Below are 576,716 nucleotides of genomic sequence, written 5' to 3'. Positions count from 1 at the left end.
CAAAACCGACCTTTCTATGAGCCTCAATCCCAATCCTAATCAGAGTACATTTCTATCAAATCAGCGAGTAGCTTATGCTGGCAACTAGAAATACTACGACGCTCCCTGCATCCCATACAGGTATCAAATTCTTTGCCGATCTATCTAAAGAAACCCTCACTATTAGAAAATAGTTGATCTCTATCACCAAAACCTTGAGAAACCATAATATTCCCTACTAATGGGGATTCCCAACCAAACTCATCATTAAACATCAAAGTAGATCCTTCATCATCAGAGGCCTAGTTGAAGGTATACACCTACTGAAGGAATGGAACATACTCCCAGTGGAAGACCGCAGACAAAACATCAACCAGCACCATCTGAACCAAATGGAAGGGGACTGGACCTGATCATGCCTTTCTTAATAAGCTTCACTTTAATATATCCCTCACAAATCAACGATGCAGAGACTTAGATGCATTTTCTCACTATTTGCAATCTGTGTACGACACAGCTTCCTATTTGCCTGACAACCAGGGCTTCTCCCTGATCTAAGTTTGTCCTATAATGCCCCAAGTTGGAAGTAGTTTTTCTAACTACACTGGTTTCTTGCATTTTCTGTTGTTTTTATACCCTTGTTCTTATGTTTTGTTCTACTATGACATCCAGTCAGATTTAATTCATGACAAGCCTACATACCCTAGTCAAAAAACATCTAACCTTCAACTTACAAGTGCATTTCTTGAACATTATACGCTGCATAAGCAACGAAAGAGTTCCAACACTGAGCCCAGGCTCTCTACGACACCAAATACAAGACACTTCATAGACTCACCTAAATACCCACGCAACCAAAGGCGATCCCAGGCCTATACCAGCACACCCCACCACATCAATGATTAGTGTCAGGAATCAGGGTATGACCAGAGGTGTGTGGACTGACACAGGGAAACGCAGGCTTCAGATATGGTATAAACAATATAATTTATTAAGACTAACAATACAAAACGCAGTGCAAAACTAAACATAAACACAGTGCAAACAAACCAAACCACCCACAGATAACAATACATACAATGCAAGAGTCGTCAAGCAGGCCGGGTCAGTAGCAAACGGGCAAACGGAGTACCAGGAACAGGCGGGAGAGTGGTCGGGGTCACAAGCAGGGTTCAGTAACTCACGGGCAGCGCGGTACAGAGGGTCAGGCAGAGAATGGTCAGGGTCACAAGCCAGGGATCAAGCAGGAGAAGTCCGCAGAGGTCAAGATCAGGCAGGGTCGGCAACAAGTCAGACAGGAACAGGAACAGGAATACAGGATATAAGATACAGGGGCCCATGGAAAACACACACCACGGCCTTGACTGTGAGTCTGGCCATTCCTTAAATACAACCCCTGCAATCAGCTTCAGGTGTTTGGCTGATTGCAGGGGTGAGTCTCTGATTGCTGAGAGCACCCACTTGCCAGCCCTGGTATGGCAGCCCACAAGACAGGTGAGTCCCACCATTATTGGCAAGTCCATTCCTGACAATTAGTATCCTATCGCTGAATACCAGAGGACTCAACTCTCCTTTCAAACGATCACTCCTAAATAAAGAAATCACATCACACCAAACTGACATTATCTTCGTCCAGGAAACCCAATTTGCGCTAACCAAAACACCAACCTGCAATCTCAAGAATTTCTCAACCAAGTTCCTAGCCTCCCATCACAAAAAGACCAATTAAGTTATGACAGTCATCAGGGACCCACTCAACTTTACGCTTTCTAAAGAATATGCTGACCTGACCGGACGTTTCCATATCATTGTAGGCAAGATTGAAGATATGCCCATCGCCCTGGTCAATGTATACGGTCCAAACTCAGACCAACTTCAATTCTTCAAACTACTTATGGCCAAAGTCACTTCAATGAAGCAAGGACATATGATCATAGGTGGAGACTTCAACATCATTGGAAACGTACAATTGGACTCCAGCTCCACCAAAAGATCCCCGAAACTCAGTCTCAACCAACTCCTACACGAAAACGACCTATATGACATGGCGATGTCAACATGGCGCCGACCGGGATTACTCCTACTACTCTCCATCTCAAGTATCATACTCTAGAATAGACTTTTTCCTCATTGACAAGTGGACCCTACAATATATTTCATCATCCTCATTACACTCCATAACTTGGACGGACCATGCACCAATCAGCATCGACTTAAAGATCCAAAATAGATCAACCCTTCCCAAACCATGGAAGCTCAACTCTATGCTTCTTTCATACCCCACTCATAAGCAAACCATTCTGGATGCTCATACTCTTTTCTTCGAGACAAATTCCACCCCTGATGTTTCTATTGGCACCCTATGGGCTACCTGCAAAGCCTATATGCAAAGTGTCTTCATCAAAATATCATCTCAAGTCTCTAGCAGAAGACGTTGTCAAATTGAAGAACTCTTAAAATCGACTAAAAAAAAGAAGATATAAACAAACGATCTTCATCACAACAAAACTCAGAGGACCTCCTTAAAGAATGAGAAAAACTTTGATCTCTTTTCTTATATAAATATAACCTGAACCTCAAAAAGGTAAGAGCCATATACTACTCTCTAAACAACAAAGCGACATCACTTATAGCTAGATCAGTCAAACACCAGCACCTTAAATCAAAATTAGAACAATCCACCACCCAAACACTAATAAACCTCTAACAAACCCATTAGACATAGCTAACACCTTTGCCGATTTCTACAATAACCTTCTATAATCTCCATGACAACCATAATAGCCCCCAACCCTCCCACGAAGGAATACAAAACTTCCTCAAATCCATCAATCTCCCGACCTTATCCTCAGACCACCTGAGAGCGATGTATTTTTTTCTTTTTTAATTTAAATATTTATTGATTTTCCAGATAAACAAGTTGTACAAACATACTCTTTAAAACTTTAACACATTATCAAAGCATTTATCATTTCATCTCCTCCCTCCCCCCGCCTATGTACCACCCATCTTCCCCCCTCCATCCAACCCCTCACCCCCTCTGCTCTACATTTTCCTATTCATTTCTGGAGATCCTAATCCCTATAAAAGAAGAAAAAAAAAAGTATAACCATGTTATTCTATATTAGTCCCCCATAAACTCTGTAATTAATTTTGACTTTTTAAATTCCTCCCATTTGTTCCATCTTATATGGTGACTGACCATCTTATCTTCATTCATATGGTAAAGTTCCTTCAATTTACATATTTGATCCACCCTGTCAACCCATTCTCTTATTTTCGGCACCCCCTGTCTCCTTCAGAACTTGGGTATCAATCCCTTTGCTGCATTCAAATAATACAGTAAAGCAGTTTTTTTTATATTTTTTTACTGAAAGCTTGGTGCTATGAAAAAGACTCTGGGTCTATTAGAATATCAACCTCTGTAATTTTCTGAATCAAGCTTACCATTTTCCCCCAATACTCTTGTATTTTAGGACACTCCCATCATATGTGATACATTGTGCCTCTGCCTCCACATCCACGCCAACATAAAGGTGAATTATCTCCACTCAAGCTACGTGCCACACTCGGTGTAATATACCATCTTGCCAAGTATTTATAATTAATTTCTACCTCCTGGATATTTATATTTCCATGAATTAATCTATACATTTTGCTCCGTTTTTCCGCATCTATTATTACTCCTATATCCCTTTCCCAGTTTTCTATATATGGAAGCCTTATATCTGTGTTTATTTCAGTGAGAATCTTATATATTTTGGAAGTTCCATGTTTCCCATCTCCCCGTGTATCTAATAAATGCTCAAAAGGGTTCCAATCCTCTCTTGTTCTTAAAGGCTTTGGAAGCTTCCCTATAACAGGTTTCATTTGAAAATAACACCACTCATCCATTCTCGTGAAAACTTCTCCCATCTGTTTGTGTAAAACATCCCAAAACATTTAATGTGAACAAACTTGTGCTATCTGCTAATCTTCGGTATTGTGGAGGTAACCATACAATTCTTCTTAAATTGGTATTACTTGTATATTTTCTATTTTAACCCAGATTTTACCCTTTACATTATATGTCCAGTCAAAAATTCTCGCCATTATTACCGAGTTATAATATCTTTTTAAATCTGGTACCCCCAGTCTGCCTTTCTCTTTATTTCTACATAAAATTTCATTGCTTATTCTTGGCTTTTTATTCCTCCAGATAAATCGTGTTAGCATTTTTTAAATTGTCTTAAAATATACTTCTGGTAGTTTAATTGGTATCATTTGAAACTTATATAAAATTTTTGGAACGATCACCATTTTTATCAAATTTATACTACCTATCCATGACGGGGTCCCCCCTCCTAATTTCCTTAGTTCATCCTTGATCTCATTTAACAATGGATATAATTTAATTTATATAAGTTCCTGGAGGATACAGTTAATTTTATTCCTAGATATTTTAAATCTTTTTCTCTCCAAACAAAAGGAAATTCCTCCTGTAACCTATTTTTCTCTCTATTTGGAAGGTTTATATTTAAAAATTCTGTTTTTGTTGGATTAATTTTTAAATTTGATATCTCCCCATACTCTTTCAGTGATCTCACTAAGTTTGGCAATGTTATCCTTGGGTTTCCCACATAAAACAGCATATCATCTGCATAAGCTGCCACCTTATGCTCTGAATCTCCTATCCATATTCCCTTTATATCTATATTATTCCTTATTGTTGCCAATAGAGATTCTAGTGACAAAACAAATAGAAGTGGAGACAGAGGGCATCCCTGTCTTGTTCCATTTAGCATCCCGAGATACTCAGATAAATCCCTGTTAACCATGATTGCTGCAGAGGGTTGACTATATAATTTCCTTATTCATTCTCTCATTCTATCTCCTATCCCCAATACTTCCAATGTATCCATCCTATATCCCCAATCTACTCTATCAAATGCCTTTTCAGCGTCAATCGAGAGTACCAGTGCATGGGTTTTCTCTTTTTTACTTTTTTGTATGAGAAACAGAGATCTCAGTCCATTGTCTCTACCCTCTCTCCTTGGGACAAAGCCTACTTGATCTATGTGTATCCATTCTGGCATTAGGTCTGTTTGCCAGAACTTTTGCATATAATTTAGTATTTGTGTTCAATAAGGAAATCGGTCTATAACTTGAGCAGTGAGTAATATCTTTACCTTCTTTATGTATGAGAACTACATGTGCTTGTAGAGATTCCCTCCTCATTTCCATCTCTCCCCCCAATAAATTCATATATATCCTCAATTTAGGTACTAATAGTTCTTTATATTTTTTATAATACCTCACCGTATATCCATCTGGACCTGGACTTTTCCCAGCTGTAGTACTTTTTAGAGCTAGATGTATTTCTTCCTGCGTAATTGCTAATTCGAGGGATTTTAATTGTTCCTCGCTTATTTTCAGTAATTTTTTAAGTATGTCTGTCTTTTTTCTATTTATGCTTCTCCATCTTTATTTATAGAGCTATGGGGAGTAATATTATATAAATTGTTATAGTATTCTTTAAACACTTTAGCGATATCTTTAGTTAAATACACTAATTCTCCTTTGGGATCTCCTTTTTTCCCCATGTAATTCCTGAATTTTTTTTTTTTCTCTGAGCCCTCATTAAATACTTTCCTGGCCTGTCTCCCCATCTATATCTCTCACTTATCATTTTATTAAATACTCTTATCTTCTTCCAGAAAATGATTGAATTCTTCTCTTTTATTTATTACCCTCTGCATGATCTCCTTTGTTACTCTATATCTATGTGCCTGCTCTAGCTCACAGAGTTCCCTGAGAAGCACATTAATTTTTTCTCTTGTTTCCCTCTTCTCTTTGCTCCAATTGCTAGCAGGATTCCTCTAATATAGGCTTTTTGAGCCTCCCACACCGTTGCTACAGACACTTCCCCTGAATCATTTTCTTAAAAAAAGTGCTCTATTTCTTTTTTAATTTTTTGATCTGTCTCTTGATCCTGGAGAAGTGTCTCATTTAACCTCCATACTTTTCCCCCTTTCAGCTCCTTTCCCCATAATAATTGCATTGTGACAAGAGCATGATCCGATATTGACATCACTTCTATTTTTACTTTGACCAAAGCATCAAGAAGTCGATGTTCCAGCAATATATAGTCCAATCTTGAATACATCTCATGTGCATGGGAGTAAAACGTATAGTCTCTGTCCTTCATGTGCTTAATTCTCCATATATCTACAAGTTGGCATTGGAATATCATTTTTTCAAGGATCTCAAAGACCTACTTTCCTCTCTCTGCATAGGAGACGTCATATCTATCTGAGGGTCTATTCATAGATTGAAATCTCCTGCCACAATTAGACTACCTTTTTTGAAATCCATTGATTTTTTCAGAGTATTTTTTAGGAATATCTCCAGTTTCTTATTCGGGCCATAAATATTTGCTAATGTACATTCCATTTCTTGTAGTTTTCCCTTCAGAAACAGAAATCTCCCTTCAGGATTTACCAATCTGTCTTCCATCTTAAACCTTATATTTTTCGCAAAACCTATTGCCACTCCCTTAGCTCTTCTAATTGGGGAATCGGCATAGAACCACAATGGGTAATATCTAGAATTTAATTTCACATTTGTTTCAGCTGAGAGCGATGTCTGAACCGATCACTAAAGACTAAGTGAATCAGTAATCCGATCCCTCCCACTACACAAATCACCAATCCCCTTACCTAACTAACCTCTTCCATGACGCAGCCTCCAAAGGCTCCATACCCAAAGAGATGCTACAATCTACAATAACAACTATTGTAGATTGTAGCAATCTACAATAGTTGTAGATGCAATGTCACTCGGAGAAAGCCGGATTGTTTGACAGACGGCGGGTGCATGACTCAACGGCTGGCGGATTACTCGTGCTGCGCAATTTATCTTATACCTTATACAATATATGTGAGTGTACCTGTTGGAAGCAATAAAGCAGAAATTTTTTTATAAGGATAAAACACTATGTTTGGCAATTTGTCCCCACATATGGAGAAACGCATGGAGAGGAAAGCATAAGGGAATTTGAGTATCGCAAAGAGTGATTAATTCCATATGGGCTAATTAAGGATAACGGATATCCACATTTCACAATCTGTAAAGGAGGAATTCCATCTAAGCAGGTTCCATAGGAGGTGAACCACAAGTGTGTATAGCCTAATTGCAGGCTAATAAGGAGGTGAGCATACATCTTCACTAATTAAGGATTCAAAGAGAGTCACGGATTCACAATAAGTCACCAAATCAAGATTTAATCAAGCACAAAGTCACCGAATTTAAAGGACATTATTATCACAAATTAATTATTTATTTATTTGCAGTATATATATATATTTCATTTTTATTTTTAAGTATATATAATTCACATTTTTTGATTATTCACCAATCATGATGTTATATTGATTTATTTATATTTATTTTCAAGTACACATCATCATATCACGTATTTCTTTGGGGATATTATTATCACATTTATATAATTTTTATATTAGTGGATAATATATTTTGTATCACCATATATATTTTTATTTTTATATATTTTTTGTACATCACCTGAATATATATATGTTTACCATGGGTAAATATAATTATCAACACAATAGAGATTCTCACCGGGAGCGCAACACAATTTGAATTATACAATAACAACTATACCTAAACCGGGAAAAGATCCCCAAAAAGTTCAAAATTACAGACCTATATCTTTCATGAACACTGATGTTAAACTGTTTGCCAAAATGTTAGCTAGCAGACTATTCCCAATCCTACCTTCTTTAATCCACCCCAACCAAGTAGGTTTTATACCTGGCCGGCAAGCTCCAGATGCCACCAGGCACCTAATATAGCTCCTTCACAACCTCCAACACCACCAAGTACCCTCTCTGCTCTTTTCTCTAGACGCAGAGAAAGCATTTGATCGCATCTATTGGGGCTTCATGAAATCAGTTTTACAAAAATTTGGTATCACTGGTTGGCTACAAACAGCAATAATGTCACTATATTCCTCCCCATCTGCCAGGGTCTTGATAGATGGCATATTATCACGCCCATTCAACATCTCAAACGGGACTAGACAGGGATGGCCATTATCCCCTCTAATATTTGCTCTTCTAATAGAACCATTAGCTGCAAAAATAAGACAAGATCCCCTCATTACGGGTATAAAACTCAAAGATTCTGAACACAAGATGAGTCTATTTGCAGATGATATATTTCATACTACAAACTTAATGAATCCGAATCCACAATTCTCAACTTATATACACCCAAACAGTTCACACTTAGCTTATCTGAAGACCTTCCTTATATCTGGTCCAAAAATTCAATCCCATACCTCAGGATCAATTTAGCTCCATCTCCATCAAAAATGATTATCCTCCCCAAACTTCTCTACATTTTCAGAACTCTCCCCATACCTATGCAGTTCTTTCATACGGCACAAAGACACTTCTCCCAGTTCCAATGGGAATCCAAATGATCCAGATGCTCCAACAATCTACTGATTCATCCTTACTTTAAAGGGGGAACAAATCTTCCCCATCTACACACATATTACCTAGCCTCCCTATTAGATCAGACCTATTTCTGGTGGCATCCATCTGAACAAAAAAACAGGTCCATCTTAGAATCCCATAATTTTCATCCTAGCACACCCCAATCATACATCCATCTTTACTCCACCAATAGCAAACCTCCCACAATTACACACCCCTGCATCAAAGCTTCAATGGATGCCTGGTCCAATCTGCTATCTTATTCCCTTTCTAAAGCCAACAAAATCCACATTCCACTCAATGCTCTTGCCTTTCTAATCACAGACATCAATCTCTCACACTGGGAACAAGCAGGCTTATCTCTCATCTCTGACTTCTTTCACCACCTAACCGCAATAACATTCCATCAACTACAGCACAAATATTCACTAACCCCTAATGACAACTTTACATACCTTCGTATTTCTCAATGCATTAAAAATGAGAACGTCCCATGCAGCACTACTCTCCCTGCACAAGCACACCTTTTTCTGAGTAAGCCCAAATACCGTGGCAAAGATATATCAACTTTTTACTCACCTATACTACAAGCAAAACACAGCTTCAAAACGACATCTCTAACTAACTGGGAAACCCACTTCTCTTGCAAACACACACTGGGAATCCTACGTCAAACTATTACATCAATAGTATCTATCCCCAAGCAGACTAGCCAGAATGTACCTAACCACTTCCCCGCAATGCTGGAGACAATGTGGAGAATCAGGAACCCTATATCCCATTATGTGGTTTTGTAAATCAATTAGATCCTACTGGAATAATATATTGAAGTTAATCTCAGAGATTTCTAAAATGGCAGTAGTCCCTAGTCCAGACCTAGCTCTCCTCCATCTTGGCATAGAAACGTTCTCCCCAGAGCTTCGTACTATTATCATACACCTCTTACATGCAGCCAAAAACAATATAACTAGCCTGTGGAAAACCACAAAGTCCCCTTCCTTAACAAAAGTGGTCTCTAATATTAATTTTCAATGTGATATGGAAAGAAGATTCTCTATCTTGCACTTATCCTACAATAAATTTTTTAAAGTCTGGCATCTTTGGGCACGACAACCCAAATGCACAGTTGAAGTTTGATGGCTCCTACCTTTTTGCAAAACAATGATATATATATCAATATGACTATCCTAACTTGACTAGTATCTTTAAAATCTTGAATTCATAAGATCTTTCAATATATCCTCTCCTTACCCCCCCCCCCTCCCCCCTTCTTCCCTTCACTCCATTCTATTCCCTCCCCTCCTTTCCCTTTTCCTTTACCTTCCCCCTTCCTATGGTTCATATAAACAATATCTGGATGTACAGCTATGCAATACTAACATTCATATACGTATCTCTGTACATGTATGAAACCATAGAGGACCTGGTTCCTCTTTCCCTTGTTAATCTATGTTCAAAAAACCTAATAAAAACAAGTTGCATATAAAAATAAGCTCTAGCTAGCTCTCGTAAAGTTGACACCTTATTTTACTACTAGGGAGTACTAGTAGATCCTCCAGCAGCATTAATACTATTATTATATATATATTATCACCATTTATTTTGTTTTTAATTGCAATATACAGTTGCAAGAAAAAGTATGTGAACCCCTTGGGATTACGTGGAGTTTTGCATGAATTGTGCATAAAATGTGCTCTGAACATCATCTAAGTCACAACAATAGAAGAACACAGTCTGCTGAACATAATACTACACAAACATTAGATGTTGCCATGGTTTAATTGCACATAACATATAAACATTTACAGTGCACGGCGGAAAAAGTATGTGAACCTTTGGACTTAATAACTGGTTGACCCTCCTTTGGCAGCAATAACCTCAACCAAATGTTTCCTGTAGTTGCAGATCAGACCTGCACAACGATCTGGAGTCATTTTGGACCACTCCTCTTCACATAACTGTTTCAGTGTAGCAATATTCTTGGGATGTCTGGTGTGAATCGCTCTCTTAAGGTCATGCCACAGCATTTCAATCGGGTTTAGGTCAGGACTCTGACTGGGCCACTCCAGAAGGCGTATTCTGTGCTGTTGCAGCCATTGTTTTGTTGAATTACTTGTATGCTTTGGGTCATTGTCCTGTTGCATCACCCATCCTCTGTGGAGCTTCAGTTGGCGGACAGATGGTTGTACGTTTTCCTGCAAAATCTTTTGATAAACTCTGGAATTCATTTTCCCATCAATGACAACAATCTGTCCAGGCCCTGAGGCAGCAAAACAGCCCCAAACCATGATGCTCCCTCCGCCATGTTTTACAGTGGAGATGAGGTTTTGATGTTGGTGTGCTGTGCCTTTTTTTCTCCACACATAGTGTTGTGTGTTCTTCCCAAACAACTCAATCTTGGTTTCATCTGTCCACAGCAGATGTTGCCAGTAGTGCTGTGGAACATCCAGGTGCTCTTTTGCAAATTTCAAACGAGCTGCAAAATTCTTTTTGGACAGCAATGGCTTCCTCCGTGGTGTCCTCCCATGTACTCCATTCTTGTTTAATGTTTTCCTTATTGTAGATGTGTCAACAAAAATGTTAGCATGTGCCAGAGATTTCTGTAGGTCTTTAGCTGACACTCTGGGATTCTTCTTTACCTCATGGAGCATTCTGCGCTGTGCTCTTGCAGTCATTTTTACAGGACGACCACGCCTAGGGAGAGTAGCAACAGTGCTAAACTTTCTCCATTTGTAGACAGTCTGTCTTACCGTGGACACATGAACATCAAGGCTTTTGGAGATTCTTTTGTAACCCTTTCCAGCTTCATGCAAGTCAACAATTCTTGATCGTAGGTCTTCTGAGAGCTCTTTTCTGCGAGGCATGGTTCACATCAGACAGTGCTTCTTGAAACCAGTAAACCCAAAACAGGTGTGTGTTTGTTTTTTAAGGGCAGGACAGCTGTCAGCAACACATCCAATATCATCACACTGATTGGAGTCAAGGTTGGCTCACTCCTGGCTCCAATTAGCTCTGGGAGAAGTCATTAAGCTGGGGCCTCACATACTTTTTTCTCCTTGCACTGTGAATGTTTACATGTTATGTGCAATTAAACCATGGCAACATCTAATGTTTGTGTAGTATTATGTTCAGCAGACTGTGTTCTTCTATTGTTGTGACTTAGATGATGTTCAGAGCACATTTTATGCCCAATTCATGCAAAACTCCACGTAATCCCAAGGGGTTCACATACTTTTTCTTGCAACTGTATACCAAAGCAATACTTTTTATTGAATCGTATTATATAACTACTTAGATAAGATTATGTATTTATTCGTGTTATTATTCATACATCATGAGAGCTATGGACTCCCCTCCCCAGCTGAATAGAAAACAATAGGGATACTACCTTTTTCTTTAATTGGCAGATTTAAGTATCTATAGGCTAACATCTGTATATAGTATTTAATACCTAATACCCCTTCTCCATTGTTTCCTTTTGTATGTTTACAACTAAATACTTATGTGTTATTTCTCCCTTTGCATGTTTGCAAAGGAATACCCATTTGCTATTGTGTCCAAATTTACCCCCATGTATATGGGTACATTGATCCCTTTGCACGCTTGCAATCTAATACCAATTTGCTATTGTTTCCTAAAAATGTGTATTGATACATTGCACTGATAAACATTGATCCCTTGGTTTCCTTATAAAAGCTCTGCTTACAAGCAGTAGCTGCTCCTTTCCATAATCGTTTATTACATGGAACACTGGTCAGGCTTGGGCCTCTAGAAGTGTACTCCAACAAAATGGTGATGAGCCACAGACTGGAAGTATTATTATTATTATACAGTATTTATATAGCGCCAAAAGGTTTGCCCAGCGCTGTACATTATAGTTGGGGAAGGTACATGAGACAATACAGTAACAATACAATACACGAGGGGTTTGAGGGACCTGCTCTTTTGAGCTTACAATCTAGGAGGGAAGGGATAGTGGCACAGGAGGAAGTGGCTGTGGGGGATGGAGTGGTAGGAGGAGTGGAGGAGATCGGCAGATAGGTAAGGGTGGGGTAGGCTTCCCTGAAGAGATGGGTTTTCAGGGTGCGCCTAAAGGTTTGGAGGGTAGGTGACAGTCTGATGGATTGGGGTAGTGAGTTCCAGAGGATGGGGGAAGTCCTGGAGAAGTCCTGCAGTCGGGCGTGGGAGGTGGAGACCAGGGAGCTAGAAAGTAGGAGGTCCTGCGAGGAGCGAAGATTACGGGTTGGGTGGTAGTTGGGTAAGTAACGTCACGACAGACCGGACGTGCTATTTGGAATGCATTTTTGACCGACATTTCTGCTGCCAGGATACTGCTCTGTGTTCCAGCACACCAGGAGCTACCAGATGGGAGTAATAGAAGATCTGGGATGAACTTTTTTCAGTCCCTATTAATGGCGGTATCTTCTAGCAGTTATTCTAGCAGTTAATCTTTGATGATGCCTGTATCTTCTAGCCAGCGTGCTCACGCATCCACACTGGGGTAATGTACATTACCTATCTCTATTCATTATCCATACTGTTTGCCACATCTATAGATGGGGATAATATTGCATATATACACATATGTACATATATTTATTTAATTTATTTTCCCATACTGTCATCTATCTTTTGCATACTATATGTATACATATATATTTTTCGTTACTGGTTTGTTTTTACTGATAGTAGACCCCTCCCACAATAGGAGGCGCAAGGGGTGGTCTCCAGATTCTCATGATGTGATGCAAGCTATAAAGCTGGTCATGTGATCATTTTAGAGTTAGGCTCTGAGGAAGAAAGACTTACCTTCAAAATGCGTTAGCCTTTAGGGACCCTGGCATGGCTCCTGCTTGTCTAAGCTATGGTTCCATTTGGCAACAGATGAGTTGCATGATGATCGTGTAATCTTTTATGCTCGTGAGTAGTTTTCATTTGGATTTTTCTTAAAAATATTATCTGGATAATGCTGTAGACTAGTACACCCTCTCTCTTTGTTGTTTCTTTCTAGTTGCTCAATTTTGTACACTCTATTATACGTGTATACCTTTAGAAAACACAGGGGTTAATTTACTAAAACTGGAGTGCTAAATCTGGTGCAGCTGTGAATGGTAGCCAATCAGCGTCTAAAGTAAAATATTTAAAGTTACTTGTGAGCCACTGCCTAAATTAGACAAGGTTCGTCAGCACCAAAACACATACTCAAACAATGCGTATAAAATATAAACCAATAGTGCCGCGCTCCTAATTAATAATAAAACATTTTGTGAAAAATTATTTCATAACTCACAGGAAAAATAACTAACGGTATAAATAATCTTGATATAAAATTAGTAGTGATAAATGTCCATTGTGATATTGTGATATAAACCAAAAAAATCCTCTATTGATGAAAGTGACAAATCCAAAAGTAAAAAATCGCAATTCCCAGTACTTCTTATTGTGTTCTCAATATGCACTCACCTCGTTTAATGCCTACTGAAAGGCTTAACCAGCTTTTGTTCACCAAATGGAACTTTAGATCATATATTGCATCATGGCAGTAGTGGTGAGTATCTCCCAATTGCTGCTGGAACGTGGCTCTCCTCTCCTGTCACTATCACTGCAGGGATCTCTCGCTTAATCTCCTCCTTAGAATATTCCTCAGTGCAAAAAAGACATAGACATAGTGCCTTATCCTTAAGTATAACAAGCCTTTAATTTGTGCCCATATGCACTCACATGTAATATAAAATAACAAGCGTTTTGAATATAACATCCATGATATCTCACAACCAGCGTGTCTGCCGTTCAGTGTGTGTACTTGCCGTCCTCGGGTGCCGGGTGACATCATAGCCCCCCCCTACGCGTTTCGGTGCAGGTCACGCAGCTTCATCAGGGGGATTTGATTGGCCAATCAGCATCTAATGCAGGCCATAGACGGGTCGTTTATCAGCCGAATTTTCGTCCGCATGAAAAATCGGCCGATATTCACGCCGTTATTGGGGCCAGCCCATCGGCCGTTTTTCGCTGATCTTCCGGTTTATTGTTATCGTTCATGCTGGAAAATCCACAAAAAACGGCCGTTTTTTCGTGGACATTGATGGCAGCATCGGCAACGGCAACGACCGATTTTGCGTTTATCGGCCGAATGGCCAGCATAACTTCAGCTTGTTCAATTGGGCTTTGGCAAAAAACCTGGAAGCTGATTGGTGTCTATGCAGAGCTGCACCAGATTTGGCTCGCCCAAGTTTTAGTAAATCAACTCCATGGCATTATATCCCATTTAGTGAACAGGCACATTTTAGCTAGTTAAATGTTTAGCTAAGAACAGCAATAGACTTTTAAACAGGATTTTAGATTTTAGGTATATTGACCTTTAAAAAATACCCAATAACATCCTCTAACTTTTGGTTCAGCAAGTCAAAGAACTGTTAAATAAAATATATGTCTATGTACATTTTTATATGGTTTTCAATGTGATTGAGGCACTGCAATATGGAAACATTAATCACCCTTGATTTTGCTTTGTTTTGCCAAAAATGATTTTCAGGCTGCTGAGCCCATAAATATGAAGAAGCCTTGGGGGGTTAAAGGAGATCATTTACTACTTGTTTCTAGAGTTATGCCATAATACAAAGAGTAGGTGGAAGATGAAGATCTAGCAGCCTAAAGGCAAACAGTGAGTGGTATGAGTGCTATTGTTTATAATTGATGGGCACCAGTTTCACCAGTCAAGCTGAAATATATTGAGTTCATCAAAATCTATCTGCATTGCAAAGCAAAATGCCTATGTCTAAATAGATTAAAATATGCAGCCTTGTGGATTAAAGATACACATATCACTGTGTTTTAGTTGTAAAGTCTTGCTCCTTTACCAACCATGTGACTGTGTTCTATAGAACTTTTAACAATTTATCAATGTTTTTCAAGAAAACTGTCAAAAGGAGATCAAAACTGTGTTTTACAAAAAAGACAATTGACACTGTTTAAATAAATATAAATGTTTACATATGGTTTTAATAAAAGCAAAAAAAAAAGAATACCAATGTGATGTAAATCTGCCTTTCTATACTCAAAAATAAATCATATATATAATCACTTGAGTAGCAGCCTGTATATAAGTACTAATGTGCAAAGTGTACTTCAGCACAGTTACTGTATCTCAACCTTTTATATCATCAAATGGTATACTGCTGTTGACACCATATACGTTCCCACATACAATAAAATACAATCTAAATAAAGTGCTGCACAAAAAAAAAGGTTTTGCAATATACAAAAGTGTAAAAAACAATATTACGATATACCATACACAGTGTATACAATAGCGTTGTGCAATTAATAAGTGAAACCCAGAAATAAATCCTTAACCACATGCCGCCCAACCACTGTAGAAATATGGTGGCAGGGCGGCACGGCTGGGCAAAACCACGTTTTAAAACGTGTGTTTTTAAAACAGGTAGGGGGAGAGCGCGAGGCGCGCCGCCGCCCTACCTGTCCCGCCGATCACGGCTGCGGATGTCAGTCGCCGGGTCACAGCTGGTCGTTATCGGCTATGTCCAGGCGATTAGCGGCAATCAGTGACAGAGAGTACAGCTGCAGTAGCTGTGCTTTCTGTCAGTTCTCTGACAGCTCCTGACAAGCTGATTGGGACAGAAGAGTTTATCTGTCCCGATCGGCGGTGTTCCCTGCAGTACACCCCCCCGCCCCCTAGTAAAACACTCCCCTTCACACAGTTAACCCTTTCCCTGAATAATAAAGTTAACCCCTTCCTCCCCAGTGCCATTAGTACAGTATCAGTGTTTTTTTTTTTGCACTGATCACTGTATTGGTGTCACTGGGGATGTCAGTGACCCCAAGTCAGTTCCTCCCCAGTGTCAGAATGTCCGCCACAGTCCCTCCATAAGTCACTGATCGCCGCCATAAGTCACTGATCGCCGCCATTATTAGTATAAAAAAAATTTTTAATTCCCAGTATCTTTCCCGCCATTTGTAAACGCTATAACTTTCACGTAAACCAATTCATTTACACGTATTGGAGTTTTTTTGTAGCAAAGACATGTCGCAGAATGCATTTTGGCAGAAATTTATGACTAAATTTGATTTTTAAATTTTTTTTACTGGACATGTTTTATAGCAAAAAGTCCAAAATATAGTTTTTTTTCCTCAAAATTGTCAGCCTCTTTTTTTATAGCGCAAAAAATATAAAAAAAAAGAGGCAATCAAATACCACCAAAAGAAAGCTCAATTTGTGGGAAAAAAAGGATGTAAATTTCATTTATGTACCATATTGCATGACCGCGCAATTGTCCGTTAAACTAGCGCAGCAAAGCAAAAAAATGGCGTAAATTGCAGTATCTATACCATAGTTTGTAGACGCTATAACTTTCACACAAAGCAATCAATATACACTTATTGGGATTTTTTTTACCAAAAACATGGAGCAAAATACATTTTGGCCTAAATTTAAAACTAACTTTGAGTTTACTATATATTTTTATAGGCTTATTATTATTATTGGAGACCCCCTTACACCTACATTTATTATAATATTTATATAATATTTTATACCTTCTCTGATGTGTGATATTTTAGAAACTCCCTTACTACCACATTTATATATTATTTCTCTGTCAATCTTATGCTGACTCTGATTTTGACATGTGACATATTAGGAACTTCCTGACTGCTATATTTTATTATTTGCACACCTCTCCTTCACATTTTTGTTTTCTTTTTATATGGTTACATTTTTTTTACACTGTGGTTTTGAGTTATGTAAAATACCTATTGTGCTCTATGACAACTTTTTACCAATTTTATCACCTTTACCAAACAGTCACCAATTTTATCACCTTGAACTGAGGAAGCGCGCTGCAAGCACACAATGTTTACAATGTAAAAAGGCAGTGGAGGTGTATTTTATGAAACAATTCAAACCCACAAAATGCATTTTATTCAGTGAAACAAAGGAATTGGATGTTTTACTAAAGCAGACAACTTGTGCCCATCCTTTGAACAACCACATTGGGTGTCTCTGCCACTCGAACTACCTAAGGGCCACTGTCAGGGATCTTGTCGCTGTGCAGCGGTGCGACAGTGATGGATCCCCGCGAGTAGCGGCGGAGCGAGTGCACAGGTGTGGGAGCATGCGGCCGCGCATGTGCGGGAGTGCGGGAAGCTCATGCATGCGCAGTAAGCGCCCACGTCACGGCCGGCAGGCTATTTAAACCTGCTGCAAGGAAGAATCATTGCCTTCTGGTCTAAATACGTTCCTGTGCTGAAATTCCTGATTCTGATCCTGATACCTGCTTTCCTGTACTATCGCCTAAGAAAGAACTCCGCCTGCATCGACCCCAGCTATTCCTGACCATTCTCCTGCCTGCTCCTCTTGTACTTTCTGCCCGCTAGTTACAGACCCGGCCTGCCTGAATCTGCTGTATGACCCTGTCTGCAACCGCACCTGACCTGCGTCTTGCATACCTACCGCTGCACTCACGGTTCTGCATCCAGACTACCGCCACACCTGCCTGGTGCTGCACCTATGTTCCTGCACCCACACCTGGCTTGTGTCCGGATCACCTGAGTTCCCAGCTACCTACTGACAGCTGCAAGATCCGCACGGCACTTCTGTCACTCCTGGCTCTGCACCCTTGCTCCCACCTTCAGGGACTCCGAGCGGGAGTCGCAAGAGGACGCCTTCTCTCCATTTCAGGCTCCCCAATCCGGTACGTAATAGTCTCCCTGTATCTTGTTTCCGCTAACGGTCTCCTCCACCTCAGCTGGGTGTACCGGGTGCCGCGATCTGGTCCCAGCCTGCTCCAAGTCCATCCCCACCATCAGGGGCTCTGGCGAACAAGCAGACTGGGGCTTAGACCCCGTGCCCTGGGAAACCCTAGCTGTGGGTCTAGAGAGCTACCCGCCAAAGTTGTGACAGCCACTGACTCTTTCAACCATAAAATATTCCCTTGCTTTCTTTTATAAATCACATATAATTAAATTGCTAGGACAGTACAAATACCCCCAAATGGCCCTTTTTGGAAATTAGACACCCCAAGGTGATATTATTTATGCCACATTTTTTCCAGCAGAAGCAGAGGAGCTTGTACCGGCATCAGCATGTAAAAAACCATAGGATCAAAAAAACCCCACTTCCATAGTGAAGTATGTAGTAAAAAAAAGCATAAACCGTTTAATATTAAAAAGGAGGCAACACCGCCTTGCAGAGATAAAACTTTTTCCAGCAATCGTTGAAAGAGTTAGCAGTTTGATCACTCAAGACAGAAATGCAGACAACAACAGGCATTGAATGCATGATGATGTCACATACAAGCCACGTCTGACATGTTTCATCAGGGTGGATTTGATTTAAATCAAACTGATTTAAATCTCGATTTAAATCACTAGTCAGTAAGGCTTGATGTAAATCCTAGTTTTCTACATAAAGACTAATTCTTGCTGGTATAACTTTAATATGCAAGTAGATGAAGATTTTTAGAATAACAACTTTTCATATTAGTTTTTTTATCCCCAGTTTAATAGGTTAATCATTCATATTTGGACAACTTTTCTGTTGTACTTAGGAAGGAGAAAAATAATCATTACCTTAATAATAACAATTTAAATAGATTTATTCAACTGAAACAATAACATTCCAGCATATGTGATTTGCTTAAACATCCATGTTTGGTAACTAATTTGGCTAAACAAAATATATATATTTTAAGAAACTTAGACTGTCAGCCCCTTCCTCCTCACACTTAGTTTCACTTTCTTCTTGTGCAGATCTATTCCACTCCAAACAATCAGAAAAATATTGTTTCTATTCACTGAACTTCTTGAAACTTAGCACTGAAGGGGTTGATTCTGTATTCATAGGTTTGTAGAAGTTAGGATGAAGGTCTTTTTCTTAACTCTGTTCATATTATAACATTTTTGCTGTGAAGAAGAGGCATGTGATCTCCGCTGAGTCAAATTCAGTTTTGAGAACTGCAAAAGTAAACCAATCATCTGTGATAATATCTTGTAGGCAGAGAAACTGCCCAATAATCTTACAGAAACCTCTGGAAGAGCATGACATTGTGAATGGATTCATGGAATTTGTTTACCAAAAAAATTAAACATATACAGCCTTATTCTACATAAATAAAAAACTAATATTTATTTCATGATGGAATAACCTTTGGATGGTAATATATTTTCCTCAAAAAGCATTTTATTTAAAAAATCTGATTTAAATAAAAAAAATCTGATTTAAATAAAACAAAATCTGATTTTTTTGATTTTTTAAAAAAAATCATTGATTTTTATCCACCCTGTGTTTCGTATAACGTCTTCAGGGTACCGGCTGCACGGCAATACGGTGGTTAAAGTAAACTTGTAACTTGTTAAAGTAAACTCACTACCATAATGGTCATGTACAAGCTACAGCACCACAATACAAGCATCAAGCTATGCAGGCACACAATGTTACATTTCACCGCCAGATGCCATAACTTGCACATCTTGATATTTACTGTTAGTAGATTGTCTCCTCCTGCCTACTCTGTCATCTTGGTTGCAATTAAGTCTGTCCTTAGTGATAGGCTGAAAGGAACGTCTTAGAAATTGTAAAAGGTGGTTGAGCACTTAACATTATCAATAAATATCAATGTTTGCATGCTACAGGATGTAAGGAACCGAGGACCGGAGAGAGCATCTAAAGTGAAAGACACAAGATCGATAAAATCAATACAATATTGTGGTTACTTACTCTTACAACAAAACAATAAGAATTTCGGGTAGAAATTCCAGACTTACCATTTCCACATGTGGAGTTAAGTTGAAAGCCTTGGTTCTGAACACAGACATTAATACAAGTTAGTCATGTTATATTATTTATTATTTTATTTATTACAGGTATTTATTTAACACTATCAATTTAAATATATATTGTACATTCACATCAGTCCCTAACCCTCAAGGGGTGTACAAGCTAAGGTCCCTAACTTACATTCATACATACACACAGGGGCGGACTGACAACTCATGGGGCCCCCGGGCAATAGGGGACCATGGGGCCCCTGTGTCCTTGCCCAAACTTAAAAAAGCCTATGAAAAAGGTACCAGGGGCATCTCATGGGGCCCCCTACTGACCCCGGGCCCTCGGGCAGTGCCAGAGTTTCCAAATGGTCAGTCCGCCCCTGCATACACATACTAGGGCCAATTTAGACAGAAGAAAATTCATCTTCCAGCATGTCTTTGGAGTGTGGGAGGAAACCAGAGTACCTAGAGAAAACCTATGCAGGCACAGGGAGAACATGCAAACTCCAGGCACGTGGTGCCGTGGTTGGGATTCAAACCAACGACCCTAGTACTGCCAGGCAGAAGTGCTAACCATTTATCCTCCCTTGTCTTTTAATGCCCATAGGGTCTTACTTAACAAGCCCAGTGTAAGCAAACTCAGAATTAGTCACACAGTTTAATATCTTGCAAGTCTTATTTAGAAGATTTTTATATCTACAGTAAAATAAATGTGCCACATAATTGAAGCTATGTCCCTCCTCAGTACTTATTTTTCTAAAAAGAAGGTATTATTAAATAAGCAAACCTGTCACAACATGCATTGCATGTAGATGTGGCAGATGTGGGTGTTGTAAAGTTAGTTAATAGAATAAAATCCTGAATCAGCACAAGCTGACAAAAGGTATTTTTTTCAAGAGTTATCTCGTAGCACAACAATATTTCATACATTAGTTTCACTAACTTAAATGCACACTAAATCTAAAATACAAGCTATCACTATGGGGTTTTAATATTACTCACAGATAAGCATGTAAAATGCACAATGGTATAGCATCCGATTTCTGGGCTCCATACCATTACCATTTAGGTTTCTTTGATTTTCCACACTCATGTTAAAAATTCAGATTTATTTTCATCCTGATGAAATAGTTCAGTGCAATGTAGGAAACTTCCAATTAAGTAGCAGTTCTTGGCAACAAGTAAAATCAATAAATGAGCTACTAAAGCCATCTAGCAAATGATGCAGCTATGCTTTGCTCAGGGTACTTACTTAATTTACAGGGTACTCTGTTATACACTGCAAGCTCCCAATTTTCATAAAGGGTATGTAAAACAGCAGTGGAGGTATATTTTGTAAAGACCATGTGGTGTATATGTTTTTTTTTTTCTCTACTGAACTCATCAGTCACATTTGAAATCAGGCATTCTGTATGTGAAAGGCAGTAAGTAGACTGCAGCTCTATTGCCACAAGCAGGTACGTTCCAAGGTCTCAAGATGAGTGATGAGCTCCAGGCTTGGTTTGAACCCAGGTTTGAGTTTGTCACTGATGTTGATGTTGTAGCAAATTGATTTTGTGTTTGTGGGGATAGGGAAAGTGAACTGTAAGTCCACCTCCATTCATTGTCTATTATTTTAATAGACCCAACAGTTCTTTTTTGTACTATTTTTTTTCTTGTTTTGTGTGTTTCAGTGACAACTACTGTTCCTGTGTTGCTTCTGTTTTCCCTTTTTTTTTCTTTTTGTTTAAGGAGGTTAATTTTATTGTGTATTCAAATCCTTTTTTTAGGTTCATAAGAGAGTTTTATTTTGCTTTTAGTGTTTTAGGTTTGGTACTTGGATTTTTTTTTTTTGGTCTTGATTTAAGTTTAATTTTTATGGTCTGCAGCAGCAGTGTAAAGTTCACCAAAGCACCACAAGCTAATTAATGGGAGGGGTTAATTAGTCACAGGTGCTACAAGTACTATATAGCTTTCTGTAGAGCTCACTATGAGCTTGCCTGTATTTTGCTTGCTGTACCTTTGATAAAGTGGACATTTGATTAAGTTGAGTTAAAAAAACTGGAGTGGGAAACACAGGAGTCTACAAACCTGTAAGTGACAACTGATATTTCCTATTAGTAATATTAATATTGTAACTGGGAAAATGAGTGCTTTCAGGGTTGAAGGATTTTGCAGTACACAGTGTGCAGCATGTATGCAACAATGGAGTAACAGTTCCAGGATGGATAACACTGCGACATACAGTATGTGAGCGGGTTGCCCTTCTGGAAGCTCATGTTAGAGATCTGGAGGAGCAAACTGCAACACTGGGCAGAACCATCAACCTTGAAAGGGGTTTTCTTTCTGAGCAGGTAGCTAATGGGATTGATGTGGAGGGTGGAGGAGCTAGTCAGGATTATCAGGTAGAAAGATGGGTTACTGTAGCAAGAGGGAGTGATAGGGACTCACAGAAAAGGAAGGCCAACCCTGGGTTTTAGCACCCAGATTTGCCAAGTTGGGTGAAGATGTGGGGGTAGCAAGCTCAGGGGTGGCAGCCCTGGATGTTACTGCTATCCCTAACAGCTGGGAGAGCAGACCATCTGGGAGGGGTGGTGAGGGTAGCGCAGGAAGGCCTAGACAGTGGGTGGTAATAGGGGATTCTATAATCAGAAGGACTGATAGAATAATTTATCACAAGGATCGCCTCATACAAAAGGTTTGCTGTCTCCCTGGTGCCAGGGTTCAGCATGTGGTGAACCAGGTTGATAACTTACTGGGAGGGGCTGGGCATGACCCAGCTGTCTTGGTCCATGTTGGAACCAATGACAGAATATACCGAAGATGGAGGCTCCTTAAGAATCAATTTAAAGAACTAGGCTGCAAGTTGAAGGGAAGGACCTCCAAGGTGATATTCTCTGAAATATTACCTGCGCCATTCGCAACTTGGGAAAGATGGGAGTAGATTATAGAACTAAATGCATGGCTAAAGACCTGGTGTAAGGATTGGGTTTCTAGAGCACTCGGCTGACTTTTCATTGGGGTGCAACCTATATGCTAGAGATGGGTTGCACCTACATAGAAGGGGGTCTGCTGTGCTGGGGATAGAGGTTTATGGGAAGGCTGGAGGAGTATTTAAACTAGGATCAAGGGGGGAAGGAGAGTTAGATTACAATGGGGAAGACAGATCAGACAAGGGTCAGTCCTTATTGCTGGGTAGAATAGGGAAAGATGGGGGGGAGGGCTATGGCAGATGATAAGAAGGTTCCCATGTTACAAACAACCATTGGAATTGGTACCAGTTGTGCAAAAGGTATTAATTAATTAAAGTGTTTGTTCACCAATGCCAGACTTCTGCCAAGCAAAATAGATGAGTTGGACGCTTTGGTGCATGAAGAGAACTAAGATTATTGGTATTGCTTATTCTTGGCATAATTCTTCATATGACTTTGCCATTAATATTCCTGGCTATGAGACAAGGTGAAAAGGAAACGTGGTGGTGTCTGTCTCTATGTGAGAAGTGATCTCAGAGTGTGAAAGAGGACCTAGTTGATGGAGAGTATGATGAGGCTGAAGCATGGGTGGAAATGCGCATGGGGGTGCGTACTACAAAGGTAATTGTTGGAGTTTTAATAAATAAATTCGGTATCCAAAAATTACAATAAATCAAAATACCCTGTGCAGCACTCCAAAAAAAGTCACACTTTCACCCCTGAAAGTTAAATTATATAAAAAAACCTTTTTTTGTGCCAGTCAATGTGCAAAGTCCAAAAATACAGTCCAAATAAATTATTCCTCCGTGTTCAACTTCAACATCCCCATAAATCCAGATAAGTTGTGTTCCTCAAAAAATAGAGAACTAAATAGTGTATTACCTTCAATATAAACAGGTATATACTTCACCAAACAATAAGTATAAAATATGTGCAAAACAAAAAGATTCAAATCGTAAGCAACACGTGAATCGTGAAATCACTCCGTGTACAATATATATATATATATATATATATATATATATATATGAACATTCTGTGTACACTCATAAAAATTAAATAAAATTGTGAACACTCTGCGAACACTTCTAAATAGCTGAAATGTATACAATTACCCTCAATAGAGAAACAGCAAGCCTTTAAAGAGTACACCCTGGACTGTCACTCCACTGTTGCTGTCACTCCCTGGACTCTCACTCCAGTATGTCACAGATAGGGTTCCAATCCTTAGGCAAACATCTCACATTTCCATCATCCTCATGAATAGAGAGAAAGAAGCCCATATAGTGTGGTATTACAAGTATTAAAACATTTATTGTAGTGCTTACATTTTAGGACTTATCAATCAGCAGCAAATTCTCATGACACAGCCTAGAGCAGCTTCCTGGAACGCTGCACTGCCAATTCCAATAGCAAAGATGGCCGTTCCTCCACTTCCAGTTTGCGTATTACGTCAGACGTCACATTCCCCTAACGCGTTTCGTCACTTCCGAACTTCTTCTGAAGGGATACAGACGTCTGTTCCTCTTATCTCCACCTGCCTAATTGGCATGGAGTCCAAATCCTCCATTTTAATTCTAGGCAGAGTGTAATGTTATCAGGGCAAAGCGCGATCATAATACAAAATCCTACTATTAACTAAAATACTAGACTTATTCGTTTTAACACAATCATGGACCACATTATTTATAAGACAATGGTATATAATCTAGAAAAAGAGTACTGTAAAGGAGTACTACATGTATATACATTATTACTCTGGGACATATAGATGTAAGATAAATGAGTACATAATACACATATTAAATTTATGGGGAGCAACGATTATAAATGTCAATAAATATGTGATTATTACTCTATGACCCTCTATTATGTATTATCATAATACTAACTTTATTCTAATTAATAAACACTTCATTCCCTATGTCACTAATTGCACAATCTAATGGTGAACTCTGTATTGCACTATATTACTATTCAACATAAAACTATAATAGTTATTTAAATAATTTAAAAACAACACCATCATAATAGACACTATATATTAATAACTAAATCCTTTCCTATGAAGAGTTACATATATCTTTTTAAATTGCTTTTATATATATAAAACTATTATATTATATTCTAAAACAAACCTCATAAGATCAAGCTTCCAATATAATTCTAATAAATAATAATTAATAAATATGTTCATTAAAAATAAATCCATCTACAATATTAAACCATATAAAACTTGTTTTAAAACTTGTTTTAAAATCATATAAAATTATCCCTTACACTTATTTATTTATCTTTCCCCTATTTTTATTCCTTCTGTGAACACACTGTAATAACAAATTAAAAATGAGAAATAAAACAATTAAGGTCTAGTTCTATATTTAAGCCTTTGGGTTTTAAAGTACCCGACTGGAATATTCCAAAAAGTTTTATTTTGTGATATACTTTGGATCCTATTACCGCCTTTCCAATGTGCTTCCACAGTATCTATCCCACAAAATTTCAATAGGCTAGGATCACACTTATGAAATTCTTTAAAATGTCTCGATACACTGTGATCCTTTTTACCTTTTTTAATGTTGGCTACATGTTCCCTCAGCCTTTCATGGAGGGGTCTTTTAGTTCTTTCCACGTGTTGGAGCTGGCAAGGGCATTCCAACAAATATGTGACATATTTTGTAGAACATGTAATGAATTTCTTAATTTTAAATTCATCTCCTGTGGTACAGGAGATAAATTTAGGCATTAATCTTCTATCTATACCAGTAGTTCTGCAGATTTTACATTTATTACATGGATAGAATCCTTTTAAATCAAACATTTGTATTTTATTGTTTCTGGGAGGAGAGATGACACCTTTAACTAACGTGTTCTGTAAGTTATTTGTTTTTCTGTAGATAAATGTTGGTTTAATTGGTAAAACTGGCCCTTTATCCTTCTTAATGATTGGCCAAAATCTTTTAAAAATTGCCTCCATGTCTTTATATTGACAATTAAAACAAGAAATAAAAGCAAATTCCACTTTATCTTTTTCTTGTATTTTTAAGGCATGATTTACCTTAATCTTACAATCCCCCAGATAATTCTGGCTAATTTTAAATCTGATTATTTTCTAGTGTATCAGGGTCATATCCTTTTTGTATAAATCTTTCCTTAATGGTATTTGACTGTTCAATATAGTCTACCAGTCTAGAACAGTTCCTCATAGTCCTAATGAACTGTCCTTTGGGTAAGCCTTGAATCCATTGCGGATGGTGACAGCTGCTAGTTGGAATGTACTAGCAAAAATGGGAGCACACAGAGATTTTTGGGAGGAAATGGATGGGTTTAAAATTATGGAAAAGATTTATAGATGATGTCATGATGATCTGGGAAGGCCCTTTAGAAACCCTAGAGATATTTTTACAGCATGTTAACGATAATAAACATGATTTAGGGTTAACTCACACTATAAGTAAAGAATCGGTCAATTTTTTAGATTTAAATATTTTTAACCATTAGCCACCCGGCCAATAGCCGTTTGGCGGCCGGAAAAATGCATTAAATTTCCGGGTGGACGCCACATGGCGTACTCCTGGGCATGCAGAGTTTGCGCGCTTGCAGAGCCACGCAGCGCACGATCTGTCACCGGCCGTGTACCTTGGACACGGCCGATGACAGATCTGAGTACCGGCCCCCGTTGCCGGTACCATGTGACCTGCTGTGACCAATCACAGCAGGTCACATGACAGTTGTATACAATGGATGGCTTCATTCATGCCATCCATTGTATACTAGTGTCTAGCTGTGAATGGTCACAGTGATCACATGCACATGTCATGTGATTAGCTGTGGCCAAATCACAGCTAAGCACAAAAAAAAAAAGAAACAAAACCCTGAATGAATCGATGTCATTCAGGTAAATGCTTGCTTATAGTAAAGTAATTCTTTGCTATAAGCAAATTGTGTAAAAAAAAAAAAAAATACTGATCACTTCCCCAAATTAGTACAATGTTACTATGGTAACATTGTACTACTTTGGTCATAGTGAAATATGAAAAAAAAAATCTTAAAAAAAGAAATAAAATGTAATAAAAAATTAAAAATAATAATAATAAAAAAAATATATACTGTGTGTATATATATATATATATATATATATATATATATATATATATATATATATATATATATACACACCTGTGCACCAATATAATATTATCCTAAAGGTGTCCACTACTTACTCTCTAAATACTCTTACCCTCTAGGGTGCAACATTTGCATTTCACTCCTTTACTGTGAATAGCATCCAAAAATACATGTGACCATGCTCTATTCACCACTTGTGTATGAAACAAATCTAATGTGCTCAATCCCTTCCCCTTCAGGCATGCACCTTACCCTGCATGTCTTGTAAATAGCCTTTCCAAAATATGATCAGCATGCTCAGTTTCCTCCCCGGTTCTTCATATGTCCTCAGTGATCATAAAAGATAAACATACACTCCCATAGTGCAGTAGTATTGAAAGATCAAATTTTAATTATTAAAATTGCGCTTACATAAAGCAGAAGTATAAACAGCCTATTACGACCGAATATGCCCACCGCGGTATTTCCGATTGTGTATGACGTCACATCCTCTGATGCGTTTTGTCATTGAATCGACTTCCTCATGGGCAATGCACGACAGACGCCACTAGACTCTATTTATACAACATTCCGCCCTCTTTCTGCAACCATATTCTCCATCATGCTTACTGGATTGACAATTCAAATACAATACTAACATCCGTTGCTAAAACCCCATGATAATTACCTTTGCACCTCAAAACAGCACTTTATAGAGTCAAACATAAAACGGAGTTGATATATGCTAAGAATTAATCTATATACTAAAATTACCACCGCCATAGACATGTGGAAAAAAGAACGTTTGCTCCCTAGTGATATAAATACTAATAGCTATGCTAAACCAAGTTTTATCTAAAATTACAAACCCGCAATACTATATACTGTATATAGGTGAATGAGTAAAGTTGTATATCAAGGTCTGTGTCCTCTCTGCATGTTATTACACAACAATGATTTAAATTTATACAAAATTACAATAATAAAATAAAATGAAATAAAATATATTATATTATATTTAATAACAATAAATATATAAATAATTATATATATGAAATATGAATTCCATATATATAACTCATATATGAATATGAAAGGGGGTAGATCTGTCTGGTGAATACCATGCTAAGTCTACCATCACTATCTCAATACCTAATCAAAGCTTCAAAATGGTGCCCTAAAAATTAGAAATGAAGCAATTTAGATCCAATTCTATGTTCAATCCCTTAGGGTACATACTGTTCAACTCATAGATCCAGAAAGTTTCATTCTTAGAAATCTCTCTAACCCGATTATTACCTCTCCAGTATGCCCCAACTTTATCAATAGCACAAAACGTCAACAATGTGGGATCACAACCATGTACATTTCTAAAGTGTTTTGATAGGCTATACTCCTTCTTCCTCTTCTTAATGTTGGTGACATGTTCCCTTAACCTCCCTAGCGGTATGATTATTTCAGATTTTTGGTGCTGAAAGCGGTACCATTATTTTGCATGGAAATATGTAGTTTTTTTTTGTAGGCTGTAATATTTAGGAATAACTCACTGAAATCTGTCCGAACAAAAGTCTATTAAACATCCCGGGTATGATAAAATTTGAAACACAAAATCATAAATTATAATTTAATAAATAATCATAAAAAATAATATAATAACATTACATTTAATTCAATAATATAATCAAACCAAAAACACTGAAATGTGAAATATAGCGCCAAGTTCGCACATCGCTGAGCAAAGTCGCAAAATTGTTTTCAGTGTCTGATGACGAATTTCTCCACGAATCATTATCACTCAATTCTGCAAGTGGTTCTGATTTACTATCGCTGTTCTCTAGCTGAACATTCAAAATGCAGAGAGGGGACAGGACAGAGCAATAGGGACAAAATGTATGTGAAATGGGTTGAAACAGCAATGTTTTACTATGTAAAATCGTTTTGAAAAAAATGTCATTTTTTTTAAATTTTCAAATTTCCCGCCGCCGCCCGTACGTCCCGACGTCACAGGGACTGGAACACAGGAGCCGGATGCCGGCATCAGCCGGAGGAGATGGCCGGGGACGCTGCAGGGGACACATCGCGGGAGCGAAGGACAAGGTAAGCTCTGCAGGGACTCCCTATACAGCGCTGCATGGTAAGCCCGAGTGTAGCTCGGGGTTACCGCTTTTGGTACTGACATTTTACCCCGAGCTACACTCGGGAATACCGTTAGGGAGATTAATCTTACGTGTAACTTCCTTGTAGTGCGTCCCACATATTGAAAACTGCATGGACATTCGAGAAGAAAGGTTACATAATTGGAGTGCCATGAGATACATTTCTTAATAGTATACATTTTATGTGTCACATTCGACCTGAAGGTTTCAATTTTTCTGCTTCTAGCATTGGTGGTCTCACACATAGTACATTTCCCACAGGAAAAGAAACCTATCAAACATGGTGCTCTTAATCAATCTAGAAGGGGAAACAACATTTCTAACCAACTTCCACTATAAATTGGAAGATTTCCTATATACAAATCTGGGTTTAGTGGGGACGAGGGTACCCAAAATCTTATCATTCCTAATGATGGGCCAATATTTGCCAATAATTCGTTCGACCTCTTTATATTGACAATAAAAGTCCTAAATAAATGCATACTTGAACCCCTTGTCTTGCCTTTTATTCAATCATTTTCTTTGCTTCATCTCCCCTACATAATTTTGACTTACTTCATACTTATTTTTTTCTAATTTATTGGGATCATAACCCTTATCTATAAATCTCTTCTTGACGATTTTGATTGTGCAATGTACTCCTCTAACTTGGAGCTATTCCTCATGATTCTACTAACTGCCCTCTCAGAATTCCCTCTAGCCATATAGGATGATGACAGCTAAACTTAAGAATATATCCATTGCGGTCTGTGGTCTTAAAATGGGTTTTGGTGTATAAAACTCCCTCATAGTGAAAAATGTGTAAATCAAAAAAATCGATTGAGACAGTATCAATTTTTCTAGAAAACTCCAACCCATATTTATTGCTATCTATGCTATGAGGGTAAAGAATTCCAAGAGTGACTCCATGCTCCCCTCCCATATAACTAGGATATTGTCAATGAACCTCCTCCATAACTTCAATCCTTGCCATTTATGACTAAAAATAACTTCTTGCTCCCACTTTGACATGAAGATATTTGCCAAACTGGGAGCGAAGTTCGCTCCCATTGCAACTCCCTTCTTCTAAATAAAAAATTCCCCTCCATACCAAAAGTAATTTCTTTGCATGCCGAACTCCAGTATTAGCAAAATAAATTTCCTCTGTTTCCTATGTAGATCTGTAAATGTTCTCAAAGCCCATTTAACCGCATTCATACAATCTATGTGCCTAATGCGCATATAAAGATAACTTGCATCAATGGTGGCCAGAATTAAATCATCACTCACTTTCAAATTCTCCACTAAGTCAATGACATGTTGACTATACTTCAGGTAGGCTGGCATTTGAGCAACAATAGGCTGGAGGAAATGATCAACATATTCCCCTACTCTAGCATGGATAGAATCAACTCCATCAACAACTGGCCTACCCGGAGGATTTGGCAGACTTTTGTGGATCTTGGGTAAATAGTAAAACTCTACAACTTGATGGTATTAGATATTTGGCTTCTTTATTGTCAACAATACCACTTTGTTCAGCTTCTGTCACTAAGATATTCAATTCCCTAAACTCTTTAGTTGGATTCCTATTTAATTTCTCATATGTGGTTGTGTCTCCCAAAATTCTAATCATTTATTTTTCATAGTCCTTCCTGTCCAAAACAACTACTCCCCCCCCCCCCCTTTATCCGCTGGGCATATAACTATGTGTTTCTTCTTCCCTAAACTTTCCAATCCTGTAGTGATAATGTTGGAATCCTTGAACCTTTTAATCTTTAATTCTCTCAAATCCATATCTACCATTTGTTTAAATTCTTCTACATTATGACTAGTTGTAGCTGCAGGATTAAAGATCGCATTATTTTTTCAAACCACTGTGTGCGAAATTACTGAAGGACACCATACTGTTGGCTTTAGTGTTAGGTCCCAGTAGGGAGGCAAAATATTTTTTAATGTTCAATTTCCTAGTGTATTTATGGAGATCTATGTAGGTATTGAATTTATTCAAGCTGGCTTTGGGGGCAAACTTTAAACCCAAGTCTAAAACTTTGGTTTCCTCCCTAGATAGAGGGATCAAACTCAGGTTATAAATCCCCTCACCTATCACTCTCCTTCTTTTCTTGTTGTTTCCTGCCCCCCCCCCTACATCCTCTGTGTGTCCTTGTCTGGGAACTCCCCTGAACTCTCCTCCTCCCTCCCTGTAATAGTAGGGGTCCCTTTGAGATTTCTCTGGCCAATTGGTATAATTCCTCGGGGTCCCCGACTGATGGCCATAATTGTACGTCGTCGGGGTCCTTTGTGGATAACCTTGATTGTGGGTGGAAGTCCTGACTTGATACCCCTGATTGTACATCGGGGTCCTTGATGGATAACCTGGGGGCCTTCCCTGCCAATTTCTTTGAAAAAAATTGTTATTATTAGTTCCACTTTGTCTGGAACTGGGGTTAGGTCCGTATCCTTCCTCTCTCAGATGGATTAGAGGATGGAATCTGTTCTGAACTGGGACATTGTATCCATAGTTTCCTCCATGTCTATGTGGGGAGGGGGCATCCCTATAGGATATCCTACCTTGTTGTCAAAACACCAACTAATGGAGTCCAATAAAAATGGTGAATCAGACTTCCGTGCTTGTGACTTCTTGTGGTATAAAATGAGGTGTGCTTGCACTCACCAGAAGCGCAAATTAAATGCACATGTATTAATATCTGGGGAGAATACTGGAGGTCATCGGGGATCTGGTCAGGGGCAGGGGGCTCCACTGGTACACACACATAGGAAAGGCACTCCAAACCTCACAAACGGACCAGCATACAGGGACAGCTCCTTCCATGCGTCTCCACCAAAGAAAACCGATTGCCAAACTGGTACTACTCCACCTTAAATTGCTCAGATACAAGCCACCAGAAAAAGGTTTTTGATAGTGTAGTATTTTTTAATTAACATTGGCACAGTTTTTGGGTATGGTAATGAAAAAATAGTAAGCTTACAGAGCAATGGTAAATCGGCATCAAAGATGGCCGCCGGACCAACATGCGGCCTCAGCAGCGTGGCAAGGCTCCACCCTGATGCGTTTCGTGCGAAAGCACGTTGTCAAAGGGATGGCCTTGCTGCAGACGTCGTCTGCTATTTATAGCACCCGCGCGCATGCGCGAAGCAGGTGCCATTTTCTACAAGACTGGCAAGTCAGCCGAATCAATACATGGACTACAGGCCATTAGCCTAAACATAATTACAAGCGAAAAAAGCCCCAAAAGCACAAATTGAGTCCGGATCAAAGAACCCAATATTATAAAAAGAAAATTGTATAACATTACGTTATGCCCGGGGAAAAAAAAAATCATAAGGTGTAGCGGCAACCATTTTGTTGTGGGTCTGGGCCAAATGCATATAGATACCAAAGATATCAGTTTAGACATAATTATGGTAATAAAGGTACAAAAAATGTGTTAATTATAAAAATTAAAAGGAATACAAATTTTGCGCTGTTACTAAATTTGATGTGTGTTGGTTATATGTATCCCAATACAAAGGATCATAATAGTATTCCAAAACATGCGATGTGTCCCAACATTATAAATACACATAAAATGAAAAAGAAATCAGGAGGGTGACACCACTGTTCCACAGTGACACACCAATAATGAAAAATATAATTTCATAAATCAATACACATAGAAAATAAAATAAGTAGTTATATGTAGGAGGGTTCCACCATCATTGCACATCTTGCCATATGTCTTCGCACATGAATGACAATAAGCAGCCTTGTGAATTCTGCTTATTCAGCGCCACATTTGTATTTCCATTTCATTTGAAATATATTGTTAGTTACACTGAGCATGCCCAAGGAGATAGGACTGATCACACCACAAAGTTGCAGGCCTGTGACAGCACAGTGGCTTAGTAGTTAGTACTGCTGCCTAGCAGCATTAGGGTTGCTGGTTCAAATCCCGACCATGACACTACCTGCATGGAGTTTGCATGGTCTGCCTGTGTGGGTTTCCTGCCATGCTTCAAAGACATGCTAGCTTTTAAAAACATAAATGTTGCAGTCAGGGGCGTATCTTCCGCAAGGCATTTGCCTAGGGTGGCATCTTTCAGGGGGGCGGCACCACCCCCTCCCTGAAGAAGGGACACACAGGTGTGAACGGTTTTCAGAGCAGGGTAGCTCAGTGGCTCCTGAGTTGTTTTTCCTGCAGCTCCACTGGCTCCCCTGGGCTGGACAACTGTCACAGCCAAACTCCATCTCCCCTGAGGATGGCCGGATCCTCTGCAGTCCTGGCACAGTGATCTGCTTGATGTGGCAGCTCCAATTCCCATGGCACCCCCCCCCCCCATGGCAAGTAAGGGAATGAATGGGAGTGTGAGAAGTGGGGGGATGTACAAGGTGTATGTGAGTTTCGACACTGAGGGGCTTTACAAGTTATATGTGAGTATGAGCAGTGGGGGGTGTACAAAGTGTATGTGACCGTCCACACTGGGGGGCTTTACAAGTTACACCCCAAACTTGACTGTGAAATCGTGCAACTTGCCAATTTCAGGTGTGATTTGCAAGACATCTGACACAGTTGTCTATGCAAATCGCTCCAAAAGTAGTGCATGTACTATTTTAGAAATTGGTGCGACTCCGATCAAGTAGGGAACGCGCCGATATGACCGCTGTAATTGCGGACAATAGGGTGCAACTTGAAATGCGATATGCATATTGCATGCCAATTCACATCCAGTGTGACCGGGGTCTTATATGTGAGCATGAGCAGTAGGGGGGTGTACAAGGTGCATGGGACTGCAGGCAGTGAAGGGGGCTTAACAAGAAGTATGTAAGTATAGGCAATGAGAAGTGGGGATGTACAAGGTGTATGCGAGTGGGCATTCTGGAGGGGGTAGCAGAGATGTACAAGGTATATGAAAGTGTAAGCAGTGGGGGGTGCATGATGTCTGTGAATGGGCACTGGGGGATTTACAAAGTGATTATAGGCACTGGCAGGGGAGGGGGGCGCAGCCATCCAGAGCAGTGTGATTACAGTGAAGCACATTGACACCGCCCCCTAATAAAACACTCCCAGCACACAGTTTGCCCTTTGATCGCTCCTCATGATAACCCCTTCCTCCCCAGTGCCATTAGTACAGTGTCAGTGCTTTTTCTTAGCACTGATCACTGTATTGGTGTCACTGGGGATGTCAGTGACACCAAGTCAGTTCTCCCCAGTGTCTGCCACAGTCCCACTATAAGTCACTGATCGCCGCCATTACTAGTAAAAAATAAAGAAGAAAATCCCAGTATATATACCGCCATTTGTAAACGCTATAACTTTCACGTAAACCAATTAATTTACACATATTGGGATTTTTTTTAGCAAAGACATGTAACAGATACATTTAGGTGTAAATTTATGACGAAATATTGTTTTTTTTCCTCAAAATTGTCTTTTTTTTTTATAGCGCAAAAAATAAAAACCGCACAGGTGATCAAATACCACTGAAAGAAAGCTCAATTAATGGGGAAAATAGGACATACAGTAATACCTCGGTTTAAGAATTTAATTCGTTCTGCAGGACTTTTCTTATAGCAAAAAATTCTTAAACTGAAACGCCGTTTCCCATAGGAATGCACTGAAAACCAATTCATCTTTTCCGGATATCAGACAAAAGTAAACACTAATAAATACCACATGAGTTATTTTATCAAGTCATGCGGCATTTTAGTAGTGACAACCATGTGTTAATATTTCACTGTCAGCGGGCTTCCCCACTGACAGCTGAATGTAAAAGAATTGCCGGCAATTAAAAAAATAATTTTAAAAACTGCGTGGAGTCCCCCTTCCCATCCATACTAAGCCCTCCGTGTCTGGTATGGATTTTGAGGGGAACTCCCACGCCAAAATTTAAAACAAAATGGCGTGGGGTCCTCCCCAAAATCCATACCAGACCCTTTTCAGAGCAGGTCAGGAATGGGGGGGAAAACAATGTTTCTTTTTAGTTTCTTAAAAGAAACATTTCCGTTAACTTTGGGAAAGTGACAGCTAATTCTGTGAGATATAGTGAAGAAAAAAAAAGAGCCAGCAATTACATTTAAAAATCAGTACTAACATGCACTTCGTATTGCGAAAAAAATTCATACAAAATTTGTAAACTGAGGCATTATTTTCAGTGGATTTTCATTTGTAAACCTAAAATTACTTTAACCGAAGTGTTCTTAAATCGAGGTATTACTGTATTTCATTTGGGTGCAGCATTACATGACCTCGTAATTGTCAGTTAAAGTAACGCAACTCCGTAACGCACAAAATGGCCTTGTCAGGAAGGGGGGTAAATCCTCAGGAGGGCAAGTGGTTAATACCCTCTTTTGTTTTTGAGAATTTTGCACCTAAAAACAAATTGATGGGATGGTTGGGTAGGGTGGTGAGATTTGTTGTATCTTGTAAAATGTGTTGCCTGGATAATATTAGACTTATTTTACACTGTGAAAGTTAAGTTGTGATGTATTTTAGACTGTAAGCTCTTGTGAGCTCCTCTAACCCTTTTGTAAAGTGATGTGCAAAATGTAGCACCATAAATACTTTCTTTTTACACAAGTAATTGAATGTACCAAATTGTGTTACTAAGTCAAAATAAATGTAGAATATGAACTATTTAAGTATTTGTTGAATTAATAAACTTTTATTCCCCTCAAGTGGAATGTATTGACATCCATACAAATCTACAAAATAAACAATTTCTTATGCACACATGCAAGGCATTAAATAAATATACCCCCGTCCGCAAAAAAAATACTTTAACTGTTCCAAAGCTGAATTTCACGGAAAATTGAATTCAGCTGGGAGGGTAGGTGGAGCATTTAACATGTCAACCTGGGCCTTTGTTTTTCGTTAATTCACTAGTTGCAATCTGAGGAACTGAAGTTAAATAGTTTTCATAATAAATATATTCCACACAAAAAAAAATATATTTGCAAATGTGGGAGCCATTATTGTGTATAAAAATGAGTTATCACACACAAGTGGTCTCAGGACCAGCTTCCAGACCAGAATTGTGTCATCACATTTGTGGAAGGACATTCACCTTCACCAGAGACATAAGAACAAAAGTTCAGTTCCTTGGCCAGAAGTGAACACAGCAGCTGGAGACAGGTAACACTTACCAAACTCAAAAAATGTTTGTGTATTTATTCACGCCACCGACCACTTCTGCCTCACGATTGAGGAGGAGGAGGCACCACTGTTGGCTATGGTTGCCAAAGCCTTCTGCAAAGCAGAGAGGAGGGATGCACATGGCATGGCTTTTTTGGGCCACGTACATACTTGGAGGATGTCCATTGCAGGTTTCACTTAGGGAAAGAAGCAATTCTACATCTCTATGAGCTTACATTCATACTAGTGCCAAATAACCTATCACAATGTCTTTGGAGTGTGGGAGGAAACCAACACAGGAACAGAGAACATGCAAACTCTTGGCACATGGTGCCATGGGTGGGATTTGAACCAATGACCCTAGTTTTGCTAGGTAGAAGTGCCTAGCATGAAGCATAAACTGCATGAAGGTAAAAACCTAAAACCTTTACAACTACTTTAAATTCTTCCTGCCTGAAGTAGATAAACATACCCATGTATGATGCTCTGTAATTCCCTATGACAGTTATCAGCCAACAAAATGCATGCTCTGCTTAATACTCTAATTGCAAAGAATTACAGTATTAAAAAATAATACATTCGGTAATTAGGTAAACATACACTGTCAACTGGAAATGCATTAAACAGTGTAATAAAAAAGGATGTATATCTCCTTAAAAAGAAAATCAAAATTGATCTTAGTAGGCTAATTAGTCATTAAAGTTCATTGACTGACTTAGTAATAAGAATGAGTAAAATAGTGTCACTTTAGACTGCTGAATTTGGCCTCCACATCTAGGCTTCAATAGGTATCTAGGCCATGAAAGGCTTAACAGCTTTTCATTCAAAATGTGCTTATTAAATGCTAAGAAAATTTTGTGACATCATGTGATTTATCTACTTTTGACCCTGTTTATTTTTGAATATACAGTGTCTTATTAACCACTTCCAGTTGGGACACTTTTACTCCTTCCTGACCAGGCCAATTTTCAGCTTTCAGTGCTATCACACTTTGAATGACAATTGCGCGGTCATGCAACACTGTACCCATATTAATTTTTTGCATTTTTTTGACAGATAAAGTTTACTTTGGTGGTATTTATTCACCACTGGGATTTTTTTTTTTGCTATGTAAATGAAAAAGTCCCAAAATTATTAAAAGTATTTTTCTTATACAATTTCGCAAATAAACAGTATTTCATCATACATCTTGGCAAAAATTTATTCCGTTATCTTTTTAGTAAAAAAAAAAATAACCCAAATTAGTTTATAACCAAAAATTATAATTTTTAAACTTTTTTTTATATTATTTGTTTTTTTTTTATTACATACTGTCACCCTAGCAATACAGTGTCACCATGGTAACACTGTACTACTTGTGGGGGGTGATGAAGATTTTTTTTTTGCACTGATTGCTTTTACAGCCATAAAGGCTGGAAAAGTAATAATTTCTCCTTCTCTAGCTTCATTCTTGCAGCCATTGAGAACTACTGAGTGAGCTGTGATTGGTCACAGCTTGTCACATGGTACAAGGCTGGTGTGAATAGCCTTGTACCATGTGACCTCTGAGATCATTCACAGATTTCACATAGCAAGCAATGATGTCACAAGTGACATCTTGCTTACTACTCTGCATGTGATCACTGATTGGCCAATCAAATGTCAAATTTTACATTGTAGGATGCGGCTAAGTCTTTAATTTGAGCTTCATCCCCAGGTTCCTGCTTTCCTAACTGATTGCAGGGAAATCCGAGGATACGTAAACCTTTCTCAGCATAATTGGCGTGAGTTTCTGCAAGCTGAGTGTAGTTTACAGGTGTTTTTCCTCATTTAGATGCTACATTGACAATGATACAGACATAGCCCCTGATTGGCCAATCAGTGATCACATGATCGGGACCTCGCACAGAGTCCCATCCGACGATCAGTGTTCCACTGTGTCCAGAGGACACAGCGGGCACCGGATCGCGGAGCTGCGCGCTCCCAAGGAGGGTGCGGGGAGGCCATTTATAAATGGCCACCCAACTCTGCACTGCCACTGTCTGGCCGTTTATATACATGGGCCGGACGGGAGGTGGTTAATAAACTTTAGGTCCTGGTCTGATACAAATAGAAGGACAGCATTCCCAGGTTTCAGTTTTTCCTATATTGCTTAACAAAAAATATACAGTAAAATATAAGGAATAGTAAAAGCCCTGGCAGTGCAAATTGTATTTCAGTACTTTTTAGTGCTCTATTCCTCTTATTATGGAATGCAGTGACACTCACAACATATACAGTATATTTAGATCCTCCTGGGTGTCTAGTTCTTTTAAGGCCCTAGTTCTCTCTTTTATCTACCATTATCCCCACTGTTTTCTGGGAAAAAAAATCAGTTCCTCCCTTTTTATAGAATACACCAGTGCAGTATCTTCGCAAGGGTTTTGTATTTTGTAATGTGTCTAAACCAGGGGCGGACTGACAACTCATGGGGCCCCCGGGCAATAGGGCATCATGGGGCCCATGTGTCCTTGCCCAAACTCAAAAAAGCCTATGAAAAAGGTACCAGGAGCATCTCATGGGGCCCCCTACTGACCCCGGGCCCTCGGGCAGTGCCCGAGTTTTCAAATGGTCAGTCCGCCCCTGGTCTAAACTTCCTTTGTTAAATACTGTATCTTCAGGGTCATTTTTCTGCTCTTATCATTGGAGGTAAATGTCCATTGAGGTCAGGGGCGGACTGACAACTCATGGGGCCCCCGGGCAATAGGGGATCATGGGGCCCCTGTGTCCTTGCCCATACTGAAGAAAGCCTATGAAAAAGGTACCAGGGGCATCTCATGGGGCTCCCTACTGACCCCGGGCCCTCAGGCAGTGCCCCAGTTTCCAAATGGTCAGTCCGCCCCAGGTTGAGGTGCATCCATAGTTTGAAATTTCTGCACTTACAAGGGAGAACTATTACATTCACATCTGTTGTGTAGTAAAGGAGCAGATGCTACAATTCATAGTACATTAAAGCAATCACCTTTGCATGAGCTCATGTGCATCTTTTTTCAGTTCAGCGCAAAACTTTGCCTCTTGGATTCGCACGCACTTGGAATCAGCAGGTGTTAACGAGGTGTGCAGCTTGCAGCAATCTGACACCTGTATAAAATGGGCCTCTAACAGAATTGATGACGGCTTCTCTGCTGGTCTTCAAGCAATGCACATCTCTTACGAATAAGTATAATAATGATAGCAATTGTCAAAGTGTATTGGTAAATGGGTTTGCCTCATGAAACTTCTTTATTCTATTCTTCCAACTTGAAGGTGGCAGAACTGTCAAAAAATATGCACAATAACTATAGGCACTGAAAACTGTGAACATTTATTTTAGAGGGGTGTATTTATAAAGCAATGGATGTGAAATTCACTAAACATTTTCTTTAGGTAAAAGTATATGTAAACCCTCACTTTGTAAAACAACCAATTCAGTTTAAAATAGAAATGAAAGGTAAATCATTTGTGTATACATATAAAAATATTATAAATACCCTTTTCCCTTTTTTATAAATGATCACATACCCTTTGTTCTCAGCTGCATAAGGAGCTGGGGGAGGAGAAACAGCAGAACACTGATCTTCCAAGTAAGTGGCGGTGTGTGTGTGTGTGGGGCTTGTCAGCACAAGCCTGATCATTGGATAAGCTCCAAGCACAGCCAGAAAACTGACCATGCTGTGCTCTGTGTAATTTAAAACACACACATCATATACTAATTTAGGGCATACCAAATCCTATTATGTGTATGTGAAGTTGTACCTATGTTTTTGTTTTTTTTGTTTTTCCCGAGCTCTTCTTCTCTCTTTTGTGTTTTTTTTTTCTTTTCCTCCTTACCTTCTCCTTTTGTCCACTGGTGATGTAATTAGATCATTAAGATGTAGATCTGATATAAGCTATGTGGGGAGGAATTGGCATAGGAGTGTCTTGGGTGGGGGAAAGTGGAAATATTTTATATGTGTTTTGTATTTTATACTATTGATATGTTTATACTATTGATATATTTGTATTGGAAAGCATGCTCGTTATACTCACTGTGGAACTCAAGGGGTTAATCCTCTGCATTGTGTAAAAAAGCTGTTTGATCCTTTTTTTCTCTACCCCTCCTCTTGTTAAAATGGCTGCCTGATACAGGCTGAACCCGTAGTCACATGTTCAGTTTAGTATTGCTAGAGAGGTTTTTTTTTTCTTGGGAATGTGCATGTGATCAGCACAGGGCCAATCAGCACTGTTCAGATAGAGGGTCAGAGGTTTCACATCCTCCTAGAGCAGAAAGAAAACTCCTCCTACAAGCTTTAACCAGTGCTCTGCTGAAGTCACACGACTGTTCTAACTGCTGATGCGAAAAGGTATTTAGCAGTTTATATTTACTAAAATAAATTGCATTTCCATGTTGTGTGTACTGTGGGAGACCAGGTATAGTGAGTGCACGGTCCTGGGTTTAGTAACACTTTAAATCTTTAAATACATTCAACTTTATTTAAAATGTGAACGTACTATTTCTGAAAAATGGAAATCCGGCTCAGAAGTTGCTGCTTTATAAATCTGACACTAATTTAGAGAGAACAGTACACCTTTCTTTCATGATACAAGATTAGGGTGACATGATATGAGTGCTTAGATTACAACTTTTTCTTTTGAAATGCATGGCTGCTTTCTGTATTTTTCAGATGCAATTTTATTTATGGGGATTAAATGAAATTCAGCTGCTTGAAGAGTATGACCACTGACTTTTGTCATTTCGTTTTTCATCTTTTGTAGAAGAAAGTGTGATTGCTTTAGCTGTAATAGGAAAATGATAGACCAGAAGAAATGTGATTCTTTACAGGATCTCTTGGGTCAAAATAGATAACTCCAGATTGCTTAACCTTTGTAAGATTTAACACCTACTAAAAATAGATCTCTTTTACAGTGTATTCTGAGCATGAGCATTTGTATTCGCCGAAATCCACTAAAAGATGTTTTTATGCTGGTCTAATCAAACCAAATGGCGGATAAAAGTGTGCAAATGTCTGCTTAGGCACTTACGTATTTGTCAAAATGACAGATCCCTCAGATACTCATGAATGTGATTTATTAAAATATATTTTTACTGTGTGCTAGCAAACCTGTGTTTGCTTCAAGCAACAAGTCGGCTTAACCCTTTGAGGACCAAGGGACGTATTTGTCCCATGTTTGTAATTGCATGTATCATCTGATTAAGAACTTAAAACTCTTTTTTTTTTGGTTTGAGTCAAAATATTAGTTCTTATCAACAAACAACAAATGGATCTAGCTTTTTGCCAATTATTTCATGAAATGGCTTAGTTACAGCAACTGAAGTGTACGAACTTTAAAAACAAAAAAATTGATTCTTTTGGCGTTACAAAATCTTACGTTCCCCAAAGGGTTAACAGAAACCTAAAGCATCCATTAAGTTCCTTATTTGAAGATGGGAGTTCATTTTTTTTTTACAATAAACCTCATCAAGCGGTGACCTTTAAGTATCCATCTTCCATAACATTGTGCCGCACAAGCTGTCATATTATTTGACATTGTGATTAATCAATCTGGTAGACTGGGCCAATAGCATTGTAGCATGATATGAAAGCCTATATGACATGACATTACATAGGAGGTCTAATGCACATATGGCAGCTCTGTGATTGTCTATGAATCATTTAGGACACAAGTACCAGACACAAACAGATGAAAAAGTTAATAGAGGCCTACCACTTCACTGTTGTTGTTCCCTGCAGGCAACATAAACAACATCATTACATAAACTACACTATACAAGAGTACATTGTCCATTCTTTTCTTTTTCCAAGCTATTGAAGTATACAAGCATACTGTATGTTAGTCTTCTAATAAATCTTCTGAACTTACCAATCATTAGTATGAAAATTGTTTATGTTGTGTGCAGGGGCGGACTGACCATTTGGAAACTCTGGCACTGCCCGAGGGCCCGGGGTCAGTAGGGGGCCCCATGAGATGCCCCTGGTACCTTTTTCATAGGCTTTTTTGAGTTTGGGCAAGGACACAGGGTCCCCATGATCCCCTATTGCCCGGGGGCCCCATGATTTGTCAGTCTACCCCTGGTTGTGTGGATTTTAAGAGGGACCATACATCAAAAGACAAGGTAACATGGGGTACCTTTTTAAAATCCACACCGAAAGAAAAAAAAACTGCTGAGACATCTGATCCTGATGTTCACTTGCAGCAAATAACAGCTCCTGGACCCTGCCACTAAAAGTAAACAGAGGGACAGGGTATCTCCGGTAAACCATTGACCAAATATGGACATGCCCATATTTTTGCACATTTGTTTACATTTGGCTGTGGGGACCAGGAGCTGTTATTCATAGTCTATCAACAACATTCTAATGTGCCCAATTTCCCTCACACCATTAGAAGTTCTTAGTAAAAAGCCTCTTGTCAGGATAAGTTGCAGTTAATGCAAGCAACTTGCCAAAAGATATTCAATATACCAGTAATGGATTGATGCATCCCAGATCCCCCCTCATATACAGGATCCACAGTGAACAGCAGATGCTATGCTGAGCAAATCTGAATATTACAATACCTGGATTCTTTGGGGTTTAACATATATATATATATATATATATATATATGACAGCTTCCTGCTATCACTGGTAAAGGAACCATACAGGTGAAACTCAAAAAATTAGAATATCGTGCAAAAGTTAATTTATTTCAGTAATGCAACTTAAAAGGTGAAACTAATATATGAGATAGACTCATTCCATGCAAAGCAAGATAGTTCAAGCCGTGATTTGTCATAATTGTGATGATTATGGCTTACAGCTCATGAAAACCCCAAATCCACAATCTCAGAAAATTAGAATATTGTGAAAAGGTGCAATATTCTCGGCTCAAAGTGTCCCACTCTAATCAGCTAATTAAGCCATAACACCTGCAAAGGGTTCCTGAGCCTTTAAATGGTCTCTCAGCCTGGTTCAGTAGGAATCACAATCATGGGAAAGACTGCTGACCTGACAGTTGTGCAGAAAACCATCATTGACACCCTCCATAAGGAGGGAAAGCCTCAAAAGGTAATTGCAAAAGAAGTTGAATGTTCCCAAAGTGCACAAGCAGCAGGGATGACCACAGCCTGGAGAGGATTGTCAGAAAAAGGCCATTCAAAAGTGTTGGGGACTTTCACAAGGAGTGGACTGAGGCTGGAGTCAGTGCATCAAGAGCCACCACACACAGACGGATCCTGGACATGGGATTCAAATATCGTATTCCTCTTGTCAAGCCACTCCTGAACAATGAACAATGTCAGAAGTGTCTTACCTGGGCTAAAGAAACACAGATCTGGTCTGTTGCTCAGTGGTCCAAAGTCCTCTTTTCTGATGAGAGCAACTTTTGCATCTCATTTGGAAACCAGGGACCCCGAGTATGGAGGAAGAATGGAGAGGCACACACTGCAAGATGCTTGAAGTCCAGTGTGACGTTTCCACAGTCTGTGTTGATTTGGGGAGCCATGTCAGTGTTGGTCCACTGTACTTCATAAAGTCCAGGGTCAACGCAGCCGTTTACCAGGAGATGTTGGAGCACTTCATGCTTCCTTCCGCAGACGAGCTTTATGGGGATGCTGACTTCATTTTCCAGCAGGACTTGGCACCTGCCCACACTGCCAAAAGCACCAAAACCTGGTTCAATGATCGTGGGATTACTGTGCTTGATTGGCCAGCAAACTCTCCTGACCTGAACCCCATAGAGAATCTATGGGGCATTGCCAAGAGAAAGATGAGAGACATGAGACCGAACAATGCAGAAGAGCTGAAGGCCGCTATTGAAGCATCCTGGTCTTCCATAATACCTCAGCAGTGCCACAGGCTGATATCTTCCATGCCACGCCGCATTGAGGCAGTAATTGCTGCAAAAGGCGCCCAAACCAAGTACTGATTACATATGCATGCTTATACTTTTCAGAGGTTCGATATTGTTCTATGTACAATCCTTGTTTTATTGATTGCATGGAATATTCTAATTTTCTGAGATTGTGGATTTGGGGTTTTCATGAGCTGTAAGCCATAATCATCACAATTATGACAAATCACGGCTTGAACTCTCTTGCTTTGCATGTAATGAGTCTATCTCATATATTAGTTTTACCTTTTAAGTTGCATTACTTAAATAAATTAACTTTTGCACGATATTCTAATTTTTCGAGTTTCACCTGTATGTATAGTATGCTGGTATAATGAACCATTGTCATCCAGAGGAATCCCTTAACTAGTTGCCGACCGCAGATAGCCGAATGACGGCTTCACTGCGGCCGGCCAGTTCTGGGTGGACGTCATATGACGTCCCCCCAGAACGCTCTCTCCTGCGTGCCCCAGGGGGCGCGCACCCGGCGAATGTGGTAAAAGGCCAATCATACCGGCCTTTTACCACGTGATCAGCGGTGTCCAATGACACGCTGATCACAGGGAAATGCAAGTGCCGGTTCTCGGCTGCACTTTCCTCACGCTGTCAGATCGTGAGGAAATTACTGCCGAGAACCGGCAGTTGTCAGAGCGAGGATCGGCACTGATCATCAGGGCACTGATGATCAGTGCCCTGATGATCGGTGCCCAGCAGTGCCACCCACAAGTTCCGCCCACCTGTGCCCAGCAGTGCGCCCACTAGCTCCGCCCACCTGTGCCCAGCATTGCACCCACCTGTGCCACTCTGCAGTGTCTCACACCTGTGCCCACCAGTGCCACCCACCTGTGCCCACCCACCAGTGCTGCCCACCAGTGCCACCCACCAGTGCAGCCCAGCAGTGCTGCCAGTCAGTGCCACCAGTCAGTGCCCAGCGGTTGTGCCAGTCAGTGCCCAGCAGTGATGCCAGTCAGTGCCATCTATCAGTACCCATCATCAGTGTCACCTATCAGTGCCGCCTATCAGTGCTGCATATTAGTGCCGCCTATCTGTGACACCTCATTAGTGCTGCCTATAGGTGCCGCCTATCCGTGCCACCTCATTAGTACTGCCTATCAGTGCCCTTTAGTGCTGCCCATCAGTGCCGCCTATCAGTGCCCATCAGTGCTGCCTCATCAACGCACATCAGTGAAGGAGAAAAATTACCTGTTTGAAAAATTTTATAATAGAAACAAAGAAACTTTTTTTTTTTTTTCAAATTTTTTGCACTTTTTTAATTTATAGCACAAAAAGTAAAGCGCCCAGTGGCGATTAAATACCACCAAAAGAAAGCTCTATTTGTGAGAAAAAAATGATCAAAATTTCATATGGGTACAATGTTGCATGACCGCGCAATTGTCAATCAAAGTGCGGCAGCGCTGAAAGCTGAAAATTGGCCTGGTAAGGAAGGGGGTATAAGTGCCTGGTAGGCAAGTGGTTAAACAAAGATGTTGGCATAGTAATGACATCACTGCAGATCTGGTCAATGATGTCACCACTATCCCACCCCCCTCCATTATATAACTGATGACAGCTATCATCTGGCTAGTGTTACCGCTTACTGCTTACAGTCTTGTGTGAGACATTTTTGGGGATTTTTATTTTTTTTTAATTAATAGACTTGTCAAATGTATCTTCATTTTGAGGTTACAACTTTTTTTTTGTGAATGAGTAGGGGTACTATTTACCCCTTACTTATTCACATGGGGGCTTCTAGATTCTGATAAATACCATGCCCACTGACACCCACAACCACCAGGCAGGAGTTGTAGGGAAGAGGCCATTGTCCTCATCAATATGGGGACAAGGTGCTTTTCCAGGCACCTCCCCATGTTGAGGGCATGTGGCTTGATAAGATTCAGGAAGGCTGTGTGCTCATCCCCCTTTTCCTGCCCAGCCAGACTGCATGCTATAATTAAGGGTATGGCATGTATTTTTAGGGGGGCCTCACACTTTGTTTTTTTTACAACCCATACCAGATCCCAAGGGTCTGACATAAATTTTCTGGAGGGCCTCATGCATTTTTTTTGTATGAGGTGCTGCCTTAAAAATTATGCCAGATTCAAAGGGTTTGGTATGTATTAAAGTCCCAAATTAAAGTTCAATGTCCCAAAAAATTTGAAAAAAATATTTACTCAAACTTTATAAATTTTCCAGCTTGCTCATATCTTCTGTGCAAAGCATTATACAGATCCACACTCACCAAATGCTGTGAATTCCCAAACTGGTATGGCTTTAAGATGCAAAAAAGGCAAGCCTGCAGGTGGGGTGTGGTGTCCTCAGAGATGATATAACTCTTTATGCGATCTCACACTGACTCTCCTTCCCAGATATTTCCTCATATAGTGAAAAACATGAAAGAAAAAGATGCCAATGATATATTGCTATATACCGATAAAAAATATGTTATTTAACAAAACACCTTCCTTACACTCACATAAAGTAATTAAGCCCCAATTTCCATAGGGTAGTTTGATCTCCCACATCAAAGATGGTGATCCACCCTTATCTTCCTCCAAGCTCTCACTCCTGGATGGACGGATGGATGGATAGCGGTACTTTATGACCAGCTTGTTACTCTCAAGCATTCGCTCATGATTCCTCCTTAATTTACCCCGAATGCATTCTCACGGATGGATGGATGAGAAAAAAAATGTAAAAGAAAAAATACCAAAATAGCGTGATACTGTTAAAAACTATTTAATACTCAAGTGATGCTCCAAATGCACTCACATTTTCAAACTGAATAAAAAGCCTTTTTGTATATAAATCAGGACTCCTCAAACATGTTCCAATAGCTCCTCTGACAATTCCAGCTATGCAGACACAATTGCTCAGCTTTGACAATGAAGAACTGGCAAAATTGTAAAATTAGACCTCTTTGCCCACACTAAAGATGGCCGTGGAATGCCACACCGGAAGTGATGTCACACATACAGGGTCGGAACCGGACGTTGCACCAATGCATTTCACCCTCCCACATAGCGTCATCACGGACCTCAGTACTCAATTGCCCCCAGGGCTAATACACAATGCTATAGTGCCTGACCTCCATGCTGAAGGTAGCAGACAGGCAGAGTAGTTCAATGACAGTTCAGGTCAAAAGGCAAGCAGAGTTCAGAGAATAGTCGATATCTGATCGAAGGTCATCATCGAGGGAATCCAGACAGCGGAGTAGGACAGACAAACAGGGAGCTTGGACACATGTAACCAGCGCTATTACAAGCATGAGACTGCAGGCTTGGCTGGCTTAAATCAGGTTTGGTCTCCACCCAGAGACTGGCCATACCAATCACCTTGTAGGTGGACAGACATACAAGGATCCATCATAGCTAAAACCAGGAAGCTGGTATAGGACCAGCAACTATGATGAATCAGGAGTGCTAGATGATCCTGACATTAGCCCCCCCCTCTGAGGAGGGGCCTCCGGACCCTTAAAGGCATGCTGGACATCAGGCACCAGACGATCAGACTGGGAAATGGTCAGGGGATCAGCAATTTCAGGTTAAATAACAGGCAGGAAGTCTATGGCGCCAAACTGGACAGTAGACAGAGAGCCAGTAACATCAGGCTGGATAGCAGGTGGAATGTCACTGGAGTCAAGCTGGATAGCTGGAACACAGGCTGGATGCAAGGTAGCTTGAATAAAAGGTCAAGAGCCCCACCTGGCCAAATGGGGCAGTGTATCCAAATAATGAATGGAACTTCTTAGACAGGTTTGAGCAGATGTAGTTTCAGTAGGGTGAGGCCAGGTCACTGAAAGTCCCAAATATGAAAAAGCAGTAGGCTCAATTGCCATGGGCTGGACAGAAATAACTGGTGCAGAAGCAGACTGAACCGCATCGGCAGATGTAGAGGCAGCAGAACTTGAGGATAGGTTAGCCTGGTTATGTTTTCAACGGCATTTAGGAGCAGGCAAAGGTAGGGGTAATCCAGAGTGCTTAACTTTAGAGGAAGTCTCAAAACAGGTTTCAAAGCTGTGAGAAGGTGGGTAAATTCAGCCTCTAGGAGGAAAAGATTCAGACTGTGGCAATTGGCTGGAGAGGTTGCCTGTACAGGATTCAATAAACTTGTCCATGTTTTCTGCTACAGCAGAGTCATATAAAGGGAAACGGTTAAAGTAAAGACACACTTAGAAAAGTCGTCACGATCAGGATACGACTAGGACTGTAATAAAGACAAATGACTCATATTCTGTACTGCGCCATGTGTATAAAAAAATCATCAATGGACATCAAGTGAAAGTAAAAACAAATATATGAAATATCCAACAGCTGCACTCACTATGTATTCCCACCACAACACAAACCAAATATAAATCTCCTAAATGTGTTGCTCTGTTCAAAAATCATATATGATATTCTAATAAAGTGCCTATATAAATAATTCATACCAATATTAAAAAAAAATCATATTTCAAAAGAGACAGGAACAATCCAATAAAGTGCCAAAACAAACATAAATCATAACAATAATAATAAATAAATTACAACAAATAAAAAAACTATATATGGAGAATACAAATACATACATATATATATTTTGCAGTCCAATCACCAAAAAGTGTGCAGTATGCACAGTAAATTTATCAATAAAACCAAAGAAGTATACTCAGAAACATTTAAAATCAGGAAGCATGTAAAATGCAAAACAGTATACACCCTGGCGGGCGTAATAACGTCACCGCTAAGTCTGCATTTGACGCATTTCATTCTAAAGGATGTCGTCACTGGGGCAATAGTTTTGTTAGTAAATTTACTGTGCATACTGTACCATGAGCAATTCCCTTCCTTGTTGTATGTGAATTTGGTGACTGTTTTATACCAACTTGGCTGATGTCTGACGGCGAGGTTATGAGCGGGGCCCAGAGCACCTGCAGTAGAGGTTGATGCCTTCTGAAATTACAGGTGCTGATCCATCCATCCTGAATTGTTTTTTTCACTAAGCGCAATCCGACCTTGGTTGTAAGGTCTTTGCTTCTGGTAAGAGGCCTATATTTCTGCTGGTGGCATGCATGGCGATGAAGATTTGAAGCACAATATAAAGACTATATACACTATATTGCCAGAGATATTGGGGCACCTGCCTTTATACGCACATGAACTTTAATAACATCTCAGTCTATAGGGATCAATATTGAGTAGGCCCACCCTTTGCAGCTTCAGTTCTTCTGGGAAGGCTGTCCACAAGGTTTAGGAGTGTGTCAAAGGGAATGTTTGACCATTCTTCCAAGAGCACATTTGTGAGGTCAGGCACTGATGTTGGAGAAGGTCTGGCTCACAGTCTCCACTCTAATTCATCTATCAGGTTGAGGTCAGGACACTGTGCAGCCCAGTCAAGTTCCTCCACCTCAAACTCACTCATCTATGTCTTTATGGACCTTGCTTTGTGAACTAGTGTGCAGTCATGTTGGAACAGGAAGGAGCCATACCCAAACTGTCCCCACAATGTTGGGAGCATGAAATTGTCCAAAATGTCTTGGTATGCTGACGCCTTAAGAATTCCCTTCACTGGAACTAAGGGGCCAAGGCCATCCCCAAAAAAACAACCCCACACCATACTCCTCCCTCCACCAAACTTTACACTTGGCACAATGCAGCCAGGCATTAATGTTCTCCTGGCAACCTCCAAACCCAGACACATCCACCAGATTGCCAGACAGAGAAGTGTGATTTGTCACTCCAGAGAACTTGTCTCCACTGCTCTATAGTCCACTAGAGTTGCACCACTGCATCCGACGCTTTGTATTGCACTTGGTGATGTAAGGCTTGGATGCAGCTACTTGGCCATGGAAACTCATTCCATCAATCTCTCTATACACTGTTATTGTGCTAATCTGGAGGCTAAATGACGTTTGGAGGTCTTTAGCTATTGACTCTGCAGACAGTTGGTGATGTCTGTGCACTGTGAACTTCAGCATGTGCTGACCCATATAACTATCATTTTACGTAGCCTACAACTTGGTGGCTGAGTTGCTGTTGTTCCCAGTTCCTTCCATATTGTTATAATACCACTAACAGTTGAATGCGGAGTATTTAGTAACAAGGAAATTTCACAGATGGATTTATTGCACAGGTGGCAACCTATCACGGTACCACTCTTGATATCACTGAGCTCCTGAGAGCGACCCATTCTTTCACAAATGTTTGTAGAAGTAGTCTGCATGCCTAGGTGCTTGATTTTATACACCTGTGTCCATGGAGGTGATTGGAACACCTGACTCCAATGATTTGGAGGAGTGTCCCAATACTTTTTGGCAATATAGTGTACATATGTATTTGTATTCTCCATGCATAAATTTGTATTTGTTGTAATTAATTATTGTTACGATTTATGTTTGTTTTGGCACTTTATTGGATTGTCCCTGTCATTTCCGAAATTATATGAATTTATTTTTTATTATTATTGGTATGAATTATTTATATAGGAACTTTATTTGAAGATAGGTGTGTTAAATATATTTAGGAGATTTATAAGTGGCTGGTATTGGCTACAAAAGAGTCACAAAGAGGCAACTGGTCAGCGGTTTTAAAGCAGTTGTGCAAGCAGGTCAGGAACCAGGATCTAATCTTAGATCTTAGACCAATCTACATGTGGGTTATGAACAGGGGCGGACTGACCATTTGAAAACTCGGGCATTGCCCGAGGGTCCGGGGTCAGTAGGGGGCCCCATGAGATGCCCCTGGTACCTTTTTTATAGGCTTTTTGGGTTTGGGCAAGGACACAGGGGTCCCATGATCTCCTATTGCCCAGGGGGTCAGTGGGGGCCCCATGAGATGCCCCTGGTACCTTTTTCATAGGCTTTTTTGAGTTTGGGCAAGGACACAGGGGCCCCATGATCCCCAATTGCCCGGGGGCCCCATGAGTTGTCAGTCTGCCCCTGGTTATGAAACTGATTATCTCCCTATGAAATTCCTCAATAGTCAGAGTAATAGGTACAGTGCACAAGGTGACCAGACCCATGGACAAGGGAGAGTTATCAACAGCTAAGACTGAAAAGGGTTTGTGCACCGTAGTCAAGGGAATCTGTAGATGGGGTGCTAAGTCATTATCAATTAAATGCTAGCAGCACCAGAATCTATGAAAGCTGAGAGGTGATGAGAGAACGTGGCAGTGCAGGAACAAATGTTTTATCTCCAGGGAAACCTGGCACATTATAGTCTAAAGAAACAGACCCCCACCCACACTAGACTCTAGGCATTTCCTGGCTGATTGGAGCAGCTGGGGACAAAGTGGCCTTGGTTGCTACAGTATAAGCAGCGTCGCTGGTATCGTATTCTAGCCTTTTTTCCCAGAGGATAAATGAGTAGTGCTAATTTGCATGGGCTCCTCCTACTGGGGAGGTTGAGGAGGATCATAAAGGCCTGATGAAGAAGTGGGAAGCATACTAGGGGGCAAAGAAACAACCCTCTCAGTATGTTTTTTTTCTCTGTAAATGCCTATCTATACGAATGGTGACTTGCATGGCTTCATTCATCAACTTTGGTTCAAGGTAGTTTACTAAGGAGTCCCTGATGGAGTTTGATAGAGCTGGGCCATTCCCCCCTGAGTCAGGTGTTCAATGGTGGAAATTAGAACAGAATTGTTTAGCAGGTACTTTACCCTGACGTAGTGACTTAAGGTTAGTTTCACCCTGTGTAACAAAACGGTTTGAGGACAAACAAAAGCAGAAACAGTTGAAGCAAAAATCTGGGTAGTAGAAGCATGCAGAAGGTATATAATTACCCATTTTGCCACAACAAACCAAAGTGACCCAATAGTTGTAAACTTTGAAAGTTATTTATTTACCTGAATAAAGCTTCCAGACAGGGCTGAATTTACATCTCAGGAGCCTATAGGAAGAGAATTCTGAAGCGCCCCCCTCCCCCCCAAAATAGACAGCAAGGCCAACTCTTTTTCTTGCTAAAATTTTTTTATGTAAATATTTTTATATGTGTAACGGGGAATGCTGCGGGCTGTGATGTAAAGGGGAACACTGATGTAAGGGGGTCTCTGGTCACCAGAGCCCCCCCCCCCCCCACACACACACACACACACACACACACACACACACACGAGTCCCCAGAGTTACCCTTTACATCAGAAACTGCAGGATTCCCCCCTATAGCTCAAGGAGGAAGGTAGATCACACTTAACAGGTCACTATGTACACAATGCAACGATACCACCTTCCACAGAGATGTGAGGGGGGGTGGCTGTGGTTACCAGAGCCCCCCCCCTCATAGTGCAAGAGGACCTCTCTAGACCCTGATGTAAAAGACAACTCTGATGTAAGGGGGACACTGTGGACCATGTTGTAAAGGGGGACTCAGATGTAAGGTGGTCTCTGGTCACCAAAGCCCCCCCCCCTTACATCACAGCCAGCAGCGTTCCCCTTAACATAAGGGTCCCTGGTGATCCCTCTCATGTCAGCGGTCCCCTTGCACTGTGAGGGGGTGCTCTGGTGACCAACCCCCCCCTCACATCTCTATGGAAGGGGCTCTGGTGACCAACCCCCCCTCACATCTCTATGGAAGGGGTGATGTTGCATTGTGTACACAGTGACCTGTTAAGTATGATCCACCTTCCCTCCTTCCTCTTCTGTGTGTAGGACAGTTGTGCAGAGACTCCTCCACTCTGATCACTGACAGGGACTCACTGCCTGTACCCTCTAGAGAGATCCTGACTGTCCCTGGCCCAGATTCCTCTGGTCACTTCCCTCCCCCAGTACCTACTGGAGAGGGGATGACTCCATGTACAGTGTCTTCAGTCTGACTGAGCCTGTCACACCTGCACCAAACGACAGGCTAGCGCGATCACCTTCAAGGTGACCACACCCCCTCCCGAGTCCCACCCAATCACTGCAAGCATTGATTCACAAATAGAGCCGCTTGATCAGCTGCTGTGGACAAGCTAGTTGGAGGGATCTGTATGCCGCAAGAAACTAAGCAGGCAGAAGAAAACATTTTTATTGTTATGAATTAGTTTAGGAGTTAGGTTAGCGTAAGGGTCAGTTATAAGAACACATTTTTCATTTTGGCTAGAATGTGAAAAGTTTCGAACCTTTGCTAGGTTTTTACTGAGGCGTGTAGCTATGTTGGGAATATTCTCCTCCACTTCCTGTCCCAGTGACTACACTCGGACTGAGACAGACGCAGCAAGTTGGAATGCATTAGTAGTTCGTTTGTTTCACTTTGTGCCTGGAATTACCATTAGAAAGAATTAAAAATGTTCATTTTGGGGAATTCCTTGTTCACTCTGGAAACTATTCTGACATGTATTGTCGAAAAAAATCAAATCAAATTAAATTGTATATTCTGCCTGACACAAGCCCTTTTGTAGGTGTCAGCTTCGAACATAGAGCTCAGAGAGAGGTATTCTGGATGCCAAATGCATTTAAGTGCATTCCTGCCCATGTTTAGTGGTCACTGTTGCATCAAACACAAAGCAAAAGAGTTTTCCTCACAAGGTGGTCTGTGTCAGGACTTTATAATACACAACGAAACTTTCAGCCTCCTGGCTAGCTATGAGACACTTTCAGTCATCTTAGACCCCCCAGCTAGTTTCAGTACAGCCTACATGAGATCTCCATTTCTAACACATTGGCCAGTGTTCATCCCACTGTGGGAATTTCAGCTGGTTCCTGATTAACTGGGAGGAATTTGCTATGTGGATGGCTCTTTCAGCTCCCACCTGCCCCATATCCTTTGAAAAATCAAATCAGCTGAGTGATAAATTGTTGGGAGAATAGCGATTGCATACAATCAGATGCAGTCACTGTTCCAGTATTCTAACAGATGTTGGCAGAGGCTGTCAGAATCAGGGGCGGACTGACAACTCATGGGGCCCCCGGGCAATAGGGGATCATGGGGCCACTGTGTCCTTGCCCAAACTCAAATAAGCCTATGAGTCCCCAGAGTTCCCCTTTACATCAGAATCTGCAGGATTCCCCCATATAGCTCAAGGAGGAAGGGAGATCACACTTAACAGGTCACTATGTACACAATGCAACATCACCACCTTCCACCGAGATGTGAGGGGGGGGGGCTGTGGTTACCAGAGCCCCCCCCCATAGTGCAAGGGGACCTCTCCAGACCCTGATGTAACGGAGAACTCTGATGTAAGGGGGACACTGTGGACCATGATGTAAATGGGAACTCAGATGTAACGTGATCTCTGGTCACCAAAGCGCCCCCCCTTACATCACAGCCAGCAGCGTTCCCCTTAACATAAGGGTCCCCGGTGATCCCTCTCATGTCAGCGGTCCCCTTGCACTGTGAGGGGGGGCTCTGGTGACCAACCCCCCCTCACATCTCTATGGAAGGGGTGATGTTGCATTGTGTACACAGTGACCTGTTAAGTATGATCCACCTTCCCTCCTTCCTCTTCTGTGTGTAGGACAGTTGTGCAGAGACTCCTCCACTCTGATCACTGACAGGGACTCACTGCCTGTGCCCTCTAGAGAGATCCTGACTGTCCCTGGCCCAGATTCCTCTGGTCACTTCCCTCCCCCAGTACCTACTGGAGAGGGGATGACTCCGTGTACAGTGTCTTCAGTCTGACTGAGCCTGTCACACCTGCACCAAACGACAGGCTAGCGCGATCACCTTCAAGGTGACCACACCCCCTTCCGAGTCCCGACCAATCACTGCAAGCATTGATTCACAAATAGAGCCGCTTGATCAGCTGCTGTGGACAAGCTAGTTGGAGGGATCTGTATGCCGCAAGAAACTAAGCAGGCAGAAGAAAACATTTTTTATTGTTATGAATTAGTTTAGGAGTTAGGTTAGCGTAAGGGTCAGTTATAAGAACACATTTTTCATTTTGGCTAGAATGTGAAAAGTTTTGAACCTTTGCTAGGTTTTTACTGATGCGTGTAGCTATGTTGGGAATATTCTCCTCCACTTCCTGTCCCAGTGACTACACTCGGACTGAGACAGACGCAGCAAGTTGGAATGCATTAGTAGTTCGTTTGTTTCACTTTGTGCCTGGAATTACCATTAGAAAGAATTAAAAATGTTCATTTTGGGGAATTCCTTGTTCACTCTGGAAACTATTCTGACACGTATTGTCGAAAAAATCAAATCAAATTAAATTGTATATTCTGCCTGACACAAGCCCTTTTGTAGGTGTCAGCTTCGAACATAGAGCTCAGAGAGAGGTATTCTGGATGCCAAATGCATTTAAGTGCATCCTGCCCATGTTTAGTGGTCACTGTTGCATCAAACACAAAGCAAAAGAGTTTTCCTCACAAGGTGGTCTGTGTCAGGACTTTATAATACACAACAAAACTTTCAGCCTCCTGGCTAGCCATGAGACACTTTCAGTCATCTTAGACCCCCCCAGCTAGTTTCAGTACAGCCTACATGAGATCTCCATTTCTAACACATTGGCCAGTGTTCATCCCACTGTGGGAATTTCAGCTGGTTCCTGATTAACTGGGAGGAATTTGCTATCTGGGTGGCTCTTTCGGCTCCCACCTGCCCCATATCCTTTGAAAAATCAAATCAGCTGAGCGATAAATTGTTGGGAGAATAGCGATTGCATACAATCAGATGCAGTCACTGTTCCAGTATTCTAACAGATGTTGGCAGAGGCTGTCAGAATCAGGGGCAGACTGACAACTCATGGGGCCCCCGGGCAATAGAGGATCATGGGGCCCCTGTGTCCTTGCCCAAACTCAAAAAAGCCTATGAAAAAGGTACCAGGGGCATCTCATGGGGCCCCCTACTGACCCCGGGCCCTCGGGCAGTGCCCAAGTTTCCAAATGGTCAGTCCGCCCCTGGTCAGAATACAATAGCCACAGGAGGGATTTGTCTATCTGTGCTGTAAGCCCTGGTTCACATATGTGCGTTCCTGCGGTCCGCGTTTTGCTTGGGCACGGGAGCTCATTCATTTGAATGTCCCATGCCCCGGGACATGCAGGGAAGGAGTCCCTGCATTTCTGAAAACGCAGCGCGCACAGGAACCTCGGTTCCCAGTACAGTTGCGGTTTCCAGTGTGGGCGGCGTGCCATTAGAGTTAATGGCACCCGCCCGCGGGTCCACATTCTTCTGTGTGGGTGGTGCAGCTGCACGGATTATTGTGTGGATCTGCAGCGGCACCACCCGCACATACGTGAACCTATCCTTAGTGCTGATGGAGTAATCTTTAGATATTGCATGCTGATTGAAACATATCTAGCAATGTATATCCAACTTTAGGGCCGGTTCACACTATAGAAACTATGCATTCAGTCCAGATGCGTCCCGGTGTGTTTTTGATGCATTCCAGTGCATTTTTTTTATGCATTCCAGCTCATTACTTCCCCTCTCTTTTTATTCAATTTAAATAGGGACATTTACCACGTTCCAGTACAGTTCTGTGCAGAAAAAATGCAGCATATTCTACTTTTTTTTTCTGCAACTGGAACACACTGGAACCTCAAGCACTGATATAAACTATGACATTGACAGCCATATAACCTACTTTCTGTACGTCTTGGATGCAGAAAAAAAGCAACTGAAACACATGTAGTGTGAACTGGCCCTTTAAACTATGCCCCAGGTGAGGAAAAAGTTGTGACCAGTGTTTAAATCCCAACAGCCTGCTAGATATATCCACCATACCGCCAGCTTATCTACTAAAATTCCAGCGTCTAATAACATTTTTGAAGAATATAGTTCCCGTACCAGAAATGTTCATGATATATTTAATGGGGTATTAAAGTTTGTTTGAACAGCAGCTCATATTATATTCCTACAAAACATGCGCTTGATAAAATAGAAAATCATTTTCAACATAAGCTTACATTTGCAAAAAGTAGCAATATGGCAAAACAAACAGAAAAAGAAAACTGTGTTTATATTACAAAATGTTCATTGTAACAAACTAGTGAAGAGAGACAACAAACGGAAAATAAAAAGGAAAATACATTTCTGCTACAGACAGTGTGAGTTCTTTTTTTAATGTAGTTGTTGATCTTGATAATAGGAGACCAGCTGTTACTTTCTTATCTGCTTACGCTAGGTTCACATATGTGCGGGTGGTGCCTCTGCGGATCCACATGAAAATCCGTGCAGCCGCACCACCCGCACCAGCCGCACCACCCGCACATGGAGGAATGCAGACCCGCGGGCGGGTGCCATTAGTTCTAATGGCACGACGCCCGCATTGGAAAATGAAACCACACTGGGAACCTCGGGTTCCCATGTGGGCTTTGTTTTCAGAAGTGCAGGGACTTCCCTGCGTGTCATGGGGCATGGGAGTCCATTCAAATGAATGGGCTCTCGTGCCTGCGCAAAACGCGGCCCGCATATATGTGAACCAGGGGTTACTCAGTCCAACAGCAAGAAAAGGAGCAAAGATTCTTCAATAAGTAATAAGTCTAAGGTTCACACCTATGCATTTTCCATTGCGTTTTTCAGAAACACACTACAGTCCATTAACATGATTTCCTATGGGACAGGTTCACATCTCCTCGTTTTCAACCGGGGGAATTTTTTGGAAAGGGTCAGGGACTTTTTTAAAAGCTAAAAGTTGCATTTTTGGTTCTATAGACTTCAATGGAGACACTGCAGAAAAAGCATGTAGTGCATTTTTATGTGTTTTGCGTTTTAATCTGCCTAGCAACAAGAAAAAAGCAAAAACACATCAAAAACATGGCTAAAATACATGTGCAAAAAACGCAAAACGCACTGAAGAAATGGATCAAATGCAAACTGCATAGGTGTGAACCTAGCCTAAGTAAAATTTAATTTTAAAAAAGGGAATGTTTAGTTGGGTTTTTGGAGGAGAGAGACTCCTCGGGACAGCTGCAGATGGGCACCCCTCAAGGAATAGCACCTAGAGGCACAGCCTGCTTCCACACTCATTTAAGTCTCAGGGTAGGACTCTTGGCTTGTAGATGTTGCACTCAGGGACGTGGATAAGGGGGTAACACCAGTCCTCCTTATGGGGCCCAGGTCAGCGTGGGGGCCCAGGCAGCCAGGTGAATCAGATTTGTGGGCAGGGAGGGTGATTGGCGATTACTGGAACCTATACACTGTATGGCTCTCTGCAGCAGCTGAAAGCTTTCTTCTTCTCCTCTCTCTCCCGCTGGCTTTCATCTGTTGCAGAGAGAGCCATACATGGGATTGATTCCAGTAATTCACCCCCCCCCCTGTCGCACCCATCACCCTCTCTGTGCACCATATGTTTCCCTTTGCTGCCCAGGGCCCCTGGGTGCCCCCACCCCTGTAGTGCTGCCAGCTTCCCTCCTCTCCTTTCTACAGGCATCAGGTTCCTTCAGGATGGAGACTGAAGGAAGGGTCCAGGAAATATGTCACATTTACCAGCCTCTTACTTTCCTGAATGAACACAATGAGGGATTGGTACTGATCATTGTGTTAATTTATAACTGAAGCATAGTAAACTGTGTGCTTTTTTTTTTTTTGCCCTGTCAGGTTGGCTGTATGGGGCCCTGTGGTTTCTAACAGCAGCCCTAGTTGCACTGCTTGTTTAGCCAGATACAGACATGTCTGCTATTATTATCGTTATCAATTTTATGTATCTATGAATGTATTTATTTATTTATAAGTGTACATTTTGCTAACATGTCATAGTGTTGAGTGGCTAACAGATCAGCAATAGCAAAACATGAGAAATGTTCCCACAACTTGGAAATTATCTCAGATTGTGGACTTCAAGACTTTTCAGTAATCACTGCAAAGTACCAGCTGGCCCATTACCATTAGCCTCTATTGTCCATGTGAGCAGTTCGGCAGGAATACCTTGGCTGTATAAAATTATATTCCTCCTATTAAGTGTGTTACGCTATTGCATACTCATTACAAAAGTCCCATATAACAATACATTTTAAGTCCACTAATAACAAATAATAATGGCACATCTATCCACTATATACAGTATACACTAATTATATATGTCACCTGTTATATATTTAAAAGTATTTTTATAATTTAGGTTTTATGAGTTATAATTACTTGTGAGTTGTCCATATATATATATATATATATATATATATATATATATATATATATATATATATACACACATATATATATATATATATATACACATACATATATATATATATACAGTCATGGCCGAAATTGTTGGCACCCTTGATATTTTTCCTGAAATCAAGTATTTCACACAAAAAAGGTATTGCATTAACACATGTTTTGCTATACACATGTTTATTCCCTTTGTATGTATTGGAACAAATATAAAACAGAGGCAGAAAAGCAAATATGACATAATGTCACACAAAACCCCAAAAATGGGCTGGACAAAAGTATTGGCACCCTTAACTTAATATTTGGTTGCACACCCTTTGGAAAACATAACTGAAATCAGTCGCTTCCTATAACCATCAATAAGCTTCTGACACCTCTCACCGGAATTTTGGACCACTCTTCCTTTGCAAACAGCTCCAGGTCTCTCTTATTGGAAGGACACCTTTTCCCAACAGCAATTTTAAGATCTCTCCACAGGTGTTCAATGGGATTTAGATCTGGGCTCATTGCTGGCCACTTCAGAACTCTCCAGCGCTTCTTTGCCATCCATTTCTGAGTGCTTTTTGACGTATGTTTGGGGTCATTGTCCTGCTGGAAGACCCAGGATCTTGGACGCAAACCCAGCTTTCTGACACTGGGCCCTACAGTGCGACCCAAAATCCTTTGGTAATCCTCAGATTTCATGATGCCTTGCACACAGTCAAGGCACCCAGTGCCAGAGGCAGCAAAACAACCCCAAAACATCATTGAACCTCCACCATATTTTACCGTAGGTACTGTGTTTTGTTCTTTGTAGGCCTCATTCCGTTTTCGGTAAACAGTAGAATGATGTGCTTTACCGAAAAGCTCTATCTTGGTCTCATCTGTCCACAAGACGTTTTCCCAGAAGGCTTTTGGCTTACTCAAGTACATTTTGGCAAACTGTAGTCTTGCTTTTTTATGTCTCTGTTGTCAGCAGTGGGGTCCTCCTGGGTCTCCTGCCATAGCGTTTCATTTCATTTAAATGTCGACGGATAGTTCGCGCTGACACTGATGCTCCCTGAGCCTGCAGGACAGCTTGAATGTCTTTGGAACATGTTTGGGGCTGCTTATCCACCATCCGGACTATTCTGCGTTGCAATCTTTCATCAATTTTCCTCATCCGTCCACGACCAGGGAGATTAGCTACAGTGCCATGGGTTGCAAACTTCTTGATAATGTTGCGCACTGTGGACAAAGGCAAATCTAGTTCTCTGGAGATGGACTTGTAACCTTGAGATTGTTGATATTTTGCCACAATTTTGGTTCTCAGGTCCTCAGACAGTTCTCGTCTCCTCTTTCTGTTGTCCATGCTTAGTGTGGCACAGACAGACACACAATGCAAAGGTTAAGTGAACGTCTCTCCTTTTTATCTGCTTTCAGGTGTGATTTCTATATTGCCCACACCTGTTACTTGCCCCAGGTGAGTTTACAGGAGCATCACATGCTTGTAACATTCTTATTTATCCGCAGTTGTGAAAGGGTGCCAATACTTTTGTCCAGCCCATTTTTGGAGGTTTGTGTGACATTATGTCGAATTTGCTTTCTTTCCTCCCTTTTTTTGTTTTGTCCCAATACACACAAAGGGAATAAACATGTGTATAGCAAAACATGTGTTAATGCAATACGTTTCGTGAGAAATACATGATTTCCTGGAGAAATATCAAGGGTGCCAACAATTTCGGCCATGACTGTACACATATATTACACACACACATGATAGAAGGCAAAAAAAACAAATGGTAAAAAATAATTACAAAAATAACAAAAACAAACACACCAATGGCAGAACTAGTGGCAACCATTGGGGGGAAGAGGGGGGGGGAGTAGGGCCCGGTCAGCAGGAGGGGGGTTGCTGCAGAACTTGTGAAAGAGCCCCGCCTGTAGACCATAATAAAGGGCCCCACGGCGGGATAAAGGGGCCCTGGATCAGTGGGAAGGCTAGTTTGAAAGGAGGAGTCAGGGGGGCCTTCATGGTTTCTTGCACAGGGGCCCTGGTTACGTCTCTGTACACTGTTATGTAATTTCTGTCACCAGACTACTGACTACCAACCTCTCTTTCTTATGTAATGTGTTGTAGCTTTAAAACATTTTACAAAAAAAGAAAACAGACACAAAAAGATTCTGGCTTACACCAAAGTAGATATTATTTGCACAGATCAGTGCTTTTACATAGGAAGCATTAACTTGAAAGTGCCCTTCAGAAAGTCATTGACATCATTTAACCTGAATTTGAAAGCAGATTATAGATTATCAAGGTTTTTTAAACTGTTCCCGATCGTGCAATAGCCAAAAGATGGCTACAGCATGGTCAGCTAGTTCTGGGAGAGTGTCCATGGACGTCCTCCCAGAACCCCATCTCCCCCGCACTGCACCATCTATGATCGCTGTGACACAGCTGATCACACAACTAAAGAATGGGCCAATCACAGCCGCTTTTACCATGTGACCAGCTGTGTCCAATCACGGCTGATCACTGGGTAAATAGGAAATTCCAGTTATCGGCAGTCCTCTTCTCACGCTGACAGCACTTGAGGAGAGCCAGTAAGTGGCACTTCATAGGGGGACATCTACGCTGATCATCAGGGCACAGTGTCCTGATGATCAGTGTAGCCCCATCAGTGCGGCCAGTAGTGCCCATCTGTGCTGACCATCAGTGCCAACTATCAGTGACCATCAGTTGAATCAGTGCTGCCTATCAGTGCCACCTATCAATGCCCACCAGTGACGCCTAACAGTGCCCATCAGCGCCACCTATCATTGCCCATCAGTTGAATCAGTGCTGCCTATCAATGCCCACCAGTGCCGCCTAACAGTGCCACCTATCAATGCCCACCAGTGCCGCCTAACAGTGCCACCTATTAAAGCCCACCAGTGCCGCCTAACAGTGCCACCTATCAGTGCAGCCTCATCAGTGCCCATCAGTGAAGGAGAAAAATTATTTATTTACAAAACTTTATAACAGAAACTAAAAAAAAACATTTTTTTTCAAGATTTTTGGTCTCTTTTAGTTTGTTTAGCTAAAAAATAAAAACCCCAGTGGTGATTAAATACCACCAAAAGAAAGCTCTATTTGTCTCAAAAAAATTATACAAATTTAGCCACTTGCCCTCCAGAGGATTTACCCCCCTTAATGACCAGGCCTCTTTTTGCTACTCGGCGCTGCACTAATTCAACTGATAACTGCGCGGTCATGCAATGCTGCACCCAAACAAAATTTATGTCCTTTTTTTCACACAAATAGAGTTTTTTCTTTTGGTGGTATTTGATCACCTGTGCGCTTTTTATTTTGCACGCAATAAACAAAAAAAGACCAAAAATTTTGAAGAAAAACAATATTTTTTACTTTCAGCTATAAAAAATATATAGTAAACTCAAAGTTGGTTATAAATTTAGGCCAAAATGTATTCTGCTACATGTTTTTGGTAAAAAAAATCCCAATAAGTGTATATTAATTGCTTTTTGTGAACGTTATAGCGTCTACAAACTATGGTATAGATACTGCAATTTACGCCATTTTTTTCCTATACAGCGCTGCGCTAGTTTAACGGACAATTGCGCGGTCATGCAATACGGTGCATAAATGAAATTTACATCCTTTTTTTCCCACAAATTGAGCTTTCTTTCGGTGGTATTTGATCACCTGTGCGTTTTTTATTTTCTGCGCTATAAAAAAAAAGGCTGACAATTTTGAGAAAAAAAACAATACTTTGTACTTTTTGCTATAAAACATGTCCAGTAAAAAAAAATTAAAAATCAAATTTCGTCATAAATTTTGGCCAAAATGCATTCTGCGACATGTCTTTGCTAAAAAAAAACAAATACGTGTAAATTAATTGGTTTACGTGAAAGTTATAGCGTTTACAAATGGCGGGAAAGATACTGGGATTTTTAATTTTTTTTATACTAATAATGGCGGCGATCTGCGACTTATAGCGGCAATCAGCGACTTATGGCAGGACTGCGGCGGACATTCTGACACTGGGGGGGAACTGACTTAGGGTCACTGACATCCCAGTGACACCAATACAGTGATCAGTGCAAGGGATTAACTTTTTTTTGCACTGAAAGGGTTAACTGTGTGAGGGGAGTGTTTTACTAGGGGGCGGGGGTGTGTACTGCACAGGACACACTGATCAGGAGAGAGAAACTCTTTTCTCCTGGTCATGTTGCCAGGAACTGTCAGGGAACTGACAGAGAGCAGAGCTACTGCAGCCCTGCTCTCTGTCACTGATTGCCGCTAATCGCCGGGACACAGCTGATAATAACTGGCTGTGACCAGACGACTGACACCCGCGGCTGAGATCGGCGGTGAAGGTAGGGCGGCGGTGTGCCTCGTGCGCGCCCCCTACCTGTTTTGAAACAGCACGTTTTAAAATGTGCTTTTGCCCAGCCGTGCCGCCCTGCCACCGTTTTTATACAGTGGCTGGGCGGCTAGTGGTTAGTTTGGGTATAGTGTAGCATGCAATTGTCATTCAAAGTATGACCGCGCTGAAAACTGAAAATTGGTTTGGGCAGGAAGGTAAAAGTTCCCAGTAGGCAAGTTGTTAAGCACACTAAAATCTAAAATGAAAAAAATAATTTGATGTAAAGAATAGTGTAGATCTAAAAAGTACATGACCCTGATACACAGCACATTGTTTAATTGTCTGAAAACATGCTTTGACTTACTTTCTGAATTAGGTAGAGCTTCAGTTAATGCAAAGAATGATGCAAGACAGTCTAATATAGCTAGTCAAGGATCAACCTACTCAACCTAGAGTCAAAATCGGTACATTAGCTAATTAATTGGTTCATCAAACATTCTATCTGATTATGACAAATCAGGGACTGATTTATCAAAGGAGTGATTTCCATCTTAGCCTGTGTTCATTTCACATACCCAGTCAGGCACAGGGGGTTTGGTTTAATATATTCCTTTAATATGTAAGGTATTTGAAAACAGGCAGGATGAAAAATGTAAGAAAGTGAATGACTTAGCACTGCTGGACTCCCAATACAAATACTGTATATAATCTTTCAGCGATTTCAATCCACCCATGGATCATCTTGAGGAAACTGGTTGGTGGTTTGCTTGTGCATCTGGCAAACACACACACTGTTTGTTTTTGACTGTAAGTGGGCAGCACAGTAGTTAGATGGTTAGCACTTCTGCCTAAAAACACTCGGGTCGTGGGTTCAAATCCCAACCATGACACTACCTGCAGGGAGTTTGCATGTTCTTCCCGTGGCTGTGTGGGTTTCCACCCACACACCAGACATGCTGGTAAGTAGATTGCCTTAGTATGTGTATGTATGAATGTGAGTTAGGGACACTAAACTGGAAACCTGTAAAGTCACAGGGGCTAAGTGGTTAGCCCTTTCCCCCTTGCAGCAATTTGTGTCTTCGACTTGAATCCTAACCATGGCACTACCTGCTTGAAATCTGCATGTTCTCCCTGTGCCTGTGTGGGTTTCCTCTGGGTACTCCAGTTTCCTCCCACCCTCCAAAGGCATGCTGGTAGGTTAATTGGCTCCTGTCTAAATTGGCACTAGTATATGAATGTGAGTTAAGAACCTTAGATTGTAAGCTCATTGAGGGCAGGGACTGATGTACAATATATATGTAAAGTGCTGTGTAAATTTTCGCTATACACTATACAAGTAATCTGTAATAAGCAGGGGCAGACTGACCATTTGGAAACTCAGGCACTGCCTGAGGGCCCGGGGTCAGTAGGGGGCCCCATGAGATGCCCCTGGTACCTTTTTCATAGGCTTTTTTGAGTTTGGGCAAGGACACAGGGGCCCCATGATCCCCTATTGCCCGGGGGCCCCATGAGTTGTCAGTCCGCCACTGGTAATAAGTACTAAATTGTCTGAAAGGTTATATACTTGAAGAGTAGTGACTGTTTACACTGACTCTTGCATTCCTTGGAAAGCATGTCCCTTTACTGGGGATGGTCCCGTGGATAGGAAATAATAAACTCCGGGGATAATCTGCACTAACAATAAGGCTCCATCCACACTGAGCATTTTAACCGACGGTAACGTTAGCTGTGTAAAGTCATGTTAAAAACCTGAGTTTTTCAGCATTTTTTTGTGTTTTTGCATTCGTGTTTAGTGGCGTTTTGCTGTGTTTTTTTAGCATTTTCTTTTTTACTAAAAAAAAAATCCAAAAATTCCGGTTTGCCGCAATTTACTGTGTTTTTCAACATTAGAGCATTTTTACAGCTAAAAAACTTCTCTAGAAACCCACTAGTTCTGGGGGGGTTTTCCTGCCAAAAAACTCCCCTGCCAAAAAACATTGATTACAGTCTATGTGTGCATGGACACATAGGATAACATGCTGGGGAGTTTACTGGCTGTAGAAAAAAATGTCAAAAGCCAAAAACGGCAGCTGTAAAAATGTCCAGTGTGCATGAGGACTAAAGCTGGTCATACATTACTTTCTTTTTGTTCAGCCAGCCAGGTGGATTTGAGGTGGATGGGGAGATCCTCCCCATTGTGTCATTGTTATCTAATAGCGGGACTCCCTCGCAAGCAGAATACCATTATTATTATTATTATACAGTATTTATAAAGTGCCAATAGTTCACTCAGCGCTGTACATTACAAAGGGGGACAGAACATGTGACAGAACAATAACAATACAATGCAAAACATGAGGGGATCGAGGGACCTGCTCTTTCGAGCTTACAATCTAGGAGGGAGGGGATGGTGGCACAGGAGGAGATAGCTGTGGGGGATGGGGTGGTAGGAAGAGTGGAGGAGCTGGGCAAGTTAGCAGGGGGTGGGGTAGGCTTCCCTGAGGAGGTGGGTTTTCAGGGTGTGCCTAAAGGAGAGGAGAGTAGGTGATAATCTGATGGGTTGGGGCAGGGAGTTCCAGAGGATGGGTGACACCCTGGAGAAGTCCTGGAGGCGGGCATGGGAGGAGGAGACCAGGGAACTAGAGAGAAGGAGGTTTTGTGAGGAGCGGAGTGTGCGTGTTGGGCGGTACTTGGATATTAGGTCGGTGATGTAGTTCGGGGCAGTATGGTGGACGGCTTTGTACGTCAGTGTTAGGATTTTGAATTTGATCCGTTGCGCAATTGGAAGCCAGTGGAGAGATTGGCAGAGGGGGGTGGCAGAAACTGAGCGGTTGGAAAGGTGAATGAGTGGCAGCCGTATTCAGGATCGACTGAAGCGGGGATAGCCAGCGGCGAGGCAGGCCAGTGAGGAGGGAGTTGCAGTAATCGAGTTGTGATATGATGAGGGAGTGGATGAGCTGTTTAGTGGTTTCTGGGGTTAGGAACGTGCGGATTTTGGCGATGTTCATGATCAGCTCTCCAGCCTATTGGCTGTATGTGATGTTCGAGTGAAAATTTTCCAGCAAGCCTATTGACGGGCTCATGAGTGGGAATGACCATACATGGATCAAAATTCAGCTGGCACCTTCCTTCAGCAGGAACTGGCCAAATTTTGATCCATGTATGGCCAGCTTTAATCCATTAATACAGATATTGTGACTGTGATACTGCCAGAAATCCAGTGGCTGGACAACAAGTGCTTAGAAATTCAAAGATAGGTTATATACATACTGGATGGTGCACACATTTAGCAGCCAGTTATTATGTTACTGTCATGCCACTACTGATTTAACTTTCAATTTGAAATTATACAAACTGTGCAAACTGCAGTATCTGGTATGGTGATGGCATTCACCACTGAGACTTCCTAACAGAGCTCCAGTATATTAACCTCTTTACAACTTACAAATGCAGCATCCAGGTGGTTGGTTTTAAACCTGGGCACCACGTATATACTGTATGTGTTCCTGTGTGGCCCTAGAACTATTGCACTTTCTCTGATGTTCGTGGTGATATCTACATGTGTGATGCAAAGGGGGAGCATTATCTGCCCCTTGTCCTCATCAACATGGGGACAAGGTAGTTTGCCATGGGCATCACCCCTGGCAAGGTACCCTCCCCATTTTAAGGTCGAGCAAATCAAAAAACTTACAGAATTTTAGGCATACTCTCCCTGTGTGACAGCATTCTGGTCCGACTTTTCAGGTACAAAGCTCTACTTTTTGGCAGGAGGAAATGCATTTACCAATCCAAGCTAATGCCACAGGTACCAAATGTTTCTCAGGCTGCTTGATGTTATATTGATGGAACCTAAGGGAGAAACTGTAAGTGCTGGCTGCTTAAAGTCCCTCCTATAAAGTGAACCTATTACTTTCCCCAGGATAGACATGGAAATGACTAATTTATTTATTACAGGTACTTATATAGCACCATCAATTTATGCAGCGCTTTACATATATATTACACATTCACATCAGTCCCTTACCCTCAAGGGGTGTACAATCTAAGGTCCCTAACTTATATTCATACATACACATACTAGGGACAATTTATACAGGATCCAATTTAGCTACCAGCATGTCTTTGGAGTGTCGGAGGAAACCAGAGTACCCGGAGGAAACCCATGCAGGCACAGGGAGAACATGCAAACTCCAGGCAGGTGGTGCCATGGTTGGGATTCAAACCAATGACCCTTGTACTTCCAGGTGGAAGTGCTAACCATTTAGCCACTGTGCCGCCACATTAATGTGATAACTCAAGCCAAGGGAATAGTTAAATAGTAGATGTCCACTAGCCTTGTAAAGATATTAAATGTATGCTTCTGTTAAAGTGCTATCAAAGAACATTTCTAAACAAATATTTTCATGCTGGTTAGTTTGTGTGAATACTGAAGAGAAGTAAAGTTTTTTTTTTTTTTTTTTTTTTTTTTATACTAACTGGCTATGCAATGAACATTGTAGCTTTCTAACTGTCTGACATTTATTTTGGCCACGGCTTTACTAGCCGATATTACCAGTGTTCTTACATCCATTACAGTTGGCAACTGTGTTTTTGATCATTTTTTAAATTACATTTGTAAAGCTCTTTCCTATTCCCTTGGTAACCACAAAATAACTAAAACCTTTAAATAGCAAAATATCAATGTCGTATTTATATTAGAAAGTAAAATAGAATGCACATTCTTCTTTCTGAAGTCCTTCCCATGACCTTTGTGGACAATACACTATTAACCCCAAGTCACATTCTAGAAATTCCTAATTTGATAGCCAAAGTTTGTTTAGTAGGAGTCCTGTAGATATACAAGAATAGGCTTCATAAAGCAATATAACAATAGAAACATGCGATAGGTTTTGATTTCTGAAACTGCCACTCGTTGCTTGCATCTATCACAACCAGGGGTGGACTGACAACTCATGGGGCCCCCGGGCAATAGGGGATCATGGGGCCCCTGTGTCCTTGCCCAAACTCAAAAAAGCCTATGAAAAAGGTACCAGGTGCATTTCATGGGGCCCCCTACTGACCCCGGGCCCTCGGGCAGTGCCGAGTTTCCAAATGGTCAGTCCGCCCCTGATCACAACAACTTTAAATACTGTACACCTAATAATAGACTGCCTGGGGATACAATGCAATAAATGGACACCTTTTTGTTTACTGCTTACTGAAGGTCTACTTCCTTGAGGATGGGGGGATTCAGTAAAGCTGAACTTATCAGTGAATGCTATTCAATTATATGGGAGTTGAATCATGTAATTAAATTCTAGCCATTTTTAGGGCTAATGGGTCAAGTAATATAAATGCAGGGAAAGCTTGGTATTGCCATGGTAGACTTGTACCAAAGCAAAAACATTTATGAAAAAATTACCGTACAGTTGAGAGAGGACATTTTCATGTGGCTTCAGGGGCAACATTGAAAATACACACATCCTTTCCTTTAACTGTTTTCCCGCCACCCTATAGCAGATACACTGCCACAGGGCGGCAGGGGTACGCAAAATCATGTATACAATATATATGTGATTTTACATTTCCGAGCTGGGGGGAACGCATGCGCGAACCCTACTCGCACCGCCATTAGCGGCGGCGGCTATCAGTCTCCGGGTTCCGACTGGGGATTACCAACTGGCACCCGGTGATTACTGAGCATCTCCAACGGGGAGGAGGACTGTTTTGTTTACTAACAGTCCTCCTCTGTGTCAGTTCAGGCGCACTGCTCTGGATGGCTGTGTAAAGCACACAGTCGCTGTCCCCCAGTAAAACACTCCCAGCACACAGTTAACCTTTTGATCGCCCCTCATGTTAACCCCTTCCTGCCCAGTGACATTAGTACAGTTTCGGTGCTTTTTTTTAGCACTGATCACTGTATTGGTGTCACTGAGGATGTCAGTGACACCAAGTCAGTTCCTCCCAGTGTCAGAATGTCCGTCGCAGTCCCGCTAAGTTGCTGATAATTGCCATTACTAGTATAAAAAAAAAATTCCAGTATCTATACCGCCAAATGCTATAACTTTCACGTAAGCCAATTAATTTACATGTAGTGGGATTTTTTTTTAACAAACACATGTAACAGAATACGTTTTGGCCAAAATTTATGACGGAATCTGATTTCTTAAATTTTTTTACTGGACATGTTTAATAGCAAAAAGTCAAAAATATTGTTTTTCTCTCCAAATTGTCAGCCTTTTTTTTTATAGCTCAAAAAATAAAAAATTAACAGGTGATCAAATACCACCAAAATAAATCTCAATTTGTGGGAAAAAAAGGACATAAATTTCATTTGGGTGCAGTGTTGCATGACCGCCCAATTGTCAGTAACGCAGCGCTGTAATGTAAAAAATGGCCTGGTCAGGAAGCGGCACGACTGCCTGCCTAGCTGCATCGTTCAGTCACAGAAATCTGTAAAAGTGTCCAATGAAAAAAAAAGGCATCCAAGAGGCACTGGGTCTTTGATATAAGTTTATACAAAAGTAGTGAGATGTCAAAAACAGTTGAAGAATTAGGCTGTTCACGACAGACAAGGCTACCTTCCAGTGGGTAACCCAGCAGGTTACCAGAAAAAACGTGCACACATGGAATGGTCACCAGACCAATCGTTAAGAGTGCTTGCATATGTTACTGTCTCTTTAGATTTTTCAAGCTGCTCTTTGCCTGCTGCAATGTGGAATCGGGTAAGTAACCCCTTCTGCAACGCCTTGGACGTAACAAGAATTGAACCCTAGCAGTATGGGGTGAGAGCATTGCAAGGGGTTTTTTTTTGTTGTGCCCAGAGTTGAGCTTTAAAATATTTTTTTCCATAAATCTGTTTAATAAGGTCACAGCAAGAAAAGTACAGTAATAAACATGGCACAATAAAGTGACCAAATCGACACTTCAAAGGTTACATACAGTACATATATTAAACTTGTGCAAGAAAAATATGGTGAGACCTCCCAAAGTCCCTACATTGTTCCATATCCTGAAGAGCAAACCACTATCAGCATGCTACCAGCACTCAGGTGGTAGATCAGTATAATAAAGTAACCTAGGTAGGCAGGGGCGGACTGACAACTCATTGGGCCCCCGGGCAATAGGGGATCATGGGGCCCCTGTGTCCTTGCCCAAACTCAAAAAAGCCTATGAAAAGGTACCAGGGGCATCTCATGGGGGCCCCCTACTGACCCCCTGGGCAATAGGGGATCATGGGGCCCCTGTGTCCTTGCCCAAGCTCAAAAAAGCCTATGAAAAAGGTACCAGGGGCATCTCATGGAGCCCCCTACTGACCCCGGGCCCTCGGGCAGTGCCCGAGTTTTCAAATGGTCAGTCCGCCCCTGTAGGTAGGACTGAATGGAGGGGGGAGGTTACTTAACGTATGGTGTATGAAAAAGAAGCAGGAACTAAGGGAGAACAAGCAGGTTGCAGGTACAGATGGAAATGGGAGGGAAGAAACAAGGAGAAAAGAAAAAAAAGAAAAACCCTGGGGAAAAATGCAAACATAGCAAGTAGGGAGGAAAGGGCAGGGACCAACTCCAGTCTCCCCACCGAGTGCAGGAAAAGGGTGATAAGTCTGATCATTCCAGTCTGTCCGCAGGAAGAAGAGCCATGAGGCATGCCAAAACACTTTGACACTGAAATGTCTGTTACATGTACCAAATTAAAGGTAGGCTTTGTATTGCTCATATAGCACCCTCCTAGGAAAGATAGGGGGGGCTAGTTAATTGTTTTTATAGACAGGGGGCTAAATAGCAGCTGGGAGAAATAGCCAGATGGGTCACATTTGGGTCAGGGTTCAGAGGCTCTGCAGATAAGTTCCTTGATACCTCCACATGATCTAGAGACATGGAGAAGTCTCTAAAACTACGTGGGTGGGAGTGAGTAGGAGCTGGTCTGCACTCCTAGGGAATTATTATTATTATTATTATTATTATTATACAGGATTTATATAGCGCCAACAGTTTGCTGAGTGCTTTACCAATCCCCATGCAGGAAGCTTCGCATGGGGTCAGAATAGCCCTCAAAAATGATTGAGCCTGCCCAGTGAGGGAAAGTTCAGGTGGAAGGTGGAGTACGTAGGATGGTGTGTGGAGCCTGGGAGGGGGTCCAGGAGAGGGGCCTACCTACAGGCAAAGGAGTTGGAAGGGATAATCTCTCAGCCTCATTGTCCCCTGAGAGAGGATAGCCTGTGAAGCAGGGAATAAGTCAGCCCAGCATAATGCCTGAATGCAGCCACCAATCCATATGCTTGCAAGAGAGCACTAAGTAAGACCATACCCCCTGGGCCAGATAAGGGTAGAGGGCATTCAGGTTTGAAAACTGACTAGCCCCCATCTGGGACTACCTATTATAAAGTGGCAAATTCTGCATCCCTTTGCCCAGGGATTCCCTCAGGCAGCTGGCTAAAGAGGAGATTTCATCTTGGGTATGAGGTGGTAAGTCAGGGGAGGCTGGATAGCTCTCCAAGGAAGAGAAACCCTTCTGAGCATTTGTACATAGTTCCAGGAAGTTGTCCTCAGTTTTGCAGTTCCTTGGGCATCCCATGTATCTCTCATCCCCATTTAAGTAATCATCCTGTAGTAAAATCCCCCCCAAAAAAACAAATTTAAGGACTGTTTACTGTCTCTGAAGTGCAAGGTTGGAAGGAAATGCGTGTTGCCTGGCTGTGTAGGAGTATAGGGGACTCAGATCTTCAGCAATTCCTAGGGGGGTAGTGCTATACTCAGTGAGTCCAACATACCCATGTGTTAACAAATTTTGTAAGATGGTCTTGTGAGATATACTGTAAATAAGTTATTCCACCTCTTCAATATTAGTCAGTCTTTTAAACCATTGCGTGATCACTGCAGTGCATGTGGAGTTCCATTTAAATATATTTTTATGGTCAGGTGCGCACTGAATTAATCGATGTTTATACTCAGGATCTTGTTGACAGATCCTGAGTAAAGTGTTCCGTAAGGACCTTGCGTAAACAAAGGCATATACTGTACATATACACATGTAAATTCTTCTTTATTGCCAGTGTTGCAATATTTGCATGTATACATGTGTATAGTTCTGTAAACACATGCATGTGTGTAAATTACTGCACTCAAACATGACATTTTCTATTTTTGTTTTACGACTTTGTACTCACATTCAGGGGCGGACTGACAACTCTTGGGGCCCCCGGGCAATAGGGGATCATGGGGCCCCTGTGTCCTTGCCCAAACTCAAAAAAGCCTATGAAAAAGGTACCAGGGACATCTCATGGGGGCCCCCTACTGACCCCGGGCCCTCGGGCAGTGCCCGTTTCCAAATGGTCAGTCCGCCCCTGCTCACATTACTGATCTTCAGTCCTCACTTGACATTTTTACAGCGGCTGTTTTTGGCTTTTGACATTTTTTTCTCCAGCTAGTAAACTCCCCAGCATGTTATCCTATGTGTCCATGCACACACAGACTGTAATCAGCGTTTTTTGGCTGGAAAAAACCCCCCAGGACTAGTGGGTTTCTAGAGGAGTTTTGTAGCTGTAAGAACACTAACGCTGAAAAATGCTGAAAAACGCAGCAAAATGCTGTAAAAAAATGCTAAAACCGCAAATGTGGAAAAACATGGGAAAATGCCGCTAAACACTAAAGCAAAAATGCTAAAAAAAGCTGAAAAACTCACGTTTTTAACATGACTACACAGCTAATGTTATCAGCAGGGGCGGAATGACAACTCATGGGGCCCCCGGGCAATAGGGGATCATGGGGCCCCTGTGTCCTTGCCCAAACTCAAAAAAGCCTATGAAAAAGGTACCAGGGGCATCTCATGGGGCCCCCTACTGACCCCGGGCCCTTGGGCAGTGCCCGAGTTTTCAAATGGTCAGTCCGCCCCTGGTTAACAGCCTTATCAAAATGCCCAGTGTGCATGAGGACTGCTGTGTGCATTGTTCCATAGACAACAATGCATCCATATTCAGATCAGTGAAAAAGTGACTTTTTTACTCCTGTGTGCAAGAGGCCTAAAAAGGCAGATATAAAAGTTATACACAGATTTTAAAATTAAATTTTTCTCCATTTAAATACTGTAAATGAGTCCATACTCAGAACTACTCAGAACTCCAGAAGGCTCCATGCAGACGGGGCGTAACGTTAGCTGTGTAAAGTCATGTTAAAAACGTGAGTTTTTTAGTGTGTTTTATCATTTTTGCAGCATTTAGTGGCGTTTTGCTGCGTTTTTTTTACCCCCCGAAAAAATATTTTTTTTGCTCACAAAAAGTCCAAAAACTGAGGCTTGTTGCGTTTTACCGCCTTTTGCAGCTTTAGCGTTGTGTGCAGGCGGCAGAGAGGCGTTTGGGAAGCGTTTTTATCGCTTCCCAAACGCCTCTGGCAGTTCTGCACATTGCAGCACATGGTGCTGTTCTAACGGGAGCGGTAGCGTCCGCGCCGCAGCAAAACAGACGCCTCTGGACGAGTCAGGAGGCGTTGAAGCCTCCTATTCATGTCTATGGTGCCGGGCGTTTGCGGGGCGTTTGCAGGGCGTTAACACCATTAAAACTTCATTCTAGGTGTTTGTGGGGCATTTTTAACGCTCGGCAAGCGCCTAACAACTGGCGCTAAACCACGTATGCGGCGTTTGTGGAGCGTTTGCCGAGCATTAAAAAATGCTCTGCAAACGCCGGACCAACGTTGGTAAAACAGTCAAGTGTGAACGAGCCCTTACAGCATTTTTACCGCTTCCCAAACGCCTCTGGCAATTCTGCACATTGCAGCACATGGTGCTGTTCTAACGGGAGCGGTAGCGTCCGCGCTGCGGCAAAACAGATGCCTCTGGACGAGTCAGGAGGCGTTGAAGCCTCCTATTCTTGTCTATGGTGCCGCTCCACAAATGCCCGGCCGGCGTTTGCGGCGCGGTTGCGACGCAGTTGCGGGGCGTTTGTGGAGCGGTAAGACCATTAAAACTTAATTCTAGGTGTTTGTGGGGTGTTTTTAACACTCGGCAAGCGCCTAGCAACCGCCGCTAAACCGCTCATGCGGCGTTTGCCGAGCGTTAAAAAAGGCTCTGCAAACGCCGGACCAACGCTTGCCAAGCGCTATAGGGGCATTTGGCAAGCGTTGGTAAAACAGTCAAGTGTGAACGAGCCCTTACAGCATTTTTACAGCTAACAAACTTCTCTAGAAACACTAGTTCTGGGATTTTTTTCCTGCCAAAAAAAACGCTGACTACAGTCTATGTGTGAATGGACACATAGGATAACATGCTGGAGAGTTTATTGGCTGTAGAAAAAACTGCCAAAAGCCAAAACCAGCAGCTGTAAAAACGTCCCGTGTATATGAGGATAAATGACTAGTGATTGTAGAGTAAATAAGGAGAGAATGCATTTGCAGCTGTTGGGAATGAGGCTAATTATGCACTGAAGGCTTGTTTTTAACCAGCAGATCATTTCTGAACAAATAGGACTTGACACAGTTGGCAACAGCAGCAGGAAAATGAAACCTTTAAAGAATCAGGATACTGGCAGGAAATACTTAGAATGGATTCACAATCCAAAGATAGAATCATACCGATAGACAAGACAAGTTGCAAGAAAACCAAAACAAATATCACCAACATCGTGAGACAGTTTCCAGGTCCTTTCTAGGACTCACAGTCCTCTTTATCTTGGTTAAAAGTAGATTTGCTTCTGTGTCCCCATCACCTCTACTGCCAAATACAAATGCTTTAGGCTAGGTTCACATATGGACAGGTGGTGCCGCTGCGGATCCGCACAAAAATCCGTGCAGCCGCACCACCTGCACAGAAGAATGCGGACCCAGAGGGGTACCATTAATTCTAATGGCACACCGCCTGCACTAGAAATTGCAACTGCACTGGGAACCGAGGTTCCTGTGCAGGCTGCGTTTTCCAAAGAAGTGCAGGGACTTCATCCCCGCGTGTCCCAGGGCACAGGAGTCCATTGAAATGGGCTCTCATGCCTGCGCAAATCGCGGCCCACAGGGACGCGAATATGTGAACCAGGGGTAACTGTGAATTTGCTATTCCCTCCTCTTTACAGACTCTTTTTTTTTTTTTTCTCACTGTTAATAATTTGTTAATATTTGATGGTTTCATACTTTTTTTTCGCTTGGCTAATAACGTGCATCCAAAAAATGTAAAAGCATTCACAAACTATAACTTTACCATAACATGAAAGATAGGATAAATAATGCTCAGGCATGGTATAGATACAAAGGGTTAACTAGAGAGGGGAAAAATCTAGCAACATGACCAGGGTAAAAAAGATGGGTGAGTATGGATGTATAGGGGATGGGGTTGCCACTTCATCCCTTTAAAACCGAACACAGGTTTTGTGGCTGATTTAGCCCCCGGTCACATCAGGTGCGATTTGCATGCCAGGCAACTTGCAAATTGTATGCAAATCGCACCTTATTGTCCGCTATTAAAGCGGTCGTATCGGTGCGGTTCCGAGCCGCACCGATTTCTAAAATAGCACATGCACTACTTTTGTTGCGATTTGCATTGACATCTGTGTCAGATGTCTTGCAAATCGCAAGGAAATCAGCAGGTCACCCGATTTTGAAATCATGCGACTTCACTGTAAGGGCTCGTTCACACTTGGCTGTTTTACCAACGCTTGCCAAGCGCTCCGCAAACGCCGCATGTGCGGTTTAGCGGAAGTCGCTGGGTGTTTGCCGAGCTTTAATAACGCCCCACAAATGCCTATAATGCAGTTTGAGTGGTGTTACTGCTCCGCAAACGCCCCGCAACCGCATCGCAACTGCACCGCACCAATAGACGAGAATAGGAGGCTTCAACGCCCCCTGACTCGACCAAAGGTGTCCGTTTTTCCGTGATGCAACGTGACATGACGCAAACGCTCCCGCTAGAACAGCACCATGTGCTGTAATGTGCAGAATTGGCAGAGGCGTTTGGGAAGCGGTAAAAACGCTTCCCAAATGCCTCTCTGCTGCCTGAACACAACGCTAGTGTGAACATAGCCTAAGTTGCACAATTTCAAAATCATCTTTGATGTGACCGGGCTGTAAGGTGGTAATTAAACTCGCTGAGTACCTTATCTGCATTAAGTTAGCCTCAGAACCTGTGTAATTAATACGTGTTTGGGTTTAAAGGGATGAGGCGGCAACCCTAATTAGAGACTAAAGGGAAATAAAGAGCTATTGATCTACCAATACAGTACGATACATCCTTGGGTTCCTGGATGACCAATCTGCATCAAGTTGATCATAATAAACATCTATTAGCTGCTTATTTTTCAATGTCCAGGACTTTCCCAAAAGCACTTTGTTGGAAATTTAAATAAGTAGAATAGGAGTATTAGTTTATAATATAATATAATTGTTGCCTCGTTCATTAAAAACACTTTAAAGGATAAATTCACCTTTTAGGAAAAAAGTCATAAATGCACATTTTTTGCAGGTAAAAAAATGTGCATTTATTATTTTTGTATGCAGGAGCCTGGAAAGGATTGCACCAGCAATCAGTAGATCGCTGATGCCATGCAGGTCTCCTGCAGACCTGTCAGAATATCTGCTTGCTGTATGGGATGTACGAGCAAGCATGTATTCTGACTGGAAGAATGAATTAGGTACAACGGCACTTCACAGCTCAGTGGCAGTTCATTGAGGACTACAAGCTGACAGCCGCTAAGGCTGTTGGGACTTGTAGTCTCTCATTCACAGATGACCATGAATGAGTGACGCTGCCGTGTGGGTGGAGCCCTGCACGGCCACGTTTTTTAGAAACTTGATAGCTAGCGAGGGGGGAGAAGATCCCCTGCTAGCTGTCAAAGCAGGGATGGGGGGGGGGGGGGGGTGGAGGCCCATCCGAACGTGACATGTTACATGTTACATTTTGAATATGGCTGTAACATGTTAAAAAAGGTGAACTTATCCTTTAAGGAAAACTGGTTTTGAGATATATACCTTGCTTTGCTAGTTCCTTAGCTGCTATGCTGCCCCCTTTGCTTCAGTAGTCTTGACCTAACTTACTCTGTGCTTAGTCCATGTTTGTGGCTTAACCCCTTGACGCCGACCTCACACAACTATGCAGCCTCACAGGACTGGCCTTTTTTCCATGGGGCCGCACACTTGCATACCTGCCTTTGTGCTGGGAGCGTGCCACACAGCTTGCTCCCAGCACAAAGTCTGGGGTGTCCCTGAGAGCACCGTGTCCCGTTCTAGTGATCAGGACCCGGGTCTCCTGATTCCGGGTCACATGGTTGCTGTGATAGCCTCTGATTGGCTATCACAGTGACCAGTCACTGTGAAGCATGCTCCCCCTCCCCTTGTTTTTTTTTCTCTCTGAATGGAGGAGAGAGATACATTGTATCTTTCTCTCCTTGCAGAGAGTAAAAAAAAAACTGTTCAGATAAAAAAAAAAGATAAATAAATAAGTATTATAAAGTAAAGGAAAACATAAAGAAAAAATACCAAGATCAAGGTTTGATCCAATTCAGTGCCAGGGTTCATGTTTGGGTCAAGGTCAGGGTAACAGGTCAAGGTCAAAGGTCAGGTTTTTTTTTTTTTTTTAAATTGGTATCCATGTCAGTGTGTGTTAGGTAAAAAAAAACAAAATGCGCACTATTGTTTTTGGGCTGTAGTTTAGATACAAACAATAAATAACATACACATACAGTATATGCAGGGGCGGACTGACAACTCATGGGGCCCTCGGGCAATAGGGGATCATGGGGCCCTTGTGTCCTTGCCCACAATCAAAAAGCCTATAAAAAAGGTACCAGGGGCATTTCATGTGGCCCCTGCTGACCCTGGGCCCTCGGGCAGTGCCCGAGTGCTCAAATGGTCAGTCCGCCCCTACATATATGGTATCGCTGCAATCATCAAGAGCTGGAAAATTTATTTTGGGTTGTTCTTTGGTGGTAGGTTATAGTAATAACAAGAAACACACAGCAAAATTTAAAAAAAAATTTTTTTTTTTACTATTATCGGGCAGTTTTCTTTTGATAATAAAAATGAAAGCCCAATTTGTCCTGAAAAAAAAAACACAGTATAATTCACCTGGATGTACAAAGTAGTTGTGATGATATGTACGGTTTTCCTAACATGTCAGAGTCAGGGGCGGACTGACAGCTCATGGGGCTCCCGGGCAATAGGGGATCATGGGGCCCCTGTGTCCTTGCCCAAACTCAAAAAAGCCTATGAAAAAGGTACCAGGGGCATCTCATGGGGCCCCCTACTGACCCCGGGCCCTCGGGCAGCGCCCGAGTTTCTAAATGGTCAGTCCGCCCCTGGTCAGAGTTGTAAAATTTTACTATGGCTTTAAGATTTGTTTTACCCTTAGGCGTGAAGGGGTTAAAGCCAGAGACAGCCAAGTGACTACACTACATTGTGTGTGTGTGAGTGCGCAGAGGTGCACCTTTAGTATATTATTATTATTATACAGTATTTGTATAGCGCCAAAAAGTTTGCTCAACGCTGTACATTATAGTGGGGGACAGTACATGAGACAATACAGTAACAATACAATACACGACATGTGGGGCTCCCCCTTCCTCTAAATGAAATTATGTTCATGAAATAAACAAAGTAATTACAATAGCCAGAAAAACAATCCAGACAGTGAAGATTGTATTGGCCCCGTAGGGCCCTGTCAGACGGGGTCATTTTGCATTGACCTCAATAAGGACATCATAGCTAAATAGTTTGTTCAGTGTTTCAAGTCAGTGTCAAGCTTGCCAGCAACAATCACTCTGTATTCTATGGCTTAGCTACAAATCGCTAAGATAGAGTAATATCTAGCGATGAACCTAATCATAATGATGTAACATGAGTTTGACCTGTTGTGTGAAAAATAGCTTCTCAGCAACAAATTGCCATTGAGTATGTGAATGTCAGTCACCATTCTCTCAAATGATCATTCATTTCTTAATCTTTGAGCCAGCAGGGGACAGCAGCAGCATTAGGGTGATTGAAAAGTAACTCCTTATTTTAAAAATCTTATAATTTATTTTTTAATCATTATTTTTACAAAAAATGAATATGAGAAGAACACGCATAACATGGAGTTTTAGTTAAAATTCAATCTGTGCACCAGCATTCGCCTGCAGCTTCTGAAGCCGCTCGGGAATCGCATCAACTGATCTTCGCAGGAACTTTTGCGGGATGGCAGAAATAACTTCTCGTAGTCGCCCTTCAAGTTCTTCTACAGTCTTTGGTTTCGTACAGTAAACTTGTTCCTTCAACCAACCCCAAAGAAAAAAGCCCATTGATGACGTCGTGGTGACGAAACGCGTTGGGCGTGGCCTACTCGATGCTAACGTCAGGATGTTCTGTTCCCAATGTGTGTTGGAGGTGATCTGCGGTGAGCGGGGATCTTCGTTTGTTCAGTTGCTGTGTATCGCTGATTAAGCTGGTGTCTGTCTGGACACCTTTTTTGTGAGTTCCTTGGAAAATTTATTAAATATATAATTTTAAAAAAACGTATTGCACCATTGGATTTGAATGGAGAGATATAATATGAGATCTCTAGCTGCAGAGTATTGCTTCTGGTAGTGATATGCTGTTCTCTATGCCGACTGCCATTATTGATCATCAGGATTTGATTATTTATTACATCTAATGCCTGGATATCGTTTCACCCATCGCTCCCAGAGCACAAGTGCTATTGCTGGTAATCTGATCAGCATTTAGCTCTGGTGAGTTTATTTAATTCATTTGGTGGTGGATTATTCACAAGTTCACAAAGGATTTTTGATTGATTTTTTTGGACTTGCACAGATTTAATATGGACACTTATTTATTTATTTGGTGATATATATATTTTAGCGCATGCCTATTTGATATATTAAAGAAAAAAGTTGCAGGGTGTTAAATCGGGGCTTCTGTCCGGCCACTCATGCGGACCATGTCGACCCAACCAGGGGCGGACTGACCATTTGGAAACTCGGGCACTGCTCGAGGGCCCAGGGTTAGTAGGGGGCCCTATGAGATGCCCCTGGTACCTTTTTCATAGGTTTTTTTGAGTTTGGGCCAGGACACGGGCCCCATGATCCCCTATTGCCCGGGGGCCCCATGAGTTGTCAGTCCGCCCCTGGACCCAACCATCTCCCAGGAAAATATTCATTCAGCCATTCACGATCAATAATAGCAAAATGTGGAGGAGCACCATCTTGCATAAAAATCAAGTCTTCAATATTCTCCCAGGTATTGACAACTGGCCAGATTTCATCTTGCAGCAGAGTGAGATACCTTTCGGCATTCATGGTATCGCAGATTTAATTGTCATAGAATAAGGAACATACATTAAAGAATTGAGAAAAAGGTAACTTCATATAAAAAATTTATAAATAGTTTAAAATAGGGAGTTACTTTTCAATCACCCCGTAGATGTGTACAGTACGCATGTTTTTTTTACAACCCCATACATCTCCTTTAACCACTTGCCCTCCAGAGGATTTACTCCCCTTCCTGACCAGGCCATTTTTTGCGGTACCGCACTGCATTACTTTATCTGACAATTGCACAGTCATGCAACACTGAACCCAAATGAAATTATGTCTTTTTTTCCCCACAAATAGAGCTTTCTTTATTTCATCACCTTTTGATCACACGTTTTTGATTTTTTTGGGCTATAAACAAAAAAGATCATCAATTTTGGAAAAAAAACTGTATTTTTGACTTTTTGCTATTAAACATGTGCAGTAAAAAAAAATTGAAAAAAATCAAATTTTGTCATAAATTTAGGCCAAAATGTATTCTGCTCCATGTCTTTGCTAAAAAATAAAATCCCAGTACGTGTAAATTAATTGGTTTACATGAAAGCTATAGTGTTTACAAAAGGTGGTATATACTGGAATTTTTTTTTACTAGTAATGGCGGCGATCAGTGACTTATAGTGCTACTGCGGCAGGCATTCTGACACTGGGGGGAACTGACTTGGTGTCGCTGACATCCCCAGTGACTCCAATACAGTGATCAGTGCTAATAAAAAGAACTGACACTGTACTAATGGCACTGGGCAGGAAGGTGTTAAGATCAGGGGCAATCAAAGGGTTAACTATGTGCTTTGTGCTATTTCACTGTGTGCTGTGTGTGTGCTTTACACTGCAAACACACTGCTATGCAGAGCCATACAAAGCAGTGTGCAGGAGCTGACAGGGGAGAGATCTGTGTTTATACACAGGTCTCTCTCCCGTTGGTAATACTCGGCGATCGCCAGGTGCCGACGGGGAATCACCGGCCAGGACCCAGTGATTGACAGCCGAGGCCCTGAATAACTGGCGCAGGTATGTGCATGTGTCCTCATACCTTAAACTACAAAATCACGTATATATACAAGATTTTGCACAGCCGTGCCATCCTGTAGCAGTTTCTGCTATAGGGTGGTGCGGAAGCGGTTAAGCACTACTGTCAGGAAGGGGTTCTCCTGCTGGTGGCACTGTGGCTCCCAGACCTATATGCTGCAATTCCAGTGTCTCTCAGCGGGTTTCTCTCAGAAGTCAGAAGCTCATGGTAACTAGGCATCACCTAAAGCTTGTTGCAGGAAGTGTATTTAAACTTTATGCTTCTCTTTGCCTTGGTACTTGTCCATGTGCCCCTGGCCTGTGATCCTGATCCTGACCCGGTGGCCCGTTTCCTTACCTGCCTGTTTGTTCCTTCTCCCATTTACCATCTCCCTGTTCTGCCTTGCTCCCTGCTCCTTCTGCTTGATCTCCCATATATGACCCTGGCTCTGACACTGTCTACACTTCTCATATCCTGCTATTTGTTTATATTTGGTTTTGGGAAGTGGTTTATTGTTTGTGTAACCCATTGAAATTGTATTACTTGCAATACTTTAAAATGGACATTAGAAGATTAGACGGTGGTGTGCCATTCAGAGTCATTTACATGGACAGAACAGCCCTCTGGAACTTGTATACTGTACAGCAGTACTCAGCTGGAGAGCAGTGCAGTCAATGACTACAGTTCCCAAGAGAGTTAGCGTGTGAGTGAGGGCATATAAATATCAAAGTCCAGGATATTGGTCAGGAGAGTGTTGGAAGGAAGTGTGCTGATGGCTGTAGTGCTGAAATAGGCCATGGAGCCAGGGTTGGAGAGAGGAATACCAGAAAGAGACTACTGACCACCTGGTCTGCCACTTTGCTCAGAAGGACAATCTGACAGTAGGGGGTTTATTTACTAAAGCTGGAGAGTCCAAAATCAGACTCCCTTCTGCATAGAAACCAATCAGCTTCTAACCTCAGCTTGTTCAATGAAGCTTTGGCAATGAAACCTGGAAGCTGATTGGTTTCTATGCAGAAGGGAGTCTGATTTTGGACTCTCCAGCTTTAGTAAATAAACCCCTAGGAGTCTAGGCAGGATACCGAGTCTGAGCTGGAAAGTCCATGGACTGACCCTGATTGCAGAGAAAGGCAGACCACTATGATCTGCTGGACTACTTAATTAGGTGAGTGAGACCCATGCACCCACTAACCAAGTGCACACTGATAGTTTACCACCTCAGCTATCTACCTAAACATAGTATTGCACATATCTATGCTGGGCGAGGGTGCATGGCACCATATGGCCAAATGATGAATCTAAAATATAACCTTTATTCAGATATATAAAAAATGTATGTATAATATATATATATATATATATATATAAAATGGCACCTATCGTTTGTTTCAGCTCTATATAGAGAGGTGTTGGACATCAAACTGGCCCCCGCACTTGCTCAGTTACTCAACAGATGCCTTCTTGTGGACCAAAAACAACACCACAGCAGTGGTGGCCAATGGGGTAACTTTATCTCCTTAATAGACCTTTTATGGGTTACCTGCTTGGCCTGAGATTCTTTTTATGGTTGCCTCGGTTGAGTCCCTCTGGCAGTGTGTTGCTCCTAGGCCATCAAAGCCTGGTGGTCCAGATATACCCTTGGTAACTGGTAGCTGCATTTGCCTTCATGGCCCAGGTAGTGTTGAGCTTGCGTGGAATAGCAGAGTACCATTTGTGCCTTGTCATGATTTGGTTGTGATTGCCATGACTCTGGGGGCACTAGGGGACCAGTGCCTTGGAGAGACCTAGGTGGCTGTTGATATGTGGAGCAAGTCCTGGACACCAGGCAAGCTACAGTACATGGTTATGATAAGACACTTCAGTGTCAGAGTTTCGTTATTGTCACATGACCCCAGGACAAAGTTTGTGGATAACCCATGGGACCCCAGTATTGAGGTACCTGCTGTTTTGAGGGACTCAGAGTACTGAAAGTTGTATCTCTTTGAGAATCTGGCTAATAGGACACCCAGCTGGTTGCTTGACCCCAGCGGTGGGGTACAGAGTCAGTCACCTGACCCGGGCGGTGGGACACTTTGCCTATTAATTGATCTTGGCAGCAGGGCATCTCACTTGGAACCCAGCATTTCTTCAGCCTACAAGGAACTTTTTCTCTGGACTTGTTCAACAGATGGTTATTTCTTATGGACTTGCTAAGCTATGGCAGGTTGGAGCATCTGAAGGCTGCTCCATAGAGGGGGGGAACTGTCAGGAAGGGGTTCACCTGCTGGTGGCACTATGGCTCCCAGATCTATATGCTGCAGTTCCGGTGTCCACTAGCGGGTGTCTCTCAGCAGCCAGAAGTTCTTGATAATTGGGCATCACCTGATGCTTATTGCAGGAAGTGTATTTAAACCTTGCCTGTGCTTTTCCTCTTTGCCTTCGTGTTTGTCCATGTGACCCTGACCTGTGTTCCAGCATCCTGACCCTGCAGCCTGATCCCTTACCTGCCTGCCTGTTTGTTCCTTCTCCATTTTACCCTCTCCCTGTCCTGGCTTGTTCCCTACTCCTTGTGCTTGATCTACCGTGAATGACCCTGGCTCTGATGCAGACTACACTTCTCATATCCTGTCATTTGTTTTGGGAAGTTGTTCACTCACTTATTATTGATTTACTGATTTGTTTTATGCAGTTCTGATATATTGGAGGTGACTTTTATTTTTATAAGTCACTTATTTTTAATAAATTACATTATTTTACATTACAATTGTGCCTGGTGTTCTCTGAGTCCACACATTTCTGGCCACACTTGTTTCACAGGATACCAACACTGACAGCTAGCATATGTAGCAGCAAAGAGTAACTGCTAAAAAATCTCCTGTCTAACATGATGGTCATTGTAGACCCCCCTATTACATTGGTATTCAGTGTAGCGTCCCCCTTTACTATGGAAAACATTTCCTCTTCCAGCTATGATCAGTATAGTGCTTAGTAAAGGTGGTTAGTGTAGTTCACTCCTTTACAAGTGTGGTCATTGATTATGTGCCCCCTGACATTTCTGTGAGTAGTGAGCTGCTTGGTGCTGGTCTGAGGACTCAAAATATATGTTCTTATGTTGCAGAGTTGCATTTGTTTTGGTAATGGTGATTGCAAGAGAGGATCTAAAAGGAGAGTATTCCTTTCACCAAAAGTTCAGTAAAAATGTGGGTAGTTTTGGTGAAAATGCTTTATTGATGTGTTTATCACCTGGGAAGGGGACGAGGCAATCTATATTACTGAAAGGGTAGTTAATGCTTGGAATAAACTTCCAGCAGAGGTAGTGAGACAATCAACAGTAAATGGCTTCAAACATGCTTAGGACAAACATAGATCTATATTCAGACAAAAAAAATTATTTAAAAAAAATAACAAATAAAAAACAAAGAAACAAAAAAACAGGCAGACTTGAGGGCATGCAAAACATCCAGGTTAATGCTAGGAGGAGGAAGAAATTCATGCTGTCTGACACTAATATAATACATGACTTCATTTCCTGCATCACTATGAGGGTTCTTTACATGAAGGAGTGCCCTTGCAGTCTCCATTAAGTGGGCTGCACATCCAGAACATTGTATAAAAACTAGAAAATGAAAGGGCGCAAATGCCTAGTGCATTATCCCCAACACTTTATTAAAGGATGACAGACTGCCAGTGCTACTGCTCTGAGGAAGGGGGCCAGTTCTCTGACACATGTAAGCTGGTGCTGTCATCCGTACATTCACTGTAATCGGAAAGTGGATGTTTATTGAATTCAAAAACTTTATAGAATTCAAAAAGTGTTGGGGATAATGCACTAGGCGTTTGCACCCACTCTGTTTCTTGTTTTTATGCAATACTGGATTCTCTTATCTGAAGAGGACTGCATGCTTGTGCCTTCCAGCCTAGGTTGAACAGAGCTGTTTACACATGTGGTTTATATTGGCAAGCGTTCCCAGGATTTCTGAGCACTTAAAGTGGAGCTCCACCCAAAAGTAGGAATTGGCACCTTTGGGGAGCAAGTACCCGAATTTGACAGGTACCCACTCTCACTTCCTCTGCGATTGCCCAGGCGATCGGAAGTGGAAGTTGTCCTACCCCTCCCTCCCTGTAGTCTTCTGGGGCACGTGACAGGTCCCAGAAGACTACGGGGCCATTCACAAAGCGCAGCACTTCTTGCGCATGTGCAGTGGGCACCCGGCTGTGAAGCCAGAAGCTGTCACAGCTGGGTGCCCATATTAAAGATGCCAGTGCCAGGGAGAGAAGACGGCCGGCGCAACCAGCTGTAATGAGGACACCGCTGTACCGAGGCACAAGTCAGTGGTTGTATTTTAAAAGTCAGCAGCTACAATTTATGCAGCTGCTGACTTTTATTTTTTTTTCAGCTGTTACTCCAGTGTCAAGTTGTTTATCCAGAGCATTGTGTTTACTTTTAAAAGAGCATATTTATAATATAAAAGGAGAGAGAAAAACAATGTATCCCAACATTTTAAACGTCACCATAATAAAAACCCTATTGGATTAACATTTTGGGAGGTGGAGAAGGTGAAAAAACACTGGAGAGGAGGGAAAGCTTTATTAGGCAGTTGAGCCAAAGAGAGTCTTATTGGATTTTTGAAACCAAGTTATTATCTCAGTCTGGGCTCAACATTGATTTGATTTGAATTGTTTTATCAGTAATGTTTGTTTTTTTATTTCCCCCTTTTGAACAGATTTTGTTTTTTTCTCCACCTCTCCTTCCTCTTAGTCTTTTGACTAGTTGTATTTGTACTTATTTTTTATCCCCCCATAGAAAATGTTTCTCTTCTCTAATAAATATATACAGTCAGGTCCATAAATATTGGGACATCGACACAATTCTAACATTTTTGGCTCTATACACCACCACAATGGATTTGAAATGAAACAAACAAGATGTGCTTTAACTGCAGACTGTCAGCTTTAATTTGAGGGTATTTACATCCGAATCAGGTGAACGGTGTAGGAATTACAACAGTTTGCATATGTGCCTCCCACTTGTTAAGGGGCCAAAAGTAATGGGACAATTGGCTTCTCAGCTGTTCCATGGCCAGGTGTGTGTTGTTCTCTCATTATCCCAATTACAATGAGCAGATAAAAGGTCCAGAGTTCATTTCAAGTGTGATATTTGCATTTGGAATCTGTTGCCGTCAACTCTCAAGATGAGATCCAAAGAGCTGTCACTATCAGTGAAGCAAGCCATCATTAGGCTGAAAAAACAAAAAAACCCATAAGAGAGATAGCCAAAACAACGGTTTGGAACATTCTTAAAAAGAAGGAACGCATCGGTGAGCTCAGCAACACCAAGAGACCCGGAAGACCACGGAAAACAACTGTGGTGGATGACCGAAGAATTCTTTCCCTGGTGAAGAAAACACCCTTCACAACAGTTGGCCAGATCAAGAACACTCTCCAGGAGGTAGGTGTATGTGTGTCAAAGTCAACAATCAAGAGAAGACTTCACCAGAGTGAACACAGAGGGTTCACCACAAGATGGAAATCATTGGTGAGCCTCAAAAACAGGAAGGTGAGATTAGAGTTTGCCAAACGACATGTAAAAAAGCCTTCACAGTTCTGGAACAACATCCTATGGACAGATGAGACCAAGATCAACTTGTACCAGAGTGATGGGAAGAGAAGAGTATGGAGAAGGAAAGGAACTGCTCATGATCCTAAGCATACCACCTCATCAGTGAAGCATGGTGGTGGTAGTGTCATGGGGTGGGCATGTATGGCTGCCAATGGAACTGGTTCTCTTGTATTTATTGATGATGTGACTACTGACAAAAGCAGCAGGATGAATTCTGAAGTGTTTAGGGCAATATTGTCTGCTCATATTCAGCCAAATGCTTCAGAACTCATTGGATGCCGCTTCACGGTGCAGATGGACAATGACCCAAAGCATACTGCAAAAGCAACCAAAGAGTTTTTTAAGGGAAAGAAGTGGAATGTTCTGCAATGGCCAAGTCAATCACCTGACCTGAATCCGATTGAGCATGCATTTCACTTGCTGAAGACAAAACTGAAGGGAAAATGCCCCAAGAACAAGCAGGAACTGAAGACAGTTGCAGTAGAGGCCTGGCAGAGCATCACCAGGGATGAAACCCAGCGTCTGGTGATGTCTATGCGTTCCAGACTTCAGGCTGTAATTGACTGCAAAGGATTTTCAACCAAGTATTAAAAAGTGAAAGTTTGATTTATGATTATTATTCTGTCCCATTACTTTTGGTCCCTTAAGAAGTGGGAGGCACATATGCAAACTGTTGTAATTCCTACACCGTTCACCTGATTTGGATGTAAATACCCTCAAATTAAAGCTGACAGTCTGCAGTTAAAGCACATCTTGTTCATTTCATTTCAAATCCATTGTGGTGGTGTATAGAGCCAAAAATGTTAGAATTGTGTCGATGTCCCAATATTTATGGACCTGACTGTATATATTTTTTTTTATTTCGATGTTTTTGCATTTTTACTGTTTCTCTTATCCTTATATCTTATATTTGTGATTCTTATTCCAAATTTGTAAAGTGCATTGTATTTATTATAACTTTAGATTGTAAGCTCCATGAGCCGGGCCCTCCTATTCCTTCTGTACTGAAATGTATTGTAATTGTACTGTCTCCCTTATATTGTAAAGTGCTGCACAGACTGTTGGCGCTCTATAAATCCTGTATAATAATAATAACTTATGAGTTGTCATTATCTCACTATTCTGGAGATTTACCCAATAAATATTACCTAATATTTATTGATATGTTCTCTTTTATTGCGATGTGCACCCATTTTGTCAATGCTCACTTCGAAGGTTTTTCTTTCTATGGTCACGGAGCCAGCTGTGCCAGTTTGAGTCCAGGTTTTGTGTACAATGCTTCCATGGTGACAGCAGGTTGTCTTTATAAGTATTCTGATGGGGTCAGCCCTGTACCTATTGAGGAAGTCCTGATTGGCTTTACAGTATAGGGGTCAGAGTTACATGCTAATGACTTCATCACACTTGTAGTTCAGGAGCTGGGATCAGTGAGCAATCTTCTATGACAGCGGTTTGTCAACAGTGGAGAATGCTTTATGATAAGCGGTATTGATTTATTTATCTCTGAGTGTTTTTATTCTATTATTTTTTTTTTTAAATAAAATAAACAGTGAGTGCTATAAGTTCCTTTCTTTTTATATGCTATAGTTTGTGGCATGAGCTGGAGAATATGGAGGTGGAGTAAGAAAAACCGGCTTCTATCATCATAATCAGCTCAGTTGACTGACCTCCCTTTATTACTGGGGTAAAAATGTTGTGGTGAGCAGATTTGGTTTGTCACTGGGTGGAGTGCTCTTTTCTTTGTACAATTGGAATTGAAAGATTTTCATGCACGACTGTTTACAATTTGTCCCGTCTGCAAAGTGGAAACATGTCATGTCTATGTTTTGACTGTGATCTATGGCTGTACATGCTCTAAATGCTTTTGTCTTCTCTTAAAACAACAAAGTATTTTTGGAAAAAAAAAGAGAGAAGATTTTCAAATATTCATATTAACAACATGAAAAGCAAACGCCCAAAGGTATTTTCTAAAGGAATAGTGAGTCTTTTAAAAATGTCATTTTTGTCACAAGCTTTTGGAAAATTCAGGAAAGAAAATGAAAATGTATTTTTTTTACACAAAGTTGTCAATTAATAAGATAATAATAACACATAGCATGGGCATACTTAGAATTACACCCCAAACAACATCCTGCTACTTCTCTCAAGCCTGATGATATCACGTGTGTGAGCCTTTTTCACAGCCTAACCACGGGATTTCTAGGGGCATACATTTCTTAACTACCTTTTATATTTTTGGAGGCCCTAAAGTACCAAGACCATAGAAAACCCCAGAAAATGACCACATTTTTGGAGAATAGGCACCCAAATACTTTTCCGAGGTATGGCGAGTGTTTTTGGAAAAATGCAGAAAGAAAAGGAAATAAATTAAATTCTAAATTCAATAATATATTTTTTCACACACAGAATTTCACCGCAAAACACATTCTCTTACTGCTCCCACATATGGTATTACCACAAATGAGACTTTTTCAATGTTTTGACTGACTATTTACCAGAGATTGTATCTTGTGTATCACATAAAGCATCCCATCGTTCAGAAACAGTGTACTATTATGGTCACCTCTGTGCGAGTGATCAGGGAACATAGTTTAGTGTTGCACAATCTATAGCAGTCCCTGTTCCTGTAAGCCAAGCAAGCCTAGCCTACTGGCACATGGGTGCCCCAAGGAATGCCCATGTTCACTGCCCCGGAAGTACAAGAGGCTGATGGGGATGGTTGGGACTGGTGTCTCACAGAAAAGTCAGAGGAAGAGGAACTTGGGGGAGGAAATATTCTGAGGTCGGTTTTGGATAGAGTGAGTTTGAGGAAGTGGTGTGACATTGATGCTGATATGTCCTTTAGTGATGCATGTGGAGACTGATGGAGTGAGCTTTGGGGTAGAGAGAGAGATTTGGGTGTTGTCAGCGTATAAATGCAATTGGAAGCCATGGGAGGAGGTGTAAATGGGAAAATAGGACAGGTCTAAGAAAAGAAACTTCGGGGACTCCAACGAATGAAAGAAGAGGAGCAGAGGAAGTGAGATGGTAATCGACCTTGAAGGTGCAGTAAGATAGGTAGATTGAGAACCAGCAAAGAGTACAGTCACGGAGACCAATGGAGTAGAATTTCTTGAGGAGGAGGTGCTGGTACAATGTACTCCTACATTCTGTACGAGTACAGAATAGTGTTCATTGGTTTTAACCATTAGTAGATAGTTTGTGAGTTTTAGGTGAGCAGTTTCTGTGGAGTGTTGAGAGTGAAATGCAGACAAACTTGCAGTTTGGAGCAAAAGGAGAGCAAGGAGATGGAGCCTAGGTTGTAAAGATTGGTGGGGTCCAATGAGGGCTTTTTAAGTGTGGGGATGACTTTATTAATTAAACACTAATCTTAACAGGACCACTAATAGCCATGTTATATCTAGAAATCATCATTAAATGATAATTTATTCCCAGAAAAAATACACCCCCAATGTTGTACTGAGTACATGCCCAGATTTAATTTATTTGCAATCAAGCACCAACTTGAATAAGACCTTAACATTCATCGTTAGATACAAGAATCAACATTACAGTATCATTTATTCCCAGGAACCCCTGGAACCCTAAATATTGTTCTGAGCATGTTTCCAGATTTATTTTATTTGTGCCCAAGCCCTAGTTTGAACAGGAACCCAAACAGTCATTTGTGACTGTGGAAATCAAGATAGCAGTAACACATTCCCAGAAAGAACACCCCAAATATCGTAGTGAATAAGTTCACGTTTGTTTCCTCTGATCTTGCAGGGACTCCCCACTATTTCTTTATCTTCTGATCCCCACAGGATCACAGCACTGTTTCTATGTCCTATAACTGACTACCAAAGATGCTATGGCCTGATTGCTTCAGTTCAGGGTTGAACTTTGGGATTTTTATATCTTTGCATAAAACTTTTGCAACTTTTTTTTTTTAACAATTTTACAACTACAAAATGCTCTTACTTAGCTCTGGTAGCGGTTGAGTTACCTGTCCCCATTACCCTTGCCTCCAATCTTTGCTTCCTGGGACACAGTTGTGACATAGCAGTGGTGAGTGGAACCAAAGCAGGCAACTGGTATGTAGAGTTCTGACTGCTGTTTTGGGTTAATTTTATCTTTAATCAAAATATATCCTTTGTTTTGTGTGTTTTCAAACTTAGAGAGTAAAAATTAGAATTTCCTATTATTGTCTGTCCCAGTGACAATGGCCAGCAGGACAAATTGACTGACTGACGCTACTCCTCTCAAACGCAGACAGCAAAACTAACCTGATAGTGTTTTCTACCATTTCACACATTATAGAAAAGTAAAGAAAGGTGTTGGCTCCAGAAGTATTTTAAAAAGTGGTATTGCCTAAAAATACTGTTTTATTGGCACCGCTGTGCACTTGGAATACAAATATCAACTTCAGAACTGCCACTATCTGCAACATGCAAATATAGGTGCATATACATCGACTTTATTCCTTCAAGTATATTTAATGGGAATTTTAATCAATAAATAATAGATTAGAATTGATTTTCAAAATCAGTACAGGCTGTTCCCTAAACAAAAAGTAGATTTTTCAGGTAAAAAAGTAAACTTGTGTTCACTTTGAACATCGTATCATATGCAAGGGAAATTTAAAAAGGCAGGGTTTTTGTTTGCTAATGACTTGCTAGTTGAAATGAACACAGCTTTAGCCACTTGCCGCCCTGCCACTGTAGAAATACGGCAGCAGGGCGGCACGGGCAGGCAAAACCACGTTTTAAAACGTGTGTTTTGTAAACAGGGGGCGTGCGCGAGGCGCGCCGCCGCCCTATCTGTCCCGCCGATCACCGCCGCGGATGTCAGTCGCCAGGTCACAGCTGGTCCTTACCGGCTGTTTCCTGGCGATCGGCGGCAAACAGTGACAGACAGCTCAGCACAGTAGCTGTGCTGTCTGTCACTTCCCTGACAGCTTGAGGACGAGCTGATAGAAGAGTTTCTCTCTCTCGATCAGCGGTGTCCCGTGCAGCACACACCCCCGCCCCCTAGTTAAACACTCCCCCTCACACAGACAGCCCTTCCCTGCAAAATAAAGTTAACCCCTTCCTCCCCAGTGCCATTAGTACAGTGTCAGTGTTTTTTTTTTGCACTGATCACTGTATTAGTGTTTTTGGGGATGTCAGTGACCCCAAGTCAGTACCCCCCAATGTCAGAATGTCCGCCGCAGTTCCGCAGTTCCACCATAAGTCTCTGGTCGCTGCCATAAGTCACTGATCGCCGCCATAATTCGCTGATCACCGCCATTATTAGTATAAAAAAAACTCTAAAAATCCCAGTATCTTTCCTGCCATTTGTAAACGCTATAACTTTCACGTAAACCAATTAATTTACACGTATTGGGTTTTTTTGTTGCAAAGACATGTCGCAGAATGCATTTTGGCAGAAATTTATGACTAAATTTGATTTTTGCATTTTTTTTTTTACTGGACATGTTTTATAGCAAAAAGTCCAAAATATTTTTTTTTTCCTCAAAATTGTCAGCTTTTTTTTTTATAGCACAAAAAATAAAAACTGCACAGGCAATCAAATACCACCAAAAGAAAGCTCAATTTGTGGGGAAAAAAAGGATGTAAATTTAATTTATGTACCGTATTGCATGACCACGCAATTGTCCGTTAAACTAGCGCAGTGCTGTATAGCAGAAAAATGGTGTAAATTGCAGTATCTATACCATAGTTTGTAGACACTATAACTTCCACACAAAGCAATCAATATACACTTATTGGGATTTTTTTTACCAAAAACATGTAGCAGAATACATTTTGGCCTAAATTTATAACCAACTTTGAGTTTACTATATATTTTTTATAGCTGAAAGTAAAAAATATTGTTTTTCTTCAAAATTTTTGGCATTTTTGTTTATAGCGTGAAAAATAAAAAGCGCACAGGTGATCAAATACCACCGAAAGAAAGCTCTATTTGTGTGAAAAAAAGGACATAAATTTCGTTTGGGTGCAGCATTGCATGACCGTGCAATTGTCAGTTGAATTAGTGCAGCGACGAGTAGCAAAAAGAGGCGTGGTCATTAAGGGGGGTAAATCCTCTGGAGCTCAAGTGGTTAATATATTTCCTAAGCTTAGTGGAACTGCAGTGTTTTATAGGACAATTTCCCAAAGGAAACGTTTAGCTATATACTAATATTTAATGATACATTGTGTGTGTGTATATACTGTATTTATAAACTCAAATCAAAACTCAATTTTCACAGCATATTTTTTGCCTATGCAATGTATTTGATGACTTTGAATATTTACTATAAGCCTGCTTTATTTTTAAGTCCCTGTAAGTACAAATTAAACAAGACACTATTACTGGAATTGGAGCAGCTCGGTTTTTTCTTTGTAAATGAGTGCATATAGAAGGAAGTTATGCTTGAGCAGTCTTATCAATTATTGCTGTTGGTTATATCGCTATGCTAAATTAATGCAAAGTACAGTATCAGAAAACACAGGGACAACCTTTTACTATTCACTTGTCAATGTGCTTGTTTTTTATGTTTTTATATATTTATTTTCATATACTATTTTTTAGGGGGTTTTGACATATTTGAGATTGATTTACTTAAGGGAAATGAACAAGAGCAGGGAAAACATCTCTATGGTATGTCTGGATGAATGTGCAGATATACGTGTGCATTGCAAATGCAATTCTTGAACCTATCTAGCAGATCATACACTGATGTTCAATGCACAAATTGAAGCCCTAGTTTGCAGTCCATAGAATGCTGATTTATTCTGCTAAAGTATGCTAATAAATGCTAAATAAATTCATAAAAAGAAGAAATGTGCACGTAGGAGCTGGATCACGTGAAAAAAGCATGTGTTGTTATTATCATTATTATCGGAAGCCAAATTGCATAGAATCATGTATGCATGCTTGCAGTGGCTGTATAAAGTCTATCCATGCTGTGACTCCCCCACATACTTTCTAAAGCCAGTGCACGCTAGTCATTTTTTCTTTATGAAATGTGCATAAAAATAGCTAAAAGAAAAAACAACTACGGTATTTAGTAAAAAAACAAAAAAAAATGTCTTTAGAAATACTACCACTCGCTAGCAAATATTTGAACACTGGAGTGTACACTTCATGGCCAACCACATTTCACCATATAAATGTATTCACACATGATATATGCATTTGATTTGATTTACTAAAGGAATGGAAAATCTTTACTTACTGTAGTAAAATGTTGCTGTGTTCACTTTACATTCCCAATCGTGCAAATAAAATAAATATAAAAGAATTTGCCTTTCACATAGTTAGGTTGAAGGGAATCTCAGTTTGAGTGAAGTTTCACTACTTCTTTAGTGAATTGGCCTCATTGTACTTTTTTGTGGTTCACAAACAATCAATAAAGTATATGTATAAACATTACCCCTCATCCCAGACACCACCAAACAACTCGTACACTCCCTCATCATCTCACGCCTGGACTATTGCAATTCCCTTCTCACTGGCCTACCCAAACAAATGCTATCCCCACTCCAGTCGATCCTAAACTCAGCAGCTAGACTCATCCACCTCACCAAGCGCTCCACATCTGCCTCCCCCCTCTGCCAATCCCTTCAATGGCTTCCTATTGCCCAACGCATCAAATTCAAACTGCTAACCCTGACCTACAAAGCCATTCACAATGCCGCCCCAAACTACCTCACCCACCTGATACCCAATTACCACCCTACCCGTGCCCTCCGCTCCTCACAGGATCTCCTACTCTCTAGCTCCCTGGTCTCCTCCTCCCACGGCCGATTGCAGGACTTTTCCAGGACTTCCCCCATCCTCTGGAACTCCCTACCCCAATTCATCAGACTGTCACCTACCCTCCTCACCTTCAGGCGCACCCTGAAAACCCTCCTCTTCAGGGAAGCCTACCCCAACCTCACCTAACACCGGACCTCACCTAACAACTAACCTCCTCCACTCCTCCCACCACTCCATCCCCCACAGCCATCTCCTCCTGTACCACCTTCCCCTCCCTCCTAGATTGTAAGCTCAAAAGAGCAGGGCCCTCGAACCCCTCGTGTAGTGTATTGTTACTGTCTTGTCTCATGTTATGTCCCCCTTGCTACTGTACAGTGCTGAGCATACCTTTTGGCGCTATATAAATACTGTAGTATAATAATAATAATAGTAAATCTGATCCATTGCAGTTGCTTATTTCCTTGAGGAATGATTTTTATTGACTATGTTGCTGTCTCCACAACCTTGAGGGCCCATTGCACTTATACAGAATAAATGTACTGTGGTGCACTGTGATGCCATTCATTTATAAAGGCACGTAAGCACACTCATACAATGCACCTTTACTGCAGTGCACCACAACACACGTGCCATTCATTGTGGTTCGTTGCCATTCATTGTAGACGTTGCCATTACACAACACATCATACCAGGTGTGCAGTAACACATTGCAATGCAGCACAAATGTCTAAATGGTCCTGATACGTTTGTTTCATGAACTCTGTTCTTCCTTTTTAGAGGTACTGGAATATCAGTTGGATGGAAGCATGATTAAAGAGCTCTTTTTGGACCCTGGGGGCTGGGGCACACTACAGCTAGAGTTTTGAAGGTTCCAGGCCATCCTATCACAAGAGGGTCAAATAACGGCTTGATGTCTAGGTATCCTAGGGGAATTCCATTGCCCCAATGCCTCGATTCTCTAATTATTAGAGCTCTTGCAGACACTTGTCATTGAAGTCTTAGTACAGCACCGTTGCTTGGGCACCTGGTTGGTGTGCATCCCTTTTCCAAATGGCAACGTCATGCCAAGGGAGCTGTTTTTTACTGTCTCTTTAGGGTAACAAGGAGGCTCTATTTAAAGGCTCAGGCTTTCCCTTCTCCATCTCCAGGTGCTAAATTGGCTCCCGATGCTGTATTTCTTTTACTGTATCAAAGATTAGTTTCTCTTTGGGGGATTGTGCCTTGAAATGTCCAGTCTCCACAACCAGAGCATCTTTTTTTCTGGTAAATTTCCAGGTGCCTTTTGATATAGCTCTTTCTGAAACATTCTAATCTGAGGCCACGGCAGTCACAGCCTTCTGAATATCATTTAGAGATTGTAACATCTTCACTTGCGCATGAACCACATGAGCCTCCAACTTTTGCATCTCAAGCTACTCCTACACTACTTGGGCCATTATGTTTTGTGTATCACTTTGTTTCTTCTGGCTTCCCTAAATTGGGCAGTGCGAAACATATGGAGACAAACTTGTGGTGCTGCCAAGATCATGTGTGCATTTTCTGAGTTTTGTCAGCTAACAACAGGGGCGGACTGACAACTCATGGGGCCCCCGGGCAATTGGGGATCATGGGGCCCCTGTGTCCTTGCCCAAACTCAAAAAAGCCTATGAAAAAAGGTACCAAGGGCATCTAATGGGGCCCCCTACTGACCCCGGGCCCTCGGGCAGTGCCCGAGTTTCCAAATGGTCAGTCCGCCCCTGGCTAACAAGTATCTTCCTCTTCTTTATAGATTTTTTACTAGATCAATGAATCGCTCTGATCTCTCTTTATAATTTCTTTATCAAAAAGTAAATTTTCATAAATTACAAAACAACCACAACAAGAAAAAAAACAGACATACCAAGAAATTGTCTGTTCTTGTAGTTTAAAGTTTCATCCATTCAAAGTTCACCCAACCTCACTTGGTTTCCAAAAGTGTTTGGTACTCAGAGGTATGTAAAAACTCGAGCCAATGGAGCCACTTCAAAAAAATGTTATCATGAGTACGCTTCTCAGTAGCTATCAGGTCCTCCATCCGGTATATTTAATTAATTTTTACCAACTGTTGTGCCATGGGAGGGGCTTGTCATTATTTCCAACAGGCCAGAATACAGCTACAAACTGCATTGATTAACAAAGGAAGTATATAGTAGATCATTTATATGATACAGTTAAGTCGTTTTTTTTGGTGTAACATTAAGAGGGATGGGTCCAACTGGAGCAGCAGGTCTGTGAATTTCTGTGTAATATGGAGAACTTCTGTCCAGAAAACGCATACCAAAAAACATGTAACAGATCCCCTATGGCCTTCCCACACGGGTCCTTTCACACGGGAGTTCCGTTTTTTTTCATTAGTTTTTATCATCAGTTCAGTCATGTTTTTTCCAAGAAAAAATGGATCAGTTCACATAAGTTTTTTTATCAGTTTACATCCTTTTTTTCACCATTTACATGCGTTTTTCATCAGTTTATATCCATTTTTTACTTCCTTTACCAATGCAAAAATGGGCTGTATGTCTATTTATATCCATTTTTCATAGGTTTACATCTGTTTTTTTCTGTTCCCTTTTTTCTTTTTAACGGAAGAAAAATAGGGTTTTCTTCCATTGAAAAACATCTGCTAGTTGTCAAGGTCCTACCTTTTCCCAGAGGTTATGTTACTCCATGTGCTGGCATCCATCTTGGATTTCTGCTGAGCATGGTGGGAATCCTTTATGCCTTCAGGTCTCTGAGGTCCATCCCCCAGAGGGGTGTGGCTGATGACATATAAGCCTGTGGTCCGCACATGCTCTTTGCACTTGTGTCTTGTGTCTGTGTGTTGCTATTACTCTGTTCTGACTCTTGTGACTCTCCTGGAATCTGACTCGGCTTGTGACTCGACTATTCTTTGCGATCTCCTTTGATCTGACCCTCTGTTGCTGAACCCGGCTCATGACCTGTGATTCTCGTCTGCTGTCCTGTACCGTTTTGTCCCGTTGTTGTTGACCCGGCCTGCCTGACTACTCTATTGTCTTTTCCACCAGCTACACGCCATTGGCGGCGGCCATTACCGCAACTGAGGTGTCTCGGGGGCCGCGACCTGGTTCCTGGCTGCGTCAAGTCCATCCCCACCATCAGGAACCCTGGTGAAGGGCAGCCTGGGACTTAGACTCCGCGCCCTGAGGGACTTCGGTCTGTAAATGGTGGTTGTCGTCAGCCAGTGCGTTACATTGTTTAGGCCTGCCTGTCCGTTCCTCAGCTCCTGCCCTGACACTAATCCATAGAAATACATGGGTGTTGGTTTACGGACAGATGAAAAATGGACATACGGAATGCCGCTGTGAAAGGGGCCTTAATATTTTCTCCCCCATGTGCCTCTTCCCCTGATTTCTCTGTCAAGATTGATGGCACGACTGTCACTCCATCCCTGTAGTCCAGGCTGCTAGGGGTAACCCTGAACTCTGAACTGTCCTTTCTGGCCCACATCCAATCCCTTTTCAAATCATGCCGCCTCAACCTCCGCAACATCTCCAGAATACGCCCCTTTTAAACCATCAACATTGCAAAGATTCTAGTTCACTCCCTGGTTATTTCTTACCTTGACTACTGCAACTCCCTCATTGATTTACATTTACATAGGCTATCCCCCTTCCAGTCCACTATGAATGCTGCTGCCAGACTCATCCACCTTACCAACCATTCAGTGTCTGCTATCCCTTTCTGCCGTTATCCCTTTGGCTTCAGCTCACCCAACAAATTCAAAATGCTAACAACAATTTAAAAAGCCATCCAAAACTCTGCCCCCAGCTACATCAGTAACCTGGTCTCAATATAGCAACCAAACTGCTCTCTTTGGTACTCCCAAGACCTCTTGTGCTCTAGCTCCTTTGTCACCTCCTCCCATGCTCACCTCCAGGACTTCTCCCAAGCCTCTCCCATCCTTTGGAACTCCTTGCCCCAATCTGTCTATCTCCTAATCTATCTTTTTTAAAATGATCCCTGAAAACCATTCTCTTCAAAGAAGCCTATCCTGCTTCTAACAAATACACTGAATTTTTACTTTATCCATCAACTCATCCCCCACAGTTCTTACCTTTTGTATCACTTGACCCTCCCTCTTAGATTGTAAACTCTAACAAGCAGGGCCCTCTGTTTCTTCTTGTACTGCATTGTATTGTAACCAGGGGCGGACTGACCACTCATGGGGCCCTCGGGAATAGGGGATCATGGGGCCCCTGTGTCCTTGCCCAAACTCAAAAAAGCCTATTAAAAAGGTACCAGGGGCATCTCATGGGGCCCCCTACTGACCCCGGGCCCTCGGGCAGTGCCCATATTTCCAAATGGTCAGTCCGCCCCTGATTGTAACTGTAATGTCTGCCTTCATTTTGTAAAGCGCTGCGCAACTGTTTGCACTATATAAATCCTGTATAATAATAATATTAATAAAATACAATAATTTAGACAATGTTTAAACTATACATTACATAAAAAAGAGATCTATGGATATCTGATCAAGGAGGTTAGATTGTTGAGGTGGATCAGGTAGAAGATCTTAAATGAGACACTAATCTTTGTCATTTGTTTTAAAAGACTATGAGTAGTGTGTGACTTTTAAACTTTCTAACTACTTATTTTTAGATTTGCTGACTACAATAAACTGGTTATTGAACTTTAAGGTTAATGCTTCATCAAGCATTGAGGCTAATAATTGTCAAAGGGCAGCCAGCAAGTTCACTGCCAGAACAGTTTGATCCACTGGGTATCCACTAGCTAAGTATGCTCGTGTAGCTCACATCTGCAAAATGTTAACCGAGTTAAATCGTGCTTAAGAAGATGATCTGACCGCATACTTATGCCTTCAGCTGCCTCCTGCTTATGTTAGTTTTGCTTTTGCATTACTGCAGCTTCACTTTAAGCTTGATTTAAATTTACTTCCATTCTATACAAAATTAAAAAGTGCTTTAAGTGTTATTAACCACTTGAGCTCCAGAGGATTTACCCCCCTTAATGACCACGCCTCTTTTTGCTACTCGGCGCTACACTAATTCAACTGATAATTGCGCGGTCATGCAATGCTGCACCCAAACAAAATTTACGTCCTTTTTTTCAAACAAATAGAACTTTCTTTCGGTGGTATTTGATCATCTCTGCGCTTTTTATTTTTCACGCTATAAACAAAAAAAGGCCAAAAATTTTGAAGAAAATCAATATTTTTTACTTTCAGCTATAAAAAATATATAGTAAACTCAAAGTTGGTTATAAATTTAAGCCAAAATGTATTCTGTTACATGTTTTTGGAAAAAAAATCCCAATAAGTGTATATTGATTGCTTTGTGTGGAAGTTATAGTGTCTACAAATTATGGTATAAATACTGCAACGTACGCCATTTTTCTGCTATACAGCGCTGCACTAGTTTAACGGACAATTGCGCGGTCATGCAATACGGTACATAGATGAAATTTACATCCTTTCTTTTGGTGGTATTTGATCGCCTGTGCGGTTTTTATTTTTTGCGCTATAAAAAAAAGGCTGACAATTTTGAGGGAAAAAAACAATATTTTGGACTTTTTGCTATAAAACATGTCCAGTAAAAAAAAAATGCAAAAATCAAATTTAGTCATAAATTTCTGCCAAAATGCATTCTGCGACATGTCTTTGCTAAAAAAAAAAACAATACGTGTAAATTAATTTTTTTGCGTGAAAGTTATAGCGTTTACAAATGGCGGGAAAGATACTGGGATTTTTAGAGTTTTTTTTATACTAATAATGGCGGCGATCAGTGACTTATGGCAGCGACTTATGGCGGGACTGCAGCGGACATTCTGACATTGGGGGGTACTGACTTGGGGTCACTGACATCCACAAAAACACTAATACAGTGATCAGTGCAAAAAGAAAAAAACTGACATTGTACTAATGGCACTGGGGAGGAAGGGGTTAACTTTATTTTGCAGGGAAAGGGTTATCTGTGTGAGGGGAGTGTTTTACTAGGGGGCGGGGGTGTGTACTGCACGGGACACTGCTGATCAATAGAGAGAAACTCTTCTGTCTCGATCAGCTCGTCCTCGAGCTGACAAGGAAGTGACAGACAGCACAGCTACTGCAGCTGTGCTCTCTGTCACTGTTTACTGCCGATCGCCGGGAAACAGCTGCTAAGGACCGGCTGTGACCCGGCGACTGACATCCACGGCGGTGATCGGCGGGACAGATAGGGCGCCTCGTGCGCGCCCCCTATTTGTTTACAAAACACATGGTGACACTGTACTACTTGTGGGGGGTGATGAAGATTTTTTGTTTTTTTTTACACTGATTGCTTTTACACCCATATACACCAATCATTTCTCTTTCTCTCTGTCTGCATTCTTGCACTCATTGAGAAGTACTGAGTGAGCTGTGATTGGTCACAGCTTGTCACATGGTACAATGCTGTTGTGAATAGCCTTGTACCATGTGACCTCTGTGATCATTCACAGATTTCACACGTAGTAAGCAATGATGTCACAAGTGACATCTTGCTTACTACTTTGCATGTGATCACTGATTGGCCAATCAGTGATCACATGATCGGGACCTCGTACAGAGGTCCCGTCCGACGATTGGTGTTTCACACTGTCCGGAGGACACAGCGGGCACCGGATCGCGGTGCTGCACGCTCCCAGGGAGCGCGCACAAGCAGGGTGCGGGGAGGCCGTTTATAAACGGCCACCCGACCCTGCACTGCCACCGTTTATATGCAACGGCCGGTCGGGAAGTGGTTAAGTTGTGGTCTCTGTTGTCATTCTGTTTCTGATCTAAGAACATATCTACCTAGCATCTGCACTGACCTTGTTGCCATCTGCCCAGACCTTTGCCTGTGTTACAATTCTACTAGAAGTTATCATGGTTTGCACAATGATCGTTAATGAACTGTGCTTTTGTGTGCTAACTTTGCAACTTTAGATATCCTTCTGTCTGAATGTTACATAGTTACATAGTTAGTCTGGATGAAAAAAGACAAAAGTCCATCCAGTTCAACCATTAAAAAAAAAAGTAATCCTTCACTAGTTGACCCAGAGGAAGGCAAAAAAACCCAGCAAAGCATGCTCCAATTTGCTCCTGCAGGTGAGAAAATTCCTTCCTGATCCCCCAAGTGGCAATAGGATATTCCATGGATCAACTTTACATGTTAGTATCCAATTATATTCTGTGTATCCAAGAAAGAATCCAGGCCTTTTTTTAAAGCAATCCACTGAGCTGGCCACTATTTCACAGCTCTTACTGTGAAGAAACCTTTCCATGTTTGGAGATTAAATTTATTTTCCTCCAGATGTAAAGAGTGCCCCCTTGTCCTCTGCGATGATCTCAGCTCTACACCGAGTTCACTATATGAACCACTGATGTATTTATATATGTTGATCCTATACCCCCTAATCTCCTCTTCTCAAGAGAGAATAAATTCAGTTCCTCTAATCTTTCCTCATAGCTGATCTCCTCCATGCCTCGTATCAGTTTGGTTGCCCTTCTCTGTACTTTCTCCAGTTCTCCAATGTTCTTTTTGTGAATTGGTGCCCAAAACTGAACTGCATATTCCAGATGAGGTGTTACTAATGATTTGTACCGGGTAATATGATATCTCTCTCTCTGGAGTCTATACCTCTTTTAATACAAGAGAGGATTTTGCTCACTTTAGAAACCGCAGCTTGGCATTGCATGCCATTATTAAGCTTGTGATCTACCAGAACCCCCAGATCCTTCTCCACCATTTATTCCTCCAGTTGTACTCCCTGCGAGGTCTGTTAGGCCTGCATACAGTAAAAGCCTCTTTGTGAAAAGTTCTGCCTGAAAAATGGATGCATTTTTTAGTTTACTTTCAAGGGAGCCAATGTTTACCATAGAGCCTATGCTCAAACATACCTAGTTTTTACATTGTAGCCACAAAAGTGAAAAATATTGCACTCAAGCAATAGGACAGTCAGAATGTGTTTAGAATAAAGCTGAACTCCAACCATAGCTCCACTCTTGCACAGTTGTATAGCCTCCTCTCTTGTACTGCAATTGTTTAGTCTGATTACACATTGGAGGAGATTTATTAATACTGGAGCACACAGAATCTGGTGCAGTTCTGCATAGTAACCAATCAGCTTCCATGATTTATTGTCAAAGCATCATTGGACAAGCTGAAGTTAGAAGCTGATTGGGTATTATACAGAGCTGCACCAGATCCTATGTTTTCCAGTTTTGAGAACAGTGTATTTTATAAGTTGTAGCAAGTCAGATAGAGCCCACCTTATTTCTTGGCTGGGTATCACATACCTGGTGATGGTGGCCAATGGAGAGAGGGCTTCTGTCACGAACCGCCTGGTGGCGTCTCTAGCGGCCCACAGCACGGGGTTCCTCAGGGCGTGGGGTCTAAGTCCCAATCTGCTTATTCACCAGGGCCCCTGATGGTGGGGATGGACTTGGAGCAGACTGAGACCAGGTCACAACCCCTGAGTACATCCAACAATGGTAGAGAGCACCGTCAGAGGTGTGCGGGGAAAGGAGTCTGACCTGAAGAGGCTGGCAGACCTAGTAACAGGGAACGATCCGTGTGGGATGGATGAATCGTCTGGGTCACGTAAGGCGTAGTCAGGCAAGCCAGGTCAGCAACATGCGGGCAGCGAAGTACCGGAGGAGCAGGCAGAGAATGGTCAGGGTCACAAGCCGGGTTCAGTAACTAGTGGGCAGCGCGGTACAGAGGATCAGGCAGAAGGATGGTAAGGCAAGCCAGGGATTAAGCAGGAGACAATCAGCAGGGTCAGGTACAATGCAGAGGTCGGCAACAGTAGATTCACAGGATCAGATATCAGGAACAGAGCAATAGGACCAAACGGCAATTTGACATACCTGTCCTGTTTAAATAGCCCGCCCTGCGCTGTCATTGGTGCCAGGCACGTGTCCGCAATAGCGAGTGCGCATGCGCGGCCGTCGAGATCGCCCAGGTCCCGCTGCTTGCTGGCTAGGGTGCATCGGTGTTCTGCGCATGCGCCGCCTGGCGTAATGCGGCAGAAACACCGATTACTGACAGCTTCCCTTGCAGCTAAGTTCCGGACTCCCCTGAGAGTGGGACAGCGGGAGTCAGGCCCAAAGTTGCACAGGTCACCTGTAGGAGTGCTGGTTGGTGGTCCACTCAGAAGCACAGCTGGTGTACGGAGATAGGTCTGCAGACAGGAGGTGCCTGTGTGTGGTATGCAAGCCCTTCCGGGATTTAGGTGTTTACTGGGTAGTCTGTTCAAGTCAAGGTCAGGTACCAGGTGGGAATCGGAGCAGATGTAGTCAGATGGATCATACACAGAGAAGCTTGAGAGAGAGTATCCATAAGCCCAGCTGAGGTCAGATTGGGTAAGGCAGAATAGACAGCTCCAGGAGCAAGCCGAGTCGGTAACAGGAGATCACGGGTCAAGTCACAGGAAACAGGAACAGGGCACGGGGAGCTAGAGATCATCCAGCAACTAGAGGAAGTGATGAGCCTCCTTATAAAGGCCGTCTGGCACCAGACTGAGGCTGATGTGTACATCTGCGGCCATGTAGAGTATTGGCAGAAATGCCAGATCTTCCAAAACTCCTGCCGTGGACAGGACCCTGAAACTGGGGAAAGTCTAGCATCATCTAGTTCTATCCTCCAGGCCTACTGCCCTGGTCCAACCCTTTTATTAATTTCATATCAGTTCTTTCAGTCATGCTGCCTCAGCATTACATTGTTACCCAGGGTGGTCCACACACAAATGCATCCTGCCTACTTCCTCAAACTGATATTCATCCATCAAGGCATTCTAATATTTACATAGGTTGCATCCTTGGATGTGGAGGTTTTACTTACATAGCAGGGCTGCTTGTCAGGCAACCTTTATCACAAACTTACAGCGGTGGGCAAAACCATCCTTAGAACTGATAACTTTCATCCAACTCCACTTATAATATATATTGCCAATATTTGCATCTTAAACGCAATTGTCAGGATGAGACAAAATTTCAAGAGATAGTTTGTGACCTCAAACTCTGCCTTTTTTATAGAGGCTATTCAAAATCATTTTTGAAAAAAGCCTACCATCGAGCCCTTGAGCAGTCGAGCAGTCTAGATTGCATCTCCTGTATAGGTCAAGGGAAAGAAAAGATGACCCATTCACACATATAATTATGATATAGAAGCCACCATCTCTTCATAAGGCACTTGATCAATAAGTATTGTTATCTTTTAACCACAGATCCCAACCCTGAAATTACATTTAGCAGGGCTCCATTCCTAAGGGACAAATTAGTAAATCGTTTTTTTTCAGATCTGAGGACCTCTGTTGGTATTTTTGTACATTTAATGGTGGTAATTGGGGTTACTGTAAATATATACCGTATTTTTCGCTCCATAAGACGCACCTGACCATAAGACGCCCCTAGGTTTTAGAGGAGGAAAACAAGAAAAAAAATATTCTGAACCAAATGGAGTACTAAAATATTTAATGAAACATACAGAATAATGTTTCAACCATGTAACGTGAACAGCAGTCAACAATGACATTTAGAACCATCATCACTGTTATTAACAAATGAGGACAGGTTTGAAGGAATTGCTAGTAATGTGTCCTTCATTGTTATGAGAGCACTGTAGCTGAGAACATTACCACCCATGTACACAGCACAGCAGCGCGACCACCAGCACTCGCTCCTCCCACGGTATAACATTCTCATTCACTGAAAGGTTGGCCTGGCACCAGGGCTGTCTTTAATATTGATTGGGCCCTGGGCAAACATTTTCTTGGGACCCTCCCAGGAGATGACCAGAGACTGCGGACATACTATAGGAGATGACCAGAGACTGTGGGCGTAGTACAGGAGATGACCAGAGACTGCGGACATACTATAGGAGATGACCAGAGACTGTGGGCGTAGTACAGGAGATGACCAGAGACTGCGGGCACAGTACAGGAGATGACCAGAGACTGCGGGCGTAGTACAGGAGAAGACCAGAGACTGCGGGCGTAGTACAGGAGATGACCAGAGACTGCGGACACAGTACAGGAGATGACCAGAGACTGCGGGCACAGTACAGGAGATGACCAGAGACTGCGGGCGTAGTACAGGAGATGACCAGACTGCGGACATAGTACAGGAGAAGACCAGAGACTGCGGGCGTAGTACAGGAGATGACCAGAGACTGCGGACATAGTACAGGAGGTGACCAGAGACTGCGAGCGTAGTACAGGAGATGACCAGAGACTGCGAGCGTAGTACAGGAGATGGCCAGAGACTGCGAGCATAGTACAGGAGATGACCAGAGACTGCGAGCGTAGTACAGGAGATGACCAGAGACTGCGGGCGTAGTACAGGAGATGACCAGAGACTGCGAGCGTAGTACAGGAGATGACCAGAGACTGCGGGCGTAGTACAGGAGGTGACCAGAGACTGCGGGCGTAGTACAGGAGATGACCAGAGACTGCGGCCGTAGTACAGGAGATGACCAGAGACTGCAGACACAGTACAGGGGATGACCAGAGACTGCGGACAGAGTACAAGGGATGACCAGAGACTGCGGACACAGTCCAGGGGATGACCAGAGGCTGCGGACATGCTACATCATATAAAGTCCCAACAGGGCCCCTCCACCCAGAATATCAAATGATCTGACACCATACATCAAGGGAAAGGACTACAACTCCCAGCATGTCATTTTTAACTTACAGAAGGCAGGGGGCGCACTGAGCTCCGAGGACAGGCCACACCAGCAGAAAGGACCGGACTGCAGAGCAGGGAGCGCACTATGGACACATGCCAGGAAAGGGGAGGAGCTGTAAGGACAGGCCACACCTGTGGACCGGACTGCAGAGCACAGAGAGCAGTACAGACATGCCAGGAGCAGGGAGGAGCTCCGAGGACAGGCCACACCTGCAGGGCGGACCGGCAGAGCTGGGTTTGGCGGGGGACTGCCTGTTATGAAGAGCTGCGGGGACAGCCCGCTGAGACGGGATAAGGTAGGGAGAACATCAGTGACAGGCTGCAGTGGGAGGGGACAGCCGCTGGCCCTAACACGGCGGCGGTGACAGGTGGAGGACTGTCAGTATCAGGAGAGAGAAGGGATAAGGCAGGGAGAGCCTTGGTGACAGGCTGCAGTGGGAGGGGACAGGCTGCAATGGGACGGGACAGTCGCTGGTCCTAACACGGCAGCGGTGACAGGTGGAGGACTGTCAGTATTCGCTCCATAAGACGCACAGACATTTCCCCCCATATTTTCTGGGGAAAAGAGTGCGTCTTATGGAGCGAAAAATACGGTACTTACTGAGAAATGTCCAGTTTTACCAAACGGGAGAAAATATTCACCGAAACATTTGGTCAATTGCAGTACTACAGGTGAGATCTATATTATATTTTACCCATGCAGTGCTTACTACATGGGCAAAATGAAAGGTGAATCCTGGAAACACATCTATGATCACACTCATGCCACTCGAATCAGAAACATATACTCACCTTAGGGCAAACATGTGGCTGAAACATTAATTCTCCCTGATATATGGGGGTGACTGGAATAAAATCATTATGTAAAAAGAAATTAGATGGATTTTTAATTTGAAAGCCATTACTTCCACTGGTCTAAATGAGAGTGTAAGTTATAAACCCTCTTTGGAGAATTTTACTTCTGGGAAACCTGAGATTTTGTGGCTATTATATAATGTGTTATCTTGGGCTGTCAACATAGATTTTATCTTCTATAACTGGAGATATATCCCTTTCTTATTGGTTATTTTTATTATTGGTTATATAGTCATTTGTTATATTTTGAGTTTAAATGCCCTGATTTGCTGTAATTATAGGTTGTATGCTGCTATTTCGTTATCAGGATCAGATTGACACCCAGCACATGTGGGCCCAATAGTTAAGTTGTTTTTGCCCTCAAAAGATCTTCTTTTGTTCCATCTGGGTGTATTTAAAATTGCGAATTTATCTCTTTATTCCCTATTGTTAGTGCTTTCTGGCGTTTGCCCCTTTTGTTTAATGGCGTATGAGGCCTTGAGCATAATGGAGCCCCTTCCTGGTTCCTCTCATGTCATCTCCCAGTGCACTCAATAATGTGATTTCTGTCATCACAACGGAAGTGACAGTGAAACCCAGAAGTGGTGAGAGTCCAAGTTGGCTCCTGGCATCTCTAATTTGAATAATGTTAACTATGTTGAGCACCGGAGATATTATAATCACTGTGTTGCATTGCTTATCTGGTTGAAGTGATTATGTGAAGCCAGTTTTTATTATTTGAACTATATACCAGTATATATATACCCCTCTGTTTGCTCAATTCTCCATACACTTTGACTAGATGAGGCGATTGGTGTGATCTGTGGGCCAATAGACTGGCAATTAAATTGAGGGCTATTGACATGTATGATGGCTTGTACTATGTTTAGATTTTTAGCCCTGGTTCACATATATGCCAATTGGATGCGTTTTGAATCACATCCGTTTTCCATGACATGTGAACCAAACGGGCTTTCTACGGAGCAAGTACACATATGTGCAGGCCAGCCACGGTACATTTTTAAAAAGAGTCCAGTACGATTTTCAGTCCAGTTCAGGTGCGATTTCAAGCGTCATACACTTTTACAAATGTACACCTAAATCGCACCTGAACCCCTGTATGAAACCGCACCAGACTCCTTTGAAAAATCACACTGAAAGCGACCCCCGCACATTTGTGAACCCAGTCTTATATCAGTCTTATATCTTATATATTTTGTCGCATACTTGTTTCACTTTAAAACTTTTTGATCACATGTATCATTAGCATCTATATTTGCTGTAGGGATTTACTCCATTTTATGTCATTATATATATATATTGCCAAAAGTATTGGGACACCTGCCTTTACACGCACATGAACTTTAATGGCATCCGTCTTAGTCCGTAGGGTTCAATACTTACAGTTGTGGCCAAAATTATTCAACCCCCACTGAAATTGAGTGTTTTGGCCAGTTTGACATTGCTTTTGATCATTCAGTCATCTTGCTTACATTTACATTAAAGAGGCACTTGTAGGTCAGACAAATATAACATAACAGTTATAATGAAATAACCACAAATGTCTTTTCTGTGCTCACAGCATTATCAGTTTTATTCAACCCCCAAGTGACATTCAATCTTAGTACTTAGTACAGCATCCTTTTACAGTTATAACAGCTTTTAAACGTGAAGCATAGCTTGACACAAGTGTCTTGCAGCGATCTACGGGTATCTTCGCCCATTCTTCATGGGCAAAGGCCTCCAGTTCAGTCACATTCTTAGGCTTGCGCACTGCAACTGCTTTCTTTAAGTCCCACCAGAGGTTCTCAATCGGATTTAAGTCTGGTGACTGCGATGGCCACTCCAAAATGTTCCAGCCTTTCCTCTGCAACCATGCTCTAGTGGACTTGGAGGTATGCTTGGGATCATTGTCCTGTTGAAAGGTCCAACGTCTCCCAAGCCTCAGGTGTGTGACGGACTGCATCACGTTTCCATCCAATATCTCCTGGTACTGAAGAGAATTCATGGTACCTTGCACACGCTGAAGCTTCCCTGTACCTGCAGAAGCAAAACAGCCCCAAAGCATGATTGACCCTCCACCATGCTTCACAGTAGGCAAGGTGTTCTTTTCATCATAGGCCTTGTTCTTCCTCCTCCAAACATAGCGTTGATCCATGGGCCCAAACAGTTCTAATTTTGTTTCATCAGTCCACAGAACACTATCCCACAACTTTTGTGGTTTGTCCACATGGCTTTTGGCATACTGCAGTCGACTCTTCTTATTCTTTGGAGACAGCAAGGGGGTACGCCTGGGAGTTCTGGCACGGAGGCCTTCATTACGCAGTGTGCGTCTTATTGTCTGGGCTGAAACTTCTGTACCCACATCTGACAAATCTTTTCTCAGTTCCTCAGCAGTCACACGGGGACTTCTCTCCACTCTACGCTTCAGGTAGCGCACAGCAGTCGAAGTCAGCATCTTCTTTCTGCCACGACCAGGTAGCGTTTCAACAGTGCCCTTTGCCTTGAATTTGCGAATGATGCTTCCTAAGGTGTCTCTTGGTATGTTTAACATCTTTGCAATCTTCTTATAGCCATTGCCCTTCCTGTGAAGAGAAATCACCTCTTCTCTTGTCTTCCTGGACCATTCTCTTGCCTTCACCATGTTTGTAACCACACCAGTAAATGTCTAGAAGGAGCTGAGTATCACAGTCATTTTAAAGCTGCCTAATTGGTGCTTATTATGCTTGATTGCTGCTCGGTGACATCCACAGGTGTTTTCAATACCTGATGGAAAGCACCTGTATGAACCTCTGTTCTTCAGAGTGGTAGTCTTTAAGGGGTTGAATAATTGTGGCAATGAAGAAACCACATAAGAACCATTTACTACTGTATTACATAAACAATTGATGTCATTTTAGTTGCATTTGGGTAGTTACAACGTCCTTGTAGGATTTGATTCTGAATACAATTCCAAATGTACACTATAGTCCCTAAACCCCTTTACAGCATTGGGGGTTGAATAATTTTGGCCACAACTGTAGTTGGTCCACCCTTTGCAGCTATAACAGCTTCAACTCTTATGGGAAGGCTGTCCACAAGGTTTAGGAATGTGTCAAAGGGAATGTTTGACCATTCTTCCAGAAGCACATTTGTGAGGTGAGGCACTGATGTCGGACGAGAAGGCCTGGCTCACAGTCTCTGCTATATATATAGTTGGAATACCCTTAGTTCTGTGCATCCTATGACTGATTTTACATACTATGATAGTGCTGACATGATTTCCTAGGAAGTTCTAAACCAGGTGAGAGAGGTATGAATTTAGGATTGGCTTGTATTGTCTTCAAAGGACACAATGATCACAGAGCTCACCAGATGCGGGCCGCAGCAGGCAAGCGGAGGGGCGTAGTTGTGGGAGGATCTCAAAGGACGCCCTCCCAGAACTGGACAACCATGCTGTGGCTGTCTTTTGGCTATAGCAAGGTCAAGAACTAATTAAATAATTAGTTTGACATGTTTTTATACAGTTGTGTTCAAAATAATAGCAGTGTGTTGAAAAAAGTGAATAAATCTCAAAATCCTTCTAATAGCTTTTATTTCCATCCACACAAATGCATTGGGAACACGACACATTCTATTCCAAATCAAAACATGAAGAAAAATATATCACATTTGTGTTGTTCCTCTAAAAAAATTGACGAAAAGTGAATATTAGACTGTTCAAAAAAATTGCAGTGTTTGTATTCTTCTTTACAAACTCAAACATTCACTATATAAACTGAGAAATGTTTGAAGATTTTGCTTTCCTTTGAATGACTTCATGAATATTTGGTTGTAGTCGCACTGTTTCTGAGAACTGCTGTACATCTGTGTTGCATGGAGTCACCCAACTTCTGGCACCTGTGAGCAGGTATTCCAGCCCAGGATGATTGGACCACATTCCACAGTTCTTCTCTATTTCTTGGTTTTGCCTCAGAAACTGCATTTTTGATGTCACCCCACAAGTTTTCTATTGGATTAAGATCCGGGGATTGGGCTGGCCACTCCATAATGTCCATCTTGTTGGTCTGGAACCAAGATGTTACACGTTTACTGGTGTGTTTGGGGTCGTTGTCTTGTTGGAACACCCATTTCAAGGGCATTTCCTCTTCAGCATAAGGCAGCATGACCTGTTCAAGTATTCTGATGTATTCAAACTGATCCATGATCCCTGGTATGCGATAAATAGGCCCAACACCATAGTATGAGAAACATCCCCATATCATGATGCTTGCACCACCATGCTTCACTGTCTTCACAGTGTACTGTGGCTTGAATTCAGTGTTTGGGGGTCGTCTGACAAACTGTCTCCAGCCACAAGACCCAAAAAGAACAATCTTACTTTCATCAGTCCACAAAATGTTGTACCATTTCTCTTTAGGTTAGTCAATGTGCTCTTTGGCAAATTGTCTTTTTTCCAACAGTGGGACTTTGCGGGGGCTTCTTGCAGATAGCTTGGCTTTACATAGGCGTCTTCTAATTGTAACAGTCCTCACAGGGATCTTTACACCTTCTTTCATCTTCCTGGAGCTGATTGTTGGCTGAGTCCGCGCCATTTTGGCTATTCTTCTATCCATTCGAATGGTAGTTTTTCGCTTTCTTCCACGTCTTTCAGGTTTTGGTTGCCATTTTAAAGCATTTATGATCATTTTAGCTGAGCAGCCGATCATTTTCTGCACTTCTTTATATGTTTTCCCCTCTCCAATCAACTATTTAATCAAGGTACGCTGTTCTTCTGAACAATGTCTGGAACAACCCATTTTCCTCAGAATTTCAGAGAGAAATTCACTGTAACCAGCATGTACAACATTTGCTGCCTTCCTTCCTTAAATAAAGGCAATAATTGCCACCTGTTTTTCAAAGAATGAATGACCTCACTAATAGAACTCCACACTGCTATTATTTTGAACACGCCCCTTTCAATTAGTGATTCAATGACACAGAATCAGCAGCATGCATGTCATGACTGTTGGGTCTGTTGGATTTATATTACTCTACTACACCTGCTAGTAAATTATTTGCCATGTAGAAATATAATTTCTACCAAAAACAGTGATTGATCCGGTTAGTGATGTCTGACTGCTATTATTTTGAACACAACTGTATGTGGCATATGGGGTGACACAGGCACTTGGTGAGACTTCAAATGGGTGAATAGGCCCTATCTGCAGACAGTTAAAGCAGTAGTAAACTTGCCTATAACATTTTTTTTAAATTCTCCCTGCAAGTTAATAGCATCACATACTAGCACATTATGAAATATGTGCTATTATGAAATATGTGTAAAAAAAAAAATACTGATCACTTCCCCAAAGTAGTACAATGTTACTATGGTAACATTGTACTACTTTGGTCATAGTGAAATATGAAAAAAAATCTTAAAAAAATTTAATAAAAAATAATAAAAAAATATATATATATATTTTTTCATACTGTCACCAGTCAGTGTCCCTGATCACCGCCATACCAGTTATATGATGACACTGTACTGCACTGGTGACAGTATGTAAAAAACAAATAGTGAAACTAATTTTTTAAATTTTTTCATTTTCCGAAAAATTCTGACAAAAAAAAATACAACTTCAAAAAACTCGCCATTCCTCTTCTGAAGTACGTCGGACTGTCTACTCTGCAAAAAGGGGTAATTTGGGGGATATCTGTACTATTCTGACATTCTTGGACCTCAAGAAATTAGATTGGCTGTCAGTACTTCAGGATTGATCAATATTCAGATCTATACCATAGTTTGTGAACTGTATAACTTTCCTACAAACTAAATAATACATCCTAATTTGGGTTATTTTCACCAAAGACATGTAGCGGAATACATCTCGGCCTAAATTTATGAAGAACAATTATTTATTTGCAAACTTTTATAACAGAAACAAAGAAAAACGTGGGTTTTTTTTCAAAATTTTTGGTCTTTTTTTGTTAATTTAGCAAAAAATAAAACCCCCGGCGGTGATTAAATACCACCAAAAGAAAGCTCTAGTTGTGTGAATAAAATGATAAAATTTTAGCTTGGGTACAATGTTGTATGACCGCGCAATTGTCATTCAAAATGTGAGAGCGCTGAAACCTGAAAACTGGCCTGGGCAGGAAGGTGTAAAATTGCCCGGTATGGAATTGGTTATGCTCTGTGTGCCCACATTGTGAAATGTACAGGGTGAAATCCCTGCATTGAAAGTGTGATATATTCAGAACTGCTTGACAGAACTTTGAGACATTTAAGGAAAGTGTCAACATTTTCTGTAGTCTAAAAAATACTTTTCTTTGACCCCTGGTTATTTTGATGACTGCTATGATACCCGGAGTGAATACTTCCATATGTTCAGATATATGTAAGCAATTTTTCATGACAAGTAGTAAAAACTACTACACCCACCAAGTCAGTTTTTATGAGGAATTGAGGATTTTCTTTTAATTATTTCACTCGACCCTGACAGTGTTTACAATTTCTTATAACCTTCTCATAACCTCTGAAGGGCTCAAAGAAGCTCATGCTCTGTTTTCCTGCTGTGCAATGCAGTCATTGACTAGTTTGTGTTCCTAATAGATGTGGCCAAACAGCTGCAGAGTGGAATGATATCCCAAGGGAACATTGAGGATCAGCCTGTAAAGGGGCAGTTTTCATTTATTTGATCTCTGCTTCATGACATGTTAATAACACCGTGTAATATCTTATTCTTGACATTTTTACCTTGTCAGAAAAGTAGCTGAAAAGCACATTTTATCCACTCATAATTTATTTGTAATTATCCATCTAGCTATCATGTTTTGGTGGTCACTTGGATATCAGCTTTATACAATCATCTGTCAGAGGGCCAGAGCGAAGCTTAGTGTCTAAAGATGGCCATAGCAGCACAGCAGCCAATCGGCTGCAGCACTGATCATTGTATTCTGACAATGGAAGAGACGCGGATGTCAGAATACAATAACACAGCAGGGGAGGATTCCTCCATCCATCTTGCTCTTGTGCATGGAGGAATCCATTCAGTTTTTTCAAGGCATGTATGGTCAGCCTACATTGCAGAGCTGCCTCCACTTATCAGCTGGGTGAATACTTATTTGTGAGGTTTTTTTTAAGTTGGGAGTAATGTTTTCCTTATTTGAAAATATTTGTGTCACTTACTATACAACAGGCATTATCAAAGAGGGACCAAGAGAGCAAGTTTAGTTTCTTCAAAGTGTTGCAGCGACAATATCCTTGTCATTAGAAATAGCTTAAAGTTTTACTAAACCCACAACAGTAAAATCAGTCAGTTTCTGCGATTGCCGGTGCACTGTGTCCCTCGGACACAGCGGATCACGGAAAGACCTGAAGATGTCGGCTCGGTCATGTGATCAGCTGTGTCCAATCACAGCTGATCACATGTAAACACGGAAATGCCGGTTATCTGCATTTCTCTCCTCACGAGCTGTCACGCTGACAGAGGAGAGGAGAGCCCGTAATCGGCTTTCCACAGAGGGGACATGTACACTGATCATTAGGGCACTGATGATCAGTGTGCCCTGATGATCAGTGTGGCCCCAGAAGTGCCACCTGTCAGTGCCCATCAGTGCCAGCAGTCAGTGCTCATCAGTGCCACATCAATGCCACATATCAGTGCATACTAGTGCACATCAATGCCACATATCAGTGCCCATCTGAGCTGCCTTTCAATGTCACCCATCAGTGCCAGTCAGTGCCACCTATCAATGCCAATCAGTGCTGCCAATCAGTGTCGTCTATAAGTGCGCATCAGTGCCAGTCAGTGCTGCCTAACAGTGCCAGTCAGTGCTGCCTCTCAGTGCCGCCTATCAGTGCCATGTATTAGTGCTGCCTTTCAGTGCCCATCAGTGATGCCTGTCAATGCCCATCAGTGCAACCTACCAGTCCCTCCTCATCAGTGCCCATCAGTGCAACCTCATTAGCGCACATCAGTGAAGGAGAAAAATCACTTATTTACAAAATTGTATAACAAAACTAAGAAAAAATGTTTTTTTTTTCAAACTTTTCAGTGGTTTTTGGTTTGTTTAAGAAAAAATAAAAATCCCAGAGGTGATTAAATACCAACAAAAGAAAGCTCTATCTGTCTCAAAAAAATTATAAAAATTTCATATGAGTACAGTGTTGCATGACCGTGCAATTGTCATTCAAAATGTGACAGCGCTGAAAGCTGGAAATTGGCCTGGGCAGGAAGGGGGTATAAGTGCCCTGTAGGCGAGGGGTTAAAAATAAAGGATTGAAAAGCATTAGCATTTTAAAACTACAGAGAATGCAATAGGAAATGCAAGCGTGAATCCAGGGCAGCTAAATAGATCATGAAAAACATATTTCTCAGGAAAGTAAAAAAAAAACCAAAACCTTTCTGTCATATTAATAGTGAAAAGGCAAGGACAGAACATAAATAAAAAGGATGAACAAGGGAAGTTGGTCACAAGTGACAGAGAGAGGGCAGCTGTATTAAATACACAGAAATCAGTGTTCAAAAAAGACTAGAAAAGATTATTGTCAATAAATCACCAGGATCAGATACATTGCACCTGAGAGTCCTCAATTACTTAGCCATGTTATAGCCAGACCATTGTTCCTAGCTAAGGACTCCTTACTGCTTGGAATAGTACCAACAGATTGGCAAATAACAAATGTGCTGCCAATATTCAAAAAAGGAGTTATATAGTAGGATACTTTAGAGCAGTCAGACTAACATCAGTAGTATGCAAAGTATTGGAAGGAATGGTTAGTGACCATATCCAAGAATTTGCCAGTGAAAATTATGAAAAATAATTTTGTGGAGTGGCTCTTAATGAAGCACACTATAATGAAATGGATCGATGTTTAGCACCATACTTGACTTTATGTATACTAGGAGTTTGTGACCATCTCACATATATAAAGTGCAAGATATACTCAACAATATTGTTGTATATTGATGGTGTTAGTCTAATTGCTTTTAAGGTTCTATTTTATATACAATTTATAATAATGTTGTTCTATATATTGAGCCCTTTTAAATGGCTGTGGATTTGTTGTCTCCATGTGGTGCAATAAAAGTCCCATTGTGACCCCTCTCCTTTTTCTAGTTTAGGAGGTGATTACCTTCTTTTTTGTCTGTTGTTAAGAGATGATACCCATGGATACAAATGTGCATGTGGCATACGTCCGCCCTTTCACTTATTTAAAGATGTGGAATTCCCTTCCACAATTAGTGGTGTCAGAGGGAGTAAAGATCAATTAAAAAAAAAAAACAACTTTTAGTTATGTTTGTCAGCTAATACAATTTATAGGGAACTGGAAATTAGTGGCAACACACAACCAAACACACACACTGAAGTGAATGGACCTGTGTCTTTATTTATCCATATGAAGAATGTAACTATGTAATTTACTGGTAAAACAAATGTGGGGGAGGGGGAGGGAAACACCACTGGTAAAGCACCTTATCCCAAGTTGATGAGGACAAGGGCCTATTCTCCACAGCCCTAGCCAGTGGTTGTGGGGGTCTGTGGGCAGAGGGCCTATTGGAATCTGGAAACCCCTTTCAAAATAAGATAAGAAATAAAGACACCCAAACTTTCATAAGACCTTTATTAAAAAAATAAAATCCCAAGAAAGTCCCTTGGAAATTCATTATCAATCACAATACCTGCCCTCCACCTATCTGCTGAGGATAAAAAAAACCTGATGACCCAGCATATACAACTGATCCTGATGGTACCACTGTGTCAGAGCCTGGGATTGAACCTGGGCCTTCAGCCTTGAGAGACAATGTTTCTTCTTGCTGAGCCACCTGGAATGCTGGACAGCTCCCTTGACAATTCTTTGGATGATCCTGCCTTGGCCCTGGTTTCTCTTGAACCTTGAACTCCTTGCTCCTCCCATGAACTTCCTATATAAGCCATGTCCATACACTTCCTCCTTGCCAGATTATTGTGCCTTACCAGCCAATATCCAGTTTATTGTCCCTGCTGCCGTCTATACCTCCGCTACCGACCTTTGGCTTGTTCCCGACCACGATTTTGTCTCATCCACTAACATCTGTGACCAACCCTTGGCTTGTTTGACTCTGCTTCTGCTTATCCCTAATCTGTATCGATTACCGGCTTGCTCATTCCCTGGTGGAGTGATCCTAAGATCTGCAACCTGGTATTGACACGCAGCCAAATCCATCTCCACCATTAGGAGCTCTGGTGAAAACCGGTTAATGCTTAAACCCCGCTCCTCAGGTGAGCCTGCGTGATTTCCCAGGGTGACCTGCCTGTGTACCTATCCTGCTGGTTTAAGGTAAGCCTTACACTGCTATAGCAACTGGTCTCTGAACCTGACCCAGACCGTGACACACTGGCTGCTCCCCCAGCTGTCATATAAGTTAAGGGACAGGGATAGTGGTGACATATGGTCAGTGGCCATATTTGGGCAGCGGTATAACTACTAACACCAATCTCTGGCTTACATGGATGGGATATCCCAGTCATATAAGGCATTGTGCCATCAAATCAGCAGTTCCTGTGGGCTTCTTGCTTGGGAACCAGTGACAGCAGTAAGCTACCATAACTAGAAGCAGCAGATATGCTGCTTCTATACTGTATATGATGCTCGGCTCACACTGAACAAGGGGGCAAAAATTGGGCCCAAACCTAGTGAATTATTGTTTCATTCCTAATCCTGTTAATCCGGTCTAAAGTTGACCTTACCACAATTCTTATACCCTATCCATTTGACAATGGTAATGTCAGCAACTTTTAGTCACTAAGATGTGAATAAAATTGTAAAAACCTATTGACAGTCAGTCTTAATTAGTAGGTTCTTAATGCAAAATTTCCAGCCAAGCTGTCAGAGAATGGGAAGATCGCTGCGGCGATCGAATCTGCACATGCGTAGAATCCTGACAAAGCCTACAGGCAGGCGGGCACTAGGACCCAGGCGCGCCTGTCACCAATGACGGTGCCGGGCAAGCACTAGGACCCAGGAGTGCCTGTCAGGAGTCGGGTGGGCTATTTAAACCCGGCTCTTGCAATGATCAAGTGCCGTATGGTCTTATCTGTGTTCCTGAGTTCCTGTAAGTAGTTTGTTTGTTGCCAACCCTGCCTGACCCTGATTTGCTGTCCGTCTCCTGCTCTGATCCCTGGCTTTGTCTGACCATTCTCCTGCTTAACCCCATACGTTCTGACCTCCTGTTGACGAACCCGGCTTGTGACCTGTTTATCTCTCTGCCTGCTGATTCTGTACTACACCGCCACCACTGTTACCGACCCGGCCTGCCCGACACTGCTCTAGCTACCTCCTCACATCAGACTCTTAACCACTATACACCTTCAACGGTGCCTCTACCACAGCTGGGTGAACCCAGGGGCTGCGGCCGGGTCTTGGCCTGCTCCAAGTCCATCCCAACCATCAGGGGCTCTGGTGAACAAGCAGGTCGGAGCTTAGATTCCGCTCCTTGGGGGATTCCGGTCTGTGGAGTGCTAGAGGCTACCGCGGTTGGATTCCTGACACAAGCACTTATATATGCATTTAAAAATATATTGATTGTTTACCTAATAAAGGTTTTGTAATTTTTTTTTAATTTTGTAAGTCAGTCTTGTAACTTATATTTTCCATACTGCACATTGAGATAGGTGACAAATAAAGTTCTTTATTAGGGAATTTTGATCCTGGTTCAGCAATGTAGTTTCCTTTGTCATCTCTCTGTGTGGACACTAAAATGATACTGATATTGAGGTTGATTTACTAATACTGAGACTCTTCACTCAATAAAATGGATATTAAATTATTCATTCATGTGAAAAGAATGTTCCTGCTTACTGTAAATCCACAGTCGTGTGCAGAAGCTCTTGAATATTGAAGAAAAAATTCACACATTTTATTGAGTGGAAATGATCAACTCCTTTAATAAATCAGCCCCTATATCTCCTTTTGCCAGTAAACAGAAAACTGACATATAGAACAGGAATACTAAACAAGGATGTAGCAGAATTATGTTCTGACTGTGTATATCACAAGAATGGTTGACCAAAATTATTCACACTTTGACAAGTAAAAAAATTCTTAAATGTTTAAACTTAACTACTCAATGATTTATAATTCATTTTTCTGAAGTCAGGTCAGTATAAGACACTTTCTGATTGGTCACTTTAGATTATTGCAATTAATGATTAGTATTTAAGAACAGATATGGCCATGTATTTAGCAAACTGACAGGAAATGATTTAGAGCTGTAATAAATGGTACACTCTTTTTTTGGTACAGAGTAAGAGCAATTGCCACTGTAATGAACAGTGCAATTTATATATGAACTATGACTATGATGTAAGGTTGAAGGCAATTTAGAGCAGACCCATGCACCTTGTGACCATAAAGCATGATGTACAGTAGATAGTTAAAGATCGCTCTGATGCCTGTGACTATAGAAAGGGCAGTACGATGCTGACAATGTTGTAAGGGCCCATCTAATGTCACTAGAACTAAAAATAGCAGAAGTCACCAAAAGTTTGCAGATACCTCATTCAAACTGGTAAAATCCAGGCCAAATACAGATTTTGGGGAATCAGTTTATTCATCTTTAATTATCATTATTTTGATATAAATTTAGTACTCAATTCTAAAATGAGTGTTGGTAAAATATATCTGAAACTAGTAGATAGGGTTGACATTCAGCTGTCGATCTCATATGATTTTTGTAATTTTTCAGTAGACCTCTGTCATCTGTGACAGTAACTGTAGTTGCAGCACATATCTTTCTAGAAAAGATAAGGTTCTTTAAAGTGGTATAATCAGACATACACCAAGCCAGGGGCGGACTGACAACTCATGAGGCCCCCGGGCAATAGGGGATCATGGAGCCCCTGTGTCCTTGACCAAACTCAAAAAAGGTACCAGGGGCATCTTATGGGGCCCCCTACTGACCCTGGGCCCTCGGGCAGTGCCCGAGTTTCCAAATGGTCAGTCCGCCCCTGCACCAAGCTAAAAGATAGGAAAAGTACTAATAAAGATTATCTATACTCTGGAATATCATATTTTTCACAGTTCTTTTAAGACATAAAACACACACATGATGCAAAGCGCTTCTTTTCTCTTTGTTAGTTTTTGCTACGCTAGAACAATGTTTACTATTAATATCTTTAGTTTGGTTGTCTGATTATAACCTTGTATATTCCCTGTTATAAAGACTTTTTTTTTGCTTTACTGCTAAGAGATTTAAAATAATTTACACACCTAACAGTCTCTGGCTGTACATATATAATAGTGGTTTTACAGTATAAAAATAGGGGAATTGTTTTTAAATGGCACAAAAATGAAAAATGGAAACAAAAAACAATAATGCCAAGGTCAAGACACAAAAAAAAAAAGCTGTAAATATTCTACTGCATTTGTAAAAGAATTTTGGCATTATCTCACAATGTCTGTGTAGCTGTTAGGGTAGCAAAGATGCAATTGGTGAGGAATATATGAATGACACTGTACATTTTATTAGTAGTTATTGTTTCAGGATAAGTATTCTTCCATTCCATTCCTGTTTTCCAAGTCCCATGGAAATGTTTTATCCAAAAATATCACCTCTTTTACTGCACCAAACCACTAAGCTGATCATTGCTGCTGTCAAGAAAATTGGAATTAGAATAAGAGTTGTGAGAATTTCATCTGGGGGATCTTCCCATGTGACTGTGTCCAAAGTGCAGTTTGAGAAAAATTGTCTATGTATTCCAGTAATAAATCTCTCCGCCACGGTGTTTGGCCAAAAGCATCCAGCAACCAGCGCAGTTGTTTCTGTACAGTTGGAAAAGCTGCCATAATGCCTGCAAGATAAAAAAAAAAAGAATAATATACAAATACATTTAATGAAAACTGTAGCATATAAACAATGAAAAAATCCCCATTAATATTGTATCAGATATATTTCATTTTCAATTCTATGTGCTACTTTTAAAACCTTATTCTCTGCAAAGAGAATGTTAATAAACAAGGTGAATAAGTGATCACATCAAACTGAAACATCATGCATTGTGGAAATGTAAACAATCAGGAATTATAACATATGGTTATGTAATCAAAGTAAACACAACTTAATTTTATTGGTTAATGACAGGAGCCGACTGACAACTCATGCGGCCCCCGGGCAATAGGGGATCATGGGGCCCCTGTATCCTTGCCCACACTCAAAACAGCCTATGAAAGGTACCAGGAACATCTCATGGGGCCCCCTACTGACCCCAGGCCCTCGGGCAATGCCCGAGTTCCCCAATGGTCAGTCCGCCCCTGGTTAATGATCACTTTGCCAAGTGAACAGTCTCTGCTCCAAAAATGTGCCAAACGTTCATTATAGGTGAAATAATTAATTTCAACTTTCAGATTGAAACTGTTCATTGGAACTTTTTCCTAATGGATTCCCAGCTCTGGCACTATGAATGTGGTTTCCAGTTTGAAGTGTTTTCTAGGCTTTCCCTGTGTTTGCACAGATTTTGTCAGGGTGCCCCAATTTTTTTGATTCTGAATACCAACACTAACAGAAAGTGCTTTTACCCAATATTTATCTTAATGTGTATGATTTTGCCTTTATGACTCTGTGGGGGACATAAGGCTGCCCATAGGCATGAGGTAATGCTCAACAAACATCTAAAACAACTATCCTATGAAACATCTTTTCATTCAGAATGTCGTGAAATTATTTGTTTGCAAAAATATGCATGCAGGCAGAACCTACTGTTATTCACAATTTAAGGTCGATTTCAGAGAACACATCTAGAAATATGCAAAATTATAAACTTTACTGCTAGCCCCCAGTTACCCACTACCCCTATGTGAATTAGTAAAGTGTACATAGTATATATAAAGAAAATGCAGCGCTGTGTGATGTTACTATATTGCGGGCAGATATAAATAATAAATTAAACCAAAGCAAATGAATAAATCAATCAAATAAATAAATCACAGTCCAGTAATGGTGCTCGCTGATTGCCAGTGCAAAAGTTAGAAATGCGCACTAACCAGAAACATATTATTAATACGCATGTGTATATGATATCATGGAGATTCCCCTCTCTTTTCTGGTCTGGTAATGGGCAGGAGCTGAAGATAGTAGAGATGAAGCGCCCTCGTGTGGCGAAATGGAGGTCCAGCAGGTCACAGAAATCCTTACAGAAGTGTGTGAAGTGGAAAATTCCTCCTCTCAAAGGCTGGTGCAGGGATCAATCTGGGTCTGCAGAAGCTGAAAAGGCTCATCGCAGAAGACACAGGAAAGAATCCATAGTGTAGTAGGTTGATGAAAATGATTTTATTCAAGAAAAACAGGAGTGTTCAGGAAAAACTCACAATGGTGCCAGGTTTAATCAAATGACTGACCCTTTAAGATTAAAGATGGCCGCCGGGCCTCCACGTGGCACCGACGGTGTAGTGTCAATGGCATCCTGGGCTCCACCTAGGGCGCTTCATCTCTACTATCTTCAGCTCCTGCCCATTACCAGACCAGAAAAGAGAGGGGAATCTCCATGATATCATATACACATGCGTATTATTAATACGTTTCTGATTAGTGCGCATTTCTAACGTTTGCACTGGGAATCAGCGAGCACCATTACTGGACTGTGATTTATTTATTGATTTATTTATTCGTTTGCTTTGGTTTTATTTATTATTTATATCTGCCCGCAATATAGTAACATCACACAGCGCTGCATTTTCTTTATATATATATATTTTTGGGACTTTTATGTGTTTTCCTTGAATGTTCAGCTGCTGACCATTGGAGCGCTCACTGTATTTTTTATACTCTCATGCAAGTGTACATAGTACCCCTAGTTACTTTCTCCAAAAAATTGCAATGTACAGAAACACACCACACAAGAAAAGTAATCTATAAAATAAAGAATATCTCACAATGTAAATCCATCATCAACTGCAATTAGCAAAACATGCTAATCCAGACAGACTTCTCACCATGAAGGTCAATTTCCTCTATCAGATGAATGTAAACAAAGGGGCAGCGTATCGCAGGTGATATCACTGACCACGGATCTCCAGCCCTGTTTTTACAATCAGCTACAGGATCTAGAAAATGTCATTCACTGCATGTGTGGATATGCATACAACCGTGTGAGGGCTGTGTTTTGTGGGCACGGGATGCACAGGTGTTGCATGCATCCACATGCAGGCAACATGAGTGGCGGCAGCTGCATGGATACAGCTGTTCCTCTTAATTTTCTTAATTTGAAACCCACGTGGGTGATATCAAATTGGGAGCAGTGACTTTGCAGCTTTTGCGCTCCAATTGACATGAATGGGACTGCCTGCATGCAGATGCAGGGGACACCTATGCATCCTGCACAGGCAAAACACACTCCTCACATAGTTGTACACTTAACCACTTGAGCTCCAGAGGATTTACCCCCCTTAATGACCAGGCCTCTTTTTGCTACTCGGCGCTGCACTAATTCAACTGATAATTGCGCGGTCATGCAATGCTGCACCAAAACGAAATTTACGTCCTTTTTTCACACAAATAGAGCTTTCTTTCGGTGGTATTTGATCACCTGTGCGCTTTTTATTTTTCACGCTATAAACAAAAAAAGGCCAAAAATTTTGAAGAAAAACAATATTTTTTACTTTCAGCTATAAAAAATATATAGTAAACTCAAAGTTAATTATAAATTTAGGCCAAAATGTATTGTGCTCCATGTTTTTGGTAAAAAAAATCCAAATAAGTGTATATTGATTGCTTTGTATGAAAGTTATAGCGTCTACAAATACTGCAATTTACGCCATTTTTCTGCTATACAGCGCTGCGCTAGTTTAACGGACAATTGTGCGGTCATGCAATACGGTACATAAATGAAATTTACATCCTTTTTTTCCCACAAATTGAGCTTTCTTTCGGTGGTATTTGATCACCTGTGCGGTTTTTATTTTTTGCGCTATAAAAAAAAAGGCTGACAATTTTGAGGAAAAAAAAACAATATTTTGGACTTTTTGCTATAAAACATGTCCAGTAAAAAAAAAATGCAAAAATCTAATTTAGTCATAAATTTCGGCCAAAATGCATTCTGCGACATGTCTTTGCTAAAAAAAAAACCAATACGTGTAAATTAATTGGTTTACGTGAAAGTTATAGCGTTTACAAATGGCGGGAAAGATACTGGGATTTTTAATTTTTATTTATACTAATAATGGCGCCGATCAGCGACATATAGCGGTAATCAGCGACATATGACGGCGACCAGCAACTTATGCGGGACTGCGGGACTGAGGCGGACATTTTGACACTGGGGGGGGAGCTGACTTGGGGTCACTGACATCCCCAGTGACACCAATACAGTGATCAGTGAAAAAAAACCACTGAAACTGTACTGGGGAGGACGGGGTTAACATTTTTAGTGTTCACTGTGTGAGGGGAGTGTTTTACTAGGGGGCGGGGGGGTGTACTGGACGGGGGGAGGGAGGGGGGAGCTGATTGAGGGAGAGAAACTGTTCTCTCCCTCTGCAGCTTGGCGGCGAACTGTCACAGAGCAGGCTGTGTGTAAACAATGCAGCCCTGCTCTGTTTCAGTGTTCACCGCTCATCGTGGGAAAACGGCCGGTAAAAACCGGCCGTGACCCGGCAGCGGAGACCCGCTGCTGACACCCGTGGGACAGGTAAGGCGGGCGCGTGCCTCGCGCGCCCCCTGCCTGTTTTGTAGGCACACGTTTTAAAACGTGCTTTTGCCTACGAGCGCCGCCCTGCCACCGTTTATATGCGGTGGCTGGGCGGCATGTGGTTAAGTATACCTGTGTGAGGTCTTTAGATCTGGTATAGATTTTGGGGGAACTCCATGCTTTTTTTTTTTTTGTTTGTCACATGGGGTTCCTATTAAAATCCATACCAGACTCCCATCAAGGATAAGGGTCTTGTTTGTATTTTTAGGGGGGACCTCACTCAGTTTTTTTCCTTTAAAGCAGTGGTTCTCAACCTGTGAGTCGCGACCCCTTTGAGGGTCGAACGACCCTTTCACAGGGGTCGCCTAAGACCATCAGAAAACACATATTTCCGATGTGTAAAGAGCAGCTACTGTGTAGAAAGCAACTACTGTGTAGAAAGCAGCTGCTGTGTTGAAAGCAGCTACTGTGTTGAAAGCAGCAGTATTGGAGGTAAAACGACACTCATGAATTATAATTACTGGGTAAATAATTTTATGGTTGGGGGTCACCACAACATGAGGAACTGTATTAAAGGGTCACGGCATTAGGAAGGTTGAGAACCACAGATTTAAAGCATCATTCATTTTTATAACCAATAACTTTGCGGCCATTAGCATCCTTGCAGCCAATGGCTCAGTTGAAGTCACTGGAGTCAATGTGAGTAGTGATTTAGAAAAGCCCCCAAACTTTCCATATCTTATACAAAAAGGTTAAGACAAGTAACTCTGTAAAGAAAATACAACAAATGCTCTTCTAATCTTGCTTTCAGTGTTGATACTGCACATGTTTTGGGGAGTAACATATCTGTCTACGTTCCTCAATTGTTTATTTATGTATTTTTTTGTTATATTTTATTTGCTTATATTGTATTATTTATTAACTAAAGGTTAATAAGGGGTTTAATAGGAATATATTTTATTTCAAAGCATAGTTTCTCTTATATTGTTCCTTTAAGTGATGATATACAGTATGCAGGTCATAGGTCACACCTTTGATCTACATATGAATGAAATAGTAAATACAGAGTAACAAGCATTTAAAGAGACAATACACTTTTTAAAATGTTTTCCTTTATTTCAGTTATTAATTTTATTGTAATATGTTAAGAAAAAAATAAGAATAAAATAAATGTTAAACGTCCTACAGTATACTGTCTCTTTACTTTTTCAAGGTGTTATCTTTTTCACACTATTGTTTGAAATATTTTACACACAAAAACAAACAAAAAAAGTACTGAAAACCTAATATTATCAGACCATTAATGCACAAGAAAATCATACTACCTATCACACAAAATTACAAGTAACAATCCTGCTCAACTCTTCTACATCAGATGGCCCGAAGCCGAGTCTGAACCCCTCACAGGAAAGATGTAAGGAGAATGGTACTGTTTGTACTAACATAAAAAATATGCAAAATGAGTGTGCAAAATGTGACAATGAATTAAAGTGTTCACCAATACCAGAAGTCTGCACAACACAGCCATCCAAAGCAGTGTGCTTACAATGAAGCACACAGACACTGTCGACTTATAAAAAATCTCCCTGCACACAGTTAACCCTTTGATCACCCCTCATGTTAACCCCTTCCTGCCCAGTGTCATTAGTAAAGTGGCATTTTATTAGCACTTATCACTGTATCGGTGTCACTGGGGATGTCAGTGACACCAAGCCAGTTCCCCCCAGTGTCAGAATGTCTGCCGCATGAGTGGTCAGTCCGCCCCTGCCCTGGATCAACTTAAACTATAAAGGTCCATATTCAGTTATATTATGTACATTTTGGAAAGAATCCAGCCCTTTTTAAAAACAATTATTATTATACAGGATTTATATGGCGCCAACAGTTTGCTCAGCGCTTTACAGTATAACGGGAGACAATACAGCAACAATACAGTTCAATACAAGAGGTTTAGGAGGGCCCTGCTCCTTGGAGCTTACAATCTACCAGGAGCGGACTGACCATTTGGAAACTCGGGCACTGCCCGAGGGCCCGGGGTCAGTAGGGGGCCCCATGAGATGCCCCTGGTACCTTTTTTCATTAGCTTTTTTGAGTTTGGGCAAGGACACAGGGGCCCCATGATCCCCTATTGCCCGAGGGCCCCATGAGTTGTCAGTCCGCCCCTGGTATGTCCAGAGGTATGCATCACAATTGCATAAAGCCCAAACTGCTGAGCTTTCCGTCTTTGTGATATCAAACCTGCTTTCTGAGACAATAAGTGCTGTAATCCCAAAACTAATGTCAGTAAATATTGTTTTTTTTTAATGATTGCCTAATGGTATTAACATCAGTACTATCAGCTGTAGTAAATCTAGAGACCAAGATCCAACTCTGTTTACAGACTCATGGTAGAAGTACTTTGTGAGATTATATTAAATTTATACTAATGGAAAAGTTGCTCTGCAAATATGTTTAAGTTACTTTACTTTTCTTACTGTTGTGTCCTGCTTTAGTTTAGCATAGGACTAAATGGGTCTCATTCTTCTCTGTCATATACCGATTGAAGGAAACATGCTGATGCTGATGCTAATGGAGCTCAGAAGTGTGAGAAAAAAAAATCCGAAATGCATATGAAAATAATTTTCACCTTATCTCATACACATGCAACTACATTGACATCAGCAGTGTGGGTGCCTCTTGAAAAATATGCAAAACAGTGGAATGATATAGTAAGTGTCAGATAAAAATTTTATTTCAACTTGTCAATGTCTTGCTCAAAAGCAAAAAGTGCTCACAGGACTCAAACACCAATTGTTTGTGATTTATTGACATAATCAATATACCAAGTAAAGTTAGAACGAAGTTAGCATTCCTGATATTCATATGTGTTCAATATCAACAATCTAGAATGCATTGAATCAACATGGCAGGTTTTCATTGCACAGTTAAAGCTGACCTCAGGGATAGCAAAAAAAAAATCTCTCAAATCGTTTTTTTTCCTATAATACAGTAATAAAAAAAAATAGGATTTGTTTTTTTACATTTTTACAGTTATGGCAAAATTCACCTTTCAGAAATCTATGCCATTATCTCTGCATACTGAATTCATCTGTTTATACTTTATATATACCTGTTTGCGATCATCATTTTGCTTTCAGACCACAGTTCCAGCATGCAAATTAAATGAACCAGCATGCATGTGGGTGGGATTGTAGGCATGGGCTTGCAAGGGCATGACAGACCAAGAGCCTCCTGACCTGTCAGTTAAGTGATGTATTTACAAAGGACAGTTAAGATGGGGAGTCTGAGACTCCTGGGTTCTTTAACTCAACTGTCAGGGATGTGGTGTGACCAGAAATGTGTGGACTGACACAGGGAAACGTAGGCTTCAGATATAGTAAATAATATAATTTATTGAGACTAACAATACAAATATAAACGCAGTGCACCAAACCCCAAGCTAACACAAATACATACAACAAGGTGAAACAAACCCAAACCTAAACTAATATAGATACACAGGTACATACACATATAGAGCACAACGTAGTCAGGCAGGCCAGGTCGATAACTATCGGGCAGGTAGGTACAGGAGGAGCAGGCGGAGAGAATGGTCAGGGTCACAAGCCAGGGATCAAACAGGAGAAGTCAGCAGAGGTCAGGATCAGGCAGGGTCGGCAACCTGTCAGGCAGAAACAGGAACAGGAACGCAGGTTACAAGATACAGGGGCCCATGGAAAAACACACACCAAGGCACAGACTGCAGGTCTGGCCATCCCTTAAATACACCACCTGCAATCAGCCCCAGGTGATGGCCAATTGCAGAAGTGAGCCTCTGGTTGTTGAGAGCACCCGCTGGCCAGCCCTGGTATTGCAGCTCACAAGACAGGTGAGTCCCACCACTATTGGCAAGTCCATTCCTGACATCAACACTCACTGAAAGTGAATTTCAGTGCTGATATTACAAGACTGGTGGCTAGGAGAATAGAGGCCATAACGGTTGCCAATATTACAACACAGAAATTAAGGGAAGAGAGGTCTTTAAATAAATAGGTCAAGTGTTGATTTCTCAGTGCCCGGTTAACTATATACAAAATCAAGAAGCAATATTGTGACCTTTACACAAATGTCACAATATTTCTGCCCAGAGTTTAGGTATAAACTGTAATTTAAACCTAGAAGTAACGAAAAAAAAAACCTGGACAAGTAGGATTTTAAGGAAGAAGAGACCCTATTAGTTTTTTCTATCAGAAGCAGGGGCGGACTGACCATTTAGAAACTCGGGCACTGCCCGAGGGCCTGGGGTCAGTAGGGGGCCCCATGAGATGCCCCTGGTACCTTTTTCATAGGCTTTTTTGAGTTTGGGCAAGAACACAGGGGCCCCATGATCCCCTATTGCCCGGGGGCCCCATCAGTTGTCAGTCCGCCCCTGATCAGAAGTGCTTCTCTGTTATCAGGGACATCTGATCATGTCCCACCACTTTGCAAAGAAGAGACACTTTTGGGGTGCTTCTATACTCAAATGAAAAACAAGTTCTAAATTCTGCAATATGATATACATTTTGTTTTTAGTAGACTGCAAAATAACCAGAATAATATTTTAGACAGAACATGTAGCTGAACAGATACAAAGCCTATTGAAAGTACAAACAGAAAGAAATACACTTCCAGAGAGTTCATATTATGCATTTTTAATATTTATGATGTAGAGAACTTACTGAGAGAATAATGATTAAATTAGCGTTGACAGTGCTGTAAATCATTTTCTAATAAAACTTTTGCCCTACTTTTGGCAAACTTGTAAATTAAATAAACTTTGTCCCCCCTAATAGGGTTGAATATAGATCTACAAAGTGTATGATTTCTTTGTTTACAGACTAGATAAAAGCTGTTGTATTGAATTGCTCCACATATAGTGGACGCAAACAAGAACTGTTCACCTTTACCATTTCCAGCTTTGTCCCACCAATATAAAGGACATTTTCATGTTCCTGCTGCATTCCTTGTAATGCAAAATAAATAGAAATATCAGCAAATCATTCAGCATGACCATTTTGGTGGTGGGTCAGTGATGGTGGCTCATTGCCCGGCACCATAGAGCTTGATTGGCATTTGCCATTGAACACCAAAATTTGTAGGTTCGCCACTGGCACCCTGTGCTTTTCACAAATGAGAGCAGGTTCACCCTGAGCACATGTGACAGACGTGAAAGGGTCTGGAGAAGCCGTGGAGAACATTATGCTGCCTGTAACATCGTTCACCATGACTGTTTGATGGTGGGTCAATGATGGTCTGGGGAGGCATATCCATGGAGGGATGCACAGACCCCTACAGGATAGACAACGGTACCCTGACTGCCATTAGGTACTGCAATGAAATCCTTGGACCCATTGTCAGACCCGGGGGTGGACTGACAACTCATGGGGCCCCCAGGCAATAGGAAATCATGGGGCCCTTGCATTATTACCCACACTCAAACCACACCCAAAAAGCTTATGAAAGGTGCCAAGGGCATCTCATGGGGCCCCCTACTGACCTCGGGCCCTCGGGCAGTGCCCGAGTGCCTAAACGGTCAGTCCGCCCCTGTTCAGACCCTATGCCGGTGCAGTGAGTCCTGGGTTCTTCCTGGTGCACAACAATGACTGGCCTCATGTGACAAGAGTATGCAGGCAGTTCATGGAGAATGAAGGAGTTGATACTATTGAATGGCCCCCACACTCGCCTGACCGAAATCCAATAGAACACCTCTGGGATATCATGTTTCTTTCTATCCGACGCCGCCAGGTTGCACCAAAGACTGTCCAGGAGCCCAGTGAAGCCCTGGTCCAGATCGGGGAGGAAATACCCCAGGACACCATCCATCGTCTCATTAGGAACATTCCGCGATGTTGTTAGGCATGTATAGAAGCACGTGGGAGCCATGCAAACTACTGAGTGCCATTTTGAGTTGCTGCAATGAAATTTCAGCAAAATGGACTCGCCTGCTGCATAATTTTTTCAATTTGATTTTCAGGGTGTCTTTTCAGTATTCAGTCCTTTGTACATTGATAATTTTAATTTCCATCAAACGATGGGGCACCCTTATGTTCCTAACACATTACCCAGTCCATATCAGTATAGATATCCAGCATGAGATTTTCCCCATTGAGATCTGATGTGTTTTCTAAGTGTTCTTTTATTTTTTTGAGCAGTATATATATATATATATTGTGACAGTAGGCAGGTAAAATCACCTGGTTGCATCCAGGATGGCAGATAGGCAGATACATTTGTCCAAGATTCCGGCTCCATGTGGATTTATTCCACTAGAGGGAAGTGCTCAGCCCTTCAGCAGTGTGGTAATGAGCCCAGATGAAGCAAGTGGGCTCATTAGGATCTCTATAAATCTTCCCAGCCTTTATAGGGAGTTGCTCCATCCCGGAACCAGTTCTGTGCCCAATTAGACTGGGGTGCAGCATATCTGTCTGTGCGGTGAGACAAACGCCTGTGTGGTCAGCCTCTAAAGAACAGGGAGATAGGGACTGGGTGTAGCACCAGGCTGCACCTAGCTGATAGCGAGGGAAGCTGTGTGTATAGGAAGTGGCCAAGTTGGCAAGGATTTATTTTCATGTTTCTTTTTTGTGTTGATGTTTTTGTTCTTGTAAATAGTGTAAATAAACCGCACTTTTGTGTTCTCAGGGAAACTGCTGTTTTGCTGTGTCTGTTTTGTGTTGTGAACTCATCCGGGGGGTCACACATACCCACTGCTGAGCTAACCCCATTACACAATATATGTGTGTGTATGTATATATATATATATATATATATATATATATATATATATACATACACCCTTTTTGTGAAATAAAAATAAATTAAAATAAATATAAATAAAATAAGATAATATAAAAATACAAATACGTAATTTGTGTCCAAAAATTCACTTTCAATAGAGTCCCAAAACTCCAAATTAAATAGTGTCCAATGTCCAAGTCCCAAACTTTCACTTTAATCCTCAATCTTCCATGCCAACCTCACAAAGAAAAAGAAAAAAGAAAATCCATAGTGCATTAACTTTTTAATTATATAAACTTCACTCAGTGTAAGACCCAAAAAGGATATGTTGGATTGTGTACTTTCTAGGGAGAAAGTGTGACTTTTTGGTGGGAATTGAAGGAATTTATTGATTGATATATATACATACAGTTGTGTTCAAAATAATAGCAGTCAGACATCACTAACCGGATCAATCACTGTTTTTGGTAGAAATTATATTTCTACATGGCAAATAATTTACTAGCAGGTGTAGTAGAGTAATAGAAATCCAACAGACCTAACAGTCATGACATGCATGCTGCTGATTCTGTGTCATTGAATCACTAATTGAAAGGGGCGTGTTCAAAATAATAGCAGTGTGGAGTTCTATTAGTGAGGTCATTCATTCTTTGAAAAACAGGTGGCAATTATTGCCCTTATTTAAGGAAGGAAGGCAGCAAATGATGTACATGCTGGTTACAGTGCATTTCTCTCTAAAATTCTGAGGAAAATGGGTCGTTCCAGACATTGTTCAGAAGAACAGCGTACCTTGATTAAAAAGTTGATTGGAGAGGGGAAAACATATAAAGAAGTGTAGAAAATGATAGGGTGCTCAGCTAAAATGATTGCAAATGCTTTAAAATGGCAACCAAAACCTGAAAGACGTGGAAGAAAGCGAAAAACTACCATTGGAATGGATAGAAGAATAGCCAAAATGGCAGGGACTCAGCCAACAATCAGCTCCAGGAAGATGAAAGAAGGTGTGACGTTCCCTGTGAGGACTGTTACAATTAGAAGACGCCTATGTGAAGCCAAGCTATCTGCAAGAAGTCCCCGCAAAGTCCCACTGTTGGAAAAAAAGACGTGTGCTGAAGAGGTTACAATCTGCCAAAGAGCACATTGACTGGCCTAAAGAGAAATGGCGCAACATTTTGTGGACTGATGAAAGTAAGATTGTTCTTTTTGGGTGTAGTGGGCGGAGACAGTTTGTCAGACGACCCCCAAACACTGAATTCAAGCCACAGTACACTATGAAGACAGTGAAGCATGGTGGTGCAAGCATCATGATATGGGGATGTTTCTCATACTACGGTGTTGGGCCTATTTATCGCATACCAGGGATCATGGATCAGTTTGAATCCATCAGAATACTTGAAGAGGTCATGCTGCCTTATGCTGAAGAGGAAATGCCCTTGAAATGGATGTTCAAACAAGACAACGACCCCAAACACACCAGTAAACGTACAACATCTTGGTTCCAGACCAACAAGATGGACGTTATGGAGTGGCCAGCCCAATCCCCGGATCTTAATCCAATAGAAAACTTGTGGAGTGACATCAAAAATGCTGTTTCTGAGGCAAAACCAAGAAATAGAGAAGAACTGTGGAATGTCGTCCAATCATCCTGGACTGGAATACCTGATCACAGGGGCCAGAAGTTGGGTGACTCCATGCAACACAGATGTACAGCAGTTCTCAGAAACAGTGCGACTACAACCAAATATTCATGAAGTCATTCAAAGGAAAGCAAAATCTTCAAACATTTCTCAGTTTATATAGTGAATGTTTGAGTTTGTAAAGAAGAATACAAACACTGCGATTTTTTTGAACCGTCTAATATTTACTTTTCTTCCATTTTTTTTAGAGGAACAACACAAGTTTGATATATTTTTCTTCATGTTTTGATTTGGAATAGAATGTGTCGTGTTCCCAATGCATTTGTGTGGATGGAAATAAAAGCTATTAGAAGGATTTTGAGATTTATTCACTTTTTTCAACACACTATTATTTTGAACACAACTGTGTATACATATATATATATATATATATATATATATATATATATATATATATATATATATATATCCTGTATATAGTTTGTGTGTGTGATATTCCTTGTGTAAGGTACAATAAAATAAGCATTTAAAAGTGTAAGGGAAAAGGAATAACATAGAGATGAATGCATGATCCTCTTGAGAAAACCTTCTACAGTGAGCAGCAGTGTTGGGTCATTGTGACCTTGGCCTCCTTATAAACGCAGTTCGTCACCAAGGCAAATTATCGACCTAGGTCTCTGAGAAAGCTGCTCTTGCAATACAGTGCAACAGAGAATTGTGAGTGCTTTATATATTAATAAATATTGCAAAGTTTGTAAGCACAGATGTAAGTACAGTTCATATTAGTACTGAACTGGCACATGAAATTCCGCTCTATTCACCATCACTGTGTTAAGCGCTAAGAACTTACATAAAAATGAAAAAGGCATTTTAACCATCATATATATTTTTCCCAAAATGGGAAAATGACAGATCTAATGGAGTGCTTCTTGATGGAGAGCATAGCAAGCAATTTATTTCAGTTCATGTGTCCGACCATTTGTAGTTTCAATGCTATTTTGTGCTCAGCGCTTTTAGATAAAATTATTTTATTATATGAGGCTATTAGGTTGTTATCTTTCCTTTCTATTATGTCACATCTAAGTCTCCATTTATCAATAACTACAGAATGGTAAAAATGTATCTTCTGTTAAAAAATAACACTAGAAAATAAAAACTTCCATTGCCACATACTATTTATTGCTGATATCCATCCATTTCTGGTACAAATTGCGCTGAATCAGCTCTTAGATGGATTCTGAAATGCATGACTCAATGCTTCAGCTACTTTTCTAAATGAAATATTCAAAATTCCACACAGTAAACATAAACGTTTCTAGCATTATGGAAAGATGGAAGAGATCAGGCATCTATATCCCGTCCTTTTATTTATTTATTTATTTCAGGCACTTATATAGTGCCGCCAATTTACGCAGCGCTTTACATATATATTGAACATTCACATCAGTCCCTAACCCTCAAGGGGCGTACAATCTAAGGTCCCTAACTCACATTCATACATACACATACTAGGGCCAATTTAGACAGGAACCAATTCACCTACCAGCATGTCTTTGCAGTGTGGGAGGAAACCGGAGTACCCAGAGGAAACCCACGCAGGCACAGGGAGAACATGCAAACTCCAGGCAGGTGGTGCTGTGGTTAGGATTCGAACCAACGAACCTATTACTGCCAGGCCGAAGTGCTAACCATTTAGCCACTGTGCTGTCCTTTTTTTTTATATATGTTATTTTTACTTGTTGTGTCCCACATGTGTTGCCATTCTCAAGACATATTTGGTCACTCTCATTTGTGGTCCTTATTTTATGCACTTATGTACTAATATTCCATTGTTTTATTAACCACATGCCACCCAGCCACTGTAGAAATACGGCGGCAGGGCGGCACAGCTGGGCAAAAGCACGTTTTAAAACGTGTGTTTTCAAAACAGGTAGGGGGCGCGCGCAAGGTGCGCTGCCGCCCTACCTGTCCCGCTGATCACAGCCGCGGATATCAGTCGCCGGGTCACAGCCGGTCGTTACCGGCTATGTCCCGGTGATCGGCGGCAATCGCTGACAGAGAGCAGGGCTGCAGTAGCTGTGCTTTCTGTCAGTTCCCTGACAGCTCCTGACACGCTGATCGGGACAGAAGAGTTTCTCTCTCCTGATCAGCGGTGTTCCCTGCAGTAAACCCCCCCGCCCCCTAGTAAAACACTCCCCTCACACAGTTAACCCTTTCCCTGAATAATAAACTTAACCCCTTCCTCCCCAGTGCCATTAGTACAGTGTCAGTGATTTTTTTTTTGCACTGATCACTGCATTGGTGTCACTGGGGATGTCCGTGGCCCCAAGTCAGTACCCCCCAATGTCAGAATGTCCGCCGCAGTCCCGCCATAAGTCGCTGATCGCCGCCATTATTAGTATAAAAAAAACACCTAAAAATCCCAGTATCTTTCCCGCCATTTGTAAACGCTATAACTTTCACGTAAACCAATTAATTTACACATATTGGGTTTTTTTTTTAGCAAAGACATGTCGCAGAATACATTTTGGCAGAAATTTATGACTAAATTTGATTTTTAAATTTTTTTTTACTGGACATGTTTTATAGCAAAAAGTCCAAAATATTGTTTTTTTCCTCAAAATTGTCAGCCTTTTTTTTTTTTATAGCGCAAAAAATAAAAACCGCACAGGTGATCAAATTCCACTGAAAGAAAGCTCAATTTGGGGGAAAAAAAGGGTGTAAATTTCATTTGTGTACCGTATTGCATGACCGCGCAATTGTCCGGTAAACTAGCACAGCGCTGTATAGCAAAAAAATGGCGTTAATTGCAGTATCTATACCATAGTTTGTAGACGCTATAACTTCCACACAAAGCAATCAATATACACTTATTGGGATTTTTTTTTACCAAAAACATGGAGCAGAATACATTTTGGCCCAAATTTATAACCAACTTTGAGTTTACTATATATTTTTTATAGCTGAAAGTAAAAAATATAATTTTTCTTCAAAATGTTTGGCTTTTTTTTGTTTATAGCGTGAAAAATAAAAAGCGCACAAGTGATCAAATACCACCGAAAGAAAGCTCTATTTGTGTGGAAAAAAGGACGTAAATTTCGTTTGCATGACTGCGCAATTGTCGGTTAAATTAACACAGTGCCGTAATGCAAAAAATGGTCTGGTCAGAAAGGGGGGTAAATCCTCTGGGGGGCAAGTGGTTAACCACCTCCCGACCGGCCGTTGTATATAAACGGCTGGACGGTGGCACTGCAGGGTCGGGTGGCTGTTTATAAACGGAATCCTCGCACCCTGCTTGTGCGCACTCCCTGGGAGCGCGTAGCACCGCGATCCGGTGCCCGCTGTGTCCTTCGGACACAGTGGAACACCGATCGTTGGATGGGACCTCTGTACGAGGTCCCGATCATGTGATCACTGATTGGCCAATCAGTGATTACATGCAAAGTAGTAAGCAAGATGTCACTTGTGACATCATTGCTTACTACGTGTGAAATCTGTGAATGATCACAGAAGTCACATGGTACAAGGCTATTCACAACAGCCTTGTACCATGTGACAAGGTGTGACCAATCACAGCTCACTCAGTATTTCTCAATGGCTGCAAGAATGCAGACAGAGACAAAGAGAAATTATTGCTTTTATATCCTATATGGGTGTAAAAGCAATCACTGTAAAAAAAAAAAAAAAAAAAAAAACTTCATCACCCCCCAAAAGTAGTACAGTGTCACCATGGTGACACTGTACTGCTAGGGTGACAGTATGTAAAAAAAAATTAAATAAATAATAATATAAAAAAAAATAAAAATGTAAAACAAATGTTTAAAAATTATAATTTTTGGTTATAAACTAATTTGGCTTATTTTATTTTTTTTACTAAAAAGATAACGGAATACATGTTGGCCAAGATTTATGATTAAATATTATTTATTTGCAAAATTTTATAAGAAAAACACTTTTTTTAAAATTTTTTGGACATTTTCATTTAGATAGCAAAAAAAATAAAAATCCCAATGGTGAATAAATACCACCAAAATAAAATTTTATCTGTCTCAAAAAAATGGTAAAAAATTCATTTGGGTACCGTGTTGCATGACCGCGCAATTGTCATTCAAAGTGTGATAGCGCTGAAAGCTGAAAATTGCCCTGGTCAGGAAGGGGGTAAAAGTGTCCGGTCTGGAAGTGGTTAAGAAGTAGTTGCAGATCCATGTGAGCACAATTAGGCTCCAATGAGTAAATGTAAATAGCCCTGTGAGACTAAAATGATGCATGGCAACAAGTTATTCCACTACATTGCCTGAAAATCAGGGGTAGGTTTTCAGATGCTTTTCTTTCTCCTGTACAATATTATGGTTCTATTAGCTTAAATTTAGTTTTGATGTCCACATTGAGAGATCTCTTATTAATTAGAGAAAATTATTATTATAAAAAAATTACAATTTTGTCATCACGCTAAACATCATTCAGAATATAGTGTATTTTCTACTTTTTGGTTTTGCTCTACATTGCTAAATCAGTTCTGTGCATTGGTCTAGAGAGGACGATTGGCTACAGAGGTTAATCTATAATGTTAGCTGCTATGAAATTGGTTATTAGAAGTTAGAATTGTACATGAACTGTTGGATGTCATATTGTCATCCTTCAAATGAAAAAGAATTAGTCACTGTCAGCTAAAGCAGATTTTCCTTCGCCATAGCTGTTATCTAAGTCATTATATTTCTCTGATACTTTCTCAGTCAGATGCTATATAATGTAAAATGGTGTAGAATTATTTTAATTAAAGTTATATGGTCTCTAAACAGGACTAGAAGCAACAAGACTCTGCTAGGCTCAGCAATTTTACGTATACCATTTTCTTGAATTGCCAATCCTAATTTGCCTTAGAATATTAACAGTGTGTAAATACCTTTCTTTAGAAAACAGTATTCCTACTGATGATGGGAAAAAATGTGTGACTGGTAACCAGGGGCGGACTAACAACTCATGGGGCCACCGGGCAATAGGGGATCATGGGGCCCCTTTGTCCTTGCCCAAACTCAAAAAAGCCTATGAAAAAGGAACCAGGGGCATCTCATAGGGCCCCCTACTGATCCCGGGCCCTCGGGCAGTGCCCGAGTTTCCAAATGGTCAGTCCGCCCCTGCTGGTAACTATACCAAAAACAGCCAGCCCTCTACCATCTGCATGCACAATCTAAGGGCCTGCTTCAATAAACATTTGTTTTCATCAGGTCAAAGGCACCTACAGTGCTTTCTGAATGATCTCAGAAGCACCAAAAACTGGTGTTAAAAGCAAGCTAAATTTGCTCATCAATACAAGCCTGAACCCTTTTGACACAGGGCCTAGTCTTGGCTAACTGTAATTCCTGTATCAGGATGCAGTGATGTGTACTTCATACCTGGCATTGCAGCACTAAAAAGTGTGTGTGTGTGTATATATATATATGTGTATATATATATATATATATATATATTATATATATATATTGCTCCTAGATTGTAAGCTCGTAAGAGTAGGGCCCTCTTACCCCTCGTACATTGTTTGTTGTTGTTGTACTGTGCCATGTATTGTCCCCCCTATTGTACAGCGCTGAGCAAACCCTTTGGCGCTATATAAACTCGTAGTAATAATAATAATAATAATATTATATATATATATATATATATTATATATTGGAATATGAGGCTTTGCAACTATATCAAGTAGATATTGTAAATATAAATTATAAATATTTAGTTCCAAGGTGTTCTTGGTTATATGTTTGAACTTTACTAGTTTGAAACTAGAATGTCTGTTTTAAATGGAAAACCAACATCTTCCATGTCTGATATACTGTATCTCCATATATACTGTATGTTTATAGATGAAATACTAGATATTACTAATTCATTCAGTAGGTATAGCTAGAAATTGCAGTTCCTAATTGTGGTCAAATAGATACATAGGTGAGAGGATCTATGTGGCTACACCAATAAATATTAAGTGGATTTTTATTTATAGCATACGTTACCTTAAACATTTTTTCTATGTGTGTGTTCACATATGTGTATTTTATAAATCATAGTCTCTATCAATTTCATGTACTTCTTCCAAGTACCTGGTCAGGGGCGGACTGACCATTTGGAAACTCGGGCACTGCCCAAGGGCCCGGGGTCAGTAGGGAGCCCCATGAGATGCCCCTGGTACCTTTTTCAAAGGCTTTTTTGAGTTTGGGCAAGGACACAGGGGCCCCATGATCCCCTATTGCCCGGTGGCCCCATGAGTTGTCAGTCCGCCCCTGTACCTGGTTGATCATGCAATTCACTTTCTTCATTGTTCTAAACTGACGACACAAAAGTACAGAAGCCGATCTGTGTTAGTGTGGTCAGTTTTCATCCTTTGACTGGAGATTCCGAAGTACAGCACACTGTGAATACACACAGCATGCCTGTATTGGGTAGTTTGTTCAGCCACCATGCCCCCCAGCTAAGCACAGCTTGCCTATGGCACACTCCTCCCACCCCCCAATCACAACCTGCTATTGGAATCCATCCCCTGCTTAAGCACAACCTTCATCTTTCTTCAGGCTGAACAGATTATGGAATATAGGCACACTGTGTATCCACACAGTGTCCTGAAACTCCACCCTCCACTATCAGAAAGAAGAGATGCAAGGTCACATGACAGTACAGAAAATCTCTATGCGTTTTAGGTGAGACAATAGAGGGGTAGAGAATAGGCAGAATTCTGTTGTCCAGCTAGCAAGACTGACAATGCTGCTTGAAATTGCAGAGCAACAGAGGCACTGGGATTCATTTACTAATAGTGCAGAGTAGCCTTTCCCAACCTTTTTACCACAGAAGAACCCCTACATTAATGTCCTTGGGAAACCCTTACTAAAACCAATGCATTGGGCTGAAAAAGCAAAAATATACCTCTTACATCAGTGGTCAATAGAAAGAATGCAACCCCTGAAGTGCTAGTCAGAATGCCACAGCTTATATCATAATTGGAGTCTTTCTTCTTGCTTTGCCAAGTGATAGTGGTCTTGGAACTATACAGACACCATCAAATGAAAGGTCAATCTTCCAAGGCTTAAGGAACCCCTAGCAACCTCTGGAGGAACCTTAGGGATCCACAGAACCCTGGTTGAGAATGGCTGGGGTAGAGCATTTTTATTCTGCATTCTGAAAATTCAGTTAGTTTAGTGGATGCTAGCCAATAATGTGCAAGCAAAAAAATCTTTTTTTTGTTTTTTATTTTTCTTGCATGTAATTGGGTATTCTTTGCAGAGCAAATTTGCACTATACTGCTTTAAAGGATAAGTTCACCTTTTGTAACATGTTACACGTTACACCCATATAACGTGTTACGAATGGTCCGGGCCCCGCCCCCCTCCTGCTAGCTGTCACAATTTAAAAAAACGCAGGTGAGAGAAAAGGGATGGGGAGAGAGGCACCAAAAAGGTATAAAATACAAATATTTATGCACTCAAAGACATCACTGATAATGAGCATTAAATCAAGGTCCAAATGGAGACAGTCCAGGAAATTCATGTGATGTCTACATATGGAAATCCATAATAGAAATATGAAACATTTTTATATTTATGTGAATAGAAAAAAAAATGTATCACTTACCGTAATTGATAAATTAAGAAAATGCATACATATCATTTAACATTCCCATTAACCCTTATCTATGCTGTCAAAAAAGTTTGTATTGCTATTCAAAGCTCTGTTGGAGAGATTTTCCCCCCATTATGTGTTCCATTGACAGGAGGGCAAGCAATGAGGGAGCAGAAAGAAAATATTCCTGCGCCAATACAAAACTAATAATGATCTAAATTGCTGCTGTGCAATGTGAAAATACAAACAGTGATAAATATAAATAAAACAGCGCAAAAATAGACCTCTAAACAAATATTCAGGCTCACAAATATATGATGCTCATAAGTAAATCACAAATCATAAATGGCCACTCAAAATTAGTGAATATCCCATATAATAATTAATTTATCCTTCTCCAGAACCAAAATAATAAACACCAAAGGACCCGTGTGTGATGAAGACTGAAGATTCCAAACAATCTTTAGATCAAAAAAGCTTCCACCTTTCACCCGTGCACACCAACATCAATTGCACTCACCAGATAATGGTGACTGAGAAGCCTTTGGGGATTTTTAGGGATCCTAAACCCTCTTTTCATCAGTTCTATAGTATCCTTACACCGCCAGGTTATGATCTTCTTTCAGGTCCCCACCACAGCCCTATGAATCCGTTCCACCGTGTCACCAGGGAAAAAATCTTATATAGTGTAATATTGCCAGATCAATAGTATAGATTGAAAAACAAAATCCAGGCCACTCACATTTTACCAACTTGTAAAAGGCACATTTATTGAACCAATACCAGCCAGATGATAACGACCAGCTCACAGCCCCATAATCCAGGATTCTCACATCAAATGCCACAGGATGGAACAGCAAAGAAACCAGCACAGATCCCAAAAAATGGCCGCTGGAACGCACCGCTCGGCGTGCGTTCCACTCAGCAGCAATATAGTTTGAGTGAAGGTATAGTTGTGAATCACTAAATATAATATAAGATCAGATGTCATGAGACGTTTACAAAGGAGATAACAAAAAAACTAATAAGTGAGAATTTGATTATGAATTTTCCCTTAAAGACGAGGTATCACTAGAGGTTTTATGACACCTGAGGATGTCCCTTCCATAAATGAGGACAGAGCTAGGTGCCTATGATGTCACCACACCCACTGGTGCACTGCAGCGTGGTGTTTATGAGCTTTTATTACCCTGATATTTGCATGAAATCATTTTTTAGCAATACTATTCTATTTTCCTTTGTATTTAATCTTACTGAGGCTTTCCAGACAGCCAACAGAGGACCTGGTGGGAGTGAAGGTTGTTACCATACCCTGGTGTGATTCATATTGGGTGTAATATTTGGTGTATTCTGCGCTACTGATCTCTTATAATCCTTTTCTTTTGTGAATGACAGCACTGGAGAGTAACACTGGTCATTCACAAAAGAACAAGCCCACATCAACACACAGCCATCTACTACACTAGAGACTGCTCTAGAGACGATCATTATGTAGGAGAAGATTTATTTAGAAAAAGGAACTAAAAAGTGGAGACTACCAGAGTCAAATAGTGATCTATTGGGAAGGGGGGGGGGCATACGTGTATGGTCAACTAAAAGACTAAAATGTGGCTGTAAAAATATAAAACAGTGATCTATTGGGAAGGGGGGTCATAAGTGTATCGTATGTACTCTCCAGCGCCTCAGGATATGCACAGCCAAAAGGGAAGCCAAGGGTACCAGGACAGCGACAACCAAAGGAAATGTTCCAGGGGTGCAGCCCTCCTCAGACGGGGAAATCAGCCACTGGATAGAGAGAAAACAGGTGGCGCACACACCTAGTGCATTATCCAAGGTTTATTGTAGGAATCAAATAATAAAAACATACTCACAGACGAAGCATGTATCTAAAAAGCATAGAAAAATGACAATGGCCACAACGGCGGGCAAGGTGTTATCACTGTCAGTGCGGTCAAATGGCTGACACGTTTCGGGGACGAATCCCTTTCCTCAGAGCTGATGACCAACCTTTGATGCTGATGTATGATGTATGGAAAGAAAGAGCCTCGCTGTTGATGCCTCATAAGTGTATGGTCAACTAAAAGACTAAAATGTGTCTGTAAAAATATAAAACATATTTTGACAAATACAAGAAGTCTTTAAAAAATACATAGTATAATGACATATTTTAAAAAAAAATTTGTCACCAGTTCAGCAGCATGCAGGACAAGGGCTTCTTTTCTTGTAAGTATGTTCAGAATGCATGATTAAAGATATTTATCAATGGATATATAACCTGTTGTATAGAGTTATGTTTCTGTATGTGACTAATGTAGATTTTGTAAACTATATTCATTTTAATAACTGTGAAACACATTGATGAAATATTTTTCCTTCCAACAACATTGTATGATGAACGAATATAGACTGCCGAGACCCACTTTTGTGATTGTAGTACATTATTATCTCATTCACACTGGTACTGTCAAACCTGCATTTATATGCATTTACAGGACATTTCCAAATGCCTATAATTGCATGTAATGATTTTTAATGGTGGCATTCACACTGAGCTATTACCTGCATTTAAGAGCAGTGAGATTAGCTGCACTTATAGTTCAAAGTAAATAGAATTCTGTGCATCCAGAATCTGATTAGAAACGCTAAACTCAGCTAAATGCATGTAAACATGTGAAAACACATTGAAATGCGACTAAATGCACCCAAACATGGCTAAATGTGCTTTGGAGCAGGAAACCCTAAATACTCCAAAAAGTGATCTAGGAAGCAAGAAGTTAGAAGAAGAACACAAGGGGACGCCTCTAAGTGCAGTATTAAAAACTATTTAATAGAACATAAGTGTTACACTCACATGTATATGGAAGTGAGAAGCATTATAAAATGTATAGATAACTCAAGCATAAGGGACCACAACGGAAAAAGGTATGCAGTGCTAGATAAGGTATTATATTGCATCAATAATCTACAGAACAACAGTATGACCAGAATCATGGAAAATCATCTGTACGAATAGTCCATAATAAGGAGTAAATGGTGATGACGGTTAAAATAACAGTAACACAGCAACTTATGGTGTATTCCAATTCCAGTAAAACGCGTGGGAGAATCCAGTAAAATCCAGTAAAATTGTGTGCTTACCACAGAGACATACAAATTGAGCGTTGTATGTATATTGATGGACATCAAGGTCTGGTCCGCAAGATGGAGCAGCATACGGTAACCATGGCAGACACTCGGGGATGACTGGATCCACAGACAGGGGCCACCTCAGGTTCCACCAGCAGGTCCAGCGAAGTCCACTCCTGGTAATACTCTCCAAAAAGGTCCACCTTAAGGGGGCTCGTAATGACGAGTCAGGGGGCAAATTGGTAGCAATAGTGAAGTATGCCTTTATTATATAAGAGCAATCAGAACATGTGTGCACTCACATTAGAAAGGACCTCTGGGCCTAATAACTAGGCTCACTGTAGGCTAATGAAAAATCCCTGGTGGTATGTTGGCGTCAGTTGGGTGGATCCCCTAACAAGTTTCGAGCACAAGCTTGTTGTCAAAGGGACCACAACCACTCGTTGGATGGTATATATGCAGGGGCATCAGAGACCAGATGGAGCAGAGAGGCAGGCCGGACATCTGCACTTCACAGAAGGCACCAGCTCCTAGGGTTGTGATGGAACACAGAACCGGAAGTGACATAAAAAACCACCAAGGACCGCACAATCAGATGTGGCGTCAGGGGAGGGTGGATGCATAGCCTTCATAGCCTAGGTAATCCGTTTTGGAGCTCAAGAGTGTGGCAAACTTGCTCATCAGAATTGGAGCGGAGTTCCCCCTCAACCCTCGTTTCCGTGTTCTGTCTGTGTATTTGAGGTCTTCCTGGAATCCTCACATCCCCCCTGCATTCCTGTGAGGCAGACTGTGAGGCAAATCTCCGGGCAAATGGTGTGGAACAACCTAAGACATGAGAAGTGGAGCCGGCCAGTCTGCAAAAGGTGTCATTTTTATCACCCAAAACTATGTAAGCCCACTCATTATCAAACCGACCAGAATAAGTGCACAGTCCTGAGGTCAACTGTATGGTTCATATCACGGGATATGAGCTAGTAATTTAGTGTAGAGTTTCCCAATGACCACTCCCAAGTCAGAGCCCCCCTCCCTTCCCTACCTTTAAGAGAGTGAAAAGTTTTTCACACAGAGTCACACACAGGGATCTCCGAGCAACATCGTAACAGAGGAGATCAAAGAACCTTTCTGCTTTGCATCTTGAATTTGCTAAAACCAGGCAAGGCAAGTAACTTACCCTGTAATTTCCTCGCTATTCTATGTTTGCTGTGTCTTTATATACATATATATACAGTTGTGACCAAAATTATTCAACCCCCAATGCTGTAAAGGGGTTTAGGGACTATAGTGTACATTTGGAATTGTATTCAGAATCAAATCCTACAAGGACGTTGTAACTACCCAAATGCAACTAAAATGACATCAATTGTTTATGTAATACAGTAGTAAATGGTTCTTATGTGGTTTCTTCATTGCCACAATTATTCAACCCCTTAAAGACTACCACTCTGAAGAACAGAGGTTCATACAGGTGCTTTCCATCAGGTATTGAAAACACCTGTGGATGTCACCGAGCAGCAATCAAGCATAATAAGCACCAATTAGGCAGCTTTAAAATGACTGTGATACTCAGCTCCTTCTAGACATTTACTGGTGTGGTTACAAACATGGTGAAGGCAAGAGAATGGTCCAGGAAGACAAGAGAAGAGGTGATTTCTCTTCACAGGAAGGGCAATGGCTATAAGAAGATTGCAAAGATGTTAAACATACCAAGAGACACCTTAGGAAGCATCATTCGCAAATTCAAGGCAAAGGGCACTGTTGAAACGCTACCTGGTCGTGGCAGAAAGAAGATGCTGACTTCGACTGCTGTGCGCTACCTGAAGCGTAGAGTGGAGAGAAGTCCCCGTGTGACTGCTGAGGAACTGAGAAAAGATTTGTCAGATGTGGGTACAGAAGTTTCAGCCCAGACAATAAGACGCACACTGCGTAATGAAGGCCTCCGTGCCAGAACTCCCAGGCGTACCCCCTTGCTGTCTCCAAAGAATAAGAAGAGTCGACTGCAGTATGCCAAAAGCCATGTGGACAAACCACAAAAGTTGTGGGATAGTGTTCTGTGGACTGATGAAACAAAATTAGAACTGTTTGGGCCCATGGATCAACGCTATGTTTGGAGGAGGAAGAACAAGGCCTATGATGAAAAGAACACCTTGCCTACTGTGAAGCATGGTGGAGGGTCAATCATGCTTTGGGGCTGTTTTGCTTCTGCAGGTACAGGGAAGCTTCAGCGTGTGCAAGGTACCATGAATTCTCTTCAGTACCAGGAGATATTGGATGGAAACGTGATGCAGTCCGTCACACACCTGAGGCTTGGGAGACGTTGGACCTTTCAACAGGACAATGATCCCAAGCATACCTCCAAGTCCACTAGAGCATGGTTGCAGAGGAAAGGCTGGAACATTTTGGAGTGGCCATCGCAGTCACCAGACTTAAATCCGATTGAGAACCTCTGGTGGGACTTAAAGAAAGCAGTTGCAGTGCGCAAGCCTAAGAATGTGACTGAACTGGAGGCCTTTGCCCATGAAGAATGGGCGAAGATACCCGTAGATCGCTGCAAGACACTTGTGTCAAGCTATGCTTCACGTTTAAAAGCTGTTATAACTGTAAAAGGATGCTGTACTAAGTACTAAGATTGAATGTCACTTGGGGGTTGAATAAAACTGATAATGCTGTGAGCACAGAAAAGACATTTGTGGTTATTTCATTATAACTGTTATGTTATATTTGTCTGACCTACAAGTGCCTCTTTAATGTAAATGTAAGCAAGATGACTGAATGATCAAAAGCAATGTCAAACTGGCCAAAACACTCAATTTCAGTGGGGGTTGAATAATTTTGGTCACAACTGTATATTCTTGTGACATCTGTGTAACTATTTATTTTGCATCTGTTTGACCGTTAGAAATAAATCTTTCTTTCTGAAAGTGTTAAACTGTTTCTAAGCGCTTACTTGCAATTCACGAATCCCTGCCTTTGAAGAGACGCTACTGGTTGGTTATATCTCTGTATGGTAGGTCTGTGGGCCGTGCTATATAGATCAATAGTTCAATCATTATAGTGTATATTTGGTAACAGGAGTTTCCCAGTCTCCGACAAAAGTGGTGGTGGCAGTAGAGGGTTAGTTGCGTAACTAACCCGACCCAGTAACAAGCGCATTCAGGCTGCAGGCACCGATTGTAGTCCATTAGCTGGGCAATCGCTGTGTAGGGTGCAGCTGGGTGGGGCCTTGGTACGCGCGCCACACCGCGGTTTTGGATCGGCCAGCCCTTCGGTCACCAGTTTGGTGAGAAGGTCTGGGGTCTAACGCCGTGGGCGTGACGTATTACTGTTAGTCGCGGCTGTGCGATTGGCGCCTGTTGGTGGCGGCGACCGCGGGTCGTGACATATTGTTGGCAGCGTACGTGGGATAATTGCAGTAAGAGCTTCAGTGCAGTGTTAATAGTTGGCTCTGCACTGAAGGATTGTAACCTTTGTGGAAACAGTTCTTAGAAACAAGTGGTGCATATTTTATTTTATATATATGTGTGTATAGAGAGACACATAGCAACAGCTATTTTCTTTTCCTACTTTCTCTTCTATCTTATCTTTGCTTGCAATTATGCCTGGTGAAGCAGATTACGAGAAAATGAGCAAAGGTGATTTGAAAGTTGAATGTGCCTCACGAGGATTGGACGTCGGTCGCAAAACTCGTGAAGATTTGATTAGTGATCTAGTGGAGTATGATATCCGAGCAAATCAGAACTCGGGGGAACTTGAACATGGAGGGGTTCCCGTTACCCACACTGCCAGTGGTTCAGAGACGGCCTCACAGGATGGGCATACAGAGACTGACACTGGAGGATCACCAAATGTTAACGTCACACCACCGCCTGAGCGTGTTAGCACCGTGGTGCCTGGAACCAGCAGAGACTCCTCTCAGATGCAGGAGGCCTTGAAACGCCTCATGGAGACAGATCTGGAGGCATACCTGCGGTTCATGGAACGCCAAGCAGCGGCTGACAGAGAAACTGTGGAACACCAGGCTGAGAGAGAGGAACGCCAAGCTCAGAGGGAAGCTGATCGTTGGCACGAGATGGAGATGGCAAGGCTCCAGCAGCGATCGGGTCAGAACCTCGGATCCCTAGATCACAGGGACGGCACTCTTTCCGTGGGCACAGCCAAGTTTCCAGTGATGGAAAAGGACAGTGACATTGACACGTACTTACTGTCCTTTGAAAAAATGTGCCGTCAGTACCATGTGCCCCAAGCTCAATGGGTTCGGTACCTGACACCAGGGCTACAAGGCAAGGCCCTGGAAGCGTTTGTTGAATTGCCAGAGGGGCAAGATGATGACTATGAACGTTTAAAAAATGCCATTATCCGGAAGTACCAGATGACCCCGGAAGTGTACCGCAAGCGGTTCAGGTCCATGCAGAAAGGACCTGGGGACTCTTACACGGATGTGGCAAGTCGCTTACGTACCACATTCCGACAGTGGACTAAGGGACTGAAAGTTGATTCTTATGAATCTTTGGAGGATCTCATGATCAGAGATCAACTCCTGCACATTTGTCCAGCAGACGTCAGACAGTTTGTCTTGGAGAGGGAGCCAGCATCTACTACAGCTGCAGCAGACCTGGCAGATACCTTTGTCCACACGCGAGTGCCTGAACCTCGCAAGGCTCCTCCAAACAGCTGGAAAGGGGGGAAATCGTCCCTAGCAACCTTTCCTACTTCGGTGAGTCAAGCTTCACCTCCGCCCAACCCTGCAGCGCTTGGAGCCAAGCCATTCCTGCCTGACACCCGCAGATGTTTCACCTGTGGGAAAGCCGGACATCTCAGGACCCAGTGTCCTGAGCAGAAGCAGACGACATCATCTGGCCAGCCGGCCAGCAACTCTTCTTCTGTGCTGTTCGTTCGCAGGAAGATGCGGGTAACCCCCGACAACTTGCAGCCCGTTACCGTGGGCAACCGGTCTGCAACTGGTTTCCGGGACACCGGGGCAGACGTCACTTTGATCCAACCAGAGCTGATTGAGCCACAGAACCTCATCCCAGGAAAGTTCCTGACCCTCACAGGAGTTGGGGGGACCCGTTCACGCATACCCTGTGCAAAGGTATTCCTAGATTGGGGTGCGGGGAGGGGGATGAGAGAGGTGGGGGTCTCAGATGAACTGCCCACCCCTGTTTTGTTGGGTGCTGACCTAGGCACTCTTGTTTCATATTATGCCCCTGCCGAGAAGACCCGGAAGGGCCCCCTGGAACTCTCTGGACAAGCCAAGGAACTGTGGACAGATATTGGGGTAATGTCTGGGCCACCAGTGGATGGACAGAGGGAGGGGGCTGGGAATGGTGTGGGGCTGCAGGAGTCTCCATTAGCTGGAGAACCAGAAGAAATCCCCTTGCCTGGGGAGGTATTGGACTCATGTGTCCCTGATATTATGAACATGACTGTTGAGGATCGTTGTGGTGACACTGAGGGTGATATTACTAATCTTAGTAACATTGGGAATACAGTCTGGAATGTCAGTAACAATATCAGTAGCATTGATAGGAATGTCATTGATAATGTTTGTATTGTTGACGGCAATGTTGGTAATGCTAACAATGAGATTTGTGATGACACAAAGGATGCGTTTTCAGTGTTGGGGGCTGAGGTACAGTCTCTGGGGGCTGAGCAAAGGGATGGTCTGGATAGGCCTGTCCCTTGCCCAGGCTCAGAAGATTGTGCCTTGATAAGTGCCCAGCCGTTGGCCTTGCATAGGACTAGGCAGCTGGCTGAGACTTGTAGTTCCACGCCTCAGGCAGCACTGAAAAGCGATTCCCAAAGGAGCTTCAGAGGCCCGCTAACTGTGAGTTGCCCTGCTAAGGAAGGCACACCACAGCTGGCTGGGACTTGTAGTTCCCCACTTCAGGCAGCCATGAAAAGTGAGTCTCAAAGGACCTTCAGAGGTAAGCTGGCTGGGACTTGCAGTTTCACACTTCAGGCGGCCCTGAAAAGTGAGTCCCAAAGGACCTTCAGAGGTAAGCTGGCGGGTACTTGTAGTTCCACACTTCAGGCAGCCCTGAAAAGTGAGTCTCAAAGGACCTTCAGAGATAAGCTAACCAAGCTTTGTAGTCCCACAGGGAAGACTGCTCTGGAAAGCCATTCAGATGGAAATTTTAGTCCAGGGCTAGGTGTGAGCCCCCCTGCTGGGAAGAGTAAACAAACTAGCAAGGAGGCTAGAATGACTGGCCTAGTCAGTGGGGGCTGGGAGCCTGAAAGCCTGTCAGTTAATCCCACTTGTCAAGGTGTGTTCACAGGCAGACAGACAGAGGTCAGAGGCAGCAGGCCTGGATTACGAGTGGAAGGAAGGTTGATGCTTGGGTTACAGAGAGAGGGCCTCCGGGCCCAGACCCAATCACCCTTCCCTAGCACTTGGGGTCCGGAGCAGCTGCCCAGGCCTCTGATAGATGGTGTCTGGATTCGGAAGGTGCTGGCTGATTGGGCCACAGAGGCAAAGGGAATGGCACAGTCAGGAATCCAGGGATCAGCTAGAGTCTGGGGAGTCCTAGTGGTCACGGTCCTCCAGCAGGATATGATGACCAGGCTTTCTGAGAGCCTTGGGAAACTGAACACCAGCCCTGGGTTTGTGGCCTACCCCATGCCCAGGAGCCATGAGGCAATGGAGCATCCAGAAGGTGCCTACTGTTTTGCCATCATGGGCCTGAGCAAGGAGCCTGGGCCACCATCTCTAACCCAGCAAGCTCCAGACGAGCCAGCCTTCACTACCCCATGTGGCTTGCCTGAATCCTTGGGAAAGCTAGTTGGGGTTGAGAAGGCACTGACAGCCACTCCGGCGGTCAGGAGTGGCCCGCAATGCACAGTGGACCTGGGTGCAGTTGTCCACTGTAGGGGCCTCGCGGTGCTCAGCCCTGTCTGGGAAGAGCCACTTGCGCCCCTGTCACTAGGCTGGAACAAACCGCCTGTGCCCAGTCCGACAGCCAAGACTGTAACTGTCAGAGGGGCATGTCAGTGGTTCAGTTTAGGAACCCATCAGTAAACAGAGACCCCCAGAGGTCTGGGCGTGGGGAGACTGAGGCAGTTGAGGCCTGGTCTGCTCCCCAGGCCAAAAAGCAGGTTACGTCAGTCGCGGGTACAGCTGGCTACGGTAAGATGCCTGGATGCGATGATCATGGCTCAGCTGGACCTGTGACTGACCTAGCAGACAGGAAACTGGAGGAACTGGTGTCCTGGATGCTAGCAGGTAACGAGGACTGTCCATCTTGGATGAAGGTACCTGTGGACACCACTGGGAGGCGAGGCCCAGAATTCGCCTGTCCGGTTCCGGTGCACACGGACGCTACTACCTTCAGGCCAGATGTAGTCCTAAGCCTGAGGAAGAAGGTAGGAGAGGGAAATCTTCTTCTCTACCTCGACAAGAAGCTACATATTAATATGTTAGTAAAGGACACCCCTGAGCCGAAGTGTTTTGTGAACAGGTGGGCACCCCGGCAGTTGCCACGGGATTTGGATAGGCACAGCCGACTGGTACCCACCCGTGACCACTCACTTGGTCGGCCCAGCAGTGCTGCTGGAGAGCACGGCTTCCTGTTCAGACGGAATTCGGTTCTCCTGCAGTACAGCGGTACCAGGACGTCCCAAGAGGAACCTCTGGACAGAGGTCGGTTGCGTCAGGAGAGAACTTGTAGCTCACTCCTTGGCAACCACTTAAGGGGGAGGTGTGGCAAACTTGCTCATCAGAATTGGAGCGGAGTTCCCCCTCAACCCTCGTTTCCGTGTTCTGTCTGTGTATTTGAGGTCTTCCTGGAATCCTCACATCCCCCCTGCATTCCTGTGAGGCAGACTGTGAGGCAAATCTCCGGGCAAATGGTGTGGAAGCCCACTCAATATCAAACCGACCAGAATAAGTGCACAGTCCTGAGGTCAACTGTATGGTTCATATCACGGGATATGAGCTAGTAATTTAGTGTAGAGTTTCCCAATGACCACTCCCAAGTCAGAGCCCCCCTCCCTTCCCTACCTTTAACAGAGTGAAAAGTTTTTCACACAGAGTCACACACAGGGATCTCCGAGCAACATCGTAACAGAGGAGATCAAAGAACCTTTCTGCTTTGCATCTTGAATTTGCTAAAACCAGGCAAGGCAAGTAACTTACCCTGTAATTTCCTCGCTATTCTATGTTTGCTGTGACTTTATATACATATATATATATTCTTGTGACATCTGTGTAACTATTTATTTTGCATCTGTTTGACCGTTAGAAATAAATCTTTCTTTCTGAAAGTGTTAAACTGTTTCTAAGCGCTTACTTGCAATTCACGAATCCCTGCCTTTGAAGAGACGCTACTGGTTGGTTATATCTCTGTATGGTAGGTCTGCGGGCCGTGCTATATAGATCAATAGTTCAATCATTATAGTGTACATTTGGTAACAGGAGTTTCCCAGTCTCCGACAAAAGTGGTGGTGGCAGTAGAGGGTTAGTTGCGTAACTAACCCGACCCAGTAACAAGCGCATTCAGGCTGCAGGCACCGATTGTAGTCCATTAGCTGGGCAATCGCTGTGTAGGGTGCAGCTGGGTGGGGCCTTGGTACGCGCGTCACACCGCGGTTTTGGATCGGCCGGCCCTTCGGTCACCAGTTTGGTGAGAAGGTCTGGGGTCTGACGCCGTGGGCGTGACGTATTACTGTTAGTCGCGGCTGTGCGATTGTCGCCTGTTGGTGGCGGCGACCGCGGGTCGTGACAAAGAGTTATGTCATCACAGCCAGGATAATCAAGGTGGCTCAACCCTAAGAAGACCAGAAAGGGTAGGCATCGCAGCACTGGAAGAGATCGCTTTGCTAGGCAAGTGTGCCATAAAGTTCAAATACAACATATGCTGTGAATACTTGCACATTATAGCAAAAAGATCCTGGGGGTTACATTTTTTTTTTGGGGGGGGGGTTCCTCCACTTTAAATATCCAGTCGTTTTAATAATTTATTGTACTAATTGATATAGTTGACACCTATTTGACAGAACAACAAACTTTTGTTCTAAATATAATAGTTAGGGAGGTTAAAATTGTATTATTACTAAATAATATTTATTACTAGTAAATATTAATTATTTATCGGTATAATGATGATGAATACTTAAAACGGGTATGGCAAACCCTAGAAGTTACTACATTTATCTAACAATAAAATATCTGCAACTAAAGACCTAACTATCTGCCTTCCTTGGCCCCTCTCATGCTTCACTGTGTGGGTAGTTAATGGAACAAACCAGCATATATAATTACTGTTGCAATGGAAATATTAGATTTGCTGGTTTGTGTGCATTTGTGGGATGACACAGTGCCCTGGAGTTTCTCACTATAAGTTTTGGGAGCATGCACTGACTCCACAAAGCTAAGAGTAGAGAGTGAGGAGCAAGTCAAATAGTTCCTGCGCTGTAAATTTGAGGTTGGTAAGACCATGAACACTTAGGTTGTGGGTGGTATAAACATTGAGTGCAAAAGCATAGCGCTAGGACCTCCAGAAAAAAATAGTGGAAGGTCATTCCTTAAGGTTATGTTGGCCTGAAAACTGGGGAAGTTGGCAATTACTGGACGTTTAGGTGACCCTTTGACAAAACTATTCATATCGCTAACCCTAAGTCTGATTGTGGGGTGGCCTAGGCACAAAGTGTACGCTCAAAATAGATTTATTGTCTTCTATTGTGCCACCAAAATTTGCCAGCTAGTTGAACGACCCTTCCGGAGTAGCAGCAAGCATGATAAGGCATCATACAATTAATGTTCTGTGGAGAAGTTATCTTTGCATGTCACTCAAAAAAAGGTAAAAATGTAATCTCTTTGTGGTGAGGTTAAGGCCTCTTGTGCGTCCTTCCAAATGCCTAATGTGTGCATCCAGATTATCCCATATTTCATAACAAGAGCAACATAACCAGCTTTGCTTTCAAATGCAATTGTAATACTCCATTCATCAAGGAGATAAAAGAGTTAGGCGTTTTTAATGCCTGGACTTTTCTGTGGAAAAAATTTGTATTATTGAGGCATACCATTTCCCCCTTGTAATTTAAACACCTGCTTTTAATTTGCTGCTGTAAGCCATCAAATATCTATCTTGTTGTATAAGAATCTGCTATTTTCACACATATTAGGTCACAATGAAAAATATTCCTGTAGCGTTAGAGTCAAATTCAAACTTAGTTTGAAAAGTCAGACTTTACTACTACTAAAACTGCTGCACTGTAATATTTAGGCCAGAAATTGTTATTGTTTTTTCATCAATATGTTTTTTGTTAGAGCCTCCTTGTTAGCGTTCTGTTTATACAGTTCTTCTAGGTGGTAATATTTAATGCTTTCAATAATGTTCTTCCTAATGGAATTTAATGGATATGATATCATTTCCTGTCTATTTGTTGCTGTTGTTTTCCAATAAAACAAGAACGGCTCAGTCATGGGTCCCACAACATCTTCATTGGAAAGATCCATATCTGCAGTAGCTTTCCAAGAGGTTATGGGTCCAGGTATGTCCGAAGTAAAAAGTTCTGCTGCAAATTCAGCTACAGCCCAGAGTTACAGAAAAATCATCTCTGATAAAGAAAAAGGTCAGAAAGCATATACAGTATGATGGCTATCAAAAGTGTTTATCAAAGAGTTTCTGGTGCTAATCTCACAAACCACAACTACCAGTGCTGGAAATTTAAAACGAAGATGTGGCTAATGGCAGTGAGCACATGGAAGTATATACAAGAGCCCAGCCCAAACCCACCAACAGATGACTGGATGGAGAAAGCACAAAAAGCTGAAATTACTAGATCCCTGAGCATAGAAGATAATTGAATTATTCACCTATGCAATTGTGAAATTGCAAAATAAATCTAGAAGGAGCTACAGAAAGTAAATGAAAGATCAAATCTTAGCAATAAATTGTACTTCAATAGAAAGCTATATTAGAGCAAGCTAATGAAAGGCCAACAAAGGCAGGGCTAAATATGATGTATCTTGGCATTAGTGGAATGCATTAGAGCTATAGGAGACGAAATTGAAAATTTTCATATACCAGCACTGCTACTCAGTGGTCTCCCAGGCAGCTATGAGACATTTGATACAGCACTTGATGTTCATCTAGATCAGGGGTCTCCAAATGTTCTAAAGAAAGGGCCAGCTTACTGTCCTTCAAACTTTAGGGGGGGTGGACTGTGGTCAGTGGGAGTAGAAAATGTCCTGGCTTGGGAGTAAACAGTGCCCCATGATTAGTATTAGTGGGAGGAATAGTGCCCCATCATTGGTGTCAGTAGGAGCAATAGTGCCCATCATTGGTGTCAGTGGGAGGAATAATGCCCCATCATTGGTGTCAGTGAGAGGAATCGTGCCCCATCATTGGTGTCAGTAGGAGGAATAGTGTCCCCTCATTGGTGTCAGTGGGAGGAATAATGCCCCATCATTGGTGTCAGTGGGAGGAATAATGCCCCATCATTGGTGTCAGTGAGAGGAATCGTGCCCCATCATTGGTGTCAGTAGGAGGAATAGTGCCCCATGATTAGTATTAGTGGGAGGAATATTATTATTATTATTATTATACAGTATTTATAAAGTGCCAATGGTTTGCTCAGCACTGTACAGCATCATTGGTGTCAGTAGGAGGAATAGTGCCCATCACTGGTGTCAGTGGGAGGAATAATGCCCCATCATTGGTGTCAGTGAGAGGAATCATGCACCATCATTGGTGTCAGTAGTAGGAATAGTGCCCTATCAGTGGTGTCAGTAGGAGGAATAGTGCCCCATCATTGGTGTCGGTAGGAAGAATAGTGTCCCCTCATTGGTGTCAGTAGGAGGAATAGTGCCCTATCAGTGGTCTCAGTAGGAGGAATAGTGCCCCATCATTGGTGTCAGTAGAAGGAATAGTGCCCCATCATTGATGTCAGTAGGAGAAATAGTTCCCATCATTGGTGTCAGTTGGAGGAATAGTGCCCCATCATTGGTGTCAGTAGGAGGAATAGTGCCCCATCATTGGTGTCAGTAGGAGGAATAGTGCCCCATCATTGGTGTCAGTAGGAGGAATAGTGCCCCATCATTGGTGTCAGTGAGAGGAATCGTGCCCCATCATTGGTGTCAGTAGGAGGAATAGTGCCCCATCATTGGTGTCAGTAGGAGGAATAGTGCCCCATCATTGGTGTCAGTAGGAGGAATAGTGCTCCATTATTATGTTAGTGGCAGGAACTATGGCCCACTGTTGCTGTCAGTGGGGGGGGGGATAATGCCCCAAGGGCCGGATAGAGGCAAACAAAGGGCCACATTTGGCGACCACTGAACTAGATGATGAGCTTACTCTGGGATTCATTAAAGGCGAGCTTGTCAGTGAATATAAGTGAAAATACTCCTACAGCAGAATCTGCATTAAGAACAATAATCACATTTATATTAATTAGGGATGAGCTACCACAGGTGCTGCAAGTTAGTAACGCTCTTAATCCAGTCATTAGCTTCCCTGAATAGACTCACACAGGAAAGCCCAATTTTGAGGAGGACCTCTGAAACACATTGGCGTAGATTTACTAAAATTGGTGCAGTCAGAATCTGGTGCAGCTGTGCATAGTATCCAATCAGCTTCTAACTTAAGCTTGTTCAATTCATTTTGGCAATAAAATCTGAAAGCTGTTTAGTTTCCATGCAGAGTTGCACCAGATTTTGCACTCTCCAGTTTTAGTAAATAACCCCCACTGGCTGTTAGTTGAAACCAATAAATTAATTTGGACTCTTGTATTATTTGGTCTGGGGCTCCTTCCAGTGGTGCAGAATCTGTATGCAATCACTCTGTCAGGGCTGGGCTCCTGCTACTTAACCGCTTAAGGGCCGCCCTATAGCAGATATACTGCTACAGGGCGGCACCTGTGAACAAAATCACGTATATATGCATAACTTTGCATTTCTGGGTAGGGGGCGTGCGGACCCGGCCAGTAATTACCCACCGGCGCCCGGTGATTACTGAGCATCTCTGATGAGGAAGAAGATTGTTTTGTTTACAATCTTCCTGCCTGTCAGCTCGAGCACACTGCTCGGGATGGCTGTGCACAGTATCCTGCACACACTAAGAGCAGCACCTATCCATCCCTTATGGGGAGCTCCGGCTGTTTTTTGGATCTCTATTTAAAGCCCCAGGATCCGTTTGATGCACCATCCCACCCTCAGAGGGAAGTTACTGCAATATCTGGCTTACTCTGATGATACCCGGATGACATCTTGTTCTATATCTATATGTCTATTTACATTGGGCGTCTGGTGAGTGAGCAATTCTTCTACAACTGTTGCACAAGCACAAATCCATCAAGAAAATTGGCACTTTAGGAGCACTGAAAGTCACTTTTGAACTGTCAAAGACTGATGCTTATTGATGTTGTTTTATACTCGTTTATGAACTTTTATTCATATCATTAGAATTTTTAATAGTTTTAGCGCTGCACCTTTTTTTACTGTTCGATTGAGGTTTATCTTGGTTACCTTTGTGCACAGCTGCTGTATCTTCCCCCCTATTATAGTGCGCTCACATATTTTTATTATATCGCAGAATACAATTTGGCCTAAATTTATGCCGAAATTTGATTATTAAAATTTTTTTACTGGACATGTTTAATAGCAAAAAGTCCAAAATATAGTTTTTTTCTCAAACTTGTTGGTCTTTTTTTGCTTATCGCACACAAAATAAAAAACACGCAGGCGATCAAATACCACCAAAAGAAATCTCAATTCGTGGGAAAAAAAGGACGTACATTTCATTTGGGTGCAGCGTTGCATGACTGCACAATTGTCGGTTAAAGTAAAGCAGAGCCGTAACACAAAAAATGGCCTGGGCATGAAGAGGGGTAAATCCTCAGGATGGCAAGTGGTTAAAGAGCAGGCCTTTTCTTTCAGTGCTCAAAAGCTGCTTAGCTGTTGGATAATTACCAACCACTCATATCCACAGTGACCTACCAGAATACCATTAGCTGCTTTATTAATCCAGCCCACAGCCAGCCCGTTTTGCTGTTTTAGCAGCTTAGCTCATTTTCTCCTTGCCTTTGTGTGGTCTGTGATCTCCAGCGTGGTACTGCCTGTGTTCTTGTATACATCTTGGTCTGGCTCACATCCAGGGGCAGACTGACCATTTGGAAACTCGGGCACTGCTGAGGGCCCGGGGTCAGTAGGGGGGCCCCATGAGATGTCCCTGGTACCTTTTTCATAGGCTTTTTTGAGTTTGGGCAAGGACACAGGGACCCCATGATCCCCTATTGCCCGGGGGCCCCATGAGTTATCAGTCCGCCCCTGCTGACATCTGTTCCGATTCCTGTTCCCGTTATTTTATCCTGGCTATGCTGACTTCTGGTTTCGTGACTCCAACTCATTTGATTACCCGCTCTGGCATCCAATCCCTGGCATCTGTTTTTGGCTATGTTCCTGAACTGTGTTATTTTTGCTGTTTCATTAAAGGTGTGATTTTAACTGCACTTTCTGTCTCCGCCTGGTTTATGCTTCCTGACACACTCATACGGAATTGCTATATAATCAGAATTTTTTCCTCATATCAATACATTTTTATTATACTTATACCAGATTTATATAGTGCCAACAGTTTATGCAGCGTTTTACAACATAAGGGCAGACTGTACAATTACAATGCAATTTAATACAATAGGGAATTGGAGGGCCCTGCTCATTACAGCTTATAATCTAGCACCTTTCTTTAACCATTAGCCGCCCGGACTATAGCCGTTTGGCGGCCGCAAAAATGCTTGAGCTTTTCGGTGCTCCCGCACATGCGCAGTTCGCGCGGTTGCAGAGCCGCGCAGCGGCGAGATCTGTCACCGGCCGTGTACCTCGGACACGGCCGATGACAGATCTGAGTACTGGCCCCCGTTGCCGTTACCATGTGACCTGCTGTCACCAATCACAGCAGGTCACATGACAGTTGTATACAATGGATGGCTTCATTCATGCCATCCATTGTATACTAGTGCCTAGCTGTGAATGGTCACAGCAGGTCACATTCACATGTCATGTGATTAGCTGTGGCCAAATCACAGCTAAGCACAAAAAAACAAAAAAAAAAAACCTGAATGAATCGATTTCATTCACGTAAATGCTTGCTTATAGCAAACTAATTCTTTGCTATAAGCAAATTGTGTAAAAAAAAAAAAAATACTGATCACTTCTCCAAAGTAGTACAATGTTACTATGGTAACATTGTACTACTTTGGTCATAGTAAAATATGAAAAAAAAACCTTAAAAATTTTTTTTAAAAAATGTAGTAAAAAATTAAAAATAATAAAAAAATATATATATATATATATATTTTTTTTTCATACTGTCAACAGTCAGTGTCCCTGATCACCGCCATGCCAGTTATATGATGACGCTGTACTGCACTGGTGACAGTATGTAAAAAAAATATAGTGAAAATAATTTTTTTTATTTTTTCATTTTCCGAAAAATTATGACAAAAAAAATACAACTTCAATTAACTCGCCATTCCTCTTATGAAGTACGTCGGACTGTCTACTCTGCAAAAAGGGGTCATTTGGGGGATATCTGTACTATTCTGACATTCTTGGACCTCAAGAAATTAGATTGGCTGTCAGTACTTCAGGATTGATCAATAATCAGATCTATACCATAGTTTGTGAACTCTATAACTTTCCTACAAACTAAATAATACATCCTAATTTGGGTTATTTTCACCAAAGACATGTAGCAGAATACATCTCGGCCTAAATTTATGAAGAACAATTATTTATTTGTAAACTTTTATAACAGAAACAAAGAAAAATGTGTGTTTTTTTCCAAATGTTTGGTCTTTTTTTGTTAATTTAGCAAAAAATAAAATCCTGGCGGTGATTAAATACCATCAAAAGAAAGCTCTAGTTGTGTGAAGAAAATGATAAAATTTTAGTTTGGGTACAATGTTGTATGACCGCGCAATTGTCATTCAAAGTGTGAGAGCGCTGAAACGTGAAAAATGGCCTGGGCAGGAAGGTGTAAAATTGCCCGGTATTGAAATGGTTAAATGCTGACACGGAATTATGAAGTTATGACAACTACCAACGCATTAGTCATTATTATACAACATGAAAACCTCTGTACAGCTGGTAAGAAAATTAACCTTTTGCATAATTAAAGTGTTTGCTTTAACTAATTACATTAAACAAATACATTAATTTAATCTTATTGGTTCAGCAACTACAATGCCTAGAGGGACAATAGTAAAGAGTAGCAAATTGATCTATAAACCTGAGCTCCATAAAACTGCAATCTGATGTTCTCACCGGCCTACCTCGTCGCAGACTATCCCCGCTTCAGTCTATCCTGAACTCAACGGCCAGACTCATCCACCTCACCAACCGCTCTGTATCCACCACCCCCCTCTGTCATTCCCTCCACTGGCTCCCGATCGCCCAACGCATTAAATTCAAACTACTAACACTGACATACAAAGCCATTCATAACGCCGCTCCAAACTACGTCACCGACCTGATACCCAAATACCACCCTACCCGTAATCTTCGCTCTTCACAAGACCCCCTACTTTCTAGCTCCCTGATCTCCACCTCCCACACCCGACTACAGGACTTCTCCAGGACTTCCCCCATCCTCTGGAACTCACTACCCCAATCCATCAGACTGTCACCTACCCTCCTCACCTTTAGGTGCACCTTGAAAACCCATCTCTTCAGGGAAGCCTTCCCCGCCCTCACCTAACAGCCGATCTCCTCCTACCACTCCATCCCCCACAGCCACTTCCTCCTGTACCACTATCCCCTCCCTCCTAGATTGTAAGCTCCAAGGAGCAGGGCCCTCGAACCCCTCGTGTATTGTTTTGTTACTGTATTGTCTCATGTACTGTCCCCCACTATAATGTACAGCGCTGAGCAAACCTTTTAGCGCTATATGAATACTGTATAATAATAATAATAATGTTAATCTGTTATAATCTAGCATGTAAAATTGTTACCAGACACAACTGTAGTTACAAATAAATATCTACATTGTGCTGTCATACCATTCTGTGTGCGTGAGAAAAATATGTTTAAGAAGTTAATTTCATTTGACAGGTCATGTTAGTCAAAGAGAAAGATAAAATTAGTTCTCACTATCAACTACATAATGTGCCATATTATGTCTTATCCATCAATGCTTGTAGATATTTTGCAGTATACTGTTAGTAAGAAATGTTATTTAAAGACAGCGAGGCAGCATGGGTTTGAAGCTTTATATATCACATCACATAGGAGCATTCAAGCATGATTGTCATTTAACATGTTAAGCTGTAAAAATGTCACATGTCATTTTACATGTTAAGCTGTAAAAATGTCATATAAAGCAGTTAAACGTGGATTAGAGAAGCAAATGTCAGGGGACAATGTTTATTCAAAAAAAATAAACATTATTTACAGTATTTATTTGCATTTTTAACAAAATATATATCTTGGTGTTCATTGGTAAGTATGATCAGAATCGTATAAGCAAAGATTAATTGTCTATATGCTCTTGTTCAGGATAAATTAAATTGGATTCTGTAGCAGGAGTGCACTGACAACTCATGGGGCCCCCGGGCAATAGGGGATCATGGGGCCCCTGTATCCTTGCCCAAACTTAAAAAAGCCTTTGAAAAAGGTACCAGGGGCATCTCATGGGGCCCCCTACTGACCCGGGCCCTCGGGCAGTGCCTGAGTTTCCAAATGGTCAGTCCGCCCCTGATCTGTAGTTGCTTTTAGGTTCCCCAAACAATAAATTAAGTCATTCCATTAGGTCACATTGGAAATCACATCTTTCTACAGTCCTATAATAACCGAAAGCTAACAACTGGCTTGTAAACAGGTTTGGGAACCTACATATAAAGGTTGATCCTCTTCTTCTGTTGTAGGAGCTCGATTTTTCATATGCATGCATTTTTCACTATTAACCATATACAAGTTAGTGGAAATTAGAAGATGTGGAAATCATAGACTGGAATAATGTAATCTTGTGGTATAAATAAGGTTGTATTGAGTCCAGTACAAATTTGCCCATTTCCCAAAAATAGTAAAAAAAATGCTTAACTTACTATTCTTCAGAGCATGCTAATGTTTAGATGCTGCACATAGAATGGTATTGCACAGAGCATTCTCTTACTTCCTGTTCTGGAGTTTCTTGCCGGCACTCTCTGCTTCTCTTCTTGTGTGTGTTCCCCCATAGCAAGCTGTGCTGCGGGGGCACATATGCGGGCATGCTCCTGAGCCTGGCTATGTGCTTCCATAGATGCTTTGCCCAGCCCCCTACTCACAGGATTTGACTGACAGCAGCAGTAGCCAATGGGGCTGATTTCCTAAAACTAGACAGTGCTAAATCTGGTACAAATGTGCACGGTAGCCAGTCAGCTTCTAAGTTCAGCTTGTTCAATTAAGCTTTGGCACCTGGAAGCTGATCTGTCTGATTTCTATGCTAATTTCTATGCAAAGCTGCACCAGTTTTGCACTCATGTTTTAGTAAATCAACCCCCATGGCTCCCACCACTATCAGAGCCTTTTGAAAGAGCTGGGAGTAAAGAGAGAACAGATGCAGCAGGATATGCTTTGGACTCAAGCAGGGGCGGACTGACCATTTGGAAACTCGGGCACTGCCCGAGGGCCCAGGGTCAGTAGGGGGCCCTATGAGATGCCCCTGGTTCCTTTTTCATAGGCTTTTTTGAGTTTGGGCAAGGACACAGGGGCCCCATGATCCCCTATTGCCCAGGGGCCCTATGAGTTGTCAGTCCACCCCTGGACTCAAGTAAGTGTTTGATGAGGGGGGTACAAAGCAAATGGCAAGATTTGTTTTTTAATCATAAAGTGCTTGTAAACTTCAGACATGAAATATGAACAAAGCATCTCCCTCTATAGAGCCCTAAGTGTAATATCTGTCTAGTGTTCATTCGTCTACTATGAGCATGAATAAGTTCTGACAGGTTTTACTCACACTAAGAGAAAAAAGGTGGTGGGGAGGGAGCTCTAGCACACAGCCTGTGATTAAAAAAGGGATGACAAGCACATGGAATAAGCAGTCCACATGATCTCTAGGTTGAGTATGGGGTCAGGAGCTGGTGGGGGAACAAACGGTCTGTAGACACCCGGCAAGCTGTGATAGAGTGAAGCAATGACTCTGGAGTGGACAAGAAGAGAAACACAGCGCTTCTGAGTGTAGACTGTAAGATGTATTTAATGGTGAACATGAATAAAACCACTCACATATAGATGGTATTAAGTAGGCTCATAAGGGGTTAACAAAACACAATGCCTCCTGGTTGTAATCTGGAACAGTGAACAGGAATACTGTCTGTACAGTAGGGAGTGCTGGAGAGGTGTTTAACCATTAGCCGCCCGGCCTATAGCCGTTTGGCGGCCGCAAAAATGCTGTAGCTTTCCGGGGTGTACGCCATTTGGCGTCCTCCCGCACATGCGCAGTTTGCGAGGTTGCAGAGCCGCGCAGCGGCGCGATCTTTCACCGGCCGTGTACCTTGGACACGGCCGATGACAGATCTGAGTACAGGCCCCTGTTGCTGGTACCATGTGACCTGCTGTGACCAATCACAGCAGGTCACATGACAGTTGTATACAATGGGTGGCTTCATTCATGCCATCCATTGTATACTAGTGCCTAGCTGTGAATGTTCACAGCAGGTCACATGCACATGTCATGTGATTAGCTGTGGCCAAATCACAGCTAAGCACAAAAAAAAACAAAAACAAAAAAAACCTGAATGAATCGATGTCATTCATGTAAATGCTTGCTTATAGCAAAGTAATTCTTTGCTATAAGCAAATTGTGTAAAAAAAAAAAAAAAAAAATATTGATCACTTCCCCAAAGTAGTACAATGTTACTATGGTAACATTGTACTACTTTGGGCATAGTAAAATATGAAAAAAAAATCTGACAAAAAAAATACAACTTCAAAAAACTCGCCATGCCTCTTATGAAGTACGTCGGACTGTCTACTCTGCAAAAAAGGGGTCATTTGGGGATATCTGTACTGTTCTGACATTCTTGGACCTCAAGAAATTAGATTGGCTGTCAGTACTTCAGGATTGATCAATTTTCAGATCTATACCATAGTTTGTGAACTCTATAACTTTCCTACAAACTAAATAATACATCCTAATTTGGGTTATTTTCACCAAAGACATGTAGCAGAATACATCTCGGCCTAAATTTATGAAGAACAATTATTTATTTGTAAACTTTTATAACAGAAACAAAGAAAAAAGAAAAATGTGTTTTTTTTTCAAACTTTTTGGTGTTTTTTTGTTAATTTAGCAAAAAATAAAAACTCCAGCGGTGATTAAATACCACCAAAAGAAAGCTCTAGTTGTGTGAAGAAAATGATAAAATTTTAGTTTGGGTACAATGTTGTATGACCGCGCAATTGTCATTCAAAGTGTGAGAGCGCTGAAACCTGAAAACTGGCCTGGGCAGGAAAGTGTAAAATTGCCCGGTTTTGAAATGGTTAATCAGAGCCTGTAGTGCAAGCCTGCCTGAACTCCAGATGGACAGCATGGAGCACTGAAGCGATGTAAGATGGAGCATGGAAGTGAAAGCCTGGCAAGTCCCTGTGCACTCCGGAGCAGCAGCGATGACGTGTGACGTCATAAGCATGCGATGTGTTTCTGAGCATGTGCAGGATCCGAAGACCGGCGTGCTCCTTTCTCAAGCATCGCACAGTGACTGAGGTGCAACTGAGAGCCCCAGGTTCCGATCGTTAGAACTCCCAATTCAGGGTAACCTGATTGCTGTGATAGCCTCTAATTGGCTGCCATAGTGATCAGTCACTGTGAAGCCCGCCCCCCACTTCTTTTTTCTCTTTGAATGGAGGAGAGAGATACATTGGATCTCTCTCTGTCCCTTCAGAGAGAGAAAAAAATAAGTGTGTGTAAATAAATAAATACATAATATAAAAAAAATAAACAAAAATACCTAGATCAAGGTTTGATCTAAGTCTGTGCCAGGGTTAGTGTTTTGGCCAGGGTCAGTTTTTTTGGGGGGGTCAGGGTTTTTTTTTTATTTTTAAATTAGTATCAGTGTCAGTTAGTGGCAGAATAAAAGAAAAAAGCAAATTGCACACTATGGTTTCTGGGCTGTACTACGGATACAAACAACAACTAACATACACACATGTGGTATCATTGCGGTCGCCAGGAGCAGGAGAAATTATTTTGGGTTGTTCTTTGGTGATAAGTTATGGTAGTAGCAAGAAATATACATCTAGATTTTTCAAAAAAGGTTTTTTTTTTTACTATTTTGGGCCAGTTTTAGGCATAAAGGGTTAACATCTATATGTGCCTCCCTTCCCAAACTTCTGGCGTTGGCTCCTCCTCTAAGGTTTTCTTTCCTTTTGGATGCATTAAGGTAAATGATTATTCACAATCAGGGGCGGACTGACCATTTGGAAATTCGGGCACTGCCCGAGGGCCCGGGGTCAGTAGGGGGCCCCATGAGATGCCCCTGGTACCTTTTTCATAGGCTTTTTTGAGTTTGGGCAAGGACACAGGGGCCCCATGGTCCCCTATTGCCCGGGGGCCCCATGAGTTGTCAGTCCGCCCCTGTTCACAATACATGGATACAATAAAGCGGAATACATTAATATGTGTTAGTGTGATGTTTATGTCTTTTTAGATTTAGTGCTAAATCATCTCTGGTTCCTGAAAAAGTGGATAAAATCCAAGAAACGTGTTGAGCTTTCAGAGAGCTTGCATTTGCATTTTGCGATTTGTAATGTATCTTGAGTTATTTCCTTCAAGGCAACTGCGATTTTAGATATACAATTTGATGACAAAAATTGGTTTACTGAGTATGTTCCAATGAAATGTATATTTTATGAGAATAGTTGTACTGTGCCTTAAATATCCCACCATGTCAAGTAGTCAGTCGGGATGTGGCACCTTTCAGGCCAAGAAATTTTTGAGTATAAATATATTTGGTCTTGTGAGTGGGTGCACTGAGCAGCTTAGGAGATTGACTTGGATGACTTTAGTTCTTCTGCTGTGAACGTTAATGTACATTGTGACTGTCCATAACATTCCCACAGAATAATTTGAAAGCCTAATTACAGTACTCAGAATGATATCGCTGGTAGGAGTCTAAGTGATGTATTTACTGCTGAAGAAATTTAGACTTCCACCCTCTTCACCTATGCAGCAATAAAAAAAAGTGCAATCTTTGACCTGTATCAGAACCTTTGAAAGAAGCAGATTTGGATTTTTCTTTTCTTATAGTTCTTTATATCTTTCTTAGAATTCATTCCATTTTATTATTTGTGCTTCAATTATTTCAAACTATGTGAAAAGTTTTTGCATACCCTTTTTTATCATGAGGGAAATCACTTAGCTCCTAGAACGTGCCCTAAGTTGAAAAAATTGAATTAAAATTTTCCTAAAATGACCCTGTCAGTACAGTAAATAAAATTCAAACAGCTGTACCCTGTAAAAGAAGAAATTGAATACATACCTGTCTGAGTGAAGACAATACAATTTATTAGTAAACATGCAACATACTTCACATAACACACACATATAGCAAAACAACCAAACAGTGGACATGTGTACAATGGAAATAAATAGCCAACTAAAAGCTACGTGGCAACATATAAACAATAACCTCAGCGGAACAGGTAAGGGAAGTAGGACAAAGAAAGGTCAGACAAGAAAGAAAGATGTCAAAGGAAACAGGAGGTTAGAGCAGGTCAGGACAGGTACATAGCATACAGGTCACAAGTTAACAAGAACTTCCACACAGGCACATTGCTGAGGTACTTGGTAATTCCAGAGGATGGGGCTAAAGAACCTTCCAGTGACCAGCATCAAATGCGTACTGCTGGGAGTCCCCTGGTTGTGGACACTGGAACTACTTCAATTTATTACAGCAGGTGGTCTGACTATTTTATATATAGCCTTGAGAGTCGGATAGAAGAGTTGTCCATAGTTTTTCAAGAGAGTGAAGAATTAACACACTGTCCTTTAGTTAGCTAATTATTCAATTTATTCTTTTATAAGGTGCAGCTGCTTGTAATTGTGTAATGAGGAGACAGATTAAAAACATATAAAAATAGTGCAGCGCTAAAATGTGATACAATAGTGTAAAAGGTTAATAATTCCACAATAAAAGTCCCCGCAATTCCAGATCGGTGAAAGTGCCTTGTGATAAATAGTAGAAATGCGCACTCTCCGGAAGTGCACTGTTAAAGTGCAATGAACAAATTGCTTCCTGGTATGGGCCGAACTACACATCTGGATCAGCAGGCAGGATGACTTCCCTCTCAGAGTGGATCAGGTTCAGGAACACTAGTAAGTTAATACTCCAGACCAGAGTTCCCCTTTAGAGATAAGTAGGTGTAGCTCTAATGGTGACAGGTGCCTCCCTTTCTGGATAAACCCCGAGCAAAAGGTGTCTGAAAAAGATTCTTCCCACACGGGGTCAAAGCAAAAAGGCGCCCATAGTGTAGTAGGGTAAAACAAATGTATTGAGTAGATAAGCAGGGATGCATCCAAAAACATATAAGAAAACGGTAAGATCAGACACTGACCGTCCCAAAAACGTAATAGCCGCCGGAGCTCCACGATGCTCCGACGGCGTGACGTCAGCGGCGCGAGCAGGCTCATCCTTACGTGTTACGTGCCACGCACATCGTCAGAGGGTGAGCCATGGCTTTGCACTATTTTTATGATATTCTTACTAAGGTGTTATGTTGGTTACCTTGAGTGTTATCAGAACCTGTCAGTGCTCGATGATTGACTATGGAAACTACACAGATCTATTATTATTATTACAAGATTATCCAACTTGTCACCCAGTCAGCTTTTGATAGTAGATCAGTATGGAAAAAAAACACATTTCCTAAAAAAAGACTCTGACACTGGGAAAAGGCCTACATCCTCCTTACATGCTAGGATAAATGTGAGGCTCTGCAACAGAGGTGGGGATTTAGTCACAAGGGGTGACCACCCCTCAAATTTTTCTTTTCGACACCCAGGGGTTTATTTACTAAAGCTGGAGAGTCCAAAATCAGACTCCCTTCTGCATAGAAACCAATCAGCTTCTAACCTCAGCTTGTTCAATGAAGCTTTGGCAATGAAACCTGGAAGCTGATTGGTTTCTATGCAGAAGGGAGTCTGATTTTGGACTCTCCAGCTTTAGTAAATAAACCCCCCAGTGTCCAATGTCCTTCTGCAGGTGGTGATATAGAATCATTGGTTTCCTGAAAAAGCTGTGTCCTTCAATGAATGATAGATGATAGAGAAACAATTTATTTCTCCCCCATCTAGATGAAAACTGAAATGCACATTCTCTCTCTATATTTTTCCTTAGTATTTGCAAAAGGATTACTGAACAACACAGTTGCTGTTCACACCACAAAAACACACCCCATGTGAATTCCAGATGTGTTGTTGCTTACAATTCACACAATACTCCATTCTGGTGTGTTTTCTATGTGTTCTAGTGTGTGTTCTAGTAGAGTTCTCTGCAGAAAAAAATGCAACATGTTCTACGTTTTTCTCTGCACCGGAAACTGACTGGAACTGACTGCACTGGTGTGAATCCGGTCCATTGGAATACATGGAAATTCTATCCATGCATTTTTGAAGCACAAAAATACACTGGACTGCATTTGGTGTGAACCAGCCCTTATAATGGTCACAAAGGGTCATCATACAAGTAGCAATAGGATAAATGGTGTTGTTCCTGTACATAAGCCACCTAGTCTATTTATCAATAATTTGGGTGGGTTGTGTCTTGCATAATGTGGAGGATCTTTGCCGTGAGCATTTGGGCATCCAGTCTGTGTAAGACTTGACTGAATGGGAATGAGGGTATTTGTCAGTTGAGAACTATGACTCACTGGACAGCTTTTAGAAAGCTATATATGCAAAAAACTGAAAAAACAGTGAAATATATAATAATGTTTCAAGGGAGAATAAACTCATCAGAAAGCAAAAAAAAATATATATAAGTTGAAATCAAGATTTTTTTTTATGTATTAAGCCCATAATGAGTTTACTCACAGAACCAGCTCCATCACCCAAGAAAATGGCTAATCATATCCAAAAATCTTGGACAATTGTACATTCTCTTAACAATACAAACCATAGCACTCTCCCAAGGCTCTTCTGCAACAATGTAAATTTTAAAAATAAAAAATGTATGAATTCCCACAGTTTTGTTGTGGTAATGCATGAGTCAATGGGCATCCAGAATGGCACCCAATACGCCTTACCCTGCATTGCAGCACACCAAAAAAACTACATTTAGCGCATGCACTATGTTTTCAAAGTGTGGTGCATTAGGCAGACAGTTCAAATGAATTAGCTGCCCAATGCACATTAACGTTTGACAAACCTTACTTTAACATGTTATGTCACAGGAAAATTGATATAAATAAAAAAGAATAAACCAAGTGTTATTTTTCTCCAATATTTCTATGTATCCTATGCAACAAACCATATGTTGCTTTTAAAAATTCAACATAAAGTGGTTATATTGAAAATTCCCTTTCATAGTACAAGAAACAATAGGCGATTGAGAAAAACATTGTTCTGTACTATTAGATGAGTTTAATCAGCTCTTGTAGGCCCTCTAAAAGATCATTTCATTAGACCATTTTACAAGCACTCTTGTTAAAATGATAATTTGTCCCTGAAGTTCTTTATTTGTGCTGGAGATTTTAATTTTGTGCTAAACAATAATTCAGATGGAATATGTGGAACAGCTAATAGCTTAATAGCAGAGCACGGGCGAGACAGTGAGCCTGGTTAACTAAACGGTAATATTCCTTCAACAGGCCATTGATACCTAGAATATAGCAATAATTCATTCATTTACTGTATTTAAGTGAAAACATCTTTGCAAAAAAAAGTTTTTGAAGGTAGATGTGTTAGTAACTGTATTTATGGATATGTTAGATCCACTTTTCATTACAATTATCAGTTAAACCTGTATGTTAATATGCACTGCTTTGCTGTATATTTATATTTTCAGATTGCATTTGCAATTGTCCCCACAAAAAAACTTCAGATTTATGTATTAATTGTTAGCATAATTTTTAAGAATATTTAAGTGCATATTTATAAACATGTGAACGTGACATTCACCAAATATTCACTGCAGATGTGTTGCACCCTCCTATTCAGCTGCTAAGATAGGTAAATTTAGTTTGTGCCCATTGTAGTCAATGAGGTTAATTTGTTCAGTTAGGAAAATTTAGCTTGGCTCACTATACCCAGTGAGGCTGGAATTCTGTTTGGGGGTTTACAGTTAAGTGTTCTTGTAGGTAAATTTAGTTTATCTCACTGTAGCAGTGGAGTGGGGTTTGAATATTTGGTCTGGTCTGTGTTCCAGGAGCAGCCTGATAGTTTGTTTCTCCCTGTTTACCTGGAGGAACTCTGGGTAACAGAGGTGGGAGCATACTAATCAGCAGATTATTATTTATGTAGCCCCAGCCAATCTCTAGGGGGGGTCAGCCCAGTGGAATCTGGGAGAAAGCATAGCTTTGGAGCAGGAAGCGCCAGGGTCTTCTTCTTGCCAAGTGGAGATCATCGCCTGGGGGCTCACCTGCCCTTCCAGGCAATCCTCCCATATGCTTGTCGAGTGGAGGCCCCAGTCGGGCGGCTGAAAAGCCTTGAGCTAAAGTTTGCTGTTGAAGGCTGGCTGAGAGGGCTGTTGTCTGAGGATTTAGTCTGGGACCACTGAGAGAAGCTACTTGCAGAATGCTGGTAGTAGGCAACCATTGATCCAGAGGTGTTCTATGAGTACAGGCTGGGAAAGATCCTAGAAAGTGAGTGTTACCACCCCTCTTATGTGCTATAAAGTCAGCCGTGTGTTTGCTGAGAAGTTTGTTCTGAAGATCATAGCTGATCCATTCCAAAAGAAGGAGGCTGTTGTTTGAACTATTCACCAAGGAAGGTTCAACCTCCTCAATGCTGTTTTGCAGAACCTATCCACTTTTTGCTACACAGGGATAGTGTTCTAAACTCCAAGTGTTCTAACTTTCAAGAAGCAAGTTCAGTGTTATCAAAATTTCATTATAGCAAGTTATTGGAGCATCCTACTTTCCCCAATCCCCATCCAAGTTCAACCTAAAAAAAAAAAATATAGCACCCTAGACTGTTCTTGAGCCAAAAGAGAGAGAACTTGTGTTGCATGTGTGCCTGGCTATGGGGCGATAGTGGGAAAAGACCTTGGGACCTATAAACTGCTGGCCTCTACAAAGGGGCCGCTACAGATGAATCAGTGTAATTTAGCATTTGCACCAGGGAGAAGCAGCTGAATGCTTGTAAATGTCAAATTCTTTATTTAAAAGTCATTATAAATGCACATTATAGTCTTTTTATATTGTTATTGTATATAACAGCATGTTTGCTGTTAGAGAGCTCTATTAATATTAAAAAAGCTTATTTTTAGTTCAACTTCTGGATTCTTAATTGCTCAACAATAGGTACTGAGGGCTCTGCCCGAAATGTACAATATAAAGAGAATCACGTAATCAGGAACAAATGTTGGTTTAAACCTAGAAATTACAATAATAAAATTACAATTTACAACGAGTTCATACAGTAGATACGTATATGTCTCTCCCACCCTAAAACTATGCAAAATAAAATAATTTTCACCAAAACAATCAGTCCCTATGTTGCAGTGCATACAACCATGTACACCTAGTTTAATTTACCTATTTCTATATTCCAGACCATTACTATAGAACAGGCTTTCTCAATCCTTGTAGCCTGGAGGAATTCATGAAATAATTTGGTCTTATATGTGCAACACTGTAGACACTCTACAAATGATAAAGGTATATGTTAATCTAATGTAAGGGGGTGAATAAGATTGAGGAGGGCAGTAATTTCGATAATCAGCTAAGATCAAGAACACAGGGACCACGGGCGGACTGACAACTCATGGGGTCCCCGGGCAATAGGGAATCATGGGGCCCCTGTGTCCTTGCCCAAACTCAAAAAAGCCTATGAAAAAGGTACCAGGGGCATTTCATGGGGGCCCCTACTGACCCCGGGCCCTCGGGCAGTGCCCGAGTTTCCAAATGGTCAGTCCGCCCCTGACAGGGACATAAGCTCAAACTAGCAGTAGGGAAGTTCAAAATTAATCTTACAGAGTATTCAATTGCCGAAAGAGTAGTTGATGCTTGGAATAGACTTTCTGCATAGGTGGTGGGTCTGTCAACAGTGAATTTATACATGCTTGAAAAGAGCATAGGTCTATACTTAGATAAAAATAATAATAAAACAACAACAAAGTCAAAAAAAGGTTGTAGGATGATGGGCTACTTACTCTTTTTCTGCCGTCTCTCTTTTCAATACTGTTTTTTTCCTTCACTATTCTAAACTATTTGTGTTTTTTCCATATACTTTATATGCACAATGTGCCAGTGCTAACATTAAAACGTCCTTTTAAATTGTAAAGACAATTATTACATATTTTGCAGCCATAAATAGAGTAAAATTCTAAAGTGTACATGAAATACAACACTCATTAAGTGTTCTTGCATGGCGACCACTTACTGTTATCTCACATATATATTATTATTATAGCCAAATTTACCACCCTAACTCCTCCCACAGTTTGTACACTACATAGACAGTAATATATCGAAACGTGCGGATTGTTCCCGATTGGCGTGCTATTACTTTGTGGAACGTTTCGCCGAATGTTTCACGAAATATCTGCGTTTTTGTGGTGAAATTGGTCCCATAGGAATGAATGGCGGAATGTTCAAAACTAGAGTGGGAGCTGACAAAAGCTAGAGTGTGAGCTGAAAAATCAGGACATGATTTCTAAACTGCCATCACTCCCTCATTTTCAAGCCACTCCACCCAGTTACTCAGCCCACTCCAGTTGTAGACTACTGGTGGAGGCAAGAACACTTCACACAATTTCCCCAGAAATTGTAGCTTTTCTAGTTAATATTGATGTTGCCACAGTGTCAATACACACAGGTAGCAGAGAAATTAGTTTTTTTGTTTTTGTTTGTTTTTGTTCAGCATGCTCCAGCTTAGCTCTGGATGTGCACTCACTTTTGCTGTGCATGGACAGGACCTGGCTGTGTACAAGATCATTCAAGAGCAACTTGCAAGTTTTGGTAAGGCTTCATTTTCACACTAGGGCATTTCAAATCGCAGGAGGAATCACTGTGGTTCTGCCTGCGATTTGAAAATGAGCTGTGAAAATGTAAAAATGGGCAATCATATGTTCCAGTAGAGGGAGAAAGGACGTTGGTCTGACCACCCCTAAGATCCGATGTGTGGGATGGCCTCAGATGTCATGCCAGCCACGCCCTCTGATGCATTTCACCCCGCCCACCTGGGATTGAGCTCCTCTGTGAACAAGCCTCGGTGGGTGGGGTAAAACCCGTCAAGAGGCGTTTTCGGGGTGATAACTGAGGCCAACCCACACATTGGATCTTACGGGTGGGCACAGCAGTGCCCTTTCTCCCCCTTCCTGATTGCAAGTGATTGAACTTTAGTGTGGACAACGTTCCCCCTATACATTCTGGTGAGGTGACTTTTACATATTATCCAGCTTTGATCCAGCATTTCGCACACGTGTTCAGGTGCTATTTATTTCAGTGGCACCTGAAAACACAGGGCGTTTTTGCTGTGATCACGGCACATTTTTCCACTATCGTGCAAGCAACAGTTCCGGAACCTTTTTTGGGCAACGGGCATCCCGTGTTGCCATCACGACGCTTTTGTCCTGCTGAAAAAATGCCCCATATTTTCAGGTACCATTTAAAATGAATGGCACCTGAACATGCAATCGCGCGTTTTTACGTTTTCACAGCGCGCTTACAAATTTAGGGCAGAATCGTGGCGATTCTGCCCACGATTTGAAACACCCTAGTATGAATGGAGCCTAATAACAGGTTAGTTGTCAAAGAACAAATATGGTTGGAGATTAGGGCAGGAGTGTTCTCAAGTACATACTGTAGAAAGTTTGTGATTTTCACTACATTGAAATACATCTGGGCTCTGAGCTGGTTGTGGTAAAACTTAATAGACGTTGATATCAATCTATTAAAATAAACTTTCACATTCATTTCAGGTTAATTAACATTCATGTTTTGCAAGCATGACTAATTCCCCAATTCATTTCAATTTGTGCACTAGAGGATAAAGAAAACAGTTTAGACTTCCTTGCAAATTTAAATTGTAATAATTTTTTTGCTATTGTTTTCAATGTCCACTTTTAACACTTTATTGTTTGCACAGGGTTTTAATATGTATGTATGTAAAACTAATATTCACTTTATTTTAATATATTTTATTAGCTGCATTGCTACCATTGCTACCCGAGGACCCTTTCCTCGGAGCCCAGTGGCAGAATGCCAGGGCCCGGTCACAAGAGCGACCTTTGCGGCCCTGGTAGTTCCACCACTAGTGTCAGTAGGTTTTTATCTAATTTTTTACAGTTTTATATTTTATTATTTGTTTACATTTTTTTGTAGGAGAGAAGGAAGGAAGGAGGGAAAGAAAGGAAGGAGAAACAGAAAGGAAGGAAAGAAAGGAAGGAGAGAAAGAAAGAGGAAGGAGGGAAAGAAAGGAAGGAAGGAAAGAGAGAAAGAGAGAAATAGAAAGAAGTGAAACAGGAGAGTGAAAGAGAAAGAGAGTTGTATAGAAGGAAAGAAGAAAGGAAGGAGGTAAAGAAAGAGGGAAAGAAGGAAGGGGGGAAACAGGAGACAGAAAGAGAGAGAGATAGAGAGAGAGAGAGAGAGAGAGAGAGAGAGAGAGAAACGTACAGAAGTAGGGAAAGAAAGAAGGAAGGAAAGAAAGAAAGAAGGAAGGAGGGAAACAGGAGACAGGGAAAGAGAGAGAGAGAGAGAGAAAGAAAGAAAGAAAGAAAGAAAGAAAGAAAAGAGAAAGAAAGAAAGCATACAGGAGCCCAGGGTATGCAGCCTGCAGGAGATGGATAGGAGAGATGGCCGGCTGGCACTGCTGTCACAGGGAGTTCGGGGATCCCCGAGCCACTGCAGGAGTGGGAACATGTCACATGTTCCACCCTAAAAACAGGTCGAACATGTAAAATGTTCCAAAAGGTGACTTTATCCTTGAAAGCAGTATTAAACCCACAACCAAAAATGTACAGCAATATATTGCAGCTTACCAATCATTAGATTCTGTGGTTGCATTAGTTTTCTTTTTTAGGTTCCTCCTTCTGTTTTCTCCTAGTGATCTGCCCTGTAACCACATATTAGAGTTCCCCTTCTCTGGGTCAAGGAGTACAAGGGGAACCTTTGGACAGCAGCATTGTCTGAGGATAGGGGAGTGCTAGATGTACTAGCAGATTTAGATACACTTAGACATTTAATATGAACAGCAAATACTTTTTAAGCAGTTACAGCAACAGCTTTTATTTTTGAGATAAAGGTTTTACATAAATAAATAAAAGTTGATCATTGTAAGCACCCTTGTCATTGTTAATTGGTTTGTCCCATACCTGATACATCTACAGGAAAGCTTGCTCTTTTGAAAAACGACAGATTTACTGACCAGATCAGCAGATAAAAATAGAAGAAAGAAAGTCTAAAAAAGAAAATGAATGCAGCCATCACAAATAAGAATTAGTAAGCTGCAATATTGCTTTTGGGTTTAATAGTGGGTTAACTTCAAAATGATTTCAAAGGAATTAAAAAAAAATTCTAAATTAAAAGCAGGAAAAGCACCAGGTTAGGCAGTCTACCAAGATACCCATTAAAAAATAATTGATCTCTGCAAGCTTTAAAGTTATAATATGGCTGGAAAACCATGCCACTAGCAAGAAATGGAACAGCCAAATCAGAGCTCTCAAAAGCAAATAAAGATCTATTATCTGTTAAGAACTACAGAACTAAAGACCTTCATTCACTGTTGAACAATGAAAAATAAAAATGTTGACATCTCTTCAAACCTAGATATATAACATGTACAATATATAATGCTGCTAATGGGAGGCACTTCGAATGCAAAACTCATGAGAAAATAAAAAAGCTTTAATTGGAATCACAGAATAATATGTTTCATGAAACAGTTGGTCATATCCTGAGATCAGACAGCATGCAAACAGTGTCAGTCTCTCTTGGTGTTTCTGGCTATTTCTACTTCTACTTTTTTTCTTCTTCTTCTCTCCTGCTGGGTTTCCTTTCCCCTATTCCCTGCTGACTTTTCATCAATGTCCTTCTCTCTATGTGTTTCTTGCTTCCAGTTTTCTTGTTTCTTCAGCTGTCACCTCACAGAGTTTAGCTGTCTTTGACTACCTCCTCCTTTTAGCCAATAAATCACTGTTTCATTTTTTTTGTTATTATTTATCTGTATTAATTTTATATTATAAATACAACAGTTTTCCACACATTAAAATCATGCAATCTCCATAACAAAGTTTTACATAATCCCATCCCCTTCCTCCCTCCTCTCCCCCCCAACCCCCCCATTTGGTCGCCTCCAACTTTAAACCTCTTTCTTTATGTTCCAGTATTTTATTCCTAATCTCTTGTCATCGCACTCCACTCTCCTTCCCTACCTATCTAAGGTGTCCTTTTATGACACAGAGAATAGCTGTGATTCAGAGGATCGCAGCTATTCTCTGGTCATTCACAGTTTATGACACTCAGCAGAACATGTTCAGCCCTTCACTGGAGATCTGTGTTCTTCCTCCAGATTCTCCAGCCCAGAGCTGGAGAATCAGAGGGACTGCAAACTAAGCAGAGATAATTTACCTCTGCTTAGTAAACTGATCTTTTACTGAAATCTCGTGAGATTATAGTAAAATCAGCCGTTTTCCAGCGTTTGTAGACCGTTCTCCCTTCGTTTGTAGAACTGATATACATATACTTCATAAACAGCATTCACAGGAGAACTGTGTTCTCCGAGAATGCCAGAGAACTGAGCAGCGATCTATTACTGCTGGTTCATAAACGGACACCAAAGACTTTAAAAACCATATCCTTATCCTGTCAGATCAATTATATGAAACAAACAGACCCAGGGATCCTTCAGTAGACTAATCCCCATTATTTCCTGTATTTGTTGTATTATTTCCTTCCAAAATTGCGGAATTTTAGGACAATCCCACCATATATGTGCCTTTGTTTCTTTCTTCCCACACCCTCTCCAACATAAAGGTGAATTCTCTATTCGTTGATTATGTGTCACACTTGGTGTAATATACCACCTTACTAAACATTTATAATTCATTTCTACTGTATTCATATCCATTGCACCATGTATTAAATTAAATATTTTCTTTTTTTCTTGTTCATTTAATTTTGTTCCTAATTCCTTTTCCCACTTTTCTAAAAACGGTGGAGGAACAGTTTCAGATATAGCAGTAAAAATCTTATATATGTGAAAAGTGGCATGTTTTTGCATTGTATCCATATTAAAAAAATGTTCAAATGGATACATGCCCTCCGTCGTCCTTAGTGGCTGCGGGAGTGCTGTAACAAAATGTCTTAATTGATAATAACACCACTCATCTAACATAAGTCCTTCTTATTTTTTAAATCTATAAAAGTGCACAATTCCCCTTTGTCAGTAATGTCAGTAATATCTTTTAAACGTGCATTTCTATCTTTTATCCATTTACCTGTAATATTCTCTTTCCCCGTAGGGAAGAGTTCTGTTCCCCCCAACGGTTTTAGCAGTGAATTATACTCCCACCCTCTTTGTTTATGAATCCTATCTCATATCCTGAAAACATTTCGTGTTAAAGTGCTTGTATTTTGCGAAAATTTTCTAAAGTGTTGTGAAAGCCAAACAAATCTTATCTAACTGTGACTCACTCAATGTACTTTCCATCATTACCCAACTTTTCCCCCGTGAGTTATAAATCCAATCTGCTATTCGTGAAAGCAACACCGCACAATAATGTCTCCTAAACTCCGGAGTGTTCAGGCCCCCATTAGTTTTTGTCTTTACAAAATACCTTATAACTAACTCTTGGTCTTTTATTTGCCCATATATATTTACCGTATTTTTCACTCCATAAGACGCACCTGACCATAAGACGCACCTAGGTTTTAGAGGCAGAAAACAAGATAAAAAATATTCTGAACCAATGGACTGCAGACATTGTACAGGAGATGACCAGAGACTGCGGACATAGTACAGGAGATGACCAGAGACTGCGGACAAAGTACAGGGGATGACCAGAGACTGCGGACACAGTACAGGGGGTGACCAGAGACTGCAGACACAGTACAGGGGGTGACCAGAGACTGCGGACACAGTACAGGAGGTGACCAGAGACTGCGGACACAGTACAGGAGGTGACCAGAGACTGCGGACACAGTACAGGAGGTGACCAGAGACTGCGGACACAGTACAGGAGGTGACCAGAGACTGCGGACACAGTACAGGAGGTGACTGCTGACCTTTGGGGAGGGAGGGGGAGCGGGTACCTTAATTTGACAGGTACCTGCTCCCACTTCCACGGAGTTGTCCTCCCTTTAGTGTGGGCTGTCAGCCGGGTGCCCAGTGCTCATGCACGAGAAGCGCTTTGTGATTGGTCCGTCATCTTCTGGGACCTGTCATGTGTCCCAGAACACACCGTACCATGCTGTTAAGCCGAGAGCCCACACTAAAGAAGCCGGCGTGGGAAGACAGCGCGCCGCTGGATAGAGGAACAGGTAAGGTCCCGCTGCAGAGCTGAGCAGCCCGGTATTCTGACACGGCGGCAGTGGAAATACCGGGCCGGCCACTCCATATTCGCTCCATAAGACGCACTGGCATTTTCCCCCCTTTTTTGGGGGAAAAAAAGTGCATATTATGGAGCGAAAAATACGGTAAGTATCATCTTTTTAATTGTCTCAAAGAATGACCCCGGAAAATATATTGGGAGCATATGAAATTTATACAGGACTAGTATAATTTTTAATAGATTTATACGGCCGAGCCAAGAGACTGATACATGTTCTTTAAAACGAGGTTTAGCTTTGAGCCTAAATAACTCAAATCCTTTTCCCTCCATACAAAGGGAAAAGCTTTCTGTAGTATCTGTTTATCTGTCTTTGGAACATTGATATTTAATATCTCTGACTTCGAGGGGTTAATTTTCAAGTTTGCTAGTTTTCCATAATATTTTAGAATTTTCATTAAGTTGGGTAGAGTTACTTTAGGATTTACTATATAAAATAACACGTCGTCTGCATACACCGCTACCTTATGCTCCACATCCCCTATCAAACTTCCCTTTACATCTATATTTCTTTGTACAGTTGCCAATAACGGTTCCAATGATATGACAAAAATTAAGGGAGAGAATGGACATCCCTCTCTAGTTCTATTATACATTTTAAAGGGCTGTGACAGCGAGCCATTAACTTTGACCGCTGCTGTTGGGAAACTATATAACGTTTTAATCCATTGTATTATTTTAGATCCAATTCCCAAAACGTTCAATGTATTAAACATAAATCCCCAATCTACCCTATCAAAGGCTTTTTTGGCATCAATTGACAGAACCAATGCCGGGTGATTCTCTTTCTTACTTTTTTGCAAAAGCAATAATGATCTCAATCCATTATCCCTTCCCTCTCCCTGGGATAAAATTACCTGATCTAAATGAATCCACTCCGACATCAACTCTTTCATCCTATTTGCTAAAATCTTTGCATATAATTTTGAATCTATATTTAATAGCGATATGGGTTTATAACTAGCACATTTGGACAAATCTTTCCCCTCTTTCGGTATAATTTTAACATATGCCTTCAATGCCTCCACCCTCATTTCCATTCCCTCTCCTATTGCATTCATGTACATACACATCTTAGGCACAAGTTATTCTTTAAATTTCCTATAATATCTCAACGTATATCCATCTGGTCCAGGGCTGTACTCTTAAGTGCTGTGTAAATTTCCTCCTGCGATATAGATTTATCTAATACTGCTAATCTCCCTTATTCTAGTCTAGGTAGTCCAGCCTCTTTTAAGTATGCCTGTCTTTTTTCCTCCTCTCATTCTTTCGGGTTTTTAGATTTTATTTCATATAGTTTACTATAATATTTTTGAAACGTTTTAGCGATATCAGTGGTTGAATATACCATTTCTCCATTCTTATCCTTGATTTTCTTTCACTCAGTCTTCTCAGTATTTTCCTGGTCTATTCCCCCACTGATATCTCTCTTTTGCAACCATATTAAAGACTCTTCTCGTTTCCTGTTCCATTAAATCTTTAAACTCTTCTCTTTTTTGAGAAAAAAGAAAGAAGGAGGGTGAGAAGGGGAGAGAGGAGAAATACAAAATGTGCGTGTGTGTATATATATATATATATATCTCCTCTCTCTCCTCCCTCCCCCACCCTTTCCTCAGCCTCCCTCCGCCTACAACCTGCTGGGTCCTAAAAAAAAAAAAAAAAAAAATTAGGATAGCAGGAGAGACTATTTGAGATTCTTCCTAAGTCTACACTCCTTAATCCCTTCAGACCATCCTGGAATATAAGTTTTCTGTATGTCAAGTTTTTCACATAAAGCATAAGTCCTCTGGGAACCTCAGTCTCGCCGATCTTCCGTCTTTCCACCCGTTCAGGCATGCTGGAAAGCCCCAACTGTATTGGACATTCTTTTTGCTCATTAATTCTAATAATGGTTTCAAAGATCTTCTTCTAGCCAATGTCTCTGGTGCTATATCAGATCAGATCATATATTGCAGACTCACTTCTAAATGTTTTACTGCTAGGATTCCCCGCAACGTCTTCCAGATGTTTGCTTTATCTTCATAATAATGAAATCACACAATCACATCTCTAGAGGCATCTAGTGCCACACCTTGAGGTTGCTTAATCCTGTGTACTCCATCTATTTTCAGATGTTCTGTCAGTGGTCTACTTATTATTGGATTAAATATTTTTCTCATTTCATCCCGTAGATCTTCTCCTGATGTTACTTCTGGCAAACCCCTGATTCTCAAGTTGTTCCTTCTCTCTCTGTTCTCCTAATCTTCTAATTTATATGCTATCTTCCTTTGCTCTCTTTGCATTTTCTCCATCTGTGCTCCTAACTTAATAATTACGTGTTTCTCTAGTTTTCCTTCTGTTTCTTCAACTCGCGACCAGACTTGTCCCAGATCATTGTGTAATATAGCATTTTCCTTTTTTATAGAATACTCAAGTTTCGCCAACATCTCCGTTATATCCATTTTTGTTGGCATTTGCGACCTTCATTGTTTCCGAGATCTATTTTGTCTTCAATATTTATTGATTCTTCAATCTGGTTCAGATTTGATCCTCCTAATGACAGTCTAGTTTGATTTCCGGGGTTATTTCTCATCTCATGACTTCTCCTTGCTCACTGTTGTCTCTCAGAGGTATGTCCCTCAGGGCTTTTCTCCTAGGGGGGCAAATATTTTCTTATCGAGGTTGTTTGATGGGTTTTTATCCCTTCCCCTTTTGTAGATCTACTCTTCATATTATTAGTACTTTCCCCTTCCAACTCCAATTCACGACAATATCTTCCAAATTATCATTAATTAAAACTCCATACAGGTGTTTTCCTCCTCCCTGGGCCTATATATCTCATCATATAATACTTCGATATTCTCTATATTATCTTCTCACTCCTTTCTCTTTTGTTTCCACTGGGTAACCCCACTCCTTTTCCTTTTCATCATTAATGTCCACCCCTTTCAGTAAGTTCAATAGTTCACAATTTAAGGTACAGTCATTATATATTAGTAATAGACACTCAGCCTTCCCTCTCAGAATGCTGGTCATAACCATTTATCTTCTTCCCACAATCAGTGTTCTGCTATATAGGTGATCTCTTGTATTTAGAGGGGGGGGGGGGTCTTTGATGGTATGGAAGGGTCACCCTCTGTGGGAGTCGAGGCTCCAGTATCCTAAATCTTTATGCAGAGCATCTTCCGGGGGAAAGCCTGTGTGAGGATGACAGGGTTCCCAAATGTCACTGACTATCTCCGAAGATCTGGGGGACCCAGGAGGTTACATCCATTCAGAGTGCTCCCATCTCCACTGCAGCAAGCTAGTGGCTGTTCCTGGGATTCCCCACCGCCGTCACATAGACTCTCCCAGCGTTCACCTCTCTGCAATCCGACCGCGGCTCCCACACAGCCAGGGGAGATCAGAGCCTCCACACTCCACACATATGGCCCCAAGAAGAAGGTCAAGCCAGGCAGGGGGTTTTCAAAGAGCCACGGCTCGTATAGTAAGATAGACATCAGGCACATCGGAAGCTCCTAACTTTAGTGTCCTGCCAGCGCCATGTTCCTGCTCCTCCCCATTTTTTAAATGTGACAATGGATGAGGCACTGTTTCATTTTTAGTACCTAATATATGCCAGATTATCACCTAATGGTTTTTTTTCTCCTGCCAATCTTCATTACCTTATTGCCAATCAAGCAGTCTTTCTCCTGAGCTGCCATCTTCAAGTGCTTATTCTTAGGCAGGCCATAGATGATGAGGTTTTCTTTCCTTCAATCCCTCCAGTGGAGCTATTGTGCTATTGTATTGCCTTCTGGGCTGTCATGGATGAGTACAAAATCATTGAGGGAGGGCATAAGTTCACCAATGAACTTCAGGGGGAACTGTGATATATATTTTGGGCCTAAAATAATTTTTAACTTTTTTGTGAACTTCTGATAGGGGTCTAAGTCTCAGTTCCTGCAACTTATTTACCATCTGTTTCATCACCTCAAAACCCCCCCTTGAACGTTTCCTCTAGAGGTTTGTTAGTATGGCCACCTGGCTGATGCAAGGAAGTAGGCCCTGGACTCATCATTTCTAACACCTCCTAGGGAGCATTGTCATAGATCTTCCTGCGGGAACTGAATTCAAAGGAAGTATGTTCAGCTGGACATTGGCCTATCATAAATTCCATCTGATGAGATACAGTTGGCCAATATCTTTCACAAATCACAGAGCCCCCCTTTGAACAGAAATGACAAAATACTGGAATTTATTGAAGGGTGTGACTTTATCTGGAATGGGGGGGAGGGGGTATAAAAGTAAGCCATTGCTCTCGTTCTGCCCTTTTTGGAGCCCAGGCGTCAGGACATCAGGATGTCTGCGTAATGTACCACCAATATTCTATGTTTCTATCCTGTAACTTTCTTTCCTATAGTCATCTCTATGTACTGGTAACATACTATATGTTGTACTGTAACATTAATTTTTTGTGTAGTATCATACCTTTTGTATTTCAGTATATTTGATTCGATTAATAACTACTTTTCTTCTGTGTAAATAAATTTGATTTTTATTTTCTTTTTATTCATTTTATTCTTTTTATTCAGCACAGTGGTTATTGGTTATTAATAATCTTTAAATGAGAGAGAGGCAACAAGGCCTGATTCTGATGTGGACAAAAGGTGTTAATCACTTATTACATTTTGTAATCTTAGATAGAACCAAGGGAATAAGTGAGGTAGCAAAGTTGCCAAAACATAACCGAAGCTTGGTTCGTAGAAAAGATGTTAACTGATTGTATCTGAAAAGCTCAGAAAGGTGCATATGCAGAGTGTTCTAAAAAGTGAGCTAGGGTATATGGTGTATCACCATTTAAAAGATCTCCAATTGGAAGGAAACCTTTATTTTTCCACCAAGAGAATTGAGAGGAATGCATATCTAGTTCAAACTCCAGATTATCAAATGGGGCCCGGGGGTGTAAGGAGAAAAAAGGGGCCACCTAGATATCAACCTATCCCAGAAAGCCAGTGAACAGGACAAGGTAGGTCACAAGATAGGAGGGCGCAATGTGCTAGGAATCCACATGAGGACCTTAATTGGGCAATGGGGACATACCAATGCTTCAATTGAGACCCATTGGGGTATAGGTCCCACCACAGTGGTGTAGGCCAACTGCGCAATTTATGCAGCCTGATAAGAGGCTGAAAGATTTGGAAGGCCCAACCCACCCTAGGATTTGGGCATATACAGTGTTTACCACCCCAAATAAATTGGGAAATCTTGATTTGGGGTCTCACTAAACCTGTTTGGGAATTGCTCTAGGTGAAGTCCTAAAGTAATAGAGTAGTCGAGGCATTATGGCCATCTTCACTGTATTAATACATCCGAACCGAGAGAGGGTAAATGGTCCATCTATCCAGATCCAAACGCACCCTCTGAAAAAAATGGCGGATCCGAAACATACAAAAGGACATCGTCCTCAAACAAGGCTCATTTATGTTCCTGACCGCCACAGGAAATTTTACATACCTTAGGATTAGTCCGTATTGCAGCAGCCAGAGGTTCAATGGCGAATGCAAAAAAGAAACAGAGCCAGTGGGCAACCCTGGTGAGATTTAAAGCCTTTGATTAACGCCTGGACCATTGAAACCTCATAAAGGGCTTGTAAGGTTGTCAGGAAGAAGATTCCAGAACACAGAAAAGATAATCCCATGATAGACTATCAAAGGCTTTGTGCAAGTCTAAAGATAGTATCATACAGTAACCTCCCTCTTAGAAGGGGAATCCCCAATTAGAGAGAACTGCTGAGATTAGGGCTAGGGTCCTGCAAATCTGATCTAAAGTTTGGCGGCCTCTAATAAATCCTGACTGATCATTATGAACATAATGATCTAAAAAAGGAATTAAGTCACAAAGCTAATGTCTTAGTAAGGACTTTCATATCACAATTAATCAGTAATATGGGCTGGTAATTAAGCATGTCTGAGGTATCCTTATTGGGTTTGGGGAGAATGCTAATAAAGGCCCTATTTTCTTCAGGGGCAACAGTCACCCTCCCTTAAATGGATAAAGTACAATACCAAATGAGTGAGTAAGCTGTCCAAAAACCTTTTATAATAGCTTTTAGGAAGCCCATCTGATCCTAGAGATTTACGTAAGGACAAAGTCTTAAGTACTTTACAGAGTTCATCCTGAGTTATAGGATAATCCATTATTTCCTTCTGAACAGTAGTAAGAACTGGTAAGCCTAAGGAAGCAAAAAATTTCTGTACGGCTGAATGGTCATACTCTCCCGGCTTGTGGTATAAATTACCGTAAAAATCATGAAATTCTTTGAGCACACGGGGAGAATTTTGAGTGTGTGTGCCATCTTGCAGTTTAAGCTTGGGCATAGCATAGGCCTGGAAATGAGGGGTCAATTTGTTAGCTAACATAGACCCTGGGCGATCTCTCCAGGTGAAAAACGTATGTGGAGACCAACGCAAGGATTTTTCAGCCCTGGTAGTTAGTCAAACGTTCAGTTCAGTACAGGCGTGTTCCAATTTCGCTAGTAGTTGCGAGTTTGGGGAATGCTTGTGTTGGTGCACCAGGATTTCATAACCCCTAGTTTTAGTAAAAATTAGTTTGTTATGGGCTTTATGAAGCCTGGAAGACAGTTGGATTAGGAACCCGTGTACTGAGGCCTTATGTGCCGCCCAATTGATAGATGGGGAGGCGTCTTCCACCACATTAGTCTCAAAATATGTTTTAAGATGCGCGTCAATATCAAGCCAGTAGAATTCATCACTTAAAATAGATCAAGGAAATGCATAACAGAGATTAAAGAACAATTTCTAAATAGGGTCGTGGTTCAGACCAAGGAATCGACACAATTTTAGCCGATATCAGCCTGTTGAGCAGGGGCGGACTGACCATTAGGAAACTCGGGCGCTGCCCCAGGGCCCGGGGTCAGTAGGGGGCCCCATGAGATGCCCTTTTTCATAGGCTTTTTTGAATTTGGGCAAGGACACAGGGGCCCCATGATCCCCTATTGCCCAGGGGCTCCATGAGTTGTCAGTCCGCCCCTGCTGGGGAGTAATCTTGAGGCCAAAAATATATGGTCAATCCTAGCATAGGGGATATTATCACTGTTAGTTATTTTTAAAGCCCCTTTCATTGATAAAAATATTCCTCCTCCCATCCCACCCTCCCACCTTCTTTAGGTGTCCATATTATTGCCTGCATGACATGGATACTTCTTATTGGATGGCTGGTGGTATGGTCTTCACAATAGAGAAAGGAAGCTGATGTCATCACAAGGGAAGCTGCAGGGGACTGGCCGTCTTGGGTGTGCCTTGTAGCACTGGATTAGTTGTCCGCCAAACCAGAAATGGCGGCAAAGAGGGACCAGGATGGGGTATTTGGGAGACTATAGCTGCCTTCACCAAATAAGGGGGAAAAGTTTGTCAGTTTGGATCAGAGGGGGGTGGAATGGAAGAGTGGAGAAAAAAATATTTTTTTACCTGGAATGGGGCTTTAATTTCACTATAGTTTGTGATGTTCTAACACTAGTGTGTCTGTATAGCATAAATAATGCCATGACATGTACAGCATGGGCAATTCCAAAACATACTATCAAAAGCTTTTTCCATAACACAACTAAATCTTCAAATACTAATTTTGTTTCTTTTGCAAACAAATAAAAAACCCTGTTTTTAAAAAAACAAAATCGTGTTACCAAAATGTATTTGACAGCATAATGTGTCAAAGTCAAAACAAATGTTTGTGGCATTCAAGGCTATTAAATGATTCTATGTGATATATCACTATTTAAGAGAAAATAACACCTACATTTTTTTAGACATAAAACGTAAAAGTTCAATGGAGATTACAGCATGATTCAGTTTAAATGTGTTTCATATAATAATAATAAATACATGTTTACGCAAAAAAAAAAAATCACCCTCACCTCTTTTTGATTGCTTGAGTGCATTCCACACATATGAGTTTTATTAAAAAAAGCTTTTGGGAAAATGCATTACATTTTAATCTCAGATAGAAACAGTATGATGCTGTTTAAATGATAACCAGCTGTAAAAGATTATCTGCATTAATATACATAAAATATTTACTAAAAACAATAAAAATCCTGCTTACTCAAAAAGAGAGATTCTGTGCAATTTATCACTTGCAGCAAATATTTAGACTAATATAGTCCAAAGTGTGTCTTTTGTTGTATTTGTCTGTGCCAATTGGCAATTACAGTCAATTATTTTTGTGAGTGAAGGACAATGTCTTAATGCACAGTGCATATAATTTAAAAATGCGAATTGTTTGCTCACCGGGGTTATCAACACTGCAGGTAAACATAAATAACAAGGATTTTTAAAGAATGGCATGCTTGAGGTGACTGTAGCTGTACAACAAGATCAACTGAGTACTGTCTGGGATACTTTTCTTTTATTTGCACTAACATCCAAATATTCAGGACAAGTTTTCAGGATTGTTTCCCCTTCTTCAAGGTCCAAGCGGTACTGATACACAAAGTTTCAGTAAAATGTTAAGTAAGACAATCTCTGAGGAAACAAATCAAAGCACAAACATACATAGCAATGGTTATTAAACTTAAATAGTTAATGACATAAGGCAGGGAGGAGGCTTTAGACTGGGAGTAACAGTCACAGATGAGATAAGAATATTGGACAAATGATAGTCTATTTTTTTGTTAGTCTCATATAGAAAATGAGTTTTCGTTGAGAGTTCTGAGATATGGAGGAGACATAGTTCTGGATCCAATCCTATATTGATTTTAGTAATTTTCCCTATCAGATCCCCAGGTACTGGAAGAAAAGAGAGGTGCCAACTGAGGAGGATTGGATGGATAGTTAATCAGATATCCGGGACAGAAAGATTATACTATACGTATGAGGACAAGTTGGAGATATATAATAAAAAATGGAAAGGATGGGAAGAATACAAAGCAAAGGTGAAATATATGAAGAGATAACACTCCTGGAAGTGGGTTTAGAATGGGGTTTAGGAACAACAGAAATATATCGAGTTTACGTGACAAGAGAAAAGGTGGAGCGTGGGAGGGTGTAGGGAGGAGGGGAGGGGATAGGGAGATAGAGCTGGGGGGGGTATGGGAGGGGGGATGGAAAAGGAAGTTATGTATATAAATAAATAAATTTCATAAGGAGAAAATACTGTTTAGATAACTATTTTAATAGAAATGTTTTGTATATGACTTGAAAAATAAATAAATATTTATTAAAAAAAAAAAAAGAAGAAGGAAGGAAGGGAGCAATGCAAGGGTCAGAAGGTGCTTTCTGGCTTTGCAAGGCTTTCCATTTTATGTAGAACACAGGCCAGGGAGCTAGCAAGGGAATGCTGGATGGACTGTGACGTGCTGGAAAACTAGGCTCCCTCCCAAAGGTCTGAGCACAGGGGAAGGCTATGCGAGGCACTGGCTGGCAGAACCATGGACAGATTATAGGTTTTCCCTAGGGTGCTCACATATGCATGCTGAGGGCCTCAGGGGGTTGTGGCGGCTGATGTGGAGTAAACTCTCTTTTTGTTATCTGAGAACCTGAAATAGGTATTGTTCTGGATCTTGGAGCCTTGAGGCATTGCAAAGTTTTGGGTGGGATAAAGCTAACAGTCCTAGGTGCACATGTTACCTTGTAGCCAGACTTCAGTATGAATCTTAGCTGTCCGTGGGCTTTTGTATATGCCAGTTGACTGCTGCTCAGGGTTCTCTCTCCTGCTCCCTCTGTGCTTTGGGAGCCTACTGCTGGGTGACACTATTGAGTGCTGACAGTACACGGGCAAGTTTGAAGTTTGTTTTGCCTGTTTGTTTTGGGGAGCCCATTAGGGGACACCCTGTTAGTCAAGGAGTGACCTGAGTTTAGCTAGTGGCTCAGACATAATTAATTTGCGTCATTAGCAAAAGAGTCATTATTGCTGTGTGTTTAATAGGTTGAAGAAAAGCAGGCCAAGCGCCGATGGGCATGGAAAGCCACCGCTGTGGGATGCTATTGAAAGAAATGCACAATGGCCTTTACGGGGATTGAACCCGAGACCTTGGCGTTATTAGCACCACGCTCTAATCAACTGAGCTAACCGGCCCAAGCTTGTTGAGGGAGGGCCTGCTAAATCTGGCACAGGGCTATCTGGCCTGTGAGTAATTGTTTGGGCAGCCACAGAAGCAATGACACAAGAGCAGGCAAAAAATGCCCCCAAGGCATGTCGGGAAAAAAAAAAAATAGAAAATGAAGAGGTTACCAAAGTTACAAAAATTCTCATATGACAGAATACAACTTCGGAAGTATTATTTATTTATGATTTATTTCAGGTACTTATATAGCGTGGTCAATTTACGCAGCACTTTACATATATATTATACATTCACATCAGTCCCTAACCCTCAAGGAGCTTACAATCTAAGGTCCCTAACTTACATTCATACATACACATACTGGGGCCAATGTAGACAGGATCCAATGAACCTACCAGCAGGCCTTTGGAGTGTGGGAGGAAACTGGAGTGCCCGGAGGAAACCCACGCAGGCACAGGGAGAACATGCAAACTCCAGGCAGGTGGAGCCATGGCTGGAATTCAAACCAGCAACCCTAGTACTAACCATTTAGCCACTGTAATGTATTGTATAGTCTTTTGTGTCTGAGCATGCATGGTCTTGGTCACACAATGTTTTTCTGATATTGTATGAGAAAAAGTTCCGTGCTTGTCCCTTCAGATAATTTTGCATGAACTGTCATGAATGGCTCTCAAAAGCTGTGTATTGATGATCAGATTATTGGACAATCGTTCTGAAAGTGGTATTTTTCATCATGTGTACTAGGGTCAAGAGTGGTCATAAGGTGTTCTACAGTGATTTAGAAAACTGAGGTCCACGTGAATTCCATTAATTTTTTTGTGTCAATTAGAATTATCATTTTTAGTGGAAACAAATTCCTTTCCTGAGTAGTTTTGACGTTCCCTTTTAAAAACGAAAACATTCATGTCTTCCATAATGAGGTCTGGTTGTGAGAAGTGATGTCCAACAAGTGTGCAGAAATCATCTTCCATGTGTTCTTTTATAGTCTGTCCTGTTTCATCAAAGTTCCTTTGTTGCTGTTTTTGCATTGGATGAGGTACACAACATTACTGGATGGATAGCTGTATGATCCTGTGATACTGAAGGGAACATTCATCCTGTGCCAACAAACCTCCTATGTATAAACTGAGCAGAGCAGCCCAAATCTTGTGAGAGGACACTTCAGACCTGTTCAAGAATATCTTCTCATTAGATTTGGACTTATCTCACCACCTCACCCCCTCGGTCTCCGCCCGAATCACACACCTACTGAGCGACATATCAGACTGGATGTCGCTCCACTTCCTTAAACTGAACCTCTCCAAAACCGAGTTTCTTGTCTTCCCCCCAGCCCGGACACCACCCCCCATTGACTTCTCCATCACATCCAACAACGCCACCATCAAACCCGCCCCGCAGGCCAGAGTACTTGGTGTCATTCTGGACTCCAACCTATCCTTCCAGCCCCAAGTCCAATCTTTAACAAACTCATGCAGACTCCCCCTCCGCAACATCGCCAAAATACGCGCGTTCCTAACTCCAGAAACCACTAAGCAGCTCATCCACTCCCTCATCATATCACGACTCAACTACTGCAACTCCCTCCTCACTGGCCTGCCTGCCTTGCCACAGGCTATCCCCACTTCAGTTGATCCTGAATACGGCTGCCAGACTCATTCACCTTTCCAACTGCTCAGTTTCCGCCACCCCCCTCTGCCAATCCCTCCACTGGCTTCCAATTGCGCAACGGATCAAATTCAAAATCCTAACACTGACGTACAAAGCCGTCCACCACACTGCCCCGAACTACATCACTGACCTAATATCCAAGTACCACCCAACACGCACACTCCGCTCCTCACAAGACCTCCTTCTCTCTAGTTCCCTGGTCTCCTCCTCCCATGCCCGCCTCCAGGACTTCTCCAGAGTGTCGCCCATCCTCTGGAACTCCCTGCCCTAACCCATCAGATTATCACCTACTCTCCTCTCCTTTAGGCTCTCTTCAGGGAAGCCTACCCCACCCCCTGCTAACTTGCCAACCTCCTCCACTCTTCCTACCACTCCATCCCCCACAGCTATCTCCTCCTGTGCCACCATCCCCTCCCTCCTAGATTGTAAGCTCGAAAGAGCAGGGCCCTCGATCCCCCCATGTTTTGCATTGTATTGGTATTGTTCTGTCACATGTTCTGTCCCCCTTTGTAATGTACAGCGCTGAGTGAACTATTGGTGCTTTATAAATACTGTATAAATAATCTCCATTTCCTAGGGTCTGGACAGAAAAAGCGTGACATAACCCTCGCCTAGGCTCCTCAGTCAGAAGATTAGACTCAGATAGATATTTAATTATATGTTTTTGTTTTAGGGTCTAATTTTTTTTTTTTTGGGGGGGGGGGTTGGTCACCCATAAGCAGACTTTGCATTTTACTGCAAGCTCCATCCAGATTTTGTCACCAAAACCGGTTTTGCTGTGGCCTGGAAATGTCAGCATGCCAAGATAATTAAAAAAAAACCCCATCAGTGAGAAAAGAAAATATGCCTTGTCAATTAATAAGGGATAAATGATAAAACTAATACCTCTCTGTGTTTTTTTTTTTTTTCTGAAATAGCTGCTCAATATTTATTCTGATTTTGGACACAAATATATTTGTAAAGTATTTTGGAAAATATATTTGCTACCAATAGTTAATTTTTCTCTTATCAAAGAAAAAAAAAAACCCCAACAATGAAAGAAACGGTCACTGTGTGGACATGAATACACTGTATTTATTAATTGTTTGAATATATTAAAAGATTATGCCAACATTTTGCAAGTCATTTTCAGAATGGCACGAGCCTTTTTAAGCTAGATACCATTTCACTATTGCCATCCTAACAGGGTTTAAAGCTTCAAAGCTTGTTTTGGGTTTTTTTTAATAGTATGTTTATATTGTTCTATTGCCTGTCGTGCTGATTCTTATGATTTTCTTCCAGGATACAGCACTGCAGACCGAGTGAAAGTTTATCATATTGATTACAAGTAGAGATGAGCGAATCGAACTTGGCGAAGTGGAATTCGTTTCGAATATTAGGAAAAATTTGATTTGCACCGAATCCGAAAATTAGCAAACTTCGGATGCACGAATCGAATTTTTCCCGATCGGCCGATTTTCATCCCTTCTACAGCCGGCAAAAAGTGTCCCTGCAGAGAGCTCCGCTATTTCTGACAGTTCTCTGACAGTTCCTTCACATTTACAGCGGTTGAAACATTGTATCTATTTGTTTCCATTTAGGATACAGATGTTTTTATTCGGAAACAAATAGATACAATGTTTCAACCGCTGTAAATGTGAAGGAACTGTCAGAGAACTGTCAGAAATAGCGGAGCTCTCTGCAGATACACTTTTTGCTGTACTGGAATTCTTCTTCTTTTCATTCTTCTTCTTCTTTTCATTCTTCTTCTTCTTCTTTTCATTCTTCTTCTTCTTCTTCTTCTTTTCATTCTTCTTCTTCTTCTTCTTCTTTTCATTCTTCTTCTTCTTCTTCTTCTTCTTCTTTTCATTCTTCTTCTTCTTCTTTTCATTCTTCTTTTCATTCTTCTCATTCTTCTTTTCATTCTTCTTCTCATTCTTCTTCTTCTTCTTTTCATTCTTCTTCTTCTTCTTTTCATTCTTCTTCTTCTTCTTTTCATTCTTCTTTTCATTCTTCTTCTTCTTCTTTTCATTCTTCCTTTCCTTCTTCTTCTTCTTCTTCTTCTTTTCATTCTTCTTCTTCTTCTTCTTCTTTTCATTCTTCTTCTTCTTTTCATTCTTCTTTTCATTCTTCTCATTCTTCTTTTCATTCTTCTTCTTCTTCTTCTTTTCATTCTTCTTCTTCTTCTTCTTTTCATTCTTCTTTTCATTCTTCTTTTCATTCTTCTTTTCATTCTTCTTCTCCTTCTTCTTCTTCTTCTTTTCATTCTTCTTTTCATTCTTCTTCTTCTTTTCATTCTTCTTTTCATTCTTCTTCTCCTTCTTCTTTTCATTCTTCTTCTTCTTCTTTTCATTCTTCTTCTTCTTCTTCTTTTCATTCTTCTTCTTCTTCTTTTCATTCTTATTCTTCTTTTCATTCTTCTTCTTCTTTTCATTCTTCTTCTTCTTCTTCTTCTTTTCATTCTTCTTCTTTTCATTCTTCTTTTCATTCTTCTTCTTCTTCTTTTCATTCTTCTTCTTCTTTTCATTCTTCTTTTCATTCTTCTCATTCTTCTTTTCATTCTTCTTCTTCTTCTTTTCATTTTTCTTTTCATTCTTTTTTTCATTCTTCTTTTCATTCTTCTTCTTCTTCTTCTTTTCATTCTTCTTCTTCTTCTTCTTCTTTTCATTCTTCTTCTTCTTCTTCTTCATCTTCTTCTTCATCTTCTTCGTCGTGCCCCGTGACTGCCCAAATGAGTGAAGTGTGCGGTGATTCTAAGATCGACGGCACTCATCTGCATGTCATACTGACTGACAGTATTATTTCTCTTCCCCAGCAGACTCCAAGGGCATTTAAATTAAAGATACAGTGTTCTGCACTAATATAAAGGCTCTCTGAAGCCTAGAAACCCTTTTAATAAGTTAAATTCGCAGCGAATAAATTCGCATCGAATCAAATTTATTCAGCAAATTCGGCGAATCAGCCGAATCGAATTTTTGAATAATTCGCTCATCTCTAATTACAAGGAAAGGAAACACATTGTTTGCTTTTTGATTTATATCTAAGGACCTCATTTCGAATGATGACGAATTTCCCCCACGAATCATTATCACTCAATTCTGCAAGTGGTTCTGATTTACTATCGCTGTTCTCTAGCCGGTCTAAAACCGCTTTTGACCTAAAGGAACGCTTTTTGGACGCCATGGACGTTTCTCAGTTTTCAGGCAGAAAGAACAGTAAAAATGCAGGCAGGGCACAGGACAAAGCACTCGGGACAAAATGTATGTGAAATGCTTTGATACAGAAATGTTTTACTATGTGATTTTAGTGAATGTCATTTTAAAATTTCCCGCCGTTCCCTCCCCCGTACGTCCCGACATCGCAGGGGACGGAACCCAGAAGATAGATGCTGGCATCCACTGGATTACATTGCCGGGGACACTGCAGGAGGGACATCGCGGGAGCGCAGGACAAGGTAAGTGATCGAGGGATCGCAGAGCAGCGCCGCATGGTAAGCCCGAGTGTAGCTCAGGGTTACCACTTGTGGTGCTAAAACTTTATTCCGAGCTACACTCGGGAATACCGCCAGGGGGGTTAAAAGTAGTGTAGACTAGCTTAGCCAAACACAGATCACAGCCAAAAGCAAGCTCTTTATAAAAGGGAAACCCATTTGCAGCAGCTAAAGTTATTGCTTATACTGTGATCTTAGCTCTTTAGGCAATAACAATCTGAAAAAAAAAAAATAAATAAATCCTTGCTCACCCCCTAGAGTAGTACAGTGTCACTAAGTGTCACTATGGTGACACTGAACTACTCTGATGAAAGAGTGTAAAAATATAGTATTAAAATAAAAACATGCTTAAAAAATAAACTGTATTTAAAAAAATGAATACAAAATTATTTCAGTCAGCCAGTTTTTCAGTCAGTACACCTGATCATGGCAACACTGGTCATATGATGAATGCTGTACTGCCTTGGTGACAGTATATATAAAAAAAGTGAAAACCAAATGTATTATTAAATTTCTTCATCTTCCCAAAAAAAAATGTGACAAAAAAATCACGACTTCAAAAAACTTACCATGCCTCTTACTAAATACCTCAGACTGTTTACTTTCCATAAAGGTGTCATTTGGGGGGTAATTGTACTGTTCTAGCATTTTAGGGTTTCAAGAAATGAAATGCTGTTAGTTCATCAGGATTGATTGGTTTTCAGATATATTTAACATAGTTTGTAGATGCTATAACTTTCACACAAACCAATTAATATTCACTTATTGCGTTTTTTTTTAACAATTCATGTAGCAGAAGACATTTTGCCTAAATTGATGATGAAATTTAATTTTATGGGATATTTTTAATGACAGAAAGTAGAAAATAATTTTTGGGTCTTTTTTTTTTTTTTTTTAATATATAATAAACTCAGTGGTGATTAAATACCACCAAAAGAAAACTATTTGTGTGAAAAAAATGCTAACATTTTTAGTTGGGTATAGTGTGGCATGACCATGGAATGGCCAGTGAAAGTAGCACAGTGCCAAATAGCAAAAAAATGGACTGGTTGTGAAGGGGGTAGCACAGTGGTTAAATGGTTAGCACTCCCACCTGGCAGCACTAGGGTCATCAGTTCAAATCCCAACCACAGCACCACTTGCCTGGAGTTTGCATGTTCTCCCTGTGCCTGCATGGGTTTCCTCCAGGTGCTCCGGTTTCTTCCCACACTCCAAAGGCATGCTGATAGGTTAATAGGCTCCTGTCTAAATTGGCCCTAGTAGGTGTATGTACTAGGGTCATCAGTTCAAATCCCAACCACAGCACCACCTGCCTGGAGTTTGCATGTTCTCCCTGTACCTGCGTGGGTTTCCTCCAGGTACTCCGGTTTCCTCCCACACTTCAAAGACATGCTGATAGGTTAATTGGCTGCTGTCTAAATTGGCCCTAGTAGGTGTATGTATGAATGTGAGTTAGATTGTACGCCCCTTGAGGGTTAGGGACTGATGTGAATGTACAATTTATATGTAAAGCACTGCTAAAATTGATGGCGCTATATAAGTATCTGAAATAAATATATAAGGGGGTAAAATGTTCCAGAGTGGTAAAATAGAATGAAAGATACAGCTAAGAGATACAAGATGGATGTTTGCACATGCCAGTAGAATCCAGTGTTTGTAACAAATACTATAAAGTCCTGTAGGTGCAAATCCTAACTGAAGAACATTTATTTTTTTTATAGTGCTATGTATCATAAACAACTATTTTTTCCATTTATTCATCTTTTGTTGTATTTAAATGCTGCTGATCTGCCTCTTAGCATCTACTTCCTGCCTACATACACTCACTCCAGCCACGGCTGCATGGCATTTGTCAGGGTGGGCTTTTTGATGGTGACAATCATGATCCATGCTTACATAACGTGTAATGAAACAGTGCCTTGCACTCTCTATCAGAATCCTGTATGAGGGTTGCAATGAAGAAACACAACTAGGAGAGAAAAAGTTCTGTCACCTGACAACAGACAGTGCCTCAACAAGGACATTCCTGGCTGGATAACCAAGTATTATTTTAATAAAAGCTCTAGATTTAAAAATAATCAAAACAATTTTTGATATTATAATAATTTACTGAAATTTAGGGATTGGTTTTACATATACTTTAACACTATTGCACATACAGTGAGGAACAGAAGTATTTGAACACCCTGTGATTTTGCAAGTTCTCCCACTTAGAAATCATGGAGGGGTCTGAAATTCACATTGTAGGTGCATTCCTACTCTGAGAGACAGAATTTAAAAAAAAAATTCAGGAAATCACATTGTATGATTTTTAAAGAATTTATTTGTCTTGCACTGCTGAACAGAAGTATTTGAACACCTAAGAAACAGCAAGAATTCTGGTTCTCAAAGACCTGTTACTTTGCCTTTAAAAAGTCCACCTCTACTCCACTCATTAATGTAACTTAGTAGCACCTGTCTGACCTCTTTAAAGACACCTGTCCACCCCACAGTCAGTCAGACACCAACTACTACTATGGGCAAGACTGAAGAGCTGTCAAAAGACACCAGAGACAAAATTGTGGACCTCCACAAGGCTGGAAAGGGCTACGGGGCAATTGCCAAGCAGCTTGGTGAAAATAGATCAACTGTTGGAGCAATTGTTAGAAAATGGAAGAGACTAAAGACGACTGTCAGTCTCCCTCAGACTGGGATTCCATGCAAGATCTCACCTCGTGGGGTATCACTGATGATAAGAAAGGTGAGGAATCAGCCCAGAACTACAAGGGAGGAGCTGGTCAATGACATGAAGAGAGCTGGGACCACAGTTTCAAAGGTCACTGTCGGCAGAACACTACGCCGTCATGGTTTCAAATCATGCATTGCACGGAAGGTTCCCCTGCTCAAGTCATCACATGACCAGGCCCATCTGAAGTTTGCCAATGACCATCTGGATGATCCAGAGGAGGCATGGGAGAAAGTCATGTGGTCAGATGAAACCAAAGTAGAACTTTTTGGTCTAAACTTCACTCGTCGTGTTTGGAGGAAAAAGAAGGATGAGTTGCATCCCAAGAACACCATCCCTACTGTGAAGCATGGGGGTGGTAACATCATGCTTTGGGGGTGCTTTTCTGCAAAGGGGACAGGACGACTGCACTGTATTAAGGAGAGGATGAATGGGGCCATTTATTGTGAGATTTTGAGCAACAACCTCCTTCCCTCAGTCAGAGCATTGAAGATGGGTTGTGGCTGGGTCTTCCAACATGACAACGACCCGAAGCACACAGCCAGGATAACCAAGGAGTGGCTCCATAAGAAGCATATCAAGGTTCTGGAGTGGCCTAGCCAGTCTCCAGACCTAAATCCAATAGAACATTTTTGGAGGGAGCTGAAACTCTGTGTTGCTCAGCGACAGCCCCGAAACCTGACAGATCTAGAGGAGATTGGTGTGGAGGAGAGGGCCAAAATCCCTGTTGCAGTGCAAACCTGGTCAAGAACTAAAGGAAACATTTGACCTCTGTAATTGCAAACAAAGGCTTCTGTACCAAATATTAACACTGATTTTCTCAGGTGTTCAAATACTTCTGTTCAGCAGTGCAAGACGAATAAATTCTTTACAAATCATACAATGTGATTTCCTGATTTTTTTTTTTTTTTAAATTCTGTCTCTCAGAGTGGGAATGTGAATTTCAGACCCCTCCATGATTTCTAAGTGGGAGAACTTGCAAAATCGCAGGGTGTTAAAATACTTCTGCTCCTCACTGTAGCTAATTCTACAGCGGTTTTTGAAAATATTTTATTATTTTAGAAGGGATGGTTTAACCCCTTCACGCCCAAGGGTAAAACAAATCCTAATGTCTAAGCACAATTTTGCAACTACGGTAATCCATACGTATATCCAGGGGAATTATACCTTGTTTTTTTCAGGACAAATTGGGCTTTCATTTTGGTGGTGAATGGTAATGGATATCTCCTGATTTTTTTTTTTTTATTATTATTATCAAGGGAAACCTGGTCCAAGATTGTTAAAAAAAATTTTTTTTTAAAATCTAGCTGTATATTTCTTGTTACTACCATAACCCACCACCAAGGAACAACCCAAATAATTTCTCCTACTCCTGATGATCACAATGATGCCACGTATGTGTTGTGTTATTTGTTGTTTGTACTCGTAGTACTGCCCAGAAACAACAGTGTGCATTTTGCAATTTTTTTTTTGTCCTAACAAAACACTTACTCTAATTTAAAAAAAAAAGAAATCATGCCCAAAATAAACTGACGCTGATCTTTTACCTTGACCTTTGACACTTACTTGACCCAAACACTAACCCTGGCACTGACCTAGATCAAACCTTGATCTGGGTATTTTTTATTTTATTTTTCTATTTCAATGGGTTTTATTAATTTTTTAACAGTATAAAACAGAGGCAATAAAACACGCCCATGCAGGGGCTATCAATTGCACAGATAAACAAAATGCAAAATAAAAAAAAAAAGGGAAAAACAGTGCTCCAACGCCAATAGGGCAAAAAGTACACCCACGCAGGGGCTATCAATGGCACATAAGTTACAAAACATTAATGTAACTGACTATAACAACTAAATGTAGCTGTCCAGTCACACCAAAAACAGAGTGAGAGAGAAAGAGGAAGAAAGAGGAGAAAAAAAAAAAAAGGGGGGGCAAAGAGCAGGGGTCCAAGAGCGCCAATACCGAACGCCATTACATCCCCAGACTAGCCGGGGGGAGTGAGGGAAAGGCATATTGCAACCACGGCTCCCATATTTTCAAAAATTTACGTTGGGAGTCGTTGTGAATACTTGACATCTGTTCGTTGAGCATCATAGCGGTCATACGATCCCACACCCCCTGAAGAGGGACAAACGGACTCTTCCAGGCCTGAGCAATTGTTCTAGTGGCCAATAAAAACAGATAGGAAGCCAACTTCTGCTGGTGAGCCAAGAGGCCCGGTATGGGGCAATGAAGCAAAGCATACCGAGCATCCCGGCGTATGGAGAGATGGAACAAGGTGAAAAGGAGGCCAAACACACGAGACCAAAAACGAAACAGTCTCGGGCATGACCACCAGATATGCAATACATCGCCACGATGGCCATTTTATTTTATTTTTAATATTTATTTATTTTACACACTGTTGTTTTTTTCTCTCTCTGAAAGGACAGAGAGAGATACAGTGTATCTCTCTCCTCCATTCAGAGAGAGAAAACACAGGGGTGGGATTCACAGTGACTGATCACTGTGATAGCCAATCAGAGGCTATCACAGTGATCAGGTGACCCGGAATTTGGAGTTCCAGGTCATGATCGTTAGTACGGGACCTGGGGCTCATGGTGAGACCCCGGTCTCTGTGCTGGAAGCACACCATGTGGCACAACAAGATGCACAAATATGCACCCTATGGCATAAGGAGCAGTTCAATGAGGCCGAATATTTTTGTGTGATCTTCATCTAGGGGTTAACCAAAAGAGTAGGAAGTCTAGAGAATGTTGAATTTTCACTTCGCTTTAGCAAAAAGGGTAATTAATGTTTTCTTTTGCATCTTTAAAACTAAAAAAAAAATCCTTTTTTTTAATTTCTTTTGCACATGACCAGGTATTCAAAGTGAATACAGATTCACCTTTTTTTACAAACCTAAGTAAACAATTTCTTTATACAGTAAACTGTAAATCTTTACGCCTATAGTAAATCAACCCCATCATTTCTAATTGAGCCTTTGGTTATCTGCTTATATTGTGGGACTGCAAAGTGCCCAATTCAAATCATAATTAAACACAGAGATGGTAAAACACTTTTAATTAAACAGAAGTTATTAATTTAAAGCATTAGCGTATTTAAATTGGGTAGTTAATCAACGGAAGGTCAAGAAAAGCTTTAGAGCCTATTTAGCACTGAAAGAGAATATATTCATCTTTATGTGTTCTGACAATAATTAAGTTTACCAAATGCCCTCAACATCATTTAAAAAACCTGCCCATTTTAGCTAAACATTGTCATGATTTAAACATTATTTTTTTATTAGAGAACTGATGAGCATAAATTCAAGTTCTCTCCTGATTTGCGATTAATTTAATTCTTACAGATAAAATAATCTCCTGTCCAAGATTTACGAATGGAAAGTGAAGTGATCGGCACAAATTCAAATTCAGAAAAATGAGTTTATGTATTTCAGGCTCATACAGCTTACAAAAACAATCCTTTTTTACTATCCAGAAATATATGTGAGCTAGCTATGACAAATAAAATCTAAAGAAATCTAAGAAACATATGCAAAAACATAATGGTAAGGTACACCCATAAAGGATGTTTTGGGTATAGGCAGAGTTCCTGGTTTTTATACACCTCAGATACTCCAACATATACCTCAGATCTCCCTGCCATAGTTCCTGACTCTGTTCCACTCACCTTAGCTTGTTTCAGAACCTCCTGATGCATTCTGTATGATATAAAATAAATACACAGTTTGAAAGAGAGAAAGAGGACATCTTTAATGGATATAGCAGGTGTTCAGATCCAAGAACTGAAGTTCAGAGATCTCACCGATAAAGTGCCAGAAAAATAAAAGAAGAAAGAAACTGTTAGGATGAGATTAAGGAACTGGATAAAGTTTGGTTCACAGGAACTTCTGCAAACCCCATAAAAGGTCTGCAAAACCCAGAAAGAAAGTCTGGAAAACATAGCAATGAACCTTTCTGAAGTCTATGGGAGCCAAATATTGTTTTTTTTTTCTGGCCTTTCTAAGCTTATGTTATAAAAAAAGCAATGTCAAGCAGGACAATTGCCATGGGTGACATGTAACAATGCAAAAAAAAAAGATCAAATACGGTTCATCAGTTTAACCACAAGCTGCCCAGCCACTGTAGAAATACGTTGGCAGGGCGGCATGGCTGGGCAAAACCACGTTTTAAAACGTGTGTTTGCAAAACAGGTAGGGGGCGCCACCGCCCTACCTTTCCCGTGGGTCATGGCCGCTTATGTCAGTCGCCGGGTCACAGCCGGTCGTTACCGGCTGTGTCCCGCCGATTAGCGGCAATCACTGACAGAGAGCAGAACTGCAGTAGCTCTGCTTTCTGTCAGTTCCCTGTCAGCTCCTGACATGCTGATCTGGAGAGAAGAGTTTATCTCTCCGGATCAGCTGTCCCCATGCAGTACACACCCCCGCCCCCTAGTAAAACACTCCCCTCACACAGTTAACCCTTTCAGTAAATAAAGTTAACTCCTTCCTCCCCAGTGCCATTAGTACAGTGTCAGTGTTTTTTTTTTGCACTGATCACTGTATTGGTGTCACTGGGGATGTCAGTGACCCCAAGTCAGTTCCCCCCCAGTGTCAGAATGTCCGCCGCAGTCCCACAGTGCCGCCATAAGTCACTGATCGCCGCCATAAGTCGCTGTTCACCGCCATTATTAGTATAAAAAAAATTTAAATTCCCAGTATCTTTACCGCCATTTGTAAACGCTATAACTTTCACGTAAAGCAATTAATTTACACGTATTGGGTTTTTTTTAGCAAAGACATGTCGCAGAACGCATTTTGGAGGAAATTTATGACAAAATTTTTTTTACTGTACATGTTTTATAGCAAAAAGTCCAAAATATTGTTTTTTTTTTTTCAAAGTTGTCAGCCTTTTTTTTTTTTCATAGGGCAAAAAATAAAAAAACGCACAGGTGATCAAATACCACCGAAAGAAAGCTCTATTTGTTTGAAAAAAAGGACATAAATTTCATTTATGTACCGTATTGCATGACTGCACAATTGTCCGTTAAACTAGCGCAGCGCTGTATAGCAAAAAAATGGCGTAAATTGCAGTATCTATACCATAGTTTGTAGACGCTATAACTTTCACACAAAGCAATCAATATACACTTATTGGGATTTTTTTTTACCAAAAACATGGAGCAGAATACATTTTGGCCTAAATTTCTAACTAACTTTGAGTTTACTATATATTTTTTATAGCTGAAAGTAAAAAATATCATTTTTCTTCAAAATTTTTGGTCTTTTTTTGTTTATAGCGTGAAAAATAAAAAGCGCACAGGTGATCAAATACCATCAAAAGAAAGCTCTATTTGTGTGAAAAAAAGGACGTAAATTTTGTTTGGGTGCAGCATTGCATGACCGCGCAATTATCAGTTGAATTAGTGCAGCGCCGAGTAGCAAAAAGAGGCCTGGACATTAAGGGGGGTAAATCCTCAGGAGGGCAAGTGGTTAAAGGACAACATAAAAAATCTATATAAAAAAAAGCTGTGGCAGCACAGATCCGCAGCTGGCTTCTATTTCTAAACAAACCAGAGGATTTGTTATTTAGCAACGATTATCAATTTCACCCATCATTCCTGGTCCCTTTGGGGACTATACGTTGTGATGGGAGTAGTGTGGGTTGCACATCTTCAGGCACAGCAGATCGTAATGTTGGCTGGTCATTGCCATTGGCATGGATCACTGGCCATAGGGATTGAATATTATCATTGTCATAAATGTATAGTAAATAAGTTGAACTTGGTATTTTATATAAATTCAGATTTCCCCTAGATCATATCTTCAACAAAATGTAGTGCAAAATCATAAATCCACATTTCTGTTGATTGCTAAACTTTTCCCTTCAAAAGCAGCAGCTCCAGCTGCTGAAGATTTAAACACTCATAGCCTACTGTCAGGGATCTTGACTCTAAATGACATGTTCCTGATTGCTTGGTCTAGCTCAGTGGTGGGCAACCTTTTTTTTCAACTGAGCCAAATCTCGCCAAAACCATGATTGAAATTTATTTTGAGAGCCACATTTTTAAAACTGAAAATACATCTCCCATATAGTAATTCATCCCCCATAGTAATTCATCCCCCATATAGTAATTCATCCCCCATAGTGTAATTCATCTCCCATAGTAATTCATCCCCCATATAGTAATTCATCCCCCATCGTAATTCATCCCCCATAGTAATTCATCCCCCATATAGTAATTCATCCTCCATATAGTAATTCATCCCCCATATAGTAATTCATCCTCCATATAGTAATTCATCCCCCATATAGTAATTCATCCCCCATAGTAATTCATCCCCCATATAGTAATTCATCCCCCATAGTAATTCATCCCCCATATAGTAATTCATCCCCCATAGCAATTCATCCCCCGTATAGTATTTCATCCCTCGTATAGTATTTCATCCCCCGTATAGTATTTCATCCCCCGTATAGTATTTCATCCCTCATATAGTATTTCATCCCTCATATAGTATTTCATCCCCCATATAGTAATTCATCCCTCATATAGTATTTCATCCCTCATATAGTATTTCATCCCTCATATAGTATTTCATCCCCCCATATAGTATTTCATCCCCCCATATAGTATTTCATCCCTCATATAGTATTTCATCCCCCCATATAGTATTTCATCCCCCCATATAGTATTTCATCCCCCCATATAGTATTTCATCCCTCATATAGTATTTCATCCCCCCATATAGTATTTCATCCCTCATATAGTATTTCATCCCCCCATATAGTAATTCATCCCTCATATAGTATTTCATCCCCCATATAGTAATTCATCCCTCATATAGTAATTCATCCCTCATATAGTATTTCATCCCCCCATATAGTATTTCATCCCTCATATAGTATTTCATCCCCCCATATAGTATTTCATCCCTCATATAGTATTTCATCCCCCCATATAGTATTTCATCCCTCATATAGTATTTCATCCCCCCATATAGTATTTCATCCCTCATATAGTATTTCATCCCCCCATATAGTATTTCATCCCCCATATAGTAATTCATCCCCCCATATAGTAATTCATCCCTCATATAGTAATTCATCCCTCATATAGTAATTCATCCCTCATATAGTATTTCATCCCTCATATAGTATTTCATCCCAACATATAGTATTTCATCCCTCATATAGTATTTCGTCCCCCCATATAGTATTTCATCCCTCATATAGTATTTCATCCCCTCATATAGTATTTCATCCCTCATATAGTATTTCATCCCTCATATAGTAATTCATCCCCCATATAGTAATTCATCCCCCATATAGTAATTCATCCCCCATATAGTAATTCATCCCTCATATAGTATTTCATCCCTCATATAGTAATTCATCCCCCATATAGTAATTCATCCCCCATATAGTAATTCATCCCTCATATAGTATTTCATCCCCCATATAGTATTTCATCCCCCATATAGTATTTCATCCCTCATATAGTAATTCATCCCTCATATAGTATTTCATCCCTCATATAGTAATTCATCCCCCACAGTACTATTCCCCCCCCCCTTCTAGTAAGCCAAGTCCCCCGTGTCAATTCACTTACCTTTTGCGTTCCTCTCGCTGTCTTCCCGCGCCGTTCGGGTCTTCAGGGCGGACTGTGAGAGGAGCCTAGCTCCCCTCACGTTCGGCACGCTGCCCCGCCTACACACATCCTGACAGCCACATCCGCGGGCCGGATTAAAAGGTCCGCGCGGACTTTTGGGGCTGCCAACCGAGAGGAGGCAGGGGAGCGGCCGACCGAGAGGAGGGAGGGGAGCAGGCGCCCGGCACACAGAAGAGCCGCATTAGAGTGGGTAAAGAGCCGCATGTGGCTCGCGAGCCGCGGCTTGCCGACCACTGGTCTAGCTCAAGATAATACCAACCATGATAGTGTCTATACTGTTTTATTACTTGGTAACAGGGGCGGACTGACCATTTGGAAACTTGGGCACTGCCTGAGGGCCCGGGGTCAGTAGGGGGCCCCATGACATGCCCCTGGTACCTTTTTCATAGGCTTTTTTGAGTTTGGGCAAAGACACAGGGGCCCCATGATCCCCTATTGCCCGGGGGCCCCATGAGTTGTCAGTCCGCCCCTGCTTGGTAATTACTAGTGTTGCAGAACATCTGTTGAAACATTGTAAAAAAATGGAGGGTATGTAGGCTTGATTTTCTAGAACACCATTTATACACAATGCTGTGGAAAGCACAGAATGCCAGAGTTCCCATTGAATGTCTATGATCTATCTGTCATTAGTGCAGATCACAGACAAAATGCACTGAGCCAATCTGATTGGCTCTGTGCCTTGTGATTGATGTAATGGTCAATCACAGTGATTACAAATGTAAACATGTCTTTGTTTACATTTGAGAGCCATTCCCTTCTTCACAAAATAGAGGAAGGGTAGGAAGGAGGAGTGAAGGAAGGAATCATGAGAAAGGGAGTTAAGAAGCTCCTAATTCAAGCTGAACAGTTTTTTTCATATTTGATAAGTGTATTTGATGACTGAGTGTCAGGACAGGCCTGCCCATAGTGCAGGCGAAGATCCGCGGCACACAAATATGCGCACAAATATGTGCATGCGCAGAGTTAGTGACATCTGCGGGTGCTTGGGCATAGGCCTGCACATCCAGGCACTCGCCTGTCACTAATGCTGGCGCCAAAAGGACTATTTAAACTGGCTGCAGTAAACATCTCATTTCCGTTTGGTCTTATCCCTGCTTGTGTTCCCTGATTCCTGTGATTGACTCCTGATAACGAACCAGCTTGTTCCTGGCCTCCGCTTGTCCACTGCCTGCCCTGACCTCTGGCTTGCCTTGGATTACCCTTCTGTCTCCGCTCCTGTCTGATTAATCTTCCGATGCTGACCTGGCCTGTGACCCAACTACTCTTCTTCCTGCCGTTTTTATGCCTGATCTGCCTGACTGATACCAAACCCGGATTGTCTGACCCTGCATCTTCAAAACGCACCCCTCTGAGGAAGTGTTTTTACACAAAACGCGTCAGGGAGGTGCCCCTGACCCGTGTGCGTATACCGCGAGGCCATCCTGATTGGTGGCCATATCAGATCCGGATGTAAGTTTTTATTTATCTGTTTATGCTGGAATTTTGACCATTAAAGACCTACTACACTATTAGAAGCTTTCTTGGGGCTCATTATTTCCATGTGAGCCCGTTTTTGAAGGTTCCTGAGGATTTGGAATGATATCTGACTTCCCCCTCCCCCTGCTGATGATGGCCCTGGTGGAATGCTTAAGAATACACCTAGACTGATGACATCTAGTGGCCGACTTGCTGATGACATCTGCCTGGTATCACCAGAGCACCAGGAGCAGGTCTTCATTGCTCCACGCGCAATTAATGCGCTATCTGGTTAGTGCAATGTTTGTACATTCACAACAACACAAGAGTCATGTTTATCCTTGATCATGGACTTTTGGAACACCTGCACATAATCATTTTGATTTATTACTATAAGGACAGAGTTATTTAACATACGATATTTAACATATGATATTGTGCAATATTTATTTATTTGTTTCTTCACCTGATTTTACTCACATTAGCGCTGCATACTTATTTTATATTTTTCATACTGAGTTTTAGAGGTTGTCTTTATGCTAGCAGCTTAATATTGTTCCCAGCGCTCAATTACTACCTTTCCACTTTCAGCTACTCCTGGACTGATCACAGGCACTCATACACCACCGTGCCCCTGCGGCTGCTGTCCCACCATCAGCGGTCCTTGAGCCGGAGTTGTACGGGAGGCCTGCCTCTTCATGTCAGGCTCACTATCCAGGTACATGACACTGAGAGCTGTATATGTCAACTCCATACACTCTTAGCAGTGACCTGCATAATAATGCCTCCCCCTCCCTAATCCTACACATTAACCCTCTCATCTCTGTCAGCCCACTTGTATGTGAGCTATACAGTACATTAACCCTTCCCCCCCCCCCCCGTCCGTCCGTCCCTCTGTGTTTGACCTGGACCTTAATGATGCATTATATCCACTGCAACAGTACCAACCTCACTATCAGCATGTTTCCTCATTTCCAAGATCACAAAGAGGTGGTAACTAAAAGAAGCAATTTTGGGGGTGTTCGCACTGTCCTGACATTTTTATTTTTGTATTTGATTTGTAGGTTTTATAGGAGAGAGTAAGGGATATTATTCATATGATATTTTTCACATACCATATATATATATATATATATATATATATATATTTATAGTGCTTATTACATACTACTAAAATTTGATATACGCTACTGATACAGATAATTCTACAGTTGATAGTTGATTATTGTAAAAGGAGCCCAGATCTCGGTTTATTCTCCAGCTTTCTGACTCATACTTTCAAAATGGTAATTTACACAAATTGATTATTTTCTCTTTTAGTATATCTTATATCATCAGTAACTGTTAAATAATTGGGAACTGCAGCACATATCATGTTGTTTTCAAACAATACAAAAATATAATAACTATAACATTGTAGTATGTATCCACTCCTCAATGAAAACAGGACAAAATCAGCCACACTCTAATTAGCTCTTCCTGCTGTATTTTTAATAATCAGTGTATTGACTGCATACAGTAATGTTTCCAACCCAATACCAGTCTTCCTTGAGTCGTTTCACCACTCCTGGCTTGCTCACAAGGATAGGAGAAGTCCTATCAAGTGCAATCTGTGTCTCCTACCTTATGGATGGATACTCCTATTGGGTTTCTGCTGCAGCACAGGGTCCACCTAGGGACCAGGGCTGGGTAGTCACTGGAGCAAGGCCTTGCAACTTGTAGAAAGTGGTGGCTTCCTGCAATGTGTGTAAAATGAAATGAGTTCAGTGCACAAGTGTCAATGGTGTTTGTGCATTAATCCATCCATGAGGACTGGAAGGGCATGTGGTGTGCTTTGCATCCTTGTTCTATAATAATTAATCTCCAGAGAAGAGAGAAAGAGGAGATGGCAGTGTTTGTTGGTTCCAGCTAGGAACCAGAGTGTTAGGAGCTAACTAAAATGGCTGTCGGTCTCTAACCTGTCCTCTAAAGGGCAAACTCTCTGGTTCCCTGGGGGCCCACCCACAAGCCATCCCTTAGAATGGAACTAAACTTACGTCCTCTTGCTCCCTCACCGCCACTGACTTCACCTGGATTCAGGATCCTAAGCCTTTTTGACTGGCAAGGCCAGAATCATGTAACGCCTGTGCACATGTATAGAAGTTCATCACAGAGGTACACTGAGCTGCGCATGCATGGAGCAAACAAGTTTACAGGGCACATCTGATGTGCTAAATAGGTCCTGATTCTATGGCCTAAGGGAGTTTTCCCTTTGTTATGGAGAATGAAAGAGTTTTTGAAGAATTGATGCTGTAGACTCCTGTTGAATTGTGTGGTTATCCTATTACTTCTACTCACTATGAAGGTCCTGTGTATATGAATGTAAAGGTTGTAGCTATGTGAAAGAGCTGCCAAGCAGATGCATTCATGTGAGTGAGGAATACCTGAGGGATTCCGCTAACTTAGATAAGGTATCCCATTATGAAAGGAGAAATTTAACCCCACCACCACCACTAGAGGTCCTCAGGTAACAGTTAATTGGAAACAGATCCCCATCTTGACTCCAAGGTACTCCTGAGTAGCTGACAACTGTCCCTGAAGATAGGACCCAGAGTCAAATCCTGGAGTAAACAAACACTTGGCCATCTCTAGGCTTTTCACTTCATGCGAGACATTATGTTAAAAAAAAGTCAACTCAAAGTCAATTGATCTCTACCATTCACTCCCAGCTGCTCTCTGACCAATCCTCCAACAGCTGACCGGCTTGTGCTGCCTGGGAGAAGGACCTCTCCAGTTCCCTCACTCAGAATGACCTGGAACAAATACACTTAAATATACAGTACATAAGGGTTCAGTAAACGTTTCCGCTCAAGAAAATGGATATAAAATCTAATCACGCTGGTATCAAACCCCAGCTCTTCGACACAAGTTTCATCCAGATGTCCCAGATACCTGCTGGAGATGTAGGAAGGACATTGGGACTCTCCTATATATCTGGTGATCATGCCCCCCGACTTCAAACTTACTGGTCTGAGATACACTGTATCATCCAACCAGTGACCACCTACACCCTAGATTTTACGCTGGCCCAGTTCCTATTACACCACTCTTCTTTTCCCACATGGCCTATTTCAAATCCCTGGTCATGCTTATGGTCAATGCAGTGAAACAGTGTATCCCAACTAACTGGCGTTCAACACTTCCTCCGACCATCAAGTAATGGCTCAAATGCATCCATAAACTGGCTGAAATGGAAGAACTAATTTATATAGCCTGCGATTCCCCTATTAAATTCACAGCCAAATGGGCATGCTGGATTCACTTCCAGACAACAGCAGAATTCACCCTTCTGACTAACACCCCTCCCTCCTAACTTCTGAATTACCCTGCATCTTTAGCATTCTCTTCACACCTCCCCAGCTGTACCTCATACCACACTGACAGAACACCCTAAGCGTCAGACAGTAATCTGCTTATGCTCCCTCTCTTCACTTCACGAGCTACTACTTTCCAGAATTGGGAGGACCCATCACCCCCCAGTTCAAGAGGAGGAGTAATACCACCACCTCCTCCCTCCCCCCCTTTTATTTTCTTCTTCTTTTCTTCCCCTTCTCCCACACCTTACTCTGCTGTCCAGCCACTCTCCATAGCCTGCCCTCAACATATCTCCCTATCCATCTGCTCAGGCCGACCTATATGTGGAACTAGCTCTCCCAAGATCACCTGACCCCCAAATCTTTCACAATGTTCCTCATTCCAAAGTCCCCTGTAAGGGATGTAAGCGATCCGCTCCCCTCACATGAGCCACACCTCCCCCCCCTTCCAGGTTCGTATTCTCTCTTTTCCCTCCACCCCCCTCCCATAGGGGCAAAGCCCCACTAATTCACTAGCTTAAACTTTATTAATTTCTCATGTCTGTATGGCTTTTACTCTTTCAATAAAACTTTTTGTGGGAAAAAAAATTCTGAAGTAGAAGGTAACATTTTCCTCAAATTATAGATTATGTTCGAGGTGATAACTTGTACGAGTATCGATTAGCTCTGTCTGATATACCCAAAGGGCATCCACTCTGCTATTCCACCTCACAGGAAGCAAAGGTGAATACATTCTGTCAAGCTTTCCATCCATTGCTGTCATAAACATACAGTATCCTGACCTGCAGTTTGAAGTTTACTTTAATGGCAAATATTAAGACCTAACTCTGAAGAACGTGTCATAGCTATTATTTAACTAGTTAGAGGCTCAAGAGATACAATAATTATATAAAGCTGAAACCCCACTTAAGCTTAAGCTTTATGATAAGCAAATTATGCTAAATTATTCTCATGTTAGGTTATATTTTGTAGACTTAAAGTGTTGCTAAACCCACAACAGTAAAATCAGTCTGTAGATGCAGTAAAGCATGCTAGTTATACTTATTGTAGAACCTAAGGGGTTAATCCTCTGCATTGTTTAAAAAGGCTGTTTGATCCCGACTTCTCTGCCCCTCCTCTTGTTGAAATGATCACCTGATACAGACTGAATCCGTAGTCACATGCACATGCTCAATTTGGTGTGTATTGTAAGAGGTTTTTTTTTTCCTGGGAGAGTGCATGTGATCAGCACAGGGCCAATCAGCACTGTCCTGTCAGGGTCCTACCTTTTCCCAGAGGTTATGCTGCTCCATGTGCTGGCATCCATCTTGGGTTTCTGCAAAGCATGGTGGGAGCCTTTTATGTTTTCAGGCCTCTGCGGTCCATCCCCCAGAGGGGTGTGGCTGAGCACATTTAAGCCTGTTGTCTGCAATTGCTCTTCGCATTCGTGTCCTGTATGATAGTCTTGTTGCAAGCTCTTGTTCTACTCTCGTGGCTCTCCTGGAAACTGACTTGGCTTTGTCTAAGACTTTTCTTAGCCTTATCCCTTTATCTGACCTCCCGTTGCTGACCCGGCTTGTGACCTGTGTATTCTTGTCTACCGTTCTGTACTGTCTGTCCCTCTGTTATCGACCCGGCCTGTCCGACCATGCTATCGTTCTTATCTGGTTCCTACCAGCTATACGCCATTGGCGGCGGCCATTACCGCAGCTGGGGTTTCTCGGAGGCCGCGACCTGGTCCCTGGCTGCGTCAAGTCCATCCCTACCATCAGGGGCCCTGGTGAAGGGCAGCCTGGGGGTTAGACTCCGCGCCCTGAGGGACTCCGGTCTGTGGGTGGTGGTTGTCGTCAGTCGGTGCATGACCCTGCCATTAGGCCTGCCTGTCCATTCCACAGCTCCTGCCCTGACATGTCCAGACAGAGGTCCTATGGTTTCACATTGTCCTAGAGCACAAAGAAAACTCCTCCTACAAACTTTAACCAGTGTTCTGCTAAAGTCACAAGTCTGCTCTAACTGCTGATGAGAAAAGGTATTTACCAGTTTATATCTACTAAAATAATTGCATTTCCATGTTGTATGTACTGTGAGAGACCAGATATAGTGAATTCAGGATCCTGGGTGCTGGCTTTTATCACAGGCTAATGTAATGCATGATCATATACCATTGCTATAATAATACTAATAATAATCAAATAATAATAATACGATTTTGAAACATTCAGCTTACTGTTTTTGTTGCATGTATGCCTTGACTGGTTCTCTATTATAAAAATCTGTTGCACTGAATATGACCTTCCTTTGGGCCTTTAATAACTTTACTGGTAGTGTAAACTTTTTTTTTTTTTTTAGAAGCTGGAACATCAGATTCCTAAAGCAGTAGCCAAATTATATCTGTTTTCCTAATGTTTCCATGATGTGAAAACTATTTCCTACATTCATTCTGGTTTTAGTCTGTAAACTGAAGAACATGAACTGTAGTCCATTACAGTTATAATACATCAGTATATTCAATTTTTAGGAGCAAGAGAGATATGTAGTATTTAATTCCTTTGCATTAAAAGGAAATCTTGTCTTCGAAATACTGTACTAATAAAGCCAGGGAGAGTAAACCACCAACAGAGAAAACAGAGGCTATGCATATGGACCAAAAGCCTGGGAAGGGAAGAATTTAGTTGGCATGACCAGGGGCGGACTGACAACTCATGGGGCCCCCAGCAATAGGGGATCATGGGGCCCCTGTGTCCTTGCCCACACTCAAAAAAGCCTATGAAAAAGTTACCAGGGGCATCTCATGGGGCCCCCTACTGACCCCGGACCCTCAGGCAGTGCCTGAGTTTCCAAATGGTCAGTCCGCCCCTGTTTTACTGCATATATTAGCAGGGGTGGACTGACAACTCATGGGGCCCCCGGGCAATAGGGGATCATGGGCCCCTGTGTCCTTGCCCAAACTCAAAAAAGCCTATGAAAAAGGTACCAGGGGCATCTCATGGGGCCCCCTACTGACCCCGGGACCTCGGGCAGTGCCCGAGTTTCCAAATGGTCAGTCCGCCCCTGGGCATGACTGGTTAGTAGTGAGCAGTGAAAAGCTACCCCCACCCAGATATGAAAGTCACACTTGGTGGGCTTAATCTGCCACAAATGTATGTAAAACATTAAACATATTTTTTAAGCATATGCAGTCTAAATACCAGCACTTGACTTGTTATCATTCTCTTAAAGGCACTGCACAGCAGAGCTCAGACTGGGGGCAGATCAACAACACAAAGAGCTAATCAGTTTTCCTTCAGTGCAACAGAAACAATTGAGTACTGATGTGATACTTCTCACCTTCAGTGCAAGAAACAGCTGGTAATAAAAAAACACAACCGTAGTTATAACTCTCCCTTACTCTATACAAAAAATATTTTGCCTTTTTGTTCTACTTTAAAATCCACTTATCTAATGTGTCTATATTTAGAAATAGCTTGACTCTCAGTCTGCCCATTAAGTTAAAGTAAACCTTGTCAAGCTATTTTTACTATCTAGTTATATTTTGTGGGAAAGCATATTTTGTCATGTCATTTAACTACCAGTATGATTTAGGATCAAACCCTCACAATTGTGGTGAGTGGGAATTAGTGAAGTGATTTCAGCAATTAGCTTGTAAATCTACAATTTAGCAATGAGAAAAATTTAAAGCAAACTCTTTTTGCTTAGACAAAATTGTGTTTTGCATATTTTATTGTTATTTGTGTACAGTCATCTTCAATTTTGTATTATACTTTTCACTGTTTGTACAGTTGCAAGAAAAAGTATGTGAACAGGACGACCACGCCTAGAGAGAGTAGCAACAGTGCTAAACTTTCTCCATTTGTAGACAGTCTGTCTTACCGTGGACACATGAACATCAAGGCTTTTGGAGATACTTTTGTAACCCTTTCCAGCTTCATGCAAGTCAACAATTCTTGATCGTAGGTCTTCTGAGAGCTCTTTTCTGCGAGGCATGGTTCACATCAGACAGTGCTTCTTGAAACCAGTAAACCCAAAACAGGTGTGTGTTTTTTAAGGGCAGGACAGCTGTCAGCAACACATCCAATATCATCACACTGATTGGAGTCAAGGTTGGCTCACTCCTGGCTCCAATTAGCTCTGGGAGAAGTCATTAAGCTAGGGCCTCACATACTTTTTCCTCCCTGCACTGTGAATGTTTACATGTTATGTGCAATTAAACCATGGCAACATCTAATGTTTGTGTAGTATTATGTTCATCAGACTGTGTTCTTCTATTGTTGTGACTTACATGACGTTCAGAGCACATTTTATGCCCAATTCATGCAAAACTCCACGTAATCCTAAGGGGTTCACATACTTTTTCTTGCAACTGTATTTGTTAAAAAATTTTAAATAATTAATCTAACGAGGGGCTTTTTTTTATTGCACAAGAAATGGTCCAGGATAGTTGAAATGAGCTAATGCAACCCTCAGGATCCAGTTAAAGTCCATTGCACACTTTGAAACCCACCCAAAACCATTTTAATTGTACCTTCCCCACTTATTCCAATGCATTTCACCGAGATGGTGACATTCTCCTGATTTTCTCTAAAATTTCAGGAAAATTCAAACTTTCAGTTTCACTCATTCCTAACATGGAAAGCATACAAATTCCAAAAAGTGATCATGTTGGGAAATTAACCCAGGACTTCAAGGCTAAATGTTGCCACTTGGTCCCTAAGCTGGAATAATACTTTTTTAAACTCTATGTTAGACAAAAGATAACATTTTATCTTACATGATGAATTTTGTCAGGTTGCACCACTGGTTTGGATCTACAGTCTTCATCTTGCTTTCAAATACTTCTCCACATAAAGGCAAAAATTCCAACAAAAGTGTTTCATTGCACTTGATCACAGGATGCTGTAAACCACCTATACAATGAAAATAAGAAAATACTGATAAACAGATAGAGAATTGTAATGATTTACCACCAACATGCATGTAGAGACAATGGGGTTGATTTACTAAAACTGGAGAGTGCATAATCTGGTGCAGCTGTGCATGGTAGCCAAACAGCTTCAGCTCGTTCAATTAACCTCCCTAGCGGTCTGATTATGTCCATATTTCTGTGCTCAAAGCGGTACATTTTTTTGCATGGAAATATGTAGGCCTGTAATTTTTAGAAATAACTCAGTGAAATCTGTCCGAACAAGAGTCTAGTAAACATCCCGGGTATGTTACAATTTGAAACACGAAATCATAAATTATAATGTAATAAATAATCATAAAAAATAATAATATAATAATAATAAATTTTATTCAATAATATAATCAAACCAAAAACACTGAAATTTGAAATGTAGCGCCAAGTTCGCACATCGCTGAACAAAGTCAGTGTCTGATGACGAATTTCCCCCACGAATCATTATCACTCAATTCTGCAAGTGGTTCTGATTTACTATCGCTGTTCTCTAGCCGGTCTAAAACCGATTTTGACCTAAAGGGACACTTTTTCGATGCCATGGACGTTTCTTAGTTTCCAGGCAGAAAGAACAGTAAAAATGCAGGCAGGGCGCAGGACAAAGCACTCGGGACAAAATGTATGTGAAATGCTTTGATACAGGAATGTTTTACTATGTGATTTTAGTGAATTTAGTGAATGTCACTTTTTGTCATTTTCAAATTTCCCGCCGTTCCGTCCCCGTACGTCCCGACGTCACAGGGAACGGAACCCTGGAAGACAGATGCTGGCATCCGCCGGAGGACATTACAGGGGACACTGCAGGAGGGACATCACGGGAGCGCAGGACAAGGTAAGAGAAGAACAGATCCCGCAGCAACGCCGCATGGTAAGCCCGAGTGTAGCTCGCGGTTACCGCTTGTGGTACTGAAACTTTACCCCGAGCTACACTCGGGAATACCGCCAGGGGGATTAAGCTTTGATAAAAATAAATAAGTAATTAAAAAAAAAACGGAAGCTGATTGGTTTCTATGCACAGCTGCAACAGATTTTGCACTCTCCAGTTTTAGCAAATCAACCCCAATGTGTAGAAAACAGTACAGTACATTTACACATTTACACCTCCTGTTCCAGTGCCCAATGCAAAGTAATAATTTTGTGTGGGCTCCAGTTCTACAGGATTTTAGATCTCCTTTAACTCTTTCGCTGCCAGGTCCGTACAGCGTGGGGAGGGGGGGGATACACACAATCCGATGTCTGCAGCCACCAGGATTGTGTATAAAACTGACAGGCAGACTCCTGCCTGCCAGGTGGAAGCAGTCAGGTGGCTGCGCTGCCGCCTGACTGCTTCCACACACCCCAGCAATGGTGCTCCCCCCGCCCGTGCCCCAACCATGTATTCGGTGCTCCATCTGTGGGCCCGGGGCAGACATGGTGGTTGCTGGAGAGTGGAGAGGAGAGCAGACAAACATCCACACTCTTCCCCTTCTTGCTATGATCTTTTAGACACTGAATGTCTCATTAAAGATAACATATCACCTAAAAATCATCACATAGGGGACTTTGAAAAAGAAAAAGTTAAGCAAAAAAAAAAAATTAAAAACAAATAAAGTTACACCCAAGCACATAACATCCTCCCCAAAAAAATGTTTGAGGCCTCCCCACCCTCACATATATGCATGTACAAACATAAACAAATGTGTCGGAGGTGCCTACACAAAAAAAAGTCGATTGCGAAACGTTAGATATCACCGTGCATGCCGGAATGAGAGCAATAATTCTAGCACAAGACCTCCCCTGTAACACTAAATGGATGATCTGTAGGGGCTTTTGATACATCGCCAATAAAAAATATAAGATACTGAAGTTTGTTGCCATTTCACAGGCGCACGCAAATTTAAGGTTGGGTATCTATTTACTTAGTGCAACCTCATCTTTTATATTTTACCAAAAATTTGGGTAATGTATTGCGTTTGTTTTTCCTAAAATTCACTTTAGTGTGTTTTTTACTGAACTGTTGTGTTTTTTAGACATTTTCAGTAATATTGTTTGACATAAAATATTGCCTAGGGTGTCTGATTTCAGAAAATATATAATGTTTGAGGGTTTTGTGTAATCTTCAGTCCTAAAATAATTTTTTTAATGTGTGCAAAAAATGCAAAAACAGCTCAGGCAGCAGGCAGCAAAAGGATTAAAGCGTACTAGAGCTCACCACCAAGACAAAAACATGCTAAGACCTTACCCACTAAGGAGCATGCAGAAGTGGATACATTCAAAAAAGTGCATGCATCCTGTCAATCGCCAATTCAAACAAGGCACAAAACAAAATAAGGACCTCATGGCAAATTCTCAGCCTACTTATCCACCAGTCACACCAGAGGACACCTTCTCGGATTAAGAAAATATCTTCTGTCCCATGAATATAGCAACTGCAGTGGCCATGATGCTAAAACCCATAATTTTGGAAGCAGTAGATGTTGCAGTTATCAAAGATATCTAGTCCCTGCGCCATGACTTACTGGTACAGGCCCAGACCATAAACTAATCTAATAGCGTGTCTTTGTTGTAGAATTTGCTAGCAAAGGTTAAGTCTTCCATTCTTGACCCTTAGAAGTGTCTTGACACTTAGAAGCAGAAATTCTACCTCCTGGAATAAGCGTAACAATTTGAAAAATCAATGGAGGACTACAAACCTCTGCAAACTAAGTATGTTGCATTGCGTGTGTTCTGAGAACACACCATCCAAGTTGGGCCTAGAACAAATATGTAAAGTAGAAAGGGCTCACCAAGTCTGACCTCTTAAACCCAATGCTGCATTCCCATTCTCAGTCATCTCATCATAAGATACCACAGGAGACAACCTGGTCTTCAGTACAAGAGTTTTACAGTTCGACTCAATCCTGTGTTGAGCTTTGCATATAATATGCACCATATACACACAGACAGAATTCACCATAGTCTCTTGTGAATTAGATGCTAGTTTAGGATGTTCAGTTATCTGTAAAGTATTGTTGTTTCTGTACACTCCTTTACAGCATTTTAAATATCTCCCAGATTTGGGTACAACACCTTAGATCTAGATTCCAAATGTCACTTGCATCCTGGTTCAGACTATATAAGAATCTTGACCAGGGGCGGACTGACCATTTGGAAACTTGGGCACTGCCCGGGGTCAGGGGGCCCCATGAGATGCCCATGGTACCTTTTTCATAGGCTTTTTTGAGTTTGGGCAAGGACACAGGGGCCCCATGATCCCCTATTGCCCTGGGGCCCCATGAGTTTTCAGTCCGCCCCTGATCTTGACACACCTGTAACTATCATGCATATTGTAAACCTCTGTTGCCATAACTCCCTTAATGGTTTAAAATGTGAACTCCTAGAAAGTCAGAAATCTCCAAATCAGAGTTCAAGAGTTCTTTGCCGTCTAGCTAAATTAAAAGTTGACATTCCCATGCTCAAAAATTCTGGGTTGGTGAGGTTATTTAATCAACCTCGAATGATGGGAGAGCTGAATATCTACACATATTCACAAATCAACCTTCTTATAATCACACTTGCAAGAACACCTCTCAATACATGCCATCTGAAGATTGCAAAACCCAAGATTTTCATCATCCAAACTTCACTCTCACAACTGGATTACAAATTATGCTCACAGTTTCTACTCCCGTTCATGATTAAATCCTAAATCCATTATCTGATTATATCAGATCATGCCCCAATCTGCCTAATTCAAGCATAAAAAAACACCAAAGGGTGATGACATTCTTCAGAGATATCCCAGTCACCTACTAACGGATAAAAACTTTAAAGATACCATCATAATAGGATGGATTGAACATGCTATCTTTATAAAAGAACCCTCCACCCCAGCTTTTGGGAAATCAGCATAGCATATATCAGGGTGAAAATAGTAGCCTACTTACCCTACACTGTTAGAAAAGACTCACTGCAGCATCATATAAATGGGCCAACCAGGAATGAGCCCTTTTACCAAAAATAAAAAAGGTCCTACCCTGTAAACTGATATCTCTTGTATCTACATTAATGAGATGCCAAAAATAGTGGCAGACAGGCTGGCCATGCTACAATATTCCACCCAAATAGGTTTTTATAAAGGAAGAGTAATGATGACCAACATTTGAAAGGTTTCAATAGTGTAGGCCATGAATGGCCCTACGTTAAACTTTGATAACGTCCTCAATGCCATGTATAAATTGTTTAAAGCAGTGTCAAAAGATGAGAATGCATTTGAAACATACAAATTGATTTTCTGATTCTGCCAATAAAGTCTGTTTTCCCTTAAGCTTTTGATCGAGGTTCTATGGACCTTCAGAAGGACTCTCATCCCCACTGAGGTGACAGATTTGCCTGACCTTCTTATCTTTTAGTCAGTTAGCCTACTCTCATATATATAAATATATCCTATTTAAAATAACATTTACAATTCAAGTGTGTCAATAAAAATAGTTGTATTTCATTAAATGTTGTATGTCATTACTTCTCTGGTATATGAATGTTTTAAAAGGACTGTCATTGCGTTTTGCCTGAAGTTCTTCTTCTCTGAGTAAATTCTTTCAGTAACATTGTTAAATTCAGATCTCTATCTCTAAAGCATAATTCTTTCCTTTTTAAATATTTATACAGATACTCCCCGCTTTACGACCGAGTTCCATTCCAACAACCTGGTTGTTAAGTGAATTGGTCATTAAACAAGGAACTGTATACTGCACATACAGTATGTACAGTACATTACAATATCTTGAATACACTGTACTGTAAAGAAAAAGGAAAAAAGAAACTCCAATTTGATGACTTTTTTTTATTTGCATAACTCTAACAAAACTACAGTACTATTTAGTACAATAAGCAAACATTATGGTACAATGTAAACAAAATGTACCAAGAAACAAAAAAAGAGACATTTAGGCTAACATTTTAGTCATCGAAACTTTCAAAGTCATGGTCAGTGTTATCACTGGTGTTATTATCTGGATTTGTAAATCCAGGAGCTGTAGGAGACCCAGGAGCTGCAGGAGACCCAGGAGCTGTAGGAGGCCCTGGAGCTGTAGGAGGCACTGGGGCTGTAGGAGGCACTGGGGCTGTAGGAGGCCCAGGAGCTGTAGGAGGCCCAGGAGCTGTAGGAGGCCCTGGAGCTGTAGGAGGCACTGGGGCTGTAGGAGGCACTGGGGCTGTAGGAGGCCCAGGAGCTGTAGGATGCCCAGGAGCTGTAGGAGGCCCTGGACTGTGGGAGGCACTGGGGCTGTAGGAGGCCCAGGAGCTGTAGGAGGCCCAGGAGCTGTAGGAGGCCTGGAAGCAGTAGGAGGCCCTGGAGCTGTAGAAGGCCCAGGAGCTGTAGGAGGCCTGGGTAAGGGAGATGATGGAGTGAAAATTATAGCACTAGAAGAGGTCCTGGGTGTAGCTTTTGAGAAGAATACTTAGTTAGTAGGGTCTGCTTTCTAATTTTCTTTTTTTCTTCATAAAAGTTCACTCATTTGCTGTTCCACTTGCAGGAATCCATACCCTTTAGTTCTAACATACAGTAGCCGCATTCATTTTTGAGAACACACTAGCTTATCTATTTACAAATGTTTTTGGCTGTACTTCTTCCATACTTTCCTCTTTCTCTTCCAAGTGCTGCTGTGCTTGCAACTCTATTAAATCTTCAGTTGTTAGCTCTTCTTCGATATATTTCACTAAGTCTTCAATATCTTTTAGTTCAGCCTCTAAATTAAGTACATTAGCAAGTTCCACAGTTGTTTTATTTATGACATTGATATGCTCATCTTTGTCAAAATCTTCAAAATGAATAACAAAATGTATTAGCCATTTTTTCCATATGCCTTGCACACACTTTTCTGTCACTCCCTCCCAAACTAATTCAATGTTTACGCAGTCTAAAATGTTGAATGATCTCCAAATATCATGAAAGGCTACTTTACCATTTTCTGTTGCTGCTACAGCTCTGGAAAACATTTTATGCAAATAGTACGCATTGAATGTAGCTATGGCCCCCTGGTCTAATGGCTGAAGGATAGCAGTTGTATTTTTATGTACATATACTAACTTTACATCTGGGTGTAGCTCATCCAGATGCTGGCGGTGGCCTGAGGCATTTTCAAGCAAGAGGATAATTTTAAAGGGAACACTCTTTTCCAGACAATAATGCTTCACTGTGGGTATGAAGCAGTTGATGAACCAGCGGTACTGATAGGAGTCACTGATAGGCGGCAGTGATGAGCTGGGACTGATGATGCTGCACTGATGGGCGGCACTGATGGGTAGCACTGATGGGTAGCACTGATGGGTAGCACTGATGGGCAGCACTGATGGGTGGCACTGACTGACAGCACTGCCGGGCACTGATAGGTGGCACTGCTGGGTACAGGTGGGTGGCACTGCTGGGCACATTTGGGTGGCACTGCTAGGCACAGGTGGGTATCACTGCTAGGCATTACTAGGCACAGGTTTTGGATTGGATATTCACCAAGACCCACAGGCACTAGAAACTGTTCCACAGTAATCTTTGGATCTCTGTCTGTTTCTGGACTATGCTGAAGTGATACAACAATACCACCTCTCTTTTACGGATATAACAAAGAGACTTCAAGATCAAGGCATCAAATACAACTTTATCCATCCCTGCAAGCTTCAAATTCAAAATGGGGTTACCTTCAAAATCTTTTATACAATTGTGGGCATTGCCAAATGGATCACTATGGGTCCTGCTGTCTCTATACCCCTTTTGCTCATACACTGTCTTTTTTCACATACTGTGGGTATGTTAACCACTTCAAGTCCGGACACTTTTACCCCCTTCCTGACCAGGGCAATTTTCAGCTTTCAGCGCTATCACACTTTGAATGACAATTGCGCGGTCATGCAACACTGTACCCAGTTGAATTTTTTACCATTTTTTTTGAGACAGATAAAGCTTTATTTTGGTGGTATTTATTCACCGCTGGGATTTTTATTTTTTTTTTGCTATGTAAATGAAAAAGTCAAAAAATTTTGAAAAAAAGTGTTTTTTTTTTTTAAATTTTGCAAATAAATAATATTTCACCATAAATCTTTGCCAAAATTTATTCTGTTATCTTTTTAGTAAAAAAAAAATCCAAATTAGTTTATAACCAAAAATTATAATTTTTAAACATTTTTTTTTACATTTTTATTTTATTTTTTTATATTATTATTTTTTATTTTTATTTTTTTACATACTGTCACCCTAGCAGTACAGTATCACCATGGTGACACTGTACTACTTGTGGGGGGTGATGAAGATTTTTTTTTTTTTACACTGATTGCTTTTACACCCATATAGAATGTAAAAGCAATCATTTCTCTTTCTCTCTGTGTGCATTCTTGCACTCATTGAGAAGTACTGAGTGAGCTGTGATTGGTCACAGCTTGTCACGTGGTACAAGGCTGTTGTGAATAGCCTTGTACCATGTGACCTCTGTGATCATTCACAGATTTCACACGTAGTAAGCAATGATGTCACAAGTGACATCTTGCTTACTACTTTGCATCTGATCACTGATTGGTCAATCAGTGATCACATGATCGGGACCTCGTACAGAGGTCCCGTCTGACGATTGGTGTTTCACTGTGTCCGGAGGACACAGCGGGCACCGGATCGTGGTGCTGCGCGCTCCCAGAGAGCGCGCACAAGCAGGGTGCGGGGAGGCCGTTTATAAATGGCCACCCGACCCTGCAGTGCCACCGTCCGGCCGTTTATATGCAACGGCCGGTCGGGAAGTGGTTAAAGGATAAGTTAACTTTTTGGACAAAAATAAATGCACATTTTTTTGCAGGTAAAAAAATGTGCATTTATTATTTAGTCCAAAGGATCCTGTAAAGCATTGCACCAGCGATCAGTAGACCTGTCAGAATATCTGCTTGCCATACGGGATGTACGAGCAAGCAGATATACTGACAGGAAGCTTCAATCAACTACTACGACACTCCAAAGTCAACAAAGTCATGACACTGAAGTGCCCATGAGTGAAGAGCGCACTCCTCACCACCTACTTCTATAGGATTTATAATGTTAATCAGCAAGTTGCTACAATGCACTGTTGAACTTACTATCCTAGACCTATGAGATAGCTATATTATAGTAGTCCTTAAATCTGGTCTGTTAAGTATTTGCTTAGTGTACAATCCTCCTCCCTTTCATAAAACGTTATTTAATTTACTCTATGATAGCGTTTCGCCTTACTACCCAGCCAGTTTATTTTTTGGTGGTGATTTTAGTGCCACACTCTCCTCGGACCTGCACAGGCATACAGCCCACAAAAAACTTTTCTGGTGACCTCCTCCTTTCAGCAAAAGCTGACACTAGAACAGTACCTTAGGTGTTATACATCATTCCTGCAGGACAACTGGCTGGCACTTTTACACCTAGTGGAGTTTGCATACAATAATGCTTGCCACTCTGCCACGAAGCAATCCCCGTTCTTCGCCAACTATGGCTTCCATCCCTCTTTCTTACCTGATTTGATCCCGGAAAAACAAGTCCCAGCAGCTCAAGAGACCCATAATTTCTTTACAACCAATAACAAGTTATTACAAGAAACCATGGCAAAAGCCCAGGAGGACAGTAAAAGGATATTTGATAGAAAGAGAAGGGGGGAATTGGTTATACATCCAGGGGCCAGGTGTGGCTGGCCACTACCAATCTGAAACTGGCGTGCCCATCAAGAAAGTTGGCACCCAAATTTGTGGGTCCTTTCCGGGTAGAGCGTAAGGTTAATGAGGTAGCATATAAGCTGGTACTCCCCGAGTCCTTCAAAACCCATCCTGTGTTTCATGTGTCCCTACTGAAACCCGCTGTAGCAGATCATTTTACAGATCGTAGATCTACACCCCCAGAGGCCATAGACCTGCTCCGCTGTTACCGACCCTGCCTGTCTGACCTCGCTTACTCTACCTCCTCACATCAGACTCTCACCTGCTGTGTACCAGTGAAAGGTGCCTCTACCACAGCTGGTTGCACCCAGGGGTTGCGACCTGGTCTTGGCTTGCTCCAAGTCCATCCCCACCATCAGGGGCTCTGGTGAACAAGCAGGTCGGAACTTAGATCCCGCGCCCTGGGGAATTCTGGTCTGTGGAATGCTAGAGGCTACCACCGGCTGGTCCCTAACAGAAACAGCTATCATAACAAGTTGTTCACCTGTTTTTCTCCCTCCCATAAAACAGCATCCAGAATTGACCTTGCCTTTGCTAAACTCTCACTCTTGTCTATTGTTTATCTGATCATGTACCCCTTTTTTTCTTCCCCTATAAAACCTTTTCAGCTATGCACAGGGCACTTTGGTTACTAAATATTTATCTGATAGAACACCCTACTGCCCAGCAGCATATCCCCACCATCAGAGAGAATTACTGGTAGCTTGACACTGCACCTACTGAAATAGTATGGGATGCCTTTGAGTTGAGAGACGTGAGTTGATTGTATATTTTTGGGCAGAGTCATGAGAAAGTCTCAACTAGCTCAAACCCACTTCCTACAGGATGAAGAAAAGCAACTAGAGGCTGCAAATGCTGCTCCACCCTAACACTGCTATTCCCTCTTGGATGTCTGGAATAAACTATATCTTCATCGCACAGACACCATCAGAGCTGACCTCCTTAGGACTTGGCAAATGCATTTTGAACAGGGAGTAAAAATGGTAGACTTTTGGCACTCATGGCACAACATGATAGGCTAGTATACCTAGCTACCCTCACAGGAACCATTGATTTTAACTGGTTCTTCCCCAAACAGTGCAGAGGTCACCAATCATCCAAGCAACAGTCCATTAACTCTGGCTTCAATAAGCAGTCTATGGGTTGTCTTTCTGTAATTAATTGCTTGCAGAACCTGAAACAAGAGAAGGATTAGAGTGGTATGGGATACTCTGGAAATACTGAATGGTAACAGGAAGACACACTCCACTAGGTTAAGCTTCTTTATACAATCTTTATGTCAGGGACAAAGGGAGATGGACAGAATTGAGACCCTATAGGAGCTGCCTCGGTGAGAGCTACCACTGGAACATATCACCCTAAAAGTAAAACAGCATACAATCACCAGGATCTTGAGCTCAGGTCATTACTCATGTCATAGGACAGTTAAGTATTGCCCAGTTTCCACTGCACATCTCTATGTCAAAGGACAACTGCACAGTTCCCAGATTCCACAGGACACTCTTCAGTGAGGGAAAGGTTAATACTCACAATGATACAGGACAACTAAACACTTTCCAGATTCCACCAGGCACTCTTCAGTAAGTTCTCCAGAGCAGATCCTTGGGTGAAGTAACTTAATTAGCTCCAGTGGTTCTTAGGAATAGCCCCTCCCAGCTCTGCTATAGCTGGGACCTTGATGCACATCAACAAACTCCAGCAGAACTGCCTTCAAGATGCAGAAGCCCCAAGGCTGTGGAACATCCCCAGTAGGACGAGAACCCCACTGTTCCAAACTCCAGACTGTTTATGTTCTCCCCAGCCACCTACTGAACACACCTCCCAGGGATTGGCTGAAGCACAATATTCAAGATGACCATTTGACTCTCCCCCCCCCTATGTTCTGGAAGCCTTTAGAAGGCAGGGAGTACAGTCAAAACTGCATCTAGTTAGATCTGGAAGAGCCCAAATAAATCAATAGCTGCTGCAATGATTACAGAGCATCTAAAAAGAACTGCATTTACCTATCTTCCTAGCAACCTATCTAGTAGGGTGCTACACCAGTTACTTCTATACCCAAGATCTCTGCATCTTCTGGTACAAATGTTTATACCCCAGAAGACTTTATGGAGGAGTTTGACACTTATGATTTCCTATCTACAACCCTTCCAACCATTTGCACTCTTGCACTTGGGTTCTTTGTAACCATCAATTAAAGTGGACTTTAGTAAGAAAAGTAAGTCCTGCTAGATCACTTCAGGCTGGCCCCTTTTGCAGGTATAGATATAGATATATTCAGTATGTAAAACATTAAAAATAAGTGCCTATACTGTTTAAGATTCAGTGATACACTGTCTCACCCTGGTCGACACATGCTCAGTTGTGCTATAGCTGGGACCTTGATGCACATCAACAAACTCCAGCAGAACTGCCTTCAAGATGCAGAAGCCCCAAGGCTGTGGAACATCTCCAGTAGGACAAGAACCCCACTGTTCCAAACTCCAGACTGTTTATGTTCTCCCCAGCCACCTACTGAATACACCTTCCAGGGATTGGCACAATATTCAAGATGACCATTTGACTCTCCCCACCCCTATGTTCTCTACCCTGGTTGGCACATGCTCAGTTGCTTTCTATTTTCCAGCACTTTGTGAAGATCTTCTGACAACTCAAAGATTTACTCTTGCTCAGGTGCTCTGGGCTTAAGAAAAATGTCTTCAGAAAGGAACAATGCTGGAGGCAATTTACAGCACGGACTATTTTTGGTAGCATAATTATTAATTTGGAATGTATGTTCCTTGCTACAGAACATTATTATTTTATCCAGTTGTTATGGGTAAAATTCCATTTTGAGATACAAGATACTGTAAGAAATGGAGCCCTGTCACACACAGAAGAACTGACACCTCATTCATGCACTTTTTAAACAGGATTTTGTATTTTCCCTCCAGGCTACATGTTTTCATTCCTCCCCTGAATCAGGTTGTTTTGACAACAGTAAGCTAAACCCATTTACAGCAGAATTGAAGAGCATATCCTGTATCCAGCTGTTTCATATACAGTTTAGGTTCTAAAAAAAACAATGATATAGTCTCCTTCTGGATGCTTAGCACCAAAAATACATAGCATGTAACAATTTATACTTGTCAGGCATGATGAACATTGCTCCTTGGAGAGTGGGAGTGGAGTGAGGAAAGGTCTGGAAAAGTTATTCTTTGTAAAGATGCCTCTATTTACTGTAATATTTACTTAGGATACAAATCTCTACTACAGTTTGCAAGGTATTTTCAGAACAGATTTTGATTAATTTCCCAAACATTAAAGTACTGATAATTAACAAATAGACAGCATAATGCAACATTTTGCTTCAGTGGTGGAAGCTAAATGATTTGGTATTTTGGAAAAATACCACGTGAATTTTAAAACGATTTATAGAATTTGGCAAGAAATAATACCGCAGATGCAAAGAGGGGATCCTGTAAGCACAAAGGACTTGAAGACAATGTTGAGAAAAATATATTTGGCAAGGAAATGTGCAGAATAATAATAAAAAAAAGTTTGCTGACTGGTGTAATGAAAAAAAAACGAAATGGCTGGAGCTCAAAATTTAAGCAGCTTTTATTTTTAATAATGTCACAAGGAGTGCAGCTGTTTGTTCCCAGCTGAAAACATGTTTTTACATTTTCTATGTATGAGTAGGCAGCAATGCCATATTTGCATATTCTATAATCCAGAGGAGTTTATTTGCAATGTGTGGGCATAGATAGCCAGTAATCAGGGCAACATAAATTCACAGTAAGTTGCCATCATAATGACAAAATGTGTACTATGCAGATATTCATTCGCAATAACAGTTTAATATTAAGTAGGAAGGAAAGGGGGGGGGGACTATATATATATATATATATATATATATATATATATATATTTCCTTACAGGCAGGCATTTAAATGCAAAATGTGCATGAAAACACTTTTTTTTCATCCTCAGGCAGCACTTGGAGTCTATTAGTGATGGAGGAGACCTACAGTTAAAATCTCTACAGATTCCTTAAATCCATTTTACACATAATGACATTTACTGTATGTTAGGCCACCCCAAAACTGCTTTCACCAGAAAAACGTATTGCTGTGTTTAACCTCATCGTATATTATACCCTCTAGCATCCCGATACATTCTTCCAATTTCTTACTCAAGGAGGTTACATAGGAATTCCATAACCTTGTTCATAGTGGTGAAAAAATATATAGAGGTTACTTTTGTAAAACACTGGATAATGTTATTTAACCTCCCTGGCGGTATTCTCGAGTGTAGCTCGGGGTAAAGTTTCAGTACCAAAAGCGGTAACCCCGAGCTATACTCGGGCTTACCATGTGGCGTTGCACAGGGAGTCCCTCGATCGCTTACCTTGTTCTGCGCTCCCGCGATGTCCCTCCTTCAATGTAATCTGGCGGATGCCGGCATCTGTCATCTGGGTTCCATCCCCTGCGAGCGTCGGGACGTACAGGGGACGGAACGGCAGGACATTTGAAAATGACAAAAAGTGACATTCACTAAATACACTAAAATCACATAGTATAACATTCCTGTATCAAAGCATTTCAGCTACACTCGGGCTTGCCATGCGGCGTTGCTCAGGGATTCCCTGCAGCGCTTACCTTGTCCTTCGCTCCTGCGATGCGTCCCCTGCAGCGTCCCCGGCCATCTCCTCCGTCCGATGCCGGTATCCGGCTTCCGTGTTCTGGTCCCTGTGACGTTGGGACGTACGGGTGCCGGGACCGGCGGCAAATTAGAAAATTTAAAAAAAACAAAATTTTTTTTAAAACGATTATTTCATAGCAAAACATTCCTGTATCAAACCATTTCACATACATTTTGTCCCTACTGCTTTGTCCGGCGCCCTGCCTGCATTTTGACTGTTCTTTCTGCCTGGAAACTTAGAAAAGTCCATGGCGTCCAAAAAGCGTCCCTTTAGGTCAAAATCGGTTTTAGACCGGCTAGAGAACAGCGATAGTAAATCAGAACCACTTGCAGAATTGAGTGATAATGATTCGTGGGGGAAATTCGTCATCAGACACTGAAAACGATTTTGCGACTTTGCTCAGTGATATGAGAACTTGGCGCTATATTTCAAATTTCAGTGTTTTTGGTTTGATTATATTATTGAATTAAATTTATTATTATATTATTATTTTTTAAGATTATTTATTAAGTAAGTAATTACTAAGAATTACAGCCTACAATACATAACACCAAATTTCCATGCAAAAAAATGGTACCGCTTTTGGTACAAAATTCCTGACATAATCATACCGCCAGGGAGGTTAAGCAAAATTAAAATAGAACTGTAAGCAAAACTTTTTTTCATTTTGGATAGATTAAAGTGTTACTAAACCCACAACAGTAAAATCAGTCTGTATATGCAGTAAAGCATGCTTGTTATACTCACTGTGGAACATAAGGGGATAATCCTCTGCATTGTGTAAAAAAAGGTGTTTAATTCTGTATTCTCTGTTCCTCCCCTTCTTCCACTGTCCCAGACTCATCTCCTGGTAGTACAGAGCCTTGGGAGCAAGCTACACATGCTCAGTGTGGTGTGTATTGCTAGAGAGTTTGTTTTATTTTTCTTTGGAGAGTGCATGTGATCAGCATAGGGTGAATCAGCACTGTCCACACAGAGGGTCAGGGGTCCTGCAGTCCAATAGGACAGTGAGAGGAGAATGAAAGCTCCTGCTACAAGCTTTAACCAGTGCTCTGCTGGACACTGATAGAAGTTACAGGACTGCTCTAACTGCTGATGAGAAAAGGTATTTAGCAGTTTATATTTACTAAAATAATTGCATTTCCATGTTCTGTGTACTGTAGGAGACCAGATATAGTGAATGCAGGGTCCTGGGTTTAGTAACACTTTAAGGGAGGGTTATAACCCTTGTAAGATTTATTTTTGCCATCTGTGTCCCATTGGGGACATTTTCCTTCACTTCCTGTACCATAAGAAAACAGGAAATGAGAGGAAACCCCTGCAAATCAAGGGAAATCTCTTGGGGACCCACAGGTCACCAGAACTAGTGTCCCCATTAAAGGTTTTCCCTTTATTACTTTTCTGGGGACAACACAAAATGTGGGATTTTCTTTTAATTTCACTTTCAATGATACTGGTAAACAAGACAAATAGAGAGGGGAAATCTCCCTAATGGGGACACAGCAGGAGCGGACTGACCATTTGGAAACTCGGGCACTGCCTGAGGGCCCAGGATCAGTAGGGGGCCCCATGAGATGCCCCTGGTACCTTTTTCATAGGCTTTTTTGAGTTTGAGCAAGGACTCAGGGGCCCCATGATCCCCTATTGCCCGGGGGCCCCATGAGTTGTCAGTCCGCCCTTGGGACACAGACAACAATACAAACCTGACAGGTGTTCTAATCCCTCTCCACTCATGAGATTTCAACATGACTGGATGACTGAAGTAAATGTAGCCCCATCATTTTTAGGTGAGTGATCATTCACTTTACAAACTAAAATATTTGTAATCCCACTACATACTGTATGTGCTATTAACCTCTTCCCAACCACCCTATAGCAGAAATACTGCAACAGGGCAGCATGGGTGCACAAAATCACCTATATACACCCTACCCTACCCACGCTGCCATTCATGGCCATGACTGTCAATCACCGGGTCCCGGCCAGTGATTACTCGCCTGCGCCCGGTGATTGCCGAGCATCTCCGATGGGGAGAAGAACTGTTTGTTTCCCTGTCAGGTTGTGCACACTGCTTTGGATGGATGTGCAAAGCACAGCCTTCTGAAGCAGTGTGCTTACAGTGAAACACACAGACACAGCACTTAGTAAAACAGCACACAGTTAACCCTTTGATCACCCCTCATGTTAACCCTTTCCTGCCCAGTGCCATCAGTACAGTGTCAGTGCTTTTTTTTTTTTAGCACTGATCACTGTATTGGTGTCACTGGGGATGTCAGTGACACCAAGTCAGTTCTCCACAGTGTCAGAATGCCCGCTGCAGTCCCATAGTCTCGCTATAAGTCACTGATCACCACCATTACTAGTAAAAATAAAAATCCCAGTATATATACCGCCATTTGTAAACGCTATAACTTTCACGTAAACCAATTAATTTACACGCATTGGGATTTTTTTGTTAGCAAAGACATGTAGCAGAATACATTTTGGCTTAAATTTATGACATTTTATTTTTACATGTTTTACTGGACATGTTTAATAGCAAAAAGTCAAAAATATTGTTTTTTTTTCTCATAATTTACAGTTTTTTTTATAGCACAAAAAATATAAAATGCACAGGTGATCAAATACCACCAAAAGAAAGCTCAATTTGTGGGAAAATGGATGTACATTTCATTTGGGTGCACCGTTGCATGACCGCGCAATTGTCAGTTAAAGTAACGCAGCTCCGTAATGCAAACAATTGCCTGGTCAGGAAGGGGTGTAAATCCTCAGAAGGGCAAGTGGTTGAACAAGATAGGAGGCTTGCCTCAACAAAAGGCAAAAGGATGTAATTTCCTGTTCCTAACTTTTTACCCAGTACCTTACAAGCCATCTGCATCTTTGTTGTGTTTTCTAAATGTACAAAAAAAAAAAGAAACACAATGTAGCCTGTCCTCTCTTTTACAGTCATTACAGAACAAAAAAAAGCACAAAATAGAATTCAGAAGAAAGAAATCACAAACATGTTTTGGTATTCCAAGCACTGTTATGACTAATTCATTAAAGCCTGAAATTTTTCATGGCAGTTGTCTATCTACTATCAGTTCCACTCACAGCATGCAAAGTCTTTGCAGAAATAAACATTCTGCCTGGTCTGTGCTTATGATGGCTCCCAGCCAGGGGTGGACTGACAACTCATGGGGCCCCCGGGCAATAGGGGATCATGGGGCCCCTGTGTCCTTGCTCAAACTCAAAAAAGCCTATGAAAAAGGTACCAGGGACATCTCATGGGGCCCCCTACTGACCCCGGGCCTTCGGGCAGTGGCCGAGTTTCCAAATGGTCAGTCCGCCCCTGCTTCCAGCCATTCAGAAGAGTACAGCTGTAGCTATAGGAATGAAAGTGCCAATTAACCTCCCTGGCGGTATTCCCGAGTGTAGCTTGGGGTAAAGTTTCAGTACCAAAAGCGGTAACCCCGAGCTACACTCGGGCTTACCATGCGGCGTTGCTCAGGGAGTCCCTGCAGCACTTACCTTGTCCTTCGCTCCCGCGATGTGTCCCCTGCAGTGTCCCCGGCCATCTCCTCCGGCCGATGCCGGCATCCGGCTTCCGTGTTCCGGTCTCTGTGACGTCGGGACGTACGGGCGCCGGAACCGGCGGCAAATTTGAAAATTTAAAAAAAGACATTTTTTTTTAAAACGATTATTTCATATCAAAACATTTCACATACATTTGGTCCCTACTGCTTTGTCCGGCGCCCTGCCTGCATTTTGACTGTTCTTTCTGCCTGGAAACTTAGAAAAGTCCATGGCGTCCAAAAAGCGTCCCTTTAGGTCAAAATCGGTTTTAGACCGGCTAGAGAACAGCGATAGTAAATCAGAACTACTTGCAGAATTGAGTGATGATTCATGGGGGAAATTCGTCATCAGACACTGAAAACGATTTTGCGACTTTGCTCAGTGATGTGCGAACTTGGCGCTATATTTCAAATTTCAGTGTTTTTGGTTTGATTATATTATTGAATTAAATGTATTATTATTATATTATTATTTTTAATGAGTATTTATTAAATTATAATTTATGATTTCGTGTTTCAAGTTTTATCCTACCCGGGATGTTTACTAGACTCTTGTTCGGACAGATTTCAGTGAGTTATTCCTAAATTACAGGCCTACAATAAAAAAAATACATATTTCCATGCAAAAAAATGGTACCGCTTTTGGTACAAAATTCCTGACATAATCATACCACCAGGGAAGTTAAGGCACCAGTGAGAGCTAAATGTTGATGGGACATTTTGAATGCAATTATTGTGTGACACCAGTATTTAGGTAAGTAGCCACAAACTGGAGGTAATTGAAATTACTTTTTCATAAGTGAAGTTGTCCTTTAAATACTTTGCTATTATGAAAGAAAACCTTCCTTTTAAAAAGTTTAAAGTCTGAAGACCATTCAGAACATGTTTTCTAATGTGCAAATGACAGACCATGGTAGCTGTGCACCTTCAGTTTGAGGACTTGTTCCTCTAGGGTTTTAGCTGCCTTTCCTGTCTGCCTTTTTCCTACAGTGTTCAAAATTTACAAAATAATTCAGAGGAAGAAAGAGTTAGGAAATAATAAATCACATCTAACACAAATCTGCGTAGCATTTATATTTCATTTGAAGCCTATAGATTTCCTTGGAAAACAGTCTGCTTAGGGAATACACAAGCACACACATCAGTGAGGTATTTGAGAAGAGTTGGCACACATCAGGGATACTTGGTAGCTATTAACAATTACATTTGGTGTATATTTTTATAAAGAAAATATAATTATTAAACAACTGACATTGTACCTTTAAAAAAAAAAAACGATTTAGTTATTCAGTACTAATAATTTATAGCCTGATTTGTTAAAGTCAAGATCATGCTGCTAGCAAAGTCGAGATGTGTTCACTGCAAACTTTTTGTTTCCCTACTCATAAATAAGCAAGCACATCCATGTTCTATGAAATATCACTGAAATATATGCTATTAAGGGTAATACATTTGCAAATAAATAAAGAATATATTTTGTATTATATTTTTAATATTTGCAAAGAGTAGCAAAAATCACTGCATACTCCATCCACCCTGCTCTACAGGTCCGCGTTTGCTAATTCATTTGCTTCTGATTTACCAACTCCTGAAAATCATGAAAATCCTTTTTTGAACTGAAATGAGCTCACCTACACACACTAAACTCGATTCTTCTTCCCTGTGAGGCTCCTCTTGGTGCATTTACTCTTGTGAGTAGCATCTGGAATGTCTCTCTGAAGCCTCCAACAGTAGTCTGCCATCATTGTAATGCTCCATTTTCCCTGGTATCTCCTTTCCATCTCTTTAATGTCTTGGTGGAATCGTTCACCTTGTTCCTCACTCACAGCTCCCAAATTTTCAGGAAAGTAGTCAAGGTGGGACTGGAGGAAATGCACTTTCAAACTCATCAGGCAACCTAAAGCTTGAAATGCTTTCAGCATTCGTCCGACGATCTTTTTGTAGTGAGGATCTTTGTTATTGCCTAAAAATTTCTGTACGACTTCTTTAAATGCAATCCACGCTTCTTCTTGAGGATCTGTCATGGTATTGACAAACACTTGATCAACTATAAGCCTTCTAATGTCTGGTCCGACGAACACACCTTCCTTCAATTTTGCCTCCGACAGGCCTGGAAACTTGGTGACCAAGTATTTGAAGCATTCTCCATCTCTTGGAAGTGATTTTACGAATTGCTTCATCAATCCCAATTTTATGTGGAGAGGTGGTAGAAGAACTTTATGGGAAGGTACCAAAGTTTCTCGGAGGACATTTTTTTCACCGACTGTTAGCACCCTCGGCTGCCAACTCTTCTTGGTCCAGTGATTTTGTTGGTCTTGGCTGTCCCATAGACACAGAAAACAAGGATATTTGGTATCCCACCCACTGGATTCTTCAGGAAAGATTAACCCCTTCTACCATTAGAAGCACAGACTCAGGGCTGAGGCTTACACATACAGCATGCTGCTGAGTATCCCAGTAGTCAGACATGTCACTCAGAGCAGCACTTGTATTCACCCCCTTTGCAGGGGGGGAGGGGCAGAGATTGTTTACCTGCAAATATCAACAAAGGGCCAGAAGAGAACTAGGGAAATGAGGAAATAGAATTTTTTTTCCCTAAAACTTGCTTAGCTTATGTATATATTGCTGACCATCAGATTTACAGTGCTATAATTCTTTTACATAACTCGGACAACCCCTTTAAGGTTTTTTTTGGCATTTTATATCTTAAATGCACTTATGTGAATTAATTAATAGTAATTTTGACTTTAAATTTGGTTAAAAACCCATAATATAAAAGAAATACCAAAAATTAAAAAAAATTGATAAATTTGAAGACAATTTTGCATTTTGTGGCAAATCATGACGTCTAGGAGTTGTTTCAATATTTTATTTGTTTTCAGCACATCAAAATACATGGAAATTAGATGAAAATAATCAAACACCTTTTTAGTTGCAGACCTGTGTTATAGTATTTTTGAAACATATTTTGATAAAAAAAGAGGGATATGAAGACATCAACTAGACCAGGAAACAGGTTTTGGCTTCTTAACTGCTTGTAGACCACCCTTCCTCAATGTACTGCAAATGGTCTGCCTGTACAGGCACAGCGACGTACCTGTACATTGCTGGCCCTGTGTGCAGCTCTGCATAGAAACCAATCAGCTTCCAGGTTTTATTCTCAAAGCTTAATTGAACGAACTGAAGTTAAAAGACAATTGGCTACCATGCACAGCTGCACCAGATTATGGGTGCTCCAGTTTTAGAAAATCTTCCCCTATGTGTTTAAACAGGGAGGATCAACAGGTTGAAACAATAGGACAACATAACAAAACATAACAACATAACAAAAAAAACCACCAAACTTAAACTGCATGTGTGTGCCATCATCAGGAATCCATCTACGATCACCAATATAGTATATAGCAGTAAACAACAAGAGTTTTGCAGCACTTTATTTTCTTTCATTATTCAATAACAATATTAACCCCTTGCCCTCCAGAGGATTTACCCCCCTTGCTGACCAGGCCATTTTTTGCGTTACAGTGCTGCACTACTTACGTAACTGCGTAACTGACAATTTCACAGTCATGCAACGGTGCACCCAAATGAAATGTACGTCCTTTTTTTCCCATGAATTGAGCTTTCTTTCAGTGGTATTTTATCACCTGTACATTTTTTATTTTTTGTGCTATACAAAAAAAAGACCGACAATTTTGAGAAAAAAACAATATCTTTGTCTTTTTGCTACTAAACATTTTTAAAAAATCAAAAATTTAGGCTGAAATGTATTCTGCTACATGTCTTTGGTAAAAAAAAATCCCAATACGTGTAAATGAATTGGTTTACATGAAAGTTATAGCATTTACAAATGGCGGTAAATATACACTGGGATTTTTTTTGTGTGTTTAATTTTACTAGTAATAGCGGTGATCAGCAACTTATAGCGGGACTGTGGTGGGCATTCTGACACTGGGGGGAATTTACTTGGTGTCACTGGCATCCCCAGTGACACCAATACAGTGATCAGTGCTAAAAAAAAAGCACTGACACTGTACTAATGGCACTGGGCAAGAAGGGGTTAATATGAGGGGTGATCAAAGGGTTAACTGTGTGCTGTGTGCTGTTTTACTAAGTGCTGTGTCCATGTGCTTCACTGTAAGCACACTGCTTTGGATGACTGTGCTGTGCAAGCAGTTAAGTAGCCAAAACCTGTTTCCTGGTCTAGTTGATGTCTTCCTATCCCTCTTTTTTTTTAATCAAAATAGGTTTCAAAAATACTATAACACAGGTCTGCAACTAAAAAGCTGTTTGATTATTTTCATCTAATTTCCATGTATTTTGGTGTGCTGAAAACAAATAAAATATTGAAAAAACTCCTAGACGTCATGATTTGCCACAGATGCTCAGCAATCACCGGGCGCTGGTGAGTAATCACTGGCCGGGACCCGGTGATTGACAGCCGTGGCCGTGATTTTGCGCACCTGTAGCAGTATTTCTGTCGGTTGAGAAGCGGTTAATAGAAACAATAACAGCAGTGGCAACAGTGGCAAACACGATCTTTCTGTAGGGTTCTGTAAGTCATTTCCAGTTGTAAGAATACAGAATATGTATCAATGTAGTAGATTGCAATATTGTAATGATTTGTTTGACCTCAGGAAGGATTGGGTGTGATCTGAAACTGTTGCCATTTTTTCTAATAATATTAAATAATAAAATATATATATATACGCAATATAAAGTATATAGTTTAAATAGCTAGGAATAATACAAGTCTAAGCTGCTACACCTTTCAGCTGATAAAATGTATTTAACATTCCTTTGCTACTTAATTTATTTAAATTTCAAGTTTTTTATGTATGCAAAGTAACTTCCTGGGTGAGCTACCATAAAACCCAAGCATTGTTATGCGGAGGAAGTAGCAGTTCCCTTTCTTTACATTTATTTTAAGCATTTATGACTTAACTTTAAATCATTCCTGCATTCTCTGCAACTTTATGTCATGTGAGCTAATAAAGGGCACTGCAGTGAGACAGTGAGACTGACCCAGCTAGAGTTAGAGAGTCTTATGGTAGCTCATATGACGTGAGGTCACAAAAGACGTAGACCTCACTTAAAGTTTAAAAACAGTTGTGCTCAGCATTTGCCTAAGGTTGTGACATTGTGCTTCACTTTAGCTATTAAGCTCATTTATAAAAATGCTTGTTCAGTTTTCATGAACTGTTCTGCTTTTATCTTCAACCTCTTTATCATTCTTTAAAATGGACTTTAGGCAGACATACTGTAGAAAGAACAGCATTTAATCCAGTTATGTATAAGGTAAAAGGTATTTAAAAGCTTTTTTTTTTATATATAAAATAGCGTAAGTGCCTATATTTGTCCTGATAATAACCTCCTCTAATATCTAGTAGCCTCAATGTACAGCAACGTCCAGACTGGGAGAAGAAGCATGAGCAATCTAAGCTACTTAGGACAGTACTTTGAAAAGTGCTGTTAGTCAACACTCTCTACATGCTTATGGGAACAGAGAAAAGCAATTACCCAACTATTGACTGCTTATACAATAAAGGGCTTGGGGGGGTGATTAAGTAATTAGGTTTTATTGTTTAACTGTATCAGAGAAAAGTTAGATCACCATCCGGACTGTGATGTCTGCATTATATGATTAAGTATTATTATATTATTATTATTATACAGTATTTATATAGCGCTAAAAGGTTTGCTCAGCGCTGTACATTATAGTGGGGGTCAGTACATGAGACAATACAGTAACAATACAATACACGAGGGGTTCGAGGGCCCTGCTCTTTCGAGCTTACAATCTAGGAAGGAGGGGATAGTGGTACAGGAGGAAGTGGCTGTGGGGGATGGAGTGGTAGGAAGAGTGGAGGAGATGTTAGGTGAGGGCGGGGTAGGCTTCCCTGAAGAGATGGGTTTCCAGGGTGCGCCTGAAGGTGAGGAGGGTAGGTGACAGTCTGATGGATTGGGGTAGTGAGTTCCAGAGGATGGGGGAAGTCCTGGAGAAGTCCTGCAGTCGGGCCTGGGAGGTGGAGACCAGGGAGCTAGAAAGTAGGAGGTCTTGTGAGGAGCGAAGATTATGGGTTGGGTGATGTTTGGGTATCAGGTCGGTGAGGTAGTTTGGTGCAGCATTATGAATGGCTTTGTATGTCAATGTTAGTAGTTTGAATTTAATGCGTTGGGCAATCAGGAGCCAGTGGAGGGGGGTGGCAGAAGCGGAGCTGTGGCCGCTGAGTCTGGCCGCTGAGTTCAGGATAGACTGAAGCGGGGATAGTCTGCGATGAGGTAGGCCAGTGAGAAGGGAGTTGCAGTAGTCCAGACGTAAGATAATAAGGGAGTGAACGAGTTTTTTAGTATGTTGTTAAGTATTTTACAATTGATAAAAACAGTATTTATGTGATTATTGCCACTGTCTATGTAGCTGTTTTTCCAAAATTCAACTTTAAAGAAGAACTAAAGCCTCCCCTGTTTCTGTCCCATCTACTTCTGTATCTGGTGCTTGGTGAAAAATTATTTTCTTTGTAACATTCTCCTCTTTTCCTCTCTACTGTGTACCTCCAAATTTGCATTGAATGCACATTTTTCGCCTGCAGACGCCCTGTCTACCAAAAGACCCACTGACCTTCTCTGACTTCAGGTGGTGTCAGTCACAGTTGCTGCATCCTGTGTGGTTCACATAACTTACATGGCGCTAATCTCATCTGGACGAGAAAGATTTACTGCAGTCTGCACAGTGCAAGTTATCCTGCTTTCCCTGTATGAATGCAATCTTGTTACTTAATGAGTAGAACTGACTGTGTTCTTTGTATTAGGTGATAATGGTGTGTATTTACTTGGATCAGCATAATATCTTGCAAATGCCATACCTGTGGGATCCCCCTAGAAGCTGGGAATTACAATATATATATATATATATATCGCCTGTGCGGTTTTTATTTTTTGCGCTATAAAAAAAAAGGCTGACAATTTTGAAGAAAAAAAACAATATTTTGGACTTTTTGCTATAAAACATGTCCAGTAAAAAAAAAATGTAAAAATTAAATTTAGACATTGTTTCCAAAATTCATTCCGCGACATGTCTTTGCTAAAAAAAAACCCAATACGTGTAAATTAATTGGTTTACATGAAAGTTATAGCGTTTACAAATGTCAGGAAATATACTGGGATTTTTAGTTTTTTTTTATACCAATAATGGCGGTGATCAGCGACCTATGGCGGCGATCAGTGACTTATGGTGGCGATCAGCGACTTATGGCGGGACTGCGGGACTGCAGCGGACATTCTGACATTGGGGGGTACTGACTTGGGGTCACTGACATCCCCAGTGACACCAATACAGTGATCAGTGCAAAAAAAAAAAACACTGACACTGTACTAATGGCACTGGGGAGGAAGGGGTTAACTTTATTATTTAGGGAAAGGGTTATCTGTGTGAGGGGAGTGTTTTACTAGGGGGTGTGTACTGGATGGGGACAGGCTGATCGGGAGAGAGAAACTCTTCTGTCCCAATCAGCTTGTCCTCAAGCTGTCAGGGAAGTGGCAGAAAGCACAGCTACTGCAGCTGTGCTCTCTGTCACTGATTGCCGCTGATCGCCGGGAGATAGCCGGTAAGGACCGGCTGTGACCCGGCGACTGACATCTGCGGCTGTGATCAGCGGGACAGGTAGGGCGGCGGCGCATCTCGCGCGCGCCCCCTACCTGTTTACAGAAACTTGTTTTTGCCTGCCCGTGCCACCCTGCCGCCGTATTTATACAGTGGCTGGGCGGCATGTGGTTAATCTCATCCTGCTCCGGTCAGGTCACATGATCACCTGTAGCCAGCAATGGCTACAGGGAGAGGAGACAGTGCTTAACCACTTGCCGCCTACCTGCTGTTTTTTAAACGGCAGGACGGTGGCACTGCAGGGGCGGGTTGCCGTTCATAAACGGCACCCGCCATTTCTAGCTGTGAGGGCTCCCTGGCAGCGCGCAGGACCGCGATTCGGTCCGGACACAGCGAAACAACGATCGTTGGATGGGACCTCTGTACGAGGTCCCGATCATGTGATCACTGATTGGCCAATCAGTGATCACATGCAAAGTAGTACGCAAGATGTCACTTGTGACATCATTGCTTACTACGTGTGAAATCTGTGAATGATCGCAGAGGTCACATGGTACAAGGCTATTCACAACAGCCTTGTACCATGTGACAAGCTGTGACCAATCACAGCTCACTCAGTAGTTCTCAATGGCTGCAAAAATACAGACAGTGAGACAGAGAAATTATTGCTTTTATATCCTATATGAGTGTAAAAGCAATCACTGTAAAAAAAAAAAAATCTTCATCACCCCCCACAAGCAGTACAGTGTCACCATGGTGACACTGTACTGCTATGGTGACAGTATGTAAAAAAAAACAAAAAACACATGAATAATAATATAAAAAAATAAAATAAATGTAAAAAAAATGTTTAAAAATTATAATTTTTGGTTATAAACTAATTTGGCTTTTTTTTTTTTTACTAAAAAGATAATAGAATACATTTTGGCCAAGATTTATGATAAAATATTATTTATTTGCAAAACGTTATAAGAAAAACATTTTTTTTCAAAATTTTTGGACATTTTCATTTACATAACAAAAAAAAAACAAAAATCCCAGCAGTGAATAAATACCACCAAAATAAAGCTTTATCTGTCTCAAAAAAATGGTAAAAAATTCATATGGGTACAGTGTTGCATGACCGCGCAATTGTCATTCAAAGTGTGATAGCACTGAAAGCTGAAAATTGCCCTGGACAGGAAGGGGGTAAAAGTGTCCGGACAGGAAGTGGTTAACAACAGCTGGGAATTTCTGATGTCACCCATAGGCTTCCATATCCCAGCCTTGTTAGCGCTCCCTCTTCTTCCTGCAGCTGCCACAGGCTGACACAGAGGAGCTGGATCATATGAATCGACCAGAGCGGGCTGTAAAATAAGTAAATACAGTATATACATCTTTTTTTACACAGATTAGGCAGCATGGGTGTTTAGGGGGTGGAGGGAACATTTTTTAAGACTAGTTAGGTTTAGACTGGAATTTTACTCTAAGACTGGCATAGACTGGCATGTCTGAGTTTGCCAGTTTTGCTTATTATTTGTTAAAATATTTAATAGGTTGACCTGGACATTGCTTGATAGCATTCCCTCACTTGAGCATCTACTGTGCTGGATGTATTGCTAATAGCTAGTGTGCACATTGGAAAGTGTGCCCTCCTTAATTAATGCATATAACTAATGCATACAATATGTTTTTATTGTTATCCATTACAAGCTCAATGTATTAATGCTTTATATGCCAGTAAACAAACCAATGTTCCCACTTCTAAATATAACTGAGTGTTGCATACTGTTATACCATAGGTTTTTAAAAATCAGTAAAAGAAAAATCACTTAAAGGCATACTTCTAAAGCAGTGAATGTGTTATTCACTATGTATTTACTATGGGTGAATCAATCAGTGTAATGTAAAACTGTGAGTAAGGTCTTGTATGAACTATGAGTAAGGTCTTGTATGAACTATGAGTAAGGTCTTGTATGAACTATGAGTAAGGTCTTGTATGAACTATGAGTAAGGTGTTGTATGAACTATCAGTAAGGTGTTGTATGAACTATGAGTAAGGTCTTGTATGAACAATGAGTAAGGTCTTGTATGAACTATGAGTAAGGTCTTGTATGAACTATGAGTAAGGTCTTGTATGAACTATGAGTAATGAACTATGAGTAAGGTCTTGTATGAACTATGAGAAAGGTCTTGTATGAACTGTGAGTAAGGTCTTGTATGAACTATGAGTAAGGTCTTGTATGAACTATGAGTAAGGTTTTGTATGAACTATGAGTAAGGTCTTGTATGAACTATGAGTAAGGTTTTGTATGAACTATGAGTAATGTCTTGTATGAACTATGAGTAAGGTCTTGTATGAACTATGAGTAAGGTCTTGTATGAACTATGAGAAAGGTCTTGTATGAACTATGAGTAAGGTCTTGTATGAACTATGAGTAAGGTCTTGTATGAACTATGAGTAAGGTTTTGTATGAACTATGAGTAAGGTCTTGTATGAACTATGAGTAAGGTTTTGTATGAACTATGAGTAATGTCTTGTATGAACTATGAGTAAGGTCTTGTATGAACTATGAGTAAGGTCTTGTATGAACTATGAGTAAGGTCTTGTATGAACTATGAGTAAGGTCTTGTATGAACTATGAGTAAGGTCTTGTATGAACTATGAGTAATGAACTATGAGTAAGGTCTTGTATGAACTATGAGAAAGGTCTTGTATGAACTGTGAGTAAGGTCTTGTATGAACTATGAGTAAGGTTTTGTATGAACTATGAGTAATGTCTTGTATGAACTATGAGTAAGGTCTTGTATGAACTATGAGTAAGGTCTTGTATGAACTATGAGAAAGGTCTTGTATGAACTATGAGTAAGGTCTTGTATGAACTATGAGTAAGGTCTTGTATGAACTATGAGTAAGGTTTTGTATGAACTATGAGTAAGGTCTTGTATGAACTATGAGTAAGGTTTTGTATGAACTATGAGTAATGTCTTGTATGAACTATGAGTAAGGTCTTGTATGAACTATGAGTAAGGTCTTGTATGAACTATGAGAAAGGTCTTGTATGAACTATGAGTAAGGTCTTGTATGAACTATGAGTAAGGTCTTGTATGAACTATGAGAAAGGTCTTGTATGAACTATGAGTAAGGTCTTGTATGAACTATGAGTAAGGTCTTGTATGAACTATGAGTAAGGTTTTGTATGAACTATGAGTAAGGTCTTGTATGAACTATGAGTAAGGTTTTGTATGAACTATGAGTAATGTCTTGTATGAACTATGAGTAAGGTCTTGTATGAACTATGAGTAAGGTCTTGTATGAACTATGAGTAAGGTCTTGTATGAACTATGAGTAAGGTCTTGTATGAACTATGAGTAAGGTCTTGTATGAACTATGAGTAATGAACTATGAGTAAGGTCTTGTATGAACTATGAGAAAGGTCTTGTATGAACTGTGAGTAAGGTCTTGTATGAACTATGAGTAAGGTTTTGTATGAACTATGAGTAATGTCTTGTATGAACTATGAGTAAGGTCTTGTATGAACTATGAGTAAGGTCTTGTATGAACTATGAGAAAGGTCTTGTATGAACTATGAGTAAGGTCTTGTATGAACTATGAGTAAGGTCTTGTATGAACTATGAGTAAGGTTTTGTATGAACTATGAGTAAGGTCTTGTATGAACTATGAGTAAGGTTTTGTATGAACTATGAGTAATGTCTTGTATGAACTATGAGTAAGGTCTTGTATGAACTATGAGTAAGGTCTTGTATGAACTATGAGAAAGGTCTTGTATGAACTATGAGTAAGGTCTTGTATGAACTATGAGTAAGGTCTTGTATGAACTATGAGTAAGGTTTTGTATGAACTATGAGTAAGGTCTTGTATGAACTATGAGTAAGGTTTTGTATGAACTATGAGTAAGGTCTTGTATGAACTATGAGTAAGGTCTTGTATGAACTATGAGTAAGGTCTTGTATGAACTATGAGTAAGGTCTTGTATGAACTATGAGTAAGGTCTTGTATGAACTATGAGTAAGGTCTTGTATGAACTATGAGTAAGGTCTTGTATGAACTATGAGTAAGGTCTTGTATGAACTATGAGTAAGGTCTTGTATGAACTATGAGTAAGGTTTTGTATGAACTATGAGTAAGGTCTTGTATGAACTATGAGTAAGGTCTTGTATGAACTATGAGTAAGGTCTTGTATGAACTATGAGTAAGGTCTTGTATGAGCTATGAGTAAGGTCTTGTATGAGCTATGAGTAAGGTCTTGTATGAGCTATGAGTAAGGTCTTGTATGAACTATGAGTAAGGTCTTGTATGAGCTATGAGTAAGGTCTTGTATGAACTATGAGTAAGGTCTTGTTTGACTGAAACAAGTTAGTATTGCTTGTCTTCTGTAAAGTTTTTATACTCATCATTCAAATAAAGTCTCTAAAGTTCATCCTCACTTTGTTGCCGATCCTATATGATTGACCTAGTGTAATATAAACCACTTGATCCAGGAAGGTTTACCTGTTGTGAATATTTGGAGAATATCATATTCACTGCTTTAGAAATAAACTTGACTTTCAATGCAAAAAAAATAAAATCTGCAGCATCAGTTCAACACAAAAATGTGGCTTAGATAACAACAGTGCTAAAGACCAGGCATTTTTTGGTCCCTGCAGGTACCTCTTTTAATCACTGTGTCATTGTGGAGTCCATTGAATTTAGGCCCAGATAGTGAACAGGGCATTGATTTATCTCCAAGTTAGGATTAAAGTATAGCAAGGCTAGAGTAGGGGAACGTTAAAACCTACTTTTTTTTACCATCTGTGTCTATGGAAATTTTCACAACTACAGATAGGTTCAGTTAGGAAAATTATTTTGCTATGGAACTGTTGCTCTGAAGTTATTTAAAGGAATGCATAAAAGTAACACATTACACACAACCTTCTACAATTCGAGTCAGTTAAAGCAGATTGGGGTATGAAGTCAGCTCTGCAGGAGTTAACATAGTACAGAGGTAAAGCAAGAAGTTGCTGTGAATAAAAGAAGTCTAGTGACCAGTACAAGCAGCCTGTCGAGAAGTGTGGTACCAGTGATAGGCAGGGTGTCCTGTAGCAGAGAGGGGGTTGTTTCTGGGGCTCTCTACCCAAGCGGTCCATCTCCTATAGCCACAGGAGCAGATCAGCACCACAGAGGTCCTTGGCCTGGCCACTAGGTACAGAAGAGGAAGAGTTAAGTACGTGCATGCATAAGGTCTTCTCTTGGTGCACAGTGGGACCCCATTCTATAGCTGGGAGTGAGGTGATGAAGATGCACAAGATGGGTGGGGAAGGCATAGGCTCTGCAGGTCCCTCCTAATTGCAAGCAGTTACAGTCAAGGTGTGCATTGACACAGGATCAGAAAGTTAAATGTAATCCAGTTTATTTGCTCAGTGCACATGGTGTTGGGCCATTTCTAAGCTGGAAGAACGCCTTAAGATTGAATCTCCCTGAAAGTGGTCCCTGCCTTGTTCTGGGGTATTGATGAGAATGACACAGGAAAAGTACCCCATGTGCACGTTGAGTGACTGTGTTCTCGGTGCCTAGTATAGTCCACAAGAACCTTCAGTGGGCTTGCCATCACTTGGAACACTCAACATCCAACAGTCCACCATTCACACATGCCCCTGCTGCAACTTAGCAAAGTGGATGCTGCCTTTGTGTTAGGGATCCGAGTATGACCAGAAATGTGTGGGAACACAGGTGTAGTCAGGGCTGGGGAGGTGGAATGGTCAGGCAGGCCGTTTGGTACTGTTACGCACCGTCTGGTGGCGTCTCTAGCAGCCCACAGCACGGGGTTCCTCAGGGCATGGGGTCTAAGTCCCAATCTGCTTATTCACCAGGGCCTCTGATGGTGGGGATGGACTTGGAGCAGACTGAGACCAGGTCGCGACCCCTGAGTACATCCGGCAATGGTAAAGAGCGTCGTTAGAGGTGTGCGGGGAAAGGAGCCTGACGTGAAGAGGCTGGCAGACCTGGTAACAGGGACAGATCCGTGCAGGATGGATGGATGGATCGTATGGGTAGCATAAGGCGTAGTCAGGCAGGCCAGGTCAGCAACGTGTGGGCAGCGAGGTACCGGAGGAGCAGGCAGAGAATGGTCAGGCTCACAAACCGGGTTCAGTAACTCACGGGCAGCGCGGTACAGAGGATCAGGCAGAAGGATGATCAGGAAAGCCAGGGGTTAAACAGGAGATGGTCAGCAGGGTCAGGAACAATGCAGAGGTCGGCAACAGAAGATTCACAGGATACCAGGTACAGGGGCTCATGGGAAACAAACACCAAGGCACTGATTGCAGGCCTGGTCCTGCTTAAATAGACCTCCTGCAATCAGCCTCAGGTGATGGCTTGATTGCAGGAGTGAGACCCTGGCTGCTGAAAGCACCCTCTGGTAGGAGCAAGTGAGCCACAGCACCACCATTGGTGAGTCCATTCCTGACACTTTGAAAGATGAATGTTCATTAAACTTAGCAAATAAGCTGTGTTTACTTAACTCAACCAATCATGTGCTAAAAAATCCTGTTTTGTTACAATCTTTAGTTATAAAATGCATAAGGTTAAAACAAAAAGCTAAAGGTCCATCTAGTTCAGTCTATGTGTGTGATTTTTATCTCTAACAATTCCCATAGCCCTGTATATTCTGTTTAATGAGATCTGAAAGTTTTTTGAAGTTGACACTCTCAGCTAATATTTGAGGGAAGTAGTTCCACATTTTACTGCTCTACCAGCAAAAGAGCCCTTTCCGCAATCTAAGGTTAAACCTCCTTTTTTCTAACCCCAAATTGTGGCCATGCATCCTCTTAAGGTACCTGAGAAAAAAGTTTATCACAGTTATTGGAGTTACCTTAGATACAGTATTTGTACATTATAATCATATCCCCTCCTAAACGCCTGTTCTCTAACCTTTATAATTGATTTTCATCTTCATATTCAAGATGAGGTCAAACCAATATTTTTTTAAGGGGTAGAATTATTTTATTTCAAATAATTTTTATTGAAGAGTTTTAACATACAGAAAAAAAAAAGGGGAAAAAGGGTATATAGCATTAATATGAAAAGAAAATTTTGAAGGTTCACATGTGATATACACATTGCATAACATAGGGAGAAACGACAATGAAGGATCCCCACCAACTGGCTAGGGAAACTATAGGGTTTGATTGTATTTACATGAGAGGTATACTCGATGTCTTGTGAACTTTAGTAGGAACTGGATATGTGTAATTGGGGAAGGAGAAGAGATAGGAGAGAACAGGGGGGGGGGTAATGGAAGGAGGGCACCGGTATAGTATGGGGTGGAGTATTTTAATTTTGGCATGTATCTGCAATCAATCTATTATGCAATTTGGGTTTTTTAACCATCGGGACCAATGGATCACAAATTTGTGGTAGGAGGAGTTGTGGCTGGCTATTCTTTTTTCCATCTCACATTGGAGATTAAGATCTGATATGAGGCGGGTAAATGAAGGAGTAGTAGTAGAGCGCCATAATCTAGTGATATTGATTTTGGCAGCTGCTAAAATATGTATAATAATGGTATGTGAGTTTGTGGGGAATTTTTCAATGCCAACGTGTAGAAGGGCGGGATTTGGGGTTACAGGAGTTTCCGTAATTGAGGAGAGTATTTGGAAAACTTTGTTCCAATAGGATTTGAGTGATTTACATGCCCAGATTAAGTGGAGAAGTGAGCCTGTGTCTCCACAGAGTCTCCAGCATTCTCGTGATTGTTGCGGGTAGAATCGGGATAATTTAGCAGGGGTTAAATACCCTTGGTGGAGGATTTTCAGGTATGTTTCCCAATGGGAAGAGCATTTCGAGGCTTTGAAAGTGATGGTAAAGGTCTTTACCCATATATGCGGAGCTAGCGGTTGAAGGAGATTATTTTCCCAGTTGGTTAGAGATGAAGTATGTGTAGCATATTGTTAAGTGTGTAAAAAGTTGAGATTCCCTTCTTAGGGTAGGTGGTCCTGTGAAAAAATTGGTATGCGGTTGCAGGGATTCCCATTTTGAGTGGTATATTCGTTTTATGGAGCAAGTGGGCTATACGCATATAGGAGAATTGTTCCGTATTGGGGAGTTGAAACTTCCTTTGAATGGCATGAAAAGAGTCTAGGTTAGAAGAGGTAAAAATGTCTTGGATGTGGAGTATGCCGAGATTTTCCCACCTTGTCAGGTTTAAATGGGGAATGATAAAATGGAGGGATGAGAGTGGAGTAGGAGCTTGTAAGTTGGCTTTATGTAGTCGGTTATAAGCGGCAAAATCATGCCAGGCTATTAGAGAGGCTTGTATGCAGGGATGCTTATGTAGAGTCTTAGCTTGAGCCAATCGGGGTATAAATAGTAGGTCAGTTATATTATGTGGAAGGTACATGGAGGTTTCCATGACAGTCCAAACTTTTTCAGCGGTGGGGTGCCACCAGTACAAGAGTTGGTCCAGTAGAACCGCTTGGTAGTATGATTTTAGGTGTGGAAGACCGGCTCCACCTCTGGAGAGTGGGCGTATTAGAAGATTTGTGGTATATCTGGGTCTTTTCGAGTTCCATATGAACTTGTTCAACATCGTTTGGAGTTTAGAAAAGAAGGTGTAGGGAACTGGGATTGGAAGTGTACGGAAAATATAGAGTAGTTTAGGAAGTATGCACATTTTAACCGTTGCTATTCTGCCTAGCATCGACAAGTTAGTTGTACGTAAGCTCTTAAGTTCCTGTGGGATGGTTTCTAGTAGTGGTTTGTAATTAGCCGTATATAGTTGGCTAACATTGGCAGATAGTTTAATCCCTAGGTAGGGGATATTTTGCTTTTCCCACGTAAATGGGAAGTGTTGAGAGAGTAGGTTTTGCATTGCTGAGGGGGTGTAAAGGTTTAATATCGATGATTTAGGTTCGTTAAGTTTGTAGTATGAGACCGTTGCATAACAATGGATATGTGCGCGTATAGCTTGGAGTGATTTGTATGGGTTTGTTATCATTAAAATAATATCATCCGCGAAGAGACTAATTTTGTGTTCGTTGTGAAGAAATTTAATACCTGTGAACTGGGGATCATCTCTGAGGTTGGCTGCTAACGGTTCAATAAGTAAAGCAAAGATAATAGGTGACAGGGGGCAGCCCTGTCTGGTTCCATTGGTTATGGAGAAGGGCTGGGAGAGTGTGCCATTAGTTAGTACTCTGGCAGTAGGTTTGAAGTAGAGAGATAGAATCGCTGAAAGCATCCAGTTTGTTATGCCGAATTTTTGGAGTGTGAGTGTCATGAATTGCCAGTGAATGCGATCGAATGCTTTTTCCGCATCTAGTGATAGGAGGAGGGATGGACGGTTATCAGATTCAAGGTGATGCAGCAGCGATATTATTCGTCTAGTAGCATCAGGAGCTTGTCTACCAGGTATGAATCCTACTTGATCTGGGTGGATCAATGTAGGTAAGTATGGAAGTAGTCTGTGGGCAATTATTTTCGCATATATTTTTATATCCGTATTAAGTAATGAGATCGGTCTGTAATTTTGGGTCAATTGTGGGTCTTTGCCCGGTTTTGGGATAGTGGTGATTATTGACTGTAGCATGTCCGGGGGGAATTCCCCAATGGAGGCAATGTGGTTATAGAGGGTGGATAAGTGTGACTTAAGGTTGGGCGCAAATGTTTTATAGTATTCGTTGGTGAATCCATCATTCCCTGGCGATTTGTTTAAGGGTAGAGTATTTATGGTTTTTTCGATTTCTATACATGAGATCGGTACAGAGATAGATTCGAGTTGGGGCGCAGTTAGATTAGGTAGGTTGGTATTGTGTAAAAAGTGGAGGCAACAGTAGGTTGGGTTGTATTAGGGTCATCTTTGATGTTATAAAGGTTCTGGTAATAAGCCGCAAAAGCGTTAGCTATGTCCTGGGGCTTTGTTAGGGGGGAATGCGTGGTGGGGTGTTGAATTGTGGATATTTTGGTTTTAAGTCGCTTTTGTTTAACAGTTTTAGCAAGGAGTGAGTTAGCTTTGTTGCCAAGTGCATAGAATTTAGTTCTCGTTTTTTGGAGATTGGTGTCGTAATTATGCAGTAGAATGGTGCGTAATTTGTTTCTATCTAGGTTTAGGGCTGTGGAGGTGGAGGCGTTTGGCGTTTGTTTATTAATCTCTTCGTTAAGGTGGATGGACTTCAAGAGTTGGTCAATTTGTTGGGATCTCTGTCGCTTAATACGGGAATTTAATTGTATGAGGATGCCTCTCATGTAAGCTTTGTAAGTTTGCCAAAGTGTAGTAACAGAGATATTGGGGGTAGCGTTAGTAGAGAAAAAGAGGTTATGGGCTTCTAGGATGTGCTTCTGGTGTTCTGGAGTTTTTAGAAGTGAAGAGTTGAGTCTCCAGATGGGAGGGATTGTCGATCGCCGAGAGTTGTCCAAGGAAATGTGGATTGGTGCGTGGTCCGACCAGGTTATCGTCCCAATGGTGGATGAAGTCACTTGTTGTAGCGTCCATTTGTCGGTAACGAACATGTCTATTCTTGAGTAGGAGAGGTGGGGAGAGGAATAGTAGGTATAATCTCTTTCGGTGCCGTGCTGGCACCTTCAAATGTCGTAGAGATCATGGTCATGCAAAAAATGGGCGAGAGCAGGTTTGGTAGATGTTTTGTTGGAGGATGAGTCTATAACCGGGTTACTTGTAACGTTGAAGTCTCCGCCGACGATGAGTCTACCTTGTTTGTGATGAGAGATGATTTTATAGAGCTTGCGGTAAAATTGCAGCTGCTTGTTGTTTGGGCCGTATACGTTCACCAGGGTGTGGGATATATCATTAATCTGACATATCAGGAATTGGTAGCGGCCTTGCGGGTCTATTTCCATGGTGGTGCGGAAGGAGAGAGAATCATGGACGGCCGTAATGACTCCGTTCTTCTTTTTGGAGTTGTTTGCCATAAATATGTGGGAGTAACGGTGGAGATATAGGGTGGGTATTTTCCCTGTAGCAAAATGAGTCTCTTGTATGAGAAGTACATCGGCTTGGGATTTGCGGGCTTCTTTGGAGAGCAGCGACCTCTTGAAAGGGGAATTCAGGTCTCTAACATTGAGGGAGGTAATATTAATCATTAAAATGTGATTTATTGAGGTATAGTATTGGTAGAGTTATTCTTTGAGAGAATCGAAATTTAAGAGTCTCTTTGAGAAGGAAAATAGTAATGTGGTTGTAGTATAGGTCCGACTCGGTTACGGATGTAGGGGGAGTATTCTTTGTTGATTCAAGATCTCCTTGTTTAAAGGCATAGGAGTATAGTTGGTGGTGCCACGGTAAAAGGGAGGTAGGGACAAAAAAGAGAGTAAAAACACACTTGCAAAAAACGCAAGTAAACTGAGTAGCTAACATTGCTACTTCAGAACTGGGGAGCTTAAACTGGCTTTGACCACCAAAGTGGTCAAGCCGATCGTAAGCGGGTAGGGTGAACATCATCGGGTCTAGGCCGATCGCCAGATATTTGTGTCTTGAAAAAAGACCTCTGGGGGAAGTGCATAGGTGTGCCTACACATGGGGTGAGCCGCGTAGTCAGCTATGTTGCCTCCATATGATGAGCGGAGTCAGGTGCAGAGTCCTGCCCGTCTGCAGGGAGGATGTTCCAGGCTTTGAGCAAGTCTAGGCCTGCTTCTAGGGTTTTGACGGTGAAAGTTCTGCCTTGTCGCCGAACTAGTAATTTTGTGGGGAAGCCCCATTGATAGGCAATGCCATGGTTTCTAAAGGCTTTGGTAATGGAGATCAATTTTTTCCTGTTTAGTAGCGTGGCTCTGGATAGGTCCGCATATAAACTGAGATTTGCGTGTGACGACGGGAGAGATGGTGGGTTCCTGGCTGCTATCATAATTTTTTCCTTGGTGTGGTAAAAGTGTATGCGGGTTAACACATCTCTTGGAATGGATGACGACAGGAATGGCGGCTTAGGTAGTCGATGGGCACGATCGATCGCAAGCTCAATGTCAGAGAGAGACGGGAGGAGGAGTTTGAGGTATTGTTGCAGGAAAGGCAGCAATAGCTCATTAGTAACTGATTCTGGGATCCCTCTGAATTTAATGTTATTGCGACGTGAGCGGTCTTCTAAGTCGGCCAGTTTTAAGTTGATTTGTTCGATGTCAGACGTATGTTCCACGTGAGCGTCAATCAAATCATTATGTGCCGTTATTATGTCTCCCATGTTGCTTTCAATATGGCATATTCTACGTTCCTGCCTTTGTATTGTGGTGGACATTTGATTCAGTGATGTAAAAATGTCGTCATGCAAAGTTTGTCTTAGCGAAGTCAGCATGTTTTTCATAGAGACTTCTGTTAATGGTTGGTCAATTGCAGGGAAGGCATCTATATTTGGCAGTGCTGCAGGAGGAGGTTGTGGTGGGTTAATTAGAGGCCGGCAGAAGGGGTCAGGGTCCTGGTCAAGTCGTGGCCGGGATTTGGCTGGGCTGCTAATTGTAGGGGACAGTGGGGGTGACAACTCACCAGGGTCCCCTGGGTAGAACTGGAACTGCAGCCTGGGATCTCCTTGCTGGGACCTGTAGTCCTCCTCGTGGCCGCTGCTGGTGTCCTGTGTGCTGCTGCGGGCGCCATCTTGGAATTCATGCAGGAGAGCAGGGAAGAATTTGGTGAGTTTCCCCGGCTAACGGGGTTTTTTTCCTCCGGGGCATAGCTGATGAGGTGCGGGCACAGGTCGGAGAGGTAATGGGGTGGTTATTTCCCCCCGGGGTCGGTGAGTGCTGGTGTTTTACTGGCGGGCGGACGGAGCGGTGCTCAGTGCACTTCCATCCGATCGCCGGCTGCGCATGCGCCCCCAGGGGTAGAATTATTGATTTGTCTCTTGAATGTATGCCCTTTTTAATGCATGAGAGTAGTTTGCTATCTTATCATTTCTTTTTTGTTGCATGCTAGTCATATAAAAACGTAAGAGGCTACTAAAGTTACGAAAGTTCTCGTATGACAGAATACAACTTCGAAAGTGATGTAATGTATTGTATTGTATTTGAATGCATTCTTTAGTTTCTGAGCATGTATGGTCTTGGTCTTTTAATTAACAGGATGGATGTTCGTTTTATTGAATGTAAGCAGCAATAAAAATTATTTTTATTACTTGTACACCCCGCTGAATCTTGCTCTTTTTTGCCCTGTGAGGATCGGGGAACAATGCTTAGAGTTATCTGCAAGGGGAAAGCTGTCGCACCCTGGAGTATTTAAAATGCCTATGAGAGCTGAAAGAGGGTAATAGTTTTTAACCCTACCAGAGTGGTGGCACTTATTTTTGGAGTGTGGATTATATATACTCACAAGTTGAGCACTTGCTGTGTATTTACTTGTTGCACTTTTTGCACATTTATCACAAGTTTGGTTATTTTGCAGTGGATTCACCTCACAAGTGGGCTGTGTAGGTGTATTCACCCTATTTTATTTATAGTATTTTACACATGAGATCCACTAAAAGTAGTAATTGAAATTAATTTTTTTTTTTTTCTCTCACGAGTGACTTTTGCATGGTATCACAATATCTGATTGTTGTTAAAAGTTAATGCACTATATTTAGTTTATTTTTGAAGTGATGAAAGGGACAATTTTCAACGCTTGAAGATCTAATATTAGTGTGGACTTGTGGTGGACTTTTTGAATTTTGAATTTATTGAGATTTAAGGAAGGGGATTGAGGAATTTGAAGAAAAGGATTCATATACATTTGTACTTTCAAGGGTGAAAGATTGACTTTTCTTTGAGGGATATTTAGAGAACCTGTCTTATGATAGTGGTTGCGACTTGTCATTAAATGCTATTGCTAAGTATGTGATCAAAAGCTTCTCCAATTTTGTGTAAATTCCTTCACTTGACTGGGTATTCAGTGTGAACAGGGGTTGACTTTATTTACTATCATTCGCTTTGCAAATTTTGTCTCTTCAACCCACTTTTCCAGCCATTGGGAGCCAGCCCTTTAACATTTTTAAGTGCAGCTTCCTGGTTATGTGATTACTGTGATTGGCTTCCACAGTGATCATATGATCAGGTACCTGTCCCACTGTCTACTGATCATAAACAGTGACCCGAAGCTGGTGGTGACAGTGTGGTCACAGTGCTGGGGGGGGGGGGGGTCGAGGGACTGCTTACCAAAACAGCAGCACCAACTGTGCAATTATACTGTATATATATGGCAGTCCAGTGCCCACTACCAGGGGCCACATATATACATACAGAAATTGGGAAGAGGTTGAATAAATCCACCCCACTACAGAGGCTGACATGTTTGGCCACACAGAAACATCTTGCATTTTTTTCTGGCCTTGTTTAAATCAAGTATATATTTCCAACAACTAGGAACATCATAAAACACAATTTTATGCAAGTATGTAGCTCTCTGCACTATACATGTTCTTTTGACACTTTTTCTTTTTTCTGCTAATACATTTATAGAATCGAAAAGGTCTTTTATTTCCTTAGAGGGAATACTGCAAGGCAAGCAAGTGGCTCTGTCAAGAAATATATCTACAACTCTGGATAAGATTGACTGACATGCTTGCTGTTTTGAATACTGAACAAACTTGGTCCGTTTTATCATTGACCTTTATTCATGGATAATATTTTTTTTCCATTGTTTAAAGAAAGATACATAATTTATTTCTGTATATGATTAAAGTTGAACTCTGGACACATATAAAATAACATTGGTAATGTCTGGTACAGTTATATCAGGACTGGAAGGTCAGCAAAAAATCCTTTGCCAACTAAAACACACGTACAAATACATTTTAATTGATACAAGTTGCCAGTAACAATGTTGCTTATAGCTGAGAAATTTAAATGTTACATTTTTTTAAAAGTAGACTTAATGAACTTTTAGTTCAGCCTCTAAAGCAATGGTGTTTCCTATTGCTCTTGGTAACTAATCTGATATTTCATTTAAGATGAACTACTGCTTTCCAGAAAATGACATAATATGCTCCTATCCCTCCTGTATTGAACTGTATTGAACTGTATTGTTGCTGTATTGTCTCCCTTTATATTGTAAAGCGCTGAGCAAACTGTTGGCGCTATAAATCCTGTATAATAATAATAATATGCAGCTGGACCATTGTTTTGGTTTTTTTTAAAATGTCACCCTATGCAATCATAATTGCATTCTCCACTGTTCTACATTAAATTCTAGCTGGGAAACTTTGTCTGTTTTCATATAACGAAAAAATTATTGATAGCAACAGATAATGATACATTTCACAATAAAAGTGGAAATAAAAAATAAAAATACTGCATATATCTGAAAATAATCAGACAAGATGTTTTCAGAATTTCTAAACATTACCTTTTAGATCATTAACTTAGCTTTCCCATTTACTGTATGCATTTTGCAGATGCAGTAAGTATATACACATAAATATGAATACTTATTGAGTGCATCTTGGTGAGATCACCTTTGTTTCTTAAATGACACAGGAAATTAGCAAAATATTTCCACTGAGGTTACAGGCAGAGATATAAACCTTACATGTACACCCAATGACTAAAATCTCATTTAACATGTTAATATAATTTCAAAAGGTGTCTTCGATATCTTTAAATCTACAACTTTCAAATACACAATTGTTTTGAATCCTGAAAATAGGATACTTGTTCAGGCCCTTCCTATTATACAGTTGCAAGAAAAAGTATGTGAACCCCTTGGGATTACGTGGAGTTTTGCATGAATTGGGCATAAAATGTGCTCTGAACGTCATCTAAGTCACAACAATAGAAGAACACAGTCTGCTGAACATAATACCACACAAACATTAGATGTTGCCATGGTTTAATTGCACATAACATATAAACATTCACAGTGCAGGGAGGAAAAAGTATGTGAGGCCCTAGCTTAATGACTTCTCCCGGAGCTAATTGGAGCCAGGAGTGAGCCAACCTTGACTCCAATCAGTGTGATGATATTGGACGTGTTGCTGACAGCTGTCCTGCCCTTAAAAAACACACACCTGTTTTGGGTTTACTGGTTTCAAGAAGCACTGTCTGATGTGAACCATGCCTCGCAGAAAAGAGCTCTCAGAAGACCTACGATCAAGAATTGTTGACTTGCATGAAGCTGGAAAGGGTTACAAAAGTATCTCCAAAAGCCTTGATGTTCATGTGTCCACGGTAAGACAGACTGTCTACAAATGGAGAAAGTTTAGCACTGTTGCTACTCTCCCTAGGCGCGGTCGTCCTGTAAAAATGACTGCAAGAGCACAGCGCAGAATGCTCCATGAGGTACAGAAGAATCCCAGAGTGTCAGCTAAAGACCTACAGAAATCTCTGGCACATGCTAACATTTTTGTTGACACATCTACAATAAGGAAAACATTAAACAAGAATGGAGTACATGGGAGGACACCACGGAGGAAGCCATTGCTGTCCAAAAAGAATATTGCAGCACGTTCGAAGTTTGCAAAAGAGCACCTGGATGTTCCACAGCACTACTGGCAAAACATACTGTGGACAGATGAAACCAAAATTGAGTTGTTTGGGAAGAACACACAACACTATGTGTGGAGAAAAAAAGGCCCAGCACACCAACATCAAAACCTCATCCCCACTGTAAAACATGGTGGAGGGAGCATCATGGTTTGGGGCTGCTTTGCTGCCTCAGGGCCTGGACGGATTGTTTTCATTGATGGGAAAATGAATTCCAGAGTTTATCAAGACATTTTGCAGGAAAACGTACAACCATCTGTCCACCAACTGAAGCACCGCAGAGGATGGGTGATGCAACAGGACAATGACCCAAAGCATACAAGTAATTCAACAAAACAATGGCTGCAACAGCACAGAATACGCCTTCTGGAGTGGCCCAGTCAGAGTCCTGACCTCAACCCCATTGAAATGCTGTGGCATGACCTTAAGAGAGCGATTCACACCAGACATCCCAAGAATATTGCTACACTGAAACAGTTTTGTGAAGAGGAGTGGTCCAAAATTACTCCAGATTGTTGTGCAGGTCTGATCTGCAACTACAGGAAACATTTGGTTGAGGTTATTGCTGCCAAAGGAGGGTCAACCAGTTATTAAGTCCAAAGGTTCACATACTTTTTCCTCCCTGCACTGTGAATGTTTACATGTTATGTGCAATTAAACCATGGCAACATCTAATGTTTGTGTAGTATTATGTTCAGCAGACTGTGTTCTTCTATTGTTGTGACTTAGATAACGTTCAGAGCACATTTTATGCCCAATTCATGCAAAACTCCACGTAATCCCAAGGGGTTCACATACTTTTTCTTGCAACTGTAAGTTGACACACTCTGTTCATGTCTCCCAGTTGTTTTCCTGCATTGTTATCTGGTGGTACAGGTCTTTGATGGAAACTGCAAGCGATCATTTCAATACACATTTCGCAACCATGGTCCTCAATTCAATTGTCACTATCTGGACACCTACTCTGACAAATGTCATGCAGTTATTACTGCAGACAGAAAGTGGTTGAAGGAGAAAAAAATTAAACAATTGAAAAACAAGTATTTTTTTTTTTTAATGGCAATAGTTTTTCTATATACAGTACAAACTTTAATAGACTAAAAATCATTTACTTAGAAATTACATATCTATTTTAAGATTTCACATTTTATCAAAAACTAAAAAAAGTTGGTTTTAGTCTGCCTTTAACCACTTGCCAACCGGGTATTTTTACCCCAGTGCCACCTATCAGTGCCCATCAGTGCAGCCTATCAGTGCCCATCACTGCAGCCTCATTAGCGCACATCAGTGAAGGATAAAAATTACTTATTTACAAATTTGTATTACAGAAACTAAGAGAAAACTTTTTTTTCCCCAAAATTTTCAATCTTTTTTACTTTGTTTAGCAAAAAAACCCAATGGAGATTAACCATTTGCCGCCCGCCCTATGGCCGAATGGCGGGCGGCAAATGTCATCAGCGTTCAGGGCGGATGCCATATGGCGTCCTCCCGCACATGCGCAGATTGCGCTCCTGCAGAGCGGCGCAGAGGCACGATCTGTCACCGGCAGTGTACCTCGGACACGGCTGATGACAGATCTGAGTTTCGGCCCCGCTGCCGGTACCATGTGACCTGCTGTGACCAATCACAGCAGGTCACATGACAGTTGTATACAATGGATGGCTTCATTCATGCCATCCATTGTATACTAGTGCCTAGCTGTGAATGGTCACAGCTAATCACATGCACATGTCATGTGATTAGCTGTGGCCAAATCACAGCTAAACACAAAAAAAAAAAAACCACCTCTGAATGAATCGATTTCATTTAGGTAAATGCTTGCTTATAGCAAAGTAATTCTTTGCTATAAGCAAATTGTGTAAAAAAAAAAAAAAATTACTGATCACTTCCCCAAAGTAGTACAATGTTACTATGGTAACGTTGTACTACTTTGGTCATAGTGAAATATGAAAAAAAAAAATCTTAAAAAAAATTTGATAAAAATAAAAAATAATAATAAAAATAAAAAAAATATATATTTTTTTTTTCATACTGTCACCAGTCATTGTCCCTGATCACCGCCATGACAGTTATATGATGATGCTGTACTGCACTGGTGACAATATGTTAAAAAAAAAATGTTTTAATTTTTTCATTTTCTGAAAAATTATGACAAAAAAATACAACTTCAAAAAACTCGCCATTCCTCTTATGAAGTACATCGGACTGTCTACTTTGCAAAAAGGGGTCATTTGGGGGATATCTGTACTGTTCTGACATTCTTGGACCTCAAGAAATTAGATTGACCGTCAGTACTTCAGGATTGATCAATATTCATATCTATACCATAGTTTGTGAACTCTATAACTTTCCTACAAACTAAAAAATACATCCTAATTTGGGTTATTTTCACCAAAGACATGTAGCAGAATACATCTCGGCCTACATTTATGAAGAACAATTATTTATTTGCAAACTTTTATAACAGAAACAAAGAAAAACTTTTTTTTTTTTTCAAAATTTCTGGTCTTTTTTTGTTAGTTTAGCAAAAAATAAAAACCCCAGCGGTGATTAAATACCACCAAAAGAAAGCTCTAGTTGTGTGAAGAAAATGATAAAATTTTAGTTTGGGTACAATGTTGTATGACCGCGCAATTGTCATTCAAAGTGTGAGAGCGCTGAAACCTGAAAACTGGCCTGGGCAGGAAGGTGTAAAATTGCCCGGTATTGAATTGGTTAAATACCACCAAAAGAAAGCTCTATTTGTGTGAAAAAAATTATAAAAATGTCATATGGGTACAGTGTTGCATGACCGTGCAATTGCCATTCAAAGTGCGACAGTGTAGTAAGCTTAGAATTGGATTGGCCAGGAAGGGAGTAAAAGTACTCAGTAGGTAAGTGGTTAAGGCATCCACCAAGCGTGTTATTTAAAGGACTTGTGTAATTTTAGTGGTGTCCTTTAAGCTGCATTAAGAGACCTACTCCCTGCTAAACAGTATATAAATAATAAATTGCATTAGGTCATATCCCCAAGGCTGTACCCAGCTACTCGTGTCTTTTTTTTACCGAAGGTTACAAACTGGATTTAAAAAAGACTAAAGCAAAGCATCCAATGAACATTTGCTCAGTTCACTGCTTCCTAAAGGAACTACTTGTGATTTTTAGCCAGGGGCCGACTGACCATTTGGAAACTTGGGCACTGCCCGAGTGCCCGGGGTCAGTAGGAGGTCCCATGAGATGCCCCTGGTACCTTTTTCATAGGCTTTTTTGAGTTTTGGCAAGGACACAGGGGCCCCATGATCCCCTATTGCCCGGGGGCCCCATGAGTTGTCAGTCAGCCCCTGTTTTTAGCATTTATCTGTTTGAATCTGATACACTTTCCCCAAACATCTAAACTTCTTTTTTTCTGCTCAATTATTTTGAGTGACAGAGTAAAGGTCTGTGTTTCCTCTGTGTTGTGATATTTCTGTCTCTTTTCAGGCTATATCTTAACTCAGCTATCTCTTTCCATTAATATCAACACTTTTTCACTTGTCACCATTAGAATGACCTCTTTGCTCGCTGGTAAAAAGTTATTCATTAAGCTGTAAAATGTCTAATTAAGACACCGCCAGAGATATATGATGAATACTGTTCATGTTCATTAATATTTTATGGCAAAGTTATAGAGAACACTGTTTTAGAAGCTGTAGTAAAAAATCTCTAATTATATGATAAATCATTTTTCACAGCAGTGATTGTCTGTCAGGTTATATCAGATTCACTTTTTGAAACTGAAGAAAGGGAATATTCTGTTTATCTACCATTCTGCCAGCTATCACAGTTTTTTGATAACCATGCAGTACATCTTTACATAGTTAGTCTGGCTGAAAAAAGACAAAAGTCCACCCAGTTCAACCATTAAAAAAAAAGAAACACAAGTTATAATCCTATACCCTCAGTTGTTCTAGAGGAAGGCAAAAAACCCAGCAATGCATGATCCAGTTTGCTCCTGCAGGGGAAAAAATTCCTTCCTGATCACCCGAGAGGCAATCGGATATTCCCTGGATCAACTTTACCTATAAATGTTAGTATCCAGTTATATTCTGTGTATCTAGAAAATAATCCAAGCCTTTTTTTAAAGCAATCCACTGAGCTGGCCAGAACCAACTCTTGAGGGAGTCTATTCCACATTTTCACAGCTCTTACTGTGAAGACTCTTTTCCATATTTGGAGATTAAATCTCTTTTCCTCCAAGACGTAAAGAGTGCCCCCTTGTCCTCTGTGATGACCTCAGGGTGAATAATTCTACACTGAGTTCACTATATGTACCACCACTACCATATGGAAACTCGGGCGCTGCCCGAGGGCCGGGGGTCAGTAGGGGGCCCCATGAGATGCCCCTGGTACCTTTTTCATAGGCTTTTTTGAGTTTGAGCAAGGACACAGGGGCCCCATGATCCCCTATTGCCTGCGGGCCCCATGAGTTGTCAGTCCGCCCCTGTGTACCACTGATGTATTCATACATGTTGATCATATCCCCCCTTAATCTCCTCTTCTCAAGAGAATAAATTCAGTTCCTCTAATCTTTCCTCATAGCTGATCTCCTCCATGCCTCTTATCAATTTGGTTGCCCTTCTCTGTACTTTCTCCAGTTCCCCAATGTTCTTTTTGTGAATTGGTGCCCAAAACTGAACTGCATATTCCAGATGAGGTGTTACTAATGATTTGTACCGGAGGGGGGGGGGGTAATATGATATCTCTCTCTCTGGAGTCTATACCTCTTTTAATACAAGAGAGGATTTTGCTCGCTTTAGAAACCGCAGCTTGGCATTGCATGCCATTATTAAGCTTGTGATCTACCAGAACCCCCAGATCCTTCTCCACCATTGATTCCCCCAGTTGTACCCCCCCTAGTATGTATGATGAATGCATATTCTTAGCCCCCAAGTGCATAACCTTACATTTATCAACATTAAACCTCATTTGCCACATAGTTGCCCAATTACACAGAGCATTGAGGTCGGCTTGTAAGTTGAAGACATCCTGTAAGGACGTTATTCCACTGCACAGCTTGGTGTCATCTGCAAATACATGTTCATGTTCAAATACATAGTACATATTCTACAATGATTAAAAAAACTATGATTGTAAAATCTACTTTTATCTGCAATATTAATTTTCCATTGACATTATTTCATCAATAATTATAGCAATAACAATGCACAAAACGTATCTGCAATCAATTTATCTAAAATAAAATGTAATAAATGGTTTACTTTTATCAGTGAAATAGCTACATATGGGCTTCATTTTGGCACACTTCTGTGACATAGTACTAGAGATTTGTTAGCTGTGGACATAACTATGTAACAGACACAAATTCTGATGGTCCTTTCAACCTGATGATCTTTTCCATAAAACTGGAGCTTGTTAATCGGGTATTCCGTATGCTGCATCTGATCCTCACAGCAAATATGAATGTACTGATATCAGCAAGCTTCCTCTGATGCATTTCATCTTTTCTGGATTTTTTAATTGAGGAAACATGTTGGGTAGAGCTTGCTGTAGCGATAACTTTCACATTTGCTGGGTGAATCAAGGGCAGCAAACAAAGTTAGTGTGAGCTACATGGGTGCTGATTTCAATGCAGTTATATCTGAGTGTGTTTTATGGAATTTTGTTTTATATTTTAATAAAGAAGATTTTACTCCTATCTGTGGATTTTCTTCTGTTTATTTGAAATGTTGTAATGCTGAACTGATTACCTGAGGGAACATATGGGATCATCTATCATAATCTTTTGTACTGTAAACTAAAATATTTAAAACCTTTTTACAACTTATTAAGGTCACATCTCTTTTGGAAAGTTGACTCATGGGAATGTAGGAGCATGAAAGCGGTGGAAATTACAGTCATTGTGATTAATAAAGTGGCACTAAATGCACAAATTAGTTGATTTCAATGATTTCTGAGGGCTCCCACAAATATTTAATTCACTATTATAGTTGCATAATCCACTTTGGACTGCTTAAGGGATATATTTGCAGACTTATGTAGTAATATAAAAATGTATTACAGAATGGTTGATAAGGGTAACTGTCTATTGTGTTTCACATAATCTATGGAGATTTATACTTAGTTTCACCATGAGTGCACCAATAAAAAAATCGAACAATATCATTTTATAATTTTAAAGTAGTGTTTCATCACATTTAGTTCACAACACATTTATTCATTTCTTTGCATGGACCATTGAGCATTATTCTTCATGCAGACATTGGGGGAGATTTACTAAAATGGGTGCACTCAGAATCTAGTGCAGCTGTGCATGGTAGCCAATCAGAAAATGTATATTATATAGGATGCGCTTGTTAGAGCCCAACCTCTGTAGCTGTAGGATAAAGGTGCCAGATGGATATCAAGCAGGGGCGGACTGACCATTTGAGCACTCTGGCACTGCCCGAGGGCCCGGGGTCAGTAGGGGGCCCCATCAATTGTCCCTGGTACTTTTGTATAGGCTTTTTTGAGTGTGGGCAAGGACACAGGGGCCCCATGATCCCCTATTGCCTGGGGGCCCCATGAGTTGTCAGTCCGCCCCTGATATCAAGGATGGATGGATGGGAGCAGTAACACTGAGGCAGCTCTTCTTAGAGTGGAGGCAAGGCTCTTATGCAGTAAACATGAAAAGAAGTGTGATCTTAATACCCCACACGATGTGTCATCTTAACTATTTATCTTGTAAGTGCAATTTATCTATTATTCACCAATAAATTGTCTATTCTGCATTGTGGGGCAAATTTCTCTTCTTTGCATGGTAGCCAATCACCTTCTAACTTCAGCTTGTTCAATTAAGCTTTGGCACTAAAACGTGGATGCTAATTGCTTTCTGTGCACCAGATTTTTCACTCTCAAGTTTTAGTAAATAATCCCCAAAGTTTGATATATCAGTTTAATTGGTATTTGGCTAAATGGGTTATTTATTTTTGTAAATTTAAGTTTTTGCTTAAGGATATAGCTCAGAGTTTTCTGTGCATATGCTACGTCTTGTACATTTTAAGAGTGTGTAAGAATACACTACTTGTAAAAGAAAAAATGTTTTGGTGTGAGGACATTAAAACATGAATGAGAGTGTCAGATCGCCGCGGCGCTGGTCCCGGTGCATGCGCAGTAGACCACCTCATGCGGGAATTCGGGCGCTAGGGCTCAATCCACCGCGGCATCGGCGATCGCGCATGCGCACTGGCGGGCGTGAGTGCACGATTGGCACCAATGACAGCGCGGGGCGCGATATTTAAAGCACCCAGTGCTGTCACTTGTTGCCGAATGGTCTTTGCGTATCCTGTTGCCTGTATTGTGAGTACTCTGATCTGGATTGTCTGACCTTGTTGCTTTCTCCTGTCCTGAGCCCTTGGCTTGCCTGACTCTGCTCCTGGATGCTCCCTTATAGATCTGATCTTCTGGTATTGACCCTGCGTGTGATCCGACTATCCCTTGCCTACTGTCTTGTACCACACCGACCCGCTAGTTACTGACCCGCTAGTTACCGACATGGCCTGTTTGACTCTGATCTTGCTCATCCTCAGGGATCCCCGGGCTCCCTCACATCAGACTCTTAACCCGCAGGTGCCTCTGGCAGACTCCTCTACCTCTGGTAGAGATACCCGGTAGCTGCGACCTGGTCCCGGAGCCCTCCAAGTCCATCCCCACCATCAGGGGCCCTGGTGAACAAGTGTTCCGGTACTTAGACTCCGCACTCTGGGGAAGCTCTATCAGGGGACTGATAGAGGTGCTGTCAGGTGGTCCGTTACAGAGACAGCAAGGATGATTTACTAAAGGAGTCAAGAATCTTCACTCAAATGTAATGAACATTTACTTTGATTATCTAATGTTAAAAGTGAACATTCTCTCAATTTATTGAGTTAAAATTCTCAACCCTGTTAGTAAACCAGCTTCAAATTGTCAGCATTTTTGTCAGTTGAGGCTGTGCACTGTTAGTGAATACCCAGGGAATAGACTACAAAACTATGTCCCTTTCCTTACAAGAAAACCAAATAAAAAGATTGTAAATAAATAAATAATACAAAAAACAAGCAAACAAAGCTTGACTAAATATGACCATGACCATATTTGGTCAAAGATGTCAACCAGCATACCCAACTGGTTTGTTGACGTTCACTGGCAGGCTAAGGAGCTGTTATTTGTGAGCGTGACACCATTATGGCACTGGTCATAGTGTTTGTGGGTCATTTGGATGTTGCTCAGTGTGACTGACAATCTACGTTGCTGGATGATGTGATTATTTATCATATTAAATGACTTTTTTCAAAGGTGTCCTGTGTCTACTGTTTTACTGCTTTTGGGAAATGAGTACTCAGTGGTATTACAAGGGGCATTCAAGGTAAACAGGGACTTTTAATTTTACAGGTATAAAAAGGGATGCTAGCATGGTGTTGGTGACATGCATAAATGTCCTACTCCTGATAGGCGGTGCACATATCGCAGGCCAGTCCAGAGACCGTTAATCAATATGGCAGTTGACAGTGTTAGTGTGTGCATGGAACAGCATATGGTGATGAAGCTTCTTGTGAATGAAGGCCACGGATATCTACAGAAGACTTCAAGCACAGTACGGTGATGAGACTCTCAGCCGCAGTGAGACATTTGAATGGTGTAAACATTTCAAAATCATCCCCTTGTAATCAGGACCAAGATACTGGTCCCTACCTGCTGAGACTAGCTAGTCAAAGATATAAACGTGAATAAAAATCTCCCATTCAATCAACACCAGTGGCTTTTGGAATACCCAAACAGCTACTGTATCTGATTGGATATAGTTTCTGTTCAGTAGACAATTTTGTGTTTGGCTCCTTTCATTTTTCAATCAAGGGATATTGGCTGGGAGGGTGGTGACATGGCCATTTATGTAATGAATTTAATCTAGTTCATCAGGATTTGGCTGAAATTCACATAGTGTAAGGCCAGTTTTATTATTACAATAAAAATATCATGCTAGGGATAGGAGCAGAGTGGTTGATGCAGTCTGTGCTTCCTAATAAATCTAGAATTTACTCGTTTCAAGACTAGGATGAACTAGAATAAATTGTAAACCTGCTTTGCTAGTGTTCAACTCTAGGCATATGGGCCCATAGTGGGCTAACTGTAATTGCAGATAAAACTTAATCACTAATGAAAGTGCAAAGAGCATGCAGGAGCAGCAAGAACAAAGACCTGGATGATTAGAACTGTCAAGAAAGATAACTTATTATGCACTGGGATGTGTTACCAACTGCTAGTAGAATGTTGTGTGGGAGTTCTCCACCCTCTCATTTGTCAGCTTTTTTCTTTATTTACCATCTGAAACTGGTTTTATTGACCTAACTTCTCTGTCCCTCACCAGCAGGGATGGACTGACAACTCATGGGGCCCCCGATCAATAGGGAATCATGGGGCCCCTGTGTCATCGCCCACACCCAAAAAAGCCTATTAAAAAGCCAATGAAAGGTACCAGGGGCATCTCATGGGGCCCCCTACTGACCCCGGGACCTTGGACAGTGCCCAAGTGCTTGAATAGTCAGTCCGCCCCTGCTCACCAGCACAGCTTATGGGTGCCAACTGGTGATCCAGTGCTACAGTCTGTGCCAACACCACCTGGAAACCTCTTTGTGACATCATTATACTGTGCAGCCTTTCACAGGATTACAGATCTGCAATGTTGGACAGCCGAAAGGAAATGACCATGTCACCCAAGCAGTGAGTAGCCAAGGAAGGACCCCTTGTTGTGAAGAAAGTAAAAAGACTCAGGACCCAGCACATCCAACATAACCATTAATTGCCAAAGTGGGTGTAAAGGCTCAATGCTTTTTACCTTCATGCATTCTATGCATAAAGGTAAAAAAAACTTTCTGTGTGCAGCAGCCCCCCTAATACTCACCTGAGCCCCATTTCAATCCAGCAATGTGCAGGAGAGCCTCTGCTCTCCAGGGACTCTCCCTTCTTATTGACTGAGAGTCATTGGCTCCCGTTGCTGTAAATCACAACCAGTGAGCCAATGAGGAGAAAGAGGTTGAGACCAAGCCACAACTTTGTGTGTGCATGGACACACAGATCAGTGGCTCAGGAGCAAGCCTGCTTGGGTGTCCCCATAGCAAGCTGCTTTCTCTGAGGGTATTCGGCAGGAAGGAGGGACCAGGAGAGCTGCCGGGGACCTGAGAAGAGGAGAATCAGCACTACTCTGTGCAAAACCACTGCACACAGGAGGTAAGAATAACATATTTGTTATTTTTTTTTTTAATATCACTTTAAACTTTAACTTCACACTGTTCTTTCCCATTTGGTTTGATGCATCATAATGACAATAGCCTGAGCTGTTTCTTAACTTCTTAACATTCTATAGGGGTGGTCAGCAACAACCTTTTATATTTTTCCCTCATGTGTGCCCTAATATGCTAGGATTCCCTGCTGCATATACTGAACTATCATATATTGGATTTCAATGATTTCAAAAGTGATTAACAAGCTGTAAAGCATTATGACCATATTCTATTTATCTGAAAAGGTATGTGGTATGCACAAGATGCAAAGACATGAAAAAAGTGCTACCCTCATTACTAATGCAGTCCAGAAAGCAAGGTAATAAATATAAAACACAATTCAACTAATTTCATAAGAAACAACTTTGAACGCATTAAATAACCTATGATCTATATATGCATCTGTGAGTAGATGAAAGGTATAATTACAACCTATTTTCTATTATTGATTTTTATTATGGAATATATTACCATAGGTCAAAATAACCTACATTGCAGAGTCACTAATAGAAAATCACGGTTTGTAAATGTAGTAAGCAAATATATATTCTGTAACTACACAGCAGATAACAACACTGAACATTTTTTTAAAATAAAAATGATAATCTGCATTGTAAAATTGACAAAAATGTTCAAGGTGCAAAAAGGATTCTATGCTAATGCTACATTAACCACTTCCAGTCCGGACACTTTTACCCCCTTCCTGACCAGGGCAATTTTCAGCTTTCAGCGCCATCACACTTTGAATGACAATTGCGCGGTCATGCAATACTGTACCCATATGAATTTTTTACCATTTTTTTGGGACAGATAAAGCTTTATTTTGGTGGTATTTATTCACCGTTGGGATTTTTATTTTTTTTACTATGCAAATAAAAAAGTCCAAAAATTTTGAAAAAAGTGGGTTTTTTTTATAAAATTTTGCAAATAAATAATATTTCATCATAAATCTAGGCCAAAATTTATTTCGTTATTTTTTTAGTAAAAAAAAAATCCAAATTAGTTTATAACCAAAAATTATAATTTTTAAACATTTTTTTTACATTTTTATTTTATTTTTTTTATATTATTATTTTTATAATATAGGATGTAAAAGCAATCATTTCTCTTTCTCTCTGTCTGCATTCTTGCAGTCATTGAGAAGTACTGAGTGAGCTGTGATTGGTCACAGCTTGTCACATGGTACAAGGCTGTTGTGAATAGCCTTGTACCATGTGACCTCTGTGATCATTCACAGATTTCACACGTAGTAAGCAATGATGTCACAAGTGACATCTTGCTTACTACTTTGCATGTGATCACTGATTGGCCAATCAGTGATCACATGATCGGGACCTCGTACAGAGGTCCCGTCCGACGATCGGTGTTTCACTGTGACCGGAGGACACAGCGGGCACTGGATCGCGGTGGTGCGTGCTCCCAGGGAGCGCGCACAGCTAGAAAAGGCGGGTGCCGTTTATGAACAGCAACCCGCCCCTGGACTGCCACCGCCCTGCCGTTTATAAACAGCAGGCGGACGGCAAGAGGTTAAATGATTGTGATCATTTTAATTTTTTTTTAACTTTCAAGCTATGTAGTCCCAATTTTCCCAAACAGTTCTTGGGTGGGCAAACAATATGATCTTCCCTTGTCCATTTGCAGAACACCTTGTTTTCTGTGGACAGGTTAGAGGAAAGGGAGAGGAAATGACAGGATCCCTTCACTGTATGCGAGACACAACTTGCATAGTTCTCATACCAACATTTCCATAAGTATACTTTCCTGATGAATGATACTATGCTTTTAACTTACCCATCATCATGGAAGGCAACTTGGTTGTACAAAGCACAAGTCAGAAAAAGGTTTTCACCTGGATTTCTGTTTTAAGTAATAGCACAGTTATTGCTGTGCAATAAGCAGGCCCATAAGAAAAATATAAAAATTGCTTTGGTCAATAGAGGTGTACAAGTGTGAGAGCTGAAGTGGTTAATCAAAGATGATCCTGGCTTCAACCTCACACTTTAGAAATGGATGTGACTTCACAGCAATTTTTTTGCTGTCTATATTTTTTAACCTCCCTGGCGGTATGATTATTTCATATATTTGGTGTTGAAAGCGGTACCATTATTTTGCATGGAAATTTGGCGTTTTTTATTGTAGGCTGTAATTTTTAGGAATAACTCACTGAAATCTGTCCGAACAAGAGTCTAGTAAACATCCCGGGTATGATAAAATTTGAAACACGAAATCATAAATTATAATTTAATAAATAATCATAAAAAATAATAATATAATAATAAATTTAATTCAATAATATAATCAAACCAAAAACACTGAAATTTGAAAAAGAGCGGCAAGTTCGCACATCACTGAGCAAAGTCGCAAAATCGTTTTCAGTGTCTGATGAGGAATTTCCCCCACGAATCATTATCACTCAATTCTGCAAGTGGTTCTGATTTACTATCGCTGTTCTCTAGCCGGTCTAAAACCGATTTTGACCTAAAGGGACGCTTTTTGGACGCCATGGACATTTCTCAGTTTCCAGGTAGAAAGAACAGTAAAAATGCAGGCAGGGCGCCGGACAAAGCACTCGGGACAAAATGTATGTGAAATGGTTTGATACAGAAATGTTTTACTATGTGATTTTAGTGATTTTTGTGAATGTCACTTTTTGTAATTTTCAAATTTCCTGCCGTTCCGTCCCCCGTACGTCCCGACGCTCACAGGGGACAGAACCCAGATGACAGATGCCGGTATCAGCCGGATTACATTGCCGGGGACACTGCAGGAGGGACATCGCGGGAGTGCAGGATAAGGTAAGTGATCGAGGGATCCCGGAGCAACGCCGCATGGTATTCCCGAGTGTAGCTCCGGGTTACCGCTTGTGGTACTGAAACTTTACCCCGAGCTACACTCGGGAATACCGCCAGGGAGGCTACATATGCAATGCAGTCCCAAATTTTCAGGATAAAAGTTCACTGTATCAAGGCCAGATACTTTTTTCACCCCTGGGCCATCTAACGTGGTTGTGTGGTGGTGCTGAGGACATAGCCTTTCTTGATTTCAGCAAAGTATTTGATACAGTTCCACATAATAATCTCATAAAATGTTGTACAAGCTAGGACTTATCACTCGGGTTGTTCAGTGGATATGCAGTTGCATAAAGGACAGATACCAATGTGTGGTTGTAAATGGGGTTCATCCAGAACAGACCCCAGGCACTAGTGGTATACCAAAAATCTCTGTGCTAGGTCCTGTTCTATATAAGCTATATGTAAGTGATATAACTAAAGGTTTGCTGGGTAAGGTATGTCTTTTTGCTGATGACAGATAGGTGTGCAATAGGGTTGATATTCCTGGAGGTGTCTGTAATATGGAACACAATTTGACTTTATTGGACGTTTGGCCAAATCAATGGGAACTGTAATTCAATGTTTCTAAATGTAAAATCATGCGCCTAGAGAAAAAGAATCCCTTAATATAGTACAATATTGGGGGCACAATGGAAAAAGATTGGGAGTACTTATTTCAGATGATTACAAAATGAGCAAACAGAGTGGCTAAGCAGTGTGAAAAGCGGACAGAACTCTGACGTGTATTACTGGAGGGATTACCAGCAGGAGGAAGGAGCTCCCTTTATAGACCTTTGGTTAGACCTCATTTAGATAACTGTGCCCAGTTCTGGTGAGCTTGCTTACAAAAATATATTGATAAAATAGGTCTCCAGAGATGGGCACATATCAGGAGAGGCTTCAGGAACTTAACCACTTGACCTCCAGAGGATTTACCCCCCTTAATGACCAGGCCTCTTTTTGCTACTCGGCACTGCACTAATTCAACTGATAATTGCGTGGTCATGCAATACTGCACCCAAATGAAATTTACGTCCTTTTTTTCACACAAATAGAGCTTTCTTTTGGTGGTATTTGATCATCTGTGCGCTTTTTATTTTTCACGCTATAAACAAAAAAAGGCCAAAAAGTTTGAAGAAAAACAATATTTTTTACTTTCAGCTATAAAAAATATATAGTAAACTCAAAGTTGGTTATAAATTTAGGCCAAAATGTATTCTGCTATATGTTTTGGTAAAAAAAATCCCAATGAGTGTATATTGATTGCTTTGTGTGGAAGTTATAGCGTCTACAAACTATGGTATAGATACTGCAATTTACGCCATTTTTCTGCTATACAGCGCTGTGCTAGTTTAACGGACAATTGCGCGGTCATGCAATACGGTACATAAATGAAATTTACATTGTTTTTTTCCCCACAAATTGAGCTTTCTTTCGGTGGTATTTGATCGCCTGTGCGGTTTTTATTTTTTGCGCTATAAAAAAAAAAGTCTGACAATTTTGAGGGAAAAATAACAATATTTTGGACTTTTTGCTATAAAACATGTCCAGTAAAAAAAAAATGCAAAAATCAAATTTAGTCATAAATTTCTGCCAAAATGCATTCTACGACATGTCTTTGCTAAAAAAAAAAAAACAATACGTGTAAATTAATTGGTTTACGTGAAAGTTATAGCGTTTACAAATGGCGGGAAAGATACTGGGATTTTTAGGGGTTTTTTTATACTAATAATGGCGGTGATCAGGGATTTATGGCAGCGACTTATGGCGGGACTGCGGCGGACATTCTGACATTGGGGGGTACTGACTTGGGGTCACTGACATCCCTAAAAACACTAATACAGTGATCAGTGCAAAGAAAAAAAAACTGACACTGTACTAATGGCACTGGGGAGGAAGGGGTTAACTCTATTTAGCAGGGAAGGGTTATAGGAGTGAGGGGAGTGTTTTACTAGGGGGCGGGGTACTGGGCGGGACAAGGCTGATCGAGAAAGTGAAACTATTCTTTCTGGCGGGTTTTTTTTTTTTGCACTATAAAAAAAAAGGCTGACAATTTTGAGGAAAAAAAAACTATATTTTGGACTTTTTGCTATAAAACATGTCCAGTAAAAAAAAATGCAAAAATCAAATTTAGTCATAAATTTCTGCCAAAATGCATTCTGCAACATGTCTTTGCTAAAAAAAAAAAACCCAACATGTGTAAATTAATTGGTTTACGTGAAAGTTATAGCGTTTACAAATGGCAGGAAAGATACTGGGAATTTTAGGCGTTTTTTTATACTAATAATGGCGGTGATCAGCGAATTATGGTGGCGATCAGGGACTTATGGCAGCGACCAGTGACTTATGGCGGGGCTGCGGGACTGCAATTCTGACATTGGGGGGTACTGACTTGGGGTCACTGACATCCCCAAAAACACTAATACAGTGATCAGTGCAAAAAAAACCCACTGACACTGTACTAATGGCACTGGGGAGGAAGGGGTTAACTTTATTTTGCAGGGAAGGGTTATAGGAGTGAGGAGGAGTGTTTTACTAGGGGGCGGGGTGTGTACTGGACGGGACAAGGCTGATCGAGAAAGAGAAACTGTTCTTTCTCAATCAGCTCATCCTCGAGCTGACAGAGAGGTGACAGACAGCACAGCTACTGCAGCTGTGCTCTCTGTCACCGTTTACCGCCGATCGCCGGGACATAGCCGCTAATGAGTGGCTGTGACCCGGCAATTGACATCTGTGGCGGTGATCCACAGGACAAATAGGGCGGCAGCACGCCTCGCGCGCGCCCCCTATTTGTTTACAAAACATACGTTTTAAAACGTGGTTTTGCCTGTGAGTGCCGCCCTGCTTCCGTATATCTACAGTGGCTGGGCGGCAAGTGGTTAATTTGTACAATCTGGAGGAAAGAAGGGTAATGGGAGACATGACGGAAACGTTTAAATACTTTAAAGGTGAAATAAGGTTTAGGAAGCCTGTAGTTTCTATATGAATATTATATATACTACATTGCAGCTGATAATAGAAAAAATATGTTATGTCAGAATGTCAGAACACATGTGAGTGTTGCTCTGGGGAGAAAAATGCTCGTATCTCACAACATTGCAAAAAAAAATCTTAAATTTGGCAACAAAATGTCAGGACAGCTTAAAGTTTATTGCTTTTTTAACTCTTCATCGGGATTCACTGAAATGCAACCTCTGGCTTTTACTTTGTTTCCTTTTCTATAATTTCCTACTATTCTGTGTGGTATTGTAAGAGCTCAGTGTGCATTGCTAAAAAGCGGACAGCAGTTTTATATTAATGTTTCTTATAAAATAAACATGTTACATGTGAATGGTGTGAGAATGTACCGTTAGATTAGGAAGGAGCTCTTTACATTAAAAGTAGTTTTGGGTGCTTAAAGTGTTACTAAACCCAGGACCCTGCATTTATTATATATGGTCTCCCACAGTATACAGTACCTAGAAATGCAATTATTTTAGTAAATATAAATGGCTAAATACCTTTTCTTATTAGCAGCTAGAGCAGTCTTGTAACTTCTATCAGTGTCCAGCAGATCACTAGTTAAAGCTTGTAGGAGGAGTTTTCTTTGTGCTCTAGGAGGATGCAGAACCCCTGATCTCTGTCTGGACAGTGCTGATTGGCCCTGTACTGATCACATGCACTCTCCCAAGAAAAAAAAGCCTCTCTAGCAATACACACAAAACTGCAGAGTGTCTCCACATGATATGTCTTATCAGGAGACAAGAGGGAGGCAGTGGAAGAACGGGAGATCAGAGAAGTCGGGATCAAACAACCTTTTTACACAATGCAGAGGATTAACTCTTTAGGTTCCACAGTGAGAACAACAAGCATTGTTTACTACATATACAGACTGATTTTACTGTTGTGGGCAGGGGCGGACTGACAACTCATGGGGCCCCCGGGCAGTAGGGGATCATGGGGCCCGTGTCCTTGCCCGAACTCAAAAAAGCCTATGAAAAAAGGTACCAGGGGCATCTCATGGGGCCCCCTACTGACCCTGGGCCCTCGGGCAGTGCCCGAGTTTCCAAATGGTCAGTCCGCCCCTGGTTGTGGGTTTAGTAACACTTTAAGAGCATGGGATAATTATGGCAACACAGTAAAAATAATAGCTTGTGCGTAGATGTGGCAATTTTTTCCCCAGGATTGCACAAACAGGGCTAATAAACACAGATAATGCCCATAGTAATCAATCAGCTTCCTGTTAGCCCACTTTTGATTCAACAAAACTGCATATGTGTTGATGTTTTGCTTTCTGAAATGGGAAACATTAGTTTATGTAACATCTATCATTTTTTTTAAAAATGTTGCAAAACATACATTTTATCACTCAAATGGAGATCCAAACACCTCTTTCACTTCAATCTATATAGACAGCACATTTATGCACATTGGTCCAAGATTTGTCCCAGATTCATCCAACTTTCATACTGAATCCTCTAAGATCAATTTAGACTGCAGATAATATGCTTTAGGTTTTTAAATAGAATAATATAATGGTAGATGACTTTACAGTTATGACAGCAAAAAAAGAAAGAAAAATTGTTTTAAGGTTGGGTTCACAGTTGTGCAGTGCGGTATACCGCATATGATTTGCACATGAACCACACCGCATTCCTGTGCAAATCCCATGTGAATTGTGTGCGGTGCAATTGGAGCCATACATTTTGTATCTAAATGAAATGTGCAGCGCTAAGGATAAATCAAGTAATCTAATAAATATACATAATGAATAAAAGTATATATATACAGTTCATCGAGTGACTTGAAGTGCTCCAGTATTCCTATATCCTCCTATAGACAGAGTGCTGTGATATTAGGTGCGTAAAGAATGCGCACTCACCAGAACGCGCAGATTATGCGTTAGTATAACGTTTCCTGGTGTCATCTGTCAGTATCCGGTGATTTGCCATTCCCCCCAGACGACGTGCGGTTGCACGAAACGCGTATGAGGAGCCAGCAACGCCATGATGTCACGCCGCCGGAGCATCGTGGAGCTCCGGTGGCCATCTTATACACTGGATGGTTAGTCCATGCTGATTTTATCTTGTTAAATTTTACCGCACTCGTACGTGGATATTCGCTTATGCCCCATTAAATGTTTTTACAATACTACACTATGGAGATGTCTCTGCTTTGACTCCCTTGGGGAGTATTAATTCACAGCCATCCACCTGACCGCCAAAGAGGGAACCTCCATAATTTTTGGGTGTAGCTGAGAGCTACACCCAAACTATCCCCTGAGGGAGACTCTGGACCATCCTGATGTCCTACCACTAATTCCTGGGACCACATGAGGCAAATCACTGGATTCTGGTGCTCTCCATACTGACAGATGACATCAGGAAACGTTATACTAACGCACATTAATCTGCGCATTCTGGTGAGTGCGCATTCTTTACGCACCTAATATCACAGCACTCTGTCTATAGGAGGATATAGGAATATTGGAGCACTTCAAGTCACCTGATGAACTGTATATATATACTTTTATTCATTATGTATATTTATTAGATTACTTGATTTATCCTTAGCGCTGCACATTTCATTTATATTGTCTTTTAGAGGTTTTTATGGTTACCTGGTTCACAGCTGCTTTTATTCTCTATGTGCGCTCACATTCACTTGCTATATATTGATACATTTTGTATGGCTCAAATCGCACCGCATCCGCACCAAAAAGGTGCAAGACCCTGGTTCGCACTAGAATCGGATCGCATAGGTGTGAATACCAATCCAATTGTGCACATCGCACCGCATTTTGCAGACTGATTTCAGGGTGTTGTTAACTTAACATACAGACCTGCAGCGGTTCGCATGAATGGGGTGCGACTGTGATGTGGTGTGGAATTCGCACAGAAAACGCTGCAAATTCTGCACTGCATCAATGTGAACCTGGGCTCAGGGTAGAACTGCAAAGTTGTTTTTTTGTCACATCTCCTTATTTGGATCATATGATGCACAGCCAGGGGCGGACTGACCATTTGGAAACTCGGGCACTGCCCGAGGGCCCGGGGTCAGTAGTGGGCCCCATGAGATGCCCCTGGTACCTTTTTCATAGGTTTTTTTGAGTTTGGGCAAGGACACAGGGGCCTCATGATCCCCTATTGCCCGGGGGCCCCATGAGTTATCAGTCCGCCCCTGTGCACAACCTTTTGTAATATAGTGCCTAAAGAATTACATTTTGTTCCTTTTAACTACGGATGAACACATTTGTCTGCGTCACATTCATAAAGAGTTCCACGATTCTTGCTTGAAGTTGAAAGTTCACAAACTTTGCAGTAAACCCAGCTGAATTCTATATGTTGATTTTGTTATTCGATTCTGGCAGTCTGTAGGGCTGATAAGCAATCTGGACACTGCAATGGGGAAATGTACCAATGCCAAAATAATAATAATAAAAAAGTATCTCTCCCTACACAGAATTGTCAGCTTGCCCTAACAGTTCCACCCAACACTGAAAATGTGACTAATGACTGCTGTGGCCTTGACCTTTTATAGAACGGAGGATGGGTCATTCATTAGTTTGTATGACTGAGCTTGTTCCCTGAAATCCAGACCAGATAAAAGACTGTGAACTGCATTATAGGTTGTTCCTTATGTCTCAATATAATGTGTGCAGTGCTATTACATTAGTATACTGAAATTAAATTGCCAGTCCAAAATAATCCAAATGCTCTTTAAATGTGAACATAAGAAACAGTAATAATAAAAGAATAATGACCAAATCAAGTGATATAAAAGTCCATATATATATATATGTACTCATAAGGTCAATAAAAAGTCCACACTATGCAAAAGGATGGTTCCACTTTCCAGAGACTCCCCAAGGTATCCAGTGAGGGCAGAAAGTATGGAATGCTTACCAGACATCCATGACTCTCCTAATTAATGAGTAGCCATAAGCACTTGAGGGATTAATCTCTATAGTGTCCATGGAAAGGTATGTAAAATTTTCCTGTCCTACTCGGCTCATGCAGTAAAGGAATACAAGAACAGACCAAACTTCATAGTGCAGTAAATGTGATAAAACTAATTTTTTCATACTATAATAGTGCACTCACATTAAAATAGAATCAGTACTAATATATCATAAAAGGCTGCAGCGTAAATCAATCCCAAACACCATCCTTCCAGCTGGTGGCTGCTATACGTGGTGACGTCACTTTAGGCAACACTTTTATGTTCCCTATTTCTAACAGCAAACCTGCAAACTTTCAGAAGCACTTTGGGATTTTCAAACCCATGGCAATGGTAAGCCCAAAGCTCATTTCTATTTTTCACAATGGAAATGTTCTGACTTGTATCAAGCACTCCTTTGCCATGTTATTTAGAATACTAATTCATGGTAATACTAATAAAAGCAAGATTCAGTATCAGATTTCACTTTAATTAAATAAAAATAAAGATGAATTAGTTTCCAGGGTTACTTTAAGAAACACTTTGTTTTTTCTCTTGCTGCATAAGCCATGACTAGGATTATGATATATGTGATTGTTTCCTTTAGTATGTAGAGTGCCATAGGAGTGCAGCATGTTTTCTTTATGTTGACAGTCCTTGGTCAAACCCTCATATGTTTTTGATAGCCTGTAGACTGATACTGTGCATCTGTCCTCCTCATGATGCTCAACAAACCAAAAAGCCCACACAACACTGCTTGGCTGTTGGAGCAAGTCTGGATGTACGCATAGGTTTTAGATGGTTTTGATGACTACAGACTAGCAATAAATACTTTTTGTTTGTTGTTTTTCTCTGAATCAAGAACAATTCTTTTTCCAGTCATCTTGAGGAAAAAGGAAACTCTGTACAAGATGATTAAGGATACCATCTAGTAGATGCTAGGAAGCAAAATGAATTACAGTGGTCCCTGATAACGAGATCTGTAATGTATATTATTTGTGCATAATCATCAAGGTCATTGCAGCCTTTACACAAGTCAGATTTCATAGGAAATAACGTAACAATACCTGAGGTGGTTTATGAAATGAATTAAAAGGTCCAATAATTTGCTTTTTTATATTTTGTTGTTTTCATTGTATTTGTGTAATTCTTTTGTTTTCACAGATGTAATTCACCATTAGCTTGAATCTAATTATGTAATTATGTAGAGGAAGGATTTTTAAAAGCATAGACCCACCAGCTAGCTACAGGATAATGTTAATTTTTTTTTTTGAGAAGCAGACCCCTTCCAATTATGCTCAAAGAGAGTGCTCCCCATAGCATTTAAGAGGGACTAATGCAGAAATTGCATATACTGTATATCTGAATATACAGTATATACATAAAAGTATATACTATAAAATATATAAATACTATCTTTATTTAGAATTTCTTAAAAACAATGAAACAAAAACATTCTATATATATATATATATATATATATATATATATATATATAAATATATATATGATAAATGCAGTGCTAAATATTATCCGGATAAATGTATAATTGCAATGTTCATAAATGGGTTAATAGTCCACAGTAAAAAGAGCTCAAAGGTGATTATAATATTCCCAAAGTCGATGCTTTCGTAAGACTCGGTGAGGGGCAGGGTATGTATAAAATGCGCACTCACCAGACGCACAAAGGAAATACGCAATGTATCAACAAAGCGGATGTCTGCCAGGGGGTCCCTTTCAGGATACGAATAGTCAGCCCGGGATGGGATGGATGGATATATATTCTCAAATCGGAGGTCCACTTTAAGGACACGGATGCAGCCTCTTCAGTACAGTGGAATAGTTACCAGGGGGAGCTCTGGGGGATTAATTGCTCAATACAGAGCAACAGATGGAAATACCCATAGTGTAGTATTGGCAGAAAATATTTAATGAAGGATGTTATAAAGCAGCAGAAATAGATATCCTCATACATGTAAATGCTGTGCGCCAAACATGTGCCAAGATGTTGTATCAAAAAACAGTAGGCAGGAATGAGTATTGCAGCAACAAGCTGCTATGAGCACTAACCAGCTGGTGATCAAATGGGGTCGCCGGACCTCCGTGACCCGGCGGCGTGACGTCAAAGCTTGCAGGCTCCTCCAAGATGTGTTTCGTACACTAGTACGTCTTCAGAAGGGGTGTGCCATGCAGCTAGACGTATTGTGTGCTATTGTAAGGGATTTCCGGCAAAACGAATCGCGATCGGAAATGCGCAGGAATGGGGAACTATTGCAGAAAAGTATTTCCGAAGCTCAGGCGAATAACAAAATTTTTTTTGACAAAAGAAGAAGGGGCAACTTAAAACTGAAACAAGGAGATAAAGTCTGGTTATTCCCAATCGAGATCCGGAGGCGCCTGCTCCACTGCTGGTTGAAGGAAATGAAGAATACGAGGTTGAGGCTATCTTGAATTGTAGGAAGAGGGGCAGACAGACCTAGTTTCTCATTAAATGGAAAGGTTATGGACCAGAGGATAGATCCTGGGAACCATCCACTAATGTCTATGCCCCACGGATAGTTCAAGCCTACCTCCATCTTCACCCTGAAAAATGAGCCCTAGTGGGCATCCGGAGGCTGCCCCTAAGGGGGGGGGGGGGCAATGTAAGGGATTTCTGGCAAGACGAATCGCAATTGGAAAAGCGCATGTGCATAGGGATTCCCGCAGGAGAATTGGCGGTTGTGCGCATGCACGAAGAAATGTGCAATTGCGCACATGCACGGTGAAGATTGGCGCAAGACGGCCTATTTTAGGAGTATCTCTGCTCATGTTCAGTGTTGACTGGTCTTCAGCTCCCCCATGTCCTGCTTATTCCTGTGTGATTCCTTTGTTGATGACCCAGCTTGTTCCTCACCTGACTCTGATTGCTCTCCTGATTGATACTGGTTCCTGACTTTGGCTCTGCTCCTGACCTTGGCTTTTCCTTCTGATTTTGTACCACGCTGCCCAACTCTTGATGACCCTGGCTATTCCTATGACACTGCTCCTGTCTCTTGTCCTCACTACCTGCCTTTCTCTGGTGCACGCCTGGCAATCTACAAAATCTGCTCCGCCTACTACTACTGTGCCAAAATCAGAGGATCATCAGTCTTCCAAGGTCATCATCTGCAAGAGCTGCAAACAACAACTACTGGCACTCTTGTTCCCCTGGGTGCTAGACTCCCTCTGTTCCAACTCCAGCGGGGACAGGGCTAGTGACACAAGTGTGGCCGACCTCATCATTTCAGTCTCCCATCAGGTACGTGACAGCTATTTATATTGTAAAAAATAGGCAAACGCCATTTTTACAATATAAATAGCACACAATACGTCTAGCTGCATGGCACACCCCTTCTGAAGATGTACTAGTGTACAAAACACGTCTTGGAGGAGCCTGCAAGCTTTGATGTCACGCCGCCGGGTCACAGAGGTCCGGCGGCCCCATTTGATCACCAGCTGGTTAGTGCTCATAGCAGCTTGTTGCTGCAATACTCATTCCTGCCTACTGTTTTTTGATACAACATCTTGCCACATGTTTGGCGCACAGCATTTACATGTATGAGGATATCTATTTCTGCTGCTTTATAACATCCTTCATTAAATATTTTCTGACAATACTACACTATGGGTATTTCCATCTGTTGCTCTGTATTGATCATTTAATCCCCCAGAGCTCCCCCTGGTGACTATTCCACTGTACTGAAGAGGCTGCATCCGTGTCCTTAAAGTGGACCTCCGGTTTGAGAATATATATCCAGATGATGTCCATCCATCCCGGGCTGACTCTATTCGTATCCTGAAAGGGACCCCCTGGCAGACCTCTAATTTGTTGATACATTGCGCGTCCGGTGAGTGTGCATTTTATACATACCCTGCCCCTCACCGAGTCTTACGAAAGCATCGACTTTGGGAATATTCGAATCACCTTTGAGCTCGTTTTACTGTGGACTATTACTATACTGTACTATACTGTGTTCATTTATGAACATTGCAATTATACGTTTATCCGGATTATATTTAGCGCTGCACTTATCTTATATATATATCTCTTGAAAGGTTTATGATTTCCTTTACTGTGCATAGCTGCTTTTATGAGTTTGTATTTTAGCGCTCGCTGAGTTCTTTTACCTTTCAAAAACATTCTATAGCCTTCACTGCATAAAAACATGACAATGTTGTTCTAAATCCCTCAAGTCCAGCAATGATCCTGATAAACAGAAATGATTTCACCTTTGCTCCTTAGTACTGGTTCACATTTCAGTGGAGAGTTGTATGTTTCTGCGATACCAAGAGCACACAAAAAACAATGGTTTTCTGCATACCCTGTTTGCACATCCTTGCAGGGCAGAGCAGTGTGGAAAAATGCAACATGTCTGCATTTTTCCGCACCTTTCACAAGTCTCTGTGCGTCACTTTGTTTTTATGTACAGCAACTGAGATGCTGTGTATAGAAATGAATGGAATGTTACTTTGTGACGTTTTATTGATGTTTAGGGAAAAAAAGGGGAAACTGTACCTTGCATTGTAAAAATGCAAGGCACTGCCTTCCCTAACATCTATGATCACTACCCACAGAGAAAAATGGAATGTGTGAACCTACCCATATACTTACTAAAGTAAATTGTAAATAGTTGACTTCATTGGCTGATGCTAAGTATAGAGATTACATATGTAGATATAAGTCACACAGGTGAGTGCTCCAATCAGAATCATTAATGCAAAAGCCAAAGTAAAGCATTAGTCGAATCTCAAATGCTCCTGTTAAGCAATGATATATTAGATACAGTAACAAGTTGGATAGAAAAACAAAACAGAGCATGTTGGTCTTGTGAAGACTGTAGACTGTGTATTGACAAAAAAACTTTGATATATACTGACAAAAATAAAGGGTTGTAAAGCACAAAAAAAAATCAGAACAAATGCTGTTCACCTTCACTGGATTGCAAAGGAACCCACATACCTCCTGTCATCAACAACATAGCAGCACAGGGGTCACCACCCCATTTTCTCAGAGCTTACCAGTGGTAAATTATAGATAATTTAAGTACTGTATATACCTGTATGTACCTGAGTATAGTAAGTGTCAGGGCCATCAATGGAAAGAGAAACAATTCCTATACTGCTTTGCGGCCATTAGACACATGTATTGGGTGGTCAGTGGTGGGGAGGGCCTCTGGATCTTTCCATGCTTCATGCCAGGCCCCAGCATCTTCATTCACACCAGTTGAAAGGAATCAGCCTATGTCTGTAGCCCCCTGTCCTCTTTATTTTCCCCACCAGGTCTGGGAGAAATAAAGCTCCAGACACCAAAGTGTGCAAGCTAAATCTCTGAAAGTTTAATACATGACAAGAACTGTTATACAGAACTCAGTGGGTGTTGATTAATCTTAGGATGACCAATGAAACATTCCACTCTTATCAATATAGTTACGTGAAGAACAGAAATTGCAAATAGCTGAGGGATACCATATATTGTAAGGTAGTTCAGTTCACAGTGAAATATAAACTATTCTCAGAAACGAGAGAGGAGTTATAAAAACGAAACTAACTGTTCACACATCTAGAAATGGAGGCATTATACAAAATGGATGCCAGTTAAAAAGACTTATTTCTTTACACCTTCCCCCTTCAGAAAAGCTGCTGCTCCAAGGGGGAAAGATTACCTTTATAGCTGACATTAATATTAGGCAGTCATCTTTGTTAAAAATGTTAGGGAAGCGTGAAGAGAGAGGCAGAGCTTCTGTATGCAGAGGTAGTAGATGGCAAGCAGGTTTTGCATCACAAAGCTGTAGTCAGAATGCACCATCTAGAACATGGGCATTTCTGTCATTTATTTCTTACAATGGCTTGCTATATAGCCACAATGTGCAGAGGAGGTTGAGTGACTGACAAAGCCTTTTTCACATTTCTCCTCCCAGGTGCAGAGCAGCTATTTGTCTGCAATTGCTGAAAATTCACCCCTTTCTTTCTCCTCCTACTCTTTCTGCAAATCTTGCCATAGCTGCAGGAGGGGGATTCTGGTCATCCACAGCAATTCCCCATTTCAAATATAGAGGATGAGGAAAACATGGTGGTGTTCCTGCAGATGCAGCTTATTCCAAGTGGGCTCCAGTAATGAGAAAGGGGGGATGATGAGGTGACAGACCATACATGGGTGCCAGCAACTGAATAAGAGGGAAAAGAAAAACAGCAGGGAGGTAGGATTTTATCCAGAGGTGACTTGCAGAGGGCTTTAGGGAGCAGCCCTCCTATTCCCTTGGATTGAACTGCCTAATATAGTCTCCAGGGCCAGTCCACAGAGATCTGCAGTCTGGGCCTTTTTTTTTAACACATCTGTTGGTGACAGCACTATTTTGGTCTGCAGCATCTACCTCCTGGTGGCAAAGTTACCAGCAAGGGCGGACTGACCATTTAGTAACTCAGGCAGTGCCCGAGGGCCTGGGGTCAGTAGGGGGCCCCATGAGATGCCCCTGGTACCTTTTTCATAGGCTTTTTTGAATTTGGGCAAGGACACAGGGGCCCCATGATCCCCTATTGCGGGGGTCCCATGGGTTGTCAGTCCACCCCTGGTTACCAGACAATTGGGTACTGCGTGCTTGAAAAAAATGTGAATCTGCACCACAAAGCTTGGTGGGAGTAGCACCTCAATGATATCAGTCAGCAGCAAAAGGCCAGCAGTCCTCCTTCTACTTGCCTCTCACTTTCTACCTTTCCCCACCCTCTACAAAATTCTCCTGATGCCTCCACTGAAATCTGCCATCTGTTTTCTCTAACAATAAGAAGGGAAGTCCCACAGGGGGGTTCAATGCCAGCTTGGCAAACCTGCTGGCTTTGCAGTTCCCCATTTTCCAGCTTGTGGAGTCATCTCCTTCATCAAGTTTATAGTCTGTTCTTCAACACATTAGCAGGAACCCAGCTGCCTTTGTTTGTCCAGAAGGCCATTCCTGCCCTCCAACAGCATGTGAACAGTAATGTGTCTGTGTTACTAGACCACTCTGACTGTGGCAGGGTCCACATGACCATAGAGACACGGTCCAGCAAGAACCGGTTGGGAAGCCATTTATCATTTACTGCACTCTGATTGAATCTTTAAGTGATTGGGAAGGATGCTGGATGGGGCACACTGCTGGATCTGGCAGTGCCGCCTGTTTCTTGTACCTTGGTATTAGTGATAGCACAGTCACCTCAACCATACTCAATGGCCCTGATCTTCAGCTCATGCAGTGACCCAGGCAAAATGCTGATGTGATGTTTTGCAGCTGTATAGAAACATAGAAGAGTGACATCAGAAAAAGGCCAAGTGGTCCAAAAAGCAAAAAAAAAAGGCTGCAATGACGTTGATGATTATGCACAAACAGGGGCGGACTGACCATTCGAGCACTCGGGCACTGCCGGAGGGCCCGGGGTCAGTAGGGGGCCCCATGAAATGCCCCTGGTAACTTTTATAGGCTTTTTTTGGTGTGCACTGAGTGTAGGCAAGGACACAGGGGCCCCATGATCCCCTATTGCCTGGGGGCCCCATGAGTTGTCAGTCCGCCCCTGTGCACAAATTACACATATTACAGATCTTTCATAATTTCATCTTTCAAATAATTCATTTTGCTTCCTAGCATCTCAGTCATCTGGTACAAAGTTTACTTTTTCCTCAAGTTGACTGGGAAAAGAATTGTTCTTATTTCAGAGAAAACCTAAGCAAAAATGTTTTATTGCTCGTCTGTAATCATCAGAACCATCTAAAGACCTGTGAGTATGTCCAGACTTGATCAGTTAGGCAATGTTTTGGGGGCTTTTTGCTTTGCTGAGCACCATGAGGAAGACAGATGTACAGTATCCATTTATGAAAAACGTATGAAGGTGTGACCAAAGGCTGGTCAATATAAAGTAAACATGCTGAACCCCTTCTCCCTGCTAAATGAAACAAGCTCATATATCATAATCCTAGTAATGTTTCATCCAGCAAGAAAAAGAGCGAAGTGCTTTTTAAAATAACCCTGGAAATGAATTTATCTTTATTTTTAGTTAAGCGCAGTGAAATCTGTTACTGAATATCGCCTATTATTAATATTACAATGAATTAGTATACTAGATAATAAAAGGCAAAGGATTAAACCACTTGATACAAGTCAAAACATTTCCTTTGTATGTGAAAAGTAGAAAAGACAATCAGGTTCGGCATTGCCATGGTTTTGCAAATCACAAAAGTGCATCTGGAAAGTTTACAGGTTTGTTGCTATAAATAAGGATCAACCTACAATGCAGTGCATAGGATTTTTTTCTGGTCAGTTATGATGGAACAAGGTCAATCATTTGAACTAATGAATAAGCGATCCTCCTTTCTATAAAAGGTCTAGATCACAGCAGCAATATTTTTAGAGTTGGGTTGAACTGTAAAGCTGGGTATACATGGTCCGACTGAACATCAGCCAGTTCAGCAGGAACTGGCTGACATTTGGAGCATGTGTACAGCTGTCCTTCTGACAGAAGCCGGTCTACGGACCAGTTTTTGTCAAAGAGACATACTTGAAAACCAGCATCTGATCAGCGCTCATAGCCAGTGGCTTAGAGCACTGATTAGTGGGAGTAGGAACAGTGGGAGTGATCTCTTCACTAACAGCACTTGTTTAGTACAGCAATCTCTCAGGTTTTTTCAGCCTGCTGGGTTACATAGTTACATAGTTATAAAATCAAAATCTCTGTGAATCCCCAGAGAAAAGTAAAACTTTCCCTTGCGTCTGGGTCGTGACGTCAGACGCAAAACCGGAAGGAGGAGCGTGGCCATCTTTGATGCTGGTTTGATGATTGTGCTGGAACAGGATGGTCTTTCGTTTCTCTGATGTAAGCAGTAATAAAAATTTCATTGTATTACTTATACATCCCGCTGAATCCTGCTCTTTCTTGCCCTGTGAGGATCGGGGAACAATGCTCTGAGTTATTTGGAAGGAGAAAGCTGCTGTACCCTGGAGTATTTAAATGCTTAAAAAGTGGTGAAAGAGGGTAATAGTTTTTAATCCTACCAGAGTGGTGGCACTTATTTTGGATTGCGGATTATACATACTCACAAGTTGAGCACTTGCTGTGTATTTTATTGAAGTGTTGGCACTTTTTATACAAGTTTGGTTATTGTGTAGTGGATTCACCTCACGAGTGGGTTGTGTAGGTGTATTCACCCTAATTTTATTTACATAATTTACCACATGAGATTCACTAAAAGTAGTAATTTAAAATAATTTTTTTTTTTCTCTCTCACGAGTGATTTTTTGCATGGTATCACAGTATCTGATTGTTGGTAAAAGTTAATGCACTATATTTAGTTTATTTTATTTGAGGTTTCCTGGATTTGAAGTGAGGAATGGGATAATGCTTAACGCTTGAAGATTCTATATGAGTGTGGACTCGTGGTGGACTTTTGTTATTTGCATCGTGGACTTTGCATTGTGGTCTTTGCATTGTGGACTTTGCATTGTGGATATTTTGAATATATTGTGGAAATGTGCGGTAGGATTTGAGTTTTGGGGGAATGATTGCAGAAAAGGTTTATGTTATGATAGTTACATAGTTAGTCTGGCTGAAAGAAGACAAAAGTCCATCCATTAAAAAAAAAAAAGTTATAATCCTATACCCACAGTTGATCCAGAGGAAGGCAAAAAAAAAAACCCAGCAAAGCATAATCCATTTGCTCCTGCAGGGGAAAAAATTCCTTCTTGATTCCCCGAGAGGCAATCGGATATTCCCTGGATCAACTTTACCTATAAATGTTAGTATCCAGTTATATTCTGTGTATCTAAGAAACAATCCAGGCCTTTTTTAAAGCAATCCACTGAGCTGGCCAGAACCAACTCTTGAGGGAGTCTATTCCACATTTTCACAGCTCTAACTGTGAAGAAACCTTTCCATGTTTGGAGATTAAATTTCTTTCCCTCCAGACGTAAAGAGTGCCCCCTTGTCCTCTGTGATGACCTCAGGGTGAATAACTCTACACCGAGTTCACTATATGAACCACTGATGTATTTATACATGGAGATCATATCCCCCCTTAATCTCCTCTTCTCAAGAGAGAACAAATTCAGTTTCTCTAATCTTTCCTCATAGCTGAGCTCCTCCATGCTTCTTATTAGTTTGGTTGCCCTTCTCTGTACTTTCTCCAGTTCCCCAATGTTCTTTTTGTGAATTGGTGCCCAAAACTGAACTGCATATTCCAGATGAGGTCTTACTGATTTGTACCGGGGTAATATGATATCTCTCTCTGGAGTCTATACCTCTTTTAATACAAGACAGGATTTTGCTCGCTTTAGAAACCGCAGCTTGGCATTGCATGCCATTATTAAGCTTGTGATCTACCAGAACTCCCAGATCCTTCTCCACCATTGATTCCCCCAGTTGTACCCCCCCCAGTATATAATATGCATGCATATTCTGTGCCCCCAAGTGAACAACCTTACATTTATCAATATTAAACCTCATTTGCCACATAGTTGCCCAATTAAACAGTGCATTGAGGTCGGCTTGTAAGTTGGAGACATCCTTTAAGGACGTTATTCCAATGCACAGCTTGGTGTCATCTGCAAAGACTGAAATGGTATATTTAATCCCAGACCCTATATTGTTTATAAATATATTAAAAAGTAAGGGTCCCAACACTGAACCTTGGGGTACACCACTGACAACCCTAGAACATTCAGAGTATGAATCATTAACCACTACTCTTTGAACTCTTTGGGTTGAACAAATTAATACTTAATGTGTGTACCAGACTTAAGGCAGGCCATAGACAATGCTATTTTCTTTCCTGCAACCAACAGTCCATGTTGATGGGGGAATCCCTATTGTGTTCTCCAGGTGGGGGCTGTCCCTGCCTGAAGAAGACAGTGATTATTGCTAGCAGCTCTGCTGAACCAAATGAGATTTGAGCCATCTATGGATGGGATTAGAGAAAGCTGACAATTCTGTGTAGGAGGACATTGGTACATTTCCTCTTTGCAGTGTCCTCATTAGCCCTACAAATGGCCAGACTTGAATAAATAATACACTTATATCGACTTCAGTTGAGTTTACTGCAATGTTTGTGAAATTTGAACTTCAGGCAACATCGCAGAACAAATTTGTTCATCCATAGCTAAAAGGAAAAAGATGCAATTCTTTAAGTAATTTTAGTACAAAAGGTTGAACATCATGTGATCCAAAATAAAGAGATGTAATGAAAAGCAATGCTGAATTCTCAGCCTTAAAATAGCTTTGTTGTCAATCATTTCATTATTCTAAGACCTAAAGCATATAATTTCTCTTCAGATGTCTGAATTGATCTCAGAGACTATTAACAATATGAAAGTTGGACAAAACACGAGCAAATCTTGAATGAATGTGCATTAAATGTGTCATCTATATATACAGTTGCAAGAAATAGTATGTGAACCCCTTGGGATTACGTGGAGTTTTGCATGAATTGGGCATAAAATGTCCTCTGAACGTCATCTAAGTCACAACAATAGAAGAACACAGTCTGCTGAACATAATACTACACAAACATTAGATGTTGCCATGGTTTAATTGCACATAACATGTAAACATTCACAGTGCAGGGAGGAAAAAGTATGTGAACCTTTGGACTTAATAACTGGTTGACCCTCCTTTGGCAGCAATAACCTCAAACAAACATTTCCTGTAGTTGCAGATCAGACCTGCACAACGATCTGGAGTCATTTTGGACCACTCCTCTTCACAAAACTGTTTCAGTGTAGCAATATTCTTGGGATGTCTGGTGTGAATCGCTCTCTTAAGGTCATGCCACAGCATTTCAATTGGGTTGAGGTCAGGACTCTGACTGGGCCACTCCAGAAGGCGTATTCTGTGCTGTTGCAGCCATTGTTTTGTTGAATTACTTGTATGCTTTGGGTCATTGTCCTGTTGCATCACCCATCCTCTGCGGAGCTTCAGTTGGCGGACAGATGGTCGTACGTTTTCCTGCAAAATGTCTTGATAAACTCTAGAATTCATTTTCCCATCAATAACAACAATCCGTCCAGGCCCTGAGGCAGCAAAGCAGCCCCAAACCACGATGCTCCCTCCGCCATGTTTTACAGTGGGGATGAGGTTTTGATGTTGGTGTGCTGTGCCTTTTTTTCTCCACACATAGTGTTGTGTGTTCTTCCCAAACAACTCAATCTTGGTTTCATCTGTCCACAGTATATTTTGCCAGTAGTGCTGTGGACACATCCAGGTGCTCTTTTGCAACCTTCAAACGTGCTGCAATGTTCTTTTTGGACAGCAATGGCTTCCTCCGTGGTGTCCTCCCATGTACTTCATTCTTGTTTAATGTTTTCCTTATTGTAGATGTGTCAACAAAAATGTTAGCTTGTGCCAGAGATTTCTGTAGGTCTTTAGCTGACACTCTGGGATTCTTCTTTACCTCATGCAGCATTCTGCACTGTACTCTTGCAGTCATTGTTACAGGACGACCACGCCTAGGGAGAGTAGCAACAGTGCTAAACTTTCTCCATTTGTAGTCTGTCTTACCGTGGACACATGAACATCAAGGCTTTTGGAGATACTTTTGTAACCCTTTCCAGCTTCATGCAAGTCAACAATTCTTGATCGTAGGTCTTCTGAGAGCTCTTTTCTGCGAGGCATGGTTCACATCAGACAGTGCTTCTTGAAACCAGTAAACCCAAAACAGGTGTGTGTTTTTTAAGGGCAGGACAGCTGTCAGCAACACATCCAATATCATCACACTGATTGGAGTCAAGGTTGGCTCACTCCTGGCTCCAATTAGCTCTGGGAGAAGTCATTAAGCTAGGGCCTCACATACTTTTTCCTCCCTGCACTGTGAATGTTTACATGTTATGTGCAATTAAATCATGGCAACATCTAATGTTTGTGTAGTATTATGTTCAGCAGACTGTGTTCTTCTATTGTTGTGACTTAGATGACATTCAGAGCACATTTTATGCCCAATTCATGCAAAACTCCACGTAATCCCAAGGGGTTCACATACTTTTTCTTGCAACTGTATTTATTAAAAGTGGTATTTGGATCTCCATTGGAAATCAATAAAAATAACAGTATTTGCATTATTTAGAGTTGTAAAAATATTTTTATGCAACAGTCACCATTTAATAAAAAAAAGTTACAAAAACTAATATTTCCCACTGCAGGAGGAAAAACATCTATAAAAATATACTTTTGTTTTATTGAAAATGGGCTATCAGAAAGCTGGTTGATTATTATGGACATTGTGTGTGTTGATGACCCCTGATTACACAATCCCAGAAAGAAAATTGCTACAGCTATGCAAAGGTTTTTATTTATTTTTACTGTTTTGCCATAATTATCCCATGCACCTAAACACACAAATCTGCTTTTAGTGTAAAGAGATCCTCCTTAATCTGATGGTACACCTTCCTAATCTGATGGTACACCTTCCTAATCTGATGGTACACTTTCACACCATTCACATGTTGTAACATTTTTATTTTATAAGAAGCATTAAGATAAAACTTTCCACTTCCTAACAATGCACACTGAGCTCTTACAATACCACACTGAATAGTGAGAAATTACAGAAAAGGAAATGATTTAATAGCCAGAGGTCAAACTTCAGGGAGTCCTGATGAAGAGTTAAAAAAGCAATAAACTTTATCTGTCCTTGAGTTTTTGTTGGGAACCATAAGACTTTGTTTGCATTGTTTTAGAAATAATCTTTGTAAGATCAATGAGAGGTCCTTGTGCTCTGTTCCTGGTGCCAAAAACTAATATGCCAGTGAGCCTAATCAAGAATTATTGTATGTACATGACCTGGCCATTTTGTACTCTTAGCTTTAACATGTTTATATTTAAATGTATATCAATTGGACCCTTATTGCTTTTTTTTCTATAAGGACCAGCTTTTGTCATGCTGGAAAACCAGTATCCAATCAGCGCTCATAGTCAATGACTGTGAGTGATGATCAGTGTGATTAGTGCTGATTCTGGCAAGGGGGGTCCTCTGTCAGAACACAAAAGCACAACAGGAGCAATCTCTGTGCTAACATCGCTTGTTTAGAACAGCAATTTCTCAGTTTTTTTTTTCATTCAGCCTGCTAGATTGAACAAAACAAACTTAATGTGTGGTTAAGGCAGGCCATAGACAATGCTATTTTCTTTCCTGCAACCACAGACCAACAGTTAGTGTTGATGGGGGAATTTTTCCCATAGAGGTATTGTGTTCTCCTGTTGAGCAGGAGGGGGGAGCTGTGGCTGCCAGAAGAACAGAGTGATTATGGCCTGCAGCTATAGCCGCATGTTGATAAGTGCATGAAAAATCCAACATGCTGGTTGTACCCAAGTCGCACAATATTCGAAAATAGCACTTACGTCTGGCAGTACTAGGGTCGTTGGTTCAAAATCCCAACGATGGCACCACCTGCATGGAGTTTGCATGTTCTCCCTGTGCCTGCGAGGGTTTCCTCCTGGTACTCCAGTTTCTTCCTACACTCCAGAGACATGCTGGTAGGTTAATTAGATCCTATCTAAATTGTCCCTAGTATGTGTATGTATGAATGTAAGTTAGGGATGTTAGATTGTACACCCCTTGAGGGTTAGGGACTGATGTGAATATACAATATATATGTAAAGCTGTGTGTAAATCAATGGCGCTATATAAGTACCTGAAATAAATGAATGGGCACAGTCAACCTGCCCATATATGGTTCGAAACTCAACAGGTCCCTGCTGAACCAGAAGAGATCCAAACCATCTATATACGGGCTGACAGCTCTGTGTACGGAGAGACTTTTTTATGTTTTAATATTTTTTCTACTTTGGCATTGATACATTTCCTCATTGCAATGCCTAGCTTGCTTATTATCTCTACAAATGGCCAGACTTGAATTAAAAAAAAATCACCTCTATAGACTGCAGTTGAGTTTACTGCAATGTTTGTGAACTTTCAACTTCAGGCGGCATTCGCAGAACCATACCCAAACAAATTTGTTCATCCATAGGTAAAAGGAACAATATGCAATACTTTAGGTAATTTTATTACAAAAGGTTGTACATCATATGATTAAAAAAGGAGATGTGATGAAAAGCAATGCTGCAGACTCACACTAAAAATAGTTTTGTTGTCAACCATTTCATTATTCTAAGATCTAAAACATATAATTTATCTTCAGTGTCTGAATTGATCTCAGAGACTTTTTACAATATGAAAGTTGGACAAAACATGAGCATATCTTGAACGAATGTGCATTAAATGTGTCATCTATATATATTTATTAAAAGTGGTATTTGGATCTCCATTGGAAAGCAATAAAAATAACAGTATTTGCATTATTTAGAGTTGTAAAAATATTTTTATGCAACAGTCACCATTTAATAAACAAATGTTACATAAACTAATATTTCCCACTGCAGAAGGAAAAACATCTGTAAAAATATACTTTTGTTTTATTGAAAATGGGCTATCAGAAAGCTGGTTGATTATTATGGACATTGTGTGTGTTGATGACCCCTGATTACACAATCCCAGAAAGAAAATTGCCACAGATGTGATGAAAAGCAATGCTGCAGACTCACCCTTAAAATAGTTTTGTTGTCAATCATTTCATTATTCTAAGACCTAAAACATATAATTTATCTTCAGGTGTCTGTATTGGTCTCAGAGACTTTTAACAATATGAAAGTTGGACAAAACTGGGACATATCTTGGAGAAATGTGCATTAAACGTGTCGTCTGTATAGATTTAATTAAAGAAGTATTTGGATCTCCATACCTGGATTTACATTATTTAAAGTTGTAAAAATATTTTTATGCAACATCTTCAGGTGTCTGTATTGATCTCAGAGACTTTTAACAATATGAAAGTTGGACAAAACTGGGACATATCTTGGAGAAATGTGCATTGAACGTGTCGTCTATCTAGATTTAATTAAAGTGGTATTTGGATCTCCATACCTGGATTTAAATTATTTAAAGTTGTAAAAATATTTTTATGCAACATTCACCATTTCATAAAAAATTATAAATGTTACATAAACTAATATTTCCCACTGCAGAAGGAAAAATATTCATAAAAATACACTCTTGTTTTATCAAAAGTGAGCTATCAGTAAGCTGGTTGATTATTATAGACATTGTATGCATTTATGACCCCTGTTCATGCAATCCCAGAAAGAAAATTGCTACAGATATGCAGAGGCTTTTATTATGTTTACTGTTTTGCCATAATTATCCCATGCACTTAAACACGCAAAACTGCTTTTAGTGTAAAAAGCTCCTTCCTAATCTGATGGTAAGCTTTCCCACCATTTACATGTTGTAACATTTTTATTTCATAAGTGATACTAAACCCAAGACCCCGTATTCACTATATCTGGTCTCCCATAGTACACAGAAAATGGAAATGCAGTTATTTTAGTAAATATAAACTGCTAAATACCTTTTCTCATCGGCAGTTAGAGCAGTCTTGTGACTTCAGCAGAGCACTGGTTAAAGCTTGTAGGAAGAGTTTTCTTTCTGCTCTAGGAGGATGTGAAACCCCTGACCCTCTGTCTGGACAGTGCTGATTGGCCCTGTGCTGATCTCATGCACTCTCCAAAGAAAAAAACAAAACCTCTAGCAATACACACCAAATTGAGCATGTGCATGTGACTACGGATTCAGTCTGTATCAAGTGGTCATTTCAAAAAGAGGAGGGGCAGAGGGAGGGGCAGAGAAGAAAGGATCAAACAGCCTTTTTATATGATGCAGAGGGTTAACCCCTTAGGTTCCACAGTGAGTATAAAAAGCATGCTTTATTGCATATACAGACTGATTTTACTGTTGTGGGTTTAGTGACACTTTAAAATAAAACTTTCCACTTCTTAACAATGCACACTGAGCTCTTACAATACCACACTGAATAGTGAGAAATTATAGAAAAGGAAATGATTTAATAGCCAGAGGTCAAAATTCAGTGAGTCCTGATGAAAAGTTAAAAAAGCAATAAACTTTAGCTGTCCTTGAGTTTTTGTTGCGAACTGTAAGACTTTGTTTGCATTGTTTTAGAAAGAATTGTTGTAAGATATGTGCATTTTTCTCCCCAGAGAAACACTCACATATGCTCCTTGTACTTCTGACATACCATTTTTTTCTAATGAGAAATAAAAAAAGGAAAAAAATGTATACACATAAAAAAACTAAAATAAAATGACTTCAAATCAATCACAATAGCTTCTTTTAAAACCAAACAAAATGTTACAAGCTCCAAATAAAGAAAAAAACAACAAAAGCAATAAGGGTCCAACTTATATACATTTAAATATAAACATGTTAAAGCTAAAGAGGAATAAATGGCCAGGTCATGTGCTTACAATAATTCTTGATTAGGCTCACTGGAATATTAGTTTTTGGCAGCTGGAACTGAATAGAAGGACTTATCATTGATTTTTCTAGAAAATTAATAAAAAAATACAGAGATATGAATTATCATAAATCAACCACCTCCTTAGTACTATAATTACCCTCTAACACAATCAACACCTTCCCCTGAAAGTGTACCAAATTATATAAATGACAGTGTTATTAACAAATACTCAAAAAAATGATAATACTACAATCACCTTAATCCCCAAATTTTTCCAAAATTATATAAATCCACTACCAATATACAATCCACTACAATTCTTTTTCAAGTTCACTAAAATATCCAATCAATTCTTCCAACGATATTCATAAACAGTCCACCTCAAAAAAAAGAGAACTCATATAGTGCATTATCTTTTATAAAATTATATAAAAAAAACTTTTATATATACTTCCTATAGTGAATATAGGTGAAAAATGGTGAAAAAATGTGAACCAAACGTGATCAGTGAAAAACACATCAGTGTATATAACACTCTTTTAGTGCCACATCAAAAAAACTCAAATTCAAAAAAGTGTACACTTCTAAATGCAGTACCCTTATGACTAAGTCGATGACGAAACGCGTCAAGGTGGAGTGACGTCAAGACGTTTTTCCCGGAAACCGGAAGTTACCTGGTGGCCATTTTGGATAAGGGAGAGATCGAGCAGGTGTACCTGGACGTTTTCCCTGGATGACCGTGAGATTCCTGTATTCCCTCTAATGCGATTTTAAAAGCTTTGACAATGTGAGCAGTTTTAAATAAAGTCCATGTTGTTAACTTTATTGGCGGTATTACACTATGTCCTGTATGTTTTTTTGGAGACACTGTGAGCAGAGTGTCTGAGGAATCCAGAGAGTGTGGTGGTTGCAGGATTCAGCAGAGGAAAGATTCCTAAGCGGTTCAGCCTGTGGAGTTTCTGGATTACTATAAAGCCTATTATATTGGGAAAGTTGGTAAGGGTATCCTTACGGCATTTAGAAGTGTACACTTTTTTGAATTTAAGTTTTTTTGATGTGGCACTAAAAGAGTGTTATATACACTGATGTGTTTTTCACTGATCACGTTTGGTTCACGTTTTTTCACCATTTTTCACCTATATTCACTGTAGGAAGTATATATAAAAGTTTTTTTTATATAATTTTATAAAAGATAATGCACTATATGAGTTCTCTTTTTTTTGAGGTGGACTGTTTATGAATATCGTTGGAAGAATTGATTGGATATTTTAGTGAACTTGAAAAAGAATTGTAGTGGATTGTATATTGGTAGTGGATTTATATAATTTTGGAAAAATTTGGGGATTAAGGTGATTGTAGTATTATCATTTTTTTGAGTATTTGTTAATAACACTGTCAGAGATATGAATTGGCCCTAAAGGAAACCAACGCCGTGAGAAATATGGAGACTGCTATTTCTATTTCACCTCCTTTTTAAGTGCTAGTTGTCTGGCTGTCTCTGTCATCATTATATTCTGAGATATAAAAACAAGCATGTAAATCAGGAACATCAGAAAACAGCAAGGGCACCTAATCTGTATATTTATACTGGGTGAGTGACTCAATCAATTTAATCAATTTGATCAGTATGACAGTCAGCCAACTTGTACTTTCGGAAGGAGTGTATAGCTATTCTTTTAAGCTTTTCTCCAGAAAATGAAAAAAAAATATGCAAATGCATAAACTTAAAGGAAAGGATGGTTTAAAAAAAAGCTTGGAACAAAGAGGGACTATATGGAAAGCAGAAGGCATTATTCATTGAATATTCTTAAAAGTAAATAGATGATTTAGAATATTTCAAGATACATAGGTATGAAGTAAGGTATAATTACCTTTCATTATAATACTGTTGTCCCAGCACTGCATGGCTTTTGAAGTCATTCTGATGAGACATTCAAATAATGCTCACCTTCTGTGGGAAGTAGAAAAGATCGTGGCTAGAGATGAGCCTTAACCTAACCCCCCAGTATTACCTGCAAAAATACTAGACTTATAAATGTCAACAGTATTGGACTCGAATGCTACAATTCCTTTAAATATTTATTTATTACAGGTACTTATTATTATTATATATATGACTGACCTGATACCCAAATACTACCCTACCCGTGCTCTCCGCTCCTCTCAGGACCTCCTACTCTCTAGCTCCCTGGTCTCCTCCTCCCATGCACGACTGCAAGATTTCTCCAGGTCCTCCCCCATCCTCTGGAACTCACTACCCCAATCCATCAGATTGTCGTCTTCCCTCCTCACCTTAAGGCGCTCCCTGAAAACCCACCTCTTCAGGGAAGCCTACCCCATCCTCACCTAATAGCCGTTCTCCTTCATTCCTCCTACCACTCCATCCCCCACAGCCACTTCCTCCTGTACCACTACCCCCTCCCTCCTAGATTCTAACCCCTCGTGTGCTGTTTGTTGTTGCTGTACTGTTTCATGTATTGTCCCCCCCTCTATTGTAAAGCACTGAGCTAACCCTTTGGCGCTATATAAACTCAATGTAACAATAATAATTATACAGGATTTATATGGCGCCAACAGTTTGCTCAGCGCTTTACAATATAACGGGAGACCATACAGCAACAATACAGTTCAATACAAGAGGGATAGGAGGGCCCTGCTCCTTGGAGCTTACAATCTAGGAGGGAGGGGCTAGTGGTACAAAAGGTAGTAACTGTGAGGGATGGACTGGCAGGAGGAGTATAAGATACCAGTATTAGCTGAGGGCAGGATAGGTTTCCCTGAAGACATAGGTTTTCAGAGATCACCTAAAAGTGAGCAGAGTAGGCGATAGTCTGATAAATTGGGGTAGAGAGTTCCAGAGGATGGGGGAAGCTCTGGAAAAGTCCTGGAGACTAGCATGGGAGGAAGAGACAAGGGAGCTAGAGAGTAGAAGGTCCTGTGAGGAGCGGAGAGTACGGTTTGGTTGATATTTAGAGACAAGATCGGTGATGTAATTTGGGGCAGAATTATAAATGGCTTTATACGTTATTGTTAGTGTTTTGAATTTTCTCCATTGGGCAACTGGAAGCCAGTGGAGGGATTGGCAGAGGGGGGTGGCAGATACAGAACGGTTAGTAAGGTGGATGAGTCTGGCAGCAGCATTCATGATAGACTGAGGAGGGGATAGCCTGCGATGAGGTAGGCCAATGAGGAGGGAGTTACAATAGTCAAGGCGAGAGATAACAAGGGAGTGAATAAGTTGCTTAGTGGTTTCCGAGGTTAAGAACGGGCGTATCTTGGAGATGTTGCGGAGGTCTACAAGTCTACAAGATTTGGACAGTGATTGGATTTGGGGATGAAAGGATAGATGGGAGTCTAGGATTACACCTAGCACCCTGGCATGAGGGGAGGGACTAATGATTGTGTTATTGATCTTGATGGAGAAGTCAGGGGAGGGGGCACAGGCTGGAGGGAATACTAAGAGCTCAGTTTTGGAAAGAATGAGTTTGAGGAAGTGGAGTGACATCCATGCCGATACGTCACTTAGTAGGTTAGTGATGCGAGAGGAGACTGAAGGGGTGAGGTGAGGGGTAGAAAGATAGATTTGTGTGTCATCAGCATAGAGATGGTACTATATATACTTATATAATGCTATTAATTTACACAGCGCTTTACATATGTATTGTACATTGACATCAGTCCCTGTCCTCAAGGAGCTTACAATCTATGGTCCCTAACTCACATTTAACTCACCAGGGCCAATTTAGACAAGATCCAGTTAACCTACTATCATGTCTTTGGAGTGTGGGAGGAAATCAGAGTACCCAGAGGAAAACCACACAGCCACAGGGAGAACAGGTTCAAACAGATGACCCTAGTGCTGCCAGGTGGAAGTGCTAACCACTTAGACACTTAACACATTATATAATCTTTTAGGTTTTTTGTAATGATATAAAATGCAGATATCTTTAGAAATCAGGCTATGTTTACAACAACATATTTTTAATGCTACATTTGGATATGCCCTTGTGCATCAAGCGAATACATGCTGGTCTTCACCTTTAAAAATGAGGAGATAAATATTTCCCCAAACTGAGAGCCCCTTTTGCTGCAGTTATAAACCTCTTTATACAGGACAACATGAATGTGTCCTGACCAGCAGATACATATCCCCAATATCTGAGTTGTGGTCCCTGAAAATGACAGTTTTGGAGACATCTCTGGTCCTGAAGGGGTTAAGCCACAGTTGGGGAAGTCTTGAAAGTCAGCTGGAAAGGTTCAGTACCTGTATCAGGGAAGTAGAGTGGAGAGGGAAGCTCACAAGCTGTGAGTAAAGCTGAGACACTGGTTACTGACCCCCCAAGTGGCCTGCCTGGCACCCTTATCATGGAGGAACCCTAACCTCAGTGCGGGACCAAAAGATTGGTGGTGAGCCTGCTGTATAGTTTTGTTGTACCTGTGCTTTGGACTTTTAACTTGTTTTGGCTGAAGAAAGATATTTTTTTTAACGGTTTTATTTTTCAAATAGATGAACTAGTTATTTAAAAAAAAATGATTGGCTGTTGTTCCCAAGCTACCTCATATAACACCCTTGTAATACCGGTGAATAGATAGAATCAATGGGCAAAACTGGTCTCACCAATGTTTCCTATCATTACTTTTTAGATATAGGAACATTTGTTTTCTGTTTTTTTTCTAAGATGTTGAATATCAGATATTACAAGCCTGCTCCCACCAGAATGCATAGATTGATGTGTATTGCTATGTGTTTCACTGAGTTTTTGAAAGAATCAATTTGAATTGACTTGGATGGCAAACTACAGGTCAGTTTGTCAATATACTGGAATGCAACACTTGGAAAGAAGAGACTCTATATGCGTTTTGCCTCTGGTAGAAATGCAGCAACATATGTGGTGAAAGTGAGCCATAAGGAGAACCTGTCATTGTACACTCTCTACATGCCCCGGCATGTAGACAAGGAGAATAGGAAAGATTCCACATTTTTGCAGACACTAAGGGCAGTCATACTTGGATCAAGATTCAGTCTGTTCAGCAGGGATGGACTGTCAAGTTTTTCCTGAACAAGCTATAGCCAGCAGCACCGGTCAATGTATTCTGATGGCAGGAAAGTCTCCTCTCTATCAGAATACAATATTAATATCCCCATCCCACCTTGAATGTGTGACTGTGGGAACTGTGGGAGTAACTTTTTTTCATTCAACCCGCTGGTTGAATGAAAAAAAAAATTAATGTACATCCAGCTTAACCACATGCCGCCCAGCCACTGTCGAAATACGGCGGCAGGGCGGCATGGCAGGGCAAAACCACGTTTTAAAATGTGTGTTTTTAAAGCAGGTAGGGGGCGTGCGAGGCACTCCGCCACCCTACCTGTCCTGCCAATTACAGCCGCGGATGTCAGTAGCCAGGTCACAGCCGGTCGTTACCGGCTATGTCCCGGCGATCGGCGGCAATCGCTGACAGAGAGCACAGCTGCAGTAGCTGTGCTTTCTGTCAGTTCCCTGACAGCTCCAGGAAACGCTGATCGGGACAGAAGAGTTTCTCTCTCCCGATCAGCGGTGTTCCCTGCAGTACACCCCCCCCCGCCCCCTAGTAACACTCCCCCTCACACAGTTAACCCTTTCCCTGAATAATAAACGTAACCCCTTCCTCCCCAGTGCCATTAGTACAGTGTCAGTGTTTTTTTTTTTGCACTGATCACTGTATTGGTGTCACTGGGGATGTCAGTGACCCCAAGTCAGTACCCCCCAATGTCAGAAAGTCCGCCGCAGTCCCACCATAAGTCGCTGATTGCCGCCATAAGTCGCTGATCGCCGCCATTATTAGTATAAAAAAAACTAAAAATCCCAGTATCTTTCCCGCCATTTGTAAACGCTATAACTTCATGTAAACCAATTAATTTACATGTATTGGGTTTTTTTTTTTAGCAAAGACATGTCTCAGAATACATTTTGGCAGAAATTTATGACTAAATTTGATTTTTAAATTCTTTTTTACTGGACATGTTTTATAGCAAAAAGTCAAAAATATTGTTTTTTTCCTCAAAATTGTCAGCCTTTTTTTTTATAGCGCAAAAAATAAAAACCGCACAGATGATCAAATACCACCGAAAGAAAGCTCAATTTGTGGGGAAAAAAAGGATGTAAATTTAATTTATGTACCATATTGCATGACCGCGCAATTGTCCATTAAACTAGTGCAGCACTGTATAGCAAAAAAATGGCGTAAATTGCAGTATCTATACCATAATTTGTAGACGCTATAACTTCCACACAAAGCAATCAATATACACTTATTGGGATTTTTTTTACCAAAAACATGTAGCAGAATACATTTTGGCCTAAATTTATAACTAACTTTGAGCTTACTATATATTTTTTATAGCTGAAAGTAAAAAATGTAGTTTTTCTTCAAAATTTTTGGCCTTTTTTTGTTTATAGCGTGAAAAATAAAAAGCGCACAGCTGATCAAATACCACCGACAGAAAGCTCTATTTGTGTGAAAAAAAGGACGTAAATTTCGTTTGGGTGCAGCATTGCATGACCGCGCAATTATCAGTTGAATTAGTGCAGCGCCGAGTAGCAAAAAGAGGCGTGGTCATTAAGGGGGGTAAATCCTCTGGAGATCAAGTGGTTAATTCATTCAGATTGCAAAAAATCATCAGTGCTTCTGGTTGCTTGTCTGAAGCAAATTCATTGATCACATTGGGACGATGTTTAGGAGCTGCAAAGAAAATTCCTTCATAAGGTGAACGTGATATCACTTTTCATTGATAAAGGAGCTTACAAAGCAGCTTCAAAGCGTCGCTTCAGTATGATCAGTACATCTGTTTTGGGCAAGCAACTGGGAGTGCTGATGACTTTCCTTGCATTTCATACCGTAAATGAAGACTACAGCTGTCATTGTCATTACCGTACCTTTCATTTCAAAGATTCTATTATTGTGTTGCTATGTGGCAGAATATTTTCCATTGATGACTATTAGATAACTAATAGATCACATTCTTTTTTTTACACATTATATTGACCACTTATTACTTATTTTTTTCTGGTTAGGTGAAGGATTTGAAATATTTTTTGGTGTCTAATAATGATTTTAATATACCGTATTTTTCGCTCCATAAGACGCACTTTTTTCCCCCCAAAAAAGGGGGGAAAATGTCAGTGCGTCTTATGGAGCGAATATGGAGCGGCCGGTCCGGTATTTCCACCGCCGCCGTGTCAAAATACCGGGCCGGCCGCTCAGCTCTGCAGCGGGACCTTATAGAGATGACTGCTGACCTTTGGGGAGGGAGGGGGAGCGGGTACCTGAATTTGACAGATACCCGCTCCCACTTCCGTGGAGTTGTTCTTTCATCTTACCTGTTCCTCTATCCAGCGGCGCGCTGTCTTCCCGGCTTCTGTAGTGTGGGCACTGGGCATGACAGCCGGGTGCCAAGTGCGCATGCGCAAGAAGCGGTGCTTTTTGTGAATGGTAAGGCGGCAGCTGGGACACATGACAGATCCCAGAAGCCGCCGGACCAATCACGAAGCGCAAGTGCTTCTCGCTCATGCGCACTGGGCACCCGACTGTCATGCCGAGCGCCATTACAGAAGCCGGGAAGACAGCGCGCGGCTGGATAGAGGAACAGGTAAGATGAAAGAACAACTCCGCGGAAGTGGGAGCGGGTACCTGTCAAATTCAGGTACCCGCTCCCCCCCCTCCCCAAAGGTCAGCAGTCATCCCCTGTACTATCCACAGTCTCTGGTCATCTCCTGTGCTGTCCGCAGTCTCTGGTCATCCCTGTGCTGTCCGCAGTCTCTGGTCATTCCTGTACTGTGTCCGCAGTCTCTGGTCATCCCTGTACTGTGTCCGAAGTCTCTGGTCATCTCCTGTACTATGTCCGCAGTCTCTTGTCATCTCCTGTACTATGTCCGCAGTCTCTTGTCATCTCCTGTACTGTGTCCGCAGTCTCTTGTCATCTCCTGTACTGTGTCCGCAGTCTCTGGTCATCTCCTGTACTGTGTCTGCAGTCACTGGTCATCTCCTGTACTATGTCTGCAGTCCATTAGTTCAGAATTTTTTTTTCCTGGTTTCTGCCTCTAAAACCTAGGGGCGTCTTATGGTCAGGTGCGTCTTATGGAGCGAAAAATACGGTAAATTTCACTGATAAAGCACCCAAAGATTGTATTTTTGAAAAGCCCTTATTTTATGGCTGGTATAGGGAAAATACAAGTCTTTATCCTGAAATGTTTTATTGCAGGTCATGTTAGACATCCAGTAAAAAGTGTTCCTATAGGACTGTACAATAGATGACTTTACACTGGATAAAGAAAGACAGTTTTCATTAGAGGGAAATATAAATAAATTAGCTAATTTGCATGACCTATTATAGTTTAAAGTTAATGCAAGTACTGTATATTTATGTTGTGGAAATATTAGGGGAAGCCCCACTGGAAGTTTCCCTCTTAACTTCTGTTCCCATGGCAAATGTAAAAGTTTGGACTTTCCATCATCTTCTGTCCCTGAGATGATAGTTGTCACCAGTTCACATAAAGGGTGAATCTACCCAGCAGGAAATGTGTTGTGTTTAACCACTTGACCTCCAGAGGATTTACCCCCCTTAATGACCACGCCTCTTTTTGCCACTCGGCGCTGCACTAATTCAACTGATAATTGCGCGGTCATGCAATGCTGCACCCAAACAAAATTTACGTCCTTTTTTTCACACAAATAGAGCTTTCTTTTGGTGGTATTTGATCACCTGTGCGCTTTTTATTTTTCATGCTATAAACAAAAAAAGGCCAAAAATTTTGAAGAAAAACAATATTTTTTACTTTCAGCTATAAAAAATATATAGTAAACTCAAAGTTGGTTATAAATTTAGGCCAAAATGTATTCTGCTCCATGTTTTTGGTAAAAAAAATCCCAATAAGTGTATATTGATTGCTTTGTGTGAAAGTTATAGTGTCTACAAACTATGGTATAGATACTGCAATTTACGCCATTTTTCTGCTATACAGCGCTGCGCTAGTTTAACGGACAATTGCGCGGTCATGCAATACGGTACATAAATGAAATTTACATCCTTTTTTTCCCACAAATTGAGCTTTCTTTTGGTGGTATTTGATCGTCTGTGCGGTTTTTATTTTTTGCGCTAAAAAATCAAAAAAGAATTTAAAAATCAAATTTAGTCATAAATTTCTGCCAAAATGCATTCTGCGACATGTCTTCGCTAAAAAAAAACCCCAATACGTGTAAATTAATTGGTTTACGTGAAAGTTATAGCGTTTACAAATGGCGGGAAAGATACTGGGATTTTTAGGTTTTTTTTATACTAATAATGGCGGCGATCAGCGACTTATGGCGGTGATCAGTGACTTATGGCAGCGATCAGCGACTTATGGCGGGACTGCGGGACTGTGGCGGACATTCTGATATTGGGGGGTACTGACTTGGGGTCACTGACATCCCCAGTGACACCAATACAGTGATCAGTGCAAAAAAAAAGAAAAATGACACTGTACTAATGGCACTGGAGAGGAAGGGGTTAAGTTTATTATTCAGGGAAAGGGTTAACTGTGTGAGGGGAGTGTTTTACTAGGGGGCGGGGTGTGTACTGCAGGGAACACCGCTGATCAGGAGAGAGAAACTCTTCTGTCCCGATCAGCGTGTCCTGGAGCTGTCGGGAACTGACAGAAAGCACAGCTACTGCAGCTGTGCTCTCTGTCAGCGAATGCCGCCGATCGCCGGGACATAGCCGGTAATGACCGGCTGTGACCTGGTGACTGACATCCGCGGCTGTGATCTGCGGGACAGGTAGGGCGCGCGCCCCCTACCTGTTTACAAAACACATGTTTTAAAACGTGCTTTTGCCCAGCTGTGCCGCCCTGCCGCCATATTTATACAGTGGCTGGGCGGCATGTGGTTAAGGATCACTTTTACTGAGTGATTTTAATATTCTGATAATTTGGGCTTATATAAAGCAAAACCATGTTTTTTTTGTCACAATTTGGATAGGGAAGAGAAGGATCTAACAACCCCTGTTTTTCTTTTTGCCATCTGTGTCACATTGGGAAGAATTTTATTTTTTTTGCTATCTGTATCATATTGGGAAGATTTCCTTTCATTTCCTTTCCTGTAGACACATCAGGAAGTGAGAAGATCAAAGCAAAGAAAATCTGCTCAGTTGATAGACATTTGTTTTTTGAACATGTTTCCCTATTGGAAGACATCCCAATATTCCTTTCCGAATAACAACTCAAGATTTTAGATTTTTACTCACTCAGCATTGGGCACTAGAACAAACAAAGAGGATTAATCTTTTCAGCAGAGGAAAAAAAAACCTGACATGGTGACAACCCATTACCATTCTATACAAAACTATAAAAAGTTTTGACTTTAGATAGACTTAAATATACATGTAGATATAGAAATGTGAGGATCATCTATATGAGATAAAAATAAGGGAAAAATACAAATGCGGCAACACATTTTATAAATGCTCACTGGTCACATACATCTTCTTTACAAATATAAAGAATAAAAAAAAACCTGTAATATGAAATGAAGAGGTGTTTTGTTTGCTGGACTGTGCAGAAAGGGGAGTTTTTGGATTTTGACATTACAGATCAGAATTCCATTTAAGTTAGCTACAAGTTGGTATTTACAACCACCTTCTGTCCTGGTTACAATGGTCTCCATGACAAACAAAAAAAAAGCAAGCAGCACATGCCGCAATAAAACCTGGCATAGTTTACATTTCCATACTTATTTGAAAGATAAACATTGAATTCATTCTAAACTGGAGTCTAACAGTTCCCTACTTATTATAAAACTTTAAAAAAAGAGTTATGGCTAGTTTGTAAGTGGGTGCATCGTGGAGCAGCAGCAATGACACACACAAACTGGGTGCTCTATGTACTGAAGAAGAGCAAACACAGTTTACCACAAGCCCAATGGGAATACAACCCAACCGGGAACGCTCACGGATTCCAACAGCATGTATCAGCCGAACTGACAGCTCCTGTTAGGAGGGGCAGAATGTGGCTTTGCCGCCTCGTGTCGAGGAGGGAAGAAGTCCTGAGAAGTTGAAAACCCTACGATTTCCCTCCTCTTCTAGAACCTTTCCCTGCCACTAGTACTGTCCCTGACAGACGTTGTACCTGTCCCTATACTACCCACATACAATTGTATGCCAATATCTGGGGAACAGGGAATTAAAAATACTTTGCTGACCCAAATTGGCCACCAAGGATCACCTACATCCCGCGCAGCCAACCGGAGCACTGTCTCAGAAAAACAGGAAACCACAGAGAAACTACGTTTCCCAGTGACTTCTTCTCCAGGTTGTGATGCCACTCCAATCAGATGCCACCTACAATGGGGGAGTAGACTACACCTGCCTACAAGTTAATAAAGAAAAGATTCTTTTTTATGAGGCGTTCCTTGCTACTGTACTTCTCACATTACAATTTACTTTAATCCCATATATAGCTCACATTTCCTCATCCAGTCTAGACTTTGTCCACCACCAGACCTGTGGCCAAGATAACAGTTGACAAATGGAGCTATTACTGCTGAAAAGTCCCTTTTATGTAAATGTGGGTACTATTTCATTAAAGTGGTTCTGAAGGCTCAAATCTGCATTCTATTCATGAAGGTTAAAAAACTTCTCTGTGCAGCATCCCCCCCCAATACTCACCTAAGCCCCCTCTCGATCCAGCGATGTGCACTGGAGTCTCGGCTATCCTGGTACTCCCTCTCCTCATTGGCTGAGATAGAAGTGGGAGCCATTGGCTGTCAGTCACAGCCAGTGAGAAGAGAGAGGGGGCATGGCCAAGCTGCAGCTACTGTATGTGTGTGAAAGGCCACACAGAGCAGTTGGTGCCCTCATAGCAAGTTGCTTGCTGTGGGGGCACTGAACAGGAGGGAGGGGCCAGGAGAACCTGTGGGGGACCCCAAGAAGAGGAGGATCCAGGCTGCTCTTTGCAAGACCACTATACAAAGCAGGTAAGTATAGACATGTTTGATATTTTTTCTTTTAAAAAAAATAAGCCTTTAGAATCACTTTAACCACTAGGGGACCGCCCGCAGTAAATATACTGCTACAAGGCGCCCCCTGTGTGCAGGAACACGTATATAAACGTGATCCTGCATTCTGAGGTAGGGGGCACGTGCGAGGCGCGTGACCGCAGTACCCGCAGCACCGATCGCGGCCACAGATGTCAATCACCGGGTCCCGGCCGGTGTTTACCCGCCGGAGCCCAGCGATTGCCGGCAATCACTGACAGAGAGGAAGGCTGCATTGTTTTCAATGGAGCTTTTCCTCTCTGTCAGCTTTCAGCTCACTGTTCCAGGATCGCTGGTCACAGCCTCCCGGAACAGTGTGTTACAGAGCAGTACACACCCCCGCCCCCTAGTAAAACACTCCCCTCACACAGTTAACCCTTTCATTGTCTCCAAAAGTTAACCCATTCCTCCCCAGTGCTATTAGTACAGTGTCAGTGTTTTTTTTTTTGCACTGATCACTGTATTGGTGTCACTGGGGATGTCAGTGACCCCAAGTCAGTTCCCCTCCAGTGTCAGAATGTCCGCCGCAGTCCCGCCATAAGTCGCTGATCGCCGCCATAAGTTGCTGATTGCCACTATTATTAGTATTAAAAAAATCCAGTATATATACCGCCATTTGTAAACCCTATAACTTTCACGTAAATCAATTAATTTACACCTATTGGTTTTTTTTTTTTAGCAAAAGACATGGAGCAGAATACATTTTGGCCGAAATTTATGACAAAATTTGATTTTTAAATTTTTTTACTGGACATGTTTTATAACAAAAAGTCCAATATATTGTTTTTTTCTCAAAATTGTCAGGCTTTTTTTTTTATAGCGCAAAAAATAAAAAACCCACAGGCGATCAAAAACCACCAAAAGAAAGCCCAATTTGTGGGGAAAAAAGATGCAGATTTAATTTTAGTGTAGTGTTGCATGGACGCGCAATTGTCAGCTAAAGTAACGCAGCGCCATAACACAAACCGCTTATGTAACTGCTTCCTGACCGCCCTATAGCAGAAATACTGCTACAGGGCGGCACAGGTGCGCAAAATCACATATATATATATATATATATATATATATATATATATATATACAGTTGCAAGAAAAAGTATGTGAACCCCTTGGGATTACGTGGAGTTTTGCATGAATTGGGCATAAAATGTGCTCTGAACGTCATCTAAGTCACAACAATATAAGAACACAGTCTGCTGAACATAATACTGCACAAACATTAGATGTTGCCATGGTTTAATTACACATTACATGTAAACATTCACAGTGCAGGGAGGAAAAAGTATGTGAGGCCCTAGCTTAATGACTTCTCCCAGAGCTAATTGGAGCCAGGAGTGAGCCAAACTTGACTCCAATCAGTGTGATGATATTGGATGTGTTGCTGACAGCTGTCCTGTCCTTAAAAAACACACACCTGTTTTGGGTTTACTGGTTTCAAGAAGCACTGTCTGATGTGAACCATGCCTCGCAGAAAAGAGCTCTCAGAAGACCTACGATCAAGAATTGTTGACTTGCATGAAGCTGGAAAGGGTTACAAAAGTATCTCCAAAAGCCTTGATGTTCATGTGTCCACGGTAAGACAGACTGTCTACAAATGGAGAAAGTTTAGCACTGTTGCTACTCTCCCTAGGCGTGGTCGTCCTGTAAAAATGACTGTAAGAGCACAGCGCAGAATGCTGCATGAGGTAAAGAAGAATCCCAGAGTGTCAGCTAAAGACCTACAGAAATCTCTGGCACATGCTAACATTTTTGTTGACACATCTACAATAAGGAAAACATTAAACAAGAATGGAGTACATGGGAGGAGACCACGGAGGAAGCCATTGCTGTCCAAAAAGAATATTGCTGCACTTTTGAAGTTTGCAAAAGAGCACCTGGATGTTCCACAGCACTACTGGCAAAATATATTGTGGACAGATGAAACCAAGATTGAGTTGTTTGAGAAGAACACACAACACTATGTGTGGAGAAAAAAAGGCACAGCACACCAACATCAAAACCTCATCCCCACTGTACATGGCGGAGGAAGCATCATGGTTTGGGGCTGCTTTGCTGCCTCAGGGCCTGGACGGATTGTTGTCATTGATGGGAAAATGAATTCCAGAGTTTATCAAGACATTTTGCAGGAAAACATACGACCATCTGTCCGCCAACTGAAGCTCCGCAGAGGATGGGTGATGCAACAGGACAATGAAACAAAGCATACAAGTAATTTAACAAAACAATGGCTGCAACAGCACAGAATACGCCTTCTGGAGTGGCCCAGTCAGAGTCCTGACCTCAACCCTTAAGAGAGCGATTCACACCAGACATCCCAAGAATATTGCTACACTGAAACAGTTTTGTGAAGAGGAGTGGTCCAAAATTACTCCAGATCGTTGTGCAGGTCTGATCTGCAACTACAGGAAATGTTTGGTTGAGGTTATTGCTGCCAAAGGAGGGTCAACCAGTTATTAAGTCCAAAGGTTCACATACTTTTTCCTCCCCGCACTGTGAATGTTTACATGTTGTGTGCAATTAAACCATGGCAACATCTAATGTTTGTGTAGTATTATGTTCAGCAGACTGTGTTCTTCTATTGTTGTGACTTAGATGACGTTCAGAGCACATTTTATGCCCAATTCATGCAAAACTCCACGTAATCCCAAGGGGTTCACATACTTTTTCTTGCAACTGTATATATACACACAAGTGATTCGCGCTCCCGTGGTTTTCAAGCCCCTCCCAGATGGCAACAGATTGCCCGATCCTGTCGTGTGTTGACAGTTACACAGGACAGGATATGATGTCATTCTTCTCTGCCTGGACACATTCCGTTCCAGACAAAGAAGAAGATATACAAATTGTGAGTAAAACAGCACATACCCACAGTTAGAACACTCTAGGACACATTTAACCCCTTGATTGCCCCCCCCCCAGTTAACCCCTTCACTGCCCTGTCACCAGTGTCACTGATCAGTGAACCAATTTTTACTGATCACTGAATCAGTGTCGCTGGTGACTTCCGATAGTGTTAGCGCCCCTCCCAGATAGCGCCAGATTGCCCGCTAATACACCAGTAATCCCGTCTAACCCCTTGATCGCCTCCCCCCCCTGAGTTAACCCCTTCACTGCCCTGTCACCAGTGTCATTGATCAGTGAACAGATTTTTACTGATCACTGTATCAGTGTCGCTGGCGACTTCCAATAGTGTTAGCGCCCCTCCGAGATAGCACCAGTTTGCCCGCCAGTACACCAGTAATCCCATTTAACCCCTTGATTGCCCCCCAACCCCCCCCCCCAGTTAACCCCTTCACTGCCCTGTCACCAGTGTCATTGATTACAGTGAACAGATTTTTACTGATCACTGTATTAATGTCACTGGTGACTTTCGATAGTGTTAGCGCCCCTCCCAGATAGCGCCAGTTTGCCCGCTTATGCACGGGATTTTTTTTACCAAAAACACGTAGCAGAAAACATTTTGGCTTAAATTTATAACCAACTTTGAGTTTACTATATATTTTTTATAGCTGAAAGCAGAAAATATTGTTTTGTTTCCAAATTTTCGTGTTTTTTTGTTTATAGCGCAAAAAATAAAAAGCGCACAGGTGATCAAATACCACCAAAAGAAAGCTCTATTTGTGTGAAAAAAAGTACGTAAATTTCGTTTGGGTACAGCATTGCATGATCGCGCAATTATCATTTTAATTAGTGCAGCGCCAAACAGCAAAAAAAGGCCTGGTCATTAAGGGGGGTAAATCCTCAGGAGGTCAAGTGGTTAAAAAGCATTTTTACATACCTTATCCCTCACTCCTCTGGCAGCCCTGCTCTCCTCTTCCCTTCATTGCTCTGGGTTGTGAGTGGGCTTTTGACATCTGCTGGACTGCTGATCCTTCTTTATATGTTATGAGGTTAGAGTGTCACCAATGGCCAGAGAGCCATGAAAAGAAGAAGCTTCATGGCACCACTTTGGGGGGGGGGGGGGGTTGGAACGTGTGAGTGAGGAATAAGGTGAGTAGTATTGGGGGCTAGGTGGGGGGGTCCTATCCTCTTAATAGGGTGCGGGGCTAAACATTGGTGTCAGTGGAGTGCTCAGAAATCTGTGTCCGACACTACTGCTCTCTCTCCTCCTCTTGCGTTTTGGACTATACAGATCCTGTTAGGCAGGCTATCACTCCTCTGTACACAGTCTGAATCGGGGGCAGACTTACAACTCATGGGGCCCCCGGGAAATAGGGGATCATGGGGCCCCTGTGTCCTTGGCCAAACTCAAAAAAGCCTATAAAAAAGGTACCAGGGGCATCTCATGGGGCCCCCTACTGACCCCGGGCCCTTGGGCAGTGCCCGAGTTTCCAAATGGTCAGTCCGCCCTTGGTCTGAAAAGAGCTAGAAGTGGTACTGAAACAAGAGTTCCACCAGCTAGCTCCAGGACACAGCCTGGATCTGGGGGATGCTGGGATTGTGTTAGGCTAGGTATACACCCATGCGTTTTGCAGTGTGTTTGCAGATTTGCAGAAATACACTACAGTCCATTTAAAATTAGTTCCCTATGGGTCACATTCACATTTATGCAGTTTACACCTGTGCATTTTTTGTGGACTTTTTTTACACACAGCATGGTGCATTTTTGGTGCCATAGACTTCAATTCAATTTCATAAAAAAAGTATACATATGATTTTGGGGCATTTTTGGTGCGTTTTCCTGAATGACAACACACAACTCCTCCTAGCAACATTGACACAGCCCAAAAGTGCAAAACACATTAAAAACACACCAAAAATGCAAATGAAAAACACAAAATGTGCCGGAAAACAGGCCTCAAGGACACATCAACAGCACATGCATAGATGTGAACCTAGCCATAATCTGGAATCCGGACTTGTTGGGAGATATGCAGGAAGTGAGGGGAAAATCTGCAACAGGGACACAGACAGACATGAAAATCTGTCAGGAGTTCTAGTCTTGCCCTACACAAATAAAGAAAGGCATTTCTATTTCTGTTGATGTTATTGTCTGAGAGTTCCCTTCAATTCCTGTCTAGTAAAATATTGATAAGAAAGGTAGTAAAGGTAAATTTCCCTAACAGTGCCCCATGTAGCAGTAAAAACCTGACAGGAGTTGTAACCCTTCCCTACTCTATGCAAAATAAAGAAAATACGTTTTTAAATTATGATGATGATGATGATAATAATACTTTACAATACTTTAATTACTGTTTGCATGAACTTACTATTTTACATTTGTGATTTTTTTTTATAAATAAAATTAAGGACAATCTTAATGTAAAAATGTAGTACTGTGCAAAAGCAAAATTTTATATGGCATCTTTCTTGCCTTTCTTTTTTATCTTACTATTTGATGTGATAATGACATATTTGTTTTTTCTACACCCTGCAAGACAGGATACTATTTATGTACTTCCTTCCTTCAGTTGCATGTGCAAATTTGTATAAGTATTTCATGCGTTGTAAGGGTTGTGTTGTATTTCTGTGCAGTGTACAGTACATGACAACATACAATTACAGCCATTGAAGGTTAGGGGAATGGATACTTTCTTATTAGCAAACTGTGCCCAAGGCACTGATGGAAAATAAATAGATGAATCCAGATTATTTGGGAAGTAATCTGGTTTCCTTTGTTTTCTGCAAATGGTCAGTTTTGAAGTAAATATTACATTTGAAGCAAGTTCCTGTAACATCCTAGAATTTCACTTTCTGTAAAAATAAAGTGATATGATGTGCTCCAGTTATGGGCCATCCAGTTCTGAATGGTGCAGGATTGCATGATGTACCTATAGGTTCAGGTCAGGGGCGGACTGACCATTTGGAAACTCGGGCACTGCCCGAGGGCCCGGGGTCGCTAGGGGGCCCCATGAGATGCCCCTGGTACCTTTTTCATAGGCTTTTTTGAGTTTGGGCAAGGAAACAGGGGTCCCATGATCCCCTATTTCCCGCGGGCCCCAGGAGTTGTCAGTCCGCCCCTGATTACAGGTACTTATATAGCACCATCAATTTACACAGCGCTTTTACATAAAGTATATATTGTACATTCACATCAGTCCCTAACCCCCAAGGGGTGTACAATCTAAGGTCCCTAACTCACATTCATACATACACATACTAGGACCAATTTAGACTGGATCCAATTCACCTACCAGCATGTCATTAGAGTGTGGGAGGAAAGTGGAGTACCCAAAGGAACCCCACACAGGCACAGGGAGAACATGCAAACTCCAGGCAGGTAGCACCATGGTTGGGAATTGAACCAACGACCCTAGTGCTGCTAGGCAGCAGTACTAACCATAAAAGTACTGTACCTGTAATACATAAGTATCTAATAATTTCAAATAATTTCTTTGCTTCTGCACTTAAGATTAAACTAGGAACACAGGTAAAACTGACCATTTGGAAACTCGGGCACTGTCCAAGGGCCCAGGGTCGGTAGGGGGCCCCATGAGATGCCCCCGGTACCTTTTTCATAGGCTTTATTCAGTTTGGGCAAGGACACAGGGGCCCCATGATCCCCTATTGCCCAGGGGCCCCATGAGTTGTCAGTCCGCCCCTGGTTCAGGTAGGGCCTATTAGATCTAAGATTGCCTAAACTGCCATTAATTATTGTTCCAATAGTAATTTGTGCAACAGTTACAGAATAAGGGCTGAGGACTAAGTACTTTGGACATACTCTAAATTTTATTTAACTTTAGCATAAAGAGTAACTCCAGTTTTGTTGAGAAAAAAAACCCTCTGGGAGATCAATGTGTAGCAGGGGCGGACTGACCATTTGGAAACTTGGGCACTGCCCGAGGGCCGGGGTCAGTAGGGGGCCCCATGAGATGCCCCTGGTACCTTTTTCATAGGCTTTTTTGAGTTTGGGCAAGGACACAGGGGCCCCATGATCCCCTATTGGCCGGGGGCCCCATGAGTTGTCAGTCCGCCCCTGATGTGTAGTGTACGGTTTTTACAAAACACTGTAGCAGATTCCTAGCCTTTGTAGCTGTCAAGAAATAACTCTTTGCATCCCTAGACTGGTCACATATTCATTCTGAATGGGAGGCTCTGGTTCATTAACAATCACTTCCTGTGTTCTAAAGAGGAAAGTTGAAGTGTATGGCTCCCTTTAGAAGTGATTAATCCTTGGGAGCATCTTACATTATTTTTGCATGGGTTGCCTAACATCTGACTTTTATCTTTGTGAAGATGCCTGGGAGAATCAGTGAGCCTATCACACAAGAAGGAGATTCCATTTTTGGAGGTGTCTCCTGGTTACTACATTGCATTGAAATTTACAGAAAATGATAGTGCTGTATATTGAAAAGCAAAGGTAATTGTTAATAACATAAATTACAACCAGGGGCGGACTGACAACTCATGGGGCCCCCGGGCAATATGGGATCATGGGGCCCCCTGTGTCCTTGCTCAAGCTCAAATAACACTGTTCAACAAATTTTTATTTTTTGCCAGTTTTGGAAACAAAAGGATCCATTTCTTAATGAATTTCACATTCTGAGTTCAAATATAACAATGAAATTTGTCATTTGGCTCTAGTTTTTCTGTAAACGGAAAGTTTCTACTATAGGCGTAATGACTACATAATGCACAATAATTATATAGATAGATGTCTTTCCACAAATATAAAGCAAGTGATATTGACTACATAACAAAGCCTAAATGGCATAATATATTGCATAGGATTACCAAGAAAAATTATAGCCATAAGCTAAGTTGAATCATTTTAATACTTAGGATTCTCACTAGTTTTGTCTTCAGTTTGTGTCGGTTTTGCTTCTCTTGGCTTTTCTCTTGTATTCGAGGAAAGGGCTATCTCTTACAACTGCACGTGACTACACGCTTCAGGTTCTTCCTCACTTTACTCAACCACAAAGGATTCTGGTGCTTTAGGAATTGGTAGCCCCTCTCCATGAGGAACTGGACGTATTGCCGATGGAATATTTGGATAGTGCACAGATAACTTTTTCTTCTTATTTAGCCCTTTTACAATTGGAGGCACCATACAAAAGTAACAATTACTAACATGATCTGTTGGCTCTCTCCAAATCATTGGCACAGCGAAAGGCATAGATGCCTTTTTTCCATTCAACCATTGCTCCAGTGCCGTCCCACAAGAATTGCAGCATATATGTGGTGCCCAGCTCTTGTCCTGGTCTCCTATCTTGCAGCCAAAATACAAGTTGTAGGCTTTCTTAATCATTCCTGTTATCCTCCTTTTTTGTGAGATAAAAGTTATTTCACCGCAGATATAGCAGAAATTATCTGCTTTATTCACACAAGTTCGAGGCATTACTGAGTAGCCTATATAAGCATAAAACGAAATGTAAAGACGAACTACAATCAGCTACAGATACTGCAGCTTTTATGCAGTGAAGTGATGCAATTAAAGGCTAATATTGCATCATCTCAGTATACATGCAATTTTCTATTGGTCACCAGTATCAATTGCGCAATATGCAGCTGAAGCTGCATCATAATTTTGAATGGCTTACGTCATTAGATGGGTGAATATATCATGGAAACTAGAGCCAATCAACATTTTTTAGGGTCATTTTCGTTTTCAGCACCCCAAAAGTATGTAAGATTAGCTAATTTTATGCCCAAAACTTTTTACCTGTTGAACAGTGTAATCCTATGATAAAAAGGTACCAGGGGCATCTCATGGGGCCCCCTACTGAACCCGGGCCCTCAGGCAGTGCCTGAGTTTCCAAATGGTCAGTCCGCCCCTGATTACAACAATTGTGTAACAATTGTATATACTATTTTTTTATTTTTAAGGGAGGTACCCTTTAGCTCAGCTTACAGCTGCTGGACTGTTCCTGTGTGCTAGCCCCTGTGCATGCGCAAGAGTGACATCAGCCCATGCCTGCCAATGAAGTTGGGCAAAACGTGGCACACAGGAGAATATGCCAATGCCAGCAAGGGAGTGTTGGGAAGGTGAGCATCCTCCCTTAAGCTCTTCTTTAATTAAAAGAGAGATAGGTTTCTGAGGTTGCTTTGCACTGAAGCAAGAAAGAAAGCTTATACCCTCCTACTTTTAGGGATTCTTAAGTATATTGTATGTGGTATTGAGAAATCTCTGTGTTCTTTTTTAACTAAATTTATAACATGTAGTGCTTAAAGTGTTCGTCTGATCAGACATCAGCTTCCAAGAGACAATGAAGCATTAAAGCTTTAATCGATATAACAGACGCATAAATATCAGATTTTAAAAATGAATGCATAAAATGCTTGACCATTGAAGCTAGCATTATTCAAAGGCAGGAGCAGACTGACAACTCATGGGGCCCCCTGGCAATTGGGGATCATGGGGCCCCTGTTTCCTTGCCCAAACTCAAAAAAGCCTATGAAAAAGGTACCAGGGGCATCTCATGGGGCCCCTACTGACCCCGGGCCCTCGGGCAGTGCCCGCGTTTCCAAATGGTCAGTCTGCCCCTGTTCAAAGGCAAAGTATCCTTCTTTATCAGGGTTTAAAAAACATTGTTCAATCGTAATGTCTCTCTATGGGCATAAACAATTTAACGGACTGATTGCAATATGAGATAATATTGGACTGCATGCCTTATCTCTTGTATTCCAAAATGTCTCTGCAACTGAAGAGAAATTTAGATCTATCTCGAGTTAAAATGAAGAATAGAAAGTTGTCTGATGTTAATGCCTCCACTTACTTAAACACAAATAGAAAACAAAATGTTTAGACATAAAGGGACAGATTCTTTAACCAATTCAAGTCCAGACACTTTCACCCTCTTCCAGTCCAGGCCAATTTTCAGCTTTCAGCGCTGTCACACTTTAAATGACAATTGTGCGGTCATGCAAAACTGTACCCAAATTAAATTATTAGCATTATTAATATTCTGCTGAAACTTTGTGATTTGTATAGTACTGCTTGGACCTTGAAGAAGGGGACATACCCCGAAAGCTTGTCCTCAAAATTGTATGTTAGTGCAAATAAAAAAAGTATCACGGACAGTACTCAATTGTTTTTGAGACAGATAAAACTTTTCTTATAACATTTTGCAAATAAATAATCTTACTTCATAAATCTTGGCCAACAGGTATTCAGCTATCTTTATGGTAAAAAAAATAAAACCCAAATCAGTTTATAAAAAACAATTATAATTTTTAAAAATGTTTTTACAGGTTTATTTTATTTTTTTAATATTTTTAGTTATGTATTTATTTTTTTACATACTGTCACCCTAGCAGTACAGTGTCACCATAGTGACACTGTATTATTTGTGGAGGGTGATGAAGATTTTTCTATTTTTTTTTACACTGATTGCCTTTACACCCATGAAGGCTGTAAAAGCAATAATCTCTCCTGCACCCACTGAGAAATACTGTGAGAGCTGTGATTGGTCACAGCTTGTCACATGGTACAAGGCTGTTGTGATTAGCCTTGTACCATGTGACCTCTGTGATCTTTCACAGAATTCACAAGTAGTAAACAAAGATGTCAGGAACTGTCATCAATGTCTTGTTTACTACTGTTCATGAGATCAGTGATTGGCCAATCACTGATCACATGAATCAAGACCTCACACAATGGTCCCATACATCGATCTGTGTTCCACCAGACACAGTGGGCACAGATCTGTGCGCTGCACGCTCCCAAGGAGCGTGCACAGGCAAAGGATGCAGGGGGGTGTTTAGAAATGCCCCCCTGCATCGGCAACGCTCCCTTCCCGGCTGTTTATCGGCATGGGCCAGACGGGAAGAAGTTAAGCCAATTGTGAAATATGAAATGTGAAGCAGTAAGCTGATTGTAAAAATAAACTAGAAATTATATAATGAATGGACTGTCCATTCATTATATGACACAACATTAAAGTACATTAGTATTAGAATCCAGCAACATTGCAAATGGTAATACATTGAAATTTAACAAACTGATTACGAAATAAAATATGGTAAAAATACAAGTGACATATTAGCAAAAGAAAAGTGAAATATTAGTGAAATATGTCCTGTGAACACATACAGAATGAAAGAATTTGGTAGCCATACATCTGATTGGGTTAATGGAGATATTGAATTTACTTAATGCTGCTTCAAAAACCCTGAGAAATGGGTCATCGGAGTAAAAAAATGCTTTAATTGTTCATGAAAGGGTCATATAAAACAGCAAATGTGTTTCCAAGGAAACACACTCACACTTCATCAGGGCTACAAGATAAAGACAACTAAAAAAATTGTAAATTATTATTAATATTATTATACAGTATTTCCAAAGCGCCAATAGTTCGCTCAGCGCTGTACATTACAAAGGGGGACAAATAAAACAATAAATAAAATGATCTAGGGATATATAGTATACCCACTTGCATATGAAATGTAAATCCAGCAAACTGAGGGCACAACAGTAAAAATAAGACCATATATTGCATACAAATTGCTTCAGAGGTGAACAACAACAAAAATCAGTAGTATTGCTGTAAAGGCAGAACAATAGTTCTATAACATACATTAAATGAAAGATTCATCAGCAGTAACAAATAAAAGGACAAGGAATACTGTGCTAGGAATATAATGCAAAGGTAATCTTTGTCATTTTATTGTGCAGATAAACTTGAGCCCACAATATATTGTAGTGAATATAAAGGTTGTAACTGTGTTCTGGTATATGAAAACATTAATATCCATTTTACATTCAAAGTATTACTATGAAGCTTTCTTGATTGTAACATTTTGTAAAGAGAAGTGAAAACATGTATCAATGATATTTGAAAGTGCTTAGATGAACTCAGAGAGCAGATGCCAGATAAATCTATATTAGGTGAATTAAATAAAATGTCAACAAAGATCAAGTGAGACTCAGAAATGAAGATGATACAATCAAGAGTACATTACCATGCACCCTAAGCTTAGTGACTGAAATGGATTTAGATGAAGCAGAAATAAACCAGCATGAACAGAAAGATGCTCCATTTGGTGATTTAATTAAAGGAAAAAGGTTCTGGGATTAAAAGTGAAAGAAGAGCTGATGCATTGTGACTAGGGGAGCAATGGGAAAAGGCTGATATGAGCGATGGACAAAGGGAAGAAGGAATGATGTTGACCGGCCAACGGCAGGAATATGAGATGGGAAAGGAGCTACACAAAGTCAAGGGAGGATCTTAAGATACACTAAAAAATGAACGAAAAGACAGGTTTGTAAGCAGGTTGAAAACTGTTTAAGAAAGTTAGGGACTGGCCCAGGCTGGGTTGGGAAAGGTTTAGCTCAAATAGTCCCAGTTTGCAGGCTTTTTCTGTTCACTTGTGTTACAAATTGGGGGAAGGGTGAGACCCAGGAGCCACCCGCTTTGCTATTGCTGTTCCCACCAAAGCAAAACCATGGAAAGACTGCTGTGTTTTATCTCTACTACGAAGGGTTTTGGGGAAATTGTGAAGTTATGTGCTTCTTATCATGGACTCTAGCCTGTACAAGGTATGCCTGGGCAGTCAATCAGTTTAGTTACGTTAGGGCATAGACTGTATTGCTTTTAATTATGTTGCACTGAAGATTTGCTGTTAAACTATTCGTGAGCCTGTTCTGAAGTTATTCAAAGAGGTGCATAATGGGGTTGGCATATCTAAAAAAAAACCTGGGTCTGCAAAGTACTAGAGGGGTATGAAGTACATCATGCTAACAGAGTCACTTCTGTGAGTCAAGGAAGAACAAAGTCCTTACTAAGGGTAACTAAATACAGGTTCAAAATTCAAGACAACCAGTCGAGGCTTGATACCTGGGTGAGATGAGGTATTTTCCAGTAGTGAGGGAGTCGCTAGTTGGGCTCCATCCCTAGTGGTCCAGGAGTAGACCAGTGCTACAGAGGTCCTCAGCCTGACTGCCTGATATAGAAGAGGAAGAGTTAACACAGGACACACATGAGATCCAAAATATGTGTCCAGCGGAATCTCATTCTGTTGCTGAGAGTGAGGTAACAGAGCTATGCTGGCTGGTGGAGATAGCGTGGCTTGTGACACAAATAAGCCACTGGGTGTAGAGCAATGGGACTTCTCCTCAAAGAGAAATGTGGCTTGTTGCTACATGCAGTGTCAGCTCATCAGAGAATTAGCTATAAATGTGATGGCTCTATTACACCTACCAGGTTCTTTATAGCACTACAAATCACCCTGTTAAATGCGTCTTTTGGGTCCCAGAAATATTGGTGCGATGTACAGTTGTGTTCAAAATAATAGCAGTGTGTTGAAAAAAGTGAATAAAGCTCAAAATCCTTCTAATAGCTTTTATTTCCATCCACACAAATGCATTGGGAACACGACACATTCTATTCCAAATCAAAACATGAAGAAAAATAGATCAAATTTGTGTTGTTCCTCTAAAAAAATGGAAGAAAAGTGAATATTAGACGGTTCAAAAAAATAGCAGTGTTTGTATTCTTCTTTACAAACTCAAACATTCACTATATAAACTGAGAAATGTTTGAAGATTTTGCTTTCCTTTGAATCACTTAATGAATATTTGGTTGTAGTCGCACTGTTTCTGAGAACTGCTGTACATCCGTGTTGCATGGAGTCACCCAACTTCTGGCCCCTGTGATCAGGTATTCCAGCCCAGGATGATTGGACTACATTCCACAGTTCTTCTCTATTTCTTGGTTTTGCCTCAGAAACTGCATTTTTGATGTCACCCCACAAGTTTTCTATTGGATTAAGATCCGGGGATTGGGCTGGCCACTCCATAACGTCCATCTTGTTGGTCTGGAACCAAGATGTTGCACGTTTACTGGTGTGTTTGGGGTCGTTGTCTTGTTGGAACACCCATTTCAAGGGCATTTCCTCTTCAGCATAAGGCAACATGACCTCTTCAAGTATTCTGATGTATTCAAACTGATCCATAATCCCTGGTATGCGATAAATAGGCCCAACACCGTAGTATGAGAAACATCCCCATATCATGATGCTTGCACCACCATGCTTCACTGTCTTCACAGTGTATGTGGCTTGAATTCAGTGTTTGGGGGTCGTCTGACAAACTGTCTCCACCCACTAGACCCAAAAAGAACAATCTTACTTTCATCAGTCCACAAAATGTTGCACCATTTCTCTTTAGGCCAGTCAATGTGCTCTTTGTCAAATTGTAACCTCTTCAGCACATGTCTTTTTTCCAACAGTGGGACTTTGCGGGGGGTTCTTGCAGATAGCTTGGCTTCACATAGGCATCTTCTAATTGTAACAGTCCTCACAGGGAACGTCACACCTTCTTTCATCTTCCTGGAGCTGATTGTTGGCTGAGTCCTTGCCATTTTGGCTATTCTTCTATCCATTCGAATGGTAGTTTTTCGCTCTCTTCCACGTCTTTCAGGATCTGGTTGCCATTTTAAAGCATTTGCGATCATTTTAGCTGAGCAGCCGATCATTTTCTGCACTTCTTTATATGTTTTCCCCTCTCCAATCAACTTTTTAATCAAGGTACGCTGTTCTTCTGAACAATGTCTGGAACGACCCATTGTCCTCAGAATTTCAGAGAGAAATGCACTGTACAACATTTGCTGCCTTCCTTCCTTAAATAAGGGCAATAATTGCCACCTGTTTTTCAAAGAATGAATGACCTCACTAATAGAACTCCACACTGCTATTATTTTGAACACGCCCCTTTCAATGAGTGATTCAATGACACAGAATCAGCAGCATGCATGCCATGACTGTTGGGTCTGTTGGATTTCTTTTACTCTACTACACTGGCTAGCAAATTATTTGCCATGTAGAAATATCATTTCTACCAAAAACAGTGATTGATCCGGTTAGTGATGTCTGACTGCTATTATTTTGAACACAACTGTAGCTGATGTCTCTATGGCACTGGAGTGCTGAGTTCTTCTTTATTTATACTGATAAGGTTAGCATCTGCACCCACATCTAATCAGTAGATGAAATGTCAATATCTTATCATAGCTAATGTATGATCTTTAAAATGCAAATGCACAGTTGATCTAATGATTACAAAAGGACTAAAATCAACTTGCTACATTGCCTTCCAAACAGTGGCGGACTGACCATTTGGAAACGCGGGCACTGCCCGAGGGCCCGGGGTCAGTAGGGGGCCCCATGAGATGCCCCTGGTACCTTTTTTCATAGGCTTTTTTGAGTTTGGGCAAGGACACAGGGGCCCCATGATCCCCTATTGCCCGGGGACCCCATGAGTTGTCAGTCCGCCCCTGCTTCCAAATGACACATTCAATGACTGTGAGTAAAGGTTTCAGAAAAAGATCAGTACAGTGTAACTAGCAAGCACAACTAACATATTAAGAACAGCTAAATATATCCATTGAAACATTTACAAGCACATAATTACCTTTCCACTGTAAGTGAAAGTCTCAGATGAGCCTTGAACGTGTTTCACTCTATGCTCTCTCATTAGGTTGCACCAGACTGTGTTTGTACCTTTTCTTTGCTATGTTCATCTACACGGTATATGTAATCCAAAGCATGACGTTCACATGATTTCCACTAGCTAGTTTGTTTATTGTCAAATACACATGAACTTCACAAAGATTTGTTCTTGGAATTGTTTTCTGTTTGTGTTTGGTACATAGTATCACAATTAAGTTGATAGCAATAACAAAAAAATAAAATTCTTAGGAATCTGAACCACATATGAAGTGAATGACCATGTGTTTGGGGTTTGAGCTGACAGAGGATTCAACCAGAACTCTAGCTTTTTGATCTTTACCAAATAGGCAAAATAAATTGCCAAATTTGGCCTCTTTACCCCTGTTGAAACTGTGGTTGCTGCTGCCGGTGCCAGAAGTCAGTCATTTAGTGGTAGTATCACTATCACCACTAAAGGGTTGCCTTCCTATCCTGCCTGCTGGCGCATTTAACATAGTTAACAAGTTAGAGGGTATCCCAGTAGATGTAATTAATTAACCGCTTACCCTCCAGAGGATTTACCCCCTTTCCTGACCAGGCCATTCTTTGCAAAATGGCACTGCATTTTTTTAACTGACAATTGCATGGTCATGCAACATTGCACCCAATGAAATGTATGTCTTTTTTTCCCACAAATAGAGCATTTTAACCACAACAGTCAACAGTGCCTCCAGAGGATTTACCACCTTCCTGACCAGGCCATTTTTTTTGCGATGCAGTGCTGCGTTAATTTAACTAATGTTGCACCCAAATTATTTTTTTGTCCTTTTTTCCCACAAATAGAGCTCTTTCTTTCATTGGTATTTGATCGCCTGTGCATTTTTTATTGTTTGTGCTATAAACAAAAAAAGACCAACAATGTTGAAAAGAAAAATATATTTTGGACTTTTTGCTATAAAACATATCCAGTAAAAAGATTTAAAAAATCAAATTTTGTCATAAATTTAAGCCAAAATGTATTCTGCCGCATGTCTTTGCTAAAAAAAAAGCCCAATATCTGTAAATTAATTGATTTACATAAAAGCTATAACATCTACAAATGGCGGTATATACACTGGAATTTTTTGTTTATACTAGTAATGGGGGCGATCAGCAACTTATAGCAGAACTGCGGCCGGCATTCTGACACAGGGGGGACTGACTGACTGTCACTGACATCCCCAGTGACACCAATACATGATCAGTGCTGATAAAAAGCACTAACACTACTAATGACACTGGGCAGGAAGGGGTTAACATCTGGGGTGATCAAAGGGTTACATGTGTGCTGTATGTGTTTTACTGTGTCAGCACATTGCTTTTTATTGCTCTGCTATGCAGAGCAATACAAAGCAATGTGCAGGAGCTGACAGGGGAGAGATCTGCATTGTTTACATACAGGTCTCTCCCCCATCAGTGATACTCGGCAAGGAATCACCCCCCTGGGACCCAGTGATTGACAGCTGAGGCCACCAATGGCGGCGTGGGTAGGGTGTGTGTGCCCATTCCCGGAAATGCAGAATCACAGTATATATATATTTATATATATGTGATTTTGCACAGTCCTGCCACCCTGTAGCAGTATTTCTGCTATAGGGTGGCGGGAAAGAGGTCAAATGAGGTCAAGATGTCAACAACTGAGCACTATAAAGCCAGCCATAGATGGCTTGAATCTCAGCAGGTTCAGCAGGGACCAGCCAAGATTCTAACCATCTATGGCCAGGCTGAATGTACCCAATTTGATTGTTATATGACCTGGGAACAACCAGACTGTTGGATTTTCATGCGAATATTGCCAGCAGCTATAGCTGCCAGCAATAACCACTGTGTTCTCCCGGCAGGAACGCCTCCCCCCCTTGCCCGCTGGAAGAACACAATAGCTCCATGGGAGGGATTTCCCCTTCAGAACTGACTTGTTGATCAGGGAATCAAGTGGTTGCAGGAAAGAAATCGCATTGTCTATGGTCGGCTTAAGTCTATTATGTCAGATCTTTTGTAGCAGAGCCAGCATGCAATGTTTTGGAGAAAAGCTGAGTAATGCATTCATGACTAGTAGGCCAACAATTAAGAAATGGATTGGCTCATTAATTAAAATATTATTATGTGGCTTTTCAGTTGATGAATAAAGATTTTAGCATTTACAGACACAGATGAACTAACTGTTCACTGCCAGAGGCCTCGGGCAAAAATGATGTTGAAATTGGAAAAACACATTTAGAGATTGTTTGCAATGTATACAGTATATAGGAAAAAAAGATGCTTTTGAGAGAGCGGTAGCTAAAATGTTTTTAAAGATTTTTTTTAAATTTCAGTGCCTCAATCGATTTTATTGAAATTATTGGAGGTAAAATGGGTATTGAGGTTTACCATGATAAATCTTGTTTGATTTGTAAGAATTTCTTGCGAGTTATAAACAGCATATTTTCCTTTGGAGCAACTTATGAAAATCATCATTTAAAGTAGATCTAAACTCTAACTTGATGACAATTAATCTTTTCATAAGATTGTGTTTTCAATTTTTAAATCCTTCCTTGCATCTGGTAGTGCTGAAAGTGACAGCGGTTAACCATGCCTGTGCATTCACTGGTAGTCTTCACCAGGGGTAAGTATGACAGGGTAACAATGCAGAACTGGGAGACTCCTTAACAGGAAGTTCTTGAACAAGGACCTTCACCGCAGAAACACCAGGTATTATTATAATGAATACTGCAAATTTAAAAAGGTTGAAAATAAAATTTAAAATTATAATAACGTGAAATTTGTTTATAAAGTTTTAGCGATTTACTTAATGATAGAGAAATGTTCTGTCCTATTAGAAAAAAGGTTGAGAGTCGGAAATCAACTTCAGCCACACCGTACAAAAATAAAGAACAATAGAAGAATATCACTCATGATTTGCTTTGTGTTTTCCGCCTTTTACACACTTGTCTTCCTCCATTTGTTTTAGAAATCAGTCTGCCCTGTGCTATACAGCTGCTTTTGCTAACATGTGTAAAACAAAGGATTATAGTACTTTTAGAGTAAACACTTCCTCTCATGAAAAGCCAATATTAAAAAAGGTAATAAAATATTTAAAATAGTGATATACTTTCATATAATATCCACTTTTCAAATCAATTATATTATTAATTTTATTCTTTCTTTTTAATTTTCATATAATCATTGATAAGGATAAGGAACCAAATAGCAGGTCACAAACTAAAACAGTGGTACATGATAAATGGTATTGTTTCTGTTTTGAATCATTTCATTGTCATAATAATTTGGCTTTCATAAAATGGGGAACAATACAAATCTTGTATTTAAAATTAAAATGGTGGCAAGTTTTTTTCTGCCAATGCATCCTCTAGTGAAAATTAGGTGTGAAAAGTCATGGTTGGGATAGCCATTTTGCAACACAGAGCAAAGAGTGAATGCAAAGAACTCAACTCACAAAATGTACAAAAATAAAGGACATTGATCCTAATTTTCACTCATGTGACTGTAATTTTCAAATTTCATTGGACTCAGCTTAAAAATATTTTTTTTAAAAATAAGAAACCTATCATTGTGTGTTATGCAGGCCATACATGGTTGGAATTCCAAATGATTTTTGTATGAAAATCAGGACTTAAAAAAAAAACGATTTCGCTCTGTTAGTGGGGCAATGGCAATGTTCATGGTTCCACCCCTATTTTGTTTATCGGCATGCTGGAAAATTTCATGAAAAATGACCGATTTTCAAAATCATTGGTGGCACTATCGAATTACAGAACTGAAGACGTTTCGATTTTCGGACAAAAAATCGTTCGGAATTTGAACCATGTATGGCCTGCATTAGTGTAGTAAATGAAGCTTAAATATTTATTTACATACAAGGATATTTCTGCATTTCAGACACTAAGGGGTCTATTTATTAAAAAAAAAATAATCACAGTACAAACCTAACAATTAGCTGAAAAACACTGTATGTTGTCAAATATTATTATTTTCTATGATTTTCAGTGCCATCTAGTGGCTATAATACAGTATTTTCCTGACTGGGGTATTTCAGAAAAAATACTGCATTATGATGAAAGGAAATCATCATCTTAGGTATATGTTGATTTTTCAGCTACACTCGGGCTTACCATGCGGCGTTGCTCAGGGATTCCCTGCAGCGCTTACCTTGTCCTTCACTCCAGCCAGGGGCGGACTGACAACTCATGGTGCCCCCAGGCAATAGGGGATCATGGGGCCCCTGTGTCCTTGCCCAAACTCAAAAAAGCCTATGAAAAAGGTACTAGGGGCATCTCATGGGGCCCCCTACTGACCCGGGCCCTCGGGCAGTGCCCGAGTTTCCAAATGGTCAGTCCACCCCTGGCTCCAGCGATGTGTCCCCTGCAGCGTCCCCGGCCATCTCCTCCAGCCGATGCCGGCATCCGGCTTCCGTGTTCCGGTCCCTGCGAGCGTCGGGACGTATGGGGGCTGGAACGGCGGCAAATTAAAAATTTTTTAGAAACTGTCATTTTCTTAGAAATGAATTTGACATAGTAAAACATTCCTGTATCAAACCATTTCACATACATTTTGTCCCGAGTGCTTTGTCCTGTGCCCTGTCTGCATTTTGACTGTTCTTTCTGCCTGGAAACTGAGAAACGTCCATGGCGTCCAAAAAGCGCCCCTTTAGGTCAAAAGCGGTTTTAGACCGGCTAGAGAACAGCGATAGTAAATCAGAACCACTTGCAGAATTGAGTGATAATGATTTGTGGGGGAAATTCATCATCAGACACTGAAAACGATTCTGCGACTGAGCTCAGTGATGTGCGAACTTGGCGCTATATTTCAAATTTCAGTGTTTTTGGTTTGATTATATTATTGAATTAAATTTATTATAATTATATTATTATTTTTATGATTATTTATTAAATTATAATTTATGATTTTGTGTTTCAAGTTTTATCATACCCGGGATGTTTACTAGACTCTTGTTCGGACAGATTTCAGTGAGTTATTCCTAAATATTACAGCCTACAATATAAAACGCCAAATTTCCATGCAAAATAATGGTACCGCTTTCAGGACCAAAAATCTGAAATAATCATACCGCCAGGGAGGTTAAATTGCCAACAGAGCAGGGGCGGACTGACCATTTGAAAACTCGGGCACTGCCCGAGGGCCCGGGGTCAGCAGGGGGCCCCATGAGATGCCCCTGGTACCTTTTTCATAGGCTTTTTTGAGTTTGGGCAAGGACACAGGGGCCCCATGATCCCCTATTGCCCGGGGGGCCCCATGAGTTGTCAATCCGCCCCTGCAACAGAGGGACCTATTTACTTATACAAATTTCTTAAAATATATACATGTCAAAAGGCCTATTTATGGTCCCTTTGCAGCCCTTGATATTTTTCATATAAAGTGACCCCCAACACAAAAAAAACAATTTTAGAGCACATTAACATTTTTGCAGTCAGTTTCATTGATTGTGAATTAAACCCCAATGTACTGTACACTGGAATTCAATGCAGAATGCACATACATATGTATTGTGGTGTTCTCTGTTGCCGATAAAAGGGTCAGGTGCATTTTTGCATCCATTGTGGTGCGTTGGTAGCCAAATTGCGATTAAAATGTTACCTTGACACAACACCCATCAATGTGTGCCGTAATGCAAGTTAATACAGGTCAGTTAGTGCACTGCAAGAGATCACATAAGTGTGAATTAACCCTCAATAATTCTGAAATTGGTCATATTATCAGAAAAATAATGTAATTAATGACATTAATTTTTTTTTACAGTTACAACATTTCACCTGTAAAATTGTGCACTTTTATAGACATCCTTGTAGGAAAAAATCCCTGTTATTGTGATTCCTGCATGCCTGTAAAGTCTTTTTTTCTGCAGATAAAATTCTTACCTCCGTCAATCCGGCAATGGGCTACTTCTCCTTGGAATCTCAGATTTCTATTTGTAAGCTCACAATGATATCTCTAGGAAATCTCACTTCTTCCTCCCATGCTATTATAAAACGCTGTGACTTCTCTGTGCTGTTAAACACCTGCACCACGGAACAGAAGTGTGTGTAATCTGACAGTTATAGCTTAAAACAGAAGACTTGGAAGGGATTTAAGGGCCTATTTATAGAAGAGCGATAATGCAATATTTTGTTTTTGCACGCAAATACTCCATGTGTTACATTTGGCCCTGTTTATACCACTGCTGTTCATGTTTTTGATGGTACATCACCAGTTATAGACTCTTCAAAGTTTTTTCTTATTCGAAGTCTTTAGTAGTCTTTAGTAGAGATGAACTCAACATACGAAAATTGGACTTTTAGCCTATTCGGCAAGAGCTGAACATCATATGTACTCAGGGGCGGACTGACAACTCATGGGGCCCCCGGGCAATAGGGGATCATGGGGCACCTGTGTCCTTGCCCAAACTCAAAAAAAGCCTATGAAAAAGGTACCAGCCCCCCATAGGCGTGGGCTTATTTCTAGCTTATATTCACTCTTCACTACTTCGATTACCACGTCCCCCCCTCCGTATACCCACAAGTGGGAAGTGGATTTAGACAAGAAACTTGACCAGTCTGACTGGGATCACATTTGGGCCAACACAAAATCATCTTCACAGAACATTGTAGCATTGGAAACGAATTATAAAGTTTTAACCCGTTGGTACTTGGTCCCAGCGAGAATCGCAAAATTTACCCCTAATTACTCGCCCAACTGTTTTAGAGGCTGCACAGACTTAGGGACACACTACCATGTGTGGTGGGAATGCCCAGTGGCCCGAGCCTTTTGGGATGAAATTTTCACCATGCTATCTACACTTAGCGCTATCACCCTACGACCTGATCCAACAACAGCCCTACTCAATCAGTGCCCCCCTGACGTCTCCAATTCGCAATTTAAGCTCCTTATGCAAGTTACAACAGCGGCTAAGCAGGTTATAGCGAAATCCTGGAAATCCCCCACTCTTAGTGTTGCTGCCGTCAAAACCAGAATAACACAAGCCATGATACATGCAAAGGTGGAAGCCACAATACAAGACATGATCCCTAAATTTCTGCACATATGGAACCCCTGGGTAGAGCACTTCCTCCCGCCTAACTTTGACGAATCACTCCTTCTTCCTTGATTTCTATACTGTGTGCCCAGGATTCTGTCAATAGTCCATCGTGGGCTACAAGTAGAGTCTGCAGTAAGTTAGTTGATTGTACATGGAGTCACTGTTATTGTTCCTTTTCCCATACCCCCCCTTCCTCCCCGTCTGACCCCCCTCCAAACTTACCCCTATTTCTTCAATGCACCTAGGAGATGTTATTTCGATTGGCTAGGATGATAATGTCATCTGTTGTCGACTTTTTTCTTGCTCCTGCTTTTGCTAGAATTGTATAGACATCTGTAATGTGTTCCACATTCATTTTTCTTCATTGTCCTATTGCCTCTTCAATATCCAATGTATATCAGCAAAGTCTCCTTGTTTGTGCTGTTAAAATTTCTCTCTTGTTAATAAAAATGTTTGAACAAGAAAAAGGTACCAGGGGCATCTCATGGGGCCCCCTACTGACCCTGGGCCCTCGGGCAGTGCCCGAGTTTCCAAATGGTCAGTCCGCCCCTGTATGTACTAGTGATATTTCTGTACAGCTTCCTATCTGATTGTTAACCTCCCTAGCAGTCTGATTATGTCAGTATTTCTGTGCTGAAAGTGGTACATTTTTTGCATGGAAATATGTTGTTTTTTTATTGTCGGCCTGTAATTCTTAGGAATAACTCACTGAAATCTGTCCGAACAAGAGTCTAGTAAACATCCCGGGTATGATAAAATTTGAAACACGAAATCATAAATTATAATATAATAAATGATCATAAAAAATAATAACAATAATAATAAATTTAATTCAATAATATAATCAAGCCAAAAACACTGAAAATTGAAATATAGCGCCAAGTTCGCACATCACTGAGCAAAGTCACAAAATCTTTTTCAGTGTCTGATGACGAATTTCCCCACAAATCATCACTCAATTCTGCAAGTGGTTCTGATTTACTATCGCTGTTCTCTAGCCGGTCTAAAATCGCTTTTGACTTAAAGGGACGCTTTTTGGACGCAATGGACTTTTCTCAGTTTCCAGGCAGAAAGAACAGTAAAAAAATGCAGGCAGGGGACAGGACAAAGCACTCGGGACAAAATGTATGTGAAATGGTTTGATACAGGAATGTTATACTATGTGATTTTAGTGTATTTAGTGAGTGTCACTTTTTAAAATTTTGAAATTTCACGCTGGTTCCGGGCCCCGTATGTCCCGACGGTCACAGGGACTATAACCCGGAAGACGGATGCCGGCATCGGCCAGAGGCAGGTGCGGACTGACCATTTGGAAACTCGGGCACTGCCCGAGGGCCCGGGGTCAGTAGGGGGCCCCATGAGATGCCCCTGGTACTTTTTTCATAGGCTTTTTTGAGTTTGGGCAAGGACACAGGGGCCCCATGATCACCTACTGCCCGGGGGCCCCATGAGTTGTCAGTCCACCCCTGTATTCAAGTATATTTAATGCCAAAATGTTTAAGTTTTTGCTAGGGTAGGGAAGGGTTAAAACCTATGTATGTTCGTGTTTGTTTTTTTAGATCAGTTCCTCGTTAGGAAAATGTTCCTCCACTTCCTTTCCGGTAGACTTAACAGAAAGTGAGAATATACTCTCGGTATGTATACTGGATTTTTTATCCCAATACATGTACATTTATTGGTTTTCATGAAAGTTATAGTGTCTACAAATGGCGGTATATATACTGGAACTTTTATTGTAATTTTTTTATACTATCTAGTATTATATCTTTATACTAGTAATGGTGGTGATCAGCGAATTATAGCAGGACTACGGCGGGCATTCTGACACTGGGGGGGAACTGACTAACCGCCACTGACATCTCCAGTGACACTAATACAGTGATCAGTGCTAATAAAATGCACTGACGCTGTACTAATGACACTGGGCAGGAAGGGGTTAACATATGGGGCGATCAAAGGGTTAGCTGTGTACTGTGTTGTGTTTTACTATAGAGACATGCTGCTTTGTATTTCTCTGCTGTGCCTTAGGGAACATGTACTAAAGCAAAAAAAGTTTTGAAAGTCCAATTTGGTGGGAAACAGTGATTTTTAAAAATGATTCAAAGTCAACAGTAAACATGCAATATTGCTTTAAATAATATGACTGAAGTTGTCCTAAAAGGCTGAGTTCACCTTCGGGACATGGCCATATTTAGGGTATAACATGTAATATGTTTCAATATGTTTCAGCATGGGTTTCCTCCGGGTACTCTGGTTTCCTCACACACCAAATGCAGGCCATAGACGTGGGCAAAATCTGCGTTTTTTTTTTTTTTTTTTTTAAATCGTAAATCGGTCGTTCAGACGGCCGACGTTGCCACTAATTAAAAAAAAAAGTCGGCGGGTTTTAGTCCCGTCTGCGGCCGTCAATTAATATAATAGCGGTGTCCCTGCATAGAGACCCGCTATTATATTTGACAGAAGAAATAGATTATGCAGAAGAAGAAGAAGAGAAACAACATTGTATCTATTTGTACTTGAATAGAAACATCTGTATCAGAAATGTATACAAATAGATACAATGTTGCAACTTTTTATCTTCTCTGTCTTCTTCTGCAAAATCTATTTCATCTTCTCCTCTTTTCTTCTATTCTTCTTCTTGATATTCTATTTCTGCTTCTCCTGCAAAATCTATTTCTTGTATTTCTTCTTTTTCTTCATACTCAATTTATTGTCAAATCGGCCAGAAGAACGGCCGATTTGACCATAAATTACAGCGAAAATCGGCCGATCTAACAAATCATCCCAGGATTTTCCAGCATGGCCGATTTCAAAATCTCTTAAAATGAAGAAAAACGGCCGACATTTTCCCCCACTAATGGTACGAATATCGGCCGATTTTTTTATCGGCTGATAATTCGGCAAAAAAAATCGCTAATCTATGGCCTGCAAAAGACTCCAAAAGGTAGGTTAATTGGATCCTGTCACAGGTGTCCATTTATGAACCAGCGGTAAATGATCGCTGCTCAATTCTCCAGAATTCTCAGAGATCACAGTTCTCCTGTGAATGCCATTTATGAAGCATATGTAGATCAGTTCTCTGAACGAAGGGAGAACGGTCTACAAACGCTGGAAAACGGCTGATTTTACTATAATCTTGCGAGATTACAGTAAGAGATCAGTTTACTAAGCAGAGGTAAATTATCTCTGCTTAGATTGCGGTCCCTCCGATTCTCCAGCTCTGGGCTAGAAAATCTGGAGGGAGAACACAGATCTCCAGTGAAGGGCTGAACATGTTCTCTGCTGATCTCCTGAGTGTCATAAACTGTGAATGACCAGAGAATAGCTGAGATCCTCTAAATGTCAGCTATTCTCTGTGTCATAAACAGACACCTAAATTGTCCCTAGTATGTGTATGTATAAATGTGAGTTAGGGACCTTATATTGTACGCCCCTTGGGGGTTAGGGACTGATGTGAATGTACAATATATATGTAAATCGCTGTGTAAATTGACGGCGCTATATAAGAACCTGTAATAAATAAATAAATAAATAAGTCCTCCATTTGTTCTAAGCTACTAATTATACAGCATTACTCCTAAAGCATCAGAATGACAGCCAGAGATAAAGCCGTTACAAGAGGAATGTACTAATGGCAGCCTCTATTGATTCCTTGCAACAGTTCTGGGAAAAAATAGTGTGTACACGCCACACATCAAACAGTCACCTCAAGAAAATGTCCAGTGTGCTGATCCTTCACAGCGGCATAAAAGACACATTTAATATATTTTTTTTTAACCAAAGCATGGGCAAGCAGAAAGCAACTGAAATATCACAGCATTGCTGCCAGGCATGCACCTGGCTACTATTCCTTTCTGTTTTTGGTTGGTACTCAGGTCTATTTAACATTTTTTTTACAGAAAATTAACATAATTTGCAGGTATAAAATGTATATCACTTTAATACTTACAAAGCTAGTAATCTTTTGCTTGAAAAGCAGCCAGTCCACAGTCAAAAAGTGGACCGTGGCTACCTTGTTGGCGGATTTTTAGAATTCACAGGCACAGTATGAACTGCTATCATAAGGGCTCATTCACACTTGACTGTTTTACCAACTCTTGCCAAATGCCCCTATAGCATTTGGCAAGCGTTGGTCTGGCGTTTGCGGAGCATTTTTTAACGCTCCGCAAACGCCGTATGTGCGGTTTAGCGGCAGTTGCTAAGCATTTGCTGAGCATTAAAAACGCCCTACAAACGCCTATAATGAAGTTTGAATGGTGTTACCGCACCGCAAACGCCGGCCGGGCATTTGCGGAGCGGCACCATAGACTAGAATAGGAGGCTTCAACACCTCCTGACTCGACCAGAGGCGTCCGTTTTGCCGCACCGCTACTGCTCCCGTTAGAACAGGTATGTGCACTAAAATTCATTTAGGTGCAGGGGCCGACTGACAACTCATGGGGCCCCCGGGCAATAGGGGATCATGGGGCCCCTGTGTCCTTTCCCACACTCAAAGCACACCCACAAAAGCCTATAAAAAGGTACCAGGGGCATTTCATGGGGCCCCATACTGACCCCAGGCCCTCGGGCAGGGCCCGAGTGTTCGAATGGTCAGTCCACCCCTGTTTAGGTGTATTTTTCCTGAAAATTTGCATTTGCACAAATATCTAAGTATTTTTTTCTTATTTAAAAATTGCCTTTGTTGTCAAGCAGATAAAGACTGTAAACTCTGCAGACTAAAGGATATACTATAAACTCTAATATGGGACTGTCCACATCAGATGACAGCAGCCTAGAGCTAACATTCTGACATTCTGAGCACACCGCCTGCACTTCTATCAGGTAATTGAATATCTGTCTTAGTAAAAATCACCCACCGCAGGGAAAGATGCAAGAAATGTGGGACCTTGTAGACCTTGTAGTGTATGAAATTTGTTGGGCAACTGTAAGGGGCACACTTTTTAGAGGATAAACTGGACAATTTTGGAGAAGAATCCATTTCTTTGCAATCGCTGACTTCCAGTCCGGATTTTCTCTGCAGAATGATGAAAGTGGGAAACGCATGATGACATAGAACGAAGACTAGTGGTTGTTACCCCAGGTTATCAGCCCCCTGCATTTGATGATGCATTTGAAGAGATCTGCCAATTTATCCGACTATCGCCTACTCTGATCACTTCTAAGCGATCTCAAAAAACCTCTCTTCAGGGAAGCCTATCCTGCCCTAATAATGGAATCTTCTATTCCTCCTACCAGTCCATCCCACACAGTTATTACTTTTTGTACCACTAGTCCCTCCCTCTTAGATTGTAAGCTCCAAGGAGCAGGGCCCTCCTAACCTTCTTGTATTGAACTGTATTGTTGCTGTATTGTCTCCCTTTATATTGTAAAGTGCTGAGCAAACTGTTGGCGCCATATAAATCCTGTATAATAATAATAATAATAATAATAATAATCTGCCAGCTGCAACCTTGGAAAGCTACTAAAGAGTTTTGCAGCAGAGCAATTTGAGTGGGGATGACTTTAAAGAAATGTAATACTGTAGTTCTTGGGGGCTAGAAAGGTAACATATACAGTCAGGGGCGGACTGACCATTTGGAAACTCGGGCACTGCCCGGGGTCAGTAAGGGGCCCCATGAGATGCCTCTGGTAACTTTTTCATAGGCTTTTTTGAGTTCAGGCAAGGATACAGGGGCCCCATGATCCCCTATTGCCCAGGGGCCCCATGAGTTGTCAGTCCGCCCCTGTATACAGTATTTGCTAACGAGGTTTGAGTGTATTTGGGAAGGGAAGAGGAACTCGTGAATGTTGGTTACTAAGTAGTCAATGCTTATCTTTTTCTCATTGGAATATGAGGTATGAGTTCCTACTTTTTAAAATATTTATTGGAATGCCATCTCAAATATTAGCATCTTGTGATCATTGTTGCGCAACAGTTTGCAGACCTCCACATCTGATATGGTATCTGGTCTACTGGAAATGATCAACTTTAAAGAAATTTAATATTTCTTGTGAGATAGGAAAGAAGGTAGTATTTGCTAAAGAAGTTTACTTGGGAAGGGAGGAGGAATGGTGAGAGGCATTTGGCTTACTAACTAACTTAACCACTTGCCGTCCGCCTACTGTTTTTAAACGGCAGGGCGGTGGCACTCCAGGGGCGGGTTGCTGTTCATAAACGGCACCTGCTATTTCTAGCTGTGCGCGCTCCCATCCGCAATCCAGTGCCCGCTGTGTCCCCCGGACACAGTGAAACACCAATCGTCGGACGGGACCTCTGTACGAGGTCCCGATCATGTGATCACTGATTGGCCAATCAGTGATCACATGCAAAGTAGTTAGCAAGATGTCACTTATGACATCATTGCTTACTACGTGTGAAATCTGTGAATGATCACAGAGGTCACATGGTACAAGGCTATTCACAACAGCATTGTACCGTGTGACAAGCTGTGACCAATCGCAGCTCACTCAGTACTTCTCAATGGCTGCAAGAATGCAGACAGAGAGAAAGAGAAATGAATGCTTTTACATCCTATATGGGTGTAAAAGCAATCACTGTAAAAAAAAAATCTTCATCACCCCCCACAAGTAGTACAGTGTCACCATGGTGACACTGTACTGCTAGGAATGTAAAATGGAAGTATCCTCCTGCGCTTAATATAGGTGAGGTCCCTAAAATAACAGCTGCTGTCACTCTACCTTAAACCATTAAGTTACCAATTGTATAACCTTAAATTAGTGAAGCGCTATAACAATAAATCTATACACGTATTATAGTGCCATCAATAAATAATAGTGCTTAGTAAACAGCAATTAATTAGACCTTTCTATAGATCAGTGAAACACTATAAATAATATCTATACCTAATTGGCATTAATAACTCCCAATGGTATATATAAAAAATAAACTAATCCCTCCATAATATAATTAGTGATAAATAATATGATACGTGATAAAAAATATAAATTATAATATATAATCACGTATCATATTATTTATCACTAATTATATTATGGAGGGATTAGTTTATTTTTTATATATACCATTGGGAGTTATTAATGCCAATTAGGTATAGATATTATTTATAGTGTTTCACTGATCTATAGAAAGGTCTAATTAATTGCTGTTTACTAAGCACTATTATTTATTGATGGCACTTTAATACGTGTATAGATTTATTGTTATAGCGCTTCACTAATTTAAGGTTATACTGTACTGCTAGGGTGACAGTATGTAAAAAAACAAAAACAAACAAAAAACATAAATAATAATATAAAAAAAATAAAATAAAAATGTAAAAAAAATGTTTAAAATTATAATTTTTGGTTATAAACTAATTTGGCGTATTTCTTTTTTTTACTAAAAAGATAACGGAATAACTTTTGGCCAAGATTTATGATAAAATATTATTTATTTGCAAACTTTTATAAGAAAAACACTTTTTTCAAAATTTTTGGACTTTTTCATTTATATAGCAAAAAAAAATAAAAATCCCAGTGGTGAATAAATACCACCAAAATAAAGCTGTATCTGTCTAAAAAAAAATGGTAAAAAATTCATATGGGTACAGTGTTGCATGACTATCATTGTCATTCAAAGTGTGATAGCTCTGAAAGTTGAAAATTGCCCCGGACAGGAAGGGGGTAAAAGTGTTCGGTCTGGAAGGGGTTGATGGTTATCATCTTCTACTAACTGGAGTATGAGATATGAGTGCCTGTTTCTTTTATTATTTATTGAAATACAATCTCAAATATTACCAAAGTGCATGTAAACACCATCACTAATCTCTCTTAAGAGAATTACCATGTTAATGTAGTTAAAAAGTTGTTTTCAACAATTTCCAACATGCAGCTATCATTAAAGTGATACCTGATGATCCCACTGTGAAGGTCCTTTTTCCTGTTATGACTCAACAGTCTGTTCCTGTCTCCTAATGTGTTCCTGCTTTGTCACCCTGTCAAATGATCTTCCAATGGAAACTACAATTGGCCTTTTTTAACACATGTTGTACAGTCAGGATCCACTATTGTCACCATCAGGACACCCACCCTAAGAAATTCCCTGCAGTCTTTGATGGAGTTCATGTTTAAAGACAAGAAGTGACTGCAAAGAACCTGCGACAGCATTGATATACAAAGGATGATAAATAAATGAAAAGCATGTTTTAATTTAAAAATGAAAGTTTTAGGTTATGATGTGCTTCAGCAAAATATCTGACATTCTTAGGATTTACTACATTTTTAAGCCCCACATGCCAGTCCATGGCAAAAGCAACGCCTCTAATAATACAGATCTTTAACTGCTTTCAAAGTAGTCATATAGTGGATTCCCAACTACATAGAAACCTATTTAATACAAGTCCAAATGTTATTGTTTTCAGTATAAATCACTGTGTAGCCAGACAGTGTTGGGCCCCCCTTTGCCTCAGAGCCCTGCAGAAGTCACATGGTCTGCCATGGCTATAGCTACACCCTTGCTTTGTTGGACCACACATAACAACAACCATCTTTTTTATTTGTTACCTTTTCAAAATGTTATTGTACTAAAGATTTCTGTGCATTTAAAGTGTTACTAAACCCACCAAAAGTAAAATCAGTCTGTATATGCAGTAAAGCATGCTTTAGAGCAGCGGTTCTCAACCTGTGGGTCGTGACCCCTTTGGGGGTCGAACGACCCTTCCACAGGGGTCGCCCAAGACCATCGGAAAACACATTTCCAATGGTCTTAGGAACAGAGACACCGCTCCTCTATCAGTCTCCAGGTGGGTCCGCCCACATGCAGCTACGCCCACATACGAGTACCCGGCGTGATGACATCCTCGCGCCAACCCCATCACATCACGTACAAATACAGGTGTATGTGACAGGGTTGACGCCATAATGTACTTATGTGGACCAGTCACACGTGTAAAAAGAGCAGCTACTGTGTAGAAAGCAGCTACTGTGTTGAAAGCAGCAGTATTGGGAGGAAAAACGATATTTCATGAATTATAATGCTTTAATTATGTTCAAATTGTAACAATGAAAACACATCCTGCATATCAGATATTTACATTACGATTCATAATAGTAGCAAAATTACAGTTATAAAGTAGCAGCGAAAATAATTTTATGGTTGGGGGGGTCACCACGACATGAGGAACTGTATTAAAGGGTCGCGGCATTAGGAAGGTTGAGAACCACTGCTTTAGAGACTTACTGTGGAACTTAAGGGGGTTAATCCTCTGCGTTGTGTAAAAATGCTGTTTGATCCTGACTCCTCTGATCCTCCCCTTCTTCCAGTGTCCCCCTCTTATCTCCTGTTAAGACATATCATGTGAAATCACTCTGCACATGCTCAGTTTGGTGTGTACTGTTACAGAGGGTTTTTTTTTTTTCTTCTTGGGAGAGTGCATGTGATCAGCACAGGGCCAATCAGCACTGTCCAGACAGAGGTCAGGGGTCCTGCATCTAGAGCAGAATGAAAACTCCTCCTAAAAGCTTTAACATGTGCTCAGCTGGACACTGATAGATGTCACAAGACTGCTCTAATTGCTCAGGAGAAAAGGTATTTAGCAGTTTATATTTACTAAAATAATTACACTTCCATGTAGTGTGTACTGTGGGAAACCAGATATAGTGAATGCAGGGTCCTGGGTTTAGTAACACTTTAATGTTACTGAGTTGCATTGAGAACAGAGTGTCCTGTATATGCCAGTAATAAATACTTATTTAGCACTAATACCTATATGCTGTATGACAGATGGATCTGGAAGCTGTGAATTTAAATGCAAATATGAAAATGAAGGCATGTAATTAGACACTTCCTTTAATTCATGAAGAGTGCCATGAGGTGTGATGCACTACACTCTATGACACTCTTTATGAATTAAAGGAAGTGTCTATGTTCATTTTCATATTTGCATTTAAATAAGCACCTTCTGGATTTGTCTGTGATACAGCATATAGATATTAGTGCTATGTAAGTAGTTATTTCTGGCATATACAAGACCAAGCCATATTTAATGACAGGATTACAAAGCACAGCCCTATCAGTTCAAAAGTGACATAAAAAGTAAAGATCCACTACCAATGTTGAACAAAGTTACTTCTATTGACAGTGATAAACTGGAACTATTGATGTCACTGTGAAGTTGTCATTATTATTATATTATTATTATACAGTATTTATAAAGCGCCAATGGTTCGCTCAGCGCTGTACATTACAAAGGGGGACAGAACATGTGACAGAACAATACCAATACAATGCAAAACATGAGGTGATTGAGGGCCCTGCTCTTTCGAGCTTACAGTCTAGGAGGGAGGGGATAGTGGCACAGGAGGAGATGGCTGTGGGGGATGGAGTGGTAGGAAGAGTGGAGGAGGTCTGCAGGTTAGCAGGGGGTGGGGTAGGCTTCCCTGAAGAGGTGGGTTTTCAGGGTGCGCCTAAAGGAGAGGAGAGTAGATGATAATCTGATGGGTTGGGGCAGGGAGTTCCAGAGGTTGGGTGACACCCTGGAGAAGTCCTGGAGGTGGGCATGGGAGGAGGAGACCAGGGAACTAGAGAGAAGAAGGTCTTGTGAGGAGCGGAGTGTGCGTGTTGGGCGGTACTTGGATATTAGGTCAGTGATGTAGTTCGGGGCAGTATGGTGGACGGCTTTGTACGTCAGTGTTAGGATTTTGAATTTGATCCGTTGCGCAATCGGAAGCCAGTGGAGGGATTGGCAGAGGGGGGTGGCGGAGATGGAGCGGTTGGAAAGGTGAATGAGTCTGGCAGCCGTATTCAGGATCGACTGAAACGGGGATAGCCAGCGGCGAGGCAGGCCAGTGAGGAGGGAGTTGCAGTAGTCGAGTCGTGATATGATGAGGGAATGAGGGTTATGTCAGAACATTGTGATTAGCTCCATCCTACCTGAGTTGCCACAAGTCTTGAGCAGCCCTGGGTCATATGGTCAAATAACGTTTTAATCCTAGGAAGTTTTGAGTTGCTGCTTGCAATTTTTGACTCTATTCTCAATACACTCACCTACCTCTGTTCTGCTGGAAAGGCTTCAGTAAATGAGAAGTGCTCATTGTCATGACCCGCAGTCGCTGCCACCAACAGGCGACAATCGCACAGCCGCGACTAACAGTAATACGTCACGCCCACGGCGTCAGACCCCAGACCTTCTCACCAAACTCGTGACCGAAGGGCCGGCCGATCCAAAACCGCGGTGTGACGCGCGTAACAAGGCCCCACCCAGCTGCACCCAGCACAGCGATTGCCCAGCTAATGGACTACAATCGGTGCCTAATTACGCAACTAACCCTTCTACTGCCACCACCACTTTTGTCGGAGACTGGGAAACTCCCGTTATCAAATATACACTATAATGATTGAAATATTGATCTATATAGCACAGCTCGCGGACCTGCTATACAGAGATATAACAAACAGTAGCGTCTCTTCAAAGGCAGGGATTCGTGAATTGCAAGTAAGCGCTTAGAAACAGTTTAACACTTTAAGAAAGAAAGATTTATTACTAAAAGCGTCAGACGGATGCAAATAAATATTTACAAAGAGATGTCACAAAAATATATATATATGTATATAAAGACACAGCAAGGAGATAATTAGGAAGATTACAGAGTTAAGTTACTTGCCCATATGCCTGGGTTTGCAAATCCAAGATGCAGAGCAGAAAGGTTCTTTAATCTCCTCTGCTATGATGTTACCTCGGAGATCTCTGAGTGTGTGTGAGTGTGACAAGCTCTAACTCTCTTGAAAGTCCCTCTCAAGGGGAGGGGGGGCTCTGACTACACGTTTTGGGAGTGGTCATTGGGGAACTCTAAACTAAACTACCAGCTTCATATCCCATGATATGAACCATACAGTTGACCTGAGGAATGTTCAGTTCTCGGGTCAGTTTGATAAGGTGTGGGGCTTACATAGCTTTGGGTGACCAAAGTGACACGTTCGTAGACAGCCTGTCTCCACTTCTCATGTCTTAGGTTGTTCCACATCATCTGCCAGGAGATAAAGTCTGCCTCACAGGAATGCAAGGGGGGGATGTGAGGAATGATTCAAGGAAGACCTCAAATACAGCAAGGAACAGGGGAACTCCGCTTCCAGCTCTGATGAGCTAGTTTGTTACAAAAGCAAAGGTTGAAGGAGAACTCCGCTTCCAGCTCTGAGGAGCTAGTTTGCTACACTCATGTCCAGCTTCTTTTCAACTGGCTAACCAGAATATATTTCTTCAAACATTTTGAAACCTAATCCAGACGTAACTGCAATATGTGATGTAGGAACATAACATCTGCAATGGGTAATGCTGTTGCTCCCAGGAATGATTCTGATTGCTTGCTTCATTTAACAAAGCAAATTATAAAAAAGGTAAAATCTCATGCAATCCTATGGGCAACATTAGCTTCATTTTTTTTTAAAATCAGTCATACTGGTTAAATGTATGAAGGTTGACTACACAAGATCCACTCTGACAAGCAGGCATGTATGAAGTCCAGCAATTCACAGCTGCTATGTCCTTGTACAGACAAGGGCTGTCAAAGGTCTGCACTTGCAGGAACATCTGTAATTTTGCATGACATTACCTATGTAGATGTTCTAGTGTCATCTTTTCAGTAATCTCCATCCCTTTCATTTGAAGCACTGTGGGTGTTTTCTTTCATGTGTAGCTAGTTAAACTTGTTGCCTACCATAACATACAGTCATGGCCGAAATTGTTGGCACCCTTGATATTTTTCCTGAAAATCAAGTATTTCACACAAAAAAGGTATTGCATTAACACATGTTTTGCTATACACATGTTTATTCCCTTTGTATGTATTGGAACAAATATAAAACAGAGGCAGAAAAGCAAATATGACATAATGTCACACAAAACCCCAAAAATGGGCTGGACAAAAGTATTGGCACCCTTAACTTAATATTTGGTTGCACACCCTTTGGAAAACATAACTGAAATCAGTCGCTTCCTATAACCATCAATAAGCTTCTGACACCTCTCACCCGGAATTTTGGACCACTCTTCCTTTGCAAACAGCTCCAGGTCTCTCTTATTGGAAGGACACCTTTTCCCAACAGCAATTTTAAGATCTCTCCACAGGTGTTCAATGGGATTTAGATCTGGGCTCATTGCTGGCCACTTCAGAACTCTCCAGCGCTTCTTTGCCATCCATTTCTGAGTGCTTTTTGACGTATGTTTGGGGTCATTGTCCTGCTGGAAGACCCAGGATCTTGGACGCAAACCCAGCTTTCTGACACTGGGCCCTACAGTGCGACCCAAAATCCTTTGGTAATCCTCAGATTTCATGATGCCTTGCACACAGTCAAGGCACCCAGTGCCAGAGGCAGCAAAACAACCCCAAAACATCATTGAACCTCCACCATATTTTACCGTAGGTACTGTGTTTTGTTCTTTGTAGGCCTCATTCCGTTTTCGGTAAACAGTAGAATGATGTGCTTTACCGAAAAGCTCTATCTTGGTCTCATCTGTCCACAAGACGTTTTCCCAGAAGGCTTTTGGCTTACTCAAGTACATTTTGGCAAACTGTAGTCTTGCTTTTTTATGTCTCTGTGTCAGCAGTGGGGTCCTCCTGGGTCTCCTGCCATAGCGTTTCATTTCATTTAAATGTCGACGGATAGTTCGCGCTGACACTGATGCTCCCTGAGCCTGCAGGACAGCTTGAATGTCTTTGGAACATGTTTGGGGCTGCTTATCCACCATCCGGACTATTCTGCGTTGCAATCTTTCATCAATTTTCCTCATCCGTCCACGACCAGGGAGATTAGCTACAGTGCCATGGGTTGCAAACTTCTTGATAATGTTGCGCACTGTGGACAAAGGCAAATCTAGTTCTCTGGAGATGGACTTGTAACCTTGAGATTGTTGATATTTTGCCACAATTTTGGTTCTCAGGTCCTCAGACAGTTCTCGTCTCCTCTTTCTGTTGTCCATGCTTAGTGTGGCACAGACAGACACACAATGCAAAGGTTAAGTGAACGTCTCTCCTTTTTATCTGCTTTCAGGTGTGATTTCTATATTGCCCACACCTGTTACTTGCCCCAGGTGAGTTTACAGGAGCATCACATGCTTGTAACATTCTTATTTATCCGCAGTTGTGAAAGGGTGCCAATACTTTTGTCCAGCCCATTTTTGGAGGTTTGTGTGACATTATGTCGAATTTGCTTTCTTTCCTCCCTTTTTTTGTTTTGTCCCAATACACACAAAGGGAATAAACATGTGTATAGCAAAACATGTGTTAATGCAATACGTTTCGTGAGAAATACATGATTTCCTGGAGAAATATCAAGGGTGCCAACAATTTCGGCCATGACTGTATGTATGTGTAACTGGTATTTCATCAACATGTAAGTTGGAAACAGGGGCAGACTGACAACTCATGGGGCCCCCGGGCAATAGGGGATCATGGGGCCCCTGTGTCCTTGCCCAAACTCAAAAAAGCCTATGAAAAAGGTACCAAGGGCATCTCATGGGGCCCCCTATTGACCCGGTCCCTCGTGCAGTGCACGAGTTTCCAAATGGTCAGTCCGCCCCTGGTTGGAACCGAACTTTGTAAGAAAAAGTTTCAATCTCTTTCTTTATAAGGTAGTTCTGGCAGCAGTACCTTCCAGCTGTATCCTTTACTCTCCCTAGCTTCTGATAGGAAAATGACAGTGCAGTGAAGGGAAGACTGGTTTGAAAATATCTGTTATTTGAAATGTCATTCATTTATTGAGTCCTTTATTATCAACTTTTCTGTGTATACGCCCTTGGTTACAACAGAAAATCAGATGTGGTGGGGTTAATAAACTGCAAATAGATAGCTCTTAAGGTACCATCCTCAAAATTAAGAGCAGGAATATACTTTTGTGGCAAAATGAGAAATGAACTATGGGATTTTAAATGCACCTTATGTAACCAATTTAACAACAATAGTCATTTAAAATAAAATGGGGTTGATTTACTAAAGCTGGAGTGTGGAAAATCTGGTGCTGCACAGAAACCAATCAGCTTACAGTTTTTCTTTAGATAGGTGCTGTGCAAATACAATATAAATATATATATAGGTAGCCAGAATCAAACTAATGCAGGCCATAGACGGGACGTTTATCGGCCGTGTTTTCGTCCGATAAACGAAACATCATTCATTCGTTAAACCAACGTAACCACCAATTATTATGAAAATCGTCCGACCAAGTCATAAAAATCATGACATACAGTTGCAAGAAAAAGTATGTGAACCCCTTGGGATTACGTGGAGTTTTGCATGAATTGGGCATAAATGTGCTCTGAACGTCATCTAAGTCACAACAATAGAAGAACACAGTCTGCTGAACATAATACTACACAAACATTAGATGTTGCCATGATTTAATTGCACATAACATGTAAACATTCACAGTGCAGGGAGGAAAAAGTATGTGAGGCCCTAGCTTAATGACTTCTCCCAGAGCTAATTGGAGCCAGGAGTGAGCCAACCTTGACTCCAATCAGTGTGATGATTTTGGATGTTTTGCTGACAGCTGTCCTGCCCTTAAAAAACACACACCTGTTTTGGGTTTACTGGTTTCAAGAAGCACTGTCTGATGTGAACCATGCCTCGCAGAAAAGAGCTCTCAGAAGACCTACGATCAAGAATTGTTGACTTGCATGAAGCTGGAAAGGGTTACAAAAGTATCTCCAAAAGCCTTGATGTTCATGTGTCCACGGTAAGACAGACTGTCTACAAATGGAGAAAGTTTAGCACTGTTGCTACTCTCCCTAGGCGTGGTCGTCCTGTAAAAATGGCTGCAAGAGCACAGCGCAGAATGCTGCATGAGGAAAGGAAGAATCCCAGAGTGTCAGCTAAAGACCTACAGATATCTCTGGCACATGCTAACATTTTTGTTGACACATCTACAATAAGGAAAACATTAAACAAGAATGGAGTACATGGGAGGACACCACGGAGGAAGCCATTGCTGTCCAAAAAGAATATTGCAGCACGTTTGAAGTTTGCAAAAGAGCACCTGGATGTTCCACAGCATTACTGGCAAAATATACTGTGGACAGATGAAACCAAGATTGAGTTGTTTGGGAAGAACACACAACACTATGTTTGGAGAAAAAAAGGCACAGCACACCAACTATACAGAGAGCCTGACGGAATGAACATCACAATCGTTTCGTGCACACTTGTCCCAAACTTAAGGCATCTGATGTAGATTGCACCTATTCAGGTGCTAGGTTATCCTAATATATATTAACCAAATAAAGTCCATATATAGCCAATATATTGGAGATACCCAATCAGAAGCAGTGAATCTCTACTTAATGAGCCCGGATATGGCAGCCATCACTTCCTGAAGATGCCGCTGGGCGAAACGTACGTCAAAGCGTGATTCCCTCACTTCTGGGTCCGGGGATGTGACATCCGGCCCCAGCGAGAGTGAGGCTTGGAGCGCACGTTGGCCATTTTCGGTATTCACAGGCTGTACACACTGTTGCCAGTATACTAGGCACCGCCACATGTGAGTGCATATCTGTTTTTTATTCTGTTTTTTATTCTATTGCCACAATAAATGCTACACTCAGAACTATTTAAAATCTTTTGGTTTATTTGAGCGTCTTGGCACTATTCCTCATAAGGAAAGGAAAATTCCACATTGAGTATTCAGGTAAATTAAAGAGTTTGTTGTTAACCTACAATGCCATACCACTGGGCTTGTTCTGTGGAGAGCTGATGAAGGGGAGGAACACCCTAGGAATACCAGAGGTGGATGGTCCAATATACTATCAAACAATGCACTGTGGTTCAAAAGGACTGTCACGTATTTGCACAGCGCATGTCTATTCAAAATTATTGTTTGCACAAAGTGATTATCCATTTTTTAGAGGCAGCTGCAAGTTTATAGTTCTGTTACTAGAAAGCTTTATTAGGCGCCATAATATTTTTTTTCATTTTTACAGTTTTTCTTTGTCAAAGCCTAACTGAAAAACCTGAAGTTAGAAACTGATTGGCTACCATGCACAGCTGCACAATATTTTGCACTCTCCATTTTTAGTAAATCAGTGCCAATGTTTATTAATAATACACATTAAAATCTTGTATAACATATACACTTAAAACTGGTCATCCAGGGTTACATATTTGCTATGATTACATGTTTACAGCGTGACATGTCAGTGTGTTTCGTGATAGTCACTTCTTCAGGGTAAATGCCTTGACTAACACAAAATGTGTTCATATTTCACGCAGTATACATGTATTCATTGCAAATATGGTGAAACCCTTGGTTGACCATTTCATTGGTGAAACCCTGGTTGACCATTTCATTGGTGAAACCCTGGATGACCATTTCATTGGTGAAACCCTTGGTTGACCATTTCACTGGTGAAACCCTGGATTACCATTTCATTGGTGAAACCCTTGGTTGACCATTTCATTGGTGAAACCCTTGGTTGACAATTTAATTGGTGAAACCCTTGGTTGACCATTTCATTGGTGAAACCTTTGGTTGACCATTTCATTGGTGAAACCTTTGGTTGACCATTTCATTGGTGAAACCTTTGGTTGACCATTTCATTGGTGAAACCTTTGGTTGACCATTTGATTGGTGAAACCCTTGGTTGACCATTTAATTGGTGAAACCCTTGGTTGACCATTTCATTGGTGAAACCTTTGGTTGACCATTTCATTGGTGAAACCTTTGGTTGACCATTTCATTGGTGAAACCCTTGGTTGACCATTTAATTGGTGAAACCTTTGGTTGACCATTTCATTGGTGAAACCCTGGATGACCATTTTTAAGTGTATATGTTATACTCTGATTTTAATGCGTAGTAACAGCTTCCCAACCGCCCTATGGCAGAACTACTGCTACATGGTGGCAGGGCTGCACAAAAGCACGCATATATACATGATTTTGCATTTCCAGGTAGGGGGCATGCACATGCTGCCCTACCCATGCCGCCATTGGCGGCTACAGATGTCGATCACCGGGTCTCGGCTGGAGTTTCCCTGCTGGCACCCGGCGATCACCGAGGAACAGAGACAGGGGAGAGACCTGTGTCTAAACAACACAGGTCTCTCTCCTGCCAGCAGTAACATGCTGCTGTGTATTTCTCTGCACAGCAGAGAAATACACAGCAGTATGTTTCCCTAGTAAATCACACGCAACACACAAAGTAACATAGCACACAGTTAACCCTTTGATCGCCCAGATGTTAACCCCTTCCTGCCTTGTGTCATTAGTACAGTGTCAGTGCTTTTTATTAGCAATGATCATTGTATTAGTGTCATTGGGATGTCAGTGGCAGTTAGTCAGTCCCTCCCCCAGTGTCAGAATGCGCCGCTATAAGTCGCTGATTGCTGCCATTACTAGTATATATAATTAAAAATAAAATTCCAGTATATATACCACCATTTGTAGACGCTATAACTTTCAGGTAAACTGATTAATTTACATGTACTGGGCTTTTTTTTAGCAAAGACATGTAGCAGAATACATTTTGGCCTAAATGTATGACGAAATTTGATTTTTAAAATTTTTTTACTTGATATGTTTTATAGCACAAAAATAGTTTTTTTTTCAAAATTGTTGGTCTTTTTTTGTTTATAGCTCAAAAAGAAAAATGCACAGGTGATCAAATACCACTGAAAGAAAGAGCTCTATTTGTGGGAAAAAAGGACAAAAAAATCATTTGGGTGCAGCATTAGTTAAATTAACGCAGCACCGCATCGCAAAAAAATGGCCTGGTCAGGAAGGAGGTAAATCCTCTGGAGGCACTGTTGACTGTTGTGGTTAAAATGGCTCATTTAAAATCTCATAATTAATTTTTCATGTCATTATGAAGGTGTTTACTTAATCTGTATATGCAATTCCTCTGCTAATGGTTAGAAACCATTACTTGCAACTATAGTGGCAATGGTAAACCACATCTGTGCAATTTATGTTAGGACAAATACCTGTAGTCACCTAAAGGTTTGCATGTGACAAGGAACAATGCAGGAGCACCATAGGGAGAGAGCATCACGTGTGAGAAAATGACTGAACAAAGATGATCAGGGCAGGATCACTAGGTATATATTTATTGAAGGCTGTAGATCAGGGGCGGACTGACAACTCATGGAGCCCCCGGGCAATAGGGGATCATGGGGCCCCTGTGTCCTTGCCCAAACTCAAAAAAGCCTATGAAAAAGGTACCAGGGGCATCTCATGGGGCCCCCTACTGACCCCCCAGGCAATAGGGGATCATGAGGCCCCTGTGCCCTTGCCCAAACTCAAAAAAGCCTATGAAAAAGGTACCAGGGGCATCTCATGGGGCCCCCTACTGACCCCGGGCCCTCGGGCAGTGTCAGAGTTTCCAAATGGTCAGTCCGCCCCTGCTTCTGGATGACATCACAACAAGGGTGCCGAGATTCCGGTACAGAGAGACCATTTCGGCAGCTCTACCTGATCCCGGAGCTTCCCCCTATGGTCATCCAGTAGCATTACATCTTTGCACCTTACAAGAGATACCAGTTTCAAAGGTTTACCCAAAACCAATCAGCTAAGTATCAGGGCATCCATACAATGTATTAATGTCGATTTATTTCATGTGCATTAGGAAGCACTATTGCAGGCCTTATTGACTATAGGAATCGTAATTTGTAATGGGAACTATGGCAGTGCCTGAGTTTCCAAATGGTCAGTCTGCCCCTGCTGTAGATTTAAAAGAATTGAGATACCTCTGAAATTACACACACAAGATATAGATTACTTTTTAGTGGTTTGTATTAGATCTCCAATTAGGGTGTTCTAAAGCAACTAACTGAAGGTGGTGACAGGTTATATTTTGAGATATATGGCCTTTGTCTTGGTTTGTGATGGGTTGGGCAGTTCTGCAGTCTAAGTTTAGCAGACTGGGAAGAATGATTTAGGCATCAGAAAGGATTCAAGTAATAAAAGCTTTTTTGTTAAACAGCCTTTGTTACTGGTTACATTACATTTCTTTGTATGTAGCCTCTTGCATTCTATGTATTTTTCACTGAATGAAAAAAAAAAAAAAACATTGCCCCAGGGAAATGCTTTAATCTGCAATATTTGAGAAACAGATGGCAACAAAAGGAACATTAAATGTGTAAAAAATGTTTCAAGGATAGTTATACTATATATGTTAATGAAACAGGGAGCATTTGATTGCTCGCATAGGATTTAGATTACATTCCAAGAACAGTATCAGCTTTTCTGATAACCTTTTGCAGGCTTATACACAACTGGTCTTACTCAGTAAATAGGGTTTCTCATTTGCGTATGGTTATGTTTAGTAACTAATTGAAAATCAATTATAATTCCTCATGTATACATTACAGGCAGGGGCGGACTGACCATCTGGAAACTCTGGCACTGCCCGAGGGCCCAGGGTCAGTAGAGGGCCCCATGAGATGCCCCTGGTACCTTTTTCATAGGCTTTTTTGAGTTTGGGCAAGGACACAGGGGCCCCATGATCCCCTATTTCCCGGGGGCCCCCGGAGTTGTCAGTCCGCCCCTGATCTACAGCCTTCAATAAATGTATACCTAGTTATCCTGCCCTGATCATCTTTGTTCAATCATTTTCTCACATGTGATGCTCTCTCCCTATGGTGCTCCTGCATTGTTCCTTGTCACATGCAAACCTTTAGGTGACTACAGGTATTTGTCCTAGGGGCCCCATGATCCCCTATTTCCCGGGGGCTCCAGGAGTTGTCAGTCCGCCCCTGATTACAGGTACTTATATAGCACCGTCAATTTACACAGCGCTTTTACATAAAGTATATATTGTACATTCACATCAGTCCCTAACCCCCAAGGAGCATACAATCTAAGGTCCCTAACTCACATTCATACATACACATACTAGGGCCAATTTAGACAGGATCCAATTCACCTCCCAGCATGTCATTAGAGTGTGGGAAGAAAGTGGAGTACCCAAAGGAACCCCACACAGGCACAGGGAGAACATGCAAACTCCAGGCAGGTAGCGCCATGGTTGGGAATTGAACCAACGACCCTAGTGCTGCTAGGCAGCAGTACTAACCATACAAGTACTGTACCTGTAATACATAAATATCTAATAATTTTAAATAATTTCTTTGCTTCTGCACTTAAGATTAAACTAGGAACACAGTTAAAACTTTTATTTTGGATAGAAAAATGTAGGGTTATAACCCTTGCCAGATTTTTCCATCTATGTTCTATTGGGGATTTCTTCATTTCTTGTCCCATAACTAAAACAGGAAACGAGGGGAAATTCCTCCAAGGTGAGGAAATTCCCGGTTGTCACCATGAGATTGCCTCTTGAGGGATTAAGAAATAATTTTTTTTCCCCTCGCTGGAGCAAACTGGATCATGCTTTATTTGGTGGGGGGGGGTTGCCTTCTACTGGATCAACTGTGGGAATAGGATATATTCCAAAGATGAACAAAACAGAACCAACGCTCAAATCTTCATGCAAACCAAGAACATGTCAAAATGCCAACCGAAGAGGTGCTGCCCTTCTGAGATTGGGTAATCTGGCCACTAGTGGAAAAAAAACAAACAAGGGCGCACTCTCATCGTGCATTACCGTGGTAATCCACCTATTTATTAATAAAAAAGGATTATATACTCACAAACCAACGTGATAAAAAGCAGTAAGGCGGTCCACAAAAACAGTCACAATATGGCTGTGTCTAGTGATGCGGATAACTAACGCATTTCGGGAGCTGTACCCCCTTCCTCAGAGCTTGGAATAGGATAGTATATATGAAGGTATATATGAGTGTGTGCGTGGTTGTTATTTTAATGTTGGTTAAACTGGATGTCTTTTTTCAACCAGATTAACTATGTAACTAGTGCTCCCACTGGAAGAATTCCCCTCTATTTCTGTTCTGGTAAGCACCTAATAACATTTTTTTCACTTCCAGTGATATAGAAATAGGACAAATTGAGAGGATGAGTCTTCCTAACGGGTACAGATAGAAATAAAAACCTGACAGATGTTCTAATCCCTCTCCATCCCATACAAAATTAAAAAAAAGAAAATGTGTCTTTAGGTATAAGCATTTAGAAAAAAAACTAATTATGAAATATTCGGCTTCAAGCTGATAATCTTACACAGAATTTAGCAAGCTCTAATCACAAGCAAATCAAATGGGTTCACCTAAAGCAGAACTAAACCCTCCTAAACTTTGCAGCAAAGGAAGATACCATCCTGGCCTTTGTTTGATCTACAATTGCCACAGTGTTGTATATGAGATCAGTTATGACACAAGCAGGGGCGGACTGACCATTTGGAAACTCGGGCACTGCCCGAGGGCCTGGGGTCAGTAGGGGGCCCCATGAGATGCCCCTAGTACCTTTTTCATAGGCTTTTTTGAATTTGGGCAAGGACACAGGGGCCCCATGATCCCCCTATTGCCCGGGGGCCCCATGAGTTTTCAGTCCACCCCTGGACACAAGCCATTTGTTGGTTTGACAGTTTAGTTGAGAGCCCAAACAAATTGACAGTAGTTATCATGGCATGCCTTGAATGGAGCTGTTTTGAAAAACAGTTAAATCAGTGGGTTAAGTTCCAATTTTAAATCTAGGGGTTTAATTCCACTTTTTTTTCCCCATAAAAGTTTATTAATGAAATACAGAATGACACATGAAATATGCAAATGAAGTGGAGACAAGACAATTGGCAATGTTTAAAACATGAAACATGAAAAAAAAAGGAATGAAATGCAAAAATATGGATAGTATTAATATACTAAGTAGCGACAGGGATATGCTTGTAATACTCAGGCGTTATTATAAAGCGATTTGGAGGATTGTGGCGCCGAACCTCCTTTAAATATATCTCGATGTGTAGGTCTGTAAAGGAAGGGAGGATAGATGCGGAGCATATGTAAAAGGCATTGCTACATTCTTAAAATGATAGAGGTATCTGAATACGAATGTAAATTGTCGTGAGGGCCGCTTACAAAAATAAGAGAGGTATGCTATCACCATGCCAGATACTCCTTTGATGAGTACCTAAGATGTCTAAGAGCATGTAAGAAGAGGAAAAAGAGAGAAGAAAAGATGAGAGCGAGAAAAAGAAAAAAAAAAAGGGGGGGGGGGAACTGGAAAGGGATAAAGTAAGGGGGGAGGTAACGTGCTAATTCCACTTTAACTGATGTCCTTGTCAGCAATCTTCAGACTTCATGTTGCTGGCCCAGAATCACAGATATGTCAGTAGCACCTTAGAGACTGCAGTTTATCAGTAGTGATACCACCACACTTACCTGAGCACTATGATTCTCTTGAAGAATACAATGCCATTTAATGATTCCACTTTGGATTTTATCAGGTAACAGTGATGTATAGTCAACTGTCTGAAACAATTAGTTTCCAAAACTCATTAGTGCTTCTATTCAATATTTTACAAAAGGCAGAATGTTCATTTTCATAATACCACATTATAGGCTTAGTTCATACAGCAACACACCAGGATAAGGATACTTATTGTTTAAGAGTGTTAGTTATTTTCAGCTCAAAGAGATTTAGAAAATACAATCACTAGCTAACATAAAGATAAAACAAGTGCTCAGCCATAGTTCCCATTACAAATTACGATTCCTATAGTCAATAAGGCCTGCAATAGTGCTTCCTAATGCACATGAAATAAATCGACATTAATACATTGTATGAATGCCCTGATACTTAGCTGATTGGTTTTGGGTAAACCTTTGAAACTGGTATCTCTTGTAAGTTGCAAAGATGTAATACTACTGGATGACCAGAGGGGGAAGCTCCGGGATCAGGTAGAGCTGCCGAAATGGTCTCTCTGTACCGGAATCTCGGCACCCTTGTTGTGATGTCATCCAGAAGCAGGGGCGGACTGACCGTTTGGAAACTCGGGCACTGCCCGAGGGCCCGAGGTCAGTAGCAGGCCCCATGAGATGCCCCTGGTACCTTTTTCATAGGCTTTTTTGAGTTTGGGCAAGGACACAGGGGCCCCATGATCCCCTATTTCCCGGGGGCCCCATGAGTTGTCAGTCCGCCCCTGCTAATATATGCTGTAAAGCAGGGGTGGACTGACCATTTGGAAACTCGGGCACTGCCCGAGGGCCCGGGGTCAGTAGGGGGCCCCATGAGATGCAAAAAAAAAGGGGGTTTGTGAAAAGAGATTCACAGAAAAGCGGCTACATTATGAACAGACCGTGACACTCAGAAAATTTTTTAAAAAATTATGCTTTATTACACAGATATAAATATGACATATGGGCATTCGCCCTGGTTTACCATCACCTTAGTATGAGACAATAACACACAGACCTAAAACCATATAAAATGACATCAAGACCGGTCTAAATGTATGTGCAACAGAGAAAGTGACTGCAAGAGTCTAATATCTCTGTAGTACAAACACATAGGTAAACACTTCCTAAAAGAGGTGTATCCAAAAATTATACCATAGGTATACCACAATATTAAATAATGAATTTACACCAATATCATAATGGTGAATCCCGAACAGGGAATCCAAAAATTATACTATGGATATACGTATATCACATGTATGAAATGCAGTAAGCACAATAAGCGTGAAGAGGGGAACAGTAAGCCTCAGGCCTGTTTGGAAAAAGACATAAATGTCAAATATATGATGCAATACATTCCTGTGCCGGCACACGTGGTTGGGGCCCGTTCATCTGTAATGTGAACAGCTGTATCATAAAGCTCTTGAATGGAAATAAGCCCCATTTATTCCCAGGATGGGAGAAAGGTGCAGATTGCAGCACTCTGCTTGAAATGGTATCTTCACCACTATATGTGGACTACACACCACCCTTTGTAGGAAAAGCAAGACATATCCCAAGGAATCTTCTGCCTGTTGAACTATATGCGGTATGTCCTGTATCCTACACAAAGCACCATAATGTCCCCATCCTGTAGTGAAACAAATAATGTGGGAAGTCACTGACAGAGCTTGCACTCAATAAGATATGTAGGTCATATTGATCACAGAGGACCGTATATCTAATGTCCTGTAACAATCCACTCACCACCTGTGCCGTGGATAAAGGGAATGAAAGAGATGTCCTTCATGGATATTGCCAAACACGGCCACAGAGGCCCAGGAACAACCGCTGACATCCGCCGATATACCGCGGGTTCCAGCCCCCTCTCAGCGCCTGTACTGCTCACGCTTGCCTCATGGCATGTGAAGATGGCTTCCTCCTTATGGGTCAGCGTGCGTTCCACCTAGTGCGCATGACCGGAAGTGACGTATCTGACGTATGTTGTTGGTGCCAGACAGGCTGGTCTGAGTATTTAAAAAACTGCTGATCTATTGGGATTTTCACACACAACCATCTCTAGGGTTTACAGATAATGGTCCAAAAGAAAGGAAATATCTTGTGGGTGGCAGTTGTGTGGATGAAAATGCCTTGTGGAGGTCAGAGGAGAATGGGCAGACTGGTTGCTGCAACATTCAGATGGTAGGGTCAGACTTTGGCGTAAACAACATGAAAGCATGGATCCATCCTGCCTTGTATCAATGGTTCAGGCTGGTGGTGGTGTCATGGTGTGAGGGATATAATCTTGGCACTTGCAAGGTGTACCTAATAAAGTGGCTGCTGAGTGTATTTAGTGTATCATAACTTATAAGAGAGTGGAGCAATGTGAAGAAAACCAATGTTCAGATTACAATAGGGAATTAGACCTGAGATATGATGTTGAAGAAAAGGAGAAATCTGCTAAGAATTAATCGGTTTTCATTATCCATGTTTATACAGGTATTGGGGGTAGTGAGGGAGATTCCATGACAACTCCACACCATTACTGTCATGTGGAGCAGCATTAATGGCAAGAGACAAATGGCCAGGTCAAGCTTAAAACTTTAGTCAGAAAATTAAGTCCTGCTATATCACTTCAGCCTAGCCCCCTTTTGTAGGTATCGCTACGTAAAACATTAAAAATAAGTGCCTATACTGTGAAAAATTCAGTAATACGCTGGGGTTGATTTACTAAAACTGGAGAGTGCAAAATCTGGAGCAGCTGTGCATGGCAGCCAATCAGCTTCCAGGTTTTCTGTTGTCAATGGTTAGTTGAACAAGCTGAAGTTAGAAGCTGATTGGCTACCATGAACAGCTGCACCAGATTTTGCACTTTCCAGTTTTAGTACATGAACCCCACTGTCTCACCCTGCTCTGCACATGCTCAGTTGCTCTCTATTTTTAAGCACTGTGATGAAAATGTAGAGGCCGATCAGCTTACAGCCTAAAACTGTATTGCTGTTCGGGTGCTCTGGGCTCCAGTAAAATGGCAGCCTCTGGCAAGAAGAAACAGGAACAATGCTGGAGACAATTTACAGCACACACTAATTTTGGTAGCATCATTATTAATGTGGAATGTATGGTTCTTGCTAAAGGTTATTTAAATCAAAAACTCTATAAATCCCCAAAGAAAAGTAAAAATTTCACCCTTGAAAGTGCAAATATCATAAACCTTTTCTATAACCTTCTTACCCTCAAATCCTACCCCGCAATCTCAAAACTAGCAAAATGTCCATAATAAAGTCAAAAATCCAAAATTGCAAAAATCCAAAAATAATAGTCCACACTCTCCAATCTTCCAACTGTGAAAATGTCCGATTCTTCACTCCAATCCAAAATACCTCAAAAAAATATAAACTAGATATAGTGCATTATCTTTCACACTATAATATATGTGATATCATGCAACAACACTAGTGATGTAAAATATAATAAATTAGCATCAACACGTGAAGTGAAAATCCACACAACTCCACTAGTGATCTTGTGAAACAACCACTTCAATACGTGAAATGCCACAAATACACAATTAGTGATCAGTGAGAAATTGTGCAAGATCAAATAGGTGCCACCACTCTGCGTTTAGGATAATATACTATTACCCTCTTTCAGCTTGCACAAGCGTTGTAAAATCCCCATATGCCAGATGGTTTTCCTCTAATGGGAGTATGCAGATAGCTTTCCTCTAATGGGAGTAAACAGTGGAATCCCCGGTTCCTCATGCAGCAATGGGCATTGGGATCCCCGTTCCTCACAGGGCAGAGAAGAGCAAACTCAGTGGAGTAATATGTATAAAAACACAAACTTATTCACCGCTTACATTACAAAAAGTACCGTCCATCCTAAATTCAGTCCGTCCTATGCTGAGACCATATCCAAAATGGCCGCGCTGCTCCTTCCGGTTTTGCGTCTGACGTCACGACCCTGACGCGTTTCGTCACTTCCGACTTTTTCACAAGGGAAGTGCTAAAGGTTGTTTATGGGTAAAGTCCCATTTTAAGATGTAAATTCTCATCCTTGTTCTCCGAGCAGGACTACCACTTGTTTCTGACAGTAAGGGTGCATTCCCATCTCTTCATAGTCTGGAATGCAGATTATTGCGTGTTTGAATTAGAATTTTATTTGCAATTTTAGTCCTTTGAGCATGCAATGCTGACCATGCTTTGTGCATATTCAGTGCATTGTGTTTTTGAAGGAAACTACATCCTTAGTGTTGATGAAGTCGTTTCTAGTCACAATTTTCAAAAACACACGAAAAGCACATGTACATGTGCTGACTTATACCTAACAGGGCTCTTAACCACTTATTTCTCTGAATAAAATATAATAAAAAAATAATTTTTCAATGCATGCACTTTAAAGCCAAATTCCTGGGCTCACCCCTCCCACAGCTCAGTGGTCTTCCCACAGCTCAGCCCCCCACCCTCCCAACCTCCACATACACACACCATCTGCATGTTCTGCTCTTCTTATTATGTTTACCTTTTTGAGGTCTTCAGACCATCTTATGACAGCTTCCTCTTCAGATCTTCTGCTATGCTGAGTGGTCCTCAGTGCAGGAAATGGCACTTCTGTGATGACATCAGCACTGTTCTCTGCATGTGAGTGCAGGGCATTATGGCATCCGGCACTTACAGGATGTCTCCAGTCTTCTAGGTTAAATGATGTTGGGCGTCATTCAACCCAAAAGACTAAAAACGTTTTGTGGCAGAAAGAAATTACTGCTGGGGACAGTGCTGGAAAGGTGAGTATTGCTGCCAGAGTTGCCTTGTTTTTTAGGCTGACAAAGGATTAATGAAAAATTTTCTGGAGTTGGGCTTTAAACCCTAACATCATGTCATACCTAAGTAAGACTGAGGAAAACCACTGGCATAGGAATGCTTATGTGAACATTATCTCCATCCTTTGCTGAGATACTGATTTTGGTGGTCCAAAAACCATCTAGACCTACAGCAAATTTTAATCATTTTCCCACATTTACAGGTCTTATGCTGTTTCTGCAAAAAATGACACTGGGCTTGCAAAATCTAGCTTACCCTTTATGTTACAGGCAGATGTGATCTGCCTCATGTAAGAAAAAAACCTCTATGAGTGACCCTCTGTTGCATCTCTGTTGGGGATTTATAAAGGAGTGAAACTGTGCAGGAGCAAGTGTGGTGGGCTCAGGAGAGGCATCATCATCTTCTTTGCAGAGAACGATGAAGAAATTACACAAATAAAATTGCTATGTAGTTTCTTAAATAAAGTTGCTATGTATTTTGCTGCCAGTATGTCAGAAAACAGATTTATTTTGTTGGCAGCATGTTAGAACTGAGATTAAGTCTGGCTAGGCTGCGTAGGATATAATGTGTTTGTTTTGTGACCACAGGTAGTCAACCACTGGATAAGGATTGTCTTGGCTGCAGGCAATGTATTGTACTTGTTACCCAACAACAGGCAACACTTATTTGTAATTACATTATTCTCTTTAATGCTGTCTTTTGCAAGGAGATGCAGTGCATTTTGTTGGTCACCTGTCTAAAAAGAGGCAGCAATTATATTTTTATGAAAAGTAGCATCGTTTTTTTCTTTCTTTGATAGTTAGGCCCCTCTCCTGCCCATTGCTTTGCTACTCCAGTTCCACCTTGTTTCAGCACCAATTAGAATCTGTTATATGCAAACATTATTAATAAAACAAGCCCCTAATAACCTCAGTAGCTGCAGGCACTTTGGAGTAATTCATCCCCAAAGTTTACAGAAAGAACACTTTTACTTTATCTCAGGAGCTACTGTAGTTTTGCTCCTCTGCAGGTATAGTTTTGAGACCTGACAGGAATGACTTCACTGCTTATTTTGTGAAATTTTAAGATAAATTACTCCTTGTTACCTGCAGCTATGGAGGTAAACAAGGGTTTATTTTCAATTGTGTTTACTATTTGTTAAACATATGTAAATATCTGAATGTCCATAGGCTGATCACAGTTCTGCCTTAAACTGAGTATGTAATTTATTATTATTAGGTGTGCAAAGGAACTCTAGAGATAATTCTAGTATACAGGTGAAACTCTGAAAATTAGAATATCATGAAAAAGTTCATTTATTTCAGTAATGCAACTTAAAAGGTGAAACTAATATATGAGAGAGACTCATTACATGCAAAGCAAGATAGTTCAAGCCGTGATTTGTCATATTTGTGATGATTATGGCTTACAGCTCATGAAAACCCCAAATCCACAATCTCAGAAAATTAGAATATTGTGAAAAGGTGGAATATTCTCGGCTCAAAGAGTCCAACTCTAATCAACTAATTAAGCCATAACACCTGCAAAGGGTTCCTGAGCCTTTAAATGGTCTTTCAGTCTGATTTAGTAGGAATCACAATCATGGGAAAGACTGCTGACCTGACAGTTGTACAGAAAACCATCATTGACACCCTCCATAAGGAGGGAAAGCCTCAAAAGGTAATTGCAAAAGAAGTTGGATGTTCCCAAAGTGCTGTATCAAAGCACATTAATAGAAAGTTACGTGGAAGGGAAAAGTGTGGAAGAAAAAGGTGTACAAGCAGCAGGGATGACTGCAGCCTGGAGAGGATTGTCTGGAAAAGGCCATTCAAAAGTGTTGGGGACTTTCACAAGGAGTGGACTGAGGCTGGAGTCAGTGCATCAAGAGCCACCACACTCAGACGGATCCTGGACATGGGCTTCAAATGTCGTATTCCTCTTGTCAAGCCCCTCCTGAACAACAAACAACGTCAGAAGCGTCTTACCTGGGCTAAAGAAAAACAGACCTGGTCTGTTGCTCAGTGGCCCAAAGTCCTCTTTTCTGATGAGAGCAACTTTTGCATCGCATTTGGAAACCAAAGACCCAGAGTATGGAGGAAGAATAGAGAGGCACACACTGCAAGATGCCTGAAGTCCAGTGTGAAGTTCCCACAGTCTCTGTTGATTTGGGGAGCCATGTCATCTGCTGGTGTTGGTGCACTGTGCTTCATTAAGTCCAGGGTCAACGCAGCCATCTACCAGGAGATTTTGGAGCACTTCATGCTTCCTTCCGCAGACGAGCTTTATGGGGATGCTGACTTCATTTTCCAGCAGGACTTGGCACCTGCCCACACTGCCAAAAGCACCAAAACCTGGTTCAATGACCATGGGATTACTGTGCTTGATTGGCCAGCAAACTCGCCTGATCTGAACACCATAGAGAATCTATGGGGCATTGCCAAGAGAAAGATGAGAGACATGAGACCAAACAATGCAGAAGAGCTGAAGGCCGCTATTGAAGCATCCTGGTCTTCCATAACACCTCAGCAGTGCCACAGGCTGATAACTTCCATGCCACGCTGCATTGAGGCAGTAATTGCTGCAAAAGGGACCCAAACCAAGTGCTGAGTACATATGCATGCTTATACTTTTCAGAGGTCCGATATTGTTCTATATACAATCCTTGTTTTATTGATTGCATGTAATATTCTAATTTTCCGAGATTGTGGATTTGGGGTTTTCATGAGTTGTAAGCCATAATCATCACAATTATGACAAATCACGGCTTGAACTATCTTGCTTTGCATGTAATGAGTCTATCTCATATATTAGTTTCACCTTTTAAGTTGCATTACTGAAATAAATTAACTTTTTCACGATATTCTAATTTTTCGAGTTTCACCTGTATGTCAGCAAGAGGTTCATAATGCAAATTTTATTTTCTGTAAAGTATCTACTGCACATCTTTTATAGTGATCATAAATGCAAGAACTTGATAAATCAGTATAATGTTTTATTCCAGAATTCTGATAGTGTGCTTGCATTTTGGTTTCAATATTCTTGTGCTATCAAACACTGTTCATGTGCATTATTATTTCTTGCATTTAGTCAAACCAATGAAAGTTGATTTCTGACTGTTTTATTGCCTACTGCACCTTACTAAACTTAGCACAGTATAACATATACATACAATATGTAAAAAAAAAACAAAATAAATATGTCTGGCTTATAGCAGCCATATAATGTAGCTGTTCAGCCTGCATTAGACAATCTCTTACAACACTTATAAACTATGGGCAACATGTACATTACCCGGCTGTTTTGATTTAACAAGTCAGCTGAGAATATCAAGTTAACAAATATATGTTTATGTGAATGAATGTGTTTATTAGTTTTTGCTAAATGACCTCTACCATTGAACATGATGTAGAAAGGCAAGTGCAATCTGAAAGATTATTGTTCAATTACCGGCATATTCACAACTGCCTAAGGCAGCACAACCGTTGCTAATTTTAGATGAGCTGTTTAACAGTAGGTGACCGATGATTCTGCTGTCTACTGTTCTTATCTCATCTATGACCTTTGTGAAATGTAATTTACCTTGCAGTATACAGTATGTGTTTGCTTTCACCTTAGCTTTAAAACAAAATCTTATTTAAAAAACAACTTTACTTAAAAAATAGGTATCTTAAAGGTTTTAAGTCAGATTAGGTCAAAGACAAGAAAAGGATATTGAACATGTGAAATTGGGCAGCACATAAGGTCAATTAACAGAAAAATCACCTCACACATACCTACAGTTGCAAGAAAAAGTATGTGAACCCCTTGGGATTACGTGGAGTTTTGCATAAATTGGGCATAAAATGTGTTCTGAACGTCATCTAAGTCACAACAATAGAAGAACACAGTCTGCTGAACATAATACTACACAAACATTAGATGTTGCCATGGTTTAATTGCACATAACATGTAAACATTCACAGTGCAGGGAGGAAAAAGTAGTCCTGACCTCAACCCGATTGAAATGCTGTGGCATGACCTTAAGATTCACACCAGACATCCCAAGAATATTGCTACACTGAAACAGTTTTGTGAAGAGGAGTGGTCCAAAATTACTCCAGATCGTTGTGCAGGTCTGATCTGCAACTACACGAAACGTTTGGTTGAGGTTATTGCTGCCAAAGGAGTGTCAACAAGTTATTAAGTCCAAAGGTTCACATACTTTTTCCTCCCTGCACTGTGAATGTTTACATGTTATGTGCAATTAAACCATGGCAACATCTAATGTTTGTGTAGTATTATGTTCAGCAGACTATGTTCTTCTATTGTTGTGACATTCAGAGCACATTTTACGCCCAATTCATGCAAAACTCCACGTAATCCCAAGGGGTTCACATACTTTTTCTTGCAACTGTATATTGTGTGTCTTGACCCAAATGCAAACCGAACAGTATAACCCATTATGTAGATAGAACATAAATATAGATGACCCAAATATTGCACAAACATGATCTAATTTATTATCTCATATAAAACACCACTAAAAAATTTAAAACATGGATCCCTAAGGTCCCAGATTATTCTTTGTCCTCCATATAAAAACCATGTCATACAATTTAGTGTCAACAAATATATGTCATATACTGTAAATGCAAGAAAATATATCTTTGTGCATGTATATACTGTATATATATATAAATAGTATCTCAAATATATCTATTGTGCAAGCCATTTCTCAAAAAGTAATAACCCTCGAGCAGGGGTGGACTGACCATTTGGAAACTTGGGCACTGCCCGAGGGCCTGGGGTCAGTAGGGGGCCCCATGAGATGCCCCTGGTACCTTTTTTCATAGGCTTTTTTGGGCTTGGGCAAGGACACAGGGGCCCCATGATCCCGTATTACCTGGGGGCCCCATGAGTTGTCAGTCCGCCCCTGCACTCGAGTTACTGTTCATCTGTCTTAATGTTAAGAGATGATGATGATATAGTTCCATGTAGACACAAACAAGTCTGGGACTGAGCTTGCACAGTTAGATACCAGGTGAGTCGAATCACTGAAAAGAGTGTAACTCCAGCCTTGCACATATATTATACAATGTGCTTGCCAAAATATCCCACTTATGAGGCTACTTATCCGTTAGATGAAAACATAAATTGCCACATACGTAATGAATATCACTGTATTAATGCTGCAGATGGATTTGCACACTGAGGTCCTAGTAGGCAGCCTGGTCACTGGGAACTTTTCATGACTGGTTTCACCAGATGTACCAGCTGCTTCAGAAGAACTTCCTCTGAAGCAGTTGGTACATCCAGGACTTATTCTAAAGCATCTGCTACATCCAGAACTTCCTCAGAAGTAGTTGATACATCCAGAACCTCCCCTGAACTAGCTGGTATAGCCAGAACTTCCTCTGAAGTAGCTAGTACATCCAAAATTTCCTCTGAACCAGTTGAAAACTCCTCACTGAAGCTACCAGGGGACAGGGTGTCCAGCTTAAAGATCCAAAATGCCTCTCTGACACAAAGGGACTTAAAACATTTCCCCTGAGGGAGGGAAGCTGAGATGGATTCAGTGGTCAGCACCTGAAAACCACTGGGATCTTTGAAATGATGGACAAGGCAATGCCTTTACAAACTATACTGGGGAGAATCCAGTATAAGTATCCCAGTGGTCTTCAGGAATTGTAGGTTTTGCCATTATGTGTGCTTTCTACTGGGCCACTGAAGGACCACCTCCGGCTTTTCTCCAGTCCGCCCACCATCTGGTAAATATTTATTGATTGTGGGTAGATTTTAACCTGTTTTAATAAATATTCTTGTTTTTACTATTTACTACACTATGCAGAGTTTGCACTGTATTTTTGTTTTTCCCTCTGTGTGTTAAATGGAGTTCCATCTGCTGTACACTTGTAGGCCTACCATGCATAGTCAGAACAGTTGATCTTTATTTAGTTACAGGCTACCCGCATAACTTATGATTTCAGTGTGATTTTTTACATTGCTTGTGTGCCTTTTACTAGTCCTTTGTGTTACCAACTTGTTTTTATTTTATCTCATTGCTACAATAATCAGGCTGATCTGGGGTTCCTCATGGGCAACTTTAATGGATGGTAGCTGTTGTTGAGCACTGTTGATCCCTACTGGGGTCTTTCATCCATTTTTCCTGTTCACTAGTGGGACTTTTGATGTGTCTGGTGAATACAGTATATTGTGGATTACTTGTTAGTGTGATATAACAGCCTAAGAAGGTAATATTCAGTTATATTGTACAGTTTTTTAATTATCAATGGACATTTTAAAATGTGCTGCTGCCTCTGATGACGACACATGTCGAAACATGTTAGGGAGAGCCACACTCTGAATGAAGTTCCCCATACTGAGTCCTCTTTGATCCGCAGCCTGTATCCGTGGCTGGAACTGGCGGATTTACTTGTCTATGCTAATACCTCCTTAGGATCTATTAACCCATTGTTGGCTGTTAAAGATTGCGTAGTGCTCCAACAGGATTGAATGTGGATTGTATTGTGTATGATACCTTTTAAAGGAACACATTTTTACTTTATATTTTAAATTGTGTTGAAAGAGGTGAGCCATTTACCTGAAGAGATGAAGGACACTGGGTGCTTTGACATGACACTGCGCTCTTTGAAAATGTGCATCGCACGAAACGCGTCGGGGGGGGGCTACAGCTCATGGACATCTAGCCACTATATGTGGCCAACATTTTATGGTCAGTAAAGATTTTGTTACTTGCTTTGACTAAAATAAATTTAAGTCAAACAGCATTACACTATGTGGCGTCCTTTATTGGGCTCTCCCTGAGAGCACCATCTCCCACAGTGCCTTTTTTGGACTAAGGAGTATCTTTGACGCCCTTACCATTTGGTGAATCTGGGTTACTGCTCTTCGCGGTGCCAAAGAGGATGGTGTGGAGTGCGATCTGACCAGAGCCTGGATGCCAGAGACATTCTGAAGAGTATATCTCTCTACATGCGTATTTTATACGCACTTCTGGTGAGTGCGCACTCTATTCGCTCCTAGGATTGTTTTCACCCTTCCCACAACTATTGATTTGGGATGTGGACTGTGTGTGTGCTTTAAACACTTCTATTGATTAGCGCACTGTCTATTATTATACCTATATTTATATATATATATATATATATATATACATATATACCTTTAGAGCATTCTTTTTGCACTCTGATTCAAAGCGCTGCACCTATCCTTCTCCCTTTATTGATACTATATTATGATATGTCTTTTTATACATGGGGTACAGAGGATAAATCAGGTCCTTAGGATTCCAGGTTTGATGTGTTTTTAATGGTGTTTTATATGAGATAATAAAGTAAATATTTTTGTGCTAAATCTATGTCATGTACAGTATATTTATATATGATCTAGCTAACGGATATTACTGTTTTGGTGGTTTTTGGATAGAGACACAAAATATTAAGTGTTAGCGAGTTGTTTTTTCTGTTTAATTTAGATCTAATATATCCATTTCACACACACAGTAATCTGAGATTAGAGCAATGTAACGCACACAGTCAAAAGTAAAAAATGAATAGGGGAAATAGGGTTCATTCTGCACAGCAGTGAACTGACTAGAGCACACAATATTAAACAGAACATTTATTTTCAGTACTACAGGGAAGGGCCATGAACTAGACAGCCAATTTCACAAACAGACCATTCTTTCCAGAGGTCAAACAGAACTGTCTTTTTACTAACACACTTTAAATATACAGTATTTGTGATCTGGTACTTAGTGTAAACACAGGACAGTATTAGCTATGATTTTATCATTCATACTGCAATAAAGAAAACAGTTCACCAGAGTCTCTGACCATATTGATCATTAGGTTTACTGCATCAGAAAGTAACATAGAAATAATATCTAAAACTCTAGCTCAAAATAATGTATAATAAAAAGGCAAGAGATCATAATGCAAGTAAACTTCGGATTACACTGTTCCACAAATTTTTATTTTTTGCCAGTTTTGGAAACAAAAGGATCCATTTCTTAATGAATTTCACATTCTGAGTTCAAATATAACAATGAAATTTGTCAATTGGCTCTAGTTTTTCTGTAAACGGAAAGTTTTCTACTATAGGCGTAATGACTACATAATGCACAATAATTATATAGATAGATGTCTTTCCACAAATATAAAGCAAGTGATATTGACTACATAACAAAGCCTAAATGGCATAATATATTGCATAGGATTACCAAGAAAAATTATAGCCATAAGCTAAGTTGAATCATTTTAATACTTAGGATTCTCACTAGTTTTGTCTTCAGTTTGTGTCGGTTTTGCTTCTCTTGGCTTTTCTCTTGTATTCGAGGAAAGGACTATCTCTTACAACTGCACGTGACGACACGCTTCAGGTTCTTCCTCACTTGACTCAACCACGAAGGATTCTGGTGCTTTAGGAATTGGTAGCCCCTCTCCATGAGGAACTGGACGTATTGCCGATGGAATATTTGGATAGTGCACAGATAACTTTTTCTTCTTATTTAGCCCTTTTACAATTGGAGGCACCATACAAAAGTAACAATTACTAACATGATCTGTTGGCTCTCTCCAAATCATTGGCACAGCGAAAGGCATAGATGCCTTTTTTCCATTCAACCATTGCTCCAGTGCCGTCCCACAAGAATTGCAGCATATATGTGGTGCCCAGCTCTTGTCCTGGTCTCCTATCTTGCAGCCAAAATACAAGTTGTAGGCTTTCTTAATCATTCCTGTTATCCTCCTTTTTTGTGAGATAAAAGTTATTTCACGGCAGATATAGCAGAAATTATCTGCTTTATTCACACAAGTTCGAGGCATTACTGAGTAGCTTATATAAGCATAAAACGAAATGTAAAGACGAACTCCAATCAGCTACAGATACTGCAGCTTTTATGCAGTGAAGTGATGCAATTAAAGGCTAATATTGCATCATCTCAGTATACATGCAATTTTCTATTGGTCACCAGTATCAATTGCGCAATATGCAGCTGAAGTTGCATCATAATTTTGAATGGCTTACGTCATTAGATGGGTGAATATATCATGGAAACTAGAGCCAATCAACATTTTTTAGGGTCATTTTCATTTTCAGCACCCCAAAATTATGTAAGATTAGCTAATTTTATGCCCAAAACTTTTTACCTGTTGAACAGTGTTATCTACGCTCCATAAACCCAGCCTGTGAGTATGCTGAGCTCTTCAAATTATTTATTTACAATTGATCAACTTACTTGATAACCATTTACACATTTTTAAAACAAGGATTTGACATTTAAAACAGCATGCAGTCTGCTAGAAACAAAATATTTAGCTACTGAAAGCCAGTCAGTCATATGTTTCCAAACAGCCTTAACATGTTTCAACAGTTAAATAAAATATGACCATGCCATTAGCACAGGGAGACTCTGGAATCCCTGTGTGGCCCAATTTTCTAACCTTTAAGTTTGACAATTGAAATTAATTTTTTTTTGCCTATATATTATACTATGCAAAATCCAATAAGGCCCTGTTTCACCCTGCTCTGTAGACTCTCAGCTGCTCTCTATCTGTTCTCAGCACTTTACATCAGTGAGTCACTAGAGGCTGATCAGCTGACACCCTAATGATTAACTGCTTGTGGGGGGGGGGGGGGGGCATCAGGAGTGACACTGACTGCCAGGAAGACACAAGAGAGTGAATCTTATAAAGATAGTTTTCAGGGTCAGACTGACAACTCATGGGGCTTCAGGCAATAGGGGATCATGGGGCCCCTGTGTCCTTGCCCACACTCAAAAAAGCCTATAAAAAAGGTACCAGGGGCATTTCAAGGGGCCCCCTACTGACCCCAGGCCCTCAGGCAGTGCCTGAGTGCTCGAATGGTCAGTCTGCCCCTGATAGTGTTGTGTCTTATCTCCCTGATATTCTCTCCTTTCTACGGTAGTGGCAGCCTATGAACTTCGGTACTGTAAAGCCTCTGTTAGCCTTCCTCTCTAGTTGAGCCAAGACATAATCGAGGCTGGAAATGCACCTATTTTATTGACAGAAAGTGACATATAGTTTTTTAGACTGAGGAGAGGGTGAAAGTAAGGACATGACTGCTCTGGGTTTCAACAAAATGGAGGTCTCTGGCAAGAAGAAACCATAGCAATGCAGTGTACAGCACAAACTAACTTTGGTAGTATAATTATTAAGGTGGAATGTATGTTCTTTTGTTAAAAAACAATAATTGTTTTCAAACTTTATGTGTAAAGTTCTGCTTTAACTCCCTGTTACAAACTTGGAGTTCCATGGCAGTTTCTTCTCTTGCTCTGAGCAACCACAATAATATTACAGGGCCAGCTGTAGTTATTATTATTAATACTATCATTAATATCATACAGGATTTATACAGCGCAGGGGCGGACTGACAACTCATGGGGCCCCCGGGCAATAGGGGATCATGGGGCCCCTGTGTCCTTGCCCAAACTCAAAAAAGCCCATGAAAAAGGTACAAGGGGCATCTCATGGGGCCCCCTACTGACCCCGGGCCCTCGGGCAGTGCCCGAGTTTCCAAATGGTTAGTCCGCCCCTGATACAGCGCCAACAGTTTACGCAGTGATTTACAATATAAAGGGGGACAGTGCAATTACAATAGAGTTTAATACAGAAGGAATAGGAGGGCCCTGCTCATGGAGCTTACAATCTAAAGGGAAGACTTGGACTATACAGCGGATATAAAAAGTCTGCACACCCCTGTTAAAATGTCAGGTGTCTGTGGTGTAAAAAAATTAGACAAAGATAAATAATTTCAGAACTTTTTCCAACTTAAGTCCTCATGCACACTGGATATTTTTACAGCTGCTGTTTTTGGCTTTTGAGATTTTTCTTCTACAGCCAGTAAACTCCTCAGCATGTTATCCTATGTGTCCATACACGCAGACTGTAATCAACGTTTTTTGGCAGGGGTGTTTTTTGGCTGGAAAAACCCCCCAGAACTAGTGGGTTTCTAGAGGAGTTTTTTAGCTGTAAAAATGCTCTAACACTGAAAAATGCGGCAAACCGCAGAAACCCGGTGTTTTTGGACTTTTATTGACCAAACAAAAGGTTTTTTTGGGGGGGGTGGTTAAATAACGCTAAAAATCGCAAACGCTCCAAAAATTAACAAAACACAGCAAAACACCACTAAAAATGCTACAAAACGCTGAAATACTCATGTTTTTAACATGACTTTACACAACTACCAGCGTTATTAAAACGCGCAGTGTGCTTGGAGCCTCAATTGAAAAACAAACTGAAATCTTTTATGGCGGGGGGAAGTAAACATAAAAAAATAAAATAATGTGGTTGCATAAGTGTGCACACCCTCTTATAACTGGGGATGAAGCAATCACATCCAAAATAATGTTAGATAGGAGTCAGTACACACCTGCCATCATTTAAAGTGCCTCTGATTAACCCCAAATAAAGTTCAGCTGTTCTAGTAGGTCTTTCCTGACATTTTCTTAGTCTCATTCTATAGCAAAAGTCATGGTCTGCAGAGAGCTTCCAAAGCATCAGAGGGATCTCATTGTTAAAAGATATCAGTCAGGAAAAGGGTACAAAAGAATTTCCAAGGCATTAGATAAACCATGGAACACAGTGAAGACAGTCATCATCAAGTGGAGAAAATATGGCGCAGCAGTGACATTACCAAGAACTGGACGTCCCTCCAAAATTGATGAAAAGACGAGAAGAAAACTAGTCTGGGAGTCTGCTAAGAGGCCTACAACAACATTAACCACTTCCCGACCACCCTATAGCAGAAATACTGCTACAGGGTGGTACGGGTGCGCAAAATCACGTATATATATGTGATTTTGCATTCCGGGTAGGGGGTGCGCATGAGCCATTCACGGCTGCGGCTGTCAATCACCAGGTCCCGGCCGGTAATTACCAGCCGTCGCCCAGTGATTACTGAGCAATCTCTGACGAGGAGGAAGACTGTTTTGTTTAATAAACAGCACAGCCATCCCGATCAGTGTGCGTACAGTGAAGCACACCCCCCGCCCCCTAGTAAAACACTCCCTACATATAGTTAAACCTTTGATCACCTCTCATGGTAATCCCTTTCTGTCCAGTGTCATTAGTACAGTGTGAGTACTTTTTTTTAGCACTTATCACTGTATAGGTGTCACTGGGGATGCCAGTGACACCAAGTTAGTTCCCCCCAGTGTCAGAATGTCCGCCGCAGTCCCGATAAAAGTCGCTGATCACCGCCATTACTAGTAGCAAACAAAAAAAAATCCCTGTATCTATACCTCCATTTGTAAATGCTATAACTTTCATGTAAACCAATTTATTTACACATATTGGGATTCTGCATGTCACAGAATACATTTTGGCCTAAATGCATGACAAAATTTAATTTTTAAATTTTTTTACTGGACATGTTTAATAGCAAAAAGTAAAAAATATAGTTTTTTTCTCAAAATTGTCAGTCTTTTTTTTTTATAGCACAAAAAATTAAAAAAAGCAGAGGTGATCATACTCCCGAAAGAAAGCTCAATTTATGGGAAAAAAAGGACGTAAATTTAATTTGGGTGCAGCGTTGCCTGATCGCGCAATTGTCAGTTACAATAACACAGCGCTGTAACTCAAAAAATGGCCTGGTCAGGACGGGGGGTAAATCCTCAGGATGGCAAGTGGTTAAAGGAGCTGCAGGAATACCTTTCAAGTACTGGCTGTGTTGTACATGTGACAACAATCTCCCGTATTCTTCATATGTCTGGGCTATGGGGTAGACAGAAGCCTTTTCTTATGAAGCCTGGCTACATTTTGCAAAAACACATCTGAAGTCTCCCAAAAGCATGTGGGAAAATGTGTTATGGTCTGAGGAAACCAAGGTTGAATGTTTTGGTCACAAAAGAACACCATACCCACAGTGAAGCATGGTGGTGGCAGCATCATGCTTTGGGGCTGTTTTTCTTCAGCTGGAACTGGGGCCTTAGTCAAGGTAGAGGGAATTATGAACAGTTCCAAATACCAGTCAAAATTGGCACAAAACCTTCAGGCTTCTGCTAGAAAGCTGAACATGAAGAGGAACTTCATATTTCAGCATGACAACAACCCAAAGCATACATCCAAATCAAATGAATAACTTCACCAGAAGAAGATTAAAGTTTTGGAAAGGCCCAGCCAGAGTCCAGACCTGAATCCAGTCAAAAATCTGTGGGGTGATCTGAAGAGGGCTGTGCACAGGAGATGCCCACACAATCTTTACAGATTTGGAGTGTTTTTGCAAGGAAGAGTGGGCAATTATTGCCATGCTGATAGACTATACCCAAAAATACTGAGTGTTGTAATAAAATCAAAAGGTGCTTCAACAAAGTATTAGTTTATGGGTGTGCACACTTATGCAACCACATTATTTTAGTTTTTTATTTTTACTTCCCTCCACCTAAAAGATTGCAGTTTGTTTTTCAATTGATTTGTACAGTTTATAGGTCACATTAAAAGGTGAAAAAAGTTCTGAAATTATTTATCTTTGTGTCATTTTTTTACATTTTTTTACAGAAACCTGACATTTTAACAGGGGTGTGTACACTTTTTATATCCACTTTAGATTATAAAGTAGAGAAACCAACTAACTCACAGAGGAGACATTGACAACAGTACAGGCTATGCTAAAAAATGATTAAGGAAGAGATGTCCAATTTGAAATTTAGGACAGAGATCATTAGGAAATAGAAAACAAAGCAAATCCATTCCCAGTGATATTGAATCTGGAGCTATAAGAGAAACGGATAGAGAAACACAGAAAAAAAAGGACAGAAAAAACATACTTAGGAGAGTTCTCTGCACTATGGGACAGCTTTAATTGGAGTCAATTAGATGTCTTTTTGACACTGGAGCTCAAACAATTACACTGAGGCTTTTTCGGTTCTCATTATATGGCTCTAACCTATAGCAGGTACAGTGGATTTTTTAAACTAATCAGCTAACCATTCTGAAGCTAAAAGGCACTTAGATGACTGTTAAATTACTCTGGAAGACATTTGCTGAAAATGGAATTACAAAAGGAAAATCTTTAATTACACCCTCAGTCACCTACATGTAGGTTATCCTGGATGTGCACCACCTTTCATGGGGAAAATAGGGAACCCACATTGACAGCAGATGCCCCTTTGCCCAAAGAGAATCATGTGTTCTTAGAATGCACCAAGAGTTGTTAGACAGGGCTGAGAATATTGGCATGGTTGGCCAGGTTAGGGTTGCTGTGAGCACTAAATCATAGAGAGAACCTAGTATCTCTCAGGCTAGAAACAGTCTGCTGCAGGGGCGGACTGACAACTCATGGGGCCCCCTCGGGAAATAGGAAATCATGGGGCCCCTGTTTCCTCGCCAACACTCAAACCACACCCAAAAAAAGCCTATGAAAGGTATCGGGGGCATCTCATGGGGCCTCCTACTGACCCCGAGCCCTCGGGCATTGCCCGAGCGCTCAAATGGTCAGTCCGCCCCTGGTGTGCTGCAACCTTTTATCATGCCTGTGGAATATTTTAGTTTAATTAAAATGGACATCCACTGTGAAGTGTATCATTAAAAAGATATATAATCATGATATATCAGGATATCAAAATTGGTACAATAGTGTCTACTCAACAGGCATGGAATAGACCTGAAGCAGAAAGAGTTAATTTCCAGAGCATTCTTTGGATGGTTAAGACATAAGGTTACTAAATATATTTTACAGCCATCATTACTGCAGCAATATACAATCCAACATTATGCCACGCCCACCTTATTTACATAACAAAAGGCATCCCTTTAAATGGTTAGGTACTACACACATTTCACAGAAGATTTTGCTCTGTAGTAGTTCCCCTTTATTGCTGACTGGACCGACAGGAGAATATCTGGGACTATTGCTTGGTGTAACACAACAAGAGGATAGGTTTGAAGATTTTGGAATAGATAGTAATTATACATTTTATCAGTTCTAGCTTTTGTATAGTATTCTATTCCATTTGTCTTTGCAATGGTGGAAGTTGGAAAAGACTGGGCATATTCCTGTCTTTAATCCAGGATACTAGCCTACTTGTCATGAACAACTACAAGCCTGCCTCCAGGACTTCTCCAGGGTGTCACTCATCCTCTGGAACTCCCTGCTCCAACCCATCAGATTATCACCTACTCTCCTCTCCTTTAGACGCACCCTGAAAACCCATCTCTTCAGGGAAGCCTTCCCCACCCCCTGCTAACTTGCCGACCTCCTCCACTCTTCCTTCCACTCCATCCCCCACAGCTATCTCCTCCTGTACCACTATCCCCTCCATCCTAGATTGTAAGCTCGAAAGAGCAGGGCCCTCGATCCCCTCATGTTTTGCATTGTATTGTATTGTTATTGTTCTGTCCCCCATTGTAATGTACAGAGCTGAGAGAACTATTGGCGCTTTATAAATACTGTATAATATTAATAATAATAAGCAACTTAATGGTTTAAAGTAAATTTTATGCCTTGGACAGACCAGGCATTCATTTTAACAATGAAGACCCCCACCGTGACTACCTTTGATGGAACACTAGAAAGAGATATGAAACTTTGGAAGATCCAGTTGCTAATCACTTAAAATGTAAATATGTAAATGAATAAATTCATATGCTGCTAGAATATTTATGCAAAAAACAACTGGGTGTGTGACGGTAAGCCATACAAGATATCGAGCCTAGGTGCAGAAGTTATGGCTGCAAGTGAATTGCAGACATGGGTAGAAAACTTTCCAGAGGCTTACTAGTTCTTATATCAGGCCTTTGCTGCACATAGCTCTACACGGGTAGACTGACCATTTGGAAACTCGGGCACTGCCCGAGGGCCCGGGGTCAGTAGGGGGCCCCATGAGATGCCCCTGGTACCTTTTTCATAGGCCTTTTTGAGTTTGGGCAAGGTCACAGGGGCCCCATGATCCTCTATTGCCCGGGGGCCCCATGAGTGGTCAGTCCACCCCTGGCTCTACACAAAAGTTAAGTAAACTAGCATGGACAATTTATGAGTGGATTGGACATTTTGGTCCCAGGTTTTTTTTGGGTAAATAGCATAACAGTTTAGGGGATTTTTAAAAAAAAAAAAAGTACAGGCAGGAAAACAGATTATTTGTAAGCAGCAGAATCCCATGGTCTGCTAATGTTGCAAAGTAATTAAATGTTTCAATTATTGCCCCAGTACCGTTGTGATTTTGCTTTTGTCTTTTAGAGGTTTTGCACCTATTATTTATATATTTGGTCACCCAAACCACCTCCCACTAACTAATGCTGATGCAAGGCAGCTAGATTAAACCATTTAACGTTTAGAAATAGCAACTAAAGGACACCATTATTCACCCATGATGAAGGATCAGCTTCTGAAACACATCAAAATAGCTAAGTCATGAAATACTCCTCATCTTTGAGGCAACTGAGCTTCTGAATGTCTTCAAATGCTAAGAGCTGTACAGCAGAAAAGGCAAACTATTTAGACTGAATATGCTTAAGGCTATAATTAATTTTGGAATTATCTCCAGTAAAATTTAGAGGTAATAGCAATTCTTTGTAAATGTTAACATGCCATAAATTTTCAGCTTTTAAAAACTGTTTTCGTTGCTTAACCCTTTGAGGACCGTAAGATTACGGAACGCCAAAAGAATCAATTTTTGTTTTTAAAGTTCGTACACTTCAGTTACTGTAACTAAGCCATTTCATGAAATAATTGGCAAAAAGCTAGATCCATTTGTTGATAAGAACTAATATTTTGACTCAAACCAAAAAAAAAAAAAGTATTATAAGTTCTTAATCAGATGATACAGGCAATTAAAAACATGGGACAAATACGTCCCTTGGTCCTCAAAGGGTTAAAGCATGGGGGTTTCAGTTATGGAATCAGTGCAACTGAAAAAGTAATAGTCGTATATTGACCTTTACCTTTAGCACAACGGCAAATGCCTCCCAAAACACTATAAAAAATAAAAAATAAATGTTTACTGGTGTAAACATTTAATGTGTAGCACAATTGTCATTATTGTATGTAACCACACCTGACATATATGTTACATATCTATATGCATGTGTGTAGGGGGGCAGGGGGGACTTAAAAAACATTTTTTTATATGTTACTTTAATTTTTTTAAATATTTTTTACATACCACTGTTGCTATCATATCAGAGACCAATAGCCATATATGTGACAGCATATAGCTTATGACCAGGGGCGGACTGACAACTCCTGGGGCCCCCCGGCAATAGGGAATCATGGGGCCCCTGTGTCCTTGCCCAAACTCAAAAAAGCCTATGAAAAAGGTACCAGGGGCATCTCATGGGGCCCCCTACTGACCCCGGGCCCACGGGCAGTGCCCGAGTTTCCAAATGGTCAGTCCGCCCCTGATTGTGACATGTTCTTTTTAATAAGACAGGGTTATATTAGATGCTGATTTCTCCCCTGCACTCCAGTGAAACTAATGGAACACCGAATGTGCTCTATTAGTTCCTTTCATGGCCAGCGCTTCTGAGGAATGACAGCTCTGAACCAGGAAGTGATGTAATACACATCACTTCCTGCTTCTTTCACTGGAGTGAGGATAGGCAAATGGATGTTCACCACTGAGCTCCCTCTCTGCTCTATCCTGTGATACCCAACATGCCTGTCGAAGACTTGTAGATAGGACAAGGAGCCTGCCATACATGTTGTGGGGGTTTCACTGAGGGAATGGGGGGGTTGGTGGTTAGGTGACTTTACATTTGTATCACTTCCAGGATAAAGCTGGCAGTTGGCTTGTAAAATACGCACTCATTGCCAACGACTCTATCAGTGTGTGAACCTTTACTTCAATGGCAACAAAAGAGTTAAAAGCATTTGTACATATTTTTTGCATTGGTACAGATCCCTTATGTCAGTTCTCAGATACCCATGTCCCTTTTTATTTGCAAAAGCTTGAAAACTGATCTTGAAAAAAGCCAGGAAAAAAATAACTAAAAGAATTGGCTCCTATAGGTTTTAATGGGGTTTTGGGCACTATGTCTGGGGTTTGTGGATTTTTGAAAGTGTTCTGCAAATGTCCTGAGAACTAAACTTCATTCATTACTATAAACAAGCTTTGTTTTATAAACAAATAATATAATTCATAAGAAAAGCCCCCCAGGGAATTATGGGGTAGCTTATTAGATAGCTCAGTAGAGTAACTGTAGCTCTGTATGTCTGATGGATTTGAAGAATAATCACGCAAATTATCTGAAAAGTAGATCAAAGCTCCATCTCCTGGCTTGATAGAAGACTACAACATATCAATTTGTAATATTTTATATTTACTATATATATATATATATATATATATACACATATACAAACACACACACACTCACCAGCCACTTTATTAGGTACCCCTTGCTAGTCCCGGGTTGGACACTCTTTTGCCTTCAGAACTGCCTTAGTTCTTTTCCAACAAGGTGTTGGAAACATTCCTCAGAGATTTTCGGCCATATTGATATGAGTTAATGTTGCCTTTCTATCATCTCAAACCAGTCTGCCCATGCTCCTCTGACCTCCTCTGACATCAACAAGGCATTTTCGTCCACACAACTCCCACTCACTGAATATTTTCTCTTTTTCAGATCATTCTCTGTAAACCCTAGAGATGGTTGTGCATGGAAATCCCAGTAGGTCAGCAGTCTTTGAAATACTCAGACCAGCCTGTCTGACACCAAAAACCATGCCACATTCAAAGTCACTTAAATCCCCTTTATTTTGCATGCTGATCCTCAGTTTGGACTTCAGCAAGTTTTCTTCAACACGTCTAGATGCCTAAATGTATTGAGTTTCTGCCATGTGATTGGCTGATTGGCAATTTCTGTGACCAAGCAAAAAATGGTTGGAAAAAGGACATAGGGTTCACATCACATGTATGCAGAGTACGTAAATCTGGAGCATTGATTATGAGCTGTTTTTACAGCTTTTTCAAGATTTTGGTATTCCTGGATTGGGCTCTGGAATTTTGAGATTTCATAGTGCTTTGGGAGGGAAGAAGTCCAGGCTTTGTTGAAGACCTACAGACTGTTTATCCAGATGTACAGAGCCCTTTAGAGAAGGCTTGGGAACAGCTCATGGCTGCAGCCAGGATCGAAGTGTATGTCTATCTGAAGACAGAGGTGATCGATTCTGGAGACAGAACTCCATGATGGAGAGATTCCATGTCCATCAAGCTGAGAAAATCTTGGAGACTTGAAGAGCTGGGACAGCTAGAGTCTAGTGGACTAGAGGAATCTACACGTCTAAGAGGCGTGAACCCCTATTGGGAGGCCAACAGTTGGTCTGTACAAAAGGGAGCAGCTGAGATAGTCTAAGAGACCAGTACTTGTCATTTTCTGTTACATGCAAAATAGGTTGCATATTTTTCAATACATGTTAAAATGCACATTTTATGGCCTGACACTTAAAATTTCAAAGCATTATATATTTTCTGAAAGCAGAGAACCTGTAAAATAAATAGGTTACACTTAACTAATGTATGTACACACAAGCACAATATAGTTCTCATTTGTTGCAAAATGTAAAAGTTCAGAGTGTATTAAAAGAGAAGTATGGGGTTTCCCCCAAAAAATTGTACTCACCTAGATGGATGCAGCATCAATCCGATGCTGCATCTGTCCCCTGCTGCCTCTGCACTGAGAACTGAGCGACCAAACACCACTGATCACTCAGTTCTTCCCCTCCTCTCTGAGCAGAAAGCTTGGACTGTCAATCGCTGGCTCTCTGCTCTGCCTCTCCAGTGCTCACTGGAGCTCTGGACCGGGAAGGGGAGGGAGTGGTTGGCTCAGTTGCCCAGTGGTGCATCTGAGAGGCTGAACCAGCTGCCAGTCTGGCTTCTGGGCGGATCCCGACCACATTGTCGGGATCTCTCCAGAGACTGGACCGGCTCTGTTGCCTCAGCCAACAGTGGGCTTTAAATATATATATATAAAGTGCTAATTTAGATGATACACTTTTTGGGGTGAAAAGTGTTTAGGTGCAATTGGGGAATTATTTAAAGGGTACACCGTTCATTTTTTGTTAAACAGTGGGCTTTAGCATGCTGTCTGCAGAAAATGGGTCATAGCAGAGCCGAATCAAGTGCAAGCCTATGATTCAAAGAAGTATAGTAAAAAAAAAAAAGCTTTAGCCATATTTCTCCTTCAAGTAAATAATTATCAAATGCTGTCATTGGTTTGATGTCAAACCCTAAATTTGCAGTAAAACAGCAAATAATTATGATTTTCAAATAGGCAATGCTTTAAAAAACCTTTACAGCTCATCATTTTGGAGCTAACCATAAATAATGGCTCTAGAATTATTCACCTTCTTCTGGGGTGTATCTAGTTTATGTTAACTAATCACTGTTAACATAAGAACATGCGTACTAGATCCACATATGTGTATGAATGGGAGATGGGGGTCTTTTAATGTTTTTTACATTTATTTTATTTGTTGTATTAGATTTTAGCACTTTTATTTATTAATTTTTGTGTAAAGAATAACTAAAGGCATTTTTTTTTTTACGTTCTCGTGGAGTGGAGAGGGAATTAGAACATCTGCAGGTTTTTTTTATTGCTGTCTGTGCCCCTGTTAGGGAGATTCACCCTCTCTATTAGTCCTGCTTACATTTTTTACCAAAAGTGAAAGTAAAAGAAAATCCAAAATGTTGGGTTGCCCCATGAGCAGTAATTGGGGGAAATCTTCCAATGGGGACACTAGTTTTGGTGACCCTTGTGACAACCAAGGTTTTTCTTCCTTTTAAAGGAATTTTCACTTGTTTCCAGGGGCGGACTGACAACTCATGGGGCCCCCGGGCAATAGGGGATAGCCCTGTGTAGACAACAGAAAAAAAGGGAATTTCTCCGAAGTGAGGGAAATGCCCTCTTAGGCTGTTGTCACTAGAGCAAGTTTGCTGATTGTAGTATTTTCCTATTGTTGTTCTGATGACAACCTAAAATGTTGGATTTTCCCTCACTTTCAGTTCCAATGAGAGTGGTCACCAAGACAAATCTGACTGGGGTTCTATCCTCCACTGACTTCTCCATCACGTCCAACAATGCCACCATCAGGCCCACCCCGCAAGCCAGAGTACTTGGTGTCATTCTTGACTAGGGGTAGACTGACAACTCATGGGGCCCCCGGGCAATAGGAAATCATGGGGCCCCTGTGTCCTTGCCCAAACTCAAAAAAGCCTATGAAAAAGTTACCAGGGGCATCTTATGGGGCCCCCTACTGACCTCGGGCCCTCGGGCGGTGCCCGAGTTTCCAAATGGTCAGTCCGCCCATGCTTGTTACCTGTTTTGGCAGTGGGGCAGGACACGAAGGGAAATCTCCATAATTAGACACAGATAGTAAAAATAAACTTTACAGATGTTATAACCCTCCCATACAAATTTTGTACTTTAACTATAGTACTCTCACAAGGGGTCTTAAAAGTAACAGGCTCATCATTGACAGGTCCTCTTTATGTATAATAGACCCCTTAGGACTCGCCTGCACTGCTTACAAACAATTCAAGTACAGACAGACAGACAGTACTCAATTTGATCTTTTCCTGGCCACAGAAGGTCAGGATCTGACATCTGCAAACCCAAAAGTGCTCATTTGTATTTACTTCAACATAGTTAACATAATAAAAGGTTCCTAATATTACTTTCAATTTCCTTGTACAAAGATAGGAGAGTTTACATTTCAGTGGACCACAAATCCTTTCATATATTGGGGTCCTGGGATTTTTGAACAATTTCTTCAACCAGAAAATAATGAATATCATCTGCATTTTTGTAGTAAAAAAAAATATACAGTAATAAAATGTTGTTATGCTAGAGGACACCACAGTTATGATGTTATACATTTTAAGGTTTAAATCAACATTTGAAAGTTTGATTTAAAAAAGAAAAAAAGAAGACAGCCACACACAGCCAAATATGAACAGGAATTTAAAAGATAAACCCAACTCCAGAGAAAAAAAATTTCATTTAGTTTTGGACAGGATGCAAAAAAGTTAAAACCTCTTTCATGCTTTTGTTTGCTGCCTGTGTCTCCATTGAATTTATTTTTCTAATTTCCTGTTCTGGTTTGAAGGAGTAATCAAAAAAGGAAGTGATGGGTGATTATTCCAGTGGGTGCTGTGACAAGAGAAATCAATCTTTATTAGTTGAATAGAAAAGGGTTTGAACATCTGTCAGGTTTTTATCATGGATACAAATGGAGAAACAGAAAAAGGGCGCACCAACCTAGTGCATTATCGTTTAAAATAATTTATTGAAGAAACAAAATAGGTATCAAACTCACAATGGACATAATAACACAGGCAAGTCAAACTGAACAAGATGTATGATCCAAACAACATCTGAGTCCATACGATGGAACCCTGGATGACCAACTGGCTTTTCGAGGACACAGCCTCTTCCTCAGAGCCAAAATTATTTTAAACGATAATGCACTAGGTCGGTGCGCCCTTTTTCTGTTTCTCCATTTGTATCCAGTGTATTTGGACCACCCCGGTCTGTTGAGGGTAGCAAGCAGTGCATATTCCAGAAAATTCCAGAACATTCCTATTGGATCTAATGAGTCCTTTCCTAGAGCAGGAGTAAAGTGTTTGTTGTGTAGGTTTTTATCATGTTTTGCTTCTTCTGGCTTGGTGACATAACTTTTAAATATTCCTTGTCCTGCTGTTATACTGACAGAAAGTGAAGAAAAACCTCCCAGATGGTATGATAGATTTTGTTAAAACCTACAATATATATAATAGAAAACCAAACCCAGGCACAGATACAGACTGTGGAGCAGTGCATGTGCAATACCAGAAAATGGTGCCTGCAAAAGCAGCATATCCAATAGTGACAGCCAGGGGCGGACTGACCATTTGGAAACTCGGGCACTGCCCGAGGGCCCGGGGTCAGTAGGGGGCCCCATGAGGTGCCCCTGGTACCTTTTTCATAGGCTTTTTTTGAGTTTGGGCAAGGACACGGGGGCCCCATGATCCCCTATTGCCCGGGGGCCCCATGAGCTGTCAGTCCGCCCCTGGTGACAGCAGCAGCTACTGAGGCTTTCTAGTCATGACCAGTTGTGGTCTTTACAAAAGCCAGGCTGTGAGGACATACCAGATCAACAGGCTTTTTGAAAAGGTGGTGAGAAAAAAAATATACCGGTATACACATATTGTATATACACTTACAGTATAGTGATTGTAAAACATTTTTAATTTTTGTTTAAAACTAAAAACATGTTATATATTTCTGCTCTGCACAGGGCAGCCCTGAGCCTCCTCTTCCAACGGCAATCTTGGCTCCTCTCCCCATTAAATGCCCACCATGGCAAGCCGGTTGCTATAGGGGCATTCGTGCAGGTTCACTCCCGAGCCAGCTGTGTGTGTCCATATACACATAGAGTGTAAAATAAAAATCAAAATTGGAATGCACTAAAAATATATAAGAAAATCCATATACTGTGCAAAAAAGTCCAAACACCATAAATTCAACATACGCAAAATTCCACAGTGAAACAATCCGTAGAATATTAGTGTGAAAAGTCCAACACCCCAAAATAATCTTCTTAAACGTATTATAACACCGTGCTTAATCCACCACCAGATGAATGGAATAAACTCACCAGAGCTCAATGCTGATCAAATTATAAATCAGCAGAAGCGTATTTGCTCTAGGAGCGATGAGTGAATCCAGATCATCCAGATCAAGCAATACTCTGTGGTTTGAAATCATCCAGATACCAGGAGCAATACTCTGCAGCCACTCTGTAATATGGCCAGGACCCTTTATATATCGATCATCCTCCAAGTATATGGCAATACCACTCAGAAATAAAGGAAAGGCATGATGGTGCAGCAAGTTAAAACCGTTTACATTTATTTAAAATTTCATATCACTCACAAGTCAAGTGTCCACCTGACACTGGTATAAAAACAAAAGGACAAGAGGAATGGACGAGCCCCGCTCACCGCGGACACCTTGCCGACAGCCACAGGGAACGTCCTGACATCATCCAATAGGCTCCGCCCTACACGTTTCGTCACTCTGACGTCCTCACGGAGAGTGTGGCTTGGACCTGCCCCCTGATTTCTCCTCACTGACTGTGATTGACAGCAGCAGTAGCCAATGATGTGGGAGAGAGCCGAGAGAGCTACTGTTCTCATGCATGGCACTGGATCAAGATCTGGCTCAGGTAAGCATAAAAGGAGGTTGGGGGGAGCTGCATAATGAAGGTTTTTTACTTTCATGCATAGAATGCATGAAGGTAAAAGAACCTTCAGTCTTTGTTTTTGGCTTAGCAAACTTTAATATGAATAAGAGGATGTAGGACAGTGGGGCATGGCCCTGATTGATATTGATATTGCATTTATATGTAATTTAAGTGCATTTGTTGTATAAAATTCAGTCTCCTCCTACAACAAATGCATGAAGCATACAAACACATCAATGTAAAAACAAACAAAATGCATTCAAACATTAATTATACAGCAACACTAATATAAACCTTTCTAAGCTACAGCAGAGATACGGCAACAAGAGAGGAGTAATCAGTCAGAAGAGAAATAAATAAATAAATATGATTTTGTATTTCTATGTTGTAAAATAATAAAAATATTATAATTAAAAAAGCAGTAACAGCATATCTGGAGTTACGTGAATTACAACTCCAAGAATTATTGGACCCAGCCTGCCTGTGAAGAGGTGTGTCTGTATAATATATACAATGTATTACAGCAAAAGTGGCATTTACAAAGGAAAAAATATAGGATTTCAATTGTTAGTATGTGAAGGACTAATTCTGTCTATACCAAACCTTTATCCTATATGAGGGTCTGATTTAGATTCACCCTATAAATAGATAGAGGATCCTGAATACTGATGAGGGTCTGGAATGGATTTTAATCCCCCCCTCAAAAAAAAAAATGGTGTGTGGTCTCAACTGAATTCTTTACAGGTCCTTTTGATCTGGTATGACTGTGTGTTAAGTATACATTTAGACATACATTTTGAGGATTATTTGACCAAATATCACTTTCAAATTTATGCACTGGCTCCTTCTAGGGCATTTAATGAATTTATTTTAACTGTTTTAATCTTTGGGTTAGTGTTTTCAGTTACAGTCATCTGAATAAAGGTGTTTTTTATTTCTGTACTTTAACTTATCAGTGTTTTTATAGGTGAACACCTGAAGTTCTCTATATATTGGTATTATCATTTATTTGGGATCCACTGTGTTTTTCACTTTGGTTTTCTTCCCCTCTTTTTCTGTGGAATATATATATATATATATATATATATATATATATATATACACACACACACTATATTACCAAAAGTATTGGGACACCCCTCCAAGTCATTGGATTCAGGTGTTCCAATCACCTCCATGGCCACAGGTGTATAAAATCAAGCCCCTAGGCATGCAGACTGCTTCTACAAACATTTGTGAAAGAATGGGTCGCTCTCAGGAGCTCAGTGAATTCAAATGTGGTGCCGTGATAGGTTGCCACCTTTGCAATAAGTCCATCCGTGAAATGTCCTGGCTACTAAATATTCAACTGTTAGTGGTATTATAACAAAGTGGAAGCAACTAGAAACAACAGTAACTCAGCCACCAAGTGGTAGGACACGTAAAATGACAGGGTGGGGTCAGCACATGCTGAAGCGCACAGTCAACAGAAGTCGCTAACTGTCTGCAGAGTCAATAGCTAAAGACCTCCAAACTTCATATGATCTTCAGAATAGCACAACAGCAGTGTGTAGAGAGCTTAATGGAATGGGTTTCAATGGCCGAGCAGCTGCATCCAAGCCTTACATCACCAAGTGCAATGCAAAGCGTCGGATGCAGTGGTGTAAAGCCCGCTGCCACTGGACTCTAGAGCAGTGGAGACGTGTTCTCTGGAGTGACCAATCACGCTTCTCTGTCTGGAAATCCAATGGACGTGTCTGGGTTTGGCAGTTGCCAAGAGAACGGTACTTGCCTGACTGCATTGTGCCAAGTGTAAAGTTTTGGTGGAGGGGGGATTATGGTGTGGGGCTATGTCTCAGAAGTTGGACTTGGCCCCTTAGTTCCAGTGAAGGGAACTCTTAAGGCGTCAGCATACCAAGACATTTTGAACAATTTCAGGCTCCCAACTTTGTGGGAACAGTTTGGGGATGGCCCTTTCCTGTTCCAACATGACTACGCACCAGTGCAAAAAGCAAGGTCCATAAAGACATGGAGGAGCCAGTTTGGGGTGGAGGAACTTGACCTGCCTGCACAGAGTCCTGACCTCAACCCAATAGAACACCTTCGGGATGAATTAGAGCGACATCACTGCCTGACCTCACAAATGTGCTTCTATAAGAATGGTCAGACATTCCCATAGACACCCTCCTAAACCTTGTGGACAGCCTTCCCAGAAGAGATGAAGCTGTTATATCTGCAAAGGGTGGGGCCAACTCAATATTGAACCCTATGGACTAAGACCAGGATGCCATTAAAGTTCATGTGCGTGTAAAGGCCCAATACGTTTGGCAACATAGTGTGTGTGTATATATATATTTTGTTTTTGTTTTTTTGGGGGATTTTACGTAGAGCTACAGTATTTACCTCCCTGTGTAGATATATGGGCATTGGCGTCATGGGTCATTCCTGTCTAGTAATCTTTGTAAGATGATATGGTACAGTCAATACCTGAGAAGTATGCACACACATTATTCTGGTCTGGAATAAGTGGTGCCCTAGTCAAGGAGAATCCTCCTGCTTGGCATTGATTGGAAAGGTTGCCTTGGGTGCAGGCTCCTGGAAACCTAGGCCCTCATGTCTCAATCTCAGTGTTCAATGGGATCCCCTATAGATTAAGCTTGGAACTGAAAGGTGTAGTTAGTAGGGCCATGGACCAAGCATCACTGAAAATTTAACTGTAGGCCTTGGCGCAGGCACTGGATTAACAACCTGCAGTGCATGGGTTCTACTTCTCTCTTTCTCTGATGAGCCCCAGTCAAGTTGGAAAACTTAGATCAGACTTTCTGAGTAATTTTATTATCTTTGTACTTTTTCTATAAATATTCTGTAATATTCATTTAGATTTGTTTATCTACTTATTAATGATTTTCTCTCTTTATAAATAAATACAAACTTTGCTTACTTTTGCACCTTCCTGCCTAGGCCAATTTTCAACACTGTCACGTTTTGAATAATAATCGCACATTCATGCAACACTAGATAGAGTTTTCTTTTGGTGGTATTTAGGCCTCATGTACACTGCTGATCCTGAGTTTAGGAGCTTTGGGTGCTTTTTGCCAAAGTCCTTGAACCCAACTCAATAAAAGCCTACGTGTCCATGTACAAATAGGCAGTTAAATGTTCCTCTCTTGAATGCAGAAGAATCGTGTTCAGGAGAGGAACGTTTTGGCCAAAAAAACCCACTAAACGCAGCAAAAATGCATGTGAATGCATCTAAAAGTGTCTGACGATTAGTCGCGTTTAGTCATGTCCATGGAAAATATTCTGGCCCATCAAATGAATTAACATCCAAGCACTAAACGCTGGTAATTGCGGTACTGCATTTGCACGTGTTCTGCCGCGTTTTGCATTTTTCTGCTGCCAGGAGAGCTAAACATCAAGGGGAGTTCATGTGTACACGAGGCCTTAATCAACACTGGGTTTTTATTTTTTGCTAAATAATAAAAACGACCAACAATATTGAAAAAAAAATTACATTTTGCAAATAAATAATTGTTCTTCATGAATTTAGGCCAAAATGTATTATGCTGCATTACTTTGGTAACAAAAAAAAAGCAATTTTTTACAAAATTGTTTTTTTGTTATGATTTTGTTTTTAACCGCCTCCCGCCCGCCATATAGTACAATGATGGGCCAAGGTGGTTCTCTCATTCTGGGAGGACATCATATGACGTCCTCCCAGTCTAACTGTGCATGCGCAGCTCTGGGAGCGCGCAGAGCGGCGATCGGAGGTCCGCTGTGTTCATCGGACACAGCGGATCACTGATCAACGGAAAGAGCCGAAGATGTTGGCTTGGTCATGTGATCAGCTGTGTCCAATCACAGCTGATCACATGTAAACAGGGAAATGCCGGTTATCGCTGACAGAGGAGAGGTGGTAATCGTCATTCTTCGGAGGGGACATCTACACTGATCAACAGGGCACTAATGATCAGTGTGTCCTGATGATCTGTGTAGCCCCAGCAGTGCCACCTGTCAGTGTCCATCAGTGCCAGCTGTCAGTGCTCATCCATGCCACCTGCCAGTGCCCATCAGTGCCACATCAGTGCCACATTTCAGTGCCTACCAGTGCACATCGGTGCCCATCTGAGCTGCCTTTCAGTGTCACCCATCAATGCCAGTCAGTGCCACCTATTAATGTCAGTCAGTGCCACCTATCAGTGCCACCAATCAGTGCCAGTCAGTGCCGCTGGTCAGTGCCGCCTATCTGTGTGCATCAGTGCTGCCTATCAGTGCCCATCCGTGCCACCTAACAGTGCCAGTCAGTGCCACCTAACAGTGTCAGTCAGTGCCACCTAACAGTGCCAGTCAGTGCCACCTATCAGTGTCAGTCAGTGCCACCTATCAGTGCCGCCTATCAGTGCCATATATGAGTGCTGCCTTTCAGTGCCCTTCAGTGATGCCTGCCAATGCCCATCAGTGCCACCTACCATTGCCTCCTCATTAGTGCCCACCAGTGCCACCTATCAGTGTCCATCAGTGCAGCCTATCAGTGCCCATCACTACAGCCTCATTAGCGCACATCAGTGAAGGAGAAAATCACTTATTTAAAAAATTTTATAACAAAAACTAAGAAAAAAAGGGTTTTTTTTCAAGATTTTCAGTGGTTTTTGGTTTGTTTAAGAAAAAAGAAAAAACCCAGAGGCGATTAAATACCACCAAAATAAAGCTCTATCTGTCACAAAAAAAAAGATAAAAATTTCAAAGGGGTATAGTGTTGCATGACCGCGCAATTGTCATTCAAAGTGTGACAGCGCTGGAAGCTGGAAATTGGCCTGGGCAGGAAGGGGGTATAAGTGCCCAGTAGGAAAGTGGTTAAAATACTGTGACCAGAGCAATACAATGTTACCATAGTAACATTGTACTACTCTGGGGAACTGATCAGGATTTTATTTTTTTTTTACAAATTATGATTGCTTATAGCAGTAAATTTCATTGCTATAAGCAAGCATTTTGCTGAATGAAATTGATTAATTCAGTAAGTAATCACAATCACATGGTACAGATGAGCTTGTCTGTACCATGTGATTACCATGACTATTCACAGCTGGAAACACAATTGTATACACTAAATGGCATGAATGGAAGCCATTCATTGTTTACAATGTTAATGTGATCTGCTGTGATTGGTCACTGCAGTAGCATGGTACAGTCAGCGGGCCGGTATAGTGATCTGTCATTGGTGTCAGGTGGACACAGCGAGTGACAGCTCGCCTCCACAGTGTGGAAGCACAGCAGTGCATATGTTGCTTTCTAGGAGGATGTCATAAGAATGACGAAAGTCCCACCTGGCCTGGGGCAGACTGACCATTTGGAAACTCGGGCACTGCCCGAGGGCCCGGGGTCACTAGGGGGCCCCATGAGATGCCCCTGGTACCTTTTTCATAGGCTTTTTTGAGTTTGGGCAAGGACACAGGGGCCCTATGATCCCCTATTGCCCGAGGGCCCCATGAGTTGTCAGTCCGCCTCTGCACCTGGCTGTCATATTACAATAGGCCAGGAGGGAACTGGGTAAAATGACAGTAATATGTGATTAGGCAACAAAGCATTGCAAAGTTATTTGCAAAGTAAAAAACTTTTTTTTAAATTTTGTACATTTTTAAAAACTGTAACATCAAAATATTAACAAGAATATGGAAAAAAGCAGGAAAGAACTAGCTAAGGGGGGGTTAATTAGTGCTGATTAGGATAAATTAAGGGATACTAAGGGGGTAAAAAAAACAAATTTTAATTTAATGTAATTTAAAAAAAAAAAAATATTTTTTACTTGTCAGGTTGCTTTAACATAATAAGCAGACCAAAGCTCATATCTTTCATCTTCAGCCTAAGGCTCCTTTCATATGGGCAGTCCGCTTTGGTGTGCCTGTCTGTTTTTTAGGTGGACCTGACCGGATCCTCCATTCTCCTCTATGGTCAGTCCAATGTAAATGGACTTGTGTCCGTTTACACTCTGCTACCTCCGATCTGATCTGGCAAAAACAAATTGAAGGGGGATCTGTTCCCCTCCGTCTAGATCACAGGGCAGTCAGGTGTAAATGTACAGCCGGCCTATTTACATCAGACTGCCCATACAGGAAAGCAGGCTGGGTCTGTGTCCGCATTGCATGAGCAGAGCAGACACAAACCTCATCAGGCAGCTCAGCTCAGCAGGGGATCAACAGATGGATCCCCTGCTGAGCAAAACCAGATCTGGCACATGTGAAAGGGGCCTAATGGAACAGAACATACAAAACTAACAATATTACTTTTTATCTCTGAATCACATCTGAACAGTGTTTATAATCACTTTGTCAAAAGGTCCATTTCTGATAGCATCTCCTGTATTTACACAGCAACTCCCAGCTGTCAAAATGGATCTCTGGCAAATGAGGCAGGGAGGAGCAGCAGTAGGGTAGAAGGACAGGGCATACTAACACCCTGTGTACTTTAAGGAAGTTATTAATATTATTATTATTAATAATAACAATAATAATAATAATATGTTATATATCACCTTTAAACATAGTTTCTCAAAGCACTTTACAAAGACAAGAGAAAAAAAACCACAAGAAATACACAGGATAAAACAAAAGAAAAAAAGGAACAATTACATAGAAAGCTTGTCTAAAGAAAAACAGTTTTTACATTTGATTTGAAGGAATTTAGAGAAGATAACTCTCTGATGTTCTTTTGTAGTGAATTCCAGAGTTTTGGAGAATAGTAGGAGAAGGTTCTGTCTTCCATCGAGTGTAGGTGAGTAGGGGGGACACAGAATACCAGAATTTGAGGAGCTGAGGTTACGAGGGGGGAGAAGTAAGCTGATAAAAGTTCAGACAGATAATGGGGTACCAAGCTATCAAGAGCCTTATAAATGAGCAAAAGGACCTTAAAGTCTATGTGAAACCCAAGGGATAGCCAATGCAAGGACTCTAGCATAGAGGTAATATGGTCACTTGTACCAGACCTAGTCAGGATTCTGGCTGCAGACTTTTGTACATATTGTAGTCAATTAATAGTGGATTTACTGTAGGTACACCAGAGAGTAAAGCATTGCAGTAATCAAGTCAGGAGAACACGAATATATGGATCAGCTTTTCAGATACAGTGTATGATAGCATAGGACACACCTGAGCAATATTTCGCAAGTGGAAAAAAGATCCTCTAACAACATTATGTACATGTGGATCAAAGGTTAAACTGGCATCAAATATCACTGCTAGATTGTCAATTTAACCATTAGCCGCCCAGCCTATAGCTGTTTGGCAGCCGCAAAAATGCTCTAGCTTTCCGGGGTGTACGCCATTTGGCGTCCTCCCGTACATGCGCAGTTCGCGTGGTTGCAAATCCGCGCAGCCTGTCGCCGGCCGTGTACCTCAGACACGGCCGATGACAGATCTGAGTACCGGCCCCCGTTGCCGGTACCATGTGACCTGCTGTGACCGATCACAGCAGGTCACATGACAGTTGTATACAATGGATGGCTTCATTCATGCCATCCATTGTATACTAGTGCCTAGCTGTGAATGGTCACAGCAGGTCACATGTAGATGTCATGTGAGTAGCTGTGGCCAAATCACAGCTAAGCACAAAAAAAAAAACCCCTGAATGAATCGATGTCATTCAGGTAAATGCTTGCTTATAGGAAAGTAATTCTTTGCTATAAGCAAATTGTGTAAAAAAAAAAATACTGATCACTTCCCCAAAGTAGTACAATGTTACTATCGTAACATTGTACTACTTTGGTCATAGTAAAATATGAAAAACAAATCTTAAAAAAATATATATATATATATATATATAAATTTTTTTTTTTCATACTGTCACCAGTCAGTGTCCCTGATCACCGCCATGCCAGTTATATGATGACGCTGTACTGCACTGGTGACAGTATGTAAAAAAAAAATTGTGAAAATATTTTTTTTAATTTTTTCATTTTCCAAAACATTATGACAAAAAAAATACAACTTCAAAAAACTCGCCATTCCTCTTATGAAGTACGTCGGACTGTCTACTCTGCAAAAAGGGGTCATTTGGGGGATATCTGTACTATTCTGACATTCTTGGACCTCAAGAAATTAGATTGGCTGTCAGTACTTCAGGACTGATCAATATTCAGATCTATACCATAGTTTGTGAACTCTATAACTTTCCTACAAACTAAATAATACATCCTAATTTGGGTTATTTTCACCAAAGACCTGTAGCAGAATACATCTTGGCCTAAATTTATGAAGAACAGTTATTTATTTGTAAACTTTTATAACAGAAACAAAGAAAAACGTGTTTTTTTTCAAAATTTTGGGTCTTTTTTTGTTAATTTAGCAAAAAATAAAAACCCCAGCGGTGATTAAATACCACCAAAAGAAAGTTCTAGTTGTGTGAAGAAAATGATAAAATGTTAGTTTGGGTACAATGTTGTATGACCGCGCAATTGTCATTCAAAGTGTGAGAGCGCTGAAACCTGAAAAATGGCCTGGGCAGGAAGGTGTAAAATTGCCCGGTATTGAAATGGTTAAACTGAGGCTCAAGTACAATGTCATCTACAGATAGGCTACCAGGATTGGCCTTACATAATTGATGGATTTGCTAATAAGCATGACTTCAGTCTTGTCCCAGTTTAATTGAAGGAAATTGTGCGCCATCCAAGTTTTTATATCATAAATACAGTTAGATAGGAGGAAAGCAGCCAAGGTGGAATATGGTTTAGTGCGCTTGTAGTACACCTAATGTCCGCAGGTGGTTAATGAGGTGCTGCATTGCATTGCTGCTTTTTAAATAATATGGTTATAGTATAATGATCTTATAATTAAACTGTACTTCCTTTTTATAAACATGGCTCTGTGGGGTTTTTTCAGACCAGCAGGCAAAGAAACTTTATCATCTCAGATAATGATGGGCAAGGGGCGGTCATGCTGTTTGTAGCACAGTGCATGCTATTTGACTGATGGCATGCCATCTCTGTGGTAGCAGAAGTACAGAGCTTTCGCTGTGTCTCAGAAAACAAATTATATTTGAAGTAAGTACCATTGTTATCACCCAATCAGGCCTAGAGCTAGTATGTCCAGCTCCAACTGGGAAAAAGTATTATCTGTGACACAAAATAATTTGCATCTGAACTTAACACTATGGGCTCAGTTCACAAAGATTTAATATGAGGATAAGGATCTTTATTTTACCATGTGACAAACATTTTGATATCTTCTTAGGCTTGGATGAAATAAACTGTCACGTTTTTGTAAATCAAGATGCGTATCTTTGTGTCTTAGCTTGAGAATTGAGCCATATGTATTTGATGATACTGTATGGGCTCAATTCACAAAGCTAACACAGCAGAATAACAATTCTCATTTTCAAAAATGTCAGGTACTTTCAGTCTAATGTGGATTGAAAGTTTGTCACATGGCTGAAACAAAACATCCTAGTCCTTGTGTTAAAGCTTGGAGAATTGAGCATTATCTATTGAGAAACAAAGCACGAACAGCAAAATGAGTTTTTGAATGAGCAATTTTTCAGTAATAATAAAATATATGTACAGCTAACAATATCTGCTCACTATTTTATCAATGCCATTTTTAACAGGAATTGGATTACATGTTGTATTGTCATACAGGTAATGCAGTTACAAACTCCAAGCAAACCAACAGATATGCACCCGCTTACGCGGCTCTATCCAGGAGGACAGGGGGTTCTCCTAGTTTAATGTTCATCCTTACATTTACACTTGGAGATACTAAATGTCACTCATGATGCAGGCTGATAACATCGCTTTTCTGGGCAAATATTAGAAAAGGTAGCACACTAATTTTGCCAGAAGGTCAGATGATCCACATATCAAATGTAAAGCATCTATAGCTTTTTATGATCCTGTTTTGATGGTTCTTTTTCTCTTGTATGCAATATTTCATCCCCCATAGAATATGCCAATTCTTTTAGAAAATCATATTAACTCCCTTCATCTCCCTCCCAAAATACATAATGGAGGGAATGTTATTACATCTGTTCTTACTATCCTTCTTTTTAATATCTCATTCATTCAAAAGTTCATGCCTTTTGATCAGCTTCAACATAAAAATTTACATCAAGGATGAAAACAAATCCAGCCTTTTTAAACAGAAAGGAAATATTTGATTAATCAGTGCCTAACCTAAAACTCATGGAGGGTAGTATTCCTCTTGGAATATACTTTTGAGTATACAGGTAAAACTAAGAGGGTGTTACATGTTGAACTGAGGAACACAGAAGAAATACATGCAAGGAGCTAAAAGGTCAGAGTGGTTTGGCCCATTTTGCAAACAATTGTGTGTGACCTGATTTATTTAACCACTTGCTTAGTGGTTAGTTTCTGTTATAAAATGTTGTAAATAAGTGATTTTTCTCCTTCACTGATGTGTGCAAATGAGGCTGCACTGATGAGTACTGATAGGAGGCAATGATGAGGAGGCACTGATGGGCATTGACAGGTATCACTGGTGGGCATTGACAGGCATCACTGGTGTGCACTGAAAGGCAGTACTCATATATGGAACTGATAGGCGGCACTGATGAGGAGGCACTGATGGGTATTGACAAGCATCACTGGTGGGCATTGAAAGGCATCACTGATGGGCACTGAAAGGTAGCACTCATATGCGGCACTGATGGGCACTGAAAGGTAGCACTCATATGCGGCACTGATGGGCACTGAAAGGTAGCACTCATACTCATATGCAGCACTGATGGGCACGGATAGGCGGCACTGATTGGAACTGTTAGGCGACACTTAAGGGCAATGATAGGTGGCACTGACAAACACTGATAGGTGGCACTGATTGGTGGCACTGATGGTCACTGACAGGCAGCACTGATAGGCGGCACTGACTGGCACTGATAGGAAGCACTTAAAGGCAGCTCTGATGGGCACTGATATGTGGCATTGATGTGCACTGATATGTGGCATTGATGTGCTCTGATATGTGGCATTGATGTGCACTGATGGGCACTGGTATGTGGCATTGATGAGCACTAACAGGTGGCAATTATGGGCACGGACAGGTGGCACTGATGGGGCTACACTGATTGTCAAGACATTGATGATCAGTGCCCTGATGATCAGTGTACATGTCCCCTCTGAGGAATGCCGCTTACCAGCTCTCCTCTCCCCACATGCTGTCGGCATGAGGAGAGGACTGCCAATAACCGGCATTTCCTATTTACATGCAATCAGCTGTGATTGGACACAGCTGATCACATGATAGAGCCTACGTCATCAGCTGTTTACTGTGATCGGTGATCAGCTGTGTCCTTGGGACACAGTGCACCACAGATCGTCGCACACCCCGGGGGGTGCACATGTGCAACTAGAGTGGGAGGATGTCATATGACGTCCTCCCAGAATGAGAGAACCCCTGTCCTCTCATCATTTCCTTATATAAAATTCCCTGGCATTGTACAATTAAGTAAAGACAAAAGAGAAGGTTATACAGCACAGACGTTATCCCCCCCAAAAAAGAGCAGTGGCTACATAGAATGAATTCCTTTCACCTGGATTCAAGGTAGAATTTGACCTAAACCGCTTCCTGTGAGAAGAAGGATCCTTTTAAATATTAAGTCCCCATGTACACGGGACACTTCTGAACAATGGAAACTGACTGCTGGAAAACGTAGGTTAAAAACCGGCTGTTTAGTCGCGTTTGCCTAACGAGTTTATGTGTGTTTGTGTTTATGTGTGTTTTTTTAAAGATAAGCACTAAAGAATGCACTGAAAAGTGGTAATTTATTAACTATTTCAGACTGTTTCAGAGAAATACAGAAAGTAGAAGCAGAGAGAGCAGTATGTGTTGAAATTAGCTTAGGTGTGAGTTGCTCATTAACATTTCTTTTGTTTCCAAGGGTGGGAAAGGTGTCTGCTGGAGTGAGTCATTAAGGCCACCTGGCAGGGGGTCTTCATGAGGAATTTGAGGTGTGAAGGTCATTAACATATCTTTTGTTTCCAAGGGTGGGAGAGGTCTGCGGTGTGAATTGGTCATTAGAATATGTAACAAGTTTCCTAGGAACATCCTGTGTTCAGTGTTTTGTCCATCTGAGTACCTTGAAAACACTTTGCATGCATTTTTCATGATGAAAAAAGGCTCTGGACAGCATCTGGAATTTGAGTTAAAAAAAAATTTTAAACGCTTACAAATGCTATTTGCCACGTTTAGCCGCGTTTACAAGCATTTTGAACCGCTGATAAAATCGACTGCTGAATGCAAGTTTACTGTGTTCAAAAAAACAACTGTAAACTCAAATGCCTGTAAACGACTGTAAACGAAGATGTGTAAGATGCCCTCTAATCCCTCTTGTATTGAACTGTATTGTTACTGTACTGTCTCCCTCCATAATGTAAAGTGCTGAGCAAACTGTCGGCACTATATATGTCCTGTATAATAATAATAATGTGTACATGGACACATAGGAAAACATCCAGAGTTCAGGGGCTGCTGAAAAAAACGCTGAACAGCTCCTAAACATGAGTTTATCAGCTGCAGTGTACATGAGCCCTAAGAGTTGTAGCAGAGGGATTCCATAGATCAGATTTTCTGAAAAAGGGTGCAGTCAACACTTGAAATGCATCAAAACTGGTCAATTGTAGTTTGAAATACCTTGTTCAAATGAGCTTGCCTTTGGCATGGTACAGGCTAGGGGTACTGAAGATGTAGGAAGAAGTGGGTGGGGAGAAGTGTTGTGACACTGGTTTTATGAGATATGTTTAAGGACATGATATTTTATGAGTGCATTAATAATAATTTAATTTAATAAATACTGATTTAAAATACTACACAAGAAGCTGGTGTACTTCTTTTACTTAATAGTTTGGGAATACTGTGAGAGATCATTACTTATGGATCCAGTAGCTTGTGTGTTGTTGAATGGGCTGAAGTTTGTGAGAGTAAAGAGGCCCCTGCAGTTACAGTACAGGACTGTTGAGCTGTGAATCTGGACATTGCTGGGGACAAAGGGCTAACCCATTTTACTTGTCACTCCCTACAACCAACCCCTCCGCTGGAGGGATTCCCCTGTTAACACTGTTTGTGTTGATGGGGGAATCAAGACAATTTCTTTCCTGCAATCCGTGGTTGCAGGAAAGAAATTCGCTCCATCTATGGCAAGCCTTAGAAGCACAATTTGAATGTTAACCATTTGCCTCCCATCCTATGGCCGAATGGCGGCTGGCAAATGTCATCAGCGTTCCGGTTGGACGCCATATGGCGTCCTCCCGCACATGCGCAGATTGCGCTCCTGCAGAGCTGCGCAGCGGCGCGATCTGTCACCGGCCGTGTACCTCGGACACGGCCGATGACAGACCTGAGTATCGGCCCCTGTTGCCGGTACCATGTGACCTGTTGTGACCAATCACAGCAGGTGACATGACAGTTGTATACAATGGATGGCTTCATTCATGCCATCCATTGTATACTAGTGTCTAGCTGTGAATGGTCACAGCAGGTCACATGCACATGTCATGTGATTAGCTGTGGGCAAATCACAGCTAAGCACAAAAAAAAAAAAAAAAAGTCTTTGCTATAAGCAAATTTTGTAAAAAAAAATACTGATCATTTCCCCAAAGTAGTACAATGTTACTATGGTAACATTGTACTACTTTGGTCATAGTGAAATTTGAAAAAAAAATCTTAAAAAAAAGAAAAAAAATGTAATAAAAAATAATTAAAAAAAAAACTTTTTTTTTTTTCATACTGTCACCAGTCAGTGTCCCTGATCACCACCATGCCAGTTATATGATGACGCTGTACTGCACTGGTGACAATATGTTAAAAAAAAACAGTGAAACTAATTTTTTTAGTTTTTAATTTTCCAAAAAATTCTGACAAAAAAAATACAACTTCAAAAAACTCGCCATGCCTCTTATGAAGTACGTCGGACTGTCTACTTTGCAAAAAGTGGTCATTTGGGGGATATCTGTACTGTTCTGACATTCTTGGACCTCAAGAAATTAGATTGGCTGTCAGTACTTCAGGATTGATCAATATTCAGATCTATACCATAGTTTGTGAACTCTATAACTTTCCTACAAACTAAAAAATACATCCTAATTTGGGTTATTTTCACCAAAGACATGTAGCAGAATACATCTCGGCCTAAATTATGAAGAACAATTATTTATTTGTAAACTTTTATAACAGAAACAAAGAAAAATGTGGGTTTTTTTCAAACTTTTTGGTCTTTTTTTGTTAATTTAGCAAAAAATAAAAACCCCAGCGGTGATTAAATAGCACCAAAAGAAAGCTCTAGTTGTGTGAAGAAAATGATAAAATTTTAGTTACAATGTTGCATGACCGCGCAATTGTCATTCAAAGTGTGAGAGCGCTGAAACCTGAAAACTGGCCTGGGCAGGAAGGTGTAAAATTGCCCGATATTGAATTGGTTAATGAAGCAACCAATGGGAATTAATTGTTTTCCCTTAGGCTATGTTCACATCTACGCAGTTTGCATTTCTGCAGTGCTTTTTGCGGTGCCATTTTCGTTTTTGCACATGCGTTATTGCAGCGTTTTTGATGCATTTTGCATTTTTTTTCCACTTGTTGCTGGGCAGATTAAAATGCATCAAAAGTGTATCAAAAATGCATCAAAAACGCACTACATGTTTTTCTGCAGCATCTCCATTAAGTCTATGAATGCATTTAAAAAAGTCCCTGACCCTTTCCAAAAAACGCACCGGGCGAAAACGCGGAGATGTGAACCTTGTCCCATAGGAAATCATGTTAAATGGACTGCTGTGCGTTTCTGCAAAATGCAATGGAAAATGCATAGGTGTGAACCTAGACTTATAGGGAATGAAAAATATAGACAGATGGGAAAAATAGTGAGATAGATTTAAACACTATTTTAAGTATTTTAGACATTTTAGATAAAGAGGATAGTAGAATATGTGTGGAAAATATAGATTTGGAAAGAATGTTTAACCACTTCCCGACCGGCCGTTGTATATAAACGGCCGGACGGTGGCAGTGCAGGGTCGGGTGGCCGTCTATAAACGGCCTCCCTGCACCCTGCTTGTGCGCGCTCCCTGGGAGCGTGCAGCACCGCGATCCGATGCCCGCTGTGTCCTCCGGACACAGTGAAACACCGATCGTCGGACGGGACCTCTGTACGAGGTCCCGATCATGTGATCACTGATTGGCCAATCAGTGATCACATGCAAAGTAGTAAGCAAGATGTCACTTCTGACATCATTGCTTACTATGTGTGAAATCTGTGAATGATCACAGAGGTCACATGGTACAAGGCTATTCACAAAAGCCTTGTACCATGTGACAAGCTGTGACCAATCACAGCTCACTCAGTTCTTCTCGATGAGTGCAAGAATGCACACAGAGAGAAAGACAAATGATTGCTTTTACACCCTATATGGGTGTAAAAGCAATCAGTACTGCTAGGGTGACAGTATGTAAAAAAAAAAAAATAATAATAATAAAAAAAAAAAAAAATGTAAAAAAAAATGTTTAAAAATTATAATTTTTGCTTATAAACTAATTTGGATTTTTTTTTTTTACTAAAAAGATAACGGAATAAATTTTGGCTAAGATTTATGATGAAATATTATTTATTTGCAAAATTTTATAAAAAAAACACTTTTTTTCAAAATTTTTGGACATTTCATTTACATAGCAAAAAAAATACAAATCCCAGTGGGGAATAAATACCACCAAAATAAAGCTTTATCTATCTCAAAAAAATGGTAAAAAATTCATTTGGGTACAGTGTTGCATGACCGCGCAATTGTCATTCAAAGTGTGATAGCGCTAAAAGCTGAAAATTGCCCTGGTCAGGAAGGGGGTAAAAGTGTCCGGTCTGGAAGTGGTTAAGGTGTTAGAAAACTTTATAATAGATGAATTGGTGGGATAAGACCACTTTGGAAATCTATGAGATTTGGGGAGATAATGCAAAGGGGTTTGAGATTGTAAAAGGTGTTAAATGTTATACAAATTATCAATGCATTTAACATTAAACTGGATGAGTATGTTTTAGATTTAAAGACAATGTTTAGCTTCATTACAGAAAAAACTGTAGGAAAAAAAATAAACTAAACTTATTTAATTTTTGTTTCTTAAAATTTAGTTTCAGCTCTCTAACTTCCACGTCTACTCTAACTACTATGCTTTTATGTTCCTCGATTGTATTGAAGCTGAAGTTTGTTTTTTTAATCTGGAAGATATTAGTTACTGTACAATTAGAATAAATAAACATTTATATACAAAGGAACATTTATATACAAAGGAAAGGAAGATGATATAATTCATTTCAATAATTTTTATTGAAGTTTTAGTAAGAAGACATTGTAGGTAAATACGGTTCAGTTAGAAATAATGTAGTACAGGAAAGTAAACAAAACAATATTTTCCCCACCATTTGGCTGGGGGTAATACTAGAATACGTGGGGTTGGCATGAGAGATGTGCTCAGTATGATCTGAACCATGTAAGGTTGTAGAAAAGATCTATATGGGGGGGGGGAGGAATAAGGAGTAGGGAAATAGAGGAGGTGGGAAAGGGGAGAGGGAAGGGTAAGTGCACCAGTCTAGGCAGATGGGTCAAGATATTTTATAATGAATTTATCAGACTTTTACGGAGCAGTTTGCATTCTGTAACCATCGAGACCAATGGAGCTTAAATGTGTGATAGGTAGAATTGTTTAGGGCAGATCTTTTTTCCATATCGCATTGGAAGTTAAGATCTGTTATCAGTGAAGTAAGAGAAGTAGATTTAGTAGTGTTCCATAATTTAGTTATGTTTATTTTAGTTGCCGATAATGTGTGGATAATAATGGAAGGAAGATGATATAGAAAACAAAAAAGACATTGAGAAGGGAGAGAGAAGACTACAACCGTGGAGTACAATATTGCTGGAACAAGAAAAATATAGTGAAAGAACAGAGTATGATGATATGGAGACAGATGATACGAGTAAGGAGGGAGGTAGTCATGAACATGAATACTAACCCTAGAATAACACACAAAATAATACATTGAAAAAGGTGAAAAGAGGAAGAAATTGAGTTAGACAAAGGATGTCTGGATAGGGAGAGGAAGTGGCATCCACCAGAGGAATCAGGTATGGAACCATAGAAATGGACAACCACAACAGAAGTAGGCATAAGAACTCCATGGAAACAAGAGATTTTACCCAATATGGAATGATGGATGGACTACTAAAAGATGAAGGTACCTCTTCTGTAAAGATAGAAAATGGAATTAATGGGATTACTGTATGTGGTGGGGGAAAGAGGCACCTCTTGGGAGAAACAGATCCATGCCACTGACATATATGGAACAACATAAAAAAAAACCATAAGGTTTTAGAAGTGGGCAACCAATGAAATAGGAAAAGGTGAAGAGAGGAAAAAGGAAAAGGAAGGGGAAGAAAGCTGGGAAAAAAGGAAATGATTATAGTAACAACAAAGTAAGCAAAACGGCTATTTATAATTCAAGCAAAAATAGTTATCTAAGGATGGGAAAAAAGAATTGGACAAGGTACAGCTATTTTTAGACATTCAAAAATGCATTAGGGGCCTGGTGTTGAAGACATTTGGGCTGTTCATTATGATATTTAGCAAAGTTCAAAATGTTTCCAAGTAAACCACCTTAAGGAATCAATCTTTATTTAACCCAACACTCAAAAAATAATATTGAAAGATCTAGAGCAGGGGTGGAAAACCTTTTGATTTTCCCAGGCCACATTGGAAGAAGAGGAATTGTCTTTGACATAAAATACACTACCAATAAGGATAGCTGATGAAAAGAAAAAGTCAGGCAGATGACCAATTAACAATCACTGATAAAGATAATGTACCTGAGTAAAAGAACTTCATTTTATTGTATTTTTTTTATTATAAAAGTAAGAGGGCAACATATAACTAGTGCGATAACTATAACTGTTTTTGATGCAAACTAATGCATTTGATGGATGTAGTAGCATTTCTCAATGAGTTCTTAAAGTGCATATTTTGGTGCATCCTTGAAAATACAAATATCGGTGCTGCCGAAAACGGACTATATGAGAAGAGTGGGAGATTTTTCTTTCGGAAGATAAAACTTATAAAAGTCCAGTAAAGACACACTATAAAATTTTTCTGCATGTATTCGCGAAGTGTAAACTAATTTTTGCAAAAAAGTTCCCCCCAAAAAATTAACATTTGTAGCCTCCCTGGCGGTATTCCCGAGTGTAGCTCGGGGTAAATTTTCAGCACCAAATGCGGTAACCCCGAGCTACACTCGGGCTTACCATGCGGCGCTGCTCCGGGATCTGTTCTTCACTTACCTTGTCCTGCGCTCCCGCGATGTCCCTCCTGCAGTGTCCCCGGTAATGTAATCTGGCGGATGCCGGCATCTGTCATCTGGGTTCCGTCCCCTGCGAGCGTCGGGACGTACAGGGGACGGAACGGCGGGAAATTTGAAAATGACAAAAAGTGACATTCACTAAATACACTAAAATCACATAGTATAACATTCCTGTATCAAACCATTTCACATACATTTTGTCCCGAGTGCTTTGTCCGGCGCCCTGCCTGCATTTTTACTGTTCTTTCTGCCTGGAAACTGAGAAACGTCCATGGTGTCCAAAAAGCGTCCCTTTAGGTCAAAAACGGTTTTAGACCGGCTAGAGAACAGCGATAGTAAATCAGAACCACTTGCAGAATTGAGTGATAATGATTTGTGGGGAAATTCGTCATAAGACACTATAAAAGATTTTGCGTCTTTGCTCAGTGATGTGCGAACTTGGCGCTATATTTCAAATTTCAGTGTTTTTGGTTTGATTATATTATTGAATTAAATTTATTATTATTATATTATTATTTTTTATGATTATTTATTAAATTATAATTTATGATTTCGTGTTTCAAATTTTATCATACCCGGGATGTTTACTAGACTCTTGTTCGGACAGATTTCAGTGAGTTATTCCTAAAATTTACAGTCCTACAATAAAAAAAAATACATATTTCCATGCAAAAAAATGTACCGCTTTGAGGACAGAAATATGGACATAATCAGACCGCTAGGGAGGTTAAGTAAGTTTATGATTTTGTGTTGGGCCACATTCATAGCTGTCTGGGGCCGCAGGTTAGACACCCCTGATCTAGAGACTTTGGAAATTAAAACAACTTACCATAGTAATATTAACAAAGGAGAAAGAAAGATGTTAAAAATCTGGACCAAGATAAAATTATTGTTATTAAATTTGCAGACAATAGAAGAAAGGCTTTGGTTATAATGGACAAGAAGTATTTTGAAGAAGAATCTAAACAACAACTAAATTAATTAGAAAAATACCAGGAAAACCCAATAGTATTAGGAAAGGTTTTAAAAGAAAAATTGAAAGAAGCAGTAATCAACCATGACGAGTGGAAATATTTGAACATAAAACAATATTCTATTACCTGGCATTAACACTCCGATGATGAGAATAATGAAAATATGTGGATATACATATACAACCACATGTTGTTAAATTACGATAGTACATTAGATATACTGGCCATATAGAAAGAGAACTTAGCAAAACTGGTGGCAGGAAGGGGATTTTCTAATCACAAGTGACATTAAACCACTATATACTACCATTGAACATGAAGGGTGGATGGAAGCCCTGAGATACTACTTGGAACAAGAACATTTTATAGAGAAAAAAACTTTTTATTTTTTTAATTTATGGAATTTAAAAAAAAATAAGAAATACTTTTGGTTTCTGAAAATGTTATGTACAACAAAAGGATCAGCAATCAGTAGCAAATACACACCCAGATATGCCAACTTATTTATGGGAATGGGGAAGAGCAGACCATACAACTATTCTTCTTTTTATTATTATTATTATTATTATTTTATTTTTATTTTTTTCTGTTGATATATTGATGATTGCATAGAAATATGGAGAACTCCAGTTTTCCCTGAAAAAAAATTTCCAAAAACAACTAAACAATTGATATTGTCTCTGGGAATTCAGTAACACAGAAAGGATACATTTTTCAGATTTGAAAATTAAAACAAAGGGGACGTGACTTGCAACTAGGATCTACTATAAACCAATTGACGTTAATGGCCTGCTGGGAGCAGGCCATTAAGTTGTCATCACAAGTGGTGGTTAACAATATCCCAAAAGCACCATTCTATAGGCTCAGATGAAATTGCACTGAATTAAAGGTATTTACAAAAAGGTAAATAAATGGCCAGCAAATTCTATGAAAATGGTTATAATAACGAAATAAATAAAAAGGCAGTCAAAGAGGTTGAAAAGAAGTAAAAGACCTGAAATGTTATTTATTAAAGAAGATAGTAAGGACAAATGTGATCCTATTCCCTTCATCACTGAATCTGGGTGGGATGTTAAGGGAGTTAATATGATTTTTCAAAGTGGCATATCCTTTTTTATTGTGAGTGCTTTTTAATAAATGCCATGTGTACTTTTGCAATACTTCACAAGGAGCTGATTCACCTATTTTATTAGCAGTTTGGGAGTACTGTGGCAGATTATCGCTTGTGGATCTGTGAGCTGTTGAGAGGGCTACCAGAACGCCAGCAGTGGCAGTGTGAGTGAGAAAGAGTGAAGCTCTTAAGAGTACAAGAGAGTACATTTTACAACAGAAACTGTACTGTGTTTGGCTTTTTTGGAATTAACCACATGCCGCCCAGCCACAGTAGAAATACGGCGGCAGGGCGGCACGGCTGGGCAAAACCACGTTTTAAAACGTGTGTTTTGTAAACAGGTAGGGGGTGCGCCGCCACCCTACCTGTCCCGCCGATCACAGCCGCGGATGTCAGTCACCGGGTCACAGCCGGTCGTTACCGGCTATGTACCGGCGATTGGCGGCAATCGCTGACAGAGAGCACAGCTGCAGTAGCTGTGCTTTCTGTCAGTTCCCTGACAGCTCCAGGACACGCTGATCGGGACAGAAGAGTTTCTCTCTCCCGATCAGTGGTGTCCCGTGCAGTACACACCCCCGCCCCCTAGTAAAACACTCCCCCTCACACAGTTAACCCTTTCCCTGAATAATAAACTTAACCCCTTCCTCCCCAGTGCCATTAGTACAGTGTCAGTGTTTTTTTTTTGCACTGATCACTGTATTGGTGTCACTGGGGATGTCAGTGACCCCAAGTCAGTACCCCCCAGTGTCAGAATGTCCGCCGCAGTCCCGCCATAAGTCGCTGATTGCCGCCATAAGTCACTGAACGCCGCCATAAGTCGCTGATCGCCGCCATTATTAGTATAAAAAAAACCTAAAAATCCCAGTATCTTTCCTGCCATTTGTAAACGCTATAACTTTCACGTAAACCAATTAATTTACACGTATTGGGTTATTTTTTTTTAGCAAAGACATGTCGCAGAATGCATTTTGGCAGAAATTTATGACTAAATTTGATTTTTACTTAAATAAAGGAATGCGCTAAAACCACAAACTATTCCTAATTTAGTGTAGAAACATTAGAGCAAAAGATATATATATCTATTCTCAATTAATATAAAAAAATATCAAAATTATGTGCAAAACAATTTTTTAGTGCATAAGTAATTTAAATAATTAAATTTGTGAATATAAAAAATTGTCCAATTTTGAATTTCTTCTAATGTCCAAACAAATCCTTTTCAAATTCAGGTGCTCTCAAAGAAATTGTGCCAAAATCCACCACCAAAGTTAAGTTGGGTAACTCACCAGAGCTCCATGCTGATCAATCTCTAGATCAGCAAAAAACGCTTTTTGCCCCTGGGAGCAGATGCAATAAATCGATTTCTCAGGTGTGATGATCAATAGCTACACAATCATCCATAAGGTAGGTATCCACCACTCAATATAACGGATCCAGGAGCATTATATCACTCTCTCTTTTTATATTTCTCCACCGAGGTCATGTTTGGGAATGAAAGAAAAAATCATGGTGCAGCCAGTTTTTTAATAAAAGTATCCAACAATTTAATAAAGATTTACACTCACAAAAAGGCTGCACCATGATTTTTTCTTTCATTCCCAAACATGACCTCGGTGGAGAAATATAAAAAGAGAGAGTGATATAATGCTCCTGGATCCGTTATATTGAGTGGTGGATACCTACCTTATGGATGATTGTGTAGCTATTGATCATCACACCTGAGAAATCAATTTATTGCATCTGCTCCCAGAGCAAAAAGCGTTTTTTGCTGATCTAGAGATTGATCAGCATGGAGCTCTGGTGAGTTACCCAACTTTACTTTGGTGGTGGATTTTGGCACAATTTCTTTGAGAGCACTTGAATTTGAAAATGATTTGTTTGGACATTTGAAGAAATTCAAAATTGGACAATTTTTTATATTCACAAATTTACTTATTTAAATTACTTATGCACTAAAAAATAGTTTTGCACATAATTTTGATATTTTTTTATATTAATTGAGAATAGATATATGTATCTTTTGCACTAATGTTTCTACACTAAATTAGGAATATTTTGTGGTTTTAGCGCATTCCTTTATTTAAGTTATAGCACTAAGAAATTTATTTGGTTTCTTTGAGGTGGAATTGCTGCTTTAAAGTATTAGGGTGTGGCGCTTTTATTACACTTGTGAAATTTGATTTTTACATTTTTTTTACTGGACATGTTTTATAGCAAAAAGTCCAAAATATTGTTTTTGTTCCTCAAAATTGTCAGCCTTTTTTTTATAGCGCAAGAAATAAAAACCGCACAGGGGATCAAATACCACCGAAAGAAAGCTCAATTTGTGGGAAAAAAAGGATGTAAATTTAATTTATGTACCGTATTGCATGACCGCACAATTGTCCGTTAAACTAGTGCAGTGCTGTATAGCAAAAAAATGGCGTAAATTGCAGTATCTATACCATAGTTTGTAGACGCTATAACTTTCACACAAAGCAATCAATATACACTTATTGGGATTTTTTTTACCAAAAACATGTAGCAGAATACATTTTGTCCTAAATTTATAACCAGCTTTGAGTTTACTATATATTTTGTATAGCTGAAAGTAAAAAATATTGTTTTTCTTCAAAATTTTTGGCATTTTTTTGTTTATAGCGTGAAAAATAAAAAGCGCACAGGTGATCAAATTCCACCGAAAGAAAGCTCTATTTGTGTGAAAAAAAGGACGTAAATTTCGTTTGGGTGCAGCATTGCATGACCGCGCAATTATCAGTTGAATTAGTGCAGCGCCGAGTAGCAAAAAGAGGCCTGGTCATTAAGGGGGGTAAATCCTCTGGAGGTCAAGTGGTTAAAGGAGAGATTAATGGGGGTGAATATAGTGACCCAGAGACTGTGCTCTGGGCTGCAGACCATTGGCTTAAGAATCAAAGTGAGGTCTTCAATTTGGCTTTTAAAGTAGGGATCCCTGTGCTTGGCAAAGCAGAGTTATACTGAACCTGGACAATTTAGGTGTCCTTTTATGACACACAGAATAGCTGAGATTCAGAGGATCGCAGCTATTCTCTGGTCATTTACAGTTTATGACACCCAGGAGAACATGTTCAGCCCTTCACTGGAGATCTGTGTTCTCCCTCCAGATTCTCTAGCCCAGAGCTGGAGAATCGGAGGGACCGCAAACTAAGCAGCGATAATTTACCTCTGCTTAGTAAACTGATCTTTTACTGTAATCTCGCGAGATTATAGTAAAATCAGCCGTTTTCCAGCGTTTGTAGACCGTTCTCCCTTAGTTTGGAGAACTGATCTACATATGCTTCATAAACGGCATTCACAGGAGAACTGTGTTCTCTGAGAATGCCGGAGAACTGAGCAGCGATCTATTACTGCTGGTTCATAAACGGACACCTTAGTGTGGATGGAAGTTTAAGCAGGTGGTTGGGAAGATGGAGTGACTGCTGTAACATAGTTGTGGTTGTGTGTTGGATTAGCCAATAGGAAGTGTCCAAGTCAAGCAGGTTGTGATGTGATAGATTATACATCAGGGAGGGAATTGCTTTCAGTGATTTCAGAGAATGGCTTGCATTTGCCATTAGTCTAAAGTCAGTTTGGATGTGTTTGAAATGCATTCACATTAATGTGTAAAGAGGAATTAAAGCAAAGCAATAGGATGCATGTCAAAAGCAATAACAAATGGAAACATACATTGTGCATAAAATCCTACTCAAAATTCAAACAATGCCTTCTAGATCTTTCAAAAATGCTTCACAGATGCATGTCAGAAGAAAAACACTAATGACCATGTTCATCAATTCACTGGCACTATTCATACTAAGTTTGCATTAAACAGGCAATAAAGTGAGCATTTTAGTACATGGATTGCTTTTTCTTTTCAAAACTCCATTACAAACTTATCTGCTAAAATAGGTCTTTCTTACACCTATTATTTATAGCACTGCTTCAGCAGTACCTCAAAGAGAACCGCCGGCTCCAGAGTTCTTCTAAAATACATTGCTCTACTCCAGATAATGCGACTGTTACTTAATAATGCGATCAACATCAGTTCTACTGCTGACTTGAAATTTCACTTCTTAGAATGAAAAACAAAAAATTGTGTGTAACTTAGGTAAAAATGTGTTTCAGATAGAATACATAAAACAATACATCATTTCTAAAGCAATTCCCATTGCTTTCATGGAAGAAATACAATCCATCTCATTTGTTTAATCGTGTTAAACTATCCAGGACCTGTTCTATACTGCTAAAATTCTCAGTACTATCACTTTTATATAGTTATAATTAGAAAAATGGAACAATCAGAGACTGATAAAATGCAGCTCAGAAGCTGTGATAATGGACTGGTCACTGGGTTTCAGGAGACCGAGAGTACATGAGATATGAGATCACTATCTAAATTATTCAGCTTCATTTTATTACAGTTTTAGTGAGTTTTCCCATTAGAGACAGATTTCATATTTTTCACTGGATGGGAAGTTGTATTATGATTAATCAAATATTCAGAGATGATGCAATATGAATCCTGTATCCTGCATTTAGGGGATACATGCTCATGTAAGGATAATACGCAATAAAAACTAAATGTAAATAACATTTCTAAGTGAAAGTATTCAGTGAGATACTAATGCTATTTAGATAACATTGCAACTTATCTAAAGGTGAGAAATTCACTCAATTTATAATACCTTTATCTGAGTGATGTGTAAAATCCCCTTAAGGATAAGCACATGCACCTTTATACAGGAACAGAAGAAGAGGAGTAGAAAAGTAATTTCTAAACTTCTAAATCCTGCCTCTTCTGTCTACTTCCTTCATCATTAGTAGTGTTGAGTGAATCTGTTTGGGTTCAATCTGCATTTTGGCAAACACATCCAACAACATCACAAATTGTCCATGTCACAAACTGTGAACCTTAATGCAAACCACAGTGAAGTCAAACGGAGGTGAAATTTGAAAATTATTTCCCCGATTTTCAAGGCTATTAGGCAAAAAAGGATATGAGATGCTAAGCATTGCCCTGGGGGACATCTACCCATGCAAAAAAGCTCGGGAACATAGCTTGTATAATAAGGCCTAAAGGGCAAGATTTAAAACACATTTCCTTAAAATAACATACTTGTTCACCTGCACGAGTTCCTTTATAATGTACATGAGTTCCTTTATAGTGTAGTAAAACAAAAGCCACATTTACAAAGAGAAAAATACCACCTAAGTTGCTGCCAAATTAAATTTTTGACTTTGCTTTGTTTGTTAATAAAACAACTAGGATTCTCTTCAACAGTCATACCAGACCCTTATCCTAGGGTGACAAAAGGGCATAAAGGCCTGAAATGCTTTGCTATTTGAAACCCCACCCAAAGCCACCTCTTGGACCATGGGTTTTGGGTGCTGTTACATGACAATTAATCAGTAACTGTCATGTAACAGCACCCAAAACCCATGGTCCAAGAGGTCCTTTATAGTGTTGTAAAACAAAAGCCACATTTACAAAGAGAAAAAAATACCACCTAAGTTGCTTCCAAATTAAATTTTTGACTTTGCTTTGTTTGTTAATAAAACAACTAGGATTCTCTTCAACAATCATACTAGACCCTAATCCTAGGGTGACAAAAGGGCATAAAGGAATGAAATGCTTTGCTATTTGAAACCCCACCCAAAGCCACCTCTTGGACCATGGGTTTTGGGTGCTGCTACATGACAATTACTGAGGGCTGTCCTCATGTGTATGTTTGTGGATTAGGCTCTGGTTCTTTTTGTGTTCAGCAAGTGGTCCAGCAAGCTCTCATCCTGATATCTCCAGCAGGGGCAGACTGACCATTTGGAAACTCGGGCACTGCCCGAGGGCCCGGGGTCAGTAGGGGGCCCCATGAGATGCCCCTGGTACCTTTTTCATAGGCTTTTTTGAGTTGGGCAAGGACACAGGGGCCCCATGATCCCCTATTGCCCGGGGGCCCCATGAGTTGTCAGTCCGCCCCTGATCTCCAGTACTTGTGAATGCAGATCTCTGCGTGTTTTTATTTAAGTGGACACATTGTTTTGATTTATTAAAGAATACACAATACTGATACATTCCTGCCCCCTTGAGTTTTCTTACATGTTCCCTGATGTTTCTAGAGCCTCCCTGATCCTTAGAATGAGGTGCTGTGGGAAGTAACAACTCCTGAACTAACTCCTCCTAATTCCAAAAGCTTGAATACTTTTCAGATACCGATCACTTGACCCATTATCCACATGGATCATCTTTTTTACAAAAATGTTTTTTGAGAAACGCTCAACAGTTACAACAAACCAAGCAGCACACAAGGAACCAGCATCATCTGGATGGCAAGGAAAGGCAGGTAAAAAAATCATATACAGCACAATACAATAACAACAAGACAAAACAATGGTTTACAAAGGGACATTAACACAACGCATCCCAGAAAAATAGTAAATGCCTCAGGTAGAATGACATTCAAAGAGGTAACAAGTCCAGGGACCCAATCAAAAATAGAGGGGGATCTTGCAATGGTTCCTCAATTCCCTGAATAGGATATGGATGCCTAAACAACCCAGGAGGGGGGGAGGAAGGGGAAGGGGAAAGAGGTAAAAGGGAAAGAAAGGGAGGGAAGGGGGGGGAGGGGAAGGAGAGGGAAAAATTAGACAGGGACTAGGATCACTAACTCATGTACCAGCATACACCTGAAGGTGGTTAAGACCACTTAGGGCTATACCATGGGGTCAACGTCTGAACCATAAGAGTCTACCTATACAGACCAAATCTTGTCAAATTTCTTAGGACAATTGAAATTTATATAGGTGAGCTCAGGGGCGGACTGACCATTTGGAAACTCGGGGCACTGCCCGAGGGCCCAGGGTCAGTAGGGGGCCCCATGAGATGCCTGGTACCTTTTTCATAGGTTTTTTTTGAGTTTGGGCAAGGACACAGGGGCCCCATGATCCCCTATTTCCCGGGGGCCCCATGAGTTGTCAGTCCACCCCTGGTGAGCCTATATAATGGGAGAACCGCATTTGGAGCATTACGCCATGAGGCTACTGTAGGGGAGTTAACTGAATTCCATTTAAGCAGTATCTCCCTATGTTCATAGTAGGTGGCATAACAGATAAACAGTTGAACATATCTTCCTGGAGGAGGGTCCTCAAAAACATTCAGAAGCAATAGTTTTGGATCTAGTCCGAGAGTCAACTCACACACCCTACTGAATTCAGCAGTGACCATAACATGATTTCATTTAATGTTAGCTGTAAACAACAAACACATACTGGAAAGATAAAAACACTTAACTTTAAGAGACCAAATTTTCCAAGGATGGGGGCTGCTCTCCAGGACTTAAACTGGAAGGGAATATTGGCATTGAAGAACACAGAACAAAAATGGGAATCCTTCAAAAAGACTATGTGAACACGCTGCAAAATATATTCCCATGGACAAAAAGTATAAAAGGTTAAAAATAAAACCTATGTGGCTCACATCCAAAGTTAAAAAAGCTATAAATAGTAAGAAAAGAGCTTTCAAAAAATATAAAAATGAAGGAACACTATCATCGTTTAAATGTTACAAAGAACATAACAGAATATATAAAAAGGAAATCAAGGACACAAAAATTCAAAACAAACAACAGATTGCAAAAGAAAGTAGAACAAACCCTCAAATATATTGCGTAAAAAGGTCGGGTGTGAGCATGTAGACCCTTTACAAAATAATCTAGAGTGGGTGACTGGGGACAAGGAGAAGATACATTTATTAAATACCTTCTTCAGCTCTGTGTAGACAAAGGAGCATGGGGGTTTTCATGTCCATAAAGGAGGTAATATTGACACAGCCCCAAGTGATCCACATTGGCTCACAATTGATATGGTCCAGAAATATTTAGACAGAATAAAGGTGAATAAAGCATTTCGACCAGATGGCATACACCCACAGGACCTAAAAGAATTGAACTCTGTAATTTCAAAGCCATTGTTTAGAGACTCTTTAATGGCTGGCATAGTACCACTGGATTGGCGTAAGGCCAATGTGGTGCCTATATTTAAAAAGGGATCAAAGTCTTTACCAAGTAACTAAAAACCTGTTAGTTTAACTTCTATAATTGAGAAGACACTGGAGAGTTTAATTGAAGACCACATAGATGAGTTCTTGCTAGAAAAAAAATATTTTAGGTAACAGACAGCATGGATTCACGAAAGACAGACGTTGTCAAACAAATCAGATTTCTTTCTATGAGGTAAGCAAAACCGTGGACAAAGGAATGACTGCGGATATAGCATACGTGGATGTTGCAAAAGCTTTTGGCATAATTCCCCACACAAAGCTAATGTGTAAGGTACAATCTACAGGCTTGGAAAAATCCGTATGTAAATGGATGGAAAACTGGCTAAAAGACCGTACTCAGAGATATATAGAGATAGCTAGAAGTGGTTAATGATTCATACTCTGAATGGTCTAGGGTTGTCAGTGGTGTACCCCAAGGTTCAGTGTTGGGACCCTTACTTTTTAATAGATTTATAAATTACATAGGGTCTAGGGTTAAAAGTACCATTTCAGTGTTTGCAGGTGACACCAAGTTATGCAGTGTAAGTACGTCCCTACAGGATGCCTCAAACTTACAAGCCGACCTCAATGCTCTGTTTAATTGGGCAACTGTGTGGCAAATGAGATTTAATGTTGATAAATGTAAAGTTATGAACTTGAAGGCCTAAAATATACAGTTGCAAGAAAAAGTATGTGAACCCCTTGGGATTACGTGGAGTTTTGCATGAATTGGGCATAAAATGTGCTCTGAACATCATCTAAATCACAACAATAGAAGAACACAGTCTGCTGAACATAATACTACACAAACATTAGATGTTGCCATGGTTTAATTGCACATAACATGTAAACATTCACAGTGCAGGGAGGAAAAAGTATGTGAACCTTTGGACTTAATAACTGGTTGACCCTCCTTTGGCAGCAATAACCTCAACCAAACGTTTCCTGTAGTTGCAGATCAGACCTGCACAACGATCTGGAGTCATTTTGAACCACTCCTCTTCACAAAACTGTTTCAGTGTAGCAATATTCTTGGGATGTCTGGTGTGAATCGCTCTCTTAAGGTCATGCCACAGCATTTCAATTGTGTTGAGGTCAGGACTCTGACTGGGCCACTCCAGAAGGCGTATTCTGTGCTGTTGCAGCCATTGTTTTGTTGAATGACTTGTATGCTTTGGGTCATTGTCCTGTTGCATCACCCATCCTCTGCGGAGCTTCAGTTGGCGGACAGATGGTCATACGTTTTCCTGCAAAATGTCTTGATAAACTCTGGAATTCATTTTCCCATCAATGACAACAATCCATCCAGGCCCTGAGGCAGCAAAGCAGCCCCAAACCATGATGCTCCCTCCGCCATGTTTCACAGTAGGGATGAGGTTTTGATGTTGGTGTGCTGTGCCTTTTTTTCTCCACACATAGTGTTGTGTGTTCTTCCCAAACAACTCAATCTTGGTTTCATCTGTCCACAGTATATTTTGCCAGTAGTGCTGTGGAACATCCAGGTGCTCTTTTGCAAACTTCAAACATGCTGCAATATTCTTTTTGGACAGCAATGGCTTCCTCCGTGGTGTCCTCCCATGTACTCCATTCTTGTTTAATGTTTTCCTTATTGTAGATGTGTCAGCAAAAATGTTAGCATGTGCCAGAGATTTCTGTAGGTCTTTAGCTGACACTCTGGGATTCTTCTTTACCTCATGCAGCATTCTGCGCTGTGCTCTTGCAGTCATTTTTACAGGACGACCGCGCCTAGGGAGAGTAGCAACAGTGCTAAACTTTCTCCATTTGTAGACAGTCTGTCTTACCGTGGACACATGAACATCAAGGCTTTTGGAGATACTTTTGTAACCCTTTCCAGCTTCATGCAAGTCAACAATTCTTGATGGTAGGTCTTCTGAGAGCTCTTTTCTGCGAGGCATGGTTCACATCAGACAGTGCTTCTTGAAACCAGTAAACCCAAAACAGGTGTGTGTTTTTTAAGGGCAGGACAGTTGTCAGCAACACATCCAATATCATCACACTGATTGGAGTCAAGGTTGGCTCACTCCTGGCTCCAATTAGCTCTGGGAGAAGTCATTAAGCTAGGGCATCACATACTTTTTCCTCCCTGCACTGTGAATGTTTACATGTTATGTGCAATTAAACCATGGCAACATCTAATGTTTGTGTAGTATTATGTTCAGCAGACTGTGTTCTTCTATTGTTGTGACTTAGATGACGTTCAGAGCACATTTTATGCCCAATTCATGGAAAACTCTACGTAATCCCAAGGGGTTCACATACTTTTTCTTGCAACTGTACATGCATCTTACATACTAGGGGGAGTACAACTGGGGGAATCAATGGTGGGGAAGGATCTGGGAGTTCTGGTAGATCATAAGCTTAATAATGCATGCAAGCAACGCAACCTGCGGTTTCCAAAAGCAAGCAATATTCTTTCTTGTATTAACCACTTCCAGTCCGGACACTTTCACTCCTTCCTGACCAAGGCGATTTTCAGCTTTCAGCGCTATCACACTTTGAATGACAATTGCGCGGTCACGCAACACTGTACCCATATGAATTTTTTACCATTTTTTTGAAACAGACAAAACTTTATTTTGGTGGTATTTATTCACCACTGGGATTTTTATTTTTTTTGCTATGTAAATGAAAATGTCCAAAAATTTTGAAAAAAAGGTGTTTTTCTTATAAAATTTTGCAAATAAATAATATTTCAGCATAAATCTTGGCCAAAATGTATTCCGTTATCTTTTTAGTAAAAAAAAAAAAAAATGAGCCAAATTATTTTATAACCAAAAATTATAATTTTTAAAAAAAAATTTTTACATTGTTATTTTTTTTTTATATTATTTATTTTATTTTTTTACATACTGTCACCCTAGCAGTATAGTGTGTTACACTGATTGCTTTTACACCCATATAGGATGTAAAAGCAATCATTTCTCTTTCTCTCTGGCTGCATTCTTGCAGTCATTGAGAACTACTGAGTGAGCTGTGATTGGTCACAGCTTGTCACATGGTACAAGGCTGTTGTGAATAGCCTTGTACCATGTGACCTTTGTGATCATTCACAGATTTCACACGTAGTAAGCAATGATGTCACAAGTGACATCTTGTTTACTACTTTGCATGTGATCACTGATTGGCCAATCAGTGATCACATGATCGGGGCCTCGTACAGAGGTCCCGTCCGACGATTGGTGTTTCACTGTGTCTGGAGGACACAGCGGCTCCCGGGGAGCACGCACAAGCAGGGTGCGGGGAGGCCGTTTATAATTGCCACCCGACCCTGCAGTGCCACCGTCCGGACGTTTATATACAACGGCCGGTCGGGAAGTGGTTAAGAGAGGTATAGACTCCAGAGAGAGAGATATCATATTTCCCCTGTACAAATCATTAGTAACACCTCATCTGGAATATGCAGTTCAGTTTTGGGCACCAATTCACAAAAAGAACATTGGGGAACTGGAGAAAGTACAGAGAAGGGCAACTAAACTGATAAGAGGCATGGAGGAGCTCAGCTATGAGGAAAGATTAGAGGAACTGAATTTATTCTCTCTTGAGAAGAGGAGATTAAAGGACAAGTTCACCTTTCATACCATATTACATGTTACTCCCATATTCAGGGTGTAACATGTAACATGTTATGAATGTACTGGCCCTTGCTCTCCCCACTCCCCTGTTTTGACAGCTAGCGGGGATCTTCTTCTCCCTTGCTAGCTGTTAAATTTTTTAAAAAAGCCACCATGCAGGGCTCCGCTCACACAGACGCATCACTCATTCACTGTGCTCTGTGAATGAGAAACCTTAGCGGCTGTCGGCTTGTAGTTCTTAATGTTCATTGATTCTTCCGGTCAGTATATTTGCTTGCCTGTAAATCCCATATCAAACATATATATTGACAGATCTGCAGGAGACCTGCTTGGCACCAGCGATCTGCTGGTCACTTGGTGCAATGGTTTACAGGCTCCTGCAGCAAAAATTAATAAATGCACTTTTTTTTACCTGCAAAAAAACTGTAAATTTATTATTTTTTTGTATAAAGCTGAACATATCCTTTAAAGGGCGATATGATCAACATGTATACATAAATAAGTGGTCCATATAGTAAACTTGGTGTAGATTTTTTCACTTTAAGGTCATCACAGAGGACAAGGGGGCACTCTTTACGTCTGGAGGAAAAGAGAAGTAATCTCCAAATACAGAAAGACTTTGTGAAAATGTGGAATAGACCCCCTCAAGATCTGATTCTAGATTATTTTAAAAAAGGCCTGGATTCTTTCATAAATGTACACAATATAACTAGATGCTAATATTTATAGGTAAAGTTGATCCAGGAAATATCTGATTTGCCTCTTTGGGGATCAGGAATAATTTTTTTCCCCTGCAAGAGCAAATTGGATCAAGCTTTGTTGGGGGTTTTTGCCTTCCTCTGGATCAACTGTGGGTATAAGATTATATCATTTTTTTTACCATTTACTGGAACGCTTGTCAAGTTTGTATTGCTGTCTGTGTTTGTCACTGAAACAATTAATGAAATACAAACTCTTACAGGACACCTGTTTTTGTGACAAAAGAGGTCTATAAGAGTCTGCCCCCCCCCCCCCCCTTCTCACATCCTGTTGTGTTTCTGTAATAGGAAGTGAAGGTAAAGTTTTCCAATGGGATACAGACAGCAAAAAAGAAAATCAACAATTGTTTTTTTTTTACCATTTCCTACTCCCTAAAATAATGAAAAAAAAAGTTTTGCCCAGAGATACACTTTAGGCCTCATCCACACTGAGCATTTAGCCACGTTGCATGGAATCCTGGGAAGGATGGAAGGCACAGGTACACCATATATCCCTGCTTCTGGCAGCCTGTACAACTCTCTAAAAGGCTGAAAACAGCTGTGGTTGGAGAGGTCTGATGGAGCTGAGCAGTGCACTAAGGTTTAGGCCAGAATGTGCTCAGGGACAAATGCCCAGAACACAGACTGCCTGCATTCCAAATGTTTATCCCTGGGCCAGGGGCGGACTGACAACTCATGGGGTCCCCGGGCAATAGGGGATCATGGGGCCCCTGTGGCCTTGCCCAAACTCAAAAAAAGCCTATGAAAAAGGTACCAGGGGTATCTCATGGGGCCCCCTACTGACCCCGGGCCCTCGGGCAGTGCCCGAGTTTCTAAATGGTCAGTCCACCCCTGCCCTGGGCATATACTGGCGTAAACATTAGCATCAATTGATGCACCATCCAGCCTTGTCCAGCCACAGCAGCTTTCTGCCTCTCACAGAGGTTTACAGGCTTTTGGAAATGGGGCTGGGTGTTGTGCTCATGCTTCCTGCTGGCACCAATATACTGGATTCTCATGCACCAGGTCTAAAGCAGTCCATAGACAATGCAAGTTTATTGGTGGAAGGAAAAAAAATATGTTGATTCTCCCATCAACACTGTCAGGAATTATTTTGGTCTACCAGTAGGGAGCCTTCCCTACCAGCAGAACACAATGATTACTGGTAGCAGCTATAGTAGGGTTGACACCTCATCTCTTTAAAACCAAACACATATTAATTATACAGGTTCTGAGGCAAATTTTTTGCAGATAAGGCACTAAGTGAGCTTAATTACCACCTTAATCAGCCACAGAACGTGTTTGGTTTTAAAGGGATGAGGTGGCAACCAGTGGTGTATTTAGGTTTTGTGCTGCCCTAGGCAGCAGAAAAATCGGGTGCCCCTCCCACGGAGAGAACCTGAAATTGACTAACAACACCCCTACCCACCTCCAACAAGAGCCTTCCACTAACATCCCTCCGCCCCCGGTGAAAGAAAGAAAGACACTCACCTTCATAACTCCGGACATCCCTGGGAATGAGAGTCGGACTCTCCATACACTATCAAGAAGCCTGCAACCTCTCTTGGATCCCACCTGGTCCCCATGTTGCATGTGTCCCTTCTTCCGTCCCTTCTTCCAAGGGGTGGTGCTGCCTCCTTGAAAAATGCCACCCTAGGCAAATGCCTTGTTTGCCTTGTGGTAAATACGCCCCTGATGGCAACCCTAAGCTCTAGCCACTGGTAATGATCACATTAAAAAATCTAACAGGGCGAAGTCGATTGATGGATTCATTTCAGTACAACCAGCCTGCACATAGATGGATCAAATCTCAACCAGTCCCTGATGAACCAGCTGAGATTCGATTCATTCCATCTATACCCAGCTCAAGTGACCAGTGCGTACGAGATCTTACAGTGCTAGTAAACCAGAGAAAATGAATCTAAAAAATATTCTCCCTGCAAGTTAAGAGCATAATGTGCTAGTATGCATCGCACATTAGCACAATATGGAAGACTTCCCTGAAAACGAAGCCCTTCAGTGGAGCACTGTCATGGCTCCCTGGGGCTTCCATCTTCACCCGGTTTTTCCTTCTGGGTTTGCGGGCTCTGGCCGTTTGGCCGAGCCGCGGTGATGTTACTCCCACGTTACTCGGCCATGGTATGGCTCTCTCATTGGACGGCACACCGTCCATTGAGAGCACAATGCACATACGCTGGTGACTTCACGGACACTGCTAAAGTAAATATCTCCTAAGCAGTGCATGTTTAGGAGATATTTACAGTGCCTACAGGAAAGCCTTATTAAAGGCTTACCTTTAGGTAAAACATAAAAAAAAGACTTTCCTACCACTTTAAACATTCAGTATGTGAACAGCAGCAAGTAGTCTGAAGCGCATTACACCATCCCCAGCAGGTGTGTTTCAACTTCACCAAATTACAAACAAAGGGAATGGAGTGGATTGATGTGATAGATCATTGCCTAGATTAGAAACTGAACTTTTTGTTACTTCAATGCAACATTAACTATGGGTTAATTAAACCTTTGTACTTAAATGTTTCTAAGCAGATAATCAACAGTGAGGACACATCTGGATATTTTTGGTATTTATGGGGTTTTCCAATGTTCCTGTAATATTTTTAAGCGAAAATTACGTCACCGGATATTGTACTGAATTTCCAAAGTATGCTTTGAGTTGCCTTACTCCCAGGGGCGGACTGACCATTTGGAAACTCAGGCACTGCCCGAGGGCCTGGGGTTAGTAGGGGGCCCCATGAGATGCCCATGGTACCTTTTTCATAGGCTTTTTTGAGTTTGGGCAAGGACACAGGGGCCCCATGATCTCCTATTGCCCGGGGGCCCCATGAGTTGTCAGTCCGCCCCTGCTTACTCCTTACCAGCAGGAAGCCAACAAATGTGGAGCACTCTATGTTCATGACTCAAGAGATAAAGACTGTTACTGTTTTAAAAATGGGAAACTCCTTTAATTAACTACAGTATGCACAACATAGAATATGTCTAGCAACACAGGCATCTGCTGCCAATTTTAGTCCTTTCAAATAAATATTCTTTTTATCCGTGATGTTTCTGGATTATCTGCTATGATTAGCTATACTGTATAAACTAATTGCTTCAAGTTTACCAAAAATACTTTATTATAAGAGAACTTTTTATTAAAAGCTCATAACTTGATTGTTAAAAAGTACTAAAAATGATGCTCACTTAACTTGCTCTACTTTAATATTTTATACTTTCAGTGCATATTAGTAAAAATCCTGTTTAGAAAATAGTGTACTTTATAAAAAAAAATTATGACAGCATACTCCCCATAACTACATATTTACAGTATGTAGCCTTTTGTGCCTTGCCTCAATACATTATTTTCAAGATAATCAGATCAGAGTTCAATAATTACTTTTAAGCAAGGAAATCACAGGTTACTGTAATCTGAATTGGGCTATTACCTATATTGGGCTATTACCTCTATTGGGCTATTACCTCTATTGGGCTATTACCTATATTGGGCTATAACCTATATTGGGCTATTACCTATATTGGGCTATTACCTCCATTGGGCTATTACCTCTATTGGGCTATAACCTATATTGGGCTATTACCTATATTGGGCTATTACCTATATTGGGCTATTACCTCTATTGGGCTATTACCTCTATTGGGCTATTACCTAAATTGGGCTATTACCTATATCGGGCTATTACCTATATCGGGCTATTACCTATATTGGGCTATTACCTCTATTGGGCTATTACCTCTATTGGGCTATTACCTATATTGGGCTATTACCTCTATTGGGCTATTACCTATATTAGGCTATTACCTATATTGGGCTTTTACCTATATTGGGCTATATACAAATAGTGTTTTCAGCATGCTGCCACTTTATAAAGAAGTGTAATCCTGCTAAAGTACAATATAATATACTTCAAGATCCTCAACCACAATAACGCCATTATACTCAACTCCAGGTCACTGCCATATCGCATCATCCTGTTCTTGACTAACAATGCTATCAGTAAGGAACATGTTCTGTTTATTTATATTGGCCATGCATTGTACACATCCTCTCTTACAATATCAGACAGTCTTGTTACAATAGTCGTAGCTTCAAATGGTATCGCTTTGTTAAATATATATCCCACTCTGCAGTTGATGATATGTTGTTATACAAAAAAAGCCACTTTTATACCAGACTACTTAATCAATGGCTTTTCATTACAAGTTTGACAAGTGGAGATAGGAGCTCTCACATACACAATGAAAGTCTGGCAATTGTCTAGCAATCCACTGACACACAATCAGGTTACTTACCACAAACCACAGACAAGAAAAGTTGTAAAAGAGACAAGACATGTTTATCCATTCCGACCTGCTGTAATATTAGTCAATTCAAAAGGTTTCAAACATCTGAGACAAGAGAGCATGGGTTCATAGGATGGCAGGAGGCTTCATGGGAAAGTACAATTCACATCACAAGAATAAACTTCATTCTCAGGGAATACAACACTGACCAAGGAAATGCAGGCAAATACTACAGTCAAGCTTTGATATTCCTTTAGCTCCAGTCAAACTCCAGTTAACATCAAATTGATGCTATAAATAACTACTTAAAAAAAAATAGCAAAAGAGCACAATTTCCTCCACGCTACAGGCAATTGACTTGATATAATAAAAATGCCAGTACTTGTATTTCCGTCTTGATTTTATTGTGATTTGGATTCTTTGTTAGCAGCTCTGTATAGATCAGCTACAATACCATGATGTAGATTTTTCCGTTTACTGGTTCCTTTCCTCTTGATGTCAGTGTTCTTTTGTCTTTTTGAACTAAGAAGTTGGCTACAATAGCTAAATAAGCTGCTGCTGGTTTTCTCTGGCTGGTTACAATAAACATTAAGAGCACAGAGCAGCCTTGGGAGAAGCCCCTTGTCTGCGCTCACCACCCCCCTCGACACACCTCCTTCCTTCCTCAGCCCAGCATCAGCAGCATCAAGACTGCATGTGATTGCTTAATAATGCTGTAGCATTGTAGACATCCATACGTCAACTGGAATTGTGTTTTTTCAAAACAAATATTTAAAAAATGGACCTTTGTGTGTTTTTCAATGAAAATGAACATGCATTTGTCTCTTCTCACTTTTTAAACAATTATGGCACAAATGTACTAATAACGTACTTCTAATAATAAAAGATTCATAAAATGAGCTTGTTTATTATCCACAAAACATTTTTGGTAAATATAGGATCTGATAAAGTAAGCCGAGCTATTATTATTATTTATACTATTATTTTTACCATAACCTGCATACAGTAGAAATGTTCACGTAAAATTTTCCTTTTCATATCCACTGAATGTGAATTAGTATTTTATGTGCACACGAACTATGGTGTGAGTTAATCTAGTATATCTACTAAATCATTTCAATAGTATCAAATATATAACTTTTACAAATGCAATTAACAGACATGCATGCATTAATTAGTAGCAAATTTTGACTAGGAAAATATGAATTTACTTCTCAATTCTGGCCATGCCATTTTCAATGTGGGGTGATATCTGGTGGACTCTCTCTTGCTTTCTTGTAACCCTTTCACTGTGCCTTCTCACCCAATTAGAAGTAAATCGGTACAATGTCTGTGATTAGACACATTGAAGGTTTGAACAGTGCAATGTTCACTAATGTCTATACCAGGGGTGGACTGACCATTTGGAAACTTGGGCACTGCCCGAGGGCCCAGGGTCAGTAGGGTGCCCCATGAGATGCCCCTGGTACCTTTTTCATAGGATTTTTTGAGTTTGGGCAAGGACACAGGGGCCCCCACGATCCCATATTGCCCGGGGGCCCCATGAGTTGTCAGTCCGCCCCTGGTCTATACTAACCCTAAGTTCACACTTATGTGGATTTCAGTGCATTTTCCAGTTTGTAGAAATACACTACAATCCATTTAACTTGATTTCCTACGGATCTAGTTCACTTTATGCATTTTGAACTGGTGTAGATTTTTTTCCCTGCAGCAGATTGCGTTTTTGGTGTAATAGACATCAATTGAACCGCATCAAAAATACATTCAAAGTGCATGTACATGCATTTTTGGTGTGTTTCCTACATAACAGCAGACACTCCACCAACAACATTAAACACATTCCAAAAACATGTGGGCAGCACAGTGGCTAAATGGTTAGCACTTCCACCTGGCAGCACTAGGGTTGTTGGTTCAAATCCCAACCATGGCACCACCTGCCTGGAGTTTGCATGTTCTCCCTGTGTCTTTGTGGGTTTCCTCCGGGTACTCCAGTTTCCTCCCACACTCCAAAGACATGCTGTTAGGTTAATTAGATCCTGTATAAATTGGCCCTAGTATGTGTATGTATGTGAGTTAGGGACCTTAGATTGTACACCCCTTGAGGGTTAGGGACTGATGGGAATGTACAATATATATATGTAAAGCGCTGTGTAAATTGACAGTGCTATATAAGTACCTAAAATAAATAAATGTCAAACATTTTTGTGAAAAATGCAAAACACATAAGGAAAATCAACCTGCATAAGTGTGAACCTAGCCTTAAGCCTGGTACGCACAATAAGTTTTTAATTCTGTTCAAACCAGAAACCCACTGTACTATCTAAGCGATCTTAGACAGGTGCGCTCCCCCAGCCCCCTAACAGAGCACACTAATCAGCACTTGCAGCCATTGGTGAGTGCATATGGGTGGAGGAGTGCACTTTGCTGGTGGTGCTAGGAAGAAGATTTTTAACCATCTCTTTCTCTTTGCACTATTGGGACACTATTCATAGTTGGATACGCACTTTAATGATTGGACTTTTGCATTTTATTGTGTCATATCTATCGAATTATCACTTTTGTCAGTTTTGAGGATTGCCCCAAATGATATATGGACTGATATTTGGATTGTTATGCACATATATTATGTATTGATGATTTTTTTATGTGTTACTTAATTTAACACTGCACTAGTTTTTTTTGCTTATTATTTTCCAAGGTTGGTGTGTCACACTTTTTTGGTGCCAGCAACTTTTTTCTAGGAGCGCTCACTTATATACCGTATATTTCTGCTGCTTATTCTTCACATTTGCTTCTACTGGTGACTTTACAATAAAGTTGAATTACGGAATGTTTTGATGGTCATTTTTTCAAATCCCACCCATGTTTTGGATTGATTCAAATCCCAACTCAATCACTTGACTGGAGTTTGCATGTTCTCCTTGTGTTTGAATTGGCTTCCTCTGGGTATTCCAGTTTCCTATTTTGCTCCAGTCTAACTTGGCCATAGTATATGTATGTATGAATATGAATTAGGACTTAGAGTGTAAGCTTGAGGGCAAGGAGTGATGTTAATGTCTGATATACTGCATATTTAAAGAAATGCATAAACTGTGTAAATTATCAGCCCTATCATAATAACCCATAATAAATAAATGTTCTGGTAATATGCAGTCTGTCCAAGTGCAATCCCTCTGATCACAACAACATCCCTAATGCTCCCAATTTTCAAGAACACATAGTCGAACGCTGTATTATGTGCTGCTCTAAGCTTTCATTAATATCCACCCTGCTGCTTCTTCTTGACCCATGCTAGACCTCAGCACATCAGTGCTAATGCTCACAGCATTCACCACTACTAGACAGAGTATTTTTTTTTTCATTCATGTTCTCATCATCCGTAAACTAGTGTCTTCATCTGTACTAGTTGCACACCATTCTTCTTCTTACTGAAGCTAGTTCTTAGTATATCAGCAATCTATTTCAGTGTTGTTCTACATAAACTATCACAAAGTTTTACACTTTTTAACCCTTTTTTTCCAAACAGTTATGGACCAGCTTTTGTGTATCCTTTCAGGTCCACTAGCAGACAGGCTATGTCTTTGGTGAGGGTGTCCCAGGTTACTGCTTTGCAGATCTACACTTTGGCACAAAGGTCCCCAACCCTTTCAAAGGCTACGATCGCTGTCTGGCACATTGTTTGGTAGGAGTAAAAAAGGCTTTGGCATTGAAGGTGAGAGTGAGTAGAAATGCCCACACATTGATAATAAGAGGGATAAAAAAATTCCCCTTCTCCATGTAGGTAACCAACACCTGGCACCAACTGCCACTCAAGACACAGCAGTTCCCCCAATGTGGCTTGTAATGAGAACACCCTGCATGCAGGGCCTTCTCTTTGAGTGGGGCATGCTATGGCAACCTGCAGGCTGTTTGAGGACCACAGCTTTAGCATAACTGCCCTTATCTACACATATGTACACATGTTTATTGTTGAGCACAGAGGCATCACTACCACTGGTCTCCCAGGGCACATGTCCCACATCTCCTGTTGGGTACCCCAGGTACCAATGCCATGGCCACCTGCCACTGCAGCAGCCAGTATCTCTCCCTACCATGATGCCTGTTATTTATTTATTTTATTTATTTATCGAGTTTATATAGCGCCAAAGGGTTTGCTCAGCGCTGTACAATAGAGGGGGGACAATACATGAAACAGTACAGTAACATCAAACAGCACACAAGGGGTAAGAGGGCCCTACTCTTTCAATAGAATACAGAGCTGAGAGAAGCTTCTCTAGGCTCCTCTTGAGCTCTGATGTGTCACATGACACGAGTCAAAAGGGGATCATGGGTGGAATTCCCTTGCTGGCCACACTATATATGAGGTCTGGTATGTTCAGGGATAGAGAATGGAATTATACTGGAGGCCATAGTGACCTGTGAGGAGGGAGTGGGAATGAAGATTTATGCTGAGAGAAGACACTGGGAGGAGGGATGAGGATGTATGCTGGGAATAGAGATTTTGGGGATAAGGGCATTTTGGAGGAGGGGATGATTTGTACTGGAAGGAGGAACTTCAGCTTAGGAGAGTGGGGGTTTGTAGTTGTTAGGGCTTTCATACAATATATAGATGTTTCTCTGTTAATCTACTGTAAAGTATGGTGATGTAGCTAGAGAGCTACAAAAGGTGATGCCCCCTTCCACAAAATCCCAAAAAGGGAATAACCTAAAGTATTAGAGCAAAAAAATGAAAGAAAGAGGGAAAAGGAAAGAAAATAAGGGAAAAAAGAAGGAAACAAAAAAAGAAAAAAAAGGAGGGGGAGGAGCGGAAAGAGGGAAGGTGGAATGAAGAAAAAAGCGAGTAAAGGAGCAGGGTGAAGGGAAGGCCACCACATTGTTAAATGGATAGGGATTTTTTAAAACTTTCTTTGCTTTTCACCTCAATCAATCCATATTCTCCAGTCTCATGAGATAAGTGTCCCTTTAAGACTCCACAGCACTTACAGCACTTACTGTTGAGCCACATGTGTAGACTTAGGAAACACAGATAAATCCACCATGTGTGTTCCTGTCCCTTAGTTTGCAGGCAACATGGGCATGCCAATCCACCAGTCTGCTCAAATGACAAATTGGGAAACCAATTTCTCCTTTAGACTTAATTGATTCTAAAGGTAAAAAAACAAAAAAAAAACATGGTATACTTCCCTGCTCTATGCAATTCAATGTTTTTGCATAGAGCAGCCTTGATCCTCCTCTTCTCAGGTACCCTGCTGGTTCTCCTGGCTCCTCTAACCTGCTGAGTGCCCCATAGCAAGGCACTTGCCATGGGGGCACACGTGCATGCTCAGTTTCGACACACAGACCTGGCCTAGCCCCGCCTCCATTCCCTGCTTACTGGCTGTGATTGACTGCTGCCTCTCTGTCTAATGAGGAGAGCCACTGCTCTCGTGACATTGCCGGATCAAGATCGAGCTCAGGTAAGTATAAGGTGGGGGCTGGGGGCTGCTTAATAGAATGCATTAAGGTAAGTTGAGAAACCTCTGACCTTTAGAACCACTTTAGGGAGAGAAAGCTTCACTAAACTTTCTTGGAGTAGCATTCTTCCAAATGTACATGTTAAAAAGTTTCAGTGGTGAACAAAAAAAGCTGAAGGGATTCTGGAAGGGATAGCATGCAGCAAATACAGTACTCTAGCAAGTATGTTCATTTTTAGAATTGCAGCCCTCCAACATCATGAAAAACATGCTTTTTTCCCCACCATTGGAGATATAGGAACTAAAGATGTGACTTGAAAAACCTGAAAGGATCTGAACATGGCCCAGCTTAACCAGGTGAGGCTGGAAAGGTCTATCTTATCCAGGGGCGGACTGACCATTTTTAAACTCGGGCATTGCCCGAGGGCCCGGGGTCAGTAGGGGGCCCCATGAGATGCCCCTGGTACCTTTTTCATAGGCTTTTTTGAGTTTGGGCAAGGACACAGGGGTCCCATGATCCCCTATTGCCCGGGGGCCCCATGAGTTGTCAGTCCGCCCCTGATCTTATCTGTATCTTCTACTATCAGGATAAAAATATGCATCAGATCATTCATGATTGCGGCCCAGGAGGATAGTGGTGGTATAGCAGCCCTTTTCCAGTGTCTGAATATTGTGGTATGAGCCGGTACTAGACAGCGTCTTAAGATATCTCCTTACATGGACTGCAGTGAGCTCAAAAGCACTAAGAGTAAAGTTACTTCTAGTGCACTTTATACATTTGTTGATTGCAATTTATTTTATACTTGAAAGGCAGAATGCCAGACTGATTGAATTTTCATGCAGTTTCACTAGATGTGGAGATAGCCCCCTTGATATTGTTGGCATCTCCATCCAGCAGGTGTCAGAAGATGATGATGGCAGTGGCATCGCTATGATGGTGCGGGGAGTGCGGACTGCACCCAAGTGACACGTGCAAGAGGGGTAACACCATCAAGTAGGAAGAGTAGAAAGCAGGGGCAGACTGGCCATTCATGAATTTGGGCACCAACTATGGACTGGGGGCCAATAGGGGGCCCCATGAACAGGGCAGTGTGATCAGTGCAGACTGAAAACTGATCTTTTGCAGCTCTCACTGCAGCAGCTGCTGAGAGTGACAGCCAAGGCCGGTGCCAGGATGGGATTGGTAAAATCTTGCGGGGATGACCGGCCAGCAGAGCTAATGGCCGCATAGTTTTAAAGTCTTCTCTCCCTACCCTGGCTCAGTGGTAAAGCAGCGGCTATTGATGTAACTCCGCCCACTCTCAGTCACCTCAGCCCACATATCAGAGTCTGACACTACACACCTGACACGCATGTCCAGTGTCACAAGAAGAGAAGAAGCCACTTCCCAAACTTCTTCCTGGCGGCCGGTCCACAAAGCACCATCTTCTCGTTAGGGGCCCCAATGCATTAGTTTGCCCAGGAGCTCATAATGCTGTTAGGTGGCACTGTCCATAAGAGGCTCTCGATACCTTTATTGGGTCACAAGCCACTATAATGTTGCATCATAAAGATGACTGCCAGTGGCCATCTTTAAAGCTGGGGGTCCATTGATCTCCTAATGTCCAGGGGTTCCATGAGATGTCAGCCCACCCCTGGTAGGAAGTAATTTTATGGCTAAAATGAATGTGATTACTCTTTTTAGATCTTTTGATCTAGTAATCACAGTATCTATATAATGAAAGTGAACATTTGTTCTCTCTGGGTTTGTCTGGGTGAAGAGATATTAGTGGTTTTTGCACTAGAGTAGACTCACTGAAAGACTAAAAATGACATACGGTATCTTTAAGTAGGCAGATGTTCCCCTTTAAGAATAAATGATGGGTGGGAGCATGCCTTCCCTTTAAAATGACTGAAGTCTCCACCAGCCAGTATGTCCAGGGGGAAGCTATCTGTATGTCTTATTGGTGAAACACGTTGATGTCAGTGGTATGATGCCTGATGTTACTTGACCCACCTCCTAGTCTTGGATGAGAATGCTGGAGCTGGTGCAATTTACAGTGCAGTAATGGCCTGTGATTTTACCATCTATGAGAGGTACCATAGCACACGTGGCAAGAGAAGGATACTCATATGGAGATGAATGATACTGAGCGCTCAGCAATAGTAAGTTACAACCAGGGTTGGGTGAGAAAGACATCAAGCAAAGCACACATCTGTGAACATTTGCAGTGAACCTGACATGTGGATCTACAGTATATGTTCTGTACCCTCTAGCTGTATTATCCAACCATCTATTCGAGAGAAACTCTTGTGTGTGTCAGCTAACTCCACTTGTGTGCTGCTTTTCTTGAACACTTTATTAACACCTACAAGTTAACTCTGAATTAACTGCTTTACTGTACATACCATCTTAGCATAGTATCTATCAGGGGCGGACTGACCATTTGGAAACTTGGGCACTGCCCGAGGGCCCAGGGTCAGTAGGGGGCCCCATGAGATGCCCCTGGTACCTTTTTCATAGGCTTTTTTGAGTTTGGGCAAGGACACAGGGGCCCCATGATCCCCTGTTGCCCGGGGGCCCCATGAGTTGTCAGTCCGCCCCTGGTATCTATACGCTCCAGAACCTCTGTTACTAATGTGCTGCTTTACCTGAATACGCCATTAACATCTAAAAGTTAACTCTTGCTGAATTAACTGCTGCATGCTTCATTTCAGCACTGTATATCAGGGGCGGACTGACAACTCATGGGGCCCCCAGGCAATAGGGGATCATGGGGCCCCTGTGTCCTTGCCCAGACTCAAAAAAACCTATGAAAAAGGTACCAGGGGCATCTCATGGTCCTACTGACCCTGGGCTCTCGGGCAGTGCCCGGGTTTCCAAATGGTCAGTCCGCCCCTGCTGTATATACAGTGAGTGTGTGCTGCTTGCCCAAAACTAGCCTGCCCAGTGACCTGTAGGGCACTGTGGCAGGATAGACAGGAGAGGACCTGATGCGCCAAAGCACTGTGACAGGCTGGGGGGATTTATATGCAGTGTTATATGGGAAAGAAATAATGGGGGGAGTGACACCATGTTTTACCGCACCAGGTGACGCTAACCCTAGTTAGGCCCCTGGATGATGGCAACATAATTTGCAAGATGGTTGGGCATCTGTAGCACTTAGATAGAAGTAAATTTTTTTTCTCCGCATATTGGTTTGATAGGATAAAGAGTGTGTTAGAACGTATGCCTTAACCTATTGTTCCTCTGATAGCTGCCATCCCAGAGCCTGTTCTCAACCCTGTTTACACATTGGTTTTCCTTTGATATTGACCTGATACAATCAGAAAGTTGTCATGTCTGGTACAACTCTTTCATGGCGGGTTAAGACTGCGGTTTAAATGGTGATCTCAGTTGATTACAGTCTGGTCAGAGAATATGGCAGATTTGCATTTTTGTGATAATATCTGTATTGAGGAAGATGGTAGACCTGGTGGGAACTAGGGATTGTAGTGAATAGGAGGAACCCCATATAGCATCACACAGTTGCAGGAGAGAGGTAGTCAGTAGAGGAAGTGTGTCAGTAAAGGGGAACAAACATATTTTGTCAACTAATTTTTAAGCCTTCTGGATGGTTTAAAGTGGGATTGAACCCAAAAGCAAACATTTACTATATAGCAGCACACTATTTTTCTTTTTTATTTCTCTATTTTCATCTGGTCATGCAGCCATTAAGTCTGTTTTTTTTTCAAAAGAAAAAAACTGTCCTGCAGAATGTATCAGTTACAGAGATGACACAAACCATTTAACACTAGCTGGGGTGCTTACAATGATCAGCTTTTATGAATTTATAAAAAACCTTTATCCCAAAGAAGGAACACAAAACTGTTTGATGCAACTGGTTATAAAATATTAGCTGGAGTTTGGATTCAATTTGTTAGTGTATTTAAATCTGCTAGTACCCACTAGTCTCCTAGAATGGTTCACAACATACGAGCATACCTCTTATGTAACTGAATTACGGAAATACAGGTTCCCCGGCCACCCGGTGGGGAACCTCCACTTTACTTTCGTTCTTATTTTTCATATAATGTTATTCTCAATGTGAACCAAAAATGATCGATTATCGACTATCATATATTACTTTTGTATGTTGAAACTTTAATAAAAACTATTTGAATATAAATCTGTTAGTACATCTAATACTCCCCTCTGCCAAGAATAAAAATGCTGCTGTCCAAAGGTGCACCCTGTGCTACTTCATCCAGAGTGGAGGCATTCTAATACAGGAGGTGTGTTACTGGCCAGATCACCAGGTGAAAGCAGGGGAAAAGCCTAAAAAATGAAAACTAATGCAGCCACCACATCTAATGATGTGTAAGTTGCAGTATATTACATTTTTGGTTTGGGGATTAAAACTACTTTAAAGCAGAACTCTAGACAATATTCAGCTACATTCCTCAGATTTTCCCCCACAGTACTTTGTTCTGCTGCTATTATTTCCTCAGTCTTATGACCAGCATTATTAAATGAACTTCCTGCTGGACTTGAATGAACAGTGAAATGAGAAGCAGCACATTGATGAGCTCATCTCTCTGTCACTCTGCTTTCTCTTCCTATCAGCATGCTTTTTGTCAAAACATGAATTTATTGGCATTCATGTGCTGCTTCTACCTTTCACACCTCTGCACTCCTGTACAGGGACTGCAAGAGACAGATACCAAGTCAAATGATCCTACTTACACTGCTAGCATTTATAAAATACATTTAATTATGTATTAATGATTACAGAGCTGCATTAATTTTTGTCTTTTAAATCTGTTGAGAGTTCAGCTTCATGATTTCCTATGATTTCCTCAGGGTTCTTTCAAACACAGAAAAAAACAGAGAGCAAAATTCATGCAGCTATTTAGATCTCCTCTTTAATTTTAAAGAAAAACCCCAACCCTTGTAAATACTGCAGGTAAATGAAACCCCATACCAATGCCACATAAAAATCATAGAACTAAGTACCTTTCAGTCTTTCTCCTAAAGGCAGACTTTATTATTAGTAAAAATGTTAGCAAGTAGACTCAAGGATTTTTCCATAGCAACTACTAATTGGTCAATCTATGAAAGATTACCTCTAATAATACATATTAGTCCATCAATACTATCTAAGATACATCAAAATGATGGAACTTTCTACAGAGCCCTCACCTGGACAATCCATTTGCATTCTACTGTGTGGAGGGCAATATCCTTAAATTATGTCTAAAGCCAGAACGTTTTTTATTCATGCTGGATAGAGTAGGAAATGGTAAAAAAAAACTCAGAATTTTTTGTCATCTGCTTTCCTTTAGGGAAATTTTGTAAAGCCCTGTGTGGACAACAGAAAAAAAGGGAATTTCTCCGAAGTGAGGGAAATGCCCTCTTAGGCTGTTGTCACTAGAGCAAGTTTACTGTTTGTAGTATTTTCCTATTGTTGTTCTGGTGACAACCTAAAATGTTGGATTTTCCCTCACTTTCAGTTCCAATGAGAGTGGTCACCAAGACAAATCTGACTGAGGTTCTATCCTCCACTGACTTCTCCATCACGTCCAACAATGCCACCATCAGGCCCACCCCGCAAGCCAGAGTACTTGGTGTCATTCTTGACTAGGGGCGGACTGACAACTCATGGGGCCCCTGGGCAATAGGGGATCATGGGGCCCCTGTGTCCTTGCCCAAACTCCAAAAAGCCTATGAAAAAGGTACCAGGAGCATCTCATGGGGCCCCCTACTGACCTCGGGCCCTAGGGCAGTGCCCGAGTTTCCAAATGGTCAGTCCGCCCCTGGTCTTGACTCCAATCTATCCTTCCAGCCCCAGGTCCAATCGCTAACAAACTCATGCAGACTCCACCTCCGCAACATCACCAAAATACGCTCATTCCCAACCCAAGAAACCACTAAACAGCTCATCCACTCCCTCATCATATCACAACTTTATTACTGCAACTTCCTCCTCACTGGCCTGCCTCACCACAGGCTATCCCCGCTTCAGTCGATCCTGAATACGGCAGCCAGACTCATCCACCTTACCAACCGCTCCGTTTCCGCCACCCCCCTCTGCCAATCCCTCCACTGACTTCCGATTGCCCAACGGATCAAATTCAAAATCCTAACACTGACGTACAAAGCTGTCCATAATACTGCCCCAAACTACATCACAGACCTGATATCCAAATACCACCCAAAACGCACACTCCGCTCCTCTCAAGACCTCCTTCTTTCTAGTTCCCTGGTCTCCTCCTCCCATGCCCGCCTCCAGGACTTCTCCAGGGCATCACCCATCCTCTGGAACTCCCTACCCCAATCCATCAGACTTTCACCTACTCTCCTCTCCTTTAGGAGCACCCTGAAAACCCATCTCTTCAGGGAAGCCTACCCCGCCCCCTGCTAATTGCCGATCTCCTCCACTCTTCCTACCACTCCATCCCCCACAGCTATCTCCTCCTGTACCACTATCCCCTCCCTCCTAGATTGTAAGCTCCAAGGAGCAGGGCCCTCGAACCCTTGTGTATCGCATTGTATTCTTGTTGTACTGTCTCATGTATTGTCTCCCATTGTAATGTACAGCGCTGAGCGAACTGTTGGCGCTTTATAAATACTGTATAATAATAATAATATCCGTCCCCAACTATATTTCTAATAATATTTACATAATATTTCACCTCCAAAAATTTAAAATTATCGGGTGTAACCACTAGAGATGAGCGAATCGAACATGACGAAGTGGAATTCGTTTCGAAGATTAGGAAATATTCGATTCGCGCCGAATCCGAAAATTAGCAAACTTCGGATGCACGAATCGAATTTTCCCAAAAATGGCGGCGACATGTGTGGCGATGGAGCGGGGATCTCTGGGAAGGCGCGCAGACAAGGCGTGCTGACCCATAATGCATTCATTCATGACATGTGATCGCATTAGCCAATCAGCAGCCAGCCAGCCAGCACTGTGTAATGGTGGAGCTATAAATCGCGGCCATCTTAGAATTCTCCATTAGCCTCCGGTCATTCAAGAGAGACAGACCTCTGTGTATTAGGGACAGAGTTAGGGCCACAGAGACTTTAGGGCCACAGAATCGTTACTTAGGGACACAGAATCGTTACTCAGGGACACAGAATTGTTACTCAGGGACATAGAATTGTTACTCAGGGACACAGAATCGTTACTCAGGGACAGACACAGAATTGTTACTCAGGGACACAGAATTGTTACTGAGGGACACAGAATCGTTACTCAGGGACACAGAATTGTTACTCAGGGACACAGAATCGTTACTCAGGGACACAGAATTGTTACTCAGGGACACAGAATTGTTACTCAGGGACAGACACAGAATTGTTACTCAGGGACACAGAATTGTTACTCAGGGACACAGAATTGTTACTGAGGGACACAGAATCGTTACTCAGGGACACAGAATTGTTACTCAGGGACACAGAATTGTTACTGAGGGACACAGAATTGTTACTCAGGGACACAGAATTGTTACTCAGGGACAGACACAGAATTGTTACTCAGGGACACAGAATTGTTACTGAGGGACACATAATCGTTACTCAGGGACACAGAATTGTTACTCAGGGACACAGAATTGTTACTCAGGGACACAGAATTGTTACTGAGGGACACAGAATTGTTACTGAGGGACACAGAATCGTTACTCAGGGACACAGAATCGTTACTCAGGGACACAGAATTGTTACTCAGGGACACAGAATCGTTACTCAGGGACACAGAATCGTTACTGAGGGACACAGAATCGTTACTCAGGGACACAGAATCGTTACTCAGGGACACAGAATTGTTACTCAGGGACAAAGAATTGTTACTCAGGGACACAGAATTGTTACTCAGGGACAGACACAGAATTGTTACTCAGGGACACAGAATTGTTACTCAGGGACACAGAATCGTTACTCAGGGACACAGAATCGTTACTCAGGGACACAGAATCGTTACTGAGGGACACAGAATCGTTACTCAGGGACACAGAATCGTTACTCAGGGACACAGAATCGTTACTGAGGGACACAGAATCGTTACTGAGGGACACAGAATCGTTACTCAGGGACACAGAATTGTTACTGAGGGACACAGAATCGTTACTGAGGGACACAGAATCGTTACTCAGGGACACAGAATCGTTACTCAGGGACACAGAATCGTTACTCAGGGACACAGAATTGTTACTCAGGGACACAGAATCGTTACTGAGGGACACAGAATCGTTACTGAGGGACACAGAATTGTTACTCAGGGACACAGAATCGTTACTCAGGGACACAGAATTGTTACTCAGGGACACAGAATCGTTACTGAGGGACACAGAATTGTTACTCAGGGACACAGAATCGTTACTCAGGGACACAGAATCATTACTCAGGGACACAGAATCGTTACTGAGGGACACAGAATCGTTACTCAGGGACACAGAATCGTTACTCAGGGACACAGAATCGTTGAATTAAAGAGTATGTCAGACAACACGCAGAGGAGTGGCAGAGGAGGCAATGTTTCAGGAGCGAGCAGACGTGGCAGCAGAGGAAGGGGTCGAGGCAGCACTAGTCGCAGCCAGAGGCCAGTGCTCCCGGTGTCATCCAGCGGTCGTGTCTCCACCGACAACCCTGCCGTCATCGATTGGTTGGCTCGGTCGTCTTCCTCTTCCCAGGTCACCTCTGACACCTACAGCCAACGGTCGGTGGGTACGTCAGACACAACCGTTAGTTGGCATGGCCCGGGAGCAAGCCCACTGAAATCACGTGTCCTCTACCTGCCCCTGTCCTTTGGTGTTCCCTCACCAAGCGAAGTATCGCATGCTGTGGGCTCAGCCCCACTGTACAGTGAGGAAGAGCTAACAGAGGGCGGTCAGGAACGGGGGGAGACATCCGCCTCTTCAGCAGCCAGGCGAAGAAGTACTGGCGAGGAGAGTGGCTCGGTAGCCGGTCTAGAGACAGGTCTGTCTCCGGACCCACACGCAGCCGAGGGGGCTAGTAGTGAGGCGGAGACCCTAATTGATGATGATGAGGCTGATCGCACTTGGCAGCCTCGTCGTCATCAGGCTATTGCTTCCGCATCATCAGGAGAAGAGGGTGCCAGCTTGGCAGCGAGCAAAACAGTCGGTGGGTTGCCCAGGAGGCAGCAGGGTCGCAGCAGTGTCAGTGGAGGCAAACGGCCACGGAGTAGAGCACCAGCTCCACTGCAGCCTACCACCACGGCCAGTAGTGGTGCCGGTGTGCACGGAGGAAGTAGCAGTCAGCCAGTGAGGAGTAGCGGGGGCAAAGATTCCTACTCGGCGGTGTGGCAATTTTTCGTCAAGCCGCCCGAGGAAGTAAACGTAGCCGTATGTCGACTATGTGGCCAGAAAGTCAAGCGTGGCCAGGGGGCCCATGTTGGGACTACAGCATTGCGTCAGCATATGCAGCGTCGCCATTCGGTGGCCTGGGAAAACCGTGATAAAGATACGGTGGTTCTGCCTGCCCCAGCCCCCGCTCCATCACCCGCTCCGTTACTTGCTCTGTCACCCGACGTCAATCGCCCTCTATCAGCCAGTCAAGGCTCCAACACCTCTGCTGAGGGGAGTTGTCGCTCGTTGGCATCTTCCGCTCGTTCAGATGCTCCTTCTCCTGCTACTCCTCTTCACGGATTCCGTCAGCAGTCTTTCTTGGAATCCGTTTCCAAGAGACAACAGTTTGCGAGCACACACCCGACGGTGCAGAAGCTGAACGTCCTCCTGTCCAAGTTGCTGGTGCTGCAGTCCCTCCCTTTCCAAGTGGTGGACTCAGCACCTTTCCGAGAAATGATGGCTTGTGCCGCGCCGCGGTGGAGAGTGCCAAGCCGGCATTTCTTTGCCAAAAAGGCAGTGCCAGCCCTGCATTCACATGTAGAAGAGATGGTGGGCCAGTCTTTGAGCATGTCGGTCTCTGCCAAAGTGCACGGCAGCGCCGACGTGTGGAGCTGTAACTACGGTCAGGGACAGTACATGTCATTTACGGCCCACTGGGTGAACGTGGTGCCGGCACAGCTGCACCAGCAACTTGGACAGGTCACGCCGCTTTTGCCTCCACGTTTGCACGTCCTTGGTCCAGCAAAGATGTCCGCCTCTACCGCCTCTTCTTCCGCCGTGTCCTCAGCCGCCACCCCCGTGCCAAGTCCCATTACCCAACCGGCATATCACATGTGCAGGGCGCAACGGTGTCACGCTGTGCTGCACCTGGTATGCCTTGGCGAACGTAGTCACACAGGGGAGGAACTTCTGAGTGTAATGAACAGAGAAATCGACAGATGGCTGTCTCCGCGCAAACTGAAAATCGGAACCATGTTGACCGACAACGGAAAGAACATGGTGTCTGCTTTGCGTCAAGGAAGGTTGTGCCATGCGCCATGCATGGCTCACGTGTTCAATCTGGTTGTCAAGCGGTTCCTAAAATCCACCATCCCACTGCAAGACATCCTGAAAATGTCACGTAAACTTTGCATGCATTTCAGCCATTCCTACACCGCAAAGCACAACCTCCTTGAGCTGCAGCGGCAGAACGGAATTCCACAGCATCGCCTGATCTGCGACGTTGCAACAAGGTGGAATTCAACCCTACATATGTTAGACCGCCTTTACGAACAGCGAAAGGCCATCACCGATTTCCTGATGTTACAAGCGGATAAAGGTACTCCCTGTGTAACTTAGATGTCAGCCATTGGCAGCTCATGCGTGACACCTGCCGCTTGCTCAGGCCCTTTGAGGAGGCCACGCTATTCGTGAGTCGGCAGGACTATGGGATGAACGACGTCATTCCTCTGTTGCACGTCCTGGAACAAATGCTGTTAACAATGGCTGGTCAGGGTGCGGTAGACGTGGCGCACAGATCTCAACGCCACATGACCCCTGTGGGGGCAGGACAGGAAGAAGAGGAGGAGGTAGAGGAGGACATTGGTGCTCAGGAATTATTGAGTGAAATGGGTGGTTTTTCCACTCAGCGGACAGGAGTGGAGGAGCAGGAGCATCTGGTAGAGGAGGAGGAGGAGACAGAGGACCCAGACGCACCGTGGCAGTATGCTGTGGAGATGGAGGCAGGGAGTCCCTCGCATTCCTTGGCACAAATGGCCCATAGCATGCTCGGTTGCTTGCGTAGCGACAACCGAATAATAACCATCAGACAGAGGGATGACTTTTGGCTGTCCACCTTGTTGGACCCTCGCTACCGTTCAAAAATGGTGGCCTTTTTCACACCTGCTGAGAGGGAGGCCAAAATAAAGTACTATAAAAACCACCTATGTAGTCAGTTGGTCTCTGCCTTTCTGCGCCAACGTCCATCCTCAGACACTGTGGGCCCTGTGCGCTCGCGTTCCGCTGCCATGGCAGCAGGGGAGGGGTGGGGTGGTAGGAGCAGTGGCAGCTCCACCAGCAGCGGCTGCCTCAGTCTGCAGTCGATGATGAGTAGCTTTCTTCACCAGCGCAGTGAGGAAACTACTAACCAGCCGCAGCAGCAGCAGCATCAGGTGGACCTGGAGCAGGACCTCAAACAACAGGCTTGGGCCTACTTGGACAGCACCCTGCCAACCGAGGTAGACAATCCCCTTGACTACTGGGCAACGAAACTTGACCTTTGGCCCCAACTAGCTGAATTTGCCCTTGAAAGGCTGTCATGCCTGGCCAGTAGCGTGGCATCGGAGCGCGTGTTTAGTGCGGCAGGAGGTATTGTAACTCCGCGGAGGACACGACTGTCCACCCAAAGTGTGGAGAGACTCACGTTTGTGAAAATGAATCAGGCGTGGATTAGTCTGGATTTCAAACCACCAGTTCATGACACAACTGACTAAATCCGCCATGAATCATGCCCCAAACATGTTATTATTTTTAACATAGGCCTCTGTATGGCCTTCAATTTAAGCTGCTTACGCTTCGCCACTCTGCCATGGGCCCCTGTACCGCCTCCTCTTGCTGCTGCCAGGTCCAGAGTGTGTCATGGGTCCCTGTACGGCCTCCCATTGCTGCTGTCTCCATCGCCACACTCTGCCATGTGCCACTTTCAGGTCTCCTCACACTGCTGGTGGGTTCCATTTTGTCATAGGGTGCTGGCAGATTACGGGCCTCCCATTGCTGCTGCCAGGCCCGTAATCTGCCATGGGCCCCCGTACCGACTCCTCATGCTGCTGCCAGGCCCGTAATCTGTCATGGGCCCCTGTACCGCCTCCTCATGCTGCTGCCAGGTCCAGAGTGTGTCATGGGTCCCTGTACGGCCTCCCATTGCTGCTGCCAGGCCCGTAATCTGCCATGGGCCCCCGTACCGACTCCTCATGCTGCTGCCAGGCACGTAATCTGTCATGGGCCCCTGTACCGCCTCCTCATGCTGCTGCCAGGTCCAGAGTGTGTCATGGGTCCCTGTACGGCCTCCCATTGCTGCTGTCTCCATCGCCACACTCTGCCATATGCCACTTTCAGGTCTCCTCACACTGCTGGTGGGTTCCATTTTGTCATAGGGTGCTGTATGGCCTCCCATTGCTGCTGCCAGGCCCGTAATCTGCCATGGGCCCCCGTACCGACTCCTCATGCTGCTGCCAGGCCCGTAATCTGTCATGGGCCCCTGTACCGCCTCCTCATGCTGCTGCCAGGTCGAGAGTGTGTCATGGGTCCCTGTACGGCCTCCCATTGCTGCTGTCTCCATCGCCACACTCTGCCATGTGCCACTTTCAGGTCTCCTCACACTGCTGGTGGGTTCCATTTTGTCATAGGGTGCTGTATGGCCTCCCATTGCTGCTGCCAGTCCCGTAATCTGCCATGGGCCCCCGTACCGCCTCCTCATGCTGCTGCCAGGTCCAGAGTCTCTCATGGGTCCCTGTACGGCCTCCCATTGCTGCTGTCTCCATCGCCACACTCTGCCATGTGCCACTTTCAGGTCTCCTCACACTGCTGGTGGAATCCATTTTGTCATAGGGTGCTGGCAGATTATGGGCCTCCCATTGCTGCTGCCAGGCCCGTAATCTGCCATGGGCCCCCGTACCGACTCCTCATGCTGCTGCCAGGTCCAGAGTGTGTCATGGGTCCCTGTACGGCCTCCCATTGCTGCTGTCTCCATCGCCACACTCTGCCATGTGCCACTTTCAGGTCTCCTCACACTGCTGGTGGGTTCCATTTTGTCATAGGGTGCTGGCAGATTATGGGCCTCCCATTGCTGCTGCCAGGCCCCTAATCTGCCATGGGCCCCTATATACCGCCTCCTCATGCTGCTGCCAGGTCCAGAGTGTGTCATGGGTCCCTGTACGGCCTCCCATTGCTGCTGTCTCCATCGCCACACTCTGCCATGTGCCACTTTCAGGTCTCCTCACACTGCTGGTGGTTTCCATTTTTGTCATAGGGTGCTGTATGGCCTCCCATTGCTGCTGCCTCCACCGCCACACTGTGGCTCCACACTCTGGTTTTGGCCCCGTGACTGCCCAAATGAGTGAAGTGTGCGGTGATTCTAAGATCGACGGCACTCATCTGCATGTCATACTGACTGACAGTATTATTTCTCTTCCCCAGCAGACTCCAAGGGCATTTAAATTAAAGGTACAGTGTTCTGCACTAATATAAAGGCTCTCTGAAGCATAGAAACACCCTTTTTATAAGTTAAATTCGCAGCGAATATATTCGACTCGAATCAAATTTATTCCGCAAATTCGCCGAATCAGCCGAATCGAATTTTTGAATAATTCGCTCATCTCTAGTAACCACCTCTGAAAAGTTAATCCCACAAAAAACATAAAATAGAAAAAAGTTACAGTTTGTATATGTGTATATATGTATTGTCCAATTTTTTTCATAATCTATAGATGAGACTGTGTTGAGTAAATTGATGACAAATATGTCAAGCTTCAAAATTGTACTGGGTCAGAATATCAGCCTATGGCTACTTTCATACTGAAGAGTTTTTGAAGCGTTTTTGCATTAAAAAAAAGCACCTGAAAAGCTCAAGAAAAATGCTTCCCTATGGTTGTCTATGTACAGTTGCAAGAAAAAGTATGTGAACCCCTTGGGATTACGTGGAGTTTTGCATGAATTGGGCATAAAATGTGCTCTGAACATCATCTAAGTCACAACAATAGAATAACACAGTCTGCTGAACATAATGCTACACAAACATTAGATGTTGCCATGGTTTAATTGCACATAACATGTAAACATTCACAGTGCAGGGAGGAAAAAGTATGTGAACCTTTGGACTTAATAACTGGTTGACCCTCCTTTGGCAGCAATAACCTCAACCAAACGTTTCCTGTAGTTGCAGATCAGACTTGCACAACGATCTGGAGTAATTTTGGACCACTCCTCTTCACAAAACTGTTTCAGTGTAGCAATATTCTTGGGATGTCTGGTGTGAATCGCTCTCTTAAGGTCATGCCACAGCATTTCAATCAGGTTGAGGTCAGGACTCTGACTGGGCCACTCCAGAAGGCGTATTCTGTGCTGTTGCAGCCATTGTTTTGTTGAATTACTTGTATGCTTTGGGTCATTGTCCTGTTGCATCACCCATCCTCTGCGGAGCTTCAGTTGGCGGACAGATGGTCGTATGTTTTCCTGCAAAATGTCTTGATAAACTCTGGAATTAATTTTCCCATCAATGACAACAATCCGTCCAGGCCCTGAGGCAACAAAGCAGCCCCAAACCATGATGCTCCCTCCGCCATGTTTTACAGTGGGGATGAGGTTTTGATGTTGGTGTGCTGTGCCTTTTTTTTCTCCACACATAGTGTTGTGTGTTCTTCCCAAACAACTCAATCTTGGTTTCATCTGTCCACAGTATATTTTGCCAGTAGTGCTGTGGAACATCCAGGTGCTCTTTTGCAAACTTCAAACGTGCTGCAATATTCTTTTTGGACAGCAATGGCTTCCTCCGTGGTGTCCTCCCATGTACTCCATTCTTGTTTAATGTTTTCTTTATTGTAGATGTGTCAACAAAAATGTTAGCATGTGCCAGAGATTTCTGTAGGTCTTTAGCTAACACTCTGGGATTCTTCTTTTCCTCATGCAGCATTCTGCGCTGTGCTCTTGCAGTCATTGTTACAGGACGACCACGCCTAGGGAGAGTAGCAACAGTGCTAAACTTTCTCCATTTGTAGACAGTCTGTCTTACCGTGGACACATGAACATCAAGGCTTTTGGAGATACTTTTGTAACCCTTTCCAGCTTCATGCAAGTCAACAATTCTTGATGGTAGGTCTTCTGAGAGCTCTTTTCTGCGAGGCATGGTTCACATCAGACAGTGCTTCTTGAAACCAGTAAACCCAAAACAGGTGTGTGTTTTTTAAGGGCAGGACAGCTGTCAGCAACACATCCAATATCATCACACTGATTGGAGTCAAGGTTGGCTCACTCCTGGCTCCAATTAGCTCTGGGAGAAGTCATTAAGCTAGGGCCTCACATACTTTTTCCTCCTTGCACTGTGAATGTTTACATGTTATGTGCAATTAAACCATGGCAACATCTAATGTTTGTGTAGTATTATGTTCAGCAGACTGTGTTCTTCTATTGTTGTGACTTAGATGACGTTCAGAGCACATTTTATGCCCAATTCATGCAAAATGCCACGTAATCCCAAGGGGTTCACATACTTTTTCTTGCAACTGTATGTCTATGTATGTTTTCACACTGGGGCATTGCGCTTCTGTTGCGGTGCAAAAAGTCTTGCTTGCAGCATCTTTGGAGCATGTTTGTTCTGTTAAAAAAAAACGCCCCAAAACACCTCTTCCCATTTAAATCAATAGAAAGTGCCTAAAAAGCATCTGAAAAACGGTTGAAAAGCACATGAACAATGCATTAAAAACGCCTCTGAGAAGAGTTTTTGGTGCAGTTTTTAAGTTGCGTGTCCTATAAAACGTGGCAAAAATGCATATACATTCTTGATTTGTTTTGTGGCAGATCAGTGTGAAAGTAGCCTAACCAAAGAGAGTTTACAAAGTTCAGTTAGCCAATAAACTTATTTGCAAGGTTGACCTTCAAATTCAAGTCCACCATGAGTTTGACCCGAACTCAAGCTGTTCATGATTCTGTAAATATTGTTCTTTAAATTGCGATCAAGTATTTGCATTGAAGGACCAAAATTAGTGTGTCAGCAACAACTTCTGTTGCTATTTAGCTTCTAGCCCCCCCTTTTTTGAGTATTTTGGGGGTTTTTTTGCTTTATTTCTTTAACCACAAGCCTACAGGGCACTTATACCCCCTTCCTGCCCAGGCCAATTTCCAGCTTTCAGCGCTGTCGCACTTTGAATGACAATTGCGCGGTCATGCAACACTGTACCCATATGACATTTTTATAATTTTTTTCTGACAGATAGAGCTTTATTTTGGTGCTATATAATCACCTCTGGGTTTTTTATTTTTTCATAAATAAACCAAAAACCACTGCAAATTTTGAAATAAAAACATTTTTTCTTAGTTTTTGTTATAAAAATTTTGTAAATAAGTGATTTTTCTCTTTCACTGATGTGTGCTAATGAGGCTGCAGTGATGGGCACTGATAGGCTGCACTGATGGACACTGATAGGCGGCACTGATGAGGAGGCACTGGTAGGTGGCACTGATGGGCATTGACAGGCATCACCGGTGGTCACTGAAAGGCAGCACTGATATATGACACTGATATATGGCACTGATAGGCGGCACTGATAGGTGGCACTGATATGCGGCACTGACTGGCACTGATAGGCGGCACTGACTGGCACTGTTAGGTGGCACTGACGGGCAGCACTGACGGGCACTGATAGGTGGCACTGATGCACACTGATAGGCGGCACTGACTGGCACTGATAGGTGGCACTGATTGGCAGCACTGATAGGTGGCACTGACTGGCATTGATAGGTGGCACTGACTGGCACTGATGGGTGACACTGAAAGGCAGCTCAGATGGGCACTGATATGTGGCATTGATGTGGCACTGATGGGCACTGAAATGTGGCACTGATGGGCACTGGCAGGTGGCATGGATGAGCACTGAGAGCTGGCACTGAAGGACACTGACAGGTGGCGCTTCTGGGGCTACACAGATCATCAGGGCACACTGATCATCAGTGCTCTGATGATCAGTGTACATGTCCCCTCCGAGGAATGCCAATTACCGGCTCTCCTCTCCTCATGAACTATCAGCGTGACAGCTCGTGGGGAGAGAAATGCCGATAACCGGCATTTCCCTGTTTACATGTGATCAGCTCTGTTTGGACACAGCTGATCACATGACCGAGCCGACATCTTCGGCTCTTTCCATGGATCGGTGATCCCATGTCCGAGGGACACAGCGCACTGCCGATCGCCGCGCTGCGTGCTCCGGGAGCCGCGCAAGCGTGGTTAGAATGGGAGGACATCATATGACGTCCTCCCAGAATGAGAGAACCACCTTGCGCCCATCATTGTACTATATGGCGGGCGAGAGGTGGTTAATATTGTCTGATAGTTACAAAAATATTTATTTATATTTTAGGTTTTAATTTTTAAGGGTTGTGTCGCAAGCGTACACCCAGAAACTGACGCAGTCCTCCATTTTGTTAAGAAATCTCTATGTTGTCCCTCATCCTCCCCCTTTCCTCTCTGTTAATCCACAGGGACATATGTGTCTTTGAAGGGTCACAGGCAGGCCAGGGCACAGCAGGGAACCCCAGAGCTATAAAACATTTTTGAGCAAAGGTGCCTGGTTGTCTGAGAGAGCTGTGCGATATAGCACCTCGTAAAAGCTAACGCAATCCTTCCCAGGAGTTCAACAAGATTCCAAGGAAGCACGACCAGATAACACTTTTAATAATCCATTTTTCCCCTATGTCTCATATCTTGGAATATGAGGGACTTACATAAAAACCAGGCATATCGTCAGATTGGCCTAGAGGAGACAAACAATTTGATAGGTCACTCTCCTTGGCTGGAATACATAGGAAAGCAGAAAAGTAGATCTCGTGAACCATTCAGTGTATAATTTCATATTTCATATCTAATCAATCCTCAGACATGTCTGCATAATAATCTACCTGCGGGTGGAGTGTCACTTGTGCAGATGGAAAGTTATGAGCCAAAATATGAACTAAAAGAGATTTTGGCTCTAGTTTAGGTCTACGCCCAGACCTTCTCGCCCTAAACGGGGTATTGGTCCTTGACTTCAGAGACACCATCTGCTGGGGAACTATAAAATGAGCTGTCAGGCCTAAGAGAGTGAAGTTGAAGAATTCTCCCATTTAACATCAGAACCAACTTGGGAGACCTGTACCCTTTCGCTCTGAAACTTGTTCTGCTAACCCAGGACTTTGACAAGTACTTTAACCCTCCAACTTCTTTCTGTTATCTCTTTGCTGTCCTATTGCTCTCTGTATATTTATATATATTGGTTACATATTTTTTCTGTAAATATTTTTATTGCACCCTTTTGACCTTTTAGTAATAAATCTTTCCTTCTGAAAGTGTTGAACTGTTTCTATAGCTCTTTATTGCAATTTCTGAATTCTTGCCTCTAAAAAGAGAGCTACTGTGTTTGTTTAACCCTCTGTATAACCGGCCTGCTTTATGAAAGTGTTGAACTGTTTCTAAAGCTCTTTAATGCAAACTATGCACCCCTGCCTCTGAAGAGCACTACTGTGTGTGTGTTTTAAACTTCGGTATATCGCTGCCTGCGGTGACTGTGTTATACAGACGATTACCTCAACCATTATAGTGTTATTGCGGATATCGCCGAGTTTCCTCTTTCTCTGTACAAAAAAGGAGGTGGTGGCAGTGTGAAGGGTTAATTGCGTAACTAACCTGACCCAGTAACAAATGCTCCCAGGCTGCAGGTACATTGATTGTGGTCCAATTAGCTGGAAAATTGTTGTGCAGGGTGCAGCTGGGCGTGACATTGTTACGCACGTGACATCGCGGTTTCAGATTGGCTAGTCCTTTGGTCACGAGTTTGGTGAGAAGGTCAGGGGTCTGACGTGCGATCATCACAGGTTGGTGTTTGAGGATCTAGGTATAATGTTTAGGGGGAACTTTATTTTATTTCTATATATTTTTGCTAGAGTCTTTTATTTATTTATTTATTTGGGTAAACTAGCTGACACACACAAATCTGTTCTTTGTTAGCACCACATCACCACATACTAGTGCGGTACAGTTTAGTGCAGCCATTTTCAACCAGGATGTCCATGCACACTGGGGTGCCTTGATGTCTCTTTAGGGGTGCCTTGAAAAAATACCAAAAAATTGCCCAAAAATTGTACAAGCCTGACTTTGAGTTACAGAAAGCCACGGGTTTTCATTGTGCACCATTACGAGCTTCTAGCCTTTGGCATCCCAACAACCAATGACATAATCGGTTGATAAGGAGGATGTTGGTTGTCTGAACAGCATCCTTGTTTGACCCTCCCCTGCTCCCCTCTATCACCACTGGAGTCCATTAGTGATGTATTCCCCTGTATTCAAAATGTCTGTGAGGCTTAAAAGCAAGGTACATTTGTATTTACTTTCTGGCAGTGGGTATGCTATACAGTCAGAGCATGTGGAGAGTGAGTTACTGTAGATTGAATAACCAGGACTTCCACACCCTCCTCCCGAGTGCAGAGCAGTGCATTTTCAACAGAAGCTGCTAATGTATCCTCTTCTTCCTCCTCCTCTATACCTTAAAGCAGTGATGGCGAACCCGTGGCACGCCGAGCCTTATCTGTGGGCACGCCAGGAGAATACCGTATTTTTCGCTCCATAAGACGCACTTTTTTTCCCCCAAAAAAGGGGGGAAAATGTCAGTGCGTCTTATGGAGCGAATATAGAGCGGCCGGTCCGGTATTTCCACCGCCGCCGTGTCAGAATACCGAGCCGGCCGCTCAGCTCTGCAGTGGGACCGTACCTGTCCCTCTATCCAGCGGCGCGCTGTCTTCCCGGCTTCTGTAGTGTGCGTGACAGCCGGGTCCCAAGTGCGCATGCGCAAGAAGCAGTGCTCTTTGTGAATGGTAAGGCGGTACCTGGGACACATGACAGATCCCAGAAGCCGCTGGACCAATCACAAAGCGCAGCGCTTCTCGCGCATGCGCACTGGGCATCCGGCTGTCCGACCAGCGCCCACACTACAGAAGCCGGGAAGACAGCGCGCGGCTGGATAAAGGAACAGGTAAGATAAAAAAAAAACTCTGCGGAAGTAAGAGCGGGTACCTGTCAAATTCAGGTACCTCCCCCCCCTCCCCAAAGGTCAGCAGTCATCTGTACTGTCCGCAGTCTCTGGTCATCCCTGTGCTTTCCGCAGTCTCTGGTCATCTCCTGTACTGTCCGCAGTCTCTGGTCATCTCCTGTACTGTGTCCGCAGTCTCTGGTCATCTCCTGTACTGTCCGCAGTCTCTGGTCATCTCCTGTACTGTGTCCGCAGTCTCTGGTCATCCCTGTGCTTTTCGCAGTCTCTGGTCCTCCCTGTACTGTGTCCGCAGTCTCTGGTCATCTCCTGTACTGTGTCCGCAGTCTCTGGTCATCCCTGTACTGTGTCCGCAGTCTCTGGTCATCTCCTGTACTGTGTCCGCAGTCTCTGGTCATCTCCTGTACTGTCCGCAGTCTCTGGTCATCTCCTGTACTGTGTCCGCAGTCTCTGGTCATCTCCTGTACTGTCCGCAGTCTCTGGTCATCTCCTGTACTGTGTCCGCAGTCTCTGGTCATCTCCTGTACTGTCCGCAGTCTCTGGTCATCTCCTGTATTGTGTCCGCAGTCTCTGGTCATCCCTGTGTTTTCCGCAGTCTCTGGTCATCCCTGTACTGTGTCCGCAGTCTCTGGTCATCCCTGTACTGTCCGCAGTCTCTGGTCATCCCTGTGCTTTCCACAGTCTCTGGTCATCTCCTGTACTGTCCGCAGTCTCTGGTCATCTCCTGTACTGTCCGCAGTCTCTGGTCATCCCTGTACTGTCCGCAGTCTCTGGTCATCTCCTGTACTGTGTCCGCAGTCTCTGGTCATCCCTGTACTGTCCGCAGTCTCTGGTCATCCCTGTACTGTCCGCAGTCTCTGGTCATCCCTGTACTGTCCGCAGTCTCTGGTCATCCCTGTACTGTGTCCGCAGTCTCTGGTCATCCCTGTACTGTCCGCAGTCTCTGGTCATCCCTGTACTGTCCGCAGTCTCTGGTCATCCCTGTACTGTGTCCGCAGTCTCTGGTCATCCCTGTACTGTGTCCGCAGTCTCTGGTCATCCCTGTACTGTGTCCGCAGTCTCTGGTCATCCCCTATACTGTGTCCGCAGTCTCTGGTCATTCCCTGTACAATGTCCGCAGTCTCTGGTCATCCCCTGTACTGTGTCCGCAGTCTCTGGTCATCTCCTGTACTGTGTCCGCAGTCTCTGGTCATCTCCTGTACTGTGTCCGCAGTCTCTGGTCATCCCTGTACTGTGTCCGCAGTCTCTGGTCATCCCTGTACTGTGTCCGCAGTCTCTGGTCATCCCTGTACTGTTAATTAGTTTGCACTACTGTACGAGTTGTTTTTTCTAAACCAAAAGCTCGATATTCAGGTTTCATTGCAGTGTTGGCACTTTGAAAGAAATAAGTTGGTTGTGGGTTGCAGTTTGGGCACTCGGGCTCAAAAAGGTTCGCCATCACTGCCTTAAAGGATAAGTCCACCTTTGGAACATGTTACATGTTCCACCCGTTTATAGGGTGGAATACGTCACATGTTCCCATAGCTGCAGCCCCCCTCTCTCTGAAAAATAGTATGGGGAACTTCTCCCCGTACTATCTGTCAAATTTGATAACAGTGCGGCCGTGTGGGGCTCCGCCCACACAGCATTGTCATTCAGTCACGGACTTCTAGGAATGAATGAACTGCAGCAGCCTTAGCGGCTGTGGGCTTGTAGTTTTAAATGAACTACCACAGTGCTGTGGAGTGCCATGGTAGTTAATTGAAGCTTCCCGTCAGAATATCTGCTTGATCCTACATCCCATATGGCAAGCAGATATTCTGACAGGTCTGCAGGAGACCTGCATGGCATCAGCAATCTACTGATTACTGCTGCAATGCTTTCCAGGCTCCTTTGGACAAAAAAAATGTTTACCTGCAAAAAAATGTGGATTTATGTTTTTTGTCCAAAAGGTGAATTTATCCTTTAGGATTATAATTCCCCTGCAAACTAGCATGGAGGAGTCAGCCGAATTATTTCAGCCCACCATCATTAAATTATCCAGAAGAATGACCAAGAATTTTTGTGGATCTGGTGTGGAGATAGAGAGTTCCAGAATCATTTTGTAAAGCGCTGTGCAAACTGTTGGCGCTATATAAATTCTGTATTATAATAATAATAATAATAGAGGTAGGGACAACATGCGAGGAGAAGTAAGCACGACTGATGCAGCTAAGAGGGTGGGATGATGAGGAGGAAGATCTTATTTTGCTGCCAGAAACTGTAGTGGTGGAAATAAGGGAGAGGCACAAGATCAGCGAACAGGATAGTATCAGGGGCAACTTGCAAACGAGTGAAGGGAGCAGCTGCCCTATTGCACCAGATGGCTCAGCCCCATTCTACAGGCCATTGCTATTCCCCAGGTCCTCTCTGCATAGCTCAGCAGTCAGGGCATATTTAACACATTTGCTGCCAACAGCACCATAGTCATTTTTAGCTTCTGCCTGCAGCATATCAAGGATGGTAAAATATATTACGTATTACACGTTCAGAATAAAATAAAGTGGATTTTAACTTCCTCCCTCCCTAGGGAGGAGCCCATACACGCTGATGTCACGCCGCCGGATCAGGGAGGTCTGGCGGCGATTTTCAAACTCCAGCTGATCAGTGTACATTTAGCAGTACTGCTTCAATTTATCTGCATGATACCTAGGATTTATCCACTTTATTTTATTCTGTACGTGTAATACGTAATATATTTTAACTTCCTCCCTCCCTAGGGAGGAGCCCATACATGTCGTGATGTCACGCCGCCGGATCAGGGAGGTCCGGCGGCCATTTTCCAACTTCAGCTGGTCAGTGTACATTTAGCAGTACTGCTTCAATTTATCTGCATGATACCTAGGATTTATCCACTTTATTTTATTCTGTACGTGTAATACGTAATATATTTTAACTTCATTATTCACAATACATATTATGGAATACTACACTATGGGAATCCATCTTCTTTGCTCCGTGCCGAGCAATTAAATCCATCTAGGACCCCAGGTGCACCACCAGGATCGCAGGAGGGAACCAGTGACTAGACCCCACTGCAGTTCACCTGTTCCAAGACGTCTAGGAGGGATCCATTCATCACCTGGAGTCACAGAGGAGAGGATCCTGCTCCAGGCTGTACGCTCAAGGGAACCCCTGCTCCTGGTTCATTTGATCTTTGCGCATTAAGATTGCGCTTCTGGTGAGTGGGCAATCTTTCTATATTCACCTTGATTGCACACCACCAGATTTCAAGATCTATATATACACGGGGAGATATTTATATTGGTCCATCGTTCATCAGTGGGGTTAATCACTACCACCTGATTTGCTATTCTGGACAATATATTGTTTATTGAATTTGAATCTTATTTATGAATGGTTTATTATTTCTACATCATATTGGTGATTGTTTGTTTAGCAGTGCTAATAAAAAGCCTTATAGGGACCATCACTGGATCTAAGGCACCAGTTCTTCCTTATCCATGTGCCCTGTTGTCAGTATGCCTTCCAGCTGCCTCCTCTTTTGGATGATGTCAGGTGTCAAAAGTGTGCACGGACATTTTCTGAATGGTCCCTTGAAAGTGCTTTGACACTGTGTGGCCATGTGTGCAGCCTCTGTTATACTCCTGCAGTATCCTCCTGGCAATGTACTTTACCACATCTGGCCTCCGTTTGAGTTCTCTCCCATATGAGTGCTGAGCCCCATTCACACTTGGCATAAATCAGCAGGATACGCCTTCTTCAGCATTGGACACAGATGGGTGAGCAGGAGCCATCATGGTGCAATTAGGAGAAGCCCTAGCTCTGGTGCCCAAATTCAAGGGGTCAAATATCTCACTGACGGAGTGGGAGGAGAGATTGGAGAGAGTTGTGCATCAATATCAGGTACCTTTCACACTGATCACTGAACTAGCTATCAACTCTTTGGAGAATGATGCCCAACAAACTTTAATGCTGGAGCACTTCCAGAGGATGAGTGTGTTAGCTTAGAACAAATCATGGTATGGTTCGAGGTCCTACTTGGGGAAAATGTGACCCATGAACAGCCAGCTGTTCCCTTGACTAATTGAAACTGGTTCTCAATTGACCATCATGCAATGTGACTTTTGCATTCAACGATTTGGAATTCAGGACCAGTTGGACTCATCATGGTTATGCTTGAAAGCCACTAGCAACTTACTAATCATGGTGGAAGGGGTTACCTGGATGAAGGTGCAAATAATGGACCAGGTGGTGGAACGAGTGGAGGTCAACATCCAAAGCCCGGTTGTTTCCTCATTACCTATAGTTTTAGGCCTGAATGTCTTGAAAAACCAGGACTTACCCTGCTTATTGGCAGAAGTCGAACAGTTGAGCCAGCCCAAAAGGGGCTGTGGTCTGGGGGCTGTCTGGCTCAATGTGATTCAAACCTTTGAGGCCTATTGAAGGGTCATGAAATGACAGATTGAGTGGATGTGTGTTGTATATACTCCGCTAAAGCAAAATCTGTTGTTGGCTCCTCTTCAAGAAGTAGTCTGGACTCTGCCTGTAGGGGTTCACAGGAAGTTGGGGGTTCCAGGGGAATGGTTGACATCCTGCACCTTATCCAAGGTCCATCGTGGTAGGCTGCTAGCTTATCAACTTGTAAGCTGCCCTCATACAATTGCCAAACAATATGGAACTTGCAGACTTCTACGTGGTGCTAAAGCTTTGTGTCAAAGGATCTCAGTTGGCAGTCTAAGTGATCTGTGCTCTGCTGCAGTCCGCCATGGCCTTGCTGGATATTGAACAGTACTAACAGTTGATGGACCAACTAGCCATCACTTCCCCAACTTCCCGCACCTCCTCCATCAGCTATTGGAAAAACACCTGTCAGCTTTAGCGGCTGGTCCTAATGATTATGGTTGCACCGAGGCCATAGACCATCCGATACATACAGTGAACATACCCCCTATCTGGGAGAGATATCAGCACATACAACCTGCCCTTTGACAAGAGGTCAAGACCTGATCAACGACATGCTATAAAGCAGGCTAATCAAGTAGAGTCACAGTACGTTGGCCTCTCCCATTGCTGTGCAAAAAAGACAGCAGTTTGTTCTTCTGTGTGGACTATTGCAAGCTCAATGCCTGTACCCAATGAGATGCCTACCCACTGCCCAGGGTAGAGGAATCACTTATGGTGTTAGGCCAGGCCTGTTACTTCTTAACTTTGGACTTGGCTAATGGGTATTGACAGATCTTAGTAAGGGAGCAGGATCAGGAAAAAACAGCTTTCATCACCCCGCTGGGACTGTATAAGTTCAATCGCATGTCTTTTGGGCTGAGTAACACCCCCAGCACCTTCCAAAGACTAATAACTTTGAGACTGTGCTAATTTACTTCTTAATGAAGACCATATTCAACATTTAGACCAGTGTTAAGCCCCGTACACATGATGAGAATATCTGAAGAGTGATCCTCCATTTTTTTTTTTTGCATGTTAGTCTCGTAAGTCTTGCATGACAGAACAGATAATGTATTTGTATTGAATTTTCAGATGAAAAGTGTACTGAATAATACAAAAACCATTTGACATGGTATCATTCGAGAAACATTTTCCCTGCAAACAGTTGTGTATTAGTGATCATATTATCCTATGATCGCTTTGAAAGCAGTATTTTTGTACGATTTTTGATCGTGTGTACTAGGCTTTAGTGAAAAATTCAAAGTTCGAGAGGGGAAATAAGCTGGAGGACCACCCCATATTGAGTGGAAAAACAGGCATTTTCTCCATTACCTGTGTATGACTTCATGTCTGAGGGTCCCAAAGCCAACATGAAATGCCTTTATTGGAACCTGTTGAGGCCTTGTATGCTGGGCAGAGATCTGCCCTTTGTAGCCATCGGCTGGCTGGAAGGATCCTGGCCCATCTGATATTCCTCCTGTCCTTGAAGTCCCAGTGGACTTAAAAACAACCAGTCCCCTAAAAACAACAACAAAGGACTCCACATACCCAGAAGCTGAGGGTTCCGCAGTCCCTCCTGAGCAACAATCTACTGGAAGGTACGGAGAACCCAAATGTTCTGATGAACCCATGGGCCCTCATAATTTATTTATTACAGGTACTTATATAGCGCTGTCAATTTACACAGCGCTTTACATATTTATTGTACATTCACATCAGTCCCTAACCCTCAAGGGGCGTACAATCTAAGGTCATAATGACATAATGAAGGTAGTTTACTTACCCATGACATCATCCAAACGCCTGAGGCCATGGAACCTTCCTTAGTAGATGACCATTCTGATGTTAAACCGCCACCCCATCTGTTCTAATCAAGGGTGACTGCTGGCTAGATATTCCAGTTATGTTGTGTAACTATATGTTGTTCTTCTTTTACCACTTGAACCGTTCCACTGTTTGTTGTCAATGGTTGCAATGCTGAGGACAGCATCCATCAAAGAGGAGAAATGAAAGCAGGTGTTGTTTGTCCTCCTTGCAAGGATGATGCTGTTTGGTGGGAGCCACATAAGGAGAGTGGAAGATGTTCCCCTAAGGCCTCCATAGGTGTCATCAGGGAATCAGCTGTCCAATTGGATGCTGCTGCCCTGGCAGACCTCTGTGGCCATCTTGGGTGTGGGCAGTGCTAATAAATATCACAGTCCCCCTTCTGTTGGCATGCATTTTGTGAGTGGTCAGGCAAGGGACAAAACCCCACTAGTTAGGGACAGATTTCCTAGAGCAGGGACAGGCTCCTGTGGAAGAAGTACAGAATAGGGGCTGTTGATGGGCCTTGGAGAACATCCCTTCCTTATCCAGGTGCCCCATTGTCAGTTTGCTTTCCAGCCACCTCTTTTGTCGAATGCTGTCGGGTGTCAAAACTGTGCATGGACATTTTCTGAATGGTTCCTTGTAAGTTTCGGCCCTGTGCAGCCGCGTGTGCAGCTTCTCTTATATTCTTGCAATACCTTCCCATCAATGTATTCTACCGGAACATCTGGTCTCTGTGTGAGTTCTGTCCCCGGAAGGCAACCAGCGCTGAGCCCTGCTCACAAGCTGAAATGTTGAAAAAAAACCCTGTCGTTTAAAAGGATTAATAGATCAAGGTGACATTAAAGCTGGCTACACACTAGTAGATTTTGTTCGAATTTCATAAGTAAATGATTGTTTTTGGAGCATTCATTTGACTTTCTAATGGTTGGTGGGGTCAAATTGCCATTCATTTTCAGCCTTAGTGACAAAACAATTTCTGAGAATGTTCTAACTGTGAAAGCACGTTTTCATTTGGGAAAATCCTACCAAAAAATTATGCATATTGTAATGAAATCTGATATTTATCTGGGATTACATTCAAATAGCAGATCTGGATGGAACTAAGAGAACTTTCTAAATTTGTTTACTCAATGATTGCAAGAAAGAGTGTTCTAAGAATGTTTGTGCAAATGTGCGTACAGAATTCTACTAGCGTATGGCCAGTATTATACACAAAACTGAATTAATTCTTTTCAGGTTAATTTCTTATTGGATGGCTCAGTAGAATGTTCAGTGAGAGACAGCTGTGTGTGAAAGGGAGCTACTTCTAGTGCTCATGTGTGCTTTGAGAGACCTCTGCCATGTAGTGAAACGTCTACATTTTCAGAAAAGGTTATATACATACAGTAAAAGCTGATATAATACAGTTGAATAAATTGTTGGGGATACAACAGCATGTACTATATAGTATTGTGTGTTAATATCACTTGACCAGTAGATGGCAAGGATGATGCTGTTTGGTGGGAACCACATAAGGAGAGTGGAAGATGTTCCCCTAAGGCCTCCAAAGGTGTCATCAGGGAATCAGCTGTCCAACTAAGGTTACCAGTTGTGCATATCTGAAAACTTGTTGGTTCTTTCTCTTCTCTCTCTCTTCAAAACCAAGATGTCTGCTGTTACAGTCTGCTGAAATGTGTTGCATGTTTGCAACTTAAGCCACACAAGTAAACAAGTTCTGCCTCATCACAAGCTACTAGTGTCTTCTCTAACACATAACCAACATAAATAACAATATATAACAGTTTAATATATAACAAAAATAACATTTAAATAGAAAACATTTATTACAGGTGCCCTTGGTGGTTAAGGGAAGGAATCAGAAGGTGGTGTTACATAAGACAAGCTGCATATTAGCACAAACTCACATATTTATACAGACTAACTTACAAGTAGTATACAAATATTGAGTAACCAGAGCTTGTGCTGCATAAAAAGAAAATAAAAGCAATGGCGTATATGAAGAAGAAAAGAAACAAAAAAAGACAAGAAAAAAAGTAATTGACATAGTGGTTACAGGGAACAGTCCTGATTATGCTGAATGAAAGCTTAAGTCCTCATGCACACTGGATGTTTTGATAACACTGGTATGTTAGCTGTGTAAAGTCATGTTAAAAAAAAGTCAGTTTTTCAGCTTTTTTAGAGTTTTTGCATTAGCCTTTAGTGGCATTTTGCCACGTTTAGTAGTGTTTTCCCTTGTATTTTAGCATTTTTTTAGCAAAAAAATTTTTTTTTTATTCCAAAAATGTCCAAAAACGCTGGTTTGTGGCGTTTTACCATCTTCTAGAAACCCACTAGTCCTGGGATTTTTTACAGCCAAAAAATGTCCCTGCCAAAAACCTTTATTTACAGTCTATGTGTACATAGGATAACATGCTGGGGGGTTTACTAGCTGTAGAAAAAAACATCAAAAGCTAAAAACAGCCGCTGTACAAACATCAAGTGTGCATGAGGACTTAGGCTTGGTTCACATATATGCATTTTCCGTTTGATGCTTTCTCCAGTACTTTTTGACATTTGTTTTGTGTTTTTCTACACACATTTGTGACGCGTTGTTACCACATTTTGCATTTTGTTCAGCTCTTTTTTTTTTTGTTAAAGCACTACCATGCATTTCAGCAGCTTCTCCATTGAACTCTATTGTAGCAAACATGCTGCTTTTTGCTTTTAAAAAAGTGTCTGACCCTTTCCAAAAATGCAGCAGCTCACAAAAGCATAGATATTCACATGTTCCACGTTTCTGCTAAAAGCACTAAAAAACACATTGGTGTGGACAGAGCTTAAGAATGAGCACAGTCATAGATCAAAGCTTTTACATTATAACTGAGTTTCCAAATGGTCAGTCCACCCCTGGTGCTTTCTAAAGTATTGAAGCCACCAGACCAGGGGCAGACTGACCATTTAGAAACTCGGGCACTGACCGAAGGCTGGGGTCAGTAGGGGGCCCCATGGGATGCCCCTGGTACCTTTTTCATAGACTTTTTTGAGTGTGGGCAAGAACACTGTTGAAAAAGTCCGGATGTGACGAAACGCGTCCGGGCACGTGACGTGGTGACGTATTGACGTTTTTTCCGGAAGTGCCATGGCAGCCATTTTGGGTCCTTGAACACGCGGCTGTTCCAACCCTGGAGACTTCCATTCTTTGCCTGGCTCTCATTCAGAGTGGTATGGCCATATAAAAAGAGTTACCGCTGAGGAGTGGGGTTATCTTGGACTATCTCACTATATGGAAGCTGTTTTCATCAAATTTTAATGTAAGTTGCTACAATAAAATATGTTTGTCATTTAATACATATACTGATCCCTGGTCTGTTTATGAGGTCTATGGGAAGTATTTGGAGAAGATGGTAGAACAATGTTTGGAGGCAATCTCATCTTTATTATGGATCCTTTGCTGATTTTATTTATGTTGGGGTAATTATGCATTCTTTATATTGTGTGCAGTGGAGTAACTAATTGAATTATTGGAGTCCTGATATCTCACGATTGCTGTGGAACTTTTGTTTGTTTGCATGTGACACGTGTGGCACTTTATTTTAATATTTGGGGTAATACACTATGTTGAGATGTTTTTCTTTGAGGTATATGAAGATTTTCTGGAGTATACCATCAATCTGATTCGGGGATAAAGATTTATTGGGAAATCACTTGCAAGAATTCTTTGGATTTGGATTTTAAGTTGGACTTTATTTGGACTCTAGGTGTATGGGACTTTGTATTTTTGTTTATTTATTTGTTTATTTATTTAAATTTGCTTACTATTATCTTATTATTTATGTACTTCAGGGGAAGGAATGCTAAGTGACTTGTTGGGTTTTTGCTAGAGGGAGTGAGTGCTAATTTTTGTATTTGTTTTTTGAGTTTGGGCAAGGACACAGGGGCCCCATGATCCCCTATTGCCCGGGGGCCCCATGAGTTGTCAGTCCGCCCCTGGAAAGCACTAACCTTGAACATACATTCACAGTGTCTTTTGAATCTACATGCGTATCCCATGTTGCTAATTCAAAGCATTATAAAGCTAGAGACAATCGGTGAGCTAGTATTTTTTCCGGACCTTAGCAAGGGCATCAATCGAGTCTTTCCTAAGTACAAAATTCTTTCAAAAGAAAATATATTGTGTGTTTTCAGTGAGCAAACATTTTGAGTGATTTTTATAGGCTTTACATTAAAGTAGTTTTTAATTTGTCTTTATAATATTACATGCTTGCTCTTTCTTAGAACTATGACACTTATGATAAAACATGCCAGTGAGAGGATCGCTATACAGAACAGAGAAATGCTTGCTTCTTCCCACAGTGTCCTCCCTGTCCAAATTAATGAGTTATTCTTTCTTTGCCGCCAAAGAAACTTCTACTGTGTTCCTGTCAGTGACAGAGTGACACCATGCTCATCTAGCCAGGGAGGGAGTGATACAGTGGTATTTCTCTGCCATGTACAGAGATTTTAGCACTGACAAGTTGTTGCCAGCATCAGGATCACAAGTGTGACATTTATGTTGTATCAAATGTAGAGATTTATAAAATATACTGTAGAGAAATAGTAAGCGAGCGCTATCTGAGACTAAGGAAAATAGCCGCTAGAACACCAAAAAGGCAACCAAGGACAAACCTTCCAATAAATCTATATAAAGAAAAGGTGCAGCGCTAGATGTAAATATAACTAGACATATTATAACAACATGCTGAATGGACATAAAATAGACATAAAATAGCAATAAAATCGAGTGCAAAGTAGTGAATTACACTGGGTGAATTAAAATGAGTGAATGTCCCAAAATGATTCAAACGCCCACGTGGGGAACCAATAGATCCAATTGAAGTGCGTGAAAACAGAAATACGGTGTATCACACAGTGGATGATGGGTATAAAGAGTGCGCACTCACCAGAAGTGTGTCAAAAATGCACATATAAGATATCCTCTCTCAGGTAGTGGTCATCTACTGCCAGAACAGGGTCAGAGTAATGCACCATCCACAGTGTTAAGGCCTTTTTGGAGTACCTACCCTGGATGAGATTGGATGGTGCATTACTCTGATATATATATATTTTTTTTTTAATTTTTTTTTATTTTAAATTTTTTATTAAATTTTTTTTATTTTTTTTAAGATTTTTTTTTTCATATTTCGCTATGTCCAAAGTAGTACAATGTTACCATAGTAACATTGTACTACTTTGGGGAAGTGATCAGTATTTTTTTTTTTTTTACACAATTTGCTTATAGCAAAGAATTACTTGCTATAAGCAAGCATTTACCTGAATGACATCGATTTGTTCAGGGTTTTTTTTTTGTGCTTAGCTGTGATTTGGCCACAGCTAATCACATGACATGTGCATGTGATTAGCTGTGACCAATCACAGCTAGACACTAGTATACAATGGATGGCATGAATGAAGCCATCCATTGTATACAACTGTCATGTGACCTGCTGTGATTGGTCACAGCAGGTCACATTGTACCGGCAACGGGGGCCGGTACTCAGATCTGTCATCGGCCGTGTCAAAGGTACACGGCCGGTGACAGATCACATCGCTGCGCGGCTCTGCAAGCGCGCGAACTGCGCATGTGCGGGAGGACGCCATATGGCGGCCTCCCGGAAAGGTAATGCATTTTTGCAGATGCCATTTGGCCATAGGCCTGGTGTCAAATGGTGAAAATGCGTTAAAACGCAGCAAAAATGCACTACATGCTATTGAAGTCTATAGAACCAAAAACACAACTCTTTGCATTCAAAAAGGTCCCTGACCCTTTCCAAAAAATGCATCGGGTGAAAACGCGCAGATGTGAACATGTCCCATAGGAAATCATGTTAAATGGATTGTAGTGCATTTCTACAAAACTCTGCAGAAAATGCTTAGGTGTGAACCTAGGGTAACAGTACTCCTTTTAACAGTTTAGGCTTGACAGCAGCAGGCATTTCTAGAGTAGGTTTAGTGTACAGTATATTGTGGTTTAGGTCTACTTTAAAATATGTTTTATATTTCTCTAAATTAAACAAAGAATATTTAGATAGGGGTTCCTATATTTCTATATTCAGTCTTATTCTTATAACATTTTTAAATTCTAATTGCGTTTCCAATCTGTTTAGGAATTAAAAACTATCCCAATCCAATAAAGTAATTGTTCATTCCTATTTAAGAAGCTAGACAAAAAACAGTGCAAATACTTTAGTTATAAGAATTAAGAAATCAAATAATGCTTGTGATCAGGGGCGGACTGACAACTCATGGGGCCCCCGGGCAATAGGGGATCATGGGGCCCCTGTGTCCTTGGCCAAACTCAAAAAAGCCTATGAAGAAGGTACCAGGGGCATCTCATGGGGCCCCCTACTGACCCCGGGCCCTCGGGCAGTGCCCGAGTTTCCAAATGCTCAGTCCTCCCCTGCTTGTGATTGTTTTTTATGCTCTTACTATACTGTTACCTAGCAATCCTACATCTTTTTCTTTGACTAGCTTAAGTAATCAAATTATAATATATACCAGAGATGTAAAGATTAGAAGGAATTATTGATTTATAAATGTGAGGTTCAAATTGCAGTTGCCAGCAGTACAGTAGAAGCCCTTGTGCTCTAAAGCAATAAATCTGTAACTTGACAACGAATGAGGTTCAGGTTTGAACCCAAATCATTTTCAGTTCAATAAAGTAATGATTTAAAGCAGCTGTTGGCGTCCATGGCAAGCAATTACCAATAATACAATTCCTGGCCTTTGAGCTGTGGTCAGGTGGCTTAGAAAGACTATTTATGGGGATGATCATAGGTACCAGCCTCTCCCTATAAAAAAAAAAAAAACAAAAAAATAATCAGAGTTCCCATTGGCCTTTGGTCAGCATGTGTTGGAGTAGTTTGAAGGAAATCACAGACCGTATGCAGAAAGAACTGCGTTCTGGTGCTACTGCTGATTTCCATAAATAGTTGAATGCTGCTGACTGTGAAAAATCTCTATATTTACAGTGATTCACAGATGTGCACCACCAGGTTGAAAAAAATGTTTGTACAAAAATTTATACAAACCATTCCTATGAAAATTCTCAGTGCATTCAATGACTTGATGAACGTCATTCACATCTTTGTTTGCTTTTAACAGAAAATTTTGGAATGAATGGCCTTTCCTAAGTGAAAACCACACAGACTCTTAGAAATTCATTCAAGAAAACATTCCTATCCTACCACCGCATGCTGCTGGTGAATGACTTCATGCTTTTATTTATTTAGTTACTTTTACTTTGAGTTACATTTAAAAAAAAAGGGGTGGGGTGAGGGTTAGTGTTTAAAGACTGTGCATGTACTTATTAAAATATTTGGGGAGGTTTAGTAAAACAAATACATTCCAATGTTGATTGTTTTTAAGCTGGCTGTTGACAAAGCAGCCCAGTGAAAGTTTTGAAAAAGTATGCATGCGCTCACTACTACTTTGGGGGCTTTTTCAGTGAAATAAGCGCACTCTAATGTCAATCGTCTTGCTAGTGTGAGTCCTGTTAAAAAAAATAGCCAAGGTGTTCAAAGACTCCATGAACCCACTAAAATATGTTGGGTATGTTTAACAGTGCAATAAATACACTAATGCTGATTCTATATTAACGGTTTCAATACTAAACACTTTTTCTCCCTTCCTGCCCAGGCCAACTTTCATCTTTCAGGGCTGTCACACTTTGACAATTGTGTAATGCAACACTGTACCTAAATGATTTTTTTTTTCTTTTTTTCACACAAATAGAGCTTTTTTAGATGGTATTTAACCAATTCAATACCGGGCAATTTTTGTAGCAGGATTGTAAACACAGGAACTGATCAATTCAGCTTTTGGACTTGGTGTTGACAACAGCAATCTTTGAACGCAGGCAGCTCCAACGTTCCTTTTTAACCATTTCAATACCGGGCAATTTTACCCCTTTCTGCCCAGGCCAGTTTTCAGGTTTCAGCGCTCTCACACTTTGAATGACAATTGCGCGGTCATACAACATTGGACCCAAACTAAAATTTTATCATTTTCTTCACACAACTAGAGCTTTCTTTTGGTGGTATTTAATCACCGCTGGGGTTTTTATTTTTTGCTAAATTAACAAAAAAAGACCAAAAATTTTGAAAAAAACACGTTTTTCTTTGTTTCTGTTATAAAAGTTTGCAAATAAATAATTGTTCTTCATAAATTTAGGCCGAGATGTATTCTGCTACATGTCTTTGGTGAAAATAACCCAAATTAGGATGTATTTTTTAGTTTGTAGGAAAGTTATAGAGTTCACAAACTTTGGTATAGATCTGAATATTGATCAATCCTGAAGCATTGACAGCCAATCTAATTTCTTGAGGTCCAAGAATGTCAGAACAGTACAGATATCCCCCAAATGACCCCTTTTTGCAGAGTAGACAGTCCGACGTACTTCATAAGAGGCATGGCGAGTTTTTTGAAGTTGTATTTTTTTGTCATAATTTTTCGGAAAATGAAAAAATTAAAAAAATTAGTTTCACTATTTTTTTTTTTTACATATTGTCACCAGTGCAGTACAGCGTCATCATATAACTGTCATGGCGGTGATCAGGGACACTGACTGGTGACAGTATGAAAAAAAAATATATTTTTTTTTTATTTTTTATTAAATTTTGTTTTCTTTTTTTTTTTAAGATTTGTTTTTTCATCCTTCACTATGACCAAAGTAGTACAATGTTACCATAGTAACATTGTACTACATTGGGGAAGTGATCAGTATTTTTTTTTTTTTTACACAATTTGCTTATAGCAAAGAATTACTTTGCTATAAGCAAGCATTTACCTGAATGACATCGATTCATTCAGGTTTTTTTTTTTTTCTTTGTGCTTAGCTGTGATTTGGCCACAGCTAATCGCATAACATGTGCATGTGACCTGCTGTGACCATTCACAGCTAGACACTAGTATACAATGGATGGCATGAATGAAGCCATCCATTGTATACAACTGTCATGTGACCTGCTGTGATTGGTCGCAGCAGGTCACATGGTACCAGCAACGGGGGCCGATACTCAGATCTGTCATCAGCCGTGTCCGAGGTACACGGCCGGTGACAGATCGCGTCGCTGCGTGGCTCTGCAGGAGCGCAATCTGCGCATGTGCGGGAGGACATCATATGGAGTCCAACGGGGACACTGATGACATTTTGACGGCCGCCATTCGGCCATAGGGCGGGCGGCAAATGGTTAATCATTGCTGTTTTGTTGTTTTTGCTAGCTTTTGCAAATAGATAACCCAAATCAGTTTATATTATTTAGTCTGTAGGAAAGTTTTATACAGTCCACAAACTATGGTGTATATACAGGTGAAACTCGAAAAATTTGAATATCGTGCAAAAGTTCATTTATTTCAGTAATGCAACTTAAAAGGTGAAACTAATATATGAGATAGACTCATTACATGCAAAGCAAGATAGTTCAAGCCGTGATTTGTCATAATTGTGATGATTATGGCTTACAGCTCATGAAAACCCCAAATCCACAATCTCAGAAAATGAGAATATTGTGAAAAGGTGCAATATTCTCGGCTCAAAGTGTCCCACTCTAATCAGCTAATTAAGCCATAACATCTGCAAAGGGTTCCTGAGCCTTTAAATGGTCTTTCAGTCTGGTTCAATAGGAATCACATTCATGGGAAAGATTGCTGACCTGACAGTTGTGCAGAAAACCATCATTGACACCCTCCATAAGGAGGGAAAGCCTCAAAAGGTAATTGCAAAAGAAGTTGGATGTTTCCAAAGTGCTGTATCAAAGCACATTAATAGAAAGTTGTGTGGAAGAAAAAGGTGCACAAGCAGCAGGGATGACCGCAGCCTGGAGAGGATTGTCAGGAAAATGCCATTCAAAAGTGTTGGGGACTTTCACAAGTAGTGGACTGAGGCTGGAGTCAGTGCATCAAAAGCCACTACAGACAGACGGATCCTGGACATGGGCTTCAAATGTTGAATTCTTCTTGTCAAGCTGCTCCTGAACAACAAACAACGTCAGAAGCGTCTTACCTGGGCTAAAGAAAAACAGACCTGGTCTGTTGCTCAGTGGTCCAAAGTCCTCTTTTTTGATGAGAGCAACTTTTGTATCTCATTTGGAAACCAAGGACCCCGAGTATGGAGGAAGAATGGAGAGGCCCAAGAACCCGAGTATGGAGGAAGAATGGAGAGGCCCAAGGACCCCAAGTATGGAGGAAGAATGGAGAGGCACACACTGCAAGATGCTTGAAGTCCAGTGTGAAGTTTCTACAGTCTGTGTTGATTTGGGGAGCCATGTCATCTGCTGGTGTTGGTCCACTGTGCTTTATTAAGTCCAGGGTCAACGCAGCCGTCTACCAGGAGACTTTCGAGCACTTCATGCTTCCTTCCACAGACGAGCTTTATGGGGATGCTGACTTCATTTTCCAGCAGGACTTGGCACCTGCCCACACTGCCAAAAGCACCAAAACCTGGTTCAATGACCATGGGATTACTGTGCTTGATTGGCCAGCAAACTCGCCTGACCTGAACCCCATAGATAATCTATGGGGCATTGCCAAGAGAAAGATGAGAGACATGAGACCGAACAATGCAGAAGTGCTGAAGGCCGCTATTGAAGCATCCTGGTCTTCCATAACACCTCAGCAGTGACACAGGCTGATAGCTTCCATGCCATGCCGCATTGAGGTAGTAATTGCTGCAAAAGGGGCCCAAACCAAGTACTGAGTACATATGCATGCTTCTACTTTTCAGAGGTCCGATATTGTTCTATGTACAATCCTTGTTTTATTGATTGCATGTAATATTCTAATTTTCTGAGATTGTGGATTTGGGGTTTTCATGAGCTGTAAGCCATAATCATCACAATGATGACAAATCACGGCTTTAACTATCTTGCTTTGCATGTAATGAGTCTATCTCATATATTAGTTTCACCTTTTAAGTTGCATTACTGAAATAAATGAACTTTTGCACGATATTCTAATTTTTCGAGTTTCACCTGTATATGTGTATATATATACAGTATATATATATATACAGAGAGAGAAAGAGATAGCTCAGTACCTTAGAAAATATTGAATTTAATCGTTTAGCATAAACAGCCTGACAACTAGCATTTTCAAAGCAAAAGCTAAGCAATGGCACCCTCCACATTTCTGTCAATGTTAATTTCCTTTGTGGTTTTTGCATCCTGTGAAAAGAAATGTAATCTCTGTCTTTCTCATTTTCAGCCTCTGTGCCAAAATTGGATTGCAATTGTTCTACCATGAAGTCAAGATGCTTTTCATTTGCCACACCCAGTGAGAACAATTTTCCCTAGTCTTTTTCTTTTGCATTGTAATTAGCTTCCTTTTCCACTCAAAGATATAGATCACAGTGATGCTGCTTTGTGACTTAAAAAAAAAGTCAAGGAGAGTACTACCTTCATTGTAAAACATGTTCTCTAATGGTGTTTATCTAGAGACAAAGGGTGCAAAATATTTCCAAATTTGTCAACTAAAAGACTCTTTTCTTATTTTAAAGAAAAATTAGCAAACTTTGGGCTATTTGTTTAACTAAATGAACCCCCCACACTTCCAGCTGGAATGTTGACCTTCAATATGGAGCTGTCCACCACAGTACTTCTATTCCATCACAAGAAGTTTTCAGTCTTCAAGGATGAATGATGCTCAGTGTTACTCAGCCTAAAAGACTAGACATTACTGTGAAATCAGTGCTTCACGTGATTGCCTGATGAGTTGTTACCACTGAATGCTGCTTTCACTGTATAGTATATTGAAGAAGCCCTGTTGTCCACTGAGGGGGAAAATTGAGAGAAGGGGAACCAGCACGTCAGATGACTAACCAGAAAACAGTTTGAAAATGGTAAGTGTATTAAAATAAAAGCATAAAATACTCAGGGGAAATGGGGAAGGTCACTTGTTGGGGAGCCTGGAGTTGGATTTTAACACCTACAGCATTTGTTAAAAGATTTATGATATATAGCGATGTACACCTGCAAACACACACATACATAAATACATACACTGTGTGTGTGTCAGGGGCGGACTGACGATTTGGAAACTCGGCAGTGCCCAAGGGCTCGGGGTCAGTAGGGGGCCCCATGAGATGCCCCTGGTACCTTTTTCATAGGCTTTTTTTAGTTTGGGCAAGGACACAGGGGCCCTATGATCCCCTATTGCCCGGGGGCCCCATGAGTTGTCAGTCCACCCCTGGTGTGTATGTGTGTATATATATATATATATATATATATATATATAGGCTGATAAAGAAATAGAACTTCAAAAGCCATCAAGCTTAGTGAGAGCCGAGTGAAGGGATCCATCTTGCTTTTTCCTGAGGGGAGGCAGGCTGCATGTGGCAAGGAAACAGTCTGGACCTAGCAGAGGAGTGCTTGGGGTCAGTTCACAGCATGCTGAGTTATCTGCATCAGTCGTGGGAACATCCAAATTGAGAGATGTGGACCTAGAATACAGAAGCGCTCATCGTGAGGTGACCAGAGGAGCTGGTCATTTTCAGAACGATCATTTGGGTCTCTGTCACAGGATCTGGTGAGAGGGATTTTGCCCACTGGCAGATGACAGGAATGCTGCACGCATACAGAGACATTACACTTTGCCCATACTCACCAGACACTGGGTTGTGTAAATGGCCCTGCTAAACAGACACAGTATTTGCTTTGCTATACAAATACTGCCACAGGATTACAATTATACTTTACCATAGGAGTTTAAGTGCACCAACGAAAGTGTCTCGCTGAAGATCCCAACATTCATCCTGTTACCAAGAGACTGAAGTTACTGGTGCCATACGGGCACGCGCATGCGTATTCAGGCCTCTATATTGCATGGTGTGTGAAGGAATAGCTTTACCTTGGAAAGTAGCTATTAAGCATCAGTTGGGTACAGTGTTTGCCTACTGGGCTTGTGGTGTCAGGGGTTAGAAGGGAGAAGTCTGACACAACAGAGAGTCATTCTTCTGCTCTCCTCCTGCTTGGACATCATAGAGCCGAATTTATGTAGAGTTAAATCCACTTTGAGGGCGCCATTTAAGTGTTTGTCTCTGCTCTTGGGGTTATTCATGGTTGGAATTCTGTGAAAACAGCCTGAGTGTAAAAGTGAGTTATATTGCTTTCGGTCACAGTATTTGCTGTTCTCTTGATTCACCTGTTGTTAATGTTTATTACTTCCCATAGAGGTCTTACAGTAAAGCTGATCTCTGTGGTTTATTATAAAGTGTGTGCTTTTCATTGGTCCTTGCACTTACACTATTGCTAGGTGTGTCAGTTGGGGCTGAGACAGTTCTTGGGGTTGAGAGGCGGAGTGAACAAACTTAAGCAGCCCCTTCGGGGGTATCGCTACACACATATATATATATATACATGAGTACACCCCTTTTGAAAGCTAAGATTTTAATCAGTATCTCAGTGAACACAAGAACAATTTCCAAAATTTTGACATGACTGAGTTGTATACAACATTTGTTTAGCTCATTACATGAAAGTAAGGTTAATAATATAACTTAAATTACAAAAATCTTCAGTTTTTCTTAAATTAAATGAATACATCCCACAGCAAAAACTACTACATCTAGTATTTTGTAGGACCTCCATGATTTGTAAGGACAGCATCAAGTCTTCTAGGCATGGAATAAACAAGTTGTCGATGTATTGCATCTTCTTCCATTCTTCAAGAACGGCTTCTTTTAGAGCCTGGATGCTGGATGGAGAGTGATGCTCAGAATTCCCCATAGGTGTTCGATTGAGTTCAGATCAGGAGACATACTTGGCCACTGAATCAATTTCACCCTGTTCTTCAGAAATGCAACAGTGGCCTTAGATGTGTGTTTTGGATCATTGTCATGTTGGAAAAGTGCACGACAACCAAGGGTACAGAGTGATGGTTGCATCTTCTCTTTCAATATATAGCAGTACATCTGTGAATTCATAATACCATCAATGAAATTCAGCTTCCCGACACCAACAGCACTCATGCAGCCCAACAGAAGGAAACTGCCACCACCATGTTTCACTGTGGGCACCATGCATTTTTCTTTGTACTCTTCACTGATGCGATGGCATACAGCTCTGAAGCCATCATTTCCAAAAACATTTATCTTGGTCTCATAACTCCAGCATACAGAGTCCCAGTAGTCATCTTCTTTTTCAGCATGGGCCCTGGCAAATTCTAGATGGGCTTTTTTGTGCATGGGCTTTACGAGAGGCTTCCTTTGTGCACGACATCCATGCATGCCATTCCTCTGAAGTGTACGCCATATTGTGTCATGGGAAACAATAACCCCAGTTTGGCTTTCTACTTCTTTAGTTAACCATTAGCCGCCCGGCCAATGGCCGTTTGGCGGCTTCAAAACTGTCCCTGCATTCCGGGTGCACGCCATTTGGCGTGCTCCCGCACATGCGCCGTTTGCGCTAATGCAGAGCGGTGCAGCAGTGCGATCTGTCACCGGCCGTGCACCTCGGACATGGCTGATGACAGATCCGAGTACCGGCTCCCGTTGCTGGTACCATGTGACCTGCTGTGACCAATCACAGCAGGTCACATGACAGTTGTATACAATGGATGGCTTCATTCATGCCATCCATTGTATACTAGTGCCTAGCTGTGAATGGTCACAGCTAATCACATGCACATGTCATGTGATTAGCTGTGACCAAATCACAGCTAAGCACAAAAAAAAAAAAAAAGCTGAATGAATCGATTTCATTCAGGTAAATGCTTGCTATAAGCAAATTGTGTAAAAAAAAAAATACTGATCACTTCCCCAAAGTAGTACAATGTTACTATGGTAACATTGTACTACTTTGGTCATAGTAAAATATGAAAAAAAAATCTTAAAAAAAATGTAATAAAAAATTAAATATAATAAAAAAAAATATTTTTTTTTTTTCATACTGTCACCAGTCAGTGTCCCTGTTCACCGCCATGCCAGTTATATGATGACGCTGTACTGCACTGGTGACAGTATGTAAAAAAAAAAATAGTGAAAATAATTTTTTAAATTTGTTCATTTTCCGAAAAATTATGACAAAAAAATACAACTTCAAAAAACTCGCCATGCCTCTTATGAAGTACGTCGGACTGTCTACTCTGCAAAAAGGGGTCATTTGGGGGATATCTGTACTGTTCTGACATTCTTGGACCTCAAGAAATTAGATTGGCTGTCAGTACTTTAGGATTGATCAATATTCAGATCTATACCATAGTTTGTGAACTCTATAACTTTCCTACAAACTAAAAAATACATCCTAATTTGGGTTATTTTCACCAAAGACATGTAGCAGAATACATCTCGGCCTAAATTTATGAAGAACAATTATTTATTTGTAAACTTTTATAACAGAAACAAAAAAAAACGTGTTTTTTTTCCAAAATTTTGGTCTTTTTTTGTTAATTTAGCAAAAAATAAAAACCCCAGCGGTGATTAAATACCACCAAAAGAAAGCTCTAGTTGTGTGAAGAAAATGATAAAATTTTAGTTTGGGTACAGTGTTGTATGACCGCGCAATTGTCATTCAAAGTGTGAGAGCGCTGAAACCTGAAAAATGGCCTGGGCAGGAAGGGGGAAAATTGCACGGTATTGAAACGGTTAACTGAAGTGAACTTGCATGGCAATTTTCTCCAACCTTTCTCATCAGAAGATGCTCCATAAATATCACTCAAAAATATATAGTGCAAAATTCATATAGTGCAATACAGTGAACACTGTGAAAATGAAGTGCTAGTGTATCACTCTGTGAATACAGCATACTCCGTGACCACAATTTATGGGGAAAGGGATGATATCATTTTATGAATGATTTATTAGGATAATGCATTATTGTGAGTTTTTTTTTTTTTTTTTAGGTACTGTCTGTCCTTTGAAAGCCAGTGGAGAGGCTCAGCACTTAAGGATTTGATAAGTTGGACTTTGGACAATTATTTTTGATGAAGTGACTTGAATTTTTGAGGAATTTTTTTATATATTTTGCAGACTGGACTTTATGTTTTGGAATCTGACACTTTGTGATTATTTTAGATTTAGGGTTATGGTATGAGGATATACATATTAGGTGTTTATGTGATGTATTCATTTTTGGAACATGAATGAATTTGTTAAGAAAAATACTTTTTTGTGTGTGCAAATTAACAAATCCTGTTTGCAATCAACGGCCCACATTAGTCGGAGTAGTTTGTAGTATAGTGTCCCATAGAAACTGTTGATTTTGAAAGGAAAGTTAAGGTTTTCTGACAAATCTGTTAGGGTGCACTCATTTATGCTGAGCACTATGTGTATATATATATATATATATATATATATATATATATATTTATTTATAAAGAGGGAGATGGAGGTGGGGAGTTATTTAATCCAGTTTTATCAGTTAAAAGAATGAAAGTCATCTGCTGATTGGAGAATCTTGTGTGAATGGCCAAACAAATGGGTGCTTACCCGAATGAACATTCAGCTGCAGTGTGAAAGGAAACCTTTAGCAGTGGAATTATTACTACTGCTAAATATGTCTGCCTCCTCCTGGTTGTTAGAGAGCCAGTACCCACTGCACCATAACAAGCAGTGACTCATCCCTGTCTGGCACATTCATATGTCAGCCAGATCTTCATATTCGCACAGGATTCTCCATAGACTGTGCATAGTACAGAAGTCTCCCTCATATTATGTCCCCTACTGGTCGAATGTTCTAAGTTATTTTCTCTATTGATGACTGTTAACTCTGAGTCGAATGTTTTCATTTTTTTGGCTATTTTTCTATTAGGACTGAATGAAATAAAATCATCCATTGAAATGTAACGAGAAAACCATTGCGCACATTTTTGATAAATAGTTATATTATTAGTTAAGTTGAAAAAAGAGATAAGTCCATCCAGTTCAAAAAATAACCAAATAGACCCTATACTGAAACTAAACTACCGAATCAACTACTGAACTAAATTACCAACTCAAACTCAATCCCCACCCTCAAGAAAATCCTCTACTCACATCGCTTTTTCAAGCAAATTTCACTTAAGCAAATCAATGCATGAAATTGAGAGTTTCACTTAGTTTTCAAACTGCGTACCTTACACAACAAAATCAGTAGGGCACAAATCAATTTGCCCAATGCTAGTTGTTACTTTTGCAGAAAAAGTTTTTTTGAAGACTATAACATATGTCTCTAAAAATGAAAGTTGTGTACATTTATCACTGCTAGAGAAATGTCGTCATAACACAAAGGTGGAGATCAGTAGAAAGTGTAAAATGTTTAGGTTCACCCTTCTAACCATCGCTGGTAAAATACAGGACAAGACCAGGGGCGGACTGACCATTTGGAAACTCAGGCACTGTCTGAGGGCCCGGGGTCAGTAGGGGTCCCCATGAGATGCCCCTAGTACCTTTTTCATAGGCTTTTTTGAGTTTGGGCAAGGACACAGGGGCCCCATGATCCCCTATTGCCCGGGGGCCCCAGGAGTTGTCAGTCCACCCCTGGGCAAGACAGTTTTAAAGCTCATTTATGAGCAAACATTTCTTGAAATAGTAAGAAAGGCTCTGAAATTGCTATATTTAAAAGTGTACATTGGCCCCCAGGGCTCCTTGGCACTCAGCTCATTACAGTAATCTACAGTTAGGAAATATGCTTTGGAAGATCACTGGCGTTTAATTATACATGCACCAAGATGCCATGATAAACTTTTAATTGGTCCTTAGCATGCCTTTATCTGTTAACTGACGGGAATACTTTTATTTATTAAGAGTCAGTCCACTCAAAGTTTTTAGCTTATGATAGAAAGCTAAACCTCCTGATGGTTTCTCTTTTCTTTTTTTGAAGACTGTACTAGTAAGATCTCCTTGCTTCATTTCTGGGGTTACACACACGTTGAGGCCTTTATTAACCATTTGAATACCGGGCAATTTTACACCTTCCTGCCCAGGCCATTTTTCAGGTTTCAGCGCTCTCACACTTTGGGTACAATGTTGTATGACCGTGCAATTGTCATTCAAACTAAAATTTTATCATTTTCTTCACACAACTAGAGCTTTTTTATGGTGGTATTTAATCACTGCTGGGGTTTTTATTTTTTGCTAAATTATCAAAAAAAGACCGAAAATTTTGAAAAAAAACACGTTTTTCTGTGTTTCTGTTATAAAAGTTTGCAAATAAATAATTGTTCTTCATAAATTTAGGCCAAGATGTATTCTGCTACATGTCTTTGGTGAAAATAACCCAAATTAGGATGTATTATTTAGTTTGTAGGAAAGTTATAGAGTTCACAAACTATGGTATAGATCTGAATATTGATCAATCCTGAAGTACTGACGGCCAATCTAATTTCTTGAGGTCCAAGAATGTCAGAACAGTACAGATATCCCCCAAATGACCCCTTTTTGCAGAGTAGACAGTCCGACGTACTTCATAAGAGGAATGGAGAGTTTTTTAAGTTGTATTTTTTTTGTCATAATTTTTCGGAAAATGAAAAAATGCAAAAAATTATTTTCACTCTTTTGTTTTTACATACTGTCACCAGTGCAGTACAGCATCATCATATAACTGGCATGGTGGTGAACAGGGACACTGACTGGTGACAGTGTGAAAAAAAAATATATTTTTTTAAATTTGTTTTATTATTTTTAATTTTTTATTACATTTTTTTTCTTTTTTTTTAAGATTTTTTTTCATATTTCACTATGTTCAAAGTGGTACAATGTTACCATAGCAACATTGTACTACTTTGGGGAAGTGATCAGTATTTTTAATTTTTTTTTACACAATTTGCTTATAGCAAAGAATTACTTTGCTATAAGTAAGCATTTACCTGAATGACATTGATTCATTCAGGGTTTTTTTCTTTTTTTCTTTTTTTTTTTGTGCTTGGCTGTGATTTGGCTACAGCTAATCACATGACATGTGTATGTGATTAGCTGTGACCATTCACAGCTAGGCACTAGTATACAATGGATGGCATGAATGAAGCCATCCATTGTATACAACTGTCATGTGACCTGCTGTGATTGGTCACAGCAGGTCACGTGGTACCGGCAACGGGGCCGATGCTCAGATCTGTCATCGGCCGTGTCCGAGGTACACGGCTGGTGACAGATCGCGCCGCTGCGCAGCTCTGCAAGCGCGAAAAGTGCGCATGTGCGGGAGGACGCCATTTGTCGTCCAACCTGGAAATCCAGTACATTTTGCTGGCCGCCTTTTGGCTATTGGCCGGGCGTGTATTGGTTAAGGAGTAATCACTCTCCCTGTTTGCCCAACCAGATAGACAGTAATATGTAGGGGCGGACTGACCATTTGGAAACTTGTGCACTGCCCGGGGGCCCAGGGTCAGTAGGGGGCCCCATGAGATGCCCCTGGTACCTTTTTCATAGGCTTTTTTGAGTTTGGGCAAGGACACAGGGGCCCCGGGAGCCCCATGAGTTGTCAGTCCGCCCCTGGTAATATGTCACCTGACTCACAGCTGATTCTTCTTCATATGACCCATATTTGCACTAAACGTAACCATTCACAATTCTGATTGTACAATTTCAAGATCTACTATGAACTATGTAGTGCAAAAGCCTGCCTGATTTGATTCCAATGCATATTTGATATGTCTAAAGGAGATTGTACAATCAGATTGTATAGTGTATGGTCAGCTTAAGCACTGAAACACACTTTCCATTGTAGTTCATTGCAGTAACACAAACATTACCACATCACCTGTTCACACAATATACAGTATAACTTAGCACATTGCAGTGCCATTCTTTTGAGGAAAAGCAGTTCCAATTTTCATTTGTTGCAGGGCACCACAAAGCACCTCGTAATCAGGGGCGGACTGACCATTTTGAAACTCGGGCACTGCCTGAGGGCCCAGGGTCAGTAGGGGGCCCCATGAGATGCCCCTGGTACCTTTTTCAAAGGCTTTTTTGAGTTTGGGCAAGGACACAGGGGCCCCATGATCTCCTATTGCCCGAGGGCCCCATGAGTTCTCAGTCCGCCCCTGCTCGTAATGTGTTGTGTTGCCCTGCATTGCATTGCTGTGTCTGTTTTTTGGATGTTTTCTTGGTGGCCAGCCCCTTCATTTTAATAGACTGCCTTAACACATTGCTAATGAGCTATAAAATGCATTTTATTGCAAAATATCAGTAGAATTAATGAGCCCTAATATCATGGCACTGAAAATCAGCCAGTCTGCCCTCAAAATAATGTTTTTTAAATATAAATAAAGCATGTCTGATGAAAGAGATTAAGAAAGTAACTGTCAGTTATTCTACTCCATAAGGGTGGGATTGCTAGCCTTCAGGGACTTGTTGTCTATTTGGGCATACTAAAACCTAAGGGAACCCTAAAAGGAAAAAAATGTATGTGATATTAAAGTGGAATTGAACACAGGTAGGGCTTTTTTTGGCTGAAGAGACCCTATTGGTCTCTTCTGTCATAATGCTTCTCCCTGCCTGCCAGCAGTACATTTTCAGTATACCATCTGTTTCATAATGATGTGACTGCCATGCACATATTTAGGAGTGATGGTATCTCAGCTTAGACATTCAAGCAGCCAAACAGACTGAACCCCAAAGAAAGACCTGGAGAAGATGGCAGTGTCAGTGACAGAGGAGATTGCTGACCGTGAACCCTTGGAGGCAGGGGTGTATTTACCACAAGGCAAGCAAGGCATTTGCCTAGGGTGGCATTTTTCAGGGGGGTAGCACCTCCCCCAGAAGAAGGGACACGCTTGCCATGGGAACCAGGTGGGATCCGAGAGAGGCTGCGGGTTGCTTGATGGTGTGCGTAGAGCCTGACTCTCATTCCCGGGGATGTCCGGAGCTGCAAAGATGGGTGTCTTTCTTTATATCGCGGGGGGGGGGGTAATGGAAGGCTCTCACAGGTGGGGGGCAGGGGTGTTGTTGGTCAATGTCAGGCTCTCTCTGCGGAGGGGGAAGGGGGGATGGTGTTGGTCGGTGTCCATGGGGGCAGATGATTTTTGTGTTGCCTAGGGCAGCACAAAACCTAAATACATCAATGTCTGGAGGGCATTGTTTTTCAGGTAAGTGTGCCGTTATTGGGTATACTAACACATTATTGCATAAAGCTCCTAAGACCATGTTTAATAAATAAATAACAGTTTTTATCCAGTTGCCAACCATCTGCAGTAGATATATTTAGATGGGCGAAAGCTACATGCTAAGTGACATACCTGTACATCACTTAGCACATGCGCACTTGCATGCCCCCGGTTGCCAGAACCTGGCCCCTTTTGATCAGATAGGGATCATAATGTCAACAAAGCTGTTATAAATGATTTCCATTCATGTGTTTCAACTGTGTTTCTTATAGTGAGCTGTGATTGGCCCACAGCTATAACATGGTAGATGGGCCTATCACAGCACCTTGTACCATGTGGTAGCTGTAGGCCAATCACAGGTAACAATAGTAAAATCACAGCTGTCATGAATGTAACACATTCATGACAGTTCAAAACATTTCTGTTACTGTGAACTTCACTGTAACAGCAAATCAAAATGTAAAAAAAAGAAAATGTCTGATCCCCCCCCCCCTCCTCCAAGTAGTACAGTGTTACCATGGTGACACTGAACTACTCTGATAAAAGTATGAAAAAAAATAGAAACAAAAAGTTCAAAATTTTGAATAAAAATGATTTAAAGATTTTTTTTACTGTCATCAGTTAGTGTCCCTATTCACCACCACACCAATCATATGATGACACTGCCCTGCACTGGTGACAGCGTGTAAAAAAGTTTATTGAATTTCTCCATTTTCCAAAAAATTGTGACAAAAAAAATTACAACTTTAAAAAAACGTGCCATACCACTTACTAAATAGCTCAGGCTGTCTACTTTCCAAAAGGGGGTCACTTGGGTGGTACTTATACTGTCCTGACGTTTTATGCTTTTCATTGGATATGTTTTATAACAGAAAATAGAAAATATTGTTTTTTTTTTCAAAATTGACGATTGATTTTTCAATTATATAATAAAAAATGAAAACACCAGTGGTGCTCAAATACCACCAAAAGAAATCTCTATTTGTGTGAAAAAATTATATAAATTTTATTTGCATACAGTGTGGCATGACTGCACAGTTGCCAGTTAAATTAGCACTATAGAAAAAAATGGCCTGGTCATGAAGGGGATAAAAGAAGTGGTTTGCTTCTTGATACCCTACTGTCAGGAATAGATTCACCAATGGTGGTGGGACTCACCTGCCTTGTGGGCTGCAGTACCAGGGCTGGCCAGCGGGTGCTCTCAGAAGGCATAAGCTCACTCCTGCAGTCAGCCAACACCTGGGGCTGATTGCAGGAGGTGTATTTAAAGAATGACCAGGCCTGTGATCAGTGCCTTGGTGTATGTTTCCCATGAGCCCCTGTACCTGGTATCCTGTGTTCCTGCCTATCTGCCTAGTTTCTGACCCTGCTTTGATCCTGACCTCTGCTGACCGTCTCCTGTTGAACCCCTGGCTTGCCTGACCATCCTTCTGCCTGATCCTCTGTAGCGCGCTGCCCGTAAGTTACTGAACCCGGCTTGTGACCCTGACTATTCTCAGCCTGCTCCTCTGGTACCTCGCTGCTCGCATGTTGCTGACCTGGCCTACCTGACTACACCTGACACTACCCAGACAATCCATCCATCCCGCATGGATCGGTCCCTGTTACCAGGTCTGCCAGCCTCTTCACGTCAGGCTTTCCCCCAGTACATACCCTCGGCGGACCCATCTGCCACAGTTGGGTGCACTCAGGGGCCGCGACCTGGTTTCAGTCCTGCGCCAAGTCCATCCCCACCATCAGGGGCTCTGGTGAAAAGGCAGACTGGGGCTTAGACTCCGCGCCCTGGGGAATCCTGTTCTGTGGGTACTAGCGATCCCGCCGGGCGGTGCCTGTCAGTACCTTACGGCCTGCCTGACCATTCCACCTCTCCAGCTCTGACTTTGCCTGTGTTCCCACACATTTCTGGTCATATCCGGATCCCTAACACCTACTATCAAGGGCAAACTGACAACTCATGGGGCCCCCAGGCAATAGGGGATCATGGGGCCCCTGTGTCCTTGCCCAAACTCAATAAAGCCTATGAAAAAGGTACCAGGGGCATCTCATGGGGCCCCCTACTGACCCCGGGCCCGCAGGCAGTGCCCGAGTTTCTAAATGGTCAGTCCGCCTCTGCCTACTATATGTAATAGTCACAGAGACCTCATATGGTCCTAATAAGTCTCTCAAAGTAGACTCAAAAAATAAGGTACAATTGTAACTACATACTCTACTGTGTGTGGTTTATATTGTGTTCTGTCTATGCTGTAACCATATCTGGGAAAGAAAACAGGAGCTGGCTTACAACATCAGTCTTACCTATTAGTAAAATATCTGTTTTAAGGTACAGCAAAGTTTAAATGAGTTAGTTAAATAAGTGAAACATTTAAAACCAAGGTATTAACTAAAAAGCCAGCATCTTTCACTAGTGATTGAGAAGGGGGCAGATTTACTCAGCATTTAATTATTAAAAGATTAAAGAACACACATGGATTTTTTGGCTTTGAAACCTACAAAGCCCTGGAATGACTTGAGCACAATCACAAAGCAAAAATGCACATCACAGCTGTATAAACAGGACAGAACAGTTGTTAAAATAGGCATCACCTATAAAAATATGCAGTTGATAACCAGTGATGTAACTACGGAAAGACATCTTAGAAGAACCTATAAATAGCTTACAGTCGAAAAAGTGTGGAGATCAGATTGTGCCGTAACCATGCAGCCAGTCATCAACTTTCGAGCAGCCTGAGCCAGCACTGCAAATCTGCTATCTGGCAAATGACAAAGCTATACATTTAAAAAGTTAAATTTTTTTGTTAAATGTAACATAATATACAGTTGCAAGAAAAAGTATGTGAACCCCTTGGGATTACATGGAGTTTTGCATGAATATGGGCATAAAATGTGCTCTGAACGTCATCTAAGTCACAATAGAAGAACACAGTCTGCTGAACATAATACTACACAAACATTAGATGTTGCCATGGTTTAATTGCACATAACATGTAAACATTCACAGTGCAGGCAGGAAAAAGTATGTGAACCTTTGGACTTAATAACCGGTTGACCCTCCTTTGGCAGCAATAACCTCAACCAAACGTTTCCTGTAGTTGCAGATCAGACCTGCACAATGATCTGGAGTCATTTTGGACCACTCCTCTTCACAAAACTGTTTCAGTGTAGGAATATTCTTGGGATGTCTGGTGTGAATCGCTCTCTTAAGGTCATGCCACAGCATTTCAATCGGGTTGAGGTCAGGACTCTGACTGGGCCACTCCAGAAGGCGTATTCTGTGCTGTTGCAGCCATTGTTTTGTTGAATTACTTGTATGCTTTGGGTCACTGTCCTGTTGCATCACCCATCCTCTGTGAAGCTTCAGTTGGCGGACAGATGGTCGTACATTTCCTGCAAAATGTCTTGATAAACTCTGGAATTCATTTTCCCATCAATGACAACAATCCGTCCAGGCCCTGAGGCAGCAAAGCAGCCCCAAACCATGATGCTCCCTCCGCCATGTTTTACAGTGGGGATGAGGTTTTGATGTTGGTGTGCTGTGCCTTTTTTTCTCCACACATAGTGTTGTGTGTCTTTTGCAAACTTCAAACGTGCTGCAATATTCTTTTGGACAGCAATGGCTTCCTCTGTGGTGTCCTCCCATGTACTCCATTCTTGTTTAATGTTTTCCTTATTGTAGATGTGTCAACAAAAATGTTAGCATGTGCCTGAGATTTCTGTAGGTCTTTAGCTGACACTCTGGGATTCTTCTTTACCTCATGCAGCATTCTGCGCTGTGCTCTTGCAGTCATTTTTACAGGACGACCACGCCTAGGGAGAGTAGCAACAGTGCTAAACTTTCTCCATCTGTAGACAGTCTGTCTTACCGTGGACACATGAACATCAAGGCTTTTGGAGATACTTTTGTAACCCTTTCCAGCTTCATGCAAGTCAACAATTCTTGATGGTAGGTCTTCTGAGAGCTCTTTTCTGCGAGGCATGGTTCACATCAGACAGTGCTTCTTGAAACCAGTAAACCCAAAACAGGTGTGTGTTTTTTAAGGGCAGGACAGCTGTCAGCAACACATCCAATATCATCACACTGATTGGAGTCAAGGTTGGCTCACTCCTGGCTCCAATTAGCTCTGGGAGAAGTCATTAAGCTAGGGCCTCACATACTTTTTCTTACCTGCACTGTGAATGTTTACATGTTATGTGCAATTAAACCATGGCAACATCTAATGTTTGTGTAGTATTATGTTCAGCAGACTCTGTTCTTCTATTGTTGTGACTTAGATGATGTTCAGAGCACATTTTATGCCCAATTCATGCAAAACTCCACGTAATCCCAAGGGGTTCACATACTTTTTCTTGCAACTGTATACAGTACAGGAAAAAAGGAGCTGCCACACTGGAGGGATCACTAATATTTGTGTTTTTTGTGTAGGACACCCACGAGTGTAGTAGTGACAACCCCTGCCCTAGGACTGGCGTAAGGTGGCTTCCTTTTCCTACATTGAGTCTGTGAGTGAGGATAGCTTGGTCTACCTCCAGCACCTGGGGTTTGAGTGGTGATGGGGAGGAGTAACTTGGAATGGAGGATTCTGTGTCTAAATGATATCTACAATAATTACAATTTTATATACATATCCAATCATGAATCCTCCTCTATATAGTATTAAGTGTCAGCTTTGCGTCAATCCTGCCTCCAGCCCTGAATTTGGTTAATCAGAGCTTGTCCTACCAGTGAGGTCCCACCCACTCCAGTACACAGAGCTATCATACCTGTAAGAGAAGAGCATTCTACAATGGAGGCTCCTTGCACCTGTACTTTACGCCCTCGTGGCTCCCCTCTCTTTGCTCTCCTCTCTGGTGTTGGCCTCTCCCCATACATTCTCCTTAGCAATGTTTAAGATTATTCCTGCATGTCTGTATTTTTCTCCTTTTTGTTGGCATGCAGTGTCTTTACTGGAGTACACAGATACTCCATGACTAGGATATGGAGGCTGTCAAACATCTTGGAGCGGACAGCCATAAAAGGGTGCGCACATACAATCAGAGATAGTGGACATAGTGGAATGCTATACACTCAAGCCAATAGGGAAGTTCTGCAAATACCCTTCAACTACATACAATGCTGCAAAAATTGTCACCAAAAATGGGGTTAAACCAGGTGGTGAGGAGGCATCACATTGCTTCCTCACTACCTGTCAGTAGCATCTGAAACTCGTTCCGAAAGTGGATCAGTCAACCAAGAGAAGGGAGATTTAGACATCAGTCATCGGAGGAAAGGAGTCTACAGTAAATCTATCCGAAACCCTCCTATCCATCTTAGCTTCTGTTTGATCTCGACTTCCCATGGTACTGCACATGTGATCAGATATGACACCAGCCATGTGATGGCTTGACATTTCAGTTGAGAGCACAAATAACTGTGACAATTATCATTCACAGCATGCCTTTAATGTAACAGTTTTTGGGAAACAGTAAAATCAATTCGTTTAATTCTGCAGTAAGGATTATATGAAGAGTATGACAAGCAGCATGGCAGAGTTACTATTCCAGCCCTTAAAATAACAATGATCTTGTTGCATGAAATGTATTGATATATGCTTCGGGGTCTAGCGAAATATGGCGGTTTATTTAGCGTACAAGCATGATGTGCTCATCACCACACTCAGAGATCGAGATATTTTTGCAAAAATGGCAGATGCCTGTACTAGCACAAATAATTAGCTAGCACAAGGCTATAAAAACATAATTTCCAGTTGGCAGACAAACAGTGGGATTCTATTTCAGTGAGCATATGATTCTTGTGTGCAAGAGAGCATGCTAATATCAGAAGATCAGTATCTTGGTTTCTTAAAGTACAATCATTTGCATGGAGTAAGAGTCTATTGGTGGAACACTCTAACAACAGTGCAGCATTATTCTCTCATATGTATGAACCAAAAGAAAACTACTTTACAACATGCAGCATTTAGATTTCCTCAATTTGAAATGGGTGGCACGTGTCAGGCATGGATTGCATGTTCTGAGAATTTATTTTGGGGCCGGGATACATGATAAGGCTGCAGCATGTATATGTGGGATCTACAGGTGAAACGCAGAAAATTAGAATATAGTGCAAAAGTTCATTTATTTCAGTAATGCAACTTAAAAGGTGAAATTAATTTATGAGATAGACTCATTATATGCAAAGCAAGATAGTTCAAGCCGTGATTTGTCATCATTGTGATGATTATGGCTTACAGCTCATGAAAACCCCAAATCCACAATCTCAGAAAATGAGAATATTGTGAAAAGGTGCAATATTCTCGGCTCAAAGTGTCCCACTCTAATCAGCTAATTAAGCCATAACACCTGCAAAGGGTTCCTGAGCCTTTAAATGGTCTCTCAGTCTGGTTCAGTAGGAATCACAATCATGGGAAAGACTGCTGACCTGACACCATCATTGACACCCTCCATAAGGAGGGAAAGCCTCAAAAGGTAATTGCAAAAGAAGTTGGATGTTCCCAAAGTGCTGTATCAAACCACATTAATAGAAAGATATGTGGAAGGGCAAAGTGTGGAAGAAAAAGGTGCACAAGCAGCAGGGATGACTGCAGCCTGGAGAGGATTGTCAGGAAAAGGCCATTCAAAAGTGTTGGGGACTTTCACAAGGAGTGGACTGAGGCTGGAGTCAGTGCATCAAGAGCCACCACACACAGACAGATCCTGGACATGGGCTTCAAATGTCATATTCCTCTTGTCACGCCGCTCCTGAACAACCAACAACATCAGAAGCATCTTACCTGGGCTAAAGAAAAACAGACCTGGTCTGTTGCTCAGTGGTCCAAAGTCCTCTTTTCTGATGAGAGCAACTTTAGCATCTCATTTGGAAACCAAGGACCCCGAGTATTGAGGAAGAATGGAGAGGCATACACTGCAAGATGCTTGAAGTCCAGTGTGAAATTTCCACAGTCTGTGTTGATTTGGGGAGCCATGTCATCTGCTGGTGTTAGTCCACTGTGCTTCATTAAGTCCAGGGTCAATGGAGCCGTCTACCAGGAGATTTTGGAGCACTTCATGCTTCCTTCCGCAGATGAGCTTTATGGAGATGCTGACTTCATTTTTCAGCAGGACTTGGCACCTGCCCACACTGCCAAAAGCATCAAAACCTGGTTCAATGACCATGGGTTTACTGTGCTTGATTGGCCAGCAAACTTGCCTGACCTGAACCCCATAGATAATCTATGGGGCATTGCCAAGAGAAAGATGAGAGGCATGAGACCAAACAATGCTGATGAGCTGAAGGCCGCTATTGAAGCATCCTGGTCTTCCATAACACCTCAGCAGTGCCACAGGCTGATAGCTTCCATGCCACGCTGCATTGAGGCAGTAATTGCTGCAAAAGGGGCCCAAACCAAGTACTGAGTACATATGCATGCTTATACTTTTCAGAGGTCCGATATTGTTCTATGTACAATCCTTGTTTTATTGATTGCATGTAATATTCTAATTTTCTGAGATTGTGGATTTGGGGTTTTCATGAGCTGTAAGCCATAATCGTCACAGTGATGACAAATCACGGCTTGAACTATCTTGCTTTGCATGTAATGAGTCTATCTCATATATTAGTTTCACTTTTTAAATTGCATTACTGAAATAAATGAACTTTTGCATGATATTCTAATTTTTCAAGTTTCACCTCTACTAGCAAATGCATTCTGCCATGGGATATGCACTCCAGCTCCAGATACACCTGAAGGAAAAAAAAAAAAATAGGTAAATGGCTACATGACCAGGGGGACAGGGGATACAAGGTAAGACAGAGTTAAAACATATATTCTTTAAAAGGGCAGCCACTTACTATTATTGGCCAGTTCACGGAGAGTAGATGGAGCTGCTGTGGGTATACGGGGAAGAGATCCAAAGATCAAATCCCTCGGAGCAACAGACATGAAGGAATCTTCCCGCCCTGCATTTGATCAGTTCATTTGGCCTTAGGGCCTTAGGGTTTTTGGCGGTTGGGGTCTTTGGATGCATTAACATTTTCAGAACAGTTCATAGTAGTGACCCAGCTAAGGTATGGTGTCCTCTATTGGATCCCAGTTAATGGGGTATTATCTGGGAAGTGGTAACAAGTAGGTATTTGCAGAGAAGGGGTTTGTCCCCGAGCTGGTGTTTTGCAGCTGGAGATCGTTAAGTATTAGCACAGATACACAACCTGATGTTGGTTTCTAGGTGCTTCCCAAGACTGTCAACCTGTTTGTTATGGTCACTGGATTATGAGTATTGTTTCTGTTTTAAGAAATATTATCTTTGGTTATTTGTTAATAAATGGCCAAGCTGCCTGAAATTTTCTCCAGATTGTGTCCTTAGTCATTTATTCTAAGAATAAGTTGGGTGAGGGGTAATCTACGGTGACCAGTTTAAATGATTTGGAGACATGTGGGGTACCCTAGTCATGATCCTAGAGGCAAAGAGGGGGCCTAGGCAGCATAGGGTATGGTGCACAGGGAGGGGTGATGGTTGTGCAGTTACTGGAACCAATCCCCTGTATGGCTCACTCTGCAGCAGCTGAAAACCAATGGGAAAGAGAGGAGAAAAAGCCAGCTTTCAGCTGCTGCAGAGAGAGTTATACAAGAGATCGGTTCCTTCGCTGTGTCGATCACCCTCATTGCCCATATCCAATTCAATCAGCTGCCTTGGCCCCATACAAAAATAAATGGCCAAGCTGCCTGAAATTTTCTCCAGATTGTGTCCTTAGTCATTCATTCTAAGAATAAGTTGGGTGAGGGATTATCTATGGTAACCAGTTTAAATGATTTGGAGACATATGGGGTACCCTAGTCATGATCCTACACCAGCTAAGCTGTGACATGCCTAAAATCAGAGCTGCTGTTAGAAACCACAGGGCCCCATACAGCAAACCTGACAGCCCTCCAAAGTAAACATAGTTTACTATGCTTTAGTTGTGAATGAACACAGTGAATGATCAGTACTGATCACTCATTGTGTTCATTCAGAAAAGGAATGGTCTGGTAAATGTGGCATATTTATTGGATCCTTCCCCTACTCTTTATTTTGAAGGATCCTATTGTGCTTGCAGCTGCTGGTTGAAAGGAAAGGAGGGAAGCCAGCAGCACTGTGGAGGGGGGGGGGGGGGGTAAAGAGGGGGCCCAGGCAGCATAGGGAAATGTATGGTGCACAGGGAGGGGTGATGGTTGTGCAGTTACTGGAACCAATCCCCTGTATGGCCCACTCTGCAGCGGCTGAAAACCAACAGGAAGAAGAGGAGAATAAGCCAGCTTTCAGCTGCTGCAGAGAGAGCCATACAAGAGATCGGTTCCTGTAATTGCCCCCCCCTCGCTGTGTCGATCACCCTCATTGCCCATATCCAATTCACTCAGCTGCCTGGGCCCCCTTGCTGGCCCGGGCCCCATACAGAAGGACTGGTGGTACTCCCTTTTCCATGGCCCTGCCTAAAATAAAAGTGTGATTTTTCTCTAGGCGATATTTGCAATTTGAAATGCACACACGGTGTAGGAATAAAACCATGAGTGCTCACAGCAGTAGTATAGGTGAGCCATACATTAAAGGGTATTGCACTGTGTATGTACATATTTCTGTGTGTATGCAAACACTAGGAAGCATACAAGATTCTATGCACTGGCGCATAAAATAAAGATTGATGAACACTGGTTTATATACTGGTTTATATTCTGCTTTTCCTTGCTGCGCCAGCATAGCAAATAGGGTTTTTTAAATGTTGTTTAGCTTGGTGCATATGCTAGTTGCTAAGCAACAAGGTCACTTCCACTTATTTCTAGGTACACATACACCTAACTACATTGCTATAGAAACTATTTTGCTTATAAATCATTCTTCATTCACACAGGTGCTGAGACCCACACGCCATGAGCTGTTTTATTTTTCAGTGCGTCCCTGGCCTCCAGGTAGCCCATTGAAGTCTATGAGGATGCCACGGCTGCACAGACACAGCCACTGGTCCTAACATGCCAGGCAGGCTGGTGGGTGGGCAATCTTGAGCAATGACACCCACACACTCATCACATTAGGATGAGAAACTGTCTGTGCAGCCACTGCAACCTCATAGACTTGAATAGGTTGCCTGCATGCAGCAATAATCCTCTGATACAATGAAGCCAGCTACCCAGTGATATCCATTGGAACAATTCTTTATTGGCTACATAGCAGACGATACAGTAATAACACACTAATGTGTTTTAGCCAAAACCTTACTCACAGCATGGATGTCACTGAGTACCTGGCTTCATTGTTTCAGAAGCAGGGGCGGACTGACCATTTGGAAACTCGGGCACTGTCCGAGGGCCCAGGGTCAGTAGGGTGCCCCATGAGATGCCCCTGGTACCTTTTTTCATAGGCTTTTTTGAGTTTTGGCAAGGACACAGGGGCCCCATGATCCCCTATTGCCCGGGGGCTCCATGAGTTGTCAGTCTGCCCCTGATCAGAAGATTATTGCTACATTTCAAAGGCACTTAGGCCAGAGCACCAGTTTGCAGTCCCCCAGGCAGGGGCGGACTGACCATTTGGAAACGTGGGCACTGCCGAGGGCCTGGGGTCAGAAGGGGGCCCCATGAGATGCCCCTGGTACCTTTTTCAAAGGCCTTTTTGAGTTTGGGCAAGGACACAGGGGCCCCATGAGCCTCTATTGCCCAGGGGCCCTATGAGTTGTCAGTCCGCCCCTGCCCCCAGGTAAACCATGGTATAGCAGGTTTTCTTTGTGGACTATGCTTGCATGCAGCACTCGAAGGCTAGGGTCACATAAATAAATAGCCCATGTGTATGGATATAAGAATCCCTGTGAATGAGATCTAAAAAATACATAACTTCATTTAATCATCCTCAGCAAAGCAAATTTGTTTCTAAATTCTCATATAACTTACTGCTTCTCCACCAAAAAACACAGTTTTATTGCAGTAGTCCTGAAACAACATGTGCTTAGTGTGCACCATGTTGGCTACATGAATCATTGTTAGTGTCATATTTTTTAGGCAAGCTTAAATCATAATACAGGTAATAGTGTTATTAAGGAACATTGTCCTTTGTTTACAACATGAAAAAAAAAGAACTGAATTTTTGTACCATTAAATTGCGTGATGTGACTTGCAAAATGTCATATCCCCTCAAGACATCTTTTTTAATTTAGCTTTATACATTCATATTTAATATTAATGCACTGTATCTACATATCCCATTTCTCATCTTTAATATCATATAGCACATATCAACCAGCCTACAGCAACTTATTCTGCATTCTGATAATGTTTAAATCCTCCTATGAAGAATATGATTGCACTTTGGGTGCAGTCATTTAACTCCAACCTGGTCAACTGCTATTAAGATAATGTGGTTTATCTGGGGATACTGAACTACTAAAACTGCATTAATTTGTATCAAATGTCTTTTTTACATCTTCCGACTGTTTCAACCTACCTTCAGCCTACAACTTAAGCTGAGTATATATGGTTAGTTTTTTTTCGGTTTTGTTGTTCTAACTGATTCCTCTATCAACACAAGTGAGGTGGATGGAGAAATCCTCCCCATTATGCCATTGTATTCTGATAGTGGGGACTCTGATGCAGCCGCCAATAGATGAAAGTTTTCCAATGTAGTCTATTGATCAACTTTTGTCAAACAGGGAGCACCACACACAGATCAAAATTCAGCCAGTCCCAGCATAACTTTACATTTCTCAATACTGAACCTCAATGGGGCTACCCAACTCCCTATTTAAACATGGTATTGTTGTAATGATGCTACATCTTGTGCCAGAGTTATGTGCAGGGAAAAATTATGTGTCATCAGCAATCACTGAATTCGAGCTCTTGATTCCAACCTCTATATCATGAATTAACAAACGGAACAACATTAGTCCCAAGACAGAACCCTGGCGCACGCCACTCACAAATGTGGAATCAGGGCCGGTGCTTCCACTTCCAGTGAAGTGTCGGCTCCCACTAGGATGGGAAGTGGTGACATTAGACCAGGACCCCGGGTGGTCAGCAGTTTCTGATCAGAGGATTGATCTATACATCTCTGGGAAACACATTGGCACACATGATCCTCCAGCTGTAACAGGGAGCTAGTGACCGAATGGGGTATGTCTAGCCTTGGTTCCACCTTCGTCTATCAGCTGTACACAGCTGGAGCCAATCAATAGGTGGGGGTGTGCTCTGGTTGCAGAGTTAACCCTGTGTGAGTAGGATGATTGGGGCCCAATGTGTATGAGAGGGAAGTGGTGTAGTGCTGAAAGGCCGCCTGTCTGCATTGAGAGCTGCTGCCTGGACTCCACACCCCTGCAGTAGCCATGAGAGGTAAGCCGAGCCTAGGAGGATGGCGGGCCATGGAGGTGACAGAAGGAGGGGGGGTGGATGCTGATTGATTGTGCGGGATGCTGCCACGTCATGAATGATCCTTCAGCTGAGGGGAGGGGTGGCAGAGGGGGAGGAAGAAAGGACAGAGGAAGGTGCATGTGTGGGGCTAGTTTAGCAGCTGAGCTGACACTCCTTCCAGTATTCCTCTCAGACTCAGTCTCTTACTGTAAGCCGACTGCTAATCACTGTGGAGCTTTTCAACTCTTTCTCTCTTTTTTTTTGTTTCCCTGCCTGATTGTTTAATACAGTTAATTTATATTTGGTTAATATATATTTTGTCTTTAATTTTGGTGCTGGTGGCATCTTATGGCACTTGCATTTGCAAATTAAAAGACATTTGGCAGTTTTATGTTTTGTTGATATAATATTTTCTACTGGTTTTTTTTTTTTTTTGGGGGGGGTGCAACTAGATGGTGTTGCCTAGGGTGCAAAATAGTTTAGCACCGGCCCTGTTTGGAATATTCAGAAAACAAGTCATTTATCCCTACACTCTGGGTCCATTCATGTGAATCCCTGTGAGACGTCCGGTATGCAGATATGCACATGGTGTTTCCCACAAAATGGTGACCTGGCACGTTTGCACATGCACAGTCCCCTTTGGCATCAGATGGGCTATTTAAAGGTCGCTCATACCCATGTTTTATGCAGACTGGTCTTCAGCTGTCCTGTGGCTGACTTGATGTGCTACTGATCTGATCCTGATTGTCACAGGTCTAGCCGAGTTCAGCAACAGCCAGGTAATGGACTACAGAAGCATGGTCAAATGTAGCTCCAAGGTCAGGAACAGGCAGGCAGGAGAGCAATCAGGATTCTGCCTACCTGCTTCTGTCTCTGATTTGGCTCCATGTTATCTTTGAGTGCCTGCTGTGGCTGTCATCCATATCAGCTTCAATCATCACAGCGTGTTCCTGTATTCAGTCTACTGGAATCTCTGACAAGCCTCATGCCTTGAACCTCCAGTGTATGCAGAGTCCTCATTTAACTTCAGTTGGCTCATCCTGAAGTCCTGCCAGACAGTTCCAACCTCCATCTCCTACTGCAAGTTCTACCAGCAACACCTGCCAGCACTCATGTTTCTCCTGTACCTTGGCACCATCCTTTCCACCTTCAGTGGAGATACAAGAGAGGACAATCTTGTCATCTCAGTTTCCTATCAGGTACATGGCAACCCAGTTTTCTATCCATGTACAGTACATTCAATTTCAACAACTCCAACATAGTTTGATTAAACATTTATGAGATACAATATCAAATGCCTTAGCAAATTCTAAATAAATTACGCCCACTGAACTTTCACCATCCAGTTTCACACTTATTTCCTCGTAGGATGATACCAGGTTGGTCTGACAAGAATGGTATTTTTCTCTCAAATAGCAAATAGTTGGTAAGTCTAGAATGCTGGGGGTGTCTCTTCTACTTTCTACTTTTTTCTATGTATTTGTTTTTCTACACTAGAAGTTGGCCATATATTTTAATTTAGTTTTTATTTATCCTTGTTACCCAATCAAATACAGTGGCTAATTGCATTGCTTAAACTCTAAAGCATGCCCACTTGCCTTGGGTGCTCTTTGGTGCAAATATTTGGGACTTTAATCATTAATACATCCTTAAATGTATTTTTTAATACAAACAGTGTAAGTACCTGAATTTATTCTGTAAAAGGCTCTTCAATCCCTATAATCATATACAGTAGCAAGGGCTGGAGTGTGGGAAGAAGAAACAAGTAAAGGAACCCATCAGTTCAAGTGATGACAAGAGGCATTCTGATAGGTAGAGAAAGCAAAGTTAAAGAGAGATGAGACTCCCTCTTCATCGGCTTACCCCACCGCAGACTCATCAACCTTACTAACCACTCTGTATCCGCCACCCCTCTCTGCCAATCCCTCCACTGGCTTCTGATTGCCCAACGGATAAAATTCAGAATGCTAACATTGACTTATAAAGCTGTTTATAATACTGCCCCAAACTACATCACCGATCTGGTATCCAAATACCACCCAAAACGTACTCTCCGCTCCTTACAAGACCTCCTACTCTCTAGTTCCCTGGTCTCCTCCTCCCATGCCCATCTCCAGGACTTCTCCAGGGCTTCCCGCATTCTCTGGAACTCCCTACCCCAATCCATCAGACTGTCACCTACTCTCCTCACCTTTAGGCGCACTCTGAAAACCCATCTCTTCCGGGAAGCCTACCCTGCCCTCAGCTAATTACTGAACTCCTCCACTCTTCCTACCACTCCATCCCCCACAGCTATTTCCTCCTGTACCACTATCTTCTCCCTCCTAGATTGTAAGCTCCAAGGAGCAGGGCCCTCGAACCCCTTGTGTATTGAATCGTATTGTTACTGTACTGTCTCGTGTACTGTCTCCCTTTATAATGTACAGCGCTGAGCAAACTATTGGCGCTATATAAATCCTGTACAATAATAATAATGAGATTATTAATGTGCTTCTTCTCCTTTCACTGCCCAGGCTCGGGTGGGTCCAGAACACTAAGTAGAAAGCTATAGATTAAAAAATAAAAAAAATATATTTTTTAATCTATTTTGACGTGTTCGTTTTTTTAAGTAGTTTTACTGTAAATAAAAAGTATGCATTTTATTCTGTATTGTGCCAATTAAAATGACAATAACATGAGGTTTCTGGTAAAAAGCATGGCAATGTTATTTGCAAATGATTAGGGTTAACTGTGGATTAATAAGGGGTTAAATAGGAATACATTTTATTTGATTTTCTTTTTTACTTTTCTTCTTTTTTTTTCTTTTGTAAGGTTTCTTTAATTGATGTAATATGCAGATCAGGGGTCACACCTGTAATTACCATATGAAAGAAAGAGTAAGTACAATGAAACAATACAGACTATCTGCAAGTGTCATTTTACATAAAGTAGGATCCACTGCATTTTGACAGCCGCTTCTGTTGCATAATATAAAAGCAATTTCTTATTGTAAAAATTGTAATTCTTAGATTGTAAGCTCTAACAAGCAGGGCCCTCTGTTTCCTCTTGTACCAAATTGTATTGTAACTGTAATGTCTGCCTTCATTTTGCAAAGCGCTGCGCAAACTGTTGGTGCTATATAAATCCTGTATAATAATAATAGCTGCAGGGGGACTGGTGGCGGGGAAAGAGAAGCAGATTGTAAGAGGTGCACCCTAAAAACTTTATTGAAGTTTTTTAAAAAGCATCTCACTCTCAAAAACCTCAAGTCATTGAAATGAACCATAGAAAGCAATAGCAGAAACAGACCAAATGGCCTTTTTGGTTCTGCTTTGTAGACAATGGCCATTGCAGAAAAAGCTTTATGGACTCATAATTTTTCACTAAAGATTGTCCAAAGCAACAAATGTTCAATAACAAATTTACTTAACATCAAATTTGAAGGGCAATTTCTAAACTGCGACTGTGCCTTCATTTTTAATATTTTAGAGACATACTATGCATCAAAATGTAGGTCTGAGTCTTGTGGTTCTCACAATATAAAGCTCTTCGGTATAATTTTTAACCTCCCTAGCGGTATTCCCGAGTGTAGCTCGGGGTAAAGTTTCAGTACCAAAAGTGGTAACCCCGAGCTACACTCGGGCTTACCATGCAGCGTTGCTCAGGGAGTCCCCGCAGCGTTTACCTTGTCCTTCGCTCCCACGATGCGTCCCCTGCAGCGTCCCTGGCCATCTCCTCCGGCCGATGCAGGCATCCGGCTTCTGTGTTCCGGCCCCTGTGACGTCGGGACATACGGGCGCAGGAACCGGCGGCAAATTTGAAATTTTTTTAAAAATGATTATTACATAGTAAAACATTGCTGTTTCAAAACATTTCACATACATTTTGTCCCTACTGCTTTGTCCTGCGCCCTGCCTGCATTGTGACTGTTCTTTCTGCCTGGAAACTTAGAAATGTCCACGGCGTCCAAAAAGCATCCCTTTATGTCAAAAGCGGTTTTAGACCGGCTAGAGAACAGTGATAGTAAATCAGAACCACTTGCAGAATTGAGTGATAATGATTCGTGGGGAAATTCCTCATCAGACACTGAAAACGATTCTGCGACTTTGCTCAGCAATGTGCAAACTTGGTGCTATATTTCAAATTTCAGTGTTTTTGGTTTTTGCGTTTCAAGTTTTATCATATCCGGAATGTTTACTAGACTCTTGTTCGGACAGATTTCAGTGAGTTATTCCTAAATTACAGGCCTACAATAAAAAAAAAAATACATATTTCCATGCAAAAAAATGGTACCGCTTTCAGCACCAAAAATCTGAAATAATCATACTGCTAGGGAGGTTAAAGTGATACTAAAGGTTCACTTATTTAAAAAAAAAAACAACAAACGTGGTATACTTGCCTGCATTGTGCAATGGTTTTGCATAGAGCAGCCCCATTCCTCTTCTTCTCAGGTCCTCCTCCAGTGCTCCTGAGCCTCCTCGATGTATCTATATGACACACAGAGCGCAGCTCGCCCCTGTCCCCATCTCCTTGCATAGTCACTTAGAGCATATACAGGGAGCTCAAATTGAGGGAAAGACCAGAGCGGGTGAGAAGAGTGATGGAGGACTACTGAATCTGCAGGTGAGGCTCTCTGGGGGTGGAACATTTGTGTGGAGCAGCGCTGTGCAAGACAAAAGAAATGTCAGGTGGCCACAGCACCCCCACCAAACCTGCACCCAATGTGAATGCCCCCCACTGTTTCTTTAAAGTGGAGTTCCAGCTGAAAAAAAAAATAGTCAGCAGCTACAGAAACTGTCCCTCGTGTCCTTACTACAACTGGTTTCACGGGCCGTCTTCTCTCCCCGGTATCTTTAGTGTGGGCACCTGGCTGTGACAGCTTGTGGCTTCACAGCCGGGTGCCCACTGACCATGCGTGAGAAGCACTGCGCTTTGTGAATGGCCCCATAATCTTCTGGGACCTGTCACGTGTCCCAGAAGACTATGGGGAGAGAGGGGGGAGGACAACTGCTTCCGATCCCCACTGTAAAACATGGTGGAGGGAGCATCATGGTTTGGGGCTGCTTTGCTGCCTCAGGGTCTGGATGGATTGTTGTCATTGATGGGAAAATTAATTGCAGAGTTTATCAAGACATTTTGCAGGAAAACGTACGACCATCTGTCCGCCAACTGAAGCTCCGCAGAGGATGGGTGATGCAACAGGACAATGACCCAAAGCATACAAGTAATTCAACAAAACAATGGCTGCAACAGCACAGAATATGCCTTCTGGAGTGGCCCAGTCAGAGTCCTGACCTCAACCCGATTGAAATGCTGTGGATTCACACCAGACATCCTAAGAATATTGCTACATTGAAGAGGAGTGGTCCAAAATTACTCCAGATCATTGTGCAGGTCTGATCTGCAACTACAGGAAACGTTTGGTTGAGGTTATTGCTGCCAAAGGAGGGTCAACCAGTTATTAAGTCCAAAGGTTCACATACTTTTTCCTCCCTGCACTGTGAATGTTTACATGTTATGTGCAATTAAACCATGGCAACATCTAATGTTTGTGTAGTATTATGTTCAGCAGACTGTGTTCTTCTATTGTTGTGACTTAGATGACTTTCAGAGTACATTTTATGCCCAATTCAGGCAAAACTCCATGCAATCCCAAGGGGTTCACATACTTTTTCTTGCAACTGTATATGTAATGGATAAATATGGCTGCTCCATTTACATATATAATTGCAAACTATGTACACAACTAAGGTCTTAAATATTAACACATATTGAAAAAATCAATTACTTTGTAAATATATTTAAAAAGGTTTTTTTAATATATTTAAAAAGGCTTTAAAAAGACTATTTGCTGCATTTTTTGTGCGTAATTTATTTTGTTTATGTTTGTGTATAAAAAAAAGCAATTATTTTAATTTGTTTCAATTTATTAGCCAGTAGGAATGGATAAAAGTAGGTGTTTTGTGTAGCTGTAAATTCACTGCAAAATGACATTTTTGGAAAATATCACTATTTCAGTAAAATACATTGGAATAAATCGGTCAAAGTTAAGATGGGATTTGGTGGTTTTTAAGGGCGCAGCTTCTGAGTGTTAGAGAAGCTACCCCGGGCCTTTAAAAAAAATAAAAAAGATTCTCCATATGGTCTTTGTGTAGCATCCACACCATTTGCTGAGTCTCTAGAAGTTGTATTGAGAAACTGAGTTGGACCTTTAAAAAGGTGTCTATGCTGAATATTAAGCACTATGTTGTGGGAACACCACTACTTCAGGATCACCAGCAAAAACTAAATAGAAAATTTTTCAGGATCACCAGCAAAAACTTGTATGACAGCTGGCAGCAGCAAGAAACAATGGCAGTCTGCAGCATTTCCTTATTAAGTCCTTAAGGTTTTATGTCCACATTATGGCTCTACTGCCTTGCACCCTGGATGCAAGCCTACGTCAGGTACAGGGGCGGACTGACCATTTGGAAATTCGGGCACTGCCCGAGGGCCCATGGTCAGTAGGGGGCCCCATGAGATGCCCCTGGTACCTTTTTCATAGGCTTTTTTGAGTTTGGGCAAGGACACAGGGGCCCCATGATCCCCTATTGCCCGGGGACCTCATGAGTTGTCAGTCCGCCCCTGATCTAAGCCACACAGTTTACAAAACATAGCAAATAGATTGTGCATGAAATGTATCAACCAGGGGCGGACTGACTATTTGGAAACTCGGGCATTGCCCGAGGGCCTGGGGTCAGTAGAGGGCCCCATGAGATGCCCCTGGTACCTTTTTCATAGGCTTTTTTGAGTTTGGGCAAGGACACAGGGGCCCCATGATCCCCTATTGCCCGGAAGCCCCATGAGTTGTCAGTGCGCCCCTGGTCAAGTACCATGATGAGGTGTATGACCATTGTTACCTCCTCCTGTAAGGGTTTTACACCTCCTATATCTGGCTGATCCCTCTCCACCATATCCTGAAGGAGTAATTCCTAGTCCCAACTGTGCTAGGGTATGGGTCCCTTCCCTGATCTACCTGGTTGGTCTGCTACAGCAAAGGTGAATTTCCAGATTCTGAGTTTATCTGATGAGAATAGTGTGCTTGGTTTGCTCATTCCATCTCTGCCTGATGCTCCTTTGGATTAGCTGGACTGGCACCATGAATCTTGAATATGGACAGATTATTACATATTTAAAAAAGTTAAATCAGCAAAAGAAATACAATGAAATACACTCCCAAAATTCACCCACTAAATAAGTATATAAAAAAGAACACAACAGCAGCACATATGTGTCACATATGCACATGAAAATACTTGTCTGTAAAATACAGACTGTACAATATATAGGTAGTTAAAATAGCAATACTTACAAACTCAAACAATGACTACAGTAAATTGTATCTATATTAATTACAGCTTGAATTAAAAAAAGAGTATTATCTTTAGAATTCACTGGTCAAAAGAATGTATTAATAAAAGTCATGGTATGGATAGAAGTAATTGTTATCATTTGCTTAACCTCCCTGGCGGTATGATTATTTCCGATTTTTGGTGCTGAAAGCGGTACCATTATTTTGCATGGAAATATGTATTTTTTTTATTGTAGGCTGTAATTTTTAGGAATAACTCACTGAAATCTGTCCGAGTCTAGTAAACATTCCGGGTAGGCTAAAACTTGAAACATGAAATCATAAATTATAATTTAATAAATAATCATAAAAAATAATAATATAATAATAATACATTTAATTCAATAATATAATCAAACCAAAAACACTGAAATTTAAATATAGCGCCAAGTTTGCACATCGCTGAGCAAAGTCGCAAAATCATTTTCAGTGTCTGATGAAGAATTTCCCCATGAATCATTATCACTCAATTCTGCAAGTGGTTCTGATTTACTATCGCTGTTCTCTAGCCGGTCTAAAACCGCTTTGACATAAAGGGATGCTTTTTGGACGCCATGGACTTTTCTAAGTTTCCAGGCAGAAAGAACAGTAAAAATGCAGGCAGGGCACAGGACAAAGCACTCGGGACAAAATGTATGTGAAATGATTTGATACAGTAATGTTTTACTATGTAATAATCATTTTTTTAAAAATTACATTTTTTTAAAATTTGCCGCCGTACGTCCCAACGTCACTGGGACCGGAACACAGAAGCCGGATGCCGGCATCGGCCGGAGGAGATGGCCGGGGATGCTGCAGGGGACACATCGCTGGAGCGAAGGACAAGGTAAGCGCTGCAGGGAATCCCTGAGCAACGCCACATGGTATTCCCGAGTGTAGCTCGGGGTTACCGCTTGTGGTACTGAAATTTTACCCCGAGCTACACTCGGGAATACCGCCAGGGAGGTTAAAGTGGTTGTAAATCCAAAAATAAAAAAAATACTTTTTGCCGTAAATGAATACATTTTAATGTAAACATACATACAATGTCAGTGCACCTCAGAAAAATGCTCCCTTTAGCTTGTCTCAGCCCTCCAAAAACCGCTGGTCTGTGGGCGTGGCTTAGGACCAGAGAATAGTAGGTGGAGATGTGATGTCACACAATCCCTCAGTTATACACACCCTCCAGCCTCATCTCAAGAATGTGCACAGCTATCTGACATCTCTATGGTTGCGAGCCTGTCTCCTGAGTGCATTCAGGGGAATACACAGGTGCCAGTGACTATGTCAGCTCTGCTTACAGCACAGGATCTGAGCTAATCAGGAGAAATCTGGTTGGAAGGGGTTAATAGTAAAACATCCTAGGAATCCTGCAGCCTAAAGTGGCAATGTGGTCCAGGAAACATTCTCATGTAAAACTCTGTAAACAGTAATTCTCAAGCTAGGTGTTGTGAATAGAGCAGGAAAATAATCAGCTGTCAGCAGACTTGCCTAGATAACTACAGCATTACTAAAGTGATGCCGATCTATGTCATAAATTACTGGTGCTGAGTTCCCAATCTTGTGAAGGCAGAGACCAGCAGGGAGAGGACACCCGCTCCCCCACCACTTTTGTAGTGTATTACATGGAGGCTCATGCTGGTCTTGTCTTCAGCACAGCCTATCACTCACAGCAGAAGGGGAGTGGCGACACCATTTTTTTGCTTGTGTCAGATTTATTCCATTCAGAAGAGCAGGGGGGATTTCTGGAGAAGGGGATTTCTTCAAGATACCAAACTAAACTCAAATGCTAAGTAAAGGTAAAATCTATTTAACTCTAGGATTAGATTGATTTGTGTTTTTTAGGTTTACAACCACTTTAACCACTAGCCTATCGGGCACTTTTACCCCCTTCGTGCGCAGGCCAATTTTCAGCTTTCAGCGCTGCCGCACTTTGACAATTGTGCGGTCATACAGCACTGTACCCATATGAAATTTTTATCTTTTTTTCACACAAATAAAGCTTTCTTTTGGTGTTATTTAATCACCACTGGGTGTTTTACTTTTTGCACTATAAACAAAAAAAGAGCAAAAAATTGGAAAACAAAAAAGTTTTTCTTTGTTTCTATTATAAAAGTTTGCAAACAGGTAATTTTTCTCCTTCACTGATTTGTGTTGATGAGGCCGCACTGATAGGCAGCACTATGGGCACTGATGAGGTGGCATGGATAGGCAGCACTGATAGGCTACACTGATGAGGTGGCACTGATGGGTATTGATGAGGAGGCAGTGATGATGCTGCACTGATATGCAAATATGATGGTAGCACTGATGGGCAACACTGACTGATGACACTGACTGACAGCACTGCTGGGCACTGATGCATGGCACTGCTGGCCACTGTTGGGTGGCACTGCTGGCCAATGGTGGGTGGCACTACTGGGTGGCACTGCAGGGCACTGATCATCAGTGCCAATCTGTTCTGTGACGTGGTAAAAGGCAGCTGTGATTGGCATCACATGATCAGCTGTGTCCATAGGACACAGCGATCAGAGATCACTGGGTGCATGCCACTGGGGGTACGCTGGAGGGCACGTTCTGGGAGGACATCATATGATGGCTTCCCAGAACTGGATAACCATGCTGTAGCCGTCATTTGGCTATAGCGCTGTTATTAAGTGGTTAAGTGACCTGTTACTGTAACTTATGTTTGAATTTTTATATTAATGACAACAAACATGTGCTTACTACTCTTTGTGGTTAACAAAAATAACCTCATATTGGTTTGCATACAGTGAAAAATCGTAGTATAAAGTATAGACCAGGGGCGGACTGACCATTTGGAAACTCGGGCACTGCCCGAGGGCCGGGGTCAGTTGGGGGCCCCATGAGATGCCCCTGGTACCTTTTTCATAGGCTTTTTGAGTTTGGGCAAGGACACAGGGGCCCCATGATCCCTTATTGCCCGGGGGCCCCATGAGTTGTCAGTCCGCCCCTGGTATAGACTGTATTTCTCAATGCCAATATGCTTGTGACATTCCTAATTCATAATAATACAGAAAAATCATTTGAATTTGTGCAGCTGACATGTACCACAGCATAAGAACCCCTGACGCTCAAACAGATTTGATGGAGACCACTTTAACAGTCAGTTAATTACAGCATTAGAGAAATGATTTGCACAACATAAGGTTGGATTTGCCTTCACATGGTAAGGCACTGGATGTTCTAGAGCTCATATGTAATCTATATGTAAAAGAGAATTATTACCTTCCCAGAGCCAGTATAGCATAATGGTCCCTGTTCTGAATCAGGAGGTACATTTTTAGATAGTGGTGAAATTAGGGGATGTTGTAGTCCAGAAGCATCTCAAATTATTCTAGTAAGAAAAGAAAACAAGAAATCATATTTAGATCTGTAGATTATAAAATTTTAAATTGAAGAACACATCTTGATGTTTATCAGCTTCCTAGAACTGAAGAATCTTTATTGACATTTGGCCAAGCAATGTTTTTTTTTTCATCTGGACAGTGCTGATTGATGCTGTGCTGATCACATGCACTATCCCAAGAAAAAAAAAAACCTCTCTAGCAATACACACCAGACTGAGCATGTGCAGTGTCTTCACATGATATCTCTTAACAGGAGATAAGAGGGGGCACTGGAAGAAGGGGAGGATCAGAGAAGGCAGGATCAAACAGCATTTTAAACAATGTAGAGAATTAACCCCTTAGGCTCCATAGTGAGTATAACAAGCATATATACTGCTCAAAAAAATTAAAGGAACACTTTTCAATCATAGTATAGTATCAAGTCAATTAAACTCCTGGGATATTGATCTGGTCAGTTAAGTAGCAGAGGGGGCTGTTAATCAGTTTCAGCTACTTTGGTGTTAATGAAATTAATAACAGGTGCACTAGATGGGCAATAATGAGACGACCCCCAAAACAAGAATGGTTTTACAGGTGGAGGCCACTGACATTTTTCCCTACTCATCTTTTCTGACCGCATTTGGCTAGGGTCAGTGTCACTACTGGTAGAATGAGGTGATACCTGGACCCTATAGAGGTTGCACAGGCAGTCCAACTCCTCCAGGATGGCACATCAATACGTACCATTGCCAGAAGATTTACTATGTCTCCCAGCACAGTCTCAAGAGCATGGAGAGGATTTGGCAGGTCAGTCACTGGTGCCCTGTGCTTTTCACAGATGAGAGCAGGTTCACCCTCTGAGGGTCTGGAGAAGATGTGGAGATAGTTATGCTGCCTGTAACATCATTCAGCATGACCAGTTTGGTGGTGGGACAGTGATGGTCTGGGGAGGCATATCCATGGAGGGACGCACAGACCTCTACAGGCTAGACAATGGCTCCCTGACTGCCATTAGGTATCTGGATTAAATCTTTGGACCCATTGTCAGACCTTACGCTTTTGCGGTGGCTCCTGGGTTCCTCCTGGTGCATGACAATGCCCGGCCTCATATGGCGAGAGTGTGCAGGCAGTTCCTGGAGGATGAAGGAATTGATACGATTGAATGGCCCCCATGCTCGCCTGATCTAAATCACACCTCTAACATATCATGTTTCGGTCCATCCAACACCGCCAGGTTGCACCTCAGACTGTCCAGGAGCTCAGTGATGCCCTGGTCCAGATCTGGGAGGAAATCCCCCAGGACACCATCTGTCATCTCATTAGGAGCCTCCCCCGACGTTGTCAGGCATGCATACAAGCACATGGGGGCCATACAAACTACTGAGTGCCATTTTGAGTTTCTGCAATGAAATTTCAGCAAAATGGACTCGCCTGCTGCGTCATTTTTCACTTTGATTTTCAGGGTGTCTTTGAATTCAGTCCTCTGTAGGTTGATAATTTTCATTTCCACCAAACGATGGGCCATCCTTACATTCCTAACACATTACCCCGTCCATATCAGTGTAGATATCCAGCATGATATTTTTTCCCCATTGAGATCTGATGTGTTTTCAAAGTGTCCCTTTCATTGTTTTGAGCAGTGTCTATATACCAAGCATATACAAGCATTTAGTGCATATACAGACCGATTTTACTGTTGTGGGTTTAGTAACTCTGTGAAAACCCGTGTGACTATCGGTTCACAACTACAGTACATTCTCCTTCATCAGTGCACATAATCTTCACTACCTAAGGCTCGCAAAAAAGTTGTAAATAATTATGCTATGAGATTTTGAAAAGACATCCACTCCAAAAATGAAAATGTATTTGGGTTTTTTAATTTATTTTTATCTATGGAACCCAGCATATACCCTTCAAGGAAGCCACACTGCATTAAGTCATAAGCGCATCTACTTCCTTTCACTGAGGCCCCATTCACTCCTTATGCACATTTGTTTTCTTACTTTTTTTGTGTTTGTCACTTAACAGCATATGGCAGCCCATGTAACTGAATGAGCTGCCCTATGCTGTCAAGCGACATACATGCCAAAGTAGCTCCTGCACCATTTCTTTGCAATGAGCCTCACACATTTTAGTAATACACATTGTGGTGCACGTTTCACATGTTTTGTTGCACGAAAAAATGCTCGACTTTAACCGCCTCCCACCCGCAATATAGTAATAGGTGGTTCTCTCGTTCTGAGAGGTCGTCATATGATGTCCTCCCATTCCCACCGCACATGCGCTGCTCAGGGAGTGTGCAGCATGGCGATCGGCAGTGCGCTGTGTCCCTCGGACGCAACGGATCACCGATCATGGAAAGAGCCGAAGATGTCGGCTCGGTCATGTGATCAGCAGTGTCCAATCACAGCTGATCACATGTAAACAGGGAAATGCCGGTTATCGGCATTTCTCTCCTCTCGAGCTGTCAAGCTGACAGCTCGTGAGGACAGGAGAGCCAGTAATCGGCTTTCCATGGAGGGGACATGTACACTGATCATCAGGGCACTGATGATTAGTGTGCCCTGATGATCAGTGTAGCCCCAGCAGTGCCACCTATCAGTGTCCATCAGTGCCTTATGTCAGTGTTCATCAGTGCCTCGTGCCAGTGCCCATCAGTGCCACATATCAGTGCCCATCTGAGCTGCCTTTCAGTGTCACCCATCAGTGCCAGTCAGTGCCACCTATCAATGCCAATCAGTGCCACCCAGTGCTGCCTATCAGTGCCTGTCAGTGCCGCCTTTCAGTGCCCATCAGTGATGCCTGTCAATGCTCATCAGTGCCACCTACCAGTGCCTCATCAGTGCCCATCAGTGCCACCTATCAGTGTCCATCAGTGCAGCCTATCAGTGCCCATCACTGCAGCCTCATTAGCGCACATCAGTGAAGGAGAAAAATCACTTATTTACAAAATTTTATAACAAAAACTAAGAAAAAATGTTTTTATTTCAAACTTTTCAGTGGTTTTTGGTTTGTTTAAGACAAAATAAAAAAACCCAGAGGTGATTAAATACCACCAAAAGAAAGCTCTATCTGTCACAAAAAAATGATAAAAATGTCATATTGGGTAGAGTGTTGCATGACCGCGCAATTGTCACTCAAAGTGCAACAGCACTGAAAGCTGGAAATTGGCCTGGGCAGGAAGGGGGTATAAGTGCCCTGTAGGCTAGCGGTTACAGAATTAATGACACCACATGTGAGATGCGAATTTTGGTGTGTTTTTTGCACATTTCTGTATGCGTTCCTATATAATTCCTAGATTGTAAGCTCAAAAGAGCAGGGCCCTCGATCCCCTCATGTTTTGCATTGTATTGGTATTGTTCTGTCACATGTTCTGTCCCCCTTTGTAATGTACAGCGCTGAGCGAACTATTGGCGCTTTATAAATACTGTATAATAATAATAATGTGAAGGTGTGAATGGGGCCTGAATACATATGATTATTCTTCATCATAAACAAGAGTAACTTGGTAAGATCCAACCAATCTCTTTAAACAGGTTATGGACAATAATAGACCATAAGTGCTGACAACTGCCAATATAGAGGCAGTTTTATAATTATAACAGTTATAAAAGCAGATATTTAGGGTAAACATAAATAAATGGTAGTCCCCTCCTTCAACCGAAAAAATGCTGGCCGGGTCACTGGAAATGTCGTAGTCTCACTGCTGCCTCCTGGGAAACCAGAGGATCCCAAATATCACGAGAATACATTCCTGCACAGTGCTGAATAAAGAAATAATCAATAATCTCCTTATACAAGAGACATTATAGGAAGATATTTGTTAGGTACAAAGTCACTGATGGGTAAAGAATTACCAAAACAGATTTCCCAATCAACAGTTTTATCCCACCAATGTGTTTAGCATGAAACAGTTACAGTATGTACAGGTTATTGACAGGCAGTAAGATAGTGCTAGACCAGGGGCGGACTGACAACTCATGGGGCCCCCGGGCAATAGGGGATCATGGGGCCCCTGTGTCCTTGCCCAAACTCAAAAAAGCATATGAAAAAGGTACCAGGGGCATCTCATGGGGCCCCCTACTGACCCCCGGCCCTCGGGCAGTGCCTGAGTTTCCAAATGGTCAGTCCGCCCCTGGTCTGTAAGTGTAATGAATCTGTGGATTAGAGATAGGGACATGTTGGTGGCTGTACTGTTATAACTCACAAGGGTGTTTAAATATAGCAGCCACAGGTATTCTCCTGCTGCTCTGCTTGGGCTTTCAATGGGGGAAACAAAGATTTTGAATTTGCCAATGATAAATTTATTTTATCAAATATTTGGGCATAACTGGATATCAAAAATAAAAATTAATGGAATGGATACAGATCAGCTTTTAGTCTGGTCCTTAGGCACACCCAGCAACAATGTTCTGTTTAAAGTGGGTTCAAGACTAACTTAGCTTGTTCGGTTTGTGGGCCAACTGAACAAATGGGCTAATTTTCCCACCTGAATTCCATGTTCCTACTATTGTAAATAGACAACTGAGCATTCCGGGAGATGTAATTGACACGTTAAATCATAAACCATATTTAGCCAATGACACCACCTGGGATGCTTGGTGGCATGTTTACATTATTGCAGCACTGGGGATATGTCATTTAGTGACAGAAGTGTGGTGAGTAAATATGGGGGGGCAGGTTGTTGTGATTGATGAATATTTAAATCACTGGGCGCCCTGACTCAAAAAAGCCTATGAAAAAGGTACCAGGGGCATCTCATGGGGCCCCCTACTGACCCCGGGAACTCGGGAAGTGCCCGAGTTTCCAAATGGTCAGTCCGCCCCTGTGCTAGACTTTCTAATATTTTAAACTCTGAACAACATTGTACATTAAATAAAGGTAAATGTAAGATTTTAACTATAGTTTAAAAATTTACATTTAAAACATGCAAATTAAATTGAGAAAAACTAATTTTTCCTTCCTTTTATGTTATTTCTTTTTAGTTGAATTACAATTTCCTGAAATCATGGTACATCCTGTAGCTGACATATAGTACTTTGACTTTCGAAGATGTTGTTCTGTAAGATGCTCTACAGTGATGGCAAAATGTTAATAAATAAGTAAAGGCAGAATTTTTATGTTTTAGTTTTGGATAGAATAGAGAGGGATTAGAACACCTGTCAGGTTTTTATTGCTGTCTGTACTTCTGTTAGGGAGATTGACCCTCTTTATTACCATTATCACCAACAGTAAATGTAAAAGAAAATCCCAAATTTGGTGCTGTCCCCAGAACAGGAATAGTGGAGATATCTTTCAATGGGGACAGTAGTTCTGCTGATCCTGGTGATAACCAGGGATTCCCTCACTTTAGAAGGATTTTCTCTAACTTCCTGTTTTGACTATGGGACAGGAAGCGAAGGGAAATCTCCCCAATGGGATACAGATGGCAAAAATAAACCTGGCAGGGGCTACAACCCTTTCTTACTCTATCCAAAATTAAAAAAAATATTCATGTGTGTGCAGAAACATTTGTTTTGGTCGTCCAGCAAGCAATCTCTCATTATATAAAGATTCTAAAGGCGGCACAATGTTGTCTTTGGTCAATCTCAACTGATACATTGAGCTCATTCATTTTTGTATCCCCTTCTAAATAATTTAAAACTAGGACAGTGTTCTGCCTGTCCAAACTAAGCACTCAAAGTGTAATCTCTATAACTGATCTAGTTGTGGCAAGATAGCTGTTACTTACGATCTGAGTAAAATTAGGAGACAGTCACTTGGTCCAAATGGCATCCTACAGAGCATAGAAAGATTTTTAATCCAAAAAACTTCTGCAGATCATAACAGATAAACATTAGATAGGTCAAAAAATCATAGTGTGGATAGCTTCAGCACAGAACATAGGTCTGGAGGCTAAAGCATGAAGATGAATAGTGGGACTAACTACATAGAGCATCCCCCTACCTACCAATTGAGGTAGGGACCAGGGGCGGACTGACAACTCATGGGGCCCCCGGGCAATAGGGGATCATGGGGCCCCTGTGTCCTCGCCCAAACCCAGAAAAGCCTATGAAAAAGCCAATGAAAGGTACCAGGGGCATCTCATGGGGCCCCCTACTGAGCCCGGGCCCTCAGGCAGTGCCCGAGTGCTCAAATGGTCAGTCCACCCCTGGTAGGGACAGAATTATTTAGAGGCAAACAAAAAACAGCACATGCCTAACATGATAGACTGCATAAGTTGCCACAGGAATTTAAGGTGAATTTGTTCTTTTCCTTTCTCCAGTGTCATGTAGGAGAAAGAAACTGACCACCCACCTGTAAGTACCTGTTGTATGTGTTCCTTCCATAGCAAATGCCTGGGAGGTGAAGGAGATGTGATTGTGGGGAGGGGGAAGTTACAAGAACCCAATCTTTGCTCTGCATAGATAAAGCACAGGTACTCTTAAATATACAATATTTGGAAGAATGTCTCATCTTTCTGTTTAACCGCTTCCCGCCTGGCCCATGTAGATAAACAGCTGGATGGGAGCACTGCCGATGTGGGTGGACGTTTCCAAATGTCCCTCCGCATCCATTGCCTGGGAGCGCGCGGCACCCTGATCGCTGTATGGGACCTCTGTGTGAGATCCCGATTCATGTGATCACTGATTGGCCAATCAGTGATCACATGAATAGTAGTAAACAAGATGTCGCTTCCTGACATCATTGCTTACTACTTGTGATCGCAGAGGTCACATGGTACAAGGCTATTCACAACAGCCTTGTACCATGTGACAAGATGTGATCACAGCTCTCACAGTATTTCTCAATGGCTGCATTAATGCAGCCAGAGAGAAGGAGAGATTATTGATTTTACAGCCTTTATGGGTGTAAAAGCAATCAGTGTAAAAAAAAAAACAAATCTTCATCACTGTACTGCTAGGGTGACAGTATGTAAAAAAAACCCATAAATAATAATATAAAAAAATTTAGAAAAATTATAATTTTTGGCTATAAACTAATTTGGGTTATTTATTTTTTTACTAAAAAGATAGATGAATACATTTTGGCCAAGATGTATGAAGAAAGATTATTTATTTGCAAAATGTTATAAGAAAAACACTTTTTTTTTCAAATTGTTTGGACTTTTTAATTTATATAGCAAAAAATTAATGAGTTATTCTTTCTTTGCTGCCAAAGAAGCTTCTACTATGTTCCTGTCAGTGACAGAGTGACGCCATGCTCATCTAGCCAGGGAGGGAGTGATACACTGATATTTCTCTGCCATGTACAGCGATCTTAGCACTGACAAGTTGTTGCCAGCATCAGGATCACAAGTGTGACATTTATGTTGTATCAAATGTAGAGATTTATAAAATATACTGTAGAGAAATAGTAAGCAAGCGCTATCTGAGACTAAGGAAAATAGCCGCTAGAACACCAAAAAGGCAACCAAGGACAAACCTTCCAATAAAATCGAGTGCAAAGTAGTGAATTACACTGGGTGAATTAAAATGAGTGAATGTCCCAAAATGATTCAAACGCCCACGTGGGGAACCAATAGATCCAATTGAAGTGCATGAAAACGGAAATCCGGAGTATCACACAGTGGATAATGGGTATAAAGAGTGCGCACTCACCAGAAGTGCATCAAAAATGCACATATAAGATATCCTCTCTCAGGTAGTGGTCATCTATTGCCAGGACAGGGTCAGAGTAATGCACCATCCACAGTGTTAAGGCATTTTTGGAGTACCTACCCTGGATGAGATTGGATGGTGCATTACTCTGACCCTGTTCTGGCAATAGATCACCACTACCTGAGAGAGGATATCTTATATGTGCATTTTTGACGCACTTCTGGTGAGTGCGCACTCTTTATACCCATTATCCACTGTGTGATACACCGGATTTCCATTTTCATGCACTTCATTTGGATCTATTGGTTCCGCACGTGGGCGTTTGAATCATTTTGGGACATTCACTCATTTTATTTCACCCAGTGTAATTCACTACTTTGCACTCAATTTTATTGCTATTTTATGTCTATTTTATGTCCATTCAGCATGTTGTTATAATATGTCTAGTTATATTTACATCTAGCGCTGCACCTTTTCTTTATATAGATTTATAAAATAGCCATGGTATAGAACAAAAATGCACCTTCACACACAAGAATCGCATTTGAACATCAAAACAAAGGCATCCCAGTTGCCACCAATGTTAAGCATTACTAAAAAGATAGATTAATACATTTTGGCCAAGATGTATGAAGAAAGATTATTTATTTGCAAAATGTTATAAGAAAAACACTTTTTTTTTTCAAATTGTTTGGACTTTTTAATTTATATAGCAAAAAATAAAAATCCCAGTGGTGAATAAATACCACCAACATAAAGTTTTATCTGTCTCAAAAAAATGCTAAGAATTCATATGAGTACAGTGTTGCATGACTGCGCAATTGTCATTCAAAGTGTGATAGCGCTGAAAGCTGAAAATTGGCCTGGACTTGAAGGGGGTGAAAGTGTCCGGACTTGAAGTGGTTAATCAGCTAAATCAATAAAGCACATTAACGTTAAACCTTGACTCCCGAAGTTCCCATAGGAATGATTACTGGGCCAGCTACTGATGTTTCAGCTACTGGTAGCATTTCCTTTGCTGCAGAGTTACACTGTCAAGTAGAGGAGTCAGATAACTGAAGCTATATTCCAGGCCTCTTGTGTTTCTCAGCTTGACATATTTATCGAGCTCCTTACTTGCATTTCTTTTAAGTTCACGGGAACTCATGTTAGCGTATTACAAAGAACAGAGCACTTCAGCAGTATTGTGCTTGTTTTGTTAATCAGTTGCTCAACAATACTCTAATGACTTATTTTATGTAAAGTATGCTTTTCTAAATAACGCCTTAGGGGACTACCATAATTCTATGAACCAACAATCCAATTACTCATTTATTTCCCAAAGTATCTTTCACTGTCCCAGCTTTTATTCTGTTATATTTAACTGTTTTCACCATACAGTAGATTTCTATTTTCCATGATGGGCAAACAATGAATTGTTAAAAATATTCATTTTAGTATTCTAGACTATGCTTAAATTACAGCAGCACCACTAACAAAATCACTAATGTTTTAAATTACATTGTCACATTTGCCAGTTTTTGGTGCCAATAGTAGCATCTTATTTGAAGTAACTCAAGTATGCTTCATGTCAAAACTCTTAAAACTCTTGAGAAAAAAAATCAATTCCCATAAATGTTTATTTGAACTTACATGCAAGGTCATGGTGAGCATGAGAAAACACAAAGACATTCAGCCAATGACACAATGCCATAGATTTTTGTTTCCTGTACTGCTTTTTAAGACTTAACTAATTCATGACTAAGTTGGCACATTAAAGCGTATGAGATTCATCTCATTGTAAGTAATCTTTAATGCACCTTTTATCAAATGATATGTCCAAAATTGTGCAAATCATGTAAATATTTTTCTTTAAAAAAATACACTTTTCTGTTCAATATTGTCTGTTAAAACTTTTAAAAGATTTACATAAAAATTGTGCAAAAGATATCCCAACACTGAAAAATATACAGTGGGGCAAAAAAGTATTTAGTCAGCTACCAAATGTGCAAGTTCTCCCACTTAAAAAGATGAGAGAGGCCTGTAATTGGCATCATAGGTAGACCTCAACTATGAGAGACAAAATGAGAAAAAAAATCCAGACAATCACATTGGCTGATTTGGAAAGAATTTATTTGCAAATTATGGAGGAAAATAAGTATTTGGTCAATATCAAAAGTTCATCTCAATACTTTTTTTATATATCCTTTGTTATATGGTTTTGCACCTTTGCTGCAAAATCCTTTGTTGGCAATGACAGAGGTCAAACGTTTCATGTAAGTCTTCACAAGGTTGGCACACACTGTTGCTGGTATGTTGGCCCATTCCTCCATGCAGATCTCCTCTAGAGCAGTGATGTTTTGGGGCTGTTGCTGGGCAACACGGACTTTCAACTCCCTCCAAAGGTTTTCTATGGGGTGGAGATCTGGAGACTGGCTAGGCCACTCCAGGACCTTGAAATGCTTCTTACGAAGCCACTCCTTCATTGCCCGGGCGGTATGTTTGGGATCATTGTCATGTGGGAAGACCCAGCCACGTTTCATCTTCAATGCCCTTGCTGATGGAAGGAGGTTTGCACTCAAAATCTCACGATACATGGCCCCATTCATTCTGTCCTGTATATGGATCAGTCGTCCTGGTCCCTTTGTGGAGAAACAGCCCCAAAGCATGATGTTACCACCCCCATGCTTCACAGTAGGTATGGTGTTCTTTGGATGCAACTCTCTCCTCCAAACACGACAATTTGTGTTTCTACCAAACAGTTCTATTTTGGTTTCATCTGACCATATGACATTCTCCCAATCCTCTTCTGGATCATCCAAATGCTCTCTAGCAAACTTCAGACGGGCCCGGACATGTACTAGCTTAAGCAGGGGGACACGTCTGGCACTGCAGGATCTGAGTCCCTGGCAGCGTAGTGTGTTACTGATGGTAGCCTTTGTTACGTTGGTCCCAGCTCTCTGCAGGTCATTCACTAGGTCCCCCCGTGTGGTCCTGAGATTTTTGCTCACCGTTCTTGTGATCATTTTGACCCCACGGGGTGAGATCTTGCGTGGAGCCTCAGATCGAGGGAGATTATCAGTGGTCTTGTATGTCTTCCATTTTCTAATTATTGCCCCCACAGTTGATTTGTTCACACCAAGCTGCTTGCCTATTGCAGATTCAGTCTTCCCAGCCTGGTGCAGGTCTACAATTTTGTTTCTGGTGTCCTTCGACAGCTCTTTGGTCTTCACCATAGTGGAGTTTGGAGTGTGACTGTTTGAGGTTGTGGACAGGTGTCTTTTATACTGATAACAAGTTCAAACAGGTGCCATTGATACAGGTAATGAGTGCAGGACAGAGGAGCCTCTTAAAAAAGAAGGTACAGGTCTGTGAGAGCCAGAAATCTTGCTTGTTTGTAAGTGACCAAATACTTATTTTCCACCATAATTTGCAAATAAATTCTTTCCAAATCAGCCGATGTGATTGTCTGGATTTTTTTTTCTCATTTTGTCTCTCATAGTTGAGGTCTACCTATGATGCCAATTACAGGCCTCTCTCATCTTTTTAAGTGGGAGAACTTGCACAATTGGTGGCTGACTAAATACTTTTTTGCCCCACTGTAATTAAAAGGGCTGCAGTACATGATATGGCGCTTCTACAGTGTTTCACATAGTTACAATTTCAAAGGGCTATAGGGTGTAGCAAGGGGTTATCTTACAGGTTAGCTAGTGGGCCAGAAAAAGGCGAAAAAGCAAAGGCAGGGTTGGAAGGTAAGGTAAGATGGTAAGCCATTCTGTCGTGTTGCCGTCACTTTATCAATGGTCACCATTCACAATACCCTTGATTGAACCTCCTGTGGGTTTAGGATAGGGAATTTCAAAGCTTTTGCTATGGTCTGTTTAGTAGCAGTGGAGATAAACATCACTAGCTTCAATTGAGTCATTTAAGGAGTAAAGCTTCCATCTTCACTAGATGTTGACCAATGTGTATGTGCCACTTGACATATTCATCATATGTGGTGAAATGTGCCAGCTTCATCGCAGCATCAGAAGCATTGTGAAGAGAAATCAGAGTCTGAGACATTTGGTCAGTTGGCTCTGAGGAAGAGGCAAGTCCTCGAAACGCGTCAGCCTTTTGGATGTCTAAACTCCCTATTGCGGACTGTTACTCAGCGCGGTGTTGACCCAGCTGTTCTTTATGATGTGCCTTGACTATATTGTCGTTTGTGAGTACAACACATACTTTATTTTTTATTAAACATTTTTTATGGTAATACACTAGGCCTGTGCGCCCTCTGTTTTGTCTTTCCTCATTCAGTATATTTGGATTTCCCCGGTCCATTTGAGGGCAGCAAGGTGTGCATGTTCCAGGACATTCTTAATGTGGTTGTAGCCTGCATCGAGTCCATCCCCAAGCGCAGGAGCATTTGTGTTTGCTGGTGATTTTGTCTATATAGGATGGCATAAGGTACCATCGAGAATTCATCTTGTAATTTGCATCAAGAACACTCCCAATGGGGGAGCTAGATTTTGTTGTTTGCCAAATTTGGGACCAGTTTTCCACCTCTAGGTGCCATCCACATTCTTCCTTCATTTTAGATGTATATGCATAGAGAGCAACAGAGTGAAGGGGTGGGTTTGGAAAAATAAGGAAGGGAGACTATGCTTTTGAAGTGGGGGTCATTAAACATTTGAGTTTGAATGCTGTGAAAGGGAAGTAAGTCGGGGCTGTTGTATGATATAATGTTGCAGCAGTTGTGAGGCTTTGGCAATATTTTTTTGACATGCAATATAATATATACACTTTTAAAAATCTTTTATCATAATGTGTATTTAGCGTATATAACTGAGCTGACCAATTTTTTTTACAGGGGTCAAAATGAATAATTAATTTTACATTGCTGTGGGAACCAGTACAACTTTAAATTACCTATAAAAACATGCCATATTGAAAGATTCCTCTAAGTAAATTATTTCTGAAGTGATCCAGATAAAATGAAGAGGACCATTGAAGTGGGTTGCATTTAAATCAGCTCTTTGCTTCCTTCAAAATGCCAGTACAGGGCCACGCAGAGGTTTGTAGACTTCAGAGGCTCTGTTTCAGTAGCTAGTAAGAGACAGATGACTTCTAGCATCGATCTAAAAGTTGATTCAGACCATATCAACAATTCAGACTTCTGAGAGGGAGGAGATGGCTGAAACACTGCATTTCTAATAATAGAACAATTGAATGGATGATGGTTTCCTGGCTTTGACGGCTGTGAAGCTATTATCATTTGAGACCGAAAAGATATAAAACAATTCTCTTGCTGGCCACATCTCAGTCTTGGCTCAATGTTGAACAACCTAGATATGAAACAACAGTGCTTTTTCATGATGGCTGTAAATGCATTGAATACATTTTCAGGTGTTAGATGATAACATCATAAAAATATACATTTTCATCCACAGAAATTCACCTCCACAGTTTAGACTGTCAAGATACTTAAAATGCACCTATTCTATAAATCACAAAAATAAAAACAGAAGGTTTTTGAACTTTCGGCCTGTTCAGTCTACCTTGTGATTAATAGATCTTTATATTTAAAGAGATATTTAAGATTTTTTTTTTTGGTAAATGACTGCTAATAGCAGAACAAAGATTCCCTTGATGTTATCTTTATAAATCTTCTCTATGCTTCCTTCTCATACTGCCCCCACCAGCAGCACTGCCATGCCCCCTGTGCTTCCCGAGTTCTAAGGAGTCCTGCTGGAGTGACCACTAAGTTCATACACTCATTTAGGACTACAACCTTACATGCAGCCATTCCTGAGAGAGCCACAGTGTCAAAGCCAAGTTGATATGGGAGCTGCTGTCCAGCACCATTGGGGAGGCGGTGAGGAATGGCTTTGACTCTGTGTCCCTCTCATTCTACTTGTGTATGTGGTGCTGAGAATGTCTGCACATAAGATGGTAGTTCTGAACAGGAACATGTATGTAGTGGAGACTGCAGAGGGACTCCATCGGTCCTGACTCCATAGGTCCTGACTCCATAGGTCCTAATAGTAAAAGCTCTGCTATTAACAACTCATTTAACTAAATATTTTAATATCACTTTAAGCATTGCAGCTTAGTGTGTTAAGTACCTGCTTATATTTCACTTCAGAGATGGGAATCGACTGGAGGGATATATGAATGGAGGTACAGTTTAGTAAAGACATTAGGACATCATTAGGTTTGTTTACTAAAGCTGGAGAGTGTAAAATCAGGCTCACTTTTGCATAAAAACCAATCCTCTTCTAACCTTGGCTTGTTCAACTAAGCTTTGGCAATAAAACCTGGAAGATGATTGGTGTCAGGCGATCGAATCTGCACATGCATAGAATCCTGACAAAACGTAAAGGTAGGCGGGCACTAGGACCCAGGCGCGCCTGTCACCAATGACGGCGCCGGGCAAGCACTACGACCCAGGAGCGCCTGTCAGGAGTCGGGCGGGCTATTTAAACCCGGCTCTTGCAATGCTCAAGTGCCCTATGGTCTTATCTGTGTTTCTGAGTTCCTGTGAGTAGATTGTTTGTTGCCAACCTTGCCTGACCCTGATTTGCTGTCCGTCTCCTGCTCTGATCCCTGGCTTTGTCTGACCATTCTCTTGCTTAACCCCGCACGTTCTGACCTCCTGTTGACGAACCCGGCTTGTGACCTGTTTATCCCTCTGATTCTGCTGATTCTGTACTACACCGCCACCACTGTTACCGACCCAGCCTGCCCAACACTGCTTCAGTTACCTCCTCACATCAGACTCTTAACCGCTATACACCTTCAACGGTGCCTCTACCACAGCTGGTTGAACCCAGGGGCCGCGACATGGTCTCGGCCTGCTCCAAGTCCATCCCCACCATCAGGAGCTCTGGTGAACAAGCAGGTCGGAGCCTAGATTCCGCGCCTTGGGGGATTCTGGTCTGTGGAGTGCTAGAGGCTACCACGGTTGGATTCCTGACAATTGGTTTCTATGCAGAAGGGAGCCTGATTTTGTGCTCTCCAGCATTAGTAAATAAACCCACATATGTCATGGCAATAAGTGTTGAAGGCTTCATATTAGTTAGTCACATTTTCCCAGACTTGTTTAGTGATGCTGAAAACATTATTAAACAAGTACAATTGACTGTAACTGTGACTAGCTATGCCATGGCATAGAGAAATGAGCACCACAATTGATGATACATTCATTTTTAATGTGTCTAAAATGGAGGAAAGCATGTCTGGAACATGGCCAAGCAACCTTACAGGAGCTCAGAAATATGCTTGACATTCAACTTACCTGTCAAACTCACTGTGAATTAGCCATATCACAAGGAGCAAAACAACAGGGTCAGAGAAAATAACACTTTCAAGGATAATCTGCACAGAGATTTACCTTCTCAACCCCCTGAGATTCCAGACCACATGAAATTAAAGATCACGCAAGATCAACAGGCTGCTTACAGAGACATTAATCTCTGAGGTTTCCTTTGTTGGAACCATACACCTCACAGGTCAGTTTCTTGGAGGATGTATCAAAGCTCAGCCCCCTGACCCTGAAGCAGACATCAGCATATAGGTGAAAGTCATGGGCCTTTGCCCATCAACTTGCCCAGAACAGTTCTATTAGACCTGTGAGAACCACTAAAGCAAGATGATTCTGCTTTAACAGAACGGATTGAGTCATTAAAAAGTAAGCATGCAGTCTTAGATATTCATTTAAAAGATATAGAGACTAAGCAGATGTTCCACACCACCCACTTCACTCAACTCCATCTGCAGATCAACGATCTGGAAGAAAGTCTACCCCACCAGTCCACCTCAGAGAGACAGTCCTGGGCATCCTCAGCCAACTACTAGAAGACAATGCCTCAGAGCTTGGTAGAGTGCACAGGGCCCTGGTTCATTGCTCCAATTACCTAAATGGACCTCTAGACATTTTGTGCAGAATACATTTCTTCACCACCAAAGAGCAAGTAGTAGGCAAAGCATGGCAGCAATGCCATATAGAAATTCAACAAGAACTCTTTACATATACTGTCAGACCTATACCATGAGGAGATCAGAAATATCAAAACCACTACTGGACAGATTCAGCACTGCAGGTGCCCTGTACAGATGGGGCTACCTTCTACACTTGATTGTCCACAAGGGTACACATTTTGCTGATCTGCTTTCTGCCTGATGTATCATCCCTATTGAAACAGCTACTCAATGACCCCTTCCTGACTGCTGTGCCACCAACAATTGCACTCAGCATTCTCTGCCTCTAACATCAGGCACAGGGAGAGAAATGAGGTGTGATTCTCTTCCACCCTGTATCAAGATCACCTTCTCCAGTCATACCCGACCATTAACTGTTCTCAAGGGAGTACAGTGGCTTAGTGGTTAGTACATCTGCCTTGCAGTAAATTGGTCACGGGTTCGATTCCCGACCATGGCACCTCCTGCATGGAGTCTGCATGTTCTCCCTGTGCTTGCACGGGCTTCCTCCGGGTGCTACGGTATCCTCCCACCCTCCAAAGACATGCTGGTAGGTTAATTGGATCCTGTATAAATTGGCCCTAATATGTGTATGAATGTAAGTTAGGGACCTTAGATTGTACACTCCTTGAGGGTTAGGGACTGATGTGAATGTTCAAAATATATGTGTAAATTGACAGCGCTATATAAGTACTTGAAATAAATAAAAATAAATAAGGGAGTGTTATTTGACCATTAGGTGTAGGTAAATTGCTAACATTTGACCTGGCAAGTTAGAAGTTTTTGTAACTTGAACCACTCTCACACCAATCACCATCTGCATCAATAATTTATAGGACATTATGGTAACTGGACTATGGTACCTGAATCATATTGACTGGACCACCCATAATAGTTTAAACATCAGCAAATTCCTTACCATTCATAATTGGATAAATGTCTTTGAAGATTATAAAACAAATGCAGTTGCATTTGACCTAAAGTGTATAAACCTATAAAATGTTTGCACAATCAAGCCATTTACAGTCAGACTGGAGAACATTTGTATGCCTATACACTCTCCCTGACATTCCCTAGCAATCCCTGCTTGGTTGACACATTTATTGGATGAAATGTGCAACATATTTTCTTTGATGACTGCTATTGTTTTTCATCAAGACAAGCTGGTTCATGCAGTGTTCCTGCCTCTCCTCTCCAAAACAAAAAACATGTAATCAATGTACTGTGAACATTGATTTGTAAATCATTCATAAGAAAAACTTTTTAGCTACTAGATCACATTGCATGGCCAGGAGTTATCTACTGTCTGTAGGCACCTTTATTACTGCCAGTTACTATATATCTCATGATTTGTATGGTATAGACATGTAAATGCGTTCTTTTAATGCTGCCTAGATAGAGGCATACACACTACCCTATACATTTAAAATTAAAGCATCAATCTTTTAATGTATACAGCAGGGGCGGACTGACCATTTGGAAACTCGGGCACTGCCCGAGGGCCCGGGGTCAGTAGGGGGCCCCATGAGATGCCCCTGGTACCTTTTTCATAGGCTTTTTTGAGTTTGGGCAAGGACACAGGGGCCCCATGATCCCCTATTGCCCGGGGGCCCCATGAGTTGTCAGTCCGCCCCTGTTATACAGCATTAAAGCTACCAATATATAATAGGCAGTCAAATAGAAAACATACTGAATAACCTGTGAACTGCAGTTAACATAAATAACAAGTGCAATGATGCAATATATTTTTTAGTTTGTGTTGTTCAGCATAAAAAAGTCTGTAAAAAGATAAGTTAAGCCATGTAAGTTTATCATTCAATTTGTCTGTATGTTAAACCATTTTGCAAGATGGGAACTAGTTGGATGCTGGAATGTGATTGATATCAGTGAGCTAAAGTTAGCTCTGTACATTACTCATACCCTACAAGACAGGACCAAACTATAACATATTGAAAGTCAGGAGGTTTTTAAAGGGCATGAACTTTAATCAATCTCAGCTGACATATTACGATCAGTTGAATTTAGCTGCATGGTATTTATTGCGTGGGGTATGGTCATGGTCAATTCACTAATTTGCAAAGTCTGCTTTCAAATAAGTTAAGAGATGTTTTTGTCACTTAAGAATTTACATTAAACAATAACCAAAAAAAATCAAGGATGAACATCAATTGTGCAGCTGCATAAGGGCCATCCAGCTAATTTATGCTGGATGTGGATCAGGGGCGGACTGAAAACTCATGGGGCTCCAGGGCAATAGGGGATCATGGGGCCACTGTGTCCTTGCTCAAACTCAAAAAAGCCTATGAAAAAGGTACCAGGGGCATCTCATGGGGCCCCCTACTGACCCCGGGCCCTCAGGCAGTGCCCGAGTTTCCAAATGGTCAGTCCGCCCCTGGTCTTGACTCCAATCTATCCTTCCAGCCCCAAGTCCAATCGCTAACAAACTCATGCAGACTCCACCTCCGCAACATCACCAAAATACGCCCATTCCTAACCCTAGAAACCACTAAACAACTCATCCACTCCCTCATCATATCACGACTCGATTACTGCAACTTCCTCCTCACAAAAAGCCTATGAAAAAGGTACCAGGGGCATCTTATGGGGCCCCCTACTGACCCCGGGCCCTCGGGCAGTGCCCGAGTTTCCAAATGGTCAGTCCACCCCTGATGTGGATTGAGACCCATCAAAGTCGACCTGGATATGGCTTACTTCAGTCCAGCTGTCAATCCATAAATAGCCTTGCATAGCATACCTACAGTATATGCTATAGTTCTTTGGAATTTAAAATATTAGACTATGTACACATGGGCACATGACACACTATAGCATGGTTGAGGAAAGTGAAAAAAAAAATAGCACTGGACCTGTAGGGTTATCTCTCTGGTATTGCTGTATTAAAGTATTGATGTGAATGATCTGGTTCCCAGGCAAGCAGCTTCTACACCCCAAAGTATCTCCACAATCTCCTTGGCACACCACTGCTAAGAAGTTTAGATATTTATTTATTTCAGGTACTTATATAGATACAACTCTATTAAAAAAAATCAGGAAAATTTAAAAAATATCAAATTCATTTTAGCACCCCCTTCATCAGGGCTAGAAAGAACAAAAGGACATCCCCATATCAATTCTATATCAATACAATATCCCCTCCTCATATTCATATTTAAAATCAAGTAGCAAATAGTATTGAAAAGAATCAAAATTAACATACAGAAATGTCAGACAAATATGAGAACATGAATACTAAACTATACCATTTCAGTTCAACAACAATTGGGTAAAAAAAATATATAAACAGTATGAGGAGGACCTCAAGAGACGAGAGTAACTCAAGTATGTGGAAAAGAACTGCAGTATGCATGGCCATAAATGATACGGCCTGCATTTATGTAATGCTCAGTTCATTCTAAAAAAACTTAATTTCAGTGTTTTTTATGTGCCAGAAACAAAATCAATGCTGGCACAACCTTCTGTGTACATACGGAAATATTTTTAAGAGTAATGCCTACACATGATGAGAAAATTGGACAAAAACTACCACTTTTGGAGCAGTCATCCGATAATCTGATTGTTAGTACACAACTTTCAAGAGCCAATCATGACAGTTCATGCAAAACTATCCGAAGGCACAAGCACGAAAAATTTCTTGTACGATACCAGAGCGAACGATTTTTGATTAATTAGTACAGTATACGTGCAAAAAAAAAATTGAGTGGCCAAAATGGCACATGCCTGGAAATGAAAGAATACATTACAATACAATACAATACATAACTTCCAAAGTTATATTCTATCGTATGAGAATATTCGTAAATTTAGTAACCTCTTCATTTTCAATGTAGGACTAGCATGCAAAAAAGAAAGATATTCTCATCATGTGTATGAGGCAGCCCATAGACAAGACAATTTTCAAAAAGGAAGCCTCCAATCTGTCCACTGACTGATAAACACAATGATATACTTCAACTCAAAAAACAGCGCAAAACACAAAAACAATCTGTATATGTGAAATACCTTATCCTATAAATAATATTAATACAAATATTATTATTTTATATGTGTCAAAAAACAAAAAAAATCTAATGACACATACAAAAAACAAAAAATCAGTGACACATACAAAAACAAAAAGTCCAGTGACAGACAAAAAAACATCCAGTGACCAAAAAAAACTTATATTTCCATGAAATTCTTCAGTGCCAATAGTAATCCTTCCACCATCCACCAGTGCAAAACCAACATGAACCGCACTCACCAGATATTTGGTGAGTATAACGCCTTTCAGGATTATTTAGGGCTCCTGGACCCCCTTTATAACCTCCAAATATTGCCTCCTCTAAGATATAGAAACCTCCTCCGATTACTCCCCTCGCCGACTCCACCAGATTCCAGGAAGAAGAAAAAAACTAATACCGTTATAACTTTCAATCTTAATTAGCTTTAAACCAGACCACTCATACTTTAAAAGGTAATAACCAGCATTTATTTGTATATAAAAACAAATTTTCCACAGATCCTGTAGTAAGACCTCACGGCCAGGTACAGGATGACAGACTTCAGAAACAGCCTCCTCCACTAAGCAAGATGCTCCCTTGGAACGCACCGCTCGGCGTGCGTTCCACTCACCGGAAATGACGCAGGATGACGGGGCGGCCAGCCGGAAATACGTCAACGCGTTTCACCCCACCCACAGGGCGTTCTCAAGACCTGACAATGATATACTGCATCTATATGCTGTAAAGTGAGGTTTGTTCATGAGGACTGAGGCACGAGTGGTGCAGAGTATTGGAGTCCTGAAGAACGCTAGTAATTTATCCGGTCAACATAATGATTATTATTATTATTATACAGTATTTATAAAGCGCCAATAGTTCGCTCAGCGCTGTACATTACAGAGGGGGACAGAACATGTGACAGAACAATACCAATACAATGCAAAACATGAGGGGATCGAGGGCCCTGCTCTTTCGAGCTAACAATCTAGGAGGGAGGGGATGGTGGCACAGGAGGAGATAGCTGTGGGGGATGGAGTGGTGGGAAGAGTGGAGGAGGTCGTAAAGTTATCAGGGGGTGGGGTAGGCTTCCCTGAAGAGATGGGTTTTCAGGGTGCGCCTAAAGGAGAGGAGAGTAGGTGATAATCTGATGGGTTGGGGCAGGTAGTTCCAGAGGATGGGTGACACCCTGGAGAAGTCCTGGAGGCGGGCATGGGAGGAGGAGACCAGGGAACTAGAGAGAAGGAGGTCTTGTGAGGAGCGGAGTGTGCGTGCTGGGTGGTACTTGGATATTAGGTCAGTGATGTAGTTCGGGGCAGTATGGTGGACAGCTTTGTACGTCAGTGTTAGGATTTTGAATTTGATCCGTTGCGCAATCGGAAGCCAGTGGAGGGATTGGCAGAGGGGGGTGGCGGAGATGGAGCGGTTGGAAAGGTGAATGAGTCTGGCAGCCGTATTCAGGATGGACTGAAGCGGGGATAGCCAGCGGCGAGGCAGGCCAGTGAGGAGGGAGTTGCAGTAGTCGATAAACCCACTTAGCCTTTAGTGTAGGAAGCTGAATATATAATTGCAAAAACACACACACAAAAATGCTTTATTTGTCAAAAATATACAACAATATTTTCCTAGGATAAAGTAAAAAAAATAATCAAAAAGAAAAATGTCTTTTTTCTGATTAGATGTGCCTTTAATGAAGTTAAGTGTTTGCCATCAATGAACCAAACATTTTATGGTGGGTAAAACGACACTTTCTTTAAGGATGTCTTCATTCCATTCCCTATGTAAAGTTGTAATTGTCTTTACAAAGAATTTCCTCTTGCAGACTAATGTCTTTACACTTTTCACTTTTTTTTTAAATCTTTGTTTACATAGGAAGAACAAATGCCAGGAAATGTGTTTCAGCAACCCAAACCGACCATTAAACATTACCGGTCTAAAACAGGAAAATGTACAATTATATTTAAACAAGGTTAAGAGAGCAGCATAGCCATTTTCTTATATAGATTTATTTAGGATAGACACTCTTAACAAAGGATGGGGCAGCAACGTTTACATACGTTGGGTGAGAAGAATCAGACAATGGGAGAACAGGATTGTATTAAAAATTAGAGATGTCCTAATGTCCCAATTAGGAATTATTAATAACCCAAACTTCAACTCAACCACTGAGCAAGTAAATTGGATACTTTAAAAATAAGATTAGAATTCTTATTATTATTATACAGTATTTATAAAGCGCCAATAGTTCGCTCAGCGCTGTACATTACAAAGGGGGACAGAACATGTGACAGAACAATACCAATACAATGCAAAACATGAGGGGATCGAGGGCCCTGCTCCTTCGAGCTTACAATCTAGGAGGGAGGGGATGGTGGCACAGGAGGAGATAGCTGTGGGGGATGGAGTGGTAGGAAGAGTGGAGGAGGTCGGCAAGTTAGCAGGGGGTGGGGTAGGCTTCCCTGAAGAGGTGGGTTTTCAGGGTGCGCCTAAAGGAGAGGAGAGTAGGTGATAATCTGATGGGTTGGGGCAGGGAGTTCCAGAGGATGGGTGACACCCTGGAGAAGTCCTGGAGGCGGGCATGGGAGGAGGAGACCAGGGAACTAGAGAGAAGGAGGTCTTGTGAGGAGCGGAGTGTGCGTGCTGGGCGGTACTTGGATATTAGGTCGGTGATGTAGTTCGGGGCAGTATGGTGGACGGCTGTGTACGTCAGTGTTAGGATTTTGAATTTGATCCGTTGCGCAATCGGAAGCCAGTGGAGGGATTGGCAGAGGGGGTGGCGTAAACGGAGCTGTTGGAAAGGTGAATGAGTCTGGCACCCGTATTCAGGATCGACTGAAGGGGGGATAGCCTGTGGCGAGGCAGGCCAGTGAGGAGGGAGTTGCAGTAGTCGAGTCGTGATATGATGGAGTGGATGAGCTGTTTAGTGGTTTCTGGGGTTAGGAACGTGCAGATTTTGGCGATGTTGCAGAGGTGGAGTCTGCATGAGTTTGTTAAAGATTGGCTGGAAGGATAGGTTGGAGTCCAGAATGACACCAAGTACTCTGGCCTGCGGGGTGGGACTGAAGGTGGCGTTGTTGGACCTGATGGAGAAGTCAATGGGGGGTGGTGTCTGGGCTGGGGGGAAGACAAAAAACACGGTTTTGGAGAGGTTCAGTTTAAGGAAGTGGAGCGACATCCAGTCTGATATGTCGTCCAGTAGGTGTGTGATTCGGGCTGAGAATTGCTTACATATAATATTGCTTATTATACTCAAACCAACAAACTCTTTTCTGCCCCAGGTAATAACCAAAAGCACCAAAAGAACTCTGGATCTTCTTTTTTCTTTTTCTTTTTTGCATCAGATCACGTTTTGCTTTTTTTCTATTGAAACCTTGTCATATTTTTTTCCAAAGGTATAAAGCACATTAGTGGATTCACCCACATGCTCAACAGATAGAATCAAATTTTACTTCAGCTTAGCTAGATTTCCTACTGATCCAAGAAAATGAGAAAACAAGGCATAGTTTCCTAATTTACGATGAAATGAATGATGGAGCCACTGACCCCAATCTGTTTCCAACATATTTTCAAAGTCAAACCATTTTATCCATAGTATTCCATTGTAGATTTAGTATGTAGTCAACATGAACCTAGAAGGTGACAGACAGAGAGGCAAATGTGCCCAAGGTTTAATAAATGTGCCTTAACGTGTCCACAATCTTTGAATAAAAAATATTCTCCCTTAGAAAAGAAAGTTTGGGCATTTTAAAGCTTAATGCTACACAGATATAAAAAGAATAAAGTATCACAGCTCTTTAATCATTAATACACCATAAATGTATTCTTAAGCAGTTTAGGTGCCTGTATTTGATCTGGTATTCCCTTTCAAGGGAATAAGTATGGGGTTACATTGGTGCCCATACTCATTCCCACAAAAAGTTTTAAGGTAAAAAAAACATAAAAAATCCTATAACTGAAATAAAACAAATGCAAATAAAATAAAAATGCCTTCATTATTTATAATTTTCAGAATTGTAAATCCATTCATCAGTCAGGGCGCCCAGTGATTTAAATATTCATCAATCACAACAACCTGCCCCCCCATATTTACTCACCACACTTCTGTCACTAAATGACATATCCCCAGTGCTGCAATAATGTAAACATGCCACCAAGCATCCCAGGTGGTGTCATTGGCTAAATATGGTTTATGATTTAACGTGTCAATTACATCTCCCGGAATGCTCAGTTGTCTATTTACAATAGTAGGAACATGGAATTCAGGTGGGAAAATTAGCCCATTTGTTCAGTTGGCCCACAAACCGAACAAGCTAAGTTAGTCTTGAACCCACTTTAAACAGAACATTGTTGCTGGGTGTGCCTAAGGACCAGACTAAAAGCTGATCTGTATCCATTCCATTAATTTTTATTTCTGATATCCAGTTATGCCCAAATATTTGATAAAATAAATTTATCATTGGCAAATTCAAAATCTTTGTTTCCCCCATTGAAAGCCCAAGCAGAGCAGCAGGAGAATACCTGTGGCTGCTATATTTAAACACCCTTGTGAGTTATAACAGTACAGCCACCAACATGTCCCTATCTCTAATCCACAGATTCATTACACTTACAGACCAGGGGCGGACTGACCATTTGGAAACTCAGGCACTGCCCGAGGGCCGGGGGTCAGTAGGGGGCCACATCAGACCCCGACCGCTCCAGCCCTGGCAGACTGATCACACCAAAACCCTCAAACGACACAGTCGTGCCCTGGAGCGACTATGGCGCAAAACCAAATCCCAACAAGCCTTCACCCGCTACAAATCTGCCTTCCGCACCTACACCTCCTCCCTCCATGCTGCCAAACAGGCCTACTTCTTGACCCTCATCAAGGCCCTCTCCTCCAATCCTCGCCGACTCTTCTCTGCCTTCAACTCTCTACTCTCTCCACCCCCACCTCCACCCAGCACCTCACTCACTGCCCTTGAGATTGCCAATCACTTCAAAAACAAAATTGACACAATTCGCAAGGACATTGCCGCAACTCACACGCCCTCTCAACCCGTCCCCTCTCACACAGCTACCCCCTTATCCCCCCTCCCCCTCGACATAACCCGCAGGGACTTCGTCGCTGCTCAAACTCTCTCCAACCCCCTTCACCCTCACTCAGCTACCCCCTCATCACCCCTCTCCCACGGCCCCACCACTGCTCTGACCTCCTCTTCCACCCCACCCTACATTCCTCATACTGAAGCTCCCCCAACACTCCACACCTTTGACCTTACTACCATCGAGGAAGTCTCCAAGATCCTCTCTGATGCCCGCCTCACCACCTGCCCCCTCGACCCTATCCCCTCACAACTCCTACGACCTTCCTCCTCCTCCATCCTACGCTCCCTCACCCACATCTTCAATCTCTCCTCAGGCACTTTCCCCTCCCCTCTGAAACATGCACACATCACCCCCATACTTAAAAAGCCCTCCCTGGACCCCAATGACCCGAACAACCTCAGACCCATCTCCCTGCTCCCATTTACATCTAAACTCCTCGAGCGCCTAGTCTACACCCGCCTATGCTCTCACCTCAACGACAACAACCTCCTCGATCCCCTACAGTCCGGCTTCCGTCCCCTACACTCCACCGAAACTGCCTTACTCAAACTCTCCAACGACCTGCTAACCGCCAAAGCTAATGGCCACTATTCAGTGCTCCTACTCCTTGACCTCTCTGCGGCCTTCGACACAGTCGACCACCCCCTTCTCCTCAAAAAACTACACTCCCTCGGCCTCAGAGATTCTGCTCTCTCCTGGCTCTCATCCTACCTGTCACAACGCTCCTTCAGCGTTACCTATAATGCTACCACCTCCCCCTCACTCCCCCTCTCTGTTGGGGTCCCTCAAGGCTCTGTCCTCGGGCCCCTTCTCTTCTCCATCTATACCTCCTCCCTTGGCCAACTCATACACTCTCACGGCTTCAACTACCACCTCTATGCCGACGACACACAAATCTATCTCTCAACCCCCCACCTCACCCCCTTGGTCTCAGCCCGAATCACACACCTACTGAGCGACATATCAGACTGGATGTCGCTCCACTTCCTTAAATTGAACCTCTCCAAAACCGAGTTTCTTGTCTTCCCCCCAGCCCGGACACCACCCCCCATTGATTTCTCCATCACATCCAACAACGCTACCATCAAACCCGCCCTGCAGGCCAGAGTACTGGGTGTCATTCTGGACTCTAACCTATCCTTCCAGCCCCAAGTCCAATCTTTAACAAACTCGTGCAGACTCCACCTCCGCAACATCGCCAAAATCCGCACGTTCCTAACCCCAGAAACCACTAAACAGCTCATCCACTCCCTCATCATATCACGACTCGACTACTGCAACTCCCTTCTTACTGGCCTGCCTCGCCGTTGGCTATCCCCGCTTCAGTGCATCCTGAATACGGCAGCCAGACTCATTCACCTTTCCAACCGCTCCATCTCTACCACCCCCCTCTGCCAATCCCTCCACTGGCTTCCGATTGCGCAACGGATCAAATTCAAAATCCTAACGCTGACGTACAAAGCTGTCCACCATACTGCCCCGAACTACATCACTGACCTAATATCCAAGTACCGCCCAGCACCCACACTCCGCTCCTCACAAGACCTCCTTCTCTCTAGTTCCCTGGTCTCCTCCTCCCATGCCCGCCTCCAGGACTTCTCCAGGGTGTCACCCATACTCTGGAACTCCCTGCCCCAACCCATCAGATTATCACCTACTCTCCTCTCCTTTAGGCGCACCCTGAAAACCCATCTCTTCAGGGAAGCCTACCCCACCCCCTGCTAACTTGCCGACCTCCTCCACTCTTCCTACCACTCCATCCCCCACAGCTATCTCCTCCTGTGCCACCACCGCCTCCCTCCTAGATTGTAAGCTCGAAAGAGCAGGGCCCTCGATCCCCTCATGTTTTGCATTGTATTGGTATTGTTCTGTCACATGTTCTGTCTCCCTTTTGTAATGTACAGCGCTGAGCGAACTATTGGCGCTTTATAAATACTGTATAATAATAATAATAATAATGAGATGCCCCTGGTACCTTTTTCATATGCTTTTTTGAGTTTGGGCAAGGACACAGGGGCCCCATGATCCCCTATTGCCCGGGTGCCCCATGAGTTGTCAGTCCGCCCCTGTTACAGACCATGTAGTAAGCATTACTGAGTGAGCAAACCATGCTTTCCTCAATCCCTTCCCCAAACCAGCACTCATATCATTACTCTGCAGCCAGAAAGCTTGGAATAAGAATTTGTGAACAGAAATCAGTAAAAGGTAAATAATTAACTGAATTAATCAGAAAAAAGGCTGAATTAATCAGAAAAAAAAATCATAGTCCAACTACATTACATGATATTGTCTACATGGCTACATTTCAGCTTTTAAGTACAAATAGTGGCTACATCATGACTATCACATGTTGATGGTTATCATGTTATCTCCATGACATTCAGTCTTAAGTCTTTTTTTTTTCTTTTAGTGACTTAATGGAACACTACTCCTCTTTCTACTCATGGGAACAAGAAACGGGATGTCTGTTCTTTTTTATATACTTTTTGTGCCAATGTAGTGATCTTGCAGGAAGGTTTACATCAGTAAATACAAATTACAGGAAGGGCAGTAATGTGTATCTTACAATAGCTAGGATTGTGGCATCATTGTGAGAGAAACTTTAGTTCCTGTAAAGCATTTTTTTCTTCCTGGCAAAGTCTTCACCCGGATTTTAAACTCCAGACCTATTTCTTGACAAAAATACATTTGTCAAAAAGGAAAAATGAAGTAACAGCTGGCAGCATTACAATCTATAATCTCATCAGTCACGGAGGTAGGGCTGTTTTCTCTTTTGTAAGCTCTACTATGTGCTAAGACTAGGTTCACAATAGTGCAGCTACAATTTGATCTGAATTTCAGTGCAATTATGCAGTGTGACATGATTGCATTTTGATGCATTTTTGATGATTTTTGATACTACTGCATTTTTTGGTAGGGGTAGGAGACTGGCTGCTGGTTGCTAAGGAGCTAGCACCTACTGGAATTCTAGCAACCAAAAACTCATCCCTGCTCTCATCCGGGAATTCCTGGCTGACAGTAGAATGTACACAAAAGATCCTGTCCTCTGAAAAGCCATACTAGATCTTTATCCAAGTATGCAGCCTGGCAGACCACAAAAGGGGGGGACAAGCATGACGTCCCTATCTTGAACAATACCAGACCATATGCCCTCAACATGGGGACCCCCTGGAAAAGAACCTTGCCTCTGTGTTGTAGAGGTCAAGGATGTCTTCCCCACAACCTAGCCCAGTGGCTGTGGGGGACTGTAGACAGGGGCTTATTGGAATCTGGAAGCCACATTTAAGAATAAGGGTGGCCCCCTCATGTAATAGAATAAGGGGAACATAGTACCCACATTCATTCTTCAAAAAAAGGTCAGTGGTAAATAAGTCCTTTATTTAAAAAAAAAACAAAAAGAAAATGTCCCCCAATGTACATCCATCATTAATCACGTTATCCAGCGATACGCCATGGGGCCCACCTGAGGTGGTGTCCGGTGGCCCAGAAGCTGTACATGAGTGTCAAAAGTTGGAGGACACATGAGTGCATCCTCCCAAAATGACACTAGTCCCTCCCAGCCACTGCATATATGCCCCTAAATGCCTCTCTCTGTTTAACGTTTAGAGGCAGGAACATTTAGTGGCAAAATTCTGAAAGCACAAAATTCTTGTCTAGGAGAAGAGCTTTAAGGCAGAAAAAACACCCAACACTTCTAAATGTGTGTTAATGCATCTAAACGATCATAAGCGCTAGGCACATTTACTGTTTGGACATTTTTACATTTTAATGGCCAGAATAACATTCTGGCCATTAACCTCCCTGGCGGTATGATTATTTCATATTTTTGGTGCTGAAAGCAGTACCATTATTTTGCATGGAAATATGTAGTTTTTTTATTGTAGGCTGTAATTTTTAGGAATAACTCACTGAAATCTGTCCGAACAAGAGTCTAGTAAACATCCCGGGTATGATAAAATTTGAAACACGAAATCATAAATTATAATTTAATAAATACTCATAAAAAATAATAATATAATAATAATACATTTAATTCAATAATATAATCAAACCAAAAACACTGAAATTTGAAATAGAGCGCCAAGTTCGCACATCGCTGAGCAAAGTCGCAAAATAGTTTTCAGTGTCTGATGACGAATTTCCCCACGAATCATTATCACACAATTCTGCAAGTGGTTCTGATTTACTATCGTTGTTCTCTAGTTGGTCTAAAACGGCTTTTGACCTAAAGGGACGCTTTTTGGACGCCATGGACATTTCTCAGTTTCCAGGCAGAAAGAACAGTCAAAATGCAGGCAGGGCGCCGGACAAAGCACTCGGGACAAAATGTATGTGAAATGGGTTGAAACAGCAATGTTTTACTATGTAAAATTTGTTTGGAAAAAAATGACATTTTTAAAAATTTTCAAATTTCCCACCGCCGGCGGCGCCCGTACGTCCCGATGTCACAGGGACCGGAACACAGAAGCCGGATGCATCAGCCGGAGGAGATGGCCGGGGACGCTGCAGGGGACACATCGTGGGAGCGAAGGACAAGGTAAGCTCTGCAGGGTCTCCCTATGCAGCGCTGCATGGTAAGCCCGAGTGTAGCTCAGGGTTACCGTTTTTGGTACTGACATTTTACCCCGAGCTACACTCGGGAATACCGCCAGGGAGGTTAAAGTAATCAAACACCCACCTGCTTGATGCACCTAAACACCCCTAAACGTGTTTGCAAAAACACGTCTTAGGCGCATTTTTGCAGCTTCTTTTCTCCTGCTAGGTGAATGGGATTTACAAGAGCGCCAGTGTGCATGAAGCCTAATCTTCCCATTCAGCTCTTTCTTTCCGAGTCTGATTCCAACTCCTGTATTATTTGTTCTCATCCTTTCCTTTCTAGTGTCCTCTCACCTTAAATTTGCTTTCATCCACCCCTCTTCTCCACTCCACAGCTTATATACATCACATTCACTCCTGCCCTCCCTTGCCACCAACACCCAGCACCCTCCTTCCTCTGAGAGTAACCACTCCTCCGCGATCCCTCGATCTCTTACCTTGTCCTGTTCTCCCGCGTTGTCCCTCCTGCAGTGTCCCCTGTAATGTTCTCCGGTGGATGCCGGCATCTGTCATTTGGGTTCCGTCCCCTGCGAGCGTCGGGACGTACGGGGACGGAACGGCAGGAAATTTGAATGAAAAAAGTGACATTCACTAAATACACTAAAATCACATAGTATAACATTACTGTATCAAACCATTTCACATACATTTTGTCCCGAGTGCTTTGTCCGGCGCCCTGCCTGCATTTTTACTGTTCTTATTGCCTGGAAACTGAGAAACATGGCGTCCAAAAAGCGTCCCTTTAGGTCAAAAGCGGTTTTAGACCGGCTAGAGAACAGCGATAGTAAATCAGAACCACTTGCAGAATTGAGTGATAATGATTCGTGGGGGAAATTCGTCAACAGACACTGAAAACGATTTTGCGACTTTGCTCAGTGATGTGCGAACTTGGCGCTATATTTCACATTTCAGTGTTTTTGGTTTGATTATATTATTGAATTACATTTATTATTATTATATTATTATTTTTTATGATTATTTATTAAATTATAATTAATGATTTTGTGTTTCAAGTTTTATCCTACCCGGGATGTTTACTAGACTCTTGTTTGGACAGATTTCAGTGAGTTATTCCTAAAAATTACAGGCCTACAATAACAAAAATACATATTTCCATGCAAAAAAAATGTGCCGCTTTGAGCACAGAAATATGGACATAATCAGACCGCTAGGGAGGTTAATTAATTGCCACTGGTCACCAATTCGTCATTGAGTACATTAACCCCCTCAATGCTGCATATTACTAATAGCATTGTAAATTAATCAACCTCCCCTCCCCCAAAGCGTTAACCAGCTAAGATAAGGTGACACAACAGTGCGTTAGGTAAGGTTACACTGTTCAACAGGTAAAAAGTTTTGGGCATAAAATTAGCTAATCTTACATAATTTTGGGGTGCTGAAAACGAAAATGACCCTAAAAAATGTTGATTGGCTCTAGTTTCCATGATATATTCACCCATCTAATGACGTAAGCCATTCAAAATTATGATGCAACTTCAGCTGCATATTGCGCAATTGATACTGGTGACCAATAGAAAATTGCATGTATACTGAGATGATGCAATATTAGCCTTTAATTGCATCACTTCACTGCATAAAAGCTGCAGTATCTGTAGCTGATTGTAGTTCGACAGCGTCTTTACATTTTGTTTTATGCTTATATAGGCTACTCAGTAATGCCTCAAACTTGTGTGAATAAAGCAGTTAATTTCTGCTATATCTGCGGTGAAATAACTTTTATCTCACAAAAAGGAGGATAACAGGAATGATTAAGAAAGCCTACAACTTGTATTTTGGCTGCAAGATAGGAGACCAGGACAAGAGCTGGGCACCACATATATGCTGCAATTCTTGTGGGACGGCACTGGAGCAATGGTTGAATGGAAAAAAGGCATCTATGCCTTTCGCTGTGCCAATGATTTGGAGAGAGCCAACAGATCATGTTAGTAATTGTTACTTTTGTATGGTGCCTCCAATTGTAAAAGGGCTAAATAAGAAGAAAAAGTTATCTGTGCACTATCCAAATATTCCATCGGCAATACGTCCAGTTCCTCATGGAGAGGGGCTACCAATTCCTAAAGCACCAGAATCCTTCGTGGTTGAGTCAAGTGAGGAAGAACCTGAAGCGAGTAGTCAAGTGCAGTTGTAAGAGATAGCCCTTTCCTCGAATACAAGAGAAAAGCCAAGAGAAGCAAAACCGACACAAACTGAAGACAAAACTAGTGAGAATCCTAAGTATTAAAATGATTCAACTTAGCTTATGGCTATAATTTATATAATTATTGTGCATTATGTAGTCATTACGCCTGTAGTAGAAAACTTTCCGTTTACAGAAAAACTAGAGCCAATTGACAAATTTCATTGTTATATTTGAACTCAGAATGTGAAATTCATTAAGAAATGGATCCTTTTGTTTCCAAAACTGGCAAAAAATAAAAATTTGTTGAACAGTGTTATTAGCCGCTCTGCTCACTCACTTGCCGTGAGCATGGGTTCTGGCTACTTGCAGGTCACATCGGCAGCACACTCTTCTTCTGTTAAATCCCATGCTCCAAGGCCTCTGAATCATGACATCACGCCAGCCGGGACTAGGAAGCCCCTGTCAGGCGGAGATCACTCCACCTGACAGGGAAGTTACTGTATTGCTATTAGACTTGTGCTGGCTGAGTTGTGTGTAGCTGCAACCCCGGTGTCACCCCCCGGCAGGTGTCACCTGGGTGCGATCTGCACCCCCATAGTGAAACCACTGATGCTAGCAGGCAGAATGCACGCTGTGCCAGAGCTTCTAGCCTATGTTTAGAGGTGGCAGACATCACACCATCTTCATCCAGGTAAGCTTGTGAGTGATGATGGCAATAACCTAATTACAGCCCTTCGTCAAGAAAAAAATCATACATGTTCTTTTCCTGGCATATCTTTAATTGTGTGGCGCTGTGATTCATCACAAAATACCCTGGCATTCAGGAATATCTTTGTTAGTCCAGGTGGGTTTGTGGTCACTTTAGACAGTCATACCAGGCCATGACTTTGAAGAAATGCGTAGGGACATCAACGTTTGCCATGTTGTAGAGGGTGCACCAAAAGCAACATGCCAATAAGTACCTCTACAACTATGGCATGAGAATGAGCTGTGGAGAACTGGGGTTCTTTTTACTGCATCGATAGCTCATCATTTTAGATATATGCAGCATTTTGGTCTTGTTTGAGGAAGCAACCAAAATGATGAGCAACGACAAAACAGGGTTTAGTGACACCTCTTGTGTTCCTCTTGGAGCACACACTGTTGGTGTTACAGATTGAGCATTGGAGGCAGACCAGCAGGGGACAACTTGGAATGGTTTGGACTTGCTGCAGTCCCAGGGTTAATAGAAACATTTACCCTCTACTTATTTCCCTTTGATGCAGAGGCAGCAGGAGGTTAAGGAGGGCTGGGGTGTTGAAGGTGATGAGCAGAAGGAAATAGAGCAGGCTTCACGGGGGAGATTTCACTCCTCCCACACTCCAGGAGTTGGAAATAGGTGGGATAAGATTGTTAGGAACAGTATTGTCCCCTTCGGCAGGCAATTTGTGGTGAACTGAATGCTTCATATTATAAAGGCTTTGCAAGGAACCCAGGATTTGGTAATCAAAAAAGGGGACCACTAGCAGATCCCCAATACAAGGATAAAGCTGTCAATCTATTGCCTCTATCTCAGAGGTAGTCCAAAATGCCTCACTTGTTAGGAGGTGCTCCTTAAGAATCTCGTCGCTGCCTTTCCTTATGGTGGTAGGATCTCCTCTGATGATCAATATGCCTCTGATCCCTGAAAAGAGATGCAGTGGTAGCTGCTGCCTCAGTGCCATTTTTTAGAGTTTTTCATACCACAGTAGCCAGGACCTACTGCAGCACATGATTGCTGATTACATCAGGTCCAGGGTTGATGCTGACACTCCCAGAAGTGAGGACCTCGTACACTATTGGCTGCCAAGGCTGGACCACTGGCCAGAGCTTTCACAGTATGTACTGGAGCTCCTGGTTTGCACTGTATTCAATGTGCTGAGAAGGCTTTCAGCACAGCAGAAGGTCGTGTTACGAAGGCAAATCCACCTGTCCCCTGAAAACTTGGAATGGTTTGCTTTCATTAAAATGAACCAATTTTGGTGAACGATGACGTTACTTGTATCAAAACAACATTATTCCATAAACAAGAGGTGCTCGTAGTCCCCGCCCACAGACTGCGCCTACTGAAACATTTCACCCACTGTGGTCTAATCATAAAGATGATGGGAGTAAGGTGAAGATTTAATTTTACTGTCATTTACCAGTCCAATTTAAAATCACATATGTCTCTTAAAGGGATATACAAAGAGCAACCAATGCATATATAGATCAACCAATGAACATACTGTATACCGCAGATATCAAAACTTCAGATACGTATCAATCAAATAAATTAATTCAAAACAACAAAAAATATAATACATGTGTGTATATGTACCAGAAAATGAATTCCTTACAACTGTAAGAATCACCGTACATGAATCAATAATCCATGGGTGTAATAAAAGTATTTTGGTTAATTATAGGTAGGTAATTTCAATTTGAAGTATCAAATGGTGGAAACTGCAGATTCCTAATAATGTTTTTATTTATATTATGATTATATTATGCAATGGTATAAAATATGTTTTATGGGTATTTCTTATGTATCTTGTTTATGTTTTCTCCACTCTTATAGGCTGTTCTATTAACTGTATATATAAAAGGCGTGGATTCTAAAGAAGCAAATCTGTCGTGAAATGCATCGGTCCTAGATGCTAAATACCACCATATTGGTTATGTACATGAATTCTGTATGTGTAACCATTTTCTTCGGTACCACTCACAGTAATCCAACACGGCAGTTGGATCCAAGCTAGCAGATCACCAGTAACTGTGTGTGATGACATCACTGTCACAATCATGCCCACAGGGAGAGGTGCAGTTCTCCATTTTGTAATATAAGGTGTTATAGTGAGCGCAACTGCAAACAGCGTATAAATGCATATACACAGAAAATGTTACTGAGCAGCTGATACACCGAAAAGGTAACCAAAATAAAACCTCCAATCAAACATATATGTTAAGTAAAATGGTGCAGCGCTAAATACTAGAGTACAGTTCATATACATGCGTGATATCACTCTAAAGGTGATCAAATGCATAAAAGTTCGATGCAATAGTGCGGATCATGTAAAGATCCTAATTCAAGGTGAGTGGACGTCCTGATCCAAGGTGTGATAATAGGTGTGATCACACAAATAGGTGAAAAACGCACTCACCAGATGTGCGTTTAATACACGCAATATGTAATCCTGCGTCACCAGGCAAAGAAACGATCATCAGATCCCAGATCAGATTGTACCCAGATCACCATCCCGGCTCCACGGACGTAAGGTCATCCGAAACCGCTACCAGGTATCACCACCAGGGTCCTGAGTTCTCCATTTTACCCCAAACTTCTACATTTTGGTATTGCTCTTAAACTCATATGCCATCACCTGAGGGGGGGGAGGTGTAGTATCGTGCATACAAGAGCCAGCACAGGCTCTCACTGTATTAAGAAGTCTTCTGTATACCCTCATTCCACCCACTCCCTCAGGAATGCGTTCAGTGTAGCTGTTTAAACCATTCTCTTGCCAAATAAGGTAGTGAAGATACCAGTTGATGTTGTGTAGAAAAAAGAAGCTGTTATGATTTGGGTGTAGTCAGAGAAGTGAGGACCGTCTGCGATATAACATCTATCGGACAGAAAGCAAAGGAGAATCTCACTGCAACAACGAAACTGAGTGCAAGACCAGAAATCCCTTTTTAGCTCATCAGACTTGAAACTGCTTAACCCCAGGCATTTATTTGGCAAGTACTTATTTACCTAAACTTCTTTCTGTTATCTGCTTGCTGTGCTGTTGTGCTCTGTATATATATATATATATATATATATATATATATATATATATATATATACTGTATATATTGGTTAGATCTTCTTTCTGTAAATATTTTTACTTCACCCTTTAACCTTTTGGTAATAAATCTTATTTTCTAAAAGTGTTGAACTGTTTCTATAGCTCCTGAATGTAACTTACGAATCCCTGCCGCTGAAGAGCGCTACTATGAGTATTTAACCCTCTGTATAATCAGTCTGTAGAGATAGCGGGATACTGACGGTTAACCAATCATCCTAGTGTATTGCTGAATTTCCTCTTTCTCTGTATAAAAAGGAGGTGGTGGCAGAGTGAAGGGTTAATTGCGTAATTAACCTAACCCAGTAACAAACGCTCCCAGGCTGCAGGTACAACGATTGTGGTCCAGCTGTGCGTGGCATTGTTACGCACGTGACATCGCGGTTTTAGATTGACTAGTTCTTCGGTCACGAGTTTGGTGAGAAGGTCTGGGGTCTGATGCCGCGCCCGTCATAGTCACGTCGTGGCCTAACCTAAACCTATGCATTTCATCATAGATGATATCATCAGGGAACTTGCTAGCTGATGATTTTAAACTGTTACATACATAGCTATATAGTTAGTCTGGCTGAAAAAAGACAAAAGTCCATCCAGTTCAACCATAGAAAAAAAAAAGTTATAATCCTATACCCACAGTTGATCCAGAGGAAGGCAAAAAAACCCGGCAAATCATGATCCAATTTGCTCCTGCTGGCAAAAACATTCCTTCCTGATCCTTTGAGAGGCAATCTGATATTCCCTGGATCAACTTTACCTATAAATGTTAGTATCCAGTTATATTCTGTGTATCTAAGAAAGAATCCAGGCCTTTTTTGAAGCAATCCACTGAGCTGGCCAGAACCAACTCTTGAGGGAGTCTATTCCACATTTTCACAGCTCTCACTGTGAAGAAACCTTTCCATGTTTGGAGATTAAATTTCTTTTCCTCCAGACATAAATAGTGCCCCCTTGTCCTCTGTGATGACCTCAGGGGGAATAGCTCTACACTGAGTTCACTACAGGTGAAACTCGAAAAATTAGAATATCGTGCAAAAGTTCATTTATTCCAGTAATGCAACTTAAAAGGTGAAACTAATATATGAGATAGACTCATTACATGCAAAGCAAGATAGTTCAAGCCGTGATTTGTCATAATTGTGATGATTATGGCTTACAGCTCATGAAAACCCCAAATCCACAATCTCAGAAAATTAGAATATTACATGCAATCAATAAAACAAGGATTGTACATAGAACAATATTGGACCTCTGAAAAGTAGAAGCATGCATATGTACTCAGTACTTGGTTTGGGCCCCTTTTGCAGCAATTACTGTCTCAATGCGGCGTGGTATGGAAGCTATCAGCCTGTGGCACTGCTGAGGTGTTATGGAAGACCAGGATGCTTCAATAGCGGCCTTCAGCTCTTCTGCATTGTTCGGTCTCATGTCTCTCATCTTTCTCTTGGCAATGCCCCATAGATTCTCTGTGGGGTTCAGGTCAGGTGAGTTTGCTGGCCAATCAAGCACAGTAATCCCACGGTCATTGAACCAGGTTTTGGTGCTCTTGGCAGTGTGGGCAGGTGCCAAGTCCTGCTGGAAAATGAAGTCAGCATCTCCATAAAGCTCGTCTGTGGAAGGAAGCATGAAGTGCTCCAAAATCTCCTGGTAGATAGCTCCGTTGACCCTGGACTTAATGAAGCACAGTGGACCAACACCAGCAGATGACATGGCTCCCCAAATCAACACAGACTGTGGAAACCTCATACTGGACTTCAAGCATCTTGCAGTGTGTGCCTCTCCATTCTTCCTCCATACTCGGGGTCCTTGGTTTCCAAATGAGATGCAAAAGTTGCTCTCATCAGAAAAGAGGACTTTGGACCACTGAGCAACAGACCAGGTCTGTTTTTCTTTAGCTCAGGTAAGACGCTTCTGACGTTGTTTGTTGTTCGGGAGTGGCTTGACAAGAGGAATACAACATTTGAAGCCCATGTCCAGGATCCGTCTGTGTGTGGTGGCTCTTGATGCACTGACTCCAGCCTCAGTCCACTCCTTGTGAAAGTCCCCAACACTTTTGAATGGCCTTTTCCTGACAATCCTCTCCAGGCTGTGGTCATCCCTGCTGCTTGTGCACTTTGGGAACATCCAACTTGTTTTGCAATTACTTTTTGACGCTTTCCCTCCTTATGGAGGGTGTCAATGATGGTTTTCTGCACAACTGTCAAGTCAGCAGTCTCTCATGATTGTGATTCCTATTGAACCAGACTGGGAGACCATTTAAAGGCTCAGGAACCCTGGCTCTGAGGAAGAGGCAAGTCCTCAAAACGCGTCAGCCTTTTGGATGTCTATACTCCCTATTACGGACTGTTACTCAGCGCGGTGTTGACCCAACTGTTATGGCTGAATTAGCTGATTAGAGTGGGACACTTTGAGCCGAGAATATTGCACATTTTCACAATATTCTCATTTTCTGAGATTGTGGATTTGGATTTTTCATGAGCTGTAAGCCATAATCAATACAATGATGACAAATTACGGCTTGAACTATCTTGCTTTGCATGTAATGAGTCTATCTCATATATTAGTTTTATCGTTTAAGTTGCATTACTGAAATAAATGAACTTTTGCACGATATTCTAATTTTTCGAGTTTCACCTGTATATGAACCACTGATGTATTTATACATGTTGATCAGATCCTCCCTTAATCTCCTCTTCTCAAGAGAGAACTGTGCATTTGTTTTATTTTAATAAAGCCATTTATTTATGCTACTACACTAATACACTATTCTTGTTCTCCCTGAGCACAATATATTTGTGAATTCAACCAGAATATTGCCTGGATTGGATGGCTTGTCTTTACAAGAGCTTTTGACCATGTTGTATATGATAATCATTTAAATCTGGTAAATGGCTTGGTGTGTTGCTGAGTACAGTGTTGATGGTTCTGGAGATTCACCAATCGAGAGGCACAACGTGAAGTTGCAAAGTTCACCCTGAAGTGAGTTCACATGTGTGATTGTTTTGGACACTAATTTATCACTATATTGTTGCAACTAAAATTGTTCTTATTTTCTTGATCATTAGTACTAGACATTTCTGATTCATATCATAACAAATCTATATTTTCATTATTAAGAGGTTTAGACACAACAAATTTCAACAAATCTTAAATAAATTATAATGAAACAACTAAATTAATTCTGCAGAGCTACTAGGGTGACACCATCGCATCCGCTTGGCTGACTGATAGAGTGTTTGCAGTATGCTGTCCAGTTTTGTCAAAATGTGAGTAGATACTCAGTTTTTTAAAGGTGTTCTTTAATTACTGTACTATGGGTGATTCCCCTTCCTCTTTTATGCAATATATGTGATGACTGTGTCCCCGACGTGACCAGGTTGAAGAGGTGACTGATAGAAAGAGGCTGGGAGCAGGGGCGGACTGACAACTCATGGGGCCCCCGAGCAATAGGGGATCATGGGGCCCCTGTGTCCTTGCCTAAATTCAAAAAAGCCTATGAAAAACATACCAGGGGCATCTCATGGGGCCCCCTACTGACCCCGGGCCCTCCGGCAGTGCCCGAGTTTCCGAATGGTCAGTCCGCCCCTGGCTGGGAGATTGCTGATTGAACATCCATTCATCCATCCTGGTTTTCTCTTTACAAGCACAGTTAGACCTCCTGCTATATGAAGCCTGTCTTGTAATGAGCAGCATTGTCTCTGGGGGTTGGTGTACAGTGGCGATATTAAGAAGAATGTCCTACATGATCTTCAGATGCTTTTTTTCTTTATTGGGATGGACTTTTATCACTGAAAAAGCGACATGAATTTGGATGCATTGAGCGCTGAGCCGAAAGACTGGCATTTTTAAATCACCGTAAATGATATAAATCCACAGGGCCCTACAGCTCTTGCGCTGGGTAGCAGAAACACATTTACAGTATATAGAAAAAGAGAGAACATACTCTAGTCCTAGTGTGATACTGTTTAATGACATAAAATAAAAACACTCCAACCTACGCACTCACATAGAGTAGAAGAAGATATTGCACATCTAAGGCACATCTAAGGCAGTGTTCCTGTTTGCCTCTCCTGGGTCATCACCACTTCTGTCCCCTGTGGGTGGCTGGATCCCGCTGCACAGACAAACCGTCCAGAGTAACCACCGAGATGAAACAGCCGCCACTTGGTGCGGTGTGCAGGACCTACTGCGCATGCACTGGTCCGGCTGGCGCCATGCTACCATGAGAATAGAGCTTGTGTCATCACTGGCGTTTTTATATTAGCATTCGTCTATGCACTTTTACTATTACACCATTACCGTTTTTCATTTCTACTATTGGCAGTTCATTTGCCACCTCATACACCTTCTTCGGGTAATTTTTATCACCATTTGCATTTTTCATATGAGCATCTGGCTATTTATTTGTCGAGATCCTTTTCACCTATGGTAAAATGGCGTCGCGCACGTGTCGGTCTTCGGCCAAAATGGCGCAGATTCATTGCGCATGCGCCATTTTTCGTATAAATAACCGACCTCACGATCATGGCGCCATTCAGCCTCTGCCTCTGAAAAAGGGCGTGCGCACGAAACGCGTCAGAGGGTCCAAGACGCCGTGACCTTAAGCCGCCAGAGCCACGTGGAGGCCCGGTGGCCATCTTGCTTTCTGGATGGTTAGTCCGATGCACACCGCTGTCATACTCTGCAATGTTCATTGTGCTGCACACTGCTGCTTTACTCTGCATTCATTTTAGGTGAATTACATTTGTTTTTACCATGGTTACTTTCTTTAATAAATGTTACATCCATTAATTACTACACTATGAGTACTTCCTATACTCCCCCTTGTGGAGTTATTTATTCATAGCACCTGCCTGATAAAGCAACTTCAAGGATTCCAGAGAAGGGAGATCCTGTACCCAGGCAACCTGCACCCACCTATCCTTTAAGGGGACCTCTGGCCAGCTGGATCTTCTTCTTACTATCCTGTGTGCTTCCACCACCATTACCCACTTAGAGGGAGGATTATCTCTGTGTATTCCTGACCAGACCAACCACCCAGAGGGAGGACATCTTCCCCATCCCAGACCAGATCTCAAAGGAGGCTTCTGTGGATTTTACATTTATATTGTGCATATGGTGAGTGCACAATCTCTCTATATTGCTTGGAACATCATCACGGATTATAAGGAGAGCACTATGTAGACTATCTAGTAGCCTCTAGTGAAAATACGGAATATTTGTTTATTCATATTTTTCTATCCTTTGCATATTGACTGCTTTATTGTACGTTTAGTCATTTGGTTTATACTTTGCCTTATAATTTGCACCACATTTATAGCGCTGCACTATTTTTTATATATGAGAATAAAGTTGCCCATACGGGAGAGAAGGGAATCGTGCCAAGGTGGTTGCTATGATGACGCGTTTCGAGGACGCGTCACCACCTTTCTCAAGTCCTTTTTCAAGTCACTTTTATTACTGAAAGGACATTTGGTTGGCAGATTTTGCTTGAATGAACTTATAATAATGAACTTTTGTGGATGAATTGTTTTTATATATTGTATATTTAGGCATGTTTATGCATTTGTTGCTTTTTATTTATTTATTCACATTCACTTATATATTCACATTAATGGTCCTTATTTACTTATGAATTGAGTGATATTTATTTATTTACTGACAGCGCTACACAATTTCAGTATTAATTTTGTAACAAATTTGTTTCATTTAGATGTTTGAGGCATCTGAAATAACAAATGATCTGAATTGATACAAAAGCTGGATGTTAAGGATTCGGAGGCTGGCTGCCACTTCCTTAACCACTTGAGCAGAAAAAGATTCTACCCCCTGCATGACCAACCAATTTTTTGCTATTCGGCACTGCGCTAAATGGCAATTGCATGGTCAAGCAACACAACCCAAATGAAATTTAGATAATTTTTTTTCATGGTGCCTGTAGCTGCAGTATATGTACTGTGGTGGGTTGGCAAGCAGTTATTAATCCTGACTCACCTGTTGTCAGCGGGATTCACAGCTGACAGCAGAATGTTAACAAAAGAAGAGCCTTTGTTAACCGCTTGCCTGCTGCCCTATAGCAAAAATACTGCTACAGGACAGCAGGGCTACAGAAAATCATGTATATATAAATGATTTTATGAATATAAATAAACAGCGCAAATTTAGATGATTAATCAATATAGTAAAAAATAAATAAAAAAATAAGTGCATAAATTAATCGTGTTTGTCCTTAATCTTAAACAAAAACACCCAAAAGTCCATGTGCTAAAAACATAATTATATTGTTATAATAAAAGTGCAAACTTCTTTTCTTCAAAAAATACTTTCACCTTCCACCCGTGCACAAACCAACATCGAATGCACTCACCAGAACTTGGTGAGTAAAGGACCTTTAAGGAATTTTTAGGGATCCTAAACCCTCTTTGATGCCACGCTAGGGAAAAATCTTCACCCTCCGAATAGACTCCACCATCCAACCAAAAGAAAAAAACTCACATAGCATAATATTGTCACACAATAGTAACTTTTTCCAAATGTAGATTAAGGCCACTCACATGTTAAACACTTGCTAAAGGCATGTTTATTATGTATAATGGGCTCCAGTTCCAGTAAATATACAGACTTTTCCTTCTAGGAATCTCACATCCACAGTGGAACAAAGACAGGACTCCTCTTAGACCAAACAGTGAACCAAGATGGCCACTGGAACGCACCGCTCAGCGTGCGTTCCACTCACCGGAAATGACGTCAGAATGTATAGATTCATTATGTGGCTATGTGGATCGGCATTTTGTAAAGGTCTCTCACGTCATGTAGTGGGAGGAGCAGCCTCTGGAATTATCCTGGGAGGGGGTTTGACCAATTAAATCGGAGGGGTGGGTGTCCCATTGATATTTAAGTGAGTGAGGACGGGAGATGGGCGTCTTGATAACGCCCTATGGGAGGGGCGAAACGCGTTGACGCATTTCCGGTCCACACTCCATGCGCCTGACGTCATTTCCGGTGAGTGGAACGCACGCTGTTTTTAGCACATGGACTTTTGGGTGTTTTTGTTTAAGATTAAGGACAAACACGATTAATTTATGCACTTATTTTTTATTTATTTTTTACTATATTGATTAATCATCTAAATTTGCGCTGTTTATTTATATTCATATTGTTTGTGTTTTCACGATTGGCACAGCAGCAGTTTTAGAGTGTTATTTGGAAAGTTTTGGCGCAGGAATAAGTTTTTTTGTATAAATATAAATGATTTTGTAATTCCGGGTAGAGGTCGCACACGTGCCCTACCTATGCTGCCATTGGCAGCCTCAGCTGTCGATCACTGGGTCCCAGCTGGTGATTCCCCACTGGCACCTGGCAATCGCCAAATATCACTGACAGGGGAGAGGTCTGTATGTAAACAATACAAATCTCTCTCCTGTCAGCTCCTGCACATTGCTTTGTATTGCTGTGCAAAGCAGAGCAATACAAAGCAATGTGCTGACACAGTAAAACACACACAGCACACATTTAACCTTTTGATAGCCCCAGATGTTAAGCCCTTCCTACCCAGTGTCATTAGTACAGTGTCAGTTCTTTTTATTAACACTGTCAGTAACATTTAGTTCCCCCCCAGTGTCAGAATGCCAGCCACAGTCCCACAAAGTCGCTGATCGCCGCCATTACCAGTACAAAGTATAAAAAGTGTAAACAAAAAATTCCAGTATCTATACCGCCATTTGTAGACGCTATAACTGTCATGTAAACCGATTAATTTACACGTATTGGGATTTTTTTTTTTTAGCAAATAAATGCAGCAGAATAAATTTTGGCCTAAATTTATAACAAAATTAGATTTTTAAAATCTCTAAAATTTTAAAAATTAAAAAAACGCAGTGGCGATCAAATACCACCAAAAGAAAGCTCTATTTGTGGGAAAAAAGGACATACATTTCATTTGGGTGCAGCGTTGGATGACTGTGCAATTGTCAGTTAAAGTAACGCAGCTCCGTTTCGCAAAAAATGGCCTGGTCAGGAAGGGGGGGGGGAGGGTAAATCCTCTGGAGGTCAAGTGGTTAACCACTATACAACCGCCCACTATACTGCGGATGCACAGCCGCTGTAGCCAAAGCATTTTACGGGTACGTTGCTGCCTACTTCTGGGTCTTGGGTGCACGGAATGAGAAACCGAAAGACCTCTTCGTAAAAGCAGCACACTTTACACACATGACACATTTAACCCCTGATCACTCTAGATGTTAACCCATTCCCAGCCAGTATCTTTAGTAGGCATTAATGTGACAGGTGATGTTAGTTAGTGTCAGATTGCCCATCACACCCCTGCAGCCCCATTATAAATCAATGATTGCCGCCATTAGTAGTATAAAAAAAAAATTCTACTATATATCCCATAGTTTGAAGACACTATAACTTTCATGCAAACTAATAAATATATTTATTGGGATCCTTTTATCAAAGATGTGTTCTGGCCAAAATGTACATTTTTTCATTGGATACGTTTTATAGCAGAAAATAAAAAATATTGTATTTTTAAAAATTCTCTGACTTTTCATTTATATTGCAAAAAATAGCTGTGATCAAATACCGCCAAAAGAATGCTCTATTTGTGGGAAGAAAGAATCATGGGTACAGCATTGATGACCATGCAATGACTAGTTAAAATAGAGCACTGCGGTATAGCAGAAAATGGCCTGGTCGTGAAGGGGGTAAAATCATCCAGAGCTGAAGTGATAAAAAAAACAGCATGAGGGTCCCCACAATCCATACTAGGCCTTTCGGGTCTGGAATGGAATTTGAGGGGACCCCATGCAAAAATACATACCAGACCCTTATCCGAGCATGAAGCCCAGCAGGCCAGGAAAGAAGGGGGACAAACAAGCGCCCCCCTCCCCAAACCATACCAGGCTACATGCTCTCATCATGAGGGGTGTTTTGAGGGAAGGGGGCCCCTAATGTTGTCTTGAGGTGGTCTCCGAGTGACATCATGGTGAGTGGATTTCACTGGGTGATCCCGCGCCCATGTTTACTTGCAATGGGGGAGAAGCGACTGTCATTCAGTGAGTGTCAGGACTGGTCTTGTTTAATGGGGGTTTTTTTTCACCCATTTTTTGTTCATCGTGATTGACACTGGATTTACATCAGTGAACAGGTTTATTCATTTTTTACATTTTTTTTTGTAATAAAGCATTTGTCAGAACCTGTCTGTGTGTTTTTATTTACTTCTGACATTTTTTTTGGTGATACGCATTCACATTAGTATGCGAGATCTAGGGGCCCCCTTAAGGGTGCTCCCAGATTTCAGTAAGCACCCCAGTCGCAGACCCCCACAACCACTGCCCATGGTTGTGGGGAAAAGGCCCTTGTGCCCATCAACATGGGGACAAGGTGCTTTGGGGGGTAGCCCTCTCCCCAAAGCACCCCCCCATGTTGAGAACATGTAACTCGTCCCTTCCTTCCTGGCTTGCAGGGCTGCATTTTCAGATAAGGGTCCGTTATGGATTTAGGGGGACCCCACGCCATTTTTTCAAAAGTTTTGGCATGAGGTTCCACTCAAAATCCATACTAGACCTAAAGGCCCAGTATGGATTTTGAGGGGGACCCCACACCTTTTTTAATGCCTCTTTTGTTTACATTTTGGTGTTAGGATTAGCCAAAGTCGCACGCATATCGCATTGAAGTTGCATGCAAGTTGTATCAAAGTTGCAAGCCACTCACATCAAATTTGCAAGCTATAGGAACATAAATGCATCTGAAATAACTTTAAAAAAATATGAATTGATTCAGAAATAACAAATATACAAAATGAATCCAAATATACAAAATGTATTCAGAAAACAAACTATTTTAACATAATGAATATGACAAAACAAAATTATTTACTTAACGAATGAATCCTCAACTAAACAAATGTTTTCATTGTGCACATCTCTAATTAGCACTACTTGCTATTGATGCTACCTTTCCCATTCAGGTTACCAGCTATCAACTTACCTGCTCAGGATGCCATAGGGTTGATTTACTAAAGGGAAATAGACTGTGCACTCTGCAAGAGCAGTTGCTCCAGAGCTTAGTAAATAAGCAGAAGCTCTGCTGAATTCCATCATCCAATCAAGTGCAAGCAAAAATGCTGTTTTTTTTATTTCCCTTGCATGTGATTGGGTATTCTTTGCAAAGTGAATCTTTATCTCATTTACTAAGCTCTGGAGTAACTGCACTTGCAGAACGCAACTGCACTTTGCAAAGTGCACAGTCTATTTGCCTTTAGTAAATCAACCCACATGTCTTGCTCAACAAATTTTTGAAAAATGGCCAACCTTTCACTCCAACCACATACTGGGTAGAAGTTAGAATTAATAATTTAATATTGAATTATCTTGTAATTTGTTTATACCCTGTATATCCTAATATCCTCCTTCATCCAGAAGAAACAAATCATGAAGTAAACACAAATCTTGAAATTTGTAACTAGTATCAGTATAGCTGTTGCGACTAGAAGATATGCTGCTGTGAAAAAACCACCACCCGTTGAGTTTCCAATGTTTGCTCTGAGTCTACAGAGTCTCCAGCAGTGTCTCTATTGTGTTTCTAGGAGTAAGATTTGCATCAACCAACATGGCAAACAAATCAAAGTGACATGATGATGTGAAATTTAAACCCAGTAATAAAACCTCCAATTGTTGATGTGTTAAAGCATAATTCAAAATATTTGAGATATGTGAATCCTATGAACACCAATGTTACTTATTCTTCCTACTGCCTTGCCTCGATTTTTTTTTCCCTTTTGTTTTTTGTATCTTTGTGAAGTTTGGACATTTATGTTTCTTTCTATTCCCCATCCTCGGAGAATATATCTGTCAGTTTCTCTTTCTATCACTACCTTCCATCATTCCTATTGTTAAACATGTTCCAAATGTTTGTCTTTCATAAATGTAGTTATTTTCGTACAATATGTGTAGTTGCTCCCTCCAAGGTGTTCAACTTATTTAATTTGTCAACCAAATTATGAAAACACTTTGTGCTTCCCGACCGCACTATAGCAGAAATACTGATACAGGGCAGCATGGGTACACAAAATCACATATATACACTGGGGATGTCAGTGACACCAAGTCAGTTCCCCCAGTGTCAGAATGTCTGCCGCAGTCACTCTATAAGTCGCTGATTGCCGCCATTACTAGTAAAAATTAAAAAAAAAATCCCAGTATATATACCACCATTTGTAAACGCTATAACTTTCACATAAACCAATTAATGGGATTTTGTTTTAGCAAAGAATACATTTTGGCCTAAATTTATGATAACATTTAATTTTTTTTATTTTTTTACTGGACATGCTTCATCACTTGCCAACTGGGCACTTAAATGCTTAGTAAACGTAAAATCTATTCAACTGTAGGATTAGATTGATTTGTGTTTTTAAGTGTTCTTGCATGGCAGGCCACATCCTGTTATCTCACATATATATTCTTATTATTATAGCCAAATTTACCACCAGGGGCGGACTGACAAATCATGGGGCCCCCGGGCAATAGGGGATCATGGGCCCCTGTGTCCTTTCCCAAACTCAAAAAAGCCTATGAAAAAGGTACCAGGGGCATCTCATGGGGCCCTCTACTGACCCCGGGCCCTAGGGCAGTGCCCGAGTTTCCAAATGGTCAGTCCGCCCCTGTTTACCACTCTAACTCCTCCCACAGGTTTTACACTACATAGACAGTAATATACCGAAACGTGCGGATTGTTCGCGATTGGTGTGCTATTACTTTGTGGAACGTTTCGCTGAATGGTTCACAAAATATTGGCATTTTTGTGGTGAATTGGTCCCATAGGAATGAATGGCGGAATGTTCAAAACTAGAGTGGGAGCTGACAAAAGCTAGAGTGTGAGCTGAAAATTCAGGACATGATATCTAAACTGCCATCACTCCCTCATTTTCAAAACCACCTTCACAAATCGTATCTCAAAATGTTCAGCTGTCCCTGCTGCCACTAAAAATGTCCACGGCTAAGCCATTGTCCTGATAGTTTTCACAATATGACCATTTGTTGGCAACTCACGCCGCCCATTGACATTTATTGAAACTCCACTCAAATTTGAAGGGCAATTTCTAAACTGCGACTGTGCCTTCATTTTTAATATTTCAGAGACATACTATGCATCAAAATGTAGGTCTGGGTCTTGTGATTCTCACAATATAAAGCTCTTCGGTGTAAGATTTGAAATTTGTAAACTACAACCATTTGAAGATGGCAACCACCAGTGAAGTGAGCAAGTTGGAGCAGTTTGTTTTTAACCATTTTTCTCTGCCCTTGCTGTAGAGTGAGTTGCCATAGGAAACCAGGTGTGTGAGCAGGCAGCAGAGTGGAGGCAAGAACACTTCATACAATTTCCCCAGAAATTGTAGCTTTTCTAGTTTAGATTTACAATCACTTTAAACTTCTCCAGCTCTGTATGTACTACATTTTTGTATTTGATTTCTCCAAGCAGGCCTGTTTGAAGCTAACTGTAATGGTTTGCTGACATTTGCAGTAGCCCTCTGAAAAGGCATTCATGGGTACTCACTTCTCAGAAGATGTTTGACAGTAAAAAAGCATTATGGTGCCTCCTCATTTCCTGTTTTAGTCCCTCAAAGCTTGCACCATTGCATGGTAACAGACTTGGTGGGCCGGGACTACGGCATGGTGTATTTTAAAATGGTATAATTTAAGTCTTTGTGCATTTCTCATCTAACATCAGGAACTAATCCCATGTGGGTTAGGCCTCATTCACACCTCACAAATTTGCTGCTTAAAGCTTGTAGCTCCAAACTGCTAAACAAGGCCATTCCCATGAATTTCAATGGCCCCTCTTCACATCTGAGAATTCTGTGACCTGTAGCGAATCAGCTGTCATTCAAAAAAGTACACGCGCTTCTTTTTGCAGATTAGAGGTAGCTTTGGCATCATAGGCCTTTGTGGGAATGCCTGAAAATGAACTGCATGAACATTTTACAAGCGTTTTGTCAGGTATTTTGTGCTCAAACAGCATCTATCTACCAGGGGTGGACTGACAACTTATGGGGCCCCCAGGCAATAGAGGATCATGGGGCCCCTGTGTCCTTTCCCACACTCAAAGCACATCCAAAAAAAAGCCTATAAAAGGTACAAGGGGCATTTCATGGGGCCCCTTACTGACCCCGGGCCCTCAAGCAGTGCCCGAGTGCTCGAATGGTCAGTCCGCCCCTGCTCTCTACCCATAATCAGCAACACTTCACCCCATTTTAAGCACATGCTGAGCAAGATGGAGGACAGCAGAAAGCTTCATCTTCCTAGTTTGTGCCCATCCATGAGTGTATGATCTGAAAGACCCAGAATATAAGAATTGTGGATGTAAGAATCGAGCCAGGGAAGAAATATCATCCCAACTTATTCCAGATGGGTTCAGGTTGACTGCCACCATGAGAAGTAAAAAAGGGAAGTTCTCTGTGTACAACAGCCATGTTTTGCCTGTTCTGAGCTCTCTGCTCACGTCTGCAATATTTCATGAGCATTTGTTGCATACATCTGAGCCAGCCATGTGTTTTCCCCCATTTTGTTCTGCCTAGGGGCGGACTGACCATTTGGAAACTTGGGCACTGCCCGAGGGCCCAGGGTCAGTAGGGGGCCCCATGAGAGGCCCCTGGTACCTTTTTCATAGGCTTTTTTGAGTTTGGGCAAGGACACAGGGGCCCCATGATCCCCTATTGCCCGGGGGCCCCATGAGTTGTCAGTCCGCCCCTGGTTCTGCCTCGTGTTTTTCTTGTTATGTTGGCTGTAATTTTGTGCAAGAATACAAGGTGCACTTGTTGCAAACATATGCTAGCTAATTTATGTATTTTCTCACTGTGTGCAGCCACGTTTTTCTTGCTGTTTTTTTTTTTTTCATAAGACATGCTAGCCATGTATTATCCCACTAACTTCAGCCTCATGTTTTGATTGATCAGTATAACTTCTGTGCAGTGTACAATGTATTTTCACACATGTGATGTCAGTAGCTTAGGAAGCATTGTCATTATTAGGATTCAGCATACTGCAACCATGGTAAAGTTTTTGTAATGGCTTCCCGTCCACCCTATAGCAGAAGTACTGCTACAGTGCGGCACGGGCGCGCAAAATCATGTGCGTATATACATGATTTTGAATTTCCGGGTATGGGCGCACGTGCCCTACCCACGCCATCATTAGCGGCTACGGCTGTCGATCACCAGTTCCCGGCCAGTGATTACTTACCAGAGCCCGGTGATTGGCGAGCATCTCCGACGGGGAGGAGAACTGTTTGTAAGCTAAACAGTTCTCTCCCGTCAGCTCCTGCACACTGCTTTGTATGGCTGTGTATAGCAGTGTGCTTACAGTGAAGCACAAACACAGCCCAGTATGCAAACCAGCACACAGTTAACCCTATGATCACCCCAGATGCTAACCCCTTCCTGTCCATTGCCTTTAGTACAGTGTCAGTGCTTTTTATTAGCACTGATCACTGTATTGGTGTCACTGGGGATGTCAGTGACACCAAGTCAGTTCCCCCCCAGTGTCAGAATGCCCGCCACAGTCCCGCTATCAGTTGCTGATCGCCGCCATTACTAGTAAGAATAGAAATTACAAAAAAAATCCCAGTGTATATATCGCCACTTGTAAACGCTATACATTTCACATAAACTAATTCATTTACACATATTGGGATTTTTTTTTCACAAAGACATGTAGCAGAATACATTTTATGCTAAAATTTAATTTTTAAAACCTTTTTTACTGGACATGTTTTAGTAGCAAAAAGTAAAAAATATATATTTTTTTTCTCACAATTGTCAGTCTTTATTTTTTTTTATAGCGTCAAAAATAAAACTACACAGGTGATCAAATACTACCGAAAGAAAGCTCTATTCGTGGGAAAAAAGAATGTAAATGTCATTTGGGTGCAGCATTGCATGACCGCGCAATTGTCAGTTAAAGTAACAAAGCGCCGCAATGCAAAAAATGGCCTGATCAGACAGGGGGGTAAATCCTCAGGAGGGCAAGTGCTTAACGAAGGGGTACTGTTATCTGCTGCAAAGTCTATCTCACATAAATTTAATTGCACATTACAGAAGACCTTTTAAAGTTCAAAAACATTTTATTATCCAAAGCAAAAGTGGTGAAAATACAAAACAACAAGTCTGCATAGCTGATGTCTTTATTTTAAAGTTGTTCAATAATGTCAAGCTGCTATGGAACCTGTCATCTGCAAAACATAAAGAAGGATACAAAATCATCCCCAAAACGTGCAATACTTGTGCTACCATGCCTCCTGTGTCACTGGGCCCTTTCCATTGTGTGTATTAACCACATGCCGCCCAGCCACTGTAGAAATACGTTGGCAGGGCGGCACGGCTGGGCAAAACCACGTTTTAAAACGTGTGTTTTCAAAACAGGTAGGGGGCACGCACGAGGCGCGCCGCCGCCCTACCTATCCCGCTGATCATGGCCGCGGATGTCAGTCACCGGGTCACAGCCGGTCGGTACCGGCTATGTCCCGGCGATTAGCGGCAATCACTGACAGAGAGCACAGCTGCAGTAGCTGTGCTTTCTGTCAGTTCCCTGACAGCTCCTGACAGGCTTATCTGGAGAGAAGAGTTTCTCTCTCCCGATCAGTGTGTTCCCTGCAGTACACACCCCTGCCCCCTAGTAAAACACTCCCCTCACACAGTTAACCCTTTCACTGAATAATAAAGTTAACCCCTTCCTCCCCAGTGCCATTAGTACAGTGTCAGTGTTTTTTTTGCACTGATCACTGTATTGGTGTCACTGGGGATGTCAATGACCCTAAGTCAGTTCCCCCCAGTGTCAGAATGTCCGCCACAGTCCCGCAGTCCCTCCATAAGTCACTGATCGCTGCCATAAGTCACTGATCACCGCCATTATTAGTATAAAAAGAAATTAAAAATCCCAGTATCTTTCCCGCCATTTGTAAACGCTATAACTTTCACGTAAACCAATTAATTTACACGTATTGGTTTTTTTTTTAGCAAAGACATGTCGCAGAATACATTTTGGCAGAAATTTATGACTAAATTTGATTTTTAAATTTTTTTTTTACTGGACATGTTTTATAGCAAAAAGTCCAAAATATTGGTTTTTTTCCTCAAAATTGTCAGCCTTTTTTTTTTTATAAGGCAAAAAATAAAAACCGCACAGGCAATCCAATACCACCGAAAGAAAGCTCAATTTGTGGGAAAAAAAAGAATGTAAATTTCATTTATGTACCGTATTGCATGACCGCGCAATTGTCCGTTAAACTAGCGCAGTGCTGTATAGCAAAAAAATGGCGTAAATTGCAGTATTTATACCATAGTTTGTAGACGCTATAACTTCCACACAAAGCAATCAATATACACTTATTGGGATTTTTTTTACCAAAAACATGTAGCAGAATACATTTTGGCCTAAATTTATAACTAACTTTGAGTTTACTATATATTTTTTATAGCTGAAAGTAAAAAATATCGTTCTTCTTCAAAATTTTTGGTTTTTTTTGTTTATAGCGTGAAAAATAAAAAGCACACAGGTGATCAAATACCACTGAAAGAAAGCTCTATTTGTGTGAAAAAAAGGACATAAATTTTGTTTGGAAGCGACATTGCATGACCGCGCAATTATCAGTTGAATTAGTGCAGCGCCGAGTAGCAAAAAGAGGCCTGGTCATTAAGGGGGGTAAATCCTCAGGAGGGCAAGTGGTTAAAGCATCTTTAAAAAGCAAGCCATCACACTCATGTAAAAAATTGCGCAGGTCACATTCTGTCTTAACTGCAGTGATTGCATTCTGCATGTTCAGGTTGATTGCAGCATGTAGAAGATGCCATTTATTTGGAAGGAGGCCAAAAGCACAATCCACAAATCTCTGTGCTCTGATGAGCCAATAATTGAAGACCACCTTCTGCACATTCAGCCTGTGATTAGACTATATTGCATCACATCCCATATGATAGAGCAATCGTCTCGGAAAATGTAGCTTGCTGTCAATTTTCCAACCATGAAAGCAAAGTGCAGACTAGCCAAGGATTGAACAGTGCCTAGGTACCTATGGAGTAAAAAAAAGATATTTAATTATTGTTTTTCCAATTACAATAATTATAAAAAATGGAACAGCCTTAAGGATGCATACACCCAATATTGCAGGCAATTACACAAGTTTAGGAGTGGTCAAGCAGCAGATGAACCAGCTGGATACGTCCATGCAAAGGATCTGGGTTTCTTAAAGAAAAAGTACAACCAAAGCTCTTTTGACTGTACTTCTGTGGATCACAGGAGTGATGCACTCCTGGGATCCGTTTTCAGCTGACAGCGGGCTAAATTCCACTGTCGGCTGATGCCACTCAGCGGTCTAGGTTAGAGAAAGATCCCAGCTTCAAAGTAGGGATCTACCCCATAGTCTGGAGTGGCACCTGGCTCAGCCTCTCGTTGAGCCACTGAGAGCCTGAGCACACCTCTCCCTCCCCCTCCACAGCCAAGCGCTCCAGTGAGGGCTGGGAGGGCAGAGCAGCCACCATGACAGTCACCTCTCTGCTCAGAATGGCTGAGTACTTCGCAATCAGCGATCGTGTCAGAGGTCATCTACTTTGAAACTTTGAAAGTGTAATTCATGTTTAAAGATGTAGATGTTCTAAATCAGTGGTTCTTAACCTGGGTTCGATCGAACCCCAGGGGTTCGGTGAGTCAGTCTCGGGGGTTCGGCGGAGGTGACCCACACCCGACTCATATGATTTGTGATGACATGCCCCGCTTGTCCATCATTGGCTGCAGGTGGTCACGCAACATCGCTTAGTCCAGTGGTCGACAAGCTCTTGTGTGCCGGACGCCCGCTCCCCTCCCTCCTCTCGGGCGGCAGGGACCCAAATGCAATGATTGGCCAGTCTTGCTGCCACTCACATCCTGATAGCCAGTGATTGGCTGTCAGGATGTGTGTAGGCGGGGCAGCGTGACGAACGTGAGAGGAGCTAGGCTCCTCTCACAGTCCGCCCTGAAGACCGGAACGGCGCGGGAATACAGCGAGAGGAACGCGCGGAGCAAAGGTAAGTGAATTGACACAGGGGGGACTTGGGGACTTAATATGGGGGATGAATTAATATGGGGAATGAATTACTATAGGGGGGATGAATTACTATAAGGGGGATGAATTATTATATGGGGGATGAATTACTATATGGGGGATGAATTACTATATGGGGGATGTATTACTATGGGGGATGAATTACTATATGGGGGATGAATTATTATATGGGGGATGAATTACTATATGGGGGATGTATTACTATATGGGGGATGTATTACTATATGGGGGATGAATTACTATATGGGGGATGTATTACTATGGGGGATGAATTACTATATGGGGGATGAATTACTATATGGGGGATGAATTACTATATGGGGGATGAATTACTATATGGGGAAGGAATTACTATAGGGGGATGAATTACTATATAGGGGGATGAATTACTATGGGGGATGAATTACTTTATGGGGGATGAATTACTATATGGGGGATGAATTACTATGAGGGATGAATTACTATGGGGGATGAATTACTATATGGGGGATGAATTACTATATGGGGGATGAATTACTATGGGGGATGAATTACTATATGGGGGATGAATTACTATATGGGGGATGAATTACTATGGGGGATGAATTTTCATACCGTTTGTTACAACATATCTTTGCGAGCAATCCTTTTCGAGGATGCTGGACATAAATACGAATTAAAGGAACAGACTTTGTTGCGAAAATGACATGAGAGTGGCACTTGCCAAGGTAATGCCGCGCATTTCTGAACTGGCCTCTGAAAGACAACAGCAGAAGTCACACTGATTTGCGGTAAATATTCATTATTTTGTTTTTGTGTGAAAATCATGTTTTAATGGTTTTGTTCTTTGTTCTTAATGGTTTTGTTCATTTTGTGCACCTATGTATAAATATATACCTATGTTTTGAATTTTAAAAATCATATTTTATTTTTCCAATTAAGAAGGGTTCGGTGAATGCGCATATGAAACTGGTGGGGTTCAGTACCTCCAAAAAGGTTAAGAACCACTGTTCTAAATGTTCTTACTTCAGTACCCAAAGCTTCTGGGAATCTGCATGTGTAGAACCAGAGAATGATGGGGCAAAATTTGAGAATGAACCCAGCTAGGCCATGCAACATACTACCAGCGCCAAAATTAGAAAACATCACCCCTCCTATAGGTCCTTTAAGGCGAGCAGCATCAAGGCCTGCTAGAAGCAGGGGGCAGGTCCAGAGGTATAAACTTGATCTGATGGCAGAATTCACCCAGAAAATAGATGACAGTAAAACAGTTATGCTTCTTGGGAGCCTAGGGGAATTTTATCAAGCATCGCCAGCTGGAAATGCAAACCATGATAATGAATTGCATTTCCTCATTTATTCCCCAGCCTGCTGAATCACCAATTCCACCATCACCAACTCCCTTCCCCCTGTTATCCTCCAAATTACTCACCTACCTCTTATCTGCTCTGTCTGCATACCTACCTGCCCCATCACCAACTTCCTACCAGCATTTTCAAAAGCACACACCTATCTCTCATCCCCCTGCTCTGTCCACATACCCACCTGCACCACCATCACCTTCCATACCTCCTGTCCTACAACATCACCATACCCAAACTTCAAAGCCCTCATTCCAAATTCAGCATTATCTCTATAGCCATCCTAATGTCCCTTCCAACCACCTCTCACCTTCAATGCGTTTTTCCAGATATTTTTTCTGCCCGCCAAACATATCCCCATGCCCTGCTCCTTCCAGAATCCCTTCCCTGGGAATAAACAAGAAAATGTCAGTTTATTGCCCTGGCTCCTCTCCTCCACAACAGCATAATCTCTAAACTTTTACTCTGTCTGCAATGTGTTCAGCCATACTTATTGGTTACCGGATGCTGGGGAGTCATGTTTGTTATAATTAACCCTGTCTGTGGTATGTTCAAATATTTAGCATTTTTGTTATTTATGTGTTAGAGAAGTATTCTTGCAGGTTTTAGCAGGGTGATGTTTTTTTTAGGAGGGTGCTGTTTTTATATATTTTAAATTTTTTGTATGCTATTATCCAGCCTTATGTGGAAAATAATCCATGACTATGCTCTTTATAAATCACTGTAAATGACAACTATTTTTACAAATCTTAATATGTCTGTTTTACAATACCTAAGTAGAGGTATACTGTTCTCAGACTTGGAACAAAAATGAGTATAAATCCTTCAGCGCTATCAATGTCAGGTACTGCACTGTAATGTCTCTGTTGTTAATACAGATACCGTGAGTAGAGGAATCCAGCACATACTGACTTTTCAGAGACTACTGTATATGATAGTCCAACATTATTATTATATTGTTATGAATTCTAATGACATCGAACACTGAGCCGGTAAACAAGACAAACTCACAGTTAGGGAAGCCTAAAACATTCACCACTTCAAGCTGATAAACTCTGCTGTCTCTAGGGAATTGAGTGCCTGGGCAAAAGGAGCCTGTCCACACTTTGCATGCACCATAGAAAAGACAAGTGGCTGCACACCGATTACTTTTTTTCCTCGTGTGGACTTTTCTTTCCTCGTGCACATGCTTTTTCTGTATTACATGTGACACATTTAGGCTTCAGCGCTCTGTTCTGGAGTCCTTGTTCATTTGTTCATATGGGGTAATTCATACATTTATAGAGTATGCAGTGCAGAAAATAATTATATGGTTCCCTGCAGATTTTGTAAGTTTGCCCACTTACAAAGAAATGAAGGGTCTATAATTTTTTATGATAGGTGTATTTTAAATGATAGAGACAGAATATCAACCAAAAATCCAGAAAAAACACACGATACAAATGTTATAAATTGATTTGTAGCTCAGTGAGTAAAATAAGTATTTGATCCCCAAGCAAAACATGACTTACTACTTGGTGGAGAAACCCTTGTTGGCGAGCACAGAGGTAAGGTGTTTCTTGTAGTTGGTTACCAGGTTTGCACACATTTCAGGAGGGGTTTTTTTCCACTCTTCTTTACAGATCTTCTCTAAATCCTTAAGGTTGCTTGGTAACTTGAAGTTTCAGCTCCCTCCATACATTTTCTATAGGATTAAGGTCTGGAAACTGGCTAGGTCACTCCATGACTTTAATGTGCTTCTTCTTGAGCCACTACTTTGTTGTCTTGGTGGTATGTTTTGAGTCATTGTCATGCTGGTGTCAAGGTCCTACCTTTTCCCAGAGGTTATGCTGCTCCATGTGCTGGCATCCATCTTGGGTTTCTGCAGAGCATGGTGGGAGTCTTTTATGCCTTCAGGCCTCTGCAGTCCATCCCCCAGAGGGGTGGGGTTGATCACATATAAGCCTGTTGTCCGCATGTGCTCTTTGCATTCGTGTCTTGTGTGTTAGTGTTGCAATAGCTCTGTTTATACTCTCGTGACTCTCCTGGAATCTGACTCGGCTTTTGACTAGACCATTCTCTGCGTTTTCCTTTGATCTGACCTCCCGTTACTGAACCCGGCCTGTGACCTGTTATTCTTGTCCACTGTTCTGTACCGTTTGTCCTGTTGTTGTCGACCCGGCCTGCCCAACTACGCTATTGTCTGATCTGGTTCCTACCAGCTACATGCCATTGGCAGTGGCCATTACCGCAGCTGGGGTGTCTCGGGGGCCATGACCTGGTTCCTGGCTGCGTCAAGTCCATCCCCACCATTAGGGGCCCTGGTGAAGGCCAGCCTGGGGCTTAGACTCTGCGCCCTGAGGGACTCCGGTCTGTGGGTGGTGGTTGTCGTCAGTCAGTGCGTGACCCTGCCACCAGGCCTGCCTGTCCGTTCCACAGCTCCTGCCCTGACAGCTGGAAGATCCATCCAAGACCCATTTTCAGTGTTCTAGCTGATAGAAGAAGATTTTCATCCAAGATTTTACAATCCATTGGCAGCTTAATGCGACAAAGTTGACCTGTACCTTTAGCAAGGAAACAGCCCCAAAGCATAATGTTTCCACCTCCATGCTTGACTGTTGGGATGGTGTTCTTAGGGTCATAGTCAGCATGAGTTAATGCCAAAGTGCTCAGTTTTGGTCTCATCTGACCACAGCAATTTCTCCCAATCCTCTGAATCATTTAGACGTTCATTGGCAAACTTCAGATGGACCTGTGCATGTGCCTTCTTGAGGAAGGGGGCCTTGTGGGCGCTGCAGGATTTCAATCTATTATTAGCAGATTATTGTGTTACCAATGGTTTGTTTGGTGACTGTGGTCCCAACTGTCTTGAGATCATTCACAAGTTCCTCCTGCATAGTTCTAGGCTGATCCCTCATTTTTACTATGATCATCCTTACCCCATGAGGTAAAATCTTGCATGGAGCTCCAGACCAAAGGCGATTTGATGGTTATTTTGTATTTCTCTCATTAGTGAATAATTACTCCAACAATTGTCTCCTCACCAAACTTCTTGCTGGTGGTCTTGTAGCCCAATCCAGCCTTGTGCGGGTCTACAATCTTGTCCCTGAAAGCCATTTGGTCTTGCCCATGATGGTGAGGAAGAATGATATTATGTGGACAAGTGTCTTTTATATATATATAACAAGTTAGGAGCACCTTCTTGAATTGATAGGACTAATCTGTGTACCACATGAGCACACAGCCAGTCTGTGGGAGCCAGAATTATTGTTGGTTGGTAGGGGATCAAATACTTATTTTACTAACTGAACTGCAACTCAACTCTACAGCCAGTAAATTCCCCAGCATGTTATCCTATCTGTCCATGCACACATAGGTTTTTATCAGTGTTTTTTGGCAGGGGCTTTTTCAGGCTGAAAAAACACCCCAGAACAGTGTTGAACAAGTCCATGCGGTACAAAATTTTTGGATGGACATCATTTCTGTGAGGAAGCTGTTGTCCCCAGAGTGTTTCATATCGACCATCAATCTCCGGGATGCCTACTTACGAATACCAATAGTCCCATCATTTCCTTCGCCTGACTATCAATCTGGGTGCGTCCATTTGACACCTACAGTTCAAAACACTACCATTCAGCCTTCCCCAAGGGTGTTCACCAAAGTGATAGCGGAAGTTCTGGAACCCTTAAGGGTAAGAGGGATCATGGTGGTGCCATTTTTAGATGTCTTACTTCTATTCATGGATTCCAGGGCTCAGTTGCTGGCAAAACTTCAGATAGCTCAGGCTCATCTGCAAAATCTGGGTTGGCTGTTGAACTAGGAGAAAATCAACTTGACCCATAGTGTAGGATTCTTGGGGTACACCATAGACTTAATACAACAAAGGATTTTTTTCCCCAAGGAAAAGATAGAGAAAATCTAGTTGTCTCTGAATCTGATTAAATTCAATCTGTTCGTATCAGTCAGGGGTGCTATGTCAGCACGCCATTTACTCACAACTTCCATTCCAGCAGTCCAGTAGGCCAGGTTGCACTCCGGTCTTCTCCAACTGGATATTCTCCAAAAATGGGCACACAAGGAGCCTCTGGACAAACCCATACTGATTGCCTCAAAGGTAAAAAAGAGCATTGTGGTGGTGGCGGAACCCATCCAACCTGTTAAAGGGGCTGGCCAGGTCCTATCCCAGGGCCAGACGCTTAACAATAGATGCAAGTGTTTGAAGGAGGGGAGCTCACCTTAAGGATCGGACAACTCAGGGCTCCTAGTCAAAAGCGGGGACCAGGAGGTCATCAAACTGGAGGGAGTTCAAAGCCATCCAGCTGGGTCTCCTCTATTTTCAGGTTAGGGGTCAGCATGTGCAGATCCTTTCGGACAATATAACAGCGATGGCATACATATCAAGACAAGGGGGCACAAGGAGCAGGGCTCTGTTAGATTTGGCGCTACAGATCATGTCTTGGGCAGAACAGAATGCGGCCTCTCTCTTGGCTTTCCACCTACTGTAAATGGCTTACAGAATAAGCTGGTGGACTTTATTAGCAGGAGGAAGGTGGTATAGTGTCCAAATGGAGTCTGAATCAGGAACTGTTTCGGGTGTTCACGGACTCATGGGGTGTTCCCCAGGTAGACCTCTTTGCAAGTTGCTTGAACACAAAGACACCAGCTTTCTTTTCCCTGCACAGGGAAGATCAGACCATGGGATTGGATACGTTGGCTCATCCATGGAATTACCCCTTGTCCTACGCGGTCCCTCCTTTCCTGCTGATTCTTCTAGAACTTCGGAAGTTTGAACAAGAGGTTACGGATCTAATCCTGATCACCCCATACTGGCCATGGTTCTTGGCAATCCTGAATCTATCCTCCAGGCTCTCCTGGAGGCTTCCAGACTGGAAGAAATTGCTGGTCCAAGGACTCGTATGCCACCCGGAGGTGGAGAGGCTAAAATTAACAGTTTGGTTCTTGAGAAAGATCTCCTAAGAATAAGGGGGCTGTCAGACAAAATGATTGCCACACTCCTTTCAAGTAGGAAGAAGAATTCCCTGGATCAACTTTACCTATAAATGTTAGTAACCAGTTATATTCTGTGTATCCAAGAAAGAATCCAAACCTTCTTTAAAGAAATCCACTGAGCTGGCCAGAACCAACTCTTGAGGAAGTCTATTTCACATTTTCACAGCTCTTACTGTGAAGAAACCTTTCCAAGTTTTGGAGATTATATTTCTTTTCCTCCAGACATAAAGAGTGCCCTCTTGTTCTCTGTGATGACCTCAAGGTGAATAACTCTATAAAAATGGGAATATCCTCCTGCGCTTGATATGGATGCGTCCCTATCCTAACAGCTGCTATCACTCTGCCTTAACAAATAAGTCATAAATACCACACACTAAATAGTGAAGCGCTAAAAGATACCAAAAAATAAACCCTATATACACATCATAAATACCATCTGAACCTATAATAATAAATAACATACAATAATAAAAAAATAGTTTGTCTGTCAGTGGGATAGCTTAAATTAATAAATATCTCATACATAAACTAACCATAGATACCTCATAATATATAAATACGTGATAAAAAATGGATAACAATTGATATTCCCTTAATTAATCCTCAAATAAATCAGTGATATGGAATCGACATTCATAATTATACTATTTAATAAATAATAAATAATAAAAGTGTAACTATCCGTGATGAATTGTGACAAACCTATGAGTTGAAATAAATAAACTGTGATTCTTCATCAAATAAATACGTGATTCATAATTTCTGTTGTAAACTATATATCAGAGTAAAAAATTATACTATATATTTTAAATCCACTATATTTTGTGATAAATACATAAAAACACTGTGTCTAAAATAAGCACAAAAGTCCATGCATATAATGTGAAAACACTCAGTGATCTTCACTTCTAGTGCTCAAAAAGGAATCCTCCAATGGCAGCAATGCCTGCTCACCTCCCCACCTCGACCCACACAGGGCCACAAGGCTAAAATTCTCCTCAAAGGCAATCCTTTACTCCAGGCAGCTCAGCGAGGGACCACAGGACTTCCACTCCACCTCCTCTCAAACGTCATATAGGACACAAACAGAACTTCCCATAGTATAATACCGTTTATTAAAACACTCAATGCAACATACTGTTTCCACTCACATGTATTCCTTATTACAGAGCGCTTTCCACCTCATTCCATGGCTGTATTCACATACAGGGAGGGAAACCAATATGGCCGATTTTAAAATTGGCCAATATTTGATAAATATTTTTTCTACTTTCCTATAGTGGACCTTGAAATCCAAAACTATGGCCATCTGACTATCAAAATTATCACCTTTCTTTTTGTCCAGTATCAATGACTCTCTCTCTATTTTTCCAACCTCATTTATACTCTTTTCAAGTGCTTGTTTCGGATATCCTTTATTTATAAATTTGTTTCCAATCATTTCTGCTTGTTTTTTATATTCTTCTTGACTTGAGCAGTTCCTTTTCAATCTCACCAGTTGGCCCTTTGGGATATTATATAGCCATGGGGGAAAATGACAGCTATCTATTGGTATAAAACCATTCCTGTCTACCTCTTTAAAATATGTTTTTGTGATGATTTTACCCCCTTAATTTCTAATATTAAGGTCTAAAAAATTAACTTCATGACTATCGTATGTCCAAGAAAAATGTATATTCCTGTTATTAATATTCATTCTGTTCAGAAATCCCAATAGTGCCTCACTACTACCTTTCCATATGATGATCACATCATCAATATATCTAGAGTATAGCAAGAGTTCCTCAGGGGTCTGTTTGTAAATTGCCTCTTCCTCCCAGTGGGCCATATATAAATTGGCCACACTGGGAGCGAATTTAGCTCCCATTGCGACTCCCTTCACTTGTTGAAAAAAAGTCTTATCATGCCAAAAATAGTTATGTTGGAGGCCAAATTCCAAACACTTCAATATGTACTTCCTTTGAGGCCACCCAATATTGGTATATTCTCTAAGACCCCATGTAACTGCCTCCACTGCTCCATCATGATCAATAATTGTGTACAAAGAAGTCACATCGGCACTTGCTAAAAAAATCTCCGAACTCAACTCCATTTTATCCAGTAATTGAATTAGATGCCTAGTATCTCGTAAATAAGCTTTAGTCTTTTGAACTGCTGGTTGTAAGTAAAAATCTACATATTGGCCTAATCTGGCCAAGACAGATTGTATTCCATTCACACAATGTGTACAAGCTACTTGTAAGCTACAGTACAAGCTTAACTAAATTTTTCTTATAAGAAAGTGTCGGATCTTTAGAAATAACTTTGTATGTGGTGGTATCAGATAATTGTTTATTTAAATCTTGCTGATAATACTCTTTTGACAAAATTACGATACCACCTCCTTGTATTTTGTACTTTATTTGTATTTTTAAGAGGAGTATTCCATAAGATTACGAGTAAATATGAAATGGAAGTAGGGGTTTTTAATAAAGTCTTAGATTGAGAAGCTATTATAGGAATATCTCCCATGTAACGAGGTTAGCTGTGCGGGCTCCGGTAAAATGGCCGCCGGGAGCCCGCCCTCTAATTGGGAATAGTGTGTTGACTATTCCCTATATAAACACATTATGGCTCTGGGGGGCGGTTACCCTGATGAAGTCACGACGCACGTGACGCAACGCGTCGGAACGCCATTCCCAGTTCAGAGATACGTCACTTCCGGTCACGTGGGGATGCATGTCCGGACGCAGCGGCCATATTGGTTTCCCTCCCTGTATGTGAATACACCCATGGAATGAGGTGGAAAGCGCTCTGTAATAAGGAATACATGTGAGTGGAAACAGTATGTTGCATTGAGTGTTTTAATAAACGGTATTATACTATGGGAAGTTCTGTTTGTGTCCTATATGACGTTTGAGAGGAGGTGGAGTGGAAGTCCTGTGGTCCCTCGCTGAGCTGCCTGGAGTAAAGGATTGCCTTTGAGGAGAATTTTAGCCTTGTGGCCCTGTGTGGTTCGAGGTGGGGAGGTGAGCAGGCATTGCTGCCATTGGAGGATTCCTTTTTGAGCACTAGAAGTGAAGATCACTGAGTGTTTTTACACTATATGCATGGACTTTTGTGCTTATTTTAGACACAGTGTTTTTATGTATTTTTCACAATATATAGTGGATTTAAAATATATAATATAATTTTTTACCACAGAAATTATGAATCACGTATTTATTTGATGAAGAATCACAGTTTATTTATTTCAACTCATAGGTTTGTCACAATTCATCACAGATAGTTACACTTTTATTATTTATTATTTATTAAATAGTATAATTATGAATGTCGATTCCATATCACTGATTTATTTGAGGATTAATTAAGGGAATATCAATTGTTATCCATTTTTTATCACGTATTTATATATTATGAGGTATCTATGGTTAGTTTATGTATGAGATATTTATTAATTTAAGCTATCCCACTGACAGACAAACTATTTTTTTATTATTGTATGTTATTTATTATTATAGGTTCAGATGGTATTTATGATGTGTATATAGGGTTTATTTTTTGGTATCTTTTAGCGCTTCACTATTTAGTATGTGGAATAACTCTATACTGAGTTCACTATATGAACCACTGATGTATTTATACATGTTGATCATATCCCCCCTTAATCTCCTCTTATCAAGAGAGCATACATTAAGTTTCTCTAATCTTTCCTCATAGCTGAGCTCCTCCATGCCTCTTATCAGTTTGGTTGTCCTTCTCTGTACTTTCCCCAATGTTCTTTTTGTGAATTTGCACCCAAACCTTGAACTGCGTATTCCAGATGAGGTATTACTAATGATTTGTACCGGGGTAATATGATATCTCTCTCTCTGGAGTCTATACCTCTTTTAATACAAGAGAGGATTTTGCTCGCTTTAGAAACCGCAGCTTGGCATTGCATGCTATTATTAAGCTTGTGATCTACCAGAACTCCCAGATCCTTCTCCACCATTTATTCCCCCAGTTGTACCCCCCCAGTATGTATGATGCATGCATATTCTTAGCCTCCAAGTGCACAAACTTACATTTATCAACATTTAAACCTCATTTGCCAAATAGTTGCCCAATTAAACAGTGCATTGAGGTCAGCTTGTAAAGTGGAGACATCCTGTAAGGACGTTATTCCACTGCACAGCTTGGTGTCATCTGCAAAGACTGAAATGGTATTTTTAATCCCAGACCTTATATTGTTTATAAATATATTAAAGTAAGGGGTACCTTGGGGTACACAACTTACAACCCTAGACCACTCAGAGTATGAATCATTAACCACTACTCTCTTAATACAATCTTTTTAGCCAGTTTTCTATCCATTCACATATGAATTTTTCTAAGCCTGTAGACTTTACCTTACAAATTAGCCATGTGTGGGGAACTGTGTCAAATGCATTTGCAAAATCCAAGTATACCACGTCCACTGCCACCCCTCTGTCTAAGGTTTTGCTCACCTCCTCATAAAAAGAAACCCGATTTGTTTGACAACTTCTGTCTTTCATGAATCCATGCTCTCTGTTGCTTAAAATATTTTTTTCCAGCAAGAAATCATCTATGTGGTCTTTTATTAAACTCTCCAGTATCTTCCCAACTATAGAAGTTAAACTAACAGGTCTATAAATACTTGGTAAAGATTTTTACCCTTTTTTAAATATAGGCACCACATTGGCCTTGCGCCAATCCAGCGGTACTATGCCAGTCATTAAAGAGTCCCTAAAAATGAAAGTCCCTAGAAACAATGAAAATGAAATGACAAAGCGCAATTAAGGACCTGTGGGTGTATGCCATCCACTCCAGGTGCTTTATTCACCTTTATTCTATCTAAATATTTCTGGATAATATCAATTGTGAGCCAATGTGGATCAGCTGGAGCTGTGTCAATACCATGCCCATTATGGACGAGAGCTCCCCCATGCTCCTTTGTATACACAGAGCTGAAGAAGGTATTTATTAAATTTGCCTTCTCTTTGTCCCCAGTCACCCACTCTAGATTATTTTGTAAAGGGCCTACATGCTTGGACCTGACCTTTTTACTGTTAATATATTTGAAGAGTTTAGTTTCAGTTTTGGAATTTATGATGGAATGGAGAAGGGGTTGGCAACAAGTGCCCTCAAGTCTCAAGCTGTAGCATTATCAGTTTTCTTGGAGAGAACATTATTCCAGGAGCCACTAAATGTTATATTTTTTTATGGCATTGGCCAGGACTAGACCAGCTTCCATAAAAATTTTTCCCAAATGGGATTTATCTCTCGTTTTGCATGGCCTCACAAAAAGGCCGTTTGAACCCTTAGGAGAAGCATCCCTAAGGTACTTAGTGTTAAAGACTATTTTCTTGACTGCAATTACTTCAGCCCAAAGGATAAGTGAGATCCAGACACTTTCAATTTCTGAACCCTTTTAGTTATGTTTCTGGACCCTTGTGATCCTCACAACAGACCTCAAGTTTCTTCCAAAGATTGCCTCATCTTTTCATCGCACTCAGGAAATAGTTCTACCTACCTTTTGTGCATCTCCAGCTAATCCAGGAAAAGAAGCATTCCATATATTGGATGTGGCAGTGTCTCTTACAATATTTGGAGCTGTCAAAAGAATTCAGGAAATCATACTCTTTGTCCACTTCTCTGGGAATTGCAAGGGGGGAGAGCCTTCAAGAGCATGTTAGGGAGATGGATCAGGAAGGCCATCAAGGACGCTTATGGTGCAATGGGCAGAGATCCTTCGGAGGTGATCGCAGCACATTCTACAAGGACTGGTGCATCTCCAGAACCGATTTGCTAGGCAGCTACCTGGTCCAGCTTTTCAACATTTATACACCATAGAGTGGATCTATTGGCAACTGCTGACCAGTCCTTTGGCAGGAAGGTCTTTCAACTGGTGGTCCCACCCTAGGGTAAGTTTCTCAGTTATCTCCAGGTGCTGTCCTGAAAGGTGATGAGGGAAATCTTTAGTTTGATTTACCGGTGACAGTATTTTGCAGAGTCTTTCAGGACAGCAGCAACTACCCTTTCTGTTTCTTCATTATTATGTCAATGGTTATATTATGTTTGCATGATGCTGTTTGTGCTTTTTTTTTCTAGCATGTCATGGGCTTCTCGGAAATAAACTGAGGACATGGTGGAAGAGGTGGAATTTAAAGCATGCTGTGGTGTTTCCTGGAATTAGGGGTGGAGCTGCGCTACATGTCACCGTTTAGGAGATATTCACTACTTCTGCAGTGGCTCTCATGCGAATGCTCAGGAGCGACGTCATCATGGATCAGCCATTCAAATGGCCAGAGCCCGTGAACTTGGAAGGAAGACCGGGTGAATATGGAAGCTCCATCAGCGATGACAGTGTGCCACTGGAAAGCTTTGTTTTGAGGTAAATCTTTCATAATGTGCTAGTATGGGGTGCATACTAGCACATTATTCTCATAACTTGCTGGGGGAAGATTTTTTTCTCTAACAGCCTTTACTACTGCTTTGATAATGATAAAGGAGCATTCACCACTGTCCACCAATGATTAACCCATTATTCTTTACGATTTTTCAACATCTTTTAGGCCTGAAGATTAGTTAAAACCTCCAAATGTTATATATTATTTGAAAGCAGAATGATTAAAATAGTCATATTGTGTGATAGAAAAAAATTTGAACTATTTGTGGTTTATAAAGTGCAAATGTTCTCTTTAAATGCATTTATGTTAACTTTAGGGAAGAAAAACACAATATATTGCCAAATTTGGTAAAATATAAAAGATGACATTATACCAATTAAATAGATATGCAACATGTCAAGCTTTAACCACTTGCTGACCAGCAGAAGTACATTTACTGCTGGCCAGTGGCATGAGCATGCTCAGAGCAGTGTTGCCAACCACAGCCAGTAAAAACAGAGCCCTTTTCTACTGCCCATAAATTCCCGTAGGATGTAAAATGTGTCAGTTACAAAATAACTGTGATGGCAGCCCGAGCCGAGACCATCAAAGTCACTAAGTGTGTGTTCAAAGCTGTGCCAGCGGGAGCAGGTCTTTTGGACTCTGGCGGAGGCTGTGCGCGACAGCGTGAGGCGGCACCAGCGAATCAGGTGAGTGTTTTCACTTCCCGCTGTGTTGTCATGATGTCATGAATGATCAACATTGGTGCATTTCTCGCCACAGCACAGGAAGGTGCAGGCCACCTGTGTCATTGGCAAGTGATGGAGTTTTGTATGAAGGCAGGAGAGTGCAGGCCACCTTCACTTCACTAAAGGGAAGGAAGTGTTGGAGCTTTGTAGCCAGGCAGGAGTGTTTAGGTCACCTGTGCCACTACTGGGAAGTGTTAGAGCTTTGTATGAATAGGAAGCAGTCTGTTTGCTGGACACTGCAGGCTGGCCGAGGGGCTATCTTGGCTCTTGCTGTGGAGGAAAAGCGATCTCTTGCTATGTCTGTGTGTGTCTCTCTGTCTCTCTCGCTCTCGGCAAAGCGCTCTCTCTGTCGGGGCAACGTGATCTCTTTATTTGTGTCCTGTTTATTACTTTCACCAAAAGCAAACTAAATTCCAGAACAGGAATAACAGAATTGGGGACATACATTTTGGTTATCTGGGTGCCTACCAGGGATTTCCCGTCACTTTCTGTGGTAGCTATGGAACAGAAATTAAGGGGAAATCTCTCCAGTTGGATAGTTGGATATAGATGACAAAGACTGATGGATTATAATAACAGACTCTTAATATATCAAAAATAACATAAGAAATATGTTTTTTACCTTAATATCTACCTTAAATCAAAATGCTAATAGCATATTGCACTTGTTTGTAGCCTAAATACTGAAATTTGCACTTAAAACTTTAACTTCTGTTACAGAAGTTAAAGTTTTAAGTGCAAATTTCAGTTACTGCCAGTAAAAACTTGGCTGTGCCATTAAAATTTGGGTGTTGTGTTAGTAAATTTCATTTTGGCAGGTTGCCAACATTCGTTCAGAGACATACCCCCGGGGCCCGCAGTGGTGTGATCCAGTGACAACTGTACTCAAAAATTGAAAAAAGAAATGTAAAAAGAAACTGGGAGTGTGTATAAAACTCCCACTACTACCGTTGTAAGCATCATGATGGTGGCAGTAAAAGGGTTAAAGCAGCCCTACACTAGCCAATTTTTAAAGTGCATATCTCTAACATACTCCTGACCATTGCACTGAGTAAGCAGAGAAACTGTTGAGAACCCAGTACAATAAACAATAATCCTCTCTCCTAATTTACTGTGTGTACTTCAGGTTTCATTTTCATATTTGCTTTAGAGATACCACAACCCCCTCCTTTGTTCCATATGATCCAGAGGCTTCAGTACTTCAGTAACTCAACCCCAGTGGCTCACAAAGGCAAAAAGGCTGTTCACTTTGCATGCAAATTTTCCCTAGAGTTTAGTGAAATTTCACTTTGCAAAGAATACCCAATCATGTGCAAGGATAATATAAGAACAGCATATTTAGCTCATCCACTCCCTCATCATATCACGACTCGATTACTGCAACTCCCTTCTTACTGGCCTGCCTCGCCGTTGGCTATCCCCGCTTCAGTGCATCCTGAATACGGCAGCCAGACTCATTCACCTTTCCAACCGCTCCATCTCTACCACCCCCCTCTGCCAATCCCTCCACTGGCTTCCGATTGCGCAACGGATCAAATTCAAAATCCTAACACTGACGTACAAAGCTGTCCACCATACTGCCCCGAACTACATCCCCAACCTAATATCCAAGTACCACCCAACACGCACACTCCGCTCCTCACAAGACCTTCTTCTCTCTAGTTCCCTGGTCTCCTCCTCCCATGCCCTCCTCCAGGACTTCTCCAGGGTGTCACCCATCCTCTGGAACTCCCTGCCTTAACCCATCAGTTTATCACCTACTCTCCTTTCCTTTAGGCGCACCCTGAAAACCCATCTCTTCAGGGAAGCCTACCCCACCCCCTGCTAACTTGCCGACCTCCTCCACTCTTCCTACCACTCCATCCCCCACAGCTATCTCCTCTTGTGCCACCATCCCCTCCTTCCTAGATTGTAAGCTCCAAAGAGCAGGGCCCTCAATCCCCTCATGTTTTGCATTGTATTGTTATTGTTCTGTCACATGTTCTGTCCCCCTTTGTAATGTACAGCGCTGAGTGAACTATTGGCGCTTTATAAATACTGTATAATAATAATAATAATTTAACGTGATTGGATGATGTAAGTCAGCAGAGTTTCGTCTCCTTCACTAAGCTCTGGGGAAAGTTCCTTTTGCAAAGTAAACAGTCTACTTAACTTTACTAAATCAAACCCACTTACTCAGCATGCAGAAAAGAGGTTTTGCATTTTCTCCCAGCTTGCTCTGGGTAAGCTGAAGCAATTGATCGCAAGGCAATTAACAAAGCAAGCTTAACCAACTGCATAGTTCTCTTAGGTCAGGTTTCCTTTAAATGTGACATTACATTAGGTCAAACAGAACTTGATTTCATTTGCTCACATTCAGGAATAAACCTTGATTTGTTGCCTGCTCTTATTCACCTAATCACATATTATCACTTATAGCATCTTCATGATTCCTTATTTCAAAACGTGTATATAAGTGCTCTTTTGATCTGTTTACATTTCAAATCAAATTTCAATCACTTCTGGTTCAAGAAATGTAATATTTGATGCACCTCTAAACTGTGTGCATACCTCTCCCAAGGCACACTTTCCTTCAAAATAAGCTGGCATTCGTCTTACCAATTTTAAAAACACAAGTATGCAAGCTAGCAACCTTCATTTAGTAATTATAGCAAATTTTACAATCAGAAACTTGGGCTGTGTGGATTGAATTTCAGGTTTCACTTCTAATTGATACCGTAGTTGTTCGCAGGTTCAGGACAGGATTATCTCAGGATCTTATCTTGTTCACGCATACATATGCGGTTTAGAAACAGTTCCCATAGAAGTCAATAGCCTGTAATCCGCACCTGAACCGGACCGCACTGCTCAAAAATTGGACATAGCTCTTTTTAAAACTGCATTGATCCGCACTGCCAGTGCACCAGACATTTGTGAACAGGCACTATAGGAAACAATGTTTTTCACATGTCATGGTTCAAATCATATCCAATCTGCATATATGTGATCGGGCACTGATTGTTTTGTTTAAAATAACTTTGAGTTCAAGACTGGATGGATCTGGAAGACATGTGGATATGCCTCTTTAAACAATTGGTGTCAGCTCAGGATCCCCTTATACTGTACAATTAAAAAAAATACCTGGTGCTTATACGACAACTAAATGGTCGATGCTCTTCCCAAGGCATAAACACAGCAGAATGTTGGAGAAGTTCTTCTGACAAAGTGGATTTCATTCACGTTTTCAAAACATACAGGATTACTAGAAGGGCAGTGTTGCTTTTATATATTTTTTTTTTTTGCTATGGTCCAGATACACACTGAATTCAAATATAAAATTGTGCCATGTCTATGACTATCAGTAATAAATAGGTACCACATCCCAAAAATTATACTAAAGAAGAAGAGAAGGGCGGGACTCTCTAGGTACCAAACCACAACACCATCAAGATAAAAAAGTACACAATTTATTGGACAAGATTATAAATTATACATAACACATATAATGGACCAGTTTGAACTAGATTATAACTACATATGTAGGTGAGTCAATTGTGTTCCATCTGTTGAGAAGTTTTCAGATGGGTTTTGAGACCCTGAAACCTCAACGTGTTTCAGCTCTTAACGAGCCTTAATCAGGACTAAGAAAATGGTCTAGGCTGAAAACACATATGGATAAACACCACATGTAAACAGCCAATAGGGCCATTCATATAACATAGGCTAGTTATAAAAAAAAAGGGAGTATTTAAAAAAAACACAAATAGAAAGATGCATGTCCTATATGCAAGACCTCCAATGGAATTCAGTAAAGTGCAAGGAAGAGAAACCCAGGCAGTTGGCGCAAAGAGTAGAGGCAACAAGCCTAAACAAAAGTAGGTATAGTAGTATAATTGTAGCCACTAATAGAGGGTCTTATATTGAAAATACAAGAACAATATCATAAAGGACTACATTGGTTACCTATCAGAATCAAAGTGTGATGGATATTAACTTTAAGGATCGTATAAATGATCACGATGGTTAAATAGCAATTCCAGTGCTTCATAAACCCAGTAAAATCAAGGGTCCCACAGAGCTAACTCTACACAGGGAACACAGTCATTGACCAAGAAACCCCCAACAGGCCCAGAAGTTGGCAAATTAATTATGGCGGTGTTTCCGTACCTACCAAAAAAGGATGTCACAAAATGTAACTCTAGGGGTTAAATAGAAGTTCACTCTGGCTTCAAAGCAGTGGTAGTACTCCATACACCAGCCATACATCACAGCGCATGGCCTCTAATCCATTAGTAAGGAAATTAAGGTATATACACCTAGTAAAAAAAAGCATACAGCACAATATAGAATTGCCCTCAATCTTTCACTAAGATGTTAACTACCAACTATACAAAGACCCAAGCTATTCAAACTTCCAAAAAGTACCTGCCCAAATTGCAGCCTGCAGATGTATAGCTTACCGGATTGCATCGATGTTTCCCAAGAAATTGATAAAGTGGACAGTACTGACTGCCTTCAATTAAAAAGACCCAAACACTGATCAGGTGCTAACTACCAGCCAATAAAGACCAATTCTCCAATTATTGATTATTAAGGCCAGCTGGGTATCTGGAGAGAGGGGGCCAGAATACAGGGCCACCCCTACCCTCCTCCCTGTCTGTCCAATTCAAAATGGGGCACGGTGGCCGCCCGCCGTGATCACCATAGATGGTGAATGGAGACACTGCATTTCTTCTGGTATGCCTGGCATCATATCCGGCATGACCTAAGCACTGTCCTAGATGTAATTGCGCAGCCATGTTGAATCAGGGCAGGCACCAGAACACAACAAGCCTCCATGTCAGAGTCCCCAAAACAAGCCATACCCCGCTCCTCAGAGATACTGGCCATCAGGGGAAACCACATGCACAGATCGCAAAAAGGGCCCCCACTCCCGATCAGTATGGGGGCCACGTGAGCTGGGCACTTAATCCGATCCAAAGGGAGAGGCCCCTAAATACGATTGAAAGGGGACATGCATCGATCTGTACAATTGCCTTATATACATGCCAACAGAATACAAAAATAACAAATATATCATAACAATCAATCAAGTAATAATTGTATGAACCCATATATTTATTAAATAGAAACAAACCATCCAGAATTTTTTAGGTCAATGTGGATTTACATTAAATGTCCAAATCTACCTGAGGTAAAACCGTCCAAAAAACAGTCCGAAACTCAAAATATCATTCAATCCAAGACATTGTGTAGCCCGGAATTTATGAATCCAGTGAGCCTCTTGCTGGAGAATCAATTTGTTCCAGTCTCCCCCTCTGGTGCCAGGGGGTACCCATTCCAAGGCCCAGAAGCGAAGATTGGGCATATAATAATTATGTGCTTGCACCACATGTCTTCCAATGGGGGACTATACATTCCCAGTTGTAGCAGCATTAATGTGCTCCTCAACTCTTCTCCATAGTTCCCTCATAGTCTTACCAATTTAAAAAGCCCCAAAGGGACAGGTCATCAAATAAATTACTCCCTTCGTTTGACAATTAACAAATTCCTTAGGGACAAAAATTTGGACATTAGGTAGCTTCACCTTACCAACCGAGCCTACAAAACGACAATAATTATATTTACTGCATGAGAAAGTACCCCTGGGAAGTCTAGGTGTATTAAGGGATTTAAGCTAAATGTACTAAAAACTATTTTTTCTTTTAAAGATGATGCTCTGGTGTGATATGTGATTAAAGGTTCAAGGGGGACAATCTAAGAGATTTTAGGGTCTGAAGTCAACAAATGCCAATATTACCTAATATATTTACTCACCAAGGAATGTTGATCATTATACAAGGTGATAATTCTCAAGGGTTGTTCTTGGTTATTGATGCCCTTATTTTTATACAGCAAATCCGTGCGAGAATGTTTCAAGGCTTTATTATAACCCTTTTGCAAACATGTTATTGAATATCCCGGTCCAATAAATTTTTCATCATCATTACAATTGCTGCAAAGATGTAGATATTGAGAATATGAAATTGATTTATTCAAAGCTTTAGGATGAAAGCTATTTGCTCTAAGAATGGTATTCCCTGCTGTGGGCTTCCGGAAAAGATGACTGGATAGCAGGCCATTTGCATCAATTTCAACCTCTACATCTAGAAATGTCACTATCTTTCAATCATACTGCATGGTAAGCGTTAGATTATACTCCATCTGAAAACTTTTCAATAGATGGAACTCAATTGACTCACCTATATAATCTAGTTCAAACTGGTCCATTATATGTGTTATTTATAATTTTGTAATCTTGTCCAATACATTTTGTACTTTTTTATCTTAATTGTGTTATTGTTTGGTACCTAGAGAGTCCCAGCCTTCTCTTCTTTTTTTGTTTACACACTTAAGTCACTACCTGCTTTTTGGGTGTGGTTGATCCAGAGCCATTAGAGCTCTCCTGGGACTCTTGTTTTATGTTCCTGTAGCTTGGTCTTTGTGGAAGATGGTTGCAGGAGAGCAGCAATGTGCTGCAAGCTTTTTTGGCAGAAAAGGCAGGCTGGAAAGTGTCATTCAGGAGGTGTGACAAACTAACTTCATCCTCCTGAGCTTAATGGTGGCCATGCAATAGACGAAAAATCATTTGAAAATCTATCATTTGGATAGTTGTTAATTTTTCATCTAGTCTAGTTAATGGGCAGAAATAGAAAATAGTTTTTGACTTTTTTTGAACCAAAAAACTAAAGGAAAAAGTTGGGAAATGTCTGCCGAATAGTTAATGTGTTTCTCGTCCGTTAAAAATCGAACTGTTTGGTGACACAACAAACAAAAAACTGATTCATTTATATCTATTGAATGATTTATCGTTATTTGAAAACAAGTTCAAATGATTTTTCGACCAGTGTATGGTCAGGATAAGTCTGCACAGGAGAAGCAAAAAAACACCAATTTTAAACTGCTTGCACCGAGAAACAATAAAGACAAAATAGTGGGGGTTACCACAATAAAATGAATAAATAATGTGATAAGCAATGCAAATTGGGTTAATAAAAGCCAGGAACCAGTGTAAATACAGAGCATAAGCCTACCTTATCCTATCTGCAATGCTGGGCCTATGAGAGGCTTACGCTTCACTTTTCACAGTGGGCATACCCCCAAAGGGGTTTTGAGGGTCTGGGAACCATAGACATGGACCACAGCTCTGGACCTGCATAGGACCCTGCAGCTAACTACACACACATTATACTATGTGTCAAGGTGATTGTAAAGAAAATTTGTAAATTCTGTATAAAATTGTATTCTATTTTGTTTGCTTTTCTTATGTATTGTAGACTACACTGCTTACGTGCATATGGTACTAATAATGTTTTCATTACATTTGCATTCCTTCAAGTCCTAATTAGAAATTAGCCTGCCTATGTAATGCCCCTTGTTACCATAAAAGTACAATTGCAATATTAATGTAATAGCTACGTAATCACGTGTATAAAAAACTTCAAATACACCGAATAAGCAGAACAGTGATTTGGAAAGATGCTGAGTGTATCTTTTTGTGTCTGTTAACTACTACAGTGGTTATTAATTTTGAACCACTAATCAATATGAGGATAGGAGTTGCTTATCTATAAAATTTCAGTATTAATGTCTAGAACTGTGATCACAAACCACAGGACCCATTCCCGAAAGCAAACATTACAAGCCACTCCTACAGAGTGGGGTTCAGGTACAGTCCCCAAGGTACACATGAAGGATAACTGATCCAGAAAAATGTGAGTTAACCCTAGGCAGGATAAGCAGTTATATCTTAATAGAAGTTGCAGAGGAAATGGCGGTACCTCTAGCAGCCCACTGGTCAGGCTTCCCCAGAGCGCGGAGTCTAAGTCCCAGTTCACTTGTTCACCAGGGCCCCTGATGGTGGGGATGGACTTGGAACGCACCAAGACCAGGTTGCGGCCCCTGGGTATACCCACCAGTGGTAGAGGAGCCCGCCAGAGGTTCCTGCAGGGTGAGAGCCTGATGTGAGGAGGCCGGGAGATCCTGACGGAATGGACGGATGGATGAGCAAGTGCAAGGTCAGACAAGCTGAGTCAGTAGCCATGGGGTCGGTGCTGTAAAAAGCAGCGGGCAGAGAATGGTCGGGTCACACGCCAGGTCAGCAACAAGAGGTCAGATCCACAAGGGGGCATCCAGGAGCAAGGTCAGGCAAGCCAAGGGTCAGGACAGGAGAAATCAGCAAGGTCAGCGTAATCCAGGTCAGCAACAATCACAAGAACTCAGGTAACAGGATACAGAAAGACCATACGGCAACCAGTGACAGCACAGGGGGGATTTAAATACCACGCCCTGCGCTGTCATTGGTGCCAGGCGCGCACCCGTGGACCCTAGTGCGCATGCGCGAGCTCCGTCGCTGCGGCCGGCCAGCACCTAGCGCCCGCATCCCCGTGCGAGTTGGCATACTGCGCCTGCGCCGGGACCAGCGCCGCGGCGATCCCTGACAGGAAACATCAAATGTTAAAAAAGAAAAATATTTCTCCAGAAGAAAGCAGGCCCATTATTTAAATACACTAGTAAAAAAAAAAGTCTCATGGAGTAGATGGGGTTATTTGGTGTGCTCTTTGGGTGGCCCTAGCAAGTTTTTTTTTCCTAGTATCCATTTACCTGAAGAGTGCAGAATATAACCCATGTTCTAAAAATACAAGCTGTGTGTCCCATACTATACCATTAACCTCCCTGGCGGTATTCCCGAGTGTAGCTCGGGGTAACATTTCAGTACCAAAAGCGGTAACCCCGAGCTACACTCGGGAATACCATGTGGCACTGCTCCGGCATGTGTTCTTCACTTACCTTACCCTGCGCTCCCACGATGTGTCCCCTGCAGCGTCCCCGGCCATCTCCTCCGGCCGATGCCGGCATCCGGCTTCTGTGTCCTGTCCCTGTGACGTCGGGACGTACGGGCGCCGCCGCCGCCGGCGGCGGGAAATTTAAAAATTTTAAAAAATGTCATTTTTTTTTTTTTCATTTTACACAGTAAAACATTGCTGTTTCAACCTATTTCACATACATATTGTCCCGAGTGCTTTGTCCTGCGCCCTGCCTGCATTTTGTCTGTTCTTTCTGCCTGGAAACTGAGAAAAGTCCATGGCGTCCAAAAAGTGTCCCTTTAGGTCAAAAGCGGGTTTAGATCAGCTAGAGAACAGCGATAGTAAATCAGAACCACTTACAGAATTGAGTGATAATGATTCGTGGGGGAAATTCGTCATCAGAAACTGAAAACGATTTTGCGACTGAGCTCAGCAATGTGCGAACTTGGCGCTCTATTTCACATTTCAGTGTTTTTGGTTTGATTATATTATTGAATTAAATTTTTTATTATTTTTATATTATTTTTATGATTATTTATTAAATTATAATTTATGATTTTGTGTTTCAAATTTTATCATACCCGGGATGTTTACTAGACTCTTGTTTGGACAGATTTCAGTGAGTTTTTCCTAAAAATTACAGCCTACAATAAAAAAAATACATATTTCCATGCAAAAAAATGGTACCGCTTTCAGCACCAAAAATCTGAAATAATCATACCGCCAGGGAGGTTAAGCTAATTCATTTCCAGGACAATATTGCCTAAAGAAAGTCTAGTCTGTCCCTAAAAACAATGTACTTATTACCTTTTTATCTTAAAGATGAATTCCAGGTATGGCAATTTTAATTAGTTACATTTTGTCCAACTAAAACCAAAGCAAGCATGTATGTACTATACCTGTGGGATCCCCAGGAAGCTGGAAATCACTTAGTAGGCAATGCTACTAGAGGGTCCCATGCCGAATGGCTGCACATATGCTTACTGAACACATGAGATATCTTGCTTTCTCTGATTGGACAAGGTGGAGAGGTGGGATTATGATATCATGAGTTCAACCTTGTCCAATTGGAGAATATTTTGCATTCACTGAGAAAATGCAAAGTGTTGTCTAAATGGCCACTGTGCTGAGCAGGCAACCACTTGTGTTCAGAGCATCAGAGCAGTCACTCAGCACAGGACCTAGAAGCTAGTAGCAATGACTGTAGTAGTAGTAACTTCTACTGTGATTTCCAGCTTCCAGGGAGATCTCACAGGTATAGTACATATATACTGACATTGGTCCAACCTGGACAAGTGTAACTGTGTAAAAATTTCCATAACTGGAATGACAAAGTTAACTTCGAATTGACAGGATCATAGAGGAAGTGTAAAAGGTGCTCAAGTTCACAAGGGGTACAATTGAATGACAGCTGAAGTGGTTGAAAAGACATAAGACAATAGATTGTTCAGCTTTTTTTGGTGTATATTACTGTTAAATATTAACCATTTGCCGCCCAGCCAATGGCCGTTTGGCGGCTGCAAAAGTGCTTCGGCATTCCGGGTGCACGCCATTTGGCGTGCTCCTGCACATGCGCAGTTTGCACTCCTGCAGAGCCGCGCAGCGGCGTGATCTGTCACCGTCCGTGTACCTCGGACACGGCCGATGACAGATCCGAGTACCGACTCCCTTTGCTGGTACTATGTGACCTGCTGTGACCAATCACAGCAGGTCACATGACAGTTGTATACAATGGATGGCTTCATTCATGCCATCCATTGTATACTAGTGCCTAGCTGTGAATGGTCACAGCTAATCACATGCACATGTCATGTGATTAGCTGTGACCAAATCACAGCTAAGCACAAAAAAAAAACAAAAAAAAACCTGAATGAATCTATTTCATTCAGGTAAATGCTTGCTTATAGCAAAGTAATTCTTTGCTATAAGCAAATTGTGTAAAAAAAAAAAAAATACTGATCACTTCCCCAAAGTAGTACAATGTTACTATGGTAACATTGTACTACTTTGGTCATAGTAAAATATGAAAAAAGAATCTTAAAAAAAATTAAACAAATGTAATAAAAAATTTTAAAAAAATATATATATATATTTTATTTTTTCATACTGTTACCAGTCAGTGTCCCTGTTCACCGCCATGCCAGTTATATGATGACGCTGTACTGCACTGGTGACAGTATGTAAAAAAAAAAAATAGTGAAAATAATTTTTTTAATTTTTTCATTTTTTCGAAAAATTATGACAAAAAAAAATACAACTTCAAAAAACTCGCCATGCCTCTTATGAAGTACGTCGGACTGTCTACTCTGCAAAAAGGGGTCATTTGGGGATATCTGTACTGTTCTGACATTCTTGGACCTCAAGAAATTAGATTGGCCGTCAGTACTTCAGGATTGATCAATATTCAGATCTATACCATAGTTTGTGAACTCTATAACTTTCCTACAAACTAAAAAATACATCCTAATTTGGGTTATTTTCACCAAAGACATGTAGCAGAATACATCTCGGCCTAAATTTATGAAGAACAATTATTTATTGTAAACTTTTATAACAGAAACAAAGAAAAACCTGTTTTTTTTCAAACTTTTTGGTCTTTTTTTGTTAATTTAGAAAAAAATAAAAACCCCAGCGGTGATTAAATACCACCAAAAGAAAGCTCTAGTTGTGTGAAGAAAATGATAAAATTTTAGTTTGGGTAAAATGTTGAATGACCGCGCAATTGTCATTGAAAGTGTGAGAGCGCTGAAACCTGAAAAATGGCCTGGGCAGGAAGGTGTAAAATTGCCCGTTATGGAAATGGTTAAGAAACAAATTTCAGTAAAATAAACAGAAAAAAAACAATTTCACGAACTCTAGATTTTAAAGTGGGTCTGCACTTGCACCATATTCCAATATGACCAGCTACATATTTATATAAAGGATCAACTAGAGAAGCAAAATATTCTAATTCATGTCTGGAAATATCAAAAAGTAATGAATGCAGTCTGAAATTTACCAATAACACTTTAGACCTCTGAGTAGTATCAGTAGGTTATCCAAATGGATAATGCACCCAAAACAAGAATGTTCTCACACTTACATGGGCCCATATTTCTGTTGTACGTTTTAGTGAATCTGCAGTGGGCAGCTACTGGATGGTTGTGCCCTTTGCCCTTGTGCTTTCCCGATATGACACAGACTTTGGTTAGGTGGACTATGTAGGACATGAAATCCCTAAAGGAGAAGAATCCCCAGTTCAGATGTGATACTTATTCATTACTGCATCTTATCAGAAAGCAAAGCATACAATCACTAACTTGTGGGCCATAAGTGTCCCTGAATACTACTTGAATACAAGTCTGTATTACCCCTGCATTACCATGACATTTTTCAGTTTCCAGTGTTGTGATCACTTGACTGACGATTATTGGGTCATGCAACATTGTGCTCAATTGATGTTTACTGTATATAATTTTGTAGGTCAGATCAAGTTTTCTTTTGCTGCTATAGAATAATCTCTGGGGTTTTTATTTACTATATAAAATATAGAAAGACCAAAAACTTTGAAAAAAAAAAGTTTCCCTTTCTTTCTGTTAAAATAAAAATGCCAGGACAATACAAACACCCCTAAAATAGCTTTTTAAAAAGTAGATACTGCAAGGTAATAGAATTTTGTATCACATTTTTCTTGTAAATTAACATGCTAGTCCTGAGAGGGTTAAAACATGAGGTTTGGTAATGGTGTGCTAGATACTGTGCATATAGGTCATAGGTCACAGAGGGAGGAGGTGGTGAAGGAGATAATTTACATGTCATATACAGTGGGGGGATGGAGATGAATGGGTAAATTTGCAGATGTGCAGGTTATAGGGGATGCAGGGTGGAGCCAGGGTTAACATACAGGTCACAGAGAAGCCAGCTGGAGATCCGTAGTGTAGGAGTCTGAGAAGGGTCATGAGAAAGGTAGGCTGTGACTCAACAAACCATTGATAATGACAGCTATAGGATTCCAGATTCTCCTGCAAAATACCTGTGAGCTCCCTATCTAAACTACTCACTTTTCTTATTTTCTTGCCCAATTTTATTAAAAGAAAGTTCAAGTTCCTGAAATCAATATAAACAGGTTTCCCCCGCTGGGGTTTTCAACTTTTCTCCCTCTTGAAAGGAGATACACTTTCACCCTCCTGGCTTACACGTACAGTACAGTAGTCCTGCTCTTGCCTTACCTTTTAGGTCTTTTGTTTGTCACCTACATACAATCTTCATACATAACACAGTGCACACAACTTGCAGCCCCTTGCTGCCCTGGATCCCACCTGTCTCTCCTAAGTGTAGCCCTGCTGACTCTTGGACAAAGACCTCCTGTCTGCTGGGGTGGAGACCAGAACCATAGTCAGATCTCTACAAAAAGCCCTGCACCAGTGTGCCAGCTGTTTAAAAAACACAGACCCGGGACTGGAGATTTGATCCCTCACAAATCTTTATGAAATCTCCGGACTCCGGGTTTTAACAACTGATGAGGAAACTGAAAAAACAGTTTCTTCTGAATTAAGCAAACCCTCTTGTGCCCCTCCATCTGCCTGGCCGAGAACCCTGGGTCATCACCTCTTTTTACCCCATGGCAGGGTAGACCCATGGCAGGGTAGAGCACTGTCACAATATATACACCATATATATATATATATATATATACACAGTTGTGTTCAAAATAATAGCAGTGTGTTGAAAAAAGTGAATAAAGCTCAAAATCCTTCTAATAGCTTTTATTTCCATCCACACAAATGCATTGGGAACACGACACATTCTATTCCAAATCAAAACATGAAGAAAAATATATAAAATTTGTGTTGTTCCCCTAAATAAATTGAAGAAAAGTGAATATTAGACGGTTCAAAAAAATATCAGTGTTTGTATTCTTCTTTACAACTCAAACATTCACTATATAAACTGAAAAATGTTTGAAGATTTTGCTTTCCTTTGAATGACTTCATGAATATTTGGTTGTAGTCGCACTGTTTCTGAGAACTGCTGTACATCTGTGTTGCATGGAGTCACCCAACTTCTGGCTCCTGTGATCAGGTATTCCAGCCCAGGATGATTGGTCTACATTCTACAGTTCTTCTCTATTTCTTGGTTTTGACATCAGAAACTGCATTTTTGATGTCACCCCACAAGTTTTCTAGTGGATTAAGATCCAGGGATTGGGCTGGCCACTCCATAACATCAATCTTGTTGGTCTGGAACCAAGATGTTGCACGTTTACTGGTGTGTTTGGGGTCGTTGTCTTGTTGGAACATCCATTTCAAGGGCATTCCCTCTTCAGCATAAGGCAGCATGACCTCTTCAAGTATTCTGATGTATTCAAACTGATCCATGATCCCTGGTATGTGATAAATAGGCCCAACATTGTAGTATGAGAAACATCCCCATATCATGATGCTTGCACCACCATGCTTCACTGTCTTCACAGTGTACTGTGGCTTGAATTCAGTGTTTGGGGGTCGTCTGACAAATTGTCTCCGGCCACTAGACCCCAAAAGAACAATCTTACTTTCATCAGTCCACAAAATGTTGTACCATTTCTCTTTAGACCAGTCAATGTGCTCTTTGGCAAATTGTAACCTCTTCAGCACGTCTTTTTTCCAACAGTGGGACTTTGCGGGGGCTTCTTGCAGATAGCTTGGCTTCACATAGGCGTCTTCTAATTGTAACAGTCCTCACAGGGAACGTCACACCTTCTTTCATCTTCCTGGAGCTGATTGTTGGCTGAGTCCGCGCCATTTTGGCTATTCTTCTATCCATTCCAATGGTAGTTTTTCGCTTTCTTCCACGTCTTTAAGGTATTGGTTGCCATTTTAAAGCATTTGCGATAATTTTAGCTGAGCAGCCGATCATTTTCTGCACTTCTTTATATGTTTTCCCCTCTCCAATCAACTTTTTAATCAAGGTACGCTGTTCTTCTGAACAATGTCTGGAACGACCCATTTTCCTCAGAATTTCAGAGAGAAATGCGCTGTAACCAACATGTACAACATTTGCTGCCTTCCTTCCTTAAATATGGGCAATAATTGCCACCTGTTTTTCAAAGAATGAATGACCTCACTAATAGAACTCCACACTGCTATTATTTTGAACATGCCCCTTTCAATTAGTGATTCAATGACACAGAATCAGCAGCATGCATGTCATGACTGTTGGGTCTGTTGGATTTCTATTACTCTACTACACCTGCTAGTAAATTATTTGCCATGTAGAAATATCATTTCTACCAAAAACAGTGATTGATCAGGTTCTTTTGGTTGCCACATCTTGCAGCCAGTTGTGTGAAGTTCTTACCTTTTTGGGTTTGGTGGTCGGGAGTTCACTAATTTTGAGTTGTCCCTGTTGTTATTAATTGTTATGAAGATCCTCTATGTTCTGAGATATAAGAAAAGTAAAGTTGGATTTTTGGTTACCTATAAAATGCTTTTCTTTGAGTACATCATGGGAAACAGAGATCTCGCCCCTCTTGCTGATGGTTCATAGTTTTCTACAAAAACTGGAGCGTGGCCTAACGGGGGAGGGGGGGGGTGTTTATATCTGAGAGAGGACCTATTTTCTTTCCTTGTTTGTCAGTGTCCAATCACCTGAAGGTGTAAGCATGACCCCGCTGTTATGAATATGAAGATACTCTGTGTACTCAAAGACTCCAAGAAAAAGATTTTAAAGGTAACCAAAATCAGACTTTTATAAACATTTAACTTGTGATGCTGTTATATAAAGCCTGTGGGGCTTTGTAAAGAGAGAACCCAACAATGGCTGCTCAATTTATGTCTCTCTTCATTTAAATGAAAGTTCACACAAAGCCATATGTGCAAAGCATAGAGAAAGAGGAGTGTGTATTTAAATTAAACTCCTATTAAAGCCTATTCAAACACAAATCACAGAAAAGAAGTCAGTCAAAGTAAAGATGTGAAAAACCTAACCACTTGCCCAGAGGATTTACCCCTCTTCCTCCAATTTTTGCGATACAGCACTGTGTTATGTTAACTGACAATTGCACGGTCATGCAATGCTGTACGTTAAATTTATTATTATTATTATTATTATACAGTATTTATAAAGCGCCAATAGTTCGCTCAGCGCTGTACATTACAAAGGGGGACAGAACATGTGACAGAACAATACCAATACAATGCAAAACATGAGGGGATCCAGGGCCCTGCTCTTTCGAGCTTACAATCTAGGAAAAAACAAACTACATAAAAATATATACAGCATGTAGATATTTAAAAAAAAAATCTAAGCACTGTAAGATGAGAAAAAACAACATTATTTAGTAGTATTATTATTATTATACAGTATTTATAAAGCGCCGATAGTTCGCTCAGCGCTGTACATTACAGAGGGGGACAGGACATGTGACAGAACAATACCAATACAATGCAAAACATGAGGGGATCCAGGGCCCTGCTCTTTCGAGCTTACAATCTAGGAATTTATGTAAATTATTCCCACAAATAGAGCTTTCTTTCGGTAGTATATGATCACCTCTGCGGTTTTTATTTTTTGCGCTTTAAAAAAGACTGACAATTTTGGAAATATTGTTGACTTTTTGCTATAAAACACATCAAATAAAAAAAATTTTAAAAATCTAATTTCTTCATAAATTTAGGCCAAATTGTATTCTGCTACTGTACATGTCTTTGCTAAACAAAATTCCAATACGTGTAAATTAATTGGCTTACATGAAAGTTATAGCGTCTACAAATGGCGGTAGATATACAGGAATTTTTATACTAGTAATGGCGGTGATCAGCAACTTATAGCGGGACTGCGGCGGGCATTCTGACACTCGATGGGAAGTGATTAACTGCCACTGACATCCCCAGTGACACTAATACAGTGATCAGTGCTAATAAAAAGCACTGACTATGTACTAATGACACTGAGCAGGAAGGGGTTAATATCTTGGCGATCAAAGGAGTTAACAGTGTACTGTGTGTGTTTTACTATGTGCACTGTGTTGTGTTTTACTTTGGAGACATGCTTTTTTGTATCTCTCTGCTGTGCAGAAAGATACAAAACAGTGTGTCCATGTTTACAAAATAGTGTGTCCATGTTTTTCAGGAGGGAGATCTGTGTTGTTTATACACTGGTCTTTCCCCTGTCTGCTTTGCCAAAGATTGCCGAGTGCCAGCCGGGAATTACTGGCCAGAACTCGGTGACTGATAATCCTAGCAGCCAATAGCGGCACAGATAGGGTGGTGTGCACCCCCTACCTGGAAATGCAAATTATGTGTATATATATATATATATATATATATACACACACATATATATATATATATAATGTGTGATTTTGAGCATCCGTGCCGCCCTGTAGCAGTACTTCTGCTATAGGGCGGAAGGCAAATGGTTAATCCGCAGGCTGCAATTGGAAAATATAAATATTCATTAATGCGTAACTTTTTTATAAACTTTATCTTTAATCTTGAACATAAGGAGAAAAATAGAAAAACATTATCCATCCTTGCAACTGTACATTTTCTGAGCTGATCCACTGGATCCTTTTATTTTTATTGATTTTTTTTTTTTTAATAAGTAGGCTATATGGACCAACCTAGCAATCTTTCAGGCATCCATGCAGGGTCACAGGGAAATCCTCAAGGTAGCAAATGTCTCAAATTAAAATTTTATAGAAAAATATTTCTAGGCTAATAGATAAGCACCAGCATTGTTATGCACATTTATAAACATTTCCATTGTTAGCATCTGAGATGTTGACAGGTCCAAA

The 576,716-nt window shown here is 41.4% G+C and overlaps 1 protein-coding gene and 1 non-coding gene across 2 annotated transcripts; both read right to left on the bottom strand.

Annotated features, from left to right (window-relative positions):
- Positions 1 to 117,429: 117,429 nt before the first annotated feature.
- RAMP3 (receptor activity modifying protein 3) lies at positions 117,430 to 417,168 on the bottom strand. The gene is made up of 3 exons (XM_089669440.1): positions 416,543 to 417,168; positions 214,396 to 214,531; positions 117,430 to 121,654 (listed from the first exon to the last, which is right to left on the bottom strand). Exons 1-3 carry the CDS (start codon positions 416,592 to 416,594, stop codon positions 121,399 to 121,401), a joined length of 444 nt encoding a protein of 147 aa, XP_089525566.1. The 5' UTR covers positions 416,595 to 417,168; the 3' UTR covers positions 117,430 to 121,398.
- Positions 189,260 to 189,333, bottom strand: TRNAI-AAU (transfer RNA isoleucine (anticodon AAU)). The gene has a single exon. It is a non-coding gene; the product is annotated as a tRNA-Ile (tRNA).
- Positions 417,169 to 576,716: the final 159,548 nt, after the last annotated feature.

The sequence above is a fragment of the Staurois parvus genome, unplaced genomic scaffold, assembly GCF_062004578.1.
Source record: "Staurois parvus isolate SC_StPar_1 unplaced genomic scaffold, SC_StPar_1.0 ptg000077l, whole genome shotgun sequence".
Taxonomy (NCBI): Eukaryota; Metazoa; Chordata; class Amphibia; order Anura; family Ranidae; genus Staurois; species Staurois parvus.
This window is presented reverse-complemented; position numbering and strand designations above follow the sequence as displayed.

Coding starts and splice junctions, on each gene's coding strand:
- RAMP3 (XM_089669440.1), bottom strand. CDS start 416,594: ATGGATAAACATGTCTTGTCTCTTTTACAACTTTTCTTGTCTGTGGTT. Junction 214,532..416,542: donor TTTCTTGTCTGTGGTTTGTG/GTAAGTAACCTG, acceptor TTCATTGTATAG/GTGGTTTACAGCATCCTGTG. Junction 121,655..214,395: donor AACCTGACAAAATTCATCAT/GTAAGATAAAAT, acceptor TTTATCTTGCAG/GCATTATGGCAGCTTTTCCA.